Here is a 576,716-nt window from a genome sequence, read left to right as displayed (position 1 = left end):
CGCTGCTGCCCGCTCCACTGTTGCCCGCTCCACTGCTTCCCGCTCCACTGTTGCCCGCTCCACTGTTGCCCGCTCCGCTGCTGCCCGCTCCACTGCTGTCGCTCCGCTGCTTCCCGCTGTACTGCTGCCCGCTCCGCTGCTTCCCGCTGCACTGCTGCCCGCTCCGCTGCTTCCCGCTCCACTGCTGCCCGCTCCGCTGCTTCCCGCTCCGCTGCTGCCCGCTGCACTGCTGCCCGCTCCGCTGCTGCCCGCTCCGCTGCTGCCCGCTCCGCTGCTGCCCGCTCCACTGCTGCCCGCTCCACTGCTGCCCGCTCCACTGCTTCCCGCTCCACTGTTGCCCGCTCCACTGCTGCCCGCTCCACTGCTTCCCGCTGCGCTGTTGCCCGCTCCACTGCTGTCCGCTCCACTGCTGCCCGTTCCGCTGTTGCCCGCTCGGCTGCTGCCCGCTCCACTGTTGCCCGCTCCACTGCTTCCCGCTCCACTGTTGCCTGCTCGGCTGCTGCCCGCTGTGCTGCTGCGCGCTCCGCTGCTGCCCGCTCCGCTGTTGCCCGCTCCGCTGCTTCCCGCTGCACTGCTGCCCGCTCCGCTGCTTCCCGCTGCGCTGCTGCCCGCTCTGCTGCTTCCCGCTCCGCTGCTGCCCGCTCTGCTGCTTCCCGCTCCGCTGCTGCCCGCTCTGCTGCTTCCCACTCTGCTGCTTCCCGCTCCGCTGCTGCCCGCTCTGCTGCTTCCCGCTCCGCTGCTGCCCGCTCTGCTGCTTCCCGCTCCGCTGCTGCCCGCTCTGCTGCTTCCCGCTCCGCTGCTGCCCGCTCCGCTGCTTCCCGCTGCACTGCTGCCCGCTCCGCTGCTGCCCGCTCCGCTGCTGCCCGCTCCGCTGCTGCCCGCTCCGCTGCTGCCCGCTCCGCTGCTGCCCGCTCCGCTGCTTCCCGCTCCGCTGCTGCCCGCTCTGCTGCTGCCCGCTCGGCTGCTGCACGCTTCGCTGCTGCCCCTCGGCTGCTGCCCGCTTCGCTGCTGCCCCTCGGCTGCTGCCCGCTTCGCTGCTGCCCGCTCGGCTGCTGCACGATCCGCTGCTGCCCGCTCGGCTGCTGCCCGCTCCGCTGCTGCCCGCTCCACTGCTGCCCGCTCGGCTGCTGCATGATCTGCTGCTGCACGATCCGCTGCTGCCCGCTCCACTGCTGCCCGTTCCACTGCTGCCCTCTCGGCTGCTGCCCGCTCCACTGTTGCCCGCTCGGCTGCTGCCCGCTCCGCTTCTTCCCACTCCAGTGTTGCCCGCTCCGCTGCTGCCCGCTCCACTGCTGTCCGCTCTGCTGCTTCCCGCTCCACTGCTGCCCGCTCCGCTGCTTCCCGCTCCACTGCTGCCCGCTCGGCTGCTGCCCGCTCCACTGTTGCCCGCTCCACTGCTGCCCTCTCGGCTGCTGCCCGCTCCACTGTTGCCCGCTCGGCTGCTGCCCGCTCCGCTTCTTCCCACTCCAGTGTTGCCCGCTCCACTGCTGCCCGCTCCGCTGCTGTCCGCTCTGCTGCTTCCCGCTCCACTGCTGCCCGCTCCGCTGCTTCCCGCTCCACTGCTGCCCGCTCGGCTGCTGCCCGCTCCACTGTTGCCCGCTCCACTGCTTCCCGCTCCGCTGTTGCCTGCTCCGCTGCTGCCCGCTCCGCTGCTGCCCGCTCGGCTGCTGCCCGCTGCGCTGCTTCCCGCTCCACTGCTGCCCGCTCCACTGTTGCCCGCTCCGCTGCTGCCCGCTCCGCTGCTTCCCGCTGTACTGCTGCCCGCTCCGCTGCTTCCCGCTGCACTGCTGCCCGCTCGGCTGCTGCCCGCTCGGCTGCTGCCCGCTCGGCTGCTGCCCGCTCGGCTGCTGCCCGCTCGGCTGCTGCCCGCTCCACTGCTGCCCGCTCGGCTGCTGCACGATCCGCTGCTGCCGCTCCACTGCTGCCCGCTCGGCTGCTGCCCGCTCCACTGCTGCACGATCGGCTGCTGCACGATCCGCTGCTGCCCGCTCCACTGCTGCCCGCTCCGCTGTTGCCCGCTCGGCTGCTGCACGATCTGCTGCTGCACGATCCGCTGCTGCCCGCTCCACTGCTGCCCGCTCCACTGCTGCCCGCTCCGCTGCTGCCCGCTCCACTGCTGCACGATCTGCTGCTGCCCGCTCCACTGCTGCCCGCTCCGCTGTTGCCCGCTCGGCTGCTGCCCGCTCGGCTGCTGCCCGCTCCGCTTCTTCCCACTCCAGTGTTGCCCGCTCCACTGCTGCCCGCTCCACTGCTGTCCGCTCTGCTGCTTCCCGCTCTGCTGCTTCCCGCTCCACTGCTGCCCGCTCCGCTGCTTCCCGCTCCACTGCTGCCCGCTCCACTGCTGCCCGCTCCGCTGCTGCCCGCTCCACTGCTGTCCGCTCCGCTGCTTCCCGCTCCGCTGCTTCCCGCTCCGCTGTTGCCCGCTCCGCTGCTGCCCGCTCCACTGTTGCCCGCTCCACTGCTTCCCGCTCCACTGTTGCCCGCTCCACTGTTGCCCGCTCCGCTGCTGCCCGCTCCACTGCTGTCGCTCCGCTGCTTCCCGCTGTACTGCTGCCCGCTCCGCTGCTTCCCGCTGCACTGCTGCCCGCTCCGCTGCTTCCCGCTCCACTGCTGCCCGCTCTGCTGCTTCCCGCTCTGCTGCTGCCCGCTGCACTGCTGCCCGCTCCGCTGCTGCCCGCTCTGCTGCTGCCCGCTCCGCTGCTGCCCGCTCCACTGCTGCCCGCTCCACTGCTGCCCGCTCCACTGCTCCCCGCTCCACTGTTGCCCGCTCCACTGCTGCCCGCTCCACTGCTTCCCGCTGCGCTGTTGCCCGCTCCACTGCTGTCCGCTCCACTGCTGCCCGTTCCGCTGTTGCCCGCTCGGCTGCTGCCCGCTCCACTGTTGCCCGCTCCACTGCTTCCCGCTCCACTGTTGCCTGCTCGGCTGCTGCCCGCTGCGCTGCTGCCCGCTCCGCTGCTGCCCGCTCCGCTGTTGCCCGCTCCGCTGCTTCCCGCTGCACTGCTGCCCGCTCCGCTGCTTCCCGCTGCGCTGCTGCCCGCTCCGCTGCTTCCCGCTCCGCTGCTGCCCGCTCTGCTGCTTCCCGCTCCGCTGCTGCCCGCTCTGCTGCTTCCCGCTCTGCTGCTTCCCGCTCCGCTGCTGCCCGCTCTGCTGCTTCCCGCTCCGCTGCTGCCCGCTCTGCTGCTTCCCGCTCCGCTGCTGCCCGCTCTGCTGCTTCCCGCTCCGCTGCTGCCCGCTCTGCTGCTTCCCGCTCCGCTGCTGCCCGCTCCGCTGCTTCCCGCTGCTCTGCTGCCCGCTCCGCTGCTGCCCGCTCCGCTGCTGCCCGCTCCGCTGCTGCCCGCTCCGCTGCTTCCCGCTCCGCTGCTGCCCGCTCCACTGCTTCCCGCTCCGCTGCTGCACGCTCTGCTTCTGCCCACTCCACTGCTCCTCGCTTCGCTGCTGCCCGCTCGGCTGCTGCCCGCTCGGCTGCTGCCCGCTCCACTGCTGCCCGCTCGGCTGCTGCCCACTTCGCTGCTGCCCGCTCGGCTGCTGCGCGCTTCGCTGCTGCCCCTCGGCTGCTGCCCGCTCCACTGTTGCCCGCTCCGCTTCTTCCCACTCCAGTGTTGCCCGCTCCACTGCTGCCCGCTCCACTGCTGTCCGCTCTGCTGCTTCCCGCTCCACTGCTGCCCGCTCCGCTGCTTCCCGCTCCACTGCTGCCCGCTCGGCTGCTGCCGGCTCCACTGTTGCCCGCTCCACTGCTTCCCGCTCCACTGTTGCCTGCTCGGCTGCTGCCCGCTGCGCTGCTTCCCGCTCCACTGCTGCCCGCTCCACTGTTGCCCGCTCCGCTGCTGCCCGCTCCGCTGCTTCCCGCTGTACTGCTGCCCGCTCCGCTGCTGCCCGCTCCGCTGCTGCCCGCTCCGCTGCTGCCCGCTCCGCTGCTGCCCGCTCCGCTGCTGCCCGCTCCGCTGCTTCCCGCTCCACTGCTGCCCGCTCCACTGCTTCCCGCTCCACTGTTGCCCGCTCCACTGCTGCCCGCTCCACTGCTTCCCGCTGCGCTGTTGCCCGCTCCACTGCTGTCCGCTCCACTGCTGCCCGCTCCGCTGTTGCCCGCTCGGCTGCTGCCCGCTCCACTGTTGCCCGCTCGGCTGCTGCCCGCTCCACTGTTGCCCGCTCCACTGCTTCCCGCTCCACTGTTGCCTGCTCGGCTGCTGCCCGCTGCGCTGCTTCCCGCTCCACTGCTGCCCGCTCCACTGTTGCCCGCTCCGCTGCTGCCCGCTCCGCTGCTGCCCGCTCCGCTGCTTCCCGCTGCACTGCTGCCCGCTCCGCTGCTTCCCGCTGCACTGCTGCCCGCTCCGCTGCTTCCCGCTCCGCTGCTGCCCGCTCCGCTGCTTCCCGCTCCGCTGCTTCCCGCTGCACTGCTGCCCACTCCGCTGCTGCCCGCTCCGCTGCTGCCCGCTCCGCTGCTTCCCGCTGCGCTGTTGCCCGCTCCACTGCTGTCCGCTCCACTGCTGCCCGCTCGGCTGCTGCCCGCTCCACTGTTGCCCGCTCCACTGCTTCCCGCTCGACTGTTGCCTGCTCGGCTGCTGCCCGCTGCGCTGCTTCCCGCTCCACTGCTGCCCGCTCCACTGTTGCCCGCTCCGCTGCTGCCCGCTCCGCTGCTTCCCGCTGCACTGCTGCCCGCTCCGCTGCTTCCCGCTGCACTGCTGCCCGCTCCGCTGCTTCCCGCTCCGCTGCTGCCCGCTCCGCTGCCACCCGCTCCGCTGCTGCCCGCTCTGCTGCTTCCCGCTCCGCTGCTGCCCGCTGCACTGCTGCCCTCTCCGCTGCTGCCCGCTCCGCTGCTGCCCGCTCCGCTGCTGCCCGCTCCACTGCTGCCCGCTCCACTGCTGCCCGCTCCACTGCTCCCCGCTCCACTGTTGCCCGCTCCACTGCTGCCCGCTCCACTGCTTCCCGCTGCGCTGTTGCCCGCTCCACTGCTGTCCGCTCCACTGCTGCCCGTTCCGCTGTTGCCCGCTCGGCTGCTGCCCGCTCCACTGTTGCCCGCTCCACTGCTTCCCGCTCCACTGTTGCCTGCTCGGCTGCTGCCCGCTGCGCTGCTGCCCGCTCCGCTGCTGCCCGCTCCGCTGTTGCCCGCTCCGCTGCTTCCCGCTGCACTGCTGCCCGCTCCGCTGCTTCCCGCTGCGCTGCTGCCCGCTCCGCTGCTTCCCGCTCCGCTGCTGCCCGCTCTGCTGCTTCCCGCTCCGCTGCTGCCCGCTCTGCTGCTTCCCGCTCTGCTGCTTCCCGCTCCGCTGCTGCCCGCTCTGCTGCTTCCCGCTCCGCTGCTGCCCGCTCTGCTGCTTCCCGCTCCGCTGCTGCCCGCTCTGCTGCTTCCCGCTCCGCTGCTGCCCGCTCTGCTGCTTCCCGCTCCGCTGCTGCCCGCTCCGCTGCTTCCCGCTGCACTGCTGCCCGCTCCGCTGCTGCCCGCTTCGCTGCTGCCCGCTCCGCTGCTGCCCGCTCCGCTGCTTCCCGCTCCGCTGCTGCCCGCTCCACTGCTTCCCGCTCCGCTGCTGCACGCTCTGCTTCTGCCCACTCCACTGCTCCTCGCTTCGCTGCTGCCCGCTCGGCTGCTGCCCGCTCGGCTGCTGCCCGCTCCACTGCTGCCCGCTCGGCTGCTGCCCACTTCGCTGCTGCCCGCTCGGCTGCTGCGCGCTTCGCTGCTGCCCCTCGGCTGCTGCCCGCTTCGCTGCTGCCCGCTCGGCTGCTGCCCGCTCCGCTGCTGCCCGCTCCACTGCTGCCCGCTCGGCTGCTGCATGATCTGCTGCTGCCCGCTCGGCTGCTGCCCGCTCCGCTGCTGCCCGCTCGGCTGCTGCATGATCTGCTGCTGCCCGCTCCACTGCTGCCCTCTCGGCTGCTGCCCGCTCCACTGTTGCCCGCTCGGCTGCTGCCCGCTCCGCTTCTTCCCACTCCAGTGTTGCCCGCTCCACTGCTGCCCGCTCCACTGCTGTCCGCTCTGCTGCTTCCCGCTCCACTGCTGCCCGCTCCGCTGCTTCCCGCTCCACTGCTGCCCGCTCGGCTGCTGCCCGCTCCACTGTTGCCCGCTCCACTGCTGCCCTCTCGGCTGCTGCCCGCTCCACTGTTGCCCGCTCCGCTTCTTCCCACTCCAGTGTTGCCCGCTCCACTGCTGCCCGCTCCACTGCTGTCCGCTCTGCTGCTTCCCGCTCCACTGCTGCCCGCTCTGCTGCTTCCCGCTCCACTGCTGCCCGCTCGGCTGCTGCCCGCTCCACTGTTGCCCGCTCCACTGCTTCCCGCTCCACTGTTGCCTGCTCGGCTGCTGCCCGCTGCGCTGCTTCCCGCTCCACTGCTGCCCGCTCCACTGTTGCCCGCTCCGCTGCTGCCCGCTCCGCTGCTTCCCGCTGTACTGCTGCCCGCTCCGCTGCTGCCCGCTCCGCTGCTGCCCGCTCCGCTGCTGCCCGCTCCGCTACTGCCCGCTCCGCTGCTGCCCGCTCCGCTGCTTCCCGCTCCACTGCTGCCCGCTCCACTGCTTCCCGCTCCACTGTTGCCCGCTCCACTGCTGCCCGCTCCACTGCTTCCCGCTGCGCTGTTGCCCGCTCCACTGCTGTCCGCTCCACTGCTGCCCGCTCCGCTGTTGCCCGCTCGGCTGCTGCCCGCTCCACTGTTGCCCGCTCGGCTGCTGCCCGCTCCACTGTTGCCCGCTCCACTGCTTCCCGCTCCACTGTTGCCTGCTCGGCTGCTGCCCGCTGCGCTGCTTCCCGCTCCACTGCTGCCCGCTCCACTGTTGCCCGCTCCGCTGCTGCCCGCTCCGCTGCTGCCCGCTCCGCTGCCTCCCGCTGCACTGCTGCCCGCTCCGCTGCTTCCCGCTGCACTGCTGCCCGCTCCGCTGCTTCCCGCTCCGCTGCTGCCCGCTCCGCTGCTTCCCGCTCCGCTGCTTCCCGCTGCACTGCTGCCCACTCCGCTGCTGCCCGCTCCGCTGCTGCCCGCTCCGCTGCTTCCCGCTGCGCTGTTGCCCGCTCCACTGCTGTCCGCTCCACTGCTGCCCGCTCCGCTGTTGCCCGCTCGGCTGCTGCCCGCTCCACTGTTGCCCGCTCCACTGCTTCCCGCTCGACTGTTGCCTGCTCGGCTGCTGCCCGCTGCGCTGCTTCCCGCTCCACTGCTGCCCGCTCCACTGTTGCCCGCTCCGCTGCTGCCCGCTCCGCTGCTTCCCGCTGCACTGCTGCCCGCTCCGCTGCTTCCCGCTGCACTGCTGCCCGCTCCGCTGCTTCCCGCTCCGCTGCTGCCCGCTCCGCTGCTTCCCGCTCCGCTGCTTCCCGCTGCACTGCTGCCCACTCCGCTGCTGCCCGCTCCGCTGCTGCCCGCTCCGCTGCTTCCCGCTCCGCTGCTGCCCACTCCGCTGCTTCCCGCTCCACTGCTGCCCGCTCCACTGCTTCCCGCTCCACTGTTGCCCGCTCCACTGCTGCCCGCTCCACTGCTTCCCGCTGCGCTGTTGCCCGCTCCACTGCTGTCCGCTCCACTGCTGCCCGCTCCGCTGCTGCCCGCTCCGCTGCTGCCCGCTCCACTGCTTCCCGCTTTGCTGTTGCCCGCTCCACTGCTGCCCGCTCCACTGCTGCCCGCTCCACTGTTGCCCGCTCCACTGCTGTCCGCTCCACTGCTGCCCGCTCCACTGCTGCCCGCTGCGCTGCTTCCCGCTCCGCTGTTGCCCGCTCCACTGCTGTCCGCTCTGCTGCTTCCCGCTCCACTGTTGCCCGCTCCACTGTTGCCCGCTCCACTGCTGTCCGCTCCACTGCTGCCCGCTGCGCTGCTTCCCGCTCTGCAGTTGCCCGCTCCACTGTTGCCCGCTCCACTGCTGTCCGCTCCACTGCTGCCCGCTCCACTGCTGTCCGCTCCACTGCTGCCTGCTCCGCTGCTTCCCGCTCCGCTGCTTCCCGCTCCACTGTTGCCCGCTCGGCTGCTGCCCGCTCCGCTGCTGCCCGCTCCGCTGTTGCCCGCCGCGGCAATGTCGGTCTGTGACTGGGTCCCGCCGCAGACCCAAGGGGGGTTCATCCCGGCACTCGGCCTGTTCCCCATCACCCCCCCTCCCCCGGCCCTCGCCGTGCCCCCCACCCCATCCAGTCCGGCCAGTGTCCGGCCCGGCAGACCACGGTCACTCCTCTCTGTGTCCCACATCCTCTCTCCCTCTTCAGCCACGACGCCGGTTCCACGATATTTAAAAGTACAAGTGAACCTCGCCGTCAGGAACTCGGCCCATCGGAGGCGGGATTCACGAGGGCCCCGGAGAATACCAGGACAGGCCTGCTTATGACCTGCAAACGGTGTTTACTGTATGTGCATTCCGCAACGCTTTGGCGTCGCTGTCGCCATGGTGCACAATTACAATTCAGCGTCAAATCGGCACCGCAGCAATTTTGGCATCGGAACTTATTCTCCGCCCAATCATGATTCGCAGCCAATGGGGAAGCTTGCCCCTGGTGAATTCTCTGCAGAATTCCAGTCTCCGAGCTCTTCTGTCTCTTTCTCTCTTGGGACAGCAGAGAAGTGAAGCCAAACCGCAGTCTGGAGATTTGGGACAAAGTGTCTCGAGAAAGTGTCATGTGAGAGTACCTTTAAGAAATGGGTGTTTATTACTGCAGTGATGTCAGAGAGTGGGTGGAGCTGCGCTGTCTGTCTGCTTTACTTTCGTTTTTGAGCAGGCTGCTATAGAGTGAGTTTTTAGTTTTGCTTTCAGAGAGAAGAGCTGCAGTGAAAGCCAGCAGATGTGCATGGATTTCTGTACAAGCTAAAGAGTGTTCATTTGGGTGATTCGAAGGGGATAACTGCTCTCATTAGAGTATTTAAACCTGATCTCGGAGTTAAAAGGGTCTTTTGTCTTCTGGATGTTGTTTGGGAAGTTATTAAGGATTACTTAGTGTTGTATTCTTTGGGGGTTGTATTTGAATTAATGGTTGCTAAGATGTTCACTGTATGTTTTGAAAAGGTTAACTTGAGTTCATAGAATAAACATTGTTTTGCTTTAAAAAATACTTTTCCATTTCTGCTGTACCACACCTGTAGAGTGGGCCGTGTGCTCCCCATACCACAATCTAGTACAAGTTGTGGGTCAGGTGAACTCCATGATACACTGTGGGGTTCTCTAAACCCTGGCCCGTAACAAATGAAATATGCCTGATGACTATGAACCTTCGAGTTGAAGGCCCAGTTTAATAAAAATGAAAGTGTCTCCCCAGAGGTACCGCACTGAATGAATGACTCTGCCAAGAAGACCCTCACCAGCTGTAAACTATAGGCTTTGATCAAGCAGAGTACCGGGAGGGAAGCCTGCTGCAAATAACTCATCATCAAAAGCACTCTTATCTTTGACCTTCATCCTTATTATTTTCTTTCTCCCTCGATGTTTGTCTGACTTGTGTGTGGGGGTAGAGGGTGGGGCAGTTAACTAGTTGTTTTACTGTGTATTCTATATTTGTTCTGGTTATAAGTCTTCACGTTCTCCTTGTGTCTACGTTGAGTTTATAGGTGGATTTTACAGGTCAGTTTACAGGTGGGTTTCCCAGGCAAGATTACAGATGAGTTTAGAGGTGGATTTTGCAGGTGAGGTTACAGCTGGATTTTACAGGTGAGTTTACAGGTGAGGTTATAGCTGGATTTTACAGGACCAGGCAGCAGCGGAGCGGGCAGCAGTGGAGCGAGCAGCAGTGGATTGGAAATTTTTTTTTTTTCCAATGAAGGGGCAATTCAGTGTGGCCAATCCACCTAACCTGCACATCTTTGGGTTGTGGGGGTGAAACCCACGCAGTCACGGGGAGAATATGTATACTCCACATGGACAGTGACCTGGGGCCGGGATCGAACCTGGATACTCAGCACCGTAGGCAGCCGTGCTAACCACTGCACCACCATGCCACCCTGCAGTTGCGTTTACAGGTGGATTTTACAGGTGAGTTTACAGGTGGGTTTCCGGGTGGATTTTACAGGTGAAATATCAATTGGGTTTTTGGGTGAGATTACAGGTGGATTTTACAGGTGGGTTTTCAGGTGGATTTTACAGGTGGGTTTTCAGGTGGATTTTACAGGTGAAATATCAGTTGGATTTTTGGGTGAGATAACAGGTGGATTTTACAGGTGTGTTTACAGTTACGTTTACCGGTGCATTTCACAGGAGAGTTTACAGGTGAATTTTATAGGTGAGTTTAAAGGTGGATTTTATAGCTGCGTTTACAGGTGAGTTCATAGATAGATTTTTCAATGAGTTTAGAAGTGAGTTTACGGCTGGATATTACAGGTGGGTTTTCCATCAGGTTTAAAGGTAGATTTTACAGATGTGTTAACAGTTGATTTTTATAGGTGCATTTACAGGTGAGTTTACAGATGGATTTTACAAGTGAGGTCACAGGTGGGTTTCAAAGGTGATTTCACAGGTCGATTTTACAGGTTAGTTTTACAGCTGGACTTTATAGGTGAGTTTATAGTTGAGATTACAGCTGGAATTTACAGGTGAGTTTGCAACTGGATGTTACAGGTGAGTTCACAGCCGATTTTACAGGTGAGTTGCCAGCTGGATTTTACAGGTAATTGTACAGGTGGGTTTACAGGTGGATTTTACAGATGAGTTTACAGTTGATTTTACAGCTGGATTTTACAGGTCAGTTAACAGGTGATTTCACAGGTCAGTTTACAAGTGAGTTAACAGGTGAGTTTCGAGGTGAGTTTACAGCAGATTTTGCAACTGGATTTGATTTTACAGGTGAATTTACAGGTGAGTTTACAGCTGGATTTTACACTGGAGTTTGCCACTGGATTTTACAGGTGAGTTTACGGGGGCAATTCTCCGAGCCTCGCGCCGGGCCGCAGAACCGCCGCAACTGCGCCACGAAGCCCCGGCGCGCGATTCTCTGAGGTGCGGAGAATCGGCGCCATTTGCGCCGCCGTGTTTGGCGTGGCGCCGGCTGCGGGCCGCTGGAATCGGCAGCCTCCCCTCCTCCCGGGCCTACTTCCCTGCGCGGCCGGCCCCTGAACACCGATACCATGTTGAGTCAGGGCCGGCGCGCAAAAGAAGTCCCCCGCACATGCTCAGGTTGGCGAGGCCCAACTGCGCATGCGCGGATTGGCGCGGTGCCCATTTGGCGCCGGGAAAGGAGGCTGGTGGGGTGTGAACCGCTCCAGCACCGTGCTGGCCCCCTGTGTGGGACCGAATAGGTTGTACCCGGGCTCGGTTCGCGCCGCCATGAAACGCGACGGCGTTCACGACGGCGCGAACACTTGGGCTCCGTTTGGGAGAATCGCCCCCTACATCTGGATTTAACATCTCAATTTACAGGTGAGTTTACATCTGGATTTTGCAGGTGGATTTTACAGTTATTTTGCAGCTGGATTTTACTGTCGAGTTTACAGGTGTGTTTACAGGTGGATTTTACAGGTGAGTTTACAGCTGGATTTTACAGGGTTGTTTTTATAGGTGAGTTCACAGGTGGATTTTAAGTTGAGTTTACAGCTCGATTTTCCAGATGAGTTTACTGCTCGATTTTACAGGTGAGTGTGTTGGTGAGTTTACATTGGGATTTTACAGGTGAGTTTCGAGGTGAGTTTACAGCTTTACTTACAATTGGAATTTACAGTTATTTTACAGTTGAGTTTACAGGTAGATTAACAGGTGGGTTTACAGCTGGATTTTACAGGTGAGTTTACAGCTTGATTTTAGGGATGAGTGTATTGGTGGATTTTACCATTGAGTTTGCAGGTGCATTTTACAGGGAGTTCACAGCTGGATTTCATAGGTGAGTTTACAGCTGGATTTTACAGTTGTGTTTACAGCTGACTTTTACAGGTGAGTTTACAGCTGTATTTTACAGGTGAGTTTACAGCTCTCCTTACAAGTGGATTTTGCATTTGAGTTTATAGATGGATTTTACAGATGAGTTTACAGGTGGATTCTACAGGTGAGTTTACAGCTCGATTTTATAGGTGAGTCTCCAGCATGGTAGCACAGTGGCTAGCACTGTTGCTTCACATTGCCAGGGGTCTGGGTTTGATTCCCAGCTTGGGTCACTGTCTGTGCCGGTCTGCACGTTCACTCTGAGTCTGCATGGGTTTCCTCCGGGTGCTCCGGTTTCCTTCCTCAAGTCCCAAAAGACATGCTGTTAGGTGAATTGGACATTTTGAATTCTCCCTCTGTGTACCCGAACAGGCGCCAGAATGTGGCTACTAGGGGATTTTCACAGTAACTTCATTGCCGTGTTAATGTAAGCCTAGTTGTAACACTAATAAAGATTATTATTACTATTAAGCTGGATTTTACATGTGTGTTTCCAGAAGGAAATTGTAGTTAATTTTATAGGTGGGTTTCACAGGTGAGTTTACAGATGGGATTCAAAGGTGAGTTCATAGGTGGGTTTTTCAGAGAACTTTCAGGTGTGTTCACAGGTGGATTTTACAGGTGTTTTTTCCATCAGATTTACAGATGTGTTCACAGTTGATTTTCATAGGTACATTTACAGGTAAGTTTAGAGATGGATTTTACAAATGTGTTCACAGGTGGGTTTCAAAGGTGAGTTGACAGGTGGGTTTTACAGGTGAGTTTGCAGCTGGATTTTACAGGTGAATATTACAGGTGAGTTTACAGCTCTTTGTACAGGTGGATTTTACAGGTGAGTTTCACATGTGGGTTTACAGGAGGATTTTACAGGTGAGTTTACGGCTGGATTTTACAGGTGAGTTTTCCATCAGGTTTAAAGGTGGATTTTACAGATGTGTTAACTGTTCACTTTTATAGGTGCACTTGCAGGTGAGTTTACAGATGGATTTTACAAGTGAGGTTACAGGTGGGTTCAAAGGTGATTTCACAGGTCAGTTTTACGGGTGATTTTACAGCTGGATTTTACAGGTGAGTTTACAGCTGATTTTACAGCTGGATTTCACAGGTCAGTTTCCAGGTGAGTTTAGAGGTGAGTTTACAGCTGATTTTACAACTGGATTTTACTGGTGAATTTACAGGTGAGTTTCCAGCTGGATTTTACAGGTGTGTTTATAGGTGAGTTCACAGGTGGATTTTAAGTTGAGTTTACAGCTCGATTTTCCAGATGAGTTTACTGCTCGATTTTACAGGTGAGTGTGTTGGTGAGTTTACATTGGGATTTTACAAGTGAGTTTATAGCTTTACTTACAAGTGGATTTTACAGTTATTTTACAGTTGAGTTTACAGGTGGAATTATAGGTGGGTTTACAGCTGGATTTTACAGGTGAGTTTACAGCTGTATTTACAGCTGGATTTTACAGGTGAGTTTACAGCTGGATTTGACAGGTGAGTTTACAGCTCGATTTTACGGGTGAGTGTATTGGTGGATTTTACCATTGAGTTTGCAGGTGCATTTTACAGGGAGTTCACAGCTGGATTTTACAGGTGAATTTACAGATGAGTTTACAACTGCATTTTACAGGTAAGTTTACAGATGCATTTCACAGGTGAGTTTACAGCTGGATTTTACAGTTGTGTTTACAGCTCTCCTTACAGGTGGATTTTGCATTTGAGTTTATAGATGGATTTTACAGATGAGTTTACAGGTGGATTCTACAGGTGAGTTTACAGCTCGATTTTATAGGTGAGTCTCCAGCATGGTAGCACAGTGGCTAGCACTGTTGCTTCACATTGCCAGGGGTCTGGGTTTGATTCCCAGCTTGGGTCACTGTCTGTGCCGGTCTGCACGTTCACTCTGAGTCTGCATGGGTTTCCTCCGGGTGCTCCGGTTTCCTTCCTCAAGTCCCAAAAGACATGCTGTTAGGTGAATTGGACATTTTGAATTCTCCCTCTGTGTACCCGAACAGGCGCCAGAATGTGGCTACTAGGGGATTTTCACAGTAACTTCATTGCAGTGTTAATGTAAGCCTAGTTGTAACACTAATAAAGATTATTATTACTATTAAGCTGGATTTTACATGTGTGTTTCCAGAAGGAATTTGCAGTTATGTTTATAGGTGGGTTTCACAGGTGAGTTTACAGATGGGGTTCAAAGGTGAGTTCATAGATGGGTTTTTCAGTGAATTTTCAGGTGTGTTCACAGGTGGATTTTACAGGTGGGTTTTCCATCAGATTTACAGATGAGGGCATTTAAAAGTTTATTGGATAAACATATGGATGATAATGGCATAGTGAAGGTTAGATGGCTTTTGTTTCGGTGCAACATCGTGGGCCGAAGGGCCTGTACTGCGCTGTATTGTTCTATGTTCTATGTTCTATGTGTTAACAGTTGATTTTCATAGGTGCATTTACAGGTAAATTTAGAGATGGATTTTACAAGTGTTCACAGGTGGGCTTAAAAGGTGAGTTCACAGGTGCATTTGCAGCTAGATTTTACAGGTGAGTTTACAGGTGAATATTACAGGTCAGTTTACAGCTCTTCGTACAGGTGGATTTTACAATTGAGGTTACAGCTGGATTTTACAGGTGAGTTTCACATGTGGGTTTACAGGAGGATTTTACAGGTGAGTTTCACATGTGGGTTTACAGGAGGATTTTGCAGGTGAGTTTACGGCTGGTTTTTACAGGTGAGTTTTCCATCAGGTTTAAAGGTAGAATTTACAGATGTGTTAACTGTTGATTTTTATAGGTGCATTTGCAGGTGAGTTTACAGATAGATTTTACGTGAGGTTATAGGTGGGTTCAAAGGTGATTTCACAGGTCGCTTTTACAGGTGAATATTACAGCTGGAATTTACAATTGAGTTGACAGCTGGATTTTATAGGTGAGTTTACAGGTGAGTTTACAGGTGGGTTTTATAGTTGAGTCAACAGAGTCTACAGAATTTAGAGGTGAATTTGCAGGCAAGCTTTCAGATGGAATTTACAGGTAAAATCTCAACTGGATCTTCTGGTGAGATCACAGATGGATTTTACAGGTGTGCTTACAGGTGTGTTTTCAGAAGGAATTTACAGTTAAAATTAGAGGTAGGTTTCCCAGGTGAGTTTACAGGTGAATTTTATGGATGAGTTTACAGATGAATTTATAGGTGGATTTTACAGGTGAGCTTACAGGTGGATTTGACAGGTGAATTTACAGGTGGATTTTACAGGTGACATTTACTTTAGTGCGAGAGGTGAGTTTACAGGTGGAATTTACAGGTGAGTCAGTTAGTTTTTACAGGTGAGGTTACAGGTGGATTTTGCAGATGAAATTTCCGTCATGGTTAGAGGTGAGCCTTGATACAGGTTCATTGAAAGCTGAGGCGTTGCTCTGCCAATTCCCACAGTCACAGCACATGAGCAGTGACTCATACACACACCTAGCCACTGTCTCTCTCTCTCTCTCTCCTTCCTGTCCATTGCTGTGACTGCACTGTGCTGTGAATGCTGATCGCCATGTCGCAGTGAGTAAGCTCGCAATCTCCAGAACTCCGGTTCGATTCTTCCCCCGCACAAGCTCTTGTGCAAGGGTGGGTGGGGGAAAGAGTAGGATGGGGAGGGGTGGGAATGAGAGCACTGGTATTTTAGACCAGGGGCACCGACAGAACAGGGGATAAAAAGAGCTGGGGCAGAGGCGCTGGTGATGGGATATTTTCCGAGTTGCATGACCTACAGTAGGGAATGAAGATTAATGGGCTCTATCCCAAATTCACTCCATTGCTCTTTTATCCCACAGAGTGGAGTCGATTTTAGAGTTCTGGAACTTTCTCCCCAGCTTTACGGAGACTGCATATCCATTGCAGAGAGGAAATTGAGAGTGAGGGAGTGTGTGAGGGAGAGAGGGTGAAATGTCACATAGCACCCAGAAACTGGTGCATAACGCTGCCACCACGCTGGGTTTCGCCATGCTGCTTCCAGGTATCGTCATGTTGATGTGGTTCTACTCGGCAGCGACTGGAGTCACACGGAATCTGTACACTATCGCCGTGGTGCTGTCCATTGCTGGGGCTGCATTCCTGCTCATCGCCATCACCATGAGGCTAGCCAGACCCGTGCAGAGGACCAGTACACCCCGGGAGGCTGCACTACCCGAGGGCAGCACCGGTGAACAGCCTGCGGCCATCAGAGAGGACAGACACTGGTAAGCAATGTGGGAAAGGCTGAGTCCGAGGACAGAGCCAGCACAGCAGGGGGGTGAAGCAATCACCGCTCTCTTCCACAGGGAACCCAAGATTCAAGCTCAGATCAAGGGGCCCTTTTTCACAGCCATCCCTGATGGAGAGAGAGAGACACTCTTTTTGACAGAGGGCCCTGACAAAGAGAGCGCGAGAGACTCCCTCTTTAACAGGGATCCCTGACAAAGAGAGCGCGAGAGACTCCCTCTTTAACAGGGACCCCCAATGGGGAGAGAGAGATACCCTCTTGAACAGGGGTCCCTGGCAGAGTGAAAGGGAGAGGTATCTCTTAAACAATGGTCCCTGACCAAGAGAGAGGGACCCCATTTAATCGTGCTGCACGGTTGAGCACGGTGGAGCAGTGTTTAGCATTGCAGCCTCATGGCGCCGAGGTCCCAGGTTCGATCCCGGCTCTGGGTACTGTCCGTGTGGAGTTTGCACATTCTCCCCGTGTTTGTGTGGGTTTCGCCCCCACAACTCAAAAGATGTGCAGGGAGGTGGATTGGCCACGCTAAATTGCCCCTTAATTGGAAGAGGGGGTCTCTCTTCGTCAGGGATCATTGTTAAAGAAAGAGCCTCTCTTTCACTCTGCCAGGGACCACGGTTGAAGAGGGTGGGCTGGATTCGCTGCAGCTTGGCGCTGGGGCGGGTAATCCGGTTTCACGCCATATTCAGGCCCTCGCCGGTTCGGCGATTCTCCGGGACCCGGAAATCAGCGTGACCGCGGAGTACGCCGTGTGGCTGGGGGCCCATTGCCAGAGGCCCCCCCACCAATCCTCTGCTCCCAACCGGCCGAGTTCCCGACGGCGTGGAACTAACCACCTATTGTCAGTCGGGATGCTGGCATGACGGCTGCGGTCTCAGTCCGCGGCTGCCCTGGCCGGGGGGGTGGGGGGGATTGGACACGGGTGGGGGGGGCCTTATAGGTAGCCGAGGATTAGATCTGTGCGGTAGATGCTCAGGTGCGTAGCCAATCGTGGGGGGTCTCTTTTCCCGGGGTCCGTGTCCGCCATGGAGTTCGGTGCGGCCACCGCCGTGTGCTTGCGCGGACTCCAAACCGGAAGTGCGGGGTCCGTATCCGTAGCTAAAGCTGTGAGATTTACTCGGGGTCCCTGCCAGCCCCCTGCAGGGCATTGAATTAGGTAAACTTGGTTATCAGAATTTCTGGAGTAAAACTCCACGGTTTTTACGGCGGAGTGGAGACATAGTCCCATTTTGGGACAATCCAGCCCGGTGTCTCTCTCTCTCTCTGTCTGTCTGTCAGGGATGCCTGTTAAAGAGGGAGTCTCTCTCTCTCTCTCAGGGACCTCTGTTAAAGAGGGAGTCTCTCTCTCTCTGTCAGGGACCCCTGTTACAGAGGGAGTCTCTCTCTCTCTCTCTCTCTCTCAGGGACCTCTGTTACAGAGGGAGTCTCTCTCTCTCTGTCAGGGACCCCTGTTACAGAGGGAGTCTCTCTCTCTCTGTCTGTCTGTCGGGGACCTCTGTTAAAGAGGGAGTCTCTCTCTCTCTCTCAGGGACCTCTGTTAAAGAGGGAGTCTCTCTCTCTCTGTCAGGGACCCCTGTTACAGAGGGAGTCTCTCTCTCTCTCTCTCTCTCTCAGGGACCTCTGTTACAGAGGGAGTCTCTCTCTCTCTGTCAGGGACCCCTGTTACAGAGGGAGTCTCTCTCTCTCTGTCTGTCTGTCGGGGACCTCTGTTAAAGAGGGAGTCTCTCTCTGTCAGGTGTCATAATATACACCAGTATATCATGGTGCAGACACACACTGATGGACACACAGTGGGATCAATCAACATACACAACACCGCAGCCAATCACCAGTGAGAGCACATTCACTATAAAGACAGGGGACATTGGATTGGATTTGTTTATTGTCAAGTATACCGAGGTGCAGTGAAAAGTATTTTTCTGCGAGCAGCTCAACAGATCATTAAGTACATGGGTAGAAAAGGGAATAAAAGAAAATACATAATAGGGCAACACAAGGTATACAATGTAACTACATAAACACGGGCATCGGGTGAAGCATATGGGGTGTAGTGTTAATGTTAGTGTAGTGTTAACATCAGTGTTCCCGCTCATTCGAGTAGCAGCTAGCTAGGAGGACAGAGCTCACAGCCTGCAACACAGACATTCACCATGTGCTGAGTGCATCAACTGGTTAGGACAAGGCAAAGGTCTTTAGTTAAAGCTGGTATCATATTTACCCACAGTTCAAGCATGTTTAAATAGTTAACCTTGTAATAAAATCGTGTTGCACTACTTCAAGTGTTGGTGACCTGTATGTGATCCAGAACACCCAACACATCATGATACCAGGAGTGGTTGCATACTAGCACCTCTTAGACCTACCTGCAAGTGATCTGCCTTCCGCCAGCATTCCGTCATCCTGCAACATGAACATCAGCCCGCCGCCGCCGCTCCGCATCGCCGGCAACCTCGGGGCCAACTGGAAGATTTTCAACAGCGCTTCCAGCTCTTCCTCAAAGCCACGGACAGGAGGGCGCCTCGGTCACCAGAAAGATTGCTCTTCTCCTCTCCACGGCGAAGACGAGGTTTAAGATGGTTCTCCTCAAATTTGACACTCACTGCAGTGTCGAGGTGAATGAAAGTTTTGAGCGCTACGTGTTCCAGCAGCGTTTGCAGGGTAAGGGCGAACCTTTCCAATCCTTTCTCACACACCTCCGCATCCTTGTGCAGTCTTGCAGCTACGGGCCCACCTCCGACTCCATGATCCGCGACCAGATCGTTTTCGGTGTTCAGTCGGACCCCCGACGTCAGCAGTGCCTCAAAGTAAAGCAGATCACCCTAACGACCGCCATCGAGACCTGTGTCCTACATGAAAATACCATGAGTCGGTATTCCCATATACAAGCGGCTGAAATGGCGCGGCAAGGTCCCCACGAGGCGGAACGGGTCCAAGTGATTGAGAACCTCCAGGGCCTCAGCCTGGATGAGGGCGACCATTTCGCCCGCTTTTCACGGACTCCCGCGCTTGTACGCACCAAACGAGGGGACGGCGACGTGAAGAAACGTAATGCGCAGGCGCGCACCACGCAGGACCGCACCGCGCATGCGCAGTGGCGCAGCGAACGTGCTGACGTCACGACGTGCGGCAACTGTGGCTTCGCCCATTTAAAGCGGCAATGCCCCGCAAAATCTCGACAATGTCTACGATGTGGAAGACTTGGCCACTATGCTGCCTTCTGCCGAGCAGCTCAGCCTTCCAATTCATATCGCTTCAGCCAGCCTCGCAAGAATGTTTGGGCAATTCAACCCACGGACACCGAGTCTGATTCCAACCTCCCACACAGCAGTGACACCGAGGACCCGATGGCTCCTTTTCGAGTCGGTGTCGTAACGAAAAACAGGCTGTCCCCGAATCAAAGATACCAGCCGCTGTCGGTGTACAGCATCGATCCAGACGATGAGTGGTATGCCACCCTCACGGTCAACCAGAATTCGTCGCCCACCTCAGAGACTTAATTTGTGAACTTTGCACTTGTGGACTCTCTAGTTCTGTTCTTCAGTTTAATCGTTCAAGTGGTTTGTATATAGTGTTCATCTCGTTATTTGTGTGACACACTGTTTTTTTCTGCACCAGGCACCTTCCCATGTAAATAGCTTAGTTTTATGTACATAGTCCTGTAAATATTTCGCACACACGTAGTCAGGAACATTCACCACACTCTATTTATTGTCACGCAGGCACATTTTTTTATATAAAAGGGGGGATGTCATAATATACACCAGTATATCATGGTACAGACACACACTGATGGACACGCAGTGGGACCAATCAACATATACAACACCGCAGCCAATCACCAGTGAGAGCACACGCACTATAAAGACAGGGGACATCAGAGTTCCCGCTCATTCGAGTAGCAGCTAGCTAGGAGCACAGAGCTCACAGCCTGCAACACAGACATTCACCATGTGCTGAGAGCATCAACTGGTTAGGACAAGGCAAAGGTCTTTAGTTAAAGCTGGTATCGTATTTACCCACAGTTCAAGCATGTTTAAATAGTTAACCTTTTAATAAAATAGTGTTGCACCACTTCAAGTGTTGGTGACCTGTATGTGATCCAGAACACCCAACACATCATCAGGGATCCCTGTTAAAGAGGGAGGGCGGGATTCTACGACCCCCTGCCGGGTTGGAGAATCGCCGGGAGGTGGGGGGGGCGCAGCGTGAATCCCTCCCCGCCGCCCTGCCGCCGGCTGCTGAATTCTTCGGCACCGGGGTTTTGGCGGGGGCGGGAATCGCGCCGGTTGGCGGCCGCTGGCAGCGCCCCCCCCCCGGCGATTCTCCGGCCCGCGATGGGCCGAGCGGCCGCCCGTTTTCGGACGGTCCCGCCGGCGTGAATCAGGCCAGGCCCTTACCAGCGGGACCTGGCTCTGTGGGCGGCCTGCGTAGTCCTCGGGGGGGGGGGGCACGGGGGGAATCAGGACCCGGGGTGCCCGCACAGTGGCCTGGTTCGCGATCGGGGCCCACCGATTCACAGGCGGGCCTGTGCTGTGGGGGCACTCTTTCCCTGCGCGCCTGCCGCTGTAAAGGTCTGCCGTGCCCGGCGCGGAGACGAACCCCCTGCGCGCTGGGATCACGGCAGCAAACGCTGGCGCTCCCGCGCATACACCAACTCGCGCCAGTCGGCGGAGGCCCTTCGGCGCCGGTTGGTGTGGCGGCAACACCTCTGCCGCCGGCCTAGCCCCTGAAGGTGCGGAGGAGTCTGCACCTCCGGGGCGGCCCGACGCCGGAGTGGTTCACACCGCTCCTCGCCGCCGGTGCGACCCGCCGGTTCGCGGAGAATCCCGCCCGGAGTCTCTGTCTCGCTCTCCATCGGGGACCCTTGATGGTGAGAGAGACCCCCTCTTTAACAAGGGTCCCTAATGGAGAGCGAGAGACTCGTTCTTTAACAGGGATGTCTCTGGGGAGAGAGAAAGAGAGAGAGAGACTCAGGGCAGCACGGTAGCACAGTGGTTAGCACTGTGGCTTCACAGCGCCAGGGTCCCAGGTTCGGTTCCTGCTTGGGTCACTGTCTGTGTGGAGTCTGCACATCCTCCCCGTGTGTGCGTGGGTTTCCTCCGGGTGCTCCGCTTCCTCCCACAGTCCACAGATGTGCAGGTTAGGTGGATTGGCCATGCTAAATTGACCTTAGTGACCATAAAAGATTGGGAGGGGTTATTGGGTTTCGGGGATAGGGCAGAAGTGAGGGCTTAAATGGGTCAGTGCAGGCTCGATGGGCCGAATGGCCTCCTGCTGCACTGTATGCTCTATGTTTATGTTTGTGGCACTCCTTCTTGAACAAGAGTCGCCGACAGAGATAGAGAGAGAGAGACTCCCTCTTTAACAGGGATCCCAGACCAGATTTTTTTGTGGGTGGGGGGGGGGGGGGGGGAGAGAGAGTGAGAGAGAAATTATTTAACATGGGGAGAGAAAGAGCGAGAAAGGGAATGGGACAGGGAGAGCGAGAGAGAGAGAGAGAGAGAGGGGGGGAAATTCCAACTTTAACCGGATCCCTGACGGACAGAGAAATGGTCCCACTTTATGAGGGTCCCTGATGGAGGGAGAGAATGACAGAGAGACTCCCTCTTTAACAGGGGTCCCGAACAGAGTGAGAGAGAGAGAGAGAGAGAGACTCCCTCTTTAACAAGGGTCCCCAATGACGGAGAGACAGACTCCCTCTTTAACAAGGGTCCCCAATGACGGAGAGACAGACTCCCTCTTTAACAGGGGTCCCCGATGGGGAGAGAGAAAGAGAGACATAGACTCCTTCTCAAACAAGGGTCCCTGACGGAGAGGAAGAGAGAGAAAAAGAGAGACTCCCTCTTTAACAGGGGGTCCCGAACAGAGAGAGAGAGAGACTCCCTCTTTAACAGGGGTTCCTGACAGAGAGAGAGAGAGAGAGACTCCCTCTTTAACAGGGGTCCCTGACACAGAGAGAGAGAGAGAGACTCCCTCTTTAACAGGGATCCCTGACAAAGAGAGAGAGAGAGAGACTCCCTCTTTAATAGGGGTTCCTGACAGAGAGAGAGAGAGAGAGAGAGACTCCCTCTTTAACAGGGGCCCCTGATGGAGAGAGAGAGAGAGAGAGAGAGACTCCCTCTGTAACAGGGGTCGCTGAGAAAGAGAGAGCGAGAGACTCCCTCTGTAACAGGGGTCCCTGACACAGAGAGAGAGAGAGAGACTCCCTTTGTAACAGGGGTCGCTGAGAGAGAGAGAGAGAGAGAGAGAGACTCCCTCTTTAACAGGGATCCCTGACAAAGAGAGAGAGAGAGAGACTCCCTCTGTAACAGGGGTCGCTGAGAGAGAGAGAGAGAGAGAGACTCCCTCTTTAACAGGGGTCGCTGAGAGAGAGAGAGAGAGAGAGACTCCCTCTTTAACAGGGGTCCCTGAGAGAGAGAGAGAGAGACTCCCTCTTTAACAGGGGTCGCTGAGAGAGAGAGAGAGAGAGACTCCCTCTTTAACAGGGGTCGCTGAGAGAGAGAGAGAGAGAGACTCCCTCTTTAACAGGGGTCCCTGAGAGAGAGAGAGTGAGACTCCCTCTTTAACAGGCATCCCTGAGAGAGAGAGAGAGAGAGAGAGACTCCCTCTTTAACTGGGGTCCCTGACAAAGAGAGCGAGAGAGACTCCCTCTTTCACAGAGTGCCTGACAAGAGGGAGAGACTCCCTCTTTAACAGGAGTCCTGATGGAGGGAGAGAGTCTCACGGTGGAAGACACCAGTGGGATGCCAGAGGTCCAGGAGAGTCAGGGGGCAGAGGTGAGTGCAGTGGCCATCACTAAGGAGAAGGTTTTGGGGAAACTGAAATGTCTGAAGGTGGATAAGTCACCTGGACCGGATGGACTACACCCCAGGATCCTAAAAGAGATAGCTGAGGAAATTGTGGAGGCATTGGTGATGATTTTCCAGGAATCACTGGAGGCAGGAAGGGTCCCAGAGGACTGGAAAGTGGCTAATGTAACACCCCTGTCTATGAAGGGAGGGAGGCAGAAGACGGGAAATTATAGGCCGGTTAGCCTGACTTCAGTCATTGGTAAGATTTTAGAGTCTGTTATTAAAGATGAGGTCGCAAAGTACTTGGAAGTGCATGGTAAAATAGGACTGAGTCAGCACGGCTTTGTCAAAGGGAGGTCGTGTCGGTGGCCCTGGGGATGGCCTCCAGACTGTGGTGTTCACAGACCCTCTCCCCACCCAAACTGTGGGACAAATCTGTTAGAGTTCTTTGAGGAGATATCAAGGAAGTTAGACAAAGGAGAACCAGTGGATGTGATTTACATAGATTTCCAGAAGGCCTTTGACAAGGTGCCGCATAGGATACTGTTTAATAAGTTAAGAGCCCATGTGTTAAGGGTAAGATAGAGGATTGGCTGACTGGCAGAAGGCAGAGAGTGGGGATAAAGGGGTCTTTTTCAGGGTGGCAGCTGGTGACTAGTGGTGTGCCTCAGGGGTCGGTGCTGGGACCACAACTTTTCACAATATACATTAATGATCTGGAGGAAGGAACTGAAGGCACTGTTGCTAAGTTTGCAGATGATACGAAGATCTGTAGAGGGACAGGTCGTATTGAGGAAGCAAGGGGGCTGCAGAAGGATTTGGACAGGCTAGGAGAGTGGGCAATGAAGGGGCAAATGAAATATAATGTGGAAAAGTGTGAGGTTATGCACTTTGGAAGGAGGAATTTAGCCATAGACTAATTTCTAAATGGGAAGATGTTTAGGAAATCAGAAGCACAAAGGGACTTGGTAGTCCTTGTTCACGATTCTCTTAAGGTTAATGTGCAGGTTCAGTCAGCAGTTAGGAAGGCAAATACAATGTTGGCATTCATGTCAAGAGGGCTAGAATACAAGACCAGAGATGTACTTCTGTGGCTGTATAAGGCTTAGAGTATTGTGAGCAGGATGTGCTGGCTTTGGAAAGGATCCAGAGGAGGTTCACAAGAATCATCCCTGGAATGAAGAACTTGTCGTATGAGGAACGGTTGAGGACTCTGGGTCTGTACTCGTTGGAGTTTAGAAGGATGAGGGGGGAGCTTATTGAAACTTACAGGACACTGCGAGGCCTGGATAGAGTGGACGTGGAGAGGATGTTTCCACTTGTAGGAAAAACTAGAAGCAGAGGACACCATCTCAGACTAAAGGGACGATCCTTTAAAACTGAGATGAGGAGGAATTTCTTCAGCCAGAGGGTGGTGAATCTGTGGAACTCTTTGCCGCAGACGGCTGTGGAGGCCAATTCACTGAGTGTCTTTAAAACAGAGATAGATAGGTTCTTGATTAATAAGGGATCAGGGGTTATGGGGAGAAGGCAGGAGGATGGGTATGAGAAAGTATCAGCCATGATTGAATGGTGGGGCAGACTCGATGGGCCGAGTGGTCTAATTCTACTCCTATGTCTTGTAGTCTTATGGTCTCACTCCTGAGCAGGAGTCACCGCATTATAGGAAGGACGTGGAGGCTTTGGAACGGGTGCAGAGGAGATTTACCAGGATGTTGCCTGGTATGGAGGGAAAATCTTATGAGGAAAGGCTGATGGACTTGAGGTTGTTTTCGTTAGAGAGAAGAAGGTTAAGAGGAGACTTAATAGAGGCATACAAAATGATCAGAGGGTTAGATAGGGTGGACAGTGAGAGCCTTCTCCCGCGGATGGAAATGGCTAGCACGAGGGGACATAGCCTTAAACTGAGGGGTAATAGATATAGGACAGAGGTCAGGGGTAGGTTCTTTACGCAAAGAGTAGTGAGGCCGTGGAATGCCCTACCTGCTACAGTAGTGAACTCGCCAACATTAAGGGCATTTAAAAGTTTATTGGATAAACATATGGATGATAATGGTATAGTGTAGGTTGGATGGCTTTTGTTTCGGTGCAACATCGTGGGCCGAAGGGCCTGTACTGCGCTGTATTGTTCTATGTTCTATGTTCTATGTTCTATGTTCTATGTTCTAGGAGCTCCTGACGGAGGGAGCAGCACTGCCATTTAGCAGGGTTTCCTGTCAGAGAGACATGCCCCTCTGTGAGCCATAATTTTCAAAAGCCCCTGTTGCTCTCAGTGCCGCTGCCTCATACTCTTCCTTTATGTCTCTGCCCACAGGGTTGCTGAGTTACACCCCATTCCCTCGTACCGCACGGTCGTTGCTGATGGTCCGGGAGCAATATGGACGATACCTCGGATGCCCCTGAGTGTAGGGGCCTTCTCTGTGCCCCAGCTAACACCTCCGCCACTCTATGAGTCTGTGTTTGACGGTGCTTTTGGCAAGGCCACCCTGACCCTGCCCTCCACCAAGGGCTCCCGGAGAATCGAGTCGGAGAGCGATGTCACAGTCAGGTCCCGGGGTCCGGACCTCGGGCCGCGGTTCAGCATCGAACCACTGACCCCCGCCTCCTGTCTACGAGCCGGGACAGATGGGCCCAGTCTTCACGTTCGACCCGCAAGGTGACCCCGAGTGAGGAGGAAGGAGGCGTGAGGAATGGACTACGCTACAAATATCAGCGGGAGGTCTCGCCACAGGCAGTAATGCTTGGACTGAGCTGGAGGAGAGCGTGTCGGCGGAGCAGGCTAGGGATGGGCCTTCAGACTGTGGTGTCCACTGACCCTCTCCCCACCCAAACTGTGGGTCCCCTCAACCCCGCCATATTTGGGACTATTCACTCTCTCCAAATCTGGAGAGTGAGGAGACCCAGTGGGGAGTGAGGTTTCACACAGATTCGGGAGGAGGGGGGCGGGTGAGGAGTCTCACAGTTTAGGGGGTGCTGGGGAGGGTTCGCGAGTTCTGTGGGGGGTCCCCTCCTCAATGCTGCGATGTTAGTTTGATCTTGCTGAGTCCCACTGGGAGTTTTTTTGTCGCCTCCTTGGACATTGAACCTCTGCTGGCATGACCAATGGGGCGGAGAAGCCTCTCAGTAAGTGTTGCCTGGAGACCAAAGTTTAGGTCTAGTCTTATCAATCATCGGCCCTGATAAAACGACCAGGAAATGAGCTGAGGAATGTAATCTAACGAGCTCCTCCGAACCCGCCAGCAACCTAAGGACAAAGATTGAAGGTCGCCCAGTGCTGGAAAATTGTAAAGCCCACACTGGCAGGGGCAAAGGTAGATTGCGAACCATCATCCCAAACCCCCCAAACTGGGCAAACTCCCACCCCCAACCCCAAACCCCCCAAACTGGGCAAACTCCCACCCCCAACCCCAAACCCCCCAAACTGGGCAAACTCCCACCCCCAACCCCAAACCCCCAAACTGGGCAAACTCCCACCCCCAACCCCAAACCCCCCAAACTGGGCAAACTCCCAACCCCAAACCCCCCAAACTGGGCAAACTCCCACCCCCAACCCCAAACCCCCCAAACTGGGCAAACTCCCAACCCCAAACCCCCCAAACTGGGCAAACTCCCACCCCCAACCCCAAACCCCCCAAACTGGGCAAACTCCCAACCCCAAACCCCCCAAACTGGGCAAACTCCCACCCCCAACCCCAAACCCCCCAAACTGGGCAAACTCCCCCCCCCCAACCCCAAACCCCCCAAACTGGGCAAACTCCCCCCCCCCCCCCAACCCCAAACAAAACCCAAACTGGGCAAACTCCCACCCCCAACCCCAAACCCCCCAAACTGGGCAAACTCCCTTCCCCAACCCCAAACCCCCCAAACTGGGCAAACTCCCCCCCCCAACCCCAAACCCCCCAAACTGGGCAAACTCCCCCCCCCAACCCCAAACAAAACCCAAACTGGGCAAACTCCCACCCCCAACCCCAAATCCCCCAAACTGGGCAAACTCCCAACCCCAAACCCCCCAAACTGGGCAAACTCCCACCCCCAACCCCAAACCCCCCAAACTGGGCAAACTCCCACCCCCAACCCCAAACCCCCCAAACTGGGCAAACTCCCACCCCCAACCCCAAACCCCTCAAACTGGGCAAACTCCCCCCCCCAACCCCAAACCCCCCAAACTGGGCAAACTCCCACCCCCAACCCCAAACCCCCCAAACTGGGCAAACTCCCACCCCCAACCCCAAACCCCCCAAACTGGGCAAACTCCCACACCCAACCCCAAATCCCCAAGCTGGGCAAACTCTCACCCCCAAACCCCAAACTCCCAAATTGGCAAACTCCCACACCCAACCCCAAACCCCCAAAGGGGGCAAACTCCCACACCAAACCCCAAACCCCCAAACTGGGCAAACTCTCACCCCAACCCCAAATCCCCAAGCTGGGCAAGCTCTCACCCCCAAACCCAAAACTGGGCAAACACTAACCCCCAACCCCCCCCCCCCCCAATCTGGTCAAACTCCCACCCCAAGCCCAAACCCCCAAACTGGGCAAACTCTCACCCCCAAACCCCAAACTCCCAAACTGGCAAACTCCCACACCCAACCCCAAAACCCCCAAAATGGGCAAACACTAACCCCCAACCCCCCCCCCCACCAATCTGGGCAAACTCCCACCCAAACCCCAAACCCCCAAACTGGGCAAACTCTCACCCCCAACCCCAACCCCCAAAACCGGGCAAACTCTCACCCCCATCCCCAAACCCCCAAACTGGGCAAACTCCCACACCCAACCCCAAACCCCCAAACTGGGCAAACTCTCCCCCCCAAACTGGGAAAACTCTCACCCCCAACCCCCCCCCCCAAACTGGGCAAACTCCCACCTCCAAACCCAAACCCCCAAACTGGGCAAACACTAACCCCCAACCCCCCCCCCCAATCTGGTCAAACTCCCACCCCAACCCCAAACCCCCAAACTGGGCAAACTCTCACCCCCAAACCCAAACCCCCAAATTGGGCAAACTCCCACCCCTAACCCCAAACTCCCAAACTAGGCAAACGCTAACCCCCAAACCCCCTCCTCAAACTGGGCAAGCTCCCACCCCCAACCCCATACCTACAAACTGGGCAAACTCTCACCCCCATCCCCAAACCCCCAAACTGGGCAAACTCCCACACCCAACCCCAAACCCCCAAACTGGGCAAACTCTCACACCCAACCACAAACCCCCAAACTGGGCAAACTCCCACACCCAACCCCAAACCCCCAAACTGGGCAAACTCTCAGCCCCAACCCCAAGCCCCCAAACTGGGCAAACTCCCACTCCCAACCCTCCCCCCCAAACTGGCAAACTCCCACCTCCAAACTCAAACCCCCAAACTGGGCAAACTCTCACCCCCAGCCCACCCCCCCCCCAAACTGGGCAAACTCCCACCTCCAAACCCAAACCCCCAAACTGGGCAAACTCCCACACCCAACCCCAAACCCACAAACTGGGCAAACTCTCACCCCAACCCCCCCTCCCAAACTGGGCAAACTCCCACCTCCAAACCCACCCCAAACTGGGTAAACTCCCACACCGATCCTCAAACCCCTGAACTGGGTAAACTCTCACCCCCAACCGCAAACTGGGCAAACTCCCACACCCAACCCGAAACCCCCAAAGGGGGCAAACTCCCACACCCAACCCCAAATCCCCAAGCTGGGCAAACTCTCACCCCCAAACCCCAAACTCCCAAACTGGCAAACTCCCACACCCAACCCCAAACCCCCAAAGGGGGCAAACTCCCACACCAAACCCCAAACCCCCAAACTAGGCAAACTCTCACCCCCAACCCCAAATCCCCAAGCTGGGCAAGCTCTCACCCCCAAACCCCAAACTGGGCAAACACTAACCCCCAACCCCCCCCCCCCCAATCTGGTCAAACTCCCACCCCAAGCCCAAACCCCCAAACTGGGCAAACTCTCACCCCCAAACCCCAAACTCCCAAACTGGCAAACTCCCACACCCAACCCCAAACCCCCAAAATGGGCAAACACTAACCCCCAACCCCCCCCCCCACCAATCTGGGCAAACTCCCACCCAAACCCCAAACCCCCAAACTGGGCAAACTCTCACCCCCAACCCCAACCCCCAAAACCGGGCAAACTCTCACCCCCATCCCCAAACCCCCAAACTGGGCAAATTCCCACACCCAACCCCAAACCCCCAAACTGGGCAAACTCTCCCCCCCAAACTGGGAAAACTCTCACCCCCAACCCCCCCCCAAACTGGGCAAACTCCCACCTCCAAACCCAAACCCCCAAACTGGGCAAACACTAACCCCCAACCCCCCCCCCCCCCAATCTGGTCTAACTCCCACCCCAACCCCAAACCCCCAAACTGGGCAAACTCTCACCCCCAAACCCAAACCCCCCAAATTGGGCAAACTCCCACCCCTAACCCCAAACTCCCAAACTAGGCAAACGCTAACCCCCAAACCCCCTCCTCAAACTGGGCAAGCTCCCACCCCCAACCCCATACCTACAAACTGGGCAAACTCTCACCCCCAACCCCAAACCCCAAAACCAGGCAAACTCTCACCCCCATCCCCAAACCCCCAAACTGGGCAAACTCCCACACCCAACCCCAAACTGGGCAAACTCTCACCCCAACCTCAAACCCCCCAAACTGGGCAAACACTCACCCCCAACCCCCCCCCCCCCAACCTGGGCAAACTCCCACCCCCAAACCCCCCAAACTGGGCAAACTACCACCCCCACCCCAAACCCCAAAACTGGGCAAACTCTCACCCCCAACCTTCCCCCCAAACTGGGAAAACTCTCACACCCAACCCCAAACCCCCAAACTGGGAAAATTCCCACGCCCAGCCCCAAACCCCGAAACTGGGCAAACTCTCCCCCCTAACCCTCCCTCCCAAACTGGGCAAACTCTCACCCCCAACCCCCCCCACCCCCAAACTGGGCAAACTCCCACCCCCATCCCCAAGCCCCCAAACTGGGCAAACTCCCACGCCCAACCCCAAACCCACAAACTGGGCAAACTCTCACGCCTAACCCTCCCCCCAAACTGGGCAAACTCCCACCTCCAAACCCAAACCCCCAAACTGGTCAAGCTCTCACCCCCAACCCCCCCCCAAACTGGGCAAACTCCCACCTCCAAACCCAAACCCCCAAACTGGGCAAACGCCCACACCCAACCCCAAACCCACAAACTGGGCAAACTCCCACCCCCATCCCCAAGCCCCCAAACTGGGCAAACTCCCACGCCCAATCCCAAACCCACAAACTGGGCAAATTCTCACGCCTAACCCTCCCCCCAAACTGGCAAACTCCCACCTCCAAACCCAAACCCCCAAACTGGGCAAACTCTCACCCCCAACCCCCCCCCCCCAAACTGGGCAAACTCCCACCTCCAAACCCAAACCCCCAAACTGGGCAAACACCCACACCCATCCCCAAACCCCCGAACTGGGTAAACTCTCACCCCCAACCCCAAACTGGGCAAACTCCCACACCCAACCCGAAACCCCCAAAGTGGGCAAACTCCCACATCCAACCCCAAACCCCCAAACTGGGCAAACTCTCACCCCCAACCCCAAATCCCCAAGCTGGGCAAACTCTCACCCCCAAACCCCAAACCCCCAAACTGGGCAAACACTAGCCCCCAACCCCAAACCCCCAAACTGGGCAAACTCCCACACCAAACCCCAAACCCCCAAACTGGGCAAACACTAACCCCCATCCCCCCCCCCCAATCTGGGCAAACTCCCACCCCAACCCCAAATCCCCAAACTGGGCAAACTCTCATCCCCAAACCCCCCAAACTGGGCAAACTCCCACCCCTAACCCCAAACTCCCAAATTAGGCAAATGCTAACCCCCAACCCCCCCCCCCCCTCAAACTGGGCAAGCTCCCACCCCCAATCCCATACCCCCAAACCGGGCAAACTCTCACCCCAACCCCAAACCCCAAAACTGGGAAAACTCTCACCCCCATCCCCAAACCCCCAAACTGGGCAAACTCCCACACCCAACCCCAAACCCCCAAACTGGGCAAACTCTCACCCCAACCTCAAACCCCCCAAACAGGGCAAACTCTCACCCCCAACGCCCCCCCCCCAACCTGGGCAAACTCCCACCCCAACCACAAACCCCCAAACTGGGCAAACTCCCACACCCAACCCTCCCCCCCAAACTGGGCAAACTCCCACCTCCAAACCCAGCACAAACTGGGCAAACTCTCACCCCCAACCCCAAACCCCCAAACTGGGCAAACTCCCACACCCATCCCCAAACCCCCAAACTGGGCAAACTCTCACCCCCAACCCCCCCCCAAACTGGGCAAAATCCCACCCCCAAATCCAAACCCCCAAACTGGGCAAACTCTCACCCCCAACCCCAAACCCCTAAATTTGGCAAACTCTCACCCCCAGCCCCAAACTCCACAAACTGGGCAAACTCTCACCCCCAACACCCCCCCCCCCCAACCTGGGCAAACTCTCACCCCCAACCTCAAACCCCCAAGCTGGACAAACTCCCACCCCCACCCCCAAACCCCCAAACTGGGAAAACGCTAACCCCCAACCCCCCCCCCCCCCATTCTGGGCAAACTCCCACCCCCAAATCCAAACCCCCAAACTGGGCAAACTCTCACCCCCAACCCCAAACCCCTAAATTTGGCAAACTCTCACCCCCAACCCCAAACTCCACAAACTGGGCAAACTCTCACCCGCAACCCTCCCCCCCAAACTGGACAAACTCCCACCTCCAAACTGTTATTGAAAATATGGACAAATGTGTCATTTGAAACATGGAAGTCTGGCAATATCTGGTCTGACAGAAACATGAGAGAATGTAGGGAAAGATCCCACAAAGGGTTAACAGCAGCTGCCAGGGAAGGATTGTAAAATGCAGATACCCTTGGTCAAGCAGGCTGAGCAAACAAGACAAACAGGAAAAAAAAATAATAAAATAACTTAAAAGTTTTAACCTGAAACAGTGGTTATTAGTCTACTTTACTTACTTAGCAATGCGGGACCCAGGATCGGTGCTACTAAGTGGTAAGTAGATGAAATCTTCGGTGAAGGTATGGGTTATACCAGGGGATAACTTGCAAATATAGTTTGACCTGAATAGCACCCACTGAAGCTTGCATCGGAGTTGGGGAGTGAGAATCCCTGATCTCCATTTAGAATGTCGGCCCTTTTTGGTATAGGGGGACTTCTAAGAATAGTGGTGAGTTTTCAAAAACATGGTGCCCGAACAGGGACCTAGAATATTAGAAGTTTCTAGGTAACGCGAGGCTAGAATATTAGAAGTTTCTAGTTGATCAGAATGGGGGCTAGAGTGGGGGCTAGAATATTAGAAGTGTCTAGTTCCCAAGAAATGGTTGGAATATGAGAAGTTTCTAACCGGCACAAAGGCTAGAATATTAGAAGTTTCTGGTCTATGTGTGAGTCAGACTTTACCTGCCGAGTTTAGCCTGGAAAGTCATGTGTGATTGACTTTTGTAAGGATATTCTGTGGATCGAGGGAACTGAAGCTCAGGTTGGGTGTGAAAATCAGCAGACTAGAAGATGCTGACCCTGAGATAAAGTCTGCAAGACATCTTGGTGACAGCACTAAAAATCTTGCATCCATTACTGGTAAAATGAGGCCAAAAAATAAATCATCCTTAGAGTAAGGCAGATTGTGAGGTTACATCCTAGAGAAATAGGGGACGCCTAGAATCTTTAGAGACCAATAACTAATCGACCCTTAACTAAAACAGGAAGAAAGTGCCTTAGTCAGCCTTGGATAGGGCCCAGAAAGGGTACTTATCCTTAATTTCAGATTGCAACTGAAAGGGACAACCAGGAACAGAACTTAGAATTCCGAAAAATGACAATTAGAATAATCCTCTTGCTCTGAAACACGGTCAAGAGAGTTGAAGCAATGAAACAAGAGTGGAAGAAATTAACAGAGGCAAAAAACTCCTGCATAAGTGAAACTTTATCAGCATGGAAGGGGTCTCAATTTTGTTAAAGTAACTAAACCCCACTGAATAGAGGTCCAAGATCTCAGTGGATAAACGAGTGTGTGTTTAATAAGGGTTTGTGAAATCCTACAAAGTAGAGATCCAAGATCTGAGTGGATGAACATAAGAACATAAGAACTAGGAGCAGGAGTAGGCCATCTGGCCCCCCGAGCCTGCTCCACCATTCAATGAGATCATGGCTGATCTTTTGTGGACTCAGCTCCACTTTCCGGCTCGAACACCATAACCCTTAATCCCTTTATTCTTCAAAAAACTATCTATCTTTATCTTAAAAACATTTAATGAAGGAACCTCTACTGCTTCACTGGGCAAGGAATTCCATAGATTCACAACCCTTTGGGTGAAGAAGTTCCTTCTAAACTCAGTCCTGAATCTACTTCCCCTTATTTTGAGGCTATGCCCCCTAGTTCTGCTTTCACCCGCCAGTGGAAACAACCTGCCCGCATCTATCCTATCTATTCCCATCATAATCTTATATGTTTCTATAAGATCCCCCCTCATCCTTCTAAATTCCAACGAGTACAGTCTCAGTCTACTCAACCCCTCCTCGTAATCCAACCCCTTCAGCTCTGGGATTAACCTAGTGAATCTCCTCTGCACACCCTCCAGTGCCAGTATGTCCTTTCTCAAGTAAGGAGACCAAAACTGAACACAATACTCCAGGTGTGGCCTCACTAACACCTTATACAATTGCAGCAGAACCTCCCTAGTCTTAAACTCCATCCCTCTAGCAATGAAGGACAAAATTCCATTTGCCTTCTTAATCACCTGTTGCACCTGAAAACCAACTTTCTGCGACTCATGCACTAGCACACCCAGGTCTCTCTGCACAGCAGCATGTTTTAATATTTTATCATTTAAATAATAATCCCTTTTGCTGTTATTCCTACCAAAATGGATAACCTCACATTTGTCAACATTGTATTCCATCTGCCAGACCCTAGCCCATTCACTTAGCCTATCCAAATCCCTCTGCAGACTTCCAGTTTCCTCTGCACTTTTTGCTTTACCACTTATCTTAGTGTCATCTGCAAACTTGGACACATTGCCCTTGGTCCCCAACTCCAAATCATCTATGTAAATTGTGAACAGTTGTGGGCCCAACACTGATCCCTGAGGGACACCACTAGCTACTGATTGCCAACCAGAGAAACACCCATTAATCCCCACTCTTTGCTTTCTATTAATTAACCAATCCTCTATCCATGCTCCTACTTTCCCCTTAATGCCATGCATCTTTATCTTATGCAACAACCTTTTGTGTGGCACCTTGTCAAAGGCTTTCTGGAAATCCAGATATACCACATCCATTGGCTCCCCGTTATCTACCGCACTGTTAATGTCCTCAAAAAATTCCACTAAATTAGTTAGGCACGACCTGCCCTTTATGAACCCATGCTGCGTCTGTCCAATGGGACAATTTCCATCCAGATGCCTTGCTATTTCTTCCTTGATGATAGATTCCAGCATCTTCCCTACTACCGAGGTTAAGCTCACTGGCCTATAATTACCCGCTTTCTGCCTACCTCCTTTTTTAAACAGTGGTGTCACGTTTGCTAATTTCCAATCCGCCGGGACCACCCCAGAGTCTAGTGAATTTTGGTAAATTATCACTAGTGCATTTGCAATTTCCCTAGCCATCTCTTTTAGCACTCTGGAATGCATTCCATCAGGTCCAGGAGACTTGTCTACCTTTAGCCCCATTAGCTTGCCCATCACTACCTCCTTGGTGATAACAATCCTCTCAAGGTCCTCACCTGTCATAGCCTCATTTCCATCAGTCACTGGCATGTTATTTGTGTCTTCCACTGTGAAGACCGACCCAAAAAACCTGTTCAGTTCCTCAGCCATTTCCTCATCTCCCATTATTAAATCTCCCTTCTCATCCTCTAAAGGACCAATATTTACCTTAGCCACTCTTTTTTGTTTTATGTATTTGTAGAATCTTTTACTATCTGTTTTTATATTCTGAGCAAGTTTACTCTCATAATCTATCTTACTCTTCTTTATAGCTTTTTTAGTAGCTTTCTGTTGCCCCCTATAGATTTCCCAGTCCTCTAGCCGCCCACTAATCTTTGCTACTTTGTATGTTTTTTCCTTCAATTTGATACTCTCCCTTATTTCCTTAGATATCCACGGTCGATTTTCCCTCTTTTTACCGCCCTTCCTTTTTGTTGGTATAAACCTTTGCTGAGCACTGTGAAAAATCACTTGGAAGGTTCTCCACTGTTCCTCAACTGTTTCACCATAAAGTCTTTGCTCCCAGTCTACCTTAGCTAGTTCTTCTCTCATCCCATTGTAATCTCCTTTGTTTAAGCACAAAACACTAGTGCTTGATTTTACCTTCTCACCCTCCATCTGTATTTTAAATTCCACCATATTGTGATCGCTCCTTCCGAGAGGATCCCTAACTATGAGATCCTGAATCAATCCTGTCTCATTACACAGGACCAGATCTAGGACCGCTTGTTCCCTCGTAGGTTCCATTACATACTGTTCTAGGAAACTATCGCGGATACATTCTATAAACTCCTCCTCAAGGCTGCCTTGACCGACCTGTTTAAACCAATCAACATATAGATTAAAATCCCCCATGATAACTGCTGTACCATTTCTACATGCATCTGTTATTTCTTTGTTTATTGCCTGCCCCACCATAATGTTACTATTTGTTGGCCTATAGATTACTCCTATCAGTGACTTTTTCACCTTACTAATCCTGATTTCCACCCAAATGGATTCAACCTTATCCTCCATAGCACCGATGTCATCCCTTACTGTTGCCCGGATGTCATCCTTAAATAACAGAGCTACACCACCTCCCTTACCATCCACTCTGTCCTTCCGAAAGGTTTGATACCCTCGGATATTTAACTCCCAGTCGTGACCATCCTTTAACCATGTTTCAGTAATGGCCACTAAATCATAGTCATTCACGATGATTTGAGCCATCAACTCATTTACCTTATTCCGAATACTACGAGCATTCAGGTAAAGTACACTTATGTTGGATTTTTTTACCTCTGTTCTTAATCTTAACACCTTGATCAGTAACCTCTCCTAAGTTATATTTCCTCTTAACCTTTCTCCTAATTTTCCTTGTCGTCGAACCCATATCTTCCTGTAACAACCTGCCGCGTCGCTTACCATTAATGTTTTCACTTCCCGTTTTATTTCTTTTAGTATTCCTGGTCCTATTCACTGAGCTCCCCTCAGTCACTGTACCTTGTACTGTCGCCCTTTTTGATTTTTGACTTTGGCTTCTCTGCCTTACACTTTCCCCCTTACTGCCTTTTATTTCTGTCCCTGTTTTACTACCTTCCAACTCCCTGCATCAGTTCCCATCCCCCTGCCACATTAGTTTAAACTCTCCCCAACAGCTCTAGCAAACACCCCCCCTAGGACATCGGTTCCAGTCCTGCCCAGGTGCAGACCGTCCGGTTTGTACTGGTCCCACCTCCCCCAGAACCGGTTCCAATGTCCCAGGAATTTGAATCCCTCCCTCTTGCACCATCTCTCGAGCCACGTATTCATCCTCTCTATCCTGACATTCCTTCTCTAACTAGCTCGTGGCACTGGTAGCAATCCTGAGATTACTACCTTTGAGGTCCTACTTTTTAGTTTAACTCCTAGCTCCCTAAATTCAGCTTGTAGGACCTCATCCCGTTTTTTACCTATATCATTGGTGCCTATGTGCACCACGACAGCTGGCTGTTCACCCTCCCCCCCCAGAATGTCCTGCAGCCGCTTCGAGACATCCTTGACCCTTGCACCAGGGAGGCAACATACCATCCTGGAGTATCGATTGCGTCCGCAGAACCGCCTGTCTATTCCCCTTACAATTGAGTCCCCTATCACTATAGCCCTGCCATTCTTCTTCCTGCCCAGCTGCGCAGCAGAGCCAGCCACAGTACCATGAACCTGGCTGCTGCTGCCTTCCCCTGGTGAGCCATCTCCCTCAACAGTATCCAAAGCGGTATATCTGTTTTGCAGGGAGATGACCGCAGAGGACACCTGCACTGCCTTCCTACTCTTGCTCTGTCTTTTGGTCACCCATTTTCTATCTCCCTCAGTACCTTTCACCTGCGGTGTGACCAACTCGCTAAACGTGCTATCCACGATGTCCTCAGCATCGCGGATGCTCCAAAGTGAGTCCATCCGCAGCTCCAGAGCCGTCAAGCGGTCTAACAGGAGCTGCAACTGGACACACTTCTTGCACGTGAAGGTGCCAGGGACAGTGGACGTGTCCCTTAGCTCCCACATCGCACACGAGGAGCATGACAGGGGTCTGAGATCTCCGGCCATGTCTTAACCCTTCGGTGAGCTTCAACAATTACAATTTCTCCCACCAAAAATTTAAATAAATAAATAAACAACGAAGAAAAAATAAATAAATATATATATGTACCAATGAAAAGAAACAGGAAAACAGAAACACTACTTACCAGTCACTTACCAGGGATAAAAAGCACTTCCTCCCCACCCAGCTTTGAATTCCCACCTCGATTCAAATTCCCAAACTCACTCTTAGCTGTGTCTCACTCTGGCTGTGTCTCCTCTCTGGCTCACTGGGAGAACTCACTGGGAGTGAGTTTTACAAGTGGCTCTTTTTAAACTGTCCTGAATTGACTCCCCTCCCCCACCTGCTTTTAGATCAAAGTAGATTAAAGTGACTGACACTTTACTGCCAACCAGTTATGTGAGTGGGTGGGGCAGCCCTTGTTAACCTACACTGCCCAATACTAGCTTAATATAAATTAATTTAAACTCCTGAAATTTAAAAGGAGCTGCCTTACTGATTTGATTCAATTCAATTCCCACCTCGATTCAAATTCCCAAACTCACTCTTAGCTGTGTCTCACTCCTGGCTCTGTCTTCTCTCTGGCTCACTGGGAGAACTGGGAGAATGAATGTGTGTATGTCTAATAAGGAATTGTGAATTTCCTTTGGTGTTTGTATTTTTAAAAAATGTTGTATTTTGTTAAACCGAGTTTCACATTAATTGGAAGTTATAAATGGCAGGTAGGAGGGACTTCCGGGTGCAGCGATGACCAGCTAAGTCGTACGTTTTGGCAGCTCCCGGTGGAACGGACTTTTGGGCTCTTATTAGGAGCCCCAACGGCAATTTTAACGGCTAAAAACACTGTGCGGTGAACCAGAAGGGAATTCCCCCTGGACACGGATGGAAAAAGGAGAGGAAAGTGGCCAGATTGCGGAGGATCCTCTAGAGCAGCGGCAAGGAAGGCAAGCACAAAGCAAGATGGCGTTGGAAGGTGGCCGTCTAGTATGGGGCCCTGACCAACAAGAGTTCCTGCGGCGCTGTGTGGAAGAACTTAAAAAGGAGATGAAGAAGGAGCTGCTGGCCCCGATATTACAGGCGATTGAAGGGCTAAAGGAGGTGCAAAAGACCCAGGAGCAGGAGCTTCGGGTCGTGAAGGCAAAGGCTGTCGAGAATGAGGACGACATACAGGGCCTGGTGGTGAAGACAGAGATGCACGAGGCACAACACAAAAGGTGTGTGGAAAGGCTGGAGGTGCTGGAGAATAATGCGGGGAGGAAGAATTTAAGGATTCTTGGTCTTCCCGAAGGTGTAGAAGGGGCGGACGTCGGGGCATATGTGAGCACGATGCTTCACTCGTTAATGGGATCGGAGGCCCCGACGGGCCCATTGGAGGTGGAGGGAGCTTATCGAGTTATGACGCGAAGACCGAGGGCTGGAGAAATACCTCGAGCCATAGTGGTGAGATTTCTCCGATATAATGACAGAGAGATGGTCCTCAGATGGGCGAAGAAAACTCGGAACAGTAGGTGGGAGAACGCGGTGATCCGTGTATATCAAGATTGGAGTGCGGAGGTGGCGAGAAGGAGGGCAAGTTTTAATCGGGCCAAGGCGGTGCTTCACAAAAGGAAGGTCAAATTTGGAATGTTGCAGCCGGCAAGACTGTGGGTCACACACCAAGGGAAGCACCACTACTTTGAGACGGCAGAAGAGGCGTGGACATTTATTGTGGAGGAGAAGTTGGAATAGGCGGGCCAGAAAAAGAACGTTTGGGACAAAGTGGTGGGGTGATTACATGGGGTGAAGGGGGGGAAAAAGGGGGAAGGGATGATCTCTCAAGTTGTTAATCTTGCGACCCTGTAACTTTTCTCTCTTCCCCATGTCGTGGGGGAGAGGGGGGAGGGAGGATGAGGAATTGTGGGCGCCGGCCATGAGGGGTGGGGCCAAGTGGGAAACGCGGGCTTTGTTTCCGCGCTATGGTAATCATGGCGGGAACAGGGAAGCAGGAAGGAGGGGGCCTCGCACAGTGGGGGCCGAGGTCATGGGTGGAAGCCGAGGTCAGTCAGAGTTTGCTGACTTCTGGGAGCAACATGGGGGGTGCAATTACGCTGGAAAAGGATCTAGCGGGGGGGGGGGTTAACTGGGTTGCTGCTGCTGGGGAGAAAGAGGAGCTGGTACGGGGTAGGGTGGTCGAGGCGGGAGGGCGCCGTCGGGGGGAGATACGGCTACGTGGGAACCAGGTGAGGAGCTGGATTAAAAAGGGGATGGCTAGTCGACAAGTGGGGGGGGGGCGGTAAAGAGCCCCCCAACCCGGCTGATCACGTGGAATGTGAGAGGGCTGAACGGGCCGATTAAAAGGGCACGGGTACTCGCACACCTAAAGAAATTAAAGGCAGATGTGGTTATGTTGCAGGAGACGCATCTGAAACTGATAGACCAGGTCAGACTACGCAAAGGATGGGTGGGGCAGGTGTTTCATTCGGGGTTAGACGCAAAGAACAGGGGGGTGGCTATATTAGTGGGGAAACGGTTACTGTTTGAGGCAAAGACCATAGTGGCGGATAGTGGGGGTAGATATGTGATGGTGAGTGGCAGATTGCAAGGGGAGGCGGTGGTTCTAGTGAACGTATATGCCCCGAACTGGGATGATGCCAATTTTATGAGGCGTATGTTGGGACGTATCCCGGACCTAGAGGCGGGAAAGTTGGTAATGGGTGGAGACTTTAATACGGTGCTGGACCCAGGGCTGGACAGATCGAGGTCCAGGACCGGGAGGAGGCCGGCTGCAGCTAGGGTGCTCAAGGACTTTATGGAGCAGATGGGAGGAGTAGACCCCTGGAGATTTAGCAGGCCTAGGAGTAAGGAGTTCTCGTTTTTCTCCTATGTCCATAAAGTATGTTCACGGATAGACTTTTTTGTTTTGGGAAGGGCGCTGAGCCCGAAGGTGACAGGGACGGAGTACACGGCTATAGCTATCTCGGACCGTGCTCCACATTGGGTGGACCTGGAGATAGGGGAGGAAAAAGAACAGCACCGCCCTGGAGAATGGACATGGGATTATTGGCAGATGAGGGGGGGTGTCTAAGGGTGAGGGGGTGCATTGAAAGGTACTTGGAGCTTAATGACAATGGGGAGGTTCAGGTGGGAGTGGTCTGGGAGGCGTTGAAGGCAGTGGTTAGAGGGGAGCTGATATCTATCAGGGCACATAAAGGAAAGCAGGAGGGTAGGGAAAGGGAGCGGTTGCTGAAAGAACTTTTGAGGGTGGACAGACAATATGCGGAGGCACCGGAGGAGGGACTGTACAGGGAAAGGCAAAGGCTACATGTAGAATTTGACTTGTTGACTACGGGTAATGCAGAGGCACAATGGAGGAAGGCACAAGGTGTACAGTACGAATATGGGGAGAAGGCGAGCCGGTTGCTGGCCCACCAACTGAGGAAGAGGGGAGCAGCGAGGGAGATAGGGGGAGTGAGAGATGAGGAGGGAGAGATGGAGCGGGGAGCGGAGAGAGTGAATGGGGTGTTCAAGGCATTCTACGAAAGATTATATAAAGCTCAGCCCCCAGAAGGGAAGGAGAGAATGATGTGCTTTCTGGACCAGCTGGAATGCCCTAAGGTGGAGGAGCAGGAGAGGGCGGGACTGGGAGCACAGATTGAGACGGAGGAAGTAGTGAAAGGGATTGGGAGCATGCAGGCGGGGAAGGCCCCGGGACCAGATGGATTCCCGGTGGAATTTTATAGGAAGTATATGGACTTGCGGGCTCCGCTTCTGACGAGAACCTTTAATGAGGCGAGGGAAAGGGGGCAGCTGCCCCCGACTATGTCAGAGGCAACGATATCGCTCCTCCTAAAGAAGGAAAAAGACCCGCTGCAATGCGGGTCCTCTAGGCCCATTTCTCTTTTAAATGTGGATGTTAAGGTTCTGGCCAAGGTAATGGCGACGAGGATAGAGGACTGTGTCCCGGGGGTGGTTTCATGAGGACCAAACTGGGTTTGTGAAGGGGAGACAGCTGAACACAAACATACGGAGGTTGCTAGGGGTAATGATGATGTCCCCGCCAGAGGGGGAAGCGGAGATAGTGGTGGCGATGGATGCCGAGAAAGCATTTGATAGAGTGGAGTGGGATTATCTGTGGGATTATTGGTGGGTATATCGGATGGGTACAGTTGCTGTATAGGGCACCGATGGCGAGTGTGGTTACGAATGGACGGGGGTCTGATTATTTCCGGCTTTACAGAGGGACGAGGCAGGGGTGTCCCCTGTCTCCGTTATTGTTTGCACTGGCGATTGAGCCCCTGGCCATAGCACTGAGGGGTTCCAGGAAGTGGAGGGGTGTGTTTAGGGGAGGAGAAGAACACCGGGGTATCTTTGTATGCGGATGATTTGTTGTTGTATGTGGCGGACCCGGTGGAGGGGATGCCAGAGATAATGCGGATACTTGGGGAGTTTGGGGATTTTTCGAAGTATAAATTGAACATGGGGACAAGTGAATTGTTTGTGGTGCATCCGGGGGAGCAGAGCAGGGAAATAGAGGATTTACCGCTGAGGAAGGTAACACGGGGACTTCCGGTACCTGGGGATCCAGATAGCCAAGAATTGGGGTACATTACATAGGCTCAATTTAACACGGTTGGTGGAAAAGATGGAGGAGGACTTCAAGAGATGGGACATGGTGTCCCTGTCGCTGGCAGGTAGGGTGCAGGCGGTTAAAATGGTGGTCCTCCCGAGATTCCTTTTTGTGTTTCAGTGCCTCCCGGTGGTGGTCACGAAGGCTTTTTTTAAGAGAATCGAGAAAAGCATTATGAGTTTTGTGTGGGCCGGGAAGACCCCAAGAGTGAGGAGGGGGTTCTTGCAGCGTAGTAGGGATGGGGGGGCTGGCACTACCGAGCCAAAATGATTATTACTGGGCCGCCAATATTTCAATGGTGTGTAAGTGGATGGGAGAAGGGGAGGGAGCGGCGTGGAAGAGATTGGAGAGGGGCGTCCTGCAAGGGGACTAGCCTACAAGCTATGGTGACGGCACCGTTGCCGTTCTCACCGAAGAAATATACTACAAGCCCGGTGGTAGTGGCAACATTAAAAATTTGGGGGCAGTGGAGACGGCATGGGGGAAGGACGGGAGCTTCGGTGCGGTCCCCGATAAGAAATAACCATAGGTTTGTTCCGGGGAGAATGGATGGGGGATTTGGAGCATGGCAAAGAGCTGGGGTAGTACAATTGAGAGAGCTGTTCGTGGATGGGACGTTTGCGAGTCTGGGAGCGCTAACGGAGAAATATGGGTTGCCCCAAGGGAATGCATTTCGGTATATGCAACTGAGGGCTTTTGCGAGGCAACAGGTGAGGGAATTCCCGCAGCTCCCGACGCAGGAGGTGCAGGATAGAGTGATCTCAGAGACATGGGTGGGGGATGGTAAGGTGTCGGACATATACAGGGAAATGAGGGACGAGGGGGAGATCATGGTAGATGAGCTGAACGGGAAATGGGAAGAAGAGCTGGGGGAGGAGACTGAGGAGGGGCTGTGGGCTGATGCCCTACGTAGGGTAAACTCATCGTCCTCGTGTGCCAGGCTAAGCCTGATACAATTCCATGTTCTACACAGGGCGCATATGACTGGAGCACGGCTCAGTAAATTTTTCGGGGTAGAGGATAGGTGTGGGAGATGCTCGAGAAGCCCAGCGAATCACACCCACATGTTTTGGTCATGTCCGGCATTACAGGGGTTCTGGGTGGGGGTGGCGAAGGTGCTTTCGAAGGTGGTGGGGGTCCGGGTCGAGCCAAGCTGGGGGCTGGCTATATTCGGGGTTGCAGAAGAGCCGGGAATGCAGGAGGCGAGAGAGGCTGATGTTTTGGCCTTTGCGTCCCTAGTAGCCCGGCGCAGGATATTGCTTATGTGGAAGGAAGCCAAACCCCCGGGCGTGGAGACCTGGATAAACGACATGGCAGGGTTTATAAAGTTAGAACGGATCAAGTTCGTATTAAGGGGTTCGGCTCAAGGGTTCACCAGGCGGTGGCAACCGTTCGTCGACTACCTCACAGAAAGATAGAGGGAATGAAAAGAAAGAAAGACAACAGCAGCAACCCAGGGGGGAGGGGGGGGGAGGGGGAGGGGGGGGGCGGGGGGGGGGGGAGGATCTGGGCAGGCTCTTAGGGATGTCATTGTATATGTATAGACATTTGTTATAGGTAATTGTATATTGGACTGTTGGATTGTATCTTTGGAGAGTATTTATTTTTGACAAGGCAGTTGCCATTTAGTTTTGTTTTTGTTTCTGTTTATATATTATTTATTTACTTGTTTAAAACTGGCCACTGTTATTTATATTGCTTTATTGTTGTGTAAAAGAAACACTGCGTACTGTTATGTTTGGCCAAAAAATCTTGAATAAAATATATTTTAATAAATAAATGACAGGTAGAAATGTGATCAGTATTATGAGGTGATAAATCAGTATGTTCAGAACTAACTTAGTTTTCGAATAAACGAATAAAGAAATTGTACAGGGCAGCAGTCAGCTGCTAGCAGGCTTTGAAACTGAGCATTGAAATTGACACTGCATAGCTCTGCAGGGTCCTAGTGCCCGATGAGCACAAGTATGTCACCAGCAAAAATAATGATGTTTAGAAAAAATACATATTTGGAGAATAAAGATTTTGGATCAAAAGTTAGATTAAGAGAATTACTGGCAGTATAAGGAAATGAGAATCTGATGGCAGGAAAAGATTTGATAAAAATAAATGCAGGTAGTAAAATTAAGATATTAAAACAATTGATAACATAGAGGAAGTTTGGGTGAAGCTACCAACTAAAACTGCAGGGAAAATAATCAGTGAAGCTGTAAAATGGAAAGACAAGATTGTTCAGAATCTGGGAAAACATACAGTTGACTTAGAGAAGCAAATGGTGTCTGGAGCAAAATAAATTGTATCACAATTAAAACACATGACCCAATTGGTGCGAAGACAGTGAATTAAAACCCGTTAGCAGCATTGATTGGACAGATGATAAAGTTAAAATGTCATGTTTGGAACTTACCTTCATAAAAATCCGGTCGTAATTAAAATAAAGTAATTAAAATAAATGCAGTAGCAATATCAGGAATGTATCAGGGTAAGGTTTCAATGATTGGATCACTGAGTGGGCAATAGAGGAGGAGTTTGAGATTCTTTGAATCTCACTCAGGGGTGCAATGACAGAAGGAGGAGGCTTAACAGGCTTTAATTGTATGATGTATATCAAGGATAAGGAAAATAAACCAGTTCAAAAAGAAAAAAGGAAAGAAATGGTAGCAAAAGAAATCCGGAAGTCCTGGAGAGGGCACTTCTGGAGCGTTCAAACGAAGATAGAAAGTACAAATTAAAGAATAGGGCCCTCTCCACCCTTGACCTGTTCATTTGATTTTTCAGATGGAAAAAATAAATAACAGACAAGCCAGTGCACAAGAAGGAAGAGAACTACACTCCAGAGAAGAATGTTTTAGACAGGATTGGGGGGAAACTAATTGATACAATTGGCTACATATTTGAGGGAATTAAATGACAGAACCCGGAGGAAAACTTTACGGGTTAGAAACAAATCAAAATGTCAAATTATTACTGAGCAGTGAAACCTCCGGTCAGACATTTCTAATTGGACATCAGCTGATGGATGATCTGAGGTCTCCACGGGGTACGTACTACGCGGTGGAGTTATTAAGGGTCTCGGCAGACAGCAGCGACTGACGAGGAACCCCAATATGATAAATGATAAAAGTTTAAGAATTTTTGTAGCTTGATGCCACGGCGGGAAAATTATTACCAATGCAGCAAACAATATTGCATTGAAGAGCTGTAATCGTTATTAAAGAAGAAATGGCATGTAAATTGGTAGGGACTGTTATGTTATGATAATGGGGGTATGTGTGCCGTTCAAGAACCTTGATCAGCATTTCTAAACTGTGTGAATGTTTTAATAGAGGGGTGTAGTGGTAGTTTCTTGATTTAACTACATAGAACATCACAAATAATATTGATGTTGTTAACACGCCATATTTAGTATGTAACTATTGGTTCCAAAGCCACAAAGGGATGAGTCGATATTGTACTTTATCTTTAGTATTGAAATTGTGATAACAGTTGCAAATATGTAAAGTTGTAACACACAGTCTCTATTTGTGTGGTTAGGTGATGGGTAATGTGTTAAGATAAGACTTAATTTTTTAAAAACTGTGTATTTAACAATAAGGAGAATGTATTTGGAAATAGCGATAGTTCAATGTGGTTTTGTGAATACTGTTGGCATATTGTATTGCAAATGTTGTAAGGGAAATTATAACAGACGAAAGGGATTTGAAGGATGTTCGTCAGAAAGATATTCTCTCATGTACACCAGGGGTTGGCAGACATACATGGTTCAGGACAATATTAGACATTAATGTGGGAGAAGTCAGGGATAGAAGCAAGATCAATTGAACCTTTTAAATTAATGAAGCAAGGGGTGGTACATGATATCATAATTTACCATTCCGATGAGAAACGGAAAGCAATTTGGATGACAGAAAACTGGGACACTTAACAGCCAGTAATGGACAAAAGACCTTTTTTGTTACTGATGGACTGAGTTGTGTGCTGTTTCTAAGGGACATGAGGAAGCTTCTACGGTGCTGCTACCCCAAGGAAGTAAAATGCTTTGGAGGTAGTGGAACACACGGATATAGCTATTGTGTTACCTTCCTGAGCGGCTGCGGCTATGGTTCACGGTAATTGGACTTGAGGAAAGAACGAAAAAAGACACTGGTCTGTGATATGGATACATTTGACAAATTGATTTTGGTGCACAATTTAAAATCACAACACATGTACATACAAAAGAGAAAGATCGGGGATAAATGTTAGTCAATACAATTAGATGGGGGGATAATTGACCAAATGATATAGTTATGTTTCAAATGTCAAGATGGGGTGTTATTGAAAATATGGACAAATGTGTCATTTGAAACATGGAAGTCTGGCAATATCTGGTCTGAGAGAAACATGAGAGAATGTAGGGAAAGATCCCACAAAGGGTTAACAGCAGCTGCCAGGGAAGGATTGTAAAATGCAGATACCCTTGGTCAAGCAGGCTGAGCAAACAAAACAAACAGGATTTTGAATGAAGCCAAAAACAATGGCTCACAACTTCATTGAAAGTAACTAACTTAGTAAAGTACGAAGTCTTACAACACCAGGTTAAAGTCCAACAGGTTTGTTTCGATGTCACTAGCTTTCGGAGCGCTGCTCCTTCCTCAGGTGAATGAAGAGGTCTGTTCCAGAAACACATATATAGACAAATTCAAAGATGCCAAACAATGCTAGGAATGCGACGATTAGCAGGTGATTAAATCCTTACAGATCCAGAAATGGGGTAACCCCAGGTTAAAGAGGTGTGAATTGTCTCAAGCCAGGACAGTTGGTAGGATTTCGCAGGCCAGATGGTGGGGGATGAATGTAATGTGACATGAATCCCAGGTCCCGGTTGAGGCCGCACTCATGTGTGCGGAACTTGGCTATAAGTTTCTGCTCGGCGATTCTGCGTTGTCGCGGGACCTGGGATTCATGTCGCATTACATTCATCCCCCACCATCTGGCCTGCGAAATCCTACCAACTGTCCTGGCTTGATACAATTCACACCTCTTTAACCTGGGGTTACCCCATTTCTGGATCTGTAAGGATTTAATCACCTGCTAATCGTCGCATTCCTAGCATTGTTTGGCATCTTTGAATTTGTCTATATATGTGTTTCTGGAACATACCTCTTCATTCACCTGAGGAAGGAGCAGCGCTCCGAAAGCTAGTGACATCGAAATAAACCTGTTGGACTTTAACCTGGTGTTGTAAGACTTCGTACTGTGCTCACCCCAGTCCAACGCCGGCATCTCCACATCATAACTTAGTAAACATCTGGAAAATGGATGAGTTCAGTTGAATTTTGTGATAATTCGAAGTGTGAAAATTTGATAATACCAGGTTTATCAGTCTACGAGAAACATAATTCAAAGTCAAAATCAAAGTCAAAATTGAGCTGAGGACACAATTGGAAAATAAAACCAAAGAAATTACAGGAATTAAAAGTAACACCTATTGAAACCAAAGCATTTTGAACACCACAAAGGACACAATGTAATCAGATCCATGAGGTGAAGTCATGTCAAAATGAATACTTCATTGGATTAGATTGTTTTAGATCAAAGTTCCTTTTTACAATCAAAGAAAATAAGAGTTACTTTACAATAACATCAAAAAACGTAGTTGTTAGAAAGCAAATATAAACCTCGAGACCAGGGCAGGAAAGATTCAGAATCAGAACCAGAACAAGAAACAGAGCTCAGAGGGAGAGAGAGAGAAGCAGAGAAGGAACAAGCAGCTAGAGTCACAGACAGCTCGGCCATGGAAATGGACAGGGCACAGCAGCCGAGCTAAAATAGCTAAGTACATCCAAAGTAGACCAGACTGAAAGAAGATTGATTGTCAAGTTGGGCCTGAAGGTCCCTTCAACCAACCAGAAGGATCCAGAAGCAAGATCTTTTTACTTTTCTGTAAAGACAGTGATTGCACCATTTAAAAAGAGAAAAAAAAATATTAAAATAACTTAAAAGTTTTAACCTGAAACAGTGGTTATTAGTCTACATTACTTACTTAGCATTGCAGGACCCAGGATCGATGCGACTAAGTGGTAAGTAGATGAAATCTTCGGTGAACGTATGGGTTATGCCACGGGATAACTTGCAAATATAGTTTGACCTGAATAGCACCCACTGAAGTTTGCATCGGAGTCGGGGAGTGAGAATCCCTGCTCACCATTTAGAATGTCGGCACATTTTGGTAGGGGGACTTCTAAGAATAGTGGTGAGTTTTCAAAAACAAAACCCACCCCAAGCTGGGTAAACTCTCACCCCCAACCCCAAACCCTCAAACTGGGCAAACTCCCACACCCAAACACAAACCCCCAAAGTGGGCAAACTCTCACCCCCAACCCCAAACCCCCAAACTGGGCAAACTCCCACACCCAACCACAAACCCCCAAAGTGGGCAAACTCTCACCCCCAACCCCAAACCCCCAAACTGGGCAAACTCCCACATCCAACCCCAAACCCCCAAACTGGGCAAACTCTCACCCTGAACCCCAAACCCCCAAGCTGGATAAACTCTCACCCCCAAACCCCAAACTGGGCAAACTCCCACCCCAACCCCAAACCCCCAAACTGGGCAAACGCTAAGCCCCAACCCCCCCCAATCTGGGTAAACTCCCACCCCCAACCCCAAACCCCCAAACTAGGCAAACGCTAACCCCCAACCCCCCCCCAAACTGGGCAAACTCCCACTCCTCAACCCCAAACCCCCAAACTGGGCAAACTCTCACCCCCAACCCCAAACCTCCAAACTGGGTAAACTCTCACCCCCAACCCCAAACAAAACCCAAACTGGGCAAACTCTCACCCCCAACGCCAAACCCCCAAACAAACCCCCAACAGGGCAACCCTCACCCACAACCTCAAACCCCTAAACTGGGCAAACTCTCACCCCCAACCCCAAATCACCAAACTGGGCAAACTCTCACCCCATCCCCAAACACCCAACTGGGCAAACTCTCACCCCCGAACCCCAACTCCGCAAACTGGGCAAACTCTCACCCCCAACCACACACCCCCAAACTGGGGAAACTCCACCCAACCCCAAACCCCCAAACTGGGCAAACTCCCACACCCAACCCTAAATCCCTAAACTGGGCAAACCCTCAACCCCAACCCCCAAACTGGGCAAACTCCCACCCCCAACCCCAAACCCCCAATCGGGCAAACGCTAACCCCCAACCCCCCCCCCCAATCTGGACAAACTCCCACCCCCAAACCCAAACACCCAAACTAGGCAAACGCTAACCCCCAAACCCCCCCCAAACTGGGCAAACTCCCACTCCTCAACCCCAAACCCAAACTGGGCAAACTCTCACCCCCAACCCCAAACCCCCAAACTGAGTAAACTCTCACCCCAACCCCAAACAACAACAAACTGGGCAAATGCTAACCCCCAACCCCGCCCCCCCAAAACTGGGCAAACTCTCACCCCCCAACGGCCAAACCCCCAAACAGGGCATACCCTCACCAACAACCTCAAACCCCCAAACTGGGCAAACTCTCACCCCCAACCCCAAATCCCCAAACGGGGCAAACTCTCACCCCCATCCCCAAACCCCCAAACTGGCAAACTCCACACCCAACCCCAAACCCCCAAACTGGGCAAACTCTCACCCCGAACCCCAAACCCCCAAGCTGGATAAACTCTCACCCCCAAACCCAAACTGGGCAAACTCCCACCCCCAACCCCAAACTGGGCAAACGCTAACCCCCAACCACCCCCCCAAACTGGGCAAACTCCCACCCCCAACCCCAAACCCCCAAACTGGGCAAACTCTCACCCCCAACCCCAAACCCCAAACTGGGTAAACTCTCACCCCCAACCCCAAACAACCAACAAACTGGGCAAACACTAACCCCCAACCCCGCCCCCCCCAAACTGTGCAAACTCTCACCCCCAACGCCAAACCCCCAACAGGGCAAACCCTCACCACAACCTCAAACCCCCAAACTGGGCAAACTCTCACCCCCAACCCCAAATCACCAAACTGGGCAAACTCTCACCCCCATCCCCAACCCCCAAACTGGGCAAACTCCCACACCCAACACCAAACCCCCAACTGGGCAAACTCTCACCCCCGAACCCCAAACTCCGCAAACTGGGGAAAACTCTCACCCCCAACCACACCCCCCCCCAAACTGGGCAAACTCCACCCCAACCCCAAACCCCCAAACTGGGCAAACTCCCACACCCAACCCCAAATCCCTAAACTGGGCAAACGCTCAACCCCAACCTCCAAACTGGGCAAACTCCCACCCCCAACCCCAAACCCCCACACTGGGCAAACGCTAACCCCCAACCCCCCCCAATCTGGGCAAACTCCCACCCCCAAACCCAAACACCCAAACTAGGCAGACGCTAACCCCCAAACCCCCCCAAACTGGGCAAACTCTCACCCCCAACCCCAAACCCCAAACTGGGTAAACTCTCACCCGCAACCCCAAACAACCAACAAACTGGGCAAATGCTAACCCCCAACCCGCCCCCCCCCAAACTGGGAAAACTCTCACCCCCAACGCCAACCCCAAACAGGGCATACACTCACCCACAACCTCAAACCCCCAAACTGGGCAAACTCTCACCCCCATCCTCAAACCCCCAAACTGGGCAAACTCCCACACCCAACCCCAAACCCCCAAACTGGGCAAACTCTCACACCCAACACCAAACCCCCAAACTGGGCAAACTCTCACCCCAACCCCCCCCCCCCCCAAAACTGGGCAGACCCTCACCCCCATCCTCAACCCCCCCAAACTGGGCTAACTCTCACCCCAGCCCCAAATCCCAAACTGGGCAAACTCTCATCGCCAACCCCAAACTCCCCGAAACTGGGCAAACTCTCACCCCGAACCCCAAACTCCCCGAAACTGGGCAAACTCTCACCTCTAATCCCAACCCCCAAACTGGGCAAACTCTCATCCCCAACCCCAAACCCCCAAACGAGGCAAATTCTCACCCCCAACCCCAAACCCCCAATCTGGGCAAACTCTCACCCCCAACACCCCTTCCCCCTGTAAACTGGGCAAACTCTCATCCCCAACCCCCCCCCTAAACTGGCAAACTCTCACCCCAAACCCCCAAACTGGGCAAACTCTCATCCCCAACCCTTCCCCCCTCAAACGGGGCTAACTCTCACCCCAACCCAAACCCCCAAACGGAGCAAACTCTCATCCCCAACCCCCCCCCCTCAAACTGGGAAAACTCTCACCCCCAACCCCAAACGCCCAAACTGTGCAAACTCTCACCCCCAACCCCCCCAATCCCTTCGGATTTCGGCGGCAGCGGTGCACAGGGGCCTTCTTGGAGGTGAGTAGTGTATTTAAAAGCCTTACCTTTACAGGAGCAGCCCTTTGGATTTCGGCGGCAGCGGTGCGCAGGGGCCTTCTTGGAGGTGAGTAGCGACTTTAAAACACTTACCTTTACAGGAGCAGCCCTTCGGATTTCGGCGGCAGCGGTGCGCAGGGCCTTCTTGGAGGTGAGTAGTGTATTTAAAAGCCTTACCTTTACAGAGCAGCCCTTCGGGATTTCGGCGGCAGCGGTGCGCAGGGGCCTTCTTGGAGGTGAGTAGTGTATTTAAAAACCTTACCTTTACAGGAGCAGCCCTTGGATTTCGGCGGCAGCGGTGCGCAGGGGCCTTCTTGGAGGTGAGTAGTGTATTTAAAAGCCTTGCCTGGTCCCGTGTCTGTTCTTCTTTCTGTTTTATTTGTTTTTATATAAGGCGGGAACCAGAAGTTCAACCCGCGGACCTCTGGCAAGTCCCCCCCCCCCCCCCCCCCCCCCCCCCCCAACCAATAAATTCTGGTGGAGAGGAAACCCGAGACACTACACGTGTAGTGTCTCCCACCCGCCCCCTCCTCCTCTAACCTAATAATAAGACCCATTGGTGTAAGGTAAGTGCCATATTATATTATTATTATATTATTAGCATTGTGCAGGTCAAGGTTCGGAGGTGGAGGAGCAGTCCTCTGTCAGCGAGAGAACCTGAGAACATCTAAGACACTCAGAAGGTAAGAAGGTAAGTAAGTGATTTTTACTTATTTTTACTTTTATACCTTTTTTCAAATTGTGTGTGTCGGGGGGAAACTAAAGTGACATCACAGAAAAGCTGTGGCCAGAGTGGCTGGTTGGATTCTAACCTAAATTTAAAAAAAATTTGAGTATTTGGGAACTAATTAAACATAATAACTTAATTATAATTTAGAGGATATCTAAGCCAGAGATCGGAGAGTATTATAGTTAGCTATCGCATTTCTATTAGAAATCTAGTGCTAGGAAACAGATAGTTGACAGTAACTTTGAAATTTAAAAAAAAGTATTTAAAAAAAAGACAAATTTTAATTAATTGACGCAATGTCAGTTAGAGGGGTGCAGTGCTCTGACTGTGAGATGTGCAGGTCCGGGGAGGCTTCCAGCGTCCCGGATGGCTTCATCTGCAGAAAGTGCACCCAACTGGAGCTCCTCACAGACCGCATGGTTCGGTTGGAGCAGCAATTGGATGCACTTAGGAGCATGCAGGTGGCGGAAAGCGTCATAGATCGCAGTTATGTAAATGTGGTCACACCCAAGGTGCAGCAGAGAAATGGGTGACCACCAGAAAGGGCAGGCAGTCAGTGCAGGAATCCCCTGTGGTTGTCCCCCTCTCGAACAGATATACCCCTTTGGATACTGTCGGGGGGGATAGCCTATCAGGGGGAAAACAGCAGCAGCCAGAGCAGTGGCACCACGGCTGGCTCTGATGTTCAGAAGGGAGGGTCAAAGCGCAGAAGAGTAATAGTAATAGGGGACTCTATAGTCAGGGGCACAGATAGGCGCTTCTGTGGACGTGAAAGAGACTCCAGGATGGTATGTTGCCTCCCTGGTGCCAGGGTCCAGGATGTCTCCGAACGGGTAGGGGGAATCCTCAAGGGGGAGGGGCAAACAGGCAGAGGTCGTTGTACATATTGGTACTAACGACATAGGCAGGAAGGGGCATGAGGTCCTGCAGCAGGAGTTCAGGGAGCTAGGCAGAAAGTTAAAAGACAGGACCTCGAGGGTTGTAATCTCGGGATTACTCCCTGTGCCACGTGCCAGTGAGGCTAGAATAGGAAGATAGAGCAGATAAACACGTGGCTAAACAGCTGGTGTAGGAGGGAGGGTTTCCATTATCTGGACCACTGGGAGCTCTTCCGGGGCAGGTGTGACCTGTATAAGAAGGACGGGTTGCATCTAAACCGGAGAGGCATAAATATCCTGGCCGCGAGGTTTGCTAGTGTCACACGGGAGGGTTTAAACTAGTATGGCAGGGGGGTGGGCATGGGAGCATAGGTCAGAAGGTGAGAGCATTGAGGGAGACTAGGGAATAGGGACAGTGTGGCTCTGAGCAGAGCAGACGGGGGAGAAGTTGCTGAACACAGCGGGTCTGGTGGCCTGAAGTGCATATGTTTTAATGCAAGGAGCATTACGGTAAGGCAGATGAACTTAGATCTTGGATTACTACTTGGAACTATGATGTTGTTGCCATTACAGAGACCTGGTTGAGGGAAGGGCAGGATTGGCATCTAAACGTTCCAGGATTCAGATGTTTCAGGCGGGATAGAGGGGGATGTAAAAGGGGAGGTGGAGTTGCGCTACTTGTTCGGGAGAATATCACAGCTATACTGCGAGAGGACACCTCAGAGGGCAGTGAGGCTATATGGGTAGAGATCAGGAATAAGAAGGGTGCAGTCACAATGTTGGGGGTATACTACAGGCCTCCAACAGCCAGCGGGAGATAGAGGAGCAGATAGGCAGACAGATTTTGGAAAAGAGTAAAAACAACAGGGTTGTGGTGATGGGAGACTTCAACTTCCCCAATATTGACTGGGACTCACTTAGTGCCAGGGCTTAGACGGGCGGAGTTTGTAAGGAGCATCCAGGAGGGCTTCTTAAAACAATATGTAAACAGTCCAACTAGGGAAGGGGGGCGGTACTGGACCTGGTATTGGGGAATGAGCCCGGCCAGGTGGTAGATGTTTCAGTAGGGGAGCATTTCGGTAACAGTGACCACAATTCAGTAAGTTTTAAGGTACTGGTGGACAAGGATAAGAGTGGTCCGAGGATGAATGTGCTAAATTGGGGGGAAGGGCTAATTATAACAATATTAGGCGGGAACTGAAGAACATAGATTGGGGGCGGATGTTTGAGGGCAAATCAACATCTGACATGTGGGAGGCTTTCAAGTGTCAGTTGAAAGGAATACAGGACCGGCATGTTCCTGTGAGGAAGAAAGATAAATACGGCAATTTTCGGGAACCTTGGATGACGAGTGATATTGTAGGCCTCGTCAAAAAGAAAAAGGAGGCATTTGTCAGGGCTAAAAGGCTGGGAACAGACGAAGCCTGTGTGGCATATAAGGAAAGTAGGAAGGGAACTTAAGCAAGGAGTCAGGAGGCTAGAAGGGGTCACGAAAAGTCATTAGCAAATAGGGTTAAGGAAAATCCCAAGGCTTTTTACACGTACATAAAAAGCAAGAGGGTAGCCAGGGAAAGGGTTGGCCCACTGAAGGATAGGCAAGGGAATCTATGTGTGGAGCCAGAGGAAATGGGCGAGGTACAAAATGAATACTTTGCATCAGTATTCACCAAAGAGAAGGAATTGGTAGATGTTGAGTCTGGAGAAGGGGGTGTAGATAGCCTGGGTCACATTGTGATCCAAAAAGACGAGGTGTTGGGTGTCTTAAAAAATATTAAGGTAGATAAGTCCCCAGGGCCTGATGGGATCTACCCCAGAATACTGAAGGAGGCTGGAGAGGAAATTGCTGAGGCCTTGACAGAAATCTTTGGATCCTCGCTGTCTTCGGGGGATGTCCCGGAGGACTGGAGAATAGCCAATGTTGTTCCTCTGTTTAAGAAGGGTAGCAAGGATAATCCCGGGAACTACAGGCCGGTGAGCCTTACGTCAGTGGTAGGGAAATTACTGGAGAGAATTCTTAGAGACAGGATCTACTCCCATTTGGAAGCCATTTGGAAGTATTAGTGAGAGGCAGCACGGTTTTGTGAAGGGGAGGTCGTGTCTCACTAACTTGATAGAGTTTTTCGAGGAGGTCACTAAGATGATTGATGCAGGTAGGGCAGTAGATGTTGTCTATATGGACTTCAGTAAGGCCTTTGACAAGGTCCCTCATGGTAGACTAGTACAAAAGGTGAAGTCACACGGGATCAGGGGTGAACTGGCAAGGTGGATACAGAACTGGCTAGGTCATCGAAGGCAGAGAGTAGCAATGGAAGGGTGCTTTTCTGATTGGAGGGCTGTGACTAGTGGTGTTCCGCAGGGATCAGTGCTGGGACCTTTGTTGTTCGTAGTATATATAAATGATTTGGAGGAAAATGTAACTGGTCTGATTAGTAAGTTTGCAGACGACACAAAGGTTGGTGGAATTGCGGATAGCGATGAGGACAGTCAGAGGATACAGCAGGATTTAGATTGTTTGGAGACTTGGGCGGAGAGATGGCAGATGGAGTTTAATCCGGACAAATGTGAGGTAATGCATTTTGGAAGGGCTAATGCAGGTAGGGAATATACAGTGAATGGTAGAACCCTCAAGAGTATTGAAAGTCAAAGAGATCTAGGAGTACAGGTCCACAGGTCATTGAAAGGGGCAACACAGGTGGAGAAGGTAGTCAAGAAGGCATACGGCATGCTGGCCTTCATTGGCCGGGGCATTGAGTATAAGAATTGGCAAGTCATGTTGCAGCTGTATAGAACCTTAGTTAGGCCACACTTGGAGTATAGTGTTCAATTCTGGTCGCCACACTACCAGAAGGATGTGGAGGCTTTAGAGAGGGTGCAGAAGAGATTTACCAGAATGTTGCCTGGTATGGAGGGCATAAGCTATGAGGTGCGGTTGAATAAACTCGGTTTGTTCTCACTGGAACGAAGGAGGTTGAGGGGCGACCTGATAGAGGTATACAAAATTATGAGGGGCATAGACAGAGTGGATAGTCAGAGGCTTTTCCCCAGGGTAGAGGGGTCAATTACTAGGGGGCATAGGTTTAAGGTGAGAGGGGCAAGGTTTAGAGTAGATGTACGAGGCAAGTTTATTTACGCAGAGGGTAGTGGGTACCTGGAACTCGCTACCGGAGGAGGTAGTGGAAGCAGGGACGATAGGGACATTTAAGGGGCATCTTGACAAATATATGAATAGGATGGGAATAGAAGGATACGGACCCAGGAAGTGTAGAAGATTGTAGTTTAGTCGGGCAGTATGGTCGGCACGGGCTTGGAGGGCCGAAGGGCCTGTTCCTGTGCTGTACATTTCTTTGTTCTTTGTTCTTGTTCAAACCCCCAAACAGGGCAAACTCTCCCCCCCAACCCCCCCTCCCCCCCCAAACTGGGCAAACTCTTATTCCAACCCACCCCCCTGAAACTGGGCAAACTCGCACCCCCAACCCCAACCCCCCCAAACTGGGCTAACTCTCACCCCAACCCCAAACCCCCAAACTGGGCTAACTCTCACCCCAACCTCAAACCCCCAAACTGGGCAAACTCTCACCCCCAACCCCAAACTCCCCGAAACTGGGCAAACTCTCACCCCCAACCCCAAACTCCCTGAAACTGGGCAAACTCTCACACCTAACCCCAAACCCCCAAGCTGGGCAAACTGTCATCCCCAACCCCAAACCCCAAACTGGGCAAACTCTCACCCCCATCCCCAACCCCTAAACTGGACAAACTCTCACTCCCATCCCCATCCCCCTAAACTGGGCAACCTCTCACCCCCAACCCCAAACCCCCAAACTGGGCAAACTCTCTTCCCCACCCCCCCTTCCAAACTGGGCAAACTCTCACCCACAACCCCAAACCCCCAAACTGGGCAAACTCTCATCCCCAACCCTTCCCCCCTCAAACGGGGCTAACTCTCACCCCAACCCCAAACCCCAAAACGGAGCAACTCTCATCCCCAACCCCCCCTCCCTCAAACTGGGAAAACTCTCACCCCCAACCCCAAACGCCCAAACTGTGCAAACTCTCACCCCCAACTCCCCCTCCCCCCCCAAACTGGGCAAACTCTCACCCCAACACCCCCCCCCCCCAAACTGGGCAAACTCTCACCCCCAACCCCCCCAAACTGGGCTAACTCTCACCCCAACCCCAAACCCCAAACTGGGCTAACTCTCACCCCAACCCCAAACCCCCAAACTGGGCAAACTCTCACCCCAAACCCCAAACTCCCCGAAACTGGGCAAACTCTCACCCCCAACCCCAAACTCCCCGAAACTGGGCAAACTCTCACACCTAACCCCAAACCCCCAAACTGGGCAAACGCTAACCCCCAAACCCCCCCCAAACTGGGCAAACTCCCACTCCTCAACCCCAAACCCCCAAACTGGGCAAACTCTCACCCCCAACCCCAAACCTCCAAACTGGGTAAACTCTCACCCCCAACCCCAAACAAAACCCAAACTGGGCAAACTCTCACCCCCAACGCCAAACCCCCAAACAGGGCAAACCCTCACACACAACTTCAAACCCCTAAACTGGGCAAACTCTCACCCCCAACCCCAAATCACCAAACTGGGCAAACTCTCACCCCATCCCCAAACCCCCAAACTGGGCAAACTCCCACACCCAACACCAAACCCCCAAACTGGACAAACTCTCACCCCCGAACCCCAAACTCCGCAAACTGGGCAAACTCTCACCCCCAACCACACCCCCCTAAACTGGGGACACTCCCAACCCCAAACCCCCAAACTGGGCAAACTCCCACACCCAACCCCAAATCCCTAAACTGGGCAAACCCTCAACCCCAACCCCCAAACTGGGCAAACTCCCACCCCCAACCCAAAACCCCCAAACTGGGCAAACGCTAACCCCCAACCCCCCCCCCCCAATCTGGGCAAACTCCCACACCCAAACCCAAACACCCAAACTAGGCAAACGCTAACCCCCAAACCCCCCCCAAACTGGGCAAACTCCCACTCCTCAACCCCAAACCCCCAAACTGGGCAAACTCTCACCCCCAACCCCAAACCCCCAAACTGGGTAAACTCTCACCCCAACCCCAAACAACCAACAAACTGGGCAAATGCTAACCCCCAACCCCGCCCCCCCCAAACTGGGCAAACTCTCACCCCCAACGCCAAACCCCCAAACAGGGCATACCCTCACCAACAACCTCAAACCCCCAAACTGGGCAAACTCTCACCCCCAACCCCAAATCCCCAAACTGGGCAAACGCTAACCCCCAACCCCCCCCGCAATCTGGGCAAACTCCCACCCCCAAACCCAAACACCCAAACTAGGCAAACGCTAACCCCCAAACCCCCCCCAAACTGGGCAAACTCCCACTCCTCAACCCCAAACCCCCAAACTGGGCAAACTCTCACCCCCAACCCCAAACCCCCAAACTGGGTAAACTCTCACCCCAACCCCAAACAACCAACAAACTGGGCAAATGCTAACCCCCAACCCCGCCCCCCCCAAACTGGGAAAACTCTCACCCCCAACGCCAAACCCCCAAACAGGGCATACCCTCACCCACAACCTCAAACCCCCAAACTGGGCAAACTCTCACCCCCAACCCCAAATCCCCAAACTGGGCAAACTCTCACCCCCATCCCCAAACCCCCAAACTGGGCAAACTCCCACACCCAACCCCAAACCCCCAAACTGGGCAAACTCTCACCCCGAACCCCAAACCCCCAAGCTGGATAAACTCTCACCCCCAAACCCCAAACTGGGCAAACTCCCACCCCCAACCCCAAACTGGGCAAACGCTAACCCCCAACCCCCCCCAAACTGGGCAAACTCTCACCCCCAACGCCAAACCCCCAAACAGGGCAAACCCTCACCCACAACCTCAAACCCCCAAACTGGGCAAACTCTCACCCCCAACCCCAAATCACCAAACTGGGCAAACTCTCACCCCCATCCCCAAACCCCCAAACTGGGCAAACTCCCACACCCAACACCAAACCCCCAAACTGGGCAAACTCTCACCCCCGAACCCCAAACTCCGCAAACTGGGAAAACTCTCACCCCCAACCACACCCCCCCCAAACTGGGCAAACTCCCAACCCAACCCCAAACCCCCAAACTGGGCAAACTCCCACACCCAACCCCAAATCCCTAAACTGGGCAAACCCTCAACCCCAACCCCCAAACTGGGCAAACTCCCACCCCCAGCCCCAAACCCCCAAACTGGGCAAACGCTAACCCCCAACCCCCCCCCCAATCTGGGCAAACTCCCACCCCCAAACCCAAACACCCAAACTAGGCAAACGCTAACCCCCAAACCCCCCCAAACTGGGCAAACTCCCACTCCTCAACCCCAAACCCCCAAACTGGGCAAACTCTCACCCCCTACCCCAAACCGCCAAACTGGGTAAACTCTCACCCCAACCCCAAACAACCAACAAACTGGGCAAATGCTAATCCCCAACCCCGCCCCCCCCAAACTGGGCAAACTCTCACCCCCAACGCCAAACCCCCAAACAGGGCATACCCTCACCCACAACCTCAAACCCCCAAACTGGGCAAACTCTCACCCCCAACCCCAAATCACCAAACTGGGCAAACTCTCACCCCCATCCTCAAACCCCCAAACTGGGCAAACTCCCACACCCAACCCCAAACCCCCAAACTGGGCAAACTCTCACACCCAACACCAAACCCCCAAACTGGGCAAACTCTCACCCCAACCCCCCCCCCCCCCAAACTGGGCAGACCCTCACCCCCATCCTCAACCCCCCCAAACTGGGCTAACTCTCACCCCCAGCCCCAAATCCCAAACTGGGCAAACCCTCAACCCCAACCCCCAAACTGGGCAAATTCCCACCCCCAGCCCCAAATCCCAAACTGGGCAAACTCTCATCGCCAACCCCAAACTCCCCGAAACTAGGCAAACTCTCACCCCGAACCCCAAACTCCCCGAAACTGGGCAAACTCTCACCTCTAATCCCAAACCCCCAAACTGGGCAAACTCTCATCCCCAACCCCAAACCCCCAAACGAGGCAAATTCTCACCCCCAACCCCAAACCCCCAATCTGGGCAAACTCTCACCCCCAACACCCCCTTCCCCTGTAAACTGGGCAAACTCTCATCCCCAACCCCCCAAACTGGGCAAACTCTCATCCCCAACCCTTCCCCCCTCAAACGGGGCTAACTCTCACCCCAACCCCAAACCCCCAAACGGAGCAAACTCTCATCCCCAACCCCCCCCCTCAAACTGGGAAAACTCTGACCCCCAACCCCAAACGCCCAAACTGTGCAAACTCTTACCCCCAACCCCCCCAACCCCATAAACTGGGCAAACTCTCACCCCAACCCCAACCCCCAAACTGGGCAAACTCTCACCCCCCAAACCCACAAACAGGGCAAACTCTCACCCCCAACCCCCCCTCCCCCCCAAACTGGGCAAACTCTTATTCCAACCCACCCCACCCCAAACTGGGCTAACTCTCACCCCAACCCCAAACCCCCAAACTGGGCTAACTCTCACCCCAACCTCAAACCCCCAAACTGGGCAAACTCTCACCCCCAACCCCAAACTCCCCGAAACTGGGTAAACTCTCACCCCCAACCCCAAACTCCCCGAAACTGGGCAAACTCTCACACCTATCCCCAAACCCCCAAGCTGGGCAAACTGTCATCCCCAACCCCAAACCCCAAACTGGGCAAACTCTCTTCCCCAAACCCCGCCCCTAAACTGGGCAAACTCTCATCCCCAAACCACCCCCCCCGAAACTGGGCAACCTCTCACCCCCAACCCAAAACCCCCAAACTGGGCAAACTCTCATCCCCAACCGCCCCCCCCCAAACTGGGCAAACTCTCACCCCCATCCCCAACCCCCTAAACTGGACAAACTCTCACCCCCATCCCCATCCCCCGAAACTGGGCAACCTCTCACCCCCAACCCCAAACCCCCAAACTGGGCAAACTCTCTTCCCCACCCCCCCTTCCAAACTGGGCAAACTCTCACCCACAACCTCAAACCCCCAAACTGGGCAAACTCTCATCCCCAACCCTTCCCCCCTCAAACGGGGCTAACTCTCACCCAACCCCAAACCCCCAAACGGAGCAAACTCTCATCCCCAACCCCCCCCCCCCTCAAACTGGGAAAACTCTCACCCCCAACCCCAAACGCCCAAACTGTGCAAACTCTCACCCCCAACCCCCCCTCCCTCCCAAACTGGGCAAACTCTCACCCCAACCCACCCCCCCCCCAAACTGGGCAAACTCTCACCCCCAACCCCCCCAAACTGGGCTAACTCTCACCCCAACCCCCAAACTGGGCAAACTCTCACCCCCAACCCCAAACTCCCCAAAACTGGGCAAACTCTCACACCTAACCCCAAACCCCCAAACTGGGCAAATTCTCACCCCCAAACCCAAACCCCCAAACTGAGCAAACTCTCACCCCCAAACCACCCCCCCCCTAAACTGGGCAACCTCTCTTCCCCAAACCCCGCCCCTAAACTGGGCAAACTCTCATCCCCAAACCACCCCCCCCCCGAAACTGGGCAACCTCTCACCCCCAACCCAAAACCCCCAAACTGGGCAAACTCTCATCCCCAACCGCCCCCCCCCCCCAAACTGGGCAAACTCTCACCCCCATCCCCAACCCCCTAAACTGGACAAACTCTCACCCCCATCCCCAACCCCCTAAACTGGGCAACCTCTCACCCCCAACCCCAAACCCCCAAACTGGGCAAACTCTCTTCCCCACCCCCCCTTCCAAACAGGGCAAACTCTCACCCACAACCCCAAACCCCCAATATGGGCAAACTCTCACCCCCATCCCCAACCCCCCCAAACTGGGCAAGCTCTCACCCCCCCCCCCCTCAAACTGGGCAAACTCTCACCCCCAACCCAAACCCCTCCAAACTGGGCAAACTCTCACCCCCATCCTCCCCCACAAACTGGGCAAACTCTCACCCCCAACCCCAAACCCCCAAACTGGGCAAACTCTCACCCCCAACCCCAAACCCCCAAACTGGGCAAACTCTCACCCCCAACATCCCCCCCCCATACGTCAAACTGGGCTAGCTCTCATCCCCAACCTCCCCCCCCCAAACTGTGCTACCTCTCATTCCCCCCCCCCATACCGGGCAAACTCTCACCCCCAACCCCCAAACTGGGCAAACTCTCACCCCCCACCCCAAACTGGGCAAACTCTCACCCCCAAGCCCAAACCCCCAAACTGGGCAAACTCTCACCCACAACCCCAAACTCCCAAACTGGGCAAACTCTCACCCTCAACCCCAAACCTCCAAACTGGGCAAACGCTCAGCCCCAACCCCCCCCCCCCCCCGCCAAACTGAGCTAGCTCTCATCCCCAACCCCCCCTCCCATACTGGGCAAACTTTCACCCCCAACCCCCCCCCCCCCCCCCCCTCCACTCCCCCACACAAACTGAGCAAACTCTCATTCCCAAACACCTCAAACTGGGTGAATCCAGTCTCCTAAACTACCCTAACTGGGCGAGCTCTCACGCCCAACTTCCCCCGAACTGGGCAACCCAGACATCTGAACCCCCCCAAACTGGCCGAATCCTCACCCCCAAAACTCCCCCAAACTGAATGAACCGTAACCCTAACCCTAACCTCCGAACCCTCTTGTCATGATATGCAGACATGCAGATAATGATATACAGACAGGCACAGACAGGCAGCTAATGAACACAGAGAACAGGACATGACCAATGAGCAGGCAGGACACTCAGGGGTGGTATCTCATGAGAAAAGGCACGAGGCACTCACACTCCGCCTCTTTCCACTGATGAACATCTACAGAGTGAGCCAGGGTGTATCTATCACATAACACCTCCAGCACGTGGCTAAGAGCTAGTCTCGTCCAATCAGGCAGAGTAACCACACTTAGGTTAGCAGAGAGTCGAACTCACAGAGAACTGTGCTAACTGTGCTACTGGTTCAATAAATCAGACTGAACAAACTTCAAGGTCTGGAGTATCTTTTGGTTAAAGCTGCAGCCTGTGTTATCCCAGAGTACATAACACAACACCTCTCAAACTGAGCAAACCCTCACACTCCAAGTGAGGGAATACTGACGTCCCAAACTGGAGGGAGGGGGCTCCACCCTCCACAGATACGGGGCTTTTACCCCCAGAGAGAGAGGGAAAGAGACAGAGGCAGGAAGAACCTTAGCTTTGGCTGTTGTGGGCCTTTGCTGCATTCAATAGGGTCTCAAAATGAACGAATACAGCTTTGGGCTATTTAATAATAATCGCTTATTGTCACAAGTAGGCTTCAGTGAAGTTACTGGAAAAAGTCCCTAGTCGCCACATTCCGGCACCTGTTCGGGGAGGCTGGTATGGGAATTGAACCACACTGCTGCCTTGTTCTGCATTACAAGCCAGCTATTTAGCCCACTGTGCTAAACTAGCCCCAGTATTTGGGGACAGTGTAGCGAGTCTTCTTACCTACATCCTGAAGGCCAGGTAAGGGAATGGAGGAGGGGATGGTCATAAGGCTGGAATAAGAGGTGGTGCGTCCGGGGAGGCATGGTGATGGCGGGGTCGGGCGGGGTGTGGCAATGGGGTAGTTTGTGTGGGTCGTGATGGATGGGGTTGGTGTGGCTGGTGATGGGGGGTTGGGGTGGGTGGTGATTTGGGGGGTTAGGGTGGGTGGTGATTGGGGGGTTACGCTGGGTGGTGAGGTGGGGTTAGGGTGGGTGGTGATTGGGGGGTTAGGGTGGGTGGGGAGGGGGAGCTGGGTTAGGTGGTGATGGGGGAGTTGGGTGGGTGGTGATGGGGGATTGAGGTGGATATGATGGGGTTGGGGTGGGTGATGATTGGGGGCTTGGGTGGGTGGTGATGGGGGGTTAGGGTGGGTGGTGATGGGGGTTAGGTGGGTGGTGATGGGGGGTTAGGGTGGGTGATGATGGGGGGGTTAAGGTGGGTGGTGATTTGGGGGGTTAGGGTGGGTGGTGATTGGGGGGTTAGGGTGGGTGGTGATTGGGGGGGTTTGGGTGGGTGGTGATTGGGGGGTTAGGGTGGGTGGTGATTAGGGGGGTTAGGGTGGGTGATGATTGGAGGGGCTAGTGTGGGTGGTGATTGGGGGGGTTTGAAGTGGGTGGTGATTGGAGGGGTTAGGGTGGGTGCTGATTGGGGGGGTTAGGGTGGGTGGTGATTGAGGGGTGAGGGTGGGTGGTGATTGGGGGGGTGAGGGTGGGTGGTGATTGGGGGGGTTTGGGTGGGTGGTGATTAGGGGGTTAGGGTGGGTGGTGATTGGAGGGGTTAGTGTGGGTGGTGATTGGAGGGGTTTGAAGCGGGTGGTGATTGGAGGGGTTAGGGTGGGTGCTGATTGGGGGGGTTAGGGTGGGTGGTGTTTGGGGGGGTTGGTGGTATTAGGGTGGGTGGTGATTGTGGGGGTTAGGGTGGGTGGTGATTTGGGGGATAGGGTGGGTGGTGATTGGGGGGATTAGGGGGCGTGGTGATTGGGGGGGTTGAGGTGGGTGGTGATTGGAGGGGATTAGGGTGGGTGGTGATTGGGGGGGTTGAGGTGGGTGGTCATTGGGGGGGTTAGGGTGGGTGGTGTTTGGGGGGTTAGGGTGGGTGGTGTTTGGGGTGTTAGGGTGGGTGGTGATGAGGGGTTAGGGAGGGTGGTGTTTGGGGCAGTTAGGGTGGGTGGTGTTTGGGGCGGTTAGGGTGGGTGGTGATGGGGGGTTAGTGTGGGTGGTGTTTGGGGTGGTTAGGGTGGGTGGTGTTTGGGGTGTTAGGGTGGGTGGTGTTTGGGGGGGTTAGGGTGGGTGGTGTTTGAGGTGTTAGGGTGGGTGGTGATGGGGGGTTAGTGTGGGTGGTGTTTGGGGTGTTTAGGGTGGGTGGTGTTTGGGGTGTTAGGGTGGGTGGTGTTTGGGGGGGTTAGGGTGGGTGGTGTTTGGGGGGGTTAGGGTGGGTGGTGTTTGGGGTGTTAGGGTGGGTGGTGATGGGGTGTTAGGGTGGGTGGTGTTTGGGGGGTTAGGGTGGGTGGTGTTTGGGGTGTTAGGGTGGGTGGTGATGGGGGGTTAGGGAGGGTGGTGTTTGGGGCGGTTAGGGTGGGTGGTGATGGGGGGGTTAGGGTGGGTGGTGTTTGGGGCGGTTAGGGTGGGTGGTGATGGCGGGTGTTCGGGTGAGTGGTGATTGGCGTGTTATGGTGGGTGGTGAATGGGGGAGGGGTAAGGGTGGGTGGAGATTGGGGTGTTAGGGTGGGTGGTGATTGGGGGGATTAGGGTGGGTGGTGATGGCGGGGGTTAGAGTGAGTGGTGATTGGGGTGTTAGGGTGAGTGGTGATTGGGGGGGGTTTAGGGTGGGTGGAGTTTGGGGTGTTAGGGTGGGTGGTGATTGGGGGGATTAGGGTGGGTGGTGATGGAGGGGTTAGGGTGGGTGGTGATGGCGGGGGTTAGAGTGAGTGGTGATTGGGGTGTTAGGGTGAGTGGTGATTGGGGGGGGGTTTAGGGTGGGTGGAGTTTGGGGTGTTAGGGTGGGTGGTGATTGGGGGATTAGGGTGGGTGGTGATTGGTCGGGGGTAGGGTGGGTGGTGATGGGCGTTTGAGGTGAGTAGTGATTGGGGACAGATGCATTGCGACACCGGGCCAAAGATGTCAGGACACAATTGGCTAATACATGAACGAATTGGTACCTCCAGACGTGACCAGTTTGCAGTTCGCATGTCTGGTCCCACACATTCCAACCACTGAAATCAACATCTCAAGATAAACTGAGCCCCCACACCTCCCTCACCGTGTTCAACCTCGTCTCAACTCCCGGTCCCCTCTACCTGTGCTCGCTGACCCACACTGACTCCGGGTCCCCTCTCCCTGTGCTCGCTGACCCACACTGACTCCCCGACCCCTCTCCCTGTGCTCGCTGACCCACACTGACTCCCGGTCCCCTCTCCCTGTGCTCGCTGACCCACACTGACTCCGGGTCCCCTGTACCTGTGCTCGCTGACCCACACTGACTCCCGGTCCCCTCTCCCTGTGCTCGCTGACCCACACTGACTCCCGGTCCCCTCTCCCTGTGCTCGCTGACCCACACTGACTCCCGGTCCCCTCTCCCTGTGCTCGCTGACCCACACTGACTCCGGGTCCCCTCTCCCTGTGCTCCCTGACCCACACTGACTCCGGGTCCCCTGTGTCTGTGCTCGCTGACCCACACTGACTCCGGGTCCCCTCTCCCTGTGCTCGCTGACCCACACTGACTCCCGGTCCCCTCTCCCTGTGCTCGCTGACCCGCACTGACTCCCGGTCCCCTCTCCCTGTGCTCGCTGACCCACACTGACTCCGGGTCCCCTCTCCCTGTGCTCGCTGACCCACACTGACTCCCGGTCCCCTCTCCCTGTGCTCGCTGACCTACACTGACTCCCCGACCCCTCTCCCTGTGCTCGCTGACCCACACTGACTCCGGGTCCCCCCTCCCTGTGCTCGCTGACCCACACTGACTCCGTGTCCCCTCTCCCTGTGCTCGCTGACCCACACTGACTCCGGGTCCCCCCTCCCTGTGCTCGCTGACCCACACTGACTCCCGGACCCCTCTCCCTCTGCTCGCTGACCCACACTGACTCCGGGTCCCCTCTCCCTGTGCTCGCTGACCCACACTGACTCCGGGTCCCCTGTCCCTGTGCTCGCTGACCTACACTGACTCCCCGACCCCTCTCCCTGTGCTCGCTGACCCACACTGACTCCGGGTCCCCCCTCCCTGTGCTCGCTGACCCACACTGACTCCGTGTCCCCTCTCCCTGTGCTCGCTGACCCACACTGACTCCCGGTCCCCTCTCCCTGTGCTCGCTGACCCACACTGACTCCCGGTCCCCTCTCCCTGTGCTCGCTGACCCACACTGACTCCCGGTCCCCTCTCCCTGTGCTCGCTGACCCACACTGACTCCCGGTCCCCTCTCCCTGTGCTCGCTGACCCACACTGACTCCAGGTCCCCTCTCCCTGTGCTCGCTGACCCACACTGACTCTGGGTCCCCTCTCCCTGTGCTCGCTGACCCACACTGACTCCCGGTCCCCTCTCCCTGTGCTCGCTGACCTACACTGACTCCCCGACCCCTCTCCCTGTGCTCGCTGACCCACACTGACTCCGGGTCCCCCCTCCCTGTGCTCGCTGACCCACACTGACTCCGTGTCCCCTCTCCCTGTGCTCGCTGACCCACACTGACTCCCGGTCCCCTCTCCCTGTGCTCCCTGACCCACACTGACTCCGGGTCCCCCCTCCCTGTGCTCGCTGACCCACACTGACTCCCGGTCCCCTCTCCCTGTGCTCGCTGACCCACACTGACTCCCGGTCCCCTCTCCCTGTGTTCGCTGACCCACACTGACTCCCGGTCCCCTCTCCCTGTGCTCGCTGACCCACACTGACTCCCGGTCCCCTCTCCTTGTGCTCGCTGACCCACACTGACTCCCGGTCCCCTCTCCCTGTGCTCGCTGACCAACACTGACTCCGGGTCCCCTCTCCCTGTGCTCGCTGACCCACACTGACCCCCGGACCCCTCTCCCTGTGCTCGCTGACCCACACTGACTCCAGGTCCCCTCTCCCTGTGCTCGCTGACCCACACTGACTCCCGGTCCCCTCTCCCTGTGCTCGCTGACCCACACTGACTCCCGGTCCCCTCTCCCTGTGCTCGCTGACCCACACTGACTCCCGGTCCCCTCTCCCTGTGCTCGCTGACCCACACAGACTCCCGGTCCCCTCTCCCTTTGCTCGCTGACCCACACTGACTCCCGGTCCCCTCTCCCTGTGCTCGCTGACCCACACTGACTCCCGGTCCCCTCTCCCTGTGCTCGCTGACCCACACTGACTCCGGGTCCCCCCTCCCTGTGCTCGCTGACCCACACTGACTCCGGGTCCCCTCTCCCTGTGCTCGCTGACCCACACTGACTCCCGGTCCCCACTCCCTGTGCTCGCTGACCCACACTGACTCCCGGTCCCCTCTATCTGTGCTCGCTGACCCACACTGACTCCGGGTCCCCTCTCCCTGTGCTCGCTGACCCACACTGACTCCCGGTCCCCTCTCCCTGTGCTCGCTGACCCACACTGACTCCGGGTCCCCTCTCCCTGTGCTCGCTGGCCCACACTGACTCCGGGTCCCCTGTCCCTGTGCTCGCTGACCCACACTGACTCCGGGTCCCCTCTCCCTGTGCTCGCTGACCCACACTGACTCCCGGTCCCCTCTCCCTGTGCTCGCTGACCCACACTGACTCCCGGTACCCTCTCCCTGTGCTCGCTGACCCACACTGACTCCCGGTCCCCTCTCCCTGTGCTCGCTGACCCACACTGACTCCCGGTACCCTCTCCCTGTGCTCGCTGACCCACACTGACTCCCGGTCCCCTCTCCCTGTGCTCGCTGACCAACACTGACTCCGGGTCCCCTCTCCCTGTGCTCGCTGACCCACACTGACTCCCGGTCCCCTCTCCCTGTGCTCGCTGACCCACACTGACTCCCGGACCCCTCTCCCTGTGCTCGCTGACCCACACTGACCCCCGGTCCCCTCTCCCTGTGCTCGCTGACCCACACTGACTCCGGGTCCCCTCTCCCTGTGCTCGCTGACCCACACTGACTCCGGGTCCCCTCTCCCTGTGCTCGCTGACCCACACTGACTCCCGGTCCCCTCTCCCTGTGCTCGCTGACCCACACTGACTCCCGGTCCCCTCTCCCTGTGCTCGCTGACCCACACTGACTCCCGGTCCCCTCTCCCTGTGCTCGCTGACCCACACTGACTCCGGGTCCCCTCTCCCTGTGCTCCCTGACCCACACTGACTCCGGGTCCCCTCTCCCTGTGCTCGCTGACCCACACTGACTCCGGGTCCCCTCTCCCTGTGCTCGCTGACCCACACTGACTCTGGGTCCCCTCTCCCTGTGCTCGCTGACCCACACTGACTCCGGGTCCCCTCTCCCTGTGCTCGCTGACCCACACTGACTCCGGGTCCCCTCTCCCTGTGCTCGCTGACCCACACTGACTCCCGGTCCCCTCTCCCTGTGCTCGCTGACCCACACTGACTCCGGGTCCCCTCTCCCTGTGCTCGCTGACCCACACTGACTCCGGGTCCCCTCTCCCTGTGCTCGCTGACCCACACTGACTCCGGGTCCCCTGTCCCTGTGCTCGCTGACCCACACTGACTCCCGGTCCCCTCTCCCTGTGCTCGCTGACCCACACTGACTCCGGGTCCCCTCTCCCTATGCTCGCTGACCCACACTGACTCCCGGTCCCCTCTCCCTGTGCTCGCTGACCCACACTGACTCCCGGTCCCCTCTCCCTGTGCTCGCTGACCCACACTGACTCCCGGTCCCCTCTCCCTGTGCTCGCTGACCCACACTGACTCTGGGTCCCCTCTCCCTGTGCTCGCTGACCCACACTGACTCCGGGTCCCCTCTCCCTGTGCTCGCTGATCCACACTGACTCCCGGTCCCCTCTCCCTGTCCTCGCTGACCCACACTGACTCCCGGTCCCCTCTCCCTGTGCTCGCTGACCCACACTGACTCCCGGTCCCCTCTCCCTGTCCTCGCTGACCCACACTGACTCACGGTCCCGTCTCCCTGTGCTCGCTGACCCACACTGACTCCCGGTCCCCTCTCCCTGTGCTCGCTGACCCACACTGACTCCGGGTCCCCTCTCCCTGTGCTCGCTGACCCACACTGACTCCCCGACCCCTCTCCCTGTGCTCGCTGACCCACACTGACTCCGGGTCCCCCCTCCCTGTGCTCGCTGACCCACACTGACTCCCGGTCACCTCTCCCTGTCCTCGCTGACCCACACTGACTCCCGGTCCCCTCTCCCTGTGCTCGCTGACCCACACTGACTCCCGGTCCCCTCTCCCTGTCCTCGCTGACCCACACTGACTCCCGGTCCCGTCTCCCTGTGCTCGCTGACCCACACTGACTCCCGGTCCCCTCTCCCTGTGCTCGCTGACCCACACTGACTCCGGGTCCCCTCTCCCTGTGCTCGCTGACCCACACTGACTCCCCGACCCCTCTCCCTGTGCTCGCTGACCCACACTGACTCCGGGTCCCCCCTCCCTGTGCTCGCTGACCCACACTGACTCCCGGTCACCTCTCCCTGTGCTCGCTGACCCACACTGACTCCCGGCCCCCTCTCCCTGTGCTCGCTGACCCACACTGACTCCCGGTCCCCTCTCCCTGTGCTCGCTGACCCACACTGACTCCAGGTGCCCTCTCCCTGTGCTCGCTGACCCACACTGACTCCAGGTGCCCTCTCCCTGTGCTCGCTGACCCACACTGACTCCAGGTCCCCTCTCCCTGTGCTCGCTGACCCACACTGACTCCCGGTCCCCTTTCCCTGTGCTCGCTGACCCACGCTGACTCCGGGTCCCCTCTCCCTGTGCTCGCTGACCCACACTGACTCCGGGTCCCCTCTCCCTGTGCTCGCTGACCCACACTGACTCCAGGTCCCCTCTCCCTGTGCTCGCTGGCCCACACTGACTCCGGGTCCCCTCTCTCTGTCCTCGCTGACCCACACTGACTCCGGGTCCCCTGTCCCTGTGCTCGCTGACCCACACTGACTCCCGGCCCCCTCACCCTGTGCTCGCTGACCCACACTGACTCCGGGTCCCCTCTCCCTGTGCTCGCTGACCTACACTGACTCCCCGACCCCTCTCCCTGTGCTCGCTGACCCACACTGACTCCGGGTCCCCTCTCCCTGTGCTCGCTGACCCACACTGACTCCCGGTCCCCTCTCCCTGTGCTCGCTGACCTACACTGACTCCCCGACCCCTCTCCCTGTGCTCGCTGACCCACACTGACTCCCGGTCCCCTCTCCCTGTGCTCGCTGACCCACACTGACTCCGGGTCCCCTCTCCCTGTGCTCGCTGACCCACACTGACTCCCGGTCCCCTCTCCCTGTGCTCGCTGACTCACACTGACTCCCGGTCCCCTCTCCCTGTGCTCGCTGACCCACACTGACTCCCCGACCCCTCTCCCTGCGCTCGCTGACCCACACTGACTCCCGGTCCCCTCTCCCTGTGCTCGCTGACCTACACTGACTCCCCGACCCCTCTCCCTGTGCTCGCTGACCCACACTGACTCCCGGTCCCCTCTCCCTGTGCTCGCTGACCCACACTGACTCCGGGTCCCCTCTCCCTGTGCTCGCTGACCCACACTGACTCCCGGTCCCCTCTCCCTGTGCTCGCTGACCCACACTGATTCCGGGTCCCCTCTCCCTGTGCTCACTGACCCACACTGACTCCCGGTCCCCTCTCCCTGTGCTCGCTGACCCACACTGACTCCCGGTCCCCTCTCCCTGTGCTCGCTGACCCACACTGACTCCCCGACCCCTATCCCTGTGCTCGCTTACCCACACTGACTCCGGGTCCCCTCTCCCTGTGCTCGCTGACCCACACTGACTCCCTGTCCCTCCCTGTGCTCGCTGACCTACACTGACTCCCCGACCCCTCTCCCTGTGCTCGCTGACCCACACTGACTCCCGGTCCCCTCTCCCTGTGCTCGCTGACCCACACTGACTCCGGGTCCCCTCTCCCTGCGCTCGCTGACCCACACTGACTCCCGGTCCCCTCTCCCTGTGCTCGCTGACCCACACTGACTCCGGGTCCCCTCTCCCTGCGCTCGCTGACCCACACTGACTCCCGGTCCCCTCTCCCTGTGCTCGCTGACCCACACTGTCTCCGGTGTAAGGTTTTCGGGCAATTCGGCTTTTTGGACTGCCCAAGAATAAAACCCAGAGACTGTAAACTGACTTTTCAGCCAAGAGAACGTAACCAGATTTCCCAGCAGGCTTGGTCCGCTGAGCTGAGTAGGGGCATAGGTATTTACAAACCCCCCCCTAGGAGCTACAAGGAAGAAGGAGCCAGACAACGAGATAAGATTAACACACAGACAAAGGGGCACGGGAATACACAGGGTGCCTGCCTGCAAGCAGGACAATGGGATGGTCATAGCCCCATGCAGATGTAAATGACCTGGCCTCCACCAGAGCAGAATCCAATTAACACCCCATCAACATAGCAAGGTGAGAATAGCAGCCATCTCCGGAGCAGCTGGAAGACCTTTTGAAAATCTTCACAAGAGAGCCTAACCTTGTTATCCTAAAAAGCAGACTGTCTGGGCTCAGTACATTGCGCTGGAAAAGCCCCTTGAAGATAAGCGGTAGAAAAAACCAAGTTGGAGGCGGACCTGGGGGAGGTACTCCAATCTTGACAGAAGCCACCGGCAGGAACTCACTGGAAGGAGGGGGCGGAGTCGGCGCCAAATTCAAATCGCGGCAGGTCTGCCTGGATGGAAGGAGCGGACCTGCGAGGAATACCCGGAAGCAAACAGCTCTGACCGGCTCAAAGGGGGCGGGACCAGCGGGAACTTTAAACTTGGACTGATACAACGCGAAGGAGCGGACCTGCGAGGAATACCCGGAAGCAAACAGCTCTGACCGGCTCAAAGGGGGCGGGACCAGCGGGAACTTTAAACTTGGACTGATACAACGCAAAGGAGGAGGAAAACCCGGAAGTCGACAGCTCTGACCGGCTCAAAGGGGGCGGGACCAGCGGGAACTTTAAACCTTACCAATTCAATGCAAAAGGGGCTGGCCGAACACAGGAAAGGGCCAGGTAAAACAATATAAAAGGGGCTGTGTTTCGATTGAGGGTCTCTTGGCTCGACCTCTCCACCTTTGACTTGACCTCTGCAGCCTGTGACCGTAAGTACCCTGCAGCAGCTTGCGAAGCTCCCTTGACTTTGATAGTGGTTGAGGCTTTGGGGAAGGGGACTTGATTTGTGTTCTGTGTCATTGCTAAAACTGTGTAACAATAAGAGTTTTCGTTGTGTCCGTTATAGTACTTTCTGAATAGACTTAGTTTGTGTTAGAGTTTAAGATTTTATTATAATTTCTTCTGTTTGATGATTTTGACCTGGGTTTTGCAATAAACCTTGATTTGCTGATAATTGGAGTCGTTTAAATTCTTCAATCTCTCACCAGCGATCTCTGACCAAGTCATTGTTAAAATATTCCTCACCTTAATTCCGGGTTCAAGAATCTAGGGTCATCTTGAGCGATTCACTCAGGACAGGCTGCTGGTTAGGTAATAAACAGCAGTGTCCTATTCTCTCTCTTGGGAAAGCTACTCCAGCGAAGTAGGAACCGGGTGGGTGTTGCACCACCGGCAAGAGAGAGAATCACCTTGGCATTGGTGGGGGTCTGGATATCTGTGTGATATAAGCCTCAGGCTTCCGGTTAGGGATAAACGGCAGGCTTGATCCAGTGCTCTCTCCCGTGGAGGTGTCCCAGTGCGGCATCCCCTGGCCTCTGAAGTTTCAGTGCCAGCTGGAGAGAGACACACACAGATACTCAAACCCCAGATATCGGCCCAGTAGTGGAGTAGCAGAGATGGCACCCTCTACACCGGGTCCCCTCTCCCTGTGCTCGCTGACCCACACTGACACCCGGTCCCCTCTCCCTGTGCTCGCTGACCCACACTGACTCCCGCTCCCCTCTCCCTGTGCTCGCTGACTCACACTGACTCCGGTTCCCCTCTCCCTGTGCTCGCTGACCCACACTGACTCCCGATCCCCTCTCCCTGTGCTCGCTGACCCACACTGACTCCCGGTCCCCTCTCCCTGTGCTCGCTGACCCACACTGACTCCCGGTCCCCTCTCCCTGTGCTCGCTGACCCACACTGATACCCGGTCCCCTCTCCCTGTGCTCGCTGACCCACACTGACCCCCGGACCCCTCTCCCTGTGCTCGCTGACCCACACTGACTCTGGGTCCCCTCTCCCTGTGCTCGCTGACCCACACTGACTCCGGGTCCCCTCTCCCTGTGCTCGCTGACCCACACTGACTCCCGGACCCCTCTCCCTGTGCTCGCTGACCCACACTGACTCCGGGTCCCCTCTCCCTGTGCTCGCTGACCCACACTGACTCCCGGTCCCCTCTCCCTGTGCTCGCTGATTCACACTGACTCCGGGTCCCCTCTCCCAGTGCTCGCTGACCCACACTGACTCCCGGTCCCCTCTCCCTGTGCTCGCTGACCCACACTGACTCCCGGTCCCCTCTCCCTGTGCTCGCTGACCCACACTGACTCCCGGTCCCCTCTCCCTGTGCTCGCTGACCCACACTGACTCCCGGTCCCCTCTCCCTGTGCTCGCTGACCCACACTGACTCCCGGTCCCCTCTCCCTGTGCTCGCTGACCCACACTGACTCCCGGTCCCCTCTCCCTGTGCTCGCTGACCCACACTGACTCCGGGTCCCCTCTCCCTGTGCTCGCTGACCCACACTGACTCCCGGTCCCCTCTCCCTGTGCTCGCTGACCCACACTGACTCCCGGTCCCCTCTCCCTGTGCTCGCTGACCCACACTGACTCCGGGTCCCCTCTCCCTGTGCTCGCTGACCCACACTGACTCCCGGTCCCCTCTCCCTGTGCTCGCTGACCCACACTGACTCCCGGTCCCCTCTCCCTGTGCTCGCTGACTCACACTGACTCCGGGTCCCCTCTCCCAGTGCTCGCTGACCCACACTGACTCCCGGTCCCCTCTCCCTGTGCTCGCTGACCCACACTGACTCCCGGTCCCCTCTCCCTGTGCTCGCTGACCCACACTGACGTCCGGTCCAGCAACGTCTCAAATTGAAAATTCTTCATCGGCGTTTTCAAATTACCTCCATGGCCTCCTCTATCCCTGTAACCTCCTCCAGCCCCCACACCCCTCCCTGTCTCTGAAACCTCCTGCAGCCTCTATACGACTCACTATCCCTGTAACTTCCTCCAACCCCTCCACTCCTCCCTATCTCTGTAACCTTCTCCAGCCCCTACACCCCTCCCTATCTCTGTAACCTTCTCCTGCCCCTTCACCCCTCCCTATCTCTGTAACCTCCTCCAGCCCCTACACCCCTCCCTCTCTCTGTAACCTCCTCCAGCCCCTACACCCCTCCCTATTTCTGTAACCTCCTCCAGCACCTACACCCCTCCCTATCTCTGTAACCTCCTCCAGCCCCTACACCCCTCCCTATCTCTGTAACCTCCTCCAGCCCCTACACCCCTCCCTATCTCTGTAACCTCCTCCAGCCCCTACACCCCTCCCTATCTCTGTAACCTCCTCCAGCACCTACACCCCTCTCTATCTTTGTAACCTCTGTAGCGCACAAAGACTCCGTGAGACGAATAGAGTGATGTCGATGAGGCTTTATTAAGCGTGCCTGTTCCCCCGCAGCTCAATAGTAGACTGGCCTGCGGGGGAGGACTCCGGCTTCTTATACTCCGCCTTCAGGGCGGAGCTAGAGGTCAACAGCCAACCAGGACCCGGGATCTGTCAGCCAATGACATTAGGGCTTCCAGTCCCACATGACCCCCAATACATACTACCACATTCACCCCTTGTCAAAAATGAACCCGGCGGGGTGATGCTTCGTATGGTGGTCAGGGTTTACAGGGCTGGTCCTGGGAGGAAAAAAACATTCACATTGCAATACAGTATTGTACAATTTTGTCCTGTTTCAACTATTTACAGAGGGTATAGAGAGAAAAGCAAAATGTTCTTGTGAAAAGTTTATCTATTTACAGAGTGTATAGAGAGAAAAGCAAAATGTTCTTGTGAAAAGTCCATATTTTGATTTAGATCGACGCCACGAGTCGGTCGGGCGGTCTGGTCGTATGTGTCGATCGCCTCGGTCCCGGTGGTGGTGGTGGTTGTATCGGTGTTGTCGTCTCCGGGAACCTTACGGTTTCAGCTTGGGCTTTATTCTTGGTCGGGCCTGAGGGGAGGGGAACCGATCCTCCTGGGAAGGGGGCGGTCGCGGGGTGCGGCGGTGGTAGGAAGGGGGGGGGGTGAATGGTGTCGGGGTGTGTGTGTGGTGCCGGCGGGCGCCAGATCCCGCAGGGAGACCGTGTCCTGTCGGCCGTCGGGGTACTCCACGTAAGCATACTGCGGGTTCGCGTGGAGGAGGCGAACCCTTTCGACCAACGGGTCCGCCTTATGTGCCCGCACATGCTTTCGGAGCAGGATGGGTCCTGGGGCCGCCAGCCAGGTCGGCAGCGACGTTCCAGAGGAGGACCTCCTAGGGAAGACAAGGAGACGCTTATGAGGCGTTTGATTAGTGCTCGTACATAATAACGACCGGATGGAGTGGAGAGCGTCCGGGAGGACCTCCTGCCACCGTGAAACTGGGAGGTCCCTGGACCGTAGGGCCAGTAGGACGGCCTTCCAGACCGTGCCGTTCTCCCTCTCTACTTGCCCGTTCCCCCGGGGGTTGTAGCTGGTCGTCCTGCTTGAGGCTATGCCCTTACTGAGCAGGAACTGGCGCAGCTCGTCACTCATGAAAGAGGACCCCCTGTCGCTGTGGACGTATGCGGGGTAACCGAACAGTGTGAAGATGCTGTTCAGGGCTTTAATGACTGTGGCCGCGGTCATGTCAGAGCAAGGAATGGCAAAAGGGAAGCGGGGGTATTCGTCCACCACATTAAGAAAATATGCGTTGCGGTCGGTGGAGGGGAGGGGCCCTTTGAAATCGAGACTGAGGCGTTCAAAGGGGCGGGAAGCCTTAATCAGGTGCGCTCCATCCGGCCTGAAAAAATGCGGTTTGCATTCCGCGCAGATGTGGCAGTCCCTTGTGACTGTACAGACCTCTTCTAAAGAGTATGGGAGATTGCGGGACTTGATGAAGTGGTAAAACCGAGTGACCCCCGGTTGGCAGAGGTCCTCGTGGAGGGTTTGGAGGCGGTTAATATGTGCGTTGGCACATGTGCCGCGGGATAGGGCATCGGACGGCTCGTTCAGCTTTCCGGGACGATACAAAATCTCATAGTTGAAGGTGGAGAGCTCGATCCTCCACCTTAAGATCTTGTCGTTTTTGATTTTGCCCCGCTGTGCATTATCGAACATGAAGGCTACCGACCGTTGGTCCGTGAGGAGAGTGAATCTCCTGCCGGCCAGGTAATGCCTCCAATGTCGCACAGCTTCCACTATGGCTTGGGCTTCCTTTTCCACTGAGGAGTGGCGGATTTCTGAGGCGTGGAGGGTCCGGGAGAAAAAGGCCACGGGTCTGCCCGCTTGGTTAAGGGTGGCCGCTAGAGCTACGTCGGAGGCGTCGCTCTCGACCTGGAAGGGGAGGGACTCGTCGATGGCGCGCATCGTGGCCTTTGCGATATCCGGTTTGATGCGGCTGAAGGCCTGGCAAGCCTCTGTCGACAGAGGGAAGGTCGTGGTCTGTATTAGGGGGCGGGCCTTGTCTGCGTACTGGGGGACCCACTGGGCGTAGTATGAAAAGAACCCCAGGCAGCGTTTCAGGGCTTTTGGGCAGTGCGGGAGGGGAAATTCCATGAGGGCGCGCATACGTTCGGGGTCGGGGCCTATTATCCCATTGCGCACTACGTAGCCCAGAATGGCTAGCCGATTGGTGCTAAAAACGCACTTGTCCTCGTTGTACGTGAGGTTCAAGGCTTTGGCGGTCTGGAGGAATTTTTGGAGGTTGGCGTCGTGGTCCTGCTGGTCGTGGCCGCAGATGGTTACATTGTCGAGATACGGGAACGTGGCCCGCAACCCATGTTGGTCAACCATTCGGTCCATCTCCCGTTGGAAGACCGAGACCCCGTTTGTGACGCCAAAAGGGACCCTTAGGAAATGGTATAATCGCCCGTCTGCCTCGAAGGCTGTGTACTTGCGGTCACTTGGGCGGATGGGGAGCTGATGGTAGGCGGACTTGAGGTCCACGGTGGAGAAGACTTTATATTGGGCAATCCGATTGACCATGTCGGATATGCGGGGGAGAGGGTACGCGTCTAGTTGCGTGTACCTGTTGATGGTCTGGCAATAGTCTATGACCATCCTTTGTTTCTCCCCTGTCTTCACTACTACCACCTGCGCTCTCCAGGGACTATTGCTGGCCTGGATTATGCCCTCCTTTAGTAGTCGCTGGACTTCGGACCGAATGAAGGTCCGGTCCTGGGTGCTCTACCGTCTGCTCCTAGTGGCGACGGGTTTGCAATCCGGGGTGAGGTTCGCAAACAAGGACGGGGGTTGCACCTTGAGGGTCGCGAGGCCGCAGATAGTGAGTGGGGGTATTGGGCCGCCGAATTTGAACGTAAGGCTCTGTAAATTGCATTGAAAATCTAATCCCAGCAAGGTGGGGGCGCAGAGTTGGGGAAGAACATTTAGTTTGTAGTTTTTGAACTCCCTCCCCTGCACTGTTAGGGTAACTATGCAGAATCCTTGGATCTGTACGGAGTGGGATCCTGCAGCTAGGGAAATCTTTTGTGCGCTGGGATAGGTGGTCAAGGAACAGCGTCTTACTGTGTCGGGGTGTATAAAGCTCTCCGTGCTCCCGGAGTCGACTAGGCATGGCGTCTCGTGGCCGTTTATTAGCACCGTTGTCGTCGTCGTCTGGAGTGTCCGGGGCCGAGCTTGATCGAGCGTAATTGAAGCGAGACGTGGTTGTAGTAGTGGAGTGGGGTCCATTTTTGCCGTCCAAGATGGTGTCGGGGATGGACAAAATGGCCGCCCCCATACATCGCACATGGCTGGTGGGTCACAAGATGGCGACGGGGGTGGACAAAATGGCCGCCCCCACGCGTTGTACAGGTCTGGGGCGGTCCAAGATGGCGGCGCCCTTCATCCCCTCGTGGTGGCCGGGACCCAAAATGGCGGCGTCTGCGGGTCGCACATGGGGCGCTGAGGGGGCTGGGGAGCGCTAGGACCGCGCGGAGCTCCCTCACCGGGGACAGCGGTGGTCGGGACCCAAGTTGGTGGCGCCGGCGGGTCAGACGTGGGGCGCGGGGTGGGGGTCAGGGGGGCGTTAGGGACGCACGAAACTCCCTCTTCTCCGTGAAGAGTGGTGGCCGGGACCCAAAGCGGTAGCGCCGGCGGGTCATACATGGGGTACGGGGAGGGGGGTTGGGGAGCATAAGCGGCGTGCAGGGCTCCCTGTTCTCCCGGGACCGCGGTGGTCGGGACCCAGAGCGGCTGCGCCTGCGGGTCGTACATGGGGCGCTGGGGGGGTTGGGGAGCGTAAACGGCTTGCAGGGCTCCCTGTTCTCCCGGGACAGCGGCGACCTCGCGGGACCGGCACACCACCGCGTAATGGCCCTTTTTCCCGCAGCTCTTGCAGATAGCTGCGCGGGCCGGGCAGCGCGGTCGGGGGTGTTTCGCCTGGCCGCAGAAATAGCAGCAGGCGCCCCCGGTGCGACTCGGCGTTTGGACCGCGCAAGCCTGTGGGGTGTCCGGGGGGGGGGGGGGGGGGGGTTTGTCGCGACGGGCACGTACGGAGCCCAATGGGCTGCCGCGCGGTCGGGGCCGTAGGCGCGGGTATTACGCGCGGCCACGTCTAGGGAGGCTGCTAGGGCCCGTGCCTCTGAGAGTCCTAGCGACTCTCTTTCTAGAAGTCTTTGGCGGATTTGGGAGGAATTCATACCTGCCACAAAAGCATCGCGCATTAACATGTCCGTGTGTTCATTTGCGTTCACCGAAGGGCAGCTGCAGGCTCGTCCCAAAATCAGCAGCGCAGCGTAGAATACGTCCATCGATTCTCCGGGACCTTGCCGTCTCGTCGCGAGCTGGAAGCGAGCGTAGATTTGGTTAACTGGGCGGACATAGAGACTTTTCAGTGCTGCGAACGCCGTCTGGAAATCCTCCGAGTCTTCGATGAGGGAGAAGATCTCCGTGCTCACCCTCGAGTGCAGGACCTGTAGTTTTTGGTCTTCTGTGACCCGGTCGGTGGCCGTTCTGAGGTAGGCCTCGAAACAAGTCTGCCAGTGCTTGAAGGCTGCTGCCGCGTTCACTGCGTGGGGGCTGATCCTCAGGCATTCCGGAATGATCCTGAGCTCCATAGTCCTTTTTAGGCACGCTTAATAAATTGTAGCGCACAAAGACTCCGTGAGACGAATAGAGTGAAGTCGATGAGGCTTTATTAAGCGTGTCTGTTCCCCCGCAGCTCGATAGTAAACTGGCCTGCGGGGGAAGACTCCGGCTTCTTATACTCCGCCTTCAGGGCAGAGCTAGAGGTCAACGGCCAACCAGGACACGGGATCTGTCAGCCAATGACATTAGGGCTTCCAGTCCCACATGATCCCCAATACATACTACCACAACCTCCTCTAGGGGAAGAGGGTGAGTGGCCCTAGCTCTGGAACTGCCTCCCTAAACCTGCCGCCTCACAGCGCCAGGGAGCTGGGTTCGATTCCGATATTGGGTGACTGTGTGGAGTTTGCACGTTCTCCCTATGTCTGTGAGGGTTGCCTCCGGGTTGCCTCCGGGTGCTCTGGTTTCCTGCCACAGTCCAAAGATGTGCAGGTTTAGATGCGGTTGCGGGATAGAGATGGGATTGGGCGGGTAGGAATGGCCACATAAGGTGATCTTTCTGAGGATTGGTGTGGACTCGATGGGCTGAATGGCGCCGTCTGCACTGTAGGGATTCTATGGATGCTAAACTCTCTCCCTCTCCTCCTTTAAGCCAGTCAGGAACCTTGACCGATCAAACAGAGCTAGTGTCCCGCCCCTCATGACCCTTGATGAGAGAGCTGTCAATTCTGTGCCTGATTTATGTACTCGTGTACCACTGGGAGATGTTTTCTACATTAAAGCCGATGTATAAAGTGTTAAATTACTCAACCGAATAAAAGGTGGATCATATCTGTTTCCGCTTGGCTGCTGATCAAAACTAACCAGATACAGAGCCCCATGCGGGCAAAGGAGTGGTCAGCACGGTCCCCGTCAACTCACAGGAAAAGATAAATAGATTGCTCATGTCCGTGGCTGAATGTAACATTCTGCGAAATTTATGAAACAGATCTGTGGTGTTCTTTGTGTTGCTTATTTAGGATGGATTGCATAGTGTTTTACAAAGACCACAGTATAGCTCTTACTTAAATAAAGCTATGATTCTATTTACACTACTAAACTGGGTTTCGACACTTAGTCCTTTAGAATACAGAATTGATCAATAGCATCTAACTACACACATCTACTGCTAATCTCACTACTGGTATAAACTATAATCTAACCTTCTCACACTAACTGCTCTTATGACCTTCACTAGCTGTCTCCTGCATACACTCCTCCCCTAAGGTCATTGCTTTTATTGTTGTATCTGCAGCTCCCTCTGGTGGCTATTCATGGTGTAGCCACCTGGGTTGGCCAATTCCCGATGTAAAATGGAGAACAGCAAAGGCTGAAGGGAAATTCAACCAACACAGGCAGATGCAAGTTTACTGTGTATTAGACTCTGCAAAAGCCCAGACAGCATCGATACCAGCAACCATCTGCACAATAATGTAGCGGCCATCTACATACTAATATTAGAGCGATCCCCGGGAACAATCGAAACATTTAGGGTAAACAAAGCCAAGCCAGACTCCTCGGCGCCAGCAGGAGCCAACACAAAAGGGGTTAACGGACACTTAAAGAACCGCTCCAGTATTGGAGAAATCGAACCAAGCGATTGGAACAAAGTCCAATCACTTGAAACCAGGTACGGGGTCCGCCCCAAAAGGCGGGAAGCCCCTGGGGACTATAAAGTAAGGCCCCCAAGTTCAAATCATCCTTCTTGACAGGGTCACTCAGCAACGCGAACCAACCCTTGACAGTGACCTGTCCAGCTGCCGCCAAAAGAACGCAAGTCTCAAGTCAACGCTCGCTACGAGATAGGCGCTCCTAGCTACCAGTCCAGACCAGCTTTGAATCCCGCAGACTCAGAACCCAAATGAAAGGCCATTTGTTCCCCTGACCTGGTGGGCCAGTCCGAAGCTAAGTATAGGCCTCTTAGTTATAGAAATAGCTTAGAGAGTAGAGTTTATGCATGAGTAGATTTGACTGTGTGTAAATAAATGTGTATTGATTTGAATCTTACTAATTGGTGTATTGAGTTACTGATCATTACTTGAACTTGAACCTCGTGGCGGTATCATAAAGATACCTGGCGACTCTAGAGCAAAGGTTATAATACAGAGCCAATTGAACCAACCAAAAGTTAGCAACTTATTACTGGCGACTTCCTGACGGGACCCGATCTAGAAGTGGCTTAACCACTCCGGGAGAACCCAAAAATTTGAATTAGAGATCCAATTGGGAACAAAGAACCACAAGTGTTCAAGCAGTTCTGATCAATCCTCTTAATTCGGAAGTGTGTTAAATGCATGCGTAACTAACAGGGCTATAAGGTAATACTGATAGATTTTTTGTTGCGACAAAACTGTCGGGAGTTTGTATTCCGGAAAATAGCGAAAGCCGTACCCATAATTACAGCACCGCCTGAGTCCCCCTCGTTCCAAATTTAAGAAAGTATTTAGAGAGGAAAGATGGCAATGCAGGCAATGCAACGCTTCATGAACCCCGAAGAATTTGTGGTTGCAGCGACCAGCAGTAGAGTAGGACAGTGTCCCATTTGGGAAGAGGAAATCAGAAAATACCTCAAAGGGAAAGGATGGCCCCTTTGGAACGAATTCTGTAACAATGAGGAAACAGGTCCCGGGAGTATAGGACATACTTGGTGGGAGAACCTGAGCGAGATTCACAAGAAGAGCTTAGGAAAAGCTCGCAAGCCGATGGCAATCGTGTCCTGTTTGGCACAATTGCAAGGCACAGAGGAGGTCGTTAGGACACTCCAGAAAGAGATAGAAGGCATACATCGAATGAGCAAGGTCAATGTCAGTGAGGTAGAAAGAGAGAACGTAGAGTTAAGGAGGAATTTGGCAGCAAAAGACGGAGAGGTGGATGATGCCAAGTGGGCACGCCAGTCTTCCAATCCCAGTACGAAAAGACCTATCAGGACACGCAACGTGCAGTCCTGGTACGAGAGGAAACCGAGAAGCAGGTAGAGACATTGCAGAGGCAGTGTAGTGACCTGAAGGCAGCATTAAGAGCACTCCATGCTGCCACCACGGAGCAAAGACAAAGCTCATTAGACCACGCAAAGTGCCGGAAGCAGATTGCAGAACTGCAATCTCTGCTTTCAGTTCAAAAAGGATTCCAGGGAACCTTTGGATCGCAGCTAGATGGGGAAGACGGCCCTGATTGGGAAGAATTGAGTGAGACAGCGCGGAGATATGTTCAGGGAACATGTGCGCAGGGAAAGCCCCAGAAGAGAAAAGCTCCCCAACCCCCCACAGAGCAGATAGTTCAGGCTCCAATGAACACCCACCGCACAGACACATCGAACGACACAGAATTTCTGTACACCACCCCCTTAACAGTGACCCAATTACGGGACACGTGTGATAAAATCAAACCGTTCCTCCCCACCTCAGACCCCCACCACTTCTTTGCCCGAGTAAAGCAGCAGGCGACCATGTACGGCCTGGAGGAGCGAGAGCACGTAAAGCTCACAGTTTTGAGTTTAGACCCTTCGGTCGTAGCAGCCCTTCCCGACCCACACAATGTAGGAGGAGGCACCCTTGCAGAAATGCATACCGCGATCCTGGATGCGATCGGGTATAACCGGGGTGACCCCGTAGATGGCCTAAATAAGTGCAGGCAAAAGAAAACTGAGCACCCCACAGCGTTTGCTGGACGCCTGTGGATCCATTTTGCAGCAGTTTTCGGAGACGAAGACCGTGCCCATTTGTCCCCAGACAACATGGCCAAATGGACCCGCACCCTTATCTCCCAGGCCACAGAAACAGGACAGAAAGCTTGCATCAATTATGATCCCTCAGAGGAGGCTCATAATGAGAAATGGGTCGTAAAAAGATTGTCCCGTGCCTGGGAGCAGTCTGTTCAAAACAAACCCGCAGTTAAAAATCCCGAAGGACAGCAGGCAGAAGCAGACATACACACAGTTAAGGCACACCAGAACCCCGCATGGGTAAATTAAGGCAGGAACAGCCCCCCACAGAAACCACTGCAGTGTTACAACTGTGGACAGTTGGGACACTTTGCAAGAGAATGCAATGCCCCACGAAAGCCACAGAGAGCCCAGCAGACGGGCACTCTGAGTAAGAAGAAGACAGAGCCCATACATAGTGTGAGCACCCAGTCAGATCAGACAGACCTGAACGGAACGGACTGACGGTGTTCGGGCTCCCCAGTTGGGTCTGCGACACCCTTTGGGATAGGTCCGGCCGACCAGTAGTTGCAGCAAAGATACAGGGACAGCCCATCGAGTTTCTCTGGGACACAGGAGGGTCCCGCACCACAATTAATTCCTCCACCATATTTCAAAAGGACACGTGGCCCACTACAGCCACCATCACCCTCAGCGGCTTTACAGGCCACTCACAGCAGGGACACATCCCAGCCCCTGTACCCATTCAAATCGGCACCATCACCACCAAGCACCCTGTGGTTTTAGTCGACCTGCCCCACAAAGCAGAACAATTTTTGGGCATCGATTTTATGAATTCCCACAACCTATCCTTTGATCCAGTCAACCAATGTGTTTGGAAAATGGCAAAATCCATAAGAGATAACGCTCCCCACATGGGAATATGCGAACAAAATTAACGCAGTAGGCGAATTTTGGTTCAACCCGACCACGCCTAGCACGGACAAGCAGGTTAGGGCAGTTTTACAAAAGAACAGGACAGCATTCGCGACCCACAAGCACGACTGTGGACGGATGACTGGCTCCGTACAAATAACAGGGCCTGACCCTAGACCCCAAAAGCAATATGGATTTCCCCAAGAGGCAGAGGGAGAAATCGCAAAAGTAATCGACAGCTTATTAGAGCAGGGTGTACTTAGATCAGTAGTCTCCACTAATAATGCCCCGATTTGGCCAGTGAGAAAGCCCGATGGATCATGGCGACTGACCATCGATTACCGGGAACTCAACAAAGTCACCCCCGCAGCAGCCCCCACAGTAGCCACAAGTCCCGAGACCATGCTCAAACAGGGACTCAACTCACAATACTTTACGGTTTTGGACATCAGAAATGGATTCTGATCCATTCCATTGGCAAAAGCGTGCCAGTACAAATTTGCCTTCACCATTAAAAATCAGCAGTACACGTGGACATGCCTTCCACAAGGATTCCACAACTCCCCCTCCATTTTCCACCGACAACTGGCAAATGGTTTAGCCAAATTCTCTCGCCCCGAATGTCTGGTCCAGTACGTAGACGACATACTACTGCAGACAGACACCAAGGAAGAGCACATTGAGCTTCTGTCCGAACTCCTGGAACTCCTACAAGCAATTGGATGTAAAGTAAACCCCCAAAAGACTCAGACTTTGGAAAACAAGGTGATATATTTGGGTACAATTATCACACATGGTAAACGCGAGATCGAGCATAAAAGGATTGACTCGATTGCTAAATTGCCCCTTCCCCAGAACATTTCAGCCCTCCGGTGGTTTTTAGGACTGGTTGGCTACTGCCGAAACCACATTGACGGTTTCGCCAGCAAGGCAGCGCCCCTCTCAGACCTCCTAAAGAAAGGAGCCCCCTGGGAATGGCTTCCGCAGCATACGGATGCTGTGGACTCGTTGAAAAGAACAGTCATAGCAGCCCCCGCACTACAAGTTCCAGACCCGCTTTCCCCTTACACTATAGAGGTAGCGACCACAGACCGCACCCTTTCGACCGTGCTCCTGCAGGAACGGCACAAACAGTTAAGGCCCGTAGCTTACGCCTCCAGAATTTTAGATGCTGTGGAGCAGGGATTTTCGGCCTGTGAAAGGCACCTGCTCACAGTTTTTTGGGCAGTACAATACTTTTCTTACATAACCGGACTAAACCCCATCACAGCCTTCACAGAACACACCCCTACCCAACTTTTACTGGACGGATGACTTAAGGACAGTACAGTTAGTCAGATAAGAGCAGCCAGATGGACCCTTCTTTTGCAGGGACGGGACATCACTGCTAAAAGGACAAAGACCCACACTTTTTTAGCAGATAACCTACAGTACCCCGGAACCCCCCATGAATGTGAAATTATCTCTCCACACCACAACACAGGCCCCTTTATCGTTAAAACACCCCCCAGAAAGATAGGTAATCCAACCCAGAGCCCAAGCGCACAGACAAGTGCGAACCCATTAGGATATATGTGGATGGATCTTCCACAATATTAGAAGGGAAGCGCATAACAGGATGCGGCATTTACATTGAGGACGTGCAGGGACGCGCCCTAGAAGAAACAGCAATAAAACTTCCAGGACACTTAGGCGCGCAGACAACAGAACTGGCGGCCATCGCATACATAGTGGAACACCCAGATTCCTTCCCCAGCCCAGCAGACATATATTCGGACAGCCTCTATGTCTGCAACAGCCTTACGGAATTCCTACCCCTGTGGAAATCAAGAGGATTTGTTTCCGCAGACGGAAAACCCCTCCCCTCAGCCCCATTGCTCCGCCACATTTTAGAAAGAGCCCAGAACAGGACCTTTGGAATCATCAAAGTTCGTAGTCACCATCATTCCTCCCCCCCTGGAAATGTAAAAGCCGACGCACTGGCAAAAGCAGGTTCCAGGCTCGGATATTCTTGGACACTCCCCGAAAGCGCACCAGTGAATGCAGTTCAGGTCTCGCAGACTGATATTGAGGATTTAGTGCAGGCCCAGAAGCAGGACAGCAATCTCAGGGAGATTTTAAAAGGAAACTATCCAGCACCCTACGAGAGATTTAAAAATGCTCTGACTACATATGACGGTGTGGTGTCAAAAGCCACCCTTTATGTGGTTCCTGAACAGGACAGGAATCAACTGATTTGTTTGTTCCATGGCGGTCATGGACATCAGGGAATCGATCCCACTACAGCCTGTCATGATATTCAGATAAACATCATGGTGCAAACACACATACACACTGATGGACAGATCAACGGACCAATCAATACACACACAACATCACAGCCAATCACAGGCAAGAGCAGACACACTATAAAACGGGGAACACGACACTTCCCGCTGATTCCAGCAGGAGACAGCTCAGGGCACAGAGCTCACAGCAAGCCACTCAGACATTCACCATGTGCTGAGTGCCTCTCCAAGATAGTGTTAGGGCTGGGTCCACAGGCTAGAGGGTAATGAACGAACCACAGTAACCAGTTTACAGATGTTGTTATTGTTAGTAATAAAACTGAGTTGTACCATCCGCAACCGTGTTGGTTCATCTGTGTAGCAGAGCAACCAACACGACACAGCCCACCTCAGGCAGCTCTGTTGGTGGCTGAGTTTAAAAGACGATGTTACTCACTACATTGAGAATTGCCTTATCTGTGCCCAGAACAACCCGGACAGATACACCAAAAAGGCTCAGCTTAGTCACACCCGACCCGTTAATGGCCCCTGGACTAACCTCCAGATTGATTTTATAGGACTATTGCCCCCTTGCAGGAATGGTTATAAATATGTACTTGTGGTGATAGACACGTTTACCAAATTGATGGGATGGGAAGCATTCCCATCCAGAACAAACACGGCAAAGACCACAGCCAAGATTTTGACCCACCACACCTTTACGAGATGGGGACTCCCCCGCAGCATTGAATCCGACCAAGGTTTCCATTTTATGGGACGTGTCATGAAGAACGTCCTCACGATATTTGGCATTATCCAAAAATTCCACATCGTATACCACCCCCAGTCAAGTGGTATCGTGGAGCGCATGAATCGGACCCTAAAATCCACCCTCAGAAAAATGGTCCAGCAAAACAACACCACTTGGGACTCAGTCCTCCCTTTTGCGCTCATGTTTTTGCGAAATACAGTTTCCACGTCCACAGGTTACACCCCACACACCCTTATGACCGGACGCCCCATGAAAGGCACAGAATTTTTATTAGGATTAGATTTGACCAGCCCCGAAGTGACGGCCCTCACACACGAGAACACAGTCAAACAATTAGTGGAGAATGTAAAAACGGCTCAGCTAGCAGCCGCAGTGAAATTGGGCACAAGAAAGAAACAGAGCGAGGCTTGTTTCGACAAGACAGTGCATGAGACTGAGTACAGTATAGGACAGCAAGTCATGCTCTCCGTATACAACCCCAGCACATTCCTGTCACCAAAGTATTCGGGTCCATACTCCATTGCAGACAAAGTAAGCCCTTCCGTCTACAAAATAAAGTATCCCAACGGAAAGACTGCGTGGTTCCATATCAACCAGCTTAAGGCATATGGAACACAGTCTGACCACACACATCACGTCATGCTCGATGCAGCAGACCACACCCCGCCCACAGCCAACGTAACCCTACCCTCCCCCAACACGTCCAGCCCAGCCACGGACTCAACCTCGACTCCACCCCCGAACTCTAGACTCCACCCCGGAATGCCCACAGACTGCAGCAGCAGAGACAGCGACTGTGACACAGACAATAGCCACAGCACGCCTCCCTACTATCCCCATGCAACAGGACCCACACCCAGCGAACCTGACCACAATTCGAGTGATCCCTTCATGATCACATTCCTCAATAAACCCCACCACCGACCTACAATGACGACCCCGATTCCGTCCCCACAGAACTAGACACCACCTTTTGGCACCGAGGTAACTCATACAGACTCGTCCGGAATGACGAGAGGGATCCCAAATCACACCATGCAGCCCTATCCGCCCTGATACACTCGAGAGTTTGGCATCCGGGAGAAGATGACGACTTTGAGTCTGACTCCCAAAGCGAGAACCCCTTTGCGACCCTGTTCGCAACCGATAACTGAGGTGTCCAGATGATGTTTTAAAAAAGGAACCGCTTGGGAGAAAACGGTGTCCTTTCTGATGGAACTTGCAGCATGTTTAATGTTGTTTGTAGTTATATTATTAAATGTTGTATGTAAGACTGGAAATTGTTTTTTCACAGCCCCACGCCACCACCCTTCTGACACCCACTGGCAGTCAGAGAAATTAGTTTGTCCCGGACGCTAGTTCAGAGGAACTAGTTTGTCCACAGAGACTTGTTAATGTCCCAGACGCCAGTTCAGGGGAACTCGTCTGTCGACTGAGACACAGACCCCCGTTTGTAACTGCCCTTCTGGTTCGAAGGAAGAACCAATACGGCAACCCCCCACGATGACTACATTTCTTGCCCGTTCTTGTTGGTTGCTCAGGCAGTGGAGAAATGGCATTGGGACCCGCCCTGCCTGGGATCCCCCCTCTGGTCAGCTACACTTGGGTAGAGCACCCATGGCATTGGTCGCCGTCCTACCCGGGGACTCCATCCAAATCTTACCCGTCGTGGCCCATACGCACCTCATTTCGGCAATTTTTGTTCAAAAAGTTTTGTTTTGTTTCAGGTAACCCTTAGGTTTCCAACCCTCTGCTATTTACATCCTCAAACAAGTGGATGGTAAATCGCACAGCCTGCGAGACGGCTCGCACTGGTTCAGTATTTGTAAGTGTTTCTTGTCCTGAAATTCGGTTTTTGGAAGAAAAAAAAATGAGGGAGTCACACATAGTGACCAATTATAAAGGGAGCAGTTGGCACTAAAGGACAGACAGGCTATCATATGAGATATTAAACCAAGATAGTAACAGAAACTATGCTTGATTCCACAGAACTCCAGAAGCTCCAGGAAGAGAAGAGAAGAGAAGAGAAAGAAGAAGAACCATGAGGACATCCTCCGTGTTGCTCATCACCATAATGAACATTTGGTTGCGCGCGAACGCGAACCCCCTGACACCCCCCCCCCCCCCCCCCCGCCAGCCATTAATGATTCACTTCCCCACAGTACCCAGAGCCCAACCACAAGCGACACCACACCATCTTGGTGTGACAGGTTTATAACCTGGTACTCCCTGTCCTACTTGATAGACTCCCTATTGGTATTGGCGATACTCTGCTGCATCGTGCAGACTATTCATCTGAGGAAATGGAGAAGGAGAGCCTACCGCGCTCGCACCCCGGTATATAGGATAAGATCCCCTATTTTCAGATATGACCAGACCCCCGACCCCCGCGATCTAAAATAAAGAACATTCGTTTGCATTCCTTTTTGTGAATAAAGAAATGTTTCATGAGCGATTGTACAATCCTGAGCTTGACTGCCAAGCCAGGATAAATGTGAATAATGCTGCTATGATTTGGTGTGTATTGTTTAGGAAGTTAGTATGATTGAATGTTTGAGTGAGTGTAGTTTATTAAGGACAGTTAGAGGTACCATTTTTCTTATTTTGTAATGCATGTCCCTATTTTTACATAGCGCCACTTAGAATTGTCAGTTAAAATTTTCTTGTATAGTTATCGTCAGTGTAGAGGCCATAGAAGAGTGCTCGCCGGGTCAGGGAATGAAGAACAATGCAGTTATGTGATCCTTCACTCTTCGCGTTAGGATCACAAGGAGGGACTGTAGCCACCTGGGTTGGCCAATTCCCGATGTAAAATGGAGAACAGCAAAGGCTGAAGGGAAATTCAGCCAATGCAGGCAGAAACTAGCAGGTGCAAGTTTACTGTGTATTAGACTCTGCAAAAGCCCAGACAGCATCGATACCAGCAACCATCTGCACAATAATGTAGCGGCCATCTACATACTGATGAGCGATCCCCAGGAACAATCGAAACATTTGAGGTAAACAAAGCCAAGCCAGACTCCTCGGCACCAGCAGGAGCCAACACAAAAGAGGTTTTTGCAGAGTCTAATGCACAGTAAACTTGCACCTGCTAGTTCCTGCTTGTGTTGGCTGAATTTACCTTCAGCCTTTGCTGTTGTCCATTTTACATCGGGAATTGGCCAACCCAGGTGGCTACACTGGTACTACATTAACCCTTGTAATGCTGATAGTTATGATAATACCACATCCCCCCTTCTTTGTAAAAGAAAATATTATTACAGTGGTTGTGATATTTTCTTTAACCCTGACCTTATTGACGTATTGTTGTCTAAATACCTAGTAACTATCACTATCTTATTGTCATACAATACAGTATTTTTTAACAGCAGTTACATCCCTGAGATGAATGTAGGTTAATTTTACAATCACAAGTTCAGTCTCTTTGGAGGCCGTCTTCTTCTGGTAGAACGTCTCAGTGGAATGTTCAAAGTGTTGGACTGCTCTGCCACACCTTCTAGCTGTGTCTGTGCTAAACATGGATCTGGAAAGGCAATGTCGTTGAATATGTCATCTTGCGGTACAACATTTTCATGTTGAGATTGAAACTTGTGCTCAACATGCAGCAATGCTCGCCTGTTTCTCCTGAACAGCGATCCCTGTTCTGTTTGTTGTAAGTAGGACCTAGGTGCTACCTGTTTCAGAACCTTCGCAAGATTTTGCCAGCCACCTTCTGGATTCTGAATTCACATAAATTCATCTTCATGAAGCTCAGCTAGAGGCTTGGTATGTCTGTTGTAGGCCTCTTGTTGCTTCTTTTTTGTGTTTGTGATTCTTTCACGTATCTTCTTATTATCAGTTTCTGGGCTGGTGATCTGTGGTAAAGTGATTCATAGTCTTCTCCCCATCAACATTTGAGCAGGTGTTGCTCGGTCTGCTGACGACGCTAATGTCACGTCTTGACCATCTTCACTGACTTTGCGGAATAACTTAATTATCCCTACACCTTTCTCTGCTTTCCCGTTAAACTGAGGATAACATGGGCTAGATGTCACATGGTTGAAATTATATTTCTCTGCAACCTGTGTCCACTCCCAACTCGAGAAACATGGACCATTGTCAGAGGTATAACATGGCATGCAAAAATCAATTTTGTTGCCTTTATCACTGATCTGGCAATCGAATCTTTCAATAACATCACCTCTGGAAAGTTGGAGTAATAGTCTATGACTATCAAAGTATTCATGACCCTGGAAATGAAATAGATCGATTTGCACTTTATTCCATGGACTGGTCACAATCTCCATCTGCTGCATGCTTTCTTTGCTCTGTGCAGGCTGATGCATCTGACAAATTGGACATGCTTGTACATACTGGCCGATATCTCTGTTGATTCCTGGCCAATACACCGATTGTCTGGCTCGCCTACGACACTTTTCGATGCCTTGATGACCCTCGGGAATCTGCTGCAGAATACCGAAACGTAAACTGGCAGGTATCACTATTCTGTCTCCCTTTAGCAGGACACCATCAATTGTCGTCAGATCATCTCTTTTGTCTTGAAAGAGTGATTTGCATCCAGCAGGCCATCCTTCTCTCAGGTTTTGTTTCACTTTCTGGAGCGTCAAGTCGACTTTTACGGTCTGTAGTTTGCAATCAGATACTGGTTGTATCTCAGAAATTAAACAAGCTTGCAATTCCACTATTCGGACTAAGTCAGGTTCCGATGTTTCAGCATCAGTATTTGCCCTGTTTCCTGATGTTTCAGTATTTGCCCTGTTTCCTGATGTTTCAGTATTTGCCCTGTTTCCTGATGTTTCAGCATCAGTATTTGCCCTGTTTCCTGATGTTTCAGCGTCAGTATTTGCCCTGTTTCCTGATGTTTCAGCATCAGTATTTGCCCTGTTTCCTGATGTTTCAGCGTCAGTATTTGCCCTGTTTCCTGATGTTTCAGCATCAGTATTTGCCCTGTTTCCTGATGTTTCAACATCAGTATTTGCCCTGTCTCCTGATGTTTCAGTATTTGCCCTGGTTCCTGATGTTTCAACATCAGTATTTGCCATTTCCTGATGTTTCAGCGTCAGTATTTGCCCTGTTTCCTGATGTTTCAGCATCAGTATTTGCCCCTGTTTCCTGATGTTTCAGCGTCAGCATTTGCCGTTTCCTGATGTTTCAGCATCAGTATTTGCCCCTGTTTCCTGATGTTTCAGCGTCAGCATTTGCCGTTTCCTGATGTTTCAGCATCAGTATTTGCCCTGTTTCCTGGTGTTTCAGCATCAGTATTTGCCGTTTCCTGATGTTTCAGCGTCAGTATTTGCCCTGTTTCCTGGTGTTTCAGCGTCAGCATTTGCCGTTTCCTGATGTTTCAGCATCAGTATTTGCCGTTTCCTGGTGTTTCAGCATCAGTATTAGCCCTGTTTTCTGATGTTTCAGCATCAGTATTTGCCATTTCCTGATGTTTCAGCATCAGTATTAGCCCTGTTTTCTGATGTTTCAGCATCAGTATTTGCCCTGTTTCCTGATGTTTCAGCGTCAGTATTTGCCCTGTTTCCTGATGTTTCAGCATCAGTATTTGCCCTGTTTCCTGATGTTTCAACATCAGTATTTGCCCTGTCTCCTGATGTTTCAGTATTTGCCCTGGTTCCTGATGTTTCAACATCAGTATTTGCCATTTCCTGATGTTTCAGCGTCAGTATTTGCCCTGTTTCCTGATGTTTCAGCATCAGTATTTGCCCCTGTTTCCTGATGTTTCAGCGTCAGCATTTGCCGTTTCCTGATGTTTCAGCATCAGTATTTGCCCCTGTTTCCTGATGTTTCAGCGTCAGCATTTGCCGTTTCCTGATGTTTCAGCATCAGTATTTGCCCCTGTTTCCTGATGTTTCAGCGTCAGTATTTGCCCTGTTTCCTGATGTTTCAGCATCAGTATTTGCCCTGTTTCCTGATGTTTCAGCGTCAGTATTTGCCCTGTTTCCTGGTGTTTCAGCATCAGTATTTGCCCTGTTTCCTGGTGTTTCAGCATCAGTATTTGCCCTGTTTCCTGATGTTTCAGCATCAGTATTTGCCCTGTTTCCTGATGTTTCAACATCAGTATTTGCCCTGTCTCCTGATGTTTCAGTATTTGCCCTGGTTCCTGATGTTTCAACATCAGTATTTGCCATTTCCTGATGTTTCAGCGTCAGTATTTGCCCTGTTTCCTGATGTTTCAGCATCAGTATTTGCCCCTGTTTCCTGATGTTTCAGCGCCAGCATTTGCCGTTTCCTGATGTTTCAGCATCAGTATTTGCCCCTGTTTCCTGATGTTTCAGCGTCAGCATTTGCCGTTTCCTGATGTTTCAGCATCAGTATTTGCCCTGTTTCCTGGTGTTTCAGCATCAGTATTTGCCGTTTCCTGATGTTTCAGCATCAGTATTAGCCCTGTTTTCTGATGTTTCAGCATCAGTATTTGCCCTGTTTCCTGATGTTTCAGCGTCAGTATTTGCCCTGTTTCCTGATGTTTCAGCATCAGTATTTGCCCTGTTTCCTGATGTTTCAACATCAGTATTTGCCCTGTCTCCTGATGTTTCAGTATTTGCCCTGGTTCCTGATGTTTCAACATCAGTATTTGCCATTTCCTGATGTTTCAGCGTCAGTATTTGCCCTGTTTCCTGATGTTTCAGCATCAGTATTTGCCCCTGTTTCCTGATGTTTCAGCGTCAGCATTTGCCGTTTCCTGATGTTTCAGCATCAGTATTTGCCCCTGTTTCCTGATGTTTCAGCGTCAGTATTTGCCCTGTTTCCTGATGTTTCAGCATCAGTATTTGCCCTGTTTCCTGATGTTTCAGCGTCAGTATTTGCCCTGTTTCCTGGTGTTTCAGCATCAGTATTTGCCCTGTTTCCTGGTGTTTCAGCATCAGTATTTGCCCTGTTTCCTGATGTTTCAGCATCAGTATTTGCCCTGTTTCCTGATGTTTCAACATCAGTATTTGCCCTGTTTCCTGATGTTTCAGTATTTGCCCTGGTTCCTGATGTTTCAACATCAGTATTTGCCATTTCCTGATGTTTCAGCGTCAGTATTTGCCCTGTTTCCTGATGTTTCAGCATCAGTATTTGCCCCTGTTTCCTGATGTTTCAGCGTCAGCATTTGCCGTTTCCTGATGTTTCAGCATCAGTATTTGCCCCTGTTTCCTGATGTTTCAGCGTCAGCATTTGCCGTTTCCTGATGTTTCAGCATCAGTATTTGCCCTGTTTCCTGGTGTTTCAGCATCAGTATTTGCCGTTTCCTGATGTTTCAGCGTCAGTATTTGCCCTGTTTCCTGGTGTTTCAGCGTCAGCATTTGCCGTTTCCTGATGTTTCAGCATCAGTATTTGCCGTTTCCTGGTGTTTCAGCATCAGTATTAGCCCTGTTTTCTGATGTTTCAGCATCAGTATTTGCCATTTCCTGATGTTTCAGCATCAGTATTAGCCCTGTTTTCTGATGTTTCAGCATCAGTATTTGCCCTGTTTCCTGATGTTTCAGCGTCAGTATTTGCCCTGTTTCCTGATGTTTCAGCATCAGTATTTGCCCTGTTTCCTGATGTTTCAACATCAGTATTTGCCCTGTCTCCTGATGTTTCAGTATTTGCCCTGGTTCCTGATGTTTCAACATCAGTATTTGCCATTTCCTGATGTTTCAGCGTCAGTATTTGCCCTGTTTCCTGATGTTTCAGCATCAGTATTTGCCCCTGTTTCCTGATGTTTCAGCGTCAGCATTTGCCGTTTCCTGATGTTTCAGCATCAGTATTTGCCCCTGTTTCCTGATGTTTCAGCGTCAGCATTTGCCGTTTCCTGATGTTTCAGCATCAGTATTTGCCCCTGTTTCCTGATGTTTCAGCGTCAGTATTTGCCCTGTTTCCTGATGTTTCAGCATCAGTATTTGCCCTGTTTCCTGATGTTTCAGCGTCAGTATTTGCCCTGTTTCCTGGTGTTTCAGCATCAGTATTTGCCCTGTTTCCTGGTGTTTCAGCATCAGTATTTGCCCTGTTTCCTGATGTTTCAGCATCAGTATTTGCCCTGTTTCCTGATGTTTCAGCATCAGTATTTGCCCTGTTTCCTGATGTTTCATCGTCAGTATTTGCCCTGTTTCCTGGTGTTTCAGCATCAGTATTTGCCGTTTCCTGATGTTTCAGCGTCAGTATTTGCCCTGTTTCCTGGTGTTTCAGCGTCAGCATTTGCCGTTTCCTGATGTTTCAGCATCAGTATTTGCCCTGTTTCCTGATGTTTCAGCATCAGTATTTGCCCTGTTTCCTGATGTTTCAGCATCAGCATTTGCCGTTTCCTGATGTTTCAGCGTCAGTATTTGCCCGTTTCCTGGTGTTTCAGCATCAGTATTTGCCGTTTCCTGATGTTTCAGCATCAGTATTTGCCCTGTTTCCTGATGTTTCAGCATCAGTATTTGCCCTGTTTCCTGATGTTTCAGCGTCAGTATTTGCCCTGTTTCCTGGTGTTTCAGCATCAGTATTTGCCCTGTTTCCTGATGTTTCAGCATCAGTATTTGCCCTGTTTCCTGATGTTTCAGCATCAGCATTTGCCGTTTCCTGATGTTTCAGCATCAGTATTTGCCCCTGTTTCCTGATGTTTTAGCATCAGTATTTACCCTGTTTCCTGATGTTTCAGCGTCAGTATTTGCCCCTGTTTCCTGATGTTTCAGCGTCAGTATTTGCCCTGTTTCCTGATGTTTCAGCATCAGTATTTGCCCTGTTTCCTGATGTTTCAGCGTCAGTATTTGCCCTGTTTCCTGGTGTTTCAGCATCAGTATTTGCCCTGTTTCCTGGTGTTTCAGCATCAGTATTTGCCCTGTTTCCTGATGTTTCAGCATCAGTATTTGCCCTGTTTCCTGATGTTTCAGCATCAGTATTTGCCCTGTTTCCTGATGTTTCATCGTCAGTATTTGCCCTGTTTCCTGGTGTTTCAGCATCAGTATTTGCCGTTTCCTGATGTTTCAGCGTCAGTATTTGCCCTGTTTCCTGGTGTTTCAGCGTCAGCATTTGCCGTTTCCTGATGTTTCAGCATCAGTATTTGCCCTGTTTCCTGATGTTTCAGCATCAGTATTTGCCCTGTTTCCTGATGTTTCAGCATCAGCATTTGCCGTTTCCTGATGTTTCAGCGTCAGTATTTGCCCGTTTCCTGGTGTTTCAGCATCAGTATTTGCCGTTTCCTGATGTTTCAGCATCAGTATTTGCCCTGTTTCCTGATGTTTCAGCATCAGTATTTGCCCTGTTTCCTGATGTTTCAGCGTCAGTATTTGCCCTGTTTCCTGGTGTTTCAGCATCAGTATTTGCCCTGTTTCCTGATGTTTCAGCATCAGTATTTGCCCTGTTTCCTGATGTTTCAGCATCAGCATTTGCCGTTTCCTGATGTTTCAGCATCAGTATTTGCCCCTGTTTCCTGATGTTTTAGCATCAGTATTTACCCTGTTTCCTGATGTTTCAGCGTCAGTATTTGCCCGTTTCCTGGTGTTTCAGCATCAGTATTTGCTGTTTCCTGATGTTTCAGCATCAGTATTTGCCGTTTCCTGATGTTTCAGCGTCAGTATTTGCCCTGTTTCCTGATGTTTCAGCATCAGTATTTACCCTGTTTCCTGATGTTTCAGCATCAGTATTTGCCCTGTTTCCTGATGTTTCAGCATCAGTATTTGCCGTTTCCTGATGTTTCAGCATCAGTATTTGCCCTGTTTCCTGATGTTTCAGCATCAGTATTTACCCTGTTTCCTGATGTTTCAGCATCAGTATTTACCCTGTTTCCTGATGTTTCAGCATCAGTATTTGCCCTGTTTCCTGATGTTTCAGCATCAGTATTTGCCCTGTTTCCTGATGTTTCAGCATCAGTATTTGCCCTGTTTCCTGGTGTTTCAGCATCAGTATTTGCCGTTTCCTGATGTTTCAGCATCAGTATTTGCCCTGTTTCCTGGTGTTTCAGCATCAGTATTTGCCCGTTTCCTGGTGTTTCAGCATCAGTATTTGCCGTTTCCTGATGTTTCAGCATCAGTATTTGCCGTTTCCTGATGTTTCAGCGTCAGTATTTGCCGTTTCCTGATGTTTCAGCATCAGTATTAGCCCTGTTTCCTGATGTTTCAGCATCAGTATTTGCCCTGTTTCCTGATGTTTCAGCATCAGTATTTGCCCTGTTTCCTGATGTTTCAGCGTCAGTATTTGCCGTTTTCTGATGTTTCAGCATCAGTATTAGCCTTGTTTCCTGATGTTTTAGCATCAGTATTTGCCCTGTTTCCTGATGTTTCAGCATCAGTATTTGCCCTGTTTCCTGATGTTTCAGCATCAGTATTAGCCCTGTTTCCTGATGTTTCAGCATCAGTATTTGCCCTGTTTCCTGATGTTTCAGCATCAGTATTTGCCCTGTTTCCTGATGTTTCAGCGTCAGTATTTGCCCTGTTTCTTGATGTTTCAGCGTCAGTATTTGCCCTGTTTCTTGATGTTTCAGCGTCAGTATTTGCCATTTCCTGATGTTTCAGCGTCAGTATTTGCCCTGTTTCCTGATGTTTCAGCATCAGTATTAGCCCTGTTTCCTGATGTTTCAGCATCAGTATTTGCCCTGTTTCCTGATGTTTCAGCATCAGTATTTGCCCTGTTTCCTGATGTTTCAGCGTCAGTATTTGCCCTGTTTCTTGATGTTTCAGCGTCAGTATTTGCCATTTCCTGATGTTTCAGCGTCAGTATTTGCCCTGCTTCTTGATGTTTCAGCGTCAGTATTTGCCCTGTTTCCTGATGTTTCAGCGTCAGTATTTGCCCTGTTTCTTGATGTTTCAGCGTCAGTATTAGCCCTGTTTCCTGGTGTTTCAGCATCAGTATTTGCCGTTTCCTGATGTTTCAGCATCAGTATTTGCCGTTTCCTGATGTTTCAGCGTCAGTATTTGCCCTGTTTCCTGATGTTTCAGCGTCAGTATTTGCCGTTTCCTGATGTTTCAGCATCAGTATTTGCCGTTTCCTGATGTTTCAGCATCAGTATTTGCCGTTTCCTGATGTTTCAGCATCAGTATTTGCCGTTTCCTGATGTTTCAGCATCAGTATTAGCCCTGTTTCCTGATGTTTCAGCATCAGTATTAGCCCTGTTTCCTGATGTTTCAGCATCAGTATTAGCCCTGTTTCCTGATGTTTCAGCATCAGTATTAGCCCTGTTTCCTGATGTTTCAGCATCAGTATTAGCCCTGTTTCCTGATGTTTCAGCGTCAGTATTTGCCGTTTCCTGATGTTTCAGCATCAGTATTTGCCGTTTCCTGATGTTTCAGCGTCAGTATTTGCCCTGTTTCCTGATGTTTCAGCGTCAGTATTTGGCCTGTTTCCTGATGTTTCAGCATCAGTATTTGCCGTTTCCTGATGTTTCAGCATCTGTATTTGCTTTGTAGAGGTTGTTCACATCACCTCAGCGTTCCCTGGACTCGTCATCTGAAGTACTGGTTGAGTGAATCCTTTCCACTAGCTGCAATCTTTCACAAGCATCAACACCAATCAATGAAGATTTCTCACCCTCTATCACCTCGAAGTCGATGGGTATCTCAATTTTCCCATTCTTCACCATGAGACGGCATGTTGTAGCTATGGTGTTACCATTGTAATCTATGAGCTTACAGGTGGACTGCTTTATCAGAGGCTTTTTGATTGCTTGCTTTAAAGATCGGTACGTGATAATATTTGTGTGTGCTCCTGTATCAATCTTAAATGGGATCAATTCTCCATTTATTCCAAGTCCACTCCTTTATAATCTTTGAGAGTGCTTTTACTGATCTTTCTTCTCAATCTAGTAAATCAATCCTAGTGTTTGCTTCTATCATTAAGGTATCCGAAAGTGAATATAGTGAGCAATCCTCTCTAACCGCTATGATTTTGGATTCTTGCTCAACACTTTGCACACTTTGGATCTGTCAGCCATCACTATAAGACTGTTTAAATTTGGTTACTGGAACAGTTGCTGATAAACGACACTGTGCTGTGAAGTGGTTCAGTCTGCCACAATTGGAACAATGTTTCCCTCTCTCCGGACAATTTGTTTTACTGTGGACATGTGTTATGGGCCAGGGTTTAAAGAACTCCAAAGTATATCATGGAGATCACCTGACCCACGACTTTTAAGAGATTGTGGTATGGGGAGCACACGGCCCACTCTACAGGTGTGGCACAGCAGAAATCTAAAAGTATTTTTCAAAGCAAAACAATGTTTATTCTATGAACTTTTAAAAACATACAGTGAACATCTTAGCAACCATCAATTCAAATACAACCCCCAAAGAATACAACACTAAGTAATCCTTAAACTTTCCCTTTAACATCCATAAGACAAAAACCCTTTTTACAGAAACACATCAGGTTTAAATTCTCTACTGAGAGCAGTTATCACTCTGAATTCACCAAATGATCTATAGATAGTCTTTAGATTGCAGAGAGATCACAATTACAACTTATTTGGCTGGCTGCAGCTCCAACACTAAAACAAAACTTAAAAACACAGACACACCCAAGCTTTTCCTCAAAGTGAAACTAAAAAACAGAGCCAGAGCTCAGCTCCACCCACACTGACATCACTGCAGCCAATTGAGCAGACAAACATTTCTTAAAGTGACATTCCCATGACACCACCCCCCAAGAAAAAAAAACCCCATCAACTTCAAGATGGTTGCATTTTTCACCTTTTCACTATCCCTTAAGAAATACAGGATAAATATACTTTCTCGTTTAAAAAACAACACAGGTATAATAACAGAGTCCATTTTAGTTCTTCTTCCTCCACCGAACCGGCTTCTCTTCATCACATTCGAAGCAAAGCATTGGCTAACACGTTTTCTCGTCCTGCCACATGTACTATTTTTAAATGAAATGGCTCTAACAATAAACCCCAGTCTGGCATTGTTATTCCGGAATCACTCCAAAAACGTCAATAGATTATGATCAGTACAGATAATTGTGTCAGACAGATTGCTGGTCACATAAATTTGAAAATGTTGCAAAGCCAGCACCAAGCTCAAAGTCTCCTTCTCAATCGTAGAATACTTTTTCTGGTGAGAATTCAATTTCTTTGAAAAATAACCAATAGGCCGGTCTAGCCCTTCGTCGTCGTCTTGTAGAAGCACCGCACCTACGCCCACATCACTCGCATCAACAGCCACTTTGAATGGTTTTGTATAATTTGGGATGACTAATTATCTTTCAATAATGGCTGATATTTTTAGCATCCCCAATCTCCTGCCTTCTCCCCATAACCCCTTGTTGTGTTATGTACTCTGGGATAACACAGGCTGCAACTCAATGCAGCTTTGAACAAAAGATACTCCAAGGGACTAATCTTGTTATAGTAACTCAGTCTAACTAACCAGTCTGCTCTAAGCCACGTGGTGGGTGTGATGCTTCGGATTTGCCCCTGTCCTACTCTCTAAGTGTCGCCTGTGGAAAGAGAGCATGTGTGCCCTGTCCTTATATATGGGTTGTGTAATGCCCCTTAGTGGTAGTGTCATCTCTGGATGTGTTGACTGCCCATTGGTCGTGTCCTATTCTGTGTGTTCATTAGCTATATGTCTGCATGTCATGATGTCTCTGGTGCTCCTTCTAGTGTTTACTTAGTTGTAGTGTATTTACATTAACCCCTTGTACATTTACAGTGATGCATATCACTACATCCCCCCTTTTTCGTGTTACATATTTTCTGTACAGTGTTAAAGAAAAATTGAACAAAAACAATTAAATAAGTGATGACATATACAAGTTATGATGACTATACAAGATCAAAGAATAGTTATGATGACATTGAGGATTATACAATACCAAATAATAATTATGAGTCCAAGGTTCATGAATTTACACGGTCGAGTGGCTGTCTTGTGCTGTTATGGAAGTGCCGATGTTGCTGTTGTCATTCCCTTGTGAATGCCGACAGTGTCCTGGTGTTTACGTAACCAAGAAGCCATCAGGAGGTGTTCAAATGGTCAAATCACTTCATTGCTTGAGGTGGACTCTTTTTTAAATGCTGGTGGGTAGCAATTCTTGATGACATCTTTCCTGAAAGCTGGTTTGCTTGTCCGTAGTGTAGCAAACGTGAATTGGTAAGATGCGTTGACATGCCTGGGTATGTTTGCACTCTCGCCATTGTTCTGAGCTGAGCAGTAACATTGTCCTTCATGGGCAGAGTTGTACCATGTCATACTAGTTGTTGTTCCATTGTTCGTGTCATTGTTGTTATTGACGGGCTTGTTGTTGCGTTTGTTGCCTCTGGTACGCTTCTTGTTGTTCTCTTTGTTGTTGTTTTTGTAGGATTTGTTGTGTGTGTTGCGCTCAGTGACCACACCGAGTGGAGAATTTGAGTCCTTCACAAAGTTACTTGTGTCAGTGTCCTTTGTGGCATCTGCTGTTTCCTTGAGCGTGCCGTCTCTGATTCCTCGGCGCTCCCCGTCTTGAATCATCTTTGGCTTGTCGATGCTCCCCGTCTTGAGTCATTTCAGGTTCTTGTGGAGAGGCTCGAGTAGATGAGGTTTGAATTAACGTGGTGTCACTGGAGTCACTAGTAGCCTCACTTTGATTGTCGAGTGCCTCTGTACATACCAGCGGAGATCTGTCAGTCTCGCTGTGATGTTGCACATCTTGTATGGGAATTGTGAAGCCTTTGTCACTTGTCGCACACACAGTGGGTAGACCTTCAGTGTCTTCTTGTCAGTTAGATGAGCTGGGTAGACTGTCAGTGTCTTCTTCTGGTGGCTCAAATAATCTGGGTAGACTGTCATAGTCTTTTTGTTGTTCATGTGAGCGTGGTAGACTGTCATGGTCATCTTGCTGTGCACTTGAGCGTGGCAGACTTGCAAATGTTGCTGCTGGTTGTTCAGATAAGGTTGCTAGACTTGTTCATGCAAGGACTGCGCTTTGGAGTCTTGTGTTGCTTCCATCGTGGAGTCTATCAACGAGCTCGCTGTGGAGGCTGGTATCGCTCTCTCTGTGGAGTCTGGCATCGTTCCCTGTGTGGAGTCATGCAGTGGTCTCGCTGTGGAGTCGATCTGTGCGCTCTCAACGGAGCCGTGCAGTGGTCTCGCTGTGGAGTCGATCTGTGCGCTCTCAACGGAGTCGTGCAGTGGTCTCGCTGTGGAGTCTTTCTATGTTCTCTGTGTGGAGACGTGCAGTGGTCTCACTGTGGAGTCTGTCATCGCTTTCTGTGCGGAGTCGGGGACTCTTCGTGGTGCGTGGACCACTCTCTGTCTCTTGGCGTCAGGCCGCAGTAGAATCCCCGTACCCATGGGTCGGGATATCGTCTATGCCGGGCTGAGGATCCTCAAATCCGAAGAACTCGTCCATGACTGTGTCGGGTGCTTCAATGTACAACACATCTCGTTGCGGTTCGGATTTGGTACTGAGGTCGCCACGTCCAATGATGAAATCATCGTCTGAGTCGTAGTCTTCAAGGACTAAATCATCTCTTAGGGCGGTGCTAACTGCTTGTTGCAGGGTTTTGCGGAGGTTACTATCAGCTACTGGTCGAAGTTCAGGCATTGTGCTGTCGTTCCAGGTGAAAGAATTGTGTTTTCCGGCGTTAAAAGTTTTTTTCACTATTTTCGGACATTTCCCCTTTAAGTGGGCGTGGTCCGGGGCCTCAGATGTCATGACGCTTGTGACGTAGAGCGTAGGAATGGATTGCGCATGCGCAGATCACTTTCCCTTCACTGTGCGCTCGTTGCACAACTGCACATGCGCGGCTTCTTGCGCATGCGTAAACGGACTTTCCTTTACTGTGCGCATTTTTCGGGACTGCGCATGCAAGGGAGGCTTCTTGCACATGCGTAAAACACTGGTTTGCCGGATCGCGTCTTCACGGGAACTGCGCATGTGCAGCTCCTTGCGTAAGATGGCTGCCAATCAAAATTGCCGTTTGCTTCTGTTGCAAGCCTATCTTTGCCTCGTGGAGAGTATAGGCGCCAGTTTTACTGATTTCTGTTGTGTTCACCTCTCAGTAGTTTTCGAACTTGTCCAGGACTATCTGGAAGTCTCTCCTGTCCTGCCCTTTGGAGTACTTGAAGGAGTTGATGATTTCTGTTGCACTTTCACCCGCAATGGTGAGTAGAAGATCTGTCTTCTCAGCATCGGCCATGCCATCTAGGTCGGATGCTACCAGGTAGATCTCAAATCTCTGCTTGAATGCACGCCAGTTGGCACTGAGATTGCCGTGGTACCTGAGCTGCTGAGGAACCGGAATCTCGATCATCTTGCCTGGGTGCTGTTGCTGGTAGTCACGAATCTTGTTGAGTTGAACTATATGGATTCAACAGGCACTACTGGTACCATGTTGTGTTATGTACTCTGGGATAACACAGGCTGCAACTCGATGCAGCTTTGAACAAAAGATACACCAGACTTTGAAGTCAGTTCAATGTGATTTTGAACCATTAGCACAGTTCTCTATGAGTTCGACTCTCCTGCTAATCTTGCTATAGTAACTCAGTCTAACTAACCAGTCTGTTCTAAGTCACTGGTGGGTGTGATGCTTCGGATCTGCCTCTGTCCTACTCTCTAAGTGTCGCCTGTGGAAAGAGACAGAGCATGTGTGCCCTGTCCTTATATATGGATTGTGTAATACCCCCTTGTGGTAGTGTCACCTCTGGATGTCTTGACTGCCCATTGGTCGTGTCCTATTCTATGTGTTCATTAGCTGTATATCTGCATGTCATGATGTCTCTGGTGCACCCTCGAGTGTTTACTTAGTCGTAGTGTATTTACATTAACCCCTTGTGTATTTACAGTGATGCATATCACCACAGCCGGGACCATAAAAAAGTGTTTTTTTCTCTGGTACCCAGAGCTTGGCTGGGTACGACATTCCAAAGCATACACAGCTCTTGTACAGCGCTGCGCTCATCCTGTTGAATTCCACCCTGCGTTTGGCGAGGTCAACCCCAATGCCCTGATAAATTCGGAGTCTGTGTCCTTCCCAACTGCAGGTGTTGGACCGCCTGGCCCAGCGCAGGATTATCTCCCGATCCTGGTATCGGTATAGTTTGGCTATGATGGCACTTGGTTATTTCTCGGCCTTAGGTTTCGGTCACAGCGATCGGTGAGCCACGTCTATTTCTGGTGGGATAGGGAAGGTCGCCCTTCCTACTAGGTTGCCCAGCATTTGGGCCATGCATTTGTGGGCTCTCTGTTTCCAGTTCCTTCTGGTAGGCCCACGGTCCGCAGGTTCTGCCTCCTGGACCGATTTTCCTGGTCTTTGGCCTTTCCCCTCAGGTTACCAGTCTTGCTATCTCCTTTCCCAGAGCCACGACCCGATCACCCTGGTCGGTTGCGGCTCTTTCAATGTCCTTGCTGGTGGCTTCTTGGGCCTCCAGGTTCTTTCTGGCCCTGCTCGGAGTGATCTGTATTTGCACCAGGGTTTCAGCCCCCACATCTTTCAGCGCGGCCTGTATGTCTGTTTTAATTTCTTGCCGGTGCTCTTTCAGTGCCTCCGTGAGGGATGCCATCCAGTTCCCTCCCGGTGAGGGAGGGTTTTGTACTTGGCTGTTCTGCCCTTTTCGCTCCGGCGAGACTTGCGCTCTGCCGCCTCGTGCACTGGTCCGCTCGTCCGATTGCATCTGCTCCAGACCCCTTCCATTATTGGGCACCGTGCGGCCCCTGGACTGGCTCTTCCCAGTCATTTTCTTTCACCTTCTTTCGTCTCTCATCTTCTTCACATTCGAGGAACATAACGGTGGGATTTTTGGTTAGTTTTGTTAAAAACTATTTTCATTTCATTTCATTTCATTTCAAGTGATCATTTTACGGTTCCGCGGGAGGGGAGCAACCTGACAGGCGACTGTTCAGCCCAACATCCTCAAGGAAGGCGAGCTTGAAATCATTGGTACCTGTGCTGCTTAGCCACAATCCACGTTCACCAGGCTCCACAGCCGACTTTCCCACTGAGGACCTCCGATCTCTTTTTTCTCCTCCATACGCCCGAAAGAGAAAATAAAGCCCCACGAGGAAACAAAAACGAGAAAAGAAAAAATAACGGGGTTCTCCTTCGATCGGGCTGATAAGCCCGGAGTGCCGGCACCTGCATGGGAACCACCCGAGATGCGCCCGAACCCACGTGAGAGAAAGAAAAACGAAAAAAAAAAAAAAAAGAAAAGGGAAGAAAAAACTCCACGAGAAGAAAAAATGAAAAAGAGCCCATGAGAAAAAAAAACGAGAACTCCACCCCCCTCCCCCACCAAAAAAAACAGGGTTCTCCATTGACGGGGCTGATATGCCTGAGGTACCCGCACCTGTGCGGGAGCCACCCGAGAGGCGCCCGTTATTCCAAGTCCAAAGTCCTCCACTTGCAAAGTCAGGCCGAGCCTCAGGAACTCTGTCTTCTCTTCCGATTCTTCAGTCGCTCACCCAGTTGTTCAGTAAATTACAATTCACAGTGAATTTGTTGTTTGGGGGTTAATCAGGATAGTACAATCGACAGTGAATTTGTTGTTTGGGGTTATTCAGTACAGAACAATCGACAGTGAATTAGATGTTTGGGTTTATTCAGTACAGTACAATCGACAGTGAATTTGATGTTTGGGGTTATTCAGTAAAGTACAATCGACAGTGAATTTGTTCTTCGGGGATATTCAGTACAGAACAATCGACAGTGAATTTGTTGTTTGGGGGTTATTCAGTACAGAACAATCGACAGTGAATTTGTTGTTTGGGGTTATTCAGTACAGTACAATCGACACTGAATTTGATGTTTGGGGATTATTCAGTACAGTACAATCAACAGTGAATTTATTGTTTGGGGGTTATTCAGTACAGTACAATCGACATTGAATTTGATGTTTGGAGGTTATTAAGGACAGTACAATCAACAGTGAATTTGATGTTTGGCGGTTATTCAGAAAAGTACAATTCACAGTGAATTTAATGTTTGGGGGTTATTCACTACAGTACAATCGACAGTGAATTTGATGTTTGGGGTTTATTCAGTGTAGTACAATCAACAGTGAATTTGATGTTTGGCGGTTATTCAGGAAAGTACAATTCGCAGTGAATTTGATGTTTGGGGGTTATTCAGTACAGTACAATCGACAGTGAACTTGATGTTTGGGGATTATTCAGTAAAGTACAATCGACAGTGAATTTGTTGTTTGGGGTTATTCAGTACAGTACAATCGACAGTGAATTTATTGTTTGGGGATTATTCAGTACAGTACAATCGACAGTGAACTTGATGTTTGGGGGTTATTCAGTATCGTACAATCAACAGTGAATTTGATGTTTGGCGGTTATTCAGTCAAGTACAAGCAACAGTGAATTTGATGTTTGGGGCTTATACAGTATAGTACAATCGACAGTGAATTTGATGTTTGGGGTTTATTCAGTATAGTACAATCAACAATGAATTTGATGTTTGGGGGTTATTCCGTATTGTACAATCGCCAGTGAATTTGATGTTTGGGGGTTATTCAGTAAAGTACAATCGACAGTGAACTTGATATTTGATAGTATTCAGTAATGGACAATCGCCAGTGAATTTAGTGTTTGGGGGGTTATTCAGTACAGTACAATCGACAGTGAATTTGATGTTTGGGGGTTATTCCGTATTGTACAATCGCCAGTGAATTTGATGTTTGGGGGTTATTCAGTAAAGTACAATCGACAGTGAACTTGATATTTGATAGTATTCAGTAATGGACAATCGCCAGTGAATTTAGTGTTTGGGGGGTTATTCAGTACAGTACAATCGACAGTGAACTTGAGGTTTGGAGATTATTCAGTACAGTACAATCAACAGTAAATTTGATTTTTGGGGGTTATTCCGGATTGTACAATCGCCAGTGAATTTGATGTTTGGGGGTTATTCAGTAAAGTACAATCGACAGTGAACTTGATATTTGATAGTCTTCAGTAATGGACAATCGCCAGTGAATTTAATGTTTGGGGGGTTATTCAGTACAGTACAATTGACAGTGAATTTGATGCTTGGGGGTTCTTCAGTATAATCAACAGTGAATTTGATGGTGGCGGTTATTCAGTAAAGTACAATCAACAGTGAATTTGATGTTTGGGGTTTATTCAGTGTAGTACAATCAACAGTAAATTTATTGTTTGGGGTTTATTCGGTAAAGTACAATCGATAATGAATTTGATCTTTGGGGATTATTTAGTACAGTACAATCGACAGTGAACTTGATGTTCGGGGGTTATTCAGTACAGTACAATCGACTGTGAATTTGATGTTTGGGGTTATTCAGTATAGTACAATCGACAGTGAATTTGATGTTTGGGGTTTATTCAGTATAGTACAATCGACAGTTAATTTGATGTTTGGGGTTTATTCTGTACAGTACAATCAACAGTGAATTTGATGTTTGGCGATTGTTCAGTAAAGTACAATCGACAGTGAATTTGATGTTTGGGGTTTATTCTGTACAGTACAATCAACAGTGAATTTGATGTTTGGGGTTTATTCAGTATAGTACAATCGACAATGAATTTGATGTTTGGGGTTTATTCAGTATAGTACAATCAACAGTAAATTTGATGTTTGGGGGTTATTCAGTATAGTACAGTCGACAGTGAATTTGGTGTTTGGGGGTTATTCAGTATAGTACAATCGACAGTGAACTTGATGTTTGGAGATTATTCAGTACAGTACAATCAACAGTAAATTTGATTTTTGGGGGTTATTCCGTATTGTACAATCGCCAGTGAATTTGATGTTTGGGGGTTATTCAGTAAAGTACAATCGACAGTGAACTTGATATTTGATAGTATTCAGTAATGGACAATCGCCAGTGAATTTAATGTTTGGGGGGTTATTCAGTACAGTACAATCGACAGTGAATTTGATGTTTGGGGGTTCTTCAGTGCAGTACAATCGACAGTGAATTTGATGTTTGGGGTTTATCAGTACAGTACAATCAACAGTGAATTTGATGTTTGGCGGTTATTCAGTAAAGTACAATCGACAGTGAATTTGATGTTTGGGGTTTATTCAGTACAGTACAATCAACAGTGAATTTGATGTTTGGGGGTTATACAATAAAGTACAATCGACAGTGAATTTGATGTTTGGGGTTATTCAGTATAGTACAATCGACAGTGAATTTGATGTTTGGGGTTTATTCAGTACAGTACAATCGACAGTGAATTTGATGTTTGGGGTTTATTCAGTACAGTACAATCGACAGTGAATTTGATGTTTGGGTTTTATTCAGTATAGTACAATCAACAGCGAATTTGATGTTTGGCGGTTATTCGGTAAAGTACAATCGACAGTGAACTTGATGTTTGGGGGTTATTCAGTATCGTACAATCAACAGTGAATTTGATGTTTGGCGGTTATTCAGTCAAGTACAATCAACAGTGAATTTGATGTTTGGGGTTTATTCAGTATAGTACAATCGACAGTGAATTTGGTGTTTGGGGTTTATTCAGTATAGTACAATCAACAGTGAATTTGATGTTTGGCGATTATTCGGTAAAGTACAATCGACAGTGAATTAGGTGTTTGGGGGTTATTCAGTATAGTACAATCGACAGTGAACTTGATGTTTGGAGATTATTCAGTACAGTACAATCAACAGTAAATTTGATGTTTGGGGGTTATTCCGTATTGTACAATCGCCAGTGAATTTGATGTTTGGGGGTTATTCAGTAAAGTACAATCGACAGTGAACTTGATATTTGATAGTATTCAGTAATGGACAATCGCCAGTGAATTTAATGTTTGAGGGGTTATTCAGTACAGTACAATCGACAGTGAATTTGATGTTTGGGAGTTCTTCAGTACATTACAATCGACAGTGAATTTGATGTTTGGGGTTTATCAGTACAGTAAAATCAACAGTGAATTTGATGTTTGGCGGTTATTCAGTAAAGTACAATCAACAGTGAATTTGATGTTTGGGGTTTATTCAGTACAGTACAATCAACAGTGAATTTGAGGTTTGGGGTTTATTCAGTGTAGTACAATCAACAGTAAATTTGATGTTTGGCGGTTATTCGGTAAAGTACAATCGACAGTGAATTTGATGTTTGGGGATTATTCAGTAAAGTACAATCGACAGTGAATTTGATGTTTGGGGTTTATTCAGTACAGTACAATCAACAGTGAATTTGATGTTTGGCGGTTATTCGGTAAAGTACAATGGACAGTGAATTAGGTGTTTGGGGGTTATTCAGTATAGTACAATCGACAGTGAATTCGGTGTTTGGGGGGTTATTCAGTACAGTACAATCAACAGTGAATTTGATGTTTGGGGGTTACTCCGTATTGTACAATCGCCAGTGAATTTGATGTTTGGGGGTTATTCAGTAAAGTACAATCGACAGTGAACTTGATATTTGGTAGTATTCAGTAATGGACAATCGCCAGTGAATTTAGTGTTTGGGGGGTTATTCAGTACAGTACAATCGACAGTGAACTTGAGGTTTGGAGATTATTCAGTACAGTACAATCAACAGTAAATTTGATTTTTGGGGGTTATTCCGTATTGTACAATCGCCAGTGAATTTGATGTTTGGGGGTTATTCAGTAAAGTACAATCGACAGTGAACTTGATATTTGATAGTATTCAGTAATGGACAATCGCCAGTGAATTTAATGTTTGAGGGGTTATTCAGTACAGTACAATCGACAGTGAATTTGATGTTTGGGAGTTCTTCAGTACATTACAATCGACAGTGAATTTGATGTTTGGGGTTTATCAGTACAGTAAAATCAAAAGTGAATTTGATGTTTGGCGGTTATTCAGTAAAGTACAATCAACAGTGAATTTGATGTTTGGGGTTTATTCAGTACAGTACAATCAACAGTGAATTTGATGTTTGGGGTTTATTCAGTGTAGTACAATCAACAGTAAATTTGATGTTTGGCGGTTATTCGGTAAAGTACAATCGACAGTGAATTTGATGTTTGGGGATTATTCAGTAAAGTACAATCGACAGTGAATTTGATGTTTGGGGTTTATTCAGTACAGTACAATCAACAGTGAATTTGATGTTTGGCGGTTATTCGGTAAAGTACAATGGACAGTGAATTAGGTGTTTGGGGGTTATTCAGTATAGTACAATCGACAGTGAATTCGGTGTTTGGGGGGTTATTCAGTATAGTACAATCGACAGTGAACTTGATGTTTGGAGATTATTCAGTACAGTACAATCAACAGTAAATTTGATTTTTGGGGGTTATTCCGTATTGTACAATCGCCAGTGAATTTGATGTTTGGGGGTTATTCAGTATAGTACAATCGACAGTGAATTTGATGTTTGGGGGGTTATTCAGTACAGTACAATCAACAGTGAATTTGATGTTTGGGGGTTCTTCAGTACAGTACAATCAACAGTGAATTTGATGTTTGGGGTTTATCAGTACAGTACAATCAACAGTGAATTTGATGTTTGGCGGTTATTCAGTAAAGTACAATCGACAGTGAATTTGATGTTTGGGGTTTATTCAGTACAGTACAATCAACAGTGAATTTGATGTTTGGGGGTTATACAATAAAGTACAATCGACAGTGAATTTGATGTTTGAGGTTTATTCAATAAAGTACAATCGACAGTGAATTTGATGTTTGGGGTTTATTCAGTACAGTACAATCAACAGTGAATTTGGTGTTTGGGGGTTACTCCGTATTGTACAATCGCCAGTGAATTTGATGTTTGGGGGTTATTCAGTAAAGTACAATCGACAGTGAACTTGATATTTGGTAGTATTCAGTAATGGACAATCGCCAGTGAATTTAGTGTTTGGGGGGTTATTCAGTACAGTACAATCGACAGTGAACTTGAGGTTTGGAGATTATTCAGTACAGTACAATCAACAGTAAATTTGATTTTTGGGGGTTATTCCGTATTGTACAATCGCCAGTGAATTTGATGTTTGGGGGTTATTCAGTAAAGTACAATCGACAGTGAACTTGATATTTGATAGTATTCAGTAATGGACAATCGCCAGTGAATTTAATGTTTGAGGGGTTATTCAGTACAGTACAATCGACAGTGAATTTGATGTTTGGGAGTTCTTCAGTACATTACAATCGACAGTGAATTTGATGTTTGGGGTTTATCAGTACAGTAAAATCAAAAGTGAATTTGATGTTTGGCGGTTATTCAGTAAAGTACAATCAACAGTGAATTTGATGTTTGGGGTTTATTCAGTACAGTACAATCAACAGTGAATTTGATGTTTGGGGTTTATTCAGTGTAGTACAATCAACAGTAAATTTGATGTTTGGCGGTTATTCGGTAAAGTACAATCGACAGTGAATTTGATGTTTGGGGATTATTCAGTAAAGTACAATCGACAGTGAATTTGATGTTTGGGGTTTATTCAGTACAGTACAATCAACAGTGAATTTGATGTTTGGCGGTTATTCGGTAAAGTACAATCGACAGTGAATTAGGTGTTTGGGGGTTATTCAGTATAGTACAATCGACAGTGAATTCGGTGTTTGGGGGTTATTCAGTATAGTACAATCGACAGTGAACTTGATGTTTGGAGATTATTCAGTACAGTACAATCAACAGTAAATTTGATTTTTGGGGGTTATTCCGTATTGTACAATCGCCAGTGAGTTTGATGTTTGGGGGTTATTCAGTATAGTACAATCGACAGTGAATTTGATGTTTGGGGGGTTATTCAGTACAGTACAATCAACAGTGAATTTGATGTTTGGGGGTTATACAATAAAGTACAATCGACAGTGAATTTGATGTTTGGGGTTTATTCAGTACAGTACAATCAACAGTGAATTTGATGTTTGGGGGTTATACAATAAAGTACAATCGACAGTGAATTTGATGTTTGGGGTTTATTCAATAAAGTACAATCGACAGTGAATTTGATGTTTGGGGTTTATTCAGTACAGTACAATCAACAGTGAATTTGATGTTTGGCGGTTATTCAGTCAAGTACAATCGACAGTGAATTTGATGTTTGTCCGTTATTCAGTAAAGTACAATTGACAGTGAATTTATTGTTTGGGGTTTATTCAGGAAAGTACAATCGACAGTTAATTTGATGTTTGGGGTTTATTCTGTACAATACAATCAACAGTGAATTTGATGTTTGGCGGTTGTTCAGTAAAGTACAATCGACAGTGAATTTGATGTTTGGGGTTATTCAGTATAGTACAATCGACAGTGAATTTGATGTTTGGGGTTTATTCAGTACAGTACAATCGACAGTCAATTTGATGTTTGGGTTTTATTCAGTATAGTACAACCAACAGTAAATTTGATGTTTGGCGGTTATTCGGTAAAGTACAATCGACAGTGAATTTGATGTTTGGGGATTATTCAGTAAAGTACAATCGACAGTGAATTTGATGTTTGGGGTTTATTCAGTACAGTACAATCAACAGTGAATTTGATGTTTGGCGGTTATTCGGTAAAGTACAATGGACAGTGAATTAGGTGTTTGGGGGTTATTCAGTATAGTACAATCGACAGTGAATTCGGTGTTTGGGGGGTTATTCAGTATAGTACAATCGACAGTGAACTTGATGTTTGGAGATTATTCAGTACAGTACAATCAACAGTAAATTTGATTTTTGGGGGTTATTCCGTATTGTACAATCGCCAGTGAATTTGATGTTTGGGGGTTATTCAGTATAGTACAATCGACAGTGAATTTGATGTTTGGGGGGTTATTCAGTACAGTACAATCAACAGTGAATTTGATGTTTGGGGGTTCTTCAGTACAGTACAATCAACAGTGAATTTGATGTTTGGGGTTTATCAGTACAGTACAATCAACAGTGAATTTGATGTTTGGCGGTTATTCAGTAAAGTACAATCGACAGTGAATTTGATGTTTGGGGTTTATTCAGTACAGTACAATCAACAGTGAATTTGATGTTTGGGGGTTATACAATAAAGTACAATCGACAGTGAATTTGATGTTTGAGGTTTATTCAATAAAGTACAATCGACAGTGAATTTGATGTTTGGGGTTTATTCAGTACAGTACAATCAACAGTGAATTTGGTGTTTGGGGGTTACTCCGTATTGTACAATCGCCAGTGAATTTGATGTTTGGGGGTTATTCAGTAAAGTACAATCGACAGTGAACTTGATATTTGGTAGTATTCAGTAATGGACAATCGCCAGTGAATTTAGTGTTTGGGGGGTTATTCAGTACAGTACAATCGACAGTGAACTTGAGGTTTGGAGATTATTCAGTACAGTACAATCAACAGTAAATTTGATTTTTGGGGGTTATTCCGTATTGTACAATCGCCAGTGAATTTGATGTTTGGGGGTTATTCAGTAAAGTACAATCGACAGTGAACTTGATATTTGATAGTATTCAGTAATGGACAATCGCCAGTGAATTTAATGTTTGAGGGGTTATTCAGTACAGTACAATCGACAGTGAATTTGATGTTTGGGAGTTCTTCAGTACATTACAATCGACAGTGAATTTGATGTTTGGGGTTTATCAGTACAGTAAAATCAAAAGTGAATTTGATGTTTGGCGGTTATTCAGTAAAGTACAATCAACAGTGAATTTGATGTTTGGGGTTTATTCAGTACAGTACAATCAACAGTGAATTTGATGTTTGGGGTTTATTCAGTGTAGTACAATCAACAGTAAATTTGATGTTTGGCGGTTATTCGGTAAAGTACAATCGACAGTGAATTTGATGTTTGGGGATTATTCAGTAAAGTACAATCGACAGTGAATTTGATGTTTGGGGTTTATTCAGTACAGTACAATCAACAGTGAATTTGATGTTTGGCGGTTATTCGGTAAAGTACAATCGACAGTGAATTAGGTGTTTGGGGGTTATTCAGTATAGTACAATCGACAGTGAATTCGGTGTTTGGGGGTTATTCAGTATAGTACAATCGACAGTGAACTTGATGTTTGGAGATTATTCAGTACAGTACAATCAACAGTAAATTTGATTTTTGGGGGTTATTCCGTATTGTACAATCGCCAGTGAGTTTGATGTTTGGGGGTTATTCAGTATAGTACAATCGACAGTGAATTTGATGTTTGGGGGGTTATTCAGTACAGTACAATCAACAGTGAATTTGATGTTTGGGGGTTATACAATAAAGTACAATCGACAGTGAATTTGATGTTTGGGGTTTATTCAGTACAGTACAATCAACAGTGAATTTGATGTTTGGGGGTTATACAATAAAGTACAATCGACAGTGAATTTGATGTTTGGGGTTTATTCAATAAAGTACAATCGACAGTGAATTTGATGTTTGGGGTTTATTCAGTACAGTACAATCAACAGTGAATTTGATGTTTGGCGGTTATTCAGTCAAGTACAATCGACAGTGAATTTGATGTTTGTCCGTTATTCAGTAAAGTACAATTGACAGTGAATTTATTGTTTGGGGTTTATTCAGGAAAGTACAATCGACAGTTAATTTGATGTTTGGGGTTTATTCTGTACAATACAATCAACAGTGAATTTGATGTTTGGCGGTTGTTCAGTAAAGTACAATCGACAGTGAATTTGATGTTTGGGGTTATTCAGTATAGTACAATCGACAGTGAATTTGATGTTTGGGGTTTATTCAGTACAGTACAATCGACAGTCAATTTGATGTTTGGGTTTTATTCAGTATAGTACAACCAACAGTGAATTTGATGTTTGGCGGTTATTCGGTAAAGTACAGTCGACAGTGAATTTGGTGTTTGGGGGTTATTCAGTATAGTACAATCGACAGTGAACTTGAAGTTTGGAGGTTATTCAGTACAGTACAATCAACTGTGAATTTGATGTTTGGGGGTTATACAGTAAAGTACAATCGACTGTGAACTTGATGTTCGGGGTTTAATTGGTTTACTACAATCGACAGTGAATTTGATGTTTGGGGGTTATTCCGTATTGTACAATCGCAGTGAATTTGATGTTTGGGGGTTATTCAGTAAAGTACAATCGACAGTGAACTTGATATTTGATAGTATTCAGTAATGGACAATCGCCAGCGAATTTAATGTTTGGGGTGTTATTCAGTACAGTACAATCGCCAGTGAATTTGATGTTTGGCGGTTATTCAGTAAAGTACAATCGACAATGCATTTGATGTTTGGGGGTTCTTCAGTACAGTACAATCAACAGTGAATTTGATGTTTGGGGGTTATGCAATAAAGTACAATCGACAGTGAATTTGATGTTTGGGGTTTATTCAATAAAGTACAATCGACAGTGAATTTATTGTTTGGGGTTTATTCAGGAAAGTACAAACGACAATGAATTTGATCTTTGGGGATTATTCAGTATAGTACAATCGACTGTGAATTTGATATTTGGGGTTATTCAGTATAGTACAATCGACAGTGAATTTGATGTTTCGGGTTTATTCAGGAAAGTACAATCGACAATGAATTTGATCTTTGGGGATTATTTAGTACAGTACAATCGACAGTAAACTTGATGTTCGGGGGTTATTCAGTACAGTACAATCGACTGTGAATTTGATGTTTGGGGTTATTCAGTATAGTACAATCGACAGTGAATTTGATGTTTGGGGTTTATTCAGTATAGTACAATCGACAGTGAATTAGGTGTTTAGGGGTTATTCGGTATAGTACAATCGACAGTGAATTTGATGTTTGGGGGTTATACAATAAAGTACAATCGACAGTGAATTTGATGTTTGGGGTTTATTCAATAAAGTACAATCAACAGTGAATTTGACGTTTGGGGATTTTTCAGTAAAGTACAATCAACAGTGAATTTGATGTTTGGCGGTTATTCAGTAAAGTACAATCGACAGTTAATTTGATGTTTGGGGTTTATTCAGTAAAGTACAATCGACAGTGAATTTGATGTTTGGGGATTATTCAGTAAAGTACAATCGACAGTGAATTTGATGTTTGGTGTTTATTCAGTACAGTACAATCAACAGTGAATTTGATGTTTGGCGGTTATTCAGTAAAGTACAATCGACAGTGAACTTGATGTTTGGGGGTTATTCAGTAAAGTACAATCGACAGTGAATTTATTGTTCGGGGTTTATTCAGGAAAGTACAATCGACAATGAATTTGATCTTTGCGGATTATTTAGTACAGTACAATCGACAGTGAATTTGATGTTCGGGGTTATTCAGTACAGTACAATCGACTGTGAATTTGATGTTTGGGGTTATTCAGCATAGTACAATCGACAGTGAATTTGATGTTCGGGTTTATTCAATAAAGTACAATCGACAGTGAACTTGATGTTTGGTGGTTAATCAGTACAGAACAATCAACTGTGAATTTGATGTTTGGGGCTTATTCAGTACAGAACAATCGACAGTGAACTTGATGTTTGGGGTTTATTCAGTACAGTACAATCAACAGTGAATCTGATGTTTGGCGGTTGTTCAGTAAAGTACAATCGACAGTGTATTTGATGTTTGGGGTTTATTCAGTATAGTACAATCTACAATGAATTTGATGTTTGGGGTTTATTCAGTATAGTACAATCAACAGTGAATTTGATGTTTGGCGGTTATTCGGTAAAGTACAATCGACAGTGAATTAGGTGTTTGGGGGTTATTCAGTATAGTACAATCGACAGTGAATTTGATGTTTGGGGGTTATACAATAAAGTAGAATCGACAGTGATCTTGATGTTCGGGGTTTAATCGGTTTAGTACAATCGACAGTGAACTTGATATTTGATAGTATTCAGTAATGGACAATCGCCAGTGAATTTAATGTTTGGGGGGTTATTCAGTACAGTACAATCGACAGTGAATTTGATGTTTGGGGGTTCTTCAGTGCAGTACAATCGACAGTGAATTTGATGTTTGGGGTTTATCAGTACAGTACAATCAACAGTGAATTTGATGTTTGGCGGTTATTCAGTAAAGTACAATCGACAGTGAATTTGATGTTTGGGGTTTATTCAGTACAGTACAATCAACAGTGAATTTGATGTTTGGGGGTTATACAATAAAGTACAATCGACAGTGAATTTGATGTTTGGGGTTATTCAGTATAGTACAATCGACAGTGAATTTGATGTTTGGGGTTTATTCAGTACAGTACAATCGACAGTGAATTTGATGTTTGGGGTTTATTCAGTACAGTACAATCGACAGTGAATTTGATGTTTGGGTTTTATTCAGTATAGTACAATCAACAGCGAATTTGATGTTTGGCGGTTATTCGGTAAAGTACAATCGACAGTGAACTTGATGTTTGGGGGTTATTCAGTATCGTACAATCAACAGTGAATTTGATGTTTGGCGGTTATTCAGTCAAGTACAATCAACAGTGAATTTGATGTTTGGGGTTTATTCAGTATAGTACAATCGACAGTGAATTTGGTGTTTGGGGTTTATTCAGTATAGTACAATCAACAGTGAATTTGATGTTTGGCGATTATTCGGTAAAGTACAATCGACAGTGAATTAGGTGTTTGGGGGTTATTCAGTATAGTACAATCGACAGTGAACTTGATGTTTGGAGATTATTCAGTACAGTACAATCAACAGTAAATTTGATGTTTGGGGGTTATTCCGTATTGTACAATCGCCAGTGAATTTGATGTTTGGGGGTTATTCAGTAAAGTACAATCGACAGTGAACTTGATATTTGATAGTATTCAGTAATGGACAATCGCCAGTGAATTTAATGTTTGAGGGGTTATTCAGTACAGTACAATCGACAGTGAATTTGATGTTTGGGAGTTCTTCAGTACATTACAATCGACAGTGAATTTGATGTTTGGGGTTTATCAGTACAGTAAAATCAACAGTGAATTTGATGTTTGGCGGTTATTCAGTAAAGTACAATCAACAGTGAATTTGATGTTTGGGGTTTATTCAGTACAGTACAATCAACAGTGAATTTGAGGTTTGGGGTTTATTCAGTGTAGTACAATCAACAGTAAATTTGATGTTTGGCGGTTATTCGGTAAAGTACAATCGACAGTGAATTTGATGTTTGGGGATTATTCAGTAAAGTACAATCGACAGTGAATTTGATGTTTGGGGTTTATTCAGTACAGTACAATCAACAGTGAATTTGATGTTTGGCGGTTATTCGGTAAAGTACAATGGACAGTGAATTAGGTGTTTGGGGGTTATTCAGTATAGTACAATCGACAGTGAATTCGGTGTTTGGGGGGTAATTCAGTACAGTACAATCAACAGTGAATTTGATGTTTGGGGGTTCTTCAGTACAGTACAATCGACAGTGAATTTGATGTTTGGGGTTTATCAGTACAGTACAATCAACAGTGAATTTGATGTTTGGCGGTTATTCAGTAAAGTACAATCGACAGTGAATTTGATGTTTGGGGTTTATTCAGTACAGTACAATCAACAGTGAATTTGATGTTTGGGGGTTATACAATAAAGTACAATCGACAGTGAATTTGATGTTTGAGGTTTATTCAATAAAGTACAATCGACAGTGAATTTGATGTTTGGGGTTTATTCAGTACAGTACAATCAACAGTGAATTTGGTGTTTGGGGGTTACTCCGTATTGTACAATCGCCAGTGAATTTGATGTTTGGGGGTTATTCAGTAAAGTACAATCGACAGTGAACTTGATATTTGGTAGTATTCAGTAATGGACAATCGCCAGTGAATTTAGTGTTTGGGGGGTTATTCAGTACAGTACAATCGACAGTGAACTTGAGGTTTGGAGATTATTCAGTACAGTACAATCAACAGTAAATTTGATTTTTGGGGGTTATTCCGTATTGTACAATCGCCAGTGAATTTGATGTTTGGGGGTTATTCAGTAAAGTACAATCGACAGTGAACTTGATATTTGATAGTATTCAGTAATGGACAATCGCCAGTGAATTTAATGTTTGAGGGGTTATTCAGTACAGTACAATCGACAGTGAATTTGATGTTTGGGAGTTCTTCAGTACATTACAATCGACAGTGAATTTGATGTTTGGGGTTTATCAGTACAGTAAAATCAAAAGTGAATTTGATGTTTGGCGGTTATTCAGTAAAGTACAATCAACAGTGAATTTGATGTTTGGGGTTTATTCAGTACAGTACAATCAACAGTGAATTTGATGTTTGGGGTTTATTCAGTGTAGTACAATCAACAGTAAATTTGATGTTTGGCGGTTATTCGGTAAAGTACAATCGACAGTGAATTTGATGTTTGGGGATTATTCAGTAAAGTACAATCGACAGTGAATTTGATGTTTGGGGTTTATTCAGTACAGTACAATCAACAGTGAATTTGATGTTTGGCGGTTATTCGGTAAAGTACAATGGACAGTGAATTAGGTGTTTGGGGGTTATTCAGTATAGTACAATCGACAGTGAATTCGGTGTTTGGGGGGTTATTCAGTATAGTACAATCGACAGTGAACTTGATGTTTGGAGATTATTCAGTACAGTACAATCAACAGTAAATTTGATTTTTGGGGGTTATTCCGTATTGTACAATCGCCAGTGAATTTGATGTTTGGGGGTTATTCAGTATAGTACAATCGACAGTGAATTTGATGTTTGGGGGGTTATTCAGTACAGTACAATCAACAGTGAATTTGATGTTTGGGGGTTCTTCAGTACAGTACAATCAACAGTGAATTTGATGTTTGGGGTTTATCAGTACAGTACAATCAACAGTGAATTTGATGTTTGGCGGTTATTCAGTAAAGTACAATCGACAGTGAATTTGATGTTTGGGGTTTATTCAGTACAGTACAATCAACAGTGAATTTGATGTTTGGGGGTTATACAATAAAGTACAATCGACAGTGAATTTGATGTTTGAGGTTTATTCAATAAAGTACAATCGACAGTGAATTTGATGTTTGGGGTTTATTCAGTACAGTACAATCAACAGTGAATTTGGTGTTTGGGGGTTACTCCGTATTGTACAATCGCCAGTGAATTTGATGTTTGGGGGTTATTCAGTAAAGTACAATCGACAGTGAACTTGATATTTGGTAGTATTCAGTAATGGACAATCGCCAGTGAATTTAGTGTTTGGGGGGTTATTCAGTACAGTACAATCGACAGTGAACTTGAGGTTTGGAGATTATTCAGTACAGTACAATCAACAGTAAATTTGATTTTTGGGGGTTATTCCGTATTGTACAATCGCCAGTGAATTTGATGTTTGGGGGTTATTCAGTAAAGTACAATCGACAGTGAACTTGATATTTGATAGTATTCAGTAATGGACAATCGCCAGTGAATTTAATGTTTGAGGGGTTATTCAGTACAGTACAATCGACAGTGAATTTGATGTTTGGGAGTTCTTCAGTACATTACAATCGACAGTGAATTTGATGTTTGGGGTTTATCAGTACAGTAAAATCAAAAGTGAATTTGATGTTTGGCGGTTATTCAGTAAAGTACAATCAACAGTGAATTTGATGTTTGGGGTTTATTCAGTACAGTACAATCAACAGTGAATTTGATGTTTGGGGTTTATTCAGTGTAGTACAATCAACAGTAAATTTGATGTTTGGCGGTTATTCGGTAAAGTACAATCGACAGTGAATTTGATGTTTGGGGATTATTCAGTAAAGTACAATCGACAGTGAATTTGATGTTTGGGGTTTATTCAGTACAGTACAATCAACAGTGAATTTGATGTTTGGCGGTTATTCGGTAAAGTACAATCGACAGTGAATTAGGTGTTTGGGGGTTATTCAGTATAGTACAATCGACAGTGAATTCGGTGTTTGGGGGTTATTCAGTATAGTACAATCGACAGTGAACTTGATGTTTGGAGATTATTCAGTACAGTACAATCAACAGTAAATTTGATTTTTGGGGGTTATTCCGTATTGTACAATCGCCAGTGAGTTTGATGTTTGGGGGTTATTCAGTATAGTACAATCGACAGTGAATTTGATGTTTGGGGGGTGATTCAGTACAGTACAATCAACAGTGAATTTGATGTTTGGGGGTTATACAATAAAGTACAATCGACAGTGAATTTGATGTTTGGGGTTTATTCAGTACAGTACAATCAACAGTGAATTTGATGTTTGGGGGTTATACAATAAAGTACAATCGACAGTGAATTTGATGTTTGGGGTTTATTCAATAAAGTACAATCGACAGTGAATTTGATGTTTGGGGTTTATTCAGTACAGTACAATCAACAGTGAATTTGATGTTTGGCGGTTATTCAGTCAAGTACAATCGACAGTGAATTTGATGTTTGTCCGTTATTCAGTAAAGTACAATTGACAGTGAATTTATTGTTTGGGGTTTATTCAGGAAAGTACAATCGACAGTTAATTTGATGTTTGGGGTTTATTCTGTACAATACAATCAACAGTGAATTTGATGTTTGGCGGTTGTTCAGTAAAGTACAATCGACAGTGAATTTGATGTTTGGGGTTATTCAGTATAGTACAATCGACAGTGAATTTGATGTTTGGGGTTTATTCAGTACAGTACAATCGACAGTCAATTTGATGTTTGGGTTTTATTCAGTATAGTACAACCAACAGTGAATTTGATGTTTGGCGGTTATTCGGTAAAGTACAGTCGACAGTGAATTTGGTGTTTGGGGGTTATTCAGTATAGTACAATCGACAGTGAACTTGAAGTTTGGAGGTTATTCAGTACAGTACAATCAACTGTGAATTTGATGTTTGGGGGTTATACAGTAAAGTACAATCGACTGTGAACTTGATGTTCGGGGTTTAATTGGTTTACTACAATCGACAGTGAATTTGATGTTTGGGGGTTATTCCGTATTGTACAATCGCAGTGAATTTGATGTTTGGGGGTTATTCAGTAAAGTACAATCGACAGTGAACTTGATATTTGATAGTATTCAGTAATGGACAATCGCCAGCGAATTTAATGTTTGGGGTGTTATTCAGTACAGTACAATCGCCAGTGAATTTGATGTTTGGCGGTTATTCAGTAAAGTACAATCGACAATGCATTTGATGTTTGGGGGTTCTTCAGTACAGTACAATCAACAGTGAATTTGATGTTTGGGGGTTATGCAATAAAGTACAATCGACAGTGAATTTGATGTTTGGGGTTTATTCAATAAAGTACAATCGACAGTGAATTTATTGTTTGGGGTTTATTCAGGAAAGTACAAACGACAATGAATTTGATCTTTGGGGATTATTCAGTATAGTACAATCGACTGTGAATTTGATATTTGGGGTTATTCAGTATAGTACAATCGACAGTGAATTTGATGTTTCGGGTTTATTCAGGAAAGTACAATCGACAATGAATTTGATCTTTGGGGATTATTTAGTACAGTACAATCGACAGTAAACTTGATGTTCGGGGGTTATTCAGTACAGTACAATCGACTGTGAATTTGATGTTTGGGGTTATTCAGTATAGTACAATCGACAGTGAATTTGATGTTTGGGGTTTATTCAGTATAGTACAATCGACAGTGAATTAGGTGTTTAGGGGTTATTCGGTATAGTACAATCGACAGTGAATTTGATGTTTGGGGGTTATACAATAAAGTACAATCGACAGTGAATTTGATGTTTGGGGTTTATTCAATAAAGTACAATCAACAGTGAATTTGACGTTTGGGGATTTTTCAGTAAAGTACAATCAACAGTGAATTTGATGTTTGGCGGTTATTCAGTAAAGTACAATCGACAGTTAATTTGATGTTTGGGGTTTATTCAGTAAAGTACAATCGACAGTGAATTTGATGTTTGGGGATTATTCAGTAAAGTACAATCGACAGTGAATTTGATGTTTGGTGTTTATTCAGTACAGTACAATCAACAGTGAATTTGATGTTTGGCGGTTATTCAGTAAAGTACAATCGACAGTGAACTTGATGTTTGGGGGTTATTCAGTAAAGTACAATCGACAGTGAATTTATTGTTCGGGGTTTATTCAGGAAAGTACAATCGACAATGAATTTGATCTTTGCGGATTATTTAGTACAGTACAATCGACAGTGAATTTGATGTTCGGGGTTATTCAGTACAGTACAATCGACTGTGAATTTGATGTTTGGGGTTATTCAGCATAGTACAATCGACAGTGAATTTGATGTTCGGGTTTATTCAATAAAGTACAATCGACAGTGAACTTGATGTTTGGTGGTTAATCAGTACAGAACAATCAACTGTGAATTTGATGTTTGGGGCTTATTCAGTACAGAACAATCGACAGTGAACTTGATGTTTGGGGTTTATTCAGTACAGTACAATCAACAGTGAATCTGATGTTTGGCGGTTGTTCAGTAAAGTACAATCGACAGTGAATTTGATGTTTGGGGTTTATTCAGTATAGTACAATCTACAATGAATTTGATGTTTGGGGTTTATTCAGTATAGTACAATCAACAGTGAATTTGATGTTTGGCGGTTATTCGGTAAAGTACAATCGACAGTGAATTAGGTGTTTGGGGGTTATTCAGTATAGTACAATCGACAGTGAATTTGATGTTTGGGGGTTATACAATAAAGTAGAATCGACAGTGATCTTGATGTTCGGGGTTTAATCGGTTTAGTACAATCGACAGTGAACTTGATATTTGATAGTATTCAGTAATGGACAATCGCCAGTGAATTTAATGTTTGGGGGGTTATTCAGTACAGTACAATCGACAGTGAATTTGATGTTTGGGGGTTATTCAGTACAGTACAAACGACAGTGAATTTGATGTTTGGGGATTATTCAGTACAGTACAATCGACAGTGAATTTGATGTTTGGGGTTTATCAGTACAGTACAATCAACAGTGAATTTGATGTTTGGGGTTTATTCAGTGTAGTACAATCAACAGTAAATTTGATGTTTGGCGGTTATTCGGTAAAGTACAATCGACAGTGAATTTGATGTTTGGGGTTTATTCAGTATAGTACAATCGACGGTGAATTTGATGTTTCGCGGTTATTCAATAAAGTACAAGCGACAGTGAATTTGTTGTTTGGGGTTATTCAGTATAGTACAATCGACAGTGAACTTGATGGTTGGGGATTATTCAGTACAGTACAATCAACAGTGAATTTATTGTTTGGGGTTTATTCAATAAAGTACTATCGACAGTGAATTTGATGTTTGGGGATTATTATGTAAAGTACAATGGACAGTGAACTTGATGTTTGGTGGTTAATCAGTAATGGACAATCGCCAGTTAATTTGATGTTTGGGGGTTATTCAGTACAGAACAAATCGACAGTGAACTTGATGTTTGGGGTTTATTCAATAAAGTACAATCGACAGTGAATTTGATGTTTGTGGGTTATTCAGTAAAGTACAATCGACAGTGAATTTGATGTTTGGGGTTTATTCAGTACAGTACAATCAACAGTGAATTTGATGTTTGGCGGTTATTTAGTCAAGTACAATCGACAGTGAATTTGATGCTTGGGGTTTATTCAGTACAGTACAATCGACAGTGAATTTGATGTTAGGGGTTTATTCAGTATAGTACAATCAACAGTGAATTTGATGTTTGGCGGTTATCCGTTAAAGTACAATCGACAGTGAATTTGGTGTTTGGGGGTTATTCAGTATAGTACAATCGACAGTGAACTTGAAGTTTGGAGGTTATTCAGTACAGTACAATCAACTGTGAATTTGATGTTTGGGGGTTATACAGTAAAGTACAATCGACTGTGAACTTGATGTTCGGGGTTTAATTGGTTTACTACAATCGACAGTGAATTTGATGTTTGGGGGTTATTCCGTATTGTACAATCGCCAGTGAATTTGATGTTTGGGGGTTATTCAGTAAAGTACAATCGACAGTGAACTTGATATTTGATAGTATTCAGTAATGGACGATCACCAGTGAATTTAATGTTTGGGGGGTTATTCAGTACAGTACAATCGACAGTGAATTTGATGTTTGGGGGTTATTCGGTAAAGTACAATCGACAGTGAATTAGATGTTTGGGGGTTATTCAGTGTAGTACAATCGACAGTGAACTTGATGTTTGGCGGTTGTTCAGTAAAGTACAATCGACAGTGAGTTTGTTGTTTGGGGTTAGTCAGTAAAGTACAATCGACAGTGAATTTGATGTTTGGGGATTAGTCAGTAAAGTACAATCAACAGTGAATTTGATGTTTGGGGTTTATTCAGTACAGTACAATCAACAGTGAATTTGATGTTTGGCGGTTATTCAGTAATGTACAATCGACAGTGAATTTGATGTTTGGGGTTTATTCAGTGTCGCACAATCAACAGTGAATTTGATGTTTGGCGGTTATTCAGTCAAGTACAATCGACAGTGAATTTGATATTTGGGGTTTATTCAGTATATTACAATCGACAGTGAATTTGATATTTGTGGTTTATTCAGTATAGTACAATTGACAGTGAATTAGGTGTTTGGGGGTTATTCAGTCAAGTACAATCGACAGTGAACTTGATGTTTGGAGGTTATTCAGTACAGTACAATCAACTGTGAATTTGATGTTTGGGGGTTATACAGTAAAGTACAATCGACTGTGAACTTGATGTTCGGGGTTTAATCGGTTTAGTACAATCGACAGTGAATTTGATGTTTGGGGGTTATTCCATATTGTACAATCGCCAGTGAATTTGATGTTTGGGGATTATTCAGTAAAGTACATTCAGTACAGTACAATCAACTGTGAATTTGATGTTTGGGGGTTATACAGTAAAGTACAATCGACTGTGAACTTGATATTCGGGGTTTAATCGGTTTAGTACAATCGACAGTGAATTTGATGTTTGGGGGTTATTCCATATTGTACAATCGCCAGTGAATTTGATGTTTGGGGATTATTCAGTAAAGTACATTCAGTACAGTACAATCAACTGTGAATTTGATGTTTGGGGGTTATACAGTAAAGTACAATCGACTGTGAACTTGATATTCGGGGTTTAATCGGTTTAGTACAATCGACAGTGAATTTGATGTTTGGGGGTTATTCCGTATTGTACAATCGCCAGTGAATTTGATGTTTGGGGGTTATTCAGTAAAGTACAATCGACAGTGAACTTGATATTTGATAGTATTCAGTAATGGACAATCGCCAGTGAATTTAATGTTTGGGGGGTTATTCAGTACAGTACAATCGACAGTGAATTTGATGTTTGGGGGTTATTCAGTACAGTACAATCGACAGTGAATTAGATGTTTGGGGCTTATTCAGTACAGTACAATCGACAGTGAATTAGATGTTTGGGGGTTATTCAGTGTAGTACAATCGACAGTGAATTAGATGTTTGGGGCTTATTCAGTACAGTACAATCGACAGTGAACTTGATGTTTGGCGGTTATTCAGTAAAGTACAATCGACAGTGAATTTGATGTTTGGGGGTTATTCAGTAATGGACAATAGCCAGTGAATTTGTTGTTTGGGGTTATTCAGTAAAGTACAATCGACCGTGAATTTGATGTTTGGGGATTATTCAGTAAAGTACAATCGCCAGTGAATTTGATGTTTGGGGGTTATTCAGTGAAGTACAATCGACACTGAACTTGATCTTTGAGAGTATTCAGTCATGGACAATCGCCAGTGAATTTAATGTTTGTGGGTTATTCACTAAAGCTCATTCAATAATCGACAGTGAAATTATTGTTTGCAGATTTTATTCAAAGACACTGACCCCCTGTGTTACATTTGATTTTTCTCCTTACTTTACATAGCTGCCTCAAATATCACAGCATGTTTATCATAAGTCTGCCCCCACATTAAGTGTCTCCTCACATGACCCCATATTACACACAGACCCTGTATTACACACATGACCCCTCCCCATTTTACACACGTGCCCTCATATTACAGATGAATCTGGATTCTCCCTGTGTCACATATGGCTTTACCTGTTGGCCCAGTATTATGGACTGACCACTCTTTGCTCCAACTTAGTTATATGTCGCCCCCCCTCCTTGTGTGTTGCACGCCATTTGTGGTCCTGCTATTTGAAACATGCATCTCCTCCATCCTCATAAACATCGTATTCATCCTGTTCCTCTTCATCTTCTTCATTCTTGTCCTCCCCCTTGTCATAACCTCCATCGCCATATTCCTTCTCAGTCTCGCTTGCCTTCCTATTGCTTCCTTTCTGGTCTTCATTTGGAGAATGCTGCAACGAGAAGCAAAACCTGGTGACTCCCTGTTCACAGCCCTGACTTTCTGCTCACAGCCTGCCAGGGTCTATTTCACACACTCTTCCTTCTGACTCAGCCCATACAAACAATGCTGCAGAACTAGAACCCAGAGTGAGCCGCACAGCAAGCTCTCCTCAATCACATTCATTCTGTCGCTAGATCCCCACTGAACTGCACCGTCCGTCTTCCACTGCCAACTGTGCGACTCCTCAACCACCTGTTACAATAACCTGGGCAAGTGCGCAGCCAATTCCAGCTACACCCGTTCCCAAGTCACAAAAAAGTGAATTAACCATTAAATCTTATAAAAATTCCTGAAGCCTTTGGCCCTTGACCGCCCAATAATTACAGTACCTGGTTTGTAAGTTAAAACCCAATTACAGACTTCCGGTTGCGGCGATGCCCAGCTAAGCCGCACGTTTCGGCGGCTCCAGCTCAAACGGACCTTGGGCCTCTTAAAAGAATTTTAACCGGGATTTTTTTCAGGACGAAACCCGGTGTGGGGTGAGTTAACAGGGAGTGCCCCCCAACGAAAGAGAAAAATATCGGCGGCAGCGGCTACATCGCGAAGAATCCTCGAGGATAGGGACAGGAGGAAAAAAGAAGCAAGATGGCGGCGGAGAAAGCCCAGGCGACATGGGGGCCCGATCAAGACGAATTCTTAAGACGGTGTGTGGAGCTACTTAAGAAGGAGGTGCTGACCCCGATGCTACAGGCAATTGAGGGGCTTAAGGAGGCACAAAGGACCCAGGAGACAGAGCTCCGCGTGGTGGAGCAGAAGGTGACGGATAATGAAGACGAGATCCTGGGCCTGGCGGTCAAAACACAGACGCACGAGGCGCTCCACAAAAAGTGCATTGAAAGGATTGAGGCCCTAGAAAACAGAGCACGAAGGAAGAACCTTCGGATCCTGGGTCTCCCCGAGGGAGTGGAAGGAGCGGACTGCGGGGCTTACGTGAGCACGATGCTAAGCTCGCTGATGGGAGCTGAAGCCCCTTCGGGCCCCTTAGAAGTGGAGGGGGCTCATCGGGTCCCTGCAAGGAGACCAAAGGAGGGAGAACTACCTAGGGCGACAATCGTGCGATTTCACCGCTTTAATGATAGAGAAGTGGTTCTGAGATGGGCCAAAAAGGTACGGAGTAGTAGATGGGAGAATGCGGTGGTACGGGTGTACCAGGATTGGAGTGCGGAGGTGGCGAGAAGGAGGGCGAGTTTTAATCGAGCCAAGGAGGTGCTACACAAGAAGGTGAAGTTCGGGATGCTGCAGCCGGCGCGACTATGGGTCACTTACCAGGAGAGACATCACTACTTCGAAACGGCGGAAGACGCATGGACCTTTATTAAGGACGAGAAACTGGATCGGAACTGAGGGACTGATATTAGAGGGAAATGTCACTGTCGATGTATATAGAGATGTAAATTGGGAAGGGGGGGGACACTAAGAAATGTGGGCGTCGGTGGGGGGAAAGAAGAGACATAGGCGGAGGATGAGGAATGGGAGTGGGGCGGGAGAGGGAGCTGCGCCACAAGGGGCGGGACAGCTACAGAGAATATGGAGCCTACTGTCCTTGTTCCCGCGCCAGAAAGGTGATGGCGGGAAGATAGGCGCAAGGTAGATGGGAGTTCCCCACACGGGGGGGGGGGGGGGGGGGGGGGGGGGTCAAGGAGTGAGCGGGAGGAGCCGGGGTCAGTTGAAGTCAGCTGACTTTCGGAAGTAATATGGGGGGAGCAATCACGCTAGATGGGGATCTAGCGCGGCGGCGGGGGGGGGGGGGATAACTGGGTTGCTGCTGCAGAAATCAAAGAGGAACTGGCTCAAGAAAGGGTGGTCGGGGCTGGAATGCGCCACCTGGGGAACGAGTGGGAGCGCGGAATCGGGACGAGGGACTGGCCTAGAGAGGGTGATGGCTAGTCGACACGGGAAGGGGGCAGGTAGCCCCCCCGTGCGCCTGATCACGTGGAACGTGAAAGGCGTAAATGGACCGATTAAAAGGGCCCCGAGTGTTCGCGCACTTGAAAGGACTGAGGGCAGACGTGGCTATGCTCCAGGAGACGCACCTGAAGGTGGCGGACCAAGTTAGGTTAAGGAAAGGATGGGTGGGACAGGTGCTCCATTCAGGGCTGGATGCAAAGAATAGAGGGGTGGCCATACTGGTGGGGAAACGGGTATCATTCGAAGCTAGGAGCATTGTAGCAGATAGTGGAGGCAGATATGTGATGGTGAGTGGCAGACTGGAGGGAACGGAGGTCGTGTTGGTTAATGTATATGCCCCGAATTGGGATGATGCGGGATTCATGAAGCGGATGCTGGGACGTATACCGGACCTGGAGGTAGGAAACTTGATAATGGGGAGAGACTTCAACACCGTGCTGGACCCAGGGTTAGATAGATCCAGATCTAAGACCGGAAGAAGGCTGGCAGCGGCCAAGGTGCTTAAGGGGTTTATGGACCAAATGGGGGGAGTGGATCCATGGCGATTTGTTAGACCGAAGGCCAAGGAGTTCTCCTTCTTCTCCCATGTTCACAAGGTGTACTCCCGGATAGATTTTTTTGTTTTGGGAAGGTCGTTGATCTCGAGGGTGGAAGAAACAGAGTATTCAGCCATAGCTATTTCGGATCATGCCCCACATTGGGTGGACCTGGAACTAGGAGAGGAGAGGGAGCAGCGTGCAGTCTGTCGATTAGATGTGGGATTGTTGGCGGATGAGGGAATCTGTGGAAGGGTGCGGGGATGTATCGAGAGGTACCTGGAGGCCAATGACGACGGGGAGGTCTGAGTGGGAGTGGTATGGGAAGCACTAAAGGCGGTCAGAGGAGAGCTGATCTCCATCAGGGCCCACAAAGGGAAAATAGAGGCCAAGGAAAGGGAAAGACTACTGGGGGAGATTTTAAGGGTGGACAAAGAATATGCGGAGACCCCGGAGGAGGGACTGTACAGGGAGAGACGACGACTCCAGACGGAGTTCGACCTTCTGACCACCAGGAGGGCGGAGGTGCTGTGGAGGAAGGCACAGGGGATGAGATATGAATATGGGGAAAAGGCTAGTCACCTGTTGGCCCATCAGCTGCGAAAGAGGACAGCGGCGAGGGAGATAGAGGGAATTAGAGACGAAAAGGGAGCTACGGTGCGGAGAGCAGGGAAGATAAACGAGGTGTTTAAGACCTTTTACGAAAGACTTTATAGGTCCCCACCCCCGGAGGGAAAAGAGGAGATGTGGCAGTTTTTGGACCAATTAAGGTTCCCGAGGGTGGAGGAGCAGGAAGTGGAAGGCCTGGGGGCACCAATTGGGGTGGACGAGGTTACCAAAGGGCTGGGGAACATGCAGGCAGGGAAGGCCCCGGGATCAGATGGGTTCCCGGTGGAATTTTATAGAAAATATGTGGACTTGCTGGCCCCGCTGTTGGTGAGGACTTTTAACGAGGCCAGGGAAGGGGGGACTCTACCCCCGACAATGTCGGAGGCGACGATATCGCTAATTTTGAAGCGGGATAAAGATCCGCTGCAGTGCGGGTCCTATAGGCCTATTTCACTACTAAATGTGGACGCCAAATTGCTAGCAAAGGTGCTGGCATCGAGGATAGAGGACTGTGTCCCGGGGGTGGTGCACGAAGACCAGACAGGATTCGTAAAGGGGAGACAACTAAATGTCAACGTGCGACGGCTATTAGGGGTGATAATGATGCCCCCAGCAGAGGGGGAGGCAGAGATAGTGGCGGCAATGGATGCAGAGAAGGCATTTGATAGGGTGGAGTGGGAGTATCTATGGGAGATGCTGAGGAGGTTCGGGTTCGGGGACGGGTTTGTTAGCTGGGTCAATCTCCTCTATGGGGCCCCAACGGCAAGTGTGGTCACGGGTCGGCAAAGATCGGAGTACTTCCGACTATACAGGGGAACAAGACAGGGATGCCCGCTATCTCCATTACTGTTCGCGTTGGCAATTGAACCACTGGCCATGGCGCTGAGACACTCCAGAAAATGGAGAGGGGTGATTAGAGGGGGAGAGGAACACCGAGTGTCACTCTACGCGGATGACCTACTGCTGTATGTGACGGACCCAGTGGGGGGGATGGCAGAGGTCATGCAGATATTGAGGGAGTTCGGAGATTTCTCGGGATATAGGCTTAACATGGGAAAGAGTGAACTTTTTGTGATACACCCAGGGGACCAGAGTAGAGGGATAGATGGCCTGCCTTTAAGGAAAGTGGAAAGAAACTTTCGATACCTGGGGATTCAGATAGCCAGGAGCTGGGGAACCTTGCACAGACTTAATCTGACACGACTGGTGGAACAAATGGAAGAGGACTTCAAGAGGTGGGACATGCAGCCACTGTCACTGGCGGGCAGAGTGCAGGCAATTAAGATGATGGTCCTCCCGAGGTTCCTATTTGTATTCCAATGTCTCCCTATACTGATCACTAAGGCAGTCTTTAAAAAAATAGACAGGAGCATCACAAGCTTCGTGTGGGCAGGGAAAGTTCCGAGGGTATGGAGGGGGTTCTTACAACGTAGTAGAGACAGAGGGGGACTGGCGCTGCCGAATTTGGGCGACTACTACTGGGCCGCCAATGTGGCGATGATCCGTAAATGGATGATAGAGGGAGAGGGAGCGGCGTGGAAAAGACTGGAGAGAAAGTCCTGTAAAGGGACGAGTCTAGAGGAGCTGGTGACGGCGCCACTACCGTTCTCACCAAAAAAATTTACCACAAACCCAGTGGTGGCGGCAACATTAAATATTTGGGGGCAATGGAGGCGACAGAGGTGTGTGCTGGGAGCCCTGGTGGGGTCCCCAATCAGGAACAACCATAGGTTTGCCCCAGGGAGGATGGATGGAGGATTCCAGAGCTGGCACCAGTTGGGAATTAGGAGGGTGGGAGATTTATTTATAGACGGGACGTTTGCGAGCTTGGGAGCGTTGGAGGAAAAGTATAAGCTGCCCCGGGGAAATTTCTTTAGGTATATGCAGGTGTTCACAAGACAACAGGTGAGGGAATTTCCATTGATCCCGACACAGGGGATCCAGGATAGAATGCTCTCGGGGGTGTGGGTCGGGGAGGGCAAGGTGTCAGAGATATACCGAGAGATGAGAGAAGAGGGGGAGGAGCTGGTGGGCGAACTGAAAGGAAAGTGGGAAGAAGAGCTCGGGGAGGAGATAGAGGAGGGTCTGTGGGCTGATGCCCTAAGCAGGGTAAATTCCTCTTCCTCGTGTGCCAGGCTTAGCCTGATTCAATTTAAGGTGCTACATAGAGCACACATAACGGGAGCAAGGTTGAGCAGGTTCTTTGGAGTGGAAGACAAGTGTGGGAGGTGCGGCGGAAGCCCGGCAAACCACACACATATGTTTTGGTTGTGCCCGGCACTGGAGGAGTATTGGAGGGGAGTGACGGGAGTGATCTCGAAGGTGGTGAAGGTCCGGGTCAAACCAGGCTGGGGGTTAGCTATATTTGGAGTTGCGGATGAGCCGGGAGTGCAGGAGGCGAAAGAGGCCGATGTCGTGGCCTTTGCGTCCCTAGTAGCCCGGCGTAGGATTTCACTCATGTGGAAGGAAGCGAAACCCCCCGGGCTGGAGGCCTGGATAAACGATATGGCGGGGTTCATTAAACTGGAGCAGATTAAGTTTGCGCTGAGAGGATCGGCTCAAGGGTTCACCAGACGGTGGCAACCGTTCCTCGACTACCTAGCGGAACGTTAGAGGGAAGATAGATGATCAGCAGCAGCAACCCAGGGGGGAGGGGGCGGGGGGGGGGGGGGGAAGAGGAGAGGGAGGGGGAGGGGAAAGTTTCATTTTATGTTATTTGGTTAGTTTACCATGTTAGTTAGTTACTCTTTATTAGATTGTAGTTATCATGTTACTTGTACTGTTAAATTTTCTTTATGTTTGATGTGTAAGGGGAAAAAATTGTGAATGAAAAATTTCAATGAAATATATATATTTTTAAAAAAAACCCAATTACTGTTTATCTATAACAGGAATGATGAAATATACAGTAAATAGAAGTGTTAATGACAAGCTAGTACCTATTGCCCCTTCAACAGTCCCCCACTCCACCCACACACACACACAAGACAAACACAGAGGGGTGGAAATGGGTAAAATATACTAAAGATGAAGGTCAGATAAGAATTTTTGCTCCAGATGATGCTTGCTCGGCACACTTTCTTCACAGCAAGCTTGCAGCCTAGGGTCTTTGCTTTTCAGTCGGTAATGATCAACTTTGTAGATCCATTCATTCATGGTCCCAGTAGTTGAGAAAAGTACAGTACTCACAGGCAGCAGGCTTCCTGGAGACCCCTCCAGTGAAATTCTCCGTCAGTGGGACCCTCCACTCTGCCGGCAGAGCACCCATGCCTGCAGGTTTCCCGACGGCACGGTGAGGCCACAATGGATGTCCCATTGGCTGGCTGCTGGAATGGAGGATGCCCCTGCCTGCGAGGGCGCAGGAAAACGCGGTGAGCAGACCGAGAATCCAGCCCCTTATTTCTCATCAAATTGGGCCTTCAGCTCGAGGTTTGCATTCAGGCCTCTCTCTTTCTGTAGAGACACTCTATTTCACATCAAACGTCGCTTTCAGATCGTGCTTTGACTTTAGGCCTCTGCAGTCTCAAGAGAATGACGCCCAGGTTTTCTGGAGAGAGAGTCAGCCCTCACAATGGACTCATAGAGAGGATGAGCTTCACTTTTTTGGAGACAGTTGGTTAGATCCCTTTATCAGACTGCCAGAATCAAAGCTGAACCAAAACTGGAACCTCGGGACTCTGAAAAATATATCAGTGGGATGAGATCCAATCACCCCCTGTTACCGGGCAGAGAACAGCATTTTGGGCCAATTCATGGCCACCAGCCAGATCAATCAAACCGAGTCCTCTCTGACACCTGCCAGTCTGCAATCACCAGTTTAAAGCAGCACTGTCTTTCAGGTTTTTCTGTTTGAATTATTACTGGTATATCCTTCTTACAGGCAGTTTGCCTTAAAATGCCAGGTCCATTAATCACCCACAGATCAAAAATGAAATGGCAAAAATAATAGAGAGACGAAACAAGGGAATAAACAGGAAATGCTTAGGAAGGACCCTGACACCCAAAATGGTGCGACTCCACACCTCACCCCACAAATAGAGGGAAGGCCCCTCACCCTCATGCTAAAGTGTAAGGATATTCACGTTAATTCCTCATGTGGAAGCCCTCTTCCGACCCACGGATGGTGAATTTTATTTTCTCCAGTAGGAGGAATTCCGAAAGGTCTGACAGTCATTCTGCAGTTTTGGGTGGAGCTGCTGAACCCCAGCCGAGCAGGATTCTTCACGTGTCCCTTGTTTTTTTTCCTTTCAATTTCTGCTTTTTGGCTATTTCAATGTTTTTACATGGATAATTAATGGGACCTAAGCCTTTAAGATGAGCTTCACCTTCAATTCGATTGGCTGGTAAACGGAGGATTGACTTGTGACCTCATGCAAGGCAGGCTGCAAAGAGTTTATATTTCAGATGAGCAGATTCAAGGGAAATCAGTGCTGACACATCATGATGGACTTGGCTATCGGCTAATGGATTGTTTCGAATTGCCTGGCCTTATTCATGGCGCCTGCTGATTGGTCAGGGTTTTCTCTGCATTGTTCCTTCCTCTGTTCGACTGTGTTTTTCTCTTTTACTTTGTTTTGGGTCAGAAGTTGAAGGAACATTCCTGATCTTTCTCTCTCTCTCGTCTGCTGGATTCTTCCTTTTTAAAAAATGTTTCTATTGATTTTCATATTTTTTGGTCGATGGTTATCATTGCCAAGTCAAAGCTTTATTTTTTTTTTTACAAATTTCCATCTGGGGGTGGGGAGGGGGGCTGGTTTGATATCCACCCCCGTATAGAATGTGACACATGTATATACAGCTGTGTTGTGATCCGGCCCCTTCTCTGAAGCTCTGCCGCCTACCTTGTGCTTTGTCATTTACTGCAACCCTCCCCCTCCTCTCCCCTCCCTCCCCTCCCTCCTCCATGCCCCCACTCTTTCCTTTATGTTTTCATGGCACATCTGTGCCTCCCCCCATCCTTCCCTGCCACCACACCGCACTCCCCTCCCCTGGTCTATTGGCTGCTGGCTACGAACAGGTCTCGGAATAAGTTGGTGAACAGCTTCCGCCTCTTGTGGAAGCCCTCTTCCGACCCACAGATGGTGAATTTTATTTTCTCCAGTAGGAGGAATTCCGAAAGGTCTGACAGCCATTCTGCAGTTTTGGGTGGAGCTGCTGAACCCCAGCCGAGCAGGATTCTTCAGCGTGCGACACGGGAGGCAAAGGCTACGGAATTGGCCATCCTCCCCAAGACGAGTTCTGGCTGGTCTGAGACGCCGAAGACCGCCACTTTTGGACTTGGCTCCACCTTCGCCCCCACAACCATGGACAATGCCTCAAAGATAGTTGTCCAGAACCCGACAAGTCTTGGGCAGGCCCAAAACATGTAGATGTGGTTGGTCGGGCCTCCCTGGCAACGTTCACATTTGTCCTCCACCTCCTGGAAGAACTTGTTCATTCGGGTTCTGGTTAGGTGCACTCTGTGCACCACATTTAGCTGCATTAGGCTTAGCCTTGTGGAGCTGGAGTTTGCCCTTTTCAGTGCTTCGATCTAGAGACCCCATCCTATTTCTGTACCTAGTTCTTCCTCCCGTTTTACCCTTGTCTCGTCCAGTGGGGAGCATTCCTCCTCCAAATGTCGCCTATATTGTTTAAGCCTTGCCACAAGCGACGAGAGCCTATGTCGTTAGTCTGTGACTCTAACTTAGTCTGGTATTGTCTCTTGGCGTCCCTGATGATTTTGTGGTCCCTATGTAGGAACTCTCCTCCATCCTTACCCATTCTGCTTCTGGCTCCTTCACCCATCCCCTCACTCTTGCTGTGGCTGCCCAGTGGTAGTATTGGAGGTTTGGGAGGGCCAGGCCTCCATGTTTCTTTTCCTTTGTAGGACCTCTTTGGGGGTCCTTGGACACATGCACACACACACGCCATGATCAGTTTGTCTACCATATTGAAAAAGGCCTTGAGGATGTAGATTGGTAGAGATGTGTACAGCAGGAGGAACCTAGGCAGTACACGTTCATTTTGATCATCGGCACTCTCCCCGCCAGGGAGAGTGGGAGTGTGTCCTACCTCTGCAAGTCCTTTTTACTTCCTCCACCAGACTTGTCAGGTTCCACTTAAGGATCCATGCCCAGTCTTAGGCGATTTGGATCCCCAGGTAGCAGAATTTGTTTTGGGCTAGTTTGAACGGCTTTCCTTCCAGCTCTGTCTCTCTCCCTTGCAGGTTCACCGGGAAAATGTAATTCCTGCTCAGGTTGTCTCTGTAGCCGAGAAGGCTCCAAACTCTTTCAGGTGCTTCATGATCCCTTCCATGCTGGTTTGGGGTCTGAGATGTAGAGACGCACGTCATCCGAATAGAGTGCGAATCTATGCTCTCTGTCCCCGTTCTGGATCCCCTTCCAGCTTCTCGCCTCCCTGAGGGCGATCAATGGGGTTTCATTTGCACAGGCTGAACAGAAAAGGGGACAGCGGGCGTCCCTGCCTTGTGCCTCTGTGCAGCTGGAAGTATTTAGGGGTGGTGGTGTTGGTCCGCACCTTCGGCATTGGAGCATTGCATAACGTTTTCACCCAGGTGGTGAACCCTGATCCAAGCCCAAACCGCTCCAGTACCTCTGTGATACTTCCACGCAACTCTGTCGAAGGCCTTTTCTGCGTCCAGGGAGATGATCGTTTCTGGTGTTCTCTCCCCGGATGAGGGTCATTATCAGGTTCAGCAGGCGCCTGATGCTCGATGTTAGCTGCCTACCCTTGACAAAGCCCGTCTAATCCTCTGCGACCACTTCTGGTACGCAGTTCTCCAGCCGCCTAGCCAGTATTTTAACTTCTATGTTGAGCAGCGTGATGAGTCTGTAAGACTCGCATTCGGTCAGGTCTTTGACTCTCTTTGGTATCAGCGAGACTGAGGCTTGTGCCAGCGTAGGCAGCAGTGTGCCCCTTCCTAGAGAGTCTGCAAATGTCTCCGCAAGTGTGGGGCCAGTGCTTCCGCAAATGCTTTGTCGCGGTCCGCAGGGAATCCATCTGGTCCTGGTGCCTTCCCCACCTGCATGCTCTCCATGCCTTCCCCCAGTCCTAGCGGTGCTTCCAGCCCCCGTTTTCTATCCTCTGGCATGCCCATTCCACCGAGGAACTGCTTGATCCTCGAATCCCCATTGGGGTCTCAGAGGTCTACAGCCCCCGGTAGAAAACCTTCGTTGACCTTTTCTGTGATATTTCTCTCGAGGCTTTCTCAGCTGATGGGCCAGCAGGTGGCTTGCGTTATTTTTTTGTGTTCATAAAAGGTCCCCCATGTCTGGCGGAGTTGGTGTACAGCTTTCCCAGTGGCGAGCAGGTCAAAGTCCATTTGTAGCTTTTTCCTCTCGACCAGCAGCTCTTCAGTCGGGCCGCAGAGTATTGTCGGCCTACATCCAGGATGGAGTCGACCAGTTGTTGCCTAGCTGTCCTCTCTATGTGCTTTATAAGTGATTATTTCACGCCTGATCGCGCCCTTCTGCGCCTCCCAAATGGAAGATGAGACTGCCCCATTCTGGTTATTGGTAATGCGCCCCTCTAAGGCCTGTGATATTGCCTCACAAAAGTCCTTGTTGGCAAGGAGGACCGTGTCCAACCTCCATGGGGGAGGGGGGGGGGGGTGTTGGGCACAGCCCATCTCCAACCTCACATCCATGCAGTGTGGAGCGTGGTTGGAGGTTTTTTAATAGAATTTACAGTGCAGAAGGAGGCCATTCGGCCCATCAAGTCTGCACCGGCTCTTGGAAAGAGCACCCTACACAAGGTCAACACCACCACCCCATCACCCAGTAACCCCACCCAACACTAAGGGCAATTTATCATGGCCAATCCACCTAACCTGCACATCTTTGGACTGTGGGAGGAAACCGGAGCACCCGGAGGAAACCCACGCACACACGGGGAGGATGTGCAGACTCCACACAGACAGTGACCCAAGCTGGAATCGAACCTGGGACCCTGGAGCTATGAAGCAATTGTGCTATCCACAATGCTACCGTGCTGCCCCGTGTCCAACGGTTGCGATCACGTCTACCTTATACGCTGCAGGAAAGGATGTCCCGAAGCGTGATACATTGGCGAGACCATGCAGACGCTGCGACAACGGATGAACGGACATCGTGCGACAATCACCAGGCAGGAATGTTCCCTTCCAGTCAGGGAACACTTCAGCAGTCAAGGGAATTCAACCTCTGATCTCCGGGTAAGCGTTCTCCAAGGCGGCCTTCAGGACGCGCGACAACGCAGAATCGCCGAGCAGAAACTTATAGCCATGTTCCGCACACATGAGTACGGCCTCAACCGGGACCTTGGATTCATGTTGCATTACATTCATCCCCCACCATCTGGACTGGGCTTGTGAAATCCTACCAACTGTCCTGGTTTGAGACAATTCACACCTCTTTAACCTGGGGTTACCCCTATCTCTGGATCTGTCAAGACTTAATTACCGACAAATACTCGCATTCAAAACATTGCCTTGCATTTTTGACTTTGTCTATATATATACATGTTCCTGGAACATACCTCGTCATTCACTTGAGGAAGGAGCAGTGCTCCGAAAGCTAGTGATTTGAAACAAACCTGTTGGACTTTAACCTGGTGTTCTAAGACTTCTTACTGTGCTCACCCCAGTCCAACGCCGGCATCTCCACATCATACTTTATATACCTGGGAGAAGAGGCAGAACTCCTTCTCCCTTGGGTGTGTGAACCTCCACGGGTCCACTGCTCCCATCTGTTCCATAAATGTGCCTAGTTCCTTCACCATGTGCGATGTTGCCCCCAATTTTGGCTTTGATCTGACTGTCTGTGGGTCCTGTATATAGTGAATGACCCTCCCATGATGAATCGGTGTGTGCCTATGTTGGGGATTTCCACTACAGTCTTCTTTATGAACTCCGTGTCGTCTCAGTTGGGAGTGTACACGTTAACTAGGCCCACTGGTGTCCCTTCCAAAACACCGCTGACCCATGATGTACTGTCCATCTGGGTCTGTCCGGAACCATCTTTGTTGCTGTAAAGGCTGACCTCTTATTTAGCAGCATGGGTACCCCTCTAGCTCTCGTCCCGTAGTATGAATGCTACGTCTGTCCCACCCAGCCCTTTCTTACCAACAGGTGTGTCTCTTGGAGGAAAGCTATGCCAGCCTTCATGCTTTTCAGGGGCGAATTCTCCAGAACTTCTCACTGGGCCATTAAGTCCCCTGACGTTCCAGGTGATTATTCTGATGGGGAGTCCGTCCCCCCCTCCTCGCGGGATCAACCATACTTACCTTGTGGATGCGCCCCTGCACTCTTGGGTTAGGGGGCCATTCAAAATGGCCTCGGGCACTATACTCATCTTGAGGCTGGGTCCGACGCTCCGGGGTTTCCCTTTGTGCAGGGAGCACCCAACATGGCTCCCAACTATGTGCATGCCATGTGGATGTGCCCCTGCACTTCGGGGTTTCCCTTTGTTTTGGAGACCCTCCAAAGTGGTTGTTTGCGGCACCATCTTGTTCCTTGTTGCCATGTGCGATTTGTCGTAGCCAGCCAAGAGCTCTTCCCCCTCCTTGTCCCTTTGTTCCCCCTTGTTTCCATTTCTCGGCAAACATGCAGCTAATGAACACATAGAATCGGACAAGACCAATGAGCAGTCAGGACACTCAGGGGTGGTATCTCCCACAGACCAACATCTACAGAGTGAGACAGGGTGTATCCTCAGCATTACACCCCAGCACGTGGCTTAGAGCAAGGCTGGTTCAGTTAGACTGAGTTACTACATTTAGATTAGCAGAGAGTCGAACTCATTGAGAACTGTGCTAATAGTTCAATAAACACATTGAACTCACTTCAAAGTCTGGAGCATCTTTGACTCAAAACTGCATCAAGTGGCAGCTTGTGTTATTCCAAATTACATAACACAACAACTCTCTCTTGCACTCTGCTGCCATCGCTTCCATCTTTCTGTGTTTTAGCTCCCACATTCGGTCATTCCGGTACAGTCCCACGCAAATAGACTTTTCAAGTTTCAGTCTTTTGGGTTGTCCCCCTTATCGTTGACTCTGCGGCTGCCTTCCCAGCCTGTGCTCTTGGAGCCAGAGGAAATGGGTGAGGTACTAAATGAATACTTTGCATCAGTATTCACCAAAGAGAAGGAATTGGTAGATGTTGAGTCTGGAGAAGGGTGTGTAGATAGCCTGGGTCACATTGAGATCCAAAAAGACGAGGTGTTGGGCGTCTTGAAAAATATTAGGGTAGATAAGTCCCCAGGGCCTGATGGGATCTACCCCAGAATACTGAAGGAGGCTAGAGAGGAAATTGCTGAGGCCTTGACAGAAATCTTTGGATCCTCACTGTCTTCAGGTGATGTCCCGGAGGACTGGAGAATAGCCAATGTTGTTCCTTTGTTTAAGAAGGGTAGCAAGGATAATCCAGCGAGCTACAGGCCGGTGAGCCTTACTTCAGTGGTAGGGAAATTACTGGAGCGAATTCTTCAAGACAGGATCTACTCCCATTTGGAAGCAAATGGACGTATTAGCGAGAGACAGCATGGTTTTGTGAAGGGGAGGTCGTGTCTCACTAACTTGCTCAGAGTTTTTTGAAGAGGTCACAAAGATGTTTGATGCAGGTAGGGCAGTGGATGTTGTCTATGTAGACTTCAGTAAGGCCTTTGACAAGGTCCCTCATGATAGACTGGTACAAAAGGTGAAGTCACACGGGATCAGGGGTGAGCTGGCAAGATGGATACAGAACTGGCTAGGTCATAGAAGGCAGAGAGTAGCAATGAAAGGATGCTTTTCTGATTGGAGGGCTGTGACGAGTGGTGTTCCGCAGGGATCAGTGCTGGGACCTTTGCTGTTCGTAGTATATGTAAATGATTTGGAGGAAAATGTAACTGGTCTGATGAGTACGTTTGCGGACGACACAAAGGTTGGTGGAATTGCAGATAGCAATGAGGACTGTCAGAGGATACAGCAGGATTTAGATTGTTTGGAGACTTGGGCGGAGAGATGGCAGATGGAGTTTAATCCGGACAAATGTGAGATAATGCATTTTGGAAGGTCTAATGTAGGTAGGGAATATACAGTGAAAGGTAGAACCCTCAAGAGTATTGAAAGTCAGAGAGATCTAGGTGGACAGGTCCACAGGTCACTGAAAGGGGCAACACATGTGGAGAAGAAGGTAGTCAAGAAGGCATACGGCATGCTTGCCTTCATTGGCCGAGGCATTGAGTATAAGTATTGGCAAGTCATGTTGCAGCTATATAGAACCTTAGATAGGCCACACTTGGAGTATAGTGTTCAATTCTGGTCGCCACACTACCAGAAGGATGTGGAGGCTTTAGAGAAGGTGCCGAAAATATTTACCAGGATGTTGCCTGGTATGGAGGGCATTAGCTATGAGGAGCGGTTGAATAAACTCGGTTTGTTCTCACTGGAGTGATGGAGGTTGAGGGGTGACCTGATAGAGGCTATAAAATTATGAGGGGCATAGACAGAGTGGATAGTCAGAGGCTTTTTCCCAGGGTAGAGGTGTCAATTACTAGAGGGCATAGGTTTAAGGTGCGAGGGGCAAGATTTGGTGGAGATGTAAGAGGCAGGTTTTTTTACACAGAGTAGTGGGTGCCTGGAACTCGCTGCCGGAGGAGGTGGTGGAAGCAGGGACGATAGTGACATTTACGGGGCATCGTGACAAATACATGAATAGAATGGGAATAGAGGGATACGGTCCCAGGAATTGTAGAAGATTTTAGTTTAGACGGGCAGTATGGTTGGCACGGGCTTGGAGGGCCGAAGGGCCTGTTCCTGTGCTGTACATTTCTTTGTTCTTTGTTCTTTGAAAGGCGAGCCATAAGTTTGGTTGGGTATAGCATCCCAAACTTCTCCCCACTTTTGTACAGGCCACCTTGCTCTATTGAATTGCACACGGCGCCTGGCCATGTCTGCCCCAGTGTCTTGGTATATCCTGATCGGGTGTCCTTCCCAGTTTCAGGACTTTGTCTGCCTGGCTCTCAATGCAGGATTCTTTCCTGACATTGGTACTGGTCCAACTTGCCGATTATGACTCTCAGCTGCTTCACAACTCTGGGTTTTGGCTGGAGTGAACTGTGGGTTCTGTTTATCTCTGGTGGCTTGCGGAAGCTATCTCTCCCCACCAGATTTCCCAGCATCTGGGCCACGAAGTCTGTGGGGTCCCTTCCCTTGGTTCCTTCATGCAGACCCAATATATGCAGATTTTGGCTCGGCGACTGATTCTCCTGGTCTTCAATTTTTCGTTTTAGGTTCCTCTGTGTCGCCACCAACTTCACTACCTCCGATTCCAGATCGACAATCCGGTTGCCCTGGTCTGCTGAGACCTTCTCTCGAATGGTGTTCCCCATGGCCTCCAGTTGCCTCTTCGCCTTGTTCAGAGATGCCTGCATGGCGACCAATGCTTCTGCCGTAGCCACGTGGACCGCTGCCTTCGTGTTGGCCTTGAAGGCCTCGATGGCCTCTTTGAGCTCTTTTAGTTCCTTGGTGAGGGACTCCTTCCATCAGCCCCCCCAGCACAGGGGAGCTCCGTGTGCTGCCTGGTGGTCCCTCTCTGCCAGGTGTGTCTGGGGCCCCGTCGCTTCATGTGCCCGCCATCTCCTCTGCTCGTTTCTCCAGGCTTTTACCACTTTTTGTCTCTTTTTGGCCCCTCGCTTTGCTGTTGTTTGTCATCTCTTGTTCCGTTGTGTTTGAAGAGGGTGAGGGGAAGCTTTTTTGTTCTGGCTAGCTATTCTTAATTAAAGGAGTCTAAATTCAAATTCTTAGAAGAGCCACATTTTGTGGGTCCGCTAGCTCATCCCTGTCACCAGATATCTGCTGGATTCTTTCGAAAGATCCAAAATGAAGACCTTCCACAGCAAGACTGAACTGCAGGGAAATTCAGTCCAGCCACTAGCTGTCGGCAGGGTCAGTTGTTTAAAAACGCTTTTTAAAATCTCATGTGTGGAACTCTGTTCACATCTCAGTAAGGCTGCTTGTCCTTCTGGTAAAGTTGGAATGAGAATTAAACAAGCCTGAGGCGGTTGGTTTGAGTGAATGCCCAGTTTTATAAAAGTTAAAGTGACTCCCCAGAAGGAATCTTATAGACTGGGAGTTCTAACTAAATGTACTACCAGACCATCCCCATTAGCAATCTAGCCAGTGGTTAGATCCCTAAGCATCCTGGGAGGACAGACTCCTGCAACGACCTCAACATAGGAAGTAAGGACTTTCATCTTTAATTTCATTTTAATTCCTATTATATTTCCCCTTTCCCCTACCTCTCGTGTATCTGTCTTGTGTGTGTTTGTGGGGTGGGACGGTAAAAGGGGGAGTAATAGATTACCCAGATGTTATTCTGCAATAATTATTGCATATTTCAACTTTGTTCCTGTTATAAATAAACAGTTACTGTGTTCAACTTACAAACCTGGTGGGTATAACTTATTGAACAGTCAAGAATCCTAATATTGAGACTTCCGGGTGCGGCGATGACCAGCTGAGTCGCACGTTTCGGCAGCTCCCTGTGAAACGGACTTTTGGGCTCTTGATAGGAGCCCCAACGGCAATTTTGACGGCTAAAAACACTGTGCGGTAAACCAGAAGGGAATCCCCCCTGGATACGGATGGAAAAAGGAGGAGAGAGTGGCCAGATTGCAGTGGATCCTTTAGAACAGCGGCAAGGAAGGCAAGCAAAAACCAAGATGGCGTCGGAAGGTGGCAGTTTAACATGGGGCCCTGAACAACAAGAGTTCTTGAAATGCTGTGTGGAAGAGATCAAAAAGGAAATGAAGAAAGAGCTGTTGGCCCCGATACTACAGGCGATCGAAGGGCTAAAGGAGGAACAAAAGACCCAGGAGCGGGAGCTTCGGGTCGTGAAGGCAAAGGCAGCTGAGAATGAGGACGATATACAGGGCCTGGTGGTGAAGACGGAGACGCAGGAGGCACATCAGAAACGATGTGTGGAAAGGTTGGAGGCACTGGAAAACAACGCAAGGAGGAACAACCTGAGGATTCTTGGTCTTCCTGAAGGTGTGGAGGGAGCGGACGTCGGGGCATATGTGAGCACGATGCTGCACTCGTTAATGGGAGCGGAGGCCCCGGCGGGTCCGTTGGAGGTGGAGGGAGCATACCGAGTGATGGCGCGAGGACCGAGAGCAGGAGAAATTCCCAGAGCCATAGTGGTGAGATTCCTCCGTTTTAAGGATAGAGAAATGGTCCTTAGATGGGCGAAGAAAACTCGGAGCAGTAAATGGGAGAACGCGGTGATCCGCGTTTATCAAGACTGGAGTGCGGAGGTAGTTAATCTTTAAGTGCGAGCTTTAATCGGGCCAAGGCGGTGCTTCATAAAAAGAAGATAAAATTTGGAATGCTGCAACCGGCAAAACTGTGGCTCACATATCGAGGGAGGCACCACTACTTTGAGACGGCGGATGAAGCGTGGACTTTTATTGTGGAAGAAAAACTGGAATGAGCGGATTATTAAAAAGAACGTTCGAACAAAGTGGTGGGGCGAATGTGGGGGGCAAAGAGGGGTTTTATGTACTAATCCTGCGATGTGGTAACTTTTCTCTCTCCCACAGGTGGTGATGGGGGGAGGAGGGGAGGTGGAGGAGATGGGGCGTTGGCCATTGGGGGCGGGGCCAAGGGAGAAGCGCGGGCTTGGTTCCCGCGCTATGATAATCATGGCGGGAATAGAGAAGCAGGAAGGAGGGGGCGTCGCACGGTGCGAGCCGAGGTCACGGGGGGAAGCCGAGGTCAGCCAGAGTTTGCTGACTTCTGGGAGCAACATGGGGGGAGTAATTATGCTAGCGGGGGATCTAGCGGGGGGGGGGGGGGGGTGGGAGGGGGGAATTACTGGGTTGCTGCTGCTGGGGAGAGGGGGGAGCTGGTATGGGAGAGGATGGGCGGGGGGGCACCGCCTGGGGGAGATACAGCTGCGTGGGAACCGGGTGAGGAGCTGGAAAAAGGTGATGGCTAATCGACAAGGGGGGGGGGGGGTAGGAAGCCCCCCAACTCGGCTGATCACGTGGAACGTGAGAGGGCTGATCGGGCCGATAAAGAGGGCACGGGTACTCGCACACCTTAAGAAACTTAAGGCAGATGTGGTTATGTTACAGGAAACGCACCTGAAACTGATAGACCAGGTTAGGCTACGCAAAGGATGGGTGGGGCAGGTATTCCATTCGAGGCTAGATGCGAAAAACAGGGGGGTGGCTATATTAGTGGGGAAGCGGGTAATGTTCGAGGCAAAGACTATAGTGGCGGATAACGGGGGCAGATACGTGATGGTGAGTGGCAAACTACAGGGGGAGAAGGTGGTTTTGGTAAACGTATATGCCCCGAACTGGGATGATGCCAATTTTATGAGGCGGATGCTAGGACGCATTCCGGACCTAGAGATGGGAAAGCTGATAATGGGGGGAGATTTTAAAACGGTGTTGGAACCAGGGCTGGGTAGGTCGAAGTCCAGGACTGGAAGGAGGCCGGCAGCAGCCAAGGTACTTAAAGATTTTATGGAGCAGATGGGAGGTGTAGACCCGTGGAGATTTAGCAGACCTAGGAGTAAGGAGTTCTCGTTTTTCTCCTATGTCCATAAAGTCTACTCGCGAATAGACTTTTTTGTGCTGGGTAGGGCATTGATCCCGAAGGTGAGGGGAACGGAGTATACGGCTATAGCCATTTCGGATCACGCTCCACACTGGGTGGACTTGGAGATAGGGGAGGAAACAGGAGGGCGCCCACCCTGGAGAATGGACATGGGACTAATGGCAGATGAGGGGGTGTGTCTAAGGGTGAGGGGTTGCATTGATAAGTACTTGGAACTCAATGATAATGGGGAGGTCCAGGTGGGAGTGGTCTGGGAGGCGTTGAAGGCGGTGGTTAGAGGGGAGCTGATATCAATAAGGGCACATAAAGGGAAGCAGGAGAGTAAGGAACGGGAGCGGTTGCTGCAAGAACTTTTGAGGGTGGACAGACAATATGCGGAAGCACCGGAGGAGGGACTGTACAGGGAAAGGCAAAGGCTACATGTAGAATTTGACTTGCTGACTACAGGCACTGCAGAGGCACAATGGAGGAAGGCACAGGGTGTACAATACGAATATGGGGAGAAGGCGAGCAGGTTGCTGGCACACCAATTGAGGAAAAGGGGAGCAGCGAGGGAAATAGGGGGAGTGAGGGATGAGGAAGGAGAGATGGAGCGGGGAGCGGAGAGAGTGAATGGAGTGTTCAAGACATTTTATAAAAAATTATATGAAGCTCAACCCCCGGATGGGAGGGAGAGAATGACGGGCTTCTTGGATCGGCTGGAATTTCCCAAGGTGGAAGAGCAGGAAAGGGTGGGACTGGGAGCACAGATCGAGGTAGAAGAAGTGGTGAAAGGAATTAGGAATATGCAGGCGGGAAAGGCCCCGGGACCGGATGGATTCCCAGTCGAATTCTATAGAAAATATGTGGACTTGCTCGCCCCGGTACTGACGAGGACCTTTAATGAGGCAAAGGAAAGGGGACAACTGCCCCCGACTATGTCTGAAGCAACGATATCGCTTCTCTTAAAGAAGGAAAAGGACCCGCTACAATGCGGGTCCTATAGACCTATTTCCCTCCTAAATGTAGATGCCAAGGTCCTGGCCAAGGTAATGGCAATGAGAATAGAGGAATGTGTCCCGGGGGTGGTCCACGAGGACCAAACTGGGTTTGTGAAGGGGAGACAGCTGAACACGAATATACGGAGGTTGTTAGGGGTAATGATGATGGCCCCACCAGAGGGAGAAACGGAGATAGTAGTGGCGATGGATGCCGAGAAAGCATTTGATAGAGTGGAGTGGGTTTATTTTTGGGAGGTGTTGAGGAGATTTGGTTTTGGAGAGGGGTATGTTAGATGGGTGCAGCTGTTGTATAGGGCCCCAGTGGCGAGCGTGGTCACGAATGGACGGGGATCTGCATATTTTCGGCTCCATAGAGGGACAAGGCAGGGATGCCCTCTGTCCCCATTATTGTTTGCACTGGCGATTGAGCCCCTGGCGATAGCATTGAGGGGTTCCAAGAAGTGGAGGGGAGTACTTAGGGGAGGAGAAGAGCACCGGGTATCTTTGTATGCGGACGATTTGCTACTATACGTGGCGGACCCGGCGGAGGGGATGCCAGAAATAATGCGGATACTTGGGGAGTTTGGGGATTTTTCAGGGTATAAATTGAACATGGGGAAAAGTGAGTTGTTTGTGGTGCATCCAGGGGAGCAGAGTAGAGAAATAGAGGACCTACCGTTGAGGAAGGTAACAAGGGACTTTCGTTACCTGGGGATCCAGATAGCTAAGAATTGGGGCACATTGCATAGGTTAAATTTAACGCGGTTGGTGGAACAGATGGAGGAGGATTTCAAGAGATGGGATATGGTATCCCTGTCAATGGCAGGGAGGGTGCAGGCGGTTAAGATGGTGGTCCTCCCGAGATTCCTCTTTGTGTTTCAGTGCCTCCCGGTGGTGATCACGAAGGCTTTTTTTAAAAGGATTGAAAAGAGCATCATGGGTTTTGTGTGGGCCGGGAAGACCCCGAGAGTGAGGAAGGGATTCTTACAGCGTAGCAGGGATAGGGAGGGGTGCTGGCACTACCGAGCCTAAGTGAGTATTATTGGGCCGCTAATATTTCAATGGTGAGTAAGTGGATGGGAGAGGAGGAGGGAGCGGCGTGGAAGAGATTAGAGAGGGCGTCCTGTAGGGGGACTAGTCTACAGGCTATGGTGACAGCCCCATTGCCGTTCTCACCGAGGAACTACACCACAAGTCCGGTGGTGGTGGCTACACTGAAGATTTGGGGACAGTGGAGACGGCATAGGGGAAAGACTGGAGCCTTGGGGGGGTCCCCGATAAGAAACAACCATAGGTTTGCCCCGGGGGGAATGGATGGGGGATATGGAATGTGGCAAAGAGCAGGAATAACGCAACTGAAAGATCTGTTTGTGGATGGGAAGTTCGCGAGTCTGGGAGCGCTGACCGAGAAATATGGGTTGCCCCAAGGGAATGCATTCAGGTATATGCAACTGAGGGCTTTTGCGAGGCAACAGGTGAGGGAATTCCCGCAGCTCCCGACACAAGAGGTGCAGGACAGAGTGATCTCAAAGACATGGGTGGGGGATGGTAAGGTGTCAGATATATATAGGGAAATGAGGGACGAAGGGGAGACTATGGTAGATGAACTAAAAGGGAAATGGGAAGAAGAGCTGGGGGAGGAGATCGAGGAGGGGCTGTGGGCAGATGCCCTAAGCAGGGTAAACTCGTCGTCCTCGTGTGCCAGGCTAAGCCTGATTCAGTTTAAGGTATTACACAGGGCACATATGACTGGAGCACGGCTCAGTAAATTTTTTGGGGTGGAGGATAGGTGTGCGAGGTGCTCGAGAAGCCCAGCGAATCATACCCATATGTTTTGGTCATGCCCGGCACTATAGGGGTTTTGGATGGGGGTGACAAAGGTGCTTTCAAAAGTAGTAGGAGTCCGGGTCGAACCAAGCTGGGGGTTGGCTATATTTGGGGTTGCACAAGAGCCGGGAGTGCAGGAGGCGAGAGAGGCCGATGTTTTGGCCTTTGCGTCCCTAGTAGCCCGGCGCAGGATATTGCTAATGTGGAAAGAAGCCAAGCCCCCGGGGGTGGAGACCTGGATAAATGACATGGCGGGGTTTATAAAGCTAGAGCGGATTAAGTTCGTCCTAAGGGGGTCGGCTCAAGGGTTCACCAGGCGGTGGCAACCGTTCGTCGAATACCTCGCAGAAAGTTAGACGGAATGGGAAAAAGAAGGCAGCAGCAGCAGCCCAGGATCGGGGGTGGGGGGGGGGGGGGGGGGGGGGGGGGGGGGGAGGAGGAACCAGAAGGACTCTCAGGGCTGTTAATATATACTGTATAGTAATTATAGGTCGTTGCTACAGATAATTATATATTGGACTGTTAAATTATATTTTTGGAGAGTGTTACTTGTGACAAGGCAGTTGCCAATTAGGGCTAGTTTTCATTTTTGTTATTTATTATTTATTCATTTTTTGTTTATAAAATAGGTCATTGTTATTTGTGTTGTTATAATAGTGTGTAAAGGATGCACAATGTACTGTGTTGGTTGACCAAAAACTTTCAATAAAATATTTAATAAAAAATAAAAGAATCCTAATATTCAATACAAATTATTGGTTAATTCACTTGTGTTGGGACTCTGGGGTCTGTGCGGTTGGAATTGACCACGCGCTAACCCAGAGTGTCGTAACAGAAGGATCTCACAACCCTACCCTACCAAACATCCACAGTGCTGAAATCTCTTGGATAGGTTAGACAGGTATGTTGCTACAGATTGTACCTGATGTCCGGGTTGGCTACACAACATGCGGCAATGTCCACGACAGCAGGTCAGATATCGAGCACAGTCATCGTTCGATTTACAGCTCTCTGAGTAACAGAAAGAATTCAATATTTGAGCAATTAATGGAAAACATAAGAACTAGGAGCAGGGATAGGCCATCTGCCCCCTCGAGCCTGCTCCGCCATTCATTAAGGTCATGGCTGATCTTTTTGTGGACTCAGTTTCACTTACCCGCCCACTCACCATAATCCTTAATTCCTTTACTTTTCAAAAATCAACCTATCTTTGTCTGAAAAACATTCAACGAGGTAGCCTCAACTGCTTCACTGGGCAGGGAATTCCACAGATTCATAACCCTTTGGGTGAAGGAGTTTCTCCTGAATTCAATCCTAAATCTGCTTCCCCTTATTTTGAGGCTATGCCCGCTAGTTCTAGTTTCACTCACCAGTGGTAACGAGCTCCCTGCTTCTATCTATTCCCTTCATAATGTTATGTTTCTATCAGATCCCCCCCTTATTCTTATAAATTCCAATGAGTATAGTCCCAGTCTACTTAGTCTCTCCTCATTAGCCAATCCTCTCAACTCTGGAATCAACCTGGTAAATCTCCTCTGCACCCTCTCCAGTGCCAGCACATCCTTTCTCAAGTAAGGAGACCAGAACTGTACACAGTACTCCAAGTGTGGCCTCACCAGCACCCAATACAGCTGCAACATAAACTCCCTGTTTTTAAATTCCATCCTTCTAGCAAATGAAGGAGAAAATTCCATTTGCCTTCTTAATTTCTTGCTGCACCTGCAAACCAACATTTTGCAATTCATGCACAAGGACACCCAGGTCCCTCTGCACAGCAGCATACTGCAATTTTTTACCATTTAAATAATAGTCCATTTTGCTGTTATTCCTACTCGGATGTATCAGACACTATGCAACTATTTAAACTCCACCCACCCATTTGATCACTTCCCACATCCATAATCTACACTCTCCCCTATCACTGACTCCACCCACCCATTTAATCCCCTCCCATATCCCCATGTACACTCTCCCCCATCAGTGACTCTACCCAATGATTTATTCCCCCCACATCCCTATGTACACTCTCGATGTCCCCCGATTCTGAATCTACCCACCTATTTAACCTCTTCCCATGACCCCAAGCAAACTCTCCCCTATCACTGACTCTATTTACAGAGATATGAGTGTTGTAATTTTTGGAGGAATTTACAGAGATAGGGAGAATGTTACAGAGAGGGGAAGGGCTGTAGGGGGCTGGAGGGGGAATAAGAGATAGGGAGGATTGTCGGGGCAGGATGAGGTCAGAGAGACAGGAAGTGTTGAAAGGCTGGAGGAAGCTACAGAGACCAAGCATTGTAGGGGCTGGAGGTGGTTACAGAGATAGGGAGGGTTCTAGGGGCTGGAGTAGTATAAGAGATAAGGAGGATTGTCAGGGGAGGTGGAGGTGACAGAGACAGGGAGTATTGTAGGGGTTGGAGGTAGTTACAGAGACAGGGAGGGGTTGTCGGGACTGGAGGAGGTTATAGAGATAGGGAGGATTGTAGGGACAGGAAGAGATTGCATAGGAACAGCAGGAGGGATATTTAGCACCTCTCGAGCCTGTTACACTGGAATGTGGTGATATGCCTGTGGACAATATCATAGATGGATGGTGTGTGACCTCCAACCAGCAGGTGGCAGTGCAGACACCATACGGTCTCGAAGACCGTGGTAATGTGACCAGGGATTCCCACATAAGGGGAGACACATCCGGCCATCACGAGATGGTTGCAGGAGATGGTAGTCAGTCATACAGGTGAACAGTCAGTGCTAGGTGTAGTTCCAGAGGAGTATAAGGGAACTCTATGAAAACGTGCTTTGTAACAAATTGCTATCTTCCCACACGAGACTCAATAAAGATCTTGGTTTGGACAAATCTAGGTCTTTAGTGGATCCCTATGGAAGGTATAGAAGACCAAACACAACATGGTACCACGAGTGCTGAAGATTTAAAGATAGCAACGGCAGTGACAACGTTAGGCATTCGGCTGGAAGACCGTTCTGGTGAAGTGCAACCTGAGGCGACACCACGCCAGCTCCAGTTCACAGGTAAGGTAGAATACAATTACCGTTTCTTCTAACCTTTGACCCTAGGCCTGAAGGCACAGCCTGAAGACATAGCCTGAAGACAGGCTTCTTGCGTTGCTCCTAGCGGCGGTAGGTTCTCAAGCAAAGACCAAACACAACAAGGAACAGGAGGAGTCCCATTCAGCCTCTCCCAAGCCTCTTACACAAGAAAAGGAAGAGGCCCATTCAGCCTCTCTCGGGACTGTTACACAGGAACAGGATGAGGCCGATTTAACCCCTCTCGAGCTTCCTACACAGGAACAATAGTTCCATTCAGTCCATCCTGAGAGACTGTTTAACCAATAAATTAGACAATGGGTGTTTTGCATTCTATCTCCATTCACCGACCTTAGTTACATAACTTTGAGATCGGTAACAAACAGAATTTCTCAATTTCAGACTATATCCCAGCAGACACTCCACGTCTTGTTCTCACCTAGCTCGTGGAATACGTCGATGCACCGCTTCCCACAATCTCCGACTTGACAGCACTGCTTCCAGCCCCTGCATTCGTCGTCTTCCTCACATGTCTGTGCCCTCGTCTTGTCGCAGACGTGTTGGGTTTTGGATGGTTCTGGACATTCCTCGTAAATTTCTTGTTTTGATAAGAGACAAATTTTAGTATCAACAACTGGACAAAGTTTCACAGATAATGGAGACGTCAAGAGGAAAGGAGCATGGACACGGGGACCTTAATCAGAGCCAACTCCAGGCTGGGATGAAACGGAGTGAAATGAGTCACTGGCAGGGAGCAGTGAATGCAGAGATCTCAGAGGTAGTGAGGCTTGTGAGGGCAGTAGGAGGTTATAGAGAAAGTGAGGGTTGTAGTGGCTGGAAGAAAGTACAGAGATAGGGAGGGTTGTAGTCATTGCAAGAAGGTACAGAGATAGGGAGGGTTGTAGTGGCTGAAAGAAGGTACAGAGATAGGGAGGGTTGCAGTGGCTGGAGGAAGGAACAGAGATAGGGAGGGTTGTAGTAGCAGGAGGAGGTTACAGAGCTATGGGGGGTTGTAGTGGCTGGAGGAAGTTGCAGAGATAGGGAGGGTTGTAGGTGCCAGGGTGGTCACAGAGATAGGGATGGTTGTATGTGGTGGGGGGGGGGTCACAGAGATAGAGCGTGGGGGTTTTGTGGCTGCTGGAGGTTAGAGATAGGGTGGGTTGTAGATTTTGGACGAGGTGACAGAAATAAAGAGGGTTCTCGGGGTCTGGACAGAGTTGCAGAGTTAGGGAGATTGGTCGGGGCTGGAAGAAGTTACATAGATTGGAAGGTGTAGTGGCTGGGGGTTGTTACAGAGATAGGGAAGGTTGTAGGGGATGTATGATGTTACAGAGATAAATACAGTTCTTGGGGTCTGGATGAGGTTACAGAGATTGGAAGGACTGTCTTGACAAAGGAGATTACTGAGATAGCGGCAGATGAAGTACTGGAGGGGGTTACATAGATGGGGTGGTAGGGCCTGCATGAGGTGACTGGATAGGAACAGGCGGACCTCCATTATGCCCCTTTAGAGCCTGATCAACAGGAACATGAGGAGGTCCATTCATCTCCTCTTAAGCCTGTTACGCAGGAACATCAAGAGGCCCCCATTCATCCTCTCTCCAGCCTGTTTCCGAGGTTCCAGAGGAGAACCATTCAGCCCCTCTTATGCCTATTACACAGAAAGAGGAGGAGGTCCATTCAGCCCTCAATAGCCTATTACACAGGAACAGGAGCAGGTCTATTCAGCCCTCTCAAGCCTGATACATGGGAACAGGAGGAGGCCCATTCATGCTCTCTCCAGCCTATTACCCAGGAACCGGAGGACGCCCATTGCGCCCCTCTCCAGGCCGTTACCCAGGAACATGAAGAGGACCATTCAGCCCCTTTCGAGCCTGTTACACAGGAATAGGAGGAGATCCATTCAGCCGCTATTGAGCTCATTACACAGGAACAGGAGGAGAGCCATTCTGCCCCCTTCTCGAGCCTGTTCACAGGACCAGGAGGAGGTCCACTGAGCCCCTCTTGATCCTGTTACACGGGAACAGGAGGAGGATATTCAACCCCTCTTGATCCTGGTACACAGGAACAGGAGGAGGTGCATCCAGTCCATCTTGAGAGACTGTTTCACCAATAAATTAGACAATGGGTGTTTTGCATTCTATCTCCATTCACCGACCTTAATTACATAACTTTGAGATCGGTAACAAACAGAATTTCTCAATTTCAGACTACATCCAAGCAGACACTCCACGTCTTGTTCTCACCTAGCTCGTGGAATACGTCGATGCACCGCTTCCCACAATCTCCGACTCGACAGCACTGCTTCCAGCCCCAGCATTCGTCGTCTTCCTCACATGTCTGTGCCTTCTTCTTGTCGCAGACGTGTTGGGTTTTGGATGGTTCTGGACATTCCTCGTAAAATTCTTGTTTTGATGAGAGACAAATTTTAGTATCAACAACTGGACAAAGTTTCATAGATAATGGAGACCTCAAGAGGAAAGGAGCATGGACACTGGGACCTTAATCTGAACCAACTCCAGGCTGGGATGAAACGGAGTGAAATGAGTCACTGGCAGGGAGGAGTGAATGCAGAGATCTCAGAGGTAGTGAGGCTTGTGAGGGCAGTAGGAGGTTATCGAGAAAGTGAGGGTTGTAGTGGCTGGAAGAAGGTACAGAGATAGGGAGGTTTATAGTGGCCAGAAGAAGGTACAGAGATAGGGAGGGTTGTAGTGGCTGGAGGAGGTTACAGAGATAGGGAGGGTTGTAGTGGCTGGAGGAGGTTACAGAGATAGGGAGGATTGTAGTGACTGGAGGAAGGTACAGAGGTAGGGAGGGATGTCGTAGCTGGAGGAAGTTACAGAGATAGGGATGGTTGTATGTGGTGGTGGTGGGGGGTCACAGAGATAGAGCGTGGGGGTTTTGTGGCTGCTGGAGGTTAGAGATAGGGCGGATTGTAGATTTTGGAGGAGGTGACAGAAATAAAGAGGGTTCTCGGGGTCTGGACAGAGTTGCAGAGTTAGGGAGATTGTTCGGGGCTGGAAGAAGTTACATAGATAGGAAGGTGTAGTGGCTGGGGGTTGTTACAGAGATAGGGAAGGTGTAGGGGCTGTGGGTTGTTACAGAGATAAATACAGTTCTTGGGGTCCAGATGAGGTTACAGAGATTGGAAGGACTGTCTTGAATAAAGGAGATTGCTGAGTTAGTGGCTGCTGAAGTACTGGAGGGGGTTTCCGAGATTGGGGGGGGGGTAGGGGCTGCATGAGGTGACTGGATAGGAACAGGCGGACCTCCATTATGCCCCTTTAGAGCCTGATCAACAGGAACAGGAGGAGGTCCATTCATCTCCTCTTAAGCCTGTTACGCAGGAACATCAAGAGGCCCCCATTCATCCTCTCTCCAGCCTGTTTCCCAAGTTCCAGAGGAGAACCATGGAGCCCCTCTATAGCCTATTACACAGGAACAGGAGCAGGTCTATTCAGCCCTCTCAAGCCTGTTACATGGGAACAGGTGGAGGCCCATTCATGCTCTCTCCAGACTATTACCCAGGAACCGGAGAACGCCCATTGCGCTCCTCACCAGGCCATTAGCCAGAAACAAGAAGAGGACCATTCAGCCCCTTTTGAGCCTGTTACACAGGAATAGGAGGAGATCCATTCAGCCCCAATTGAGCTTATTACACAGGAACAGGAGGAGAGCCATTCTGCTCCCTTCTCGAGCCTGTTCACAGGACCAGGAGGAGGTCCACTGAGCCCATCTTGAGCCTGCTACACAGGAACAGGAGGAGGATATTCAACCCCTCTTGATCCTGTTACACGGGAACAGGAGGAGGTGCATTCAGTCCATCTTGAGAGACTGTTTCACCAATAAATTAGACAATGGGTGTTTTGCATTCTATCTCAATTCGCCGACCTTAATTACATAACTTTGAGATCGGTAACAAATAGAATTTCTCAATTTCGGACTACATCCCAGCAGACACTCCACGTCTTGTTCTCACCTAGCTCGTGGAATACGTCGATGCACCGCTTCCCACAATCTCCGACTTGACAGCACTGCTTCCAGCCCCAGCATTCGTCGTCTTCCTCACATGTCTGTGCCCTCGTCTTGTCGCAGACGTGTTGGGTTTTGGATGGTTCTGGACATTCCTCGTAAAACTCTTGTTTTGATAAGAGACAAATTTTAGTATCAACAACTGGACAAAGTTTCACAGATACTGGAGACGTCAAGAGGAAAGGAGCATGGACACGGGGACCTTAATCTGAACCAACTCCAGGCTGGGATGAAACGGAGTGAAATGAGTCACTGGCAGGGAGGAGTGAATGCAGAGATCTCAGAGGTAGCGAGGCTTGTGAGGGCAGTAGGAGGTTATAGAGAAAGTGAGGGTTGTAGTGGCTGGAGGAAGGTACAGAGATAGGGAGGGTTGTAGTAGCTGGAGGAAGGTACAGAGATAGGGAGGGTTGTAGTGGCTGGAGGAAGGTACAGAGATAGGGAGGGTTGTAGTAGCTGGAGGAGGTTACAGAGCTAGGGAGGGGTGTAGGGGCTGGAGGAAGTTACAGAGATAGGGAGGGTTGAAGGTGCCAGGGGTGGTCACAGAGATAGGGATGGTTGTATGTGGTGGTGGTGGTGGGGGGGGGGGGGGGTCACAGAGATAGAGCGTGGGGGTTTTGTGGCTGCTGGAGGTTAGAGATAGGGCGGGTTGTAGGGTTTGGAGGAGGTGACTGAAATAAAGAGGGTTCTCGGGGTCTGGACAGAGTTGCAGAGTTAGGGAGATTGGTCGGGGCTGAAAGAAGTTACGTAGATAGGAAGGTGTAGTGGCTGGGGGTTGTTACAGAGATAGGGAAGGTGTATGATGTCACAGAGATAAATACAGATCTTGGGGTCTGGATGACGTAACAGAGATTGGAAGGAGATTTAAAAAGCGCGTGAGGTGCGAGTCAGAACGGAGATTTTAAAAAAGCCGGAGCTGCGAGTGGGAGCGGAGATTTTAAAAGATCACGGCCTAGTTTCGGGAGCCGTTCGAAGGAGGAGGAGCAGTCTCTGTCAGAGAGAGAACCTCACAACATCTGAGACCCTCAGAAGGTAAGTAAGTGATTTTTACTCATTTTTACTTTTATTACCTTTTCAAATTGTGTGTGTGGGGGTGGGAAACTGAAGTGACATCACAGAAAAGCTGTGACCTGAGTGGCTGGTTGGGAATCTACACTAAATTAAAAAAATTAAGCATTGGTAACTAATTAAACATAATTACTTAATTATAATTTAGTACTATATTTAGCTTTCACATTTATAGTAGAAATCTAGTGGTAGGAAACAGATCGATAACAGTAACTTTAAAATTAAAAAAAAAACTTTAAACTTTAATTTACTAATTAATTGACGCAATGTCAGTTAGAGGGGTGCAGTGCTCTGACTGTGAGATGTGGCAGGTCCGGGAGGCTTTCAGCGTCCCGGATGGCTTTATCTGCAGAATGTGCACCCAACTGGAGCTCCTCACAGACCGCATGGTTCGGTTGGAGCAGCAATTGGATGCACTTAGGAACATGCAGGTGGCGGAAAGCGTCATAGATCGCAGTTATGTAAATATGGTCACACCCAAGGTGCAGGCAGAGAAATGGGTGACCACCAGAAAGGGCAGGCAGTCAGTGCAGGAATCCCCTGTGATTATCCCCCTCTCGAACAGGTATACCCCTTTGGATACTGTCGGGGGGGGGATAGCCTATCAGAGGAAAACAGCAGCAGCCAGAGTAGTGGCACCACGGCTGGCTCTGATGTTCAGAAGGGAGGGTCAAAGCGCAGAAGAGCAATAGTATTAGGGGACTTTAGAGTCAGGGGCACAGATAGGCGCTTCTGTGGACGTGAAAGTGACTCCAGGATGGTATGTTGCCTCCCTGGTGCCAGGGTCCAGGATGTCTCCGAACGGGTAGAGGGCATCCTGAAGGGGGAGGGCAAACAGGCAGAGGTCGTTGTACATATTGGTACTAACGACATAGGCAGGAAGGGGCATGAGGTCCTGCAGCAGGAGTTCAGGGAGCTAGGCAGAAAGTTAAAAGACAGGACCTCTAGGGTTGTAATCTCGGGATTACTCCCTGTGCCACGTGCCAGTGAGGCTAGAAATAGGAAGATAGAGCAGCTAAACACGTGGCTAAACAGCTGGTGTAGGAGGGAGGGTTTACGTTATCTGGACCACTGGGAGCTCTTCCGTGGCAGGTGTGACCTGTATAAGATGGACGGGTTGCATCTAAACTGGAGAGGCATAAATATCCTGGCCGCAAGGTTTGCTAGTGTCACACGGGAGGGTTTAAACTAGTATGGCAGGGGGGTGGGCATGGGAGCAATAGGTCAGAAGGTGAGAGCATTGAGGGAGAACTAGGTAATAGGGACAGTGTGGCTCTGAGGCAGAGCAGACAGGGAGAGGTTGCTGGACACAGCGGGTCTGGTGGCCTGAAGTGCATATGTTTTAATGCAAGAAGTATTACGGCTAAGGCAGATGAACTTAGAGCTTGGATTAGTACTTGGAACTATGATGTTGTTGCCATTACAGAGACCTGGTTGAGGGAAGGGCAGGATTGGCAGCTAAATGTTCCAGGATTTAGATGTTTCAGGCGGGATGGAGGGGGATGTAAAAGGGGTGGCGGAGTTGCGCTACTGGTTAAGGAGGATATCACAGCTGTACTACGGGAGGACACCTCAGAGGGCAGTGAGGCTATATGGGTAGAGATCAGGAATAAGAAGAGTGTAGTCACAATATTGGGGGTTTACTACAGGTCTCCCAACAGTCATCGGGAGATAGAGGAGCAGATAGGTAGACAGATTTGGGAAAAGAGTAAAAACAACAGGGTTGTTGTGATGGGGGACTTCAACTTCCCCAATATTGACTGGGACTCACTTAGTGCCAGTGGCTTAGACAGGGCAGAGTTTGTAAGGAGCATCCAGGAGGGCTTCTTAAAAAAATATGTAGACAGTCCAACTAGGGAAGGGGCGGTACTGGACCTGGTATTGGGGAATGAGCCCGGCCAGGTGGTAGAAGTTTCAGTAGGGGAGCATTTCGGGAACAGTGACCACAATTCAGTAAGTTTTAAAGTGCTGGTGGACAAGGAGAAGAGTTGTCCTAGGATGAATGTGCTAAATTGGGGGAAGGCTAATTATAACAATATTAGGCGGGAACTGAAGAACCTAGATTTGGGGCGGATGTTTGAGGGCAAATCAACATCTGACATGTGGGAGGCTTTCAAGTGTCAGTTGAAAGGAATTCAGGACCGGCATGTTCCTGTGAGGAAGAAGGATAAATACGGCAATTTTCGGGAACCTTGGATAACAAGACATATTGTAGGCCTCGCCAAAAAGAAAAATGAGGCATTTGTCAGGTCTAAAAGGCTGGGAACAGACGAAGCCTGTGTGGAATATAAGGAAAGTAGGAAGGAACTTAAGCAAGGAGTCAGGGGGGCTAGAAGGGGTCACGAAAAGTCATTGGCAAATAGGGTTAAGGAAAATCCCAAGGCTTTTTACACGTACATAAAAAGCAAGAGGGTAGCCAGGGAAAGTGTTGGCCCACTGAAGGATAGGCAAGGGAATCTATGTGTGGAGCTAGAGGAAATGGGCAAAGTACTGAATGAATAATTTGCATCAGTATTCACCAAAGAGAAGGAATTGGTAGATGTTGAGTCTGGAGAAGGGTGTGTAGATAGCCTGGGCCACATTGAGATCCAAAAAGACGAGGTGTTGGGCGTCTTAAAAAATATTAAGGTAGATAAGTCCCCAGGGCCTGATGGGATCTACCCCAGAATACTGAAGGAGACTGGAGGGGAAATTGCTGAGGCCTTGACAGAAATCTTTGGATCCTCACTGTCTTCAGGTGATATCCCGGAGGACTGGAGAATAGCCAATGTTGTTCCTCTGTTTAAGAAGGGTAGCAAGGATAATCCAGGGAACTACAGGCCGGTGAGCCTTATTTCAGTGGTAGGGAAATTACTGGAGAGAATTCTTCAAGACAGGATCTACTCCCATTTGGAAGCAAATGGACGTATTAGTGAGAGGCACCATGGTTTTGTGAAGGGGAGGTCGTGTCTCACTAACTTGATAGAGTTTTTCGAGGACGTCACAAAGCTGATTGATGCAGGTAGGGCAGTGAATGTTGTCTATATGGACTTCAGTAAGGCCTTTGACAAGGTCCCTCATGGTAGACTAGTACAAAAGGTGAAGTCACACGGGATCAGGGGTGAGATGGCAAGGTGGATACAGAACTGGCAAGGTCATAGAAGGCAGAGAGTAGCAATGGAAGGATGCTTTTCTAATTGGAGGGCTGTGACCAGTGGTGTTCCGCAGGGATCAGTGCTGGGACCTTTGCTGTTTGTAGTATATATAAATGATTTGGAGGAAAATGTAACTGGTCTGATTAGTAAGTTTGCAGACGACACAAAGGTTGGTTGAATTGCGGATAGCGATGAGGACTGTCAGAGGATACAGCAGGATTTAGATTGTTTGGAGACTTGGGCGGAGAGATGGCAGATGGAGTTTAATCCGGACAAATGTGAGGTAATGCATTTTCGAAGGTCTAATGCAGGTAGGGAATATACAGTGAATGGTAGAACCCTCAAGAGTATTGAAAGTCAGAGAGATCTAGGAGTACAGGTCCACAGGTCACTGAAAGGGGCAACACGGGTGGAGAAGGTAGTCAAGAAGGCGTACGGCATGCTTGCCTTCATTGGCCGGGGCATTGAGTCTAAGAATTGACAAGTCATGTTGCAGCTGTATAGAACCTTAGTTAGGCCACACTTGGAGTATAGTGTTCAATTCTGGTCGCCACACTACCAGAAGGATGTGGAGGCTTTAGAGAGGGTGCAGAAAAAATTTACCAGAATGTTGTCTGGTATGGAGGGCATTAGCTATGAGGAGCGATTGAATAAACTCGGTTTGTTCTCACTGGAATGACGGAGGTTGAGGAGCGACTTGATAGAGGACTACAAAATTATGAGGGGCATAGACAGAGTGGATAGTCAGAGGCTTTTCCACAGGGTAGAGGGGTCAAATACTAGAGGGCATAGGTTTAAGGTGAGAGGGGCAAGGTTTAGAGTAGATGTACGAGGCAGGTTTAATACACAGAGGGTAGTGGGTGCCTGGAACACGCTACCGGAGGAGGTAGTGGAAGCAGGGACGATAGTGACATTTAAGGGGCATCTTGACAAATACATGAATATGATGGGAATAGAGGGATACGGACCCAGGACGTGTAGAAGATAGTAGTTTAGTCGGGCAGCATGGTCGGCACGGGCTTGGAGGTCCAAAGGGCCTGTTCCTGTGCTGTACATTTCTTTGTTCTTTGTTCTTGTTCTTTGACTGTCTTGACTAAAGGAGATTACTGAGATAGCGGCAGATGAAGTACTGGAGGGGGTTACAGAGATGGGGTGGTAGGGCCTGCATGAGGTGATTGGATAGGAACAGGCGGACCTCCATTATGCCCCTTTAGAGCCTGATCAACAGGAACAGGAGGAGGTCCATTCATCTCCTCTTGAGCCTGTTACGCAGGAACATCAAGAGGCCCCCATTCATCCTCTCTCCAGCCTGTTTCCCAGGTTCCGGAGGAGAACCATTCAGCCCCTCTTAGGCCTATTACACAGAAAGAGGAGGTCCATTCAGCCCCTCTATAGCTTATTACACAGGAACAGGAGCAGGTCTATTCAGCCCTCTCAAGCCTGTTACATGGGAACAGGAGGAAGCCCATTCAGCCACTATCAAGCTTGTTACGCAGAAACAGTCGGAGGCCAATTCATGCTCTCTCCAGCCTATTACCCAGGAAACGGAGGATGCCCATTGCGCCCCTCTCCAGGCCGTTACCCAGGAACAAGAAGAGGACCATTCAGCCCCTTTCGAGCCTGTTACACAGGAATAGGAGGAGATCCATTCAGCCCCAATTGAGCTTATTACACAGGTCCAGGAGAGCCATTCTGCCCCCTTCTCGAGCCTGTTCACAGGACCAGGAGGAGGATATTCAACCCCTCTTGATCCTGTTACACGGGAACAGGAGGAGGTGCATTCAATCCATCTTGAGAGACTGTTTCACCAATAAATTAGACAATGGGTGTTTTGCATTCTATCTCTATTCACCGACCTTAATTACATAACTTTGAGATCGGAAACAAAAAGAATTTCACTATTTCAAACTACATCCCAGCAGACACTCCACGTCTTGTTCTCACCTAGCTCGTTGAATACGTCGATGCAGCGCTTCCCACAATCTCCGACTTGACAGCACTGCTTCCAGCCCCAGCATTCGTCATCTTCCTCACATGTCTGTGCCCTCGTCTTGTCGCAGACGTGTTGGGTTTTGGATGGTTCTGGACATTCCTCGTAAAATTCTTGTTTTGATGAGAGACAAATTTTAGCATCAACAACTGGACAAAGTTTCACAGATAATGGAGACCTCAAGAGGAATGGAGCATGGACACGGGGACCTTAATCTGAACCAACTCCAGGCTGGGATGAAACGGAATGAAATGAGTCACTGGCAGGGAGTATGTAATGCAGAGATCTCAGAGGTAGCGAGGCTTGTGAGGGCAGTAGGAGGTTATAGAGAAAGTGAGGGTTGAGGCGACTGGAAGAAGGTACAGAGATAGGGAGGGTTGTAGTGGCTGGAAGAAGGTACAGAGATAGGGAGGGTTGTAATGGCTGGAGGAAAGTACAGAGATAGGGAGGGTTGTAGTAGCTGGAGGAGGTTACAGAGATAGGGGGAGGTGTAGTGGCTGGAGGAAGGTACAGAGATAGGGAGGGTTGTAGTAGCTGGAGGAGGATACAGAGCTAGGGAGGGTTGTAGGGGCTGAAGGAAGTTACAGAGATAGGGATAGTTGTATGTGTGGTGGGGGGGGGGGGGGGGTCACAGAGATAGAGCGTGGGGGTTTTGTGGCTGCTGTAGGTTAGAGATAGGGCAGGTTGTAGATTTTGGAGGAGGTGACTGAATAAAGAGGGTTCTCGGGGTCTGGACAGAGTTGCAGAGTTAGGGAGATTGGTCGGGGCTGGAAGAAGTGACATAGATTGGAAGGTGTAGTGGCTGGAGGAAGGTACAGAGATAGGGAGAGTTGTAGTGGCTGGAGGAAGGTACAGAGCTAGGGAGGGTTGTAGTACCTGGAGGAGGTTACAGAGCTAGGGAGCGTTGTAGGGGCTGGAGGAAGTTACAGAGATAGGGAGGGTTGTAGGTGCCAGGGGTGGTCACAGAGATAGGGATGGTTGTATGTGGTGGTGGTGGGGGGGGGGGGGGGGGGGTCACAGAGATAGAGCGTGGGGGTTTTGTGGCTGCTGGAGGTTAGAGATAGGGCGGGTTGTAGAGTTTGGAGGAGGTGACTGAAATAAAGAGGGTTCTCGGGGACTGGACAGAGTTGCAGAGTTAGGGAGATTGGTCGGGGCTGGAAGAAGTGACATAGATTGGAAGGTGTAGTGGCTGGGGGTTGTTACAGAGATAGGGAAGGTTGTAGGGGATGTATGATGTTACAGAGATAAATACAGTTCTTGGGGTCTGGATGAGGTTACAGAGATTGGAAGGACTGTCTTAACTAAAGGAGATTACTGAGATAGCTGCAGATGAAGTACTGGAGGGGGTTACAGAGATGGGGGGGGTAGGGGCTGCATGAGGTGATTGGATAGGAACAGGCGGACCTCCATTATGCTCCTTTAGAGCCTGATCAGCAGGAACAGGAGGAGGTCCATTCATCTCCTCTTAAGCCTGATACGCAGGAACATCAAGAGGCCCCCATTCATCCTCTCTCCAGCCTGTTTCCCAGGTTCCGGAGGAGAACCATTCAGCCCCTCTTATGCCTATTACACAGAAAGAGGAGGAGGTCCATTCAGCCCCTCTATAGCCTATTACACAGGAACAGGAGCAGGTCTATTCAGCCCTCTGAAGCCTGATACATGGGAACAGGAGGAGGCCCACTGAGCCCCTCGAGCCTGTTACACAGGAACAGGAGGAGGATATTCAACCCCTCTTGATCCTGTTACACGGGAACAGGAGGAGGTGCAGTCAGTCCATCTTGAGAGACTGTTTCACCAATAAATTAGACAATGGGTGTTTTGCATTCTATCTCCTTTCACCGACCTTAATTACATAACTTTGAGATCGGAAACAAACAGAATTTCTCAATTTCAAACTACATCCCAGCAGACACTTCACGTCTTATTCTCACCTAGCTCGTTGAATACGTCGATGCAGCGCTTCCCACAATCTCCGACTTGGCAGCACTGCTTCCAGCCCCCGCATTCGTCGTCGTCCTCACATGTCTGTGCCTTCTTCTTGTCGCAGACGTGTTGGGTTTTGGATGGTTCTGGACATTCCTCGTAAAAGTCTTGTTTTGATGAGAGACAAGTTTTAGTATCAACAACTGGACAAATTATCACAGATACTGGAGACGGCAAGAGGAATGGAGCATGGACACGGGGACCTTAATCTGAACCAACTCCAGGCTGGGATGAAACGGGATGAAATGAGTCACTGGCAGGGAGTATGTAATGCAGAGATCTCAGAGGTAGCGAGGCTTGTGAGGGCAGTAGGAGGTTATAGAGAAAGTGAGGGTTGTGGTGACTGGAAGAAGGTACAGAGATAGGGAGGGTTGTAGTGGCTGGAAGAAGGTACAGAGATAGGGAGGGTTGTAGTCGCTGGAGGTGACAGAGATAGGGACTGTTGTAGTGGCTGGAGGAAGGTACAGAGATAGGGAGAGTTGTAGTGGCTGGAGGAAGGTACAGAGATAGGGAGGGTTGTAGTACCTGGAGGAGGTTACAGAGCTTGGGAGCGTTGTAGGGGCTGGAGCAAGTTACAGAGATAGGGAGGGTTGCAGGTGCCAGGGGTGGTCACAGAGATAGGGATGGTTGTATGTGGTGGTGGTGGGGGAGGGTGGGGGGGGGGGGTGTCACAGAGATAGAGCGTGGGGGTTTTGTGGCTGCTGGAGGTTAGAGATAGGGTGGGTTGTAGATTTTGGAGGAGGTGAATGAAATAAAGAGGGTTCTCGGGGTCTGGACAGAGTTGCAGAGTTAGAGAGATTGGTCGGGGCTGGAAGAAGTGACATAGATTGGAAGGTGTAGTGGCTGGGGGTTGTTACAGAGATAGGGAAGGTTGTTGGGGATGTATGATGTTACAGAGGTAAATGCAGTTCTTGGGGTCTGGATGAGGTTACAGAGGTTGGAAGGACTGTCTTGACTAAAAGAGATTACTGAGATAGCGGCAGATGAAGTACTGGAGGGGGTTACAGAGATGGGGGGGGTAGGGGCTGCATGAGGTGATTGGATAGGAACAGGCGGACCTCCATTATGCTCCTTTAGAGCCTGATCAGCAGGAACAGGAGGAGGTCCATTCATCTCCTCTTAAGCCTGATACGCAGGAACATCAAGAGGCCCCCATTCATCCTCTCTCCAGCCTGTTTCCCAGGTTCCGGAGGAGAACCATTCAGCCCCTCTTATGCCTATTACACAGAAAGAGGAGGAGGTCCATTCAGCCCCTCTATAGCCTATTACACAGGAACAGGAGCAGGTCTATTCAGCCCTCTGAAGCCTGATACATGGGAACAGGAGGAGGCCCACTGAGCCCCTCGAGCCTTTTACACAGGAACAGGAGGAGGATATTCAACCCCTCTTGATCCTGTTACACGGGAACAGGAGGAGGTGCAGTCAGTCCATCTTGAGAGACTGTTTCACCAATAAATTAGACAATGGGTGTTTTGCATTCTATCTCCTTTCACCGACCTTAATTACATAACTTTGAGATCGGAAACAAACAGAATTTCTCAATTTCAAACTACATCCCAGCAGACACTTCACGTCTTATTCTCACCTAGCTCGTTGAATACGTCGATGCAGCGCTTCCCACAATCTCCGACTTGGCAGCACTGCTTCCAGCCCCCGCATTCGTCGTCGTCCTCACATGTCTGTGCCTTCTTCTTCTCGCAGACGTGTTGGGTTTTGGATGGTTCTGGACATTCCTCGTAAAAGTCTTGTTTTGATGAGAGACAAGTTTTAGTATCAACAACTGGACAAATTATCACAGATACTGGAGACGGCAAGAGGAATGGAGCATGGACACGGGGACCTTAATCTGAACCAACTCCAGGCTGGGATGAAACGGGATGAAATGAGTCACTGGCAGGGAGTATGTAATGCAGAGATCTCAGAGGTAGCGAGGCTTGTGAGGGCAGTAGGAGGTTATAGAGAAAGTGAGGGTTGTGGTGACTGGAAGAAGGTACAGAGATAGGGAGGGTTGTAGTGGCTGGAAGAAGGTACAGAGATAGGGAGGGTTGTAGTCGCTGGAGGTGACAGAGATAGGGACTGTTGTAGTGGCTGGAGGAAGGTACAGAGATAGGGAGAGTTGTAGTGGCTGGAGGAAGGTACAGAGATAGGGAGGGTTGTAGTACCTGGAGGAGGTTACAGAGCTTGGGAGCGTTGTAGGGGCTGGAGCAAGTTACAGAGATAGGGAGGGTTGCAGGTGCCAGGGGTGGTCACAGAGATAGGGATGGTTGTATGTGGTGGTGGTGGGGGAGGGTGGGGGGGGGGGGGGGGGTCACAGAGATAGAGCATGGGGGTTTTGTGGCTGCTGGAGGTTAGAGATAGGGTGGGTTGTAGATTTTGGAGGAGGTGAATGAAATAAAGAGGGTTCTCGGGGTCTGGACAGAGTTGCAGAGTTAGGGAGATTGGTCGGGGCTGGAAGAAGTGACATAGATTGGAAGGTGTAGTGGCTGGGGGTTGTTACAGAGATAGGGAAGGTTGTTGGGGATGTATGATGTTACAGAGGTAAATGCAGTTCTTGGGGTCTGGATGAGGTTACAGAGGTTGGAAGGACTGTCTTGACTAAAAGAGATTACTGAGATAGCGGCAGATGAAGTACTGGAGGGGGTTACAGAGATGGGGTGGTAGGGCCTGCATGAGGTGATTGGATAGGAACAGGCGGACCTCCATTATGCCCCTTTAGAGCCTGATCAACAGGAACAGGAGGAGGTCCATTAATCTCCTCTTGAGCCTGTTACGCAGGAACATCAAGAGGCCCCCATTCATCCTCTCACCAGCCTGTTTCCCAGGTTCCGGAGGAGAACCATTCAGCCCCTCATATGCCTATTACACAGAAAGAGGAGGAGGTCCATTCAGCCCCTCTATAGCCTATTACACAGGAACAGGAGCAGGTCTATTCAGCCCTCTCAAGCCTGATACATGGGAACAGGAGGAGGCCCACTCAGCCACTATCAAGCTTGTTACGCAGAAACAGTCGGAGGCCAATTCATGCTTTCTCCAGCCTAATACCCAGGAACCGGAGGACGCCCATTGCGCCCCTCTCCAGGCCGTTACCCAGGAACATGATGAGGACCATTCAGCCCCTTTCGAGCCTGTCACACAGGAATTGGAGGAGAGCCATTTTGCCCCCTTCTCGAGCCTGTTGACAGGACCAGGAGGAGGTCCACTGAGCCCCTCTTGAGCCTGTTGCACAGGAACAGGAGGAGGATATTCAACCCATCTTGATCCTGTTACACGGGAACAGGAGGAGGTGCATTCAGCCCATCTTGAGAGACTGTTTCACCAATAAATTAGACAATGGGTGTTTTACATTCGATCTCCATTCACCGACCTTAATTACATAACTTTGAGATCGGTAACAAACAGAATTTCTCAATTTCAGACTACATCCAAGCAGACACTCCACGTCTTGTTCTCACCTAGCTCGTGGAATACGTTGATGCAGCGCTTCCCACAATCTCCGACTTGACAGCACTGCTTCCAGCCCCTGCATTCGTCGTCTTCCTCACATGTCTGTGCCCTCGTCTTGTCGCAGACGTGTTGGGTTTTGGATGGTTCTGGACATTCCTCGTAAATTTCTTGTTTTGATGAGAGACAAATTTTAGTATCAACAACTGGACAAAGTTTCACAGATAATGGAGACCTCAAGAGGAAAGGAGCATGGACACGGGAACCTTAATCTGAACCAACTCAAGGCTGGGATGAAACGGAGTGAAATGAGTCACTGGCAGGGAGGAGTGAATGCAGAGATCTCAGAGGTAGAGAGGCTTCTGAGGGCAGTAGGAGGTTATAGAGAAAGTGAGGGTTGTAGTGGCTGGAGGAAGGTACAGAGATAGGGAGGGTTGTTGGGGTTGGTGGAAGTTACAAAGATAGGGAGGGTTGTAGGTGCCAGGGATGGTTACAGAGATAGGGATGGTTGTATGTGGTGGTGGTGGGGGAGGGTGGGGGGGGGGGGGGGGGTGTCACAGAGATAGAGCGTGGGGGTTTTGTGGCTGCTGGAGGTTAGAGATAGGGCGGGTTGTAGATTTTGGAGGAGGTGACTGAAATAAAAAGGGTTCTCGTGGTCTGGACAGAGTTGCAGAGTTAGGGAGATTGGTCGGGGCTGGAAGAAGTGACATAGATAGGAAGGTGTAGTGGCTGGGGGTTGTTACAGAGATAGGGAAGGTTGTAGGGGATGTATGATGTTACAGAGATAAATACAGTTCTTGTGGTCTGGATGAGGTTACAGAGATTAGAAGGACTGTCTTAACTAAAGGAGATTACTGAGATAGCGGCAGATGAAGTACTGGAGGGGGTTACAGAGATGGGGGGGTAGGGGCTGCATGAGGTGATTGGATAGGAACAGGCGGACCTCCATTATGCCCCTTTAGAGCCTGATCAGCAGGAACAGGAGGAGGTCCATTCGTCTCCTCTCGAGCCTGTTACGCAGGAACATCAAGAGGCCCCCATTCATCATCACTCCAGCTTGTTCCCCAGGTTCCGGAGGAGAACCATTCAGCCCCTCTTATGCCTATTCACAGAAAGAGGAGGAGGTCCATTCAGCCCCTCTATAGCCTATTACACAGGAACAGGAGCAGGTCTATTCAGCCCTCTCAAGCCTGTTACATGGGAACAGGAGGAGGCCCATTCAGCCACTTTCAAGCTTGTTACCCAGAAGCAGTAGAAGGTCCATTCATGCTTTCTCCAGCCTCTTCCCCGGGAACCGGAGGACGCCCATTGCGCCCCTCTCCAGGCCGTTACCCAGGAACATGAAGAGGACCATTCAGCCCCTTTCGAGCCTGTTACACAGGAACAGGAGGAGGATATTCAACCCCTCTTGATCCTGTTACACGGGGACAGGAGGAGGTGCATTCAGTCCATCTTGAGAGACTGTTTAACCAATAAATTAGACAATGGGTGTGTTGCATTCTATCTCCATTCACCAACCTTAATTACATAACTCTGAGATCGGTAAGAAACAGAGGGCATGATCTGACGGAAAAGTCTCAAAGTGTTATTTGTGGCGGGTATATGCTGGGAGTTTCCCGCCCGCTGTGGACACTGGAGACCCCAGCAGGAAAGGAGCGTGGACACGGAGACCTTAATCTGAACCAACTCCAGGCTGGGATGAAACAGAGTGAGGTATGGTGATCTTTGTGAGGGGTTTCCAGGATGGAAAGCGTAGTGATCACAAAGATACACAAAGCTCTTTGGAAGAACTAAACTAATTTTATTAACACTGCTAAATTTGACATTTATTCTAAATAGCAAACATACATGTTCGAATTAAACTACACTCACCAACACCATCTCTCCCTACTAACTATAACTATTATATCTTAACTAGCTCTGCAATACACTGTGCATCTTGCCTTCTTCAGCTCCAGCCTAATCTCCCCCCCCAAGCCCGAGAGCTAGTGCAATTTATAGCACTGTCCCTTAGTTCCCTCTAGTTCCTAGGCTTAACGTAACTTTAACTCTTCACATGCTGTACATTTGTATAATGTAACATCCCCTTTCTTTGAGAATAAAATGCTCCATTGTTTTCTGTTTTCCATACAAGGTTGAATGACTATACATTATCTTGTTTAAAGCATCATACAGCATGTCAAAAATGATAGAACTAATGTTAGATTTACAGATTTACAGATTAAATCTGTTTGGAGGTTTCCTACGTCTTGTAGACCTTCTTAATGTTACAACATTGTTATTTGAATTGTTTGGTACATTTGACAATAAAACTTTTGGAAAGTCATTTGTATGAAATAGGAGTTGTTGACTCGTAGCTGATTCTGTGAATGCAACAGGCTGTTTAAGTTTCAAGAGATCTCTTCTGTTTCTACGAAAAATCTTTCCAGATTCTGTTCTGATCACCTATGATCTTGGTGGGAGTTCATTGAGTAATTTTGCTGTGCCCACCCATCCACATTCAGGATTACAAATGCGACAATATCACCTTCTCTGAGTGTAGAGAGTGGTTTGGAGTTTTTGTCGTAATATTTCTTTTGCTTGTTCTTCAGTTGCTGCATTTTTTGATTCACCACTTGTTCATCTTTGTCGGAACAATTAAAGTTCGTAATGTTGTACGTATTCTTCGTCCCATCGATAGTTGTGCTGGGGAAAGCCCCGATGACAATGGTGTAGCCCGTATGCTAACAGTGCAAAATCAAAGTCCTTTTTGTCATCCATTACTTTCTTGAAAAGCTGCTTCCACCCCTTTTTCAGCTTTCCCATTTGCCTGCGGGTATAGTGGGCTAGACGTTACAACAGTAACTGGTATGCCACATCTGGCAAATACATTTTTCATTGACCTGACAACTGAATGCGTTGTTGAGTTGGATAACTTGATCGCCTCCGGAAAATTTGAGCAATAGTCAATGATTATCAAATAATCACAGTCTTGAAAATAAAATATATCCATGGTGACTTTTGTCCATGGTTGAGTAACTATTCACTTCCCACCAAGTTCTGCTTACTGTGCCGGTTGGTGCATTTGGCATACCCAACACAGTTGAATATAGTTATCTATATCCTTGTTGATTCCTGGCCAATACACCGATTGCCATGCTCTTCTTCTACATTTCTCAATGCCTTGATGTCCTTCGTGGATTTATGAGAGAATGTCTTGTCTAAGACATGATGGAATAACAGTGCTGTCCCCTTTCAATAGAAATTTATCGATTGTTGTCAGGTCTTCTCTGATGTTGCGAATGTTTGCACATTTAGGCCAGTCAGTGCGTAGATATTGTATCACTTGCTGAAGTATCTAGTAGAGTTTCTGCCTTGATTATTTGTAGTTTAGCATCTGTGACAGGTAGCATGCTGTGATGAAGTTTGCTTGTGCTTCAATATGGAGTACAACGTCAACAACTTTGTTACCCTCATGCATTGTGGCTCTGGATAACGTATAGAACATAGAACATAGAACAATACAGCGCAGTACAGGCCCTTCGGCCCACGATGTTGCACCGAAACAAAAGCCATCTAACCTACACTATGCCATTATCATCCATATGTTTATCCAATAAACTTTTAAATGCCCTCAATGTTGGCGAGTTCACTACTGTAGCAGGTAGGGCATTCCACGGCCTCACTACTCTTTGCGTAAAGAACCTACCTCTGACCTCTGTCCTATATCTATTACCCCTCAGTTTAAAGTTATGTCCCCTCGTGCCAGCCATATCCATCCGCGGGAGAAGGCTCTCACTGTCCACCCTATCCAACCCCCTGATCATTTTGTATGCCTCTATTAAGTCTCCTCTTAACCTTCTTCTCTCCAACGAAAACAACCTCAAGTCCGTCAGCCTTTCCTCATAAGATTTTCCCTCCATACCAGGCAACATCCTGGTAAATCTCCTCTGCACCCGCTCCAAAGCCTCCACGTCCTTCCTATAATGCGGTGACCAGAACTGTACGCAATACTCCAAATGCGGCCGGACCAGAGTTCTGTACAGCTGCAACATGACCTCCCGACTCCGGAACTCAATCCCTCTACCAATAAAGGCCAACACTCCATAGGCCTTCTTCACAACCCTATCAACCTGGGTGGCAACTTTCAGGGATCTATGTACATGGACACCTAGATCCCTCTGCTCATCCACACTTTCAAGAACTTTACCATTAGCCAAATATTCCGCATTCCTGTTATTCCTTCCAAAGTGAATCACCTCACACTTCTCTACATTAAACTCCATTTGCCACCTCTCAGCCCAGCTCTGCAGCTTATCTATATCCCTCTGTAACCTGCTACATCCTTCCACACTATCGACAACACCACCGACTTTAGTATCGTCTGCAAATTTACTCACCCACCCTTCTGCGCCTTCCTCTAGGTCATTGATAAAAATGACAAACAGCAACGGCCCCAGAACAGATCCTTATGGTACTCCACTTGTGACTGTGCTCCATTCTGAACATTTCCCATCAACCACCACCCTCTGTCTTCTTTCAGCTAGCCAATTTCTGATCCACATCTCTAAATCACCCTCAATCCCCAGCCTCCGTATTTTTTGCAATAGCCTACCGTGGGGAACCTTATCAAACGCTTTGCTGAAATCCATATACACCACATCAACTGCTCTACCCTCGTCTACCTGTTCAGTCACCTTCTCAAAGAACTCAATAAGGTTTGTGAGGCATGACCTACCCTTCACAAAGCCATGCTGACTATCCCTGATCATATTATTCCTATCTAGATGATTATAAATCTTGTCCCTTATAATCCCCTCCAAGACTTTACCCACTACAGACGTGAGGCTCACCGGTCTATAGTTGCCGGGGTTGTCTCTGCTCCCCTTTTTGAACAAAGGGACCACATTTGCTGTCCTCCAGTCCTCTGGCACTATTCCTGTAGCCAATGATGACATAAAAATCAAGGCCAAAGGTCCAGCAATCTCTTCCCTGGCCTCCCATAGAATCCTAGGATAAATCCCATCAGGTCCCGGGGACTTATCTATTTTCAGCCTGTCCAGAATTGCCAACACCTCTTCCCTACGTACCTCAATGCCATCTATTCTATTAGCCTGGGGCTCAGCATTCTCCTCCACAACATTATCTTTTTCCTGAGTGAATACTGACGAAAAATATTCATTTAGTATCTCGCCTATCTCTTCAGACTCCACACACAATTTCCCATCCCTGTCCTTGACTGGTCCTACTCTTTCCCTCGTCATCAAGTACTAATTCTTTCCCTGGTGTACATGTTAGTTCAAAGTCATATTGACGCAACTTCAGCATCATGTGTTGAAGTCTCGGTGACATGTCATTTAAATCTTTCTTGGTTATATTCACCAGCGGATGGTGATCTGTCTCAACAAAGAAGCGTGGCAGTCCACTGACATAGTAGTGAAATTTAGTGATGCCCGTCAAGAGACCTAGGCACTCTTTTTCAATTTGAGCATACCTTTGTTCAGTTTGCGTCATGGACCGAGATGCATACGTAACGGGCTTCTCCAAATCGCCGTTTGCTTTTTGTAGTAGAACTGCGCCAATACCATTTTGACTTGCATCTGTTGATATTTTGGTTACTCGTGTTAAGTTGTAGAATGCTAGAACTGGTGCAGTGATTAAAGATGACTTCAGATCTTGCTATTCCACATCATGTGGAGTCCAGATGAATGCAATATTTTTTAAAATCCGGTTTCTTAGTGCAGTTGTCCTACGTGATAAGTTTGGAATGAATTTCCCATAAAGTTCACAACCCTGAGCATTCTCGATATGGCTTTCTTGTCCTTTGGTGTTTGCATTTGACCAACAGCTTTGACTTTTGATTGGTCAGGTTGCACTCCATCTTTTGAGATGACATCTCCCAAAACATTTAGTTTTTGAATGCCAAAATAGCACTTTTCTTTAGTTAGTTTGAGTCCATAGGAGTCAATTCTGTTGAGAACTTGAAGTAGACTCTCACAGTGTTCTTCCTGTGTGTTGGACCATATGATGACATGGACGCGTACACATGGAATGTCTTCAATGATTGTTTCCATGGCACGGTGAAATATTTCTGAAGCTGAAAAGATGCCGTAGGGCAGTCGATTAAAACAATATCGGCCATAAGGAGTGTTGAAAGTGCAGAGTCGTTTACTCTTCTCATTCAGACATAGTTGCCAAAATCCCTTCGAAGAAGTTGGCATGCGCCATTTCCGCTGTAATTTCTTCCCGTTTTGTAATCTGATGATGTTCCCTTTTGATATTATCATTTAAGTTCTTTGGGTCTATGCTGATTCTCAGGTCACCATTTGTTTTTTTTAACACAGACCATTGAGCTTACCCAGTCCGTTGGATTGGTAACTTTTGATATGATGCCATTCTGCTGCATCCTATCGATTTCTTCTTTTAGTCGTTCTCTCAAAAGGTGCTTGTACTCGTTTGAGAGAATGAATGACAGGTTTAGCATTCTCTTTTAACTTGATGATGTAGGTAAATAGTAATGGCCCCATTCCATTAAACACATGCATGAAGTTGCTCAAAATGGATTCAATGTTGTTGTTTAGCGAATCAGTGAAAGATTTGTCAAGGTGAATTCTCTGAATCAGGTTTAGCTGGATATACATGCATCTACGCCAATAAGAGAGGATTTTGTGTCATCCACAATTTCAAAATCAAGTGTAATTTAAAGTTCACCACTTTGAACAATGAGGTAGCATGAACCTTTTGTTGCTATTTCATTTCCATTGCAGTCTGTTAACCTGCAATGTGCCTTTTTATTTTTGGACGGGTTTCTGCCCAAATCTGATTCTGTTATCAGATTAGCATTTGCGCCAGTGTCCAATTTAAACTGTACCACTGATCCATTTATTATTAGTGTTTCTATCCAATCTTCATTTCTATCGAATAGTTGCCTAATTGGTTTATTCGCAGTATCGTTTTCATTTGCTCTCGTGATTGCTTCTATTATGAAGTTGTCCAGTGAAGGAAGCATACGGAGATCAATCTTTGGGTTTAAAATGTTTTCTTCTTCTTCCATGCTTTGTATACTGTTGACTGTTTTATGTACATCTTTGTCCAAATGCAGGACATTGTTGCTTTAAGTGGGAGGGTCCACAGCGTGTACACGTCATTATGTTGGTGACGTCATGCGCAAAACCCTCGTGCGCATGTGCAAATCGGTCAACTTCCGCTTCGCGTCCTTTTTCGCATGTGCGAACTGATCCTGCACTTGCACAAAACGTCGAATGTCCGTTTCGCAGTGTTTCCTTACCCATGCCTGTGCAAAACGGCTAACGTCTGCGATTTGTTTAAACTGTGCCACAGAGGCAATGGCACCGACCACATTGCTGAAGTTCATGCCTTTTTCGCGGGGTCTGAAGTCAGCATATTTATTGGTGGCTTGCAGAGGTTGATGGCTTCTTCTAAAGTTAAGTTTGGTTTTCTTTTAAAAAAAATAAATTTATTCCAAAATAAATCATTTTTTCCAATTAAGGGGAAATTTAGCATGGCCAATCCACCTGCCCTGCACATCTTTTGGTTGTGGGGGCAAAACCCACGCAAACACGGGAGAAAACTCCACACTGACAGCGACCCAGAGCCGGGATCAAACCTGGGACCTTGGCGCCTTGAGGCAGCAGTGCTAACCGCTGCGCCACCCTGCTGCCCGAAGTTTGGTTTTCTTAATAAACATTCCCGCATTTGCTCTTCAAATATGCCAAACACAATTTGGTCACGCAGGATTAATTGAGGAGAAATTGCAGGATTGCGCTCGGAGCCTCAAATCAGTGAGAAAAGAGTCAAAAGATTCCCCTTTTAGCTGCACCCTTTTTTTAAACATGCATCTATCTCTCATACACCTCATTGACCTGTTTTTTGCAATGAGAGTCAAATTTTTTCATTGCTTTCTCATACTTATTTTTGACTTCATTTCTGAGAAACAAAACGAGTTAAACAGTTCAAATGCCTGCGGACCTGCCAGATTTAGCAGGAGAGCTACTATCAGAAGCTGTTTCTAGCGCAGAGGCAGAGAGAAAGACTTCAAACTGCTGCTTGAAGTTTTTCCAATTCAACTTAGTTTACCAGACATCTTGAAGTTATCTGGTTTTTGCACAACATTCATGTTGGTATCGGTTTTTCTTTTGTCTTTGCAGATTTTGAGATGTGGAGCGATGTGCTGATTTATTTTCTTTCTTACTGCTTGCTTTTCTGGAATACACGATCTGGTACCATCTGGAAACTTGATAATTTAAAATTTAAAGCTGTCCACTCCTGGTAGCATGTGCTGATCTTCGTCAGGGGTTTCCAGATTGGAAGGCGTAGTGATCACAAAGACACACAAAGCTCTTTTGAAAAACTAAACAAATTTTATTAACACTACTAAATTTGAGTTTGACACTTATTCTAAGTGTAATGGGAACGGCTACAAAAGTTAAATTTGGCCCGATTAGTAGACCAATGAAGGACAATTTTCGGAAGCGGGTCGCGCTCCCGTTGTCATTCGCTGGGAGGGTGCAGACAGTGAAAATGATGGTCCTCCCGAGATTCCTGTTTGTGTTTCACTGTCTCCCCATCGTTATTCCACTGTCCTTTTTTCAATAGGGTAATCACTGGCTTTGTATGGGCGGGTAAAACCCCGCGAGTAAAACAGGGGATGCTTGAGCGGAGCTGGGGGGAGGACGGGCTGGTGCTGCCAAACTTCAGTAACTATTACTGGGCGGCGAATATAGCTATGATCAGGAAGTGGGTGGTGGGGGAGGGTCGGTATGGGAGCGTTTTGAGGCGGCTTCATGCAAGGGCACCAGTCTGGGGGCGTTGGTAACTGCGCCTCTGCCGTTCCCGCCGGCACGGTACTGCACCAGCCCCGTGGTGGTGGGGCCCTGAGGGTCTGGGGGCAATGGAGGAGGCATGTGGGGGCGGAGGGAGCATCGGTGTGGACTGCAATCTGTAATAATCACTGGTTTGCCCCGGGAAGGCTGGATGGAGGGTTTCGGAGATGGCAGAGAGCAGGGATTGAGAGGATGGGAGATATGTTTATAGAGGGGAGCTTTTCTAGCCTGAGGGAGCTGGAGGAGAAACTTGGATTGGCAAGGGGAAATGAATTTAGGTACCTGCAGGCGTGGGACTTCCTGCAGGCGTGGGACTTCCTACGCAGGCAGGTCTCAACCTTCCCGCTCCTACCACCAAGGGGAATACAGGACAGAGTAGTTTCTCGAGTGTGGGTGGGAGAAGGGAGGGTTTCTGACATTTACAAGGTACTCATGGGGTCAGAAGAGACGCAGACCGAGGAGCTGAAACACAAGTGGGAAGAGGAGTTAGGAGGAGAGATAGGGGATGGTCTCTGGGCGGATGCGTTGAGTAGGGTCAATGCGTCCACAACATGTGCTAGGCTTACCCTGATACAATTTAATGTCATGCACCGGGCTCACATGACAGTGGCCCGGATGAGCAGGTTCTTTGGGGTAGAAGATAGAAGATTAGGGAAAAAGAGAGTAATAATATTTTAAAATCAGAGCATTCTTGTCTTAAGATAAGGAAGAGGCTGAAACAACCGAGTTGAAGCAGCTATTTGATGATATTCAGCCAGAGTTTGAATAGGTTATAACAAGGGTCAGAATCTGTTTTGTACCAGAAATATTACTTTATGTCCTGCTAATATTAAACAGGATTAGGAGGTGTATGTTTCTTTTCTTGTTATTTTTCAGATGTGAAGTGAAAAGTTTAACATTGTATTTACGATAAAGGCTTCGTTTTAGAAATATCAAAGCACTATTTTTTCATGCAATCACCCCTGAAAGGAACCATTCTTTCTGTACATTCTGACAAATAAACTAAAATATTGGAGTTTCAGTCCAGTATCCTAGCCACTATTGGGGTCTGGTCCGGGATCTTAATAAAATGGAGCTGTAAAAGGCTGGAGGGGGTTACAGAGATAGGGAGACGTGTAAGGCCTAGAGGACATTAACAGAGGTAGGGATGGTTGTAGCGGCTAGAGGAGGTGCGGAACCTGGAGGAGGTTGCAGACATAAGGAGGATGGTAGAAGTCTGGAGGAAGTTACAGGGGTAGGGATAGTTGTAGGGGCTGCAGGAGGTTACAGAGATAGGGAAGACTGTAGGTGGGAAGAGGTTACAGAGGTAGGGGGAGTGCAGGGGCTGGAGAGTGTTACAGAGATAGGGAGGATTGTAGTGACTGGTGGAGGTTACAGAGATAGGGACAAGTGTATGCTTAGAGGAAGTTACAGAAATAGGGAGGATTGTAGTGACTGGAGGATGTTACAGATATAAGAAGGTGTAGGGGCTGGAGGAGGTTACAGAGATAGTGGGATTGTAGTGGCTGGAAGAGGTTAAAGACATAGGGAGGGGTGTAATGGTTGGAGGAGGTTACAGAGATAAAAAGGGTTGTAGGGATTGGAGGATGTTACAGAGATAGAGAGGATTGTAGTGGCTGGAGGATGTTACAGATATAAGGTGTAGGTGCTGGAGGAGGTTACAGTGATAAGGAGGGTGGTAGACGGTTGGAATACGTTATAAAGTTAGGGAGGGTTGTGTGGGCTGCAGGAGATTACAGAGATAGGAAGGATTTTAGGGGCTGAAGGAGGTTAGAGAGATAGGGAGGTTTGTAGAAGGCTGGAAGATTTTACAGAGATAGGGATGTTTTGGGGCTGCAGAATTTACAGAGATAGGGGCAGTGTAGGGGCTGGAGGAGATTTCAGAGATAGGGAGGGTTATAGGGCCTGGAGGTTACAGAGATAGGGAGGGTTATAGGGGCTGGAGGTTACAGAGATAGAGAGGGTTATAGAGGCTGCTGGATACAAGAGATATGGAAGTTTGTAGGGACTGCATTAGGTTACAGAGATAGGGAGTGTTGTAGGAGTGAGAGGAGGCTCCAGAAATTTGGAGGGTTGTAGGAGGTTACAAGGTCAGGGAGGGTTGTCAGGGCAGGAGGAAGTTACAGAGATAGGGAGGGGTGCAGAGGTTGGTGGAGGTTACAGAGATGAAGAGGGTTGTTGGGATCTAGAGAAGGTTACAGAGACTGGTAGGGTTCGAGGGACTGGAGGAGATCGCATAGGTTGAGGAGGAAGCCCAGTCAGCCCCTCTCCAGACTATTACACAGGAACAGGAGGAAGTCCATTCAGACGCTCTCCAGCCTGTTACACAGGACCAGGAGGATGTCCATTCAGCCCCTCTCCAGCCTGTTACACAGGAACAGGAGGATGTCCATTCAGCCCCTCTCCAGCCTATTACACAGGAACAGGAGGAAGCCCATTCAGCCCCTCTCCAGCCTGTTACACAGGAACAGGTGGAAGCCCATTCAGCCCCTCTCCAGCCTGTTACACAGGAACAGGAGGAAGCCCATTCAGCCCCTCTCCAGCCTGTTACACAGGAACAGGAGGAAGCCCATTCAGACCCTCTCCAGCCTATTACACAGGAACAGGAGGATGCCCATTCAGCCCCTCTCCAGCTGTTACACAGGAACAGGAGGAAGCCCATTCAGCCCCTCTCCAGCCTGTTACACAGGAACAGGAGGATGCCCATTCAGCCCCTCTCCAGCCTGTTACACAGGAACAGGAGGAAGCCCATTCAGACCCTCTCCAGCCTGTTAAACAGGAATAGGAGGTTGTCCATTCAGACCCCCTCCAGCTGTTACACAGGAACAGGAGGAAGTCCATTCAGCCCCTCTCCAGCCTGTTACACAGAACCAGGAGGATGTCCATTCAGCCCCTCTCCAGCCTGTTACACAGGAACAGGAGGAGTTCCATTCAGCCCCTCTCCAGCCTGTTACACAGGAACAGGAGGAAGCCCATTCAGCCCCTCTCCAGCCTGTTACACAGGAACAGGTGGAGTTCCATTCAGCCAGCCCCTCTCCAGTCTGTTACACAGGAACAGGAGGAGTTCCATTCAGCCCCTCTCCAGCCTGTTACACAGGAACAGGAGGAAGCCCATTCAGCCCCTCTCCAGCCTGTTACACAGGAACAGGTGGAGTTCCATTCAGCCAGCCCCTCTCCAGCTGTTACACAGGAACAGGAGGAAGCCCATTCAGACCCTCTCCAGCCTGTTACACAGAACCAGGAGGATGTCCATTCAGCCCCTCTCCAGCCTGTTACACAGGAACAGGAGGAGTTCCATTCAGCCCCTCTCCAGCCTGTTACACAGGAACAGGAGGAGTTCCATTCAGCCCCTCTCCAGCCTGTTACACAGGAACAGGAGGAAGCCCATTCAGACCCTCTCTAGCCTGTTACACAGGAACAGGTGGAAGTCCATTCAGCCCCTCTCCAGCCGGTTACACAGGAACAGGAGGAAGCCCATTCAGACCCTCTCCAGCCTGTTACACAGGAACAGGAGGATGTCCATTCACCCCCTCTCCAGCCTGTTACACAGGAACAGGTGGAAGCCCATTCAGCCCCTCTCCAGCCGGTTACACAGGAACAGGTGGAAGCCCATTCAGCCCCTCTCCAGCCTGTTACACAGGAACAGGAGGAAGCCCATTCAGCCCCTCTCCAGCCTGTTACACAGGAACAGGTGGAAGTCCATTCAGCCCCTCTCCAGCCTGTTACACAGGAACAGGAGGAAGCCCATTCAGCCCCTCTCCAGCTGTTACACAGGAACAGGTGGATGTCCATTCAGCCCCTCTCCAGCCTGTTACACAGGAACAGGAGGATGCCCATTCAGCCCCTCTCCAGCCTGTTACACAGGAACAGGAGGAAGCCCATTCAGCCCCTCTCCAGCTGTTACACAGGAACAGGAGGATGTCCATTCAGCCCCTCTCCAGCCTGTTACACAGGAACAGGAGGAATCCCATTCAGCCCCTCTCCAGCCTGTTACACAGGAACAGGAGGAAGCCCATTCAGCCCCTCTCCAGCCTGTTACACAGGAACAGGAGGAGGCCCATTCAGCCCCTCTCCAGCCTATTACACAGGAACAGGAGGAAGCCCATTCAGCCCCTCTCCAGCCTGTTACACAGGAACAGGAGGAATCCCATTCAGCCCCTCTCCAGCCTGTTACACAGGAACAGGAGGAAGACCATTCAGCCCCTCTCCAGCCTGTTGCACAGGAACAGGAGGAAGCCCATTCAGCCCCTCTCCAGCCTGTTACACAGGAACAGGAGGATGCCCATTCAGACCCTCTCCAGCTTGTTGCACAGGAACAGGAGGAAGCCCATTCAGCCCCTCGCCAGGTGTTACACAGGAACAGGAGGAACCCCATTCAGCCCCTCTCCAGCCTGTTACACAGGAACAGGAGGAATCCCATTCAGCCCCTCTCCAGCCTGTTACACAGGAACAGGAGGAATCCCATTCAGCCCCTCTCCAGCCTGTTACACAGGAACAGGAGGAAGACCATTCAGCCCCTCTCCAGCCTGTTGCACAGGAACAGGAGGAAGCCCATTCAGCCCCTCTCCAGCCTGTTACACAGGAACAGGAGGAAGCCCATTCAGACCCTCTCCAGCTTGTTGCACAGGAACAGGAGGAAGCCCATTCAGCCCCTCGCCAGGTGTTACACAGGAACAGGAGGAAGCCCATTCAGCCCCTCTCCAGCTGTTACACAGGAACAGGAGGAAGCCCATTCAGCCCCTCTCCAGCCTGTTACACGATAGCCACATTGGGAGATTGTTTAACCAATAAATTAGACAATGGGGCTGGATTCTCCAATTCGGAGGCTCAGTGCCGATGCCGGCGTGGAAACCATTTTACGACAAGCAGCGCCGCGGTTCAGGAACGCTGAGCGGGATCCTCCTGGACGCCATGGAGGAGAGGCGAATGACCCGGTACCCCGGCCCGGGAGGAAGGCCGCCGATCGCCGTGCCTGGGCGCAGGTGGCAGTCACAGCTGTGGGCAACATCACCCGGACTGGCATGCAGTGCCAGAAGAAACTCCACGGCCTCCTCAGGGCGGCCTGGGTGAGTCGGCACCACTGTGTTCCTGGCACTAACCCCCCCCCCCCCCCCTCACACCCGTAACCCGGCACCTCCCCCCCCCCGGGGTACGGCCGAACCCCCACCCTGCCCCACATGCCAGCCACCATGGCCGGGTGCCCAACCCCTGAGTTGCATGCGTCAGACCGTCTAACGGTGTCGTTGTTTGCGTTTGCCCCCCGCCCCCCCTTAGGAGAAGGCTGCACACAACTGCCGAGAGCGGGAGAAGACGGGAGGGGTACTAGCAGAACTGCGGCAAGCGAAGAATCCCTCCCTGGGTGTTTTGCATTGTATCCCCATTTACCGCCTTAATTACATAACTTTAAGATTGGTCAGAAACAGAATTTCACAATCCCGGACTACTCGTCCTTCCAAGCAGGAACTCACCTAGCTCGTGGAATACGTTGATGCAGCGCTTCCCACAGTCTCCGACTCGACAGCACTGTTTTCTGCCCCAGCATTCGTCATCTTCCTCACATGTCTGAGCCTTCTGCTTGTCACAGATGTGTTGGGTTTCGAATGGTTCTGGACAGTCCTCGTAAAACTCCTCTGTTTCGTCAAGACACAAGATTTAGTATCAACAATTGGATCAAAATTTCACAGACACTGGCGACCCCAAGTGGAAAGAAACGTGGACACAGGGACCTTAATCTGAACCAACTCCAGACTGGGGTGAAATGGGAGGGAGTAGTGTATCTTCTCTTTAACACAGTAAAACCTGCTCTAAGAGGTCAGAGTTAAGAAACATTTTAAAGGAGGGAGAGAGGTTTAGGGAGGGAATCACAGAGCTTAGGCCTGGGAGCTGAAAGGACGGCTGCTAATGATGAAATAATTACAATTGGGCGTCTCAAGACAACAGACCTGGAGAATACAGAGATATCAGAGATAGAGAAGCTTGTAAGGGCTGGAGGAGGTTGTAGAGATCGGGAGGGTTGTAGGGACTGCAGGATGTTACAGAGATAGGGAGGATTCTAGTGGCTGGAAGACATCACAGCGATAGGGGGCAGGATTCTCTGGTTGGCGACGCCGAAATCGCGTTCGACCAAATTGCCGCGCCATGTATTAACAACCTTAGGACATTGCCTGAGGCCCACCCCCGATGCTCCGACCCCGACTGGCCGAGTTCCCGACGGCATGGGTCGCTTGTGGTCTTACCCGTCGGGAACTCGACGTGGCAGCTGCGGACTCAGTCCTGCGCCGCCACAATCGAGGGAGGGCCAATCCGCGGTAAGGGGGGGGGGGACATTATTCGGGGCAGGGGGCACTGTGGCGGGGTGGTCCGGGGCACGCAAGCCGGCCGAAGGGGGGACTATATTGTGGGCCAGTCCCGAGAGCGGACTCTGCCATGTAGCACGGCGCAACTGCTGCAGGCTGCTGCCCGCAATTCTCCGGGGCATATCGGTAGCTGGAGCCGGGTGCTCTATGCTGTCGTCCTGCTAGCCCCCAGCAAAACGGGGAATCAGTAGCCGTTTTGTGCCATTTGTTTCTGGCGTAAAACGCCGCAGTTCCCACGGTGGCGGAGGGACATAGTCCCAGGACCGGAGATTCCAGCCCAGGGAGTTTTGTAGGGGCTGGAGGAACTTAGAGGTAGGGAGGGTTGTGGTCATTTGAAGCCATGGATGTTATTTTATAATTCGTCATTGTCATGATATGCACTCATGCACATAATGAGATACAGACAGGCAGTGACAGACACCCAGTACAGCCAATCAACACACAGGACAGAACACAACCAATCACCAGGCAGTACATTAGAAGGTGGTCTCCCACTATAAAACACACGAGGCATCGACACTCTGCCTCTTTCCACTGGTGACAACTGTAGTGACAGTCAGGGTGTATATATAGTTAGCACCTTCTACACGTGGCTCAGAGCTAGTCTGGTCTAGTTAGTTATAGTAAGCACGCTTAGAATAGTAGAGTGTCAAACCCACAGCGAACTGTGTGCACTGCTTAACAAGTTCAATAAAGCATATTGAACTAACATCAAAGTTGGAGTCTACTTTCCAGTACAACTGCATCCAGTTGCAGTCCGTGTTACCCCAGGGTGATTAACACGACATGGTACCAGTAGTCTACTATCTCTAAGTGGTTTACCTCGAGTGATTCCGTGACGACCAGCAAGTGCCTTCCAGCGGCATGGAGAAGATCCAGGCTCCTCCACAGCTCCGGATCTCCGGCAATCTCGGCGCCAACTGGCGGGTCTTCAAGCAGAGGTTCCTTCTCTACTTTGAGGCCTCGAGGATGCGGTCGATGCCAGAAAAACTGCGCTGCTCTTATTAACTGCGGGGACCAAGCCATCCAGATTTTCAACTTGCTTAATTTTACGACGGCCAGGACAAGACCAAATTCAAGACTGTTTTGGAGAAGTTCGACAGTCACTGTGAAGTCGAAACAAACGAGAGCTTTGAGTGCTATATCTTCCAGCAACGCCTTCAGGGTGAGGATGAACCTTTCCAATCCTTTCTAACTCATCTCCGTATATTAGCGCAGTCCTGCAGTTATGGTGACACCGCTGATTCCATGATCAGGGATCAGATCGTGTTTGGGGTGCACTCCGATTCCTTGCGGGAGCAACTCCTCAAAATTAAGTACATGACCCTGCCAGTCGCAATCGAGACGCGTACAGTGCATGAGCATGCGAGAAATCGGTATTCCCGTTTCAAATCGGCAGAATACGAAAAACTTGCCTCCCACGAGGCAGAGGGTGTACAGGCCATCGCCCGGATGCAGTGCCTCAGTATCGATGAAAGCGGCCATTTTGTGCGCTTTTCCCGGGGCCCCATGCATGCACAACACGAACGGGCGAACGAAGCGTCCAAAAACCAAGCTGCGCCGGAGCGAACATCGGCTGACCGCACTGCGCATGTGTGACGATGCATGGAGCGTAACAACGTCAACGTCATGACATGCCTGAACTGCGGCACCGCCCACTTAAAGTGGCAATGCCCTGCAAAATGCAGATGATGTTTAAATTGCGAGAAGCCTGGACATTATGCAGCCTTATGCAGGTCTGCACCACCAGTCAAGGGCCAGCGATCCCAATTCCAACGTAAGCGCGTTCAATGTGTACAGCAAGGTTTACTGGATTCTGATCCTGGTAGCACTACGGATCCAGAGGACGACCGCCTGGAGTCCCGCTATCGTGTGGGCATCATAGCTACATGTGAGTATGCCTCCTCAAATTCAGCAAGATGCCTATCTATCCTCAATGTGGATTCCGCGGACGAATGGCGTGCTGTCATACAAATTAAACATAATTACTTAATTATAATTTAGATATAATTATATCTAAGCCAGAGATCGGAGAGTACTATATTTAGCTTTCACATTTATAGTAGAAATCTAGTGCTAGGAAACAGATAGCTAACAGAAACTTAAAACATTTAAAAAAAACTTTTAACTTTAATTTACAAATTAATTGACGCAATGTCAGTTAAAGGGGTGCAGTGCTCTGACTGTGAGATGTGGCAGGTCCGGGAAGCTTCCAGCGTCCCGGATGGCTTCATCTGCAGAAAGTGCACCCAACTGGAGCTCCTCACAGACCGCATGGTTCAGTTGGAGCAGCAATTGGATGCACTTAGGAACATGCAGGTGGCGGAAAGCGTCATAGATCGCAGTTATGTAAATATGGTCACACCCAAGGTGCAGGCAGAGAAATGGGTGACCACCAGAAAGGGCAGGCAGTCAGTGCAGGAATCCCCTGTGGTTGTCCCCCTCTCGAACAGGTATACCCCTTTGGATACTGTCGGGGGGGATAGCCTATCAGGGAAAAACAGCAGCAGCCAGAGTAGTGGCACCACGGCTGGCTCTGATGTTCAGAAGGGAGGGTCAAAGCGCAGAAGAGCAGTAGTAATAGGGGACTCTATAGTCAGGGGCACAGATAGGTGCTTCTGTGGATGTGAAAGAGACTCCAGGATGGTATGTTGCCTCCTGGTGCCAGGGTCCAGGATGTCTCCGAACAGGTAGAGGGCATCCTGAAGGGGGAGGGCAAACAGGCAGAGGTCGTTGTACATATTGGTACTAACGACATAGGCAGGAAGGGGCATGAGGTCCTGCAGCAGGAGTTCAGGGAGCTAGGCAGAAAGTTAAAAGACAGGACCTCTAGGGTTGTAATCTCGGGATTACTCCCTGTGCCACGTGCCAGTGAGGCTAGAAATAGGAAGATAGAGCAGCCAAACACGTGGCTAAACAGCTGGTGTAGGAGGGAGGGTTTACGTTATCTGGACCACTGGGAGCTCTTCCGTGGCAGGTGTGACCTGTATAAGAAGGACGGGTTGCATCTAAACTGGAGAGGCATAAATATCCTGGCCGCGAGCTTTGCTCGTGTCACACGGGAGGGTTTAAACTAGTATGGCAGGGGGGTGGGCACGTGAGCAATAGGTCAGAAGGTGAGAGCATTGAGGGAGAACTAGGGAATAGGGACAGTGTGGCTCTGAGGCAGAACAGACAGGGAGAAGTTGCTGAACACAGCGGGTCTGGTGGCCTGAAGTGCATATGTTTCAATGCAAGAAATATTACGGGTAAGGCAGATGAACTTAGAGCTTGGATTCGTACTTTGAACTATGATGTTGTTGCTATTACAGAGACCTGGTTGAGGGAAGGGCCGGATTGGCAGCTAAACGTTCCAGGATTGAGATGTTTCAGGCGGGATAGAGTGGGATGTAAAAGGGGTGGCGGAGTTGCGCTACTGGTTAGGGAGAATATCACAGCTGTACTACGGGAGGACACCTCAGAGGGCAGTGAGGCTATATGGGTAGAGATCAGGAATAAGAAGCGTGCAGTCACAATGTTGGGCGTTTACTACAGGCCTCCCAACAGCCGGTGGGAGATAGAGGAGCAGATAGGTAGACAGATTTTGGAAAAGAGTAAAAACAACAGGGTTGTGGTGATGGGAGACTTCAACTTCCCCAATATTGACTGGGACTCACTTAGAGCCAGGGGCTTAGACAGGGCAGAGTTTGTAAGGAGCATCCAGGAGGGCTTCTTAAAACAATATGTAGACAGTCCAACTAGGGAAGGGGCGGTACTGGACCTGGTATTGGGGAATGAGCCCGGCCAGGTGGCAGAAGTTTCAGTAGGGGAGCATTTCGGGAACAGTGACCACAATTCAGTAAGTTTTAAAGTGCTGGTGGACAAGTGCTGGTTATCCTAGGATAAGAGTTGTCCTAGGATGAATGTGCTAAATTGGGGGAAGGCTAATTATAACAATATTAGGCGGGAACTGAAGAACCTAGATTGGGGGCGGATGTTTGAGGGCAAATCAACATCTGACATGTGGGAGGCTTTCAAGTGTCAGTTGAAAGGAATTCAGGACCGGCATGTTCCTGTGAGGAAGAAGGATAAATACGGCAATTTTCGGGAACCTTGGATAACAAGACATATTGTAGGCCTCGCCAAAAAGAAAAAGGAGGCATTTGTCAGGGCTAAAAGGCTGGGAACAGACGAAGCCTGTGTGGAATATAAGGAAAGTAGGAAGGAACTTAAGCAAGGAGTCAGGAGGGCTAGAATGGGTCACGAAAAGTCATTGGCAAATAGGGTGAAGGAAAATCCCAAGGCTTTTTACACGTACATAAAAAGCAAGAGGGTAGCCAGGGAAAGGGTTGGCCCACTGAAGGATAGGCAAGGGAATCTATGTGTGGAGCCAGAGGAAATGGGCGAGGTACTAAATGAATACTTTGCATCAGTATTCACCAAAGAGAAGGAATTGATAGATGTTGAGTCTAGAGAAGGGTGTGTAGATAGCCTGGGTCACATTGAGATCCAAAAAGACGAGGTGTTGGGCGTCTTAAAAAATATTAAGGTAGATAAGTCCCCAGGGCCTGATGGGATCTACCCCAGAATACTGAAGGAGGCTGGAGAGGAAATTGCTGAGGCCTTGACAGAAATCTTTGGATCCTCGCTGTCTTCAGGTGATGTCCCGGAGGACTGGAGAATAGCCAATGTTGTTCCACTATTTAAGAAGGGTAGGAAGGATAATCCAGGGAACTACAGGCCGGTGAGCCTTACTTCAGTGGTAGGGAAATTACTGGAGAGAATTCTTCGAGACAGGATCTACTCCCATTTGGAAGCAAATGGACGTATAAGTGAGAGGCAGCATGGTTTTGTGAAGGGGAGGTCGTGTCTCATTAACTTGATAGAGTTTTTCGAGGAGGTCACTAAGATGATTGATGCAGGTAGGGCAGTGGATGTTGTCTATATGGACTTCAGTAAGGCCTTTGACAAGGTCCCTCATGGTAGACTAGTACAAAAGGTGAAGTCACACGGGATCAGGGGTGAGCTGGCAAGGTGGATACAGAACTGGCTAGGTCATAGAAGGCAGAGAGTAGCAATGGAAGGATGCTTTTCTAATTGGAGGGCTGTGACCAGTGGTGTTCCACAGGGATCAGTGCTGGGACCTTTGCTGTTTGTAGTATATATAAATGATTTGGAGGAAAATGTAACTGGTCTGATTATTAAGTTTGCAGACGACACAAAGGTTAGTGGAATTGCGGATAGCGATGAGGACTGTCAGAGGATACAGCAGGATTTAGATTGTTTGGAGACTTGGGCGGAGAGATGGCAGATAGAGTTTAATCCGGACAAATGTGAGGTAATGCATTTTGGAACGTCTAATGCAGGTAGGGAATATAGTGAATGGTAGAACCCTCAAGAGTATTGAAAGTCAGAGAGATCTAGGTGTACAGGTCCACAGCTCACTGAAAGGGGCAACACAGGTGGAGAAGGTAGTCAAGAAGGCATATGGCATGCTTGCCTTCATTGGCCGGGGCATTGAGTATAAGAATTGGCAAGTCATGTTGCAGCTGTATAGAACCTTAGTTAGGCCACACTTGGAGTATAGTATTCAATTCTGGTCGCCACACTAACAGAAGTATGTGGAGGCTTTAGAGAGGGTATAGAAGAGAGTTACCAGAATGTTGCCTGGTATGGAGGGCATTAGCTATGAGGAACGGTTGAATAAACTTGGTTTGTTCTCACTGGAACGACAGAGGTTGAGGGGCGACCTGATAGATGTCTACAAAATTATGAGGGGCATAGACAGAGTGGATAGTCAGAGGCTTTTGCCCAGGGTAGAGGGGTCAATTATTAGGGGGCATAGGTTTTAAGGTGAGAGGGGCAAGGTTTAGAGTAGATGTACGAGGCAGGTTTAATACACAGAGGGTAGTGGGTGCCTGGAACTCGCTACCGGAGGAGGTGGTGGAAGCAGGGACGATAGTGACATTTAAGGGGCATCTTGACAAATACATGAATAGGATGGGAATAGAGGGATATGGACCCAGGAAGTGTAGAAGATTGTAGTTTAGTCGGGCAGCATGGTCAGCACGGGCTTGGAGGGCCGAAGGGCCTGTTCCTGTGCTGTACATTTCTTTGTTCTTTGTTCTAAATCAATGTAGGATCCAGTTCAAGCTGGAAACGGGTGCTTCTGCCAATCTCATCTCTCAAGCTGATTTTGACCGCATTAAAAAGCAACCCAAAATTCCTCCACCAGCCTGCCAGCTCCTCGATTGTAATGGCAATGCCACAACTGCGCTCGGATCTTGTCCTCTATTCATCTCCAACAAGACCATCAATGTCACACTGCGATTCGAAATCGTCAAGCCTGATAAGGCATCCCTGCTTGGTGCCCATGCATGCAAGCTACTCAACTTCGTACAGCGAGTCCATGCCATGTCTTCTTCCAATGTGGACCTTCAGGCTGACATGGATGACATCCTTGCTCAATATCCAGATGTGTTTGATGGAATGGGTACTCTGCCATACTGCTACAAGATCCTACTCAGGCCTGATGCCAAGCATGTAATCTATGCACCACGCCGGGTGCCGGCTCCTCTGAAGGAATGTTTAAAGGCACAGCTACAGGAGCTCCAAGACGGGGGCATCATCTCCAAAGTGATGGAACCGACTGACTGGGTCAGCTCGATGGTCTGTGTGAAGAAGCCCTCAGGAGAGTTGCGGATATGCATAGATCCCAAAGATCTTAAGCAGAACATAATGCGGGAACACTACCCGATCCCGAAACAGGAGGAACTGATCAGTGAGATGGTACACGCCAAATTCTTCACGAAGCTAGATGCATCGCATGGTTTCTGGTAGATACAACTGGACGAGACCAGCAGGGAGCTCTGCACGTTCAACACACCATTTGGCAGGTACTGTTATAACCGTATGCCGTTCGGCATTGTCTCAGCCTCTGAAATCTTCCACAGGATCATGGAGCAGATGATGGAGGGCATTGAGGGTGTGCGTGTCTACGTAGATGATGTAATCATATGGTCCACGACCCCCGAGGAACACATATCTCGCCTCAAACAAGTCTTTTGACGTGTCCATGCAAACGGCCTCAAGCTGAACAAGGCCAAGTGCTCCTTTGGCATTTCAACCATCAAGTTCTTGGGCGACCAGATATCCCAGCAGGATGTGCGCCCAGTTTTGGATAAGGTCAAGGCCATTAACGCCATGAAGAACCTGGAAGACAAGAATGCGGTACTACGCTTCCTCGGAATGGTGAATTTCTTGGGACAATTCATTCCCAACCTGGCCTCACACACCACGGCTCTCAGGCATCTGGTGAAGAAGTCCACTGCATTCCAGTGGCTACCCACATATCAAGCAGAGTGGCTCGAGCTCAAAGCAAAGCTCACCACTGCTCCGGTACTAGCGTTTTTTGACCTGGACAGGGAAACAAAAATCCCCATGGACGCAAGCTAGGACGGCATTGCTGCGGTGCCCCTCCAGAGGGATGACTCCTCGTCCTGGGCTCCAGTTGCTTATGCGTCAAGGGCCTTGACTCCTACTGAACAGAGGTATGCCCAGATAGAAAAAGAGTGCCTGGGCCTCCTAACCGGTATTGTAAAGTTCCATGACTATGTCAACGGTCTACCAACCTTCACAGTGGAGACTGACCACAGACCCTTGGTCCACATCATTCAGAAGGACTTGAATGACATGACGCCCAGGCTTCAGCGCTGTTATGGGCCAGGGTTTAGAGAATCCCAAAGTGTATCATGGAGTTCACCTGACCCACAACTTTTACTAGATTGTGGTATGGGGAGCACACGGCTCACTCTACAGGTGTGGTACAGCAGAAAATGGACCAGTGTTTTTTAAAACAAAACAATGTTTATTCTATGAACTCAAGTTAGCCTTTCTAAAACAAACAGTGAACATCTTCGCAACCAGTAAATCAAATACACCCCCCAAAGAATACAAAACTAAGTAATCTGTATGCTGTTCTTTTAACATCCAAAAACGTAACAAACCTTCAAACAGGAGCACATTAGGGTTTACATTCAATACTGAAATCATTTATAATTCTGAATTCACCAAATCATTAAGATAGTCTTTGGATGGCAGACTTCAGATGCAGCTCCCTGATAAAACACAGACACATCCAAGCTCTTCTCAAACTGAAACTAAAAAGCAGAAGTGGAGCTCAGCTCCACCCACACTCTGACATCACTCCAGTAACATGAGCAGCTCCATTTCTTAAAGGTACATTTCTTAAACACCCATTTCTTAAAGGGTACTCTCACATGACAAGCGTATTCTCCTTCGTCGCCGAAGGTACGATTTTGGGTTAGTATACACACCAGGCAAGGAGCTGATAATTGCGGATGCCGTGTCCCGCTCCATCACCTCGTCCTGTGAACAGGTTGATTTCATCCGCCAGATTGAGGCACAGGTGCAACTGTGTGCCAGCAACCTCCCGGCCTCAGATGAAAGAGTGATCAGCATTCGTGAAGAGACTGCCAAAGACCCTCTTCTGCAGCATGTAATGCACCATGTTGCAAATGGCTGGCAAAAAGGGCAATGCCCTCAGTTCTTCAATGTGAAGGATGACCTGACAGTCGTCGAGAGGATCCTCCTCAAGCTGGATCGTATCGTTATTCCTCATAGTCTGCAGAGCTTAGTGCTCAAACAAATCCACGAGGGACACCGAGGTGTCGAAAAGTGTAGGCGCAGGGCCCGGCAGGCTGTCTATTGGCCTGGAATCAGCCAGGACATATCCAACATGGTCCTCAATTGTGCGACCTGCTAGTGTTTCCAGCCTGCTCAGGCGAAGGAAACGCTCCAGCAACATGAGATCGGGACCTCTCCATGGTCCAAGGTGGGAATAGACCTTTTTAACGCCAATGGGCGTGACTATGTGCTCATCATAGATTACTTCTCAAGTTACCCGGAAGTGGTGAAACTGTCAGACCTCACATCAAGGACAGTCATTAAGGCCTGCAAGGAGACATTTGCCAGGCATGGCATTCCACTCACTGTCATGAGTGACAATGGTCCCTGCTTCCACAGCCAAGAGTGGTCTAATTTTGCCAAGTCGTACCAATTCAAACACATTACCTCAAGCCCAACTACCCGCAGTCCAATGGGAAGGTCGAGAAAGGGGGAAAGGGGTCCAAATAGTGAAACAACTGCTCTGCAAGGCTGCGGACTCTGCTTCTGACTTCAACCTTGCGCTGTTGGCGAACAGGGCAACCCCTCTGCCCACCGGTATGTCTCCGGCTCAACTCCTCATGAATAGAGACCTGTGGACAACTGTTCCAGCCATACACTTACCAGACCTAGATCACCTCCTAGTGCTGCAAAAGGTGCAGCAACTCAGGAACCAGCAAAAGCTGACGTACGATGCTCATGCTACCGATTTGCCTGTGCTATCTCCGGAAGATGCTGTTCGGATCAAGCTACCTGATGGAGGCTGGTTAGCCCCAGCTGTTGTTGTTCGACAGGCTGCTCCCAGGTCGTTTGTGGTTCGTATGGCTGATGGCTCCATTGTCAGGCACAACAGAAGGGCACTGTGCAAAGTTGCCTGCCCACCAAAGATCCTACTTTTTCAGATGTTATGCCTCCTCCGGACACATCGCACCACGAGGCCACCAGTCTGGCTGCAATCCCGCCTGTCAAGGCAATGACATCCACACCTCCACCTCTCAGGCGGTCGACAAGGATCAGACGCAAGCCCCAAAGATTGGACTTATAGACATTTATCTTGTAAATTTTGTTCTGTATCTGCACGCTAGACACCTCTTATGTTTATATTCATCCACTCGCCATTTAATGTAAATAGTTCCACATGTAAATACAGTCGCATATGCTCCAAGCAACCAACATTTTTTTTTTTTAAAAAGGGGGGATGTCATGATATGCACTCATGCACATAATGAGATACAGACAGGCAGTGACAGACACCCAGTACAGCCAATTAACACACAGGACAGAACACAACCAATCACCAGGCAGAACACTAGAAGGTGGTTTCCCACTATAAAACACACGAGGCATCGACACTCTGCCTCTTTCCACTGGTGACAACTGTAGTGACAGTCAGGGTGTATATATCAGTTATCACCTTCTACACGTGGCTTAGAGCTTGTCTGGTTTAGTTAGTTATAGTAAGCATGCTTAGATTAGCAGAGTGTCAAACCCACAGCGAACTGTGTGCACTGCTTAACAAGTTCAATAAAGCGTATTGAACGAACACCAAAGTTTGGAGTCTACTTTCCAGTACAACTGCATCCAGTTGCAGTCCGTGTTACCCCAGGGTGATTAACACGACAGACATTGCCTGTCGTATTTCCGTTCAGCAATAATTGCTTTACATGAGCTGGTGTGTTAAGGTCCGGCTGGAACAATTTGGAATATGACGGCACGGTGGCACAACGGTTAGCACCGTTGTGGACCCGGGTTCAATACCAGCACCGGGTGACTGTCCCTGTGAAGTTTTCATATTCTGCCTGTGTCTGCGCGGACTCACGCCCGCAAACCAAAGATGTGAAGGGCAGGTGGATTGGCCACTCTAAATTGCCCCTAAATTGGAAAATTTTAAAAAAAAGAATTGTTTGGAATTACTAACATTCTCAAGATCTCATGGGGTTATCCCTCTAACATTTACTCTCTCCCTATGAGTCACTCGTCCATCTTGTGGACTCCATCTCTCTCTCAGTCGATCACCATGTATCTCTCTGGGACTTACTATCTTTCTGTGTCTGTCAGTCACCCTCGCAAGCGAGACTTCTCCCCTCTCTGACATGTCCGATCTCTCTCATTCTCCTGTCGCATGCTCCATCTGACCTCTCTCTGGCTCCCTGTCCCCTCTCTCACGCACGGTCCCTCACCCGCCCTCTCTCCTCTCTCGCCCGCCCTCTCTCCTCTCTCGCCCGCCCTCTCTCCACTCTCGCCCGCCCTCCCTCCACTCTCGCCCGCCCTCCCTCCACTCTCGCCCGCCCTCCCTCCACTCTCGCCCGCCCTCCCTCCACTCTCGCCCGCCCTCCCTCCACTCTCGCCCGCCCTCCCTCCACTCTCGCCCGCCCTCCCTCCACTCTCGCCCGCCCTCCCTCCACTCTCGCCCGCCCTCCCTCCACTCTCGCCCGCCCTCCCTCCACTCTCGCCCGCCCTCCCTCCACTCTCGCCCGCCCTCTCTCCACTCTCGCCCGCCCTCTCTCCACTCTCGCCCGCCCTCTCTCCACTCTCGCCCGCCCTCTCTCCACTCTCGCCCGCCCTCTCTCCACTCTCGCCCGCCCTCTCTCCACTCTCGCCCGCCCTCTCTCCACTCTCGCCCGCCCTCTCTCCACTCTCGCCCGCCCTCTCTCCACTCTCGCCCGCCCTCTCTCCACTCTCGCCCGCCCTCTCTCCACTCTCGCCCGCCCTCTCTCCACTCTCGCCCGCCCTCTCTCCACTCTCGCCCGCCCTCTCTCCACTCTCGCCCGCCCTCTCTCCACTCTCGCCCGCCCTCTCTCCACTCTCGCCCGCCCTCTCTCCACTCTCGCCCGCCCTCTCTCCACTCTCGCCCGCCCTCTCTCCACTCTCGCCCGCCCTCTCTCCACTCTCGCCCGCCCTCTCTCCACTCTCGCCCGCCCTCTCTCCACTCTCGCCCGCCCTCTCTCCACTCTCGCCCGCCCTCTCTCCACTCTCGCCCGCCCTCTCTCCACTCTCGCCCGCCCTCTCTCCACTCTCGCCCGCCCTCTCTCCACTCTCGCCCGCCCTCTCTCCACTCTCGCCCGCCCTCTCTCCACTCTCGCCCGCCCTCTCTCCACTCTCGCCCGCCCTCTCTCCACTCTCGCCCGCCCTCTCTCCACTCTCGCCCGCCCTCTCTCCACTCTCGCCCGCCCTCCCTCCACTCTCGCCCGCCCTCCCTCCACTCTCGCCCGCCCTCCCTCCACTCTCGCCCGCCCTCCCTCCACTCTCGCCCGCCCTCCCTCCACTCTCGCCCGCCCTCCCTCCACTCTCGCCCGCCCTCCCTCCACTCTCTCCCGCCCTCCCTCCACTCTCGCCCGCCCTCCCTCCACTCTCGCCCGCCCTCCCTCCACTCTCGCCCGCCCTCTCTCCACTCTCGCCCGCCCTCTCTCCACTCTCGCCCGCCCTCTCTCCACTCTCGCCCGCCCTCTCTCCACTCTCGCCCGCCCTCTCTCCACTCTCGCCCGCCCTCTCTCCACTCTCGCCCGCCCTCTCTCCACTCTCGCCCGCCCTCTCTCCACTCTCGCCCGCCCTCTCTCCACTCTCGCCCGCCCTCTCTCCACTCTCGCCCGCCCTCTCTCCACTCTCGCCCGCCCTCTCTCCACTCTCGCCCGCCCTCTCTCCACTCTCGCCCGCCCTCTCTCCACTCTCGCCCGCCCTCTCTCCACTCTCGCCAGCCCTCTCTCCACTCTCGCCAGCCCTCTCTCCACTCTCGCCAGCCCTCTCTCCACTCTCGCCCGCCCTCTCTCCACTCTCGCCCGCCCTCTCTCCACTCTCGCCCGCCCTCTCTCCACTCTCGCCCGCCCTCTCTCCACTCTCGCCCGCCCTCTCTCCACTCTCGCTCGCCCTCTCTCCACTCTCGCCCGCCCTCTCTCCACTCACCCGCCCTCTCTCCACTCTCACCCGCCCTCTCTCCACTCTCACCCGCCCTCTCTCCACTCTCACCCGCCCTCTCTCCACTCTCACCCGCCCTCTCTCCACTCTCACCCGCCCTCTCTCCACTCTCACCCGCCCTCTCTCCACTCTCACCCGCCCTCTCTCCACTCTCACCCGCCCTCTCTCCACTCTCACCCGCCCTCTCTCCACTCTCACCCGCCCTCTCTCCACTCTCACCCGCCCTCTCTCCACTCTCACCCGCCCTCTCTCCACTCTCACCCGCCCTCTCTCCACTCTCACCCGCCCTCTCTCCACTCTCACCCGCCCTCTCTCCACTCTCATGCCCCCTCTCTCATGCGCCCTCTCTCCTCTCTAACGCGCCCACCCCCGTGTCTGCGTGGGTTTCCTCCGGGTGCTCCGGTTTCCTCCCACAGACCAAAGATGTGCAGATTAGGTGGATTAGCCATGCTAAATTGCCCTTCGTGCCCAAAAAAGGTTAGTTGGGGTTACGGGGATAGGATGGAGGTGTAGGGATGAGGTGGAGGTGTGGTCTTGGGTAGGGTGCTTTCTCCAAGGGCCGGTGCAGGCCTGATGGGCTGAATGGCCTCCTTCTGCACTGTAAATTCGATGATTCTATGATCTGGTGTACTGTGCACGGTTTTGGTCTTCGTACTAAAGAAATTACTGAAATTATATTTGGAGCGGTTGAGAGAAAAGTCACCTGACTAATTCCTGTGATGAAGGGGGGATTATTTTATGAAGAATGGCCCGGGATTGTAATCTGCCTCTCTGGATCGAGAACTGCACAGATTACCAACCCTCTCACCCCTGTCACAATCCTCTCTGCACTCTACAGCAACCATTTGTCCCCTCAGATTGACTCTCATGCAACTGTCCTCTCTCATGCGGCCTCTCTCCTCCCTCACGAGTCCTCTCTCCTTGCTCAGGCACACTCCCCCACCCCCCCTCTCTCACCTGCTTCCTCCCATCGATCACGTGCCCGCTCCCCCCGATCACGCGCCCTCGCCCCTCGATCACGTGCCCTCTCCCCCCGATCACGCGCCCTCTCCCCTCGATCACGCGCCCTCTCCCCTCGATCACGCGCCCTCTCCCCTCGATCACGCGCCCTCGCCCCTCGATCACGTGCCCTCTCCCCCCGATCACGCGCCCTCTCCCCTCGATCACGCGCCCTCTCCCCTCGATCATGCGCCCTCTTCCCTCGATCACGCGCCCTCGCCCCTCGATCACGCGCCCTCGCCCCTCGATCACGCGCCCTCGCCCCTCGTTCACGCGCCCCCTCCCCTCGATCACGCGCCCCCTCCCCTCGATCACGCGCCCTCTCCCCTCGATCACGTGCCCTTGCCCATCGATCACACGCCCTCGCCCCTCGATCACTTTCCCTCTCCCCTCGATCACGCGCCCTCTCTCACACGTCATCTCCCCTCTCCCAAATTCCATCTCCCCTTTTCCATGTGCCCTCTCCACTCTCATACTATCACTGACCTGCTAAACTCCATCTTCTCTCACTCACCCTGTCCCCTCGAAGTCACCCTCTCCCTTCGCACAAACTCTACTCTTTTACAGACCCTCCCGGTCTTGTTCTCACCTTTCTTGTGGAAGGTGTAGACACATCGTTTCCCACAGTCTCCGACTTGACAACACTTCTTCCAGCCTGTGCAATCATCGTCTCTCTCACACTTCTCCGCCTCCCCCTTGTCACAGATGTGTTGCGTCGTGGAAGGTTCTGGACATTCCCTGTCACGCTTCCCTGTTTTAAAATCGAGAACGCAATGAGAGGCAGGTTTCGCAAATCAGCAACTAAAATACCAAGAATGTTAGAGATTCCAGGGACAGGGAGCGAGGGCAACAATCCAAGGAGGGATTTGAAAACAAGGATGGTGATTCTAGAATCTGAGGAAATGCCAGACCAATGGAACATTGTCTTTAATTTCCAGAGGAATCAAATTAAAAGGAGCGAAGTTTTGCTCCAGTTGTACAGGTTACAGTGAGACCACATCTGGAGCACTGGGCATGGTGTTGGTCTCCATACTAAAGAAATTACTTAATTATATTCAGAGCCATTCAGAGAGGGCTGGCTTGACTGATTCCTGGGATGGAGGGAGGATTAGCTTATGAAGAAAGGGTGAGCAGTTTGGGTCTGTCTCCATTAGATTCAGAAAAATACAAGATCTTGATGGGGCCTGTCAGAGTGGATGCTGGGATGATGTTGCCCCCTCATGGGGAAAGACTGTGACTGGACGACTGGAGATGAGGAGAATTTCATTCTCTGCGTGGGGTGCGAGGCTGTAGAATTTACTTCTCCAGAAAGCAGCACAGGCTGGGTCATTGAATGTATTCAAGGTCGAGTTAAATAGAGTTTTCATTGACAAGGGACTCAAAGGGTATGGGCGGGGTAGACAGAAAGGTGAAGCTGAGGCCACAATGAGATCAGCCATGATCTGATCGAATGGTGGGGAAAGCCCCTGGATCCAAACTGAACTGAGCAGCTCCAGCTGGGAATTGAAGAAGTATTTATTCTTGAATGGGTTGTCGGCATTAATTGCCCATCCCTAATTGCCCTAAGGTGGTGGTGAGAAATTCTCTACAATACAACTGAGTGCTTAGACGGCAGGGAACACTCAACCACATTGCTCTGGATCACATGGAGGCCAGATGAGATAAGTATGGCAGGTGTCCGTCTCTGAAGGATGTTAGTGAACCAGATGTGTTTTTATGATAATCAATGATAGTTATATGGTAACCTTTACTGAGATTAGTTTTAGATTCCAGATTTATGAATTCGATTCAAATTCCACCAGTTGCCATGGAGGAATTAAAACCTATTTTCCCTAAGCATTCTTCTGGGTCTCTGGATTAAGAGTGCAGCGACGTTACCGTTATGTCACCACCTCCCCCTATGTATAAACTGGAACTATTCAACATGAGGTGTCTGCAGGCTGCCTGGACAGTTTGTCCCTCTTACCATGTCTGGAAGCGCGATGGACACATCTTTTCCCACAGCCAGCATCGCAGCAGGTTAACCACAGATCACAGTCATCATTATCCTCACATTCCTTTCCGTAATTTACATCACACATGGGTCGCAGGCGGCTGGGAGCTGGGCAGCTGCCATTCTCTGTAAGGAAACAACAAGCAGATTGGTTCAAATATCTACTCAAATCTCAGGTTCCTTTTCTGCAGGTGGACAGAAGGTATATGGAGTGAATCTCAATTGTAACATTCAAATATTCCCAGGGAAGCTCCAACAAAGGGTTACATGCAGAGTAAACATCCCTCTACAGTGCCCCCATCATACACTCCCAGGACAGGTACAGCACGGGGTTAGATACAGAGTAAAGCTCCGTCTACACTGTCCCCGTCAAACACTCCCAGAACAGGTACAGCATGGGGTTAGATACAGAGTGAAGCTCCCTCTACACTGTCCCCATCAAACACACCCAGGACAGGTACAGCACGGGGTTAGATACAGAGTGAAGCTCCCTCTACACTGTCCCCATCAAACACTCCCAGGACAGGTACAGCACGGGGTTAGATACAGAATAAGGCTCATTCTACACTGTAATGACTCCCCAGTCCCCCCACACTATAATGAATTCTCTGTCGCCCCACACTGTAATGAATTCTCAGTCCCTCCATTCTGTAATGACTCCTGACTCCCGGCACACTGATGAATTCTCATTCCCCCCACACTGAAACAAATTATCAAACCCACCACACTGTAATGAATTCTCAGTCGCCCCACACTGTAATGATTCCTCAATCTCCCCCACACTGTAATGAATCCTCACGCACCCCCTAACTGTTGTGACTCCTCACTCCCCCCACTCTGTAGCGACTGCTCACTCCCCCCCCACACAGTAATGATTCCTCAATCTACCCCACACTGCAATGACCCCTCACTCCCCCCCCACACTGTAATCAATCCTCAGTTCTCCCACACTGTAATGATGCCTCACTCCCCCCAGACTGTAATCAATCCTCACTCACCGACACTGTAATGAATTCTCACCTCCCCCATACTGCAATGACTCCTGACTTCCCCCAAACTGCAATGACCCCTCACTCCCCCCACACTGTAATGGCTCCACACTGTCATGAATTCTCAGTTCCCCCCACACTGTAATGACTCCTCATTATCCACTCTGTGGAATTCCTCACCTCCTTTGAAGAACTTGAAGACACATCTCTTTCCACAGCCAGCATCGCAGCACATCTGCCAATGGTCACAGTCCACATCTTCCTCACATTCATCTCCGAGCTTCAAGCTGCAAACTTTGCTCAGTGAGCTGCTGGCTGGACACTGATCGCTCTCTTCTTTACAGGAAGACAGAAAGAGATCATTAAAGCACACAGGATCCTGGCCCTTTATAAACACAGGTACAAAGTACAAAGCTAATGATTCCTCCTCAACCATTTTATAAATCACTGCTTCAGCCTGAGCTGGAAGGTTGTGTTCAAATCTCTGCTGCCCACTTTTGGAAGGATGTCAAGGCCTTTGAGATACTGAAGAGCAGGAGAGAGACAAATTGGACAATTCTTTCAAAGACCTGGAACAGACATGAAGGTCAGAATGGCCTCTTTCTGTGCTGTCCGCTCAGGTTCAATCGAGCTTTTCTTTGTGTCGACAATCGAGGAGATATTAGGGCGAGGTGACCTAAAGCTTAGTCAAGGAACTCACTTTATAAGGAGTTTGTTAAAGGAGTTGAGAGCTGCAGAGGCAGTTAAGGAGGGAATTCAGGGGCGGCACACCGCACAGTGGTTAGCACTGCTGCCTACAGCTCTGAGGACCCAGGTTCGAATCCCGGCCCTGGGTCACTATCTATGGGGAGTTTGCACATTCTCCCAGTGTCTACGTGGGTTTCGCCCCCAGAACCCAAAGATGTGCAGGTTAGGAGGATTGGCCACGCTAAATTGCCCCCTAATTGGAAAAAAATAATTGGGCACCCTAAATTTATGAAAAAACTATATTTTTGCAAAAGGAGGGAATTCCAGAATTCAGGACCCAGGCAACTTAAGGTGTGCCTGAAAATGTTGGAGAAAGTGCAGGACAACAAGTAGAGGATTATGGGTGAACTATTCTCAATATCCACGGAGGGTGTCCTTGGGTGAAGTGGAGAGAGGTAGTGGACAATTCTGGCCTAATATAACACGTGACCAATCAGTTGAAGGGGCTGGAGCATGTGACCAGATGCAGGAGATTTCATCAGGTGATCAATGAGACACAGGGTAACAGACCATATGACCAATCAGACACATGTCCCTGGATAATGTCACCAATCAGACACAAGGCCACAGACAAAGAACAAAGAACAATACAGCACAGGAACAGGCCCTTCGGCCCTACAAACCTGTACCGATCATAATACCAAACTGTGCCAAAACCTTCAGCACTCCCTTGTGCTGTATCCCTCTATACCCATCCTATACATGTGTTTGCCACGATGCCTTTTGAACGCCGGTAATGTATCTGCTTCCACAACTTACCCTGGCAACACGTTCCAGGTACTCGCCACCCTCTGCGTAAAAAACCTGCCTCGCACATCTCCTCTATGGAACTTAAACCTATGCCCCCTGGTGAATGACTCCTCCACCCTGGGAAAGAGTGCCTGCCCATCCACTCTATCCATGCTCCTCATAATCCTGTAGACCTCTTGATCAGGTCACCTCTCAACCTCCGTCTTTCTAATGAAAACAGTCCGTGTCTATTCAGCCTCTCCACATACCTAACACCCTCCCGACCAGGCAATATCCTGGTAAACCTCCTCTGCAGCCTCTCCAAAGCCTCCACATCCTTCTGGAAGTAGGCGACCAGAAATGTGCGCCGTATTCCAAGTGCGACCGTACCAAGGATCTATACAACTGTTGCATGACATGTCAGTTTTTATACTCGATGCCCCATCCAATGAAGGCAAGCATTCCGTACGGAATGAGCTTTCTTGACTACCCTGTCCACTTGTGTTGCCACTTTCAAAAACCTGTGGAGTTGCATGCCCAGATCTCTCTGACTTTCTATATTCCTCAGGCGTTTTGCCATTTACGGTATATTCTCCCTGTGTGTTAGACCTACCAAAATGTAGGTGACCAATCACACACAGGATCCTGGGTTAAGTGACCAATCAGACATAAGGCCCTGGGTTATGTGACCAATCACACAATGCATTCTGTACCATGTGGCCAACAAGACACAGGTCCCTGGATTATCTGACCTATCACACACAGTGCTCTGTACCATGAGGGGGCTGATGTAGCTCAGTTCACTGGACAGCTGGTTTATGATGCAAAGCAAGGCCAGCAGTGCGGGTTCAATTGCTGTATTGGATCAGGTTACTCGTGAAGGCCTGGCTTTTCAATCCTGCCCCTCACCTGAGGTGTCCTCCGGTTAAATCACCACCTGCCAGATCTCCCCCTCAAAGGAGTAAGCAGCCTATGGCCATCTGGGATGATGGTGACTTTTACCTTACCTCCGTATCTTGTGGCCAATCAGACGCACGGCCCTGGGGTAAGTGGTGAATCAGGCACAGGGCCCTGGGTTATGTGACCAATCAGACACACAGTCGCTGGTCATGTTGCCAATCAGTCACAGGACCCTGGAATTTGTGAGCAATTAGACACAAGGTCCTGTTTTATGTGACCAATCACACAGAGTCCTGGAGCTTGGTATTGTGTCGTACACAGGGGACTGTATCCTGTGGCCTGTTCCTTTGGACAGATCCTGGGGCTCTCTTCTGTTATTGTTTGTTAGTCAAAGTTAAATTGTGTTGTGAACTGAGTTTTTGGTGGATTGTCCTTACTGTGCCAGCTGGAGTAGACACACTTCTTCCCACAGCCGATATCACAGCACTGCTTCCAGGAACTGCAGCCCTCATCATCATTACAAGATTCACTCGAGTTGCTGGCACAGATCCTCCTCGCTCGGTGCGAGTCAGGACATTCATCTCCTTCATCTGCATGAGAAAAAGTTGTAAGTTAAAGGTGGAGGGAGATACACACAGCAAAAGAGAGTACTGAGGGAATACTGCACTGTCTGAGGATCAATACTGAGAGTGTATCACACAGTCAGAGCACCATACCGAAGGAATGCTGCACTGTTTCACACTCTATTCATCAGTACGTCTCATTTTGTCTTGATCACAGCATTCTTGTGTCTCACCCTCACATTTTCTGTTTCTCTCTCCTCTTTGTCAGTGTGTCTCGCTCTCTCTCTCTCTGTCACTGGAACTCTCTCTTGTTTGCTTCGTGTCAATTTCTCTCATTCTGCTTCAACCTATCTCTGCGTCTCTCTTCCTCGTTCACTTTCTTCCTTATCCCCTCTCGCTGCCGTTTCCTTGCTTACCATCATCCATGAAGCTGGTAATACAGATTTTCCCACATTTGGTGTCACAACAGGTCTGCCAAGCGTCGCAATCATCATCTCCGCTGCACTGGTCTCCAAGTTTCAGATCACACATTGGGGTGAGACGGTGGGGCGATGGACAGGTATCATCCCCTGGAACACAGAAATCGGTGATCAATCAGGAAAACCTCACTTGCCAGATCTGCCCGAGTGGAGTCACAATGGGCTGGATTGTCCGCCCCGACACGCCACTTTTCAGCCTCGACCCGCCCGCAGGATTCTCTGTTACGCCGCCCAGTCAACGGGGTTTCCCATTGTGGGGCAGCCCCACGCCGTCGGGAAACCCCCGGGCACCGGCAAATCGGAGAATCACGCCGGCGGAGAATCCCACCCTCCTTCTCTGGAGACCTCCATAAATGAGGAATTACAGAGATTGTCTGTAATCGATGGTCGAGCTCAGGTCACCCATTATGGAGAGATCCCTCAGGAGAATCCAAACAAAGTGGTTTCCTTCAGGAACCCATTAATGATGAATGAAGTCACACATCTTTAATTGGAGTCAGGGGTGAAACAGCTCGGCAACAGGTTCCATCGCCAGTCTGATGAATGTAGAAATGTTTCTATACATTGTATTTTCTGTCTTTTGCAGTAATATTATTAAGAACACTGGTTTAAATTACAAGCAGTGTGTCTCCTAAAACTGTAACTAAGAAATCATATAAGGCGAGGGAATCATTTATTCAAACCACTTTGTTGGTCACAGATAAGTCTAATAGAATGGTGTTTATATTTTGGCCAGTTCCGTGGGATACAGATAATTTGAGGGACAGTATTTAGTCCAACTAGTCTGGTACTGGGTCATCTTAATGGATTACGGATAATGTCATTAATTGGAGGAGCCAGATCTGACTGGAGTTTGAAGTCTGCGATAATATTTTAAGTGGAACAGCGGTTTGTCATGGGATTTGAGTCTGAGAAGACAGAAGGATTTTTTGGTTGTTCCTGAAAAGGGTCTTTCTCTCTCTCTTTAAAAGTCTGCACAGATAAGCAAGTAACCTGTCTTGTTAACTTTATTTGTAAGTGGCATTTGATCTGGATTGGGTTGCTCAATTGAAGTTTGTGACCGGTTTACATAGTAAGTTAAAGATTTTCTTTTATTTAAGAATTATTTAAGTGTTAATTCTGCACACTCCTACACATGCACACTCCTACACACGCACACTCCTACACACGCACACTCCTACACACGCACACTCCTACACACGCACACTCCTACACACGCACATTCCCACTTGCACACTCGCACACTCCATTCCCAGCTTGTGATGAACTCAGAGCGCCATGAACAGACTCTGATCACCTCAAACCCTTTGAACCACTCACGGGACATGAAGAAGCGAGGAACACATCTCTTTCCACACTCGGCATCACAGCACGAGGACCAGGCCAAGCAGTCAGCGTCACTCTCACACACATCTCCGAGCTTCAGTTCACAGAAGTTGTCCAATCGGCTGGAAGCAGGACACTGGATAGCTGGAAGACACAAATTTCAAACACTCCATCAAAGACTGACGGGACAGTGACAGCGTGTGGGTAAATACAGAGGAAAGCTGAGCGATTTCTTACATCTGGTCAGGAACTTGGGGACACATCTGTTTCCACAGCTGGAATTGCAGCAAGTCTGCCAACCATCACAGTCGCTGTCATTGTGACACTGGGTGTTGAAGCTCATTGTGCAGATGTGAGTCAGTCGAGAAGATTCTGGGCATCTCCGGTCACCACCTGTAGAGTGGACAGTGATACATGGCTCAGTTTGATGTGTCTAATCTGGACGTCGCTTCCCACTCACCCCACTGGCTCTCCCGGGCCCCTCGTGACCTCCATCTCTATTGAGCAGGATCTAGGAGGGGAGCGAATGTCTCGATCGGTTACTTACCCTTGCCGTGGAATACATGGACACACCGTCTGCCACAGGTGGTGTTACAGCAGGTCTGCCAGGCAAAACAATCGTCGTCATCTTCACACAGCTCCCCATACCTCAGCTCACACATTGTGGACAGGCGGTGTGGGGCAGGGCAGTCCCCTGCTGTCAGATCTGGAGAAAGGAGAGACAAAAATGAGAATTGGGTGGGAGCGAGGATCTCAGTACATCAGCATTCTGCATTATCAGTCCCAGTCAGCTGGGACTGTCTTTTCATTCATCTTTGTTGAGACGCAGTTGATACTTTGCTGCGTCCGGTTGGCCATGTGCTCTTACCTGTGAATTTCGGACTGTGCTGCTGTCCCATGAAGGAGTGGACACATCTGCTGCCACAGGGAGTCTTGCAACACTGCATCCACTTGCCACAATCCTCCTCATCCTGACAGGGCTGACTGTGGTTCATCCTGCACACACGATCCAGACTGGATGCATCAGGACACTTCTTGGCAGTCCAATCTAAGAAACCATAAGATTGGTTAAGGCTGGAGACAGCTGAGATGGGGACAGACATAGAGAGAGCGACGGATAGAGAGACAAAGCGAGAGAGACAAAGAGTTAGACAGAGACACAGAGAGAGGGACAGAGAGGGACAGAGAGTCAGAGAGGGAGAGAGAGAGAGGGAGAGAGAGAGAGAGAGAGGGACAGAGAGACTGCTTGAGAGAGAAAGAGACAGCTGGAGTGAAAGACGGAGGAGAAATTTAGAGAGAACAGGAGAGAGGGAAGGAGAAGGAGAAGAAAAGAGAGAGATGGAGAGAGACAAAAAGATAGACCGGAAAAGCGAGAGTGTGTCAGAGTTTGAGAGACAATGGGTGAGAAAGAGAGTGAGAGAGATGAAGAGACAGTCAAAGGGAGAGAAAAAGAGCGACGACCTGGACAAAGAGAGAGAGAGCGAGAGACGAAACCTGAGAGACAAAGAGAGAGAGAGACAGATCGAAAGACAAAGAGAGAGAGACAGACAGAGAGAGAGAGAAGAAGGGAAAGAGGGAGAGATAGCTCAAAGAAAGAGAGAGGTAGATAGAGAGATAGAGTGTGGGACAGAGAGTGATAGAGAGAGAGCGATGGTGTGAGAGAGGCAAAGAGAGGTCCGGAGAGAAAGGAGAGTAAGCGACAGAGAGCCAGAAAGAGAGATGGAGATTGACGAAGAGAGACAAGGAGAGAGAGAGACAAAGAGCGAGTCAGAGAGCGAGACAGAAAGGGTGGGAGACAGAGAGAGGAAGACAGTCAAAGAAATAGAGACAGGGAGAGATACACAGGGTAGAACGACACAGGAAGAGAAAGACAGACAGGATGGGAGAGAGAGAGAGAGAGATAGATTGACAAGGAGAGAGAGAGACAGAGAGGGAGAGACAGAGGGAGAGAAACAGAGAGAGAGAGACAGAGAGAAGAACGACACAGCGAGAAAGTGGGACAGAGAATGGTTGGAGAGAGAGAGAGCGAGAGAGAGAGAGAGACAGAGACTGGACCAGAAAGAGAATCTAATGGAGTGAAAGAGAGAACGATGGTGAGGGAGAGAAGAGAGAGAGGGACAGGGAAGAGACAGAGCGACAGATAGAGACTGACAAAGAGAGAAAAAGTGATAGAAAGAGAGACACAAAGACAGATGGACCGAGACGGAGAGAATTATAAACAGAGAGAGAGACAGAGGCAGACGTAGAAAGAGAGGGATAGATGTTGAGAGATATCGTGAGAGACAAAGATACAGATGCGACCCACTGCAGACTTGTACAGACCTGTTGATGATCTGTTCGTTTTGGACCAGGAACCTCCCCAATTGGATTTCCCAAAGGATGATGGGACACATCGTTTCTGACAGCCAGCATCACAGCAACTTTGGGAACCATTGCAATCTCCATCCAACTCACACACCTTCCCGAAGGTGCTGTTACACACGCGGGCCAGATACTCTGGACGAGGACATTGCCCATCATCTATGTGGGAGAGAGAGACATGCACAATCCAGCATCACCGAGACACAGAGTAAAGCTCCCTCTGCACAGTCGCATCATACACTCCCAGGACAGGGACAGCATAGGGTTTGATAAAGAGGAAAACTCCCTCTACACTGTCCCCGTCAAACAGGTATCGCCATGGGGTTTAGATACAAAGAAAAGTTCTCTCTACACTGTCTCCATCAAACACTCCCAGGATAGGTACAGCGCGGGAGTAGATAGAGAGTAAAACTCTCTCTACTCTGTCCCCATCAAACACTCCCAGGAGAAGTATCGTACTGGGTTTAGATGCTGAGTGAAGCTTCCCCTTCCCTGTCCCAATCAAGCACTCTCAGGTTCGAGATACAACGGGCTCAGATACAGAGGGCACGATGTAACGGCCGTATCACGCCCGGCACAAATCCAAGTGAGCCGGGTAGATTGTGGGGGGGTCCGCAATCGGGAACTGTGCCGGTGCCGATCAGGCTCCGAGAAACCAATAATTACCAGTTAGGGCCAATCTCCATCACATTAACAGGAGGAGCACCCTATCTAACAGCCTCCCATCATCTAATTGATTCCCCAGCGAGATGTCACACAGGTGCTGACTCGTGGACCAGGCATCACACAGCTGGGGGGGGCGGTTCCCCGGCCCATTGGAGGCCCCTGGGTGGTCAGGGAATAGGCAGCGTGGACCTTGGCCCTGCCGCTGGAATGTTCTCACCTTGGCACTGCCAGGCTTGCACCTTGGAACTGCCACACAGGCATTGCCAAGATGTCTGGGTGGCACCGCCAAGCCGGTAGGGGCATGCCCATGGTACTAGGGTGGCAGTGCCAGAGTGCCAGGATGGCACTGCCAATGGTCAGGGACTGACAGAGGCTGTGCGCATGAGGGAGACTTGAGGGGGTGTGTGAAGTGTGGGCACGGGGTTGTGCAGGGTGGGCATGAAGTAGCCTCTGAAAGATGGGTTAGGTGACGGGTGGGGGTCTGGAAGGGGAGCTGGAAAGGTTCGCGGGAAGACCTGAGAAAGTGGGCCCCTCAGTTACCCCGTAGCGGGATGCCATTACTCGGGGAGTGGGGGGATGCAATGCAAATGTTTGAGTAGGTGGCATTCCCTATGGGTGGGGAACCCACAATCCCACCTCGGGACCGAAGCACATTTCAAAATGGTGGCCCGATCTCGGAGGAGCCAGTCTGACCAGTGGATTCAACTCCACAGTGATGAAAATAATTCTACTTGTGGGCTAAACCCGTAGGAAACACCCCAGGCCCCAAAAAAGTGATTAACTGTGTTTAGATAGGAGGAATTCAAAGGCAGAATTGCCAGCAAAACCCACAACACATAAACACTTTGAAACTTTTCCATTAGATCGTGCACAGAGTAAAGTTCCCTCGACACTGTCACCATCAAACACTCCCAGGACAGGTTCATCATGGGGTTAGATACAGAGTAAAGCTCCCTCGACACTGTCACCATCAAACATTCCCAGGACAGGTTCATCACGGGGTTAGATACAGAGTAAAGCTCCCTCTACACTGTCCCCATCAAACACTCCCAGGACAGGTACATCACGGGGTTAGATACAGAGTAAAGCTCCCTCTAAACTGTCCTCATCAAACATCCCCAGGACAGGTACATCACGGGGTTAGATACAGAGTAAAGCTCCCTCTAAACTGTCCTCATCAAACACACACAGGACAGGTGCAGCACGGCATTAGAAACAGAGAAAAGCTCCCTCTGCACTAACCCATCAAACACTGGCAGGCTACAAAAAGTACCGGTTAGACCATGGAGTGAAGCTCAGCCACGTGACTCACCTCCTCTGGAAAAGCTGTAGACACACCTGGTCCCACAAGGAGTAAAGCAGCACGTCTGAAATTTGCCGCAGTCACTCTCACTGCGACACGCCTTCCCCATGGTCGAATTACACACATAGCTCAGTTGACTGGGGCTGAAGCACTCTCCCGGTTTGTCACCTACAAGGACAGCAATTGGGTACAAGGGTCAGTTTGCACAGGAGGGACTAGTGGGGCAGGTTTCCCCATGGGAATTCTCTCAGTGTTTTCAGTGCTTCGGAGTTTCTGATAGGCATTGGATTCATGGTCCCAGTTTCCCCGGCACCCTGGGTCATGAGTCTAGCGTCTTTCATACTGAACTGTGAAGCCATTCATAGTCACGCCTGAGGCAGCACAGTGGAACAGAGGTTAGCACTGCTGCCTCACATTGCCAGGGTGCTGGGATCGATTCTGGCTTTGGGTGACTGTGGGGTGTGGGCTTATGTACAGTGCTCTTTCGGAGAGTCATTGCAAACATGATGGGCCGAATGGCCTCCTTCTGCACTGTAGGGGTTCAATGGAAATAGGTGCCTCTGCCCTCTCCTGCGGTTTATCAGTCTCTGTCCTCTGCAGTCTCGTGTCCATCAGTCTCTGTTCTCTGCAGTCTCGTGTCCATCAGTCTCGGTCCTCTGCAGTCTCGTGTCCATCAGTCTCGGTCCTCTGCAGTCTCGTGTCCATCAGTCTCTGTCCTCTGCAGTCTCGTGTCCATCAGTCTCCGTCCTCTGCAGTCTAGGGACCAATGGACTCCTCCCTACCAGTCTTGGGTCGATAGGAATCTATCTCCATGTGGTTGTTGCCTATTTCCCCCAGTTTATTGTCACAGTCACTCTCTCAGACCCGGGCTCACCTTGTGTGAATGAGTAGAGACATTTCTTGCCACATCCAATGTCACAACACTGTTGATAAGCGCGACAATCATCATCATCCTCACAAGACTGAGTCACGTTTTTCTTGCAGAGAGACAACACTTTGGAAACTTCTGGACATTTCTTTGGCAAAACTAAATAACGTAAAAATCTAAATCAGTCAAATGTCAGAGGACATCTCATAAAAATCTCCAAACCTCAATTACAGAGTAAATTAAGGTGAACAGTGCCCCCATCATATGCTCCCACGAGATGTGCGGCAAGGGGTTAGACACAGAGTAAAGCTCCCTCTACACTGTCCCCGTCAAACACTCCCAGGACAGGTACAGCACGGGGTTAGATACTGTGCAAAGCTCCCTCTGCACTCTTCCCAAACTTACAGTCCCAGGTCAGGAACATCACAATGTTACATATGAGTAAAGCTCCATCTGCACAGTTCCCATCAAACACTCCCCGGGCTGGAACACAACGGGTTTTGATACACAGTGGAGCTCCATTATCATAGATTATCATCGAATTTACAGTGCAGAAGGAGGCCATTCGGCCCATCGCGTCTGCACCGGCTCTTGGTAAGAGCACCCTACCTAAGGTCAACACCTCCACCCTATCCCCATAACCCAGTAACCCCACCCAATACTAAGGGCAATTTTGGACACTAAGGGCAATTTATCAAAGCCAATCCACCTAACCTGCACATCTTTGGACTGTGGGAAGAAACCGGAGCACCCGTAGGAAACCCACGCACACACTGGGAGGATGTGCAGACTCCGCACAGACAGTGACCCAAGCCGGAATCGAACCTGGGACCCTGGAGCTGTGAAGCAATTGTGCTATCCACAATGCTACCGTGCTCCATGTTCACTGTCACATTCAATCTTGGCCCTTCCTGCTCAGTCTGTGTGGGATTCTCCCATGAGAGCGTGTCTGCTGCTCTGTAACTGATGCTCACATTTGTTGATGAATGTTGGGACACATTTCGCCCCACAGCTGGTTTTGCAGCACATCTGCCAGATGTCACATTGGGTGTTGTTGCTGCAATCATTCCCTAGTGTCATGTCACACATCATTGTGAGTCTCCTGGAGACTGGGCACGTTCCATTCACTGAAAGATAAGAGGAGACAGAATCACACCACAGTCATCACATCAGTGTGGGACCCTCCCAACCCCAAGAGCACTGGGAACTAGATCCTGCTCTGTGGCTCCTCTCACCAGTGAACCTAACACACTGTCTGTGCCAGAGCTTTGGTCACTCTGATCTCCAGAGGGCAGACTAACAGTCACACAAAATATCTGATTGTGGTATTCCAAACACCGGACCAGACCCCGACGTTTTCTCGGATACCAGACAGAAATCCCAATTTGTTTTTTAAAAATTTGTAACACGTAAAGGAAAGATATTTCGCTCCAGGAGTGATTCCATCTAAAAGGTTGTGCTTTCCTGCGCTGCAGTCATTCTGGATCCAGCTGCAGGAGGCACAACACCTTGTTCAATAAAGCCTCGATTGTTCCACCATTCTCGTCTCGTGGTAATTGACGGTACATCAATTTATTGAACGAGATTTTAAAAGATGGATTTCCACATCAAATCTGATCGGCTGCAGCTGACCCGTCACGCAGCCAATGTCACGTCCACCTTCGACCATTGGCTAGCCTGCTTCGAAGGCTATGTCTGAGCAACCACTGAAGAACCCTCGGACTCGCAGAAGCTCCAAATCCTCTACTCACGGGTGAACATAAAACATTACAGGCCCTTCGGTCCTCGATGTTGCGCCGACCTGTGAAACCACTCTAAAGCCCATCTACACTATTCCCTTATCGTCCATATGTCCATCCATTGACCATTTGAATGCCCTTAGTGTTGGCGAGTCCACTAGTGTTGCAGGCAGGGCATTCCACGCCCTTACTACTCTCGGAGTAAAGAACCTACCTCTGACATCTGTCTTTTTTCTATCTCCCCTCAATTTAAAGCTATGTCCCCTCGTGCTAGACATCACCATCCGAGGAAGAAGGCTCTCACTGTCCATTCTATCGAATCCTCTGATCATCTTGTATCCCTCATTTAAGCCCTGACATTTTTCCCCTCATCCGGGATGCGCCCACCTACTCCGAAGCGATGACGCTCCTGAAGGGACATTACGTTAAACCGGTGAATCAAGTGTACGCCAGGCACCGCCTGGCCACGAGACAGCGACTCCCCGGGGTGACTCTGGACAATTTCTTCCGGGCCCTACAGATCCTCGGTAGGAACTATGACTGCCGGGCAGTTTCAGCAGTCCAACACACCAAACTTTTAATTAGAGACGCATGTCACGGGCATGATGTCTACGTACGTCCGCCAGCAACTATTGGAAGGGCTCGATCTTGCGGGGACTAGGCAGCTTGCTAATTCATTAGAAGTGGCCACCCGTAACCTGCAGTCCTACACCCCCAACTGCGCGGCACCTTCGTGAGACACACCAGCTCCCGACTCCAGCTCACCGCAAGCTTGCGCCTCGCGGCACCCAGCCAACTCTGGAGGGCCCGTGTTACTTTGGTGGACAAAGCAAGCACCCCAGACAGCGCTGCCCGGCACGGAGCGCGACCTGCAACGGGTGTGGGAAGAAAGGGCACTTTGTTTTGTAAGGTTTTCGGGCAATTCGGCCCTTTTGGAGAAACTCAGAGACTGTAAACTGACTTTCCAGCCAAGGGAACAGAACCAGTTTTCCCAGCAGGCTTGGCCCGCTGAGCTGAGTAGGGACATAAGCACATAAATATTTGCAAACACCCCCCTAGGAGCTACAAGGAAGAAGGAGCCAGACAACAAGATAACATCAAAACACAGACAAAGGGGCACGGGAATACACAGGAGGCTTGCATGCAAGCAGGACAATGGGATGGTCATAGCCCCATGCAAATGTAAATGACCTGGCCTCCACCAGAGCAGAATCCAATTAACACCCCATCAACATAGCGAGGTGAGAATAGCAGCCATCTCCGGAGCAGCTGGAAGACACTGAAATTCTCCACAGAAGAGCCTAACCTCGTTAAACTAGAAATCAGACTGTCTGAGTCCAGCATATTGCGCTGGAAAAGCCCCTAGAAAATCAGCAGGAGCTACCGGCAGAAAAACCAAGTTGGAGGCGGACCTGGGGGAGGTACTCCAATCTTGACAGGAGCTACCGGCAGAAACTCACTGGGAGGAGGGGGGCGGAGCCAGCGCCAAATTCAAATCGCACAGGTCTGAAAAAACCAAGTTGGAGGCGGACCTGGGGGAGGTACTCCAAGCTTGACAGAAGCTACCGGCAGAAAACATACAGCTCTGACCGGCTCAAAGGGGGCGGGACCAGCGGGAACTTTAAAAACTTACCTTTTCAATGCAAAAGGGGCTGGCCGATCACAGAACAAAGCCAGGTATAACTATATAAAAGGGGCTGTGTTTTCGAGTAGGGGGCTCTTCGTTCGTGGCTCGACCTCTGCACCCCTGACTTGACCTCTGCAGCCTGTGACCGTAAGTACTCTGCAGCAGCTTACGAAACTCCCTTGACTTTAATAGTGGTTGAGGCTTTGGGGAAGGGAACTTGTTTTTGTGCCTTGTGATATTGCTAAAACCTGTGTAAGCATAAGAATTTTCGTTGTGTCCGCTATATTACTTTTGAATAGACATAGTGTATATTAGAGCATAAGATTGTATTGTGTTTCTTCTGTTGATGATTTTGACCTGGGTTTTACAATAAATCTTGATTTGATGACAATTGGAGTCGTTTAAATTCTTCAATCTTTCACCAGCGACCTCTGACCAAGTCATTGTTAAAATACTCCTCACCTTAATTCCGGGTTCAGGAATCGAGGGTCATCTTGAGCGATTCACTCAGGACAGACTGCTGGTTAGGGAATAAACAGCAGTGTCCTATTCTCTCTCTTGGGAAAGCTACTCTAGTGGAGTAGGAACCGGGTTGCTGTTGCACCACCGGCAAGAGAGAGAATCACCTGGGTATTGGTAGGGGTCTGGAGATCTGTGTGATATAAGTCTCAGGCTGTCGGTTAGGAATAAACGGCAGGCTTGAATCAGTGCTCTCTTCAGTGGAAGTGTCCCAGTGCGACATCCCCTGGCCTCTGAAGTTTCAGTGCCAGCTGGAGAGAGACACACACAGATATTCAAACCCCAGATATCGGCCCAGTAGTGGAGTAACGGAGATGGCACCCTCTACAGTTTCCATTTGCCAGGCCTGGTCGGTCGCCGCCTTTTCCAGGCCCGGCATTTCTACACTCCCCACGTGCGACCCAAGGGCGCTGCCATCTTCCCCTCCGCAGGCCACGTGCGGCCCGTGGGCACCGCCATCTTCCCCACCGCAAACCATGTGCGCCCCATGGGCGCTGCCATTTTCGGCACCAATTTGGACCGCGCAGGACCCCTGCTCGTCTGGCTGTTCACCGCCTACTGCCTCCGCCAATCACCCCGGGACCTCCAAGCATCTTCCGCAGCTCGCCTCCATCACCCTGGATCAGTGTCGGCCCCGCAACCTCGCGACTGCTACGACAACGGTGAAGATCAACGGGCACGAGACGACCTGCCTCTTTGACTCTGGGAGCACAGAGAGTTTCATCCACCCCACTACGTTAAGGCGCTGCTCCCTCCCGGTACACCCCATCACCCAGAAAATCTCCCTGGCCTCCGGATCCCATTCCGTTGAAATCCAGGGGTACTATATCGCGACCCTCACCGTCCAATGCGTAGAGTTCAGCAACTTCCGGCTCTACGTCCTCCCCCACCTCTACGCTGCCCTGTTGCTCGGCCTGGATTTTCAGTGCCATCTCCAAAGCCTCACTTTGAAATTCGGCGGACCCCTGCCCCCCCCTCACCGTCTGCGGCCTCATGACCCTTACGGTCGATCCACATTTCCTGTTTGCGAACCTCAACCCAGACTGCAAATCCATCGCCACTAGGAGCCGACGGTACAGTGCCCAGGACAGGACCTTCATCAGGTCTGAGGTCCAACGGCTTCTGCGGGAGGGGATCATTAAGGCCAGCAACAGCCCCTGGAGAGCTCAAGTAGTGATAGTGAAGACTGGGGAGAAGCACAGGATGGTCATTGACTACAGTCAGACCATCAATCGGTACCCGCAGCTCGACGTGTACCCCCTCCCACGGATATCTGACATGGTCAATCAGATGGCGCAGTATCGAGTCTATTCCACAGTGGACTTGAAGTCCGCCTACCACTAGCTCCCCATCCGCCAATACACTGCATTCGAAGCAGATCGCCACCTCTATCACTTCCTTTGGGTACCCTTCGGCGTCACCAATGGGGTCTTGGTCTTCCAGTGGGAGATGGGCCGAATGGTTGACCAGTATGGGGTGCGGGCCACCTCCCCGTACCTAGATAACGTCACCATCTGCGGCCACGATCAGCAGGACCATGACGCAAACCTCCAAATTGCTTAACCTCACCTACAATAAGGAGAAATGCGTGTTCCGCACCAACCGCTTAACCATCCTCGGCTATGTAGTGGAAACTGGAGTCCTAGGGCCTGACCCCGACCTCATGCGCCCCCTCCTGGAACTCCCTCCCCCCCATTGCCCCAAGGCCCTGAAACGTTTCCTGGGGTTTTTCTCATATTACGCCCAGTGGATCCCTAATTATGCGGACAAGGCCCGCCCACTCATCATGTCCACAGTTTTTCCTCTGTCGGCTAGGGCCCGCCAGGCCTTCAACCACATCAAGGCGGACATCGCCAAGGCCACCATGCACATGGTCGACGAGTCCCTCCCCTTCCAAGTGGAGCGCGATGCATCGGACGTGGCTCTGGCCACCACCCTCAACCAGGCAGGCAGGCCCGTGGCTTTCTTTCCCCGCACACTCCATGCCTCCGAAATTCGGCACTCCACTGTCGAGAAGGAGGCCCAAGCCAGTGGAAGCTGTGCGGCGTTGGAGGCATTACCTGGACGGCAGGAGATTCACTCTCCTCACTGACCAATGGTCAGTTGCTTTCATGTTTAATAATACACAGCGGGGCAAGATCAATAATGACAAAATCTTGAGGTGGAGAATCGTGCTGTCCACCTATAACTATGAGATCTTGTATCCCTTTGGGGAAACTCAATGAGCCCCCTGACGCCCTATCCCACGGTACATGTGCCAGCGCACAGGTGGACCGACTCCGGGCTCTCCACTATGACCTCTGCCACCCGGGCGTCACCCGGTTCTTCCATTCTGTCAAGGCCCGCAACCTGCCCTACTCCATTGAGGAGGTCAGGACCGTCACCAGAGACTGCCAGGTCTGCGCAGAGTGCAAGCGCACTTCTACCGGCCGGATACAGCACACCTGGTTAACGCCTCCCGCCCCTTTGAATGCCTCAGCATGGACTTGAAAGGGCCCCTCCCCTCCACCGACCGCAACGTGTACTTCCTCAACGTTATTGATAAGTACTCACGGTTCCCCTTCGCCATCCCATGCCCCGACATGCCTTCTGCCATGGTAATTAAAGCCCTGCACAGCATCTTCACTCTGTTCGGTTTCCCCACCTACATCCACAGCGATCGAGGATCCCCTTTCATGAGCGATGAGCTGCGTCAGTTCCTGCTCAGCAAGTGCATCGCCTCGAGCAGGTCGACCAGCTACAAACCCTGGGGGAACGGGCAGGTGGAGAGGGAGAACGGGACGGTCTGGAGGGCCGTCCTGCTGGCCCTGCGGTCTCAAAATCTCCCGGTCTCCCGCTAGCAGGAGGTCCTCCCCGACGCACTCCATCCATCCGATCGCTCCTCTGCACCGTTGCTAATGAGACCCCTCATGAACGGGTGTTTGCCTTCCCCAGGAAGTCCACCTCTGGGGTCTCGCTCCCAACATGGCTGACAGTTCCTGGACCCGTCCTCCTCTGGAAGCATGTGCGGAGCCATAAATCGGACCCCTTGGTCGAGAAAGTCCACCTCCAACATGCAAGCGCGCGGTACGCCTACGTGGCACACCCCGACGGGCGCCAAGACACAGTCTCCCTCCGAGACCTGGCACCAGATGGGTCCCCACCCACAACCCCTGACCTGACACCGCTCCTCCCCACCCCGGTTGCCTCATTCACCCCTGCGCTATATCCCTCCCTCCAGCGAACCTCACCGCAGCCCCCACCCCAGCAGGATCCGTCCTCCCATTGGATCCACTCAGGGGCGACGAAGACGAGGACAACACGCTCCCAGAGTCGCAGGTGACCAGGTCGGCGCCCACATCACCACCAGGGCTGGGGCGATCGCGGCGGAAAGCCAAAACCCCCGACAGACTTAATTTGTAATGTTTCTGCCAGCCCCGCCGGATTCTTTTTTTTAAACAGGGGGTGAATGTTGTAACCACCAGTTGTGGTATATTGTATGAATTACGGGACTGCCCGTATGTTACAGGTACGACGGTAAATCCCTGCCTGCTGGCTCCGCCCAGCAGGCGGTATAGAAAAGGGTGTCCTCTCCTGCGCTGCAGCTATTCTGGTTCCAGCTACAGGAGGCACAACATCTTGTTCAATAAAGCCTCGATTGTTCCACCATTCTCGTCTCGTGGTAATTACGGTACATCACATCAAACTGCATGACTTAATTGCTTAAGTTTATATACACTATATCAAATTATCGACGGCCCAGAATTCATAACAAAAACCCATTAGTCTTTTCTTTGTTTAAAAAAAGCAGGACCTGAAGTAACAAATCACACTTTTATGACATCGTAATTGCACATTCTGCAGCCACAGTGTCTGTCTTTATTGTTTTCAGGACTCTTAAAACATGTCACTGCAGCACATATACATAGACCCTACCCCAGACTCTCGAAATCATTACTGCATCAGCGCATATCATATATATATTAATTTCATACATTCATCACAGTGGGAAGCTGAAATACGTATTGTTCAATCTGACACCACACATTAGACTCAATGGACAGGGAGCAGGAGCAGGAATCCGGCATGATTCACCCCCTCCCAAACCCAGGGATCATTAGACTGGAATTAGTGCAGGGACATGGGCCGAGTCACACCTCACCCAAACACAGGGGACACTGGGCAGGATTCAGGAGCAGGAACCCTGGATGATTCACCATTCCACTTCCCGGCACCCCCCCATCCCCCTGAACCGTGTGTCACTGGACAGGAATCAGCAGCAGGAACCTGGACTCATTCACCCCTTTCCTAACAAAAGGGTCACTCGACAGGAATCAGGATCGGGAACTGGGATTATTCTCTCCTCTCCATAACCAAGTGGCCTCTGGACAGGAATCAGGAGCAGAAGCCCAGGCTGATTTACTCAACCTCTCTAATTGAGAGGTCACAGGAGAGGGATCAGGAGCAGGAACCCAGGAAGATTCACCCCCTTCCTGCCCCAGGTGTTATTGGACAGGGATCAGGAGCAGGATCCCGGGACGATTCACCCCCTCCCTAACCCAGGTATTATTGGACAGGGATCAGGAGCAGGAACCCGGGACGATTCACCCCCTCCCTAACCCAGGTATTATTGGACAGGGATCAGGAGCTGGAAACCGGGAAGATTCACCCCCTCCCTAAGCCAGGTATTATTGGACAGGGAGCAGGAGCAGGAACCCGGGTTAATTCACTCAATACTCTAACCTATGTTGACGGGACAGGGGTCAGTGTACAGTGGGTGGGGACGATTCGCTCACCTCCTGTGAAACACTTGGGGATACATTTCTTGCCGCAGCCAGCATCACAACAAGTGTGGAAAGCATCACAATCCTTGTTGTCTTCACATGAATCTCCGGTACTCATCTGGCAGAAGATGGAAAGTCTGTCCTCAGTGGGGCACTGATCCGTTGGTTCTGAAGAGCAAAGGAGGAATTCACATTGATCCTGTGTCTTTCCCCACATCAGGGACATTTCAAAACGCTCTGTGTCAATGGTTCACTTTTCTTCAAAGTGTGGCAATGTTACAATCTGGGAGATGTTATGGGTAACGCACGCACAGCAAGATCCTACAATTAGCTTATGAGGTCAAGGCCCAGTTCTGTCTGAATCATGGAATGTTCCCAGCACAGAAGGCCACTTGGCCCATCGAGCTCATTCTAGCCCTCCACAGGAGCAGTCCAGTTGGTTCTACCCCACCCTGCCAACACCCTTCCCTGTACCCCAGCATTTCCTCCGTTCTGCCCTCATTAATGACAACCAGGGATTGTGGGCCTGGATAATGTGCTCACGGTCTGACAGTCTCAGCCCTTTTCAACACAGCCGAGAATATGTGACTCACACTCCGATTTGCCTAGATGTTAGTCAGAGAACCATTCGACTACGTAAAGGGCTCTCTAACACATCAGACTTCAATTGGACCCATGCTTTTGCTCCTCAGCCTCTTTGAACAAAGGCCAACCAATCGTACCCTCCATTGACTGGGCCGACACACCTCCCACACAGCCTCCTATCACGGAGTTATTAGGCTGACACTGCAGCCTCCAATGAGTGCACTGAGGCTGACCAATACCCCACTAATTTTGTTCCATGTGACGACCCAGGTTACCATTCTCCGACTCTTGCATGCGCACTTACTTTTTGCCAGGCACTCTGGCACACATCTCGGCCCACACTCCGTCTTACAGCATGATGCCCAGTGCCCACAGGAATCATTATCCTCACAGGAAGCAGTGAAGTTCATCTTGCACACGTAATGCAGTCTGGATGAATGTGGACATGTCCCTCCGTGACCTGTAGGGAAGACACAGATTGACATCACTCACTGATACTCCTGACCAACAGACACCATTCAATGCTCAATGTCCCACAACCACAGCACGGGGTTCGATACAGAGTAAAGCTCCATCTTGACTGTTCTCAACAAACACTCTCAGGACAGGTACAAAGAACAAATAGGAACAGGCCCTTCGGCCCTCCAAACCCGTGCCGACAAATGCTGCCCGTCTAAACTAAAATCTTCTACACTTCCTGGGTCCGTATCCCTTTATTCCCATCCTATTCATGTATTTGTCAAGATGCTCCTTAAATGTCACTATCATCCCTGCTTCCACCACCTCCACCGGCAGTGAGTTCCAGGCACCCACTACCCTCTGTGTAAAAAAACTTGCCTCGTACATCTCCTCTAACCTTGTCCCACGTACCTTAAACCTCTTCCCCAAAGCTCCCTTTGAAAAGTCCCCATCAAACACCCGCAGGGCAGTTCCAGCATGAAGTAAGTTTCAGAGCAAATGTCCCTCCACACTGTCCCCATCAAACATTCCCAAGACAGGTCCTGCAAGAGGTTAGATACAGAGCAAAGCTCCCTCCACACTGTCCCCGTCATACACTCCGATAACAGGTACGGCACAAGATTAGATACAGAGTAAAGTTCTCTCTGCAGTGTCCCCATCAAACAATCGAAGGACAGGTACAGCACAGGGTTAGATAGAATGTAACGCAAAAAGTGCAGAGAATACCGGAAGTCTGCAGAAGGATTTGGATAGGTTAGGTGAATGGGCTAGGGTCTGGCAGATGGAATTCAATGTTGCCAAGTGTGAGGCTATCCATTTTGGGAGGAATAACAGCAGAATGGATCATTATTTAAACGGTAAGATGTTAAAACATGCTGCTGTGCAGAGGGACCTGGGTGTGCTGGTGCAGGAGTCGCAAAAAGTTGGTGTGCAGGTGCAACAGGTGATTAAGAAGGCTAATCAAGTTTTGTCTTTCATTGCTAGAGGGATGGAGTTCAAGACTCGGGAGGTTATGCTGCAATTGTATAAGGTTTTGGTGAGGCCACATCTGGAGTATTGTGTTCAGTTTTGGTCTCCTTACCCGAGAAAGGACATATTGGCACTGGAGGGAGTGCAGAGGAGATTCACGAGGTTGATCCCAGAGTTGAGGGGATTAGATTATGACGAGAGGTTGAGTAGACTGGGACTGTACTCATTGGAGTTTAGAAGGATGCGGGGGGATCTTATTGAAACATATAAAATTATGAAGGGAATAGATAGGATAGATGCGGGCAAGTTGTTTCCACTGGTCGGGGAAAGCAGAACTAGGGGGGCATAGCCTCAAAATAAGGGGAAGTAGATTTAGGACCGAGATTAGGAGGAACTTCTTCACCCAAAGGGCTGTGAATCTCTGGATTTCTTTGCCCAGTGAAGCAGTTGAGGCTCCTTCTTTAAACATTTTTAAGAAAAAGATAGATACCTTTCCAAAGAACAAAAGGGATTCGGGGATATGGTGTACGGGCCGGAGAGTGGAGCTGAGTCCACAAAGATCAGCCATGATCTCAATGAATGGCGGAGCAGGCTCGAGGGGCCAGATGGCCTACTCCTGTTCCTAGTTCTTATCTTCTTATGTAAATCTGCCTCTGAACTGTCCCCAGCAAACACTCCCAGGACAGGGACATTACAGGGTTAAATACAGAGTAAAGATGCCTCTATACTATCCACATCAAACACGTACAGGACAGTTGTAGCACGGGGCTAGATATAGAATAAAGAAGCCTCTACACTGTCCCATCAATCACACCGAGGACAAATACAGCATGGGCTAGACACAGAGTAAAGCGACCACTACACAGTCCACATCAAACACTCCCAGGACAGCGACAGTATAGTTTTAATTGATTGATTGTCTGGTGGCCAATGAATTGAACAAAATGTCTGCGCTCTGCCCGGCCACAGGTGGTGATTTGCCCCTGTCGCACTGGAATGCTTTTCAGAGTCCCAAGGTTTCAGTTTTGACTTTGACAGCATGGAGGCAAGACTCGGCTATCTCTCTCCAGAAAGGCTGATGTGAACCGTGAAGGATTTGGTCAGAACAGAACTGACTCCATTTTGAACATCACAGAAATACGTAGACACCATTTGTATTTGGAGGTCTTTAGATGTATCCTTCTCTTAGATTCGAGACACTCATTTAAGAAGTCTTAAATTTCATGGATTCCCGACCGACAGAGGTAGGGTGTTTAGTCATGAGTATCCGAACATACGTTTAGACGTATCCGAACATCGCGCATTAGAAAGTAACTGAAATCCTGTCTAACTGTTTGAGACAAAGAAATGTAACCTCCCTTCGTGAGAGCTACTCGGACTCTTAACAGAGAAACAGATTTCCCTCTTTTGGTGGCTGAGCCTGATATCGGCTTGTAAGATAGTCTCTTCAGATCCGGAATACCTAAACACTTGCAATAACTGAAATAATTGTGCATTAAGGTGTGATGGGGGGGGGGGTGGGGAGGAACAGAATCACAGATGCCCATTGCATGCTTGCCTATCTTATAATGGATACAAACAAACTGTTACTTTAATGAGACTTTGGAACAGTATGTGAGCAGTTCGGAATGGTACAATTCTTTAGATCATTATTATCCAATACTTTATATTCACTGAAATATAATGGGACTGCTTTAGAATGTCACATTATAAACTGTGACTATTGTTACACATTTACCTTGTGTATTCACTCTGTATTGTAGCCATGTATTTGTATTATACTCACACTATATAAACGCAAGTATAACTTGTATTATAATTTTGTTATACCAGTGTTATAAAATCATAGAATCCCTACAGTGCCGAAGGAGGCCATTCGGCCCATCGAGTCTGAACCGACCAACTGAAAGAGCACCCTACCGAGGCCTACTCCGCCGGCTTATCTCCTTTATCCCAGCTAATCTTTAGACACTAAGGGGCAATTTAGCGTGGCCAATCCTCCTACCCTGCACATCTTTGGACTGTGGGAAGAAACAGAAGCACCGGAGGAAACGCACACAGGCACGGAGAGAATGTGCAAACTCCACAGCGACAGAGACATTTGTTTTGTTCATAATGGACCGTGTAGAGGTGTTACTACATGCCATAGTCATGTGACCTCTGCCATGAAGCATAGGCCTCGTGACAGCCATGTAACACTCAGCTCAAAAAAGACATTGCACTGGAAACACTATCGTCTTTGAAGTCAACAAACAAAGAACAAAGAACAAAGAAATGTACAGCACAGGAACAGGCCCTTCGGCCCTCCAAGCCCGTGCCGACCATACTGCCCGACTAAACTACAATCTTCTACACAAGATGTTACACAGTCGTAACATCACGCTGCCAAAAGGAGTATTCTGTAAAAATATGAATGGGTCCGATACCATCTGTTGTCTTAAAAGTAAAAAGGCCTAGTGCAGCTTTCAAGGCTGCTGTGAAACTGGCTGGAGCCTCATAGTGAGCTAAGTGATAAGGGCAGGAATACAGGCTGCTGGTGCCAGCCTGTTACAGAGGGGGTGGCAGCCATTAATCCATCCTCTGTTGGAAGGTGTCTCAGGCTAGCTAATTCCTGCATGACCTGTTACCAATTCAAAAGTCACAAGAGGAGACTTCCCAACAACTCAGGATGATAATGTCATCAAATACTTATTGGTGGAAAACAAGGATACCGAATGGTGGGGGTATGGGAGTATGGGAGGTACGGTACAATGGGGCAAAGAGTGTAAAAAGCCGATGAACAGAATTCAATGCATGATCCTTGTTTACTTTTTCGAGTCTAACAGCCGACTGTCTCTCTCTCTCTCTCTAGAAATCCTGTTGTGAGTTCTATCCCTCGCTCCCTCTCTCTCTCTCTATCTCTCCAGAATGCCTGTGTGAGTGCTCTCTCTCTCCAGAAAGCCTGTGAGTGCAGTATTGGGCCTAGTGCCCTAATTGATCATGCACTAGCCGAGGGTGTCTTAACATCATCAAAGACTCCCAGGACATGACAGCATGGGGTTACATAGAGTAAATCTCGAGGTAACAGAGACAGGCAGGTGAGGTTTGGACAGCCCATATTCCATACCTTGAAAGTTGAGGTTCATCACACATCTGTTCCCACATCCAGCCTCACAACATCTCTGCCAAATATCACAATCATCATCGCTGGAACATCGATTTCCCAGTTTCATCTGACAAATGGGAGTGAGTCGCGATTCTGCTGGGCATTCAAAGACCTCCTCTGTAGACACAAGAACATTTTGGGAGTCAAATTGAACTGGTTCTGGAGAGAGACAATGGTCGCAACATAAGGAACAGGAGGAGGAAGAGGCCATTCGGCCCCTCCAATCTGCTCCGCCATTCAATAAGATTCATCACGGAAGAAAAGCTTAACCCCAATAATCCTGCCTGATCTATATTTCACTTGACTCCATTCAGTGTCCAAACATCAATCCATCTCAGTCATTCATATACTCAACAACTGAGCAATTCTCGCTGTGATGAATGTATACATTTCAGACATATTGTATTCTAAGTATTTGGTGAAGGGATAAAAGCCAACATCACAGTATGTTCGAATGTTAGACTGCTGCAGTCATGTTTTTAAAAGAATATTGGTTTGAAAGACAAGGGGCGAGATTCTCCGACCCCCCGCCGGGTCAGAGAATTGCCGGGGGCTGGCGTGAATCCCGCCCCCGCCGGTTGCCATATTCTCCACCACCGGATATTCGGCGGGGGCGGGAATCGCGCCGCGCCGGTTGGCGGGCCCCCTCCCCGCTATTCTCCGGCCCGAATGGGCCGAAGTCCCGCCGCTAAAATGCCTGTCCCGCTGGCGTGGATAAAACCAGAGATCGCCCCAGAGATCTCTTTCTCAAAGAATAACTGGAAAGCAAGTATCCTTCTGGCCAATTGGTATTTAGGGTGGATTGAGAGCTGGGATAGTCTATTTTCTTGTTGTTTAAGTGGGAATAAAGATAGCAAGTAAGGATATTGTATTTCAATGTGTTGAGTAGTGTTGTTTTGGGGGTAATTGTGAACTATTTTTGGGTGTGGTGATAAAGATTATAATATTTTGACAGTAATATAGTTTTGTTTTAAAATACCAAACCCCTATTTCTTTGTACAATCGTCCCTGCAACAATGTATCCTTTCCTCACAGTCTCACCAAATAAAATAAACTATTGTTTTTTTCCAGTATCACAGTCATTGTTGGGATATGGTCTGGGATCGTAATCTGCCTCTCTGGATCGAGAATTGCACAGATTACCAACCCTCTCACCCCTGTCACAATCCTCTCTGCACTCTACAGCAACCATTTTTCCCCTTATATTGACACTCATGCAACTGTCCTCACTCATGCGTCCTCCCTTCTCTCTCACGAGTTCTCTCTGCTTGCTCAGGGACACTCCCCCCTGTCTCACCTTCCCTCTCTCCTCTATCATCTGCCCTCTTTCACACGTCATCTCCCCTCTCCCAAATTCCATCTCCCCTTTTCCATGTGCCCTCTCCACTCTCACACTATCACTGACCTGCTAAACTCCATCTTCTCTCACTCACCCTGTCCCCTCTAAGTCACCCTCTCCCCTCTCACAAACTCTACTCTTTTACAGACCCTCCCGGTCTTGTTCTCACCCTTCTTGTGGAAGGTGTAGACACATCGTTTCCCACAGTCTCCGACTTGACAACACTTCTTCCAGCCTGTGCAATCATCGTCTCTCTCACACTTCTCCGCCTCCCCCTTGTCACAGATGTGTTGCGTCGTGGAAGGTTCTGGACAATCCCTGTCACGCTTCCCTGTTTTAAAAACGAAAACACAATAAGAGGCAGGTTTTGCAAATCAGCAACTAAAATACCAAGAATGTTAGAGATTCCAGGGACAGGGAGCGAGGGCAACATTCCAAGGAGGGATTTGAAAACAAGGATGATGATTCTAAATCTGAGGAAAAGCCAGACCAATGGAACATTGTCTTTAATTTCCAGAGGAATCAAATTAAAAGGAGTAAAGTTTTGCTCCAGTTGTACAGGTTACAATGAGACCACATCTGGAGCACTGGGCATGGTGTTGGTCTCCATACTTAAGAAATTACTTAAATTATATTCAGAGCCATTCAGAGAGGGCTGGCTTGACTGATTCCTGGGATGGAGGGAGGATTAGCTTATGAAGAAAGGGTGAGCAGTTTGGGTCTGTCTCCATTAGATTCAGAAAAATACAAGATCTTGATGGGGCCTGTCAGGGTGGATGCTGGGATGATGTTGCCCCCTCATGGGGAAAGACTGTGACTGGACGACTGGAGATGAGGAGAATTTCATTCACTGCGTGGGGTGCGAGGCTGTAGAATTTACTTCTCCAGAAAGCAGCACAGGCTGGGTCATTGAATGTATTCAAGGTCGAGTTAAATAGAGTTTTCATTGACAAGGGACTCAAAGGGTATGGGCGGGGTAGACAGGAAGGTGAAGCTGAGGCCACAATGAGATCAGCCATGATCTGATCGAATGGTGGAGAAAGCCCCTGGATCGAAACTGAACTGAGCAGCTCCAGCTGGGAATTGAAGAAGTATTTATTCTTGAATGGGTTGTCGGCATTAATTGCCCGTCCCTAATTGCTCTAAGGTGGTGGTGAGAAATTCTCTACAATACAACTGAGTGCTTAGACGGCAGGGAACACTCAACCACATTGCTCTGGATCACATGGAGGCCAGATGAGATAAGTATGGCAGGTGTCCGTCTCTGAAGGATGTTAGTGAACCAGATGTGTTTTTATGATAATCAATGATAGTTATATGGTAACCTTTACTGAGATTAGTTTTAGATTCCAGATTTATGAATTCGATTCAAATTCCACCAGTTGCCATGGAGGAATTAAAACCTATTTTCCCTAAGCATTCTTCTGGGTCTCTGGATTAAGAGTGCAGCGACGTTACCGTTATGTCACCACCTCCCCCTATGTATAAACTGGAACTATTCAACATGAGGTGTCTGCAGGCTGCCTGGACAGTTTGTCCCTCTTACCATGTCTGGAAGCGCGATGGACACATCTTTTCCCACAGCCAGCATCGCAGCAGGTTAACCACAGATCACAGTCATCATTATCCTCACATTCCTTTCCGTAATTTACATCACACATGGGTCGCAGGCGGCTGGGAGCTGGGCAGCTGCCATTCTCTGGAAGGAAACAACAAGCAGATTGGATCAAATATCTACTCAAATCTCAGGTTCCTTTTCTGCAGGTGGACAGAAGGTATATGGAGTGAATCTCAATTGTAACATTCAAATATTCCCAGGGAAGCTCCAACAAAGGGTTACATACAGAGTAAAGATCCCTCTACAGTGCCCCCATCATACACACCCAGGACAGGTACAGCACGGGGTTAGATACAGAGTAAAGCTCCCTCTACACTGTCCCCATCAAACACTCCCAGGACAGGTACAGCATGGGGTTAGATACAGAGTAAAGCTCCCTCTACACTGTCCCCATCAAACACTCCCAGGACAGGTACAGCATGGGGTTAGATACAGAGTAAAGCTCCCTCTACACTGTCCCCATCAAACACTCCCAGGACAGGTACAGCACGGGGTTAGATACAGAGTGAAGCTCCCTCTACACTGTCCCCATCAAACACTCCCAGGACAGGTACAGCACGGGGTTAGATACAGAATAAGGCTCATTCTACACTGTAAGGACTCCCCAGTCCCCCCACACTGTAATGAATTCTCTGTCGCCCCACACTGTAATGAATTCTCAGCCCCTCCATTCTGTAATGACTCCTGACTCTCGGCACACTGATGAATTCTCACTCCCCCCACACTGAAACAAATTCTCAAACCCACCACACTGTAATGAATTCTCAGTCGCCCCACACTGTAATGATTCCTCAATCTCCCCCAAACTGTAATGAATCCTCACGCACCCCCACACTGTTGCGACTCCTCACTCCCCCCACTCTGTAGCGACTGCTCACTCCCCCCCACACAGTAATGATTCCTCAATCTCCCCGTCACTGTAATGACACCTCACTCCCCCCACACAGTAATGATTCCTCAATCTCCCCCACACTGCAATGGCCCCTCACTCTCCCCCACACTGTAATGAATCCTCACTCAACGACACTGTAATGAATTCTCACCTCCCCCATACTGCAATGACTCCTGACTTCCTCCAAACTGCAATGACCCCTCACTCCCCCCCCACACTGTAATCAATCCTCAGTTCTCCCACACTGTAATGGTGCCTCACTCCCCCCAGACTGTAATCAATCCTCACTCACCGACACTGTAATGCATTCTCACCTCCCCCATACTGCAATGACTCCTGACTTCCCCCAAACTGCAATGACCCCTCACTCCCCCCACACTGTAATGGCTCCACACTTTCCCCACACTGTCATGAATTCTCAGTTCCCCCCACACTGTAATGACTCCTCATTATCCACTCTGTGGAATTCCTCACCTCCTTTGAAGAACTTGAAGACACATCTCTTTCCACAGCCAGCATCGCAGCACATCTGCCAATGGTCACAGTCCACATCTTCCTCACATTCATCTCCGAGCTTCAAGCTGCAAACTTTGCTCAGTGAGCTGCTGGCTGGACACTGATCGCTCTCTTCTTTATAGGAAGACAGAAAGAGATCATTAAAGCACACAGGATCCTGGCCCTTTATAAACACAGGTACAAAGTACAAAGCTAATGATTCCTCCTCAACCATTTTATAAATCACTGCTTCAGCCTGAGCTGGAAGGTTGTGTTCAAATCTCTGCTGCCCACTTTTGGAAGGATGTCAAGGCCTTTGAGATACTGAAGAGCAGGAGAGAGACAAATTGGACAATTCTTTCAAAGACCTGGAACAGACATGAAGGTCAGAATGGCCTCTTTCTGTGCTGTCCGCTCAGGTTCAATCGAGCTTTTCTTTGTGTCGACAATCGAGGAGATATTAGGGCGAGGTGACCTAAAGCTTAGTCAAGGAACTCACTTTATAAGGAGTTTGTTAAAGGAGTTGAGAGCTGCAGAGGCAGTTAAGGAGGGAATTCAGGGGCGGCACACCGCACAGTGGTTAGCACTGCTGCCTACAGCTCTGAGGACCCAGGTTCGAATCACGGCCCTGGGTCACTATCTATGTGGAGTTTGCACATTCTCCCAGTGTCTACGTGGGTTTCGCCCCCAGAACCCAAAGATGTGCAGGTTAGGAGGATTGGCCACGCTAAATTGCCCCCTAATTGGAAAAAAATAATTGGGCACCCTAAATTTATGAAAAAACGATATTTTTGCAAAAGGAGGGAATTCCAGAATTCAGGACCCAGGCAACTTAAGGTGTGCCTGAAAATGTTGGAGAAAGTGCAGGACAACAAGTAGAGGATTATGGGTGAACCATTCTCAATATCCACGGAGGGTGTCCTTGGGTGAAGTGGAGAGAGGTAGTGGACAATTCTGGCCTAATATAACACGTGACCAATCAGTTGAAGGGGCTGGAGCATGTGACCAGATACAGGAGATTTCATCAGGTGAGCAATGAGACACAGGGTAACAGACCATATGACCAATCAGACACAGGTCCCTGGATAATGTCACCAATCAGACACAAGGCCACAGACAAAGAACAAAGAACAATACTGCACAGGAACAGGCCCTTCGGCCCTACAAACCTGTACCGATCATAATACCAAACTTTGCCAAAACCTTCAGCACTCCCTTGTGCTGTATCCCTCTATACCCATCCTATACATGTGTTTGCCACGATGCCTTTTGAACGCCGGTAATGTATCTGCTTCCACAACTTCCCCTGGCAACACGTTCCAGGTACTCGCCACCCTCTGCGTAAAAAACCTGCCTCGCACATCTCCTCTATGGAACTTAAACCTATGCCCCCTGGTGAATGACTCCTCCACCCTGGGAAAGAGTGCCTGCCCATCCACTCTATCCATGCTCCTCATAATCCTGTAGACCTCTTGATCAGGTCACCTCTCAACCTCCGTCTTTCTAGTGAAAACAGTCCGTGTCTATTTAGCCTCTCCACATACCTAACACCCTCCCGACCAGGCAATATCCTGGTAAACCTCCTCTGCACCCTCTCCAAAGCCTCCACATCCTTCTGGAAGTAGGCGACCAGAAATGTGCGCAGTATTCCAAGTGCGACCGTACCAAGGATCTATACAACTGTAGCATGACATGTCAGTTTTTATACTCGATGCCCCATCCAATGTAGGCAAGCATTCCGTACGGAATGAGCTTTGTTGACTAACTTGTCCACTTGTGTTGCCACTTCCAAAAATCTGTGGCGCTGCATGCCCAGATCTCTCTGACTTTCTATATTCCTCAGGCTTTTTGCCATTTACGGTATATTCTCCCTGTGTGTTAGACCTACCAAAATGCATTACCTCACATTTGTCCGGATTAAACTCCATTTGCCATGTTTCTGCCCAAGTGGCCAACCTATCTGGGTGTGACCATGTGACCAATCAGACACGGGGCTCTGGATCATGCAACCAATCAGACAAATGCCCTGGGTCAAATGGCCGATTAGACACAAGGCATTGTATCAGACTTCCGATAAGACCGAGGAGCTTGGATCATGTGACCAATCAGACCCAATTCTCTGTATCATGTGGCCAATCAGACATGGGGTTTACGGTTAAGTGACCAATCACACACAGGATCCTGGGTTAAGTGACCAATCAGACATAAGGCCCTGGGTTATGTGACCAATCACACGATGCATTCTGTACCATGTGGCCAACAAGACACAGGTCCCTGGATTATCTGACCTATCACACACGGTGCTCTGTACCATGAGGGGGCTGATTTAGCTCAGTTCACTGGACAGCTGGTTTATGATGCAAAGCAAGGCCAGCAGTGCGGGTTCAATTGCTGTATTGGATCAGGTTACTCGTGAAGGCCTGGCTTTTCAATCCTGCCCCCCACCTGAGGTGTCCTCCGGTTAAATCACCACCTGACAGATCTCCCCCTCAAAGGAGTAAGCAGCCTATGGCCATCTGGGATGATGGTGACTTTTACCTTACCTCCGTATCTTGTGGCCAATCAGACGCACGGCCCTGGGGTAAGTGGTGAATCAGGCACAGGGCCCTGGGTTATGTGACCAATCAGACACACAGTCACTGGTCATGTTGCCAATCAGTCACAGGACCCTGGAATTTGTGAGCAATTAGACACAAGGTCCTGTTTTATGTGACCAATCACACAGAGTCCTGGAGCTTGGTATTGTGTTGTACACAGGGGACTGTATCCTGTGGCCTGTTCCTTTGGACAGATCCTGGGGCTCTCTTCTGGTATTGTTTGTTAGTCGAAGTTAAATTGTGTTGTGAACTGAGTTTTTGGTGGATTGTCCTTACTGTGCCAGCTGGAGTAGACACACTTCTTCCCACAGCCGATATCACAGCACTGCTTCCAGGAACTGCAGCCCTCATCATCATTACAAGATTCACTCGAGTTGCTGGCACAGATCCTCCTCGCTCGGTGCGAGTCAGGACATTCATCTCCTTCATCTGCATGAGAAAAAGTTGTAAGTTAAAGGTGGAGGGAGATTGGGACTTCCGGGTGCGGCGATGACCAGCTGAGTCGCACGTTTCGGCAGCTCCCTGTGAAACGGACTTTTGGGCTCTTGATAGGAGCCCCAACGGCAATTTTAACGGCTGAAAACACCGTGCGGTAAACCAGAAGGGTGTTCCCCCTGGACACGGATGGAAAAAGGAGAGGAAAGTGGCCGGATTGCAGCGGATCCTTTGGAACAACGGCAAGGAAGGCAAGCAGAAACCAAGATGGCGTCGGAAGGTGGCAGTTTCATATGGGGCCCTGAACAACAAGAGTTTTTGAAACGCTGCGTGGAGGAGATAAAAAAGGAAATGAAGAAAGAGTTGTTGGCCCCGATATTACAGGCGATTGAAGGGCTGAAAGAGGAACAAAAGACCCAGGAGCAGGAGCTTCGGGTTGTGAAGGCGAAAGCAGCAGAGAATGAAAACGACATACAGGGCCTGGTGGTGAAGTCGGAGATACAGGAGGCACACCAGAAACGATTTGTGGAGAGGTTGGAGGCACTGGAAAATAACGCAAGGAGGAACAACTTGAGGATTCTTGGCCTTCCTGAAGGTGTGGAGGGGGCGGACGTCGGGGCATATGTGAGCACGATGCTGCACTCGTTAATGGGAGTGGAGGCCCCGACGGGTCCGTTGGAGGTGGAGGGAGCATACCGAGTTATGGTGCGAGGACCGAGAGCAGGAGAAGCTCCCAGAGCCATAGTGGTGAGATTTCTCCGTTTTAAGGATAGAGAAATGGTCCTTAGATGGGCGAAGAAAACTCGGTGTAGTAAATGGGAGAACGCGGTGATCCGCGTCTATCAAGATTGGAGTGCGGAGGTGGCGAGAAGGAGGGCGAGCTTTAATCGGGCCAAAGCGGTACTTCACAAAAAAAAGATAAAGTTTGGAATGCTGGCACCGGCAAGACTGTGGGTCACATATCAAGGGAGGCACCACTACTTTGAGACGGCGGATGAAGCGTGGACTTTTATTGTAAAAGAAAAATTGGAATGATTGGACTACGAAAATGAACGTTTGGACAAAGTGGTGGGACGAGTGGGGGGGGGGGGGGGGGCGAAGAGGGATTGTATGATTAATCCTGCGGTATGGTAACTTTTCTTTCTCCCACAGGTGGTGATGGGGGGAGGTGGGGAGGGAGAGGAGATGGGGCGTTGGCCATGGGAGGCGGGGCCGAGGGAGAGGCGCGGGCTTGGTTCCCGCGCTATGATAATTATGGCGGGAATAGAGAAGCAGGAAGGAGGGGGCGCCGCACGGGGCGAGCCGTGATCACGGGGGGAAGCCGAGGTCAGCCAGAGTTTGCTGACTTCTGGGAGCAACATGGGGGGAGTAATTACGCTAGCGGGGGGTCTAGCGGGGGGGGGGGGAGGGGGGAATTACTGGGTTGCTGCTGCTGGGGAAAGGGGGGAGTGGGTGCGGGAAAGGATGGGCGGGGGGGGCACCGTCTGGGAGAAATACAGCCGCGTGGGAACTGGGCGAGAAGCTGGAAAAAGATGATGGCTAACCGGCAAGGGGGGGGGGGGGGTGGGAAGCCCCCCAACTCGGCTGATCACGTGGAACGTGAGGGGGCTTAACGGGCCGATAAAGAGGGCACGAGTACTCGCACACCTTAAGAAACTTAAAGCAGATGTGGTCATGTTACAGGAAACGCACCTGAAACTGATAGATCAGGTTAGGTTGCGCAAAGGATGGGTAGGGCAGGTGTTCCATTCGGGGCTGGATGCGAAAAACAGGGGGGTGGCTATATTAGTGGGGAAGCGGGTAATGTTCGAGGCAAAGACTATAGTGGCGGATAACGGGGGCAGATACGTGATGGTGAGTGGCAAATTACAGGGAGAGATGGTGGTGTTGGTAAACGTGTATGCCCCGAATTGGGACGATGCCAATTTTATGAGGCGAATGCTAGGACGCATCCCAGACCTAGAGACCGGAAAGCTGATAATGGGGGGAGACTTTAACACGGTGTTGGAACCAAGGCTGGATAGGTCGAAGTCCAGGACTGGTAGGAGGCCGGCAGCAGCCAAGGTGCTTAAGGATTTTATGGAGCAGATGGGAGGGGTGGACCCGTGGAGATTCAGTAGACCTAGGAGTAAGGAGTTCTCGTTTTTCTCCTATGTTCATAAAGTCTATTCACGCATAGACTTTTTTGTGTTGGGTAGGGCATTGATCCCGAGGGTGAGGGGAACGGAATATACGGCTATAGCCATTTCGGATCATGCCCCACACTGGGTAGACTTGGAGATAGGGGAGGAAACAAGAGGGCGTCCACCCTGGAGAATGGATATGGGACTAATGGCGGATGAGGGGGTGTGCTTAAGGGTGAGGGGATGCATTGAAAAGTACTTGGAACTCAATGACAATGGGGAGGTTCAGGTGGGAGTGGTCTGGGAGGCGTTGAAGGCGGTGGTTAGGGGGGAGCTGATATCAATAAGGACACATAAAGGGAAGCAGGAGAGTAAGGAACGGGAGCGGTTGTTGCAAGAACTTTTGAGGGTGGACAGACAGTATGCGGAAGCACCGGAGGAGGGACTGTATAGGGAAAGGCAAAGGCTGCATGTGGAATTTGACTTGCTGACCACAGGCACTGCAGAGGCACAATGGAGGAAGGCGCAGGGTGTACAGTATGAATATGGAGAGAAGGCGAGCAGATTGCTGGCACACCAATTGAGGAAAAGGGGAGCAGCGAGGGAAATAGGAGGGGTGAGAGACGAAGATGGAGAGACGGAGCGGGGAGCGGAGAGAGTGAATGAAGTGTTTAAGACATTTTATAAAAAATTGTATGAAGCTCAACCCCCGGATGGGAGGGAGAGAATGATGGAGTTTTTGGATCGGCTGGAAATTCCCAAGGTGGAAGAGCAGGAAAGGATGGGATTGGGAGCACAGATCACGGTAGAAGAAGTGGTGAAAGGAATTAGGAACATGCAGACGGGAAAGGCCCCGGGACCGGACGGATTCCCAGTTGAATTTTACAGAAAATATTTGGACTTGCTCGCCCCGCTACTGACGAGGACCTTCAACGAGGCAAAGGAAAGGGGACAACTGCCCCCGACTATGTCAGAAGCAACGATATCGCTTCTTTTAAAGAAGGAAAAGGATCCGCTACAATGCGGGTCCTACAGACCAATCTCCCTCCTCAATGTAGATGCCAAGGTCTTGGCCAAGGTAATGGCAATGAGAATAGAGGAATGTGTCCCGGGGGTGGTTCATGAGGACCAAACTGGGTTTGTGAAGGGGAGACAGCTGAACACGAACATACGGAGGTTGTTAGGGGTAATGATGATGGCCCCACCAGAGGGTGAAACGGAAATAGTAGTGGCGATGGATGCCGAGAAAGCATTTGATAGAGTGGAGTGGGATTATCTGTGGGAGGTGTTGAGGAGATTTGGGTTCGGAGAGGGGTATGTTAGATGGGTGCAGCTATTGTATAGGGCCCCAGTGGCGAGTGTGGTCACGAATGGACGGGGATCAGCATATTTTCGGCTCCATAGAGGGACAAGGCAGGGATGTCCTCTGTCCCCATTACTGTTTGCACTGGCGATTGAGCCCCTGGCGATAGCACTGAGAGGTTCCAAGGGATGGAGGGGAATACTTAGGGGAGGAGAAGAACACCGGGTATCTTTATATGCGGATGATCTGCTACTATATGTGGCGGATCCAGCGGAGGGGATGCCAGAAATAATGCGGATACTTGGGGAGTTTGGGGATTTTTCAGGGTATAAATTGAACATGGGAAAGAGTGAGCTGTTTGTGGTGCATCCAGGGGAGCAGAGTAGAGAAATAGAAGACCTACCGTTGAGAAAGGTAACAAGAGACTTTCGTTACCTGGGGATCCAGATAGCTAAGAATTGGGGCACATTGCACAGGCTAAATTTGACGCGGTTGGTGGAACAGATGGAGGAAGATTTCAAGAGATGGGATATGGTAGCATTGTCAATGGCAGGGAGGGTGCAGGCAGTTAAGATGGTGGTCTTCCCGAGATTCCTTTTTGTGTTTCAGTGTCTCCCGGTGGTGATCACGAAGGCTTTTTTCAAAAGGATAGAAAAGAGTATCATGGGTTTTGTTTGGGCCGGGAAGACTCCGAGAGTGAGGAAGGGATTCTTACAGCGTAGTAGGGATAGGGGGGGCTGGCACTACCGAGCCTAAGTGAGTATTATTGGGCCGCTAATATTTCAATGGTGAGTAAGTGGATGGGAGAGGAGGAAGGAGCGGCGTGGAAGAGATTAGAGAGGGCGTCCTGTAGGGGGACCAGCCTGCAGGCTATGGTGACAGCCCCATTGCCGTTCTCACCAAGGAACTATACCACGAGTCCGGTGGCGGTAGCTGCACTGAAGATTTGGGGACAGTGGAGACGACATAGGGGAAAGACCGGAGCACTGGGGGGGTCCCCGATAAGAAACAACCATAGGTTTGCCCCGGGGGGAATGGATGGGGGATATGGAATGTGGCAAAGAGCAGGTATAACGCAATTGAAAGATCTATTTGTGGATGGGAAGTTTGCGAGTCTGGGAGCGCTGACCGAGAAATATGGGTTGCCCCAAGGGAATGCATTCAGGTACATGCAATTGAGGGCTTTTGCGAGGCAGCAGGTGAGGGAATTCCCGCAGCTCCCGACACAAGAGGTGCAGGACAGAGTCATCTCAAAGAAATGGGTGGGGGACGGTAAGGTGTCGGATATATATAGGGAAATGAGAGACGAAGGGGAGACTATGATGGACGAACTAAAAGGGAAATGGGAAGAAGAGCTAGGGGAGGAGATTGAGGAGGGGATGTGGGCAGATGCCCTAAACAGGGTAAACTCGTCGTCCTCGTGCGCCAGGCTAAGCCTGATTCAGTTTAAGGTATTACACAGGGCACATATGACTGGAACACGGCTCAGTAAATTTTTTGGGGTGGAGGATAGGTGTGCGAGGTGCTCGAGAAGCCCAGTGAATCATACCCATATGTTTTGGTCATGCCCGGCACTACAGGGGTTTTGGATGGGGGTGACAAAGTGCTTTCGAAAGTAGTAGGAGTCCGGGTCGAACCAAGCTGGGGGTTGGCTATATTTGGGGTTGCACAAGAGCCAGGAGTGCAGGAGGCGAAAGAGGCCGATGTTTTGGCCTTTGCGTCCCTAGTAGCCCAGCGCAGAATATTGCTAATGTGGAAAGAAGCCAAGCCCCCGGGGGTGGAGACCTGGATAAATGATATGGCGGGGTTCATAAAGTTAGAGCGGATTAAGTTCGTCCTAAGGGGGTCGGCTCAAGGGTTTACTAGGCGGTGGCAACCGTTCGTCGAATATCTTGCGGAAAGATAGATAGGGGAGAACAAAGAAGGCAGCAGCAGCGGCCCAGGACTTGGGGGGGGGGGGGGAGGGATGGGGGGGGATGGGGGGGGGATGGGGGGGGGGGTGGCCTGAGACAAGGCAGTTGCCAATTAGGGCTAGTTTTTATTTTTTGTTATTTAATATTTATTTATTTGTTGTTGTTTTTGTTTAAATTTAAAAAAGGTCATTATTATCGGTATTGTTACAATGTTGTGTAAAGGATGCACAATGTACTGTGTTGGTCGACCAAAAATTTTCAATAAAATATTATTTAAAAAAAAAAGGTGGAGGGAGATACACACAGCAAAAGAGAGTACTGAGGGAATACTGCACTGTCTGAGGATCAATACTGAGAGTGTATCACACAGTCAGAGCACCATACCGAAGGAATGCTGCACTGTTTCACACTCTATTCATCAGTACGTCTCATTTTGTCTTGATCACAGCATTCTTGTGTCTCACCCTCACATTTTCTGTTTCTCTCTCCTCTTTGTCAGTGTGTCTCGCTCTCTCTCTCTCTGTCACTGGAACTCTCTCTTGTTTGCTTAGTGTCAATTTCTCTCATTCTGCTCAACCTATCTCTCCGTCTCTCTTCCTCGTTCACTTTCTTCCTTATCCCCTTGCGCTGCCGTTTCCTTGCTTACCATCATCCATGAAGCTGGTAATACAGATTTTCCCACATTTGGTGTCACAACAGGTCTGCCAAGCGTCGCAATCATCATCTCCACTGCACTGGTCTCCGAGTTTCAGATCACACATTGGGGTGAGACGGTGGGGCGCTGGACAGGTATCATCCCCTGGAACACAGAAATCGGTGATCAGTCAGGAAAACCTCACTTGCCAGATCTGCCCGAGTGGAGTCACAATGGGCTGGATTGTCCGCCCCGACACGCCACTTTTCATCCTCGACCCGCCCGCAGGATTCTCCGTTACGCCGCCCAGTCAACGGGGTTTCCCATTGTGGGGCAGCCCCACGCCGTCGGGAAACCCCCGGGCACCGGCAAATCGGAGAATCACGCCGGCGGAGAATCCCACCCTCCTTCTCTGGAGACCTCCATAAATGAGGAATTACAGAGATTGTCTGTAATCGATGGTCGAGCTCAGGTCACCCATTATGGAGAGATCCCTCAGGAGAATCCAAACAAAGTGGTTTCCTTCAGGAACCCATTAATGATGAATGAAGTCACACATCTTTAATTGGAGTCAGGGGTGAAACAGCTCGGCAACAGGTTCCATCGCCAGTCTGATGAATGTAGAAATGTTTCTATACATTGTATTTTCTGTCTTTTGCAGTAATATTATTAAGAACACTGGTTTAAATTACAAGCAGTGTGTCTCCTAAAACTGTAACTAAGAAATTATAAGGCGAGCTAATCATTTATTCAAACCACTTTGTTGGTCACAGATAAGTCTAATAGAATGGTGTTTATATTTTGGCTGGTTCCATGGGATACAGATAATTTGAGGGACAGTATTTAGTCCAACTAGTCTGGTACTGGGTCATCTTAATGGATTACGGATAATGTTATTAATTGGAGGAGCCAGATCTGACTGGAGTTTGAAGTCTGCGATAATATTTTAAGTGGAACAGCGGTTTGTCATGGGATTTGAGTCTGAGAAGACAGAAGGATTTTTTGGTTGTTCCTGAAAAGGGTCTTTCTCTCTCTCTTTAAAAGTCTGCACAGATAAGCAAGTAACCTGTTTTGTTAACTTTATTTGTAAGTGGCATTTGATCTGGATTAGGTTGCTCAATTGAAGTTTGTGGCAGGTTTACATAGTAAGTTAAAGATTTTCTTTTATTTAAGAATTATTTCAGTGTTAATTCTGCACACTCCTACACATGCACACTCCTACACATGCACACTCCTACACACGTACACTCCTACACACGCACACTCCTACACACGCACACTCCCACTTGCACACTCGCACACTCCATTCCCAGCTTGTGATGAACTCAGAGCGCCATGAACAGACTCTGATCACCTCAAACCCTTCGAACCACTCACGGGACATGAAGAAGCGAGGAACACATCTCTTTCCACACTCGGCATCACAGCACGAGGACCAGGCCAAGCAGTCAGCGTCACTCTCACACACATCTCCGAGCTTCAGTTCACAGAAGTTGTCCAATCGGCTGGAAGCAGGACACTGGATAGCTGGAAGACACAAATATCAAACACTCCATCAAAGACTGACGGGACAGTGACAGCGTGTGGGTAAATACAGAGGAAAGCTGAGTGATTTCTTACATCTGGTCAGGAACTTGGGGACACATCTGTTTCCACAGCTGGAATTGCAGCAAGTCTGCCAACCATCACAGTCGCTGTCATTGTGACACTGGGTGTTGAAGCTCATTGTGCAGATGTGAGTCAGTCGAGAAGATTCTGGGCATCTCCGGTCACCACCTGTAGAGTGGACAGTGATACATGGCTCAGTTTGATGTGTCTAATCTGGACGTCGCTTCCCACTCACCCCACTGGCTCTCCCGGGCCCCTCGTGACCTCCATCTCTATGGAGCATTATCTAGGAGGGGAGCGAATGTCTCGATCGGTTACTTACCCTTGCCGTGGAAAACATGGACACACCGTCTGCCACAGGTGGTGTTACAGCAGGTCTGCCAGGCAAAACAATCGTCGTCATCTTCACACAGCTCCCCATACCTCAGCTCACACATTGTGGACAGGCGGTGTGGGGCAGGACAGTCCCCTGCTGTCAGATCTGGAGAAAGGAGAGACAAAAATGAGAATTGGGTGGGAGCGAGGATCTCAGTACATCAGCATTCTGCATTATCAGCCCCAGTCAGCTGGGACTGTCTTTTCATTCATCTTTGTTGAGACGCAGTTGATACTTTGCTGCGTCCGGTTGGCCATGTGCTCTTACCTGAGAATTTCGGACTGTGCTGCTGTCCCATGAAGGAGTGGACACATCTGCTGCCACAGGGAGTCTTGCAACACTGCATCCACTTGCCACAATCCTCCTCATCCTGACAGGGCTGACTGTGGTTCATCCTGCACACACGATCCAGACTGGATGCATCAGGACACTTCTTGGCAGTCCAATCTAAGAAACCATAAGATTGGTTAAGGCTGAAGACAGCTGAGATGGGGACAGACATAGAGAGAGCGACGGATAGAGAGACAAAGCGAGAGAGACAAAGAGTTAGACAGAGACATAGAGAGAGGGACAGAGAGTCAGAGAGGGTGAGAGAGAGAGAAAGACAGAGAGAGAAAGAGAGAGAGAGAAGAAGGGAAAGAGGCAGAGATAGTACAAAGAAAGAGAGAGGCAGATAGAGAGATAGAGTGTGGGACAGAAAGAGAGAATGATAGGGGGAGAGATGGTGTGAGAGAGGCAAAGAGAGGTCCGGAGAGAAAGAAGGAGAGTGAGCGACAGAGAGCCAGAAAGAGAGATGGAGAGAGACGAAGAGAGACAAGGAGAGAGAGAGACAAAGAGCGAGTCGGAGAGCGAGACAGAGAGGGAGGGAGACAGAGAGAGGAAGACAGACAAAGAAATAGAGACAGGGAGAGATACACAGGGTAGAACGACACAGGAAGAGAAAGACAGACAGGATGGGAGAGACAGGGAGAATGAGACAAGGAGGGAGAGAGAGAGAGAGAGACAGATTGACAAGGAGAGAGAGAGACAGAGAGGGAGAGACAGAGGGAGAGAAACAGAGAGAGAGAGACAGGAACTGAGAGACAGAGAGAGAAGAACGGCACAGCAAGAAAGTGGGACAGAGAATGGGAAATGCAGAGACAGAGAGAGCGATAGAGAGAGTGAGAGGGAGAGTGAGAGAGGCGGTGTGAGAGAGACAGAAAGAGAGACAGGACCAAAAATAGAAAGTGATGGTTGGAGAGAGAGAGAGAGAGAGAGAGAGAGAGAGAGAGAGAGAGAGAGAGAGAGAGAGAGAGAGAGACTGGATCAGAAAGAGAATCTAATGGATTGAAAGAGAGAACGATGGTGAGGGAGAGAAGAGAGAGAGGGACAGGGAAGAGGCAGAGCGACAGATAGAGACTGACAAAGAGCGAAAAAGTGATAGAAAGAGAGACACAAAGACAGATGGACCGAGACGGAGAGAATTATAAACAGAGAGAGAGACAGAGGCAGACGTAGAAAGAGAGGGATAGATGTTGAGAGATATCGTGAGAGACAAAGATACAGATGCGACCCACTGCAGACTTGTACAGACCTGTTGATGATCTGTTCGTTTTGGACCAGGAACCTCCCCAATTGGATTTCCCAAAGGATGATGGGACACATCGTTTCTGACAGCCAGCATCACAGCAACTTTGGGAACCATTGCAATCTCCATCCGACTCACACACCTTCCCGAAGGTGCTGTTACACACGCGGGCCAGATACTCTGGACGAGGACATTGCCCATCATCTATGTGGGAGAGAGAGACATGCACAATCCAGCATCACCGAGACACAGAGTAAAGCTCCCTCTGCACAGTCGCATCACACAGTCCCAGGACAGGTACAGCATAGGGTTTGATAAATAGGAAAACTCCCTCTACACTGTCCCCGTCAAACAGGTATCGCCATGGGGTTTAGATACAAAGAAAAGTTCTCTCTACACTGTCTCCATCAAACACTCCCAGGATAGGTACAGCGCGGGAGTAGATAGAGAGTAAAACTCCCTCTACTCTGTCCCCATCAAACACTCCCAGGAAAAGTATCGTACTGGGTTTAGATGCTGAGTGAAGCTTCCCCTTCCCTGTCCCAATCAAGCACTCTCAGGTTCGAGATACAACGGGTTCAGATACAGAGGGCACGATGTAACGGCCGTATCACGCCCGGCACAAATCCAAGCGAGCCGGGTAGATTGTGGGGGGGTCCGCAATCGGGAACTGTGCCAGGTGCCGATCAGGCTCCGAGAAACCAATAATTACCAGTTAGGGCCAATCTCCATCCCATTAACGGGAAGAGCACCCTATCTAACAGCCTCCCATCATCTAATTGGTTCCCCAGCGAGCTGTCACACAGGTGCTGATTCGTGGACCAGGCGTCACAGCAGCTGGGGGAGGGGGGGGGGGGGCGGTTCCCCGGCCCATTGGAGGCCCCTGGGTGGTCAGGGAATAGGCAGCGTGGACCTTGGCCCTGCCGCTGGAATGTTCTCACCTTGGCACTGCCAGGCTTGCACATTGGAACTGCCACACAGGCATTGCCAAGATGTCTGGGTGGCACCACCAAGCCGGTAGGGGCATGCCCATGGTACTAGGGTGGCAGTGCCAGAGTGCCAGGATGGCACTGCCAATGGTCAGGGACTGACAGAGGCTGTGCGCATGAGGGAGAGTTGAGGGGGTGTGTGAAGTGTGGGCACGGGGTTGTGGGGAACCCACAATCCCACATCGGGACCGAAGCACATTTCAAAATGGTGGCCCGATCTCGGAGGAGCCAGTCTGACCAGTGGATTCAACTCCACAGTGATGAAAATAATTCTACTTGTGGGCTAAACCCGTAGGAAACACCCCAGGCCCCAAAAAAGTGATTAACTGTGTTTAGATAGGAGAAATTCAAAGGCAGAATTGCCAGCAAAACCCACAACACAAAAACACTTTGAAACTTTTCCATTAGATCGTGCACAGAGTAAAGTTTCCTCAACACTGTCACCATCAAACACTCCCAGGACAGGTTCATCACGGGGTTAGATACAGAGTAAAGCGCCCTCTACACTGTCCCCATCAAACACTCCCAGGACAGGTACATCACGGGGTTAGATACAGAGTAAAGCTCCCTCTAAACTGTCCTCATCAAACATCCCCAGGACAGGTACATCACGGGGTTAGATACAGAGTAAAGCTCCCTCTAAACTGTCCTCATCAAACACACACAGGACGGGTACAGCACGGGGTTAGATACAGAGCAAAGCTCCCTCTAAACTGTCCTCATCAAACACACACAGGACAGGTACAGCACGGCATTAGATACAGAGAAAAGCTCCCTCTGCACTAACCCATCAAACACTGGCAGGCTACAAAAAGTACCGGTTAGACCATGGAGTGAAGCTCAGCCACGTGACTCACCTCCTCTGAAAAAGCTGTAGACACACCTGGTCCCACAAGGAGTAAAGCAGCACGTCTGAAATTTGCCGCAGTCACTCTCACTGCGACACGCCTTCCCCATGGTCGAATTACACACATAGCTCAGTTGACTGGGGCTGAAGCATTCTCCCGGTTTGTCACCTACAAGGACAGCAATTGGGTACAAGGGTCAGTTTGCACAGGAGGGACTAGTGGGGCAGGTTTCCCCATGGGAATTCTCTCAGTGTTTTCAGTGCTTCGGAGTTTCTGATAGGCATTGGATTCATGGTCCCAGTTTCCCCGGCACCCTGGGTCATGAGTCTAGCGTCTTTCATACTGAACTGTGAAGCCATTCATAGTCACGCCTGAGGCAGCACAGTGGAACAGAGGTTAGCACTGCTGCCTCACATTGCCAGGGTGCTGGGATCGATTCTGGCTTTGGGTTACTGTGGGGTGTGGGCTTATGTACAGTGCTCTTTCGGAGAGTCATTGCAAACACGATGGGCCGAATGGCCTCCTTCTGCACTGTAGGGGTTCAATGGAAATAGGTGCCTCTGCCCTCTACTGGGGTTTATCAATCTGTCCTCTGCAGTCTCGTGTCCATCAGTGTCTGTCCTCTGCAGTCTAGGGACCAATGGACTCCTCCCTACCAGTCTTGGGTCTATCGGAATCTATCTCCATGTGGTTGTTGCCTATTTCCCCCAGTTTATTGTCACAGTCACTCTCTCAGACCCGGGCTCACCTTGTGTGAATGAGTAGAGACATTTCTTGCCACATCCAATGTCACAACACTGTTGATAAGCGCGACAATCATCATCATCCTCACAAGACTGAGTCACGTTTTTCTTGCAGAGAGACAACACTTTGGAAACTTCTGGACATTTCTTTGGCAAAACTAAATAACGTAAAAATCTAAATCAGTCAAATGTCAGAGGACATCTCATAAAAATCTCCAAACCTCAATTACAGAGTAAATTAAGGTGAACAGTGCCCCCATCATACCCTCCCACGAGATGTGCGGCAAGGGGTTAGACACAGAGTAAAGCTCCCTCTACACTGTCCCCGTCAAACATTCCCAGGACAGGTACAGCACGGGGTTAGATACTATGCAAAGCTCCCTCTGCACTCTTCCCAAACTTACAGTCCCAGGTCAGGAACATCACAATGTTACATATGAGTAAAGCTCCATCTGCACAGTTCCCATCAAACACTCCCCGGGCTGGAACACAACGGGTTTTGATATACAGTGAAGCTCCATTATCATAGATTATCATAGAATTTACAGTGCAGAAGGAGGCCATTCGGCCCATCGCGTCTGCACCGGCTCTTGGTAAGAGCACCCTACCTAAGGTCAACACCTCCACCCTATCCCCATAACCCAGTAACCCCACCCAATACTAAGGGCAATTTTGGACACTAAGGGCAATTTATCAAAGCCAATCCACCTAACCTGCACATCTTTAGACTGTGGGAAGAAACCGGAGCACCCGTAGGAAACCCACGCACACACGGGGAGGATGTGCAGACTCCGCACAGACAGTGACCCAAGCTGGAATCGAACCTGGGACCCTGGAGCTGTGAAGCAATTGTGCTATCCACAATGCTACCGTGCTCCATGTTCACTGTCACATTCAATCTTGGCCCTTCCTGCTCAGTCTGTGTGGGATTCTCCCATGAGAGCGTGTCTGCTGCTCTGTAACTGATGCTCACATTTGTTGATGAATGTTGGGACACATTTCGCCCCACAGCTGGTTTTGCAGCACATCTGCCAGATGTCACATTGGGTGTTGTTGCTGCAATCATTCCCTAGTGTCATGTCACACATCATTGTGAGTCTCCTGGAGACTGGGCACGTTCCATTCACTGAAAGATAAGAGGAGACAGAATCACACCACAGTCATCACATCAGTGTGGGACCCTCCCAACCCCAAGAGCACTGGGAACTAGATCCTGCTCTGTGGCTCCCCTCCCCAGTGAACTTAACACACTGTCTGTGCCAGAGCTTTGGTCACTCTGATCTCCAGAGGGCAGACTAACAGTCACGCAAAATATCTGATTGTGGTATTACAAACACCGGACCAGACCCCGACGTTTTCTCGGATACCAGACAGAAATCCCAATTTGTTTTTTAAAAATTTGTAACACGTAAAGGAAAGATATTTCGCTCCAGGAGTGATTCCGTATAAAAGGGTGTGCTTTCCTGCGCTGCAGCCATTCTGGATCCAGCTGCAGGAGGCACAACACCTTGTTCAATAAAGCCTCGATTGTTCCACCATTCTCGTCTCGTGGTAATTGACGGTACATCAATTTATTGAACGAGATTTTAAAAGATGGATTTCCACATCAAACCTGATCGGCTGCAGCTGACCCGTCACGCAGCCAATGTCACGTCCACCTTCGACCATTGGCTAGCCTGCTTCGAAGGCTATGTCTCAGCAACCACTGAAGAACCCTCGGACTCGCAGAAGCTCCAAATCCTCTACTCACGGGTGAACATAAAACATTACAGGCCCTTCGGTCCTCGATGTTGCTCCGACCTGTGAAACCACTCTAAAGCCCATCTACACTATTCCCTTATCGTCCATATGTTCATCCATTGACCATTTGAATGCCCTTAGAGTTGGCGAGTCCACTACTGTTGCAGGCAGGGCATTCCACGCCCTTACTACTCTCGTGCTAGACATCACCATCCGAGGAAGAAGGCTCTCACTGTCCACCCTATCCAATCCTCTGATCATCTTGTATCCCTCAATTAAGCCCTGACATTTTTCCCCTCATCCGGGATGCGCCCACCTACTCCGAAGCGATGACGATCCTGAAGGGACATTACGTTAATGCCGGTGAATCAAGTGTACGCCAGGCACCTCCTGGCCACGAGACAGCGACTCCCCGGGGTGACTCTGGACGATTTCTTATGGGCCCTACAGATCCTCGGTAGGAACTGTGACTGCCGGGCAGTTTCAGCAGTCCAACACACCAAACGTTTAATTAGAGACGCACGTCACGGGCATGATGTCTACGTACGTCCGCCAGCAACTATTGGAAGGGCTCGATCTTGCGGGGACTAGGCAGCTTGCTAATTCATTAGAAGTGGCCACCCGTAACCTGCAGTCCTACACCCCCAACAGCGCGACACCCTCGTGAGACACACCAGCTGCCGACTCCAGCTCACCACAAGCTTGCGCCTCGCGGCACCCAGCCAACTCTGGAGGACCCGTGTTACTTTGGTGGACAAAGCAAGCACCCCAGACAGCGCTGCCCGGCGCGGAGCGCGACCTGCAATGGGTGTGGGAAGAAAGGGCACTTTGTTTCCGTTTGCCAGGCCTGGTCGGTCGCCGCCTTTTCCAGGCCCGGCATTTCTACACTCCCCACATGCGGCCCAGGGGCGCGGCCATCTTCCCCTCCGCAGGCCACGTGCGGCCCGTGGGCACCGCCATCTTCCCCACCGCAAACCACGGGCGGCCCGTGGACGCCGCCATCTTTGATGCCGCCCACCATGTGCGCCCCATGGGCGCTGCCATTTCGGCGCCAATTTGGACCGCGCAGGACCCCTGCTCGTCTGGCTGTTCACCGCCTACTGCCTCTGCCAATCACCCCGGGACCTCCAAGCATCTTCCGCAGCTCGCCTCCATCACCCTGGATCAGTGTCGGCCCCGCAACCTCGCGACTGCTACGACAACGGTGAAGATCAACGGGCACGAGACGACCTGCCTCTTTGACTCTGGGAGCACAGAGAGTTTCATCCACCCCACTACGGTAAGGCGCTGCTCCCTCCCGGTGCACCACATCACCCAGAAAATCTCCCTGGCCTCCGGATCCCATTCCGTTGAAATCCAGGGGTACTATATCGCGACCCTCTCCGTCCAGGGCGTAGAGTTCAGCAACTTCCGGCTCTACGTCCTCCCCCACCTCTACGCTGCCCTGTTGCTCGGCCTGGATTTTCAGGGCCATCTCCAAAGCCTCACTTTGAAATTCGGCGGACCCCTGCCCCCCCTCACCGTCTGCGGCCTCATGACCCTTACGGTCGATCCACATTTCCTGTTTGCAAACCTCACTCCGGACTGCAAATCCATCGTCACTAGGAGCCGACGGTACAGTGCCCAGGACAGGACCTTCATCAGGTCTGAGGTCCAACGGCTTCTGCGAGAGGGGATCATTAAGGCCAGCAACAGCCCCTGGAGAGCTCAAGTAGTGATAGTGAAGACTCGGGAGAAGCACAGGATGGTCATTGACTACAGTCAGACCATCAATCGGTACACGCAGCTCGACGCGTACCCCCTCCCACGGATATCTGACATGGTCAATCAGATGGCGCAGTATCGAGTCTTTTCCACAGTGGACTTGAAGTCCGCCTACCACCAGCTCCCCATCCGCCAATACACTGCATTCGAAGCAGATGGCCACCTCTATCACTTCCTTAGGGTACCCTTCGGCGTCACCAATGGGGTCTCGGTCTTCCAGCGAGAGATGGACCGAATGGTTGACCAGTATGGGGTGCGGGCCACCTCCCCGTACCTAGATAACGTCACCATCTGCGGCCACGATCAGCAGGACCACGCCGCAAACCCCCAAACTGCTTAACCTCACCTACAATAAGGAGAAATGCGTGTTCCGCACCAACCGCTTAACCATCCTCGGCTATGTAGTGGAAACTGGAGTCCTAGGGCCTGACCCCGACCTCATGCGCCCCCTCCTGGAACTCCCTCTCCCCCATTGCCCCAAGGCCCTGAAACGTTGCCTGGGGTTTTTCTCATATTACGCCCAGTGGGTCCCTAATTATGCGGAAAAGGCCCGCCCACTCATCACGTCCACAGTTTTTCCCCTGACGGCTAGGGCCCGCCAGGCATTCAACCACATCAAGGCTGACATCGCCAAGGCCACGATGCACATGGTCGACGAGTCCCTCCTCTTCCAAGTGGAGCGCGATGCATCGGACGTGGCTCTGGCCGCCACCCTCAACCAGGCAGGCAGGCCCGTGGCTTTCTTTCCCCGCACACTCCATGCCTCCGAAAATCGGCACTCCTCTGACGAGAAGGAGGCCCAAGCCAGTGGAAGCTGTGCGGCGTTGGAGGCATTACCTGGACGGCAGGAGATTCACTCTCCTCACTGACCAACGGTCGGTTGCTTTCATCTTTAATACTACACAGCGGGGCAAGATCATAAATGACAAGATCTTGAGGTGGAGGATCGAGCTCTCCACCTGTAACTATGAGATCTTGTATCCCTTTGGGGAAACTCAATGAGCCCCCTGATGCCCTATCCCACGTTACATGTGCCAGCGCACAGGTGGACCGACTCCGGGCTCTCCACTATGACCTCTGCCACCCGGGGGTCACCCGGTTCTTCCATTCTGTCAAGGCCCGCAACCTGCCCTCCTCCATTGAGGAGGTCAGGACCGTCACCAGAGACTGCCAGGTCTGCGCAGAGTGCAAGCGCACTTCTACCGGCCGGATACAGCACACCTGGTGAACGCCTCCCGCCCCTTTGAATGCCTCAGCATGGACTTGAAAGGGCCCCTCCCCTCCACCGACCGCAACGTGTACTTCCTCAACGTTATTGATGAGTACTCACGGTTCCCCTTCGCCATCCCATGCCCCGACATGACTTCTGCCATGGTAATTAAAGCCCTGCACAGCATCTTCACTCTGTTCGGTTTCCCCAACTACATCCACAGCGATTGAGGGTCCCCTTTCATGAGCGATGAGCTGCGTCAGTTCCTGCTCAGCAAGTGCATCGCCTCGAGCAGGTCGACCAGCTACAAACCCTGGGGGAACGGGCAGGTGTAGAGGGAGAACGGGACGGTCTGGAAGGCCGTCCTGCTGGCCCTGTGGTCTCAAAATCTCCCGGTCTCCCACTAGCAGGAGGTCCTCCGCGACGAACTCCACTCCATCCGATCGCTCCTCTGCACCGTGACTAATGAGACCCCTCACGAACGTGTGTTTGCCTTCCCCAGGAAGTCCACCTCTGGGGTCTCGCTCCCAACATGGCTGACAGTTCCTGGACCCGTCCTCCTCTGGAAGCATGTGCGGAGCCATAAAACGGACCCTCTGGTGGTCAAGAAAGTCCACCTCCAACATGCAAGCGCGCAGTACGCCAACGTGGCACACCCCGACGGGCGCCAAGACACAGTCTCCCTCCGAGACCTGGCACCAGCTGAGTCCCCACCCACGACCCTTGACCTGACACCGCTCCTCCCCACCCGGGTTGCCTCATTCACCCCTGCGCCACTCACCCTCCCTCCAGCGAACCTCACCGCAGCCCCCACCCCAGCAGGATCCGTCCTCCCATTGGATCCACTCAGGGGTGACGGAGACGAGGACAACACGCTCCTAGAGTCGCAGGTGACCAGGTCGGCGCCCACATCACCACCAGGACTGGGGCGATCGCGGCGGAAAGCCAAAGCCCCGACAGACTTAATTTGTAATGTTCCTGCCACCCCCACCAGATTATTTTTTTTAAACAGGGGGTGAATGTTGTAACCACCAGTTGTGTTATATTGTATGAATTACGGGACTGCCCGTATGTTACAGGTACGACGGTAAATAAAGGGTGTCCTCTCCTGCGCTGCAGCTATTCTGGTTCCAGCTACAGGAGGCACAACATCTTGTTCAATAAAGTCTCGATTGTTCCACCATTCTCGTCTCGTGGTAATTACGGTACATCACATCAAACTGCATGACTTAATTGCGAAAGTTTATATACACTATATCAAATTATCTGCGGCCCAGAAATCATAACAAAAACCCATTAGTCTTTTCTTTGTATCAAAAAAGCAGGACCTGAAATAACAAATCTCACTTTTATGACATCTTAATTGCACATTCTGCAGCCACAGTGTCTGTCTTTATTGTTTTCAGGACTCTTAAAACATGTCACTGCAGCACATATACATAGACCCTACCCCAGACTCTCGAAATCATTACTGCATCAGCGCATATCATATATATATTAATTTCATACATTCATCACAGTGGGAAGCTGAAATACGTATTGTTCAATCTGACACCACACATTAGACTCAATGGACAGGGAGCAGGAGCAGAAATCCGGCATGATTCACCCCCTCCCAAAACCAGGGATCATTAGACTGGAATTAGTGCAGGGACATGGGCTGACTCACACCTCACCCAAACACAGGGGACACTGGGCAGGATTCAGGAGCAGGAACCCTGGGTCACTCGACAGGGATCAGGATCGGGAACTGGGATTATTCTCTCCTCTCCATAACCAAGTGGCCTCTGGACAGGAATCATGAGCAGAAACCCAGGCTGATTGACTCAACCTCCCTAATTGAGAAGTCACTGGAGAGGGATCAGGAGCAGGAACCCAGGACGATTCACCCCCTTCCTGCCCCAGGTGTTATTGGACAGGGATCAGGAGCAGGAACCCGGGACGATTCACCCCCTCCCTAACCCAGGTATTATTGGACAGGGATCAGGAGCTGGAAACCGGGAAGATTCACCCCCTCCCTAACCCAGGTATTATTGGACAGGGATCAGGAGCTGGAAACCGGGAAGATTCACCCCCTCCCTAACCCAGGTATTATTGGACAGGGATCAGGAGCAGGAACCCGGGAAGATTCACCCCCTCCCTAAGCCAGGTATTATTGGACAGGGAGCAGGAGCAGGAACCCGGGTTAATTCACTCAATACTCTAACCTATGTTGACGGGACAGGGGTCAGTGTACAGTGGGTGGGGACGATTCTCTCACCTCCTGTGAAACACTTGGGGATACATTTCTTGCCGCAGCCAGCATCACAACAAGTGTGGAAAGCATCACAATCCTTGTTGTCTTCACATGAATCTCCGGTACTCATCTGGCAGAAGATGGAAAGTCTGTCCTCAGTGGGGCACTGATCCGTTGGTTCTGAAGAGCAAAGGAGGAATTCACATTGATCCTGTGTCTTTCCCCACATCAGGGACATTTCAAAACGCTCTGTGTCAATGGTTCACTTTTCTTCAAAGTGTGGCAATGTTACAATCTGGGAGATGTTATGGGTAACGCACGCACAGCAAGATCCTACAATTAGCTTATGAGGTCAAGGCCCAGTTCTGTCTGAATCATGGAATGTTCCCAGCACAGAAGGCCACTTGGCCCATCGAGCTCATTCTAGCCCTCCACAGGAGCAGTCCAGTTGGTTCTACCCCACCCTGCCAACACCCTTCCCTGTACCCCAGCATTTCCTCCGTTCTGCCCTCATTAATGACAAGCAGGGATTGTGGGCCTGGATAATGTGCTCACGGTCTGACAGTCCCAGCCCTTTTCAACACAGCCGAGAATATGTGACTCACACTCCGATTTGCCTAGATGTTAGTCAGAGAACCATTCGACTACGTAAAGGGCTCTCTAACACATCAGACTTCAATTGGACCCATGCTTTTGCTCCTCAGCCTCTTTGAACAAAGGCCAACCAATCGTACCCTCCATTGACTGGGCCGACACACCTCCCACACAGCCTCCTATCACGGAGTTATTAGGCTGACACTGCAGCCTCCAATGAGTGCACTGAGGCTGACCAATACCCCACTAATTTTGTTCCATGTGACGACCCAGGTTACCATTCTCCGACTCTTGCATGCGCACTTACTTTTTGCAAGGCACTCTGGCACACATCTCGGCCCACACTCCGTCTTACAGCATGATGCCCAGTGCCCACAGGAATCATTATCCTCACAGGGAGCAGTGAAGTTCATCTTGCACACGTAATGCAGTCTGGATGAATGTGGACATGTCCCTCCGTGACCTGTAGGGAAGACACAGATTGACATCACTCACTGATACTCCTGACCAACAGACACCATTCAATGCTCAATGTCCCACAACCACAGCACGGGGTTCGATACAGAGTAAAGCTCCGTCTTGACTGTTCTCAACAAACACTCTCAGGACAGGTACAAAGAACAAATAGGAACAGGCCCTTCGGCCCTCCAAACCCGTGCCGACAAATGCTGCCCGTCTAAACTAAAATCTTCTACACTTCCTGGGTCCGTATCCCTTTATTCCCATCCTATTCATGTATTTGTCAAGATGCTCCTTAAATGTCACTATCATCCCTGCTTCCACCACCTCCACCGGCAGTGAGTTCCAGGCACCCACTACCATCTGTGTAAAAAAACTTGCCTCGTACATCTCCTCTAACCTTGTCCCACGTACCTTAAACCTCTTCCCCAAAGCTCCCTTTGAAATGTCCCCATCAAACACCCGCAGGGCAGTTCCAGCATGAAGTAAGTTTCAGAGCAAATGTCCCTCCACACTGTCCCCATCAAACATTCCCAAGACAGGTCCTGCAAGAGGTTAGATACAGAGCAAAGCTCCCTCCACACTGTCCCCGTCATACACTCCGATAACAGGTACGGCACAAGATTAGATACAGAGTAAAGTTCTCTCTGCAGTGTCCCCATCAAACAATCGAAGGACAGGTACAGCACAGGGTTAGATAGAATGTAAAGCAAAAAGTGCAGAGGATACCGGAAGTCTGCAGAAGGATTTGGATAGGTTAGGTGAATGGGCTAGGGTCTGGCAGATGGAATTCAATGTTGCCAAGTGTGAGGCTATCCATTTTGGGAGGAATAACAGCAGAATGGATCATTATTTAAACGGTAAGATGTTAAAACATGCTGCTGTGCAGAGGGACCTGGGTGTGCTGGTGCAGGAGTCGCAAAAAGTTGGTGTGCAGGTGCAACAAGTGATTAAGAAGGCTAATCGAGTTTTGTCTTTCATTGCTAGAGGGATGGAGTTCAAGACTCGGGAGGTTATGCTGCAATTGTATAAGGTTTTGGTGAGGCCACATCTGGAGTATTGTGTTCAGTTTTGGTCTCCTTACCCGAGAAAGGACATATTGGCACTGGAGGGAGTGCAGAGGAGATTCACTAGGTTGATCCCAGAGTTGAGGGGATTAGATTATGACGAGAGGTTGAGTAGACTGGGACTGTACTCATCGGAGTTTAGAAGGATGCGGGGGGGATCTTATTGAAACATATAAAATTATGAAGGGAATAGATAGGATAGATGCGGGCAAGTTGTTTCCACTGGTCGGGGAAAGCAGAACTAGGGGGGCATAGCCTCAAAATAAGGGGAAGTAGATTTAGGACCGAGATTGGGAGGAACGTCTTCACCCAAAGGGCTGTGAATCTCTGGAATTCCTTGTCCAGTGAAGCAGTTGAGGCTCCTTCTTTAAACATTTTTAAGAAAAAGATAGATACCTTTCCAAAGAACAAAAGGGATTCGGGGATATGGTGTACAGGCCGGAGAGTGGAGCTGAGTCCACAAAGATCAGCCATGATCTCATTGAATGGCGGAGCAGGCTCGAGGGGCCAGATGGCCTACTCCTGTTCCTAGTTCTTATCTTCTTATATAAATCTGCCTCTGAACTGTCCCCAGCAAACACTCCCAGGACAGGGACATTGCAGCGTTAAATACAGAGTAAAGATGCCTCTATACTATCCACATCAAGACTCGGCTATCTCTCTCCAGAAAAGCTGATGTGAACCGTGAAGGATTTGGTCAGAACAGAACTGACTCCATTTTGAACATCACAGAAATACGTAGACACCATTTGTATTTGGAGATCTTTAGATGTATCCTTCTCTTAGATTCGAGACACTCATTTAAGAAGTCTTAAATTACATGGATTCCTGACCGACAGAGGTAGGGTGTTTAGTCATGAGTATCCGAACATACGTTTAGACGTATCCGAACATCGCGCATTAGAAAGTAACTGAAATCCCGTCTAAATGTTTGAGACAAAGAAATGTAACCTTGCCTCGTGAGAGCTACTCGGACTCTTAACAGAGAAACAGATTTCCCTCTTTTGGTGGCTGAGCCTGATATCAGCTTGTAAGATAGTCTCTTCAGATCCGGAATACCTAAACACTTGCAATAACTGAAATAATTGTGCATTAAGGTGTGATGGGGGGGGTGGGGAGGAACAGAATCACAGATGCCCATTGCATGCTTGCCTATCTTATAATGGATACAAACAAACTGTTACTTTAATGAGACTTTGGAACAGTATGTGAGCAGTTCGGAATGGTACAATTCTTTAGATCATTATTATCCAATACTTTATATTCACTGAAATATAATGGGACTGCTTTAGAATGTCACATTATAAACTGTGACTATTGTTACACACTTACCTTGTGTATTCACTCTGTATTGTAGCCATGTATTTGTAGTATACTCACACAATATAAACGCAAGTATAACTTGTATTATAATTTTGTTATACCAGTATTATAAAATCATAGAATCCCTATAGTGCCTAAGGAGGTCATTCGGCCCATCGAGTCTGAACCGACCAACTGAAAGAGCACCCTACAGAGGCCTACTCCGCCGGCTTATCTCCTTTATCCCAACTAATCTTTAGACACTAAGGGGCAATTTAGCGTGGCCAATCCTCCTACCCTGCACATCTTTGGACTGTGGGAAGAAACAGAAGCACTGGAGGAAACCCACACAGGCACGGAGAGAATGTGCAAACTCCACAGCGACAGAGACATTTGTTTTGTTCATAATGGACCGTGTAGAGGTGTTACTACATGCCATAGTCATGTGACCTCTGCCATGAAGCATAGGCCTCGTGACAGCCATGTAACACTCAGCTCAAAAAAGACATTGCACTCGAAACACTATCGTCTTTGAAGTCGTAACATCACGTTGCCAAAAGGAGTATTCTGTAAAAATATGAATGTGTCCGATTACATCTGTTGTCTTAAAAGTAAAAAGGCCGAGTGCAGCTTTCAAGGCTGCTGTGAAACTGGCTGGAGCCTCATAGTGAGCTAAGTGATAAGGGCAGGAATACAGGCTGCTGGTGCCAGCCTGTTACAGAGGGGGTGGCAGCCATTAATCCATCCTCTGTTGGATGAAGGTGCCTCAGGCTAGCTAATTCCTGCATGACCTGTTACCAATTCTAAAGTCACAAGAGGAGACATCCCAAAAACTCAGGATGATAATGTCATCAAATACTTATTGGTGGAAAACAAGGATACCGAATGGTGGGGGTATGGGAGTATGGGAGGTAAGGTACAATGGGGCAAAGAGTGTAAAAAGCCGATGAACAGAATTCAATGCATGATCCTTGTTTACTTTTTCGAGTCTAACAGCCGACTGTCTCCCTCTCTCTCTCTCTCTAGAAATCCTGTTGTGAGTTCTATCCCTCGCTCCCTCTCTCTCTCTATCTCTCCAGAATGCCTGTGTGAGTGCTCTCTCTCTCCAGAAGGCCTGTGAGTGCAGTATTGGGCCAGGTGCTCTAATTGATCGTGCACGAGCCGAGGGTGTCTTAACATCATCAAAGACTCCCAGGACATGACAGCATAAGGTTACATAGAGTAAATCTCGAGGTAACAGAGACAGGCAGGTGAGGTTTGGACAGCCCATATTCCTTACCTTGAAAGTTGAGGTTCATCACACATCTGTTCCCACATCCAGCCTCACAACATCTCTGCCAAATATCACAATCATCATCGCTGGAACATCGATTTCCCAGTTTCATCTGACAAATGGGAGTGAGTCGTGATTCTGCTGGGCATTCAAAGACCTCCTCTGTAGACACAAGAACATTTTGAGAGTCAAATTGAACTGGTTCTGGAGAGAGACAATGGTCGCAGCATATGGAATAGGAGGAGGAAGAGGCCATTCGGCCCCTCCAATCTGCTCCGCCATTCAATAAGATTCATCACGGAAGAAAAGCTTAACCCCAATAATCCTGCCTGATCTATATTTCACTTGACTCCATTCAGTGTCCAAACATCAATCCATCTCAGTCATTCATATACTCAACAACTGAGCAATTCTCGCTGTGATGAATGTATACATTTCAGATGTATTGTATTCTAAGTATTTGGTGAAGGGATAAAAGCCAACATCACAGTATGTTCGAATGTTAGACTGCTGCAGTCATGGTTTTAAAAGAATATTGGTTTGAAAGACAAGGGGCGAGATTCTCCGACCCCCCGCCGGGTCGGAGAATCGCCGGGGGCTGGCGTGAATCCTGCTGTTGCCGAATTCTCCACCACCGGATATTCGGCGGGGGCGGGAATCGCGCCGCGCCGGTTGGCGGGCCCCCCCCGCTATTCTCCGGCCCGAATGGGCCGAAGTCCCGCCGCTAAAATGCCTGTCCCGCTGGCGTGGATAAAACCAGAGATCGCCCCAGAGATCTCTTTCTCAAAGAATAACTGGAAAGCAAGTATCCTTCTGACCAATTGGTATTTAGGGTGGATTGAGAGCTGGGATAGTCTATTTCCCTGTTGTTTAAGTGGGAATAAAGATAGCAAGTAAGGGTATTGTATTTCAATGTGTTGAGTAGTGTTGTTTTGGGGGTAATTGTGAACTATTTTTGGGTGTGGTGATAAAGATTATAATATTTTGACAGTAATATAGTTTTGTTTTAAAATACCAAACCCCTATTTCTTTGTACAATCGTCCCTGCAACAATGTATCCTTTCCTCACAGTCTCACCAAATAAAATAAACGATTGTTTTTTTCCAGTATCACAGTCATTGTTGGGATATGGTCTGGGATCGTAATCTGCGTCTCTGGATCGAGAATTGCACAGATTACCAACCCTCTCACCCCTGTCACAATCCTCTCTGCACTCTACAGCAACCATTTTTCCCCTTATATTGACTCTCATGCAACTGTCCTCACTCATGCGTCCTCCCTTCTTTCTCACGAGTTCTCTCTGCTTGCTCAGGAACACTCCCCCCTGTCTCACGTGCCCTCTCTCCTCTATCATCTGCCCTCTTTCACACGTCATCTCCCCTCTCCCAAATTCCATCTCCCCTTTTCCATGTGCCCTCTCTACTCTCATACTATCACTGACCTGCTAAACTCCATCTTCTCTCACTCACCCTGTCCCCTCGAAGTCACCCTCTCCCCTCTCACAAACTCTACTCTTTTACAGACCCTCCCGGTCTTCTTCTCACCCTTCTTGTGGAAGGTGTAGACACATCGTTTCCCACAGTCTCCGACTTGACAACACTTCTTCCAGCCTGTGCAATCATCGTCTCTCTCACACTTCTCCGCCTCCCCCTTGTCACAGATGTGTTGCGTCGTGGAAGGTTCTGGACATTCCCTGTCACGCTTCCCTGTTTTAAAAACGAGAATGCAATGAGAGGCAGGTTTCGCAAATCAGCAACTAAAATACCAAGACTGTTAGAGATTCCAGGGACAGGGAGCGAGGGCAACATTCCAAGGAGGGATTTGAAAACAAGGATGATGATTCTAAATCTGAGGAAACCAGACCAATGGAATATTGTCTTTAATTTCCAGAGGAATCAAATTAAAAGGAGTGAAGTTTTGCTCCAGTTGTACAGGAACAATGAGACTGCGTCTGGAGCACTGGGCATGGTGTTGGTCTCCATACTAAAGAAATTACTTAAATTATATTCAGAGCCATTCAGAGAGGGCTGGCTTGACTGATTCCTGGGATGGAGGGAGGATTAGCTTATGAAGAAAGGGTGAGCAGTTTTGGTCTGTCTCCATTAGATTCAGATAAATACAAGATCTTGATGGGGCCGGTCAGGGTGGATGCTGGGATGATGTTGCCCCCTCATGGGGAAAGACTGTGACTGGACGACTGGAGATGAGGAGAATTTCATTCTCTGCGTGGGGTGCGAGGCTGTAGAATTTACTTCTGCAGAAAGCAGCACAGGCTGGGTCATTGAATGTATTCATGGTCGAGTTAAATAGAGTTTTGATTGACAAGGGACTCAAAGGGTATGGGCGGGGTAGACAGGAAGGTGAAGCTGAGGCCACAATGAGATCAGCCATGATCTGATCGAATGGTGGAGAAAGCTCCTGGATCCAAACTGAACTCAGCAGCTCCAGCTGGGAATTGAAAAAGTATTTATTCTTGAATGGGTTGTCGGCATTAATTGCCCATCCCTAATTGCCCTAAGGTGGTGGTGAGAAATTCTCTACAATACAACTGAGTGCTTAGACGGCAGGGAACACTCAACCACATTGCTATGGATCACATGGAGGCCAGATGAGATAAGTATGGCAGATGTCCGTCTCTGAAGGATGTTAGTGAACCAGATGTGTTTTTATGATAATCAATGATAGTTATATGGTAACCTTTACTGAGATTAGTTTTAGATTCCAGATTTATGAATTTGATTCAAATTCCACCAGTTGCCATGGAGGAATTAAAACCTATTTTCCCTAAGCATTCTTCTGGGTCTCTGGATTAAGAGTGCAGCGACGTTACCGTTATGTCACCACCTCCCCCGATGTATAAACTGGAACTATTCAACATGAGGTGTCTGCAGGCTGCCTGGACAGTTTGTCCCTCTTACCATGTCTGGAAGCGCGATGGACACATCTTTTCCCACAGCCAGCATCGCAGCAGGTTAACCACAGATCACAGTCATCATTATCCTCACATTCCTTTCCGTAATTTACATCACACATGGGTCGCAGGCGGCTGGGAGCTGGGCAGCTGCCATTCTCTGTAAGGAAACAACAAGCAGATTGGTTCAAATATCTACTCAAATCTCAGGTTCCTTTTCTGCAGGTGGACAGAAGGTATATGGAGTGAATCTCAATTGTAACATTCAAATATTCCCAGGGAAGCTCCAACAAAGGGTTACATACAGAGTGAAGCTCCCTCTGCAGTGCCCCCATCAAACACTCCCAGGACAGGTACAGCACGGGGTTAGATACAGAGTAAAGCTCCCTCTACACTGCCCCCATCATACACTCCCAGGACAGGTACAGCACGGGGTTAGATACAGAGTAAGGCTCATTCTACACTGTAATGACTCCCCAGTCCCCCCACACTATAATGAATTCTCTGTCCCCCCACACTGTAATGAATTCTCAGTCCCTCCATTCTGTAATGACTCCTGACTCCCGGCACACTGATGAATTCTCACTCCCCCCACACTGAAACAAATTCTCAAACCCACCACACTGTAATGAATTCTCAGTCGCCCCACACTGCAATGATTCCTCAATCTCCCCCACACTGTAATGATTCCTCAATCTCCCCCGCACTGTCGCGACTCCTTACTCCCCCCACTCTGTAGCGACTGCTCACTCCCCCCCACACAGTAATGATTCCTCAATCTCCCCGTCACTGTAATGACACCTCACTCCCCCCACACTGTAATGAATCCTCAATCTACCCCACAATGAAATAACTCGTTACTCTTCCCAATCATGAATCCTCACTCCCCCCACACAGTAATGATTCCTCAATCTCCCCCACACTGTAATGACACCTCACTCCCCTCACACTGTAATGATGCCTCACTCCCCTCACACTGTAATGATGCCTCACTCCCCCCACACTGTAATGACTCCTCACGCACCCCCACACTGTAATGAATCCTCACTTCCCCCCCACACTGTAATCAATCCTCAGTTCTCCCACACTGTAATGATGCCTCACTCCCCCCAGACTGTAATCAATCCTCACTCACCGACATTGTAATGAATTCTCATCTCCCCCATACTGCAATGACTCCTGACTTCCCCCAAACTGCAATGACCCCTCACTCCCCCCACACTGTAATGGCTCAACACTTTCCCCACACTGTAATGAATTCTCTGTTCCCCCCACACTGTAATGACTCCTCATTATCCACTCTGTGGAATTCCTCACCTCCTTTGAAGAACTTGAAGACACATCTCTTTCCACAGCCAGCATCGCAGCACATCTGCCAATGGTCACAGTCCACATCTTCCTCACATTCATCTCCGAGCTTCAAGCTGCAAACTTTGCTCAGTGAGCTGCTGGCTGGACACTGATCGCTCTCTTCTTTACAGGAAGTCAGAAAGAGATCATTAAAGCACACAGGATCCTGGCTCTTTATAAACACAGGTACAAAGTACAAAGCTAATGATTCCTCCTCAACCATTTTATAAATCACTGCTTCAGCCTGAACTGGAAGGTTGTGTTCAAATCTCTGCTGCCCACTTTTGGAAGGATGTCAAGGCCTTTGAGATACTGAAGAGCAGGAGAGAGACAAATTGGACAATTCTTTCAAAGACCTGGAACAGACATGAAGGTCAGAATGGTCTCTTTCTGTGCTGTCCGCTCAGGTTCAATCGAGCTTTTCTTTGTGTCGACAATCGAGGAGATATTCGGGTGAGGTGACCTAAAGCTTAGTCAAGGAACTCAGTTTATAAGGAGTTTGTTAAAGGAGTTGAGAGCTGCAGAGGCAGTTAAGGAGGGAATTCAGGGGCGGCACACCGCACAGTGGTTAGCACTGCTGCCTACAGCTCTGAGGACCCAGGTTCGAATCCCGGCCCTGGGTCACTATCTATGGGGAGTTTGCACATTCTCCCCGTGTCTGCGTGGGTTTCGCCCCCAGAACCCAAAGATGTGCAGGTTAGGAGGATTGGCCACGCTAAATTGCCCCCTAATTGGAAAAAAATAATTGGGCACCCTAAATTTATGAAGAAACTATATTATTGAAAAAGGAGGGAATTCCAGAATTCAGGACCCAGGCAACTTAAGGTGTGCCTGAAAATGTTGGAGAAAGTGCAGGACAACAAGTAGACGATTATAGGTGAACCATTCTCAATATCCACGGAGGGTGTCCTTGGGTGAAGTGGAGAGAGGTAGTGGACAATTCTGGCCTAATATAACACGTGACCAATCAGTTAAAGGGGCTGGAGCATGTGACCAGATACAGGACATTTCATCAGGTGAACAATGAGACACAGGGTAACAGACCATATGACCAATCAGACACAGGTCTCTGGATAATGTCACCAATCAGACACAAGGCCACAGACAAAGAACAAAGAACAAGACAGCAGAGGAACAGGCCCTTCGGCCCTATAAACCTGTACCGATCATAATACCAAACTTTGCCAAAACCTTCAGCACTTTCTTGTGCTGTATCCCTCTATACCCATCCTATACATGTGTTTGCCAAGATGCCTTTTGAACGCCGGTAATGTATCTGCTTCCACAACCTCCCCTGGCAACACGTTCCAGGTACTCGCCACCCTCTGCGTAAAAAACCTGCCTCGCACATCTCCTCTAAACTTTGCCCCATGGACCTTAAACCTATGCCCCCTGGTGAATGACTCCTCCACCCTGGGACAGAGTGCCTGCCCATCCACTCTATCCATGCCCCTCATAATCCTGTAGACCTCTTTATCAGGTCACCTCTCAACCTCCGTCTTTCTAATGAAAACAGTCCGTGTCTATTCAGCCTCTCCACATACCTAACACCCTCCCGACCAGGCAATATCCTGGTAAACCTCCTCTGCAGCCTCTCCAAAGCCTCCACATCCTTCTGGAAGCAGGCGACCAGAAATGTGGGCAGGATTCCAAGTGCGACCGTACCAAGGATCTATACAACTGTAGCATGACATGTCAGTTTTTATACTCGATGCCCCACCCAATGAAGGCAAGCATTCCGTACGGAATGAGCTTTCTTGACTACCCTGTCCACTTGTGTTGCCACTTTCAAAAATCTGTGGACCCGCATGCCCAGATCTCTCTGACTTTCTATATTCCTCAGGCTTTTTGCCATTTACGGTATATTCTCCGTGTGTTAGACCTACCAAAATGCATTACCTCACATTTGTCCGGATTAAACTCCATTTGCCATGTTTCTGCCCAAGTGGCCAACCTATCTGGGAGTGACCATGTGACCAATCAGACACGGGGCTCTGGATCATGCAACCAATCAGACAAATGCCCTGGGTCAAATGGCCGATTAGACACAAGGCATTTATCAGACTTCCGATAAGACAGAGGAGCTTGGATCATGTGACCAATCAGACCCAATTCTCTGTATCATGTGGCCAATCAGACATGGGGATAACGGTTAAGTGACCAATCACACACAGGATCCTGGGTTAAGTGACCAATCACACACTGCATTCTGTACCATGTGGCCAACAAGACACAGGTCCCTGGATTATCTGACCTATCACACACAGTGCTCTGTACCATGAGGGGGCTGATGTAGCTCAGTTCACTGGACAGCTGGTTTATGATGCAAAGCAAGGCCAGCAGTGCGGGTTCAATTGCTGTATTGGATCAGGTTACTCGTGAAGGCCTGGCTTTTCAATCCTGCCCCTCACCTGAGGTGTCCTCCGGTTAAATCACCACCTGCCAGATCTCCCCCTCAAAGGAGTAAGCAGCCTATGGCCATCTGGGATGATGGTGACTTTTACCTTACCTCCGTATCTTGTGGCCAATCAGACGCACGGCCCTGGGTTAAGTGGTGAATCAGGCACAGGGCCCTGGGTTATGTGACCAATCAGACACACAGTCGCTGGTCATGTTGCCAATCAGTCACAGGACCCTGGAATTTGTGAGCAATTAGACACAAGGTCCTGTTTTATGTGACCAATCACACAGAGTCCTGGAGCTTGGTATTGTGTCGTACACAGGGGACTGTATCCTGTGGCCTGTTCCTTTGGACAGATCCTGGGGCTCTCTTCTGTTATTGTTTGTTAGTCAAAGTTAAATTGTGTTGTGAACTGAGTTTTTGGTGGATTGTCCTTACTGTGCCAGCTGGAGTAGACACACTTCTTCCCACAGCCGATATCACAGCACTGCTTCCAGGAACTGCAGCCCTCATCATCATTACAAGATTCACTCGAGTTGCTGGCACAGATCCTCCTCGCTCGGTGCGAGTCAGGACATTCATCTCCTTCATCTGCATGAGAAAATGTTGTAAGTTAAAGGTGGAGGGAGATACACACAGCAAAAGAGAGTACTGAGGGAATACTGCACTGTCTGAGGATCAATACTGAGAGTGTATCACACAGTCAGAGCACCATACCGAAGGAATGCTGCACTGTTTCACACTCTATTCATCAGTACGTCTCATTTTGTCTTGATCACAGCATTCTTGTGTCTCACCCTCACATTTTCTGTTTCTCTCTCCTCTTTGTCAGTGTGTCTCGCTCTCTCTCTCTCTGTCACTGGAACTCTCTCTTGTTTGCTTCGTGTCAATTTCTCTCATTCTGCTTCAACCTATCTCTGCGTCTCTCTTCCTCGTTCACTTTCTTCCTTATCCCCTCTCGCTGCCGTTTCCTTGCTTACCATCATCCATGAAGCTGGTAATACAGATTTTCCCACATTTGGTGTCACAACAGGTCTGCCAAGCGTCGCAATCATCATCTCCGCTGCACTGGTCTCCAAGTTTCAGATCACACATTGGGGTGAGACGGTGGGGCGATGGACAGGTATCATCCCCTGGAACACAGAAATCGGTGATCAATCAGGAAAACCTCACTTGCCAGATCTGCCCGAGTGGAGTCACAATGGGCTGGATTGTCCGCCCCGACACGCCACTTTTCAGCCTCGACCCGCCCGCAGGATTCTCTGTTACGCCGCCCAGTCAACGGGGTTTCCCATTGTGGGGCAGCCCCACGCCGTCGGGAAACCCCCGGGCACCGGCAAATCGGAGAATCACGCCGGCGGAGAATCCCACCCTCCTTCTCTGGAGACCTCCATAAATGAGGAATTACAGAGATTGTCTGTAATCGATGGTCGAGCTCAGGTCACCCATTATGGAGAGATCCCTCAGGAGAATCCAAACAAAGTGGTTTCCTTCAGGAACCCATTAATGATGAATGAAGTCACACATCTTTAATTGGAGTCAGGGGTGAAACAGCTCGGCAACAGGTTCCATCGCCAGTCTGATGAATGTAGAAATGTTTCTATACATTGTATTTTCTGTCTTTTGCAGTAATATTATTAAGAACACTGGTTTAAATTACAAGCAGTGTGTCTCCTAAAACTGTAACTAAGAAATCATATAAGGCGAGGGAATCATTTATTCAAACCACTTTGTTGGTCACAGATAAGTCTAATAGAATGGTGTTTATATTTTGGCCAGTTCCGTGGGATACAGATAATTTGAGGGACAGTATTTAGTCCAACTAGTCTGGTACTGGGTCATCTTAATGGATTACGGATAATGTCATTAATTGGAGGAGCCAGATCTGACTGGAGTTTGAAGTCTGCGATAATATTTTAAGTGGAACAGCGGTTTGTCATGGGATTTGAGTCTGAGAAGACAGAAGGATTTTTTGGTTGTTCCTGAAAAGGGTCTTTCTCTCTCTCTTTAAAAGTCTGCACAGATAAGCAAGTAACCTGTCTTGTTAACTTTATTTGTAAGTGGCATTTGATCTGGATTGGGTTGCTCAATTGAAGTTTGTGACCGGTTTACATAGTAAGTTAAAGATTTTCTTTTATTTAAGAATTATTTAAGTGTTAATTCTGCACACTCCTACACATGCACACTCCTACACACGCACACTCCTACACACGCACACTCCTACACACGCACACTCCTACACACGCACACTCCTACACACGCACATTCCCACTTGCACACTCGCACACTCCATTCCCAGCTTGTGATGAACTCAGAGCGCCATGAACAGACTCTGATCACCTCAAACCCTTTGAACCACTCACGGGACATGAAGAAGCGAGGAACACATCTCTTTCCACACTCGGCATCACAGCACGAGGACCAGGCCAAGCAGTCAGCGTCACTCTCACACACATCTCCGAGCTTCAGTTCACAGAAGTTGTCCAATCGGCTGGAAGCAGGACACTGGATAGCTGGAAGACACAAATTTCAAACACTCCATCAAAGACTGACGGGACAGTGACAGCGTGTGGGTAAATACAGAGGAAAGCTGAGTGATTTCTTACATCTGGTCAGGAACTTGGGGACACATCTGTTTCCACAGCTGGAATTGCAGCAAGTCTGCCAACCATCACAGTCGCTGTCATTGTGACACTGGGTGTTGAAGCTCATTGTGCAGATGTGAGTCAGTCGAGAAGATTCTGGGCATCTCCGGTCACCACCTGTAGAGTGGACAGTGATACATGGCTCAGTTTGATGTGTCTAATCTGGACGTCGCTTCCCACTCACCCCACTGGCTCTCCCGGGCCCCTCGTGACCTCCATCTCTATTGAGCAGGATCTAGGAGGGGAGCGAATGTCTCGATCGGTTACTTACCCTTGCCGTGGAATACATGGACACACCGTCTGCCACAGGTGGTGTTACAGCAGGTCTGCCAGGCAAAACAATCGTCGTCATCTTCACACAGCTCCCCATACCTCAGCTCACACATTGTGGACAGGCGGTGTGGGGCAGGGCAGTCCCCTGCTGTCAGATCTGGAGAAAGGAGAGACAAAAATGAGAATTGGGTGGGAGCGAGGATCTCAGTACATCAGCATTCTGCATTATCAGTCCCAGTCAGCTGGGACTGTCTTTTCATTCATCTTTGTTGAGACGCAGTTGATACTTTGCTGCGTCCGGTTGGCCATGTGCTCTTACCTGAGAATTTCGGACTGTGCTGCTGTCCCATGAAGGAGTGGACACATCTGCTGCCACAGGGAGTCTTGCAACACTGCATCCACTTGCCACAATCCTCCTCATCCTGACAGGGCTGACTGTGGTTCATCCTGCACACACGATCCAGACTGGATGCATCAGGACACTTCTTGGCAGTCCAATCTAAGAAACCATAAGATTGGTTAAGGCTGGAGACAGCTGAGATGGGGACAGACATAGAGAGAGCGACGGATAGAGAGACAAAGCGAGAGAGACAAAGAGTTAGACAGAGACACAGAGAGAGGGACAGAGAGTCAGAGAGGGAGAGAGAGAGAGGGAGAGAGAGAGAGAGAGAGAGGGGGGGACAGAGAGACTGCTTGAGAGAGAAAGAGACAGCTGGAGTGAAAGACGGAGGAGAAATTTAGAGAGAACAGGAGAGAGGGAAGGAGAAGGAGAAGAAAAGAGAGAGATGGAGAGAGACAAAAAGATAGACCGGAAAAGCGAGAGTGTGTCAGAGTTTGAGAGACAATGGGTGAGAAAGAGAGTGAGAGAGATGAAGAGACAGTCAAAGGGAGAGAAAAAGAGCGACGACCTGGACAAAGAGAGAGAGAGCGAGAGACGAAACCTGAGAGACAAAGAGAGAGAGACACAGATCGAAAGACAAAGAGAGAGAGACAGACAGAGAGAGAGAGAAGAAGGGAAAGAGGGAGAGATAGCTCAAAGAAAGAGAGAGGTAGATAGAGAGATAGAGTGTGGGACAGAGAGTGATAGAGAGAGAGCGATGGTGTGAGAGAGACAAAGAGAGGTCCGGAGAGAAAGAACGAGAGTAAGCGACAGAGAGCCAGAAAGAGAGATGGAGATTGACGAAGAGAGACAAGGAGAGAGAGAGACAAAGAGCGAGTCAGAGAGCGAGACAGAGAGGGTGGGAGACAGAGAGAGGAAGACAGTCAAAGAAATAGAGACAGGGAGAAATACACAGGGTAGAACGACACAGGAAGAGAAAGACAGACAGGATGGGAGAGAGAGAGAGAGATAGATTGACAAGGAGAGAGAGAGACAGAGAGGGAGAGACAGAGGGAGAGAAACAGAGAGAGAGAAACAGAGAGAAGAACGACACAGCGAGAAAGTGGGACAGAGAATGGTTGGAGAGAGAGAGAGAGAGAGAGAGAGAGAGAGAGACAGAGACTGGACCAGAAAGGGAATCTAATGGATTGAAAGAGAGAACGATGAGGGAGAGAAGAGAGAGAGGGACAGGGAAGAGGCAGAGCAACAGATAGAGACTGACAAAGAGCGAAAAAGTGATAGAAAGAGAGACACAAAGACAGATGGACCGAGACTGAGAGAATTATAAACAGAGAGAGAGACAGAGGCAGACGTAGAAAGAGAGGGATAGATGTTGAGAGATATCGTGAGAGACAAAGATACAGATGCGACCCACTGCAGACTTGTACAGACCTGTTGATGATCTGTTCGTTTTGGACCAGGAACCTCCCCAATTGGATTTCCCAAAGGATGATGGGACACATCGTTTCTGACAGCCAGCATCACAGCAACTTTGGGAACCATTGCAATCTCCATCCGACTCACACACCTTCCCGAAGGTGCTGTTACACACGCGGGCCAGATACTCTGGACGAGGACATTGCCCATCATCTATGTGGGAGAGAGAGACATGCACAATCCAGCATCACCGAGACACAGAGTAAAGCTCCCTCTGCACAGTCGCATCACACAGTCCCAGGACAGGTACAGCATAGGGTTTGATAAAGAGGAAAACTCCCTCTACACTGTCCCCGTCAAACAGGTATCGCCATGGGGTTTAGATACAAAGAAAAGTTCTCTCTACACTGTCTCCATCAAACACTCCCAGGATAGGTACAGTGCGGGAGTAGATAGAGAGTAAAACTCCCTCTACTCTGTCCCCATCAAACACTCCCAGGAGAAGTATCTTACTGGGTTTAGATGCTGAGTGAAGCTTCCCCTCCACTGTCCCAATCAAGCACTCTCAGGTTCGAGATACAACGGGCTCAGATACAGAGGGCACGATGTAACGGACGAATCACGCCCGGCACCAATCCAAGTGAGCCGGGTAGATTGTGGGGGGGTCCGCAATCGGGAACTGTGCCAGGTGCCGATCAGGCTCCGAGAAACCAATAATTACCAGTTAGGGCCAATCTCCATCACATTAACAGGAGGAGCACCCTATCTAACAGCCTCCCATCATCTAATTGGTTCCCCAGCGAGCTGTCACACAGGTGCTGATTCGTGGACCAGGCGTCACAGCAGCTGGGGGAGGGGGGGCGGTTCCCCGGCCCATTGGAGGCCCCTGGGTGGTCAGGGATTAGGCAGCGTGGACCTTGGCCCTGCCGCTGGAATGTTCTCACCTTGGCACTGCCAGGCTTGCACCTTGGAACTGCCACACAGGCATTGCCAAGATGTCTGGGTGGCACCACCAAGCCGGTAGGGGCATGCTCATGGTACTAGGGTGGCAGTGCCAGAGTGCCAGGATGGCACTGCCAATGGTCAGGGACTGACAGAGGCTGTGCGCATGAGGGAGAGTTGAGGGGGTGTGTGAAGTGTGGGCACGGGGTTGTGCAGGGTGGGCATGAAGTAGCCTCTGAAAGATGGGTTGGGTGACGGGTGGGGTCTGGAAGGGGAGCTGGAAAGGTTCGCGGGAAGACCTGAGAAAGTGGGCCCCTCAGTGACCCCGTAGCAGGATGCCATTACTCGGGGAGTGGGGGGATGCAATGCAAATGTTTGAGTAGGTGGCATTCCCTATGGGTGGGGAACCCACAATCCCACCTCGGGACCGAAGCACTTTTCAAAATGGTGGCCCGATCTCGGAGGAGCCAGTCTGACCAGTGGATTCAACTCCACAGTGATGAAAATAATTCTACTTGTGGGCTAAACCCGTAGGAAACACCCCAGGCCCCAAAAAAGTGATTAACTGTGTTTAGATAGGAGGAATTCAAAGGCAGAATTGCCAGCAAAACCCACAACACAAACACTTTGAAACTTTTCTATTAGATCGTGCACAGAGTAAAGTTCCCTCGACACTGTCGCCATCAAACACTCCCAGGACAGGTACAGCACGGGGTTAGATACAGAGTAAAGCTCCCTCTAAACTGTCCTCATCAAACATCCCCAGGACAGGTACATCACGGGGTTAGATACAGAGTAAAGCTCCCTCGACACTGTCCCCACCGAACACTTCCAGAACAGGTAGAGCACGGGGTTAGATACGGAGTAAAGCTCCCTCTACACTGTCCCAGGGCACGGGGTTAGGTACAGAGCAAAGCTCCCTCTACACTGTCCCCATCAAACACACACAGGACAGGTACAGCACGGCATTAGATACAGAGAAAAGCTCCCTCTGCACTAACCCATCAAACACTGGCAGGCTACAAAAAGTACCGGTTAGACCATGGAGTGAAGCTCAGCCACGTGACTCACCTCCTCTGAAAAAGCTGTAGACACACCTGGTCCCACAAGGAGTAAAGCAGCACGTCTGAAATTTGCCGCAGTCACTCTCACTGCTACACGCCTTCCCCATGGTCGAATTACACACATAGCTCAGTTGACTGGGGCTGAAGCACTCTCCCGGTTTGTCACCTACAAGGACAGCAATTGGGTACAAGGGTCAGTTTGCACAGGAGGGACAAGTGGGGCAGGTTTCCCCATGGGAATTCTCTCAGTGTTTTCAGTCCTTCGGAGTTTCTGATAGGCATTGGATTCATGGTCCCAGTTTCCCCGGCACCCTGGGTCATGAGTCTAGCGTCTTTCATACTGAACTGTGAAGCCATTCATAGTCACGCCTGAGGCAGCACAGTGGAACAGAGGTTAGCACTGCTTCTCACATTGCCAGGGTGCTGGGATCGATTCTGGCTTTGGGTGACTGTGGGGTGTGGGCTTATGTCCAGTGCTCTTTCGGAGAGTCATTGCAAACACGATAGGCCGAATGGCCTCCTTCTGCACTGTAGGGGTTCAATGGAAATAGGTGCCTCTGCCCTCTACTGGGGTTTATCAGTCTCTGTCCTCTGCAGTCTCGTGTCCATCAGTCTCTGTTCTCTGCAGTCTCGTGTCCATCAGTCTCGGTCCTCTGCAGTCTCGTGTCCATCTGTCTCTGTCCTCTGCAGTCTCGTGTCCATCAGTCTCTGTCCTCTGCAGTCTCGTGTCCATCAGTCTCTGACCTCTGCAGTCTGGGGACCAATGGACTCCTCCCTACCAGTCTTGGGTCTATAGGAATCTATCTCCATGTGGTTGTTGCCTATTTCCCCCAGTTTATTGTCACAGTCACTCTCTCCGACCCGGGCTCACCTTGTGTGAATGAGTAGAGACATTTCTTGCCACATCCAATGTCACAACACTGTTGATAAGCGCGACAATCATCATCATCCTCACAAGACTGAGTCACGTTTTTCTTGCAGAGAGACAACACTTTGGAAACTTCTGGACATTTCTTTGGCAAAACTAAATAACGTAAAAATCTAAATCAGTCAAATGTCAGAGGACATCTCATAAAAATCTCCAAACCTCAATTACAGAGTAAATTAAGGTGAACAGTGCCCCCATCATACCCTCCCACGAGATGTGCGGCAAGGGGTTAGACACAGAGTAAAGCTCCCTCTACACTGTCCCCGTCAAACACTCCTAGGACAGGTACAGCACGGGGTTAGATACTGTGCAAAGCTCCCTCTGCACTCTTCCCAAACTTACAGTCCCAGGTCAGGAACATCACAATGTTACATATGAGTAAAGCTCCATCTGCACAGTTCCCATCAAACACTCCCCGGGCTGGAACACAACGGGTTTTGATACACAGTGGAGCTCCATTATCATAGATTATCATAGAATTTACAGTGCAGAAGGAGGCCATTCGGCCCATCGCGTCTGCACCGGCTCTTGGTAAGAGCACCCTACCTAAGGTCAACACCTCCACCCTATCCCCATAATCCAGTAACCCCACCCAATACTAAGGGCAATTTTGGACACTAAGGGCAATTTATCAAAGCCAATCCACCTAACCTGCACATCTTTGGACTGTGGGAAGAAACCGGAGCACCCGTAGGAAACCCACGCACACACTGGGAGGATGTGCAGACTCCGCACAGACAGTGACCCAAGCCGGAATCGAACCTGGGACCCTGGAGCTGTGAAGCAATTGTGCTATCCACAATGCTACCGTGCTCCATGTTCACTGTCACATTCAATCTTGGCCCTTCCTGCTCAGTCTGTGTGGGATTCTCCCATGAGAGCGTGTCTGCTGCTCTGTAACTGATGCTCACATTTGTTGATGAATGTTGGGACACATTTCGCCCCACAGCTGGTTTTGCAGCACATCTGCCAGATGTCACATTGGGTGTTGTTGCTGCAATCATTCCCTAGTGTCATGTCACACATCATTGTGAGTCTCCTGGAAACTGGGCACGTTCCATTCACTGAAAGATAAGAGGAGACAGAATCACACCACAGTCATCACATCAGTGTGGGACCCTCCCAACCCCAAGAGCACTGGGAACTAGATCCTGCTCTGTGGCTCCTCTCACCAGTGAACTTAACACACTGTCTGTGCCAGAGCTTTGGTCACTCTGATCTCCAGAGGGCAGACTAACAGTCACACAAAATATCTGATTGTGGTATTACAAACACCGGACCAGACCCCGACGTTTTCTCGGATACCAGACAGAAATCCCAATTTGTTTTTTAAAAATTTGTAACACGTAAAGGAAAGATATTTCGCTCCAGGAGTGATTCCGTATAAAAGGGTGTGCTTTCCTGCGCTGCAGTCATTCTGGTTCCAGCTGCAGGAGGCACAACACCCTCTTCAATAAAGCCTCGATTGTTCCACCATTCTCGTCTCGTGGTAATTGACGGTACATCAATTTATTGAACGGGATTTTAAAAGATGGACCCGTCACGCAGCCAATGTCACGTCCACCTCCGACCATTGGCTAGCCTGCTTCGAAGGCTATGTCTGAGCAAACCACTGAAGAACCCTCGGACTCGCAGAAGCTCCAAATCCTCTACTCACGGGTGAACATAAAACATTACAGGCCCTTCGGTCGTCGATGTTGCGCCGACCTGTGAAACCACTCGAAAGCCCATCTACACTATTCCCTTATCGTCCATATGTCTATCCAATGACCATTTGAATGCCCTTAGTGTTGGCGAGTCCACTACTGTTGCAGGCAGGGCATTCCACGCCCTTACTACTCTCGTGCTAGACATCACCATCCGAGGAAGAAGGCTCTCACTGTCCACCCTATCCAATCCTCTGATCATCTTGTATCCCTCAATTAAGCCCTGACATTTTTCCCCTCATCCGGGATGCGCCCACCTACTCCGAAGCGATGACGATCCTGAAGGGACATTACGTTAAACCGGTGAATCAAGTGTACGCCAGGCACCTCCTGGCCACGAGACAGCGACTCCCCGGGGTGACTCTGGACGATTTCTTATGGGCCCTACAGATCCTCGGTAGGAACTGTGACTGCCGGGCAATTTCAGCAGTCCAACACACCAAACGTTTAATTAGAGACGCACGTCACGGGCATGATGTCTACGTACGTCCGCCAGCAACTATTGGAAGGGCTCGATCTTGCGGGGACTAGGCAGCTTGCTAATTCATTAGAAGTGGCCACCCGTAACCTGCAGTCCTACACCCCCAAATGCGCGGCACCCTCGTGAGACACACCAGCTGCCGACTCCAGCTCACCGCAAGCTTGCGCCTCGCGGCACCCAGCCAACTCTGGAGAGCCCGTGTTACTTTGGTGGACAAAGCAAGCACCCCAGACAGCGCTGCCCGGCGCGGAGCGCGTCCTGCAACGGGTGTGGGAAGAAAGGGCACAATGTTTCCGTTTGCCAGGCCTGGTCGGTCGCCGCCATTTCCAGGCCCGGCATTTCTACACTCCCCACGTGCGGCCCGTGGGCACCGCCATCTTCCCCACCGCAAACCACGGGCGGCCCGTGCACGCCGCCATCTTTGATGCCGCCCACAATGTGCGCCCCATGGGCGCTGCCATCTTCGGCGCCAATTTGGACAGCGCAGGACCCCTGCTCGTCTGGCTGTTCACCGCCAACTGCCTCTGCCAATCACCCCGGGACCTCCAAGCATCTTCCGCAGCTCGCCTCCATCACCCTGGATCAGTGTCGGCCCCGCAACCGCGCGACTGCTACGACAACGGTGAAGATCAACGGGCACGAGACGACCTGCCTCTATGACTCTGGGAGCACAGAAAGTTTCATCCACCCCACTACGTTAAGGCGCTGCTCCCTCCCGGTGCACCCCATCACCCAGAAAATCTCCCTGGCCTCCGGATCCCATTCCGTTGAAATCCAGGGGTACTATATCGCGACCCTCTCCGTCCAGGGTGTAGAGTTCAGCAACTTCCGGCTCTACGTCCTCCCCCACCTCTACGCTGCCCTGTTGCTCGGCCTGGATTTTCAGGGCCATCTCCAAAGCCTCACTTTGAAATTCGGCGGACCCCTGCCCCCCCTCACCGTCTGCGGCCTCATGACCCTTACGGTCGATCCACATTTCCTGTTTGCAAACCTCACTCCGGACTGCAAATCCATCGCCACTAGGAGCCGACGGTACAGTGCCCAGGACAGGACCTTCATCAGGTCTGAGGTCCAACGGCTTCTGCGGGAGGGGATCATTAAGGCCAGCAACAGCCCCTGGAGAGCTCAAGTAGTGATAGTGAAGACTCGGGAGAAGCACAGGATGGTCATTGACTACAGTCAGACCATCAATCGGTACCCGCAGCTCGACGCGTACCCCCTCCCACGGATATCTGACATGGTCAATCAGATGGCGCAGTATCGAGTCTTTCCACAGTAGACTTGAAGTCCGCCTACCACCAGCTCCCCATCCGCCAATACACTGCATCTGAAGCAGATTGCCACCTCTATCACTTCCTTCGGGTACCCTTCGGCGTCACCAATGGGGTCTCGGTCTTCCAGCGAGAGATGGACCGAATGGTTGACCAGTATGGGGTGCGGGCCACCTCCCCGTACCTAGATAACGTCACCATCTGCGGCCACGATCAGCAGGACCACGACGCAAACCTCCAAACTGCTTAACCTCACCTACAATAAGGAGAAATGCGTGTTCCGCACCAACCGCTTAACCATCCTCGGCTATGTAGTGGAAAATAGAGACGTAGGGCCTGACCCCGACCTCATGCGCCCCCTCCTGGAACTCCCTCACCCCCGTTGCCCCAAGGCCCTGAAACGTTGCCTGGGGTTTTTCTCATATTACGCCCAGTGGGTCCCTAATTATGCGGACAAGGCCCGCCCACTCATCATGTCCACAGTTTTTCCCCTGACGGCTAGGGCCCGCCAGGCCTTCAACCACATCAAGGCGGACATCGCCAAGGCCACCATGCACATGGTCGACGAGTCCCTCCTCTTCCAAGTGGAGCGCGATGCATCGGACGTGGCTCTGGCCGCCACCCTCAACCAGGCAGGCAGGTCCGTGGCTTTCTTTCCCCGCACACTCCAAGCCTCCAAAATTCGGCACTCCTCTGTCGAGAAGAAGGCCCAAGCCAGTGGAAGCTGTGCGGCGTTGGAGGCATTACCTGGCCGGCAGGAGATTCACTCTCCTCACTGACCAACGGTCAGTTGCTTTCATGTTTAATAATACACAGCGGGGCAAGATCATAAATGACAAGATCTTGAGGTGGAGAATCGTGCTCTCCACCTATAACTATGAGATCTTGTATCCCTTTGGGGAAACTCAATGAGCCCCCTGATGCCCTATCCCACGATACATGTGCCAGAGCACAGGTGGACCGACGCCGGGCTCTCCACTATGACCTCTGCCACCCGGGGGTCACTCGGTTCTTCCATTCTGTCAAGGTCCGCAACCTGCCCTTCTCCATTGAGATGGTCAGGACCGTCACCAGAGACTGCCACGTCTGCGCAGAGTGCAAGCGCACTTCTACCGGCCGGATAGAGCACACCTGGTGAACGCCTCCCGCCCCTTTGAATGCCTCAGCAAGGACTTGAAAGGGCCCCTCCCCTCCACCGACCGCAACGTGTACTTCCTCAACGTTATTGATGAGTACTCACGGTTCCCCTTCGCCATCTCATGCCCCGACATGACTTCTGCCATGGTAATTAAAGCCCTGCACAGCATCTTCACTCTGTTCGGTTTCCCCACCTACATCCACAGCGATCGAGGGTCCCCTTTCATGAGCGATGAGCTGCGTCAGTTCCTGCTGAGCAAGTGCATCGCCTCGAGCAGGACGACCAGCTACAACCCCCGGGGAAACGGGCAGGTGGAGCGGGAGAACGGGACGGTCTGGAAGGCCGTCCTGCTGGCCCTGCGGTCTCAAAATCTCCCAGTCTCCCGCTGGCAGGAGGTCTTCCCCGACGCACTCCACTCCATCCGATCGCTCCTCTGCACCGTGACTAATGAGACCCCTCATGAACGGGCGTTTGCCTTCCCCAGGAAGTCCACCTCTGGGGTCTCGCTCCCAACATGGCTGACAGTTCCTGGACCCGTCCTCCTCTGGAAGCATGTGCGGAGCCATAAAGCGGACCCTCTGGTCAAGAAAGTCCACCTCCAACATGCAAGCGCGCAGTACGCCTACGTGGCACACCCCGACGGGCGCCAAGACACAGTCTCCCTCCGAGACCTGGCACCAGCTGGGTCCCCACCCACGACCCCTGACCTGACACCGCTCCTCCCCCCCCCCGGTTGCCTCATTCACCCCTGCGCCACTCACCCTCCCTCCAGCGAACCTCACCGCAGCCCCCACCCCAGCAGGATCCGTCCTCCAACTGGATCCACTCAGGGGTGACGAAGACGAGGACAACACGCTCCCAGAGTCGCAGGTGACCAGGTCGGCGCCCACATCACCACCAGGACTGGGGTGATCGCGGCGGAAAGCCAAAGCCCCCGACAGACTTAATTTGTAATGTTTCTGCCACCCCCGCCAGATTCTTTTTTTTAATCAGGGGGTGAATGTTGTAACCACCAGTTGTGTTATATTGTATGAATTACAGGACTGCCCGTATGTTACAGGTACGACGGTAAATCCCTGCCTGCTGGCTCCGCCCAGCAGGCGGTATAGAAAAGGGTGTCCTCTCCTGCGCTGCAGCTATTCTGGTTCCAGCTACAGGAGGCACAACATCCTGTTCAATAAAGCCTCGATTGTTCCACCATTCTCGTCTCGTTGTAATTACGGTACATCACACTCAAACTGTATGACTTAATTGCGAAAGTTTATATACACTATATCAAATTATCTACGGCCCAGAAATCATAACAAAAACCCTTTAGTCTTTTCTTTGTTGAAAAAAAGCAGGACCTGAAGTAACAAATCACACTTTTATGACATCTTAATTGCACATTCTGCAGCCACAGTGTCTGTCTTTATTGTTTTCAGGACTCTTAAAACATGTCATTGCAGCACATATACATAGACCCTACCCCAGACTCTCGAAATCATTACTGTATCAGCGCATATCATATATATATTAATTTCATACATTCATCACAGTGGGAAGCAGAAATACGTATTGTTCAATCTGACACCACACATGAGACTCAATGGACAGGGAGCAGGAGCAGGAATCCGGCATGATTCACCCCCTCCCAAAACCAGGGATCATTAGACTGGAATTAGTGCAGGGACATGGCCTGACTCACACCTCGCCCAAACACAGGGGACACTGGGCAGGATTCAGGAGCAGGAACCCTGGATGATTCACCATTCCACTTCCCGGCACCCCCCCATCCCCCTGAACCATGTGTCACTGGACAGGAATCAGCAGCAGGAACCTGGACTCATTCACCCCTTTCCTAACACAAGGGTCACTCGACAGGGATCGGGAACTGGGATTATTCTCTCCTCTCCATAACCAAGTGGCCTCTGGACAGGAATCAGGAGCAGAAACCCAGGCTGATTTACTCAACCTCCCTAATTGAGAGGTCACTGGAGAGGGATCAGGAGCAGGAACCCGGGAAGATTCACCCCCTTCCTGCCCCAGGTGTTATTGGATAGGGATCAGGAGCAGGAACCCAGGAAGATTCACCCCCTCCCTAACCCAGGTGTTATTGGACAGGGATCAGGAGCAGGAACCCGGGACGATTCACCCCCTCCCTACCACAGGTATTATTGGACAGGGATCAGGAGCTGGAAACCGGGAAGATTCACCCCCTCCCTAAGCCAGGTATTATTGGACAGGGATCAGGAGCAGGAACCCGGGACGATTCACCCCCTCCCTAACCCAGGTGTTATTGGACAGGGATCAGGAGCAGGAACCCGGGACGATTCACCCCCTCCCTAACCCAGGTGTTATTGGACAGGGATCAGGAGCAGGAACCCGGGACGATTCACCCCCTCCCTACCACAAGTATTATTGGACAGGGATCAGGAGCTGGAAACCGGGAAGATTCACCCCTCCCTAAGCCAGGTATTATTGGACAGGGAGCAGGAGCAGGAACCCGGGTTAATTCACTCAATACTCTAACCTATGTTGACGGGACAGGGGTCAGTGTACAGTGGGTGGGGACGATTCTCTCACCTCCTGTGAAACACTTGGGGATACATTTCTTGCCGCAGCCAGCATCACAACAAGTGTGGAAAGCATCACAATCCTTGTTGTCTTCACATGAATCTCCGGTACTCATCTGGCAGAAGATGGAAAGTCTGTCCTCAGTGGGGCACTGGTCCGTTGGTTCTGAAGAGCAAAGGAGGAATTCACATTGATCCTGTGTCTTTCCCCACATCAGGGACATTTCAAAACGCTCTGTGTCAATGGTTCACTTTTCTTCAAAGTGTGGCAATGTTACAATCTGGGAGATGTTATGGGTAACGCACGCACAACAAGATCCTACAATTAGCTCATGAGGTTAAAGCCCAGTTCTGTCTGAATCATGGAATGGTCCCAGCACAGGAGGCCACTTGGCCCATCGAGCTCATTCTAGCCCTCCACAGGAGCAGTCCAGTTGGTTCTACCCCACCCTGCCAACACCCTTCCCTGTACCCCAGCATTTCCTCCATTCTGCCCTCATTAATGACAAGCAGGGATTGTGGGCCTGGATAATGTGCTCACGGTCTGACAGTCCCAGCCCTTTTCAACACAGCCGAGAATATGTGACTCACACTCTGATTTGCCTAGATGTTAGTCAGAGAACCATTCGACTACGTAAAGGGCTCTCTAACACATCAGACTTCAATTGGGCCCATGCTTTTGCTCCTCAGCCTCTTTTAACAAAGGCCAACCAATCGTACCCTCCATTGACTGGGCCGACACACCTCCCACACAGCCTCCTATCACGGAGTTATTAGGCTGACACTGCAGCTTCCAATGAGTGCACTGAGGCTGACCAATACCCCACTAATTTTGTTCCATGTGACGACCCAGGTTACCATTCTCCGTCTCTTGCATGCGCACTTACTTTTTGCCAGGCACTCTGGCACACATCTCGGCCCACACTCCGTCTTACAGCATGATGCCCAGTGCCCACAGGAATCATTATCCTCACAGGGAGCAGTGAAGTTCATCTTGCACACGTAATGCAGTCTGGATGAATGTGGACATGTCCCTCCGTGACCTGTAGGGAAGACACAGATTGACATCACTCACTGATACTCCTGACCAACAGACACCATTCAATGCTCAATGTCCCACAACCACAGCACGGGGTTCGATAGAGTAAAGCTCCGTCTTGACTGTTCCCAACAAACACTCTCAGGACAGGTACAAAGAACAAATAGGAACAGGCCCTTTGGCCCTCCAAACCCGTGCCGACAAATGCTGCCCGTCTAAACTAAAATCTTCTACACTTCCTGGGTCCGTATCCCTTTATTCCCATCCTATTCATGTATTTGTCAAGATGCTCCTTAAATGTCACTATCATCCCTGCTTCCACCACCTCCACCGGCAGTGAGTTCCAGGCACCCACTACCCTCTGTGTAAAAAAACTTGCCTCGTACATCTCCTCTAACCTTGTCCCACGTACCTTAAACCTCTTCCCCAAAGCTCCCTTTGAAATGTCCCCATCAAACACCCGCAGGGCAGTTCCAGCATGAAGTAAGTTTCAGAGCAAATGTCCCTCCACACTGTCCCCATCAAACATTCCCAAGACAGGTCCTGCAAGAGGTTAGATACAGAGCAAAGCTCCCTCCACACTGTCCCCGTCATACACTCCGATAACAGGTACGGCACAAGATTAGATACAGAGTAAAGTTCTCTCTGCAGTGTCCCCATCAAACAATCGAAGGACAGGTACAGCACAGGGTTAGATAGAATGTAAAGCAAAAAGTGCAGAGGATACCGGAAGTCTGCAGAAGGATTTGGATAGGTTAGGTGAATGGGCTAGGGTCTGGCAGATGGAATTCAATGTTGCCAAGTGTGAGGCTATCCATTTTGGGAGGAATAACAGCAGAATGGATCATTATTTAAACGGTAAGATGTTAAAACATGCTGCTGTGCAGAGGGACCTGGGTGTGCTGGTGCAGGAGTCGCAAAAAGTTGGTGTGCAGGTGCAACAGGTGATTAAGAAGGCTAATCGAGTTTTGTCTTTCATTGCTAGAGGGATGGAGTTCAAGACTCGGGAGGTTATGCTGCAATTGTATAAGGTTTTGGTGAGGCCACATCTGGAGTATTGTGTTCAGTTTTGGTCTCCTTACCCGAGGAAGGACATATTGGCACTGGAGGGAGTGCAGAGGAGATTCACTAGGTTGATCCCAGAGTTGAGGGGATTAGATTATGACGAGAGGTTGAGTAGACTGGGACTGTACTCATTGGAGTTTAGAAGGATGCGGGGGGATCTTATTGAAACATATAAAATTATGAAGGGAATTGATAGGATAGATGCGGACAAGTTGTTTCCACTGGTCGGGGAAAGCAGAACTAGGGGGGCATAGCCTCAAAATAAGGGGAAGTAGATTTAGGACCGAGATTAGGAGGAACTTCTTCACCCAAAGGGCTGAGAATCTTTGGATTTCCTTGCCCAGTGAAGCAGTTGAGGCTCCTTCTTTAAACATTTTTAAGAAAAAGATAGATACCTTTCCAAAGAACAAAAGGGATTCGGGGATATGGTGTACGGGCCGGAGAGTGGAGCTGAGTCCACAAAGATCAGCCAAGATCTCGTTGAATGGCGGAGCAGGCTCGAGGGGCCAGATGGCCTACTCCTGTTCCTAGTTCTTATCTTCTTATGTAAATCTGCCTCTGAACTGTCCCCAGCAAACACTCCCAGGACAGGGACATTACAGGGTTAAATACAGAGTAAAGATGCCTCTATACTATCCACATCAAACACGTACAGGACAGTTGTAGCACGGGGCTAGATATAGAATAAAGAAGCCTCTACACTGTCCCATCAATCACACCGAGGACAAATACAGCATGGGCTAGACACAGAGTAAAGCGACCACTACACAGTCCACATCAAACACTCCCAGGACAGCGACAGTATAGTTTTAATTGATTGATTGTCTGGTGGCCAATGAATTGAACAAAATGTCTGCGCTCTGCCCGGCCACAGGTGGTGATTTGACCCTGTCCCACTGGAATGCTTTTCAGAGTCCCAAGGTTTCAGTTTTGATTTTGACAGCATGGAGGCAAGACTCGGCTATCTCTCTCCAGAAAGGCTGATGTGAACCGTGAAGGATTTGGTCAGAACAGAACTGACTCCATTTTGAACATCACAGAAATACGTAGACACCATTTGTATTTGGAGATCTTTAGATGTATCCTTCTCTTAGATTCGAGACATTCATTTAAGAAGTCTTAAATTACATGGATTCCCGACCGACAGAGGTAGGGTGTTTAGTCATGAGTATCCGAACATACGTTTAGACGTATCCGAACATCGCGCATTAGAAAGTAACTGAAATCCTGTCTAACTGTTTGAGACAAAGAAATGTAACCTCCCTTCGTGAGAGCTACTCGGACTCTTAACAGAGAAACAGATTTCCCTCTTTTGGTGGCTGAGCCTGATATCAGCTTGTAAGATAGTCTCTTCAGATCCGGAATACCTAAACACTTGCAATAACTGAAATAATTGTGCATTAAGGTGTGATGGGGGGGGTGGGGAGGAACAGAATCACAGATGCCCATTGCATGCTTGCCTATCTTATAATGGATACAAACAAACTGTTACTTTAATGAGACTTTGGAACAGTATGTGAGCAGTTCGGAATGGTACAATTCTTTAGATCATTATTATCCAATACTTTATATTCACTGAAATATAATGGGACTGCTTTAGAATGTCACATTATAAACTGTGACTATTGTTACACATTTACCTTGTGTATTCACTCTGTATTGTAGCCATGTATTTGTATTATACTCACACTATATAAACGCAAGTATAACTTGTATTATAATTTTGTTATACCAGTATTATAAAATCATAGAATCCCTACAGTGCCGAAGGAGGCCATTCGGCCCATCGAGTCTGAACCGACCAACTGAAAGAGCACCCTACAGAGGCCTACTCCGCCGGCTTATCTCCTTTATCCCAGCTAATCTTTAGACACTAAGGGGCAATTTAGCGTGGCCAATCCTCCTACCCTGCACATCTTTGGACTGTGGGAAGAAACAGAAGCACCGGAGGAAACCTACACAGGCACGGAGAGAATGTGCAAACTCCACAGCGACAGAGACATTTGTTTTGTTCATAATGGACCGTGTAGAGGTGGTACTACATGCCATAGTCATGTGACCTCTGCCATGAAGCATAGGCCTCGTGACAGCCATGTAACACTCAGCTCAAAAAAGACATTGCACTAGAAACACTATCGTCTTTGAAGTCGTAACATCACGTTGCCAAAAGGAGTATTCTGTAAAAATATGAATGGGTCCGATACCATCTGTTATCTTAAAAGTAAAAAGGCCGAGTGCAGCTTTCAAGGCTGCTGTGAAACTGGCTGGAGCCTCATAGTGAGCTAAGTGATAAGGGCAGGAATACAGGCTGCTGGTGCCAGCCTGTTACAGAGGGGGTGGCAGCCATTAATACATCCTCTGTTGGAAGGTGTCTCAGGCTAGCTAATTCCTGCATGACCTGTTACCAATTCTAAAGTCACACGAGGAGACTTCCCAAAAACTCAGGATGATAATGTCATCAAATACTTATTGGTGGAAAACAAGGATACCGAATGGTGGGGGTATGGGAGTATGGGAGGTACGGTACAATGGGGCAAAGAGTGTAAAAAGCCGATGAACAGAATTCAATGCATGATCCTTGTTTACTTTTTCGAGTCTAACAGCCGACTGTCTCCCTCTCTCTCTCTCTCTAGAAATCCTGTTGTGAGTTCTATCCCTCACTCCCTCTCTCTCTCTATCTCTCCAGAATGCCTGTGTGAGTGCTCTCTCTCTCCAGAAGGCCTGTGAGTGCAGTATTGGGCCTAGTGCTCTAATTGATCGTGCACTAGCCGAGGGTGTCTTAACATCATCAAAGACTCCCAGGACATGACAGCATAGGGTTACATAGAGTAAATCTCAAGGTAACAGAGACAGGCAGGTGAGGTTTGGTCAGCCCATATTCCTTACCTTGAAAGTTGAGGTTCATCACACATCTGTTCCCACATCCAGCCTCACAACATCTCTGCCAAATATCACAATCATCATCGCTGGAACATCGATTTCCCAGTTTCATCTGACAAGTGGGAGTGAGTCGTGATTCTGCTGGGCATTCAAAGACCTCCTCTGTAGACACAAGAACATTTTGGGAGTCAAATTGAACTGGTTCTGGAGAGAGACAATGGTCGCAACATAAGGAACAGGAGGAGGAAGAGGCCATTCGGCCCCTCCAATCTTCTCCGCCATTCAATAAGATTCATCACGGAAGAAAAGCTTAACCCCAATAATCCTGCCTGATCTATATTTCACTTGACTCCATTCAGTGTCCAAACATCAATCCATCTCAGTCATTCATATACTCAACAACTGAGCAATTCTCGCTGTGATGAATGTATACATTTCAGATGTATTGTATTCTAAGTATTTGGTGAAGGGATAAAAGCCAACATCACAGTATGTTCGAATGTTAGACTGCTGCAGTCATGTTTTTAAAAGAATATTGGTTTGAAAGACAAGGGGCGAGATTCTCCGACCTCCCGCCGGGTCGGAGAATCGCCGGGTGCTGGCGTGAATCCCGCCCCCGCCGGTTGCCGAATTCTCCACCACCGGATATTCGGCGGGGGCGGGAATCGCGCCGCGCCGGTTGGCGGGCCCCCCCCGCTATTCTCCGGCCCGAATGGGCCGAAGTCCCGCCGCTAAAATGCCTGTCCCGCTGGCGTGGATAAAACCAGAGATCGCCCCAGAGATCTCTTTCTCAAAGAATAACTGGAAAGCAAGTATCCTTCTGGCCAATTGGTATTTAGGGTGGATTGAGAGCTGGGATAGTCTATTTTCTTGTTGTTTAAGTGGGAATAAAGGTAGCAAGTAAGGATATTGTATTTCAATGTGTTGAGTAGTGTTGTTTTGGGGGTAATTTTGAACTATTTTTGGGTGTGGTGATAAAGATTATAATATTTTGACAGTAATATAGTTTTGTTTTAAAATACCAAATCCCTATTTCTTTGTACAATCGTCCCTGCAACAATGTATCCTTTCCTCACAGTCTCACCAAATAAAATAAACGATTGTTTTTTTCCAGTATCACAGTCACTGTTGGGATATGGTCTGGGATCGTAATCTGCCTCTCTGGATCGAGAATTGCACAGATTACCAACCCTCTCACCCCTGTCACAATCCTCTCTGCACTCTACAGCAACCATTTTTCCCCTTATATTGACTCTCATGCAACTGTCCTGACTCATGCGTCCTCCCTTCTCTCTCACGAGTTCTCTCTGCTTGCTCAGGGACACTCCCCCCTGTCTCACGTGCCCTCTCTCCTCTATCATCTGCCCTCTTTCACACGTCATCTCCCCTCTCCCAAATTCCATCTCCCCTTTTCCATGTGCCCTCTCCACTCTCACACTATCACTGACCTGCTAAACTCCATCTTCTCTCACTCACCCTGTCCCCTCTAAGTCACCGTCTCCCCTCTCACAAACTCGACTCTTTTACAGACCCTCCCGGTCTTGTTCTCACCTTTCTTGTGGAAGGTGTAGACACATCGTTTCCCACAGTCTCCGACTTGACAACACTTCTTCCAGCCTGTGCAATCATCGTCTCTCTCACACTTCTCCGCCTCCCCCTTGTCACAGATGTGTTGCGTCGTGGAAGGTTCTGGACAATCCCTGTCACGCTTCCCTGTTTTAAAAACGAAAACACAATAAGAGGCAGGTTTTGCAAATCAGCAACTAAAATACCAAGAATGTTAGAGATTCCAGGGACAGGGAGCGAGGGCAACATTCCAAGGAGGGATTTGAAAACAAGGATGATGATTCTAAATCTGAGGAAAAGCCAGACCAATGGAACATTGTCTTTAATTTCCAGAGGAATCAAATTAAAAGGAGTGAAGTTTTGCTCCAGTTGTACAGGAACAATGAGACCACATCTGGAGCACTGGGCATGGTGTTGGTCTCCATACTTAAGAAATTACTTAAATTATATTCAGAGCCATTCAGAGAGGGCTGGCTTGACTGATTCCTGGGATGGAGGGAGGATTAGCTTATGAAGAAAGGGTGAGCAGTTTGGGTCTGTCTCCATTAGATTCAGAAAAATACAAGATCTTGATGGGGCCTGTCAGGGTGGATGCTGGGATGATGTTGCCCCCTCATGGGGAAAGACTGTGACTGGACGACTGGAGATGAGGAGAATTTCATTCACTGCGTGGGGTGCGAGGCTGTAGAATTTACTTCTCCAGAAAGCAGCACAGGCTGGGTCATTGAATGTATTCAAGGTCGAGTTAAATAGAGTTTTCATTGACAAGGGACTCAAAGGGTATGGGCGGGGTAGACAGGAGGGTGAAGCTGAGGCCACAATGAGATCAGCCATGATCTGATCGAATGGTGGAGAAAGCCCCTGGATCGAAACTGAACTGAGCAGCTCCAGCTGGGAATTGAAGAAGTATTTATTCTTGAATGGGTTGTCGGCATTAATTGCCCGTCCCTAATTGCTCTAAGGTGGTGGTGAGAAATTCTCTACAATACAACTGAGTGCTTAGACGGCAGGGAACACTCAACCACATTGCTCTGGATCACATGGAGGCCAGATGAGATAAGTATGGCAGGTGTCCGTCTCTGAAGGATGTTAGTGAACCAGATGTGTTTTTATGATAATCAATGATAGTTATATGGTAACCTTTACTGAGATTAGTTTTAGATTCCAGATTTATGAATTCGATTCAAATTCCACCAGTTGCCATGGAGGAATTAAAACCTATTTTCCCCAAGCATTCTTCTGGGTCTCTGGATTAAGAGTGCAGCGACGTTACCGTTATGTCACCACCTCCCCCTATGTATAAACTGGAACTATTCAACATGAGGTGTCTGCAGGCTGCCTGGACAGTTTGTCCCTCTTACCATGTCTGGAAGCGCGATGGACACATCTTTTCCCACAGCCAGCATCGCAGCAGGTTAACCACAGATCACAGTCATCATTATCCTCACATTCCTTTCCGTAATTTACATCACACATGGGTCGCAGGCGGCTGGGAGCTGGGCAGCTGCCATTCTCTGTAAGGAAACAACAAGCAGATTGGTTCAAATATCTACTCAAATCTCAGGTTCCTTTTCTGCAGGTGGACAGAAGGTATATGGAGTGAATCTCAATTGTAACATTCAAATATTCCCAGGGAAGCTCCAACAAAGGGTTACATGCAGAGAAAACATCCCTCTACAGTGCCCCCATCATACACTCCCAGGACAGGTACAGCACGGGGTTAGATACAGAGTAAAGCTCCCTCTACACTATCCCCGTCAAACACTCCCAGAACAGGTACAGCATGGGGTTAGATACAGAGTGAAGCTCCCTCTACACTGTCCCCATCAAACACACCCAGGACAGGTACAGCACGGGGTTAGATACAGAGTGAAGCTCCCTCTACACTGTCCCCATCAAACACTCCCAGGACAGGTACAGCACGGGGTTAGATACAGAATAAGGCTCATTCTACACTGTAAGGACTCCCCAGTCCCCCCACACTGTAATGAATTCTCTGTCGCCCCACACTGTAATGAATTCTCAGCCCCTCCATTCTGTAATGACTCCTGACTCTCGGCACACTGATGAATTCTCACTCCCCCCACACTGAAACAAATTCTCAAACCCACCACACTGTAATGAATTCTCAGTCGCCCCACACTGTAATGATTCCTCAATCTCCCCCAAACTGTAATGAATCCTCACGCACCCCCACACTGTTGCGACTCCTCACTCCCCCCACTCTGTAGCGACTGCTCACTCCCCCCCCACACAGTAATGATTCCTCAATCTCCCCCACACTGCAATGGCCCCTCACTCTCCCCTACACTGTAATGAATCCTCACTCAACGACACTGTAATGAATTCTCACCTCCCCCATACTGCAATGACTCCTGACTTGCTCCAAACTGCAATGACCCCTCACTCCCCCCCCACACTGTAATCAATCCTCAGTTCTCCCACACTGTAATGGTGCCTCACTCCCCCCAGACTGTAATCAATCCTCACTCACCGACACTGTAATGCATTCTCACCTCCCCCATACTGCAATGACTCCTGACTTCCCCCAAACTGCAATGACCCCTCACTCCCCCCACACTGTAATGGCTCCACACTTTCCCCACACTGTCATGAATTCTCAGTTCCCCCCACACTGTAATGACTCCTCATTATCCACTCTGTGGAATTCCTCACCTCCTTTGAAGAACTTGAAGACACATCTCTTTCCACAGCCAGCATCGCAGCACATCTGCCAATGGTCACAGTCCACATCGTCCTCACATTCATCTCCGAGCTTCAAGCTGCAAACTTTGCTCAGTGAGCTGCTGGCTGGACACTGATCGCTCTCTTCTTTATAGGAAGACAGAAAGAGATCATTAAAGCACACAGGATCCTGGCCCTTTATAAACACAGGTACAAAGTACAAAGCTAATGATTCCTCCTCAACCATTTTATAAATCACTGCTTCAGCCTGAGCTGGAAGGTTGTGTTCAAATCTCTGCTGCCCACTTTTGGAAGGATGTCAAGGCCTTTGAGATACTGAAGAGCAGGAGAGAGACAAATTGGACAATTCTTTCAAAGACCTGGAACAGACATGAAGGTCAGAATGGCCTCTTTCTGTGCTGTCCGCTCAGGTTCAATCGAGCTTTTCTTTGTGTCGACAATCGAGGAGATATTAGGGCGAGGTGACCTAAAGCTTAGTCAAGGAACTCACTTTATAAGGAGTTTGTTAAAGGAGTTGAGAGCTGCAGAGGCAGTTAAGGAGGGAATTCAGGGGCGGCACACCGCACAGTGGTTAGCACTGCTGCCTACAGCTCTGAGGACCCAGGTTCGAATCACGGCCCTGGGTCACTATCTATGTGGAGTTTGCACATTCTCCCAGTGTCTACGTGGGTTTCGCCCCCAGAACCCAAAGATGTGCAGGTTAGGAGGATTGGCCACGCTAAATTGCCCCCTAATTGGAAAAAAATAATTGGGCACCCTAAATTTATGAAAAAACGATATTTTTGCAAAAGGAGGGAATTCCAGAATTCAGGACCCAGGCAACTTAAGGTGTGCCTGAAAATGTTGGAGAAAGTGCAGGACAACAAGTAGAGGATTATGGGTGAACCATTCTCAATATCCATGGAGGGTGTCCTTGGGTGAAGTGGAGAGAGGTAGTGGACAATTCTGGCCTAATATAACATGTGACCAATCAGTTGAAGGGGCTGGAGCATGTGACCAGATACAGGAGATTTCATCAGGTGAGCAATGAGACACTGGGTAACAGACCATATGACCAATCAGACACAGGTCCCTGGATAATGTCACCAATCAGACACAAGGCCACAGACAAAGAACAAAGAACAATACTGCACAGGAACAGGCCCTTCGGCCCTACAAACCTGTACCGATCATAATACCAAACTTTGCCAAAACCTTCAGCACTCCCTTGTGCTGTATCCCTCTATACCCATCCTATACATGTGTTTGCCACAATGCCTTTTGAACGCCGGTAATGTATCTGCTTCCACAACCTCCCCTGGCAACACGTTCCAGGTACTCGCCACCCTCTGCGTAAAAAACCTGCCTCGCACATCTCCTCTATTGAACTTAAACCTATGCCCCCTGGTGAATGACTCCTCCACCCTGGGAAAGAGTGCCTGCCCATCCACTCTATCCATGCTCCTCATAATCCTGTAGACCTCTTGATCAGGTCACCTCTCAACCTCCGTCTTTCTAGTGAAAACAGTCAGTGTCTATTTAGCCTCTCCACATACCTAACACCCTCCCGACCAGGCAATATCCTGGTAAACCTCCTCTGCACCCTCTCCAAAGCCTCCACATCCTTCTGGAAGTAGGCGACCAGAAATGTGCGCAGTATTCCAAGTGCGACCGTACCAAGGATCTATACAACTGTAGCATGACATGTCAGTTTTTATACTCGATGCCCCATCCAATGAAGGCAAGCATTCCGTACGGAATGAGCTTTGTTGACTAACTTGTCCACTTGTGTTGCCACTTTCAAAAATCTGTGGCGCTGCATGCCCAGATCTCTCTGACTTTCTATATTCCTCAGGCTTTTTGCCATTTACGGTATATTCTCCCTGTGTGTTAGACCTACCAAAATGCATTACCTCACATTTGTCCGGATTAAACTCCATTTGCCATGTTTCTGCCCAAGTGGCCAACCTATCTGGGAGTGACCATGTGACCAATCAGACACGGGGCTCTGGATCATGCAACCAATCAGACAAATGCCCTGGGTCAAATGGCCGATTAGACACAAGGCATTGTATCAGACTTCCGATAAGACCGAGGAGCTTGGATCATGTGACCAATCAGACCCAATTCTCTGTATCATGTGGCCAATCAGACATGGGGTTTACGGTTAAGTGACCAATCACACACAGGATCCTGGGTTAAGTGACCAATCAGACATAAGGCCCTGGGTTATGTGACCAATCACACGATGCATTCTGTACCATGTGGCCAACAAGACACAGGTCCCTGGATTATCTGACCTATCACACACGGTGCTCTGTACCATGAGGGGGCTGATTTAGCTCAGTTCACTGGACAGCTGGTTTATGATGCAAAGCAAGGCCAGCAGTGCGGGTTCAATTGCTGTATTGGATCAGGTTACTCATGAAGGCCTGGCTTTTCAATCCTGCCCCCCACCTGAGGTGTCCTCCGGTTAAATCACCACCTGCCAGATCTCCCCCTCAAAGGAGTAAGCAGCCTATGGCCATCTGGGATGATGGTGACTTTTACCTTACCTCCGTATCTTGTGGCCAATCAGACGCACGGCCCTGGGGTAAGTGGTGAATCAGGCACAGGGCCCTGGGTTATGTGACCAATCAGACACACAGTCGCTGGTCATGTTGCCAATCAGTCACAGGACCCTGGAATTTGTGAGCAATTAGACACAAGGTCCTGTTTTATGTGACCAATCACACAGAGTCCTGGAGCTTGGTATTGTGTCGTACACAGGTGACTGTATCCTGTGGCCTGTTCCTTTGGACAGATCCTGGGGCTCTCTTCTGGTATTGTTTGTTAGTCGAAGTTAAATTGTGTTGTGAACTGAGTTTTTTGTGGATTGTCCTTACTGTGCCAGCTGGAGTAGACACACTTCTTCCCACAGCCGATATCACAGCACTGCTTCCAGGAACTGCAGCCCTCATCATCATTACAAGATTCACTCGAGTTGCTGGCACAGATCCTCCTCGCTCGGTGCGAGTCAGGACATTCATCTCCTTCATCTGCATGAGAAAAAGTTGTAAGTTAAAGGTGGAGGGAGATTGGGACTTCCGGGTGCGGCGATGACCAGCTGAGTCGCACGTTTCGGCAGCTCCCTGTGAAACGGACTTTTGGGCTCTTGATAGGAGCCCCAACGGCAATTTTAACGGCTGAAAACACCGTGCGGTAAACCAGAAGGGTGTTCCCCCTGGACACGGATGGAAAAAGGAGAGGAAAGTGGCCGGATTGCAGCGGATCCTTTGGAACAACGGCAAGGAAGGCAAGCAGAAACCAAGATGGCGTCGGAAGGTGGCAGTTTCATATGGGGCCCTGAACAACAAGAGTTTTTGAAACGCTGCGTGGAGGAGATAAAAAAGGAAATGAAGAAAGAGTTGTTGGCCCCGATATTACAGGCGATTGAAGGGCTGAAAGAGGAACAAAAGACCCAGGAGCAGGAGCTTCGGGTCGTGAAGGCGAAAGCAGCAGAGAATGAAAACGACATACAGGGCCTGGTGGTGAAGTCGGAGATACAGGAGGCACACCAGAAACGATCTGTGGAGAGGTTGGAGGCACTGGAAAATAACGCAAGGAGGAACAACTTGAGGATTCTTGGCCTTCCTGAAGGTGTGGAGGGGGCGGACGTCGGGGCATATGTGAGCACGATGCTGCACTCGTTAATGGGAGTGGAGGCCCCGACGGGTCCGTTGGAGGTGGAGGGAGCATACCGAGTTATGGTGCGAGGACCGAGAGCAGGAGAAGCTCCCAGAGCCATAGTGGTGAGATTTCTCCGTTTTAAGGATAGAGAAATGGTCCTTAGATGGGCGAAGAAAACTCGGTGTAGTAAATGGGAGAACGCGGTGATCCGCGTCTATCAAGATTGGAGTGCGGAGGTGGCGAGAAGGAGGGCGAGCTTTAATCGGGCCAAAGCGGTACTTCACAAAAAAAAGATAAAGTTTGGAATGCTGGCACCGGCAAGACTGTGGGTCACATATCAAGGGAGGCACCACTACTTTGAGACGGCGGATGAAGCGTGGACTTTTATTGTAAAAGAAAAATTGGAATGATTGGACTACGAAAATGAACGTTTGGACAAAGTGGTGGGACGAGTGGGGGGGGGGGGCGAAGAGGGATTGTATGATTAATCCTGCGGTATGGTAACTTTTCTTTCTCCCACAGGTGGTGATGGGGGGAGGTGGGGAGGGAGAGGAGATGGGGCGTTGGCCATGGGAGGCGGGGCCGAGGGAGAGGCGCGGGCTTGGTTCCCGCGCTATGATAATTATGGCGGGAATAGAGAAGCAGGAAGGAGGGGGCGCCGCACGGGGCGAGCCGTGATCACAGGGGGAAGCCGAGGTCAGCCAGAGTTTGCTGACTTCTGGGAGCAACATGGGGGGAGTAATTACGCTAGCGGGGGGTCTAGCGGGGGGGGGGGGGGAGGGGGGAATTACTGGGTTGCTGCTGCTGGGGAAAGGGGGGAGTGGGTGCGGGAAAGGATGGGCGGGGGGGGCACCGTCTGGGAGAAATACAGCCGCGTGGGAACTGGGCGAGAAGCTGGAAAAAGATGATGGCTAACCGGCAAGGGGGGGGGGGGGGGGGTGGGAAGCCCCCCAACTCGGCTGATCACGTGGAACGTGAGGGGGCTTAACGGGCCGATAAAGAGGGCACGAGTACTCGCACACCTTAAGAAACTTAAAGCAGATGTGGTCATGTTACAGGAAACGCACCTGAAACTGATAGATCAGGTTAGGTTGCGCAAAGGATGGGTAGGGCAGGTGTTCCATTCGGGGCTGGATGCGAAAAACGGGGGGTGGCTATATTAGTGGGGAAGCGGGTAATGTTCGAGGCAAAGACTATAGTGGCGGATAACGGGGGCAGATACGTGATGGTGAGTGGCAAATTACAGGGAGAGATGGTGGTGTTGGTAAACGTGTATGCCCCGAATTGGGACGATGCCAATTTTATGAGGCGAATGCTAGGACGCATCCCAGACCAAGAGACCGGAAAGCTGATAATGGGGGGAGACTTTAACACGGTGTTGGAACCAAGGCTGGATAGGTCGAAGTCCAGGACTGGTAGGAGGCCGGCAGCAGCCAAGGTGCTTAAGGATTTTATGGAGCAGATGGGAGGGGTGGACCCGTGGAGATTCAGTAGACCTAGGAGTAAGGAGTTCTCGTTTTTCTCCTATGTTCATAAAGTCTATTCACGCATAGACTTTTTTGTGTTGGGTAGGGCATTGATCCCGAGGGTGAGGGGAACGGAATATACGGCTATAGCCATTTCGGATCATGCCCCACACTGGGTAGACTTGGAGATAGGGGAGGAAACAAGAGGGCGTCCACCCTGGAGAATGGATATGGGACTAATGGCGGATGAGGGGGTGTGCTTAAGGGTGAGGGGATGCATTGAAAAGTACTTGGAACTCAATGACAATGGGGAGGTTCAGGTGGGAGTGGTCTGGGAGGCGTTGAAGGCGGTGGTTAGGGGGGAGCTGATATCAATAAGGACACATAAAGGGAAGCAGGAGAGTAAGGAACGGGAGCGGTTGTTGCAAGAACTTTTGAGGGTGGACAGACAGTATGCGGAAGCACCGGAGGAGGGACTGTATAGGGAAAGGCAAAGGCTGCATGTGGAATTTGACTTGCTGACCACAGGCACTGCAGAGGCACAATGGAGGAAGGCGCAGGGTGTACAGTATGAATATGGAGAGAAGGCGAGCAGATTGCTGGCACACCAATTGAGGAAAAGGGGAGCAGCGAGGGAAATAGGAGGGGTGAGAGACGAAGATGGAGAGACGGAGCGGGGAGCGGAGAGAGTGAATGAAGTGTTTAAGACATTTTATAAAAAATTGTATGAAGCTCAACCCCCGGATGGGAGGGAGAGAATGATGGAGTTTTTGGATCGGCTGGAAATTCCCAAGGTGGAAGAGCAGGAAAGGATGGGATTGGGAGCACAGATCACGGTAGAAGAAGTGGTGAAAGGAATTAGGAACATGCAGACGGGAAAGGCCCCGGGACCGGACGGATTCCCAGTTGAATTTTACAGAAAATATTTGGACTTGCTCGCCCCGCTACTGACGAGGACCTTCAACGAGGCAAAGGAAAGGGGACAACTGCCCCCGACTATGTCAGAAGCAACGATATCGCTTCTTTTAAAGAAGGAAAAGGATCCGCTACAATGCGGGTCCTACAGACCAATCTCCCTCCTCAATGTAGATGCCAAGGTCTTGGCCAAGGTAATGGCAATGAGAATAGAGGAATGTGTCCCGGGGGTGGTTCATGAGGACCAAACTGGGTTTGTGAAGGGGAGACAGCTGAACACGAACATACGGAGGTTGTTAGGGGTAATGATGATGGCCCCACCAGAGGGTGAAACGGAAATAGTAGTGGCGATGGATGCCGAGAAAGCATTTGATAGAGTGGAGTGGGATTATCTGTGGGAGGTGTTGAGGAGATTTGGGTTCGGAGAGGGGTATGTTAGATGGGTGCAGCTATTGTATAGGGCCCCAGTGGCGAGTGTGGTCACGAATGGACGGGGATCGGCATATTTTCGGCTCCATAGAGGGACAAGGCAGGGATGTCCTCTGTCCCCATTACTGTTTGCACTGGCGATTGAGCCCCTGGCGATAGCGCTGAGAGGTTCCAAGGGATGGAGGGGAATACTTAGGGGAGGAGAAGAACACCGGGTATCTTTATATGCGGATGATCTGCTACTATATGTGGCGGATCCAGCGGAGGGGATGCCAGAAATAATGCGGATACTTGGGGAGTTTGGGGATTTTTCAGGGTATAAATTGAACATGGGAAAGAGTGAGCTGTTTGTGGTGCATCCAGGGGAGCAGAGTAGAGAAATAGAAGACCTACCGTTGAGGAAGGTAACAAGAGACTTTCGTTACCTGGGGATCCAGATAGCTAAGAATTGGGGCACATTGCACAGGCTAAATTTGACGCGGTTGGTGGAACAGATGGAGGAAGATTTCAAGAGATGGGATATGGTAGCATTGTCAATGGCAGGGAGGGTGCAGGCAGTTAAGATGGTGGTCTTCCCGAGATTCCTTTTTGTGTTTCAGTGTCTCCCGGTGGTGATCACGAAGGCTTTTTTCAAAAGGATAGAAAAGAGTATCATGGGTTTTGTTTGGGCCGGGAAGACTCCGAGAGTGAGGAAGGGATTCTTACAGCGTAGTAGGGATAGGGGGGGGCTGGCACTACCGAGCCTAAGTGAGTATTATTGGGCCGCTAATATTTCAATGGTGAGTAAGTGGATGGGAGAGGAGGAAGGAGCGGCGTGGAAGAGATTAGAGAGGGCGTCCTGTAGGGGGACCAGCCTGCAGGCTATGGTGACAGCCCCATTGCCGTTCTCACCAAGGAACTATACCACGAGTCCGGTGGCGGTAGCTACACTGAAGATTTGGGGACAGTGGAGACGACATAGGGGAAAGACCGGAGCACTGGGGGGGTCCCCGATAAGAAACAACCATAGGTTTGCCCCGGGGGGAATGGATGGGGGATATGGAATGTGGCAAAGAGCAGGTATAACGCAATTGAAAGATCTATTTGTGGATGGGAAGTTTGCGAGTCTGGGAGCGCTGACCGAGAAATATGGGTTGCCCCAAGGGAATGCATTCAGGTACATGCAATTGAGGGCTTTTGCGAGGCAGCAGGTGAGGGAATTCCCGCAGCTCCCGACACAAGAGGTGCAGGACAGAGTCATCTCAAAGAAATGGGTGGGGGACGGTAAGGTGTCGGATATATATAGGGAAATGAGAGACGAAGGGGAGACTATGATGGACGAACTAAAAGGGAAATGGGAAGAAGAGCTAGGGGAGGAGATTGAGGAGGGGATGTGGGCAGATGCCCTAAACAGGGTAAACTCGTCGTCCTCGTGCGCCAGGCTAAGCCTGATTCAGTTTAAGGTATTACACAGGGCACATATGACTGGAACACGGCTCAGTAAATTTTTTGGGGTGGAGGATAGGTGTGCGAGGTGCTCGAGAAGCCCAGCGAATCATACCCATATGTTTTGGTCATGCCCGGCACTACAGGGGTTTTGGATGGGGGTGACAAAGTGCTTTCGAAAGTAGTAGGAGTCCGGGTCGAACCAAGCTGGGGGTTGGCTATATTTGGGGTTGCACAAGAGCCGGGAGTGCAGGAGGCGAAAGAGGCCGATGTTTTGGCCTTTGCGTCCCTAGTAGCCCAGCGCAGAATATTGCTAATGTGGAAAGAAGCCAAGCCCCCGGGGGTGGAGACCTGGATAAATGATATGGCGGGGTTCATAAAGTTAGAGCGGATTAAGTTCGTCCTAAGGGGGTCGGCTCAAGGGTTTACTAGGCGGTGGCAACCGTTCGTCGAATATCTTGCGGAAAGATAGATAGGGGAGAACAAAGAAGGCAGCAGCAGCGGCCCAGGACTTGGGGGGGGGGGAGGGATGGGGGGGATGGGGGGGGGATGGGGGGGGTGTGGCCTGAGACAAGGCAGTTGCCAATTAGGGCTAGTTTTTATTTTTTGTTATTTAATATTTATTTATTTGTTGTTGTTTTTGTTTAAATTTAAAAAAGGTCATTATTATCGGTATTGTTACAATGTTGTGTAAAGGATGCACAATGTACTGTGTTGGTCGACCAAAAATTTTCAATAAAATATTATTTAAAAAAAAAAAAAGGTGGAGGGAGATACACACAGCAAAAGAGAGTACGGAGGGAATACTGCACTGTCTGAGGATCAATACTGAGAGTGTATCACACAGTCAGAGCACCATACCGAAGGAATGCTGCACTGTTTCACACTCTATTCATCAGTACGTCTCATTTTGTCTTGATCACAGCATTCTTGTGTCTCACCCTCACATTTTCTGTTTCTCTCTCCTCTTTGTCAGTGTGTCTCGCTCTCTCTCTCTCTGTCACTGGAACTCTCTCTTGTTTGCTTAGTGTCAATTTCTCTCATTCTGCTTCAACCTATCTCTGCGTCTCTCTTCCTCGTTCACTTTCTTCCTTATCCCCTCTCGCTGCCGTTTCCTTGCTTACCATCATCCATGAAGCTGGTAATACAGATTTTCCCACATTTGGTGTCACAACAGGTCTGCCAAGCGTCGCAATCATCATCTCCGCTGCACTGGTCTCCGAGTTTCAGATCACACATTGGGGTGAGACGGTGGGGCGCTGGACAGGTATCATCCCCTGGAACACAGAAATCGGTGATCAGTCAGGAAAACCTCACTTGCCAGATCTGCCCGAGTGGAGTCACAATGGGCTGGATTGTCCGCCCCGACACGCCACTTTTCAGCCTCGACCCGCCCGCAGGATTCTCCGTTACGCCGCCCAGTCAACGGGGTTTCCCATTGTGGGGCAGCCCCACGCCGTCGGGAAACCCCCGGGCACCGGCAAATCGGAGAATCACGCCGGCGGAGAATCCCACCCTCCTTCTCTGGAGACCTCCATAAATGAGGAATTACAGAGATTGTCTGTAATCGATGGTCGAGCTCAGGTCACCCATTATGGAGAGATCCCTCAGGAGAATCCAAACAAAGTGGTTTCCTTCAGGAACCCATTAATGATGAATGAAGTCACACATCTTTAATTGGAGTCAGGGGTGAAACAGCTCGGCAACAGGTTCCATCGCCAGTCTGATGAATGTAGAAATGTTTCTATACATTGTATTTTCTGTCTTTTGCAGTAATATTATTAAGAACACTGGTTTAAATTACAAGCAGTGTGTCTCCTAAAACTGTAACTAAGAAATTATAAGGCGAGGGAATCATTTATTCAAACCACTTTGTTGGTCACAGATAAGTCTAATAGAATGGTGTTTATATTTTGGCTGGTTCCATGGGATACAGATAATTTGAGGGACAGTATTTAGTCCAACTAGTCTGGTACTGGGTCATCTTAATGGATTACGGATAATGTTATTAATTGGAGGAGCCAGATCTGACTGGAGTTTGAAGTCTGCGATAATATTTTAAGTGGAACAGCGGTTTGTCATGGGATTTGAGTCTGAGAAGACAGAAGGATTTTTTGGTTGTTCCTGAAAAGGGTCTTTCTCTCTCTCTTTAAAAGTCTGCACAGATAAGCAAGTAACCTGTTTTGTTAACTTTATTTGTAAGTGGCATTTGATCTGGATTAGGTTGCTCAATTGAAGTTTGTGGCAGGTTTACATAGTAAGTTAAAGATTTTCTTTTATTTAAGAATTATTTCAGTGTTAATTCTGCACACTCCTACACATGCACACTCCTACACATGCACACTCCTACACACGTACACTCCTACACACGCACACTCCTACACACGCACACTCCCACTTGCACACTCGCACACTCCATTCCCAGCTTGTGATGAACTCAGAGCGCCATGAACAGACTCTGATCACCTCAAACCCTTTGAACCACTCACGGGACATGAAGAAGCGAGGAACACATCTCTTTCCACACTCGGCATCACAGCACGAGGACCAGGCCAAGCAGTCAGCGTCACTCTCACACACATCTCCGAGCTTCAGTTCACAGAAGTTGTCCAATCGGCTGGAAGCAGGACACTGGATAGCTGGAAGACACAAATTTCAAACACTCCATCAAAGACTGACGGGACAGTGACAGCGTGTGGGTAAATACAGAGGAAAGCTGAGTGATTTCTTACATCTGGTCAGGAACTTGGGGACACATCTGTTTCCACAGCTGGAATTGCAGCAAGTCTGCCAACCATCACAGTCGCTGTCATTGTGACACTGGGTGTTGAAGCTCATTGTGCAGATGTGAGTCAGTCGAGAAGATTCTGGGCATCTCCGGTCACCACCTGTAGAGTGGACAGTGATACATGGCTCAGTTTGATGTGTCTAATCTGGACGTCGCTTCCCACTCACCCCACTGGCTCTCCCGGGCCCCTCGTGACCTCCATCTCTATGGAGCATTATCTAGGAGGGGAGCGAATGTCTCGATCGGTTACTTACCCTTGCCGTGGAAAACATGGACACACCGTCTGCCACAGGTGGTGTTACAGCAGGTCTGCCAGGCAAAACAATCGTCGTCATCTTCACACAGCTCCCCATACCTCAGCTCACACATTGTGGACAGGCGGTGTGGGGCAGGACAGTCCCCTGCTGTCAGATCTGGAGAAAGGAGAGACAAAAATGAGAATTGGGTGGGAGCGAGGATCTCAGTACATCAGCATTCTGCATTATCAGTCCCAGTCAGCTGGGACTGTCTTTTCATTCATCTTTGTTGAGACGCAGTTGATACTTTGCTGCGTCCGGTTGGCCATGTGCTCTTACCTGAGAATTTCGGACTGTGCTGCTGTCCCATGAAGGAGTGGACACATCTGCTGCCACAGGGAGTCTTGCAACACTGCATCCACTTGCCACAATCCTCCTCATCCTGACAGGGCTGACTGTGGTTCATCCTGCACACACGATCCAGACTGGATGCATCAGGACACTTCTTGGCAGTCCAATCTAAGAAACCATAAGATTGGTTAAGGCTGGAGACAGCTGAGATGGGGACAGACATAGAGAGAGCGACGGATAGAGAGACAAAGCGAGAGAGACAAAGAGTTAGACAGAGACATAGAGAGAGGGACAGAGAGTCAGAGAGGGTGAGAGAGAGAGAAAGACAGAGAGAGAAAGAGAGAGAGAGAAGAAGGGAAAGAGGCAGAGATAGTACAAAGAAAGAGAGAGGCAGATAGAGAGATAGAGTGTGGGACAGAAAGAGAGAATGATAGGGGGAGAGATGGTGTGAGAGAGGCAAAGAGAGGTCCGGAGAGAAAGAAGGAGAGTGAGCGACAGAGAGCCAGAAAGAGAGATGGAGAGAGACGAAGAGAGACAAGGAGAGAGAGAGACAAAGAGCGAGTCGGAGAGCGAGACAGAGAGGGAGGGAGACAGAGAGAGGAAGACAGACAAAGAAATAGAGACAGGGAGAGATACACAGGGTAGAACGACACAGGAAGAGAAAGACAGACAGGATGGGAGAGACAGGGAGAATGAGACAAGGAGGGAGAGAGAGAGAGAGAGACAGATTGACAAGGAGAGAGAGAGACAGAGAGGGAGAGACGGAGGGAGAGAAACAGAGAGAGAGAGACAGGAACTGAGAGACAGAGAGAGAAGAACGGCACAGCAAGAAAGTGGGACAGAGAATGGGAAATGCAGAGACAGAGAGAGCGATAGAGAGAGTGAGAGGGAGAGTGAGAGAGGCGGTGTGAGAGAGACAGAAAGAGAGACAGGACCAAAAATAGAAAGTGATGGTTGGAGAGAGAGAGAGAGAGAGAGAGAGAGAGAGAGAGAGAGAGAGAGAGAGAGAGAGAGAGAGAGAGAGAGAGAGAGAGAGAGAGACTGGATCAGAAAGAGAATCTAATGGATTGAAAGAGAGAACGATGGTGAGGGAGAGAAGAGAGAGAGGGACAGGGAAGAGGCAGAGCGACAGATAGAGACTGACAAAGAGCGAAAAAGTGATAGAAAGAGAGACACAAAGACAGATGGACCGAGACGGAGAGAATTATAAACAGAGAGAGAGACAGAGGCAGACGTAGAAAGAGAGGGATAGATGTTGAGAGATATCGTGAGAGACAAAGATACAGATGCGACCCACTGCAGACTTGTACAGACCTGTTGATGATCTGTTCGTTTTGGACCAGGAACCTCCCCAATTGGATTTCCCAAAGGATGATGGGACACATCGTTTCTGACAGCCAGCATCACAGCAACTTTGGGAACCATTGCAATCTCCATCCGACTCACACACCTTCCCGAAGGTGCTGTTACACACGCGGGCCAGATACTCTGGACGAGGACATTGCCCATCATCTATGTGGGAGAGAGAGACATGCACAATCCAGCATCACCGAGACACAGAGTAAAGCTCCCTCTGCACAGTCGCATCACACAGTCCCAGGACAGGTACAGCATAGGGTTTGATAAAGAGGAAAACTCCCTCTACACTGTCCCCGTCAAACAGGTATCGCCATGGGGTTTAGATACAAAGAAAAGTTCTCTCTACACTGTCTCCATCAAACACTCCCAGGATAGGTACAGCGCGGGAGTAGATAGAGAGTAAAACTCCCTCTACTCTGTCCCCATCAAACACTCCCAGGAAAAGTATCGTACTGGGTTTAGATGCTGAGTGAAGCTTCCCCTTCCCTGTCCCAATCAAGCACTCTCAGGTTCGAGATACAACGGGTTCAGATACAGAGGGCACGATGTAACGGCCGTATCACGCCCGGCACAAATCCAAGCGAGCCGGGTAGATTGTGGGGGGGTCCGCAATCGGGAACTGTGCCAGGTGCCGATCAGGCTCCGAGAAACCAATAATTACCAGTTAGGGCCAATCTCCATCCCATTAACGGGAAGAGCACCCTATCTAACAGCCTCCCATCATCTAATTGGTTCCCCAGCGAGCTGTCACACAGGTGCTGATTCGTGGACCAGGCGTCACAGCAGCTGGGGGAGGGGGGGGGGGCGGTTCCCCGGCCCATTGGAGGCCCCTGGGTGGTCAGGGAATAGGCAGCGTGGACCTTGGCCCTGCCGCTGGAATGTTCTCACCTTGGCACTGCCAGGCTTGCACATTGGAACTGCCACACAGGCATTGCCAAGATGTCTGGGTGGCACCACCAAGCCGGTAGGGGCATGCCCATGGTACTAGGGTGGCAGTGCCAGAGTGCCAGGATGGCACTGCCAATGGTCAGGGACTGACAGAGGCTGTGCGCATGAGGGAGAGTTGAGGGGGTGTGTGAAGTGTGGGCACGGGGTTGTGGGGAACCCACAATCCCACATCGGGACCGAAGCACATTTCAAAATGGTGGCCCGATCTCGGAGGAGCCAGTCTGACCAGTGGATTCAACTCCACAGTGATGAAAATAATTCTACTTGTGGGCTAAACCCGTAGGAAACACCCCAGGCCCCAAAAAAGTGATTAACTGTGTTTAGATAGGAGAAATTCAAAGGCAGAATTGCCAGCAAAACCCACAACACAAAAACACTTTGAAACTTTTCCATTAGATCGTGCACAGAGTAAAGTTTCCTCAACACTGTCACCATCAAACACTCCCAGGACAGGTTCATCACGGGGTTAGATACAGAGTAAAGCGCCCTCTACACTGTCCCCATCAAACACTCCCAGGACAGGTACATCACGGGGTTAGATACAGAGTAAAGCTCCCTCTAAACTGTCCTCATCAAACATCCCCAGGACAGGTACATCACGGGGTTAGATACAGAGTAAAGCTCCCTCTAAACTGTCCTCATCAAACACACACAGGACGGGTACAGCACGGGGTTAGATACAGAGCAAAGCTCCCTCTAAACTGTCCTCATCAAACACACACAGGACAGGTACAGCACGGCATTAGATACAGAGAAAAGCTCCCTCTGCACTAACCCATCAAACACTGGCAGGCTACAAAAAGTACCGGTTAGACCATGGAGTGAAGCTCAGCCACGTGACTCACCTCCTCTGAAAAAGCTGTAGACACACCTGGTCCCACAAGGAGTAAAGCAGCACGTCTGAAATTTGCCGCAGTCACTCTCACTGCGACACGCCTTCCCCATGGTCGAATTACACACATAGCTCAGTTGACTGGGGCTGAAGCATTCTCCCGGTTTGTCACCTACAAGGACAGCAATTGGGTACAAGGGTCAGTTTGCACAGGAGGGACTAGTGGGGCAGGTTTCCCCATGGGAATTCTCTCAGTGTTTTCAGTGCTTCGGAGTTTCTGATAGGCATTGGATTCATGGTCCCAGTTTCCCCGGCACCCTGGGTCATGAGTCTAGCGTCTTTCATACTGAACTGTGAAGCCATTCATAGTCACGCCTGAGGCAGCACAGTGGAACAGAGGTTAGCACTGCTGCCTCACATTGCCAGGGTGCTGGGATCGATTCTGGCTTTGGGTTACTGTGGGGTGTGGGCTTATGTACAGTGCTCTTTCGGAGAGTCATTGCAAACACGATGGGCCGAATGGCCTCCTTCTGCACTGTAGGGGTTCAATGGAAATAGGTGCCTCTGCCCTCTACTGGGGTTTATCAATCTGTCCACTGCAGTCTCGTGTCCATCAGTGTCTGTCCTCTGCAGTCTAGGGACCAATGGACTCCTCCCTACCAGTCTTGGGTCTATCGGAATCTATCTCCATGTGGTTGTTGCCTATTTCCCCCAGTTTATTGTCACAGTCACTCTCTCAGACCCGGGCTCACCTTGTGTGAATGAGTAGAGACATTTCTTGCCACATCCAATGTCACAACACTGTTGATAAGCGCGACAATCATCATCATCCTCACAAGACTGAGTCACGTTTTTCTTGCAGAGAGACAACACTTTGGAAACTTCTGGACATTTCTTTGGCAAAACTAAATAACGTAAAAATCTAAATCAGTCAAATGTCAGAGGACATCTCATAAAAATCTCCAAACCTCAATTACAGAGTAAATTAAGGTGAACAGTGCCCCCATCATACACTCCCACAAGATGTGCGGCAAGGGGTTAGACACAGAGTAAATCTCCCTCTACACTGTCCCCATCAAACACTCCCAGGACAGGTACAGCACGGGGTTAGACACAGAGTAAATCTCCCTCTTCACTGTCCCCATCAAACACTCCCCAGGACAGGTACAGCACGGGGTTAGACACAGAGTAAATCTCCCTCTTCACTGTCCCCGTCAAACATTCCCAGGACAGGTACAGCACGGGGTTAGATACTATGCAAAGCTCCCTCTGCACTCTTCCCAAACTTACAGTCCCAGGTCAGGAACATCACAATGTTACATATGAGTAAAGCTCCATCTGCACAGTTCCCATCAAACACTCCCCGGGCTGGAACACAACGGGTTTTGATATACAGTGAAGCTCCATTATCATAGATTATCATAGAATTTACAGTGCAGAAGGAGGCCATTCGGCCCATCGCGTCTGCACCGGCTCTTGGTAAGAGCACCCTACCTAAGGTCAACACCTCCACCCTATCCCCATAACCCAGTAACCCCACCCAATACTAAGGGCAATTTTGGACACTAAGGGCAATTTATCAAAGCCAATCCACCTAACCTGCACATCTTTAGACTGTGGGAAGAAACCGGAGCACCCGTAGGAAACCCACGCACACACGGGGAGGATGTGCAGACTCCGCACAGACAGTGACCCAAGCTGGAATCGAACCTGGGACCCTGGAGCTGTGAAGCAATTGTGCTATCCACAATGCTACCGTGCTCCATGTTCACTGTCACATTCAATCTTGGCCCTTCCTGCTCAGTCTGTGTGGGATTCTCCCATGAGAGCGTGTCTGCTGCTCTGTAACTGATGCTCACATTTGTTGATGAATGTTGGGACACATTTCGCCCCACAGCTGGTTTTGCAGCACATCTGCCAGATGTCACATTGGGTGTTGTTGCTGCAATCATTCCCTAGTGTCATGTCACACATCATTGTGAGTCTCCTGGAGACTGGGCACGTTCCATTCACTGAAAGATAAGAGGAGACAGAATCACACCACAGTCATCACATCAGTGTGGGACCCTCCCAACCCCAAGAGCACTGGGAACTAGATCCTGCTCTGTGGCTCCCCTCCCCAGTGAACTTAACACACTGTCTGTGCCAGAGCTTTGGTCACTCTGATCTCCAGAGGGCAGACTAACAGTCACACAAAATATCTGATTGTGGTATTACAAACACCGGACCAGACCCCGACGTTTTCTCGGATACCAGACAGAAATCCCAATTTGTTTTTTAAAAATTTGTAACACGTAAAGGAAAGATATTTCGCTCCAGGAGTGATTCCGTATAAAAGGGTGTGCTTTCCTGCGCTGCAGCCATTCTGGATCCAGCTGCAGGAGGCACAACACCTTGTTCAATAAAGCCTCGATTGTTCCACCATTCTCGTCTCGTGGTAATTGACGGTACATCAATTTATTGAACGAGATTTTAAAAGATGGATTTCCACATCAAACCTGATCGGCTGCAGCTGACCCGTCACGCAGCCAATGTCACGTCCACCTTCGACCATTGGCTAGCCTGCTTCGAAGGCTATGTCTGAGCAACCACTGAAGAACCCTCGGACTCGCAGAAGCTCCAAATCCTCTACTCACGGGTGAACATAAAACATTACAGGCCCTTCGGTCCTCGATGTTGCTCCGACCTGTGAAACCACTCTAAAGCCCATCTACACTATTCCCTTATCGTCCATATGTTCATCCATTGACCATTTGAATGCCCTTAGAGTTGGCGAGTCCACTACTGTTGCAGGCAGGGCATTCCACGCCCTTACTACTCTCGTGCTAGACATCACCATCCGAGGAAGAAGGCTCTCACTGTCCACCCTATCCAATCCTCTGATCATCTTGTATCCCTCAATTAAGCCCTGACATTTTTCCCCTCATCCGGGATGCGCCCACCTACTCCGAAGCGATGACGATCCTGAAGGGACATTACGTTAATGCCGGTGAATCAAGTGTACGCCAGGCACCTCCTGGCCACGAGACAGCGACTCCCCGGGGTGACTCTGGACGATTTCTTATGGGCCCTACAGATCCTCGGTAGGAACTGTGACTGCCGGGCAGTTTCAGCAGTCCAACACACCAAACGTTTAATTAGAGACGCACGTCACGGGCATGATGTCTACGTACGTCCGCCAGCAACTATTGGAAGGGCTCGATCTTGCGGGGACTAGGCAGCTTGCTAATTCATTAGAAGTGGCCACCCGTAACCTGCAGTCCTACACCCCCAACAGCGCGACACCCTCGTGAGACACACCAGCTGCCGACTCCAGCTCACCACAAGCTTGCGCCTCGCGGCACCCAGCCAACTCTGGAGGACCCGTGTTACTTTGGTGGACAAAGCAAGCACCCCAGACAGCGCTGCCCGGCGCGGAGCGCGACCTGCAATGGGTGTGGGAAGAAAGGGCACTTTGTTTCCGTTTGCCAGGCCTGGTCGGTCGCCGCCTTTTCCAGGCCCGGCATTTCTACACTCCCCACATGCGGCCCAGGGGCGCGGCCATCTTCCCCTCCGCAGGCCACGTGCGGCCCATGGGCACCGCCATCTTCCCCACCGCAAACCACGGGCGGCCCGTGGACGCCGCCATCTTTGATGCCGCCCACCATGTGCGCCCCATGGGCGCTGCCATTTCGGCGCCAATTTGGACCGCGCAGGACCCCTGCTCGTCTGGCTGTTCACCGCCTACTGCCTCTGCCAATCACCCCGGGACCTCCAAGCATCTTCCGCAGCTCGCCTCCATCACCCTGGATCAGTGTCGGCCCCGCAACCTCGCGACTGCTACGACAACGGTGAAGATCAACGGGCACGAGACGACCTGCCTCTTTGACTCTGGGAGCACAGAGAGTTTCATCCACCCCACTACGGTAAGGCGCTGCTCCCTCCCGGTGCACCACATCACCCAGAAAATCTCCCTGGCCTCCGGATCCCATTCCGTTGAAATCCAGGGGTACTATATCGCGACCCTCTCCGTCCAGGGCGTAGAGTTCAGCAACTTCCGGCTCTACGTCCTCCCCCACCTCTACGCTGCCCTGTTGCTCGGCCTGGATTTTCAGGGCCATCTCCAAAGCCTCACTTTGAAATTCGGCGGACACCTGCCCCCCCTCACCGTCTGCGGCCTCATGACCCTTACGGTCGATCCACATTTCCTGTTTGCAAACCTCACTCCGGACTGCAAATCCATCGTCACTAGGAGCCGACGGTACAGTGCCCAGGACAGGACCTTCATCAGGTCTGAGGTCCAACGGCTTCTGCGAGAGGGGATCATTAAGGCCAGCAACAGCCCCTGGAGAGCTCAAGTAGTGATAGTGAAGACTGGGGAGAAGCACAGGATGGTCATTGACTACAGTCAGACCATCAATCGGTACACGCAGCTCGACGCGTACCCCCTCCCACGGATATCTGACATGGTCAATCAGATGGCGCAGTATCGAGTCTTTTCCACAGTGGACTTGAAGTCCGCCTACCACCAGCTCCCCATCCGCCAATACACTGCATTCGAAGCAGATGGCCACCTCTATCACTTCCTTAGGGTACCCTTCGGCGTCACCAATGGGGTCTCGGTCTTCCAGCGAGAGATGGACCGAATGGTTGACCAGTATGGGGTGCGGGCCACCTCCCCGTACCTAGATAACGTCACCATCTGCGGCCACGATCAGCAGGACCACGCCGCAAACCCCCAAACTGCTTAACCTCACCTACAATAAGGAGAAATGCGTGTTCCGCACCAACCGCTTAACCATCCTCGGCTATGTAGTGGAAACTGGAGTCCTAGGGCCTGACCCCGACCTCATGCGCCCCCTCCTGGAACTCCCTCTCCCCCATTGCCCCAAGGCCCTGAAACGTTGCCTGGGGTTTTTCTCATATTACGCCCAGTGGGTCCCTAATTATGCGGAAAAGGCCCGCCCACTCATCACGTCCACAGTTTTTCCCCTGACGGCTAGGGCCCGCCAGGCATTCAACCACATCAAGGCTGACATCGCCAAGGCCACGATGCACATGGTCGACGAGTCCCTCCTCTTCCAAGTGGAGCGCGATGCATCGGACGTGGCTCTGGCCGCCACCCTCAACCAGGCAGGCAGGCCCGTGGCTTTCTTTCCCCGCACACTCCATGCCTCCGAAAATCGGCACTCCTCTGACGAGAAGGAGGCCCAAGCCAGTGGAAGCTGTGCGGCGTTGGAGGCATTACCTGGACGGCAGGATATTCACTCTCCTCACTGACCAACGGTCGGTTGCTTTCATCTTTAATACTACACAGCGGGGCAAGATCATAAATGACAAGATCTTGAGGTGGAGGATCGAGCTCTCCACCTGTAACTATGAGATCTTGTATCCCTTTGGGGAAACTCAATGAGCCCCCTGATGCCCTATCCCACGTTACATGTGCCAGCGCACAGGTGGACCGACTCCGGGCTCTCCACTATGACCTCTGCCACCCGGGGGTCACCCGGTTCTTCCATTCTGTCAAGGCCCGCAACCTGCCCTCCTCCATTGAGGAGGTCAGGACCGTCACCAGAGACTGCCAGGTCTGCGCAGAGTGCAAGCGCACTTCTACCGGCCGGATACAGCACACCTGGTGAACGCCTCCCGCCCCTTTGAATGCCTCAGCATGGACTTGAAAGGGCCCCTCCCCTCCACCGACCGCAACGTGTACTTCCTCAACGTTATTGATGAGTACTCACGGTTCCCCTTCGCCATCCCATGCCCCGACATGACTTCTGCCATGGTAATTAAAGCCCTGCACAGCATCTTCACTCTGTTCGGTTTCCCCAACTACATCCACAGCGATTGAGGGTCCCCTTTCATGAGCGATGAGCTGCGTCAGTTCCTGCTCAGCAAGTGCATCGCCTCGAGCAGGTCGACCAGCTACAAACCCTGGGGGAACGGGCAGGTGGAGAGGGAGAACGGGACGGTCTGGAAGGCCGTCCTGCTGGCCCTGTGGTCTCAAACTCTCCCGGTCTCCCGCTGGCAGGAGGTCCTCCCCGACGAACTCCACTCCATCCGATCGCTCCTCTGCACCGTGACTAATGAGACCCCTCACGAACGTGTGTTTGCCTTCCCCAGGAAGTCCACCTCTGGGGTCTCGCTCCCAACATGGCTGACAGTTCCTGGACCCGTCCTCCTCTGGAAGCATGTGCGGAGCCATAAAACGGACCCTCTGGTGGTCAAGAAAGTCCACCTCCAACATGCAAGCGCGCAGTACGCCAACGTGGCACACCCCGACGGGCGCCAAGACACAGTCTCCCTCCGAGACCTGGCACCAGCTGAGTCCCCACCCACGACCCTTGACCTGACACCGCTCCTCCCCACCCGGGTTGCCTCATTCACCCCTGCGCCACTCACCCTCCCTCCAGCGAACCTCACCGCAGCCCCCACCCCAGCAGGATCCGTCCTCCCATTGGATCCACTCAGGGGTGACGGAGACGAGGACAACACGCTCCTAGAGTCGCAGGTGACCAGGTCGGCGCCCACATCACCACCAGGACTGGGGCGATCGCGGCGGAAAGCCAAAGCCCCGACAGACTTAATTTGTAATGTTCCTGCCACCCCCACCAGATTATTTTTTTTAAACAGGGGGTGAATGTTGTAACCACCAGTTGTGTTATATTGTATGAATTACGGGACTGCCCGTATGTTACAGGTACGACGGTAAATAAAGGGTGTCCTCTCCTGCGCTGCAGCTATTCTGGTTCCAGCTACAGGAGGCACAACATCTTGTTCAATAAAGTCTCGATTGTTCCACCATTCTCGTCTCGTGGTAATTACGGTACATCACATCAAACTGCATGACTTAATTGCGAAAGTTTATATACACTATATCAAATTATCTGCGGCCCAGAAATCATAACAAAAACCCATTAGTCTTTTCTTTGTATCAAAAAAGCAGGACCTGAAATAACAAATCTCACTTTTATGACATCTTAATTGCACATTCTGCAGCCACAGTGTCTGTCTTTATTGTTTTCAGGACTCTTAAAACATGTCACTGCAGCACATATACATAGACCCTACCCCAGACTCTCGAAATCATTACTGCATCAGCGCATATCATATATATATTAATTTCATACATTCATCACAGTGGGAAGCTGAAATACGTATTGTTCAATCTGACACCACACATTAGACTCAATGGACAGGGAGCAGGAGCAGAAATCCGGCATGATTCACCCCCTCCCAAAACCAGGGATCATTAGACTGGAATTAGTGCAGGGACATGGGCTGACTCACACCTCACCCAAACACAGGGGACACTGGGCAGGATTCAGGAGCAGGAACCCTGGGTCACTCGACAGGGATCAGGATCGGGAACTGGGATTATTCTCTCCTCTCCATAACCAAGTGGCCTCTGGACAGGAATCATGAGCAGAAACCCAGGCTGATTGACTCAACCTCCCTAATTGAGAAGTCACTGGAGAGGGATCAGGAGCAGGAACCCAGGACGATTCACCCCCTTCCTGCCCCAGGTGTTATTGGACAGGGATCAGGAGCAGGAACCCGGGACGATTCACCCCCTCCCTAACCCAGGTATTATTGGACAGGGATCAGGAGCTGGAAACCGGGAAGATTCACCCCCTCCCTAACCCAGGTATTATTGGACAGGGATCAGGAGCTGGAAACCGGGAAGATTCACCCCCTCCCTAACCCAGGTATTATTGGACAGGGATCAGGAGCAGGAACCCGGGAAGATTCACCCCCTCCCTAAGCCAGGTATTATTGGACAGGGAGCAGGAGCAGGAACCCGGGTTAATTCACTCAATACTCTAACCTATGTTGACGGGACAGGGGTCAGTGTACAGTGGGTGGGGACGATTCTCTCACCTCCTGTGAAACACTTGGGGATACATTTCTTGCCGCAGCCAGCATCACAACAAGTGTGGAAAGCATCACAATCCTTGTTGTCTTCACATGAATCTCCGGTACTCATCTGGCAGAAGATGGAAAGTCTGTCCTCAGTGGGGCACTGATCCGTTGGTTCTGAAGAGCAAAGGAGGAATTCACATTGATCCTGTGTCTTTCCCCACATCAGGGACATTTCAAAACGCTCTGTGTCAATGGTTCACTTTTCTTCAAAGTGTGGCAATGTTACAATCTGGGAGATGTTATGGGTAACGCACGCACAGCAAGATCCTACAATTAGCTTATGAGGTCAAGGCCCAGTTCTGTCTGAATCATGGAATGTTCCCAGCACAGAAGGCCACTTGGCCCATCGAGCTCATTCTAGCCCTCCACAGGAGCAGTCCAGTTGGTTCTACCCCACCCTGCCAACACCCTTCCCTGTACCCCAGCATTTCCTCCGTTCTGCCCTCATTAATGACAACCAGGGATTGTGGGCCTGGATAATGTGCTCACGGTCTGACAGTCCCAGCCCTTTTCAACACAGCCGAGAATATGTGACTCACACTCCGATTTGCCTAGATGTTAGTCAGAGAACCATTCGACTACGTAAAGGGCTCTCTAACACATCAGACTTCAATTGGACCCATGCTTTTGCTCCTCAGCCTCTTTGAACAAAGGCCAACCAATCGTACCCTCCATTGACTGGGCCGACACACCTCCCACACAGCCTCCTATCACGGAGTTATTAGGCTGACACTGCAGCCTCCAATGAGTGCACTGAGGCTGACCAATACCCCACTAATTTTGTTCCATGTGACGACCCAGGTTACCATTCTCCGACTCTTGCATGCGCACTTACTTTTTGCCAGGCACTCTGGCACACATCTCGGCCCACACTCCGTCTTACAGCATGATGCCCAGTGCCCACAGGAATCATTATCCTCACAGGGAGCAGTGAAGTTCATCTTGCACACGTAATGCAGTCTGGATGAATGTGGACATGTCCCTCCGTGACCTGTAGGGAAGACACAGATTGACATCACTCACTGATACTCCTGACCAACAGACACCATTCAATGCTCAATGTCCCACAACCACAGCACGGGGTTCGATACAGAGTAAAGCTCCGTCTTGACTGTTCTCAACAAACACTCTCAGGACAGGTACAAAGAACAAATAGGAACAGGCCCTTTGGCCCTCCAAACCCGTGCCGACAAATGCTGCCCGTCTAAACTAAAATCTTCTACACTTCCTGGGTCCGTATCCCTTTATTCCCATCCTATTCATGTATTTGTCAAGATGCTCCTTAAATGTCACTATCATCCCTGCTTCCACCACCTCCACCGGCAGTGAGTTCCAGGCACCCACTACCATCTGTGTAAAAAAACTTGCCTCGTACATCTCCTCTAACCTTGTCCCACGTACCTTAAACCTCTTCCCCAAAGCTCCCTTTGAAATGTCCCCATCAAACACCCGCAGGGCAGTTCCAGCATGAAGTAAGTTTCAGAGCAAATGTCCCTCCACACTGTCCCCATCAAACATTCCCAAGACAGGTCCTGCAAGAGGTTAGATACAGAGCAAAGCTCCCTCCACACTGTCCCCGTCATACACTCCGATAACAGGTACGGCACAAGATTAGATACAGAGTAAAGTTCTCTCTGCAGTGTCCCCATCAAACAATCGAAGGACAGGTACAGCACAGGGTTAGATAGAATGTAAAGCAAAAAGTGCAGAGGATACCGGAAGTCTGCAGAAGGATTTGGATAGGTTAGGTGAATGGGCTAGGGTCTGGCAGATGGAATTCAATGTTGCCAAGTGTGAGGCTATCCATTTTGGGAGGAATAACAGCAGAATGGATCATTATTTAAACGGTAAGATGTTAAAACATGCTGCTGTGCAGAGGGACCTGGGTGTGCTGGTGCAGGAGTCGCAAAAAGTTGGTGTGCAGGTGCAACAAGTGATTAAGAAGGCTAATCGAGTTTTGTCTTTCATTGCTAGAGGGATGGAGTTCAAGACTCGGGAGGTTATGCTGCAATTGTATAAGGTTTTGGTGAGGCCACATCTGGAGTATTGTGTTCAGTTTTGGTCTCCTTACCCGAGAAAGGACATATTGGCACTGGAGGGAGTGCAGAGGAGATTCACTAGGTTGATCCCAGAGTTGAGGGGATTAGATTATGACGAGAGGTTGAGTAGACTGGGACTGTACTCATCGGAGTTTAGAAGGATGCGGGGGGGATCTTATTGAAACATATAAAATTATGAAGGGAATAGATAGGATAGAATCGGGCAAGTTGTTTCCACTGGTCGGGGAAAGCAGAACTAGGGGGGCATAGCCTCAAAATAAGGGGAAGTAGATTTAGGACCGAGATTGGGAGGAACGTCTTCACCCAAAGGGCTGTGAATCTCTGGAATTCCTTGTCCAGTGAAGCAGTTGAGGCTCCTTCTTTAAACATTTTTAAGAAAAAGATAGATACCTTTCCAAAGAACAAAAGGGATTCGGGGATATGGTGTACAGGCCGGAGAGTGGAGCTGAGTCCACAAAGATCAGCCATGATCTCATTGAATGGCGGAGCAGGCTCGAGGGGCCAGATGGCCTACTCCTGTTCCTAGTTCTTATCTTCTTATATAAATCTGCCTCTGAACTGTCCCCAGCAAACACTCCCAGGACAGGGACATTGCAGCGTTAAATACAGAGTAAAGATGCCTCTATACTATCCACATCAAGACTCGGCTATCTCTCTCCAGAAAAGCTGATGTGAACCGTGAAGGATTTGGTCAGAACAGAACTGACTCAATTTTGAACATCACAGAAATACGTAGACACCATTTGTATTTGGAGATCTTTAGATGTATCCTTCTCTTAAATCCGAGACACTCATTTAAGAAGTCTTAAATTACATGGATTCCTGACCGACAGAGGTAGGGTGTTTAGTCATGAGTATCCGAACATACGTTTAGACGTATCCGAACATCGCGCATTAGAAAGTAACTGAAATCCCGTCTAAATGTTTGAGACAAAGAAATGTAACCTTGCCTCGTGAGAGCTACTCGGACTCTTAACAGAGAAACAGATTTCCCTCTTTTGGTGGCTGAGCCTGATATCAGCTTGTAAGATAGTCTCTTCAGATCCGGAATACCTAAACACTTGCAATAACTGAAATAATTGTGCATTAAGGTGTGATGGGGGGGGTGGGGAGGAACAGAATCACAGATGCCCATTGCATGCTTGCCTATCTTATAATGGATACAAACAAACTGTTACTTTAATGAGACTTTGGAACAGTATGTGAGCAGTTCGGAATGGTACAATTCTTTAGATCATTATTATCCAATACTTTATATTCACTGAAATATAATGGGACTGCTTTAGAATGTCACATTATAAACTGTGACTATTGTTACACACTTACCTTGTGTATTCACTCTGTATTGTAGCCATGTATTTGTAGTATACTCACACTATATAAACGCAAGTATAACTTGTATTATAATTTTGTTATACCAGTATTATAAAATCATAGAATCCCTATAGTGCCTAAGGAGGTCATTCGGCCCATCGAGTCTGAACCGACCAACTGAAAGAGCACCCTACAGAGGCCTACTCCGCCGGCTTATCTCCTTTATCCCAACTAATCTTTAGACACTAAGGGGCAATTTAGCGTGGCCAATCCTCCTACCCTGCACATCTTTGGACTGTGGGAAGAAACAGAAGCACTGGAGGAAACCCACACAGGCACGGAGAGAATGTGCAAACTCCACAGCGACAGAGACATTTGTTTTGTTCATAATGGACCGTGTAGAGGTGTTACTACATGCCATAGTCATGTGACCTCTGCCATGAAGCATAGGCCTCGTGACAGCCATGTAACACTCAGCTCAAAAAAGACATTGCACTCGAAACACTATCGTCTTTGAAGTCGTAACATCACGTTGCCAAAAGGAGTATTCTGTAAAAATATGAATGTGTCCGATTACATCTGTTGTCTTAAAAGTAAAAAGGCCGAGTGCAGCTTTCAAGGCTGCTGTGAAACTGGCTGGAGCCTCATAGTGAGCTAAGTGATAAGGGCAGGAATACAGGCTGCTGGTGCCAGCCTGTTACAGAGGGGGTGGCAGCCATTAATCCATCCTCTGTTGGATGAAGGTGCCTCAGGCTAGCTAATTCCTGCATGACCTGTTACCAATTCTAAAGTCACAAGAGGAGACATCCCAAAAACTCAGGATGATAATGTCATCAAATACTTATTGGTGGAAAACAAGGATACCGAATGGTGGGGGTATGGGAGTATGGGAGGTAAGGTACAATGGGGCAAAGAGTGTAAAAAGCCGATGAACAGAATTCAATGCATGATCCTTGTTTACTTTTTCGAGTCTAACAGCCGACTGTCTCCCTCTCTCTCTCTCTCTAGAAATCCTGTTGTGAGTTCTATCCCTCGCTCCCTCTCTCTCTCTATCTCTCCAGAATGCCTGTGTGAGTGCTCTCTCTCTCCAGAAGGCCTGTGAGTGCAGTATTGGGCCAGGTGCTCTAATTGATCGTGCACGAGCCGAGGGTGTCTTAACATCATCAAAGACTCCCAGGACATGACAGCATAAGGTTACATAGAGTAAATCTCGAGGTAACAGAGACAGGCAGGTGAGGTTTGGACAGCCCATATTCCTTACCTTGAAAGTTGAGGTTCATCACACATCTGTTCCCACATCCAGCCTCACAACATCTCTGCCAAATATCACAATCATCATCGCTGGAACATCGATTTCCCAGTTTCATCTGACAAATGGGAGTGAGTCGTGATTCTGCTGGGCATTCAAAGACCTCCTCTGTAGACACAAGAACATTTTGGGAGTCAAATTGAACTGGTTCTGGAGAGAGACAATGGTCGCAGCATATGGAATAGGAGGAGGAAGAGGCCATTCGGCCCCTCCAATCTGCTCCGCCATTCAATAAGATTCATCACGGAAGAAAAGCTTAACCCCAATAATCCTGCCTGATCTATATTTCACTTGACTCCATTCAGTGTCCAAACATCAATCCATCTCAGTCATTCATATACTCAACAACTGAGCAATTCTCGCTGTGATGAATGTATACATTTCAGATGTATTGTATTCTAAGTATTTGGTGAAGGGATAAAAGCCAACATCACAGTATGTTCGAATGTTAGACTGCTGCAGTCATGGTTTTAAAAGAATATTGGTTTGAAAGACAAGGGGCGAGATTCTCCGACCCCCCGCCGGGTCGGAGAATCGCCGGGGGCTGGCGTGAATCCTGCTGTTGCCGAATTCTCCACCACCGGATATTCGGCGGGGGCGGGAATCGCGCCGCGCCGGTTGGCGGGCCCCCCCCGCTATTCTCCGGCCCGAATGGGCCGAAGTCCCGCCGCTAAAATGCCTGTCCCGCTGGCGTGGATAAAACCAGAGATCGCCCCAGAGATCTCTTTCTCAAAGAATAACTGGAAAGCAAGTATCCTTCTGACCAATTGGTATTTAGGGTGGATTGAGAGCTGGGATAGTCTATTTCCCTGTTGTTTAAGTGGGAATAAAGATAGCAAGTAAGGGTATTGTATTTCAATGTGTTGAGTAGTGTTGTTTTGGGGGTAATTGTGAACTATTTTTGGGTGTGGTGATAAAGATTATAATATTTTGACAGTAATATAGTTTTGTTTTAAAATACCAAACCCCTATTTCTTTGTACAATCGTCCCTGCAACAATGTATCCTTTCCTCACAGTCTCACCAAATAAAATAAACGATTGTTTTTTTCCAGTATCACAGTCATTGTTGGGATATGGTCTGGGATCGTAATCTGCGTCTCTGGATCGAGAATTGCACAGATTACCAACCCTCTCACCCCTGTCACAATCCTCTCTGCACTCTACAGCAACCATTTTTCCCCTTATATTGACTCTCATGCAACTGTCCTGACTCATGCGTCCTCCCTTCTCTCTCACGAGTTCTCTCTGCTTGATCAGGAACACTCCCCCCTGTCTCACGTGCCCTCTCTCCTCTATCATCTGCCCTCTTTCACACGTCATCTCCCCTCTCCCAAATTCCATCTCCCCTTTTCCATGTGCCCTCTCCACTCTCACACTATCACTGACCTGCTAAACTCCATCTTCTCTCACTCACCCTGTCCCCTCGAAGTCACCCTCTCCCCTCTCACAAACTCTACTCTTTTACAGACCCTCCCGGTCTTCTTCTCACCCTTCTTGTGGAAGGTGTAGACACATCGTTTCCCACAGTCTCCGACTTGACAACACTTCTTCCAGCCTGTGCAATCATCGTCTCTCTCACACTTCTCCGCCTCCCCCTTGTCACAGATGTGTTGCGTCGTGGAAGGTTCTGGACATTCCCTGTCACGCTTCCCTGTTTTAAAAACGAGAATGCAATGAGAGGCAGGTTTCGCAAATCAGCAACTAAAATACCAAGACTGTTAGAGATTCCAGGGACAGGGAGCGAGGGCAACATTCCAAGGAGGGATTTGAAAACAAGGATGATGATTCTAAATCTGAGGAAACCAGACCAATGGAATATTGTCTTTAATTTCCAGAGGAATCAAATTAAAAGGAGTGAAGTTTTGCTCCAGTTGTACAGGAACAATGAGACTGCGTCTGGAGCACTGGGCATGGTGTTGGTCTCCATACTAAAGAAATTACTTAAATTATATTCAGAGCCATTCAGAGAGGGCTGGCTTGACTGATTCCTGGGATGGAGGGAGGATTAGCTTATGAAGAAAGGGTGAGCAGTTTTGGTCTGTCTCCATTAGATTCAGATAAATACAAGATCTTGATGGGGCCGGTCAGGGTGGATGCTGGGATGATGTTGCCCCCTCATGGGGAAAGACTGTGACTGGACGACTGGAGATTAGGAGAATTTCATTCTCTGCGTGGGGTGTGAGGCTGTAGAATTTACTTCTGCAGAAAGCAGCACAGGCTGGGTCATTGAATGTATTCATGGTCGAGTTAAATAGAGTTTTGATTGACAAGGGACTCAAAGGGTATGGGCGGGGTAGACAGGAAGGTGAAGCTGAGGCCACAATGAGATCAGCCATGATCTGATCGAATGGTGGAGAAAGCTCCTGGATCCAAACTGAACTCAGCAGCTCCAGCTGGGAATTGAAAAAGTATTTATTCTTGAATGGGTTGTCGGCATTAATTGCCCATCCCTAATTGCCCTAAGGTGGTGGTGAGAAATTCTCTACAATACAACTGAGTGCTTAGACGGCAGGGAACACTCAACCACATTGCTATGGATCACATGGAGGCCAGATGAGATAAGTATGGCAGATGTCCGTCTCTGAAGGATGTTAGTGAACCAGATGTGTTTTTATGATAATCAATGATAGTTATATGGTAACCTTTACTGAGATTAGTTTTAGATTCCAGATTTATGAATTTGATTCAAATTCCACCAGTTGCCATGGAGGAATTAAAACCTATTTTCCCTAAGCATTCTTCTGGGTCTCTGGATTAAGAGTGCAGCGACGTTACCGTTATGTCACCACCTCCCCCTATGTATAAACTGGAACTATTCAACATGAGGTGTCTGCAGGCTGCCTGGACAGTTTGTCCCTCTTACCATGTCTGGAAGCGCGATGGACACATCTTTTCCCACAGCCAGCATCGCAGCAGGTTAACCACAGATCACAGTCATCATTATCCTCACATTCCTTTCCGTAATTTACATCACACATGGGTCGCAGGCGGCTGGGAGCTGGGCAGCTGCCATTCTCTGGAAGGAAACAACAAGCAGATTGGATCAAATATCTACTCAAATCTCAGGTTCCTTTTCTGCAGGTGGACAGAAGGTATATGGAGTGAATCTCAATTGTAACATTCAAATATTCCCAGGGAAGCTCCAACAAAGGGTTACATGCAGAGTAAACATCCCTCTACAGTGCCCCCATCATACACTCCCAGGACAGGTACAGCACGGGGTTAGATACAGAGTAAAGCTCCCTCTACACTGCCCCCATCATACACTCCCAGGACAGGTACAGCACGGGGTTAGATACAGAATAAGGCTCATTCTACACTGTAATGACTCCCCAGTCCCCCCACACTATAATGAATTCTCTGTCCCCCCACACTGTAATGAATTCTCAGTCCCTCCATTCTGTAATGACTCCTGACTCCCGGCACACTGATGAATTCTCACTCCCCCCACACTGAAACAAATTCTCAAACCCACCACACTGTAATGAATTCTCAGTCGCCCCACACTGCAATGATTCCTCAATCTCCCCCACACTGTAATGATTCCTCAATCTCCCCCGCACTGTCGCGACTCCTTACTCCCCCCACTCTGTAGCGACTGCTCACTCCCCCCCACACAGTAATGATTCCTCAATCTCCCCGTCACTGTAATGACACCTCACTCCCCCCACACTGTAATGAATCCTCAATCTACCCCACAATGAAATAACTCGTTACTCTTCCCAATCATGAATCCTCACTCCCCCCACACAGTAATGATTCCTCAATCTCCCCCACACTGTAATGACACCTCACTCCCCTCACACTGTAATGATGCCTCACTCCCCTCACACTGTAATGATGCCTCACTCCCCCCACACTGTAATGACTCCTCACGCACCCCCACACTGTAATGAATCCTCACTTCCCCCCCACACTGTAATCAATCCTCAGTTCTCCCACACTGTAATGATGCCTCACTCCCCCCAGACTGTAATCAATCCTCACTCACCGACATTGTAATGAATTCTCATCTCCCCCATACTGCAATGACTCCTGACTTCCCCCAAACTGCAATGACCCCTCACTCCCCCCACACTGTAATGGCTCAACACTTTCCCCACACTGTAATGAATTCTCTGTTCCCCCCACACTGTAATGACTCCTCATTATCCACTCTGTGGAATTCCTCACCTCCTTTGAAGAACTTGAAGACACATCTCTTTCCACAGCCAGCATCGCAGCACATCTGCCAATGGTCACAGTCCACATCTTCCTCACATTCATCTCCGAGCTTCAAGCTGCAAACTTTGCTCAGTGAGCTGCTGGCTGGACACTGATCGCTCTCTTCTTTACAGGAAGTCAGAAAGAGATCATTAAAGCACACAGGATCCTGGCTCTTTATAAACACAGGTACAAAGTACAAAGCTAATGATTCCTCCTCAACCATTTTATAAATCACTGCTTCAGCCTGAACTGGAAGGTTGTGTTCAAATCTCTGCTGCCCACTTTTGGAAGGATGTCAAGGCCTTTGAGATACTGAAGAGCAGGAGAGAGACAAATTGGACAATTCTTTCAAAGACCTGGAACAGACATGAAGGTCAGAATGGTCTCTTTCTGTGCTGTCCGCTCAGGTTCAATCGAGCTTTTCTTTGTGTCGACAATCGAGGAGATATTCGGGTGAGGTGACCTAAAGCTTAGTCAAGGAACTCAGTTTATAAGGAGTTTGTTAAAGGAGTTGAGAGCTGCAGAGGCAGTTAAGGAGGGAATTCAGGGGCGGCACACCGCACAGTGGTTAGCACTGCTGCCTACAGCTCTGAGGACCCAGGTTCGAATCCCGGCCCTGGGTCACTATCTATGGGGAGTTTGCACATTCTCCCCGTGTCTGCGTGGGTTTCGCCCCCAGAACCCAAAGATGTGCAGGTTAGGAGGATTGGCCACGCTAAATTGCCCCCTAATTGGAAAAAAATAATTGGGCACCCTAAATTTATGAAGAAACTATATTATTGAAAAAGGAGGGAATTCCAGAATTCAGGACCCAGGCAACTTAAGGTGTGCCTGAAAATGTTGGAGAAAGTGCAGGACAACAAGTAGACGATTATAGGTGAACCATTCTCAATATCCACGGAGGGTGTCCTTGGGTGAAGTGGAGAGAGGTAGTGGACAATTCTGGCCTAATATAACACGTGACCAATCAGTTAAAGGGGCTGGAGCATGTGACCAGATACAGGACATTTCATCAGGTGAACAATGAGACACAGGGTAACAGACCATATGACCAATCAGACACAGGTCTCTGGATAATGTCACCAATCAGACACAAGGCCACAGACAAAGAACAAAGAACAAGACAGCAGAGGAACAGGCCCTTCGGCCCTATAAACCTGTACCGATCATAATACCAAACTTTGCCAAAACCTTCAGCACTTTCTTGTGCTGTATCCCTCTATACCCATCCTATACATGTGTTTGCCAAGATGCCTTTTGAACGCCGGTAATGTATCTGCTTCCACAACCTCCCCTGGCAACACGTTCCAGGTACTCGCCACCCTCTGCGTAAAAAACCTGCCTCGCACATCTCCTCTAAACTTTGCCCCATGGACCTTAAACCTATGCCCCCTGGTGAATGACTCCTCCACCCTGGGACAGAGTGCCTGCCCATCCACTCTATCCATGCCCCTCATAATCCTGTAGACCTCTTTATCAGGTCACCTCTCAACCTCCGTCTTTCTAATGAAAACAGTCCGTGTCTATTCAGCCTCTCCACATACCTAACACCCTCCCGACCAGGCAATATCCTGGTAAACCTCCTCTGCAGCCTCTCCAAAGCCTCCACATCCTTCTGGAAGCAGGCGACCAGAAATGTGTGCAGGATTCCAAGTGCGACCGTACCAAGGATCTATACAACTGTAGCATGACATGTCAGTTTTTATACTCGATGCCCCACCCAATGAAGGCAAGCATTCCGTACGGAATGAGCTTTCTTGACTACCCTGTCCACTTGTGTTGCCACTTTCAAAAATCTGTGGACCCGCATGCCCAGATCTCTCTGACTTTCTATATTCCTCAGGCTTTTTGCCATTTACGGTATATTCTCCCTGTGTGTTAGACCTACCAAAATGCATTACCTCACATTTGTCCGGATTAAACTCCATTTGCCATGTTTCTGCCCAAGTGGCCAACCTATCTGGGAGTGACCATGTGACCAATCAGACACGGGGCTCTGGATCATGCAACCAATCAGACAAATGCCCTGGGTCAAATGGCCGATTAGACACAAGGCATTTATCAGACTTCCGATAAGACAGAGGAGCTTGGATCATGTGACCAATCAGACCCAATTCTCTGTATCATGTGGCCAATCAGACATGGGGATAACGGTTAAGTGACCAATCACACACAGGATCCTGGGTTAAGTGACCAATCACACACTGCATTCTGTACCATGTGGCCAACAAGACACAGGTCCCTGGATTATCTGACCTATCACACACAGTGCTCTGTACCATGAGGGGGCTGATGTAGCTCAGTTCACTGGACAGCTGGTTTATGATGCAAAGCAAGGCCAGCAGTGCGGGTTCAATTGCTGTATTGGATCAGGTTACTCGTGAAGGCCTGGCTTTTCAATCCTGCCCCTCACCTGAGGTGTCCTCCGGTTAAATCACCACCTGCCAGATCTCCCCCTCAAAGGAGTAAGCAGCCTATGGCCATCTGGGATGATGGTGACTTTGACCTTACCTCCGTATCTTGTGGCCAATCAGACGCACGGCCCTGGGGTAAGTGGTGAATCAGGCACAGGGCCCTGGGTTATGTGACCAATCAGACACACAGTCGCTGGTCATGTTGCCAATCAGTCACAGGACCCTGGAATTTGTGAGCAATTAGACACCAGGGGCGAGATTTTCCGACCCCCGCCGGGTCGGAGAATCGCTGGGGGCTGGCGTGAATCCCGCCCCCGCCGGTTGCCGAATTCTCCGGCACCGGATATTAGGCGGGGGCGGGAACCGGGCCGCGCCGGTTGGCGGGCCCCCCCACGCGATTCTCCGGCCCGGATAGACTGAAGTCCCGCTGCTAAAATGCCTGTCCCGCCGGCGTAGATTAAACAACCTACCTTACCGGCGGGACAAGGCGGCGTGGCGGGCACCGGGGTCCTGGGGGGGGTGCAGGGCGAACTGGCCCCGGGGGGTGCCCCCACGGTGGCCTGGCCCGCAATCGGGGCCCTCCGATCCGCGGGCGGGCCTGTGCCGTGGGGGCACTCTTTTCCTTCTGCCTTCGCCACGGTCTCCACCATGGCGGACGCGGAAGAGACTCCCTCCACTGCGCATGCGCGGGAATGCCGTCAGTGGCTGCTGACGCTCCCGCGCATGCGCCGCCCGGAGATGTCATTTCCGCGCCAGCTGGCGGGGCACCAAAGGCCTTTTCCGCCAGCTGGCGGGGCGGAAATTTGTCCGGCGCGGGCCTAGCCCCTTAAGGTTGGGGCATGGCCCCCAAAGATGCGGAACATTCCGCACCTTTGGGGCGGCGTGTTGACCGACTGATTTGCGCCGTTTTGGGCGCCAGTCGGCGGACATCGCGCCGTTTCCGGGGAATTTCGCCCATAGTCCTGTTTTATGTGACCAATCACACAGAGTCCTGGAGCTTGGTATTGTGTCGTACACAGGGGACTGTATCCTGTGGCCTGTTCCTTTGGACAGATCCTGGGGCTCTCTTCTGGTATTGTTTGTTAGTCGAAGTTAAATTGTGTTGTGAACTGAGTTTTTGGTGGATTGTCCTTACTGTGCCAGCTGGAGTAGACACACTTCTTCCCACAGCCGATATCACAGCACTGCTTCCAGGAACTGCAGCCCTCATCATCATTACAAGATTCACTCGAGTTGCTGGCACAGATCCTCCTCGCTCGGTGCGAGTCAGGACATTCATCTCCTTCATCTGCATGAGAAAAAGTTGTAAGTTAAAGGTGGAGGGAGATACACACAGCAAAAGAGAGTACGGAGGGAATACTGCACTGTCTGAGGATCAATACTGAGAGTGTATCACACAGTCAGATCACCATACCGAAGGAATGCTGCACTGTTTCACACTCTATTCATCAGTACGTCTCATTTTGTCTTGATCACAGCATTCTTGTGTCTCATCCTCACATTTTCTGTTTCTCTCTCCTCTTTGTCAGTGTGTCTCGCTCTCTCTCTCTGTCACTGGAACTCTCTCTTGTTTGCTTCGTGTCAATTTCTCTCATTCTGCTTCAACCTATCTCTGCGTCTCTCTTCCTCGTTCACTTTCTTCCTTATCCCCTTGCGCTGCCGTTTCCTTGCTTACCATCATCCATGAAGCTGGTAATACAGATTTTCCCACATTTGGTGTCACAACAGGTCTGCCAAGCGTCGCAATCATCATCTCCGCTGCACTGGTCTCCGAGTTTCAGATCACACATTGGGGTGAGACGGTGGGGCGCTGGACAGGTATCATCCCCTGGAACACAGAACTCGGTGATCAGTCAGGAAAACCTCACTTGCCAGATCTGCCCGAGTGGAGTCACAATGGGCTGGATTGTCCGCCCCGACACGCCACTTTTCAGCCTCGACCCGCCCGCAGGATTCTCCGTTACGCCGCCCAGTCAACGGGGTTTCCCATTGTGGGGCAGCCCCACGCCGTCGGGAAACCCCCGGGCACCGGCAAATCGGAGAATCACGCCGGCGGAGAATCCCACCCTCCTTCTCTGGAGACCTCCATAAATGAGGAATTACAGAGATTGTCTGTAATCGATGGTCGAGCTCAGGTCACCCATTATGGAGAGATCCCTCAGGAGAATCCAAACAAAGTGGTTTCCTTCAGGAACCCATTAATGATGAATGAAGTCACACATCTTTAATTGGAGTCAGGGGTGAAACAGCTCGGCAACAGGTTCCATCGCCAGTCTGATGAATGTAGAAATGTTTCTATACATTGTATTTTCTATCTTTTGCAGTAATATTAGTAAGAACCCTGGTTTAAAATACAAGCAGTGTGTCTCCTAAAGCTGTAATTAAGAAATCATATAAGGCAAGGGAATCATTTATTCAAACCACTTTGTTGGTCAGAGATAAAAATCTAATCGAATGGTGTTTATATTTTGGCTGGTTCCATGGGATACAGATAATTTGAGGGACAGTATTTAGACCAACTAGTCTGGTACTGGGTCATCTCAATGGATTACGGATAATGTCATTAATTGGAGGAGCCAGGTCTGACTGGAGTTTGAAGTCTGCTATAATATTTTAAGTGGAACAGTGGTTTGTCATGGGATTTGAGTCTGAGAAGACAGAAGGATTTTTTGGTTGTTCCTGAAAAGGGTCTTTCTCTCTCTCTTTAAAAGTCTGCACAGATAAGCAAGTAACCTGTTTCGTTAACTTTATTTGTAAGTGGCATTTGATCTGGATTGGGTTGCTCAATTGAAGTTTGTGGCAGGTTTACATAGTAAGTTAAAGATTTTCTTTTATTTAAGAATTATTTAAATGTTAATTCTGCACACTCCTACACACGCACACTCCTACACACGCACACTCCTACACACGCACACTCCTACACACGCACACTCCTACACACGCACACTCCTACACACGCACATTCCCACTTGCACACTCGCACACTCCATTCCCAGCTTGTGATGAACTCAGAGCGCCATGAACAGACTCTGATCACCTCAAACCCTTTGAACCACTCACGGGACATGAAGAAGCGAGGAACACATCTCTTTCCACACTCGGCATCACAGCACGAGGACCAGGCCAAGCAGTCAGCGTCACTCTCACACACATCTCCGAGCTTCAGTTCACAGAAGTTGTCCAATCGGCTGGAAGCAGGACACTGGATAGCTGGAAGACACAAATATCAAACACTCCATCAAAGACTGATGGGACAGTGACAGCGTGTGGGTAAATGCAGAGGAAAGCTGAGCGATTTCTTACATCTGGTCAGGAACTTGGGGACACATCTGTTTCCACAGCTGGAATTGCAGCAAGTCTGCCAACCATCACAGTCGCTGTCATTGTGACACTGGGTGTTGAAGCTCATTGTGCAGATGTGAGTCAGTCGAGAAGATTCTGGACATCTCCGGTCACCACCTGTAGAGTGGACAGTGATACATGGCTCAGTTTGATGTGTCTAATCTGGACGTCGCTTCCCACTCACCCCACTGGCTCTCCCGGGCCCCTCGTGACCTCCATCTCTATTGAGCAGGATCTAGGAGGGGAGCGAATGTCTCGATCGGTTACTTACCCTTGCCGTGGAATACATGGACACACCGTCTGCCACAGGTGGTGTTACAGCAGGTCTGCCAGGCAAAACAATCGTCGTCATCTTCACACAGCTCCCCATACCTCAGCTCACACATTGTGGACAGGCGGTGTGGGGCAGGACAGTCCCCTGCTGTCAGATCTGGAGAAAGGAGAGACAAAAATGAGAATTGGGTGGGAGCGAGGATCTCAGTACATCAGCATTCTGCATTATCAGTCCCAGTCAGCTGGGACTGTCTTTTCATTCATCTTTGTTGAGACGCAGTTGATACTTTGCTGCGTCCGGTTGGCCATGTGCTCTTACCTGAGAATTTCGGACTGTGCTGCTGTCCCATGAAGGAGTGGACACATCTGCTGCCACAGGGAGTCTTGCAACACTGCATCCACTTGCCACAATCCTCCTCATCCTGACAGGGCTGACTGTGGTTCATCCTGCACACACGATCCAGACTGGATGCATCAGGACACTTCTTGGCAGTCCAATCTAAGAAACCATAAGATTGGTTAAGGCTGGAGACAGCTGAGATGGGGACAGACATAGAGAGAGCGACGGATAGAGAGACAAAGCGAGAGAGACAAAGAGTTAGACAGAGACACAGAGAGAGGGACAGAGAGTCAGAGAGGGAGAGAGAGAGAGGGAGAGAGAGAGAGAGGGACAGAGAGACTGCTTGAGAGAGAAAGAGACAGCTGGAGTGATAGACGGAGGAGAAATTTAGAGAGAACAGGAGAGAGGGAAGGAGAAGGAGAAGAAAAGAGAGAGATGGAGAGAGACAAAAAGATAGACCGGAAAAGTGAGAGTGTGTCAGAGCTTGAGAGACAATGGGTGAGAAAGAGAGTGAGAGAGATGAAGAGACAGTCAAAGGGAGAGAAAAAGAGCGACGACCTGGACAAAGAGAGAGAGAGCGAGAGACGAAACCTGAGAGACAAAGGGAGAGAGAGACAGATCGAAAGACAAAGAGAGAGAGACAGAAAGAGAGAGAGAGAAGAAGGGAAAGAGGGAGAGATAGCTCAAAGAAAGAGAGAGGTAGATTGAGATATAGAGTGTGGGACAGAGAGTGATAGAGAGAGAGCGATGGTGTGAGAGAGGCAAAGAGAGGTCCGGAGAGAAAGAAGGAGAGTGAGCGACAGAGAGCCAGAAAGAGAGATGGAGATTGACGAAGAGGGACAAGGAGAGAGAGAGAGACAAAGAGCGAGTCAGAGAGCGAGACAGAGAGGGTGGGAGACAGAGAGAGGAAGACAGTCAAAGAAATAGAGACAGGGAGAGATACACAGGGTAGAACGACACAGGAAGAGAAAGACAGACAGGATGGGAGAGAGAGAGAGAGATAGATTGACAAGGAGAGAGAGAGACAGAGAGGGAGAGACAGAGGGAGAGAAACAGAGAGAGAGAGACAGAGAGAAGAACGACACAGCGAGAAAGTGGGACAGAGAATGGTTGGAGAGAGAGAGAGAGAGAGAGAGAGACAGAGACTGGACCAGAAAGAGAATCTAATGGATTGAAAGAGAGAACGATGGTGAGGGAGAGAAGAGAGAGAGGGACAGGGAAGAGGCAGAGCGACAGATAGAGACTGACAAAGAGAGAAAAAGTGATAGAAAGAGAGACACAAAGACACATGGACCGAGACGGAGAGAATTATAAACAGAGAGAGAGAGAGACAGAGGCAGACGTAGAAAGAGAGGGATAGATGTTGAGAGATATCGTGAGAGACAAAGATACAGATGCGACCCACTGCAGACTTGTACAGACCTGTTGATGATCTGTTCGTTTTGGACCAGGAACCTCCCCAATTGGATTTCCCAAAGGATGATGGGACACATCGTTTCTGACAGCCAGCATCACAGCAACTTTGGGAACCATTGCAATCTCCATCCGACTCACACACCTTCCCGAAGGTGCTGTTACACACGCGGGCCAGATACTCTGGACGAGGACATTGCCCATCATCTATGTGGGAGAGAGAGACATGCACAATCCAGCATCACCGAGACACAGAGTAAAGCTCCCTCTGCACAGTCGCATCACACAGTCCCAGGACAGGTACAGCATAGGGTTTGATAAAGAGGAAAACTCCCTCTACACTGTCCCCGTCAAACAGGTATCGCCATGGGGTTTAGAGACAAAGAAAAGTTCTCTCTACACTGTCTCCATCAAACACTCCCAGGATAGGTACAGTGCGGGAGTAGATAGAGAGTAAAACTCCCTCTACTCTGTCCCCATCAAACACTCCCAGGAGAAGTATCGTACTGGGTTTAGATGCTGAGTGAAGCTTCCCCTTCCCTGTCCCAATCAAGCACTCTCAGGTTCGAGATACAACGGGCTCAGATACAGAGGGCACGATGTAACGGCCGTATCACGCCCGGCACAAATCCAAGCGAGCCGGGTAGATTGTGGGAGGGTCCGCAATCGGGAACTGTGCCCGGTGCCGATCAGGCTCCGAGAAACCAATAATTACCAGTTAGGGCCAATCTCCATCACATTAACAGGAGGAGCACCCTATCTAACAGCCTCCCATCATCTAATTGGTTCCCCAGCTGCTGTCACACAGGTGCTGATTCGTGGACCAGGCGTCACAGCAGCTGGGGGAGGGGGGGCGGTTCCCCGGCCCATTGGAGGCCCCTGGGTGGTCAGGGAATAGGCAGCGTGGACCTTGGCCTTGCCGCTGGAATGTTCTCACCTTGGCACTGCCAGGCTTGCACATTGGAACTGCCACACAGGCATTGCCAAGGTGTCTGGGTGGCACCACCAAGCCGGTAGGGGCATGCCCATGGTACTAGGGTGGCAGTGCCAGAGTGCCACGATGGCACTGCCAAGGGTCAGGGACTGAGGGACGCTGTGCGCATTGGGGAGAGTTGAGGGTGTGTGTGAAGTGTGGGCGCGGGGTTGTGCAGGGTGGGCATGAAGTAGCCTCTGAAAGATGGGTTGGGTGACGGGTGGGGGTCTGGAAGGGGAGCTGGAAAGGGGCATGGGAAGCCCTGAGAAAGTGGGCCCCTCAGTGACCCCGTAGCGGGATGCCATTACTCGGGGAGGGGGGGGTGCAATGCAAATGTTTGAGGAGGGGGCATTCCTTATGGGTGGGGAACCCACAATCCCACCTCGGGACCGAAGCACATTTCAAAATGGTGGCCCGATCTCGGAGGAGCCAGTCTGACCAGTGGGTTCAACTCCACAGTGATGAAAATAATTCTACTTGTGGACTAACCCCATAGGAAACACCCCAGGCCCCAAAACAGTGATTAACTGTGTTTAGATAGGAGGAATTCAAAGGCAGAATAGCCAGCAAAACCCACAACACATAAACACTTTGAAACTTTACCATTCGATCGTGCACAGACTAAAGTTCCCTCGACACTGTCACCATCAAACATTCCCAGGACAGGTTCATCACGGGGTTAGATACAGAGTAAAGTTCCCTCGACACTGTCCCCATCAAACACACACAGGGCGGGTACATCACGGGGTTAGATACAGAGTAAAGCTCCCCCTACACTGTCCCCATCAAACACTCCCAGGACAGGTACAGCACGGGGTTAGATACAGAGTAAAGTTCCGTCGACACTGTCACCATCAAACACTCCCAGGACAGGTACAGCACAGGGTTAGATACAGAGTAAAGTTCCGTCGACACTGTCACCATCAAACACTCCCAGGACAAGTACATCACGGGGTTAGATACAGAGTAAAGTTCCCTCTAAACTGTCCTTATCAACAACTCCCAGGACTCCCAGGGCACGGGGTTAGATACGGAGTAAAGTTCCTTCTAAACTGTCCTTATCAACAACTCCCAGGTCTCCCAGGGCACGGGGTTAGATACAGAGTAAAGCTCCCTCTATACTGTCCTCATCAGACATCCCCAGGACAGGTACATCACGGGGTTAGATACAGAGCAAAGCTCCCTCTAAACTGTCCTCATCAAACACACACAGGACAGGTACAGCACGGCATTAGATACAGAGAAAAGCTCCCTCTGCACTAACCCATCAAACACTGGCAGGCTACAAAAAGTACCGGTTAGACCATGGAGTGAAGCTCAGCCACGTGACTCACCTCCTCTGAAAAAGCTGTAGACACACCTGGTCCCACAAGGAGTAAAGCAGCACGTCTGAAATTTGCCGCAGTCACTCTCACTGCTACACGCCTTCCCCATGGTCGAATTACACACATAGCTCAGTTGACTGGGGCTGAAGCATTCTCCCGGTTTGTCACCTACAAGGACAGCAATTGGGTACAAGGGTCAGTTTGCACAGGAGGGACTAGTGGGGCAGGTTTCCCCATGGGAATTCTCTCAGTGTTTTCAGTCCTTCGGAGTTTCTGATAGGCATTGGATTCATGGTCCCAGTTTCCCCGGCACCCTGGGTCATGAGTCTAGCGTCTTTCATACTGAACTGTGAAGCCATTCATAGTCACGCCTGAGGCAGCACAGTGGAACAGAGGTTAGCACTGCTGCCTCACATTGCCAGGGTGCTGGGATCGATTCTGGCTTTGGGTGACTGTGGGGTGTGGGCTTATGTACAGTGCTCTTTCGGAGAGTCATTGCAAACACGATGGGCCGAATGGCCTCCTTCTGCACTGTAGGGGTTCAATGGAAATAGGTGCCTCTGCCCTCTACTGGGGTTTATCAGTCTTTGTCCTCTGCAGTCTAGTGTCCATCAGTGTCTGTCCTCTGCACCTTCACACCTTTTGTTCTCTCTGGGGACTGCCATTAGCACCCTTTCCCCTTGGTTTCTGTGGCTATTAGCACCCTGTTTCCCTGGGTTTCTGTGGCTATGACTCATCTTTCATTCTCACTCCACAGTATGAATATTTCCCACTTTCTCTGTCTGTTAGTTTTGACAAAGGGTCATCTGGACTCGAAACGCTAGCTCTTTTCCCTCCCTACAGATGCTGCCAGAACTGGTGAGACTTTACAGCATTTTCTCTTTGGTTTCTGTCCTCTGCAGTCTCGTGTCCATCAGTCACTGTCCTCTGCAGTCTCGTGTACATCAGTCTCTGTTCTCTGCAGTCTCGTGTCCATCAGTCTCTGTCCTCTGCAGTCTCGTGTACATCTGTCTCTGTCCTCTGCAGTCTCGTGTCCATCTGTCTCAGTCCTCTGCAGTCTCGTGTCCATCTGTCTCAGTCCTCTGCAGTCTCGTGTCCATCAGTCACTGTCCTCTGCAGTCTCGTGTACATCAGTCTCTGTTCTCTGCAGTCTTGTGTCCATCAGTCTCTGTCCTCTGCAGTCTAGGGACCAATGGACTCCTCCCTACCAGTCTTGGGTCTATAGGAATCTATCTCCATGTGGTTGTTGCCTATTTCCCCCAGTTTATTGTCACAGTCACTCTCTCAGACCCGGGCTCACCTTGTGTGAATGAGTAGAGACATTTCTTGCCACATCCAATGTCACAACACTGTTGATAAGCGCGACAATCATCATCATCCTCACAAGACTGAGTCACGTTTTTCTTGCAGAGAGACAACACTTTGGAAACTTCTGGACATTTCTTTGGCAAAACTAAATAACGTAAAAATCTAAATCAGTCAAATGTCAGAGGACATCTCATAAAAATCTCCAAACCTCAATTACCGAGTAAATTAAGGTGAACAGTGCCCCCATCATACACTCCCACAAGATGTGCGGCAAGGGGTTAGACACAGAGTAAATCTCCCTCTACACTGTCCCCATCAAACACTCCCAGGACAGGTACAGCACGGGGTTAGATACAGAGTAAAGCTCCCTCTACACTGTCCCCATCAAACACTGCCAGGACAGGTACAGCACGGGGTTAGATACAGAGTAAATCTCCCACTACACTGTCCCCATCAAACACTCCCAGGACAGATACAGCACGGGGTTAGACACAGAGTAAATCTCCCTCTTCACTGTCCCCATCAAACACTCCCCAGGACAGGTACAGCACGGGGTTAGATACAGAGCAAAGCTCCCTCTACACTGTCCCCATCAAACTTTGCCAGGACAGATACAGCACAGGGTTAGATACAGAGTAAAGCTCCCTCTACACTGTCCCCATCAAACTCTCCCAGGACAGGAAGAGCACAGGGTTAGATACAGAGTAAAGCTCCCTCTACACTGTCCCCATCAAACACTCCCAGGACAGGTACAGCATGGGGTTAGATACAGAGTAAAGCTCCCTCTACACTGTCCCCATCAAACACTCCCAGGACAGGTACAGCACGGGGTTAGACACAGTGTAAAGCTCCCTCTACACTGTCCCCATCAAACACTCCCTGGGCAGGTACAGCAGGGGGTTAGACACAGAGTAAAGCTCCCTCTACACTGTCCCCATCAAACACTCCCAGGGCAGGTACAGCACGGGGTTAGATACAGAGTAAAGCTCCCTCTACAGTGTCCCCATCAAACACTCCCAGGACAGGGACAACAAGAGTTAGATACAGATTAAAGCTCCCTCTACAGTGTCCCCATCAAACACTCCCAGGACAGGGACAACAAGAGTTAGATACAGAGTAAAGCTCCCTCTACAGTGTCCCCATCAAACACTCTCAGGACAGGGACAACAAGAGTTAGATACAGAGTAAAGCTCCCTCTACACTGTCCCCATCATATACTCCCTGGGCAGGTACAGCACGGGGTTAGATACAGAGTAAAGCTCCCTCTACAGTGTCCCCATCAAACACTCCCAGGACAGGGACAACAAGAGTTAGATACAGAGTAAAGCTCCCTCTACAGTGTCCCCATCAAACACTCCCAGGACAGGTACAGCACGGGGTTAGATACAGAGTAAAGCTCCCTCTACACTGTCCCCATCAAACTTTCCCAGGACAGATACAGCACAGGGTTAGATACAGAGTAAAGCTCCCTCTACACTATCCCCATCAAACTCTCCCAGGACAGGAAGAGCACTGGGTTATATACAGAGTAAATTACCCACTACACTGTCCACATCAAACACTTCCAGGACAGGTAGAGCACTGGGTTATATACAGAGTAAGGCTCCCTCTACACTGTCGCCAGCAAACATTCGCAGGATATTTACACACCGTGTTAGATACAGAGCAAAGCTCCCTCTGCACTCTTCCCAAACTTACAGTCCTAGGTCAGGAACATCAGGGTTGTTACATACAGAGTAAAGCTCCATCTGCACAGTTCCCATCAAACACTCCCCGGGCTGGAACACAACGGGTTATGATACACAGTGAAGCTCCATTATCATAGATTATCATAGAATTTACAGTGCAGAAGTAGGCCATTCGGCCCATCGCGTCTGCACCGGCCCTTGGTAAGAGCACCCTACCCAAGGTCAACACCTCCACCCTATCCCCATAACCCAGTAACCCCACCCAATACTAAGGGCAATTTTGGATACTAATATTAGTGTCAATTTATCACAGCCAATCCACCTAACCTGCACATCTTTGGACTGTGGGAGGAAACCGGAGCACCCGCAGGAAACCCAAGCACACACGGGGAGGATGTGCAGACTCCGCACAGACAGTGACCCAAGCCGGAATCGAACCTGGGACCCTGGAGCTGTGAAGCAATTGTGCTATCCACAATGCTACCGTGCTCCATGTTCACTGTCACATTCAATCTTGGCCCTTCCTGCTCAGTCTGTGTGGGATTCTCCCATGAGAGCGTGTCTGCTGCTCTGTAACTGATGCTCACATTTGTTGATGAATGTTGGGACACATTTCGCCCCACAGCTGGTTTTGCAGCACATCTGCCAGATGTCACATTGGGTGTTGTTGCTGCAATCATTTCCTAGTGTCATGTCACACATCATTGTGAGTCTCCTGGAGACTGGGCACGTTCCATTCACTGAAAGATAAGAGGAGACAGAATCACACCACAGTCATCACATCAGTGTGGGACCCTCCCAACCCCAAGAGCACTGGGAACTAGATCCTGCTCTGTGGCTCCTCTCACCAGTGAACCTAACACACTGTCTGTGCCAGAGCTTTGGTCACTCTGATCTCCAGAGGGCAGACTAACAGTCACACAAAATATCTGATTGTGGTATTCCAAACACCGGACCAGACCCCGACGTTTTCTCGGATACCAGACAGAAATCCCAATTTGTTTTTTAAAAATTTGTAACACGTAAAGGAAAGATATTTCGCTCCAGGAGTGATTCCGTATAAAAGGGTGTGCTTTCCTGCGCTGCAGTCATTCTGGTTCCAGCTGCAGGAGGCACAACACCCTCTTCAATAAAGCCTCGATTGTTCCACCATTCTCGTCTCGTGGTAATTGACGGTACATCAATTTACTGAACGAGATTTTAAAAGATGGATTTCCACATCAAACCTGATCGGCTGCAGCTGACCCGTCACGCAGCCAATGTCACGTCCACCTTCGACCACTGGCTAGCCTGCTTCGAAGGCTATGTCTCAGCAACCACTGAAGAACCCTCGGACTCGCAGAAGCTCCAAGTCCTCTACTCACGGGTGAACATAGAACATAGAACATTACAGCGCAGTACAGGCCCTTCAGTCCTCGATGTTGCGCCGACCTGTGAAACCACTCTAAAGCCCATCTACACTATTCTCTTATCGTCCATCTGTCCATCCATTGACCATTTGAATGCCCTTAGTGTTGGCGAGTCCACTACTGTTGCAGGCAGGGCATTCCACGCCCTTACTACTCTCTGAGTAACAAACCTACCTCTGACATCTGTCTTTTTTCTATCTCCCCTCAATTTAAAGATATGTCCCCTCGTGCTAGACATCACCATCCGAGGAAGAAGGCTCTCACTGTCCACCCTATCCAATCCTCTGATCATCTTGTATCCCTCAATTAAGCCCTGACATTTTTCCCCTCATCTGGGATGCGCCCACCTACTCCGAAGCGATGACGCTCCTGAAGGGACATTACGTTAAACCGGTGAATCAAGTGTACGCCAGGCACCTCCTGGCCACGAGACAGCGACTCCCCAGGGTGACTCTGGACAATTTCTTCCGGGCCCTACAGATCCTCGGTAGGAACTGTGACTGCCGGGCAGTTTCAGCAGTCCAACACACCAAACGTTTAATTAGAGACGCATGTCACGGGCATGATGTCTACGTACATCCGCCAGCAACTATTGGAAGGGCTCGATCTTGCGGGGACTAGGCAGCTTGCTAATTCATTAGAAGTGGCCACCCGTAACCTGCAGTCCTACACCCCCAACTGCGCGGCACCCTCGTGAGACACACCAGCTGCCGACTCCAGCTCACAGCAAGCTTGCGCCTCGCGGCACCCAGCCAACTCTGGAGGGCCCGTGTTACTTTGGTGGACAAAGCAAGCACCCCAGACAGCGCTGCCCGGCGCGGAGCGCGACCTGCAACGGGTGTGGGAAGAAAGGGCACTTTGTTTCCGTTTGCCAGGCCTGGTCGGTCGCCGCCTTTTCCAGGCCCGGCATTTCGACACTCCCCACGTGCGACCCAAGGGCGCTGCCATCTTCCCCTCCGCAGGCCACGTGCGGCCCGTGGGCACCGCCATCTTCTCCACCGCAAACCATGTGCGCCCCATGGGCGCTGCCATTTTCGGCGCCAATTTGGACCTCGGAGGACCCCTGCTCGTCTGGCTGTTCACCGCCTACTGCCTCCGCCAATCACCCCGGGACCTCCAAGCTTCTTCCGCAGCTCGCCTCCATCACCCTGGATCAGTGTCGGCCCCGCAACCTCGCGACTGCTACGACAACGGTGAAGATCAACGGGCACGAGACGACCTGCCTCTTTGACTCTGGGAGCACAGAGAGTTTCATCCACCCCACTACGTTAAGGCGCTGCTCCCTCCCGGTACACCCCATCACCCAGAAAATCTCCCTGGCCTCCGGATCCCATTCCGTTGAAATCCAGGGGTACTATATGGCGACCCTCACCGTCCAGGGCGTAGAGTTCAGCAACTTCCGGCTCTACGTCCTCCCCCACCTCTACGCTGCCCTGTTGCTCGGCCTGGATTTTCAGTGCCATCTCCAAAGCCTCACTTTGAAATTCGGCGGACCCCTGCCCCCCCCTCACCGTCTGCGGCCTCATGACCCTTACGGTCGATCCACATTTCCTGTTTGCGAACCTCAACCCAGACTGCAAATCCATCGCCACTAGGAGCCGACGGTACAGTGCCCAGAACAGGACCTTCATCAGGTCTGAGGTCCAACGGCTTCTGCGGGAGGGGATCATTAAGGCCAGCAACAGCCCCTGGAGAGCTCAAGTAGTGATAGTGAAGACTGGGGAGAAGCACAGGATGGTCATTGACTACAGTCAGACCATCAATCGGTACCCGCAGCTCGACGTGTACCCCCTCCCACGGATATCTGACATGGTCAATCAGATGGCGCAGTATCGAGTCTTTGCCACAGTGGACTTGAAGTCCGCCTACCACCAGCTCCCCATCCGCCAATACACTGCATCTGAAGCTGATCGCCACCTCTATCACTTCCTTCGGGTACCCTTCGGCGTCACCAATGGGGTCTCGGTCTTCCAGCGAGAGATGGACCGAATGGTTGACCAGTATGGGCTGCGGGCCACCTCCCCGTACCTGGATAACGTCACCATCTGCGGCCACGATCAGCAGGACCACGACGCAAACCTCCAAACTGCTTAACCTCACCTACAATAAGGAGAAATGCGTGTTCCGCACCAACCGCTTCACCATCCTCGGCTATGTAGTGGAAACTGGAGTCCTAGGGCCTGACCCCGACCTCATGCACCCCCTCCTGGAACTCCTTCTCCCCCATTGCCCCAAGGCCCTGAAACGTTTCCTGGGGTTTTTCTCCTACTATGCCCAGTGGATCCCTAATAATGCTGACAAGGCCCGCCCTCTCATCACGTCCACAGTTTTTCCCCTGACGGCTAGGGCCCGCCAGGCCTTCAACCACATCAAGGCGGACATCGCCAAGGCCACCATGCACATGGTCGACGAGTCCCTCCCCTTCCAAGTGGAGCGCGATGCATCGGACGTGGCTCTGGCCACCACCCTCAACCAGGCAGGCAGGCCCATGGCTTTCTTTCCCCGCACACTCCATGCCTCCGAAATTCGGCACTCCTCTGTCGAGAAGGAGGCCCAAGCCAGTGGAAGCTGTGCGGCGTTGGAGGCATTACCTGGCCGGCAGGAGATTCACTCTCCTCACTGACCAACGGTCGGTTGCTTTCATGTTTAATAATACACAGCGGGGCAAGATCATAAATGACAAGATCTTGAGGTGGAGAATCGTGCTCTCCACCTATAACTATGAGATCTTGTATCCCTTTGGGGAAACTCAATGAGCCCCCTGATGCCCTATCCCACGGTACATGTGCCAGCGCACAGGTGGACCGACTCCGGGCTCTCCACTATGACCTCTGCCACCCGGGCGTCACCCGGTTCTTCCATTCTGTCAAGGCCCGCAACCTGCCCTACTCCATTGAGGAGGTCAGGACCATCACCAGAGACTGCCACTTCTGCGCAGATTGCAAGCCGCACTTCTTCCGGCCGGATACAGCACACGTGGTGAACGCCTCCCGCCCCTTTGAATGCCTCAGCAAGGACTTGAAAGGGCCCCTCCTCTCCACCGACCGCAACGTGTATTTCCTCAACGTTATTGATAAGTACTCACGGTTCCCCTTCGCCATCCCATGCCCCGACTTGCCTTCTGCCATGGTAATTAAAGCCCTGCACAGCATCTTCACTCTGTTCGGTTTCCCCACCTACATCCACAGCGATCGAGGATCCCCTTTCATGAGCGATGAGCTGCGTCAGTTCCTGCTCAGCAAGTGCATCGCCTCGAGCAGGTCGACCAGCTACAAACCCTGGGGGAACGGGCAGGTGGAGAGGGAGAACGGGACGGTCTGGAGGGCCGTCCTGCTGGCCCTGGGGTCTCAAAATCTCCCGGTCTCCCGCTAGCAGGAGGTCCTCCCCGATGCACTCCACTCCATCCGATCGCTCCTCTGCACCGTGACTAATGAGACCCCTCATGAACGGGTGTTTGCCTTCCCCAGGAAGTCCACCTCTGGGGTCTCGCTCCCAACATGGCTGACAGTTCCTGCACCCGTACTCCTCTGGAAGCATGTGCGGAGCCATAAATTGGACTCCTTGGTCGAGAAAGTCCACCTCCAACATGCAAGCGTGCGGTACGCCTACGTGGCACACCCCGACGGGCGCCAAGACACAGTCTCCCTCCGAGACCTGGCACCAGATGGGTCCCCACCCACAACCCCTGACCTGACACCGCTCCTCCCCCCCCCCCCCCCCCCCCCCCCCCCCCGGTTACCTCATTCACACCTGCGCCACTCACCCTCCCTCCAGCGAACCTCACCGCAGCCCCCACCCCAGCAGGATCCGTCCTCCCATTGGATCCACTCAGGGGTGACGAAGACGAGGACAACACGCTCCCAGAGTCGCAGGTGACCAGGTCGGCGCCCACATCACCACCAGGACTGGGGCGATCGCGGCGGAAAGCCAAAGCCCCCGACAGACTTAATTTGTAATGTTTCTGCCACCCCCGCCAGATTCTTTTTTTTAAACAGGGGGTGAATGTTGTAACCACCACTTGTGGTATATTGTATGAATTACGGGACTGCCCGTATATTACAGGTACGATGGTAAATCCCTGCCTGCTGGCTCCGCCCAGCAGGCGGTATATAAAAGGGTGTCCTCTCCTGCGCTGCAGCTATTCTGGTTCCAGCTACAGGAGGCACAATATCTTGTTCAATAAAGCCTCGATTGTTCCACCATTCTCGTCTCGTGGTAATTACGGTACATCACACTCAAACTGCATGACTTAATTGCTTAAGTTTATATACACTATATCAAATTATCTACGGCCCAGAAATCATAACAAAAACCCATTAGTCTTTTCTTTGTTTAAAAAAAGCAGGACCTGAAGAAACTAATCACACTTTTATGACATCTTAATTGCACATTCTGCAGCCACAGTGTCTGTCTTTATTGTTTTCAGGACTCTTAAAACATGTCACTGCAGCACATATACATAGACCCTACCCCAGACTCTCGAAATCATTACTGCATCAGCGCATATCATATATATATTAATTTCATACATTCATCACAGTGGGAAGCTGAAATTCGTATTGTTCAATCTGACACCACACATTAGACTCAATGGACAGGGAGCAGGAGCAGGAATCCGGCATGATTCACCCCCTCCCAAACCCAGGGATCATTAGACTGGAATTAGTGCAGGGACATGGGCTGACTCACACCTCACCCAAACACAGGGGACACTGGGCAGGATTCAGGAGCTGGAACCCGGGACGATTCACCCCCTCCCTACCACAGGTATTATTGGACAGGGATCAGGAGCTGGAAACCGGGAAGATGCACCCCCTCCCTAAGCCAGGTATTATTGGACAGGGAGCAGGAGCAGGAACCCGGGTTAATTCACTCAATACTCTAACCTATGTTGACGGGACAGGGGTCAGTGTACAGTGGGTGGGGACGATTCTCTCACCTCCTGTGAAACACTTGGGGATACATTTCTTGCCGCAGCCAGCATCACAACAAGTGTGGAAAGCATCACAATCCTTGTTGTCTTCACATGAATCTCCGGTACTCATCTGGCAGAAGATGGAAAGTCTGTCCTCAGTGGGGCACTGGTCCGTTGGTTCTGAAGAGCAAAGGAGGAATTCACATTGATCCTATGTCTTTCCCCACATCAGGGACATTTCAAAACGCTCTGTGTCAATGGTTCACTTTTCTTCAAAGTGTGGCAATGTTACAATCTGGGAGATGTTATGGGTAACGCACGCACAGCAAGATCCTACAATTAGCTCATGAGGTCAAGGCCCAGTTCTGTCTGAATCATGGAATGGTCCCAGCACAGGAGGCCACTTGGCCCATCGAGCTCATTCTAGCCCTCCACAGGAGCAGTCCAGTTGGTTCTACCCCACCCTGCCAACACCCTTCCCTGTACTCCAGCATTTCCTCCGTTCTGCCCTCATTAATGAAAACCAGGGATTGTGGGCCTGGATAATGTGCTCACGGTCTGACAGTCCCAGCCCTTTTCAACACAGCCGAGAATATGTGACTCACACTCCGATTTGCCTAGATATTAGTCAGAGAACCATTCGACTACGTAAAGGGCTCTCTAACACATCAGACTTCAATTGGACCCATGCTTTTGCTCCTCAGCCTCTTTGAACAAAGGCCAACCAATCGTACCCTCCATTGACTGGGCCGACACACCTCCCAAACAGCCTCCTATCACGGAGGTATTAGGCTGACACTGCAGCCTCCAATGAGTGCACGGAGGCTGACCAATACCCCACTAATTTTGTTCCATGTGACGACCCAGGTTACCATTCTCCGTCTCTTGCATGCGCACTTACTTTTTGCCAGGCACTCTGGCACACATCTCGGCCCACACTCCGTCTTACAGCATGATGCCCAGTGCCCACAGGAATCACCATCCTCACAGGGAGCAGTGAAGTTCATCTTGCACACGTAATGCAGTCTGGATGAATGTGGACATGTCCCTCCGTGACCTGTAGGGAAGACACAGATTGACATCACTCACTGATACTCCTGACCAAAAGACACCATTCAATGCTCAATGTCCCACAACCACAGCACGGGGTTCGATACAGAGTAAAGCTCCGTCTTGACTGTTCTCAACAAACACTCTCAGGACAGGTACAAAGAACAAATAGGAACAGGCCCTTCGGCCCTCCAAACCCGTGCCGACAAATGCTGCCCGTCTAAACTAAAATCTTCTACACTTCCTGGGTCCGTATCCCTTTATTCCCATCCTATTCATGTATTTGTCAAGATGCTCCTTAAATGTCACTATCATCCCTGCTTCCACCACCTCCACCGGCAGTGAGTTCCAGGCACCCACTACCCTCTGTGTAAAAAAACTTGCCTCGTACATCTCCTCTAACCTTGTCCCACGTACCTTAAACCTCTTCCCGAAAGCTCCCTTTGAAATGTCCCCATCAAACACCCGCAGGGCAGTTCCCGCATGAAGTAAGTTTCAGAGCAAATGTCCCTCCACACTGTCCCCATCAAACATTCCCAAGACAGGTCCTGCAAGAGGTTAGATACAGAGCAAAGCTCCCTCCACACTGTCCCCGCCATACACTCCGATAACAGGTATGGCACAAGATTAGATACAGAGTAAAGTTCTCTCTGCAGTGTCCCCATCAAACAATCGAAGGACAGGTACAGCACAGGGTTAGATAGAATGTAAAGCAAAAAGTGCAGAGGATACCGGAAGTCTGCAGAAGGATTTGGATAGGTTAGGTGAATGGGCGAGGGTCTGGCAGATGGAATTCAATGTTGCCAAGTGTGAGGCTATCCATTTTGGGAGGATTAACAGCAGAATGGATCATTATTTAAACGGTAAGATGTTAAAACATGCTGCTGTGCAGAGGGACCTGGGTGTGCTGGTGCAGGAGTCGCAAAAAGATGGTGTGCAGATGCAACAGGTGATTAAGAAGGCTAATCGAGTTTTGTCTTTCATTGCTAGAGGGATGGAGTTCAAGACTCGGGAGGTTATGCTGCAATTGTATAAGGTTTTGGTGAGGCCACATCTGGAGTATTGTGTTCAGTTTTGGTCTCCTTACCCGAGAAAGGACATATTGGCACTGGAGGGAGTGCAGAGGAGATTCACTAGGTTGATCCCAGAGTTGAGGGGATTAGATTATGACGAGAGGTTGAGTAGACTGGGACTGTACTCATTGGAGTTTAGAAGGATGCGGGGGGATCTTATCGAAACATATAAAATTATGAAGGGAATAGATAGGATAGATGCGGGCAAGTTGTTTCCACTGGTCGGGGAAAGCAGAACTAGGGGGGCATAGCCTCAAAATAAGGGGAAGTAGATTTAGGACCGAGATTAGGAGGAACTTCTTCACCCAAAGGGCTGTGAATCTCTGGATTTCCTTGCCCAGTGAAGCAGTTGAGGCTCCTTCTTTAAACATTTTTAAGAAAAAGATAGATACCTTTCCAAAGAACAAAAGGGATTCGGGGATATGGTGTACGGGCCGGAGAGTGGAGCTGAGTCCACAAATATCAGCCATGATCTCAATGAATGGCGGAGCAGGCTCGAGGGGCCAGATGGCCTACTCCTGTTCCTAGTTCTTATCTTCTTATGTAAATCTGCCTCTGAACTGTCCCCAGCAAACACTCCCAGGACAGGGACATTACAGGGTTAAATACAGAGTAAAGATGCCTCTATACTATCCACATCAAACACGTAAAGGACAGTTGTAGCACGGGGCTAGATATAGAATAAAGAAGCCTCTACACTGTCCCATCAATCACACCGAGGACAAATACAGCATGGGCTAGACACAGAGTAAAGCGACCACTACACAGTCCACATCAAACACTCCCAGGACAGCGACAGTATAGTTTTAATTGATTGATTGTCTGGTGGCCAATGAATTGAACAAAATGTCTGCGCTCTGCCCGGCCACAGGTGGTGATTTGCCCCTGTCCCACTGGAATGCTTTTCAGAGTCCCAAGGTTTCAGTTTTGATTTTGACAGCATGCAGGCAAGACTCGGCTATCTCTCTCCAGAAAGGCTGATGTGAACCGTGAAGGATTTGGTCAGAACAGAACTGACTCCATTTTGAACATCACAGAAATACGTAGACACCATTTGTATTTGGAGGTCTTTAGATGTATCCTTCTCTTAGATTCGAGACACTCATTTAAGAAGTCTTAAATTACATGGATTCCCGACCGACAGAGGTAGGGTGTTTAGTCATGAGTATCCGAACATACGGTTAGACGTATCCGAACATCGCGCATTAGAAAGTAACTGAAGTCCTGTCTAACTGTTTGAGACAAAGAAATGTAACCTCCCTTCGTGAGAGCTACTCGGACTCTTAACAGAGAAACAGATTTCCCTCTTTTGGTGGCTGAGCCTGATATCAGCTTGTAAGATAGTTTCTTCAGATCCGGAATACCTAAACACTTGCAATAACTGAAATAATTGTGCATTAAGGTGTGATGGGGGGGGTGGGGAGGAACAGAATCACAGATGCCCATTGCATGCTTGCCTATCTTATAATGGATACAAACAAACTGTTACTTTAATGAGACTTTGGAACAGTATGTGAGCAGTTCGGAATGGTACAATTCTTTAGATCATTATTATCCAATACTTTATATTCACTGAAATATAATGGGACTGCTTTAGAATGTCACATTATAAACTGTGACTATTGTTACACATTTACCTTGTGTATTCACTCTGTATTGTAGCCATGTATTTGTATTATACTCACACTATATAAACGCAAGTATAACTTGTATTATAATTTTGTTATACCAGTATTATAAAATCATAGAATCCCTACAGTGCCGAAGGAGGCCATTCGGCCCATCGAGTCTGAACCGACCAACTGAAAGAGCACCCTACCGAGGCCTACTCCGCCGGCTTATCTCCTTTATCCCAACTAATCTTTAGACACTAAGGGGCAATTTAGCGTGGCCAATCCTCCTACCCTGCACATCTTTGGACTGGGAAGAAACAGAAGCACCGGAGGAAACCCACACAGGCACGGAGAGAATGTGCAAACTCCACAGCGACAGAGACATTTGTTTTGTTCATAATGGACCGTGTAGAGGTGTTACTACATGCCATAGTCATGTGACCTCTGCCATGAAGCATAGGCCGCGTGACAGCCATGTAACACTCAGCTCAAAAAAGACATTGCACTAGAAACACTATCGTCTTTGAAGTCGTAACATCACGTTGCCAAAAGGAGTATTCTGTAAAAATATGAATGGGTCCGATACCATCTGTTGTCTTAAAAGTAAAAAGGCCGAGTGCAGCTTTCAAGGCTGCTGTGAAACTGGCTGGAGCCTCATAGTGAGCTAAGTGATAAGGGCAGGAATACAGGCTGCTGGTGCCAGCCTGTTACAGAGGGGGTGGCAGCCATTAATCCATCCTCTGTTGGATGAAGGTGCCTCAGGCTAGCTAATTCCTGCATGACCTGTTACCAATTCTAAAGTCACAAGAGGAGACTTCCCAAAAACTCAGGATGATAATGTCATCAAATACTGATTGGTGGAAAACAAGGATACCGAATGGTGGGGGTATGGGAGTATGGGAGGTACGGTACAATGGGGCAAAGAGTGTAAAAAGCCAATGAACAGAATTCAATGCATGATCCTTGTTTACTTTTTCGAGTCTAACAGCCGACTGTCTCTCTCTCTCTCTCTCTCTAGAAATCCTGTTGTGAGTTCTATCCCTCGCTCCCTCTCTCTCTCTATCTCTCCAGAATGCCTGTGTGAGTGCTCTCTCTCTCCAGAAGGCCTGTGAGTGCAGTATTGGGCCTAGTGCTCTAATTGATCGTGCACTAGCCGAGGGTGTCTTAACATCATCAAAGACTCCCAGGACATGACAGCATAGGGTTACATAGAGTAAATCTCAAGGTAACAGAGACAGGCAGGTGAGGTTTGGTCAGCCCATATTCCTTACCTTGAAAGTTGAGGTTCATCACACATCTATTCCCACATCCAGCCTCACAACATCTCTGCCAAATATCACAATCATCATCGCTGGAACATCGATTTCCCAGTTTCATCTGACAAATGGGAGTGAGTCGTGATTCTGCTGGGCATTCAAAGACCTCCTCTGTAGACACAAGAACATTTTGGGAGTCAAATTGAACTGGTTCTGGAGAGAGACAATGGTCGCAACATAAGGAACAGGAGGAGGAAGAGGCCATTCGGCCCCTCCAATCTTCTCCGCCATTCAATAAGATTCATCACGGAAGAAAAGCTTAACCCCAATAATCCTGCTTGATCTATATTTCACTTGACTCCATTCAGTGTCCAAACATCAATCCATCTCAGTCATTCATATACTCAACAACTGAGCAATTCTCGCTGTGATGAATGTATACATTTCAGACATATTGTATTCTAAGTATTTGGTGAAGGGATAAAAGCCAACATCACAGTATGTTCGAATGTTAGACTGCTGCAGTCATGTTTTTAAAAGAATATTGGTTTGAAAGACAAGGGGCGAGATTCTCCGAACCCCACCGGGTCGGAGAATCGCCGGGGGCTGGCGTGAATCCCGCCCCCGCCGGTTGCCGAATTCTCCACCACCGGATATTCGGCGGGGGCGGGAATCGCGCCGCGCCGGTTGGCGGGCCCCCCCCGCTATTCTCCGGCCCGAATGGGCCGAAGTCCCGCCGCTAAAATGCCTGTCCCGCTGGCGTGGATAAAACCAGAGATCGCCCCAGAGATCTCTTTCTCAAAGAATAACTGGAAAGCAAGTATCCTTCTGGCCAATTGGTATTTAGGGTGGATTGAGAGCTGGGATAGTCTATTTTCTTGTTGTTTAAGTGGGAATAAAGATAGCAAGTAAGGATATTGTATTTCAATGTGTTGAGTAGTGTTGTTTTGGGGGTAATTGTGAACTATTTTTGGGTGTGGTGATAAAGATTATAATATTTTGACAGTAATATAGTTTTGTTTTAAAATACCAAACCCCTATTTCTTTGTACAATCGTCCCTGCAACAATGTATCCTTTCCTCACAGTCTCACCAAATAAAATAAACTATTGTTTTTTTCCAGTATCACAGTCACTGTTGGGATATGGTCTGGGATCGTAATCTGCCTCTCTGGATCGAGAATTGCACAGATTACCAACCCTCTCACCCCTGTCACAATCCTCTCTGCACTCTACAGCAACCATTTGTCCCCTTATATTGACTCTCATGCAACTGTCCTCACTCATGCGTCCTCCCTTCTCTCTCACGAGTTCTCTCTGCTTGCTCAGGAACACTCCCCCCTGTCTCATCTGCCCTCTTTCACACGTCATCTCCCCTCTCCCAAATTCCATCTCCCCTTTTCCATGTGCCCTCTCCACTCTCATACTATCACTGACCTGCTAAACTCCATCTTCTCTCACTCACCCTGTCCCCTCGAAGTCACCCTCTCCCTTTGCACAAACTCTACTCTTTTACAGACCCTCCCGGTCTTGTTCTCACCCTTCTTGTGGAAGGTGTAGACACATCGTTTCCCACAGTCTCCGACTTGACAACACTTCTTCCAGCCTGTGCAATCATCGTCTCTCTCACACTTCTCCACCTCCCCCTTGTCACAGATGTGTTGCGTCGTGGAAGGTTCTGGACATTCCCTGTCACGCTTCCCTGTTTTAAAAACGAGAACACAATGAGAGGCAGGTTTCGCAAATCAGCAACTAAAATACCAAGAATGTTAGAGATTCCAGGGACAGGGAGCGAGGGCAACAATCCAAGGAGGGATTTGAAAACAAGGATGATGATTCTAGAATCTGAGGAAATGCCAGACCAATGGAACATTGTCTTTAATTTCCAGAGGAATCAAATTAAAAGGAGTGAAGTTTTGCTCCAGTTGTACAGGTTACAGTGAGACCACATCTGGAGCACTGGGCATGGTGTTGGTCTCCATACTAAAGAAATTACTTAAATTATATTCAGAGCCATTCAGAGAGGGCTGGCTTGACTGATTCCTGGGATGGAGGGAGGATTAGCTTATGAAGAAAGGGTGAGCAGTTTGGGTCTGTCTCCATTAGATTCAGAAAAATACAAGATCTTGATGGGGCCTGTCAGAGTGGATGCTGGGATGATGTTGCCCCCTCATGGGGAAAGACTGTGACTGGACGACTGGAGATGAGGAGAATTTCATTCTCTGCGTGGGGTGCGAGGCTGTAGAATTTACTTCTCCAGAAAGCAGCACAGGCTGGGTCATTGAATGTATTCAAGGTCGAGTTAAATAGAGTTTTCATTGACAAGGGACTCAAAGGGTATGGGCGGGGTAGACAGGAAGGTGAAGCTGAGGCCACAATGAGATCAGCCATGATCTGATCGAATGGTGGAGAAAGCCCCTGGATCCAAACTGAACTGAGCAGCTCCAGCTGGGAATTGAAGAAGTATTTATTCTTGAATGGGTTGTCGGCATTAATTGCCCATCCCTGATTGCTCTAAGGTGGTGGTGAGAAATTCTCTACAATACAACTGAGTGCTTAGACGGCAGGGAACACTCAACCACATTGCTCTGGATCACATGGAGGCCAGATGAGATAAGTATGGCAGATGTCCGTCTCTGAAGGATGTTAGTGAACCAGATGTGTTTTTATGATAATCAATGATAGTTATATGGTAACCTTTACTGAGATTAGTTTTAGATTCCAGATTTATGAATTCGATTCAAATTCCACCAGTTGCCATGGAGGAATTAAAACCTATTTTCCCTAAGCATTCTTCTGGGTCTCTGGATTAAGAGTGCAGCGACGTTACCGTTATGTCACCACCTCCCCCTATGTATAAACTGGAACTATTCAACATGAGGTGTCTGCAGGCTGCCTGGACAGTTTGTCCCTCTTACCATGTCTGGAAGCGCGATGGACACATCTTTTCCCACAGCCAGCATCGCAGCAGGTTAACCACAGATCACAGTCATCATTATCCTCACATTCCTTTCCGTAATTTACATCACACATGGGTCGCAGGCGGCTGGGAGCTGGGCAGCTGCCATTCTCTGTAAGGAAACAACAAGCAGATTGGATCAAATATCTACTCAAATCTCAGGTTCCTTTTCTGCAGGTGGACAGAAGGTATATGGAGTGAATCTCAATTGTAACATTCAAATATTCCCAGGGAAGCTCCAACAAAGGGTTACATGCAGAGTAAACATCCCTCTACAGTGCCCCCATCATACACTCCCAGGACAGGTACAGCACGGGGTTAGATACAGAGTAAAGCTCCCTCTACACTGTCCCCATCAAACACACCCAGGACAGGTACAGCACGGGGTTAGATACAGAGTGAAGCTCCCTCTACACTGTCCCCATCAAACACTCCCAGGACAGGTACAGCACGGGGTTAGATACAGAATAATGCTCATTCTACACTGTAATGACTCCCCAGTCCCCCCACACTATAATGAATTCTCTGTCGCCCCACACTGTAATGAATTCTCAGTCCCTCCATTCTGTAATGACTCCTGACTCCCGGCACACTGATGAATTCTCATTCCCCCCACACTGAAACAAATTATCAAACCCACCACACTGTAATGAATTCTCAGTCGCCCCACACTGTAATGATTCCTCAATCTCCCCCACACTGTAATGAATCCTCACGCACCCCCACACTGTTGCGACTCCTCACTCCCCCCACTCTGTAGCGACTGCTCACTCCCCCCCCACACAGTAATGATTCCTCAATCTCCCCCACACTGCAATGACCCCTCACTCCCCCCCCACACTGTAATCAATCCTCAGTTCTCCCACACTGTAATGATGCCTCACTCCCCCCAGACTGTAATCAATCCTCACTCACCGACACTGTAATGAATTCTCACCTCCCCCATACTGCAATGACTCCTGACTTCCCCCAAACTGCAATGACCCCTCACTCCCCCCACACTGTAATGGCTCCACACTGTCATGAATTCTCAGTTCCCCCCACACTGTAATGACTCCTCATTATCCACTCTGTGGAATTCCTCACCTCCTTTGAAGAACTTGAAGACACATCTCTTTCCACAGCCAGCATCGCAGCACATCTGCCAATGGTCACAGTCCACATCTTCCTCACATTCATCTCCGAGCTTCAAGCTGCAAACTTTGCTCAGTGAGCTGCTGGCTGGACACTGATCGCTCTCTTCTTTACAGGAAGACAGAAAGAGATCATTAAAGCACACAGGATCCTGACCCTTTATAAACACAGGTACAAAGTACAAAGCTAATGATTCCTCCTCAACCATTTTATAAATCACTGCTTCAGCCTGAGCTGGAAGGTTGTGTTCAAATCTCTGCTGCCCACTTTTGGAAGGATGTCAAGGCCTTTGAGATACTGAAGAGCAGGAGAGAGACAAATTGGACAATTCTTTCAAAGACCTGGAACAGACATGAAGGTCAGAATGGCCTCTTTCTGTGCTGTCCGCTCAGGTTCAATCGAGCTTTTCTTTGTGTCGACAATCGAGGAGATATTAGGGCGAGGTGACCTAAAGCTTAGTCAAGGAACTCACTTTATAAGGAGTTTGTTAAAGGAGTTGAGAGCTGCAGAGGCAGTTAAGGAGGGAATTCAGGGGCGGCACACCGCACAGTGGTTAGCACTGCTGCCTACAGCTCTGAGGACCCAGGTTCGAATCCCGGCCCTGGGTCACTATCTATGGGGAGTTTGCACATTCTCCCAGTGTCTACGTGGGTTTCGCCCCCAGAACCCAAAGATGTGCAGGTTAGGAGGATTGGCCACGCTAAATTGCCCCCTAATTGGAAAAAAATAATTGGGCACCCTAAATTTATGAAAAAACGATATTTTTGCAAAAGGAGGGAATTCCAGAATTCAGGACCCAGGCAACTTAAGGTGTGCCTGAAAATGTTGGAGAAAGTGCAGGACAACAAGTAGAGGATTATGGGTGAACTATTCTCAATATCCACGGAGGGTGTCCTTGGGTGAAGTGGAGAGAGGTAGTGGACAATTCTGGCCTAATATAACACGTGACCAATCAGTTGAAGGGGCTGGAGCATGTGACCAGATACAGGAGATTTCATCAGGTGAGCAATGAGACACAGGGTAACAGACCATATGACCAATCAGACACATGTCCCTGGATAATGTCACCAATCAGACACAAGGCCACAGACAAAGAACAAAGAACAATACAGCACAGGAACAGGCCCTTCGGCCCTACAAACCTGTACCGATCATAATACCAAACTGTGCCAAAACCTTCAGCACTCTCTTGTGCTGTATCCCTCTATACCCATCCTATACATGTGTTTGCCACGATGCCTTTTGAACGCCGGTAATGTATCTGCTTCCACAACTTCCCCTGGCAACACGTTCCAGGTACTCGCCACCCTCTGCGTAAAAAACCTGCCTCGCACATCTCCTCTATGGAACTTAAACCTATGCCCCCTGGTGAATGACTCCTCCACCCTGGGAAAGAGTGCCTGCCCATCCACTCTATCCATGCTCCTCATAATCCTGTAGACCTCTTGATCAGGTCACCTCTCAACCTCCGTCTTTCTAATGAAAACAGTCCGTGTCTATTCAGCCTCTCCACATACCTAACACCCTCCCGACCAGGCAATATCCTGGTAAATCTCCTCTGCAGCCTCTCCAAAGCCTCCACATCCTTCTGGTAGTAGGCGACCAGAAATGTGCGCCGTATTCCAAGTGCGACCGTACCAAGGATCTATACAACTGTTGCATGACATGTCAGTTTTTATACTCGATGCCCCATCCAATGAAGGCAAGCATTCCGTACGGAATGAGCTTTCTTGACTACCCTGTCCACTTGTGTTGCCACTTTCAAAAATCTGTGGACCCGCATGCCCAGATCTCTCTGACTTTCTATATTCCTCAGGCTTTTTGCCATTTACGGTATATTCTCCGTGTGTTAGACCTACCAAAATGCATTACCTCACATTTGTCCGGATTAAACTCCATTTGCCATGTTTCTGCCCAAGTGGCCAACCTATCTGGGAGTGACCATGTGACCAATCAGACACGGGGATCTGGATCATGCAACCAATCAGACAAATGCCCTGGGTCAAATGGCCGATTAGACACAAGGCATTGTATCAGACTTCCGATAAGACCGAGGAGCTTGGATCATGTGACCAATCAGACCCAATTCTCTGTATCATGTGGCCAATCAGACATGGGGTTTACGGTTAAGTGACCAATCAGACACAAGGCCCTGGGTTATGTGACCAATCACACACTGCATTCTGTACCATGTGGCCAACAAGACACAGGTCCCTGGATTATCTGACCTATCACACACAGTGCTCTGTACCATGAGGGGGCTGATTTAGCTCAATTCACTGGACAGCTGGTTTATGATGCAAAGCAAGGCCAGCAGTGCGGGTTCAATTGCTGTATTGGATCAGGTTACTCGTGAAGGCCTGGCTTTTCAATCCTGCCCCTCACCTGAGGTGTCCTCCGGTTAAATCACCACCTGCCAGATCTCCCCCTCAAAGGAGTAAGCAGCCTATGGCCATCTGGGATGATGGTGACTTTGACCTTACCTCCGTATCTTGTGGCCAATCAGACGCATGGCCCTGGGGTAAGTGGTGAATCAGGCACAGGGCCCTGGGTTATGTGACCAATCAGACACACAGTCGCTGGTCATGTTGCCAATCAGTCACAGGACCCTGGAATTTGTGAGCAATTAGACACAAGGTCCTGTTTTATGTGACCAATCACACAGAGTCCTGGAGCTTGGTATTGTGTCGTACACAGGGGACTCTATCCTGTGGCCTGTTCCTATGGACAGATCCTGGGGCTCTCTTCTGGTATTGTTTGTTAGTCGAAGTTAAATTGTGTTGTGAACTGAGTTTTTGGTGGATTGTCCTTACTGTGCCAGCTGGAGTAGACACACTTCTTCCCACAGCCGATATCACAGCACTGCTTCCAGGAACTGCAGCCCTCATCATCATTACAAGATTCACTCGAGTTGCTGGCACAGATCCTCCTCGCTCGGTGCGAGTCAGGACATTCATCTCCTTCATCTGCATGAGAAAAAGTTGTAAGTTAAAGGTGGAGGGAGATACACACAGCAAAAGAGAGTACGGAGGGAATACTGCACTGTCTGAGGATCAATACTGAGAGTGTATCACACAGTCAGAGCACCATACCGAAGGAATGCTGCACTGTTTCACACTCTATTCATCAGTATGTCTCATTTTGTCTTGATCACAGCATTCTTGTGTCTCACCCTCACATTTTCTGTTTCTCTCTCCTCTTTGTCAGTGTGTCTCGCTCTCTCTCTCTGTCACTGGAACTCTCTCTTGTTTGCTTCGTGTCAATTTCTCTCATTCTGCTTCAACCTATCTCTCCGTCTCTCTTCCTCGTTCACTTTCTTCCTTATCCCCTTGCGCTGCCGTTTCCTTGCTTACCATCATCCATGAAGCTGGTAATACAGATTTTCCCACATTTGGTGTCACAACAGGTCTGCCAAGCGTCGCAATCATCATCTCCGCTGCACTGGTCTCCGAGTTTCAGATCACACATTGGGGTGAGACGGTGGGGCGCTGGACAGGTATCATCCTCTGGAACACAGAAATCGGTGATCAATCAGGAAAACCTCACTTGCCAGATCTGCCCGAGTGGAGTCACAATGGGCTGGATTGTCCGCCCCGACACGCCACTTTTCAGCCTCGACCCGCCCGCAGGATTCTCTGTTACGCCGCCCAGTCAACGGGGGTTCCCATTGTGGGGCAGCCCCACGCCGTCGGGAAACCCCCGGGCACCGGCAAATCGGAGAATCACGCCGGCGGAGAATCCCACCCTCCTTCTCTGGAGACCTCCATAAATGAGGAATTACAGAGAATGTCTGTAATCGATGGTCGAGCTCAGGTCACCCATTATGGAGAGATCCCTCAGGAGAATCCAAACAAAGTGGTTTCCTTCAGGAACCCATTAATGATGAATGAAGTCACACATCTTTAATTGGAGTCAGGGGTGAAACAGCTCGGCAACAGGTTCCATCGCCAGTCTGATGAATGTAGAAATGTTTCTATACATTGTATTTTCTATCTTTTGCAGTAATATTAGTAAGAACCCTGGTTTAAAATACAAGCAGTGTGTCTCCTAAAGCTGCAATTAAGAAATCATATAAGGCGAGGGAATCATTTATTCAAACCACTTTGTTGGTCACAGATAAAAGTCTAATCAAATGGTGTTTATATTTTGGCTGGTTCCATGGGATACAGATAATTTGAGGGACACTATTTAGTCCAACTAGTCTGGTACTGGGTCATCTCAATGGATTACGGATAATGTCATTAATTGGAGGAGCCAGATCTGACTGGAGTTTGAAGTCTGCTATAATCTTTTCAGTGGAACAACGGTTTGTCATGGGATTTGAGTCTGAGAAGACAGAAGGATATTTTGGTTGTTCCTGAAAAGGGTCTTTCTCTCTCTCTTTAAAAGTCTGCACAGATAAGCAAGTAACCTGTTTTGTTAACTTTATTTGTAAGTGGCATTTGATCTGGATTGGGTTGCTCAATTGAAGTTTGTGACAGGTTTACATAGTAAGTTAAAGATTTTCTTTTATTTAAGAATTATTTAAGTGTTAATTCTGCACACTCCTACACATGCACACTCCTACACACGCACACTCCTACACACGCACACTCCCACTTGCACACTCGCACACTCCATTCCCAGCTTGTGATGAACTCAGAGCGCCATGAACAGACTCTGATCACCTCAAACCCTTCGAACCACTCACGGGACATGAAGAAGCGAGGAACACATCTCTTTCCACACTCGGCATCACAGCACGAGGACCAGGCCAAGCAGTCAGCGTCACTCTCACACACATCTCCGAGCTTCAGTTCACAGAAGTTGTCCAATCGGCTGGAAGCAGGACACTGGATGGCTGGAAGACACAAATTTCAAACACTCCATCAAAGACTGACGGGACAGTGACAGCGTGTGGGTAAATACAGAGGAAAGCTGAGCGATTTCTTACATCTGGTCAGGAACTTGGGGACACATCTGTTTCCACAGCTGGAATTGCAGCAAGTCTGCCAACCATCACAGTCGCTGTCATTGTGACACTGGGTGTTGAAGCTCATTGTGCAGATGTGAGTCAGTCGAGAAGATTCTGGACATCTCCGGTCACCACCTGTAGAGTGGACAGTGATACATGGCTCAGTTTGATGTGTCTAATCTGGACGTCGCTTCCCACTCACCCCACTGGCTCTCCCGGGCCCCCGTGACCTCCATCTCTATGGAGCAGGATCTAGGAGGGGAGCGAATGTCTCGATCGGTTACTTACCCTTGCCGTGGAAAACATGGACACACCGTCTGCCACAGGTGGTGTTACAGCAGGTCTGCCAGGCAAAACAATCGTCGTCATCTTCACACAGCTCCCCATACCTCAGCTCACACATTGTGGACAGGCGGTGTGGGGCAGGACAGTCCCCTGCTGTCAGATCTGGTGAAAGGAGAGACAAAAATGAGAATTGGGTGGGAGCGAGGATCTCAGTACATCAGCATTCTGCATTATCAGTCCCAGTCAGCTGGGACTGACTTTTCATTCATCTTTGTTGAGACGCAGTTGATACTTTGCTGCGTCCGGTTGGCCATGTGCTCTTACCTGAGAATTTCGGACTGTGCTGCTGTCCCATGAAGGAGTGGACACATCTGCTGCCACAGGGAGTCTTGCAACACTGCATCCACTTGCCACAATCCTCCTCATCCTGACAGGGCTGACTGTGGTTCATCCTGCACACACGATCCAGACTGGATGCATCAGGACACTTCTTGGCAGTCCAATCTAAGAAACCATAAGATTGGTTAAGGCTGGAGACAGCTGAGATGGGGACAGACATAGAGAGAGCGACGGATAGAGAGACAAAGAGTTAGACAGAGACATAGAGAGAGGGACAGAGAGAGTGAGAGGGTGAGAGAGAGAGAAAGAGAGAGAGGGAGAGAGAGAGAGAGTGGGACAGAGAGTGAGAGAGGGACAGAGAGAGACTGCTTGAGAGATAAAGAGACAGCTGGAGTGAAAGACGGAGGAGAAATTGAGAGAGAACAGGAGAGAGGGATGGAGAGGGAGACGAAAAGAGAGATGGAGAGACAGTCAAAGGGAGAGAAAAAGAGCGACGACCTAGATAAAGAGAGAGAGCGAGAGACGAAGCCTGAGAGACAAAGGGAGAGAGAGACAGATCGGAAGACAAAGAGAGAGAAAGAGAGAGAGACAGAGAGAGAGAAGAAGGGAAAGAGGCAGAGATAGTACAAAGTAAGAGAGAGGCAGATGGAGAGATCGAGTGTGGGACAGAAAGAGAGAAGGATAGGGGGAGAGATGGTGTGAGAGAGGCAAAGAGAGGTCCGGAGAGAAAGAATGAGAGTGAGCGACAGAGAGCCAGAAAGAGAGATGGAGAGAGACGAAGAGAGACAAGGAGAGAGAGAGACAAAGAGCGAGTCGGAGAGCGAGACAGAGAGGGAGGGAGACAGAGAGAGGAAGACAGACAAAGAAATAGAGACAGAGAGAGATACACAGGGTAGAACGACACAGGAAGAGAAAGACAGACAGGATGGGAGAGACAGGGAGAATGAGACAAGGAGAGAGAGAGAGAGAGAGAGAGACAGATTGACAAGGAGAGAGAGAGACAGAGAGGGAGAGACAGAGGGAGAGAAACAGAGAGAGAGAGACAGGAACTGAGAGACAGAGAGAGAAGAACGACACAGCAAGAAAGTGGGACAGAGAATGGGAAATGCAGAGACAGAGAGAGGGATAGAGAGAGTGAGAGGGAGAGTGAGAGAGGCGGTGTGAGAGAGACAGAAAGAGAGACAGGACCAAAAATAGAAAGTGATGGTTGGAGAGAGAGAGAGAGAGAGAGACAGTGACTGGATCAGAAAGAGAATCTAATGGATTGAAGGAGAGAACGATGGTGAGGGAGAGAAGAGAGAGAGGGACAGGGAAGAGGCAGAGCGACAGATAGAGACTGACAAAGAGAGAAAAAGTGATAGAAAGAGAGACACAAAGACAGATGGACAGAGACGGAGAGAATTATAAACAGAGAAAGAGACAGAGGCAGACGTAGAAAGAGAGGGATAGATGTTGAGAGATATCGTGAGAGACAAAGATACAGATGCGACCCACTGCAGACTTGTACAGACCTGTTGATGATCTGTTCGTTTTGGACCAGGAACCTCCCCAATTGGATTTCCCAAAGGATGATGGGACACATCGTTTCTGACAGCCAGCATCACAGCAACTTTGGGAACCATTGCAATCTCCATCCGACTCACACACCTTCCCGAAGGTGCTGTTACACACGCGGGCCAGATACTCTGGACGAGGACATTGCCCATCATCTATGTGGGAGAGAGAGACATGCACAATCCAGCATCACCGAGACACAGAGTAAAGCTCCCTCTGCACAGTCGCATCATACAGTCCCAGGACAGGGACAGCACAGGGTTTGATAAAGAGGAAAACTCCCTCTACACTGTCCCCGTCAAACACGTATCGCCATGGGGTTTAGATACAAAGAAAAGTTCTCTCTACACTGTCTCCATCAAACAATCACAGGATAGGTACAGCGCGGGAGTAGATAGAGAGTAAAACTCCTTCTTCTCTGTCCCCATCAAACACTCCCAGGAGAAGTATCATACTGGGTTTAGATGCTGAGTAAAGCTTCCCCTCTACTGTCCCAATCAAGCACTCTCAGGTTCGAGATACAACGAGCTCAGATACAGAGGGCACGATGTAACAGCCGTATCACGCCCGGCACAAATCCAAGCGAGCCGGGTAGATTGTGGGGGGGTCCGCAATCGGGAACTGTGCCCGGTGCCGATCAGGCTCCGAGAAACCAATAATTACCAGTTAGGGCCAATCTCCATCCCATTAACGGGAGGAGCACCCTATCTAACAGCCTCCCATCATCTAATTGGTTCCCCAGCGAGCCGTCACACAGGTGCTGATTCGTGGACCAGGCGTCACAGCAGCTGGGGGGAGGGGGGTGGGGGTTCCCCGGCTCATTGGAGGCCCCTGGGTGGTCAGGGATTCGGCAGCGTGGACCTTGGCCCTGCCGCTGGAATGTTCTCACCTTGGCACTGCCAGGCTTGCACATTGGAACTGCCACACAGGCATTGCCAAGGTGTCTGGGTGGCACCACCAAGCCGGTAGGGGCACGCCCATGGTACTAGGGTGGCAGTGCCAGAGTGCCAGGATGGCACTGCCAAGGGTCAGGGACTGAGGGAGGCTGTGCGCATGAGGGAGAGTTGAGGGTGTGTGTGAAGTGTGGGCGCGGGGTTGTGCAGGGTGGGCATGAAGTAGCCTCTGAAAGATGGGTTGGGTGACGGGTGGGGGTCTGGAAGGGGAGCTGGAAAGGGGCATGGGAAGGCCTGAGAAAGTGGGCCCCTCAGTTACCCCGTAGCGGGATGCCATTACTCGGGGAGTGGGGGGATGCAATGCAAATGTTTGAGTAGGTGGCATTCCCTATGGGTGGGGAACCCACAATCCCACCTCGGGACCGAAGCACATTTCAAAATGGTGGCCCGATCTCGGAGGAGCCAGTCTGACCAGTGGATTCAACTCCACAGTGATGAAAATAATTCTACTTGTGGACTAACCCCATAGGAAACACCCCAGGCCCCAAAACAGTGATTAACTGTGGTTAGATAGGAGGAATTCAAAGGCAGAATTGCCAGCAAAACCCACAACACATAAACACTTTGAAACTTTTCCATTAGATCGTGCACAGAGTAAGGTTCCCTCGACACTGTCACCATCAAACACTCCCAGGACAGGTTCATCACGGGGTTAGATACAGAGTAAAGATCCCTCTACACTGTCCCCATCAATCACTCCCAGGACGGGTACATCACGGGGTTAGATACAGAGCAAAGCTCCCTCTAAACTGTCCTCATCAAACGCACACAGGACAGGTCCAGCACGGCATTAGATACAGAGAAAAGCTCCCTCTGCACTAACCCATCAAACACTGGCAGGCTACAAAAAGTACCGGTTAGACCATGGAGTGAAGCTCAGCCACGTGACTCACCTCCTCTGAAAAAGCTGTAGACACACCTGGTCCCACAAGGAGTAAAGCAGCACGTCTGAAATTTGCCGCAGTCACTCTCACTGCTACACGCCTTCCCCATGGTCGAATTACACACATAGCTCAGTTGACTGGGGCTGAAGCATTCTCCCGGTTTGTCACCTACAAGGACAGCAATTGGGTACAAGGGTCAGTTTGCACAGGAGGGACTAGTGGGGCAGGTTTCCCCATGGGAATTCTCTCAGTGTTTTCAGTGCTTCGGAGTTTCTGATAGGCATTGGATTCATGGTCCCAGTTTCCCCGGCACCCTGGGTCATGAGTCTAGCGTCTTTCATACTGAACTGTGAAGCCATTCATAGTCACGCCTGAGGCAGCACAGTGGAACAGAGGTTAGCACTGCTGCCTGACATTGCCAAGGTGCTGGGATCGATTCTGGCTTTGGGTGACTGTGGGGTGTGGGCTTATGTACAGTGCTCTTTCGGAGAGTCATTGCAAACACGATGGGCCGAATGGCCTCCTTCTGCACTGTAGGGGTTCAATGGAAATAGGTGCCTCTGCCCTCTACTGGGGTTTATCAGTCTCTTTCCTCTGCAGTCTCGTGTCCATCAGTGTCTGTCCTCTGTACCTTTCACACCTTTTGTTCTCTCTGGGGACTGCCATTAGCACCCTTTCCCCTTGGTTTCTGTGGCTATTAGCACCCTGTTTCCCTGGGTTTCTGTGGCTATGACTCATCTTTCAGAAATTTCCCAACTTCTGTCTTTTAGCTTTGACAAAGGGTCATCTGGACTCGAAACGTTCGCTCTTTTCCCTCCCTACAGATGCTGCCAGACCTGGTGAGACTTCCCAGCATTTTTCTCTTTGGTTTCTGTCCTCTGCAGTCTCGTGTCCATCTGTCTCAGTCCTCTGCAGTCTCGTGTCCATCAGTGTCTGTCCTCTGCAGTCTAGGGACCAGTGGACTCCTCCCTACCAGTCTTGGGTCTATAGGAATCTATCTCCATGTGGTTGTTGCCTATTTCCCCCAGTTTATTGTCACAGTCACTCTCTCAGACCCGGGCTCACCTTGTGTGAATGAGTAGAGACATTTCTTGCCACATCCAATGTCACAACACTGTTGATAAGCGCGACAATCATCATCATCCTCACAAGACTGAGTCACGTTTTTCTTGCAGAGAGACAACACTTTGGAAACTTCTGGACATTTCTTTGGCAAAACTAAATAACGTAAAAATTTAAATCAGTCAAATGTCAGAGGACATCTCATAAAAATCTCCAAACCTCAATTACAGAGTAAATTAAGGTGAACAGTGCCCCCATCATACACTCCCACGAGATGTGCGGCAAGGGGTTAGACACAGAGTAAAGCTCCCTCTACACTGTCCCCATCAAACACTCCCATGACAGGTACAGCACAGGGTTAGGTACAGGGTAAAGCTCCCACTACACTGTCCCCATCAAACACTCCCAGGACAGGTACAGCACTGGGTTAGATACAGAGTAAAGCTCCCACTACACTGTCCCCATCAAACACTCCCAGGACAGGTACAGCTCGGGGTTAGACACAGAGTAAAGCTCCCTCTACACTGTCCCAATCAAACTTTCCCAGGACAGGTACAGCACGGGGTTAGGTACAGGGTAATGCTCCCTCTACACTGTCACCATCATATACTCCCTGGGCAGGGACAATAAGAGTTAGATACAGAGTAAAGCTCCATCCGGAATGTCCCCATCATACCCTCCCAGGACAGGTGCGGCACAGGGTTAGATACAGAGCAAGGTTCCCTCTGCACTGTCCCCATCAAACACTCCCAGGACAGATACAGCACGGGGTTAGATACAGAGCAAGGTTCCCTCTGCACTGTCCCCATCAAACACTCCCAGGACAGATACAGCACAGGGTTAGATACAGAGTAAAGCTCTCGCTACAATGTTCCCAGCAAACACTCCCAGGACAGGAAGAGCACTGGGTTATATACAGAGTAAATCTCCCTCTACACTGTCCACATCAAACACTTCCAGGACAGGTAGAGCACTGGGTTATATACAGAGTAAAGCTCCCTCTACACTGTCCCCAGCAAACATTCGCAGGATATTTACAGCACCGTGTTAGATACAGAGCAAAGCTCCCTCTGCACTCTTCCCAAACTTACAGTCCCAGGTCAGGAACATCATGGTGTTACATACAGAGTAAAGCTCCATCTGCACAGTTCACATCAAACACTCACCGGGCTGGAACACAACGGGTTTTGATACACAGTGAAGCTCCATTATCACAGATTTTAATAGAATTTACAGTGCAGAAGGAGGCCATTCGGCCCATCGCGCCTGCACCGGCTCTTGGTAAGAGCACCCTACACAAGGTCAACACCTCCACCCTATCCCCATAACCCAGTAACCCCACCCAATACTAAGGGCAATTTTGGACACTAAGGGCAATTTATCACAGCCAATCCACCTAACCTGCACATCTTTGGACTGTGGGAAGAAACCGGAGCACCCGCAGGAAACCCACGCACACACGGGGAGGATGTGCAGACTCCGCACAGACAGTGACCCAAGCCGGAATCGAACCTGGGACTCTGGAGCTGTGAAGCAATTGTGCTATCCACAATGCTACCGTGCTCCATGTTCACTGTCACATTCAATCTTGGCCCTTCCTGCTCAGTCTGTGTGGGATTCTCCCATGAGAGCGTGTCTGCTGCTCTGTAACTGATGCTCACATTTGTTGATGAATGTTGGGACACATTTCGCCCCACAGCTGGTTTTGCAGCACATCTGCCAGATGTCACATTGGGTGTTGTTGCTGCAATCATTTCCTAGTGTCATGTCACACATCATTGTGAGTCTCCTGGAGACTGGACACGTTCCATTCACTGAAAGATAAGAGGAGACAGAATCACACCATAGTCATCACATCAGTGTGGGACCCTCCCAACCCCAAGAGCACTGGGAACTAGATCCTGCTCTGTGGCTCCTCTCCCCAGTGAACCTAACACACTGTCTGTGCCAGAGCTTTGGTCACTCTGATCTCCAGAGGGCAGACTAACAGTCACACAAAATATCTGATTGTGGTATTACAAACACCGGACCAGACCCCGACGTTTTCTCGGATACCAGACAGAAATCCCAATTTGTTTTTTAAAAATTTGTAACACGTAAAGGAAAGATATTTCGCTCCAGGAGTGATTCCGTATAAAAGGGTGTGCTTTCCTGCGCTGCAGTCATTCTGGATCCAGCTGCAGGAGGCACAACATCTTGTTCAATAAAGCCTCGATTGTTCCACCATTCTCGTCTCGTGGTAATTGACGGTACATCAATTTATTGAACGAGATTTTAAAAGATGGATTTCCACATCAAACCTGATCGGCTGCAGCTGACCCGTCACGCAGCCAATGTCACGTCCACCTTCGACCATTGGCTAGCCTGCTTCGAAGGCTATGTCTGAGCAACCACTGAATAACCCTCGGACTCGCAGAAGCTCCAAGTCCTCTACTCACGGGTGAACATAAAACATTACAGGCCCTTCGGTCCTCGATGTTGCGCCGACCTGTGAAACCACTCTAAAGCCCATCTACACTATTCCCTTATCGTCCATATGTCTATCCAATGACCATTTGAATGCCCTTAGTGTTGGCGAGTCCACTACTGTTGCAGGCAGGGCATTCCACGCCCTTACTACTCTCATGCTAGACATCACCATCCGAGGAAGAAGGCTCTCACTGTCCACCCTATCAAATCCTCTGATCATCTTGTATCCCTCAATTAAGCCCTGACATTTTTCCCCTCATCCGGGATGCGCCCTCCTTCTCCGAAACGATGACACTCCTGAAGGGAGCGCGACCTGCAACGTGTGTGGGAATCAAGTGTACGCCAGGCACCTCCTGGCCACGAGACAGCGACTCCCCGGGGTGACTCTGGACGATTTCTTACGGGCCCTACAGATCCTCGGTAGGAACTGTGACTGCCGGGCAGTTTCAGCAGTCCAACACACCAAACTTTTAAATAGAGACGCATGTCACGGGCATGATGTCTACGTACGTCCGCCAGCAACTATTGGAAGGGCTCGATCTTGCGGGGACTAGGCAGCTTGCTAATTCATTAGAAGTGGCCACCCGTAACCTGCAGTCCTACACCCCCAACTGCGCGGCACCCTCGTGAGACACACCAGCTGCCGACTCCAGCTCACCGCAAGCTCGCGCCTCGCGGCACCCAGCCAACTCTGGAGGGCCTGTGTTACTTTGGTGGACAAAGCAAGCACCCCAGACAGCGCTGCCCGGCGCGGAGCGCGACCTGCAACGTGTGTGGGAAGAAAGGGCACTTTGTTTCCGTTTGCCAGGCCTGGTCGGTCGCCGCCTTTTCCAGGCCCGGCATTTCTACACTCCCCACGTGCGACCCAGGGGCGCTGCCATCTTCCCCTCCGCAGGCCACGTGCGGCCCGTGGGCACCGCCATCTTCCCCACCGCAAACCACGGGCGGCCCGTGGATGCCGCCATCTTTGATGCTGCCCGCCATGTGCGCCCCATGGGCGCTGCCATCTTCGGCACCAATTTGGACCGCGCAGGACCCCTGCTCGTCTGGCTGTTCACCGCCTACTGACTCCGCCAATCACCCCGGGACCTCCAAGCATCTTCCGCAGCCCGCCTCCATCACCCTGGATCAGTGTCGGCCCCGCAACCTCGCGACTGCTACGACAACGGTGAAGATCAACGGGCACGAGACGACCTGCCTCTTTGACTCTGGGAGCACAGAGAGTTTCATCCACCCCACTACGTTAAGGCGCTGCTCCCTCCCGGTACACCCCATCACCCAGAAAATCTCCCTGGCCTCCGGATCCCATTCCGTTGAAATCCAGGGGTACGAGATCGCGACCCTCTCCGTCCAGGGCGTAGAGTTCAGCAACTTCCGGCTCTACGTCCTCCCCCACCTCTACGCTGCCCTGTTGCTCGGCCTGGATTTTCAGTGCCATCTCCAAAGCCTCACTTTGAAATTCGGCGGACCCCTGCCCCCCCCTCACCGTCTGTGGCCTCACGACCCTTACGGTCGATCCACATTTCCTGTTTGTGAACCTCACCCCGGACTGCAAATCCATCGCCACTAGGAGCCGACGGTACAGTGCCCAGAACAGGACCTTCATCAGGTCTGAGGTCCAATGGCTTCTGCGGGAGGGGATCATTAAGGCCAGCAACAGCCCCTGGAGAGCTCAAGTAGTGATAGTGAAGACTGGGGAGAAGCACAGGATGGTCATTGACTACAGTCAGACCATCAATCGGTACACGCAGCTCGACGCGTACCCCCTCCCACGCATATCTGACATGGTCAATCAGATGGCGCAGTATCGAGTCTTTTCCACAGTGGACTTGAAGTCCGCCTACCACCAGCTCCCCATCCGCCAATACACTGCATCTGAAGCAGATGGCCACCTCTATCACTTCCTTAGGGTACCCTTCGGCGTCACCAATGGGGTCTCGGTCTTCCAGCGAGAGATGGACCGAATGGTTGACCAGTATGGGGTGCGGGCCACCTCCTCGTACCTAGATAACGTCACCATCTGCGGCCACGATCAGCAGGACCACGCCGCAAACCCCCAAACTGCTTAACCTCACCTACAATAAGGAGAAATGCGTGTTCCGCACCAACCGCTTCACCATCCTCGGCTATGTAGTGGAAAATAGAGACGTAGGGCCTGACCCCGACCTCATGCGCCCCCTCCTGGAACTCCCTCACCCCCACTGCCCCAAGGCCCTGAAACGTTGCCTGGGGTTTTTCTCATATTACGCCCAGTGGGTCCCTAATTATGCGGAAAAGGCCCGCCCACTCATCACGTCCACAGTTTTTCCCCTGACGGCTAGGGCCCGCCAGGCATTCAACCACATCAAGGCTGACATCGCCAAGGCCACGATGCACATGGTCGACGAGTCCCTCCTCTTCCAAGTGGAGCGCGATGCATCGGACGTGGCTCTGGCCGCCACCCTCAACCAGGCAGGCAGGCCCGTGGCTTTCTTTCCCCGCACACTCCATGCCTCCGAAAATCGGCACTCCTCTGACGAGAAGGAGGCCCAAGCCAGTGGAAGCTGTGCGGCGTTGGAGGCATTACCTGGACGGCAGGAGATTCACTCTCCTCACTGACCAACGGTCGGTTGCTTTCATCTTTAATACTACACAGCGGGGCAAGATCATAAATGACAAGATCTTGAGGTGGAGGATCGAGCTCTCCACCTGTAACTATGAGATCTTGTATCCCTTTGGGGAAACTCAATGAGCCCCCTGATGCCCTATCCCACGTTACATGTGCCAGCGCACAGGTGGACCGACTCCGGGCTCTCCACTATGACCTCTGCCACCCGGGGGTCACCCGGTTCTTCCATTCTGTCAAGGCCCGCAACCTGCCCTCCTCCATTGAGGAGGTCAGGACCGTCACCAGAGACTGCCAGGTCTGCGCAGAGTGCAAGCGCACTTCTACCGGCCGGATACAGCACACCTGGTGAACGCCTCCCGCCCCTTTGAATGCCTCAGCATGGACTTGAAAGGGCCCCTCCCCTCCACCGACCGCAACGTGTACTTCCTCAACGTTATTGATGAGTACTCACGGTTCCCCTTCGCCATCCCATGCCCCGACATGACTTCTGCCATGGTAATTAAAGCCCTGCACAGCATCTTCACTCTGTTCGGTTTCCCCAACTACATCCACAGCGATTGAGGGTCCCCTTTCATGAGCGATGAGCTGCGTCAGTTCCTGCTCAGCAAGTGCATCGCCTCGAGCAGGTCGACCAGCTACAAACCCTGGGGGAACGGGCAGGTGGAGAGGGAGAACGGGACGGTCTGGAAGGCCGTCCTGCTGGCCCTGTGGTCTCAAACTCTCCCGGTCTCCCGCTGGCAGGAGGTCCTCCCCGACGAACTCCACTCCATCCGATCGCTCCTCTGCACCGTGACTAATGAGACCCCTCACGAACGTGTGTTTGCCTTCCCCAGGAAGTCCACCTCTGGGGTCTCGCTCCCAACATGGCTGACAGTTCCTGGACCCGTCCTCCTCTGGAAGCATGTGCGGAGCCATAAAACGGACCCTCTGGTGGTCAAGAAAGTCCACCTCCAACATGCAAGCGCGCAGTACGCCAACGTGGCACACCCCGACGGGCGCCAAGACACAGTCTCCCTCCGAGACCTGGCACCAGCTGAGTCCCCACCCACGACCCTTGACCTGACACCGCTCCTCCCCACCCGGGTTGCCTCATTCACCCCTGCGCCACTCACCCTCCCTCCAGCGAACCTCACCGCAGCCCCCACCCCAGCAGGATCCGTCCTCCCATTGGATCCACTCAGGGGTGACGGAGACGAGGACAACACGCTCCTAGAGTCGCAGGTGACCAGGTCGGCGCCCACATCACCACCAGGACTGGGGCGATCGCGGCGGAAAGCCAAAGCCCCGACAGACTTAATTTGTAATGTTCCTGCCACCCCCACCAGATTATTTTTTTTAAACAGGGGGTGAATGTTGTAACCACCAGTTGTGTTATATTGTATGAATTACGGGACTGCCCGTATGTTACAGGTACGACGGTAAATAAAGGGTGTCCTCTCCTGCGCTGCAGCTATTCTGGTTCCAGCTACAGGAGGCACAACATCTTGTTCAATAAAGTCTCGATTGTTCCACCATTCTCGTCTCGTGGTAATTACGGTACATCACATCAATCTGCATGACTTAATTGCGAAAGTTTATATACACTATATCAAATTATCTGCGGCCCAGAAATCATAACAAAAACCCATTAGTCTTTTCTTTGTATCAAAAAAGCAGGACCTGAAATAACAAATCTCACTTTTATGACATCTTAATTGCACATTCTGCAGCCACAGTGTCTGTCTTTATTGTTTTCAGGACTCTTAAAACATGTCACTGCAGCACATATACATAGACCCTACCCCAGACTCTCGAAATCATTACTGCATCAGCGCATATCATATATATATTAATTTCATACATTCATCACAGTGGGAAGCTGAAATACGTATTGTTCAATCTGACACCACACATTAGACTCAATGGACAGGGAGCAGGAGCAGAAATCCGGCATGATTCACCCCCTCCCAAAACCAGGGATCATTAGACTGGAATTAGTGCAGGGACATGGGCTGACTCACACCTCACCCAAACACAGGGGACACTGGGCAGGATTCAGGAGCAGGAACCCTGGGTCACTCGACAGGGATCAGGATCGGGAACTGGGATTATTCTCTCCTCTCCATAACCAAGTGGCCTCTGGACAGGAATCATGAGCAGAAACCCAGGCTGATTGACTCAACCTCCCTAATTGAGAAGTCACTGGAGAGGGATCAGGAGCAGGAACCCAGGACGATTCACCCCCTTCCTGCCCCAGGTGTTATTGGACAGGGATCAGGAGCAGGAACCCGGGACGATTCACCCCCTCCCTAACCCAGGTATTATTGGACAGGGATCAGGAGCTGGAAACCGGGAAGATTCACCCCCTCCCTAACCCAGGTATTATTGGACAGGGATCAGGAGCTGGAAACCGGGAAGATTCACCCCCTCCCTAACCCAGGTATTATTGGACAGGGATCAGGAGCAGGAACCCGGGAAGATTCACCCCCTCCCTAAGCCAGGTATTATTGGACAGGGAGCAGGAGCAGGAACCCGGGTTAATTCACTCAATACTCTAACCTATGTTGACGGGACAGGGGTCAGTGTACAGTGGGTGGGGACGATTCTCTCACCTCCTGTGAAACACTTGGGGATACATTTCTTGCCGCAGCCAGCATCACAACAAGTGTGGAAAGCATCACAATCCTTGTTGTCTTCACATGAATCTCCGGTACTCATCTGGCAGAAGATGGAAAGTCTGTCCTCAGTGGGGCACTGATCCGTTGGTTCTGAAGAGCAAAGGAGGAATTCACATTGATCCTGTGTCTTTCCCCACATCAGGGACATTTCAAAACGCTCTGTGTCAATGGTTCACTTTTCTTCAAAGTGTGGCAATGTTACAATCTGGGAGATGTTATGGGTAACGCACGCACAGCAAGATCCTACAATTAGCTTATGAGGTCAAGGCCCAGTTCTGTCTGAATCATGGAATGTTCCCAGCACAGAAGGCCACTTGGCCCATCGAGCTCATTCTAGCCCTCCACAGGAGCAGTCCAGTTGGTTCTACCCCACCCTGCCAACACCCTTCCCTGTACCCCAGCATTTCCTCCGTTCTGCCCTCATTAATGACAACCAGGGATTGTGGGCCTGGATAATGTGCTCACGGTCTGACAGTCCCAGCCCTTTTCAACACAGCCGAGAATATGTGACTCACACTCCGATTTGCCTAGATGTTAGTCAGAGAACCATTCGACTACGTAAAGGGCTCTCTAACACATCAGACTTCAATTGGACCCATGCTTTGCTCCTCAGCCTCTTTGAACAAAGGCCAACCAATCGTACCCTCCATTGACTGGGCCGACACACCTCCCACACAGCCTCCTATCACGGAGTTATTAGGCTGACACTGCAGCCTCCAATGAGTGCACTGAGGCTGACCAATACCCCACTAATTTTGTTCCATGTGACGACCCAGGTTACCATTCTCCGACTCTTGCATGCGCACTTACTTTTTGCCAGGCACTCTGGCACACATCTCGGCCCACACTCCGTCTTACAGCATGATGCCCAGTGCCCACAGGAATCATTATCCTCACAGGGAGCAGTGAAGTTCATCTTGCACACGTAATGCAGTCTGGATGAATGTGGACATGTCCCTCCGTGACCTGTAGGGAAGACACAGATTGACATCACTCACTGATACTCCTGACCAACAGACACCATTCAATGCTCAATGTCCCACAACCACAGCACGGGGTTCGATACAGAGTAAAGCTCCGTCTTGACTGTTCTCAACAAACACTCTCAGGACAGGTACAAAGAACAAATAGGAACAGGCCCTTCGGCCCTCCAAACCCGTGCCGACAAATGCTGCCCGTCTAAACTAAAATCTTCTACACTTCCTGGGTCCGTATCCCTTTATTCCCATCCTATTCATGTATTTGTCAAGATGCTCCTTAAATGTCACTATCATCCCTGCTTCCACCACCTCCACCGGCAGTGAGTTCCAGGCACCCACTACCATCTGTGTAAAAAAACTTGCCTCGTACATCTCCTCTAACCTTGTCCCACGTACCTTAAACCTCTTCCCCAAAGCTCCCTTTGAAATGTCCCCATCAAACACCCGCAGGGCAGTTCCAGCATGAAGTAAGTTTCAGAGCAAATGTCCCTCCACACTGTCCCCATCAAACATTCCCAAGACAGGTCCTGCAAGAGGTTAGATACAGAGCAAAGCTCCCTCCACACTGTCCCCGTCATACACTCCGATAACAGGTACGGCACAAGATTAGATACAGAGTAAAGTTCTCTCTGCAGTGTCCCCATCAAACAATCGAAGGACAGGTACAGCACAGGGTTAGATAGAATGTAAAGCAAAAAGTGCAGAGGATACCGGAAGTCTGCAGAAGGATTTGGATAGGTTAGGTGAATGGGCTAGGGTCTGGCAGATGGAATTCAATGTTGCCAAGTGTGAGGCTATCCATTTTGGGAGGAATAACAGCAGAATGGATCATTATTTAAACGGTAAGATGTTAAAACATGCTGCTGTGCAGAGGGACCTGGGTGTGCTGGTGCAGGAGTCGCAAAAAGTTGGTGTGCAGGTGCAACAAGTGATTAAGAAGGCTAATCGAGTTTTGTCTTTCATTGCTAGAGGGATGGAGTTCAAGACTCGGGAGGTTATGCTGCAATTGTATAAGGTTTTGGTGAGGCCACATCTGGAGTATTGTGTTCAGTTTTGGTCTCCTTACCCGAGAAAGGACATATTGGCACTGGAGGGAGTGCAGAGGAGATTCACTAGGTTGATCCCAGAGTTGAGGGGATTAGATTATGACGAGAGGTTGAGTAGACTGGGACTGTACTCATCGGAGTTTAGAAGGATGCGGGGGGGATCTTATTGAAACATATAAAATTATGAAGGGAATAGATAGGATAGATGCGGGCAAGTTGTTTCCACTGGTCGGGGAAAGCAGAACTAGGGGGGCATAGCCTCAAAATAAGGGGAAGTAGATTTAGGACCGAGATTGGGAGGAACTTCTTCACCCAAAGGGCTGTGAATCTCTGGAATTCCTTGTCCAGTGAAGCAGTTGAGGCTCCTTCTTTAAACATTTTTAAGAAAAAGATAGATACCTTTCCAAAGAACAAAAGGGATTCGGGGATATGGTGTACAGGCCGGAGAGTGGAGCTGAGTCCACAAAGATCAGCCATGATCTCATTGAATGGCGGAGCAGGCTCGAGGGGCCAGATGGCCTACTCCTGTTCCTAGTTCTTATCTTCTTATATAAATCTGCCTCTGAACTGTCCCCAGCAAACACTCCCAGGACAGGGACATTGCAGCGTTAAATACAGAGTAAAGATGCCTCTATACTATCCACATCAAGACTCGGCTATCTCTCTCCAGAAAAGCTGATGTGAACCGTGAAGGATTTGGTCAGAACAGAACTGACTCCATTTTGAACATCACAGAAATACGTAGACACCATTTGTATTTGGAGATCTTTAGATGTATCCTTCTCTTAAATCCGAGACACTCATTTAAGAAGTCTTAAATTACATGGATTCCTGACCGACAGAGGTAGGGTGTTTAGTCATGAGTATCCGAACATACGTTTAGACGTATCCGAACATCGCGCATTAGAAAGTAACTGAAATCCCGTCTAAATGTTTGAGACAAAGAAATGTAACCTCGCCTCGTGAGAGCTACTCGGACTCTTAACAGAGAAACAGATTTCCCTCTTTTGGTGGCTGAGCCTGATATCAGCTTGTAAGATAGTCTCTTCAGATCCGGAATACCTAAACACTTGCAATAACTGAAATAATTGTGCATTAAGGTGTGATGGGGGGGGTGGGGAGGAACAGAATCACAGATGCCCATTGCATGCTTGCCTATCTTAGAATGGATACAAACAAACTGTTACTTTAATGAGACTTTGGAACAGTATGTGAGCAGTTCGGAATGGTACAATTCTTTCGATCATTATTATCCAATACTTTATATTCACTGAAATATAATGGGACTGCTTTAGAATGTCACATTATAAACTGTGACTATTGTTACACACTTACCTTGTGTATTCACTCTGTATTGTAGCCATGTATTTGTAGTATACTCACACTATATAAACGCAAGTATAACTTGTATTATAATTTTGTTATACCAGTATTATAAAATCATAGAATCCCTATAGTGCCTAAGGAGGTCATTCGGCCCATCGAGTCTGAACCGACCAACTGAAAGAGCACCCTACCGAGGCCTACTCCGCCGGCTTATCTCCTTTATCCCAACTAATCTTTAGACACTAAGGGGCAATTTAGCGTGGCCAATCCTCCTACCCTGCACATCTTTGGACTGTGGGAAGAAACAGAAGCACCGGAGGAAACCCACACAGGCACGGAGAGAATGTGCAAACTCCACAGCGACAGAGACATTTGTTTTGTTCATAATGGACCGTGTAGAGGTGTTACTACATGCCATAGTCATGTGACCTCTGCCATGAAGCATAGGCCTCGTGACAGCCATGTAACACTCAGCTCAAAAAAGACATTGCACTCGAAACACTATCGTCTTTGAAGTCGTAACATCACGTTGCCAAAAGGAGTATTCTGTAAAAATATGAATGTGTCCGATTACATCTGTTGTCTTAAAAGTAAAAAGGCCGAGTGCAGCTTTCAAGGCTGCTGTGAAACTGGCTGGAGCCTCATAGTGAGCTAAGTGATAAGGGCAGGAATACAGGCTGCTGGTGCCAGCCTGTTACAGAGGGGGTGGCAGCCATTAATCCATCCTCTGTTGGATGAAGGTGCCTCAGGCTAGCTAATTCCTGCATGACCTGTTACCAATTCTAAAGTCACAAGAGGAGACATCCCAAAAACTCAGGATGATAATGTCATCAAATACTTATTGGTGGAAAACAAGGATACCGAATGGTGGGGGTATGGGAGTATGGGAGGTAAGGTACAATGGGGCAAAGAGTGTAAAAAGCCGATGAACAGAATTCAATGCATGATCCTTGTTTACTTTTTCGAGTCTAACAGCCGACTGTCTCCCTCTCTCTCTCTCTCTAGAAATCCTGTTGTGAGTTCTATCCCTCGCTCCCTCTCTCTCTCTATCTCTCCAGAATGCCTGTGTGAGTGCTCTCTCTCTCCAGAAGGCCTGTGAGTGCAGTATTGGGCCAGGTGCTCTAATTGATCGTGCACGAGCCGAGGGTGTCTTAACATCATCAAAGACTCCCAGGACATGACAGCATAAGGTTACATAGAGTAAATCCCGAGGTAACAGAGACAGGCAGGTGAGGTTTGGACAGCCCATATTCCTTACCTTGAAAGTTGAGGTTCATCACACATCTGTTCCCACATCCAGCCTCACAACATCTCTGCCAAATATCACAATCATCATCGCTGGAACATCGATTTCCCAGTTTCATCTGACAAATGGGAGTGAGTCGTGATTCTGCTGGGCATTCAAAGACCTCCTCTGTAGACACAAGAACATTTTGGGAGTCAAATTGAACTGGTTCTGGAGAGAGACAATGGTCGCAGCATATGGAATAGGAGGAGGAAGAGGCCATTCGGCCCCTCCAATCTGCTCCGCCATTCAATAAGATTCATCACGGAAGAAAAGCTTAACCCCAATAATCCTGCCTGATCTATATTTCACTTGACTCCATTCAGTATCCAAACATCAATCCATCTCAGTCATTCATATACTCAACAACTGAGCAATTCTCGCTGTGATGAATGTATACATTTCAGATGTATTGTATTCTAAGTATTTGGTGAAGGGATAAAAGCCAACATCACAGTATGTTCGAATGTTAGACTGCTGCAGTCATGGTTTTAAAAGAATATTGGTTTGAAAGACAAGGGGCGAGATTCTCCGACCCCCCGCCGGGTCGGAGAATCGCCGGGGGCTGGCGTGAATCCTGCTGTTGCCGAATTCTGCACCACCGGATATTCGGCGGGGGCGGGAATCGCGCCGCGCCGGTTGGCGGGCCCCCCCCGCTATTCTCCGGCCCGAATGGGCCGAAGTCCCGCCGCTAAAATGCCTGTCCCGCTGGCGTGGATAAAACCAGAGATCGCCCCAGAGATCTCTTTCTCAAAGAATAACTGGAAAGCAAGTATCCTTCTGACCAATTGGTATTTAGGGTGGATTGAGAGCTGGGATAGTCTATTTCCCTGTTGTTTAAGTGGGAATAAAGATAGCAAGTAAGGGTATTGTATGTCAATGTGTTGAGTAGTGTTGTTTTGGGGGTAATTGTGAACTATTTTTGGGTGTGGTGATAAAGATTATAATATTTTGACAGTAATATAGTTTTGTTTTAAAATACCAAACCCCTATTTCTTTGTACAATCGTCCCTGCAACAATGTATCCTTTCCTCACAGTCTCACCAAATAAAATAAACTATTGTTTTTTTCCAGTATCACAGTCATTGTTGGGATATGGTCTGGGATCGTAATCTGCGTCTCTGGATCGAGAATTGCACAGATTACCAACCCTCTCACCCCTGTCACAATCCTCTCTGCACTCTACAGCAACCATTTTTCCCCTTATATTGACTCTCATGCAACTGTCCTCACTCATGCGTCCTCCCTTCTTTCTCACGAGTTCTCTCTGCTTGCTCAGGAACACTCCCCCCTGTCTCACGTGCCCTCTCTCCTCTATCATCTGCCCTCTTTCACACGTCATCTCCCCTCTCCCAAATTCCATCTCCCCTTTTCCATGTGCCCTCTCCACTCTCATACTATCACTGACCTGCTAAACTCCATCTTCTCTCACTCACCCTGTCCCCTCGAAGTCACCCTCTCCCCTCTCACAAACTCTACTCTTTTACAGACCCTCCCGGTCTTCTTCTCACCCTTCTTGTGGAAGGTGTAGACACATCGTTTCCCACAGTCTCCGACTTGACAACACTTCTTCCAGCCTGTGCAATCATCGTCTCTCTCACACTTCTCCGCCTCCCCCTTGTCACAGATGTGTTGCGTCGTGGAAGGTTCTGGACATTCCCTGTCACGCTTCCCTGTTTTAAAAACGAGAATGCAATGAGAGGCAGGTTTCGCAAATCAGCAACTAAAATACCAAGACTGTTAGAGATTCCAGGGACAGGGAGCGAGGGCAACATTCCAAGGAGGGATTTGAAAACAAGGATGATGATTCTAAATCTGAGGAAACCAGACCAATGGAATATTGTCTTTAATTTCCAGAGGAATCAAATTAAAAGGAGTGAAGTTTTGCTCCAGTTGTACAGGAACAATGAGACTGCGTCTGGAGCACTGGGCATGGTGTTGGTCTCCATACTAAAGAAATTACTTAAATTATATTCAGAGCCATTCAGAGAGGGCTGGCTTGACTGATTCCTGGGATGGAGGAGAATTTCATTCTCTGCGTGGGGTGTGAGGCTGTAGAATTTACTTCTGCAGAAAGCAGCACAGGCTGGGTCATTGAATGTATTCATGGTCGAGTTAAATAGAGTTTTGATTGACAAGGGACTCAAAGGGTATGGGCGGGGTAGACAGGAAGGTGAAGCTGAGGCCACAATGAGATCAGCCATGATCTGATCGAATGGTGGAGAAAGCTCCTGGATCCAAACTGAACTGAGCAGCTCCAGCTGGGAATTGAAGAAGTATTTATTCTTGAATGGGTTGTCGGCATTAATTGCCCATCCCTAATTGCCCTAAGGTGGTGGTGAGAAATTCTCTACAATACAACTGAGTGCTTAGACGGCAGGGAACACTCAACCACATTGCTATGGATCACATGGAGGCCAGATGAGATAAGTATGGCAGATGTCCGTCTCTGAAGGATGTTAGTGAACCAGATGTGTTTTTATGATAATCAATGATAGTTATATGGTAACCTTTACTGAGATTAGTTTTAGTTTCCAGATTTATGAATTTGATTCAAATTCCACCAGTTGCCATGGAGGAATTAAAACCTATTTTCCCCAAGCATTCTTCTGGGTCTCTGGATTAAGAGTGCAGCGACGTTACCGTTATGTCACCACCTCCCCCGATGTATAAACTGGAACTATTCAACATGAGGTGTCTGCAGGCTGCCTGGACAGTTTGTCCCTCTTACCATGTCTGGAAGCGCGATGGACACATCTTTTCCCACAGCCAGCATCGCAGCAGGTTAACCACAGATCACAGTCATCATTATCCTCACATTCCTTTCCGTAATTTACATCACACATGGGTCGCAGGCGGCTGGGAGCTGGGCAGCTGCCATTCTCTGTAAGGAAACAACAAGCAGATTGGTTCAAATATCTACTCAAATCTCAGGTTCCTTTTCTGCAGGTGGACAGAAGTTATATGGAGTGAATCTCAATTGTAACATTCAAATATTCCCAGGGAAGCTCCAACAAAGGGTTACATACAGAGTGAAGCTCCCTCTGCAGTGCCCCCATCATACACACCCAGGACAGGTACAGCACGGGGTTAGATACAGAGTAAAGCTCCCTCTACACTGCCCCCATCATACACTCCCAGGACAGGTACAGCACGGGGTTAGATACAGAGTAAGGCTCATTCTACACTGTAATGACTCCCCAGTCCCCCCACACTATAATGAATTCTCTGTCCCCCCACACTGTAATGAATTCTCAGTCCCTCCATTCTGTAATGACTCCTGACTCCCGGCACACTGATGAATTCTCACTCCCCCCACACTGAAACAAATTCTCAAACCCACCACACTGTAATGAATTCTCAGTCGCCCCACACTGCAATGATTCCTCAATCTCCCCCACACTGTAATGATTCCTCAATCTCCCCCGCACTGTCGCGACTCCTTACTCCCCCCACTCTGTAGCGACTGCTCACTCCCCCCCACACAGTAATGATTCCTCAATCTCCCCGTCACTGTAATGACACCTCACTCCCCCCACACTGTAATGAATCCTCAATCTACCCCACAATGAAATAACTCGTTACTCTTCCCAATCATGAATCCTCACTCCCCCCACACAGTAATGATTCCTCAATCTCCCCCACACTGTAATGACACCTCACTCCCCTCACACTGTAATGATGCCTCACTCCCCTCACACTGTAATGATGCCTCACTCCCCCCACACTGTAATGACTCCTCACGCACCCCCACACTGTAATGAATCCTCACTTCCCCCCCACACTGTAATCAATCCTCAGTTCTCCCACACTGTAATGATGCCTCACTCCCCCCAGACTGTAATCAATCCTCACTCACCGACATTGTAATGAATTCTCATCTCCCCCATACTGCAATGACTCCTGACTTCCCCCAAACTGCAATGACCCCTCACTCCCCCCACACTGTAATGGCTCAACACTTTCCCCACACTGTAATGAATTCTCTGTTCCCCCCACACTGTAATGACTCCTCATTATCCACTCTGTGGAATTCCTCACCTCCTTTGAAGAACTTGAAGACACATCTCTTTCCACAGCCAGCATCGCAGCACATCTGCCAATGGTCACAGTCCACATCTTCCTCACATTCATCTCCGAGCTTCAAGCTGCAAACTTTGCTCAGTGAGCTGCTGGCTGGACACTGATCGCTCTCTTCTTTACAGGAAGTCAGAAAGAGATCATTAAAGCACACAGGATCCTGGCTCTTTATAAACACAGGTACAAAGTACAAAGCTAATGATTCCTCCTCAACCATTTTATAAATCACTGCTTCAGCCTGAACTGGAAGGTTGTGTTCAAATCTCTGCTGCCCACTTTTGGAAGGATGTCAAGGCCTTTGAGATACTGAAGAGCAGGAGAGAGACAAATTGGACAATTCTTTCAAAGACCTGGAACAGACATGAAGGTCAGAATGGTCTCTTTCTGTGCTGTCCGCTCAGGTTCAATCGAGCTTTTCTTTGTGTCGACAATCGAGGAGATATTCGGGTGAGGTGACCTAAAGCTTAGTCAAGGAACTCAGTTTATAAGGAGTTTGTTAAAGGAGTTGAGAGCTGCAGAGGCAGTTAAGGAGGGAATTCAGGGGCGGCACACCGCACAGTGGTTAGCACTGCTGCCTACAGCTCTGAGGACCCAGGTTCGAATCCCGGCCCTGGGTCACTATCTATGGGGAGTTTGCACATTCTCCCCGTGTCTGCGTGGGTTTCGCCCCCAGAACCCAAAGATGTGCAGGTTAGGAGGATTGGCCACGCTAAATTGCCCCCTAATTGGAAAAAAATAATTGGGCACCCTAAATTTATGAAGAAACTATATTATTGAAAAAGGAGGGAATTCCAGAATTCAGGACCCAGGCAACTTAAGGTGTGCCTGAAAATGTTGGAGAAAGTGCAGGACAACAAGTAGACGATTATAGGTGAACCATTCTCAATATCCACGGAGGGTGTCCTTGGGTGAAGTGGAGAGAGGTAGTGGACAATTCTGGCCTAATATAACACGTGACCAATCAGTTAAAGGGGCTGGAGCATGTGACCAGATACAGGACATTTCATCAGGTGAACAATGAGACACAGGGTAACAGACCATATGACCAATCAGACACAGGTCTCTGGATAATGTCACCAATCAGACACAAGGCCACAGACAAAGAACAAAGAACAAGACAGCAGAGGAACAGGCCCTTCGGCCCTACAAACCTGTACCGATCATAATACCAAACTTTGCCAAAACCTTCAGCACTTTCTTGTGCTGTATCCCTCTATACCCATCCTATACATGTGTTTGCCAAGATGCCTTTTGAACGCCGGTAATGTATCTGCTTCCACAACCTCCCCTGGCAACACGTTCCAGGTACTCGCCACCCTCTGCGTAAAAAACCTGCCTCGCACATCTCCTCTAAACTTTGCCCCATGGACCTTAAACCTATGCCCCCTGGTGAATGACTCCTCCACCCTGGGACAGAGTGCCTGCCCATCCACTCTATCCATGCCCCTCATAATCCTGTAGACCTCTTTATCAGGTCACCTCTCAACCTCCGTCTTTCTAATGAAAACAGTCCGTGTCTATTCAGCCTCTCCACATACCTAACACCCTCCCGACCAGGCAATATCCTGGTAAACCTCCTCTGCAGCCTCTCCAAAGCCTCCACATCCTTCTGGAAGCAGGCGACCAGAAATGTGTGCAGGATTCCAAGTGCGACCGTACCAAGGATCTATACAACTGTAGCATGACATGTCAGTTTTTATACTCGATGCCCCACCCAATGAAGGCAAGCATTCCGTACGGAATGAGCTTTCTTGACTACCCTGTCCACTTGTGTTGCCACTTTCAAAAATCTGTGGACCCGCATGCCCAGATCTCTCTGACTTTCTATATTCCTCAGGCTTTTTGCCATTTACGGTATATTCTCCCTGTGTGTTAGACCTACCAAAATGCATTACCTCACATTTGTCCGGATTAAACTCCATTTGCCATGTTTCTGCCCAAGTGGCCAACCTATCTGGGAGTGACCATGTGACCAATCAGACACGGGGCTCTGGATCATGCAACCAATCAGACAAATGCCCTGGGTCAAATGGCCGATTAGACACAAGGCATTTATCAGACTTCCGATAAGACAGAGGAGCTTGGATCATGTGACCAATCAGACCCAATTCTCTGTATCATGTGGCCAATCAGACATGGGGATAACGGTTAAGTGACCAATCACACACAGGATCCTGGGTTAAGTGACCAATCACACACTGCATTCTGTACCATGTGGCCAACAAGACACAGGTCCCTGGATTATCTGACCTATCACACACAGTGCTCTGTACCATGAGGGGGCTGATGTAGCTCAGTTCACTGGACAGCTGGTTTATGATGCAAAGCAAGGCCAGCAGTGCGGGTTCAATTGCTGTATTGGATCAGGTTACTCGTGAAGGCCTGGCTTTTCAATCCTGCCCCTCACCTGAGGTGTCCTCCGGTTAAATCACCACCTGCCAGATCTCCCCCTCAAAGGAGTAAGCAGCCTATGGCCATCTGGGATGATGGTGACTTTGACCTTACCTCCGTATCTTGTGGCCAATCAGACGCACGGCCCTGGGGTAAGTGGTGAATCAGGCACAGGGCCCTGGGTTATGTGACCAATCAGACACACAGTCGCTGGTCATGTTGCCAATCAGTCACAGGACCCTGGAATTTGTGAGCAATTAGACACCAGGGGCGAGATTTTCTGACCCCCGCCGGGTCGGAGAATCGCCGGGGGCTGGCGTGAATCCCGCCCCCGCCGGTTGCCGAATTCTCCGGCACCGGATATTAGGCGGGGGCGGGAACCGGGCCGCGCCGGTTGGCGGGCCCCCCCACGCGATTCTCCGGCCCGGATAGACTGAAGTCCCGCTGCTAAAATGCCTGTCCCGCCGGCGTAGATTAAACAACCTACCTTACCGGCGGGACAAGGCGGCGTGGCGGGCACCGGGGTCCTGGGGGGGGTGCAGGGCGAACTGGCCCCGGGGGGTGCCCCCACGGTGGCCTGGCCCGCAATCGGGGCCCTCCGATCCGCGGGCGGGCCTGTGCCGTGGGGGCACTCTTTTCCTTCTGCCTTCGCCACGGTCTCCACCATGGCGGACGCGGAAGAGACTCCCTCCACTGCGCATGCGCGGGAATGCCGTCAGTGGCTGCTGACGCTCCCGCGCATGCGCCGCCCGGAGATGTCATTTCCGCGCCAGCTGGCGGGGCACCAAAGGCCTTTTCCGCCAGCTGGCGGGGCGGAAATTTGTCCGGCGCGGGCCTAGCCCCTTAAGGTTGGGGCATGGCCCCCAAAGATGCGGAACATTCCGCACCTTTGGGGCGGCGTGTTGACCGACTGATTTGCGCCGTTTTGGGCGCCAGTCGGCGGACATCGCGCCGTTTCCGGGGAATTTCGCCCATAGTCCTGTTTTATGTGACCAATCACACAGAGTCCTGGAGCTTGGTATTGTGTCGTACACAGGGGACTGTATCCTGTGGCCTGTTCCTTTGGACAGATCCTGGGGCTCTCTTCTGGTATTGTTTGTTAGTCGAAGTTAAATTGTGTTGTGAACTGAGTTTTTGGTGGATTGTCCTTACTGTGCCAGCTGGAGTAGACACACTTCTTCCCACAGCCGATATCACAGCACTGCTTCCAGGAACTGCAGCCCTCATCATCATTACAAGATTCACTCGAGTTGCTGGCACAGATCCTCCTCGCTCGGTGCGAGTCAGGACATTCATCTCCTTCATCTGCATGAGAAAAAGTTGTAAGTTAAAGGTGGAGGGAGATACACACAGCAAAAGAGAGTACGGAGGGAATACTGCACTGTCTGAGGATCAATACTGAGAGTGTATCACACAGTCAGAGCACCATACCGAAGGAATGCTGCACTGTTTCACACTCTATTCATCAGTACGTCTCATTTTGTCTTGATCACAGCATTCTTGTGTCTCACCCTCACATTTTCTGTTTCTCTCTCCTCTTTGTCAGTGTGTCTCGCTCTCTCTCTCTGTCACTGGAACTCTCTCTTGTTTGCTTCGTGTCAATTTCTCTCATTCTGCTTCAACCTATCTCTGCGTCTCTCTTCCTCGTTCACTTTCTTCCTTATCCCCTTGCGCTGCCGTTTCCTTGCTTACCATCATCCATGAAGCTGGTAATACAGATTTTCCCACATTTGGTGTCACAACAGGTCTGCCAAGCGTCGCAATCATCATCTCCGCTGCACTGGTCTCCGAGTTTCAGATCACACATTGGGGTGAGACGGTGGGGCGCTGGACAGGTATCATCCCCTGGAACACAGAACTCGGTGATCAGTCAGGAAAACCTCACTTGCCAGATCTGCCCGAGTGGAGTCACAATGGGCTGGATTGTCCGCCCCGACACGCCACTTTTCAGCCTCGACCCGCCCGCAGGATTCTCCGTTACGCCGCCCAGTCAACGGGGTTTCCCATTGTGGGGCAGCCCCACGCCGTCGGGAAACCCCCGGGCACCGGCAAATCGGAGAATCACGCCGGCGGAGAATCCCACCCTCCTTCTCTGGAGACCTCCATAAATGAGGAATTACAGAGATTGTCTGTAATCGATGGTCGAGCTCAGGTCACCCATTATGGAGAGATCCCTCAGGAGAATCCAAACAAAGTGGTTTCCTTCAGGAACCCATTAATGATGAATGAAGTCACACATCTTTAATTGGAGTCAGGGGTGAAACAGCTCGGCAACAGGTTCCATCGCCAGTCTGATGAATGTAGAAATGTTTCTATACATTGTATTTTCTATCTTTTGCAGTAATATTAGTAAGAACCCTGGTTTAAAATACAAGCAGTGTGTCTCCTAAAGCTGTAATTAAGAAATCATATAAGGCAAGGGAATCATTTATTCAAACCACTTTGTTGGTCAGAGATAAAAATCTAATCGAATGGTGTTTATATTTTGGCTGGTTCCATGGGATACAGATAATTTGAGGGACAGTATTTAGACCAACTAGTCTGGTACTGGGTCATCTCAATGGATTACGGATAATGTCATTAATTGGAGGAGCCAGGTCTGACTGGAGTTTGAAGTCTGCTATAATATTTTAAGTGGAACAGTGGTTTGTCATGGGATTTGAGTCTGAGAAGACAGAAGGATTTTTTGGTTGTTCCTGAAAAGGGTCTTTCTCTCTCTCTTTAAAAGTCTGCACAGATAAGCAAGTAACCTGTTTCGTTAACTTTATTTGTAAGTGGCATTTGATCTGGATTGGGTTGCTCAATTGAAGTTTGTGGCAGGTTTACATAGTAAGTTAAAGATTTTCTTTTATTTAAGAATTATTTAAATGTTAATTCTGCACACTCCTACACACGCACACTCCTACACACGCACACTCCTACACACGCACACTCCTACACACGCACACTCCTACACACGCACACTCCTACACACGCACATTCCCACTTGCACACTCGCACACTCCATTCCCAGCTTGTGATGAACTCAGAGCGCCATGAACAGACTCTGATCACCTCAAACCCTTTGAACCACTCACGGGACATGAAGAAGCGAGGAACACATCTCTTTCCACACTCGGCATCACAGCACGAGGACCAGGCCAAGCAGTCAGCGTCACTCTCACACACATCTCCGAGCTTCAGTTCACAGAAGTTGTCCAATCGGCTGGAAGCAGGACACTGGATAGCTGGAAGACACAAATATCAAACACTCCATCAAAGACTGATGGGACAGTGACAGCGTGTGGGTAAATGCAGAGGAAAGCTGAGCGATTTCTTACATCTGGTCAGGAACTTGGGGACACATCTGTTTCCACAGCTGGAATTGCAGCAAGTCTGCCAACCATCACAGTCGCTGTCATTGTGACACTGGGTGTTGAAGCTCATTGTGCAGATGTGAGTCAGTCGAGAAGATTCTGGGCATCTCCGGTCACCACCTGTAGAGTGGACAGTGATACATGGCTCAGTTTGATGTGTCTAATCTGGACGTCGCTTCCCACTCACCCCACTGGCTCTCCCGGGCCCCTCGTGACCTCCATCTCTATTGAGCAGGATCTAGGAGGGGAGCGAATGTCTCGATCGGTTACTTACCCTTGCCGTGGAATACATGGACACACCGTCTGCCACAGGTGGTGTTACAGCAGGTCTGCCAGGCAAAACAATCGTCGTCATCTTCACACAGCTCCCCATACCTCAGCTCACACATTGTGGACAGGCGGTGTGGGGCAGGGCAGTCCCCTGCTGTCAGATCTGGAGAAAGGAGAGACAAAAATGAGAATTGGGTGGGAGCGAGGATCTCAGTACATCAGCATTCTGCATTATCAGTCCCAGTCAGCTGGGACTGTCTTTTCATTCATCTTTGTTGAGACGCAGTTGATACTTTGCTGCGTCCGGTTGGCCATGTGCTCTTACCTGAGAATTTCGGACTGTGCTGCTGTCCCATGAAGGAGTGGACACATCTGCTACCACAGGGAGTCTTGCAACACTGCATCCACTTGCCACAATCCTCCTCATCCTGACAGGGCTGACTGTGGTTCATCCTGCACACACGATCCAGACTGGATGCATCAGGACACTTCTTGGCAGTCCAATCTAAGAAACCATAAGATTGGTTAAGGCTGGAGACAGCCGAGATGGGGACAGACATAGAGAGAGCGACGGATAGAGAGACAAAGCGAGAGAGACAAAGAGTTAGACAGAGACACAGAGAGAGGGACAGAGAGGGACAGAGAGTCAGAGAGGGAGAGAGAGAGAGGGAGAGAGAGAGAGAGAGAGGGACAGAGAGACTGCTTGAGAGAGAAAGAGACAGCTGGAGTGAAAGACGGAGGAGAAATTTAGAGAGAACAGGAGAGAGGGAAGGAGAAGGAGAAGAAAAGAGAGAGATGGAGAGAGACAAAAAGATAGACCGGAAAAGCGAGAGTGTGTCAGAGTTTGAGAGACAATGGGTGAGAAAGAGAGTGAGAGAGATGAAGAGACAGTCAAAGGGAGAGAAAAAGAGCGACGACCTGGACAAAGAGAGAGAGAGCGAGAGACGAAACCTGAGAGACAAAGAGAGAGAGAGACAGATCGAAAGACAAAGAGAGAGAGACAGACAGAGAGAGAGAGAAGAAGGGAAAGAGGGAGAGATAGCTCAAAGAAAGAGAGAGGTAGATAGAGAGATAGAGTGTGGGACAGAGAGTGATAGAGAGAGAGCGATGGTGTGAGAGAGGCAAAGAGAGGTCCGGAGAGAAAGGAGAGTAAGCGACAGAGAGCCAGAAAGAGAGATGGAGATTGACGAAGAGAGACAAGGAGAGAGAGAGACAAAGAGCGAGTCAGAGAGCGAGACAGAAAGGGTGGGAGACAGAGAGAGGAAGACAGTCAAAGAAATAGAGACAGGGAGAGATACTCAGGGTAGAACGACACAGGAAGAGAAAGACAGACAGGATGGGAGAGAGAGAGAGAGAGATAGATTGACAAGGAGAGAGAGAGACAGAGAGGGAGAGACAGAGGGAGAGAAACAGAGAGAGAGAGACAGAGAGAAGAACGACACAGCGAGAAAGTGGGACAGAGAATGGTTGGAGAGAGAGAGAGCGAGAGAGAGAGAGAGACAGAGACTGGACCAGAAAGAGAATCTAATGGATTGAAAGAGAGAACGATGGTGAGGGAGAGAAGAGAGAGAGGGACAGGGAAGAGACAGAGCGACAGATAGAGACTGACAAAGAGAGAAAAAGTGATAGAAAGAGAGACACAAAGACAGATGGACCGAGACGGAGAGAATTATAAACAGAGAGAGAGACAGAGGCAGACGTAGAAAGAGAGGGATAGATGTTGAGAGATATCGTGAGAGACAAAGATACAGATGCGACCCACTGCAGACTTGTACAGACCTGTTGATGATCTGTTCGTTTTGGACCAGGAACCTCCCCAATTGGATTTCCCAAAGGATGATGGGACACATCGTTTCTGACAGCCAGCATCACAGCAACTTTGGGAACCATTGCAATCTCCATCCAACTCACACACCTTCCCGAAGGTGCTGTTACACACGCGGGCCAGATACTCTGGACGAGGACATTGCCCATCATCTATGTGGGAGAGAGAGACATGCACAATCCAGCATCACCGAGACACAGAGTAAAGCTCCCTCTGCACAGTCGCATCATACACTCCCAGGACAGGGACAGCATAGGGTTTGATAAAGAGGAAAACTCCCTCTACACTGTCCCCGTCAAACAGGTATCGCCATGGGGTTTAGATACAAAGAAAAGTTCTCTCTACACTGTCTCCATCAAACACTCCCAGGATAGGTACAGCGCGGGAGTAGATAGAGAGTAAAACTCTCTCTACTCTGTCCCCATCAAACACTCCCAGGAGAAGTATCGTACTGGGTTTAGATGCTGAGTGAAGCTTCCCCTTCCCTGTCCCAATCAAGCACTCTCAGGTTCGAGATACAACGGGCTCAGATACAGAGGGCACGATGTAACGGCCGTATCACGCCCGGCACAAATCCAAGTGAGCCGGGTAGATTGTGGGGGGGTCCGCAATCGGGAACTGTGCCGGTGCCGATCAGGCTCCGAGAAACCAATAATTACCAGTTAGGGCCAATCTCCATCACATTAACAGGAGGAGCACCCTATCTAACAGCCTCCCATCATCTAATTGGTTCCCCAGCGAGATGTCACACAGGTGCTGACTCGTGGACCAGGCATCACACAGCTGGGGGGGGCGGTTCCCCGGCCCATTGGAGGCCCCTGGGTGGTCAGGGAATAGGCAGCGTGGACCTTGGCCCTGCCGCTGGAATGTTCTCACCTTGGCACTGCCAGGCTTGCACCTTGGAACTGCCACACAGGCATTGCCAAGATGTCTGGGTGGCACCGCCAAGCCGGTAGGGGCATGCCCATGGTACTAGGGTGGCAGTGCCAGAGTGCCAGGATGGCACTGCCAATGGTCAGGGACTGACAGAGGCTGTGCGCATGAGGGAGACTTGAGGGGGTGTGTGAAGTGTGGGCACGGGGTTGTGCAGGGTGGGCATGAAGTAGCCTCTGAAAGATGGGTTAGGTGACAGGTGGGGGTCTGGAAGGGGAGCTGGAAAGGTTCGCGGGAAGACCTGAGAAAGTGGGCCCCTCAGTTACCCCGTAGCGGGATGCCATTACTCGGGGAGTGGGGGGATGCAATGCAAATGTTTGAGTAGGTGGCATTCCCTATGGGTGGGGAACCCACAATCCCACCTCGGGACCGAAGCACATTTCAAAATGGTGGCCCGATCTCGGAGGAGCCAGTCTGACCAGTGGATTCAACTCCACAGTGATGAAAATAATTCTACTTGTGGGCTAAACCCGTAGGAAACACCCCAGCCCCCAAAAAAGTGATTAACTGTGTTTAGATAGGAGGAATTCAAAGGCAGAATTGCCAGCAAAACCCACAACACAAAAACACTTTGAAACTTTTCCATTAGATCGTGCACAGAGTAAAGTTCCCTCGACACTGTCACCATCAAACACTCCCAGGACAGGTTCATCATGGGGTTAGATACAGAGTAAAGCTCCCTCGACACTGTCACCATCAAACATTCCCAGGACAGGTTCATCACGGGGTTAGATACAGAGTAAAGCTCCCTCTACACTGTCCCCATCAAACACTCCCAGGACAGGTACATCACGGGGTTAGATACAGAGTAAAGCTCCCTCTAAACTGTCCTCATCAAACATCCCCAGGACAGGTACATCACGGGGTTAGATACAGAGTAAAGCTCCCTCTAAACTGTCCTCATCAAACACACACAGGACAGGTGCAGCACGGCATTAGAAACAGAGAAAAGCTCCCTCTGCACTAACCCATCAAACACTGGCAGGCTACAAAAAGTACCGGTTAGACCATGGAGTGAAGCTCAGCCACGTGACTCACCTCCTCTGGAAAAGCTGTAGACACACCTGGTCCCACAAGGAGTAAAGCAGCACGTCTGAAATTTGCCGCAGTCACTCTCACTGCTACACGCCTTCCCCATGGTCGAATTACACACATAGCTCAGTTGACTGGGGCTGAAGCACTCTCCCGGTTTGTCACCTACAAGGACAGCAATTGGGTACAAGGGTCAGTTTGCACAGGAGGGACTAGTGGGGCAGGTTTCCCCATGGGAATTCTCTCAGTGTTTTCAGTGCTTCGGAGTTTCTGATAGGCATTGGATTCATGGTCCCAGTTTCCCCGGCACCCTGGGTCATGAGTCTAGCGTCTTTCATACTGAACTGTGAAGCCATTCATAGTCACGCCTGAGGCAGCACAGTAGAACAGAGGTTAGCACTGCTGCCTCACATTGCCAGGGTGCTGGGATCGATTCTGGCTTTGGGTGACTGTGGGGTGTGGGCTTATGTACAGTGCTCTTTCGGAGAGTCATTGCAAACATGATGGGCCGAATGGCCTCCTTCTGCACTGTAGGGGTTCAATGGAAATAGGTGCCTCTGCCCTCTCCTGCGGTTTATCAGTCTCTGTCCTCTGCAGTCTCGTGTCCATCAGTCTCTGTTCTCTGCAGTCTCGTGTCCATCAGTCTCGGTCCTCTGCAGTCTCGTGTCCATCAGTCTCGGTCCTCTGCAGTCTCGTGTCCATCAGTCTCTGTCCTCTGCAGTCTCGTGTCCATCAGTCTCCGTCCTCTGCAGTCTAGGGACCAATGGACTCCTCCCTACCAGTCTTGGGTCTATAGGAATCTATCTCCATGTGGTTGTTGCCTATTTCCCCCAGTTTATTGTCACAGTCACTCTCTCAGACCCGGGCTCACCTTGTGTGAATGAGTAGAGACATTTCTTGCCACATCCAATGTCACAACACTGTTGATAAGCGCGACAATCATCATCATCCTCACAAGACTGAGTCACGTTTTTCTTGCAGAGAGACAACACTTTGGAAACTTCTGGACATTTCTTTGGCAAAACTAAATAACGTAAAAATCTAAATCAGTCAAATGTCAGAGGACATCTCATAAAAATCTCCAAACCTCAATTACAGAGTAAATTAAGGTGAACAGTGCCCCCATCATACGCTCCCACGAGATGTGCGGCAAGGGGTTAGACACAGAGTAAAGCTCCCTCTACACTGTCCCCGTCAAACACTCCCAGGACAGGTACAGCACGGGGTTAGACACTGTGCAAAGCTCCCTCTGCACTCTTCCCAAACTTACAGTCCCAGGTCAGGAACATCACAATGTTACATATGAGTAAAGCTCCATCTGCACAGTTCCCATCAAACACTCCCCGGGCTGGAACACAACGGGTTTTGATACACAGTGGAGCTCCATTATCATAGATTATCATCGAATTTACAGTGCAGAAGGAGGCCATTCGGCCCATCGCGTCTGCACCGGCTCTTGGTAAGAGCACCCTACCTAAGGTCAACACCTCCACCCTATCCCCATAACCCAGTAACCCCACCCAATACTAAGGGCAATTTTGGACACTAAGGGCAATTTATCAAAGCCAATCCACCTAACCTGCACATCTTTGGACTGTGGGAAGAAACCGGAGCACCCGTAGGAAACCCACGCACACACTGGGAGGATGTGCAGACTCCGCACAGACAGTGACCCAAGCCGGAATCGAACCTGGGACCCTGGAGCTGTGAAGCAATTGTGCTATCCACAATGCTACCGTGCTCCATGTTCACTGTCACATTCAATCTTGGCCCTTCCTGCTCAGTCTGTGTGGGATTCTCCCATGAGAGCGTGTCTGCTGCTCTGTAACTGATGCTCACATTTGTTGATGAATGTTGGGACACATTTCGCCCCACAGCTGGTTTTGCAGCACATCTGCCAGATGTCACATTGGGTGTTGTTGCTGCAATCATTCCCTAGTGTCATGTCACACATCATTGTGAGTCTCCTGGAGACTGGGCACGTTCCATTCACTGAAAGATAAGAGGAGACAGAATCACACCACAGTCATCACATCAGTGTGGGACCCTCCCAACCCCAAGAGCACTGGGAACTAGATCCTGCTCTGTGGCTCCTCTCACCAGTGAACCTAACACACTGTCTGTGCCAGAGCTTTGGTCACTCTGATCTCCAGAGGGCAGACTAACAGTCACACAAAATATCTGATTGTGGTATTCCAAACACCGGACCAGACCCCGACGTTTTCTCGGATACCAGACAGAAATCCCAATTTGTTTTTTAAAAATTTGTAACACGTAAAGGAAAGATATTTCGCTCCAGGAGTGATTCCATCTAAAAGGTTGTGCTTTCCTGCGCTGCAGTCATTCTGGATCCAGCTGCAGGAGGCACAACACCTTGTTCAATAAAGCCTCGATTGTTCCACCATTCTCGTCTCGTGGTAATTGACGGTACATCAATTTATTGAACGAGATTTTAAAAGATGGATTTCCACATCAAACCTGATCGGCTGCAGCTGACCCGTCACGCAGCCAATGTCACGTCCACCTTCGACCATTGGCTAGCCTGCTTCGAAGGCTATGTCTGAGCAACCACTGAAGAACCCTCGGACTCGCAGAAGCTCCAAATCCTCTACTCACGGGTGAACATAAAACATTACAGGCCCTTCGGTCCTCGATGTTGCGCCGACCTGTGAAACCACTCTAAAGCCCATCTACACTATTCCCTTATCGTCCATATGTCCATCCATTGACCATTTGAATGCCCTTAGTGTTGGCGAGTCCACTAGTGTTGCAGGCAGGGCATTCCACGCCCTTACTACTCTCGGAGTAAAGAACCTACCTCTGACATCTGTCTTTTTTCTATCTCCCCTCAATTTAAAGCTATGTCCCCTCGTGCTAGACATCACCATCCGAGGAAGAAGGCTCTCACTGTCCATCCTATCCAATCCTCTGATCATCTTGTATCCCTCATTTAAGCCCTGACATTTTTCCCCTCATCCGGGATGCGCCCACCTACTCCGAAGCGATGACGCTCCTGAAGGGACATTACGTTAAACCGGTGAATCAAGTGTACGCCAGGCACCGCCTGGCCACGAGACAGCGACTCCCCGGGGTGACTCTGGACAATTTCTTCCGGGCCCTACAGATCCTCGGTAGGAACTATGACTGCCGGGCAGTTTCAGCAGTCCAACACACCAAACTTTTAATTAGAGACGCATGTCACGGGCATGATGTCTACGTACGTCCGCCAGCAACTATTGGAAGGGCTCGATCTTGCGGGGACTAGGCAGCTTGCTAATTCATTAGAAGTGGCCACCCGTAACCTGCAGTCCTACACCCCCAACTGCGCGGCACCTTCGTGAGACACACCAGCTCCCGACTCCAGCTCACCGCAAGCTTGCGCCTCGCGGCACCCAGCCAACTCTGGAGGGCCCGTGTTACTTTGGTGGACAAAGCAAGCACCCCAGACAGCGCTGCCCGGCACGGAGCGCGACCTGCAACGGGTGTGGGAAGAAAGGGCACTTTGTTTTGTAAGGTTTTCGGGCAATTCGGCCCTTTTGGAGAAACTCAGAGACTGTAAACTGACTTTCCAGCCAAGGGAACAGAACCAGTTTTCCCAGCAGGCTTGGCCCGCTGAGCTGAGTAGGGACATAAGCACATAAATATTTACAAACACCCCCCTAGGAGCTACAAGGAAGAAGGAGCCAGACAACACGATAACATCAAAACACAGACAAAGGGGCACGGGAATACACAGGAGGCTTGCATGCAAGCAGGACAATGGGATGGTCATAGCCCCATGCAAATGTAAATGACCTGGCCTCCACCAGAGCAGAATCCAATTAACACCCCATCAACATAGCGAGGTGAGAATAGCAGCCATCTCCGGAGCAGCTGGAAGACACTGAAATTCTCCACAGAAGAGCCTAACCTCGTTAAACTAGAAATCAGACTGTCTGAGTCCAGCATATTGCGCTGGAAAAGCCCCTAGAAAATCAGCAGGAGCTACCGGCAGAAAAACCAAGTTGGAGGCGGACCTGGGGGAGGTACTCCAATCTTGACAGGAGCTACCGGCAGAAACTCACTGGGAGGAGGGGGGCGGAGCCAGCGCCAAATTCAAATCGCACAGGTCTGAAAAAACCAAGTTGGAGGCGGACCTGGGGGAGGTACTCCAAGCTTGACAGAAGCTACCGGCAGAAAACATACAGCTCTGACCGGCTCAAAGGGGGCGGGACCAGCGGGAACTTTAAAAACTTACCTTTTCAATGCAAAAGGGGCTGGCCGATCACAGAACAAAGCCAGGTATAACTATATAAAAGGGGCTGTGTTTTCGAGTAGGGGGCTCTTCGTTCGTGGCTCGACCTCTGCACCCCTGACTTGACCTCTGCAGCCTGTGACCGTAAGTACTCCGCAGCAGCTTGCGAAACTCCCTTGACTTTAATAGTGGTTGAGGCTTTGGGGAAGGGAACTTGTTTTTGTGCCTTGTGATATTGCTAAAACCTGTGTAAGCATAAGAATTTTCGTTGTGTCCGCTATATTACTTTTGAATAGACATAGTGTATATTAGAGCATAAGATTGTATTGTGTTTCTTCTGTTGATGATTTTGACCTGGGTTTTACAATAAACCTTGATTTGATGACAATTGGAGTCGTTTAAATTCTTCAATCTTTCACCAGCGACCTCTGACCAAGTCATTGTTAAAATACTCCTCACCTTAATTCCGGGTTCAGGAATCGAGGGTCATCTTGAGCGATTCACTCAGGACAGACTGCTGGTTAGGGAATAAACAGCAGTGTCCTATTCTCTCTCTTGGGAAAGCTACTCTAGTGGAGTAGGAACCGGGTGGCTGTTGCACCACCGGCAAGAGAGAGAATCACCTGGGTATTGGTAGGGGTCTGGAGATCTGTGTGATATAAGTCTCAGGCTGTCGGTTAGGAATAAACGGCAGGCTTGAATCAGTGCTCTCTTCAGTGGAAGTGTCCCAGTGCGACATCCCCTGGCCTCTGAAGTTTCAGTGCCAGCTGGAGAGAGACACACACAGATATTCAAACCCCAGATATCGGCCCAGTAGTGGAGTAACGGAGATGGCACCCTCTACAGTTTCCATTTGCCAGGCCTGGTCGGTCGCCGCCTTTTCCAGGCCCGGCATTTCTACACTCCCCACGTGCGACCCAAGGGCGCTGCCATCTTCCCCTCCGCAGGCCACGTGCGGCCCGTGGGCACCGCCATCTTCCCCACCGCAAACCATGTGCGCCCCATGGGCGCTGCCATTTTCGGCACCAATTTGGACCGCGCAGGACCCCTGCTCGTCTGGCTGTTCACCGCCTACTGCCTCCGCCAATCACCCCGGGACCTCCAAGCATCTTCCGCAGCTCGCCTCCATCACCCTGGATCAGTGTCGGCCCCGCAACCTCGCGACTGCTACGACAACGGTGAAGATCAACGGGCACGAGACGACCTGCCTCTTTGACTCTGGGAGCACAGAGAGTTTCATCCACCCCACTACGTTAAGGCGCTGCTCCCTCCCGGTACACCCCATCACCCAGAAAATCTCCCTGGCCTCCGGATCCCATTCCGTTGAAATCCAGGGGTACTATATCGCGACCCTCACCGTCCAATGCGTAGAGTTCAGCAACTTCCGGCTCTACGTCCTCCCCCACCTCTACGCTGCCCTGTTGCTCGGCCTGGATTTTCAGTGCCATCTCCAAAGCCTCACTTTGAAATTCGGCGGACCCCTGCCCCCCCCTCACCGTCTGCGGCCTCATGACCCTTACGGTCGATCCACATTTCCTGTTTGCGAACCTCAACCCAGACTGCAAATCCATCGCCACTAGGAGCCGACGGTACAGTGCCCAGGACAGGACCTTCATCAGGTCTGAGGTCCAACGGCTTCTGCGGGAGGGGATCATTAAGGCCAGCAACAGCCCCTGGAGAGCTCAAGTAGTGATAGTGAAGACTGGGGAGAAGCACAGGATGGTCATTGACTACAGTCAGACCATCAATCGGTACCCGCAGCTCGACGTGTACCCCCTCCCACGGATATCTGACATGGTCAATCAGATGGCGCAGTATCGAGTCTATTCCACAGTGGACTTGAAGTCCGCCTACCACTAGCTCCCCATCCGCCAATACACTGCATTCGAAGCAGATCGCCACCTCTATCACTTCCTTTGGGTACCCTTCGGCGTCACCAATGGGGTCTTGGTCTTCCAGTGGGAGATGGGCCGAATGGTTGACCAGTATGGGGTGCGGGCCACCTCCCCGTACCTAGATAACGTCACCATCTGCGGCCACGATCAGCAGGACCACGACGCAAACCTCCAAATTGCTTAACCTCACCTACAATAAGGAGAAATGCGTGTTCCGCACCAACCGCTTAACCATCCTCGGCTATGTAGTGGAAACTGGAGTCCTAGGGCCTGACCCCGACCTCATGCGCCCCCTCCTGGAACTCCCTCCCCCCCATTGCCCCAAGGCCCTGAAACGTTTCCTGGGGTTTTTCTCATATTACGCCCAGTGGATCCCTAATTATGCGGACAAGGCCCGCCCACTCATCATGTCCACAGTTTTTCCTCTGTCGGCTAGGGCCCGCCAGGCCTTCAACCACATCAAGGCGGACATCGCCAAGGCCACCATGCACATGGTCGACGAGTCCCTCCCCTTCCAAGTGGAGCGCGATGCATCGGACGTGGCTCTGGCCACCACCCTCAACCAGGCAGGCAGGCCCGTGGCTTTCTTTCCCCGCACACTCCATGCCTCCGAAATTCGGCACTCCACTGTCGAGAAGGAGGCCCAAGCCAGTGGAAGCTGTGCGGCGTTGGAGGCATTACCTGGACGGCAGGAGATTCACTCTCCTCACTGACCAATGGTCAGTTGCTTTCATGTTTAATAATACACAGCGGGGCAAGATCAATAATGACAAAATCTTGAGGTGGAGAATCGTGCTGTCCACCTATAACTATGAGATCTTGTATCCCTTTGGGGAAACTCAATGAGCCCCCTGACGCCCTATCCCACGGTACATGTGCCAGCGCACAGGTGGACCGACTCCGGGCTCTCCACTATGACCTCTGCCACCCGGGCGTCACCCGGTTCTTCCATTCTGTCAAGGCCCGCAACCTGCCCTACTCCATTGAGGAGGTCAGGACCGTCACCAGAGACTGCCAGGTCTGCGCAGAGTGCAAGCGCACTTCTACCGGCCGGATACAGCACACCTGGTGAACGCCTCCCGCCCCTTTGAATGCCTCAGCATGGACTTGAAAGGGCCCCTCCCCTCCACCGACCGCAACGTGTACTTCCTCAACGTTATTGATAAGTACTCACGGTTCCCCTTCGCCATCCCATGCCCCGACATGCCTTCTGCCATGGTAATTAAAGCCCTGCACAGCATCTTCACTCTGTTCGGTTTCCCCACCTACATCCACAGCGATCGAGGATCCCCTTTCATGAGCGATGAGCTGCGTCAGTTCCTGCTCAGCAAGTGCATCGCCTCGAGCAGGTCGACCAGCTACAAACCCTGGGGGAACGGGCAGGTGGAGAGGGAGAACGGGACGGTCTGGAGGGCCATCCTGCTGGCCCTGCGGTCTCAAAATCTCCCGGTCTCCCGCTAGCAGGAGGTCCTCCCCGACGCACTCCATCCATCCGATCGCTCCTCTGCACCGTTGCTAATGAGACCCCTCATGAACGGGTGTTTGCCTTCCCCAGGAAGTCCACCTCTGGGGTCTCGCTCCCAACATGGCTGACAGTTCCTGGACCCGTCCTCCTCTGGAAGCATGTGCGGAGCCATAAATCGGACCCCTTGGTCGAGAAAGTCCACCTCCAACATGCAAGCGCGCGGTACGCCTACGTGGCACACCCCGACGGGCGCCAAGACACAGTCTCCCTCCGAGACCTGGCACCAGATGGGTCCCCACCCACAACCCCTGACCTGACACCGCTCCTCCCCACCCCGGTTGCCTCATTCACCCCTGCGCTATATCCCTCCCTCCAGCGAACCTCACCGCAGCCCCCACCCCAGCAGGATCCGTCCTCCCATTGGATCCACTCAGGGGCGACGAAGACGAGGACAACACGCTCCCAGAGTCGCAGGTGACCAGGTCGGCGCCCACATCACCACCAGGGCTGGGGCGATCGCGGCGGAAAGCAAAAACCCCCGACAGACTTAATTTGTAATGTTTCTGCCAGCCCCGCCGGATTCTTTTTTTTAAACAGGGGGTGAATGTTGTAACCACCAGTTGTGGTATATTGTATGAATTACGGGACTGCCCGTATGTTACAGGTACGACGGTAAATCCCTGCCTGCTGGCTCCGCCCAGCAGGCGGTATAGAAAAGGGTGTCCTCTCCTGCGCTGCAGCTATTCTGGTTCCAGCTACAGGAGGCACAACATCTTGTTCAATAAAGCCTCGATTGTTCCACCATTCTCGTCTCGTGGTAATTACGGTACATCACATCAAACTGCATGACTTATTTGCTTAAGTTTATATACACTATATCAAATTATCGACGGCCCAGAATTCATAACAAAAACCCATTAGTCTTTTCTTTGTTTAAAAAAAGCAGGACCTGAAGTAACAAATCACACTTTTATGACATCGTAATTGCACATTCTGCAGCCACAGTGTCTGTCTTTATTGTTTTCAGGACTCTTAAAACATGTCACTGCAGCACATATACATAGACCCTACCCCAGACTCTCGAAATCATTACTGCATCAGCGCATATCATATATATATTAATTTCATACATTCATCACAGTGGGAAGCTGAAATACGTATTGTTCAATCTGACACCACACATTAGACTCAATGGACAGGGAGCAGGAGCAGGAATCCGGCATGATTCACCCCCTCCCAAACCCAGGGATCATTAGACTGGAATTAGTGCAGGGACATGGGCCGAGTCACACCTCACCCAAACACAGGGGACACTGGGCAGGATTCAGGAGCAGGAACCCTGGATGATTCACCATTCCACTTCCCGGCACCCCCCCATCCCCCTGAACCGTGTGTCACTGGACAGGAATCAGCAGCAGGAACCTGGACTCATTCACCCCTTTCCTAACAAAAGGGTCACTCGACAGGAATCAGGATCGGGAACTGGGATTATTCTCTCCTCTCCATAACCAAGTGGCCTCTGGACAGGAATCAGGAGCAGAAGCCCAGGCTGATTTACTCAACCTCTCTAATTGAGAGGTCACTGGAGAGGGATCAGGAGCAGGAACCCAGGAAGATTCACCCCTTTCCTGCCCCAGGTGTTATTGGACAGGGATCAGGAGCAGGATCCCGGGACGATTCACCCCCTCCCTAACCCAGGTATTATTGGACAGGGATCAGGAGCAGGAACCCGGGACGATTCACCCCCTCCCTAACCCAGGTATTATTGGACAGGGATCAGGAGCTGGAAACCGGGAAGATTCACCCCCTCCCTAAGCCAGGTATTATTGGACAGGGAGCAGGAGCAGGAACCCGGGTTAATTCACTCAATACTCTAACCTATGTTGACGGGACAGGGGTCAGTGTACAGTGGGTGGGGACGATTCTCTCACCTCCTGTGAAACACTTGGGGATACATTTCTTGCCGCAGCCAGCATCACAACAAGTGTGGAAAGCATCACAATCCTTGTTGTCTTCACATGAATCTCCGGTACTCATCTGGCAGAAGATGGAAAGTCTGTCCTCAGTGGGGCACTGATCCGTTGGTTCTGAAGAGCAAAGGAGGAATTCACATTGATCCTGTGTCTTTCCCCACATCAGGGACATTTCAAAACGCTCTGTGTCAATGGTTCACTTTTCTTCAAAGTGTGGCAATGTTACAATCTGGGAGATGTTATGGGTAACGCACGCACAGCAAGATCCTACAATTAGCTTATGAGGTCAAGGCCCAGTTCTGTCTGAATCATGGAATGTTCCCAGCACAGAAGGCCACTTGGCCCATCGAGCTCATTCTAGCCCTCCACAGGAGCAGTCCAGTTGGTTCTACCCCACCCTGCCAACACCCTTCCCTGTACCCCAGCATTTCCTCCGTTCTGCCCTCATTAATGACAACCAGGGATTGTGGGCCTGGATAATGTGCTCACGGTCTGACAGTCCCAGCCCTTTTCAACACAGCCGAGAATATGTGACTCACACTCCGATTTGCCTAGATGTTAGTCAGAGAACCATTCGACTACGTAAAGGGCTCTCTAACACATCAGACTTCAATTGGACCCATGCTTTTGCTCCTCAGCCTCTTTGAACAAAGGCCAACCAATCGTACCCTCCATTGACTGGGCCGACACACCTCCCACACAGCCTCCTATCACGGAGTTATTAGGCTGACACTGCAGCCTCCAATGAGTGCACTGAGGCTGACCAATACCCCACTAATTTTGTTCCATGTGACGACCCAGGTTACCATTCTCCGACTCTTGCATGCGCACTTACTTTTTGCCAGGCACTCTGGCACACATCTCGGCCCACACTCCGTCTTACAGCATGATGCCCAGTGCCCACAGGAATCATTATCCTCACAGGGAGCAGTGAAGTTCATCTTGCACACGTAATGCAGTCTGGATGAATGTGGACATGTCCCTCCGTGACCTGTAGGGAAGACACAGATTGACATCACTCACTGATACTCCTGACCAACAGACACCATTCAATGCTCAATGTCCCACAACCACAGCACGGGGTTCGATACAGAGTAAAGCTCCATCTTGACTGTTCTCAACAAACACTCTCAGGACAGGTACAAAGAACAAATAGGAACAGGCCCTTCGGCCCTCCAAACCCGTGCCGACAAATGCTGCCCGTCTAAACTAAAATCTTCTACACTTCCTGGGTCCGTATCCCTTTATTCCCATCCTATTCATGTATTTGTCAAGATGCTCCTTAAATGTCACTATCATCCCTGCTTCCACCACCTCCACCGGCAGTGAGTTCCAGGCACCCACTACCCTCTGTGTAAAAAAACTTGCCTCGTACATCTCCTCTAACCTTGTCCCACGTACCTTAAACCTCTTCCCCAAAGCTCCCTTTGAAAAGTCCCCATCAAACACCCGCAGGGCAGTTCCAGCATGAAGTAAGTTTCAGAGCAAATGTCCCTCCACACTGTCCCCATCAAACATTCCCAAGACAGGTCCTGCAAGAGGTTAGATACAGAGCAAAGCTCCCTCCACACTGTCCCCGTCATACACTCCGATAACAGGTACGGCACAAGATTAGATACAGAGTAAAGTTCTCTCTGCAGTGTCCCCATCAAACAATCGAAGGACAGGTACAGCACAGGGTTAGATAGAATGTAACGCAAAAAGTGCAGAGAATACCGGAAGTCTGCAGAAGGATTTGGATAGGTTAGGTGAATGGGCTAGGGTCTGGCAGATGGAATTCAATGTTGCCAAGTGTGAGGCTATCCATTTTGGGAGGAATAACAGCAGAATGGATCATTATTTAAACGGTAAGATGTTAAAACATGCTGCTGTGCAGAGGGACCTGGGTGTGCTGGTGCAGGAGTCGCAAAAAGTTGGTGTGCAGGTGCAACAGGTGATTAAGAAGGCTAATCGAGTTTTGTCTTTCATTGCTAGAGGGATGGAGTTCAAGACTCGGGAGGTTATGCTGCAATTGTATAAGGTTTTGGTGAGGCCACATCTGGAGTATTGTGTTCAGTTTTGGTCTCCTTACCCGAGAAAGGACATATTGGCACTGGAGGGAGTGCAGAGGAGATTCACTAGGTTGATCCCAGAGTTGAGGGGATTAGATTATGACGAGAGGTTGAGTAGACTGGGACTGTACTCATTGGAGTTTAGAAGGATGCGGGGGGATCTTATTGAAACATATAAAATTATGAAGGGAATAGATAGGATAGATGCGGGCAAGTTGTTTCCACTGGTCGGGGAAAGCAGAACTAGGGGGGCATAGCCTCAAAATAAGGGGAAGTAGATTTAGGACCGAGATTAGGAGGAACTTCTTCACCCAAAGGGCTGTGAATCTCTGGATTTCTTTGCCCAGTGAAGCAGTTGAGGCTCCTTCTTTAAACATTTTTAAGAAAAAGATAGATACCTTTCCAAAGAACAAAAGGGATTCGGGGATATGGTGTACGGGCCGGAGAGTGGAGCTGAGTCCACAAAGATCAGCCATGATCTCAATGAATGGCGGAGCAGGCTCGAGGGGCCAGATGGCCTACTCCTGTTCCTAGTTCTTATCTTCTTATGTAAATCTGCCTCTGAACTGTCCCCAGCAAACACTCCCAGGACAGGGACATTACAGGGTTAAATACAGAGTAAAGATGCCTCTATACTATCCACATCAAACACGTAAAGGACAGTTGTAGCACGGGGCTAGATATAGAATAAAGAAGCCTCTACACTGTCCCATCAATCACACCGCGGACAAATACAGCATGGGCTAGACACAGAGTAAAGCGACCACTACACAGTCCACATCAAACACTCCCAGGACAGCGACAGTATAGTTTTAATTGATTGATTGTCTGGTGGCCAATGAATTGAACAAAATGTCTGCGCTCTGCCCGGCCACAGGTGGTGATTTGCCCCTGTCGCACTGGAATGCTTTTCAGAGTCCCAAGGTTTCAGTTTTGACTTTGACAGCATGGAGGCAAGACTCGGCTATCTCTCTCCAGAAAGGCTGATGTGAACCGTGAAGGATTTGGTCAGAACAGAACTGACTCCATTTTGAACATCACAGAAATACGTAGACACCATTTGTATTTGGAGGTCTTTAGATGTATCCTTCTCTTAGATTCGAGACACTCATTTAAGAAGTCTTAAATTTCATGGATTCCCGACCGACAGAGGTAGGGTGTTTAGTCATGAGTATCCGAACATACGTTTAGACGTATCCGAACATCGCGCATTAGAAAGTAACTGAAATCCTGTCTAACTGTTTGAGACAAAGAAATGTAACCTCCCTTCGTGAGAGCTACTCGGACTCTTAACAGAGAAACAGATTTCCCTCTTTTGGTGGCTGAGCCTGATATCGGCTTGTAAGATAGTCTCTTCAGATCCGGAATACCTAAACACTTGCAATAACTGAAATAATTGTGCATTAAGGTGTGATGGGGGGGGGGGGTGGGGAGGAACAGAATCACAGATGCCCATTGCATGCTTGCCTATCTTATAATGGATACAAACAAACTGTTACTTTAATGAGACTTTGGAACAGTATGTGAGCAGTTCGGAATGGTACAATTCTTTAGATCATTATTATCCAACACTTTATATTCACTGAAATATAATGGGACTGCTTTAGAATGTCACATTATAAACTGTGACTATTGTTACACATTTACCTTGTGTATTCACTCTGTATTGTAGCCATGTATTTGTATTATACTCACACTATATAAACGCAAGTATAACTTGTATTATAATTTTGTTATACCAGTGTTATAAAATCATAGAATCCCTACAGTGCCGAAGGAGGCCATTCGGCCCATCGAGTCTGAACCGACCAACTGAAAGAGCACCCTACCGAGGCCTACTCCGCCGGCTTATCTCCTTTATCCCAGCTAATCTTTAGACACTAAGGGGCAATTTAGCGTGGCCAATCCTCCTACCCTGCACATCTTTGGACTGTGGGAAGAAACAGAAGCACCGGAGGAAACGCACACAGGCACGGAGAGAATGTGCAAACTCCACAGCGACAGAGACATTTGTTTTGTTCATAATGGACCGTGTAGAGGTGTTACTACATGCCATAGTCATGTGACCTCTGCCATGAAGCATAGGCCTCGTGACAGCCATGTAACACTCAGCTCAAAAAAGACATTGCACTGGAAACACTATCGTCTTTGAAGTCAACAAACAAAGAACAAAGAACAAAGAAATGTACAGCACAGGAACAGGCCCTTCGGCCCTCCAAGCCCGTGCCGACCATACTGCCCGACTAAACTACAATCTTCTACACAAGATGTTACACAGTCGTAACATCACGCTGCCAAAAGGAGTATTCTGTAAAAATATGAATGGGTCCGATACCATCTGTTGTCTTAAAAGTAAAAAGGCCTAGTGCAGCTTTCAAGGCTGCTGTGAAACTGGCTGGAGCCTCATAGTGAGCTAAGTGATAAGGGCAGGAATACAGGCTGCTGGTGCCAGCCTGTTACAGAGGGGGTGGCAGCCATTAATCCATCCTCTGTTGGAAGGTGTCTCAGGCTAGCTAATTCCTGCATGACCTGTTACCAATTCAAAAGTCACAAGAGGAGACTTCCCAACAACTCAGGATGATAATGTCATCAAATACTTATTGGTGGAAAACAAGGATACCGAATGGTGGGGGTATGGGAGTATGGGAGGTACGGTACAATGGGGCAAAGAGTGTAAAAAGCCGATGAACAGAATTCAATGCATGATCCTTGTTTACTTTTTCGAGTCTAACAGCCGACTGTCTCTCTCTCTCTCTCTAGAAATCCTGTTGTGAGTTCTATCCCTCGCTCCCTCTCTCTCTCTCTATCTCTCCAGAATGCCTGTGTGAGTGCTCTCTCTCTCCAGAAAGCCTGTGAGTGCAGTATTGGGCCTAGTGCCCTAATTGATCATGCACTAGCCGAGGGTGTCTTAACATCATCAAAGACTCCCAGGACATGACAGCATGGGGTTACATAGAGTAAATCTCGAGGTAACAGAGACAGGCAGGTGAGGTTTGGACAGCCCATATTCCATACCTTGAAAGTTGAGGTTCATCACACATCTGTTCCCACATCCAGCCTCACAACATCTCTGCCAAATATCACAATCATCATCGCTGGAACATCGATTTCCCAGTTTCATCTGACAAATGGGAGTGAGTCGCGATTCTGCTGGGCATTCAAAGACCTCCTCTGTAGACACAAGAACATTTTGGGAGTCAAATTGAACTGGTTCTGGAGAGAGACAATGGTCGCAACATAAGGAACAGGAGGAGGAAGAGGCCATTCGGCCCCTCCAATCTGCTCCGCCATTCAATAAGATTCATCACGGAAGAAAAGCTTAACCCCAATAATCCTGCCTGATCTATATTTCACTTGACTCCATTCAGTGTCCAAACATCAATCCATCTCAGTCATTCATATACTCAACAACTGAGCAATTCTCGCTGTGATGAATGTATACATTTCAGACATATTGTATTCTAAGTATTTGGTGAAGGGATAAAAGCCAACATCACAGTATGTTCGAATGTTAGACTGCTGCAGTCATGTTTTTAAAAGAATATTGGTTTGAAAGACAAGGGGCGAGATTCTCCGACCCCCCGCCGGGTCGGAGAATTGCCGGGGGCTGGCGTGAATCCCGCCCCCGCCGGTTGCCATATTCTCCACCACCGGATATTCGGCGGGGGCGGGAATCGCGCCGCGCCGGTTGGCGGGCCCCCTCCCCGCTATTCTCCGGCCCGAATGGGCCGAAGTCCCGCCGCTAAAATGCCTGTCCCGCTGGCGTGGATAAAACCAGAGATCGCCCCAGAGATCTCTTTCTCAAAGAATAACTGGAAAGCAAGTATCCTTCTGGCCAATTGGTATTTAGGGTGGATTGAGAGCTGGGATAGTCTATTTTCTTGTTGTTTAAGTGGGAATAAAGATAGCAAGTAAGGATATTGTATTTCAATGTGTTGAGTAGTGTTGTTTTGGGGGTAATTGTGAACTATTTTTGGGTGTGGTGATAAAGATTATAATATTTTGACAGTAATATAGTTTTGTTTTAAAATACCAAACCCCTATTTCTTTGTACAATCGTCCCTGCAACAATGTATCCTTTCCTCACAGTCTCACCAAATAAAATAAACTATTGTTTTTTTCCAGTATCACAGTCATTGTTGGGATATGGTCTGGGATCGTAATCTGCCTCTCTGGATCGAGAATTGCACAGATTACCAACCCTCTCACCCCTGTCACAATCCTCTCTGCACTCTACAGCAACCATTTTTCCCCTTATATTGACACTCATGCAACTGTCCTCACTCATGCGTCCTCCCTTCTCTCTCACGAGTTCTCTCTGCTTGCTCAGGGACACTCCCCCCTGTCTCACCTTCCCTCTCTCCTCTATCATCTGCCCTCTTTCACACGTCATCTCCCCTCTCCCAAATTCCATCTCCCCTTTTCCATGTGCCCTCTCCACTCTCACACTATCACTGACCTGCTAAACTCCATCTTCTCTCACTCACCCTGTCCCCTCTAAGTCACCCTCTCCCCTCTCACAAACTCTACTCTTTTACAGACCCTCCCGGTCTTGTTCTCACCCTTCTTGTGGAAGGTGTAGACACATCGTTTCCCACAGTCTCCGACTTGACAACACTTCTTCCAGCCTGTGCAATCATCGTCTCTCTCACACTTCTCCGCCTCCCCCTTGTCACAGATGTGTTGCGTCGTGGAAGGTTCTGGACAATCCCTGTCACGCTTCCCTGTTTTAAAAACGAAAACACAATAAGAGGCAGGTTTTGCAAATCAGCAACTAAAATACCAAGAATGTTAGAGATTCCAGGGACAGGGAGCGAGGGCAACATTCCAAGGAGGGATTTGAAAACAAGGATGATGATTCTAAATCTGAGGAAATGCCAGACCAATGCAACATTGTCTTTAATTTCCAGAGGAATCAAATTAAAAGGAGTAAAGTTTTGCTCCAGTTGTACAGGTTACAATGAGACCACATCTGGAGCTCTGGGCATGGTGTTGGTCTCCATACTTAAGAAATTACTTAAATTATATTCAGAGCCATTCAGAGAGGGCTGGCTTGACTGATTCCTGGGATGGAGGGAGGATTAGCTTATGAAGAAAGGGTGAGCAGTTTGGGTCTGTCTCCATTAGATTCAGAAAAATACAAGATCTTGATGGGGCCTGTCAGGGTGGATGCTGGGATGATGTTGCCCCCTCATGGGGAAAGACTGTGACTGGACGACTGGAGATGAGGAGAATTTCATTCACTGCGTGGGGTGCGAGGCTGTAGAATTTACTTCTCCAGAAAGCAGCACAGGCTGGGTCATTGAATGTATTCAAGGTCGAGTTAAATAGAGTTTTCATTGACAAGGGACTCAAAGGGTATGGGCGGGGTAGACAGGAAGGTGAAGCTGAGGCCACAATGAGATCAGCCATGATCTGATCGAATGGTGGAGAAAGCCCCTGGATCGAAACTGAACTGAGCAGCTCCAGCTGGGAATTGAAGAAGTATTTATTCTTGAATGGGTTGTCGGCATTAATTGCCCGTCCCTAATTGCTCTAAGGTGGTGGTGAGAAATTCCCTACAATACAACTGAGTGCTTAGACGGCAGGGAACACTCAACCACATTGCTCTGGATCACATGGAGGCCAGATGAGATAAGTATGGCAGGTGTCCGTCTCTGAAGGATGTTAGTGAACCAGATGTGTTTTTATGATAATCAATGATAGTTATATGGTAACCTTTACTGAGATTAGTTTTAGATTCCAGATTTATGAATTCGATTCAAATTCCACCAGTTGCCATGGAGGAATTAAAACCTATTTTCCCCAAGCATTCTTCTGGGTCTCTGGATTAAGAGTGCAGCGACGTTACCGTTATGTCACCACCTCCCCCGATGTATAAACTGGAACTGTTCAACATGAGGTGTCTGCAGGCTGCCTGGACAGTTTGTCCCTCTTACCATGTCTGGAAGCGCGATGGACACATCTTTTCCCACAGCCAGCATCGCAGCAGGTTAACCACAGATCACAGTCATCATTATCCTCACATTCCTTTCCGTAATTTACATCACACATGGGTCGCAGGCGGCTGGGAGCTGGGCAGCTGCCATTCTCTGGAAGGAAACAACAAGCAGATTGGTTCAAATATCTACTCAAATCTCAGGTTCCTTTTCTGCAGGTGGACAGAAGGTATATGGAGTGAATCTCAATTGTAACATTCAAATATTCCCAGGGAAGCTCCAACAAAGGGTTACATACAGAGTAAAGATCCCTCTACAGTGCCCCCATCATACACACCCAGGACAGGTACAGCACGGGGTTAGATACAGAGTAAAGCTCCCTCTACACTGTCCCCATCAAACACTCCCAGAACAGGTACAGCATGGGGTTAGATACAGAGTGAAGCTCCCTCTACAGTGACCCATCAAACACTCCCAGGACAGGTACAGCACGGGGTTAGATACAGAGTGAAGCTCCCTCTACACTGTCCCCATCAAACACTCCCAGGACAGGTACAGCACGGGGTTAGATACAGAATAAGGCTCATTCTACACTGTAAGGACTCCCCAGTCCCCCCACACTGTAATGAATTCTCTGTCGCCCCACACTGTAATGAATTCTCAGCCCCTCCATTCTGTAATGACTCCTGACTCTCGGCACACTGATGAATTCTCACTCCCCCCACACTGAAACAAATTCTCAAACCCACCACACTGTAATGAATTCTCAGTCGCCCCACACTGTAATGATTCCTCAATCTCCCCCAAACTGTAATGAATCCTCACGCACCCCCACACTGTTGCGACTCCTCACTCCCCCCACTCTGTAGCGACTGCTCACTCCCCCCCACACAGTAATGATTCCTCAATCTCCCCGTCACTGTAATGACACCTCACTCCCCCCACACAGTAATGATTCCTCAATCTCCCCCACACTGCAATGGCCCCTCACTCTCCCCCACACTGTAATGAATCCTCACTCAACGACACTGTAATGAATTCTCACCTCCCCCATACTGCAATGACTCCTGACTTCCTCCAAACTGCAATGACCCCTCACTCCCCCCCCACACTGTAATCAATCCTCAGTTCTCCCACACTGTAATGGTGCCTCACTCCCCCCAGACTGTAATCAATCCTCACTCACCGACACTGTAATGCATTCTCACCTCCCCCATACTGCAATGACTCCTGACTTCCCCCAAACTGCAATGACCCCTCACTCCCCCCACACTGTAATGGCTCCACACTTTCCCCACACTGTCATGAATTCTCAGTTCCCCCCACACTGTAATGACTCCTCATTATCCACTCTGTGGAATTCCTCACCTCCTTTGAAGAACTTGAAGACACATCTCTTTCCACAGCCAGCATCGCAGCACATCTGCCAATGGTCACAGTCCACATCTTCCTCACATTCATCTCCGAGCTTCAAGCTGCAAACTTTGCTCAGTGAGCTGCTGGCTGGACACTGATCGCTCTCTTCTTTATAGGAAGACAGAAAGAGATCATTAAAGCACACAGGATCCTGGCCCTTTATAAACACAGGTACAAAGTACAAAGCTAATGATTCCTCCTCAACCATTTTATAAATCACTGCTTCAGCCTGAGCTGGAAGGTTGTGTTCAAATCTCTGCTGCCCACTTTTGGAAGGATGTCAAGGCCTTTGAGATACTGAAGAGCAGGAGAGAGACAAATTGGACAATTCTTTCAAAGACCTGGAACAGACATGAAGGTCAGAATGGCCTCTTTCTGTGCTGTCCGCTCAGGTTCAATCGAGCTTTTCTTTGTGTCGACAATCGAGGAGATATTAGGGCGAGGTGACCTAAAGCTTAGTCAAGGAACTCACTTTATAAGGAGTTTGTTAAAGGAGTTGAGAGCTGCAGAGGCAGTTAAGGAGGGAATTCAGGGGCGGCACACCGCACAGTGGTTAGCACTGCTGCCTACAGCTCTGAGGACCCAGGTTCGAATCACGGCCCTGGGTCACTATCTATGTGGAGTTTGCACATTCTCCCAGTGTCTACGTGGGTTTCGCCCCCAGAACCCAAAGATGTGCAGGTTAGGAGGATTGGCCACGCTAAATTGCCCCCTAATTGGAAAAAAATAATTGGGCACCCTAAATTTATGAAAAAACGATATTTTTGCAAAAGGAGGGAATTCCAGAATTCAGGACCCAGGCAACTTAAGGTGTGCCTGAAAATGTTGGAGAAAGTGCAGGACAACAAGTAGAGGATTATGGGTGAACCATTCTCAATATCCACGGAGGGTGTCCTTGGGTGAAGTGGAGAGAGGTAGTGGACAATTCTGGCCTAATATAACACGTGACCAATCAGTTGAAGGGGCTGGAGCATGTGACCAGATACAGGAGATTTCATCAGGTGAGCAATGAGACACAGGGTAACAGACCATATGACCAATCAGACACAGGTCCCTGGATAATGTCACCAATCAGACACAAGGCCACAGACAAAGAACAAAGAACAATACTGCACAGGAACAGGCCCTTCGGCCCTACAAACCTGTACCGATCATAATACCAAACTTTGCCAAAACCTTCAGCACTCCCTTGTGCTGTATCCCTCTATACCCATCCTATACATGTGTTTGCCACGATGCCTTTTGAACGCCGGTAATGTATCTGCTTCCACAACTTCCCCTGGCAACACGTTCCAGGTACTCGCCACCCTCTGCGTAAAAAACCTGCCTCGCACATCTCCTCTATGGAACTTAAACCTATGCCCCCTGGTGAATGACTCCTCCACCCTGGGAAAGAGTGCCTGCCCATCCACTCTATCCATGCTCCTCATAATCCTGTAGACCTCTTGATCAGGTCACCCCTCAACCTCCGTCTTTCTAGTGAAAACAGTCCGTGTCTATTTAGCCTCTCCACATACCTAACACCCTCCCGACCAGGCAATATCCTGGTAAACCTCCTCTGCACCCTCTCCAAAGCCTCCACATCCTTCTGGAAGTAGGCGACCAGAAATGTGCGCAGTATTCCAAGTGCGACCGTACCAAGGATCTATACAACTGTAGCATGACATGTCAGTTTTTATACTCGATGCCCCATCCAATGAAGGCAAGCATTCCGTACGGAATGAGCTTTGTTGACTAACTTGTCCACTTGTGTTGCCACTTTCAAAAATCTGTGGCGCTGCATGCCCAGATCTCTCTGACTTTCTATATTCCTCAGGCTTTTTGCCATTTACGGTATATTCTCCCTGTGTGTTAGACCTACCAAAATGCATTACCTCACATTTGTCCGGATTAAACTCCATTTGCCATGTTTCTGCCCAAGTGGCCAACCTATCTGGGTGTGACCATGTGACCAATCAGACACGGGGCTCTGGATCATGCAACCAATCAGACAAATGCCCTGGGTCAAATGGCCGATTAGACACAAGGCATTGTATCAGACTTCCGATAAGACCGAGGAGCTTGGATCATGTGACCAATCAGACCCAATTCTCTGTATCATGTGGCCAATCAGACATGGGGTTTACGGTTAAGTGACCAATCACACACAGGATCCTGGGTTAAGTGACCAATCAGACATAAGGCCCTGGGTTATGTGACCAATCACACGATGCATTCTGTACCATGTGGCCAACAAGACACAGGTCCCTGGATTATCTGACCTATCACACACGGTGCTCTGTACCATGAGGGGGCTGATTTAGCTCAGTTCACTGGACAGCTGGTTTATGATGCAAAGCAAGGCCAGCAGTGCGGGTTCAATTGCTGTATTGGATCAGGTTACTCGTGAAGGCCTGGCTTTTCAATCCTGCCCCCCACCTGAGGTGTCCTCCGGTTAAATCACCACCTGACAGATCTCCCCCTCAAAGGAGTAAGCAGCCTATGGCCATCTGGGATGATGGTGACTTTTACCTTACCTCCGTATCTTGTGGCCAATCAGACGCACGGCCCTGGGGTAAGTGGTGAATCAGGCACAGGGCCCTGGGTTATGTGACCAATCAGACACACAGTCACTGGTCATGTTGCCAATCAGTCACAGGACCCTGGAATTTGTGAGCAATTAGACACAAGGTCCTGTTTTATGTGACCAATCACACAGAGTCCTGGAGCTTGGTATTGTGTTGTACACAGGGGACTGTATCCTGTGGCCTGTTCCTTTGGACAGATCCTGGGGCTCTCTTCTGGTATTGTTTGTTAGTCGAAGTTAAATTGTGTTGTGAACTGAGTTTTTTGTGGATTGTCCTTACTGTGCCAGCTGGAGTAGACACACTTCTTCCCACAGCCGATATCACAGCACTGCTTCCAGGAACTGCAGCCCTCATCATCATTACAAGATTCACTCGAGTTGCTGGCACAGATCCTCCTCGCTCGGTGCGAGTCAGGACATTCATCTCCTTCATCTGCATGAGAAAAAGTTGTAAGTTAAAGGTGGAGGGAGATTGGGACTTCCGGGTGCGGCGATGACCAGCTGAGTCGCACGTTTCGGCAGCTCCCTGTGAAACGGACTTTTGGGCTCTTGATAGGAGCCCCAACGGCAATTTTAACGGCTGAAAACACCGTGCGGTAAACCAGAAGGGTGTTCCCCCTGGACACGGATGGAAAAAGGAGAGGAAAGTGGCCGGATTGCAGCGGATCCTTTGGAACAACGGCAAGGAAGGCAAGCAGAAACCAAGATGGCGTCGGAAGGTGGCAGTTTCATATGGGGCCCTGAACAACAAGAGTTTTTGAAACGCTGCGTGGAGGAGATAAAAAAGGAAATGAAGAAAGAGTTGTTGGCCCCGATATTACAGGCGATTGAAGGGCTGAAAGAGGAACAAAAGACCCAGGAGCAGGAGCTTCGGGTCGTGAAGGCGAAAGCAGCAGAGAATGAAAACGACATACAGGGCCTGGTGGTGAAGTCGGAGATACAGGAGGCACACCAGAAACGATTTGTGGAGAGGTTGGAGGCACTGGAAAATAACGCAAGGAGGAACAACTTGAGGATTCTTGGCCTTCCTGAAGGTGTGGAGGGGGCGGACGTCGGGGCATATGTGAGCACGATGCTGCACTCGTTAATGGGAGTGGAGGCCCCGACGGGTCCGTTGGAGGTGGAGGGAGCATACCGAGTTATGGTGCGAGGACCGAGAGCAGGAGAAGCTCCCAGAGCCATAGTGGTGAGATTTCTCCGTTTTAAGGATAGAGAAATGGTCCTTAGATGGGCGAAGAAAACTCGGTGTAGTAAATGGGAGAACGCGGTGATCCGCGTCTATCAAGATTGGAGTGCGGAGGTGGCGAGAAGGAGGGCGAGCTTTAATCGGGCCAAAGCGGTACTTCACAAAAAAAAGATAAAGTTTGGAATGCTGGCACCGGCAAGACTGTGGGTCACATATCAAGGGAGGCACCACTACTTTGAGACGGCGGATGAAGCGTGGACTTTTATTGTAAAAGAAAAATTGGAATGATTGGACTACGAAAATGAACGTTTGGACAAAGTGGTGGGACGAGTGGGGGGGGGGGGGGCGAAGAGGGATTGTATGATTAATCCTGCGGTATGGTAACCTTTCTTTCTCCCACAGGTGGTGATGGGGGGAGGTGGGGAGGGAGAGGAGATGGGGCGTTGGCCATGGGAGGCGGGGCCGAGGGAGAGGCGCGGGCTTGGTTCCCGCGCTATGATAATTATGGCGGGAATAGAGAAGCAGGAAGGAGGGGGCGCCGCACGGGGCGAGCCGTGATCACGGGGGGAAGCCGAGGTCAGCCAGAGTTTGCTGACTTCTGGGAGCAACATGGGGGGAGTAATTACGCTAGCGGGGGGTCTAGCGGGGGGGGGGGAGGGGGGAATTACTGGGTTGCTGCTGCTGGGGAAAGGGGGGAGTGGGTGCGGGAAAGGATGGGCGGGGGGGGCACCGTCTGGGAGAAATACAGCCGCGTGGGAACTGGGCGAGAAGCTGGAAAAAGATGATGGCTAACCGGCAAGGGGGGGGGGGGGGTGGGAAGCCCCCCAACTCGGCTGATCACGTGGAACGTGAGGGGGCTTAACGGGCCGATAAAGAGGGCACGAGTACTCGCACACCTTAAGAAACTTAAAGCAGATGTGGTCATGTTACAGGAAACGCACCTGAAACTGATAGATCAGGTTAGGTTGCGCAAAGGATGGGTAGGGCAGGTGTTCCATTCGGGGCTGGATGCGAAAAACAGGGGGGTGGCTATATTAGTGGGGAAGCGGGTAATGTTCGAGGCAAAGACTATAGTGGCGGATAACGGGGGCAGATACGTGATGGTGAGTGGCAAATTACAGGGAGAGATGGTGGTGTTGGTAAACGTGTATGCCCCGAATTGGGACGATGCCAATTTTATGAGGCGAATGCTAGGACGCATCCCAGACCTAGAGACCGGAAAGCTGATAATGGGGGGAGACTTTAACACGGTGTTGGAACCAAGGCTGGATAGGTCGAAGTCCAGGACTGGTAGGAGGCCGGCAGCAGCCAAGGTGCTTAAGGATTTTATGGAGCAGATGGGAGGGGTGGACCCGTGGAGATTCAGTAGACCTAGGAGTAAGGAGTTCTCGTTTTTCTCCTATGTTCATAAAGTCTATTCACGCATAGACTTTTTTGTGTTGGGTAGGGCATTGATCCCGAGGGTGAGGGGAACGGAATATACGGCTATAGCCATTTCGGATCATGCCCCACACTGGGTAGACTTGGAGATAGGGGAGGAAACAAGAGGGCGTCCACCCTGGAGAATGGATATGGGACTAATGGCGGATGAGGGGGTGTGCTTAAGGGTGAGGGGATGCATTGAAAAGTACTTGGAACTCAATGACAATGGGGAGGTTCAGGTGGGAGTGGTCTGGGAGGCGTTGAAGGCGGTGGTTAGGGGGGAGCTGATATCAATAAGGACACATAAAGGGAAGCAGGAGAGTAAGGAACGGGAGCGGTTGTTGCAAGAACTTTTGAGGGTGGACAGACAGTATGCGGAAGCACCGGAGGAGGGACTGTATAGGGAAAGGCAAAGGCTGCATGTGGAATTTGACTTGCTGACCACAGGCACTGCAGAGGCACAATGGAGGAAGGCGCAGGGTGTACAGTATGAATATGGAGAGAAGGCGAGCAGATTGCTGGCACACCAATTGAGGAAAAGGGGAGCAGCGAGGGAAATAGGAGGGGTGAGAGACGAAGATGGAGAGACGGAGCGGGGAGCGGAGAGAGTGAATGAAGTGTTTAAGACATTTTATAAAAAATTGTATGAAGCTCAACCCCCGGATGGGAGGGAGAGAATGATGGAGTTTTTGGATCGGCTGGAAATTCCCAAGGTGGAAGAGCAGGAAAGGATGGGATTGGGAGCACAGATCACGGTAGAAGAAGTGGTGAAAGGAATTAGGAACATGCAGACGGGAAAGGCCCCGGGACCGGACGGATTCCCAGTTGAATTTTACAGAAAATATTTGGACTTGCTCGCCCCGCTACTGACGAGGACCTTCAACGAGGCAAAGGAAAGGGGACAACTGCCCCCGACTATGTCAGAAGCAACGATATCGCTTCTTTTAAAGAAGGAAAAGGATCCGCTACAATGCGGGTCCTACAGACCAATCTCCCTCCTCAATGTAGATGCCAAGGTCTTGGCCAAGGTAATGGCAATGAGAATAGAGGAATGTGTCCCGGGGGTGGTTCATGAGGACCAAACTGGGTTTGTGAAGGGGAGACAGCTGAACACGAACATACGGAGGTTGTTAGGGGTAATGATGATGGCCCCACCAGAGGGTGAAACGGAAATAGTAGTGGCGATGGATGCCGAGAAAGCATTTGATAGAGTGGAGTGGGATTATCTGTGGGAGGTGTTGAGGAGATTTGGGTTCGGAGAGGGGTATGTTAGATGGGTGCAGCTATTGTATAGGGCCCCAGTGGCGAGTGTGGTCACGAATGGACGGGGATCAGCATATTTTCGGCTCCATAGAGGGACAAGGCAGGGATGTCCTCTGTCCCCATTACTGTTTGCACTGGCGATTGAGCCCCTGGCGATAGCACTGAGAGGTTCCAAGGGATGGAGGGGAATACTTAGGGGAGGAGAAGAACACCGGGTATCTTTATATGCGGATGATCTGCTACTATATGTGGCGGATCCAGCGGAGGGGATGCCAGAAATAATGCGGATACTTGGGGAGTTTGGGGATTTTTCAGGGTATAAATTGAACATGGGAAAGAGTGAGCTGTTTGTGGTGCATCCAGGGGAGCAGAGTAGAGAAATAGAAGACCTACCGTTGAGAAAGGTAACAAGAGACTTTCGTTACCTGGGGATCCAGATAGCTAAGAATTGGGGCACATTGCACAGGCTAAATTTGACGCGGTTGGTGGAACAGATGGAGGAAGATTTCAAGAGATGGGATATGGTAGCATTGTCAATGGCAGGGAGGGTGCAGGCAGTTAAGATGGTGGTCTTCCCGAGATTCCTTTTTGTGTTTCAGTGTCTCCCGGTGGTGATCACGAAGGCTTTTTTCAAAAGGATAGAAAAGAGTATCATGGGTTTTGTTTGGGCCGGGAAGACTCCGAGAGTGAGGAAGGGATTCTTACAGCGTAGTAGGGATAGGGGGGGGCTGGCACTACCGAGCCTAAGTGAGTATTATTGGGCCGCTAATATTTCAATGGTGAGTAAGTGGATGGGAGAGGAGGAAGGAGCGGCGTGGAAGAGATTAGAGAGGGCGTCCTGTAGGGGGACCAGCCTGCAGGCTATGGTGACAGCCCCATTGCCGTTCTCACCAAGGAACTATACCACGAGTCCGGTGGCGGTAGCTACACTGAAGATTTGGGGACAGTGGAGACGACATAGGGGAAAGACCGGAGCACTGGGGGGGTCCCCGATAAGAAACAACCATAGGTTTGCCCCGGGGGGAATGGATGGGGGATATGGAATGTGGCAAAGAGCAGGTATAACGCAATTGAAAGATCTATTTGTGGATGGGAAGTTTGCGAGTCTGGGAGCGCTGACCGAGAAATATGGGTTGCCCCAAGGGAATGCATTCAGGTACATGCAATTGAGGGCTTTTGCGAGGCAGCAGGTGAGGGAATTCCCGCAGCTCCCGACACAAGAGGTGCAGGACAGAGTCATCTCAAAGAAATGGGTGGGGGACGGTAAGGTGTCGGATATATATAGGGAAATGAGAGACGAAGGGGAGACTATGATGGACGAACTAAAAGGGAAATGGGAAGAAGAGCTAGGGGAGGAGATTGAGGAGGGGATGTGGGCAGATGCCCTAAACAGGGTAAACTCGTCGTCCTCGTGCGCCAGGCTAAGCCTGATTCAGTTTAAGGTATTACACAGGGCACATATGACTGGAACACGGCTCAGTAAATTTTTTGGGGTGGAGGATAGGTGTGCGAGGTGCTCGAGAAGCCCAGTGAATCATACCCATATGTTTTGGTCATGCCCGGCACTACAGGGGTTTTGGATGGGGGTGACAAAGTGCTTTCGAAAGTAGTAGGAGTCCGGGTCGAACCAAGCTGGGGGTTGGCTATATTTGGGGTTGCACAAGAGCCGGGAGTGCAGGAGGCGAAAGAGGCCGATGTTTTGGCCTTTGCGTCCCTAGTAGCCCAGCGCAGAATATTGCTAATGTGGAAAGAAGCCAAGCCCCCGGGGGTGGAGACCTGGATAAATGATATGGCGGGGTTCATAAAGTTAGAGCGGATTAAGTTCGTCCTAAGGGGGTCGGCTCAAGGGTTTACTAGGCGGTGGCAACCGTTCGTCGAATATCTTGCGGAAAGATAGATAGGGGAGAACAAAGAAGGCAGCAGCAGCGGCCCAGGACTTGGGGGGGGGTGGGAGGGATGGGGGGGATGGGGGGGGGATGGGGGGGGGGGGTGGCCTGAGACAAGGCAGTTGCCAATTAGGGCTAGTTTTTATTTTTTGTTATTTAATATTTATTTATTTGTTGTTGTTTTTGTTTAAATTTAAAAAAGGTCATTATTATCGGTATTGTTACAATGTTGTGTAAAGGATGCACAATGTACTGTGTTGGTCGACCAAAAATTTTCAATAAAATATTATTTAAAAAAAAAAGGTGGAGGGAGATACACACAGCAAAAGAGAGTACTGAGGGAATACTGCACTGTCTGAGGATCAATACTGAGAGTGTATCACACAGTCAGAGCACCATACCGAAGGAATGCTGCACTGTTTCACACTCTATTCATCAGTACGTCTCATTTTGTCTTGATCACAGCATTCTTGTGTCTCACCCTCACATTTTCTGTTTCTCTCTCCTCTTTGTCAGTGTGTCTCGCTCTCTCTCTCTCTGTCACTGGAACTCTCTCTTGTTTGCTTAGTGTCAATTTCTCTCATTCTGCTCAACCTATCTCTCCGTCTCTCTTCCTCGTTCACTTTCTTCCTTATCCCCTTGCGCTGCCGTTTCCTTGCTTACCATCATCCATGAAGCTGGTAATACAGATTTTCCCACATTTGGTGTCACAACAGGTCTGCCAAGCGTCGCAATCATCATCTCCACTGCACTGGTCTCCGAGTTTCAGATCACACATTGGGGTGAGACGGTGGGGCGCTGGACAGGTATCATCCCCTGGAACACAGAAATCGGTGATCAGTCAGGAAAACCTCACTTGCCAGATCTGCCCGAGTGGAGTCACAATGGGCTGGATTGTCCGCCCCGACACGCCACTTTTCATCCTCGACCCGCCCGCAGGATTCTCCGTTACGCCGCCCAGTCAACGGGGTTTCCCATTGTGGGGCAGCCCCACGCCGTCGGGAAACCCCCGGGCACCGGCAAATCGGAGAATCACGCCGGCGGAGAATCCCACCCTCCTTCTCTGGAGACCTCCATAAATGAGGAATTACAGAGATTGTCTGTAATCGATGGTCGAGCTCAGGTCACCCATTATGGAGAGATCCCTCAGGAGAATCCAAACAAAGTGGTTTCCTTCAGGAACCCATTAATGATGAATGAAGTCACACATCTTTAATTGGAGTCAGGGGTGAAACAGCTCGGCAACAGGTTCCATCGCCAGTCTGATGAATGTAGAAATGTTTCTATACATTGTATTTTCTGTCTTTTGCAGTAATATTATTAAGAACACTGGTTTAAATTACAAGCAGTGTGTCTCCTAAAACTGTAACTAAGAAATTATAAGGCGAGGGAATCATTTATTCAAACCACTTTGTTGGTCACAGATAAGTCTAATAGAATGGTGTTTATATTTTGGCTGGTTCCATGGGATACAGATAATTTGAGGGACAGTATTTAGTCCAACTAGTCTGGTACTGGGTCATCTTAATGGATTACGGATAATGTTATTAATTGGAGGAGCCAGATCTGACTGGAGTTTGAAGTCTGCGATAATATTTTAAGTGGAACAGCGGTTTGTCATGGGATTTGAGTCTGAGAAGACAGAAGGATTTTTTGGTTGTTCCTGAAAAGGGTCTTTCTCTCTCTCTTTAAAAGTCTGCACAGATAAGCAAGTAACCTGTTTTGTTAACTTTATTTGTAAGTGGCATTTGATCTGGATTAGGTTGCTCAATTGAAGTTTGTGGCAGGTTTACATAGTAAGTTAAAGATTTTCTTTTATTTAAGAATTATTTCAGTGTTAATTCTGCACACTCCTACACATGCACACTCCTACACATGCACACTCCTACACACGTACACTCCTACACACGCACACTCCTACACACGCACACTCCCACTTGCACACTCGCACACTCCATTCCCAGCTTGTGATGAACTCAGAGCGCCATGAACAGACTCTGATCACCTCAAACCCTTCGAACCACTCACGGGACATGAAGAAGCGAGGAACACATCTCTTTCCACACTCGGCATCACAGCACGAGGACCAGGCCAAGCAGTCAGCGTCACTCTCACACACATCTCCGAGCTTCAGTTCACAGAAGTTGTCCAATCGGCTGGAAGCAGGACACTGGATAGCTGGAAGACACAAATATCAAACACTCCATCAAAGACTGACGGGACAGTGACAGCGTGTGGGTAAATACAGAGGAAAGCTGAGTGATTTCTTACATCTGGTCAGGAACTTGGGGACACATCTGTTTCCACAGCTGGAATTGCAGCAAGTCTGCCAACCATCACAGTCGCTGTCATTGTGACACTGGGTGTTGAAGCTCATTGTGCAGATGTGAGTCAGTCGAGAAGATTCTGGGCATCTCCGGTCACCACCTGTAGAGTGGACAGTGATACATGGCTCAGTTTGATGTGTCTAATCTGGACGTCGCTTCCCACTCACCCCACTGGCTCTCCCGGGCCCCTCGTGACCTCCATCTCTATGGAGCATTATCTAGGAGGGGAGCGAATGTCTCGATCGGTTACTTACCCTTGCCGTGGAAAACATGGACACACCGTCTGCCACAGGTGGTGTTACAGCAGGTCTGCCAGGCAAAACAATCGTCGTCATCTTCACACAGCTCCCCATACCTCAGCTCACACATTGTGGACAGGCGGTGTGGGGCAGGACAGTCCCCTGCTGTCAGATCTGGAGAAAGGAGAGACAAAAATGAGAATTGGGTGGGAGCGAGGATCTCAGTACATCAGCATTCTGCATTATCAGCCCCAGTCAGCTGGGACTGTCTTTTCATTCATCTTTGTTGAGACGCAGTTGATACTTTGCTGCGTCCGGTTGGCCATGTGCTCTTACCTGAGAATTTCGGACTGTGCTGCTGTCCCATGAAGGAGTGGACACATCTGCTGCCACAGGGAGTCTTGCAACACTGCATCCACTTGCCACAATCCTCCTCATCCTGACAGGGCTGACTGTGGTTCATCCTGCACACACGATCCAGACTGGATGCATCAGGACACTTCTTGGCAGTCCAATCTAAGAAACCATAAGATTGGTTAAGGCTGGAGACAGCTGAGATGGGGACAGACATAGAGAGAGCGACGGATAGAGAGACAAAGCGAGAGAGACAAAGAGTTAGACAGAGACATAGAGAGAGGGACAGAGAGTCAGAGAGGGTGAGAGAGAGAGAAAGACAGAGAGAGAAAGAGAGAGAGAGAAGAAGGGAAAGAGGCAGAGATAGTACAAAGAAAGAGAGAGGCAGATAGAGAGATAGAGTGTGGGACAGAAAGAGAGAATGATAGGGGGAGAGATGGTGTGAGAGAGGCAAAGAGAGGTCCGGAGAGAAAGAAGGAGAGTGAGCGACAGAGAGCCAGAAAGAGAGATGGAGAGAGACGAAGAGAGACAAGGAGAGAGAGAGACAAAGAGCGAGTCGGAGAGCGAGACAGAGAGGGAGGGAGACAGAGAGAGGAAAACAGACAAAGAAATAGAGACAGGGAGAGATACACAGGGTAGAACGACACAGGAAGAGAAAGACAGACAGGATGGGAGAGACAGGGAGAATGAGACAAGGAGGGAGAGAGAGAGAGAGAGACAGATTGACAAGGAGAGAGAGAGACAGAGAGGGAGAGACAGAGGGAGAGAAACAGAGAGAGAGAGACAGGAACTGAGAGACAGAGAGAGAAGAACGGCACAGCAAGAAAGTGGGACAGAGAATGGGAAATGCAGAGACAGAGAGAGGGATAGAGAGAGTGAGAGGGAGAGTGAGAGAGGCGGTGTGAGAGAGACAGAAAGAGAGACAGGACCAAAAATAGAAAGTGATGGTTGGAGAGAGAGAGAGAGAGAGAGAGAGAGAGAGAGAGAGAGAGAGACAGAGACTGGATCAGAAAGAGAATCTAATGGATTGAAAGAGAGAACGATGGTGAGGGAGAGAAGAGAGAGAGGGACAGGGAAGAGGCAGAGCGACAGATAGAGACTGACAAAGAGCGAAAAAGTGATAGAAAGAGAGACACAAAGACAGATGGACCGAGACGGAGAGAATTATAAACAGAGAGAGAGACAGAGGCAGACGTAGAAAGAGAGGGATAGATGTTGAGAGATATCGTGAGAGACAAAGATACAGATGCGACCCACTGCAGACTTGTACAGACCTGTTGATGATCTGTTCGTTTTGGACCAGGAACCTCCCCAATTGGATTTCCCAAAGGATGATGGGACACATCGTTTCTGACAGCCAGCATCACAGCAACTTTGGGAACCATTGCAATCTCCATCCGACTCACACACCTTCCCGAAGGTGCTGTTACACACGCGGGCCAGATACTCTGGACGAGGACATTGCCCATCATCTATGTGGGAGAGAGAGACATGCACAATCCAGCATCACCGAGACACAGAGTAAAGCTCCCTCTGCACAGTCGCATCAGACACTCCCAGGACAGGGACAGCATAGGGTTTGATAAAGAGGAAAACTCCCTCTACACTGTCCCCGTCAAACAGGTATCGCCATGGGGTTTAGATACAAAGAAAAGTTCTCTCTACACTGTCTCCATCAAACACTCCCAGGATAGGTACAGCGCGGGAGTAGATAGAGAGTAAAACTCCCTCTACTCTGTCCCCATCAAACACTCCCAGGAAAAGTATCGTACTGGGTTTAGATGCTGAGTGAAGCTTCCCCTTCCCTGTCCCAATCAAGCACTCTCAGGTTCGAGATACAACGGGTTCAGATACAGAGGGCACGATGTAACGGCCGTATCACGCCCGGCACAAATCCAAGCGAGCCGGGTAGATTGTGGGGGGGTCCGCAATCGGGAACTGTGCCAGGTGCCGATCAGGCTCCGAGAAACCAATAATTACCAGTTAGGGCCAATCTCCATCCCATTAACGGGAAGAGCACCCTATCTAACAGCCTCCCATCATCTAATTGGTTCCCCAGCTGCTGTCACACAGGTGCTGATTCGTGGACCAGGCGTCACAGCAGCTGGGGGAGGGGGGGGGCGGTTCCCCGGCCCATTGGAGGCCCCTGGGTGGTCAGGGAATAGGCAGCGTGGACCTTGGCCCTGCCGCTGGAATGTTCTCACCTTGGCACTGCCAGGCTTGCACATTGGAACTGCCACACAGGCATTGCCAAGATGTCTGGGTGGCACCACCAAGCCGGTAGGGGCATGCCCATGGTACTAGGGTGGCAGTGCCAGAGTGCCAGGTTGGCACTGCCAATGGTCAGGGACTGACAGAGGCTGTGCGCATGAGGGAGAGTTGAGGGGGTGTGTGAAGTGTGGGCACGGGGTTGTGCAGGGTGGGCATGAAGTAGCCTCTGAAAGATGGGTTGGGTGACGGGTGGGGGTCTGGAAGGGGAGCTGGAAAGGTTCGCGGGAAGACCTGAGAAAGTGGGCCCCACAGTGACCCCGTAGCAGGATGCCATTACTCGGGGAGTGGGGGGATGCAATGCAAATGTTTGAGTAGGTGGCATTCCCTATGGGTGGGGAACCCACAATCCCACCTCGGGACCGAAGCACATTTCAAAATGGTGGCCCGATCTCGGAGGAGCCAGTCTGACCAGTGGGTTCAACTCCACAGTGATGAAAATAATTCTACTTGTGGGCTAAACCCGTAGGAAACACCCCAGGCCCCAAAAAAGTGATTAACTGTGTTTAGATAGGAGAAATTCAAAGGCAGAATTGCCAGCAAAACCCACAACACAAAAACACTTTGAAACTTTTCCATTAGATCGTGCACAGAGTAAAGTTCCCTCAACACTGTCACCATCAAACACTCCCAGGACAGGTTCATCACGGGGTTAGATACAGAGTAAAGCGCCCTCTACACTGTCCCCATCAAACACTCCCAGGACAGGTACATCACGGGGTTAGATACAGAGTAAAGCTCCCTCTAAACTGTCCTCATCAAACATCCCCAGGACAGGTACATCACGGGGTTAGATACAGAGTAAAGCTCCCTCTAAACTGTCCTCATCAAACACACACAGGACGGGTACAGCACGGGGTTAGATACAGAGCAAAGCTCCCTCTAAACTGTCCTCATCAAACACACACAGGACAGGTACAGCACGGCATTAGATACAGAGAAAAGCTCCCTCTGCACTAACCCATCAAACACTGGCAGGCTACAAAAAGTACCGGTTAGACCATGGAGTGAAGCTCAGCCACGTGACTCACCTCCTCTGAAAAAGCTGTAGACACACCTGGTCCCACAAGGAGTAAAGCAGCACGTCTGAAATTTGCCGCAGTCACTCTCACTGCGACACGCCTTCCCCATGGTCGAATTACACACATAGCTCAGTTGACTGGGGCTGAAGCATTCTCCCGGTTTGTCACCTACAAGGACAGCAATTGGGTACAAGGGTCAGTTTGCACAGGAGGGACTAGTGGGGCAGGTTTCCCCATGGGAATTCTCTCAGTGTTTTCAGTGCTTCGGAGTTTCTGATAGGCATTGGATTCATGGTCCCAGTTTCCCCGGCACCCTGGGTCATGAGTCTAGCGTCTTTCATACTGAACTGTGAAGCCATTCATAGTCACGCCTGAGGCAGCACAGTGGAACAGAGGTTAGCACTGCTGCCTCACATTGCCAGGGTGCTGGGATCGATTCTGGCTTTGGGTGACTGTGGGGTGTGGGCTTATGTACAGTGCTCTTTCGGAGAGTCATTGCAAACACGATGGGCCGAATGGCCTCCTTCTGCACTGTAGGGGTTCAATGGAAATAGGTGCCTCTGCCCTCTACTGGGGTTTATCAGTCTGTCCTCTGCAGTCTCGTGTCCATCAGTGTCTGTCCTCTGCAGTCTAGGGACCAATGGACTCCTCCCTACCAGTCTTGGGTCTATCGGAATCTATCTCCATGTGGTTGTTGCCTATTTCCCCCAGTTTATTGTCACAGTCACTCTCTCAGACCCGGGCTCACCTTGTGTGAATGAGTAGAGACATTTCTTGCCACATCCAATGTCACAACACTGTTGATAAGCGCGACAATCATCATCATCCTCACAAGACTGAGTCACGTTTTTCTTGCAGAGAGACAACACTTTGGAAACTTCTGGACATTTCTTTGGCAAAACTAAATAACGTAAAAATCTAAATCAGTCAAATGTCAGAGGACATCTCATAAAAATCTCCAAACCTCAATTACAGAGTAAATTAAGGTGAACAGTGCCCCCATCATACCCTCCCACGAGATGTGCGGCAAGGGGTTAGACACAGAGTAAAGCTCCCTCTACACTGTCCCCGTCAAACATTCCCAGGACAGGTACAGCACGGGGTTAGATACTGTGCAAAGCTCCCTCTGCACTCTTCCCAAACTTACAGTCCCAGGTCAGGAACATCACAATGTTACATATGAGTAAAGCTCCATCTGCACAGTTCCCATCAAACACTCCCCGGGCTGGAACACAACGGGTTTTGATATACAGTGGAGCTCCATTATCATAGATTATCATAGAATTTACAGTGCAGAAGGAGGCCATTCGGCCCATCGCGTCTGCACCGGCTCTTGGTAAGAGCACCCTACCTAAGGTCAACACCTCCACCCTATCCCCATAACCCAGTAACCCCACCCAATACTAAGGGCAATTTTGGACACTAAGGGCAATTTATCAAAGCCAATCCACCTAACCTGCACATCTTTAGACTGTGGGAAGAAACCGGAGCACCCGTAGGAAACCCACGCACACACGGGGAGGATGTGCAGACTCCGCACAGACAGTGACCCAAGCTGGAATCGAACCTGGGACCCTGGAGCTGTGAAGCAATTGTGCTATCCACAATGCTACAGTGCTCCATGTTCACTGTCACATTCAATCTTGGCCCTTCCTGCTCAGTCTGTGTGGGATTCTCCCATGAGAGCGTGTCTGCTGCTCTGTAACTGATGCTCACATTTGTTGATGAATGTTGGGACACATTTCGCCCCACAGCTGGTTTTGCAGCACATCTGCCAGATGTCACATTGGGTGTTGTTGCTGCAATCATTCCCTAGTGTCATGTCACACATCATTGTGAGTCTCCTGGAGACTGGGCACGTTCCATTCACTGAAAGATAAGAGGAGACAGAATCACACCACAGTCATCACATGAGTGTGGGACCCTCCCAACGCCAAGAGCACTGGGAACTAGATCCTGCTCTGTGGCTCCCCTCCCCAGTGAACTTAACACACTGTCTGTGCCAGAGCTTTGGTCACTCTGATCTCCAGAGGGCAGACTAACAGTCACACAAAATATCTGATTGTGGTATTACAAACACCGGACCAGACCCCGACGTTTTCTCGGATACCAGACAGAAATCCCAATTTGTTTTTTAAAAATTTGTAACACGTAAAGGAAAGATATTTCGCTCCAGGAGTGATTCCGTATAAAAGGGTGTGCTTTCCTGCGCTGCAGCCATTCTGGATCCAGCTGCAGGAGGCACAACACCTTGTTCAATAAAGCCTCGATTGTTCCACCATTCTCGTCTCGTGTTAATTGACGGTACATCAATTTATTGAACGAGATTTTAAAAGATGGATTTCCACATCAAACCTGATCGGCTGCAGCTGACCCGTCACGCAGCCAATGTCACGTCCACCTTCGACCATTGGCTAGCCTGCTTCGAAGGCTATGTCTGAGCAAACCACTGAAGAACCCTCGGACTCGCAGAAGCTCCAAATCCTCTACTCACGGGTGAAAATAAAACATTACAGGCCCTTCGGTCCTCGATGTTGCTCCGACCTGTGAAACCACTCTAAAGCCCATCTACACTATTCCCTTATCGTCCATATGTCTATCCAATGACCATTTGAATGCCCTTAGAGTTGGCGAGTCCACTACTGTTGCAGGCAGGGCATTCCACGCCCTTACTACTCTCGTGCTAGACATCACCATCCGAGGAAGAAGGCTCTCACTGTCCACCCTATCCAATCCTCTGATCATCTTGTATCCCTCAATTAAGCCCTGACATTTTTCCCCTCATCCGGGATGCGCCCACCTACTCCGAAGCGATGACGATCCTGAAGGGACATTACGTTAAACCGGTGAATCAAGTGTACGCCAGGCACCTCCTGGCCACGAGACAGCGACTCCCCGGGGTGACTCTGGACGATTTCTTATGGGCCCTACAGATCCTCGGTAGGAACAGTGACTGCCGGGCAGTTTCAGCAGTCCAACACACCAAACGTTTAATTAGAGACGCACGTCACGGGCATGATGTCTACGTACGTCCGCCAGCAACTATTGGAAGGGCTCGATCTTGCGGGGACTAGGCAGCTTGCTAATTCATTAGAAGTGGCCACCCGTAACCTGCAGTCCTACACCCCCAACAGCGCGACACCCTCGTGAGACACACCAGCTGCCGACTCCAGCTCACCACAAGCTTGCGCCTCGCGGCACCCAGCCAACTCTGGAGGACCCGTGTTACTTTGGTGGACAAAGCAAGCACCCCAGACAGCGCTGCCCGGCGCGGAGCGCGACCTGCAACGGGTGTGGGAAGAAAGGGCACTTTGTTTCCGTTTGCCAGGCCTGGTCGGTCGCCGCCTTTTCCAGGCCCGGCATTTCTACACTCCCCACATGCGGCCCAGGGGCGCGGCCATCTTCCCCTCCGCAGGCCACGTGCGACCCGTGGGCACCGCCATCTTCCCCACCGCAAACCACGGGCGGCCCGTGGACGCCGCCATCTTTGATGCCGCCCACCATGTGCGCCCCATGGGCGCTGCCATTTCGGCGCCAATTTGGACCGCGCAGGACCCCTGCTCGTCTGGCTGTTCACCGCCTACTGCCTCTGCCAATCACCCCGGGACCTCCAAGCATCTTCCGCAGCCCGCCTCCATCACCCTGGATCAGTGTCGGCCCCGCAACCTCGCGACTGCTACGACAACGGTGAAGATCAACGGGCACGAGACGACCTGCCTCTTTGACTCTGGGAGCACAGAGAGTTTCATCCACCCCACTACGGTAAGGCGCTGCTCCCTCCCGGTGCACCCCATCACCCAGAAAATCTCCCTGGCCTCCGGATCCCATTCCGTTGAAATCCAGGGGTACTATATCGCGACCCTCTCCGTCCAGGGCGTAGAGTTCAGCAACTTCCGGCTCTACGTCCTCCCCCACCTCTACGCTGCCCTGTTGCTCGGCCTGGATTTTCAGGGCCATCTCCAAAGCCTCACTTTGAAATTCGGCGGACCCCTGCCCCCCCTCACCGTCTGCGGCCTCATGACCCTTACGGTCGATCCACATTTCCTGTTTGCAAACCTCACTCCGGACTGCAAATCCATCGTCACTAGGAGCCAACGGTACAGTGCCCAGGACAGGACCTTCATCAGGTCTGAGGTCCAACGGCTTCTGCGAGAGGGGATCATTAAGGCCAGCAACAGCCCTGGAGAGCTCAAGTAGTGATAGTGAAGACTCGGGAGAAGCACAGGATGGTCATTGACTACAGTCAGACCATCAATCGGTACACGCAGCTCGACGCGTACCCCCTCCCACGGATATCTGACATGGTCAATCAGATGGCGCAGTATCGAGTCTTTCCACAGTAGACTTGAAGTCCGCCTACCACCAGCTCCCCATCCGCCAATACACTGCATCTGAAGCAGATGGCCACCTCTATCACTTCCTTAGGGTACCCTTCGGCGTCACCAATGGGGTCTCGGTCTTCCAGCGAGAGATAGACCGAGTGGTTGACCAGTATGGGGTGCGGGCCACCTCCCCGTACCTAGATAACGTCACCATCTGCGGCCACGATCAGCAGGACCACGACGCAAACCTCCAAACTGCTTAACCTCACCTACAATAAGGAGAAATGCGTGTTCCGCACCAACCGCTTCACCATCCTCGGCTATGTGGTGGAAACTGGAGTCCTAGGGCCTGACCCCGACCTCATGCGCCCCCTCCTGGAACTCCCTCACCCCCATTGCCCCAAGGCCCTGAAACGTTGCCTGGGGTTTTTCTCATATTACGCCCAGTGGGTCCCTAATTATGCGGACAAGGCCCGCCCACTCATCACGTCCACTGTTTTTCCCCTGACGGCTAGGGCCCGCCAGGCCTTCAACCACATCAAGGCGGACATCGCCAAGGCCACGATGCACATGGCCGACGAGTCCCTCCCTTTTCCAAGTGGAGCACGAAGCATCGGACGTGGCTCTGGCCGCCACCCTCAACCAGGCAGGCAGGCCCGTGGCTTTCTTTCCCCGCACACTCCATGCCTCCGAAATTCGGCACTCCTCTGTCGAGAAGGAGGCCCAAGCCAGTGGAAGCTGTGCAGCGTTGGAGGCATTACCTGGCCGGCAGGAGATTCACTCTCCTCACTGACCAACGGTCAGTTGCTTTCATGTTTAATAATACACAGCGGGGCAAGATCATAAATGACAAGATCTTGAGGTGGAGAATCGTGCTCTCCACCTATAACTATGAGATCTTGTATCCCTTTGGGGAAACTCAATGAGCCCCCTGATGCCCTATCCCACGATACATGTGCCAGAGCACAGGTGGACCGACTCCGGGCTCTCCACTATGACCTCTGCCACCCGGGCGTCACTCGGTTCTTCCATTCTGTCAAGGTCCGCAACCTGCCCTACTCCATTGAGATGGTCAGGACCGTCACCAGAGACTGCCACGTCTGCGCAGAGTGCAAGCGCACTTCTACCGGCCGGATACAGCACACCTGGTGAACGCCTCCCGCCCCTTTGAATGCCTCAGCAAGGACTTGAAAGGGCCCCTCCCCTCCACCGACCGCAACGTGTACTTCCTCAACGTTATTGATGAGTACTCACGGTTCCCCTTCGCCATCTCATGCCCCGACATGACTTCTGCCATGGTAATTAAAGCCCTGCACAGCATCTTCACTCTGTTCGGTTTCCCCACCTACATCCACAGCGATCGAGGGTCCCCTTTCATGAGCGATGAGCTGCGTCAGTTCCTGCTCAGCAAGTGCATCGCCTCGAGCAGGACGACCAGCTACAACCCCCGGGGAAACGGGCAGGTGGAGCGGGAGAACGGGACGGTCTGGAAGGCCGTCCTGCTGGCCCTGCGGTCTCAAAATCTCCCGGTCTCCCGCTGGCAGGAGGTCTTCCCCGACGCACTCCACTCCATCCGATCGCTCCTCTGCACCGTGACTAATGAGACCCCTCATGAACGGGCGTTTGCCTTCCCCAGGAAGTCCACCTCTGGGGTCTCGCTCCCAACATGGCTGACAGTTCCTGGACCCGTCCTCCTCTGGAAGCATGTGCGGAGCCATAAAGCGGACCCTCTGGTCAAGAAAGTCCACCTCCAACATGCAAGCGCGCAGTACGCCTACGTGGCACACCCCGACGGGTGCCAAGACACAGTCTCCCTCCGAGACCTGGCACCAGCTGGGTCCCCACCCACGACCCCTGACCTGACACCGCTCCTCCCCCCCCCGGTCACCGCAGCCCCCACCCCAGCAGGATCCGTCCTCCAACTGGATCCACTCAGGGGTGACGAAGACGAGGACAACACGCTCCCAGAGTCGCAGGTGACCAGGTCGGCGCCCACATCACCACCAGGACTGGGGCGATCGCGGCGGAAAGCCAAAGCCCCCGACAGACTTAATTTGTAATGTTTCTGCCACCCCCGCCAGATTCTTTTTTTTAATCAGGGGGTGAATGTTGTAACCACCAGTTGTGTTATATTGTATGATTTACGGGACTGCCCGTATGTTACAGGTACGACGGTAAATCCCTGCCTGCTGGCTCCGCCCAGCAGGCGGTATAGAAAAGGGTGTCCTCTCCTGCGCTGCAGCCATTCTGGTTCCAGCTACAGGAGGCACAACATCTTGTTCAATAAAGCCTCGATTGTTCCAGCATTCTCGTCTCGTGGTAATTACGGTACATCACACTCAAACTGTATGACTTAATTGGAAAAGTTTATATACACTATATCAAATTATCTACGGCCCAGAAATCATAACAAAAACCCTTTAGTCTTTTCTTTGTTGAAAAAAAGCAGGACCTGAAGTAACAAATCACACTTTTATGACATCTTAATTGCACATTCTGCAGCCACAGTGTCTGTCTTTATTGTTTTCAGGACTCTTAAAACATGTCACTGCAGCACATATACATGGACCCTACCCCAGACTCTCGAAATCATTACTGCATCAGCGCATATCATATATATATTAATTTCATACATTCATCACAGTGGGAAGCAGAAATACGTATTGTTCAATCTGACACCACACATTAGACTCAATGGACAGGGAGCAGGAGCAGGAATCCGGCATGATTCACCCCCTCCCAAAACCAGGGATCATTAGACTGGAATTAGTGCAGGGACATGGGCTGACTCACACCTCGCCCAAACACAGGGGACACTGGGCAGGATTCAGGAGCAGGAACCCTGGATGATTCACCATTCCACTTCCCGGCACTCCCCCATCCCCCTGAACCGTGTGTCACTGGACAGGAATCAGCAGCAGGAACCTGGACTCATTCACCCCTTTCCTAACACAAGGGTCACTCGACAGGGATCAGGAACTGGGATTATTCTCTCCTCTCCATAACCAAGTGGCCTCTGGACAGGAATCAGGAGCAGAAACCCAGGCTGATTTACTCAACCTCCCTAATTGAGAGGTCACTGGAGAGGGATCAGGAGCAGGAACCCGGGAAGATTCACCCCCTTCCTGCCCCAGGTGTTATTGGACAGGGATCAGGAGCAGGAACCCGAGACGATTCACCCCCTCCCTAACCCAGGTATTATTGGACAGGGATCAGGAGCAGGAACCCGGGATGATTCACCCCCTCCCTAACCCAGGTGTTATTGGACAGGGATCAGGAGCAGGAACCCGGGACGATTCACCCCTCCCTAAGCCAGGTATTATTGGACAGGGAGCAGGAGCAGGAACCCGGGACGATTCACCCCTCCCTAAGCCAGGTATTATTGGACAGGGAGCAGGAGCAGGAACCCGGGTTAATTCACTCAATACTCTAACCTATGTTGACGGGACAGGGGTCAGTGTACAGTGGGTGGGGACGATTCTCTCACCTCCTGTGAAACACTTGGGGATACATTTCTTGCCGCAGCCAGCATCACAACAAGTGTGGAAAGCATCACAATCCTTGTTGTCTTCACATGAATCTCCGGTACTCATCTGGCAGAAGATGGAAAGTCTGTCCTCAGTGGGGCACTGGTCCGTTGGTTCTGAAGAGCAAAGGAGGAATTCACATTGATCCTATGTCTTTCCCCACATCAGGGACATTTCAAAACGCTCTGTGTCAATGGTTCACTTTTCTTCAAAGTGTGGCAATGTTACAATCTGGGAGATGTTATGGGTAACGCACGCACAGCAAGATCCTACAATTAGCTCATGAGGTTAAGGCCCAGTTCTGTCTGAATCATGGAATGGTCCCAGCACAGGAGGCCACTTGGCCCATCGAGCTCATTCTAGCCCTCCACAGGAGCAGTCCAGTTGGTTCTACCCCACCCTGCCAACACCCTTCCCTGTACCCCAGCATTTCCTCCGTTCTGCCCTCATTAATGACAAGCAGGGATTGTGGGCCTGGATAATGTGCTCACGGTCTGACAGTCCCAGCCCTTTTCAACACAGCCGAGAATATGTGACTCACACTCCGATTTGCCTAGATGTTAGTCAGAGAACCATTCGACTACGTAAAGGGCTCTCTAACACATCAGACTTCAATTGGACCCATGCTTTTGCTCCTCAGCCTCTTTGAACAAAGGCCAACCAATCGTACCCTCCATTGACTGGGCCGACACACCTCCCACACAGCCTCCTATCACGGAGGTATTAGGCTGACACTGCAGCCTCCAATGAGTGCACTGAGGCTGACCAATACCCCACTAATTTTGTTCCATGTGACGACCCAGGTTACCATTCTCCGTCTCTTGCATGCGCACTTACTTTTTGCCAGGCACTCTGGCACACATCTCGGCCCACACTCCGTCTTACAGCATGATGCCCAGTGCCCACAGGAATCATCATCCTCACAGGGAGCAGTGAAGTTCATCTTGCACACGTAATGCAGTCTGGATGAATGTGGACATGTCCCTCCGTGACCTGTAGGGAAGACACAGATTGACATCACTCACTGATACTCCTGACCAACAGACACCATTCAATGCTCAATGTCCCACAACCACAGCACGGGGTTCGATAGAGTAAATCTCCGTCTTGACTGTTCCCAACAAACACTCTCAGGACAGGTACAACACGGGGTTAGATACAAAGAACAAAGAAGAAAGAAAGGTACAGCACAGGAACAGGCCCTTTGGCCCGTCTAAACTAAAATCTTCCACACTTCCTGGGTCCCGATCCCTTTATTCCCATCCTATTCATGTATTTGTCAAGATGCTCCTTAAATGTCACTATCATCCCTGCTTCCACCACCTGCACCGGCAGTGAGTTCCAGGCACCCACTACCCTCTGTGTAAAAAAATTGCCTCGTACACCTCCTCTAACCTTGTCCCACGTACCTTAAACCTATTCCCCAAAGCTCCCTTTGAAAAGTCCCTCTCAAACACCCGCAGGGCAGTTCCAGCATGAAGTAAGTTTCAGAGCAAATGTCCCTCCACACTGTCCCCATCAAACATTCCCAAGACAGGTCCTGCAAGAGGTTAGATACAGAGGCAAAGCTCCCTCCACACTGTCCCCGTCATACACTCCGATAACAGGTACGGCACAAGATAGATACAGAGTAAAGTTCTCTCTGCAGTGTCCCCATCAAACAATCGAAGGACAGGTACAGCACAGGGTTAGATAGAATGTAAAGCAAAAAGTGCAGAGGATACCGGAAGTCTGCAGAAGGATTTGGATAGGTTAGGTGAATGGGCTAGGGTCTGGCAGATGGAATTCAATGTTGCCAAGTGTGAGGCTATCCATTTTGGGAGGAATAACAGCAGAATGGATCATTATTTAAACGGTAAGATGTTAAAACATGCTGCTGTGCAGAGGGACCTGGGTGTGCTGGTGCAGGAGTCGCAAAAAGTTGGTGTGCAGGTGCAACAGGTGATTAAGAAGGCTAATCGAGTTTTGTCTTTCATTGCTAGAGGGATGGAGTTCAAGACTCGGGAGGTTATGCTGCAATTGTATAAGGTTTTGGTGAGGCCACATCTGGAGTATTGTGTTCAGTTTTGGTCTCCTTACCCGAGAAAGGACATATTGGCACTGGAGGGAGTGCAGAGGAGATTCACTAGGTTGATCCCAGAGTTGAGGGGATTAGATTATGACGAGAGGTTGAGTAGACTGGGACTGTACTCATTGGAGTTTAGAAGGATGCGGGGGGATCTTATTGAAACATATAAAATTATGAAGGGAATAGATAGGATAGATGCGGGCAAGTTGTTTCCACTGGTCGGGGAAAGCAGAACTAGGGGGCATAGCCTCAAAATAAGGGGAAGTAGATTTAGGACCGAGATTAGGAAGAACTTCTACACCCAAAGGGCTGTGAATCTCTGGATTTCCTTGCCCAGTGAAGCAGTTGAGGCTCCTTCTTTAAACATTTTTAAGAAAAAGACAGATACCTTTCCAGAGAACAAAAGGGATTCAGGGATATGGTGTACGGGCCAGAGAGTGGAGCTGAGTCCACAAAGATCAGCCATGATCTCATTGAATGGCGGAGCAGGCTCGAGGGGCCAGATGGCCTACTCCTGTTCCTAGTTCTTATCTTCTTATGTAAATCTGCCTCTGAACTGTCCCCAGCAAACACTCCCAGGACAGGGACATTACAGGGTTAAATACAGAATAAAGATGCCTCTATACTATCCACATCAAACACGTACAGGACAGTTGTAGCACGGGGCTAGATATAGAATAAAGAAGCCTCTACACTGTCCCATCAATCACACCGAGGACAAGTACAGCATGGGCTAGACACAGAGTAAAGCGACCACTACACAGTCCACATCAAACACTCCCAGGACAGCGACAGTATAGTTTTAATTGATTGATTGTCTGGTGGCCAATGAATTGAACAAAATGTCTGCGCTCTGCCCGGCCACAGGTAGTGATTTGACCCTGTCCCACTGGAATGCTTTTCAGAGTCCCAAGGTTTCAGTTTTGATTTTGACAGCATGGAGGCAAGACTCGGCTATCTCTCTCCAGAAAGGCTGATGTGAACCGTGAAGGATTTGGTCAGAACAGAACTGACTCCATTTTGAACATCACAGAAATACGTAGACACCATTTGTATTTGGAGATCTTTAGATGTATCCTTCTCTTAGATTCGAGACAGTCATTTAAGAAGTCTTAAATTACATGGTTTCCTGACTGACAGAGGTAGGGTGTTTAGTCATGAGTATCCGAACATACGTTTAGACGTATCCGAACATCGTGCATTAGAAAGTAACTGAAATCCTGTCTAACTGTGTGAGACAAAGAAATGTAACCTCCCTTCGTGAGAGCTACTCGGACTCTTAACAGAGAAACAGATTTCCCTCTTTTGGTGGCTGAGCCTGATATCGGCTTGTAAGATAGTCTCTTCAGATCCGGAATACCTAAACACTTGCAATAACTGAAATAATTGTGCATTAAGGTGTGATGGGGGGGGGTGGGGAGGAACAGAATCACAGATGCCCATTGCATGCTTGCCTATCTTATAATGGATACAAACAAACTGTTACTTTAATGAGACTTTGGAACAGTATGTGAGCAGTTCGGAACGGTACAATTCTTTAGATCATTATTATCCAATACTTTATATTCACTGAAATATAATGGGACTGCTTTAGAATGTCACATTATAAACTGTGACTATTGTTACACATTTACCTTGTGTATTCACTCTGTATTGTAGCCATGTATTTGTATTATACTCACACTATATAAACGCAAGTATAACTTGTATTATAATTTTGTTATACCAGTATTATAAAATCATAGAATCCCTACAGTGCCGAAGGAGGCCATTCGGCCCATCGAGTCTGATCCGACCAACTGAAAGAGCACCCTACCGATGGCCTACTCCGCCGGCTTATCTCCTTTATCCCAACTAATCTTTAGACACTAAGGGGCAATTTAGCGTGGCCAATCCTCCTACCCTGCACATCTTTGGACTGTCGGAAGAAACAGAAGCACCGGAGGAAACCCACACAGGCACGGAGAGAATGTGCAAACTCCACAGCGACAGAGACATTTGTTTTGTTCATAATGGACTGTGTAGAGGTGTTACTACATGCCATAGTCATGTGACCTCTGCCATGAAGCATAGGCCTCGTGACAGCCATGTAACACTCAGCTCAAAAAAGACATTGCACTAGAAACACTATCGTCTTTGAAGTCGTAACATCACGTTGCCAAAAGGAGTATTCTGTAAAAATATGAATGGGTACGATACCATCTGTTGTCTTAAAAGTAAAAAGGCCGAGTGCAGCTTTCAAGGCTGCTGTGAAACTGGCTGGAGCCTCATAGTGAGCTAAGTGATCAGGGCAGGAATACAGGCTGCTGGTGCCAGCCTGTTACAGAGGGGGTGGCAGCCATTAATACATCCTCTGTTGGATGAAGGTGCCTCAGGCTAGCTAATTCCTGCATGACCTGTTACCAATTCAAAAGTCACACGAGGAGACTTCCCAAAAACTCAGGATGATAATGTCATCAAATACTTATTGGTGGAAAACAAGGATACCGAATGGTGGGGGTATGGGAGTATGGGAGGTACGGTACAATGGGGCAAAGAGTGTAAAAAGCCAATGAACAGAATTCAATGCATGATCCTTGTTTACTTTTTCGACTCTAACAGCCGACTGTCTCTCTCTCTCTCTCTCTCTCTAGAAATCCTGTTGTGAGTTCTATCCCTCGCTCCCTCTCTCTCTCTATCTCTCCAGAATGCCTGTGTGAGTGCTCTCTCTCTCCAGAAAGCCTGTGAGTGCAGTATTGGGCCTAGTGCTCTAATTGATCGTGCACTAGCCGAGGGTGTCTTAACATCATCAAAGACTCCCAGGACATGACAGCATAGGATTACATAGAGTAAATCTCGAGGTAACAGAGACAGGCAGGTGAGGTTTGGTCAGCCCATATTCCTTACCTTGAAAGCTGAGGTTCATCACACATCTGTTCCCACATCCAGCCTCACAACATCTCTGCCAAATATCACAATCATCATCGCTGGAACATCGATTTCCCAGTTTCATCTGACAAATGGGAGTGAGTCGCGATTCTGCTGGGCATTCAAAGACCTCCTCTGTAGACACAAGAACATTTGGGAATCAAATTGAACTGGTTCTGGAGAGAGACAATGGTCGCAACATAAGGAACAGGAGGAGGAAGAGGCCATTCGGCCCCTCCAATCTGCTCCGCCATTCAATAAGATTCACAACGGAGGAAAAGCTTAACCCCAATAATCCTGCCTGATCTATATTTCACTTGACTCCATTCAGAGTCCAAACATCAATCCATCTCAGTCATTCATATACTCAACAACTGAGCAATTCTCGCTGTGATGAATGTATACATTTCAGATATATTGTATGCTAAGTATTTGGTGAAGGGATAAAAGCCAACATCACAGTATGTTCGAATGTTAGACTGCTGCAGTCATGTTTTTAAAAGAATATTGGTTTGAAAGACAAGGGGCGAGATTCTCCGAACCCCACCGGGTCGGAGAATCGCCGGGGGCTGGCGTGAATCCCGCCCCCGCCGGTTGCCGAATTCTCCACCACCGGATATTCGGCGGGGGCGGGAATCGCGCCGTGCCGGTTGGCGGGCCCCTCCCCGCGATTCTCCGGCCCGAATGGGCCGAAGTCCCGCCGCTAAAATGCCTGTCCCGCCGGCGTGGATTAAACCAGAGTTCACCCCAGAGATCTCTTTCTCAAAGAATAACTGGAAAACAAGCATCCTTCTGGCCAATTGGTGCTTAGGGTTGATTGAGAGCTGGGATAGTCTATTTTCTTGTTGTTCAAGTGGGAATAAAGATAGCAAGTAAGGGTATTGTATTTCAATGTGTTGAGTAGTGTTGCTTTGGGGGTAATTGTGAACTATTTTTGGGTGTGGTGATAAAGATTTTCATATTTTGTCAGTAATATAGTTTTGTTTTAAAATACCAAACCCCTATTTCTTTGTACAATCGTCCCTGCAACAATGTATCCTTTCCTCACAGTCTCACCAAATAAAATAAACTATTGTTTTTTTCCAGTATCACAGTCACTGTTGGGATATGGTCTGGGATCGTAATCTGCCTCTCTGGATCGAGAATTGCACAGATTACCAACCCTCTCACCCCTGTCACAATCCTCTCTGCACTCTACAGCAACCATTTTCCCCCTTATACTGACTCTCATGCAACTGCCCTCACTCATGCGTCCTCCCTTCTCTCTCACGATTTCTCTCTGCTTGCTCAGGGACACTCCCCCCTGTCTCACCTGCCCTCTCTCCTCTATCATCTGCCCTCTTTCACACGTCATCTCCCCTCTCCCAAATTCCATCTCCCCTTTTCCATGTACCCTCTCCACTCTCACACTATCACTGACCTGCTAAACTCCATCTTCTCTCACTCACCCTGTCCCCTCTAAGTCACCCTCTCCCTTCGCACAAACTCTACTCTTTTACAGACCCTCCCGGTCTTGTTCTCACCTTTCTTCTGGAAGGTGTAGACACATCGTTTCCCACAGTCTCCGACTTGACAACACTTCTTCCAGCCTGTGCAATCATCGTCTCTCTCACACTTCTCCGCCTCCCCCTTGTCACAGATGTGTTGCGTCGTGGAAGGTTCTGGACAATCCCTGTCACGCTTCCCTGTTTTAAAAACGAAAACACAATAAGAGGCAGGTTTCGCAAATCAGCAACTAAAATACCAAGAATGTTAGAGATTCCAGGGACAGGGAGCGAGGGCAACATTCCAAGGAGGGATTTGAAAACAAGGATGATGATTCTAAATCTGAGGAAAAGCCAGACCAATGGAACATTGTCTTTAATTTCCAGAGTAATCAAATTAAAAGGAGTGAAGTTTTGCTCCAGTTGTACAGGTTACAATGAGACCACATCTGGAGCACTGGGCATGGTGTTGGTCTCCATACTTAAGAAATTACTTAAATTATATTCAGAGCCATTCAGAGAGGGCTGGCTTGACTGATTCCTGGGATGGAGGGAGGATTAGCTTATGAAGAAAGAGTGAGCAGTTTGGGTCTGTCTCCATTAGATTCAGAAAAATACAAGATCTTGATGGGGCCGGTCAGAGTGGATGCTGGGATGATGTTGCCCCCTCATGGGGAAAGACTGTGACTGGACGACTGGAGATGAGGAGAATTTCATTCTTTGCGTGGGGTGTGAGGCTGTAGAATTTACTTCTCCAGAAAGCAGCACAGGCTGGGTCATTGAATGTATTCAAGGTCGAGTTAAATAGAGTTTTCAATGACAAGGGACTCAAAGGTTATGGGCGGGGTAGACAGGAAGGTGAAGCTGAGGCCACAATGAGATCAGCCATGAGCTGATCGAATGGTGGAGAAAGCTCCTGGATCCAAACTGAACTGAGCAGCTCCAGCTGGGAATTGAAGAAGTATTTATTCTTGAATGGGTTGTCGGCATTAATTGCCCATCCCTAATTGCCCTAAGGTGGTGGTGAGAAATTCTCTACAATACAACTGAGTGCTTAGACGGCAGGGAACACTGAACCACATTGCTCTGGATCACATGGAGGCCAGATGAGATAAGTATGGCAGGTGTCCGTCTCTGAAGGATGTTAGTGAACCAGATGTGTTTTTATGATAATCAATGATAGTTATATGGTAACCTTTACTGAGATTAGTTTTAGATTCCAGATTTATGAATTTGATTCAAATTCCACCAGTTGCCATGGAGGAATTAAAACCTATTTTCCCCAAGCATTCTTCTGGGTCTCTGGATTAAGAGTGCAGCGACGTTACCGTTATGTCACCACCTCCCCCTATGTATAAACTGGAACTATTCAACATGAGGTGTCTGCAGGCTGCCTGGACAGTTTGTCCCTCTTACCATGTCTGGAAGCGCGATGGACACATCTTTTCCCACAGCCAGCATCGCAGCAGGTTAACCACAGATCACAGTCATCATTATCCTCACATTCCTTTCCGTAATTTACATCACACATGGGTCGCAGGCGGCTGGGAGCTGGGCAGCTGCCATTCTCTGGAAGGAAACAACAAGCAGATTGGTTCAAATATCTACTCAAATCTCAGGTTCCTTTTCTGCAGGTGGACAGAAGGTATATGGAGTGAATCTCAATTGTAACTTTCAAATATTCCCAGGGAAGCTCCAACAAAGGGTTACATACAGAGTAAAGATCCCTCTACAGTGCCCCCATCATACACACCCAGGACAGGTACAGCACGGGGTTAGATACAGAGTAAAGCTCCCTCTACACTGCCCCCATCATACACTCCCAGGGCAGGTACAGCACGGGGTTAGATACAGAGTGAAGCTCCCTCTACAGTGACCCATCAAACACTCCCAGGACAGGTACAGCATGGGGTTAGATACAGAATAAGGCTCATTCTACACTTTAATGACTCCCCAGTCCCCCCACACTGGAATGAATTCTGTGTCGCCCCACACTGTGATGAATTCTCAGACCCTCCATTCTGTAATGATTCCTGACTCCCCGCACACTGATGAATTCTCACTCCCCCCACACTGAAACAAATTCTCAAACCCACCACACTGTAATGAATTGTCAGTTGCCCCACACTGCAATGATTCCTCAATCTCCCCCACACTGTAATGAATCCTCACTCCCCCCCCACACTGTAATCAATCCTCAGTTCTCCCACACTGTAATGATGCCTCACTCCCCCCACACTGTAATGAATCCACACTCACCGACACTGTAATGAATTCTCACCTCCCCCAAACTGCAATGACTCCTCACTCCCCCCACACTGTAATGACCCCTCACTCCCCCCACACTGTAATGAATCCTCACTCCCCCCCACACTGTAATCAATCCTCAGTTCTCCCACACTGTAATGATGCCTCACTCCCCCCAGACTGTAATCAATCCTCACTCACTGACACTGTAATGAATTCTCACCTCCCCCATACAGCAATGACTCCTGACTTCCCCCAAACTGCAATGACCCCTCACTCCCCCCACACTGTAATGGCTCCACACTTTCCCCACACTGTCATGAATTCTCAGTTCCCCCCACACTGTAATGACTCCTCATTATCCACTCTGTGGAATTCCTCACCTCCTTTGAAGAACTTGAAGACACATCTCTTTCCACAGCCAGCATCGCAGCACATCTGCCAATGGTCACAGTCCACATCTTCCTCACATTCATCTCCGAGCTTCAAGCTGCAAACTTTGCTCAGTGAGCTGCTGGCTGGACACTGATCGCTCTCTTCTTTATAGGAAGACAGAAAGAGATCATTAAAGCACACAGGATCCTGGCCCTTTATAAACACAGGTACAAAGTACAAAGCTAATGATTCTTCCTCAACCATTTTATAAATCACTGCTTCAGCCTGAGCTGGAAGGTTGTGTTCAAATCTCTGCTGCCCACTTTTGGAAGGATGTCAAGGCCTTTGACATACTGAAGAGCAGGAGAGAGACAAATTGGACAATTCTTTCAAAGACCTGGAACAGACATGAAGGTCAGAATGGCCTCTTTCTGTGCTGTCCGCTCAGGTTCAATCGAGCTTTTCTTTGTGTCGACAATCGAGGAGATATTAGGGCGAGGTGACCTAAAGCTTAGTCAAGGAACTCACTTTATAAGGAGTTTGTTAAAGGAGTTGAGAGCTGCAGAGGCAGTTAAGGAGGGAATTCAGGGGCGGCACACTGCACAGTGGTTAGCACTGCTGCCGACAGCTCTGAGGACCCAGGTTCGAATCCCGGCCCTGGGTCACTATCTATGGGGAGTTTGCACATTCTCCCAGTGTCTGCGTGGGTTTCGCCCCCAGAACCCAAAGATGTGCAGGTTAGGAGGATTGGCCACGCTAAATTGCCCCCTAATTGGAAAAAAATAATTGAGCACCCTAAATTTATGAAAAAACTATATTTTTGAAAAAGGAGGGAAGTCCAGAATTCAGGACCCAGGCAACTTAAGGTGTGCCTGAAAATGTTGGAGAAAGTGCAGGACAACAAGTAGAGGATTATGGGTGAACCATTCTCAATATCCACGGAGGGTGTCCTTGGGTGAAGTGGAGAGAGGTAGTGGACATTTCTGGCCTAATATAACACGTGACCAATCAGTTAAAGGGGCTGGAGCATGTGACCAGATACAGGGCATTTCATCAGGTGAGCAATGAGACACAGGGTAACAGACCATATGACCAATCAGACACATGTCCCTTGATCATGTCACCAATCAGACACAAGGCCACAGACAAAGAACAAAGAACAATACTGCACAGGAACAGGCCCTTCGGCCCTACAAACCTGTACCGGTCATAATACCAAACTTTGCCAAAACCTTCAGCACTTCCTTGTGCTGTATCCCTCTATACCCATCCTATACATGTGTTTGCTAAGATGCCTTTTGAACGCCGGTAATGTATCTGCTTCCACAACCTCCCCTGGCAACATGTTCCAGGTACTCGCCACCCTCTGCGTAAAAAACCTGCCTCGCACATCTCCTCTAAACTTTGCCCCATGGACCTTAAACCTATGCCCCCTGGTGAATGACTCCTCCACCCTGGGAAAGAGTGCCTGCCCATCCACTCTATCCATGCTCCTCATAATCCTGTAGACCTCTTGATCAGGTCACCTCTCAACCTCTGTCTTTCTAATGAAAACAGTCCGTGTCTATTCAGCCTCTCCACATACCTAACACCCTCCCGACCAGGCAATATCCTGGTAAACCTCCTCTGCACCCTCTCCAAAGCCTCCACATCCTTCTGGAAGCAGGCGACCAGAAATGTGCGCAGTATTCCAAGTGCGATCTATACAACTGTAGCATGACATGTCAGTTTTTATACTCGATGCCCCATCCAATGAAGGCAAGCATTCCGTACGGAATGAGCTTTCTTGACTACCCTGTCCACTTGTGTTGCCACTTTCAAAAATCTGTGGAGCTGCATGCCCAGATCTCTCTGACTTTCTATATTCCTCAGGCTTTTTGCCATTTACGGTATATTCTCCCTGTGTGTTAGACCTACCAAAATGCATTACCTCACATTTGTCCGGATTAAACTCCATTTGCCATGTTTCTGCCCAAGTGGCCAACCTATCTGGGAGTGACCATGTGACCAATCAGACACGGGGCTCTGGATCATGCAACCAATCAGACAAATGCCCTGGGTCAAATGGCCGATTAGACACAAGGCATTGTATCAGACTTCCAATAAGACCGAGGAGCTTGGATCATGTGACCAATCAGACCCAATTCTCTGTATCATGTGGCCAATCAGACATGGGGTTAACGGTTAAGTGACCAATCACACACAGGATCCTGGGTTAACTGACCAATCAGACATAAGGCCCTGGGTTATGTGACCAATCACACGATGCATTTTGTACCATGTGGCCAACAAGACACAGGTCCCTGGATTATCTGACCTATCACACACAGTGCTCTGTACCATGAGGGGGCTGATGTAGCTCAGTTCACTGGACAGCTGGTTTATGATGCAAAGCAAGGCCAGCAGTGCGGGTTCAATTGCTGTATTGGATCAGGTTACTCGTGAAGGCCTGGCTTTTCAATCCTGCCCCTCACCTGAGGTGTCCTCCGGTTAAATCACCACCTGCCAGATCTCCCCCTCAAAGGAGTAAGCAGCCTATGGCCATCTGGGATGATGGTGACTTTTACCTTACCTCCGTAACTTGTGGCCAATCAGACGCACGGCCCTGGGTTAAGTGGTGAATCAGGCACAGGGCCCTGGGTTATGTGACCAATCAGACACACAGTCGCTGGTCATGTTGCCAATCAGTCACAGGACCCTGGAATTTGTGAGCAATTAGACACAAGGTCCTGTTTTATGTGACCAATCACACAGAGTCCTGGAGCTTGGTATTGTGTCGTACACAGGGGACTCTATCCTGTGGCCTGTTCCTATGGACAGATCCTGGGGCTCTCTTCTGGTATTGTTTGTTAGTCGAAGTTAAATTGTGTTGTGAACTGAGTTTTTTGTGGATTGTCCTTACTGTGCCAGCTGGAGTAGACACACTTCTTCCCACAGCCGATATCACAGCACTGCTTCCAGGAACTGCAGCCCTCATCAGCATTACAAGATTCACTCGAGTTGCTGGCACAGATCCTCCTCGCTCGGTGCGAGTCAGGACATTCATCTCCTTCATCTGCATGAGAAAATGTTGTAAGTTAAAGGTGGAGGGAGATACACACAGCAAAAGAGAGTACGGAGGGAATACTGCACTGTCTGAGGATCAATACTGAGAGTGTATCACACAGTCAGAGCACCATACCGAAGGAATGCTGCACTGTTTCACACTCTATTCATCAGTACGTCTCATTTTGTCTTGATCACAGCATTCTTGTGTCTCACCCTCACATTTTCTGTTTCTCTCTCCTCTTTGTCAGTGTGTCTCGCTCTCTCTCTCTCTGTCACTGGAACTCTCTCTTGTTTGCTTAGTGTCAATTTCTCTCATTCTGCTTCAAACTATCTCTCCGTCTCTCTTCCTCGTTCACTTTCTTCCTTATCCCCTCTCGCTGCCGTTTCCTTGCTTACCATCATCCATGAAGCTGGTAATACAGATTTTCCCACATTTGGTGTCACAACAGGTCTGCCAAGCGTCGCAATCATCATCTCCGCTGCACTGGTCTCCGAGTTTCAGATCACACATTGGGGTGAGACGGTGGGGCGCTGGACAGGTATCATCCCCTGGAACACAGAACTCGGTGATCAATCAGGAAAACCTCACTTGCCAGATCTGCCCGAGTGGAGTCACAATGGGCTGGATTGTCCGCCCCGACACGCCACTTTTCAGCCTCGACCCGCCCGCAGGATTCTCCGTTACGCCGCCCAGTCAACGGGGTTTCCCATTGTGGGGCAGCCCCACGCCGTCGGGAAACCCCCGGGCACCGGCAAATCGGAGAATCACGCCGGCGGAGAATCCCACCCTCCTTCTCTGGAGACCTCCATAAATGAGGAATTACAGAGATTGTCTGTAATCGATGGTCGAGCTCAGGTCACTCATTATGGAGAGACCCCTCAGGAGAATCCAAACAAAGTGGTTTCCTTCAGGAACCCATTAATGATGAATGAAGTCACACATCTTTAATTGGAGTCAGGGGTGAAACAGCTCGGCAACAGGTTCCATCGCCAGTCTGATGAATGTAGAAATGTTTCTATACATTGTATTTTCTGTCTTTTGCAGTAATATTCGTAAGAACCCTGGTTTAAAATACAAGCAGTGTGTCTCCTAAAGCTGTAATTAAGAAATCATACAAGGCAAGGGAATCATTTATTCAAACCACTTTGTTGGTCACAGATAAAAGTCTAATCGAATGGTGTTTATATTTTGGCTGGTTCCATGGGATACAGATAATTTGAGGGACAGTATTTAGACCAACTAGTCTGGTACTGGGTCATCTCAATGGATTACGGATAATGTCATTAATTGGAGGAGCCAGGTCTGACTGGAGTTTGAAGTCTGCTATAATATTTTAAGTGGAACAGCGGTTTGTCATGGGATTTGAGTCTGAGAAGACAGAAGGATTTTTTGGTTGTTCCTGAAAAGGGTCTTTCTCTCTCTCTTTAATAGTCTGCACAGATAAGCAAGTAACCTGTTTCGTTAACTTTATTTGTAAGTGGCATTTGATCTGGATTGGGTTGCTCAATTGAAGTTTGTGACAGGTTTACATAGTAAGTTAAAGATTTTCTTTTATTTAAGAATTATTTAAATGTTAATTCTGCACACTCCTACACACGCACACTCCTACACACGCACACTCCTACACACGCACACTCCTACACATGCACATTCCCACTTGCACACTCCATTCCCAGCTTGTGATGAACTCAGAGCGCCATGAATAGACTCTGATCACCTCAAACCCTTTGAACCACTCACGGGACATGAAGAAGCGAGGAACACATCTCTTTCCACACTCGGCATCACAGCACGAGGACCAGGCCAAGCAGTCAGCGTCACTCTCACACACATCTCCGAGCTTCAGTTCACAGAAGTTGTCCAATCGGCTGGAAGCAGGACACTGGATAGCTGGAAGACACAAATATCAAACACTCCATCAAAGACTGATGGGACAGTGACAGCGTGTGGGTAAATACAGAGGAAAGCTGAGCGATTTCTTACATCTGGTCAGGAACTTGGGGACACATCTGTTTCCACAGCTGGAATTGCAGCAAGTCTGCCAACCATCACAGTCGCTGTCATTGTGACACTGGGTGTTGAAGCTCATTGTGCAGATGTGAGTCAGTCGAGAAGATTCTGGACATCTCCGGTCACCACCTGTAGAGTGGACAGTGATACATGGCTTAGTTTGATGTGTCTAATCTGGACGTCGCTTCCCACTCACCCCACTGGCTCTGCCGGGCCCCCCGTGACCTCCATCTCTATGGAGCAATATCTAGGAGGGGAGCGAATGTCTCGATCGGTTATTTACCCTTGCCGTGGAATACATGGACACACCGTCTGCCACAGGTGGTGTTACAGCAGGTCTGCCAGGCAAAACAATCGTCGTCATCTTCACACAGCTCCCCATACCTCAGCTCACACATTGTGGACAGGCGGTGTGGGGCAGGACAGTCCCCTGCTGTCAGATCTGGAGAAAGGAGAGACAAAAATGAGAATTGGGTGGGAGCGAGGATCTCAGTACATCAGCATTCTGCATTATCAGTCCCAGTCAGCTGGGACTGTCTTTTCATTCATCTTTGTTGAGACGCAGTTGATACTTTGCTGCGTCCGGTTGGCCATGTGCTCTTACCTGAGAATTTCGGACTGTGCTGCTGTCCCATGAAGGAGTGGACACATCTGCTGCCACAGGGAGTCTTGCAACACTGCATCCACTTGCCACAATCCTCCTCATCCTGACAGGGCTGACTGTGGTTCATCCTGCACACACGATCCAGACTGGATGCATCAGGACACTTCTTGGCAGTCCAATCTAAGAAACCATAAGATTGGTTAAGACTGGAGACAGCTGAGATGGGGACAGACATAGAGAGAGCGACGGATAGAGAGACAAAGCGAGAGAGACAAAGAGTTAGACAGAGACACAGAGAGAGGGACAGAGAGTCAGAGAGGGAGAGAGAGAGAGGGAGAGAGAGAGTGAGAGAGGGACAGAGAGACTGCTTGAGAGAGAAAGAGACAGCTGGAGTGAAAGACGGAGGAGAAATTTAGAGAGAACAGGAGAGAGGGAAGGAGAAGGAGAAGAAAAGAGAGAGATGGAGAGAGACAAAAAGATAGACCGGAAAAGCGAGAGTGTGTCAGAGTTTGAGAGACAATGGGTGAGAAAGAGAGTGAGAGAGATGAAGAGACAGTCAAAGGGAGAGAAAAAGAGCGACGACCTGGACAAAGAGAGAGAGAGCGAGAGACGAAACCTGAGAGACAAAGAGAGAGAGAGACAGATCGAAAGACAAAGAGAGCGAGACAGACAGAGAGAGAGAGAAGAAGGGAAAGAGGGAGAGATAGCTCAAAGAAAGAGAGAGGTAGATAGAGAGATAGAGTGTGGGACAGAGAGTGATAGAGAGAGAGCGATGGTGTGAGAGAGGCAAAGAGAGGTCCGGAGAGAAAGGAGAGTAAGCGACAGAGAGCCAGAAAGAGAGATGGAGATTGACGAAGAGAGACAACGAGAGAGAGAGACAAAGAGCGAGTCAGAGAGCGAGACAGAGAGGGTGGGAGACAGAGAGAGGAAGACAGTCAAAGAAATAGAGACAGGGAGAGATACACAGGGTAGAACGACACAGGAAGAGAAAGACAGACAGGATGGGAGAGAGAGAGAGAGAGATAGATTGACAAGGAGAGAGAGAGACAGAGAGGGAGAGACAGAGGGAGAGAAACAGAGAGAGAGAGACAGAGAGAAGAACGACACAGCGAGAAAGTGGGACAGAGAATGGTTGGAGAGAGAGAGAGCGAGAGAGAGAGAGAGAGACAGAGACTGGACCAGAAAGAGAATCTAATGGATTGAAAGAGAGAACGATGGTGAGGGAGAGAAGAGAGAGAGGGACAGGGAAGAGACAGAGCGACAGATAGAGACTGACAAAGAGCGAAAAAGTGATAGAAAGAGAGACACAATGACAGATGGACCGAGACGGAGAGAATTATAAACAGAGAGAGAGACAGAGGCAGACGTAGAAAGAGAGGGATAGATGTTGAGAGATATCGTGAGAGACAAAGATACAGATGTGACCCACTGCAGACTTGTACAGACCTGTTGATGATCTGTTCGTTTTGGACCAGGAACCTCCCCAATTGGATTTCCCAAAGGATGATGGGACACATCGTTTCTGACAGCCAGCATCACAGCAACTTTGGGAACCATTGCAATCTCCATCCGACTCACACACCTTCCCGAAGGTGCTGTTACACACGCGGGCCAGATACTCTGGACGAGGACATTGCCCATCATCTATGTGGGAGAGAGAGACATGCACAATCCAGCATCACCGAGAAACAGAGTAAAGCTCCCTCTGCACAGTCGCATCATACACTCCCAGGACAGGGACAGCATAGGGTTTGATAAAGAGGAAAACTCCCTCTACACTGTCCCCGTCAAACAGGTATCGCCATGGGGTTTAGATACAGAGAAAAGTTCTCTCTACACTGTCTCCATCAAACACTCCCAGGATAGGTACAGTGCAGGAGTAGATAGAGAGTAAAACTCCCTCTACTCTGTCCCCATCAAACACTCCCAGGAGAAGTATCGTACTGGGTTTAGATGCTGAGTGAAGCTTCCCCTTCCCTGTCCCAATCAAGCACTCTCAGGTTCGAGATACAACGGGCTCAGATACAGAGGGCACGATGTAACGGCCGTATCACGCCCGGCACAAATCCAAGCGAGCCGGGTAGATTGTGGGGGGGGTCCGCAATCGGGAACTGTGCCCGGTGCCGATCAGGCTCCGAGAAACCAATAATTACTAGTTCGGGCCAATCTCCATCACATTAACAGGAGGAGCACCCTATCTAACAGCCTCCCATCATCTAATTGGTTCCCCAGCGAGATGTCACACAGGTGCTGACTCGTGGACCAAGCATCACACAGCTGGGGGGGGGCGGTTCCCCGGCCCATTGGAGGCCCCTGGGTGGTCAGGGAATAGGCAGCGTGGACCTTGGCCCTGCCGCTGGAATGTTCTCACCTTGGCACTGCCAGGCTTGCACATTGGAACTGCCACACAGGCATTGCCAAGATGTCTGGGTGGCACCACCAAGCCGGTAGGGGCATGCTCATGGTACTAGGGTGGCAGTGCCAGAGTGCCAGGATGGCACTGCCAATTGTGGTGTTGGGTGCTCTGGTGCACAGATGAGCCAACACAGTTGTATGTGGTACAACTCTATTTTATTATAACTCTTATAATACAGTTCGTTCTGGATACCTGGATACACTGCCGACCCAGTGGGACTGCCACGCGATCCATTCCCTGTCGCCGTGGCATCTGCCGTCACCCTGAGCGTGCCATCACCGAGGCCGCGACACCGCCCGTCCGGAGCAAGGTCTGGCGTGCGCAAATCAGAGTCGGCGCTTGGCTGCTCCCCATCTGGAGTCCGGTCTGCCTTCCGTCGATGCCCCCCGTCCGGAGTCCCAACAGGTTCACTGGAGGCAGCCGAGATTCCCTGAAGCTGCACTTCTGGAGTCGGAACATGCAGGAATGCACCAACCAGTGGAGAGGCTCGAGCCATCGAGGGTGGAAGCGGTGCGCCGCCACCGCAGTCGTCAGTGGTCCCACCGTGATCGTCGAGTGCCTCGGTACGCACTAGGCGAGGTCTGTCACCTTGCACCTTTTGCATGGGAAGTGGGATGCTGTCGTCACTCGTCTCACATCCCGTGGATAGATCGTCATTAGCAGCTTGCTGTTCACTAGGGTTGGGTAAATTGTCAGAGTTTTCATCTGGTGGTGCACACCATGTCGGTGGACTGTCATTGTCTTGCCGTTGTCCTTCACTTGGGCTTTTCTTCTTTGGAACTTTAAATCTTCCCCCAGACATTGCAGAACCTTGTTTATTACCCCCAAATTCTCCCATATGTATGGTCTCGAATATAGGATCCAATGTTTCTATCGACATTGTACCATTTTCCAAAGAACATTCCGTTTCACTTTTCTTCTCAGGTACCTCATATGTAACTTTGTTTAATGTACATGCCTTCATGGTCTCTGGGTCTGATTTTGCTGGGACTGGCATGGTCACAGTCTCTCTTTTACTGTTCTCAATTGCCCACATTATACTCCCCATACATAACTGCTTAATCACTGGGGTTAGTGTGGTACAATGGATAAACGGGTCGACCTTATCTGCATCTTCACCATTAGTGGAAAGCACACTTGGTTCACTTGAAACTGCTGTGGGTTTTAAATTCGTTATCTGGCTACTCGATGTCGGTGTCCTCAGGATTCTTGCTCCAATGTTCTGCTCAATAATCAGTGGAGTGTGTATAGGTTCAATGCAATTAATGTTCCCCTCAAGGTTTGAAGAGTCATTACTGACTAACTGCTGGTCTCCGAAGTTGGGATTTTGCGGCATTGTGTTGAAGGGAGACATTTGTCCCTGCTGTCGATATGATTCAGGTTGTGTTATTTCCATTACCTGAGGATCAATGTCTTGTCCATTTTTTCGATCCGTACTAAAACACTGGCAATTCTCAGTCTGCTCCTTGCAAGTTAAACATTCAATTAATTTCGTTAGCAAATCCTCAGCATCCTTCTGTGGCCGTGCAGCATTATTAATCTCTGTTCGGCTACAATGATCCTGAAGGTCAGCGCATAAACCTTTTTTCTTCGGGCTTGGACGAGGCGATTCCTTTGGCTTGTCTTCAGTTGGGCTTGAACAGTCTTCAGCGCTGTGCCCTTCATTGTAGCATGAGAGACCGTCATGGTCATGCTGCTGTGTAGTGGAGCATGGTAGGCTGTTATAGCCTTCTTGCTGTTCACGTGAGCATGGCAGACTTGCATCGTCTGCCGCTAGTTGGTCAGGAGAGGTTGCTAGACCCTCATGGTCTTGTTCCTGCAAGGACTGCGCTCTGGAGTCTTGCGTTGCTTCTATCGTGGAGGCTGTCCACGAGCTCTCTGTGGAGGCTTGTGACACTGGAGTCACTTCTTGTCCGTGCAAGGACTGCGCTCTGGAGTCTTGCATTTCTGCAATTGTGGAGTCTGTCCACGAGCTTGCTGTGGAAGCTTGTGACACTGGAGTCACTTCTGGTTCATGCGAGGACTGCGCTCTGGAGTCTTGCATGTCTTCTTTCATAGAGTCGGGAACGTTGAGCGGGACGTGGACCACGCTCTGTGTGGCAGCAGGGCACTCTCCGTGTGCTTGCACCGCTCCCTGTCTGTTAATGTCAGGCTGCAGCATCATCCGGTACTGATAAGTTGGAACGTCATATCTGCTGGATTGAAGATCCTCAAATCCGAAAAATGAATCCGCATCTGCGTCGGATTCAATGTGGGGGCCGCCAATGTGCAACACGAAAGGTTCGTCCGAGTCATAGTCATATAGGACCACGGAGCTATCATTGGGCTCGCGAGGTCCGGAAACACTGTAAAAATCGTCATCGAAGTATTCAAGGTCGGAATCATCGGCTTGTGCGTAGGTAACTGCTTGTCGGAGGGTTCTTCGGAGGTCAAATTCATCTCCTGGGTCAATTTGCGGCACTGTGCTGTCATTCCAGGTGAGGGAAGGTTGTTTTACAGCTTTAACAGATTTTTGTTTTTTTGATTTGGGACGTTTCCCTTTTAAATTGGATTTGGGACATTTCCCTTTTAAATTGGTGCAGTCTGGGGCCTCTGACATCCTGACGCTCGGTATGTAGCACGTAGGAAGCGACTGCGCATGCTCAGATCGCTGTTCCTTTACCGATGGCCGTTTTCTTGACTGCGCATGCGCAGCATCTCGCGCATGCGCAAACGAAACTTCCGGTTCTGCGCACTTCTCGCGCAACTGTGCTAGCGTTATACCTTTAGCAAGATGGCCGCCGACCTCGACCCAGCCTTCTCTCAGGCCCGGGATTTCGGCCTCTGGGAATTCGGGCTCCGGGATCCCAGCCACGAGGTGAGTACTGCAGCTTTTCTTACCTTTATGTGCCCATTGGATTGCGTTTTCTTCACAGTACTTGGAGAATTTGCCCAGGACTGCCTGGTAATCGTACCTTTGCTGCCTCCTGAAGAACCTGAACCTTCTGAATATTTCTCTTGCCCTTGCACCGGCGACGGTGAGGAGAAATTCAATTTTTTCCCTATCATCCAGGTCTTTGAGTTCAGCTGCCACCAGGAACAATTCGAAATTTTGCCGGAATCGCCGCCAGTTTTCGCGGAGGTCGCCGTGGCACTGGAGCGCCTGCGGAACCGGGAGCTCGTACATCATGCCTGGGCACTGCTGGTTGTCTGTGTACACTGAGGTATGCCGGCAGGTATCGATCCACTCCTGTACCATGTGGTGTTGGGTGCTCTGGTGCACAGATGAGCCAACACAGTTGTATGTGGTACAACTCTATTTTATTATAACTCTTATAATACAGTTCGTTCTGGATACTCTGCACGTGCTGTCTCCCTGAGTGTGTTTGGCAATAGATGTGTTCTGGTTCTCCTCTGCAGCTAATACTGACCACCGGGGGTCGTGTCTGTGCTTTTATATCTTTCTGTCATTGGTTGTGGTGTTGTGTGTTCTGATTTGTCTGTTGGTGTGTCTATCATGATGTGTGTGTTTGAATATCATGACACCAATGGTCAGGGACTGACAGAGGCTGTGCGCATGAGGGAGAGTTGAGGGGGTGTGTGAAGTGTGGGCACGGGGTTGTGCAGGGTGGGCATGAAGTAGCCTCTGAAAGATGGGTTGGGTGACGGGTGGGGGTCTGGAAGGGGAGCTGGAAAGGTTCGCGGGAAGACCTGAGAAAGTGGGCCCCTCAGTTACCCCGTAGCGGGATGCCATTACTCGGGGAGTGGGGGGATGCAATGCAAATGTTTGAGTAGGTGGCATTCCCTATGGGTGGGGAACCCACAATCCCACCTCGGGACGAAGCACTTTTCAAAATGGTGGCCCGATCTCGGAGGAGCCAGTCTGACCAGTGGATTCAACTCCACAGTGATGAAAATAATTCTACTTGTGGGCTCAACCCGTAGGAAACACCCCAGGCCCCAAAAAAGTGATTAACTGTGTTTAGATAGGAGGAATTCAAAGGCAGAATTGCCAGCAAAACCCACAACACATAAACACTTTGAAACTTTTCCATTAGATCGTGCACAGAGTAAAGTTCCCTCGACACTGTCACCATCAAACACTCCCAGGACAGGTTCATCATGGGGTTAGATACAGAGTAAAGCTCCCTCGACACTGTCACCATCAAACATTCCCAGGACAGGTTCATCACGGGGTTAGATACAGAGTAAAGCTCCCTCTACACTGTCCCCATCAAACACTCCCAGGACAGGTACATCACGGGGTTAGATACAGAGTAAAGCTCCCTCTAAACTGTCCTCATCAAACATCCCCAGGACAGGTACATCACGGGGTTAGATACAGAGTAAAGCTCCCTCTAAACTGTCCTCATCAAACACACACAGGACAGGTACAGCACGGGGTTAGATACAGAGTAATGTTCCCTCTAAACTGTCCTTATCAACAACTCCCAGGTCTCCCAGGGCACGGGGTTAGATACAGAGCAAAGCTCCCTCTAAACTGTCCTCATCAAACACACACAGGACAGGTACATCACGGGGTTGGATACAGAGTAAAGCTCCCTCTAAACTGTCCTCATCAAACATCCCCAGGACAGGTACATCACGGGGTTAGATACAGAGTAAAGCTCCCTCTAAACTGTCCTCATCAAACATCCCCAGGACAGGTACAGCACGGCATTAGATACAGAGAAAAGCTCCCTCTGCACTAACCCATCAAACACTGGCAGGCTACAAAAAGTACCGGTTAGACCATGGAGTGAAGCTCAGCCACGTGACTCACCTCCTCTGGAAAAGCTGTAGACACACCTGGTCCCACAAGGAGTAAAGCAGCACGTCTGAAATTTGCCGCAGTCACTCTCACTGCTACACGCCTTCCCCATGGTCGAATTACACACATAGCTCAGTTGACTGGGGCTGAAGCACTCTCCCGGTTTGTCACCTACAAGGACAGCAATTGGGTACAAGGGTCAGTTTGCACAGGAGGGACTAGTGGGGCAGGTTTCCCCATGGGAATTCTCTCAGTGTTTTCAGTGCTTCGGAGTTTCTGATAGGCATTGGATTCATGGTCCCAGTTTCCCCGGCACCCTGGGTCATGAGTCTAGCGTCTTTCATACTGAACTGTGAAGCCATTCATAGTCACGCCTGAGGCAGCACAGTGGAACAGAGGTTAGCACTGCTGCCTCACATTGCCAGGGTGCTAGGATCGATTCTGGCTTTGGGTGACTGTGGGGTGTGGGCTTATGTACAGTGCTCTTTCGGAGAGTCATTGCAAACATGATGGGCCGAATGGCCTCCTTCTGCACTGTAGGGGTTCAATGGAAATAGGTGCCTCTGCCCTCTCCTGCGGTTTATCAGTCTCTGTCCTCTGCAGTCTCGTGTCCATCTGTCTCAGTCCTCTGCAGTCTCGTGTCCATCAGTCACTGTCCTCTGCAGTCTCGTGTACATCAGTCTCTGTTCTCTGCAGTCTCGTGTCCATCAGTCTCTGTCCTCTGCAGTCTAGGGACCAATGGACTCCTCCCTACCAGTCTTGGGTCTATAGGAATCTATCTCCATGTGGTTGTTGCCTATTTCCCCCAGTTTATTGTCACAGTCACTCTCTCAGACCCGGGCTCACCTTGTGTGAATGAGTAGAGACATTTCTTGCCACATCCAATGTCACAACACTGTTGATAAGCGCGACAATCATCATCATCCTCACAAGACTGAGTCACGTTTTTCTTGCAGAGAGACAACACTTTGGAAACTTCTGGACATTTCTTTGGCAAAACTAAATAACGTAAAAATCTAAATCAGTCAAATGTCAGAGGACATCTCATAAAAATCTCCAAACCTCAATTACAGAGTAAATTAAGGTGAACAGTGCCCCCATCATACCCTCCCACGAGATGTGCGGCAAGGGGTTAGACACAGAGTAAAGCTCCCTCTACACTGTCCCCGTCAAACACTCCCAGGACAGGTACAGCACGGGGTTAGATACTGTGCAAAGCTCCCTCTGCACTCTTCCCAAACTTACAGTCCCAGGTCAGGAACATCACAATGTTACATATGAGTAAAGCTCCATCTGCACAGTTCCCATCAAACACTCCCCGGGCTGGAACACAACGGGTTTTGATACACAGTGGAGCTCCATTATCATAGATTATCATAGAATTTACAGTGCAGAAGGAGGCCATTCGGCCCATCGCGTCTGCACCGGCTCTTGGTAAGAGCACCCTACCTAAGGTCAACACCTCCACCCTATCCCCATAACCCAGTAACCCCACCCAATACTAAGGGCAATTTATCAAAGCCAATCCACCTAACCTGCACATCTTTGGACTGTGGGAAGAAACCGGAGCACCCGTAGGAAACCCACGCACACACTGGGAGGATGTGCAGACTCCGCACAGACAGTGACCCAAGCCGGAATCGAACCTGGGACCCTGGAGCTGTGAAGCAATTGTGCTATCCACAATGCTACCGTGCTCCATGTTCACTGTCACATTCAATCTTGGCCCTTCCTGCTCAGTCTGTGTGGGATTCTCCCATGAGAGCGTGTCTGCTGCTCTGTAACTGATGCTCACATTTGTTGATGAATGTTGGGACACATTTCGCCCCACAGCTGGTTTTGCAGCACATCTGCCAGATGTCACATTGGGTGTTGTTGCTGCAATCATTCCCTAGTGTCATGTCACACATCATTGTGAGTCTCCTGGAGACTGGGCACGTTCCATTCACTGAAAGATAAGAGGAGACAGAATCACACCACAGTCATCACATCAGTGTGGGACCCTCCCAACCCCAAGAGCACTGGGAACTAGATCCTGCTCTGTGGCTCCTCTCACCAGTGAACCTAACACACTGTCTGTGCCAGGGCTTTGGTCACTCTGATCTCCAGAGGGCAGACTAACAGTCACACAAAATATCTGATTGTGGTATTACAAACACCGGACCAGACCCCGACGTTTTCTCGGATACCAGACAGAAATCCCAATTTGTTTTTTAAAAATTTGTAACACGTAAAGGAAAGATATTTCACTCCAGGAGTGATTCCATATAAAAGGGTGTGCTTTCCTGAGCTGCAGCCATTCTGGATCCAGCTGCAGGAGGCACAACACCTTGTTCAATAAAGCCTCGATTGTTCCACCATTCTCGTCTCGTGTTAATTGACGGTACATCAATTTACTGAACGAGATTTTAAAAGATGGATTTCCACATCAAACCTGATCGGCTGCAGCTGACCCGTCACGCAGCCAATGCCACGTCCACCTTCGACCATTGGCTAGCCTGCTTCGAAGGCTATGTCTGAGCAACCACTGAAGAACCCTCGGACTCGCAGAAGCTCCAAATCCTCTACTCACGGGTGAACATAGAACATAGAACATTACAGCGCAGTACAGGCCCTTCGGTCCTCGATGTTGCGCCGACCTGTGAAACCACTCTAAAGCCCATCTACACTATTCCCTTATCGTCCATATGTCTATCCAATGACCATTTGAATGCCCTTAGTGTTGGCGAGTCCACTCCTGTTGCAGGCAGGGCATTCCACGCCCTTACTACTCTCGTGCTAGACATCACCATCCGAGGAAGAAGGCTCTCACTGTCCACCCTATCCAATCCTCTGATCATCTTGTATCCCTCAATTAAGCCCTGACATTTTTCCCCTCATCCGGGATGCGCCCACCTACTCCGAAGCGATGACGATCCTGAAGGGACATTACGTTAAACCGGTGAATCAAGTGTACGCCAGGCACCTCCTGGCCACGAGACAGCGATTCCCCGGGGTGACTCTGGACGATTTCTTATGGGCCTTACAGATCCTCGGTAGGAACTGTGACTGCCGGGCAGTTTCAGCAGTCCAACACACCAAACGTTTAATTAGAGACGCACGTCACGGGCATGATGTCTACGTACGTCCGCCAGCAACTATTGGAAGGGCTCGATCTTGCGGGGACTAGGCAGCTTGCTAATTCATTAGAAGTGGCCACCCGAAACCTGCAGTCCTACACCCCCAACAGCGCGACACCCTCGTGAGACACACCAGCTGCCGACTCCAGCTCACCGCAAGCTTGCGCCTCGCGGCACCCAGCCAACTCTGGAGGACCCGTGTTACTTTGGTGGACAAAGCAAGCACCCCAGACAGCGCTGCGCGGCGCGGAGCGCGACCTGCAACGGGTGTGGGAAGAAAGGGCACTTTGTTTCCGTTTGCCAGGCCTCGTCGGTCACCGCCTTTTCCAGGCCCGGCATTTCTACACTCCCCACGTGCGGCCCAGGGGCGCTGCCATCTTCCCCTCCGCAGGCCACGTGCGGCCCGTGGGCACCGCCATCTTCCCCACCGCAAACCACGGGCGGCCCGTGCACGCCGCCATCTTTGATGCCGCCCACCATGTGCGCTGCCATTTCGGCGCCAATTTGGACCGCGCAGGACCCCTGCTCGTCTGGCTGTTCACCGCCAACTGCCTCTGCCAATCACCCCGGGACCTCCAAGCATCTTCCGCAGCTCGCCTCCATCACCCTGGATCAGTGTCGGCCCCGCAACCTCGCGACTGCTACGACAACGGTGAAGATCAACGGGCACGAGACGACCTGCCTCTTTGACTCTGGGAGCACAGAGAGTTTCATCCACCCCACTACGGTAAGGCGCTGCTCCCTCCCGGTGCACCCCATCACCCAGAAAATCTCCCTGGCCTCCGGATCCCATTCCGTTGAAATCCAGGGGTACTATATCGCGACCCTCTCCGTCCAGGGCGTAGAGTTCAGCAACTTCCGGCTCTACGTCCTCCCCCACCTCTACGCTGCCCTGTTGCTCGGCCTGGATTTTCAGGGCCATCTCCAAAGCCTCACTTTGAAATTCGGCGGACCCCTGCCCCCCCTCACCGTCTGCGGCCTCAGGACCCTTACTGTCGATCCACATTTCCTGTTTGCAAACCTCACTCCGGACTGCAAATCCATCGCCACTAGGAGCCGACGGTACAGTGCCCAGGACAGGACCTTCATCAGGTCTGAGGTCCAACGGCTTCTGCGGGAGGGGATCATTAAGGCCAGCAACAGCCCCTGGAGAGCTCAAGTAGTGATAGTGAAGACTCGGGAGAAGCACAGGATGGTCATTGACTACAGTCAGACCATCAATCGGTACCCGCAGCTCGACGCGTACCCCCTCCCACGGATATCTGACATGGTCAATCAGATGGCGCAGTATCGAGTCTTTCCACAGTAGACTTGAAGTCCGCCTACCACCAGCTCCCCATCCGCCAATACACTGCATCTGAAGCAGATCGCCACCTCTATCACTTCCTTCGGGTACCCTTCGGCGTCACCAATGGGGTCTCGGTCTTCCAGCGAGAGAGTGACCGAATGGTTGACCAGTATGGGCTGCGGGCCACCTCCCCGAACCTGGATAACGTCACCATCTGCGGCCACGATCAGCAGGACCACGACGCAAACCTCCAAACTGCTTAACCTCACCTACAATAAGGAGAAATGCGTGTTCCGCACCAACCGCTTCACCATCCTCGGCTATGTGGTGGAAACTGGAGTCCTAGGGCCTGACCCCGACCTCATGCGCCCCCTCCTGGAACTCCCTCACCCCCATTGCCCCAAGGCCCTGAAACGTTGCCTGGGGTTTTTCTCATATTACGCCCAGTGGGTCCCTAATTATGCGGACAAGGCGCGCCCACTCATCACGTCCACAGTTTTTCCTCTGTCGGCTAGGGCCCGCCAGGCATTCAACCACATCAAGGCTGACATCGCCAAGGCCACCATGCACATGGTCGACAAGTCCCTCCCCTTCCAAGTGGAGCGCGAAGCATCGGACGTCGCTCTGGCCGCCACCCTCAACCAGGCAGGCAGGCCCGTGGCTTTCGTTCCCCGCACACTCCAAGCCTCCGAAATCCGGCACTCCTCTGTCGAGAAGAAGGCCCAAGCCAGTGGAAGCTGTGCGGCGTTGGAGGCATTACCTGTGGGCAGGAGATTCACTCTCCTCACTGACCAACGGTCAGTTGCTTTCATGTTTAATAATACACAGCGGGGCAAGATCATAAATGACAAGATCTTGAGGTGGAGAATCGTGCTCTCCACCTATAACTATGAGATCTTGTATCCCTTTGGGGAAACTCAATGAGCCCCCTGATGCCCTATCCCACGGTACATGTGCCAGAGCACAGGTGGACCGACGCCGGGCTCTCCACTATGACCTCTGCCACCCGGGGGTCACTCGGTTCTTCCATTCTGTCAAGGTCCGCAACCTGCCCTACTCCATTGAGATGGTCAGGACCGTCACCAGAGACTGCCACGTCTGCGCAGAGTGCAAGCGCACTTCTACCGGCCGGATAGAGCACACCTGGTGAACGCCTCCCGCCCCTTTGAATGCCTCAGCAAGGACTTGAAAGGGCCCCTCCCCTCCACCGACCGCAACGTGTACTTCCTCAACGTTATTGATGAGTACTCACGGTTCCCCTTCGCCATCTCATGCCCCGACATGACTTCTGCCATGGTAATTAAAGCCCTGCACAGCATCTTCACTCTGTTCGGTTTCCCCACCTACATCCACAGCGATCGAGGGTCCCCTTTCATGAGCGATGAGCTGCGTCAGTTCCTGCTCAGCAAGTGCATCGCCTCGAGCAGGACGACCAGCTACAACCCCCGGGGAAACGGGCAGGTGGAGCGGGAGAACGGGACGGTCTGGAAGGCCGTCCTGCTGGCCCTGCGGTCTCAAAATCTCCCAGTCTCCCGCTGGCAGGAGGTCTTCCCCGACGCACTCCACTCCATCCGATCGCTCCTCTGCACCGTGACTAATGAGACCCCTCATGAACGGGCGTTTGCCTTCCCCAGGAAGTCCACCTCTGGGGTTTCGCTCCCAACATGGCTGACAGTTCCTGGACCCGTCCTCCTCTGGAAGCATGTGCGGAGCCATAAAGCGGACCCTCTGGTCAAGAAAGTCCACCTCCAACATGCAAGCGCGCAGTACGCCTACGTGGCACACCCCAACGGGCGCCAAGACAGTCTCCCTCTGAGACCTGGCACCAGCTGGGTCCCCACCCACGACCCGTGACCTGACACCGCTCCTCCCCCCCCCCCCCCCCCGGTTGCCTCATTCACCCCTGCGCCACTCACCCTCCCTCCAGCGAACCTCACCGCAGCCCCCACCCCAGCAGGATCCGTCCTCCAACTGGATCCACTCAGGGGTGACGAAGACGAGGACAACACGCTCCCAGAGTCGCAGGTGACCAGGTCGGCGCCCACATCACCACCAGGACTGGGGCGATCGCGGCGGAAAGCCAAAGCCCCCGACAGACTTAATTTGTAATGTTTCTGCCACCCCCGCCAGATTCTTCTTTTTAATCAGGGGGTGAATGTTGTAACCACCAGTTGTGTTATATTGTATGAATTACAGGACTGCCCGTATGTTACAGGTACGACGGTAAATCCCTGCCTACTGGCTCCGCCCAGCAGGCGGTATAGAAAAGGGTGTCCTCTCCTGCGCTGCAGCCATTCTGGTTCCAGCTACAGGAGGCACAACATCTTGTTCAATAAAGCCTCGATTGTTCCAGCATTCTCGTCTCGTGGTAATTACGGTACATCACACTCAAACTGTATGACTTAATTGGAAAAGTTTATATACACTATATCAAATTATCTACGGCCCAGAAATCATAACAAAAACCCTTTAGTCTTTTCTTTGTTGAAAAAAAGCAGGACCTGAAGTAACAAATCACACTTTTATGACATCTTAATTGCACATTCTGCAGCCACAGTGTCTGTCTTTATTGTTTTCAGGACTCTTAAAACATGTCACTGCAGCACATATACATGGACCCTACCCCAGACTCTCGAAATCATTACTGCATCAGCGCATATCATATATATATTAATTTCATACATTCATCACAGTGGGAAGCAGAAATACGTATTGTTCAATCTGACACCACACATTAGACTCAATGGACAGGGAGCAGGAGCAGGAATCCGGCATGATTCACCCCCTCCCAAAACCAGGGATCATTAGACTGGAATTAGTGCAGGGACATGGGCTGACTCACACCTCGCCCAAACACAGGGGACACTGGGCAGGATTCAGGAGCAGGAACCCTGGATGATTCACCATTCCACTTCCCGGCACTCCCCCATCCCCCTGAACCATGTGTCACTGGACAGGAATCAGCAGCAGGAACCTGGACTCATTCACCCCTTTCCTAACACAAGGGTCACTCGACAGGGATCAGGAACTGGGATTATTCTCTCCTCTCCATAACCAAGTGGCCTCTGGACAGGAATCAGGAGCAGAAACCCAGGCTGATTTACTCAACCTCCCTAATTGAGAGGTCACTGGAGAGGGATCAGGAGCAGGAACCCGGGAAGATTCACCCCCTTCCTGCCCCAGGTGTTATTGGACAGGGATCAGGAGCAGGAACCCGGGACGATTCACCCCCTCCCTAACCCAGGTATTATTGGACAGGGATCAGGAGCAGGATCCCGGGACGATTCACCCCCTCCCTAACCCAGGTGTTATTGGACAGGGATCAGGAGCAGGAACCCGGGACGATTCACCCCTCCCTAAGCCAGGTATTATTGGACAGGGAGCAGGAGCAGGAACCCGGGACGATTCACCCCCTCCCTAAGCCAGGTATTATTGGACAGGGAGCAGGAGCAGGAACCCGGGTTAATTCACTCAATACTCTAACCTATGTTGACGGGACAGGGGTCAGTGTACAGTGGGTGAGGACGATTCTCTCACCTCCTGTGAAACACTTGGGGATACATTTCTTGCCGCAGCCAGCATCACAACAAGTGTGGAAAGCATCACAATCCTTGTTGTCTTCACATGAATCTCCGGTACTCATCTGGCAGAAGATGGAAAGTCTGTCCTCAGTGGGGCACTGGTCCGTTGGTTCTGAAGAGCAAAGGAGGAATTCACATTGATCCTGTGTCTTTCCCCACATCAGGGACATTTCAAAACGCTCTGTGTCAATGGTTCACTTTTCTTCAAAGTGTGGCAATGTTACAATCTGGGAGATGTTATGGGTAACGCACGCACAGCAAGATCCTACAATTAGCTCATGAGGCTAAGGCCCAGTTCTGTCTGAATCATGGAATGGTCCCAGCACAGGAGGCCACTTGGCCCATCGAGCTCATTCTAGCCCTCCACAGGAGCAGTCCAGTTGGTTCTACCCCACCCTGCCAACACCCTTCCCTGTACCCCAGCATTTCCTCCGTTCTGCCCTCATTAATGACAAGCAGGGATTGTGGGCCTGGATAATGTGCTCACGGTCTGACAGTCCCAGCCCTTTTCAACACAGCCGAGAATATGTGACTCACACTCCGATTTGCCTAGATGTTAGTCAGAGAACCATTCGACTACGTAAAGGGCTCTCTAACACATCAGACATCAATTGGACCCATGCTTTTGCTCCTCAGCCTCTTTGAACAAAGGCCAACCAATCGTACCCTCCATTGACTGGGCCGACACACCTCCCACACAGCCTCCTATCACGGAGTTATTAGGCTGACACTGCAGCCTCCAATGAGTGCACTGAGGCTGACCAATACCCCACTAATTTTGTTCCATGTGACGACCCAGGTTACCATTCTCCGTCTCTTGCATGCGCACTTACTTTTTGCCAGGCACTCTGGCACACATCTCGGCCCACACTCCGTCTTACAGCATGATGCCCAGTGCCCACAGGAATCATCATCCTCACAGGGAGCAGTGAAGTTCATCTTGCACACGTAATGCAGTCTGGATGAATGTGGACATGTCCCTCCGTGACCTGTAGGGAAGACACAGATTGACATCACTCACTGATACTCCTGACCAACAGACACCATTCAATGCTCAATGTCCCACAACCACAGCACGGGGTTCGATAGAGTAAAGCTCCGTCTTGACTGTTCTCAACAAACACTCTCAGGACAGGTACAACACGGGGTTAGATACAAAGAACAAAGAAGAAAGAAAGGTACAGCACAGGAACAGGCCCTTTGGCCCGTCTAAACTAAAATCTTCCACACTTCCTGGGTCCCGATCCCTTTATTCCCATCCTATTCATGTATTTGTCAAGATGCTCCTTAAATGTCACTATCATCCCTGCTTCCACCACCTCCACCGGCAGTGAGTTCCAGGCACCCACTACCCTCTGTGTAAAAAAATTGCCTCGTACATCTCCTCTAACCTTGTCCCACGTACCTTAAACCTATTACCCAAAGCTCCCTTTGAAAAGTCCCCATCAAACACCCGCAGGGCAGTTCCAGCATGAAGTAAGTTTCAGAGCAAATGTCCCTCCACACTGTCCCCATCAAACATTCCCAAGACAGGTCCTGCAAGAGGTTAGATACAGAGGCAAAGCTCCCTCCACACTGTCCCCGTCATACACTCCGATAACAGGTACGGCACAAGATTAGATACAGAGTAAAGTTCTCTCTGCAGTGTCCCCATCAAACAATCGAAGGACAGGTACAGCACAGGGTTAGATAGAATGTAAAGCAAAAAGTGCAGAGGATACCGGAAGTCTGCAGAAGGATTTGGATAGGTTAGGTGAATGGGCTAGGGTCTGGCAGATGGAATTCAATGTTGCCAAGTGTGAGGCTATCCATTTTGGGAGGAATAACAGCAGAATGGATCATTATTTAAACGGTAAGATGTTAAAACATGCTGCTGTGCAGAGGGACCTGGGTGTGCTGGTGCAGGAGTCGCAAAAAGTTGGTGTGCAGGTGCAACAGGTGATTAAGAAGGCTAATCGAGTTTTGTCTTTCATTGCTAGAGGGATGGAGTTCAAGACTCGGGAGGTTATGCTGCAATTGTATAAGGTTTTGGTGAGGCCACATCTGGAGTATTGTGTTCAGTTTTGGTCTCCTTACCCGAGAAAGGACATATTGGCACTGGAGGGAGTGCAGAGGAGATTCACTAGGTTGATCCCAGAGTTGAGTGGATTAGATTATGACGAGAGGTTGAGTAGACTGGGACTGTACTCATTGGAGTTTAGAAGGATGCGGGGGGATCTTATTGAAACATATAAAATTATGAAGGGAATAGATAGGATAGATGCGGGCAAGTTGTTTCCACTGGTCGGGGAAAGCAGAACTAGGGGGGCATAGCCTCAAAATAAGGGGAAGTAGATTTAGGACCGAGATTAGGAAGAACTTCTACACCCAAAGGGCTGTGAATCTCTGGATTTCCTTGCCCAGTGAAGCAGTTGAGGCTCCTTCTTTAAACATTTTTAAGAAAAAGACAGATACCTTTCCAGAGAACAAAAGGGATTCAGGGATATGGTGTACGGGCCAGAGAGTGGAGCTGAGTCCACAAAGATCAGCCATGATCTCATTGAATGGCGGAGCAGGCTCGAGGGGCCAGATGGCCTACTCCTGTTCCTAGTTCTTATCTTCTTATGTAAATCTGCCTCTGAACTGTCCCCAGTAAACACTCCCAGGACAGGGACATTACAGGGTTAAATACAGAATAAAGATGCCTCTATACTATCCACATCAAACACATACAGGACAGTTGTAGCACGGGGCTAGATATAGAATAAAGAAGCCTCTACACTGTCCCATCAATCACACCGAGGACAAATACAGCATGGGCTAGACACAGAGTAAAGCGACCACTACACAGTCCACATCAAACACTCCCAGGACAGCGACAGTATAGTTTTTATTGATTGATTGTCTGGTGGCCAATGAATTGAACAAAATGTCTGCGCTCTGCCCGGCCACAGGTGGTGATTTGACCCTGTCCCACTGGAATGCTTTTCAGAGTCCCAAGGTTTCAGTTTTGATTTTGACAGCATGGAGGCAAGACTCGGCTATCTCTCTCCAGAAAGGCTGATGTGAACCGTGAAGGATTTGGTCAGAACAGAACTGACTCCATTTTGAACATCACAGAAATACGTAGACACCATTTGTATTTGGAGATCTTTAGATGTATCCTTCTCTTAGATTCGAGACAGTCATTTAAGAAGTCTTAAATTACATGGTTTCCCGACCAACAGAGGTAGGGTGTTTAGTCATGAGTATCCGAACATACGTTTAGACGTATCCGAACATCGCGCATTAGAAAGTAACTGAAATCCTGTCTAACTGTTTGAGACAAAGAAATGTAACCTCCCTTCGTGAGAGCTACTCGGACTCTTAACAGAGAAACAGATTTCCCTCTTTTGGTGGCTGAGCCTGATATCGGCTTGTAAGATAGTCTCTTCAGATCCGGAATACCTAAACACTTGCAATAACTGAAATAATTGTGCATTAAGGTGTGATGGGGGGGGTGGGGAGGAACAGAATCACAGATGCCCATTGCATGCTTGCCTATCTTATAATGGATACAAACAAACTGTTACTTTAATGAGACTTTGGAACAGTATGTGAGCAGTTCGGAATGGTACAATTCTTTAGATCATTATTATCCAATACTTTATATTCACTGAAATATAATGGGACTGCTTTAGAATGTCACATTATAAACTGTGACTATTGTTACACATTTACCTTGTGTATTCACTCTGTATTGTAGCCATGTATTTGTATTATACTCACACTATATAAACGCAAGTATAACTTGTATTATAATTTTGTTATACCAGTATTATAAAATCATAGAATCCCGACAGTGCCGAAGGAGGCCATTCGGCCCATCGAGTCTGAACCGACCAACTGAAAGAGCACCCTACCGAGGCCTACTCCGCCGGCTTATCTCCTTTATCCCAACTAATCTTTCGACACTAAGGGGCAATTTAGCGTGGCCAATCCTCCTACCCTGCACATCTTTGGACTGTGGGAAGAAACAGAAGCACCGGAGGAAACCCACACAGGCACGGAGAGAATGTGCAAACTCCACAGCGACAGAGACATTTGTTTTGTTCATAATGGACCGTGTAGAGGTGTTACTACATGCCGTAGTCATGTGACCTCTGCCATGAAGCATAGGCCTCGTGACAGCCATGTAACACCCAGCTCAAAAAAGACATTGCACTGGAAACACTATCGTCTTTGAAGTCGTAACATCACGTTGCCAAAAGGAGTATTCTGTAAAAATATGAATGGGTACGATACCATCTGTTGTCTTAAAAGTAAAAAGGCCGAGTGCAGCTTTCAAGGCTGCTGTGAAACTGGCTGGAGCCTCATAGTGAGCTAAGTGATAAGGGCAGGAATACAGGCTGCTGGTGCCAGCCTGTTACAGAGGGGGTGGCAGCCATTAATACATCCTCTGTTGGATGAAGGTGTCTCAGGCTAGCTAATTCCTGCATGACCTGTTACCAATTCTAAAGTCACACGAGGAGACTTCCCAAAAACTCAGGATGACAATGTCATCAAATACTTATTGGTGGAAAACAAGGATACCGAATGGTGGGGGTATGGGAGTATGGGAGGTACGGTACAATGGGGCAAAGAGTGTAAAAAGCCGATGAACAGAATTCAATGCATGATCCTTGTTTACTTTTTCGCGTCTAACAGCCGACTGTCTCGCTCTCCCTCTCTAGAAATCCTGTTGTGAGTTCTATCCCTCGCTCCCTCTCTCACTATCTCTCCAGAATGCCTGTGTCAGTGCTCTCTCTCTCCAGAAAGCCTGAGAGTGCAGTATTGGGCCTAGTGCTCTAATTGATCGTGCACTAGCCGAGGGTGTCTTAACATCATCAAAGACTCCCAGGACATGACAGCATGGGGTTACATAGAGTAAATCTCGAGGTAACAGAGACAGGCAGGTGAGGTTTGGACAGCCCATATTCCTTACCTTGAAAGTTGAGGTTCATCACACATCTGTTCCCACATCCAGCCTCACAACATCTCTGCCAAATATCACAATCATCATCGCTGGAACATCGATTTCCCAGTTTCATCTGACAAATGGGAGTGAGTCGTGATTCTGCTGGGCATTCAAAGACCTCCTCTGTAGACACAAGAACATTTTGGGAGTCAAATTGAACTGGTTCTGGAGAGAGACAATAGTCGCAACATAAGGAATAGGAGGAGGAAGAGGCCATTCGGCCCCTCCAATCTGCTCCGCCATTCAATAAGATTCATAACGGAAGAAAAGCTTAACCCCAATAATCCTGCCTGATCTATACTTCACTTGACTCCATTCAGTGTCCAAACATCAATCCATCTCAGTCATTAATATACTCAACAACTGAGCAATTCTCGCTGTGATGAATGTATACATTTCAGATATATTGTATTCTAAGTATTTGGTGAAGGGATGAAAGCCAACATCACAGTATGTTCGAATGTTAGACTGCTGCAGTCATGTTTTTAAAAGAATATTGGTTTGAAAGACAAGGGGCGAGATTCTCCGACCCCCCTGCTTGCTCAGGGACACTCCCCCCTGTCTCACCTGCCCTCTCTCCTCTATCATCTGCCCTCTTTCACACGTCATCTCCCCTCTCCCAAATTCCATCTCCCCTTTTCCACTCTCATACTATCACTGACCTGCTAAACTCCGTCTTCTCTCACTCACCCTGTCCCCTCGAAGTCACCCTCTCCCCTCTCACAAACTCGACTCTTTTACAGACCCTCTCGGTCTTGTTCTCACCCTTCTTGTGGAAGGTGTAGACACATCGTTTCCCACAGTCTCCGACTTGACAACAGTTCTTCCAGCCTGTGCAATCATCATCTCTCTCACACTTCTCCGCCTCCCCCTTGTCACAGATGTGTTGCGTCGTGGAAGGTTCTGGACATTCCCTGTCACGCTTCCCTGTTTTAAAAGCGAGAATGCAATGAGAGGCAGGTTTCGCAAATCAGCAACTAAAATACCAAGAATGTTAGAGATTCCAGGGACAGGGAGCGAGGGCAACAATCCAAGGAGGGATTTGAAAACAAGGATGATGATTCTAAATCTGAGGAAATGCCAGACCAATGGAATATTGTCTTTTATTTCCAGAGGAATCAAATTAAAAGGAGTGAAGTTTTGCTCCAGTTGTACAGGTTACAATGAGACCACATCTGGAGCACTGGGCATGGTGTTGGGCTCCATACTTAAGAAATTACTTAAATTATATTCAGAGCCATTCAGAGAGGGCTGGCTTGACTGATTCCTGGGATGGAGGGAGGATTAGCTTATGAAGAAAGGTTGAGCAGTTTGGGTCTGTCTCCATTAGATTCAGAAAAATACAAGATCTTGATGGGGCCGGTCAGGGTGGATGCTGGGATGATGTTGCCCCCTCATGGGGAAAGACTGTGACTGGACGACTGGAGATGAGGAGAATTTCATTCTCTGCGTGGGGTGCGAGGCTGTAGAATTTACTTCTCCAGAAAGCAGCACAGGCTGGGTCATTGAATGTATTCAAGGTCGAGTTAAATAGAGTTTTCATTGACAAGGGACTCAAAGGGTATGGGCGGGGTAGACAGGAAGGTGAAGCTGAGGCCACAATGAGATCAGCCATGATCTGATCGAATGGTGGAGAAAGCCCCTGGATCCAAGCTGAACTGAGCAGCTCCAGCTGGGAATTGAAGAAGTATTTATTCTTGAATGGGTTGTCGGCATTAATTGCCCGTCCCTAATTGCTCTAAGGTGGTGGTGAGAAATTCTCTACAATACAACTGAGTGCTTAGACGGCAGGGAACACTCAACCACATTGCTCTGGATCACATGGAGGCCAGATGAGATAAGTATGGCAGATGTCCGTCTCTGAAGGATGTTAGTGAACCAGATGTGTTTTTATGACAATCAATGATAGTTATATGGTAACCTTTACTGAGATTAGTTTTAGATTCCAGATTTATGAATTTGATTCAAATTCCACCAGTTGCCATGGAGGAATTAAAACCTATTTTCCCTAAGCATTCTTCTGGGTCTCTGGATTAAGAGTGCAGCGACGTTACCGTTATGTCACCACCTCCCCCTATGTATAAACTGGAACTATTCGACATGAGGGGCGAAATTCTCCCCCAACGGCGGGATGTCCGCCGACTTGCGCCAAAGACGGCGCCAATCAGACGGGCATCGCGCCGGCCCAAAGGTTCCGAATGCTCCGCATCTTTGGCGGCCTAGCCCCAACATTGAGGGGCTAGGCCGACGCCGGAGGGATTTCCGCCCCGCCAGCTGGCGGAAATGGCGTTTGTTGCCCCGCCAGCTGGCGCGGAAATGCGGCGCATGCGCGGGAGCGTCAGCGGCCGCTGTCAGTTTCCCGGCGCATGCGCGGGAGCATCAGCGGCCGCTGTCAGTTTCGCGCGCATGCGCAGTGGGGAGAGTCTCTTCCGCCTCCGCTACGGTGGAGGCCGTAGCGGAGGCGGAAGGGAAAGCGTGCCCCCATGGCACAGGCCCGCCTGCGGATCGGTGGGCCCCGATCGCGGGCCAGGCCACCGTGGGGGCACCCCCCGGGTCAGATCGCCCCGCGCCCCCCCCCCAGGACCCCGGAGCCCGCCCACGCCGCCTGGTTCCGCCGGTAAATACCAGGTTTGATTTTCGTCGGCGGGACAGGCAATTTCTGGGCTGGACTTCGGCCCATCCGGGCCGGAGAATCCAGCGGGGAGTCCCGCCAACCGGCGCGGCCCGATTCCCGCCCCCGCCCAATCTCCGGTACCGGAGACTTCGGCGGGGGCGGGATTCACGGCGGCCAACGGCCATTCTCCGACCCGGCGGGGGGTCGGAGAATGACGCCCGAGGTGTCTGCAGGCTGCCTGGACAGTTTGTCCCTCTTACCATGTCTGGAAGCGCGATGGACACATCTTTTCCCACAGCCAGCATCGCAGCAGGTTAACCACAGATCACAGTCATCATTATCCTCACATTCCTTTCCGTAATTTACATCACACATGGGTCGCAGGCGGCTGGGAGCTGGGCAGCTGCCATTCTCTGGAAGGAAACAACAAGCAGATTGGATCAAATATCTACTCAAATCTCAGGTTCCTTTTCTGCAGGTGGACAGAAGGTATATGGAGTGAATCTCAATTGTAACATTCAAATATTCCCAGGGAAGCTCCAACAAAGGGTTACATACAGAGTGAAGCTCCCTCTACAGTGCCCCCATCATACACTCCCAGGACAGGTACAGTACGGGGTTAGATACAGAGTGAAGATCCCTCTACAGTGACCCATCAAACACACCCAGGACAGGTACAGCACGGGGTTAGATACAGAATAAGGCTCATTCTACACTGTAATGACTCCCCAGTCCCCCCACACTAGAATGAATTCTCTGTCCCCCCACACTGTGATGAATTCTCAGACCCTCCATTCTGTAATGATTCCTGACTCCCCGCACACTGATGAATTCTCACTCCCCCCACACTGAAACAAATTCTCAAACCCACCACACTGTAATGAATTCTCAGTCGCCCCACACTGCAATGATTCCTCAATCTCCCCCACACTGTAATGATTCCTCAATCTCCCCCACACTGTCGCGACTCCTCACTCCCCCCACTCCGTAGCGACTGCTCACTCCCCCCCCACACAGTAATGATTCCTCAATCTCCCCCACACTGTAATGAATTCTCAGTCGCCCCACACTGCAATGATTCCTCAATCTCCCCCACACTGTCGCGACTCCTCACTCCCCCCACACTGTAGCGACTGCTCACTCCCCCCCCACACAGTAATGATTCCTCAATCTCCCCCACACTGTTGCGAATCCTCACTCCCCCCACTCTGTAGCGAATGCTCACTCCCCCCCACACAGTAATGATTCCTCAATCTCCCCCACACTGTAATGACACCTCACTCCCCCCACACTGTCGCGACTCCTCACGCCCCCCACTCTGTAGCGACTGCTCACTCCTCCCCACACAGTAATGATTCCTCAATCTCCCCACAATGAAATAACTCGTTACTCTTCCCAATCATGAATCCTCACTCCCCCCACACACTAATGATTCCTCAATCTCCCCCACACTGTAATGACACCTCACTCCCCTCACACTGTAATGATGCCTCACTCCCCCCACGTTGTAATGATGTCTCACTCCCCCCACACTGTAATGACTCCTCACGCACCCCCACACTGTAATGAATCCTCACTATCCCTCCCACACTGTAATCAATCCTCAGTTCTCCCACACTGTAATGATGCCTCACTCCCCCCTGACTGTAATGGATCCTCACTCACCGACACTGTAATGAATTCTCACCTCCCCCATACTGCAATGACTCCTGACTTCCCCCAACTGCAATGACCCCTCACTCCCCCCACACTGTAATGGCTCCACACTTTCCCCACACTGTCATGAATTCTCAGTTCCCCCACACTGTAATGACTCCTCAGTATCCACTCTGTGGAATTCCTCACCTCCTTTGAAGAACTTGAAGACACATCTCTTTCCACAGCCAGCATCGCAGCACATCTGCCAATGGTCACAGTCCACATCTTCCTCACATTCATCTCCGAGCTTCAAACTGCAAACTTTGCTCAGTGAGCTGCTGGCTGGACACTGATCGCTCTCTTCTTGATAGGAAGACAGAAAGAGATCATTAAAGCACACAGGATCCTGGCCCTTTATAAACACAGGTACAAAGTACAAAGCTAATGATTCCTCCTCAACCATTTTATAAATCACTGCTTCAGCCTGAGCTGGAAGGTTGTGTTCAAATCTCTGCTGCCCACTTTTGGAAGGATGTCAAGGCCTTTGAGATACTGAAGAGCAGGAGAGAGACAAATTGGACAATTCTTTCAAAGACCTGGAACAGACATGAAGGTCAGAATGGCCTCTTTCTGTGCTGTCCGCTCAGGTTCAATCGAGCTTTTCTTTGTGTCGACAATCGAGGAGATATTAGGGCGAGGTGACCTAAAGCTTAGTCAAGGAACTCACTTTATCAGGAGTTTGTTAAAGGAGTTGAGAGCTGCAGAGGCAGTTAAGGAGGGAATTCAGGGGCGGCACACTGCACAGTGGTTAGCACTGCTGCCTACAGCTCTGAGGACCCATGTTCGAATCCCGGCCCTGGGTCACTATCTATGGGGAGTTTGCACATTCTCCCAGTGTCTGCGTGGGTTTCGCCCCCAGAACCCAAAGATGTGCAGGTTAGGAGGATTGGCCACGCTAAATAACCCCCTAACTGGAAAAAAATAATTGGGCACCCTAAATTTATGAAAAAACTATATTTTTGCAAAAGGAGGGAATTCCAGAATTCAGGACACAGGCAACTTAAGGTGTGCCTGAAAATGTTGGAGAAAGTGCAGGACAACAAGTAGAGGATTATGGGTGAACTATTCTCAATATCCACGGAGGGTGTCCTTGGGTGAAGTGGAGAGAGGTAGTGGACAATTCTGGCCTAATATAACAGGTGACCAATCAGTTGAAGGGGCTGAAGCATGTGACCAGATACAGGAGATTTCATCAGGTGAGCAATGAGACACAGGGTAACAGACCATATGACCAATCAGACACAGGTCCCTGGATAATGTCACCAATCAGACACAAGGCCACAGACAAAGAACAAAGAACAATACAGCACAGGAACAGGCCCTTCGGCCCTACAAACCTGTACCGGTCATAATACCAAACTGTGCCAAAACCTTCAGCACTCCCTTGTGCTGTATCCCTCTATACCCATCCTATACATGTGTTTGCCACGATGCCTTTTGAACGCCGGTAATGTATCTGCTTCCACAACCTCCCCTGGCAACACGTTCCAGGTACTCGCCACCCTCTGCGTAAAAAACCTGCCTCGCACATCTCCTCTATGGAACTTAAACCTATGCCCCCTGGTGAATGACTCCTCCACCCTGGGAAAGAGTGCCTGCCCATCCACTCTATCCATGCTCCTCATAATCCTGTAGACCTCTTGATCAGGTCACCTCTCAACCTCCGTCTTTCTAATGAAAACAGTCCGTGTCTATTCAGCCTCTCCACATACCTAACACCCTCCCGACCAGGCAATATCCTGGTAAACCTCCTCTGCACCCTCTCCAAAGCCTCCACATCCTTCTGGAAGTAGGCGACCAGAAATGTGCGCAGTATTCCAAGTGCGACCGTACCAAGGATCTATACAACTGTTGCATGACATGTCAGTTTTTATACTCGATGCCCCACCCAATGAAGGCAAGCATTCCGTACGGAATGAGCTTTCTTGACTACCCTGTCCACTTGTGTTGCCACTTTCAAAAACCTGTGGAGTTGCATGCCCAGATCTCTCTGACTTTCTATATTCCTCAGGCTTTTTGCCATTTACGGTATATTCTCCCTGTGTGTTAGACCTACCAAAATGCATTACCTCACATTTGTCCGGATTAAACTCCATTTGCCATGTTTCTGCCCAAGTGGCCAACCTATCTGGGAGTGACCATGTGACCAATCAGACACGGGGCTCTGGATCATGCAACCAATCAGACAAATGCCCTGGGTCAAATGGCCGATTAGACACAAGGCATTGTATCAGACTTCCAATAAGACCGAGGAGCTTGGATCATGTGACCAATCAGACCCAATTCTCTGTATCATGTGGCCAATCAGACATGGGGTTTACGGTTAAGTGACCAATCACACACAGGATCCTGGGTTAAGTGACCAATCAGACATAAGGCCCTGCGTTATGTGACCAATCACACAATGCATTCTGTACCATGTGGCCAACAAGACACAGGTCCCTGGATTATCTGACCTATCACACACAGTGCTCTGTACCATGAGGGGGCTGATGTAGCTCAGTTCACTGGACAGCTGGTTTATGATGCAAAGCAAGGCCAGCAGTGCGGGTTCAATTGCTGTATTGGATCAGGTTACTCGTGAAGGCCTGGCTTTTCAATCCTGCCCCTCACCTGAGGTGTCCTCCGGTTAAATCACCACCTGCCAGATCTCCCCCTCAAAGGAGTAAGCAGCCTATGGCCATCTGGGATGATGGTGACTTTTACCTTACCTCCGTATCTTGTGGCCAATCAGACGCATGGCCCTGGGGTAAGTGGTGAATCAGGCACAGGGCCCTGGGTTATGTGACCAATCAGACACACAGTCGCTGGTCATGTTGCCAATCAGTCACAGGACCCTGGAATTTGTGAGCAATTAGACCCAAGGTCCTGTTTTATGTGACCAATCACACAGAGTCCTGGAGCTTGGTATTGTGTCGTACACAGGGGACTGTATCCTGTGGCCTGTTCCTTTGGACAGATCCTGGGGCTCTCTTCTGGTATTGTTTGTTAGTCGAAGTTAAATTGTGTTGTGAACTGAGTTTTTGGTGGATTGTCCTTACTGTGCCAGCTGGAGTAGACACACTTCTTCCCACAGCCGATATCACAGCATTGCTTCCAGGAACTGCAGCCCTCATCATCATTACAAGATTCACTCGAGTTGCTGGCACAGATCCTCCTCGCTCGGTGCGAGTCAGGACATTCATCTCCTTCATCTGCATGAGAAAAAGTTGTAAGTTAAAGGTGGAGGGAGATACACACAGCAAAAGAGAGTACTGAAGGAATACTGCACTGTCTGAGGATCAATACTGAGAGTGTATCACACAGTCAGAGCACCATACCGAAGGAATGCTGCACTGTTTCACACTCTATTCATCAGTACGTCTCATTTTGTCTTGATCACAGCATTCTTGTGTCTCTCCCTCACATTTTCTGTTTCTCTCTCCTCTTTGTCAGTGTGTCTCGCTCTCTCTCTCTCTGTCACTGGAACTCTCTCTTGTTTGCTTCGTGTCAATTTCTCTCATTCTGCTTCAACCTATCTCTCCGTCTCTCTTCCTCGTTCACTTTCTTCCTTATCCCCTTGCGCTGCCGTTTCCTTGCTTACCATCATCCATGAAGCTGGTAATACAGATTTTCCCACATTTGGTGTCACAACAGGTCTGCCAAGCGTCGCAATCATCATCTCCGCTGCACTGGTCTCCGAGTTTCAGATCACACATTGGGGTGAGACGGTGGGGCGCTGGGCAGGTATCATCCCCTGGAACACAGAAATCGGTGATCAGTCAGGAAAACCTCACTTGCCAGATCTGCCCGAGTGGAGTCACAATGGGCTGGATTGTCCGCCCCGACACGCCACTTTTCAGCCTCGACCCGCCCGCAGGATTCTCCGTTACGCCGCCCAGTCAACGGGGTTTCCCATTGTGGGGCAGCCCCACGCCGTCGGGAAACCCCCGGGCACCGGCAAATCGGAGAATCACGCCGGCGGAGAATCCCACCCTCCTTCTCTGGAGACCTCCATAAATGAGGAATTACAGAGATTGTCTGTAATCGATGGTCGAGCTCAGGTCACCCATTATGGAGAGATCCCTCAGGAGAATCCAAACAAAGTGGTTTCCTTCAGGAACCCATTAATGATGAATGAAGTCACACATCTTTAATTGGAGTCAGGGGTGAAACAGTTCGGCAACAGGTTCCATCGCCAGTCTGATGAATGTAGAAATGTTTCTATACATTGTATTTTCTGTCTTTTGCAGTAATATTATTAAGAACACTGGTTTAAATTACAAGCAGTGTGTCTCCTAAAACTGTAACTAAGAAATCATATAAGGCGAGGGAATCATTTATTCAAACCACTTTGTTGGTCACAGATAAGTCTAATAGAATGGTGTTTATATTTTGGCTGGTTCCATGGGATACAGATAATTTGAGGGACAGTATTTAGTCCAACTAGTCTGGTACTGGGTCATCTTAATGGATTACGGATAATGTCATTAATTGGAGGAGCCAGATCTGACTGGAGTTTGAAGTCTGCGATAATATTTTAAGTGGAACAGCGGTTTGTCATGGGATTTGAGTCTGAGAAGACAGAAGGATTTTTTGGTTGTTCCTGAAAAGGGTCTTTCTCTCTCTCTTTAAAAGTCTGCACAGATAAGCAAGTAACCTGTTTTGTTAACTTTATTTGTAAGTGGCATTTGATCTGGATTAGGTTGCTCAATTGAAGTTTGTGGCAGGTTTACATAGTAAGTTAAAGATTTTCTTTTATTTAAGAATTATTTCAGTGTTAATTCTGCACACTCCTACACATGCACACTCCTACACACGCACACTCCTACACACGCACACTCCTACACACGCACACTCCTACACACGCACACTCCTACACACGCACACTCCTACACACGCACACTCCCACTTGCACACTCGCACACTCCATTCCCAGCTTGTGATGAACTCAGAGCGCCATGAAGAGACTCTGATCACCTCAAACCCTTTGAACCACTCACGGGACATGAAGAAGCGAGGAACACATCTCTTTCCACACTCGGCATCACAGCACGAGGACCAGGCCAAGCAGTCAGCGTCACTCTCACACACATCTCCGAGCTTCAGTTCACAGAAGTTGTCCAATCGGCTGGAAGCAGGACACTGGATAGCTGGAAGACACAAATATCAAACACTCCATCAAAGACTGACGGGACAGTGACAGCGTGTGGGTAAATACAGAGGAAAGCTGAGCGATTTCTTACATCTGGTCAGGAACTTGGGGACACATCTGTTTCCACAGCTGGAATTGCAGCAAGTCTGCCAACCATCACAGTCGCTGTCATTGTGACACTGGGTGTTGAAGCTCATTGTGCAGATGTGAGTCAGTCGAGAAGATTCTGGACATCTCCGGTCACCACCTGTAGAGTGGACAGTGATACATGGCTCAGTTTGATGTGTCTAATCTGGACGTCGCTTCCCACTCACCCCACTGGCTCTCCCGGGCCCCTCGTGACCTCCATCTCTATGGAGCAGGATCTAGGAGGGGAGCGAATGTCTCGATCGGTTACTTACCCTTGCCGTGGAATACATGGACACACCGTCTGCCACAGGTGGTGTTACAGCAGGTCTGCCAGGCAAAACAATCGTCGTCATCTTCACACAGCTCCCCATACCTCAGCTCACACATTGTGGACAGGCGGTGTGGGGCAGGACAGTCCCCTGCTGTCAGATCTGGAGAAAGGAGAGACAAAAATGAGAATTGGGTGGGAGCGAGGATCTCAGTACATCAGCATTCTGCATTATCAGTCCCAGTCAGCTGGGACTGTCTTTTCATTCATCTTTGTTGAGACGCAGTTGATACTTTGCTGCGTCCGGTTGGCCATTTGCTCTTACCTGAGAATTTCGGACTGTGCTGCTGTCCCATGAAGGAGTGGACACATCTGCTGCCACAGGGAGTCTTGCAACACTGCATCCACTTGCCACAATCCTCCTCATCCTGACAGGGCTGACTGTGGTTCATCCTGCACACACGATCCAGACTGGATGCATCAGGACACTTCTTGGCAGTCCAATCTAAGAAACCATAAGATTGGTTAAGGCTGGAGACAGCTGAGATGGGGACAGACATAGAGAGAGCGACGGATAGAGAGACAAAGCGAGAGAGACAAAGAGTTAGACAGAGACATAGAGAGAGGGACAGAGAGAGTGAGAGGGTGAGAGAGAGAGAAAGAGAGAGAGGGCGAGAGAGAGAGAGTGGGACAGAGAGTGAGAGAGGGACAGAGAGAGACTGCTTGAGAGATAAAGAGACAGCTGGAGTGAAAGACGGAGGAGAAATTGAGAGAGAACAGGAGAGAGGGAAGGAGAGGGAGACGAAAAGAGAGATGGAGAGAGACAAAAAGATAGACAGGGAAAGAGAGAAAGTGTCAGAGCTTGAGAGACAATGGGTGAGAAAGAGAGTGAGAGAGATGTAGAGACAGTCAAAGGGAGAGAAAAAGAGCGACGACCTAGATAAAGAGAGAGAGCGAGAGACGAAGCCTGAGAGACAAAGGGAGAGAGAGACAGATCGAAAGACAAAGAGAGAGAAAGAGAGAGAGAGAAGAAGGGAAAGAGGCAGAGATAGTACAAAGAAAGAGAGAGGCAGATAGAGAGATAGAGTGTGGGACAGAAAGAGAGAAGGATAGGGGGAGAGATGGTGTGAGAGAGGCAAAGAGAGGTCCGGAGAGAAAGGAGAGTGAGCGACAGAGAGCCAGAAAGAGAGATGGAGAGAGACGAAGAGAGACAAGGAGAGAGAGAGAGACAAAGAGCGAGTCGGAGAGCGAGACAGAGAGGGAGGGAGACAGAGAGAGGAAGACAGACAAAGAAATAGAGACAGGGAGAGATACACAGGGTAGAACGACACAGGAAGAGAAAGACAGACAGGATGGGAGAGACAGGGAGAATGAGACAAGGAGGGAGAGAGAGAGAGAGAGAGAGAGAGAGACAGATTGACAAGGAGAGAGAGAGACAGAGAGGGAGAGAAACAGAGAGAGAGAGACAGGAACTGAGAGACAGAGAGAGAAGAACGACACAGCAAGAAAGTGGGGCAGAGAATGGGAAATGCAGAGACAGAGAGAGGGATAGAGAGAGTGAGAGGGAGAGTGAGAGAGGCGGTGTGAGAGAGACAGAAAGAGAGACAGGACCAAAAATAGAAAGTGATGGTTGGAGAGAGAGAGAGAGAGAGAGAGAGACAGACAGAGACAGGACCAGAAAGAGAATCTAATGGATTGAAAGAGAGAACGATGGTGAGGGAGAGAAGAGAGAGAGGGACAGGGAAGAGGCAGAGCGACAGATAGAGACTGACAAAGAGAGAAAAAGTGATAGAAAGAGAGACACAAAGACAGATGGACCGAGACGGAGAGAATTATAAACACAGAGAGAGAGAGACAGAGGCAGACGTAGAAAGAGAGGGATAGATGTTGAGATATATCGTGAGAGACAAAGATACAGATGCGACCCACTGCAGACTTGTACAGACCTGTTGATGATCTGTTCGTTTTGGACCAGGAACCTCCCCAATTGGATTTCCCAAAGGATGATGGGACACATCGTTTCTGACAGCCAGCATCACAGCAACTTTGGGAACCATTGCAATCTCCATCCGACTCACACACCTTCCCGAAGGTGCTGTTACACACGCGGGCCAGATACTCTGGACGAGGACATTGCCCATCATCTATGTGGGAGAGAGAGACATGCACAATCCAGCATCACCGAGACACAGAGTAAAGCTCCCTCTGCACAGTCGCATCAGACTGTCCCAGGACAGGGACAGCATAGGGTTTGATAAAGAGGAAAACTCCCTCTACACTGTCCCCGTCAAACAGGTATCGCCATGGGGTTTAGATACAAAGAAAAGTTCTCTCTACACTGTCTCCATCAAACACTCCCAGGATAGGTACAGTGTGGGAGGAGATAGAGAGTAAAACTCCCTCTATTCTGTCCCCATCAAACACTCCCAGGAGAAGTATCGTACTGGGTTTAGATGCTGAGTGAAGCTTCCCCTTCCCTGTCCCAATCAAGCACTCTCAGGTTCGAGATACAACGGGTTCAGATACAGAGGGCACGATGTAACGGCCGTATCACGCCCGGCACAAATCCAAGCGAGCCGGGTAGATTGTGGGGGGGTCCGCAATCGGGAACTGTGCCAGGTGCCGATCAGGCTCCGAGAAACCAATAATTACCAGTTCGGGCCAATCTCCATCCCATTAACGGGAGGAGCACCCTATCTAACAGCCTCCCATCATCTAATTGGTTCCCCAGCGAGCCGTCACACAGGTGCTGATTCGTGGACCAGGTGTCACAGCAGCTGGGGGGGGGTTCCCCGGCCCATTGGAGGCCCCTGGGTGGTCAGGGAATAGGCAGCGTGGACCTTGGCCCTGCCGCTGGAATGTTCTCACCTTGGCACTGCCAGGCTTGCACCTTGGAACTGCCACACAGGCATTGCCAAGGTGTCTGGGTGGCACCACCAAGCCGGTAGGGGCATGCCCATGGTACTAGGGTGGCAGTGCCAGAGTGCCAGGATGGCACTGCCAAGGGTCAGGGACTGAGGGACGCTGTGCGCATTGGGGAGAGTTGAGGGTGTGTGTGAAGTGTGGGCGCGGGGTTGTGCAGGGTGGGCATGAAGTAGCCTCTGAAAGATGGGTTGGGTGACGGGTGGGGGTCCGGAAGGGGAGCTGGAAAGGGGCGTGGGAAGCCCTGAGAAAGTGGGCCCCTCAGTGACCCCGTAGCGGGATGCCATTACTCGGGGAGGGGGGGGTGCAATGCAAATGTTTGAGGAGGGGGCATTCCTTATGGGTGGGGAACCCACAATCCCACCTCGGGACCGAAGCACATTTCAAAATGGTGGCCCGATCTCGGAGGAGCCAGTCTGACCAGTGGGTTCAACTCCACAGTGATGAAAATAATTCTACTTGTGGACTAACCCCATAGGAAACACCCCAGGCCCCAAAACAGTGATTAACTGTGTTTAGATAGGAGGAATTCAAAGGCAGAATAGCCAGCAAAACCCACAACACATAAACACTTTGAAACTTTTCCATTAGATCGTGCACAGACTAAAGTTCCCTCGACACTGTCACCATCAAACATTCCCAGGACAGGTTCATCACGGGGTTAGATACAGAGTAAAGTTCCCTCGACACTGTCCCCATCAAACACACACAGGGCGGGTACATCACGGGGTTAGATACAGAGTAAAGCTCCCTCTACACTGTCCCCATCAAACACTCCCAGGACAGGTACAGCACGGGGTTAGATACAGAGTCAAGTTCCCTCGACACTGTCACCATCAAACACTCCCAGGACAGGTACATCACGGGGTTAGATACAGAGTAAAGTTCCCTCTAAACTGTCCTTATCAACAACTCCCAGGACTCCCAGGGCACGGGGTTAGATACGGAGTAAAGTTCCTTCTAAACTGTCCTTATCAAACATCCCCAGGACAGGTACATCACGGGGTTAGATACAGAGCAAAGCTCCCTCTACACTGTCCTCATCAAACACACACAGGACGGGTACAGCACGGCATTAGATACAGAGAAAAGCTCCCTCTGCACTAACCCATCAAACACTGGCAGGCTACAAAAAGTACCGGTTAGACCATGGAGTGAAGCTCAGCCACGTGACTCACCTCCTCTGGAAAAGCTGTAGACACACCTGGTCCCACAAGGAGTAAAGCAGCACGTCTGAAATTTGCCGCAGTCACTCTCACTGCTACACGCCTTCCCCATGGTCGAATTACACACATAGCTCAGTTGACTGGGGCTGAAGCATTCTCCCGGTTTGTCACCTACAAGGACAGCAATTGGGTACAAGGGTCAGTTTGCACAGGAGGGACTAGTGGGGCAGGTTTCCCCATGGGAATTCTCTCAGTGTTTTCAGTGCTTCGGAGTTTCTGATAGGCATTGGATTCATGGTCCCAGTTTCCCCGGCACCCTGGGTCATGAGTCTAGCGTCTTTCATACTGAACTGTGAAGCCATTCATAGTCACGCCTGAGGCAGCACAGTGGAACAGAGGTTAGCACTGCTGCCTCACATTGCCAGGGTGCTGGGATCGATTCTGGCTTTGGGTGACTGTGGGGTGTGGGCTTATGTTCAGTGCTCTTTCGGAGAGTCATTGCAAACACGATGGGCCGAATGGCCTCCGAATGGCACTGTAGGGGTTCAATGGAAATAGGTGCCTCTGCCCTCTACTGGGGTTTATCAGTCTTTGTCCTCTGCAGTCTCGTGTCCATCAGTGTCTGTCCTCTGCACCTTCACACCTTTTGTTCTCTCAGCGGACTGCCATTAGCACCCTTTCCCCTTGGTTTCTATGGCTATTAGCACCCTGTTTCCCTGGGTTTCTGTGGCTATGACTCATCTTTCATTCTCACTCCACAGTATGAATATTTCCCACTTTCTCTGTCTGTTAGTTTTGACAAAGGGTCATCTGGACTCGAAACGCTAGCTCTTTTCCCTCCCTACAGATGCTGCCAGAACTGGTGAGACTTTACAGCATTTTCTCTTTGGTTTCTGTCCTCTGCAGTCTCGTGTGCATCAGTCTCTGTCCTCTGCAGTCTCGTGTACATCAGTCTCTGTTCTCTGCAGTCTCGTGTCCATCTGTCTCAGTCCTCTGCAGTCTCGTGTACATCAGTCACTGTCCTCTGCAGTCTCGTGTACATCAGTCTCTGTTCTCTGCAGTCTTGTGTCCATCAGTCTCTGTCCTCTGCAGTCTAGGGACCAATGGATTCCTCCCTACCAGTCTTGGGTCTATAGGAATCTATCTCCATGTGGTTGTTGCCTATTTCCCCCAGTTTATTGTCACAGTCACTCTCTCAGACCCGGGCTCACCTTGTGTGAATGAGTAGAGACATTTCTTGCCACATCCAATGTCACAACACTGTTGATAAGCGCGACAATCATCATCATCCTCACAAGACTGAGTCACGTTTTTCTTGCAGAGAGACAACACTTGGGAAACTTCTGGACATTTCTTTGGCAAAACTAAATAACGTAAAAATCTAAATCAGTCAAATGTCAGAGGACATCTCATAAAAATCTCCAAACCTCAATTACCGAGTAAATTAAGGTGAACAGTGCCCCCATCATACACTCCCACAAGATGTGCGGCAAGGGGTTAGACACAGAGTAAATCTCCCTCTACACTGTCCCCATCAAACACTCCCAGGACAGGTACAGCACGGGGTTAGACACAGAGTAAATCTCCCTCTTCACTGTCCCCATCAAACACTCCCCAGGACAGGTACAGCACGGGGTTAGATACAGAGTAAAGCTCCCTCTACACTGTCCCCATCAAACTTTGCCAGGACAGATACAGCACAGGGTTAGATACAGAGTAAAGCTCCCTCTACACTGTCTCCATCAAACTCTCCCAGGACAGGAAGAGCACAGGGTTAGATACAGAGTAAAGCTCCCTCTACACTGTCCCCATCAAACACTCCCAGGACAGGTACAGCACGGGGTTAGACACAGAGTAAAGCTCCCTCTACAATGTCCCCATCATATACTCCCTGGGCAGGTACAGCAGGGGGTTAGACACAGAGTAAAGCTCCCTCTACACTGTCCCCATCAAACACTCCCAGGGCAGGTACAGCACGGGGTTAGATACAGAGTAAAGCTCCCTCTACAGTGTCCCCATCAAACACTCCCAGGACAGGGACAACAAGAGTTAGATACAGATTAAAGCTCCCTCTACAGTGTCCCCATCAAACACTCCCAGGACAGGGACAACAAGAGTTAGATACAGAGTAAAGCTCCCTCTACAGTGTCCCCATCAAACACTCCCAGGACAGGGACAACAAGAGTTAGATACAGAGTAAAGCTCCCTCTACACTGTCCCCATCATATACTCCCTGGGCAGGTACAGCACGGGGTTAGACACAGAGTAAAGCTCCCTCTACACTGTCCCCATCAAACACTCCCAGGGCAGGTACAGCACGGGGTTAGATACAGAGTAAAGCTCCCTCTACAGTGTCCCCATCAAACACTCCCAGGACAGGGACAACAAGAGTTAGATACAGAGTAAAGCTCCCTCTACAGCGTCCCCATCAAACACTCCCAGGACAGGTACAGCACGGGGTTAGATACAGAGTAAAGCTCCCTCTACACTGTCCCCATCAAACTTTCCCAGGACAGATACAGCACAGGGTTAGATACAGAGTAAATTACCCACGACACTGTCCACATCAAACACTTCCAGGCCAGGTAGAGCACTGGGTTATATACAGAGTAAGGCTCCCTCTACACTGTCCCCAGCAAACATTCGCAGGATATTTACAGCACCGTGTTAGATACAGAGCAAAGCTCCCTCTGCACTCTTCCCAAACTTACAGTCCTAGGTCAGGAACATCACGGTTGTTACATACAGAGTAAAGCTCCAGCTGCACAGTTCCCATCAAACACTCCCCGGGCTGGAACACAACGGGTTTTGATACACAGTGAAGCTCCATTATCATAGATTATCATAGAATTTACAGTGCAGAAGTAGGCCATTCGGCCCATCGCGTCTGCACCGGCCCTTGGTAAGAGCACCCTACCCAAGGTCAACACCTCCACCCTATCCCCATAACCCAGTAACCCCACCCAATACTAAGGGCAATTTTGGACACTAATATTAGTGTCAATTTATGACAGCCAATCCACCTAACCTGCACATCTTTGGACTGTGGGAGGAAACCGGAGCACCCGCAGGAAACCCACGCACACACGGGGAGGATGTGCAGACTCCGCACAGACAGTGACCCAAGCCGGAATCGAACCTGGGACCCTGGAGCTGTGAAGCAATTGTGCTATCCACAATGCTACCGTGCTCCATGTTCACTGTCACATTCAATCTTGGCCCTTCCTGCTCAGTCTGTGTGGGATTCTCCCATGAGAGCGTGTCTGCTGCTCTGTAACTGATGCTCACATTTGTTGATGAATGTTGGGACACATTTCGCCCCACAGCTGGTTTTGCAGCACATCTGCCAGATGTCACATTGGGTGTTGTTGCTGCAATCATTTCCTAGTGTCATGTCACACATCATTGTGAGTCTCCTGGAGACTGGACACGTTCCATTCACTGAAAGATAAGAGGAGACAGAATCACACCACAGTCATCACATCAGTGTGGGACCCTCCCAACCCCAAGAGCACTGGGAACTAGATCCTACTCTGTGGCTCCTCTCACCAGTGAACCTAACACACTGTCTGTGCCAGGGCTTTGGTCACTCTGATCTCCAGAGGGCAGACTAACAGTCACACAAAATATCTGATTGTGGTATTACAAACACCGGACCAGACCCCGACGTTTTCTAGGATACCAGACAGAAATCCCAATTTGTTTTTTAAAAATTTGTAACATGTAAAGGAAAGATATTTTGCTCCCGGAGTGATTCCATCTAAAAGGGTGTGCTTTCCTGAGCTGCAGCCATTCTGGTTCCAGCTGCAGGAGGCACAACACCCTGTTCAATAAAGCCTCGATTGTTCCACCATTCTCGTCTCGTGGTAATTGACGGTACATCAATTTATTGAACGAGATTTTAAAAGATGGATTTCCACATCAAACCTGATCGGCTGCAGCTGACCCGTCACGCAGCCAATGTCACGTCCACCTTCGACCATTGGCTAGCCTGCTTCGAAGGCTATGTCTGAGCAACCACTGAAGAACCCTCGGACTCGCAGAAGCTCCAAATCCTCTACTCACGGGTGAACATAAAACATTACAGGCCCTTCGGTCCTCGATGTTGCGCCGACCTGTGAAACCACTCGAAAGCCCATCTACACTATTCCCTTATCGTCCATATGTCCATCCATTGACCATTTGAATGCCCTTAGTGTTGGCGAGTCCACTAGTGTTGCAGGCAGGGCATTCCACGCCCTTACTACTCTCGGAGTAAAGAACCTACCTCTGACATCTGTCTTTTTTCTATCTCCCCTCAATGTGAAGATATGTCCCCTCGTGCTAGACATCACCATCCGAGGAAGAAGGCTCTCACTGTCCACCCTATCCAATCCTCTGATCATCTTGTATCCCTCAATTAAGCCCTGACATTTTTCCCCTCATCCGGGATGCGCCCACCTACTCCGAAGCGATGACGCTCCTGAAGGGACATTACGTTAAACCGGTGAATCAAGTGTACGCCAGGCACCTCCTGGCCACGAGACAGCGACTCCCCAGGGTGACTCTGGACAATTTCTTCCGGGCCCTACAGATCCTCGGTAGGAACTGTGACTGCCGGGCAGTTTCAGCAGTCCAACACACCAAACGTTTAATTAGAGACGCATGTCACGGGCATGATGTCTACGTACGTCCGCCAGCAACTATTGGAAGGGCTCGATCTTGCGGGGACTAGGCAGCTTGCTAATTCATTAGAAGTGGCCACCCGTAACCTGCAGTCCTACACCCCCAACTGCGCGGCACCCTCGTGAGACACACCAGCTGCCGACTCCAGCTCACCGCAAGCTTGCGCGTCGCGGCACCCAGCCAACTCTGGAGGGCCCGTGTTACTTTGGTGGACAAAGCAAGCACCCCAGACAGCGCTGCCCGGCGCGGAGCGCGACCTGCAACGGGTGTGGGAAGAAAGGGCACTTTGTTTCCGTTTGCCAGGCCTGGTCGGTCGCCGCCTTTTCCAGGCCCGGCATTTCTACACTCCCCACGTGCGGCCCGTGGGCACCGCCATCTTCCCCACCGCAAACCATGTGCGCCCCATGGGCGCTGCCATTTTCGGCGCCAATTTGGACCGCGGAGGACCCCTGCTCGTCTGGCTGTTCACCGCCTACTGCCTCCGCCAATCACCCCGGGACCTCCAAGCTTCTTCCGCAGCTCGCCTCCATCACCCTGGATCAGTGTCGGCCCCGCAACCTCGCGACTGCTACGACAACGGTGAAGATCAACGGGCACGAGACGACCTGCCTCTTTGACTCTGGGAGCACAGAGAGTTTCATCCACCCCACTACTTTAAGGCGCTGCTCCCTCCCGGTGCACCCCATAACCCAGAAAATCTCCCTGGCCTCCGGATCCCATTCCGTTGAAATCCAGGGGTACTATATCGCGACCCTCACCGTCCAGGGCGTAGAGTTCAGCAACTTCCGGCTCTACGTCCTCCCCCACCTCTACGCTGCCCTGTTGCTCGGCCTGGATTTTCAGTGCCATCTCCAAAGCCTCACTTTGAAATTCGGCGGACCCCTGCCCCCCCTCACCGTCTGCGGCCTCATGACCCTTACGGTCGATCCACATTTCCTGTTTGCGAACCTCAACCCAGACTGCAAATCCATCGCCACTAGGAGCCGATGGTACAGTGCCCAGGGCAGGACCTTCATCAGGTCTGAGGTCCAACGGCTTCTGCGGGAGGGGATCATTAAGGCCAGCAACAGCCCCTGGAGAGCTCAAGTAGTGATAGTGAAGACTGGGGAGAAGCACAGGATGGTCATTGACTACAGTCAGACCATCAATCGGTACCCGCAGCTCGACGTGTACCCCCTCCCACGGATATTTGACATGGTCAATCAGATGGCGCAGTATCGAGTCTTTGCCACAGTGGACTTGAAGTCCACCTACCACTAGCTCCCCATCCGCCAATACACTGCATCTGAAGCAGATCGCCACCTCTATCACTTCCTTTGGGTACCCTTCGGCGTCACCAATGGGGTCTCGGTCTTCCAGCGAGAGATGGACCGAATGGTTGACCAGTATGGGCTGCGGGCCACCTCCCCGTACCTGGATAACGTCACCATCTGCGGCCACGATCAGCAGGACCACGACGCAAACCTCCAAACTGCTTAACCTCACCTACAATAAGGAGAAATGCGTGTTCCGCACCAACCGCTTCACCATCCTCGGCTATGTAGTGGAAACTGGAGTCCTAGGGCCTGACCCCGACCTCATGCACCCCCTCCTGGAACTCCCTCCCCCCCATTGCCCCAAGGCCCTGAAACGTTGCCTGGGGTTTTCTCATATTACGCCCAGTGGGTCCCTAATTATGCGGACAAGGCCCGCCCACTCATCATGTCCACAGTTTTTCCCCTGACGGCTAGGGCCCGCCACGCCTTCAACCGCATCAAGGCTGACATCGCCAAGGCCACGATGCACATGGTCGACGAGTCCCTCCCCTTCCAAGTGGAGCGCGATGCATCGGACGTGGCTCTGGCCACCACCCTCAACCAGGCAGGCAGGCCCGTGGCTTTCTTTCCCCGCACACTCCATGCCTCCGAAATTCGGCACTCCTCTGTCGAGAAGGAGGCCCAAGCCAGTGGAAGCTGTGCGGCGTTGGAGGCATTACCTGGCCGGCAGGAGATTCACTCTCCTCACTGACCAACGGTCGGTTGCTTTCATGTTTAATAATACACAGCGGGGCAAGATCATAAATGACAAGATCTTGAGGTGGAGAATCGTGCTCTCCACCTATAACTATGAGATCTTGTATCCCTTTGGGGAAACTCAATGAGCCCCCTGATGCCCTATCCCACGGTACATGTGCCAGCGCACAGGTGGACCGACTCCGGGCTCTCCACTATGACCTCTGTCACCCGGGCGTCACCCGGTTCTTCCATTCTGTCAAGGCCCGCAACCTGCCCTACTCCATTGAGGAGGTCAGGACCGTCACCAGAGACTGCCACTTCTGCGCAGATTGCAAGCCGCACTTCTTCCGGCCGGATACAGCACAACTGTTGAACGCCTCCCGCCCCTTTGAATGCCTCAGCATGGACTTGAAAGGGCCCCTCCCCTCCACCGACCGCAACGTGTACTTCCTCAACGTTATTGATAAGTACTCACGGTTCCCCTTCGCCATCCCATGCCCCGACATGCCTTCTGCCATGGTAATTAAAGCCCTGCACAGCATCTTCAGTCTGTTCGGTTTCCCCACCTACATCCACAGCGATCGAGGGTCCCCTTTCATGAGCGATGAGCTGCGTCAGTTCCTGCTCAGCAAGTGCATCGCCTCGAGTAGGTCGACCAGCTACAAACCCTGGGGGAACGGGCAGGTGGAGCGGGAGAACGGGACGGTCTGGAAGGCCGTCCTGCTGGCCCTGCGGTCTCAAAATCTCCCGGTCTCCCGCTAGCAGGAGGTCCTCCCCGATGCACTCCACTCCATCCGATCGCTCCTCTGCACCGTGACTAATGAGACCCCTCATGAACGGGTGTTTGCCTTCCCCAGGAAGTCCACCTCTGGGGTCTCGCTCCCAACATGGCTGACAGTTCCTGCACCCGTCCTCCTCTGGAAGCATATGCGGAGCCATAAATCGGACTCCTTGGTCGAGAAAGTCCACCTCCTACATGCAAGCGTGCGGTACGCCTACGTGGCACACCCCGACGGGCGCCAAGACACAGTCTCCCTCCGAGACCTGGCACCAGATGGGTCCCCACCCACAACCCCTGACCTGACACCGCTCCTCCCCCCCCCCCCCCGGTTACCTCATTCACCCCTGCGCCACTCACCCTCCCTCCAGCGAACCTCACCGCAGCCCCCACCCCAGCAGGATCCGTCCTCCCATTGGATCCACTCAGGGGTGACGAAGACGAGGACAACACGCTCCCAGAGTCGCAGGTGACCAGGTTGGCGCCCACATCACCACCAGGACTGGGGCGATCGCGGCGGAAAGCCAAAGCCCCCGACAGACTTAATTTGTAATGTTTCTGCCACCCCCGCCAGATTCTTTTTTTTAAACAGGGGGTGAATGTTGTAACCACCAGTTGTGTTATATTGTATGAATTACGGGACTGCCCGTATATTACAGGTACGATGGTAAATCCCTGCCTGCTGGCTCCGCCCAGCAGGCGGCATATAAAAGGGTGTCCTCTCCTGCGCTGCAGCTATTCTGGTTCCAGCTACAGGAGGCACAATATCTTGTTCAATAAAGCCTCGATTGTTCCACCATTCTCGTCTCGTGGTAATTACGGTACATCACACTCAAACTGCATGACTTAATTGCTTAAGTTTATATACACTATATCAAATTATCTACGGCCCAGAAATCATAACAAAAACCCATTAGTCTTTTCTTTGTTTAAAAAAAGCAGGACCTGAAGTAACAAATCACACTTTTATGACATCTTAATTGCACATTCTGCAGCCACAGTGTCTGTCTTTATTGTTTTCAGGACTCTTAAAACATGTCACTGCAGCACATATACATGGACCCTACCCCAGACTCTCGAAATCATTACTGCATCAGCGCATATCATATATATATTAATTTCATACATTCATCACAGTGGGAAGCTGAAATTCGTATTGTTCAACCTGACACCACACATTAGACTCAATGGACAGGGAGCAGGAGCAGGAATCCGGCATGATTCACCCCCTCCCAAACCCAGGGATCATTAGACTGGAATTAGTGCAGGGACATGGGCTGACTCACACCTCACCCAAACACAGGGGACACTGGGCAGGATTCAGGAGCTGGAACCCGGGACGATTCACCCCCTCCCTACCACAGGTATTATTGGACAGGGATCAGGAGCTGGAAACCGGGAAGATGCACCCCCTCCCTAAGCCAGGTATTATTGGACAGGGAGCAGGAGCAGGACCCGGGTTAATTCACTCAATACTCTAACCTATGTTGACGGGACAGGGGTCAGTGTACAGTGGGTGGGGACGATTCTCTCACCTCCTGTGAAACACTTGGGGATACATTTCTTGCCGCAGCCAGCATCACAACAAGTGTGGAAAGCATCACAATCCTTGTTGTCTTCACATGAATCTCCGGTACTCATCTGGCAGAAGATGGAAAGTCTGTCCTCAGTGGGGCACTGGTCCGTTGGTTCTGAAGAGCAAAGGAGGAATTCACATTGATCCTGTGTCTTTCCCCACATCAGGGACATTTCAAAACGCTCTGTGTCAATGGTTCACTTTTCTTCAAAGTGTGGCAATGTTACAATCTGGGAGATGTTATGGGTAACGCACGCACAGCAAGATCCTACAATTAGCTCATGAGGTCAAGGCCCAGTTCTGTCTGAATCATGGAATGGTCCCAGCACAGGAGGCCACTTGGCCCATCGAGCTCATTCTAGCCCTCCACAGGAGCAGTCCAGTTGGTTCTACCCCACCCTGCCAACACCCTTCCCTGTACTCCAGCATTTCCTCCGTTCTGCCCTCATTAATGAAAACCAGGGATTGTGGGCCTGGATAATGTGCTCACGGTCTGACAGTCCCAGCCCTTTTCAACACAGCTGAGAATATGTGACTCACACTCCGATTTGCCTAGATGTTAGTCAGAGAACCATTCGACTACGTAAAGGGCTCTCTAACACATCAGACTTCAATTGGACCCATGCTTTTGCTCCTCAGCCTCTTTTAACAAAGGCCAACCAATCGTACCCTCCACTGACTGGGCCGACACACATCCCAAACAGCCTCCTATCACGGAGGTATTAGGCTGACACTGCAGCCTCCAATGAGTGCACGGAGGCTGACCAATACCCCACTAATTTTGTTCCATGTGACAACCCAGGTTACCATTCTCCGTCTCTTGCATGCGCACTTACTTTTTGCCAGGCACTCTGGCACACATCTCGGCCCACACTCCGTCTTACAGCATGATGCCCAGTGCCCACAGGAATCACCATCCTCACAGGGAGCAGTGAAGTTCATCTTGCACACGTAATGCAGTCTGGATGAATGTGGACATGTCCCTCCGTGACCTGTAGGGAAGACACAGATTGACATCACTCACTGATACTCCTGACCAACAGACACCATTCAATGCTCAATGTCCCACAACCACAGCACGGGGTTCGATACAGAGTAAAGCTCCGTCTTGACTGTTCTCAACAAACACTCTCAGGACAGGTACAAAGAACAAATAGGAACAGGCCCTTCGGCCCTCCAAACCCGTGCCGACAAATGCTGCCCGTCTAAACTAAAATCTTCTACACTTCCTGGGTCCGTATCCCTTTATTCCCATCCTATTCATGTATTTGTCAAGATGCTCCTTAAATGTCACTATCATCCCTGCTTCCACCACCTCCACCGGCAGTGAGTTCCAGGCACCCACTACCCTCTGTGTAAAAAAACTTGCCTCGTACATCTCCTCTAACCTTGTCCCACGTACCTTAAACCTCTTCCCCAAAGCTCCCTTTGAAATGTCCCCATCAAACACCCGCAGGGCAGTTCCAGCATGAAGTAAGTTTCAGAGCAAATGTCCCTCCACACTGTCCCCATCAAACATTCCCAAGACAGGTCCTGCAAGAGGTTAGATACAGAGCAAAGCTCCCTCCACACTGTCCCCGCCATACACTCCGATAACAGGTATGGCACAAGATTAGATACAGAGTAAAGTTCTCTCTGCAGTGTCCCCATCAAACAATCGAAGGACAGGTACAGCACAGGGTTAGATAGAATGTAAAGCAAAAAGTGCAGAGGATACCGGAAGTCTGCAGAAGGATTTGGATAGGTTAGGTGAATGGGCGAGGGTCTGGCAGATGGAATTCAATGTTGCCAAGTGTGAGGCTATCCATTTTGGGAGGATTAACAGCAGAATGGATCATTATTTAAACGGTAAGATGTTAAAACATGCTGCTGTGCAGAGGGACCTGGGTGTGCTGGTGCAGGAGTCGCAAAAAGTTGGTGTGCAGGTGCAACAGGTGATTAAGAAGGCTAATCGAGTTTTGTCTTTCATTGCTAGAGGGATGGAGTTCAAGACTCGGGAGGTTATGCTGCAATTGTATAAGGTTTTGGTGAGGCCACATCTGGAGTATTGTGTTCAGTTTTGGTCTCCTTACCCGAGAAAGGACATATTGGCACTGGAGGGAGTGCAGAGGAGATTCACTAGGTTGATCCCAGAGTTGAGGGGATTAGATTATGACGAGAGGTTGAGTAGACTGGGACTGTACTCATTGGAGTTTAGAAGGATGCGGGGGGATCTTATCGAAACATATAAAATTATGAAGGGAATAGATAGGATAGATGCGGGCAAGTTGTTTCCACTGGTCGGGGAAAGCAGAACTAGGGGGGCATAGCCTCAAAATAAGGGGAAGTAGATTTAGGACCGAGATTAGGAGGAACTTCTTCACCCAAAGGGCTGTGAATCTCTGGATTTCCTTGCCCAGTGAAGCAGTTGAGGCTCCTTCTTTAAACATTTTTAAGAAAAAGATAGATACCTTTCCAAAGAACAAAAGGGATTCGGGGATATGGTGTACGGGCCGGAGAGTGGAGCTGAGTCCACAAAGATCAGCCATGATCTCAATGAATGGCGGAGCAGGCTCGAGGGGCCAGATGGCCTACTCCTGTTCCTAGTTCTTATCTTCTTATGTAAATCTGCCTCTGAACTGTCCCCAGCAAACACTCCCAGGACAGGGACATTACAGGGTTAAATACAGAGTAAAGATGCCTCTATACTATCCACATCAAACACGTAAAGGACAGTTGTAGCACGGGGCTAGATATAGAATAAAGAAGCCTCTACACTGTCCCATCAATCACACCGCGGACAAATACAGCATGGGCTAGACACAGAGTAAAGCGACCACTACACAGTCCACATCAAACACTCCCAGGACAGCGACAGTATAGTTTTAATTGATTGATTGTCTGGTGGCCAATGAATTGAACAAAATGTCTGCGCTCTGCCCGGCCACAGGTGGTGATTTGCCCCTGTCCCACTGGAATGCTTTTCAGAGTCCCAAGGTTTCAGTTTTGATTTTGACAGCATGGAGGCAAGACTCGGCTATCTCTCTCCAGAAAGGCTGATGTGAACCGTGAAGGATTTGGTCAGAACAGAACTGACTCCATTTTGAACATCACAGAAATACGTAGACACCATTTGTATTTGGAGGTCTTTAGATGTATCCTTCTCTTAGATTCGAGACACTCATTTAAGAAGTCTTAAATTACATGGATTCCCGACCGACAGAGGTAGGGTGTTTAGTCATGAGTATCCGAACATACGGTTAGACGTATCCGAACATCGCGCATTAGAAAGTAACTGAAGTCCTGTCTAACTGTTTGAGACAAAGAAATGTAACCTCCCTTCGTGAGAGCTACTCGGACTCTTAACAGAGAAACAGATTTCCCTCTTTTGGTGGCTGAGCCTGATATCGGCTTGTAAGATAGTTTCTTCAGATCCGGAATACCTAAACACTTGCAATAACTGAAATAATTGTGCATTAAGGTGTGATGGGGGGGGGTGGGGAGGAACAGAATCACAGATGCCCATTGCATGCTTGCCTATCTTATAATGGATACAAACAAACTGTTACTTTAATGAGACTTTGAACAGTATGTGAGCAGTTCGGAATGGTACAATTCTTTAGATCATTATTATCCAATACTTTATATTCACTGAAATATAATGGGACTGCTTTAGAATGTCACATTATAAACTGTGACTATTGTTACACATTTACCTTGTGTATTCACTCTGTATTGTAGCCATGGATTTGTATTATACTCACACTATATAAACGCAAGTATAACTTGTATTATAATTTTGTTATACCAGTATTATAAAGTCATAGAATCCCTACAGTGCCGAAGGAGGCCATTCGGCCCATCGAGTCTGAACCGACCAACTGAAAGAGCACCCTACCGAGGCCTACTCCGCCGGCTTATCTCCTTTATCCCAACTAATCTTTAGACACTAAGGGGCAATTTAGCGTGGCCAATCCTCCTACCCTGCACATCTTTGGACTGGGAAGAAACAGAAGCACCGGAGGAAACCCACACAGGCACGGAGAGAATGTGCAAACTCCACAGCGACAGAGACATTTGTTTTGTTCATAATGGACCGTGTAGAGGTGGTACTACATGCCATAGTCATGTGACCTCTGCCATGAAGCATAGGCCTCGTGACAGCCATGTAACACCCAGCTCAAAAAAGACATTGCACTAGAAACACTATCGTCTTTGAAGTCGTAACATCACGTTGCCAAAAGGAGTATTCTGTAAAAATATGAATGGGTACGATACCATCTGTTGTCTTAAAAGTAAAAAGGCCGAGTGCAGCTTTCAAGGCTGCTGTGAAACTGGCTGGAGCCTCATAGTGAGCTAAGTGATAAGGGCAGAAATACAGGCTGCTGGTGCCAGCCTGTTACAGAGGGGGTGGCAGCCATTAATCCATCCTCTGTTGGAAGGTGCCTCAGGCTAGCTAATTCCTGCATGACCTGTTACCAATTCTAAAGTCACAAGAGGAGACTTCCCAAAAACTCAGGATGATAATGTCATCAAATACTGATTGGTGGAAAACAAGGATACCGAATGGTGGGGGTATGGGAGTATGGGAGGTACGGTACAATGGGGCAAAGAGTGTAAAAAGCCAATGAACAGAATTCAATGCATGATCCTTGTTTACTTTTTCGAGTCTAACAGCCGACTGTCTCTCTCTCTCTCTCTCTCTAGAAATCCTGTTGTGAGTTCTATCCCTCGCTCCCTCTCTCTCTCTATCTCTCCAGAATGCCTGTGTGAGTGCTCTCTCTCTCCAGAAGGCCTGTGAGTGCAGTATTGGGCCTAGTGCTCTAATTGATCGTGCACTAGCCGAGGGTGTCTTAACATCATCAAAGACTCCCAGGACATGACAGCATAGGGTTACATAGAGTAAATCTCAAGGTAACAGAGACAGGCAGGTGAGGTTTGGTCAGCCCATATTCCTTACCTTGAAAGTTGAGGTTCATCACACATCTGTTCCCACATCCAGCCTCACAACATCTCTGCCAAATATCACAATCATCATCGCTGGAACATCGATTTCCCAGTTTCATCTGACAAATGGGAGTGAGTCGTGATTCTGCTGGGCATTCAAAGACCTCCTCTGTAGACACAAGAACATTTTGGGAGTCAAATTGAACTGGTTCTGGAGAGAGACAATGGTCGCAACATAAGGAACAGGAGGAGGAAGAGGCCATTCGGCCCCTCCAATCTTCTCCGCCATTCAATAAGATTCATCACGGAAGAAAAGCTTAACCCCAATAATCCTGCCTGATCTATATTTCACTTGACTCCATTCAGTGTCCAAACATCAATCCATCTCAGTCATTCATATACTCAACAACTGAGCAATTCTCGCTGTGATGAATGTATACATTTCAGACATATTGTATTCTAAGTATTTGGTGAAGGGATAAAAGCCAACATCACAGTATGTTCGAATGTTAGACTGCTGCAGTCATGTTTTTAAAAGAATATTGGTTTGAAAGACAAGGGGCGAGATTCTCCGAACACCACCGGGTCGGAGAATCGCCGGGGGCTGGCGTGAATCCCGCCCCCGCCGGTTGCCGAATTCTCCACCACCGGATATTCGGCGGGGGCGGGAATCGCGCCGCGCCGGTTGGCGGGCCCCCCCCGCTATTCTCCGGCCCGAATGGGCCGAAGTCCCGCCGCTAAAATGCCTGTCCCGCTGGCGTGGATAAAACCAGAGATCGCCCCAGAGATCTCTTTCTCAAAGAATAACTGGAAAGCAAGTATCCTTCTGGCCAATTGGTATTTAGGGTGGATTGAGAGCTGGGATAGTCTATTTTCTTGTTGTTTAAGTGGGAATAAAGATAGCAAGTAAGGATATTGTATTTCAATGTGTTGAGTAGTGTTGTTTTGGGGGTAATTGTGAACTATTTTTGGGTGTGGTGATAAAGATTATAATATTTTGTCAGTAATATAGTTTTGTTTTAAAATACCAAACCCCTATTTCTTTGTACAATCGTCCCTGCAACAATGTATCCTTTCCTCACAGTCTCACCAAATAAAATAAACTATTGTTTTTTTCCAGTATCACAGTCACTGTTGGGATATGGTCTGGGATCGTAATCTGCCTCTCTGGATCGAGAATTGCACAGATTACCAACCCTCTCACCCCTGTCACAATCCTCTCTGCACTCTACAGCAACCATTTTTCCCCTTATATTGACTCTCATGCAACTGTCCTCACTCATGCGTCCTCCCTTCTCTCTCACGAGTTCTCTCTGCTTGCTCAGGAACACTCCCCCCTGTCTCATCTGCCCTCTTTCACACGTCATCTCCCCTCTCCCAAATTCCATCTCCCCTTTTCCATGTGCCCTCTCCACTCTCATACTATCACTGACCTGCTAAACTCCATCTTCTCTCACTCACCCTGTCCCCTCGAAGTCACCCTCTCCCTTCGCACAAACTCTACTCTTTTACAGACCCTCCCGGTCTTGTTCTCACCTTTCTTGTGGAAGGTGTAGACACATCGTTTCCCACAGTCTCCGACTTGACAACACTTCTTCCAGCCTGTGCAATCATCGTCTCTCTCACACTTCTCCACCTCCCCCTTGTCACAGATGTGTTGCGTCGTGGAAGGTTCTGGACATTCCCTGTCACGCTTCCCTGTTTTAAAAACGAGAACACAATGAGAGGCAGGTTTCGCAAATCAGCAACTAAAATACCAAGAATGTTAGAGATTCCAGGGACAGGGAGCGAGGGCAACAATCCAAGGAGGGATTTGAAAACAAGGATGATGATTCTAGAATCTGAGGAAATGCCAGACCAATGGAACATTGTCTTTAATTTCCAGAGGAATCAAATTAAAAGGAGTGAAGTTTTGCTCCAGTTGTACAGGTTACAGTGAGACCACATCTGGAGCACTGGGCATGGTGTTGGTCTCCATACTAAAGAAATTACTTAAATTATATTCAGAGCCATTCAGAGAGGGCTGGCTTGACTGATTCCTGGGATGGAGGGAGGATTAGCTTATGAAGAAAGGGTGAGCAGTTTGGGTCTGTCTCCATTAGATTCAGAAAAATACAAGATCTTGATGGGGCCTGTCAGAGTGGATGCTGGGATGATGTTGCCCCCTCATGGGGAAAGACTGTGACTGGACGACTGGAGATGAGGAGAATTTCATTCTCTGCGTGGGGTGCGAGGCTGTAGAATTTACTTCTCCAGAAAGCAGCACAGGCTGGGTCATTGAATGTATTCAAGGTCGAGTTAAATAGAGTTTTCATTGACAAGGGACTCAAAGGGTATGGGCGGGGTAGACAGGAAGGTGAAGCTGAGGCCACAATGAGATCAGCCATGATCTGATCGAATGGTGGAGAAAGCCCCTGGATTGAAACTGAACTGAGCAGCTCCAGCTGGGAATTGAAGAAGTATTTATTCTTGAATGGGTTGTCGGCATTAATTGCCCGTCCCTAATTGCTCTAAGGTGGTGGTGAGAAATTCTCTACAATACAACTGAGTGCTTAGACGGCAGGGAACACTCAACCACATTGCTCTGGATCACATGGAGGCCAGATGAGATAAGTATGGCAGATGTCCGTCTCTGAAGGATGTTAGTGAACCAGATGTGTTTTTATGATAATCAATGATAGTTATATGGCAACCTTTACTGAGATTAGTTTTAGATTCCAGATTTATGAATTCGATTCAAATTCCACCAGTTGCCATGGAGGAATTAAAACCTATTTTCCCTAAGCATTCTTCTGGGTCTCTGGATTAAGAGTGCAGCGACGTTACCGTTATGTCACCACCTCCCCCTATGTATAAACTGGAACTATTCAACATGAGGTGTCTGCAGGCTGCCTGGACAGTTTGTCCCTCTTACCATGTCTGGAAGCGCGATGGACACATCTTTTCCCACAGCCAGCATCGCAGCAGGTTAACCACAGATCACAGTCATCATTATCCTCACATTCCTTTCCGTAATTTACATCACACATGGGTCGCAGGCGGCTGGGAGCTGGGCAGCTGCCATTCTCTGGAAGGAAACAACAAGCAGATTGGATCAAATATCTACTCAAATCTCAGGTTCCTTTTCTGCAGGTGGACAGAAGGTATATGGAGTGAATCTCAATTGTAACTTTCAAATATTCCCAGGGAAGCTCCAACAAAGGGTTACATGCAGAGTAAACATCCCTCCACAGTGCCCCCATCATACACTCCCAGGACAGGTACAGCACGGGGTTAGATACAGAGTAAAGCTCCCTCTACACTGTCCCCATCAAACACACCCAGGACAGGTACAGCACGGGGTTAGATACAGAGTAAAGCTCCCTCTACACTGTCCCCATCAAACACTCCCAGGACAGGTACAGCACGGGGTTAGATACAGAATAATGCTCATTCTACACTGTAATGACTCCCCAGTACCCCCACACTATAATGAATTCTCTGTCGCCCCACACTGTAATGAATTCTCAGTCCCTCCATTCTGTAATGACTCCTGACTCCCGGCACACTGATGAATTCTCATTCCCCCCACACTGAAACAAATTATCAAACCCACCACACTGTAATGAATTCTCAGTCGCCCCACACTGTAATGATTCCTCAATCTCCCCCACACTGTTGCGACTCCTCACTCCCCCCACTCTGTAGCGACTGCTCACTCCCCCCCCACACAGTAATGATTCCTCAATCTCCCCCACATTGCAATGACCCCTCACTCCCCCCCCACACTGTAATCAATCCTCAGTTCTCCCACACTGTAATGATGCCTCACTCCCCCCAGACTGTAATCAATCCTCACTCACCGTACACTGTAATGAATTCTCACCTCCCCCATACTGCAATGACTCCTGACTTCCCCCAAACTGCAATGACCCCTCACTCCCCCCACACTGTAATGGCTCCACACTGTCATGAATTCTCAGTTCCCCCCACACTGTAATGACTCCTCATTATCCACTCTGTGGAATTCCTCACCTCCTTTGAAGAACTTGAAGACACATCTCTTTCCACAGCCAGCATCGCAGCACATCTGCCAATGGTCACAGTCCACATCTTCCTCACATTCATCTCCGAGCTTCAAGCTGCAAACTTTGCTCAGTGAGCTGCTGGCTGGACACTGATCGCTCTCTTCTTTACAGGAAGACAGAAAGAGATCATTAAAGCACACAGGATCCTGGCCCTTTATAAACACAGGTACAAAGTACAAAGCTAATGATTCCTCCTCAACCATTTTATAAATCACTGCTTCAGCCTGAGCTGGAAGGTTGTGTTCAAATCTCTGCTGCCCACTTTTGGAAGGATGTCAAGGCCTTTGAGATACTGAAGAGCAGGAGAGAGACAAATTGGACAATTCTTTCAAAGACCTGGAACAGACATGAAGGTCAGAATGGCCTCTTTCTGTGCTGTCCGCTCAGGTTCAATCGAGCTTTTCTTTGTGTCGACAATCGAGGAGATATTAGGGCGAGGTGACCTAAAGCTTAGTCAAGGAACTCACTTTATAAGGAGTTTGTTAAAGGAGTTGAGAGCTGCAGAGGCAGTTAAGGAGGGAATTCAGGGGCGGCACACCGCACAGTGGTTAGCACTGCTGCCTACAGCTCTGAGGACCCAGGTTCGAATCCCGGCCCTGGGTCACTATCTATGTGGAGTTTGCACATTCTCCCAGTGTCTACGTGGGTTTCGCCCCCAGAACCCAAAGATGTGCAGGTTAGGAGGATTGGCCACGCTAAATTGCCCCCTAATTGGAAAAAAATAATTGGGCACCCTAAATTTATGAAATAACTATATTTTTGCAAAAGGAGGGAATTCCAGAATTCAGGACCCAGGCAACTTAAGGTGTGCCTGAAAATGTTGGAGAAAGTGCAGGACAACAAGTAGAGGATTATGGGTGAACCATTCACAATATCCACGGAGGGTGTCCTTGGGTGAAGTGGAGAGAGGTAGTGGACAATTCTGGCCTAATATAACACGTGACCAATCAGTTGAAGGGGCTGGAGCATGTGACCAGATACAGGAGATTTCATCAGGTGAGCAATGAGACACAGGGTAACAGACCATATGACCAATCAGACACATGTCCCTGGATAATGTCACCAATCAGACACAAGGCCACAGACAAAGAACAAAGAACAATACAGCACAGGAACAGGCCCTTCGGCCCTACAAACCTGTACCGGTCATAATACCAAACTGTGCCAAAACCTTCAGCACTCCCTTGTGCTGTATCCCTCTATACCCATCCTATACATGTGTTTGCCACGATGCCTTTTGAACGCCGGTAATGTATCTGCTTCCACAACTTCCCCTGGCAACACGTTCCAGGTACTCGCCACCCTCTGCGTAAAAAACCTGCCTCGCACATCTCCTCTATGGAACTTAAACCTATGCCCCCTGGTGAATGACTCCTCCACCCTGGGAAAGAGTGCCTGCCCATCCACTCTATCCATGCTCCTCATAATCCTGTAGACCTCTTGATCAGGTCACCTCTCAACCTCCGTCTTTCTAATGAAAACAGTCCGTGTCTATTCAGCCTCTGCACATACCTAACACCCTCCCGACCAGGCAATATCCTGGTAAACCTCCTCTGCAGCCTCTCCAAAGCCTCCACATCCTTCTGGTAGTAGGCGACCAGAAATGTGCGCCGTATTCCAAGTGCGACCGTACCAAGGATCTATACAACTGTTGCATGACATGTCAGTTTTTATACTCGATGCCCCATCCAATGAAGGCAAGCATTCCGTACGGAATGAGCTTTCTTGACTACCCTGTCCACTTGTGTTGCCACTTTCAAAAATCTGTGGAGCTGCATGCCCAGATCTCTCTGACTTTCTATATTCCTCAGGCTTTTTGCCATTTACGGTATATTCTCCCTGTGTGTTAGACCTACCAAAATGCATTACCTCACATTTGTCCGGATTAAACTCCATTTGCCATGTTTCTGCCCAAGTGGCCAACCTATCTGGGAGTGACCATGTGACCAATCAGACACGGGGCTCTGGATCATGCAACCAATCAGACAAATGCCCTGGGTCAAATGGCCGATTAGACACAAGGCATTGTATCAGACTTCCGATAAGACCGAGGAGCTTGGATCATGTGATCAATCAGACCCAATTCTCTGTATCATGTGGCCAATCAGACATGGGGTTTACGGTTAAGTGACCAATCAGACACAAGGCCCTGGGTTATGTGACCAATCACACACTGCATTCTGTACCATGTGGCCAACAAGACACAGGTCCCTGGATTATCTGACCTATCACACACAGTGCTCTGTACCATGAGGGGGCTGATGTAGCTCAGTTCACTGGACAGCTGGTTTATGATGCAAAGCAAGGCCAGCAGTGCGGGTTCAATTGATGTATTGGATCAGGTTACTCGTGAAGGCCTGGCTTTTCAATCCTGCCCCTCACCTGAGGTGTCCTCCGGTTAAATCACCACCTGCCAGATCTCCCCCTCAAAGGAGTAAGCAGCCTATGGCCATCTGGGATGATGGTGACTTTTACCTTACCTCCGTATCTTGTGGCCAATCAGACGCATGGCCCTGGGGTAAGTGGTGAATCAGGCACAGGGCCCTGGGTTATGTGACCAATCAGACACACAGTCACTGGTCATGTTGCCAATGAGTCACAGGAATTTGTGAGCAATTAGACACAAGGTCCTGTTTTATGTGACCAATCACACAGAGTCCTAGAGCTTGGTATTGTGTCGTACACAGGGGACTGTATCCTGTGGCCTGTTCCTTTGGACAGATCCTGGGGCTCTCTTCTGGTATTGTTTGTTAGTCGAAGTTAAATTGTGTTGTGAACTGAGTTTTTTGTGGATTGTCCTTACTGTGCCAGCTGGAGTAGACACACTTCTTCCCACAGCCGATATCACAGCACTGCTTCCAGGAACTGCAGCCCTCATCATCATTACAAGATTCACTCGAGTTGCTGGCACAGATCCTCCTCGCTCGGTGCGAGTCAGGACATTCATCTCCTTCATCTGCATGAGAAAAAGTTGTAAGTTAAAGGTGGAGGGAGATACACACAGCAAAAGAGAGTACTGAGGGAATACTGCACTGTCTGAGGATCAATACTGAGAGTGTATCACACAGTCAGAGCACCATACCGAAGGAATGCTGCACTGTTTCACACTCTATTCATCAGTACGTCTCATTTTGTCTTGATCACAGCATTCTTGTGTCTCACCCTCACATTTTCTGTTTCTCTCTCCTCTTTGTCAGTGTGTCTCGCTCTCTCTCTCTGTCACTGGAACTCTCTCTTGTTTGCTTAGTGTCAATTTCTCTCATTCTGCTTCAACCTATCTCTCCGTCTCTCTTCCTCGTTCACTTTCTTCCTTATCCCCTTGCGCTGCCGTTTCCTTGCTTACCATCATCCATGAAGCTGGTAATACAGATTTTCCCACATATGGTGTCACAACAGGTCTGCCAAGCGTCGCAATCATCATCTCCGCTGCACTGGTCTCCGAGTTTCAGATCACACATTGGGGTGAGACGGTGGGGCGCTGGACAGGTATCATCCCCTGGAACACAGAAATCGGTGATCAATCAGGAAAACCTCACTTGCCAGATCTGCCCGAGTGGAGTCACAATGGGCTGGATTGTCCGCCCCGACACGCCACTTTTCAGCCTCGACCCGCCCGCAGGATTCTCTGTTACGCCGCCCAGTCAACGGGGTTTCCCATTGTGGGGCAGCCCCACGCCGTCGGGAAACCCCCGGGCACCGGCAAATCGGAGAATCACGCCGGCGGAGAATCCCACCCTCCTTCTCTGGAGACCTCCATAAATGAGGAATTACAGAGATTGTCTGTAATCGATGGTCGAGCTCAGGTCACCCATTATGGAGAGATCCCTCAGGAGAATCCAAACAAAGTGGTTTCCTTCAGGAACCCATTAATGATGAATGAAGTCACACATCTTTAATTGGAGTCAGGGGTGAAACAGCTCGGCAACAGGTTCCATCGCCAGTCTGATGAATGTAGAAATGTTTCTATACATTGTATTTTCTGTCTTTTGCAGTAATATTATTAAGGACCCTGGTTTAAAATACAAGCAGTGTGTCTCCTAAAGCTGTAATTAAGAAATCATATAAGGCAAGGGAATCATTTATTCAAACCACTTTGTTGGTCACAGATAAAAGTCTAATCGAATGGTGTTTATATTTTGGCTGGTTCCATGGGATACAGATAATTTGAGGGACAGTATTTAGACCAACTAGTCTGGTACTGGGTCATCTCAATGGATTATGGATAATGTCATTAATTGGAGGAGCCAGGTCTGACTGGAGTTTGAAGTCTGCTATAATATTTCAAGTGGAACAGCGGTTTGTCATGGGATTTGAGTCTGAGAAGACAGAAGGATTTTTTGGTTGTTCCTGAAAAGGGTCTTTCTCTCTCTCTTTAAAAGTCTGCACAGATAAGCAAGTAACCTGTTTCGTTAACTTTATTTGTAAGTGGCATTTGATCTGGATTGGGTTGCTCAATTGAAGTTTGTGGCAGGTTTACATAGTAAGTTAAAGATTTTCTTTTATTTAAGAATTATTTAAATGTTAATTCTGCACACTCCTACACACGCACACTCCTACACACGCACACCCCTACACACGCACACTCCTACACACGCACACTCCTACACACGCACACTCCCACTTGCACACTCGCACACTCCATTCCCAGCTTGTGATGAACTCAGAGCGCCATGAAGAGACTCTGATCACCTCAAACCCTTTGAACCACTCACGGGACATGAAGAAGCGAGGAACACATCTCTTTCCACACTCGGCATCACAGCACGAGGACCAGGCCAAGCAGTCAGCGTCACTCTCACACACATCTCCGAGCTTCAGTTCACAGAAGTTGTCCAATCGGCTGGAAGCAGGACACTGGATAGCTGGAAGACACAAATATCAAACACTCCATCAAAGACTGACGGGACAGTGCCAGCGTGTAGGTAAATACAGAGGAAAGCTGAGCGATTTCTTACATCTGGTCAGGAACTTGGGGACACATCTGTTTCCACAGCTGGAATTGCAGCAAGTCTGCCAACCATCACAGTCGCTGTCATTGTGACACTGGGTGTTGAAGCTCATTGTGCAGATGTGAGTCAGTCGAGAAGATTCTGGGCATCTCCGGTCACCACCTGTAGAGAGGACAGTGATACATGGTCAGTTTGATGTGTCTAATCTGGACGTCGCTTCCCACTCACCCGACTGGCTCTCCCGGTCCCCTCTGTGACCTCCATCTCTATGGAGCAGGATCTAGGAGGGGAGCGAATGTCTCGATTGGTTACTTACCCTTGCCGTGGAATACATGGACACACCGTCTGCCACAGGTGGTGTTACAGCAGGTCTGCCAGGCAAAACAATCGTCGTCATCTTCACACAGCTCCCCATACCTCAGCTCACACATTGTGGACAGGCGGTGTGGGGCAGGACAATCCCCTGCTGTCAGATCTAGAGAAAGGAGAGACAAAAATGAGAATTGGGTGGGAGCGAGGATCTCAGTACATCAGCATTCTGCATTATCAGTCCCAGTCAGCTGATGTGGTGAATGTATAATTACTGATGATTCACCAGTGCACTGTGTTATGTTATTAACCCTGTGGGCTCTGCCTATGGGCCATTGTGTGGCTTCACCCACAGGGGATGTTGGGGCATGTCCGGGCTCCGCCCATGGCTCCACCCCCTTTACAGGAAGTATAAGAGCTGCTGACCTGTAGGGCCACATTCAGTGTTGTACCGGTCACAGGCAGGCTCAGTTCTAAGCTGATTAAAACCACGGTTTACTTCTCCACGTGTCTTCGAGTGAATTGATGGTCGCATCAATTTAATCAGCTTAAAATACGACTCTGGAATCAGCCCTCAAACCTGACTGACTGGAACTCGATCCACAGGCCGCGGAGGCGAAAGAATTTTTTTCACCTTGGCTTCGCTGCTTCAAGGCCTCTCTCGCCGCGTCGTCTACGCCATCCGTCACTGACGATCAGAAGCTGAGCCTCCTCCACGCACGGGTGAGCCATCGCATTTCTGTCCAGCTCGACGAAGCCGCTTCCTATACTGAAGCCCTCGCACTACTCGAACGCCTCTCTGTGCGGCCTGTGAACGAGGTATACGCGCGACATGTCGTCACCACTCGCCGCCAACGCTCCGGGGAGTCGCGAGATGACTACCTACGCGACCTCAAAGCCCTCGCGCGCAACTGTAACTACCAGGCCGTTACGGCCACTCAGCACATGGAGCTCGCCGTCCGAGACGTTTACGTGGCCGGGGGTCCGATCGAACTGTGTGAGACAGCACCTGCGCGAAAAAGATGCCCAGGACCTGGACGACACGGTAAAACTGGCTACCTCTCTGGAGGCCGCTTTTCAGAGCCTTACTGCGTTCCCGGCCAATCACGCGACCTCCACGTGGGCCCCCGACCCGAGACTACTCCAGGCCTATGCCGTGCGGCCGCCTGCCCATCATCGGGGGGCTACCCTGCTACTTTTGCGGCCAGTCCCAACACCCCCGACTGCACTGCCCGGCCCGCAACGCGAACTGCAGCAGCTGCGGGCGAAAAGGACACTTCACCAAGGTCTGCCTGGCCAGGTCTAAGAACTCGAACTCACAGACCCGATCCACAGACTCACAGGCCCGCAGACTCCGCCTCCGCGTAACATGTGCGACTCATGGGAGCCGCCATCTTGGCCATCCTCCCCCACGTGGCCGGCCATGTGCGATCCATGGGGGCTGCCATCTTGGCCGCCATCTGCTGCGCCGCTCAACGCGTATGACCTACAGGGACAGCCATCGCGGGGCCGCCCCAGCACCTCCGATCACGCCGCCGGCTACCCACACCTCAGCGCAGTCACCCTGGACCAGTCGCAACCTAAGCACCTCCGGACCTCCATGATGGCCGTCCGGGTTAACGGGTACCCGACTCCGGGAGCACAGAGAGCTTCATTCACCCGGACATGGTAAGATGCTGCTCGCTCCCAATATTCCCGACGCAACAAACCATATCCCTCGCCTCTGGGTCGCACTCGGTGCAAATCCAAGGGTGCACTACTGCAACCCTAGCAATACAGGGTGCTGAGTACGCTAACTTTAAACTATATGTGCTCCCAGACCTCTGCGCGCCTCTCCTATTGGGACTTGACTTCCAGTGCAACCTCAGGAGCCTAACTCCTAAGTTCGGGGGTCCCCTGCCCCCGCTCACCATATGCAGCCTCGCGACCCTAAAAATCAACCCCACCCCCCCCCCCCCCCCCCCCCCGTCTTCGCAAACCTCACCGCCGATTGCAAGCCTGTACCCACCAGAAGCAGGCGGTATAGCATGCAGGACAGGACGTTCATTGGGTCCGAGGTCCAGCGTCTCTTGCGGGAGGGGTCATAGAGGCCAGCAATAGCCTCTGGAGAGCTCAGGTGGTGGTCGTCAAGACCGAGGAAAAGTTCCAGATGGTGGTTGATTACAGCCAAACCATTAACCGGTTTACGCAACTCGATGCGTACCACCTTCCCCGGATTGCAGACATGGTAAATCAGATCGCACACTACTAGGTGTTCTCCACGGTGGATCTGAAGTCTGCATACCACCAGCTCCCAATCCACCTGGAGGACCGCCACTACATGGCGTTTGAGGCAGACGGCCGCCTTTTCCATTTCCTCCGGGTCCCCTTTGGCGTCACGAACGGGGTTTTGGTGTTCCAACGAGCGATGGACCGAATGGTGGACCAGTACGGGCTGCAAGCCACGTTTCCGTACTTGGACAATGTCACCACCTGCGGCCATGATCAGCAGGACCACGACGCCAACCTCCACCGATTTCTCCAAACCACCCAAACCCTCAATCTCACCTACAACAAGGAGAAATGTGTTTTCCGCACAACCAGACTAGCCATCCTCGGCTACGTCATGGAGAACGGAGTCCTAGGGCCCGACCCTGACCGTATGCGCCCCCTCCTGCAACTCCCTCTCCCTCACTGTCCCAAGGCCCTGAAGAGGTGCCTTGGATTTTTCTCCTACTACGCCCAGAGGGTCCCCCAGTATGCGGACAAAGCCCGCCCACTATTTAAGGCCACCCTCTTTCCACTGGCAGCCGAGGCCTGCCAGGCCTTCAACTGCATCAAGGCGGACATCGCCAAAGCTGCGATGTGCGCGGTGGACGAGTCCGTCCCCTTCCAGGTGGAGAGTGAAGCCTCGGAGGTCGCTCTCACCGCCACCCTCAACCAAGCAGGCAGATCGGTAGCGTTTTTCTCACGCCCCCTCATCACCTCCGAAATTCGACACTAAATTCGACATTCGGTCGAAAAAGAAGCCCAAGCCATCGTGGAAGCCGTGCGGCACTGGAGGCACTACCTCGCTGGTAGGAGGTTTACCCTCGTCACCGACCAACGATCGGTAGCCTTCATGTTCGACAATACGCAACGGGGCAAGATCAAGAATGATAAGATCTTGAGGTGGAGAATCAAACTCTCCACCTATAACTACGATATAGCATACTGTCCTGGGAAGCTCAACGAGCCCCCAGATGCCCTGTCCTGCGGCACATGCACCAGCGCGCAAGATGACCAACTATGGGCTATCCACGATGACCTCTGCCACCCGGGGGTCACCCGGCTCGCCCATTACATCAAGGCCCGCAACCTGCCCTACTCCACCGAGGAGGTCAGAGCTATAACCAGAGACTACCAAATCTGTGTGGAGTGTAAACCGCACCTCTATCGATCAGATAAGGCCCACCTGGTAAAGGCATCCCCGCCCTTTGAACGCCTCAGTATCGATTTCAAAGGGCCCCTCCCCTCCAATAACTGCAACACGTACTTCCTTAACATCATAGATGAGTTCTCCCGCTTCCCGTTTGCCACCCCCTGCCCTGATATGACCAACCCCACTGTCATTAAAGCCCTGCATAGTGTTGCTAACTTTTGGTTGGTTCAATTGGCTCTGTTTTATAACCTTTGCTCGAGAGTCGCCAGGTATCTTTATGCTACCGCCACGAGGTTCAAGTTCAAGTAATGATCAATAACTCAACACACCAATTAGTAAGATTCAAATCAATACACATTTATTATACACAGTAAATCACTACTCATGCATAAACTCTACTTTCTAGGCTATTTCTATCACTAACAGGCCAATACTTAGCTTCGGACTGGCCCACCAGGTCAGGGGAACAAATGGCCTTTCGTTCAGGTCCTGAGTCTGCGGGATTCAAAAGCTGGTATGGACTGGTAGCTAGGAGCGCCTGTCTCGTAGCGAGCGTTGACTTGAGACTTACTTTCTTGGAGGCCGCCGGACAGTTCACTCTCAGGGGTTGCTTCGCGTTGCTGAGTGACCCTGTCAAGAAGAACGATTTGAACTTGGGGGCTTTACTTTATAGTCCCCAGGGGCTTCCCGCCCTTCGGGGCGGACCCCGTACCTGGTTTCAAGTGATTGGACTTCGTTCCAATTGCTTGGTTCGATTTCTCCAATACTGGAGCTGTTCCCAGATCGTTGGGCGGTCTTTAAGTGTCCGTTAACCTCTTTTGTGTTGGCTCCTGCTGGCGCCGAGGAGTCTGGCTTGGCTTTGTTTATCTTAAAATGTTTCGACTGTTCCCGGGGATTGCCCATTACTATGTAGATGGCTACTACATTACTATGCAGATGGCTGCTTGTATCGATGCTGTCTGGGTTTCTGCAGAGTCTAATACACAGTAAACTTGCACCTGCTAGTTTTTGCCTGTGTTGGCTGAATTTCCCTTCAGCCTTTGCGGTTCTCCATTTTAAGTCGGTAAGTGGCCAACTCAGGTGGTTCACCCTGTTTGGTTTCCCTAGTTATGTCCACAGCGACAGGGGCTTGTCGTTCATGAGCGACGAACTGCGTCAGTACCTGCTCATTAGGAGCATCGCCTCGAGCAGGACTACCAGTTATAACCCCTGGGGAAACGGGCAGGTGGAGAGGGAGAACGCGACGGTCTGGAAGACCGTCCTACTGACCCTGCGGTCGAGGAATCTCCCAGTTTCTCACTGGCAGGAGGTCCTCCCCAATGTGCTCCACTCTATTAGGTCCCTCCTTTGCACGGCCACAAACCAGACTCCTCATGACCGTTTGTTTGCTTTCCCTAAGGGAGCTAACTCAGGGTCCTCGCTTCCGCCCTGGCTGGTGACACCGGCTCCAGTCCTCCTCCGAAAACATGTTCGGAGCGATAAGACCGACCCCCTGGTAGAGAGGGTCCAGCTCCTGCACTCCAACCCACACTACACGTACGTCGAACACCCCGATGGCCGGTAAGATACCGTCTCCCTCCGGGACCTGGCGCCCACAGGCTCCAACACCACTCCCACTACTGCATCCCCCACACTATGTCCCGTCCAACCTCCCATGTTCAGCGCCCCCACACTTTATGGTTCCCGCGCTCCCTCCCACCCGCCGCACCGGTCCACAGGAATGAAGCACCGGAAGAGCAGCTCCCGGAGTCCACGCCTGTGCCTGCTCCGGACCCACTTCCACAGCCATCCGAAGTGGCTGCAACACCAGTGCTTCGGTGGTCACAATGTATGATCCGGGCACCGGACCGACTGAATCTATGAGCCCGTCGCCCCCGCCGGACTTCATTTTTAAACAGGGGGTGAATGTGGTGAATGTATAATTACTGATAATTCACCAGTGCACTGTGTTATGTTATTAACCCCATGGGCTCTACCTATGGGCCATTGTGTGGCTTCACCCACATGGGATATGTTGGGGCATGTACGGACTCTGCCCATGGCTCCACCCCCTTTACAGGAAGTATAAGAGCTGCCGACCTGCGGGGCCGCCTTCAGTGTTATACCGGTCACAGGCAGGCTCAGTACTAAGCTGATTAAAACCACGGTTTACTTCTCCACGTGGCTTCGAGTGAATTGATGGTCGCATCAGCTGGGACTGTCTTTTCATTCAGCTTTGTTGATACTTTGCTGCGTCCGGCTGGCCATGTGCTCTTACCTGAGAATTTCGGACTGTGCTGCTGTCCCATGAAGGAGTGGACACATCTGCTACCACAGGGAGTCTTGCAACACTGCATCCACTTGCCACAATCCTCCTCATCCTGACAGGGCTGACTGTGGTTCATCCTGCACACACGATCCAGACTGGATGCATCAGGACACTTCTTGGCAGTCCAATCTAAGAAACCACGAGATTGGTTAAGGCTGGAGACAGCTGAGATGGGGACAGACATAGAGGGACGGAGACAAGGGGTAAGATGGAGACAGAGACAGGGAGAGAGAGAGGAAAGAGAAGCAGATAGACGACAGGGTGAGGGACAGAGAGTGGAGAGAGAGACTGCTTCAGAGAGAGAGAGACCAGGATAGCGGCAGACCGGGACAGAGAGATCCCACAACAGAGAAACAGAGAGAGACTCAGATGGACGGAGAGCAACAGAGAGACAGGGACATAGACAGGGAGAGAGAGAGACAGACAGAGAGACACACACACACGGAGTGACAGAGCGAGGGAGAAACAGAAAATTACCAAAAAGAGAAAGTGATGGATGGAGAGACAGAATTTCGAGAGGGGGGATAGGAGAGAGAACGATTGGGAGAGTGATACAGGAGAAGAGGCAGAAGAGACATATAGATAGAAACTGACAGAGAGAGAAAGAGTGATAGAAAGAGAGACACAAAGAGAGAAAGAATGAGACAGAAAAAATATAACCAGAGAGACACAAAGAGAGAGAGACTGAGACAGACATAGAAAAGGAAGGATAGATGTTGAGAGATATCATGAGAGATAAAGAAAGACACAGATGCGACCCACTGCAGACATGTACAGACCTGTTGAGGATCCATTCTTTTTGGACCAGGAACCTCCCCAATTGGATTTCCCAAAGGATGATGGGACACATCGTTTCTGACAGCCAGCATCACAGCAACTTTGGAAACCATTGCAATCTCCATCTGACTCACACACCTTCCCGAAGGTGCTGTTACACACGCGGGCCAGATACTCTGGACGAGGACATTGCCCATCATCTATGTGGGAGAGAGAGACATGCACAATCCAGCATCACCGAGACACAAAGTAAAGCTCCCTCTGCACAGTCGCATCAGACAGTCCCAGGACAGGGACAGCACAGGGTTTGATAAAGAGGAAAACTCCCTCTACACTCTCCCCATCAAACACTCCCAGGACAGGTGCAGCAGGGGGTTAGGTACAGAGTGTAGTGATCTGCATCAAATACATTACAACTAAGTAACCACTAGAGTGAGCACCAGAGATGTATATATACATGGCCAAACAGGAAGTCAGCAGACTCTTCACAGGAACAGCAGCTGGTGAGCAGGACACAGACAGGCAGCTCAGATGTAACGTAGTATAAGCGCTGGAGAGAGAACAAACTCATAGAAATAAAGCATCTACTTCAACTGTAAGACTACAAGCTTTATTCAGACACAAGGAATAATACATGGTCCCAGATAACTTCAGAACGCTTACTAGAAAGGTTACTAGATGCAGACAAAGCAAGATCGAAAACAGAAGAAAACTTGTACGTGGGGAGACTTCACTGAGTCGATGAAACTCATTGGAACTCTACCGCAGCTGAAAACAACCGGTAATTTAAGTCATAGATGGAAAATCTTTAAACAAGCGTTCAAACTGTATATCGTAGCTAATGAGTTGAGCGCGACCTCAGAAGAAATGAAAATAGCACTTCTACTAGCAGGACATGAAGTAAGAGAAATCTATAACTGCTTTAATTACTTGAAAGGTGAAGACAACACCAAATTAGAAGTAATACATAAAAAATTTGAAGATTACTGTAACACCAATAACAATGCTGCTTTAAGACATTCAATTGCTCATAGACCAAATTGCACAGGGAATGAGTGATGCGAAACTCAAACATTCATCAGAACAGAAAGGTTTAATGCTGGATTGACAAGTGCAGATCGCAAGAAAAAAATAACTTAAAGTTTTTAACAAGAAAAAACGGCGAAAAAGTTATTTTCCATGGGTCTGAAGAATTTAAAATGGCGTCTGAGCACATTTTAAACTTCCCGGGGAACAAAGGCCACAAATCTGGGTCTGCGCATGCGCAGGAAACTGCAGCCATGCATGCGCAATTGAAAAAAACAAGTTTTGGGCGCAGATTGTTCCGCGCATGCGCAAGGCGCGCATGTGCAGTTTACGAAAAAGCGCACAGTAAAGGAAAATCGATTTGAGCATGCGCAATCGATTCCTACGCTTTACGTCACGAGCGTCATGACGTTGGACAACTCAGACCATGCCCACTTAAAGGGGAAATGCGAGAAAAATCACAAACAATACTCTTAAAGGCACAAAACCAACAAATTTAACCTCAAAAGGCACAACAATTCCTGAACTTCTACCAGCAGTTGAACATAACTTTTGCAGCACCCTGGAACAAGCAGTTTGCACCACCCAATTGAAGAGCGCAATGACAAATCCGAAACCAAAGAAGATGATTTGTTAATTGAACATGAAGAGCACAATAACACATCCGAAACAAAAAGAGATGATTTGTATGTTGAAGAATACTACTCAGACCTGGCTGAGTTATTCGCATATGATGATCATAAAAGCATCGGCAACATGGTTGAAAAGCTCAACATGAGTCTACTCATAGTAGATGAATCCAATACCATGATGCAATGGCAGATCGTCGATACATTGGATGACAGCAACCTGTCAAATACCCAAGAAGAAAACGATGCCACACAACGAGTACTGAACGACTCCGTTGAGAGAGCACAGATTGGCTCCACACAGAGAACACTGCACGACTCCACACAGAGAGCAATGAAAGACTCCACAGAGAGAGCGACACAAGCCTCCACAGAGAGCTCATTCTCAGACTCCAAAATGGAAGCAACTAAAGTTGCTGGAACAAGCTGCTTGTTCCAGGGTGAAGTCCATGCAAGCACAAGACCAGGAAGGTCTATCAACCTTATCTGAGCAACCAGCAGCAGACTATGAAAGTCTACGAAGCTCACACGAACAACAAAAAGACGATGAAAGTCTACCCAGCTTATTTAACCATGACGAAGACACTGAATGTCTACCCACTGTATGTGAGAATAGTGACAATGTGACCGCGATGGACATACAGGATGTGCAAGATCACAGCAAGACTGATCTCAGCTCGTATGTACAGAAGCACTCAACAATCAAAGTGAAACTACTCTTGTGTCCAGTGAGACCACGTCAATTAAAACCTCATCTACTCTAAACTACCCACAAGAAAATGAAATCTTGAAGATTTTGACTCCAGAAGAGGAGCACCAAGAAATCAATGATGAGTCAAGTGAACCAGAAATGACTCCAGAAGAGGAGCTCCAAGGAATCAACCACAAAGGAGTAATGTCACCAAGATTAATGCAACATCAGATCATTCTCACAATCCTCAAGAAGGAACGTTCAATGAAACATCAGATACCACAAAGGACACTGACACAAATAACTTTGAGAATGACTCGATTAACCACACGGAACAGTCATTGAGCGCAATAAGAACAGCAAAAACCACAAGAAGCACAACAGAAACAAGACCAACAACACCAACAACAAAAACGACAAGAAGCACAACAGGCACAACAACAAAAACTACAAGAACTACAACAAAAACAACAACAAGAACCATAACAAAGGCAAAAACAGCAACAACAAGCATGACAAAAACAACAAGAACAACAATGGAAACAACAAAGACAGAAACAACAAAAACAACAACAATGAAACAACAACCTTGTACAACATGGTACAACTCTGCACATGAAGGACAATGTAACAGCACAGCTCAAAACAATGGCAAGAGTACAAACATACTATGTCATGACAACAAATCTCATGAATTCATATTTGCTCCAAAACAAACAAGCAAGCCACTTTTCAAGGCAGATGACATACAGAATCAATACTGCAAACACAGAAAAAAGTCCAGGTTAGACAACAAAGATGACATACAGAATCGCTAATGTCGGGTTGGGTGTTCTGATGTACAAACGATCCAACACGGCTGGAGATGGTGTAACTCAATTTTATTAACTACTCAACTGTAACAGTACACTGCTAATTTGGGTACGTGCATTACCAGCTAATCCATGGACCCTGTCCTATCACTATCTGGGTGAGGCACTCAGCACATGGTGAATGTCTGAACTTGGTGCTCTGAGCTGGCTGCAGCTGGAATCCACGGGAACTGTCATTTTTATAGTGCGTGTGCTCTCACTGGTGATTGGCTGCGATGTTGTGAGTGTGTGTTGGTTGGTCCTACTGCATGTCAATCAGTGTGTGTGTAATTGCACCATGATATGCTGATCTAGATATCATGACATCCCCCCTTTTCGCAAAGACTATGTGCCTACATGATAATAAATAAAGAAGTGTAGTGAGTGCATCTAATCACGTGTGTGCAATATTTACAACAATATGTACATGTGGCTATACTATATACACAGGAAGGTGCCAGGTGCAGAAACTAACTATGTTACACCAAGAACGAAACCAATGTTATTAACAAACAATAACAAAATCTTGAACAGTATGGCAAAAAGTCTGAAACAGTGTGTCAGAACAAGTCAGTGAGTCCAATATGAAAAGGTTCATAAATTAAGTTTCTCAGGTGGGTGACGAATTCGGGTTGACCGCCTCAAGGGTGGGTCAGGATCCACCGGCTGAGGAACGGGCCAGGCCACGGGAGAGTGAGGAGGATGCAGGGTGGCCGGAAGGTCAACAAAGTCCATTGCAGGGACAACAGGAGGGCGTGGCACCAGTGCACGATCACGTAGCGAGCGCGGAACCAGACGAAGGGCACGCCGATTGCGGCGGCGAATAGAGCCATCAGGCAGACGAACCAGGAACGAGCGGGGAGCTATCTGTCGGAGAACCTCAGCGGTTGCCGACCAGCCGCCCTCCGGATGGTATATGTGGACATTATCGCCAGGGCAGGAAGATCAGTCGCCCGAGCATCATGTGTCGCGTTTTTTTGCTCACGCTGTTGCTGCATCCGCTGAAGTACTGGAGCATGGTCGAGGTCTGAGACGTGAATGGATGGCACCGTGGTCCTGAGGGTGCGACCCATAAGCAGCTGGGCCGGCGATAGGCCCATGGACAGTGGGACCGAACGATAGGCCAGCAAGGCGAGGCAGAAGTCAGATCCTGCATCAGCAGCCTTGCAGAGGAGTCTTTTAACAATGTGGATGCCCTTTTCTGCTTTGCCATTCGACTGAGGATGCAGAGGACTGGACGTCACGTGTGTGAAGTTGTATGAGCTGGCGAAGGAAGACCATTCCTGACTCGCAAAGCAGGGGCCATTGTCTGACATCACGGTGAGTGGAATGCCGTGGCGAGCAAAGATCTCTTTACAGGCCCGGATGACAGCCGATGATGTGGTGTCGTGCAGGCGTATGACCTCTGGATAGCTGGAAAAGTAGTCGATGATGATGATGTAGTCCCTGCCGAGCGCATGGAACAGGTCCACGCCCACCTTCGACCAGGGGAACGTGACCAACTCATGGGGCTGAAGGGTCTCACGGGGTTGTGCCGGCTGAAACCGCTGACAGGTGGGGCAATTGAGCACAGTGTTAGCAATGTCCTCACTTATTCCCGGCCAGTACACAGCCTCTCGGGCCCTCCGTCGGCACTTCTCAACGCCGAGATGGCCTTTGTGCAGTTGTTCTAAGACAAGCCGGTGCATGCTGTGTGGGATCACGATGCGGTCCAGCTTCAGGAGGACACCATCCACGACTACCAAGTCATCCCGAACGTTGTAAAACTGTGGGCATTGTCCCTTGAGCCACCCGTCCGTCATGTGGCGCATCACACGTTGCAGAAGGGGGTCGGCCGCAGTCTCACGTCAAATGTGGGCCAGGCGTGCATCAGTGGCCGGCAGATTGGCAGAAGTGAAGGCTACATGTGCGTCGACATGGCAAACGAACCCCTCAGGGTCGGACGGCTTGTTGACTGCCCTGGACAGAGCGTCTGCTATGATGAGGTCCTTACCCGGGGTGTAGATAAGTTGAAAGTTGTACCTCCGGAGATTGAGCAGAATGGGCTGGAGGCGAGGGGTCAAATCATTGCGGTCCTTTTGAATGATGCCAACCAGCGGGCGATGGTCAGTCTCCACAGTGAACTGGGGAAGGCCATACACATAGTCGTGGAACTTGTCAACACCAGTCAACAGGCCTAGGCACTCCTTTTCAATCTGCGCATAACGCTGCTCTGTGGGGGTCATGGCACGTGACGCATAGGCGACTGGGGCCCATGATGAGGCGTCATCCCGTTGCAGGAGGACCACCCCAATGCCGGACTGGCTGGCGTCAGTCGAGATTTTCGTCTCTCTTGCAGGATCGAAGAACGCCAGTACCAGGGCGGTGGTGAGCTTGACCTTGAGCTCCTCCCATTCACGCTGGTGGGTGGGAAGCCACTGGAATTCAGTTGTCTTCCTGACAAGGTGGCGGAGAGCTGTAGTGTGAGAAGCAAGGTTGGGGATGAACTTCCCGAGGAAGTTGACCATTCCGAGAAAGCGTAGCACTGCCTTCTTGTCTGTCGGCTTCTGCATGGCCGTGATGGCTGCCACCTTGCCGGCATCCGGCCGCACACCCAACCGGGAGATGTGGTCCCCCAGGAACTTCAGCTCGGTTTGGCCAAAAGAACATTTGGCTCTGTTAAGACGCAGGCTCTGGTCCCGTATGCATTTAAAGACGCGCTGGAGGCGACTGATGTGCTCCTGCGGTATGGTGGACCAAGTAATGATGTTGTCTTCATAGACGCGCACCCCTTCAATGCCCTCCATCATCTGTTCCATGATGCGATGGAACACTTCAGAGGCCGATATGATGCCAAATGGCATCCTATTGTAGCAGTATCTGCCAAATGGAGTGTTGAAAGTGCACAGCTTCCTGCTGGACTGATCCAATTGAATCTGCCAGAAGCCATTTGAGGCATCAAGCTTGGTGAATATTTTTGCCCGAGCCATCTCGCACGTGATCTCCTCACGTTTGGGTATAGGGTAATGCTCCCTCATTATGTTGCGATTTAAGTCTTTTGGGTCAATACAGATCCGGAGCTCGCCGGAAGGCTTCTTGACGCACACCATGGAGCTGACCCATGCAGTTGGCTCCGTCACCCGGGAAAGCACTCCTTGGTCCTGAAGGTCCTGCAGCTGCTGCTTGAGGCGGTCCTTGAGGGGTGCTGGGACCCAGCGAGGTGCGTGAACTACTTGACGAATGTGATATAAAATAGTTACTTTAGAGATATTAGTTACTGTAATGTAGAGATAGGCCAGTCTCATCCTGGTGAGTTCACAGACAAAGGATTTCAGACCGCATGGCAAAGCAAGGAGGAGGTGTGTCCAGCTACGGAGGGGAAAAGGATGCTGGGTAATAGGGGCCAGAGGAAGGGATTGGAAGTGAGCCAATTAGAGTGTATGGATAGGTCAGGAGGGGTATAGGATGACCTATGGGAATCGTGTATGTGAAACTTGATGCCAGTTGTGTGAGTAGTAGAGATCCCTTTGTCCTACAGACTCACTTGATTCCAGAGGTGTACGAAGCAAGATGTGCTTTGTACTTGCTGTGAATTGAGAAAGACTTGCAAGTCAAATAAAATAACTAATGCTGTACCTGCAAATCCATCTCGACTTTTATTGAGGCCAGACTGACGGGTAAAGAAATTTGGGATTTGTCATTTGGTGGCGGAAACCCGGGATTTCTCAAGACGGTTCTGACCAACTGCAAAATCAGAATTAGACTGATTATGAACAGGAGGATGGGGAAAAAGGGCCCACAATGTACAGCTGGAAAATGACCGCGCATTGATTTTTCCCCTCTTCTTATCGTCTGATTAGTCTGGTCACTCGCGGTTGGTACGGAAAGATCATCTCGACGAAATCAAAGGTCAGTCTGGGGATTAGAAATTTAATTGATGGGATTTCAGATTGTTGATTCGGCTTGGGTTAGGTTTTGGGTTGATGTGACATCTAAAACGATGATTCAATTCCATGTATAAGTGTTTTAAAGACTGATGTGACTTCAGCAGATGAAGGTTCAGTTAAGTAAGTGTTTTAAAGACTGATGTGAATTCAGCAGATGAAGGTTCAGTTAAGTAAGTGTTTTAAAGACTGATGTGACTTCAGCAGATGAAGGTTCAGTTAAGTAAGTGTTTTAAAGACTGATGTGACTTCAGCAGATGAAGGTTCAGTTCAATGAGTGTTTTTAAATCTGAAGATGATTCAATTCCATGTGTGAGTGTTTTAAATCTATAGTTGATTAAGCTAAAATTGTACCCTTGGACTGTAGTGGTGAAAAACGCAGTTCTGAGGACTAGTTGAGATTATGGGGAATTCCTTGGATAGCACAAATGATCCAGGCATGCCACTGCAAATATTATGCGATATGTATCCGGATAAAACAAAAGATTTCAGGAAAATGTCAGCAACGTTAAGGAGTAAAATGGGTGATGAAAGGCCACTAGGGGTCACCAAAGACCGAGAGATTATTAAGAAAATTCAGGGACACATCTGGAAAAAGAGTCAAAGTATGAAAGCAAAAGAATTAATTGATTATGGAGACAATATTGTCAAGAGGAAAGAGATAAGATCATGTTATCAAGTTGGCAGGATAATGCCCTTAAAATGGGAATTCCAATTAGTGAACAGGGTAACCAAAAAACATTACAGGTCTTGAAAAAGGAATGTGCATTCAAAAAACGCCCAAGTAAAGACAGGAAAGGCTCGGGTCAAACAAAAGATGGGCTACGTAGTTCAATGGCTGGCCTTGAATTGACAGAAAATGACCAATTCGATGATTTGAAAATGTCAGCAAAGGTTCCGACTGCACCTGTAGCATTGTCTGCACTAATTCCAGAACCACCAGAGTATAATAATTTATATCCAGTCACTGCTCCCCAGATTCCAATCATGCCAGTCACTCCAGCCCTTTTGGTTGATAGCGTGGGTCCCGATTTACCAGCTTCACGATCAGTAGGGGAAGAGGAACTCTGTTCCACAAGCCCAGTTAGCTCTAGGACCCGATCTCGAACAGCGAGAGAAGGGCTTGATCCTAACCAGAAACAATTAAGCATACCACCTAAATCCCTTCAGACCAAGGGGAAACCGCAAATTTCGAGAACAAAGGGAGGTGCCAGGGATGATTCTGAAGAGAAAGAACTCCTTCTCGTGACAGGGAGGGACGTCGAAGTCTTGGACGAACCAGAGGAAATAGCTAGAGTGCCCCCTGGTGAGACTCGGAGACAGTTGCCGATTAGGAAGATACCAAAACCTGACGCGGTGACTGCCGGGGCCCAGCCCACGATAGACGTTTATTTCCCATGGACACCCAGTGAGATGATGGCTATTGTGGCTACAATCCCAGATAGAAAAAAATCTCCTGCTGCTTTCGTGGATTTCCTGAGAACTACCGTCTCAATTTATCACGCTGATTCTAGAGACCTCTGGGCCCTAGTCCAGCAGGCTTTAACCCCAGCAGAGTACCGCAATTATCTTAATCACTTGAATTATGCTAGCCACGCCGCGCTTCAGCAAGCCCATGCGTTAGACGACGATAGACAGACACAAATCCTGAATGCGTTGAATAGCACATTTCAAAAGCCCATAAATATTTCTGCTATCTTAGACCTAAAACCTAAGAAGATTGAAGAGCCAGAGGAATATCTGGAACGTTTTAATGAAATCTACCGTGGGCAGTCAGGCGACTTGCCATATCAAAATGGTCAGAATTCCCCTCAATATTGTGCTATGTTAATGCATTGCCTACCACCTTCCGTGGCTACTGCCGTGAAATGTAATAACATGAATTGGACAGAGAACGACCCTTCCCAGATGGCAAGGGCAGTCAGATTTTATTGGAAGGAGGGTGTAGGTCAGGAAAGAGGCTCAGTTACAAAGGTTAAGACTGAGTATGTAATGAAAAAGGATGATCTGCGACCCCAACAAGCGGCAGAAATGGTAGCTTTCCAGCTGGAGCCCCAATATTGTGACTTTGGGTGGGTGGATCAGCGAGGGGGAGGATATCAAACCCACCCAAAGGGACCCTCAGCTCCTTTTTATGGCCCACCGTATGCACCAACAGCTTTACAACCACCACCCCCTCTGAGGGGCCATTGGTCTACTGGGAGAAGAGGACGGGGCAGATATAGAGGGAGCAATGCATGTTTTAATTGCGGCCGTGCAGATCACTGGCAACAGGAATGCCCCTTTAAAAGACAGGCAGCAGAAGGAGACTACCCGACCCAAAGGAGGGGGTACCCACCAAGGGGAGGACAGACGAGATACACTGACTTCTCCCAGGCAAACCCTTTCCCAACACAGGATTGACTAGCTAATTTAGTCATAAGGACTCTCCAATCGGACAGGGAACCTATTATCTCTCTGCAGATAGGAGATCAACATCACTCATTTGTAATCGACACTGGAGCAGCCATATCTTCTGTGCAATCAGAACTTCGACTACCACTATCTGACCACACCCAGCATTTGTCGGGGTTCCAAGGACAGGTGTGTGAGTATCCTATTTCTGAACCTGTGACAGTCACTTACGAGAATAAGTCTGCAGATCATCAGTTTGTAGTGACTACTGGATTGGGCTGTAACTTGTTGGCCCGAGATTTACTGTGTATCTTCCAGCTACAGCTAGAGTGCGGAGACGAGGGGGTAACAGTTAAATCATGGAGGATGAGACAACAGTGCTATATTTTTATCACCCCCAGTGGTGGACGTTAGACATTGAACATTCACTGCATCACGTTACCCTGGCCTATGACAGAACTGGACAAAACAGGGAGTTGGAGGACAAATACCGGCCATTAATTGGGACCGAATGGCCAGTCAAAGTTACAGCCACAGTCACGGGAAAAGAAGGTACAGCCAATTTTGTTACAATACCACCACATTTATGGCCACAGTCAGCTTCGGTGAGCCCTCATATTACACGTCAGGTCCACGACCAGTACCATGCCAGGGATCTGGGGCCTATGGTAAGGAGGGCAGTGGATCATTCGGATCCAACAGAGTACACACTTCAAGTCATGCCGGACGGCACTACCATAAAATATTTTGAGGTCCCTGAAACAATTAACACTCGACTGCAGCATCACAGGGGACATGATGTGTTGGAATATGTCAATCCACAGGTCTGGGCGGAATACCCATCACAAGTGGGAAAGACAAATGTTACACCTATTAAGGTAACGATTAAGGACCGTGTAAAGCTGCCTTCCATTCGGCAATACCCCCTGAAATCCCAAGCTGCTCCGTCTATAGACAAATTAATTCAAGAGCTGTTGCAACAGGGTATTTTGGTCCCTTGCCAATCAGAATGTAACACCCCCATACTTGCTGTGCCTAAACCAGCCAAACCAGACCAGTACCGATTAGTACAGGATTTACGTTCAATCAATGCCATCGTACAGCCGTTACATGCTCTCGTCCCTAACCCTGCCCACATACTGGCTCAAATTCCAGCTCAAGCCCGGGTCTTCGCCGTAATTGACCTTCAGCACGCCTTCTTTGCCCTCCCACTTGCAACTGAAAGCCAATATTTGTTTACCTTCACTTACAATGGACAGCAGTGTACCTGGACCTGACTGCCACAGGGGTTCGTCAACTCACCTACACTCTTCTCCAGATGTCTGCAGACACAACTCCAGGCCTTGACATTGGAGCATGGTTCCACTCTAGTGCAGTATGTAGATGACATATTGGTAGCAAGTCCTGACGAGCCCAGTAATAGGGATGATGTGATCCAGTTATTAAACCACCTATCCTCGTGGGTTATGTTGCCTCACAATCAAAGGTCTTAGTGGCTCAGAGAAAGGTTAAGTTCTTAGGAGTTTTACTTACAGCCACAGAAAGAAGTCTCGAACCCAGTAGGATTGAACAAATGTGCCAATTCCCCGCCCCTACAATAGCCAAGGAGGTCCGTCATTGGCTGGGTATGGTGAATTATTGTCGGCAGTGGATACCAAACATCGCTGTCTATACAAAGCTGCTGACGCCTTGCACTAGTGAAGGGGGGAACTTTACTCTCACCACCGAGGCACTCGAGGCCTTCCGTTGCCTGAAGCAGGCCTTGTTACAAGCACCGGCCCTCGGGAGGCCCTTGTACGACTGACCATTCCAGATATACTGTACTGTTCTGGAAGGATGTTCAACAGCGGTACTCACCCAGCAACATGGGGACAAGCACCGGCCCGTAGCATATTACTCTTCCAAACTCGACCCAGTGGCGTTGGGCCACCCTGTTTGCACCCAGATCTTGGCAGCGATATACAATAGTTTGCAAGCTGCTGCCAACATCACTCTCCAACAGGATATTACGGTGTATAGCTCCCACTCGGTAATCGCACTATTGGGGCAACTTCAAACTCAACATCTTACCGCAGCTCGTCAGAATAGGTATGAGATATACCTTTTGAACAATCCACGTCTGACATTTAAATACTGTACCACTATCAATCCAGCCTGTTTTCTTAGCGGTCCCCCTGTCCATGAGGACGCACCTGGTCACGACTGTTTAGCCTTGATTCAGGAAACTACAACAATAAGGGACGATCTGAGTGATATTCCGTTAGAACAACCTGACATGATTATGTATGTTGATGGCAGTGCATTAGTAAGCCCCACTGGCCGGAGATTGTCCGGTTATGCAATCGTAGAACAGGATGGTCTGATTCTAGAAGCGGCAGCTTTCCAGACCCCTTATTCAGCCCAACAAGCCGAACATTTTGCCCTCACCCGTGCATGTATACTTGGGGTAGATCGTCGGGTAAATATTTACACTGACTCCCGATACGCTTTCGGGGTAGTTCATGACTTCGGACAACTCTGGAAGAATAGGGGATTCCTTACCTCGGCAGGCACGGAAATATCCCACCGGGGTTTAGTTAATGACCTACTGCAGGCCCTCCTTATGCCCGCGCAGATTTCCGTTATTAAATGCGCTGCCCACACGAATGGTACAACCCCAGTTGACGTTGGTAATGAATGAGCAGATTGTGCAGCGCGGACAGCCGCGCAAATTCAGCAAGTGATGGTGCCTAAAATGTTAAGTCAGACTAAACGATCTACTATAAATGTGTCTGCTTCTGACAAGTCAATGCCAACCATCCAAGACGTCATAAGGTTACAGGAGGACGCTCCTGAGAGTGATAAACAAATGTGGAAACGGTTAGGTTGTACATATGATTCTGTTTCCTCTTTATGGACCACGCCAGCACATCAGACTTGTATGTCTGATGTAGTGACTTTATGGGTCATCGAATGTGTACACTTTGCAACTCATTGTGGGGCTCGGGGGACTAGTGATTTGTTGCTGGACACTTGGTGGCACCCTAAAATGCAGGCGTTGGCCCAAAGTATCAGTAATCGGTGTTTGATTTGTCAGCAATATAACACCGGCAAAGGTATCCCTTGTGGGATGGGGCATATCCGACTATCGATAATAAAGCTGCTACTGTGGTTAAAGTTTTGATGTGGCAAATCATTCTCCGATACGGTATACCAGCTCAGTTTAGTTCTGATAATGGGCCTCATTTTATTGGACAAATTAACAAGGAGTTTTGCTCCCAGTTGGGCATACGCCAGCAGTTACACTGTGCTTCCCGACCGCAGGCGGCCGGGTTGGTTGAAAGACACAATCAGACCCTCAAAACTAAATTGGCTAAATTAAGAGCAGACACGGGACTGACATGGCTTAAGTTGCTCCCCGTTGCCCTCTTCCAGCTGCGGGTTACACCTGCAGGACCGGCCCGGCTCTCTCCTGCCGAGATTCTTTATGGCACGCCCCTTAGAACTCCCTGGAACCTGCATGTTCCCAGACTGGTTCAGTTTCACCATATGACTGAAGAGATGACCACCTATGTTCTAGCCCTCACGCAGGTGCTCAAGGAACTCCATGGCCAGGTCCGCGCGGCTCACCAGCCATCGCCCCCAGTACCTAGCTCACCTTCAGTCCAGCCCAGCAGTGTATGTCATGGTCAAAAATTGGACTAGGATGGGGTCGGAGCCGTGATGGGACGGGCCCTTCCAAGTTCTCCTTACCACCCCACAGCAGTTAAAGTGGAGGGGCGAAGTGCTTGGGTCCACCTACATCACTGTAAATTGAGTCCATCTCCACTACTGTAAAAGGTCGGTTACTAACCTGCCTCCCTTCTCCAGTGCCATTTTACAGGTGTGGAATATGATGGGGTGGCTACGCACCGCCTGTGTGATCTACGGCCTCACCTCGCTTGGAGTGTTATTGGCGACGGACATGGAAAATGGGAATATTATCTACATTTGTAACCCCAACCAATCTACAAGGACATTTCATTTATGCAAAGGTGATGTTCTTCGCTGCCCCCATATACGAGGACATGGTATCGACTCATGGAAGGTCGTCAAAGTTAAGGAGAATGCAGGACTCATGAAGCAATTCCACCGGTCCCGGCGATGGGAAGGGAACATTATATGGACATTGCCTTGTTTTTGGAGTACATGTAAATTTGATTTTGGATGTGTTAAGATTGGTACGATAAAGGTAACATCAGACCGTCAGGAGAGCGTAGGAAGAGGCTGTGAGAGAGAGAGGGGGAGTAGAAAGAGGACGGGGCGTGTGAGAAGGGAAGTACAGCTAGAACGTAGGTTATCAGGAGATACACTTAATTTAGTTAAAGGCCAAACTGAGGAAAATCCGGGTAGTATGAATCTCTTCTACCAGATTTACCACCGCTTGTATGGCCACGGACGGGTTGTCTGCTACCCGAACCCCGCAGCGGTGTCTAGGTTATTTTCTGTTTCACCGCTTTGGGGCACTCCCCAAACGGTGGTTCATTGTCAGCGTTCCGAGCCACCGCCCGAGCAAGTCACTCTTCCTTACGATCCGGGTTCAGCACCACCGGCTATTTGCCTTCCCCTTCCTCGGGATAATTCCCATTCACAGTACGATAGGCTGCGACAGTGGAGGGCGTACATACCTAGCCACTTCACTCCCAATAGGGATTCCCGGTCGTACGAGAATTGTTTCAGCAGTGAAGGATACGGCTGTTTGCTGGTAGAGGTGGAAACGAATATAACATGTCTGTTCCCCACCTGTACGGACAGGAGGTGTCATATCACCCAGGCGTCTGGCCAATGCGTTTGTTACAACACCACTTGCGTTCCATTGAACGCCGGCCTCCAGCTCCTTTGTGGCTGGGCGAATGTCTCTCATATCACTGTTGGGACTAGGGCTTTCCGCATTGCTAGGCGGCCCGAATGGGCATTTCGAAGTTGGATAAACTGGGCTACTGGGGGATCCCTACGCAACCGATATACTGATTGTGATGCTAGCCTGCACACAGAGCAAGGATACTACTTTTTATTTAATGGCACAGCAACCAATGTTTTGTCACCCCCATTTCCCCGCCAAATTGCTATTGGGACTCTAGTCCCTACCACAGTCCCCTGCTCCTCGGTGCGGATGCTGCATAATCAGTTAGCACGCCGGGCAGTCTCAGCTGAATTCTGCGAGAACTGGAAAAAACCTCAGGTTCTCGCACCCAACCGGGGCCACTCAGCCGGGTGGGGGATTCTGAGCGTCTTGACACTGGGAGGTGTGGGGGGTTCCTTGGCTGTCAGCGATAGGAATTATTTTATTTGTGGCCTTACCATCTTGGGAAATGAAACCTTGGGAGCCCTCGGGGCAATAACCAAGGAATTGTCTCAGCTGCGGTTGTTTGCAATGCAGAACCGGTATGCTCTTGACTATCTTCTGGCCCGTGAGGGTGGGGTATGCGCCATAGTGCAGGGCAAGTGTATCATGGGAGTTCAGGACTTGACCGCTAACATCACTAAATTTATGGATCACATACGGGATCACCTGGACGGAATGCAGGATCCTGGCTCTTGGGGTAACTGGGGATTTGGAGGTTGGAAGGACTGGTTGATAAATGTGGCCATGTATTTAGTGGTGGCTATCGGCTGCATCTTTGTGGGCCTAGCCATCCTTAAATGTGTGATGGGTAGAATGCGGGGTGCACTGGAACAGATCAACGCCCCTAAAATCTTGTCTGTCAAAATCCATGAGGGTGCAGCAGATGAAGGGGGGCTACGCCAGGAATTGGAAATGCAGCGACGGATCTTTTTAGATGAGGGACCGTAGCTATGGATTGGATAGTTCGGTTATCATGGAATGATAAAAGGAGGGAATGACGAATGTGATATAAAATAGTTACTTTCGAGATATTAGTTACTGTAATGTAGAGATAGGCCAGTCTCATCCTGGTGAGTTCACAGACAAAGGATTTCAGACCGCATGGCAAAGCAAGGAGGAGGTGTGTCCAGCTACGGAGGGGAAAAGGATGCTGGGTAATAGGGGGCCAGAGGAAGGGATTGGAAGTGAGCCAATTAGAATGTATGGCCAGGTCAGGAGGGCTATAGGATGACCTATGGGAATCGTGTATGTGAAACTTGATGCCAGTTGTGTGAGTAGTAGAGATCCCTTTGTCCTACAGACTCACTTGATTCCAGAGGTGTACGAAGCAAGATGTGCTTTGTACTGCTGAGAATTGAGAAAGACTTGCAAGTCAAATAAAATAACTAATGCTGTACCTGCAAATCCATCTCGACTTTTATTGAGACCAGACTGATGGGTAAAGAAATTTGGGATTTGTCATACTGAGGTGGCATCCTCTTTAAGCCGGATTTTGTACACGTAGGGCAGTGTGCCCATGCCCTCGAAAACATCCTGGTTGTGCGTGAGGATTGAGTTGAGCTGCGCCCTAAAGTCTGCATCTGGAAAATCGGACGTGCCTTCTGGAGAGAGAGTGTACACGCTGCCCGAGGTGGAGGATTTTGCATGCCTGTGCGCCTAACAGAGAGTCCTTTGAGGAGCCCACGATTTTGAATGGTAGTATGGTTTTACGTGAGTTGTGTGTCACTTCGAGCTGGCACGACCCCGTGGCGGGGATGACGTTGCCATTATAGTCAACGAGTTGACAGTTGGATGGCAGAATAGGTGGTTTAACTTTCAGGGTCTGGAATGCTGACCATGCGAGGAGATTGGCGGAGGCACCAGTGTCCAGGCGGAATCTGATCTGGGATCGGTTGACCGTCAGGGTGACACATAACTTGTCATCTGGATCAATGCTGTGCACTGACAGCGGCTGGTGCATTCAACTCGGGGACAGCTTGTTCTTGTTGATGACAGCAACGCGGAAGGGCTCCCTGTCCTCAGTGTCACTGGTCTGTGTGATGTCGGGATCGGACTCGGTGAACGTGGGTTAAATTGCCCGAACATTTCTGCGAGGCTGGTTGAACGGGTACGAGTTGGCAGGGTGAGCTGCTCGACAGCAGGCCGCATAGTGGCCCAACCTGCCACAGCGTAGGCATTGTCGTGCTTTGGCAGGACATTGCCGCTTGAAATGGGCGGAGCCACAGTTGCCGCACGTCGTGACGTCAGTGCGTTCGTTGCGCCACCGCGCATGCGGGGTGCGGTCTTGCGTAGTGCGCGCCTGCGCATCGCGTTCCTCTGCGTCAGCATCCCCTCTTTCGGCGTGTACAAGCGTGGGAGGCCTCAGAAAGCGCGTGAAACGGCCGCACTCCTCCGGGCCGCGGGCCGGGAGGTACTCTATCGTCTGGACCTGCTCCGCCTCGTGGGGTCCCTGCCGTGCCATTTCAGCCGCCTGGATGTGTGAGTACCAGCTGGTGGCGTTCTCATGCAGGACGCAGGTCTCGACGGTAGTTGCCAGGGTGAGTTACTTGACCCGAAGGAGCTGCTGGCGCAGGGTGTCCGACATGACTCCGAAAACATCTGGTCGCGTATCATGGAGTCAGAGGTTGTCCCATAACCGCAGGACTGCATGAGGATGCGGAGGTGTGTTAAATAAGACTGGAAAGGTTTGTCCTTACCCTGCAGGCGCTGCTGGAACAGGTACCTCTCGAAGCTCTCGTTTACATCAACGCTGAAGTGTTCGTCGAACATCAGGAGCACCGTCTTGTAATTGGTTTTGTCCTCGCCGTCCGCAAATGTAAGGGAGTTAAAGGTGTGGTTGGCGTGTTGCCCCGCTGTGGAGAGAAGAAGGGCAATCTTCCTGGTGTCCGATGCATTCTCCCTGTCTGTGGCCTCGAGGAAGAGCTAAGAAGCGCTGCTTGAACAGTTTCCAATCGACCCCGAGATTGCCAGCGATTTGGAGTGGCGGCGGCGGATTGATGTTCTCCATGGTGCAGGACGGCGGATTGCTGATACATTGCAGGTAGGTCTCACAGGCGCTGGTTTGCGTCCACTTCTGGTATCATGTCGCGTTGGGTGTTCTGATGTACAAACGATCCAACACGGCTGGAGATGGTGTAACTCAATTTTATTAACTACTCAACTGTAACGGCACACTGCTAACTTGGGTACGTGTATTACCAGCTAATCTGTGGACCCTGTCCTATCACTATCTGGGTGAGGCACTCAGCACATGGTGAATGTCTGAGTGGCAGGCTCTGAGCTCGGTGCTCTGGGCTGGCTGCTGCTGGAATGAGCGGGAACTCTGGTGTCCCCTGTTTTTATAGTGCGTGTGCTCTCACTGGTGATTGGCTGTAATGTTGTGCGTGTGTTGGTTGGTCCTACTGCATGTCCATCAGTGTGTGTGTGATTGCACCATGATATGTTAATATGGATATCATGGCAGCTACCACAAGCATAGAAAAAAAAAGTCTAAATCAGACAACAAAGTGATTCGACCATTCGAACACCTCATGATGACTTCTTGGTTACTTAAACACAAGAACACTGATGACGTTCACAAAGAAATGACAACATCAACACCACCACTTAAAGACCAGAAGAAGAAAGCAACTCAATCGAAGAAATTCATAAAGTTTGGACTGATAAATTTTTAAAATTAAGATTGGCCTCATAAATATTAATTGGTTTTGTATAATCATCAATATCATCACAACTTGTACATATCATCATTTATCTACCTGTTTTGTCCAATTATCTTTGACAAAGTACAGAAAATATGTAAAAAGAAAAAAGGGGAGAGTCTTGATATGCATCACTGGATATACACAAGGGATTAAGGTAAATACACTGCAACTAAGTAACCACTAGAGGGAGCACCAGAGATGTATATATACATAGACAAACAGGAAGTCAGCAGACTCTTCACAGGAACGGCAGCTGGTGATCAGGACACAGACAGGCAGCTCAGATGTAACATAGTATAAGCGCTGGAGAGAGAACAAACTCATAGAAATAAAGCATCTACTTCAACTGCAAGACTACGAGCTTTATTCAGACACAAGGAATAATACTCAGAGTAAAGCTCCCTCTGCACACTCTCCATTAAACCCTCCCAGGTCAGGTGTAGCACGGGGTTATATACAGAGTAAAGCTCCCTCTACACTGTCCCCATCAAACACTCCCAGGACAGGTACAGCACGGGGTTATATACAGAGTAAAGCTCCCTCTACACTGTCCCCATCAAACACTCCCAGGACAGGTACAGCACGGGGTTATATACAGAGTAAAGCTCCCTCAGCACTGTCCCCATCAAACACTCCCAGGACAGGTACAGCACGGTGTTAGATACAGAGTAAAGCTCCATATACAATGTCCCCATCAAACACTGGCAGGGTAAGAAAAGTACCGGTTAGACCATGGAGTGAAGCTCAGCCACGTGACTCACCTCCTCTGGAAAAGCTGTAGACACACCTGGTCCCACAAGGAGTAAAGCAGCACGTCTGAAATTTGCCGCAGTCACTCTCACTGCTACACGCCTTCCCCATGGTCGAATTACACACATAGCTCAGTTGACTGGGGCTGAAGCACTCTCCCGCTTTGTCACCTACAAGGACAACAATTGGATATAAAGGTCAGTTTATATTTGGAGGAAAGTGTAACTGGTTTGATTAGTAAGTTTGCGGACGACAGAAAGGTTGGTGGAATTGCAGATAGCAATGAGGACTGTCAGAGGATACAGCAGGATATAAGTTGCTTGGAGACTCGGGCGGAGAGATGGCAAATGGAGTTTAATCTGGACAAATGTGAGGTAATGCATTTGGAAGGTTTAATACAGGTGGGAAATATACAGTGAATGGTAGAACCCTTAAGAGTATTGACAGACAGAAGGATATGTGTGTGCAGGTGACTAAAAATGGCAACGCAGGTGGAGAAGGTAGTCAGGAAGGCATACGGCATGCTTGCCTTCATTGGCCGGGCCATTGAGTATAGAAATTGTCAAGTCATGCTAGAACCTTATTTAGGCCACATTTGGAATGTCATAGAATTTACAGTGCAGAAGGAGGCCATTTGGCCCATCGAGTCTGCACCGGCTCTTGGAAAGAGCACGCTACCCAAGGTCAACACCCCCACCCTATCCCCATAACCCAGTAACCCCACCCAACACTAAGGGCAATTTATCATGGCCAATCCACCTAACCTGCACATCTTTGGACTGTGGGAGGAAACCGGAGCACCCGGAGGAAACCCACGCACACACGGGGAGGATGTGCAGACTCCGCACAGACAGTGACCCAAGCCGGAATCGAACCTGGGACCCTGGAGCTGTGAAGCAGTTGTGCTATCCACAATGCTACCGTGCTGCCCACAAAAATTTAGTGTCCCCAATTCATTTATTTCTAATTATGGACAATTTAGCGTGGTCAATCCATCTAGCTTGCACATCTTTGGGTTGTGAGGGCGAAACCCACGCAAACACGTGGAGAATGTGCAAACTCCACATGGACAGTGACCTAGACCCGGGATCGAACCTGGGACCTCGGTGCCGTGAGGCAGAGTGCTAATCACTGCTCCACCGCGCTGCCCCCTTGTAGTATGTAGAATGTAGTGACCAATTGTGGTCGCCACACTACCAGAAGGATGTGGAGCATTTAGAGAGGGTGTAGAAGATGTTTACCAGGATGTTGCCTGGTATGGAGGGCATAGCTGTGAGGAAAGGCTGAATAAACGTGGTTTGTTCTCACTGGAATGACGGAAATTGAGGGACGACCTGAAAGAAGTCTACTAATTTTGAGGGGCATAGACAGAGTGGATAGTCCGAAGCTTTTTCCTCAGGGTGGAATAGTTAATTACTACGGGGTATAGGTTTAAGGTACGAAGGGCAAAGTTTAGAGGAGAAGTGCGAGGAAAGTTTTTTGCACAGAGGGTAGTGGGTGCCTGGAACTCGCTGCCGGAGGAGGTGGTGGAAGCAGGGACGAAAGTAACATTTATGGGGCATCTTGACAAATACATGAATCGGATGGGAATACAGGCATACGGACCCCAGATGTGTGGAAGGATTTAGGTTCGGTGGGCAGCATGGTCGACGAAGGCTTGGAGGGCCGAAGGGCCTGTTCCTGTGCTGTACTTTTCTTTGTTCTTTGCACACAGACGGATACGTGGGGCCAGATTCCCAATGGGAATTCTCTCAGTGTCTTCAGTTGCTGATAGGCAATGGATTAATTGTCCCAGTTTCCCCGACACCCCGTTTCATGAACCAATCATCTTATAGTTTTTAATTTTCACTTCCTGAGCCTTGCAAAGCTGCACCTGGGAACTGAAAATCTGACCCTGGTCTTTAGAGCCTCGCGTCTTTCATACTGAACTGTGAAACATTTCATAGTCACGCCTGAGGCAACAAGGTTACACAGTGGTTAGCACCGCTGCCTCACATTGCCAGGGGGCCGGGATCGATTCTGGCCTTGGGTGACTGTGTGAAGTTTGTACATTCTCCCCATATCTGTGTGGGTTTCCTCCAGATGCTCCACTGTCCTCTCACAGTCCAAAGATGTACAAGTGATGTGGATTGGCCATGATAAATGCACAGGGTTATGGGGAGAAGCTGGATGTGGGCTTATACAGAGTGCTATTTTGGAGGGTCATTGCAGACTCAATGATCTGAATGGATTCCTTCAGCACTGCAGGGGTTTAATGGAAATAGCAGCATCTGCCCTCTAGTGGTTAGTGTTTATCATTCTCTGTCCTCTGCAGTTCTGGCTCTATCAGCCTCTGTGTTCTCCAGTCTAGTTTCTATCAGTCTCTGTTCTCTACAGCTTGGACTGATAAACCCTAGACTGTCCTCTGCAGTCTAGGGACCAATGGACTCCTCCCTACCAGTCTTGGGTCTATAGGAATCTATCTCCATGTGGTTGTTGCCTATTTCCCCCAGTTTGTCACAGTCACTCTCTCAGACCCAGGCTCACCTTGTGTGAATGAGTAGAGACATTTCTTGCCACATCCAATGTCACAACACTGTTGATAAGCGTGGCAATCGTCATCATCCTCACAAGACTGAGTCACGTTTTTCGTGCAGAGAGACAACACTTTGGAAACTTCTGGACATTTCTTTGGCAAAACTAAATAACGTAAAAATCGAAATCAGTCAAATGTCAGATATCAAAACCTCAATTGCAGAGTAAATTAAGGTCAACACTGCCACCATCAAACACTCCCAGGACAGGTACAGCACAGGGTTAGATACAGAGTAAAGCTCCCTCTACACTGCCCCCATCAAACACTCCCAGGACAGGTACAGCACGGGGTTAGATACAGAGTAAAGCTCCCTCTACACTGTCCCCATCAAACACTCCCAGGACAGGTACAGCACAGGGTTAGATACAGAGTAAAGCTCCCTCTACACTGTCCCCATCAAACACTCCCAGGACAGGTACAGCACGGGGTGAGATACAGAGTAAATCTCCCTCTACACTGTCCCCATCAAACACTCCCAGGACAGGTACAGCACGGGGTTAGATACAGAGTAAAGCTCCCTCTGCACTGTCCCCATCAAACACTCCCAGGACAGGTACAGCACAGGGTTAGATACAGAGTAAAGCTCCCTCTACACTGTCCCCATCAAACACTCCCAGGACAGATACAGCACAGGGTTAGATACAGAGTAAAGTTCCCTCTACACTGTCCCCATCAAACACTCCCAGGACAGGTACAGCACAGGGTTAGATACAGAGTAAAGCTCCCTCTACACTGTCCCCATCAAACACTCCCAGGACAGGTACAGCACAGGGTTAGATACAGAGTAAAGCTCCCTCTACACTGTCCCCATCAAACACTCCCAGGACAGGTACAGCACAGGGTTAGATACAGAGTAAAGCTCCCTCTACACTGTCCCCATCAAACACTCCCAGGACAGGTACAGCACAGGGTTAGATACAGAGTAAAGCTCCCTCTACACTGTCCCCATCAAACACTCCCAGGACAGGTACAGCACAGGGTTAAATACAGAGTAAAGCTCCCTCTACACTGTCCCCATCAAACACTCCCAGGACAGGTACAGCACAGGGTTAGATACAGAGTAAAGCTCCCTCTACACTGTCCCCATCAAACACTCCCAGGACAGGTACAGCACAGGGTTAGATACAGAGTAAAGCTCCCTCTATACTGTCCCCACCAAACACTCCCAGGACAGGTACAGCACAGGGTTAGATACAGAGTAAAGCTCCCTCTACACTGTCCCCATCAAACACTCCCAGGACAGGTACAGCACAGGGTTAGATACAGAGTAAAGCTCCCTCTACACTGTCCCCATCAAACACTCCCAGGACAGGTACAGCACAGGGTTAGATACAGAGTAAAGCTCCCTCTTTACTGTCAACATCAAACACTCCCAGAACAGGGTTAGACACAGAGTTTTAGGATCCCTCTACACCAGTGTTCTTCAAACTTTTTTTCCGGGGACCCATTTTTACCAACCGGTCAATCTTCGGGACCCAACCCGGCCGACCTTCGCGACCGACGCCGGCCGACCTGTGCGACCCGCCATTTTCTCTTACCTTGTTTGATGCTGAAAAAAATGTCGGAAATGGCTTTGGGTCCCTTTGGCCCTCGTTCACGCTCCTCCAATGGAACCTGTTGGATGAAGGTGAAGCCTTCCCATGTCGGAAAGTTTTGGGCACGATTCTCCGAGGCCGCGCCAGTTGGGAGAATCGCCGGCCCGCTATTATATCAACCGGCGGGAACGGCCACGTCGAGGTCTGCGCCACGCCAGCCGGAGAATCGCCCAAGACACTCACAACGACGATTTTCCGGTACCCCCACTATTCTCCGGCCCGGATGGGCCGAGCGGCAGCTCCGACACGACAGGTTCCCGTCGGCGCCGTCCACACCTGGTCACTGCCGGCGGGAACTGTGCGGGAACGCTCGGGGCGCGGCTTGTTGGAGGGGGTGGGAGGGGGTTCCTTCACTGGGGCGACCTCCGATGGAGTCTGGCCCGCGATCGGGGCCCACCGATCGGCGGGCCAACCCCTCTAAAGGAGGACCTCCTTTCCTCCGCCGACCCGCAAGATCCATCCGCCATCTTCTTGCGGGGCGGCCTCATTGAGGACGGAACCGCGCATGCGTGGCTGACCTCATTTACGCGGCGCTGCTTTTTACGCGGCACCAAGGCCCAGCGCGCGTAAAATATGCGACCCCTCTCCTAGCCCCCCGGGGGCGGGAGAATAGGGGGCTGGGAGCAGGCTCCGACGCCGGAGTGAAACACTCCGGTTGTCACTCCGGCGTCGGGACTTTGTCTCCCTTTGGGAGAATTGCGCCCATGGAGTTTCCATCTGTCCAAAGTTCAGCATTTTTTTCCTGTAAAGTTTTATCAAATAAAACCCCCCCGGAACTTGTAAAAAAAAATAAAATGAGTAAAGTAAATGAAAGAAATAAAAATTAAATGAATAAAATAAATGAATAAAATCCCCTGAACTTGTAAAACAAAAAGCTGTGACCGTTTAAAAAAAATAGCTGCCGTACTGCGCATGCGCGGCGATGATCGGGCGCCCATGTGCAATGCGGCTGAATTTTTTTTACATGTTCGTGGCCATTTTAAAGGCCGCTTGCAGCCGGCGTTATTAAAGCCACCTGCTGTGTGGGGATTTGCGCGATCGGGAGCGCTGCGAAGGTCGGCTCCACAACCCTCCGGTCACGCCTCCGAGTTTGAAGGACACTGCTCTACACCGCCCCTATCAAACACTCCCAGGACAGGTACAGCACAGTGTTAGATACAGAGTAAAGCTCCCTCTACACTGTCCCCATCAAACACTCCCAGGACAGGTACAGCACGGGGGTAGATACAGAGTAAATCTCCCTCTTCACTGTCCCCATCAAACACTCCCAGGACAGATACAGCATGGGGTTAGACACAGAGTAAAGCTCCCTCTACACTGTCCCCTTCAAACACTCCAGGGCAGGTACAGCACGGCGTTAGATACAGAGTAAAGCTCCCTCTACACTGTCCCCATCAAACACTCCCAGGACAGGTACAGCACGGGGTTAGATACAGAGTAAAGCTCCCTCTACACTGTCCCCTTCAAACACTCCAGGGCAGGTACAGCACGGCGTTAGATACAGAGTAAAGCTCCCTCTACACTGTCCCCATCAAACACTCCCAGGACAGATACAGCATGGGGTTAGATACAGAGTAAAGCTCCCTCTACACTGTCCCCTTCAAACACTCCAGGACAGGTACAGCATGGGGTTAGATACAGAGTAAAGCTCCCTCTGCACTGTCCCCATCAAACACTCCCAGGACAGGTACAGCACGGGGTTAGATACAGAGTAAAGCTCCCTCTACACCGCCCCTATCAAACACTCCCAGGACAGGTACAGCAGGGGGGGACGGGGTGGGGGGGTGGGGGTGGGGGGGGGGGTGGGGGGGGTGGGGGGGGGGGGGTTCGATACAGAGTAAATTTGTTTTTTTTGCCGGTGCATAAGGTGTACTCGAGGATCGACTTTTTTGTGGTAGGGAAGGCGCTACTAGCTGGGGTAAAGAAGGCAGAGTATTCGGCGATTGTGATATCGGACCATGCTGGGTGGATGTGGTCTTGGAGAAGGGCCCAGCTCCGAGGCCGGTGTGGAGGTTGGATGTGGGTTTGTTGGCAGACCCGAATTTCTGCATTAAGGTGGGGAAGGTGATAGAGGATTATGTGGAGTTTTTGTTCAAGGAGAATGTGGGTAGGGAGGCGCGGGAGGAGCAGCAGCGGCTGATAGCGGAGATTTTGAGGTTGATGGAAGGTATGCGGAGGATCCGGAGTCAGGGCTATTGGTGAGGAGGAAGGAGGAACAGGCAAAGTGTGATCTTCTGTTCACGGGGAGAACGGTTCGGCAGTTGAGGTGAGCGAGGGGGTTGGTTTATGAATATGGTGAGAAGGTCAGTCGATGGCTGGCGGGCTAGCTCCGTCGGTAGGCAGCAGCAAGGGAGATCACGTGGATTAGGTATGGAACGGGTGATGGTGCCGCCGGAGCAGGTGAATAAGGTTTGAAGACTTTTATTGGTGCTTGAATAAGCCGGAGCTGTCGGAGGATGTGTCCGAGATGAAGGAGTTTCTGGAGCGATGTTTTGTCCAGAGCTGGGAGGGGAGGAGAGGGCCAGATTGAAGAAACTCGTTGGGTGGAGGAAGTTCAGGCAGCAATAGGGAAGATGCAATTGGGCAAGGCACCTGGAATTTTAGTGGAATTTCATTAAAAAGTTCAAGATAAGTTGGCACTGCTGATGGTAGAAATATATGAGGATGCGATTGTGGTGATATGCCTGTGCACAGTTTTGTATACAGTTGTCTATCAGTGTATATAGTGATCGATGTGATCTCCAACTAGTTGGTGGCGATAGAGACCTACAATGTGAATCAAGATATCCGGTAGTTGGCAGTAAGCCGGACAAGACGACAATCACACTAGAAGTAGCTCCAGGAGAATTCAAGAATTCATTTATTTCTTTACATCTGTTATCTTTCCACGTGTTCATCTTGTTAATAAAACTATCTTACTCGTCAAACAGCTAAATGTTCTGTGTGCATCTGTACTACAACCACAACACAGAAGATAACATGGTACCAAGAGTGTTGATCAATTGAAGATAACAACAGAGAAGACGGGACGAAACAGGCTGAAGATAGAAAAAAGAACATTCTTCCACATAGCTGGCAAACTACCGGCAACTGCGACTCAACACACGGAAAGACTGTTAAGTTAGAGATGGAAGGTTTGAAGGCACCCCACCAGCTCAAGTCACTGGTAATGTAGATGAGAATTGGCATGTCTTTTTTTAAGCAGCAATATAGACGCTATGTTGCAGCCCTTGGCCTGCAGGCAGCCTGATGAGAGGCGTATTGCGTTGCTGGTTCTCAAGCAAAATAAATTTACAATACCTTCACGTTCGAAGGGGAAAGCAAGAGCTTCAAAGAAGTAATAAAGTACTTTGATCGGCATTGCTCCCCGAAGAAAAATGAAACGTTTGAACATTATATATTTTGCACGCATACGCAAAAAGCAGGTTTTTTTAACCGACTTGGGGTGAAGGCGCGGTCGTTCAATTTTAGTACTCTAAAGTCGTCGATGAGCCATGATCAGATAGTGTTCGGGACATCGAATGATAAAGTAAGTGAGAGGTTATTGAGGTTCAATTAGAAAACGCTATCAAGATTTGTCATGCAAGCTGTTAGCTGCACAGCAGATCAGTACGCTTAACCTGAAACATTTTGGCGTCAAACTGGAAGAAGACACCAGCGCCATAAGCATTGTGACACAGTTGAATAAAAAATGTGGTCGCAGGGCAGGTGGCCATTTTAAACGGTCGACCGGGTCTGTCATTTTATACCAGCACTGTGGCAATCGACATGGGCCACGGCAAAGACCGGCATTTGGAATGGTGTGTTCCAAGTATGGCCGAAAAAAATCACTTTGCGAAGCAATGCTTTTCGTGTCCAACAGTGGACCAAACAGGATCAGTCTACGCAATTGATGAGATATCCATTGAAGACCTGCTTTTTATTCACCTGATTTGGAACAAGGACACGATGAGTCCGAATATGAAGAGTGAAGAAGTTTTACTGACCAGTTGTGGCAATAGTGCTGGTGATGCTGATACCATCGAAGACAGATGGACAATGCTGAATGATACATTGATCAAATGCAAGCTCGACACGGGAGTGAGGGCTAACCTTCTCAGCTTGTCCAATTTGAACGGGCTGCAAGTTAAACTGAAAGTCGTCAATCAAACGAGACTACTAACAAACTTCAGTGGGAATGAGATTACGACGTTGGGAGCATGTGAACTCGAAGCATGGGTACACATCCGAAGTCACAACCGAAGTCACATCATATCATTTTCCATTGCGGACACGGTGTGGTGATACTGTAGATGGCGGTACAGACAAACCCTGCGGTCTCCAGACAGGGGTCACATGACAAGGCACTCAGATATACGTGTGGGCACATCCGGTGATCGGGAGACGGTTATAAGATGTACAAGAGGACAGTCATGCCTCAGGATAGTTCCAGGGGAGTACAAAGAAACTCCATGATAACTTGCTCTGTAACAGATTAGTATCCTACCATCAGCGATTTAATAAAGATCCTGGTTTGGAAAAAGTCACAAGTTGTTGTAGATTCCTTGCTAGACACCGAACACCAAACACAGCATGGTACAAGAATACTGAAGATTTGAAGATAACATGGTACCAGAGTGCTGAAGATTTGAAGATAACGACGGATGTGACAAAGTTAAAATTCGGCGGACAGACCGATCTGGTGATCTGCAGCCTGTGGCGACATGGCGCAACAGAAGGATGGAGCTAGAGATGGACGTATAAAGGGACCCCATCAGCTTCAATTCACGTTTGATGTAGCTGCATTTAAGCAGCTATTCGGATTCTATATTGTAGCCCTAGGCCTGCAGGCACAACCTGACAACAGGCTTATTGTTGTTCATGGCAGCAGGTCCTCAAGCAGCAGAACTATATAATACCTTTGTCTGTGACAGCGAAGAGCAGAACAAGGGCTATGATGAAGCATTAAACTGATCGGTATTGCTCTATGAAAAATAACGAAGCATGTGAACGTGACATAGTTAGTACGTGTACCCAGAAAGAAGGGCCTTAATCAGAAAGCCACTTTAAGATGTATTGTGCGAATGAGATGGCTGCACAGCAAAACAGTGCACTCAGCTCGAAGCATTTTGGCACCAACTCAGAGGAAAATGCCAGCGCCATTAGTGCTGTGACACACATCATGAAGAAACATGGTTTCAGTGCAGATGACCATTTTAAGTGGCTGACAGGAGCCTCCATCCTGTGCCAAATGTGTGGCACTCGACAAGGCCCACGGCAATGTCCGGCCTTTGAAAAAGTCTGTTCCTGGTGTGGCCATGTTGGGCATTTTGGAAAACAGTGTTTTGCCCATCCTTCAATGGACCATATAAAATCAGTAAATGTGGTTGTTGAGATAAATACCGACTAACAGTTCTTCATCAATCTCATTGCAACCATGTACCAGAAGAGTCCGAACAAAAAAGATGAAAGTACAATTTCAAAAAGACCGAAGCTATTAAGATCTCGGAAACCATCAAAACCAGATGGAAATCGATGGTGTTCCTGAATAGCTCATTACTACGATGCAACCTTGACATTAAAACGAGGGCCAACTTCCTCAGCTGGCCAGCATTGCACAAGATGAACACGCAGCTGAAAGTCGCTGATTCGCCGGGACTGCCGGTGTGCTGCGGTACAAAAAGGATGGAGACTTTCGGTGAATGTGAACTTGAGCTCTCCGTGGACGACATGACGTTCGTGTTACTGTTTTATATTGTAGATATGGACATTGAGTCCATCATAAGAGTGGACTCATGTGAATCCGTGAACTTAGTTGAGCGACTGTGTACCCCGGAAGACAGGTGGCCAGCTGAATATTACAGATCCCTACAAGTGTGCACGGTTGATGAGGATTGAGAAGAAATCTAGGGGGAGGACGACAAATCAAACAAAGAGACAGAACAGCCAGCAAGCATTCCGCAATTCTGGTTAACAGTCTTCAAGAACATGCACGTGCTCAGTGGCATGATACAGGAGTGCACAGGCTGTAAGATCGACTGGAGGGAGGGCAAAAATGCCACACTGAAAAAAATTAAAACTAAGCTGAAGCACAAAGGTTGAAGCACTCACAGAACAATCATGAAAACTGTGCCAAATGAATCGTTCTTCAATTTCTCCAGTCCTCCTGAAATTCCACAGCGTGGAATGTTAAGCAAACGTTTGGCAGTCAAACTCAATGCTGACTTTGATCACGGCGGCCTCCTGCGTGAACACATAATTCCGTGTGCAATGTTGCATTTTACAGGGGAAATCATTGCAGACGATGCTGAATCCGGCGATGAATATTGTGAATATATGTTTGAATACTTCGAAGAAGATGCGGAAAGTAATGGCGTGGAAGGTGAGACAGATGAAGACCAGTATGAACTGCTTGTAGATCTTTTTTGCAGGAGCAAGGATGGGCTAAATGAAAAGGCCAAAGAAGTGGCACTCCAGTGTTTTGGAAGGAATGACGAGGTGGTCGCGGGGAATGCCCAGACAGCACTGGACACAGAGAAGAGCGGAAGCTCTGAGATGGCGCACTCCAAAATAAAAACTGAGATTGAAGTTGCTGATACCTCGGAGGACCAGCCACTGAACAAGCTAGAAACAGACTACATCATCCCAATCTTGGAGAAGCTTGCTCCAGACGTACTTGGTGAATCGTTTCAGGCCTCTGAAATAATTCCAGTAGTCGACTCCCTGATCATCATGAATACTGAGGATGAATGGGACGAATCGATGATGAATACGACGATGGCAGCTCTGATGTTGAAAAGATTGACAACTCCGAGAGTGTAACAACGGAGGACCTGATGACTATCTCGCTAGGCAGCCTAATGGATCGATCGTATATTCTCGAACAAGGCCATGATGACCCAATGTCTGAATCATCATGACCAGAGAGTGTCAGCATAGTTATTTTGAGTGAAGAGGAGCCATTAAGTGATGCTCCAGTCAGCCAAAAAGGGGAGGCACCTGTTGCCGTAGATTTAACCTCCACCCAGGCACCAGACACTGAGGCGCTCGAACATCCCATTGAGGCCACAGAAGTGGGCGGGGTCACACAACCTCGTGATGACGTATCGGCGCCTCAGTATCCACCCGAGCATCCGCAGACCTCTGAACACAGGGTGCAGACCACTACCGAACCAGGGGCTGCCAAGCCTCAACATAAGCACAAAAAAATTTGCAAAACAATTGTCAAAACAAGGAGGAGAAAAAGGAGAAGACTGGGAGAGCCAGCTCATTCCACTGGTAAAAATAAAAAAGAAGGTGAGGTCATGACTGATAAACCAGAGGCAAAAGAAACAGCAAACAGCATCGTGGCAAGAAGAACAAAAGAAAGAGGCTGGTGACGCATGTGTGCCAATCACGGATGCAGGCCTTCCAAAGGCACAGAGTAAAGAGGAGAAGAAGCAAGAGGTCGGCATGTAAACCAGTCTTTGAAAAGGCTGGTAATAGCCCAAATGAATGCAGGGGTGATCCCGTGAGGGAGGCACAATGACCTGGGTGAAAGAGGCGGACACGGACCAAGGCATGTCATGCTTATGGGCACCCCAGTTAAACTTGTTCACATTGTTTAAACATATCACAAATATATAAAGTTAAAAAGGTAATAACGATTACAAATAAACCATAATGTTTTCTGAGGAAAGGGGATGTGGTGATATGCCTGTAAGTAATATTGTAGATGGCTGGTGGTGCAACCTCCAACCCAGCAGGTGGTGGTATAGACACCATGAGGTCTCCAGACAGGGGTCATGTAACAAGGCACTCAGATATAAGAGCGGGTACATCCGGTGATCGGGAGATGGTTATAAGATGTACAAGAGAACAGTTGTGCCTCGGGTTAGTTCCAGGGGAGTACAAAGAAACTCCATGATAGCGTGCTCTGACACAGGTCGCTATCTTACCAATTTAATAAAGATCCTGTAATTTAATAAAGATCCTGGTTTGGACAAGCCACAAATTGTTTGGTAGATTTCTTACTAAAAATCGAACAGCAAACACAACACACGGTTCATGAGTCCTCATAGAAGCCAAAACAAATTACAGAATTCTTATTAACAGTCTTCAAGAATGTGAAGTTGTTCAGTGGCATAATACAGGAGCATGATGGGCCTAGCTTAAAGCATCTACAAGATGTAAACGTAAAATGTTCAGAGCTTGAACAAGCAATGAGCTTCACTCTGGAGTTTACGTTTGAGCCAAATGAGTATTTCACAAATGAGGTAGTCACGAAAGCCTACCAGATGGAGTCACAACCTGACGAGTTAGATTTTTTCTTCTTTGATGAACCAGAAATCATGGGATGCACAGGGTGCCGGATCGACTGGAAGAAAGGAAAAAACGTCACATTGAAAACCATTAAAATAAAGCAGAAGTGTACGGGTCAGGGCATTGGTAGAAAACTGTATCGAATGACCCTTTCTTCAATTTCTTCAATCCTCCTAGAGTTCCAGAGCATGGAGAGTAGGATGAAGGTTCTCAGCAAGACTCGCTGCTGACTTTGAGATTGGTCAATTCTTGCGCAAACACGTAATTCCACGTGCAGTGTCATATTTTACAGGCGAAGCCATTGCAGATGATGATGGCTACGATTATGATTACGCAATGATAATTATGATGACCATGATTACGATGAGGAACGTGAAGACTCAGATGTTGAGCCAGAAGAGGATGACTATGGAAAACTATTCAGTTGGTTTTGGCGGTTGTGACGAGGTGATCACAAGGGGCACCCAATCTGTGCAGGACAACGTTAAGGGTGAAAGCTCTAAAATGGCACGTGCAGAGACTGAAAGTGAGATTGGAGCAGCAGATACACCAACTGAGAGCAAACCAACGGCGAACAGCCAACTGGTAACTGAAGAAATGATCCCCATTTTGGAGAAATTGGCTCCAGGGCAGTACGATGAATCACCCTATTCCCACGGAATGGTTCCTACATTGAATGGTTCCTACAGCGGACTCCCTAATACCCGAGGCCACTCCACCAAAAGACTTGCGGGGAGAACAAATGGATACATCTTTGTCCACTTCTCCAATGAAAGGCGAAGCATGTATCATTATATCAGATGAGAATGAGATGCTAATTGAATCTAAAGTGAAAAGTGCAGAAATGTTGAGGACATTGACCCAGCTACGACACCGGAATGCAAAGGTTTGCAGATCATTCCTATAGTCGCAGGCTTGCCTGCAACTGCAAAAGCATCCAAAAGTATGCAGACGTTAGATGCCTCACCAGTTGAGGGTATGCAGATCGAGCACAAGCACTATGGATAAATCAAAACTCCTCAATGCAGCAAAGACACCAGAGTCAGATACTGTGACAGCAGAGCCAGAGTCAGTTTACACAGCAAAAGATCCAGAAACAGCCACTACAACCAGGGATCCGGAACCGGCTAATCCCTTGGCAGAGTCCAGCAACAAGAAGGATACCACTAGAGTCAACAAAAAAAAAGGATATGTAATCAGCGGATCATTCAAAAGAGAAGGAAGGGGAAGAGAAGAAGAGTTGAGGACACAGTTGGTTGACAGGGAAGCACATGTGACAGTGAAGACACAAGCAATACGGCCGATATGTAAGAAAACACACGGAGACGGAGTAGAAAGCATCACTTCAAAAGGTTGAAAAAGGCGGTGACGCAGAAAAGACCCGCCAGAAAACCGGTCTTCCAAAAGTTTAAGCAGATCGAGTATCCGGTCAAGGTTCAGAAGACCAACGGGACTAAGTCATTATGAACGTGTAATAAACTGTGCACCAAGGGCGGCACGTGGTGCAATGGTTAGCACTGGGACTACGGCGCTGAGGATCCGGGTTCGAATCCCGGCGCTGGGTCACTGTCCGTGTGGAGTTTGCGCATTCTCCCCGTGTCTGCGTAGGTTTCACCCCCACAACTCAAAGATGTTCAGGTTAGGTGGATTGGCCACGCTAAATTGTCCCTTTGTGGTGATATGCCTGTGCACTGTTTTGTATATAGTTGTCTATCAATGTATGTAGTTATCGATGCGCCGTCCAACCAGCTGGTGGCGATAGAGATAGACTCGAGATATCTGGCAATTGGCAGTAAGTCGTATTAGAGGGCAGTCGCACTAGAAGTAGCTGCAGGAGAATTCACTGAATTCATTTGTATCGTTACCGTTTGTAATATAGTTCGTCAGTTATCTTTCCACGTATTCATCTTGTTAATAAAACTATCTTACTAGTCAAAGAACTAGATGTTCTGTGTGCAGCTGTACTACGGCCAGAACACAGAGCATAACAGTGATGATAAGGGGAGTGTTGCTGGAGACAATGAGGCAGGCATTCATCTTATTATTACTCAAAATGCAGAAGAATCCAGTAGAGTGCGGGTCACACAAGCTCATTTCTCGACTGAACATGGTGCTAAGACATTGGCAAAGGGGTTGGCAGAGAGGTTGGAAGAGTGCCTTCCGAAGTTGGTAAGTGAGGATCAGACAGGGTTCATCAAGGGCAGGCAGCTGTCATCAAACATGCGGCAGCTGCTGAACATGGTGCTTTCTCCGGCACAGGGAAGGGAGTTAGAGGTGGCGTTGGCATTAGATGTGGAGAAGGCGATTGACAGATTGGAGTGGAGTTACTTGTTTGCGGTGCTGGAGAAGTTTGGGATTGGGCCTAAGTATGTTGCATGGGTGAGATTGTTATACAATGATCCGAAAGCATGAGTGCAGATGAACAATATGAATTCAGGGTACTTCCCACTTTTTCGGGGAACAAGGCAGGGATGCCCCACGTCCCCCATTCAGTCGCACTGGCAATTGAGCCCTTGGCCATTGCACTGAGGGGCTCGTACTTATGAAAGGGGATAGTGAGGATGGGTGGAGCATAGGGTGTGTCTGTACACGCATGATCTGCTGCTGTACATCTCGGACCCAAGCTCGTCAGTGAGGGACATAATGGGGTTGCTAAGGAAATTTCAGGCATTTTCGGAGTGTAAGTTAAATTTAGGGAAAAGCAAATATTTTGTGGTGTCTTCTCCTGGGGTAGGGGCGGGAGTGGAATGGTTGCCTTTCTGGGTAGCGAAAACTCATTTTAGGTATTTTGGGGTGCAGGTGGCGTGGGACTGGGCGCTAATTTGTAAACTTCACGAGCCTGGTGGGGTGGGAAAAGGAAGACTTGGGGCAATGGGATAGTTTCCCCTTGTTACTGGCAGGCCGGGTGCGGCCAGTAAAGATGAAGGTTCTGCCAAGGGGTGCTGGAGAGGTGGGCCGTTTCGCCGAACAATGGCAGGATTATGGAGGAGGACATGGAGTCTGTGGAAAGGATTAAGGCCGAGTGGGAGGAAGAGTTGGGGATGGTGTTGGAGGATGGACTATGGTGCGGAGTGCTATGAAGGATCAACGCCTCGACCTCGTGCACAGGGCACACTTAACGAAGGCGAGGATGAGCTGTCTGTTTGAGGGAATGGAGGATAGATGCGAGCGGTGTGGGAGGGCTTCAGCCAACCATGTCCATATGTTCTGGTGCTGCCCGAAGTGGGAGACATTTTGGGGTCATTCTTCAGCACCATATCGGAGGTCGTACAGGTGGATTTGGAACCGAGACCCCTGGAGGCCATATTCGGGGTGTCAGACCAGCTGGAGCTGCAGGTGGGTGTGGGGGCAGACGTCTTAGCGTTCGCCTCGTAGATTGCTTGAAGGCGGGTCCTGTTGGGGTGGAGGTCAGCTCCTCCCACCTGTGCCTCGGTGTGGCTGGGGGATCTAATGGAGTTCCTGCACTTGGAGAAGGTGAAATTTGCTCTGAGGGGTTCCATCAGAGGTGGGTTTTGTTTCTCTTACACTTTGGGACCTGGTTGCCGTAAAGGGGTGGTGGGGAGCAGCAGTTTGGGGAGGGGTAGTGGTGGCATTGGGGCTGGGTTTGTTTGTATGTTCTAAAAATGTAAAAAGCTTGAGAACACAAATACAAATATTTAAAAATATGACACTCCCAGGCCAAGTACAACATGGGGCTAGATATAGAGTAAAGCTCCCTCTGTGTCCCCATCAAACACTCCCAGGACAGGTACAGCGTGGGGTGAGATACAGAGTAAAGCTCCCTCCACACTGTCCCCATCAAACACTCCCAGGACAGGTACAGCGTGGGGTGAGATACAGAGTAAAGCTCCCTCCACACTGTCCCCATCAAACATCCCCAGGACAGGTACAGCACGGGGTTAGGTACAGGGTAAAGTTCACTCTCCAATTTCCCCATCATACACTCCCTGAACAGGGACAACAAGAGTTAGATACAGAGTAACGTTCCCTCCAGAATGTCCCCATCAAACATTCCCAGGACAGGTACAGCACGGGGTTAGATACAGAGTAAAGCTCCCTCTACACAGTCCCCATCAAACACTCCCAGGACAGTAAGAAGTCTTACAACACCAGGTTAAAGTCCAATAGGTTTGTTTCAAACACTAGCTTTCGGAGCGCTGCTCCTTCCTCAGGAATGCCCTCACTTCCTCACTGCTCACCTGAGGAAGGAGCAGTGCTCCGAAAGCTAGTGTTTGAAACAAACCTGTTGGACTTTAACCTGGTGTTGTAAGACTTCTTACTGTGCTCACCCCAGTCCAACGCCACTCCCAGGACAGGTAGAGCACTGGGTTTTATACAGAGTAAATCTCCCTCTTCACTGTCCCCATCAAACACTCCCAGGGTAGGTACAGCACAGGGTTAGATACAGAGTAAATCTCCCTCTACACCATCCCAATCAAACTCTCCCGGGACAGGTACAGCACGGGGTTAGATACAGAGTTAAGCTCCCTCTACACTGTCCCCATCAAACACTCCCAGGACAGGTACAGCGTGGGGTGAGGTACAGAGTAAAGCTCCCTCTACACTGTCCCCATCAAACACTCACAGGACAGGTACAGCACGGGGTTAGGTACAGGGTAAAGTTCACTCTCCAATTTCCCCATCATACACTCCCTGAACAGGGACAACAAGAGTTAGATACAGAGTAACGTTCCCTCCAGAATGTCCCCATGAAACACTCCCAGGACAGATACAGCACATGGTTAGATACAGAGTAAAGCTCCCTCTACACAGTCCCCGTCAAACACTCCCAGGACAGTAAGAAGTCTTACAACACCAGGTTAAAGTCCAATAGGTTTGTTTCAAACACTAGCTTTCGGAGCACTGCTCCTTCCTCAGGTGAGGAAGGAGCAGTGCTCCGTAAGCTAGTGTTTGAAACAAACCTGTTGGACTTTAACCTGGTGTTGTAAGACTTCTTACTGTGCTCACCCCAGTCCAACGCCACTCCCAGGACAGGTGGAGCACTGGGTTTTATACAGAGTAAATCTCCCTCTACACTGTCCCCATCAAACACTCCCAGGACAGGTAGAGCACAGGGTTAGATACAGAGTAAATCTCCCTCTACACCATCCCAATCAAACACTCCCAGGACAGGTACAGCACGGGGTTAGATACAGAGTAATGCTCCCTCTATACTGTCCCCATCAAACACTCCCAGGACAGGTACAGCACGGGGTTAGATACAGAGTAAAGCTCCCTCTACACTGTCCCCATCAAACACCCCCAGGACAGGTACAGCATGGGGTTAGATACAGAGTAAATCTCCCTCTACACCATCCCAATCAAACACTCCCAGGACAGGTACAGCACGGGGTTAGATACAGAGTAAAGCTCACTCTACACTGTCCTATCAAACACTCCCAGGTCAGGTACAGCACGGGGTTAGATACACAGTGAATCTCCATGTTCACTGTCCCATTTAATCTCGGTCCTTCCTGCTTGATCTGTCAGGGACTATCCCATGAGAGCGTGTCTCCTGCTTTGTAACTGATGCTCACATTTGTTGATGAATGTTGGGACACATTTCGCCCCACAGCTGGTTTTGCAGCACATCTGCCAGATGTCACATTGGGTGTTGTTGCTGCAATCATTCCCTAGTGTCATGTCACACATCATTGTGAGTCTCTTGGAGACTGGGCACGTTCCATTCACTGAAAGATAAGAGGAGACAGAATCACACCACAGTCATCACATCAGTGTGGGACCCTCCCAACCCCAAGCGCACTGGGAACTAGATCCTGCTCTGTGGCTCCTCTCACCAGTGAACCTAACACACTGTCTGTGCCAGAGCTTTGGTCACTCTGATCTCCAGAGGGCAGACTAACAGTCACACAAAATATCTGATTGTGGGATTACAAACTCCGGACCAGACCCCAATGTTTTCTCGGATACCAGACAGAAATCCCAATTTGTTTTTTTTAATTTGTAACACGGTGAGGAAAGGATGTTTTGCCCCAGGAGTGATTCCACATACAAACACGGATATGGTATATTAAAACAAATGTTATTATTAACGCAGTATTTTCCTACCTTAACAGATATATTGCTTACTATTACCAGTTAATCAATGCTAAACCATAAAATAAAACACTTGCACTCCTAACTGCTAACTTCTTTATCTCCAATTAAGCAAAACCCATCACAAGTCAAAGTCCACTTTTAAATAAAGTTAGCAAACTCGGGATTACTTTCATTCCTTTAAAACACTGCTTGGCAAAAGAGAGAGAAATCCTGTCAGATTAATGCTTAATCTCTGACAGCCTTCTGCAGAAACTGTTGTTCAGCTCACAGCTTCCAGTAACACAAGCTCAAAAACTGACTGTTGGAGACCCGGTGCAGACCTGTCTCCTCCCATTACCACTTCATCTCTATCCCACTCAAATTCCATGACCTAATTGCTTCAGTTTAAACACACTTGATGGAATTCTCAGCTCCTAAGACCTCGGGCAGGATTTGTGGACTTCCACAACAGCAAAACTAACGCCTCACCTGGACCGACTTAGCGACTGTTGAGGGCTAGCACCGGCACCATGTGGAATGCAATCGATTCCAATGGGAAACGATGCGGGTTTCCCCGGATTCGCGATTGACACTCGGGAGGCTGACAAGCTGCAGCCGCACATACACACTTCACTCCCCACACACCATCAAGCCAACATGATGGCAGCAAGGAGAGCGGCCCCTAGATTCACGATGCAGAGTTTGAGACCCTCCTGGAATCCATGGAGGAGAGGTGGGTGACCCTGTAGCCCGGTCTGGGAAAGGGTCTGCCAGCTGCCGCCGTGCCTGGGCACACGTGGCAGAGGCAGTAAGCGCCACGAGCAACATCATCCGGACCGGCCAGCGGTGCCGGAAGAAACTGTCTGAACCCCTACCCTGCACCACATACCTGCAGCCATACTGGCCGCCATGGCCAGGTGCCCTAGCCACTGCAGTTGCCAGCTCCCCACCCCCTGGGCTGCGTGTGTCGTCGGACTGTCTAACACTGCGTTTTCTGGTTTCCCCTCCCCAGGTCCTGCGGCCCCTCACCGTGGGCTCTGAACGTGGTCGGCGGGCCCGAGCGAAGGGCAGTCGTCGGGGTGGAGATTCGCCTCGAGCGAGGAAGAGAGACGCCGCTGAGTTGTGGTTAACTGTGACACATATGTCACCCCCCCCGCCCCCCCAATATCAATCTCACTCCAGCATCAACCCCATACATCCCACACACCTCCCTCACCCCCACCCAACCATCATCCCCACAACACCCTCAACCCCACACGACGCTCACGCATTCCCCACACCCACACCACCCCCTCACCCCCTTCCCACCGCCCGCACGCCCCGCTGGCCCGTGGTCTAATCATGCGTCTTGTCTTGTGTCTTGCAGGACCTGCTGCTGATGGGGCGGGTGCGTCTGGGATACGCCGCGCCCAGCAAGAGCCAGCGTCCCGGGTGTCGATCAGGGAGGAGGACACCGACTCGGACGCGAGCCATATACCCGGGACCCAGGACACCCAGCAGCTCGAGTCCGAGGATGACACAGATTTCCCACCACAGCTGTCTCCAACACCCTCCACCATCCCAGAGACACTCGCCTCGGTTGGGCACTTTAGTGAAGAGGCTCTTGGGACACTATCTGATGTGCACCACACAAATGCTCCAGTCCATCAGGCGGAGGTAGGAACTTCCGAGGGGGCGGCGGGTTGGAGGGTGGACTGACCCCAGGGGCTGGCTGCCGTCCTGACGGGTTTCGCAGGTCTGGAACGGAACCATTGATCCTGTAAATGCAGTCACAGAACCAGGGATGACTTGAGGGGTTATCGGCGAGCATCCAGCACCTGCAGGCGCAGGTAGAGAAGTCCAACCGTGTGCAAGAGCATGACATGGTGCCAGCCATGCCTGCCACCCAGACCAACACCATTGGTGGGGGCGAGGGTTTCGGCCATGGGTCAAAATGTACAAGGCCGAGGGCAATCTGTGCACAAGGCGGCCGAGGCCTAGAACAGGGCTGCCTTCTCACGGGCAGCCATCCGCCAGTGCCACGTGGACATTGCAGCAGCACAGCTGAGCGCGGTCCAGTCACAGCAGGCCATGATTGAGAGCGTTGGCGGCTTTGCCCAGGTGCTGGCTGACGGGGCGCAGACACAGAGGGAGGTGGTCGGGTTCCAGAGGGAGTTGGCCCAGTCCCAGAGGGAGATGGCGCAGTCACTGGCTGATGGGGCACAAACCCAGAAGGTGGTGGCATAGTCGCAGCATGATGTGGCACAGTCCCAGACGGAGGTGGTCCTCTCCCTGTGCTCCATGGCCACGAGAATGCAGACCCTGGCCGAGATAGCAATGGGTCTCCTGGACTTGCAGCACCAGGCAGTGGGAGAGCCTCAGGAATAGCCTGGGGGGGCCATCAGACACGCCGAGGGAGGAGCAGGTAATGGGACCCGCACCGTTGACTCCCGCAGAGGAGGTGCCGGGACACTACAGCACCTCGGACCACACCCCCTCCCTCCCGCCCCTGGTGCATCTTGTGGGCAGAGGCAGAACAGGGCGCCACCACGCCAACTGGGACACCCGAACAGCTGCCGGACCCATCCAGACCTGGTCGCCCCAGAAGACGCCGGCCAAAGCGGACCCAGGTTGCAGGGCAGGAATCACAGCAGGCTGCCTCCACTCCTGATGTACTATCTGGGGATCCACCTAGATGTAGCATTAGGGCCTGTAAGGCCAGAAAGGTAGACGGGGCACAGTTTAGTGATAGGAGCTGGAGCACAAATCTGTTGAAATGTTTTCACATTAAACACCTGGGCACAATGTTACAACCTCCCTCGGCACTCAGTCACAAGGGTGTGAGGGGTGGGCTGGTCTGGGCTAGCCAAAAAGGGGGTGCGGTTGAGGGGGCAGACAGACAGACAGATATTGTGGCTGGGCTTGGCTCAGAGACCGCAGTTCAGCCAGCACTCACTACTCTAGTGTCCCCCCCCCCCCCCCCCCCCCCCCCACACTGTCCCCACACCACCACCATCCCACCTCTGTCACCCCAGGGATTCGAGGGCACCATCTGATGGAATGACCAGTTTGCATGCAGGGATCACCCAGGTGAACAGTGGAATGTGCTTTCATGGTCAGGAATCAAGGGCGGGATTCTCCCTTCAGCAGACTAAGTCCCCACGCCGGCGGGAAAACCTTCGGCGGCAACAGCCCCTGAAAGTGAGAAATTCTCCAAGTCTTTGGGGGCTAGTTTGACGCCGGAGGGGTTGGGGCCGCTCCAGCCGGCGGCGATGGGCCGGCGTGAGTCCGCGCATGCGCAGAACGTCCGGCATGATCTCGCGCATGTGCGGATCGGCCGGCGTATTGCCGCGCATGCGTGGGGGTTCTCTTCTCCGGGCCGGCCCTCTGGCAATATGGCGGAGCCTTCCAGGGGCCCGGCGTGGAGGAAAGAAGGCCCCCACGGAAACAGCCCGCCCGCAGGATCGGTAGGCCACGATTTTGGGCCAGGCCACTGTGGGGGCATCCCCCCGGGGTCGGATCCCCCCGCATGACTGCCCCGTCATACCCACCTGCCAGGTCCCGTTGTGTGAGATGAGTGATTCACGCTGGCGGTACTGGCCAAAACTGGACGGCCACTCGGCCCATCGGGACCCGGAGAATCGCCGGGGGGGGGCGCCAGTGGGGTGCTGTCAATGGCCCCTGGCCGGCGTGGCGGGAATCCCTCCGCCGCTCAAAATATGGCGCTGGAGAATAGGGCAGCTGGCGTCGGGGTGGGATTCGCGCCTCCCCACAGGGATTCTCCGACCTGGCCCAGATGTCAAACGATGAGGAGCACCAGAGCTCATTTCAGAGCGGGTTGTCATCATTCATCATCCCCTGGACCAGACCCGCTCTCGCTGCCAAACCAGGACCAGCACCCCGGAGTGTGGCAGGTATGTATCATGGAGTAGGTTGCAGGCGGTGGGGATAGGGTAGATGGGGGATGGGGGACGGGGGGACGGGAGGACGGGGGTGGGGGAGGGGAAGGATGTGGTGTCCGTGCCCCTGGCCAGTTCCTCCCTAGTCGGTGAACCTCGAGGCGATCAGAGCGTCCCGTAAACGTTGGCCCTGGCGCACAGGTCCTGCCGCTTCCCGTGCCAGCCTGGGCTGCTTTTCCTGTCCATCCTCGCCCTCTCCTGCATCCTCCTCATTGGGCGACGCCTGTCGTTCATCCTCCTCCTCAAGTATGTCGCCCCCTCTGCTGCGCGATGTTGTGTTGTGGAGGATGCAACAGGCTGATGCACAATCAATTGCACAAAGACTTGAGTTGGGTACAACTGAGGCTTTATTGCTCTAAGATGTATGGCCTCCCACAGCAGCTGGCAAAATCGCTGATGCCTGGAGGACATACATATTTATACTCCACCTACTGGGCGGAGCCAGCAGGCAGAGACTACCAACGTACCTGCAGTACAGATCCTACCATGCATCACCTAATAGAGGTGCAACAGTGGTTTACCATATTCACCCCCTGTTAAAATTGAGTCCGGCAGGGGTGGTGGAGAACTATATACAACAAATGGTTTTCTTTTTACATTTACATTTAGTATTTTTGATAGAGAGGAAAATAAATGTCTTTTGAAGTCCAGTGGACCAGTTAGATGTTTAACAGTTCCGGGGCCTTGCTGTGCCGCTGGGAGCGACGGAGTGGTGGCGGCGATGCCGATGCTGGTCTGATGTCTGGAGTCTCCGGGAGCATGCCAAAATCCTCTTCATCCTCGGGTGTGGGCAGGGAGAGGGCGGATGGACCCGGGGGGGGGGTTGCTGCTGGGAGCGCCGGGGGAGGGGAGGGTGGTGCCGGGCCGCGTGTGTATGCGCGTGTGACCTGCTGGTGCCAGGTCCCTGAGGGAGACAGTATCCTGGCGGCCGTCGGGGTACGCCACGTAGTCATACTGGGGGTTTGTATGGAGCAATTGCACCCTTTCCACCATCGGGTCCGCCTTGTGGAGGCGGACGTGCCTGCGGAGCAGGACGGGTCCTGGAGCTGCGAGCCAAGTAGGGAGCGACACCCCGGATGTGGACTTCCTGGGGAAGGCAAATAGACGTTCATGGGGTGTGTTGTTAGTGGCGGTGCACGGTAGTGACCGAATGGAGTGGAGTGCATCAGGGAGGACCTCCTGCCAGCGGGAGGCTGGGAGATTCCTGGACCGTAGGGCCAGTTGGACGGCCCTCCAGACCGTCCCATTCTCCCTTTCTACCTGTCCGTTTCCCCGGGGGTTATAGCTGGTTGTCCTGCTGGAGGCGATACCCCTGCTGAGCAGGAACTGACGCAGCTCATCACTCATAAAGGAGGAGCCCCTGTCACTGTGGATGTAGGCGGGGAAGCTGAACAGAGTGAAGATTGTGTTGAGAGCTTTGATGACGGTGGCAGACATCATATCGGGGCATGGGAAGGCGAAGGGGAATCTAGAGTACTCATCGACCGCACTGAGAAAATACGTGTTACGGTCGGTGGAGGGGAGGGGCCCTTTGAAATCCACACTGAGGTGCTCAAAGGGGTGGGAAGCCTTCACCAGGGGCGCACGGTCTGGCCGGTAGAAGTGCGGCTTGCACTCCGCACAGACCTGGCAGTCCCTGGTGATTGTCCGTACTTCCTCGACGGAGTAGGGCAGATTGCGGGCCTTTATGAAATGGTACAACCGTGTGACTCCTGGGTGACAAAGACTGTTGTGCAGGGTCCGGATAGGGATGTGCCTCGGGATAGGGCGTCTAGAACATAGAACATCACAGTACAGGCCCTTCGGCCCTCGATGTCGCGCCGACCTGTGAAACCACTCTAAAGCCCATCTACACTATTCCCTTATCGTCCATATGTCTATCCAATGACCATTTGAATGCCCTTAGTGTTGGCGAGTCCACTACTGTTGCAGGCAGGGCATTCCACGCCCTTACTACTCTCTGAGTAAAGAACCTACCTCGGACATCTGTCCTATATCTATCTCCCCTCAATTTAAAGCTATGTCCCCTCGTGCTAGACATCACCATCCGAGGAAAAAGGCTCTCACTGTCCACCCTATCCAATCCTCTGATCATCTTGTATGCCTCAATTAAGTCACCTCTTAACCTTCTTCTCTCTAACGAAAACAGCCTCAAGTCCCTCAGCCTTTCCTCATAAGATCTTCCCTCCATACCAGGCAACATTCTGGTAAATCTCCTCTGCACCCTTTCCAATGCTTCCACATCCTTCCTATAATGCGGCGACCAGAATTGCACGCAATACTCCAAATGCGGCCGCACCAGAATTTTGTACAGCTGCAACATGACCTCATGGCTCCGAAACTCAATCCCTCTACCAATAAAAGCTAACACACCTTACGCCTTCTGAACAACCCACTCAACCTGGGTGGCAACTTTCAGGGATCTCTGTACATGGACACCGAGATCTCTCTGCTCATCCCCACTGCCAAGAATCTTACCATAGCCCAGTACTCTGTCTTCCTGTTATTCCTTCCAAAATGAATCACCTCACACTTTTCTGCATGAAACTCCATTTGCCACCTCTCAGCCCAGCGCTGTAGCTTATCTATGTCCCTCTGTAACTTGTAACATCCTTCTGCACTGTCCACAACTCCACCGACTTTAGTGTCAACTGCAAATTTATCCACCCATCCTTCTACGCCCTCCTCCAGGTCATTTATAAAAATGACAAACTGCAGTGGCCCCAAAACAGATCCTTGTGGTACATCACTAGTAACTGACTCCAGTCTGAACATTTCCCATCAACCACCACCCTTTGTCTTCCAGCTAGCCAATTTCAGATCCAAACTGCTAAATCACCCTGAATCCCATGCCTCCGTATTTTCTGCAGTAGCCTACCGTGAGGAACCTTATCAAACGCGTTACTGAAATCCATATCCACCACATCAACTGCTTCACCCTCATCCACCTGTTTGGTCACCTTCTCAAAGAACTCAATAAGGTTTGTGAGGCATGACCTACCCTTCACAAAACCGTGTTGACTATCTCTAATCAAATTATTCCTTTCCAGATGATTACACATCCTATCTCCAAGATTTTGCCCACAACAGAAGTAAGGCTCACTAGTCTATAATTACCGGGGTTGTCTCTACTCCCCTTCTTGAACAAGGGAACAAAATTTGCGATCCTCCAGTCTTCTGGTACTATTCCTGTAGACAAAGATGACTTCAAGATCAAAGCCAAAGGCTCAGCAATCTTCTCCCTAGCTTCCCAGAGAATCCTCGGATAAATCCCATCCAGCCCAGGGGACTTATCTATTTTCACACTTTCCAGATTTGCTAACACCTCCTCCTTATGAACCTCAAGCCCTTCTAGTCTAGTAGCCTGAATCTCAGTATTCTCCTCGACAACATTGTCTTTTGCCTGTGTGAATACTGACGAAAAATATTCATTTACCACCTCTCCTATCTCCTCGGACTCCACGCACAACTTCCCACTACTGTCCTTGACTGGCCCTACTCTTACCCTAGTCATTCTTTTATTCCTGACATATCTATAGAAAGCTTTAGGGTTATCCTTGATCCTACCTGCCAAAGACTTCTCATGTCCCTCCTGGCTCTTTTTAGCTCACTCTTTAGGTCCTTCCGAGCTAACTTGTACCTCTCGAGCGCCCTAACTGAACCTTCATGTCTCATCTTTACATAAGCCTCCTTCTTCCTCTTGACAAGTGTTTTGACTGCTTTAGTAAACCACGGTTCCCTCGCTCCACCACTTCCTCCCTGCCTGACAGGTACATACTTATCAAGGACACGCAGTAGCTGTTCCTTGAACAAGCTCCACATTTCCATTGTGCCCATCCCCTGCAGTTTTCCTCTCCATCTGATGCATCCTAAGTCTTGCCTCATCGCATCATAATTGCCTTTCTCCCAGATATAACTCTTGTCCTGCGGTATATACCTATCCCTTTTCATCACTCAAGTAAACGTAATCGAATTGTGGTCACTATCACCAAAGTGATCACCTACCTCCAAATCTAACACCTATCCTGGTTCATTACCCAGTACCAAATCCAATATGGCCTCGATTCTCGTTGGCCTATCTACATATTGTGTCAGGAAACCCTCCTGCACACACTGGACAAAAACGGACCCATCTAAAGTACTCGAACTATAGCGTTTCCAGTCAATGTTTGGAAAGTTAAAGTCCCCCATAACAACTACCCTGTTGCTTTCGCTCCTCTCCAGAATCATCTTTGCAATCCTTTCCTCTACATCTCTGGACCTTTTCGAAGGCCTATAGAAAACCCCAAACAGGGTGACCTCTCCTTTCCTGTTTCTAACCTCAGCCCGTACTACCTCAGTAGACGAGTCCTCATCAAACGTCCTCTCTGCCACCGTAATACTGTCCTTGACTAACAATGCCACCCCTCCCCCTCTTTTACCACCTTCCCATAGCTTACTGAAATATCTAAGCCCCGGCACCTGCAACAACCATTCCTGTGCCTGCTCTATCCATGTCTCCAAAATGGCCACAACATCGAAGTCCCAGGTACTAACCCGTGCAAGTTCACCCACCTTATTCCGGATGCTCCTGGCATTTAAGAAGACAGACTTGAAACCACCTTCTTGCCTGCGGGTACACTCTTGCAACTTTGAAACCTTACTCATGACCTCACTACTCTCAACCTCCTGTACACTGGAGCTACAATTCAGGTTCCCAAGCCCCTGCTGAACTAGTTTAAACCTTCCCGAAGAGCATTAGCAAATTTCCCCCCCAGGATATAGGTACCCCTCTGGTCCAGGTGTAGACCATCCCGGTGGTAGAAGTCCCACCGACCCTGGGGGCTCATTGAGCTTACCGGGGCGATACAAAATCTCATAATTGTAGTTGGAGAGCTCGATCCTCCACCTCAAGGTCTTATCATTCTTGACCTTGCCCCGCTGTGCGTTATTGATCATGAAGGCTATCGACCGTTGGTCAGTGAGGAGAGTGAATCTCCTGCCGGCCAGGTAATGCCTCCAATGCCGCACAGCTTCAACGATAGCTTGGGCCTGTTTTCCGACGGATGAGTGCCGAATTTCTGAGGCATGAAGGGTGCGGGAAAAGAATGCCACGGGTCTGCCTGCCTGATTGAGGGTGGGGGCTAGGGCGACGTCTGATGTGTCGCTCTCTACTTGAACGAGCAGTGTCTCGTCTACTGCATGCATCCCGGCCTTGGCGATATCGACTCTGATACTCGGCCGTCAGGGGAAAATGGGTTGACTGTATGACTGGGCGGGCCTTGTCCGCATAGTTTGGGACCTACTGAGCGTAGTACTGATTAACTTACTTACCTTGCAGGTCAGCTGTTGAGTTCGGGAGTGAGAGCCGGGACCTTAGAAACAGCGCGGGAATTTGAAAAAGCGCAGGAGCTGCGAGGCAGAGGGGACCGTTTAAAAGGTCGCTGCCTGGGTGAGGTAAGTACTGATTAACAACTTACTTACCTTGCAGGCCAAGTCGATTTCAGCAGGAGAGGAGCAGGCTAGTCCATTTCAGCGGGGGCAGAGCGGAAGTGACTTCTGGGAGGTAAGTCTCTCCTTTAAATTTTTTTTTTTTAATTTTAGTGTTTAAGGTGGGAACAGGAAGTCGACCCGCGGACTTCTGGGAAGACCCTCACCAATAAATTCTGGTGGAGAGGAAACCCGAGACACTACACGTGTAGTGTCTCCCACCCGCCCTCCTCCTCTAACCTAATAATAAGACCCATTGGTGTGAGGTAAGTACCATATTTTATTATTGTTATTAATATTTTTTTTATATAAAAAATTTAATTCAGTTGTTAGCCAGATCTTGGTAGAAAGTTAGAGGGATGGCAGGGAAGGGAGTGCAATGTTCCTCCTGCAGGATGTTTGAGGTGAGGGATGCCATTAGTGTTCCTGCTGATTTTACCTGCAGGAAGTGCTGCCATCTCCAGCTCCTCCAAGACCGAGTTAGGGAACTGGAGCTGGAGTTGGAAGAACTTCGGATCATTCGGGAGGCAGAGGGGGTCATCGATAGCAGCTTCAGGGAATTAGTTACACCAAAGATTGGAGATAGATGGGTAACTGTAAGGGGGACTGGGAAAAAGCAGTCAGTGCAGGGATCCCCTGCAGTCGTTCCCCTGAGAAACAAGTAAACCGCTTTGGATACTTGTGGGGGGGACGACTTACCAGGGGTAAGCCATGGGGTACGGGCTTCTGGCACGGAGTCTGACCCTGTTGCACAGAAGGGAAGGGGGGAGAGCATTAGCAGCGCATTAGTAATTGGGGACTCTATAGTCAGGGGCACAGATAGGAGATTTTGTGGGAGCGTGAGAGACTCACGTTTGGTATGTTACCTCCCAGGTGCAAGGGTACGTGATGTCTCGGATCGTGTTTTCCGGGTCCTTAAGGGGGAGGGGGAGCAGCCCCAAGTCGTGGTCCACATTGGCACTAACGACATAGGTAGGAAAGGGGATAAGGATGTCAGGCAGGCTTTCAGGGAGCTAGGATGGAAGCTCAGAACTAGAACAAACAGTTGTTATCTCTGGGTTGTTGCCCGTGCCACGTGATAGTGAGATGAGGAATAGGGAGAGAGAGCAATTAAACACATGGCTACAGGGATGGTGCAGGCGGGAGGGATTCAGATTTCTGGATAACTGGGGCTCTTTCTGGGGAAGGTGGGACCTCTACAGACAGGATGGTCTACATCTGAACCTGCGGGGCACAAATATCCTGGGGGGGAGATTTGTTAGTGCTCTTTGGGGGGGTTTAAACTAATGCAGCAGGGGCATGGGAACCTGGATTGTAGTTTTAGGGTAAGGGAGAATGAGAGTATAGAGGTCAGGAGCTCAGATTTGACGTCGCAGGAGGGGGCCAGTGTTCAGGTAGGTGGATTGAAGTGTGTCTACTTCAATGCCAGGAGTATACGAAATAAGGTAGGGGAACTGGCAGCATGGGTTGGTACCTGGGACTTCGATGTTGTGGCCATTTCGGAGACATGGATAGAGCAGGGACAGGAATGGATGTTGCAGGTTCCTGGGTTTAGGTGTTTTAGTAAGCTCAGAGAAGGAGGCAAAAGAGGGGGAGGTGTGGCGCTGCTAGTCAAGAGCAGTATTACGGTGGCGGAGAGGATGCTAGATGGGGACTCATCTTCCGAGGTAGTATGGGCTGAGGTTAGAAACAGGAAAGGAGAGGTCACCCTGTTGGGAGTTTTCTATAGGCCTCCAAATAGTTCTAGGGATGTAGAGGAAAGGATGGCGAGGATGATCCTGGATAAGAGCGAAAGTAACAGGGTAGTTATTATGGGAGACTTTAACTTTCCAAATATTGACTGGAAAAGATATAGTTCGAGTACATTAGATGGGTCGTTTTTTGTACAGTGTGTGCAGGAGGGTTTCCTGACACAGTTTGTTGACAGGCCAACAAGAGGCGAGGCCACATTGGATTTGGTTTTGGGTAATGAACCAGGCCAGGTGTTGGATTTGGAGGTAGGTGAGCACTTTGGGGACAGTGACCACAATTCGGTGACGTTTACGTTAAGGATGGAAAGGGATAAGTATGCACCGCAGGGCAAGAGTTATAGCTGGGGGAAGGGAAATTATGATGCCATTAGACGTGACTTGGGGGGGATAAGGTGGAGAAGTAGGCTGCAAGTGTTGGACACACTGGATAAGTGGAGCTTGTTCAAGGATCAGCTACTGCGTGTTCTTGATAAGTATGTACCGGTCAGGCAGGGAGGAAGGTGCCGAGCGAGGGAACCGTGGTTTACCAAAGAAGTGGAATCTCTTGTTAAGAGGAAGAAGGAGGCCTATGTGAAGATGAGGTGTGAAGTTTCAGTTGGGGCGATGGATAGTTACAAGATAGCGAGGAAGGATCTAAAGAGAGAGCTAAGACGAGCAAGGAGGGGACATGAGAAGTATTTGGCAGGAAGGATCAAGGAAAACCCAAAAGCTTTCTATAGGTATGTCAGGAATAAGCGAATGACTAGGGAAAGAGTAGGACCAGTCAAGGACAGGGATGGGAAGTTGTGTGTAGAGTCTGAAGAGATAGGCGAGATACTAAATGAATATTTTTTGTCAGTATTCACTCAGGAAAAAGATAATGTTGTGGAGGAGAATGCTGAGCTCCAGGTAAATAGATTAGATGGCATTGAGGTACGTAGGGAAGAGGTGTTGGCAATTCTGGACAGGCTGAAAATAGATAAGTCCCCGGGACCTGATGGGATTTATCCTAGGATTCTCTGGGAGGCCAGGGAAGAGATTGCTGGACCATTGGCTTTGATCTTTATGTCATCATTGGCTACAGGAATAGTGCCAGAGGACTGGAGGATAGCAAATGTGGTCCCTTTGTTCAAAAAGGGGAGCAGAGACAACCCCGGCAACTATAGACCGGTGAGCCTCACGTCTGTAGTGGGTAAAGTCTTGGAGGGGATTATAAGAGACAAGATTTATAATCATCTAGATAGGAATAATATGATCAGGGATAGTCAGCATGGCTTTGTGAAGGGTAGGTCATGCCTCACAAACCTTATTGAGTTCTTTGAGAAGGTGACTGAACAGGTAGACGAGGGTAGAGCAGTTGATGTGGTGTATATGGATTTCAGCAAAGCGTTTGATAAGGTTCCCCACGGTAGGCTATTGCGGAAAATACGGAGGCTGGGGATTGAGGGTGATTTAGAGATGTGGATCAGAAATTGGCTAGCTGAAAGAAGACACAGGGTGGTGGTTGATGGGAAATGTTCAGAATGGAGTTCAGTCACAAGTGGAGTACCACAAGGATCTGTTCTGGGGCCGTTGCTGTTTGTCATTTTTATCAATGACCTAGAGGAAGGCACAGAAGGGTGGGTGAGTAAATTTGCAGACGATACTAAAGTCGGTGGTGTTGTCGATAGTGTGGAAGGAAGTAGCAGGTTACAGAGGGATATAGATAAGCTGCAGAGCTTGGCTGAGAGGTGGCAAATGGAGTTTAATGTAGAGAAGTGTGAGGTGATTCACTTTGGAAGGAATAACAGGAATGCGGAATATTTGGCTAATGGTAAAGTTCTTGGAAGTGTGGATGAGTAGAGGGATCTAGGTGTCCATGTACATAGATCCCTGAAAGTTGCCACCCAGGTTGATAGGGTTGTGAAGAAGGCCTATGGAGTGTTGGCCTTTATTGGTAGAGGGATTGAGTTCCGGAGTCGGGAGGTCATGTTGCAGCTGTACAGAACTCTGGTACGGCCGCATTTGGAGTATTGCGTACAGTTCTGGTCACCGCATTATAGGAAGGATGTGGAGGCTTTGGAGCGGGTGCAGAGGAGATTTATCAGGATGTTGCCTGGTATGGAGGGAAAATCTTATGAGGAAAGGCTGATGGACTTGAGGTTGTTTTCGTTGGAGAGAAGAAGGTTAAGAGGAGACTTAATAGAGGCATACAAAATGATCAGGGGGTTGAATAGGGTGGACAGTGAGAGCCTTCTCCCGCGGATGGAAATGGCTGGCACGAGGGGACATAACTTTAAACTGAGGGGTAATAGATATAGGACAGAGGTCAGAGGTAGGTTCTTTACGCAAAGAGTAGTGAGGCCGTGGAATGCCCTACCTGCTACAGTAGTGAACTCGCCAACATTGAGGGCATTTAAAAGTTTATTGGATAAACATATGGATGATAATGGCATAGTGTAGGTTAGATGGCTTTTGTTTCAGTGCAACATCGTGGGCCGAAGGGCCTGTACTGCGCTGTATTGTTCCATGTTCTATGTTCACCAGGGTCATGTACAGTTGCAGCAAAACCCCACGGCTCTTAAACTCAAGCCCCCTGTTCATCAACGCTAACACACTATAGGCCTTCTTTACGGCTCTATCCACTTGAGTGGCAACCTTCAGAGATCTGTGCACGTGAACCTCAAGATCTCTCTGTTCCTCCACATTTCTCAGAATCCTGCCGTTGACCCTGTAATCCGCATCAAAATTTTCCTCCCAAAATGAATCACCTCGCATTTATCAGGATTAAACTCCATCTGCCATTTTTCGGCCCAGCTCTGCATCCTATCAATGTCTCATTGCAGCCTACAACAGCCCTCCACATTATCCACTACTCCACCAATCTTGGTGTCATCAGCAAATTTACTGACCCACCCTTCAGCCCCCTCCTCCAAGTCATTGATAAAAATCACAAACAGCAGAGGACCCAGCACTGATCCCTGTGGTACACCGCTGGTAACTGGTCTCCAGTGAATATTTTCCATCCACCACCACCCTCTTGTCTTCTATGTGATAGCCAGTTACTTATCCAATTGGCCAAATTTCCCTCTATCTCCTTACTTTCTTCATGAGCTGACTATGGGGAAGTTTATCAAACACCTTACTAAAATTCATGTATACGACATCAGCTGCTCGACCTTCATCTACACACTTAGTTACCTCCTCAAAGAATTCAATCAAATTTGTGAGGCAAGACTTACCCTTCACGAATCCGTGTTGACTATCCCGGATTAAGCTGCATCTTTCCAAAGGTCATAAATCCTATCCTTCAGGATCTTTTCCATTAACTTACCGACCACCGAAGTAAGACTAACTGGCCTATAATTACCAGGGTCATTCCTCTTCCCTTTCTTGAACAGAAGAACAACATTCGCCACTCTCTGGTCCTCTGGCACTATCCCCGTGGACCCAAAGTTTATTGGATAAATATATGGATGATAATGGTATAGTGTAGGTTAGATGGCTTTTGTTTCGGTGCAACATCGTGGGCCGAAGGGCCTGTACTGCGCTGAATCGTTCTATGTTCTATGTTCTAACCCCAGGCAGCGTTTGAGGGCCTTGGAGCAGTGGGAGAGGGGGAGCTCCATGAGGGGGCACATGCGGTCGGGATCGGGCCCCAGAACTCCGTTCAGGACCACATAGCCGAGGATGGCTAAGCGGGTCGTGCTAAACACGCACTTCTCCTTGTTATACGTGAGGTTGAGGAGAGTGGCGGCGCGGAGAAATTTGGCAAGGTTGGCGTCGTGGTCCTGCTGATCATGGCCGCAGATGATGACGTTGTCTAGGTCCGGAAAGGTGGCCCGCAAACCGTACCGGTCGACCATTCGGTCCATCTCCCTTTGGAAGACAGAGACCCCGTTGGAAACGTCGAAGAGAACCCTGAGGAAGTGATAAAGGCGGCCGTCTGCCTCGAAGGCAGTGTAAGGACGGTCCGATTTACGAAAGGGGAGCTGGTGGTAGGCGGATTTGAGGTCTACCGTTGAGAAGACCCGGTACTGTGAAATCTGATTGACCATATCAGATATGCGTGGGAGGGGCTACGCGTCGAGCTGCGTGTACCGAGTGATGGTCTGGCTGTAGTCCACGACCATTGTGTTTCTCCCCAGTTTTAACTACTACCACTTGGGCTCTCCAGGGGCTGTTGCTGGCCTTGATGATGCCTTCCCGAAGCAGCCGCTGGACCTCGGACCTGATGAAGGTCCTGTCCTGGGTGCTGTGCCGTCTGCTCCTGGTGGCGACGGGTTTGCAATCCGAGGTTGGATTTGCGAAGAGGGAAGGCGGATCGACGTTTAGGGTCGCGAGGCCACACACAGTGAGGGGTGGTAGGGGCCCGCCGAATTTCAGGGTTAGGCTCTGGAGGTTGCACTGGAAGTCCAGGCTGAGTCATCGGGCAGCGCAGAGGTTGGGGAGGACGTAGAGGCGGAAGCTGCTGAATTCAATGCCTTGGACCGAGAGAGTGACCGTACAGTAGCCCCGGATCGCCACGGAATGGGATCCGGATGCCAGGGAAATTCTTTGGTTGGCAGGGTGTACCGCGAGGGAACAGCGCCTTACCATATCTGGGTGGATGAAGCTTTTGGTGCTCCCGGAGTCCAGCAGGCAAGAGGTCACGTGTCCGTTGATTTTAATGCTGGTCGATGCTGTGGCCAGGTTGTGTGGACGAGACTGGTCGATGGTCACTGAGGCGAGTTGTGGTCGGTCGTCGCTGGTGTAGGATGACGGGGTGCCCGGGGGGCACAGGTCCTGGAACGCTGGCGGTGCCCATGTGCCGTGGGGGAGACAAGATGGTTGCGCCTGATGGTCTCGAGGAGGACAAAATGGCGGCTGAAGATCGAGAGGAGTACAAAATGGCGGCGCCCAGTGGCCGCACATGGCGGGCGTTGAACAAGATGGCAGCACCCATGGGCCGCACGTGTTGCTCGGGGGGGGGGAAGATGCGGCGCCCACTGGTCGCGCTTGGTCTGAGGGAGAGAAGATGGCGGCGCCCACTGGCCGCCCGTGGTCCGGGGAGGTGAAGATGGCGGCACCCATTATCCGTAAACGAGGGGGGTGGGGGCGATAGCGGTGACTGCACGGGCCTGGCACACAGCGGCTAAGTGCCCCGTCTTGCCACAGGCCTTACTAAGGGCAGCGCAAGCCGGGCAGCGTTGGCGGGGGTGTTTCTGCTGGCCGCAGAAATAACATCGGGGAGCCCCGGGGTTTGCTGACTGGTGCGTGGCGCTAGCGTATTGGCTGGGTAAGGCCCCCCACTGGGGCGGCCGTCTGTGGGGTCCACGATGCGTAGGAGGGGTGGGCCGCGTGGCTGGGGGTGTAGGCCTGAACGTTGTGCGAGAGCGCTAGTTTGTTTGTCTCCGCTAGGTCGAGTGTGGCTCCTTCTAACAGTCGCTGGCGTAGGAGGTCCGACCCAATCCCCGTAACAAACGCGTCCCGCATTTGGAGGTTTAAATGTTCAGTGGCCGTAATGGCCTGACAGTCACAGTCCCGGACTAATGGGATTAGGGCCCGCCTGAAGTCTTCTATGGACTCACCAGGGAGTTGAGAGCGAGTGGCGAGTACGTGCCTGGCGAAGAGCGTGTTCGTCTTCTGCGCGTAATTCTCCTTGAGAAGCGTCATGGCTTCGGCGTAGTTCGGCACGTCCTGGATCAGCGGAAAGACACTGGAGCTCAACCTTGAGTACAGGATCTGTATCTTCTGAGCCTCCGAGACTGGGTTGGACGCCGAGTTGATGTACGCCTCAAAGCAAGATAGCCAGTGTTGAAAGTCCTTTTTCGCCAGCTGCTGTGGGAGGCCACACATCTTAGAGCAATAAATTGATGCACGATCAATTGCACAAAGACTTGAGTTGGGTACAACTAAGGCTTTATTGCTCTAAGATGTGTGGCCTCCCACAGCAGCTGGTGAAATGGCTGCAGCCTGGAAGACACACATATTTATACTCCGCCTACTGGGCGGAGCCAGCAGGCAGGGACTACCAACGTACTTGTAGTACAGGTCCTACCATACATCACCTAATAGAGGTGCAACAGTGGTGTACCACACAGGCCACCACGAATGTGGACGAAACTCCCAGCTTCATACTGGAGGGACCCTCCAGAGCGGTCCAGGCACCTGCACTGCATCTTCAGGATGCCAAAGCACCTCTTGATTACACTCCTGGTCGCTGCATGGACCTCGCTGTAGAGAGTCTCCACGTCGGTCTGTGGCCTCCGGATAGGCGTCATCAGCGCCAGCCGCAGCAAATAACCTCTGTCCCCAGGAGCCAAACCTCCCACCGGGTATCAGGTGCAGACGTGTATGATGCGCATCTGATGGTCACATATTGGATTAGATTGGATTTGTTTATTGTCACGTGTACCGAGGTACACTGAAAAGTATTGTTCTGCTCAGAGTTCAGACAGATCATTCCATACATGAAAAGGAAATATATAGGGCAAACATAAATACACATACATCGAGTGGAATCCTTTTTGGTTTGTGTGGAACGGCAGAGGGCAACATGCAACTCGCCGATCACCCCTGTATCCGGGGCAACTCGGCGATGGCGGCAATCTCCGTTGCCCAGACATCCTGGTGGGCTCGGTCCACGTTGAAATGGATGTATTGTGCCAACGTTACAGTGCGGATCCATCTGTGCACCGAGCTTTGTGAGATCCCAGACACGTCCCCACCCGGCGCCTGGAAGGGCTCCTGTGGCGTGAAAGTTCAGGTTGAGCGTCACCTTGACAATCACCGTGAGCGGGTGTCCTCCCCCCATTCCCCCGTGGTGCCAGGTGCGCCATGATCTGGAAGATATGTCGCCCTGTCCCGCTTCAAAAAGTTGGTTTACAGGTGCAACAGGTGATTAAGAAGGCAAATGGAATTTTGTCCTTCATTGCTAGAGGGATGGAGTTTAAGACTAGGGAGGTTCTGCTGCAATTGTATAAGGTGTTAGTGAGGCCACACCTGGAGTATTGTGTTCAGTTTTGGTCTCCTTACCTGAGAAAGGACATATTGGCACTGGAGGGTGTGCAGAGGAGATTCACTAGGTTAGTCCCAGAGCTGAAGGGGTTGGATTACGAGGAGAGGTTGAGTAGACTGGGACTGTACTCGTTGGAATTTAGAAGGATGAGGGGGGATCTTATAGAAACATATAAAATTATGAAGGGAATAGATAGGATAGATGCGGGCAGGTTGTTTCCACTGGCGGGTGAAAGCAGAACTAGGGGGCATAGCCTCAAAATAAGGGGAAGTAGATTTAGGACTGAGTTTAGGAGGAACTTCTTCACCCAAAGGGTTGTGAATCTATGGAATTCCTTGCCCAGTGAAGCAGTAGAGGCTCCTTCATTAAATGTTTTTAAGATAAAGATAGATAGTTTTTTGAAGAATAAAGGGATTAAGGGTTATGGTGTTCAGGCCGGAAAGTGGAGCTGAGTCCACAAAAGATCAGCCATGATCTCATTGAATGGTGGAGCAGGCTCGAGGGGCCAGATGGCCTACTCCTGCTCCTAGTTCTTATCTTCTTATGTTCTGATGCCCTGTCCGGCAAGTCCTCGAATGACAGGCGCTGACGGTACACATAAGGCCTCATGCGACGCCTCCTTGGCACCTCTTCCTCCTCGGCCTATTGGTCGGCTGGCTGTCCATCCTCAGCGGCTGCCTCCTGTTCCTCTGGGTCTGGCTCCGCTGCTGCAGCTTCCTCCTCCTCCTCGAGCAGCTACAGCCCGTACAGCCTCAGTGCATCCGCCAGGGCGGCAGCAGCTAGGTGGAAGGCCACCATTGCTGGTTGAATTCCAATATCCATTGCCTGCAGAGGATGAAAGGCTGACATGTTACCCACATGCCCAACGAGATCCAACGGGCTACATGGTGGCCCTGGTTGGCATTACGGACTCTGCACCCACATGTCCAATTCCTCTCCGCACTCTGGGCCCACAACATGGGGGCATCTGGCCCTGGCACCTGTCCCTGCTGCCAGGGGTACTGTCAGCTGGCACTGTCTTTGCCAGCGGTATGCTCTGCGGCCCTGTCCAGTGCCCCCCTGTAGGGACTACTGTGGGTGTTGCCCTTGTGTGGGCTGCGTGATGCCCTGTCGGAGGGATGTGGGGGGTGGTATGGCCGAGGCCGGGGTATGGGGGTGGTGGAGTGGAGGGTGGGGGGGGGTGGGGATGTGGGGGTTGCGGGTGTGTGGGTGGGGACACCCAGACAGCTAGTGACACTCTGCAGAACCAGGGGCCAGGGTGGATGGTTAGTGGGGTGTGCAGCAGGATGGCAGCCCTGTAGGCCACGGCAATGGAGGGCTGTGCCTTTGCACCGCCCCAGTCCCGTCGGGGGTCACCTCGGACCTAGGGCCTTTCCCCCCCATCACCCTCCACACCCTCCCCTCCAGCCAGCCTGGCGTTGTCAGGACCAGCAGCCCATGGTCTCACCTCTCCATGTCCTCGCTCCTCTCTCTCCCTCATCAGCCACAGGGCCTTTAAAAGCACAAGTGAACTTTGTCGTTGGGTATCATCTGGAGGCAGAGAAATGCGGAGGCCCTGGCAAAATACCAGGTCATGCCCGAAAATCATATGTCAATGCCATTTACTGTACATGCGGTGTGGAATGTATTAAATCATAATAGAAACCCATTTGGCTTTTCTTTGTAAAAAAATAAGCTGGGCTTGAAATAACAACGACATCACTTTTACAGCAACTTAATTGCACTTTCTGCAGCACAATGTCTGCCTTTCTTTCAAACTGGGATTAAAAAAATATATTAACACAGCCGATATATATACTAAGACTTAGAAACCATTACTGCACGAGATACATAAAATATTATATATATACGAATTGCATACATTCATCATAGTGGGAAGCTGATATCCCAATTGTTCATTCTGACACAACATATAGGAGTCAATGGACATGGAGCAGGAACCCAGCTGATTCACTCCCTACCAAACCCAGGGATTACTGGACAGGCATCAGGAGCATGAACCCTGACTGATTTCCCTCCCAGCCTAACCCAAGGATCATAGGACACTGATCAAGAGCAGGATCCCAGATAGATTTGCCCCCTTCCTAACCCAGGGGTCACTGAACAGGGATCAGGAGCAGGAACCCGGGCTGATTCACCTTCTCCCGAACCCAGGTGGTATTGGACAGGGAGCAGGAGCAGGAACCCGGGATGATTCACCCCCTCCCTAACCCAGGGTCACTGGACAGGGAGCAGGAGCTGCAAACCGGGAAGATTCACCCCCTCCCTAAGCCAGGTATTATTGGACAGGGAGCAGGAGCAGGAACCCGGGACGATTCACCCCCTCCCTAACCCAGGTATTATTGCACAGGGATCAGGAGCAGGAACCCGGGACGATTCACCCCCTCCCTACCACAGGTATTATTGGACAGGGATCAGGAGCTGGAAACCGGGAAGATTCACCCCCTCCCTAAGCCAGGTATTATTGGACAGGGAGCAGGAGCAGGAACCCGGGTTAATTCACTCAATACTCTAACCTATGTTGACGGGACAGGGGTCAGTGTACAGTGGGTGGGGACGATTCTCTCACCTCCTGTGAAACACTTGGGGATACATTTCTTGCCGCAGCCAGCATCACAACAAGTGTGGAAAGCATCACAATCCTTGTTGTCTTCACATGAATCTCCGGTACTCATCTGGCAGAAGATGGAAAGTCTGTCCTCAGTGGGGCACTGGTCCGTTGGTTCTGAAGAGCAAAGGAGGAATTCACATTGATCCTGTGTCTTTCCCCACATCAGGGATGTTATAATCTGGGAAATGTGATGGGTAACGCACGCACAGCAAGATCCCATAATCAGCCCTTGCGGTTAAGGCCCAGTTCTGTCTGAATCATGGGATGGTCCCAGCACAAGCTTTGGCCTATCAAGCTTATTCTGGCCCTCTACAAGAGCAGTCCAGTTTGTTCTACCTCACCCTCCCACCACTCTTTCCCGTACCCCAGCATTTCTTCCGTACTGTCCCTCAGTACTGACAACTGGGGATTGTAGCTCAAGGTCTGACAGTCCCAGCCTCTTTCTTTTTCAAATTTATTTGAGAGATGTGGGCGTCGCTGGCTTGGCCTGCATTCATTGTGAACCCATAATTGCTCTTGCATTTCAGAAGGCATTTTAAGAGTAAACGGCATTGCTGTGGGTTTGGAGTCACATGTAGTCCAGACTAGGTAAGGAGGGCAGATTTCCTTCCCAAACGGACATTAGTGAACCAGATGGGTTTTTTACAACAATCGACAGTGGTTTCATGGTCATCATTAGACTTTTAATTCCAGATTTTTATGGAATTCAAATTTCACCATCTGAGGTGGTGAGATTTGAACCCAGGACATTATCCTGGGTCTCTGGATTGCTACTCCAGTGACAATGCCACGTGCCACTGCTTTGACATAATGTAGATGATGTGACTCACAGTTTGGTTTGTCTGGTTATTAGGCAGAGAAGCATTTGTCTATGTATAGGGCTCTCTGTCACAGCCAACTTCAATTGGTCGAACGCACCAGCCCCTCAGCTTCTTTTAACAAAGGTCAGCCAATCATAACCTCCATCGACTGGGCTAACACACCTCCCACACAGCCCCTTTTCATGGAGCCATTAGGCTGACACTGCAGCCTCCATCGAGGGTATTGAGGCTGACTAACCCCCACCTGCTTTTGTTCTATGTGAATACACTTGGCGGAATCCCTTTTCCCCATCCCGGGGGTCAATTCTCCGTCTCTTGCATACGCACTTACTGTTTTCCAGGCACTCTGGCACACATCTCGGCCCACACTCCGTCTTACAGCATGATGCCCAGTGCCCACAGGAAACATCATCCTCACAGGGAGCAGTGAAGTTCATTTTGCACACGTAATGCAGTCTGGATGAATGTGGACATGTCCCTCCGTGGTCTATAGGTAAGACACAGATTGACGTCACTCACTGATACACATGACCAACAGACACCAATCAATAATGTATGTCCCACACACACAGAATGCGGCGAGATACAGAGTGAAGCTCCCTCTACACTGTCCCCATCAAACACTCTCAGGACAGACAAAGCACGGGGTTAGATAGAGAGTAAAGCTCCCTCTACACTGCCCCATCAAACACTCCCAGGACAGGTACAGCATGGGGTTAGATACAGAGTAACGCTCCCTCTACACTGCCCCATCAAACACTCCCAGGACAGGTACAGCATGGGGTTAGATACAGAGTAAAGCTCCCTCTACACTGTCCCCATCAAACCCTCCCAGGACAGGTACAACACGGAGTTAGATACAGAGTAAAGCTCCCTCTACACTGTCCCCATCAAACCCTCCCAGGACAGGTACAGCACGGGCTAGATAGAGAGTAAAGCGCCCTCTACACTGTCCCCATCAAACCCTCCCAGGACAGGTACAGCATGGGGTTAGATACAGAGTAAAGCTCCCCCTACACTGTCCCCATCAAACACTCCCAGGACAGGTACAGCATGGGGTTAGATACTGAGTAAAGCTCCCCCTACACTGTCCCCATCAAACACTCCCAGAACAGGTACAGCATGGGGTTAGATACAGAGTAAAGATCCCTCTACACTGTCGCCATCAAACACTCCCAGGACAGTTACAGCATGGGGTTAGATACAGAGTAAAGCTCCCTCTACACTGTCCCCATCAAACCCTCCCTGGACAGGTACAGCACGTGGTTAGATACAGAGTAAAGCTCTCTCTGCACTGTCCCCATCAAACACTCACAGGACAGGTACAGCATGGGGTTAGATACAGAGTAAAGCTCCCTCTACACTGTCCCCATCAAACACTCCCAGGACAGGTACAGCATGGGGTGAGATACAGAGTAAATCTCCGTCTACATTGTCCCGATCAAACACTCCCAGGACAGGTACAGCATGGGGTTAGATACAGAGTAACGCTCCCTCTACACTGCCCCATCAAACACTCCCAGGACAGGTACAGCACAGGGCTGGATGGAGAGTAAAGATCCCTCTACACTGTCCCTATCAAACACTCCCAGGACAGGTACAGCATGGGGTTAGATACAGAGTAAAGCTCCCTCTACACTGTCCCCATCAAACCCTCCCAGGACAGGTACAGCACGGAGTTAGATACAGAGTAAAGCTCCCTCTACACTGTCCCCATCAAACACTCCCAGGACAGGTACAGCACGGGGTTAGATACAGAGTAAAGCTCCATCTACACTGTCCCCATCAAACACTCCCAGGACAGGTACAGCATGGGGTTAGATACAGAGTAAAGCTCCCCCTACACTGTCCCCATCAAACAATCCCAGGACAGGTACAGCATGGGGTTAGATACAGAGTAAAGCTCCATCTACACTGTCCCCATCAAACACTCCCAGGACAGGTACAGCATGGGGTTAGATACAGAGTAAAGCTCCCTCTACACTGTCCCCATCAAACACTCCCAGGACAGGTACAGCACGGGGTTAGATACAGAGTAAAGCTCTCTCTGCACTGTCCCCATCAAACACTCCCAGGACAGGTACAGCATGGGGTTAGATACAGAGTAAAGCTCCCTCTACACTGTCCCCATCAAACACTCCCAGGACAGGTACAGCAGGGGGTTAGATACCGAGTAAAGCTCCCCCTACACTGTCCCCATCAAACACTCCCAGGACAGGTACAGCACGGGGTTAGATACAGAGTAAAGCTCCCCCTACATTGTACCCATCAAACACTCCCAGGACAGGTACAGCACGGGGTTAGATACAGAGTAAAGCTCCCCCTACACTGTCCACATCAAACACACCCAGGACAGGTACAGCACGGCGTTAGATACAGAGTAAAGCTCCCTCTACACTGTCCCCATCAAACACTCCCAGGACAGGTAGAGCATGGGGTTAGATACAGAGTAACGCTCCCCCTACACTGTCCCCATCAAACACTCCCAGGACAGGTACAGCACGGGGTTAGATACTGAGTAAAGCTCCCCCTACACTGTCCCCATCAAACACTCCCAGGACAGGTACAGCATGGGGTTAGATACAGAGTAACGCTCCCCCTACACTGTCCCCATCAAACACTCCCAGAACAGGTACAGCACGGGGTTAGGTACTGAGTAAAGCTCCCCCTACACTGTCCCCATCAAACACACCCAGGACAGGTACAGCACGGCGTTAGGTACAGAGTAAAGCTCCCTCTACACTGTCCCCATCAAACACTCCCAGGACAGGTACAGCACGGGGTTAGATACAGAGTAAAGCTCCCTCTACACTGTCCCCATCAAACACTCCCAGGACAGGTACAGCAGGGGGATAGATACCGAGTAAAGCTCCCCCTACACTGTCCCCATCAAACACTCCCATGACAGGTACAGCACGGGGTTAGATACAGAGTAGAGCTCCCTCTACACTGTCCCCATCAAACACTCCCAGGGCAGGCACAGCATGGGGTTCGATACAGAGTAAAGCTCCGTCTACATTGTCCCGATCAAACACTCCCAGGACAGGTACAGCATGGGGTTAGATACAGAGTAACGCTCCCTCTACACTGCCCCATCAAACACTCCCAGGACAGGTACAGCACAGGGCTGGATGCAGAGTAAAGCTCCCTCTACACTGTCCCCATCAAACACTCCCAGGACAGGTACAGCATGGGGTTAGATACAGAGTAAAGCTCCCCCTACACTGTCCCCATCAAACACTCCCAGGAAAGGTACAGCATGGGGTTAGATACAGCGTAAAGCTCCCTCTACACTGTCCCCATCAAACACTCCCAGGACAAGTACAGCATGGGGTTAGATACAGAGGAAAGCTCCCTCTACACTGTCCCCATCAAACACTCCCAGGAGAGGTACAGCACGGGGTTAGATACAGGGTAAAGCTCTCTCTGCACTGTCCCCATCAAACACTCCCAGGACAGGTACAGCATGGGGTTAGATACAGAGTAAAGCTCCCCCTACACTGTCCCTATCAAACACTCCAAGGACAGGTACAGCAGGGGGTTAGATACCGAGTAAAGCTCCCCCTACACTGTCCCCATCAGACACTCCCAGGACAGGTACAGCACGGGGTTAGATACAGAGTAAACTCCCCCTACAATGTCCCCATCAAACACTCGCAGGACAGGTACAGCACGGGGTTAGATACAGAGTAAAGCTCCCCCTACACTGTCCCCATCAAACACTCCCAGGACAGGTACAGCATGGGGTTAGATACAGAGTAAAGCTCCCTCTACACTGTCCCCATCAAACACTCCCAGGACAGGTACAGCAGGGGGTTAGATACCGAGTAAAGTTCCCCCTACACTGTCCCCATCAAACACTCCCAGGACAGGTACAGCATGGGGTTAGATACAGAGTAAAGCTCCCTCTACACTGTCCCCATCAAACCCTCCCTGGACAGGTACAGCAGGGCGTTAGATACAGAGTAAAGCTCCCTCTACACTGTCCCGATCAAACACTCCCAGGACAGGTACAGCATGGGGTGAGATACAGAGTAACGCTCCCCCTACACTGTCCCCATCAAACACTCCCCGAACAGGTACAGCACGGGGTTAGATACTGAGTAAAGCTCCCCCTACACTGTCCCCATCAAACACACCCAGGACAGGTACAGCACGGCGTTAGGTAGAGTAAAGCTCCCTCTACACTGTCCCCATCAAACACTCCCAGGACAGGTACAGCACGGGGTTAGATACAGAGTAAAGTTCCCTCTACACTGTCCCCATCAAACACTCCCAGGAGCGGTACAGCAGGGGGATAGATACCGAGTAAAGCTCCCCCTAAACTCTCCCCATCAAACACTCCCAGGACAGGTACAGCACGGGGTTAGATACAGAGTAAAGCTCCCTCTACACTGACCCCATCAAACACTCCCATGACAGGTACAGCACGGGGTTACATACAGAGTAGAGCTCCCTCTACACTGTCCCCATCAAACACTCCCAGGGCAGGCACAGCATGGGGTTAGATACAGAGTAAAGCTCCGTCTACATTGTCCCGATCAAACACTCCCAGGACAGGTACAGCATGGGGTTAGATACAGAGTAACGCTTCCTCTACACTGCCCCATCAAACACTCCCAGGACAGGTACAGCACAGGGCTGGATGCAGAGTAAAGCTCCCTCTACACTGTCCCTATCAAACACTCCCAGGACAGGTACAGCATGGGGTTAGATACAGAGTAAAGCTCCCTCTACACTGTGCCCATCAAACCCTCCCAGGACAGGTACAGCACGGAGTTAGATACAGAGTAAAGCTCCCTCTACACTGTCCTCATCAAACACTCCCAGGACAGGTACAGCACGGGGTTAGATACAGAGTAAAGCTCCCTCTACACTGTCCCCATCAAACACTCCCAGGACAGGTACAGCATGGGGTGAGATACAGAGTAAAGCTCCCTCTACACTGTCCCCATCAAACACTCCCAGGACAGGTACAGCATGGGGTTAGATACAGAGTTAAGCTCCCTCTACACTGTCCCCATCAAACACTCCCAGGACAGGTACAGCACGGTGTTAGATACAGAGTAAAGCTCTCTCTGCACTGTCCCCATCAAACACTCCCAGGACAGGTACAGCATGGGGTTAGATACAGAGTAAAGCTCCCTCTACACTGTCCCCATCAAACACTCCCAGGACAGGTACAGCAGGGGGTTAGATACCGAGAAAAGCTCCCCCTACACTGTCCCCATCAAACACTCCCAGGACAGGTACAGCATGGGGTTAGATACAGAGTAAAGCTCCCTCTACACTGCCCCATCAAACACTCCCAGGACAGGTACAGCACAGTGCTGGATGCAGAGTAAAGCTCCCTCTACACTGTCCCTATCAAACACTCCCAGGACAGGTACAGCATGGGGTTAGATACAGAGTAAAGCTCCCTCTACACTGTCCCCATCAAACCCTCCCAGGACAGGTACAGCACGGAGTTAGATACAGAGTAAAGCTCCCTCTACACTGTCCCCATCAAACACTCCCAGGACAGGTACAGCACGGGGTTAGATACAGAGTAAAGCTCCCTCTACACTGTCCCCATCAAACACTCCCAGGACAGGTACAGCATGGGGTGAGATACAGAGTAAAGCTCCCTCTACACTGTCCCCATCAAACACTCCCAGGACAGGTACAGCATGGGGTTAGATACAGAGTTAAGCTCCCTCTACACTGTCCCCATCAAACACTCCCAGGACAGGTACAGCACGGGGTTAGATACAGAGTAAAGCTCTCTCTGCACTGTCCCCATCAAACACTCCCAGGACAGGTACAGCATGGGGTTAGATACAGAGTAAAGCTCCCTCTACACTGTCCCCATCAAACACTCCCAGGACAGGTACAGCAGGGGGTTAGATACCGAGTAAAGCTCCCCCTACACTGTCCCCATCAAACACTCCCAGGACAGGTACAGCATGGGGTTAGATACAGAGTAAAGCTCCCTCTACACTGTCCCCATCAAACCCTCCCTGGACAGGTACAGCACGGGGTTAGATACAGAGTAAAGCTCTCTCTGCACTGTCCCCATCAAACACTCCCAGGACAGGTACAGCATGGGGTTAGATACAGAGTAAAGCTCCCTCTACACTGTCCCCATCAAACACACCCAGGACAGGTTAAGCACGGCGTTAGATACAGAGTAAAGCTCCCTCTACACTGTCCCGATCAAACACTCCCAGGACAGGTACAGCATGGGGTGAGATACAGAGTAACGCTCCCCCTTCACTGTCCCCATCAAACACTCCCCGAACAGGTACAGCACGGGGTTAGATACTGAGTAAAGCTCCCCCTACACTGTCCCCATCAAACACACCCAGGACAGGTACAGCACGGCGTTAGGTACAGAGTAAAGCTCCCTCTACACTGTCCCCATCAAACACTCCCAGGACGGGTACAGCACGGGGTTAGATACAGAGTAAAGTTCCCTCTACACTATCCCCATCAAACACTCCCAGGACCGGTACAGCAGGGGGATAGATACCGAGTAAAGCTCCCCCTAAACTCTACCCATCAAACACTCCCAGGACAGGTACAGCACGGGGTTAGATACAGAGTAAAGCTCCCTCTGCACTGACCCCATCAAACACTCCCATGACAGGTACAGCACCTGGTTAGATACAGAGTAGAGCTCCCTCTACACTGTCCCCATCAAACACTCCCAGGGCAGGCACAGCATGGGGTTAGATACAGAGTAAAGCTCCGTCTACATTGTCCCGATCAAACACTCCCAGGACAGGTACAGCATGGGGTTAGATACAGAGTAACGCTCCCTCTACACTGCCCCATCAAACACTCCCAGGACAGGTACAGCACAGGGCTGGATGCAGAGTAAAGCTCCCTCTACACTGTCCCTATCAAACACACCCAGGACAGGTTAAGCACGGCGTTAGATACAGAGTAAAGCTTCCCCTACACTGTCCCCATCAAACACTCCCCGAACAGGTACAGCACGGGGTTAGATACTGAGTAAAGCTCCCCTTACACTGTCCCCATCAAACACACCCAGGACAGGTACAGCACGGCGTTAGGTAGAGTAAAGCTCCCTCTACACTGTCCCCATCAAACACTCCCAGGAGCGGTACAGCAGGGGGATAGATACCGAGTAAAGCTCCCCCTAAACTCTCCCCATCAAACACTCCCAGGACAGGTACAGCACGGGGTTAGATACAGAGTAAAGCTCCCTCTACACTGACCCCATCAAACACTCCCATGACAGGTACAGCACGGGGTTACATACAGAGTAGAGCTCCCTCTACACTGTCCCCATCAAACACTCCCAGGGCAGGCACAGCATGGGGTTAGATACAGAGTAAAGCTCCGTCTACATTGTCCCGATCAAACACTCCCAGGACAGGTACAGAATGGGGTTAGATACAGAGTAACGCTCCCTCTACACTGCCCCATCAAACACTCCCAGGACAGGTACAGCACAGGGCTGGATGTAGAGTAAAGCTCCCTCTACACTGTCCCTATCAAACACTCCCAGGACAGGTACAGTATGGGGTTAGATACAGAGTAAAGCTCCCTCTACACTGTCCCCATCAAACCCTCCCAGGACAGGTACAGCACGGAGTTAGATACAGAGGAAAGCTCCCTCTACACTGTCCTCATCAAACACTCCCAGGACAGGTACAGCACGGGGTTAGATACAGAGTAAAGCTCCCTCTACACTGTCCCCATCAAACACTCCCAGGACAGGTACAGCATGGGGTTAGATACAGAGTAACGCTCCCCCTACACTGTCCCCATCAAACACTCCCAGGACAGGTACAGCATGGGGTTAGATACAGAGTAAAGCTCCCTCTACACTGTCCCCATCAAACACTCCCAGGACAGGTACAGCATGGGGTATGATACAGAGTTAAGCTCCCTCTACACTGTCCCCATCAAAAACTCCCAGGACAGGTACAGCACGGGGTTAGATACTGAGTAAAGCTCTCTCTGCACTGTCCCCATCAAACACTCCCAGGACAGGTACAGCATGGGGTTAGATACAGAGTAAAGCTCCCTCTCCACTGTCCCCATCAAACACTCCCAGGACAGGTACAGCAGGGGGTCAGATACCGAGTAAAGCTCCCCCTACACTGTCCCCATCAAACACTCCCAGGACAGGTACAGCATGGGGTTAGATACAGAGTAAAGCTCCCTCTACACTGTCCCCATCAAACCCTCCCTGGACAGGTACAGCACGGGGTTAGATACAGAGTAAAGCTCTCTCTGCACTGTCCCCATCAAACACTCCCAGGACAGGTCCAGCATGGGGTTAGATACAGAGTAAAGCTCCCTCTACACTGTCCCCATCAAACACACCCAGGACAGGTTAAGCACGGCGTTAGATACAGAGTAAAGCTCCCTCTACACTGTCCCGATCAAACACTCCCAGGACAGGTACAGCATGGGGTGAGATACAGAGTAACGCTCCCCCTTCACTGCCCCATCAAACACTCCCCGAACAGGTACAGCACGGGGTTAGATACTGAGTAAAGCTCCCTCTACACTGTCCCCATCAAACACTCCCAGGACCGGTACAGCAGGGGGATAGATACCGAGTAAAGCTCCCCCTAAACTCTCCCCATCAAACACTCCCATGAAAGGTACAGCACGGGGTTAGATACAGAGTAGAGCTCCCTCTACACTGTCCCCATCAAACACTCCCAGGGCAGGCACAGCATGGGGTTAGATACAGAGTAAAGCTCCGTCTACATTGTCCCGATCAAACACTCCCAGGACAGGTACAGCATGGGGTTAGATACAGAGTAACTCTCCCTCTACACTGCCCCATCAAACACTCCCAGGACAGGTACAGCACAGGGCTGGATGCAGAGTAAAGCTCCCTCTAAACTGTCCCTATCAAACACTCCCAGGACAGGTACAGCATGGGGTTAGATACAGAGTAAAGCTCCCTCTACACTGTCCCCATCAAACCCTCCCAGGACAGGTACAGCACGGAGTTAGATACAGAGTAAAGCTCCCTCTAAACTGTCCCCATCAAACACTCCCAGGACAGGTACAGCATGGGGTTAGATACAGAGTAAAGCTCCCCCTACACTGTCCCCATCAAACACTCCCAGGACAGGTACAGCATGGGGTTAGATACAGAGTAAAGCTCCCTCTACACTGTCCCCATCAAACACTCCCAGGACAGGTACAGCATGGGGTTAGATACAGAGTAAAGCTCCCCCTACACTGTCCCCATCAAACACACCCAGGACAGGTACAGCACGGCGTTAGATACAGAGTAAAGCTCCCTCTACACTGTCCCCATCAAAGACTCCCAGGACAGGTACAGCATGGGGTTAGATACAGAGTAAAGCTCCCTCTACACTGTCCCCATCAAACACTCCCAGGACAGGTACAGCACGGAGTTAGATACAGAGTAAAGCTCCCTCTAAACTGTCCCCATCAAACACTCCCAGGACAGGTACAGCACGGGGTTAGATACAGAGTAATGCTCCCTCTACACTGTCCCCATCAAACACTCCCAGGACAGGTACAGCATGGGGTTAGATACAGAGTAAAGCTCCCCCTACACTGTCCCCATCAAACACTCCCAGGACAGGTACAGCATGGGGTTAGATACAGAGTAAAGCTCCCTCTACACTGTCCCCATCAAACACTCGCAGGACAGGTACAGCATGGGGTTAGATACAGAGTAAAGCTCCCTCTACACTGTCCCCATCAAAGACTCCCAGGACAGGTACAGCATGGGGTTAGATACAGAGTAAAGCTCCCCCTACACTGTCCCCATCAAACACACCCAGGACAGGTACAGCACGGCGTTAGATACAGAGTAAAGCTCCCTCTACACTGTCCCCATCAAAGACTCCCAGGACAGGTACAGCATGGGGTTAGATACAGAGTAACGCTCCCTCTACACTGTCCCCATCAAACACTCCCAGGACAGGTACAGCACGGTGTTAGATACTGAGTAAAGCTCCCCCTACACTGACCCCGTCAACCACTCCCATGACAGGTACAGCACGGGGTTAGATACAGAGTAGAGCTCCCTCTACACTGTCCCCATCAAACACTCCCAGAGCAGGCACAGCATGGGGTTAGATACAGAGTAAAGCTCCTTCTACATTGTCCCGATCAAACACTCCCAGGACAGGTATAGCATGGGGTTAGATACAGAGTAACGCTCCCTCTACACTGCCCCATCAAACACTCCCAGGACAGGTACAGCACAGGGCTGGATGCAGAGTAAAGCTCCCTCTACACAGTCCCTATCAAACACTCCCAGGACAGGTACAGCATAGGGTTAGATACAGAGTAAAGCTCCCTCTACACTGTCCCCGTCAAACCCTCCCAGGACAGGTACAGCACAGAGTTAGATACAGAGTAAAGCTCCCTCTACACTGTCTCCATCAAACACTCCCAGGACAGGTACAGCACGGGGTTAGATACAGAGTAAAGCTCCCTATACACTGTCCCTATCAAACACTCCCAGGACAGGTACAGCACGGGGTTAGATACAGAGTAAAGCTCCCTCTACACTGTCCCCATCAAACCCTCCCAGGACAGGTACAGCACGGGCTAGATGCAGAGTAAAGTGCCCTCTACAGTGTCCCCAACAAACACTCCCAGGACAGGTACAGCATGGGGTTAGATACAGGGTAAACTCCCCCTGCACTGTCCCCATCAAACACTCCCAGGACAGGTACAGCATGGGGTTAGATACAGAGTAAAGCTCCGTCTACATTGTCCCGATCAAACACTCCCAGGACAGGTACAGCATGGGGTTAGATACAGAGTAACGCTCCCTCTACACTGCCCCATCAAACACTCCCAGGACAGGTACAGCACAGGGCTGGATGCAGAGTAAAGCTCCCTCTACACTGTCCCTATCAAACACACCCAGGACAGGTTAAGCACGGCGTTAGATACAGAGTAAAGCTCCCTCTACACTGTCCCCATCAAACACTCCCCGAACAGGTACAGCACGGGGTTAGATACTGAGTAAAGCTCCCCCTACACTGTCCCCATCAAACACACCCAGGACAGGTACAGCACGGCGTTAGGTAGAGTAAAGCTCCCTCTACACTGTCCCCATCAAACACTCCCAGGACAGGTACAGCACGGGGTTAGATACAGAGTAAAGTTCCCTCTACACTGTCCCCATCAAACACTCCCAGGTGCGGTACAGCAGGGGGATAGATACCGAGTAAAGCTCCCCCTAAACTCTCCCCATCAAACACTCCCAGGACAGGTACAGCACGGGGATAGATACAGAGTAAAGCTCCCTCTACACTGACCCCATCAAACACTCCCATGACAGGTACAGCACGGGGTTACATACAGAGTAGAGCTCCCTCTACACTGTCCCCATCAAACACTCCCAGGGCAGGCACAGCATGGGATTAGATACAGAGTAAAGCTCCGTCTACATTGTCCCGATCAAACACTCCCAGGACAGGTACAGCATGGGGTTAGATACAGAGTAACGCTCCCTTTACACTGCCCCATCAAACACTCCCAGGACAGGTACAGCACAGGGCTGGATGCAGAGTAAAGCTCCCTCTACACTGTCCCTGTCAAACACTCCCAGGACAGGTACAGCATGGGGTTAGATACAGAGTAAAGCTCCCTCTACACTGTCCCCATCAAACCCTCCCAGGACAGGTACAGCACGGAGTTAGATACAGAGTAAAGCTCCCTCTACACTGTCCCCATCAAACACTCCCAGGACAGGTACAGCACGGGGTTAGATACAGAGTAAAGCTCCCTCTACACTGTCCCCATCAAACACTCCTAGGACAGGTACAGCATGGGGTTAGATACAGAGTAAAGCTCCCCCTACACTGTCCCCATCAAACACTCCCAGGACAGGTACAGCATGGGGTTAGATACAGAGTAAAGCTCCCTCTACACTGTCCCCATCAAACACTCCCAGGACAGGTACAGCATGGGGTTAGATACAGAGTTAAGCTCCCTCTACACTGTCCCCATCAAACACTCCCAGGACAGGTACAGCACGGGGTTAGATACAGAGTAAAGCTCTCTCTGTACTGTCCCCATCAAACACTCCCAGGACAGGTACAGCATGGGGTTAGATACAGAGTAAAGCTCCCTCTACACTGTCCCCATCAAACACTCCCAGGACAGGTACAGCAGGGGGTTAGATACCGAGTAAAGCTCCCCCTACACTGTCCCCATCAAACACTCCCAGGACAGGTACAGCATGGGGTTAGATACAGAGTAAAGCTCCCTCTACACTGTCCCCATCAAACCCTCCCTGGACAGGTACAGCACGGGGTTAGATACAGAGTAAAGCTCTCTCTGCACTGTCCCCATCAAACACTCCCAGGACAGGTACAGCATGGGGTTAGATACAGAGTAAAGCTCCCTCTACACTGTCCCCATCAAACACACCCAGGACAGGTTAAGCACGGCGTTAGATACAGAGTAAAGCTCCCTCTACAATGTCCCGATCAAACACTCCCAGGACAGGTACAGCATGGGGTGAGATACAGAGTAACGCTCCCCCTTCACTGTCCCCATCAAACACTCCCCGAACAGGTACAGCACGGGGTTAGATACTGAGTAAAGCTCCCCCTACACTGTCCCCATCAAACACACCCAGGACAGGTACAGAACGGCGTTAGGTACAGAGTAAAGCTCCCTCTACACTGTCCCCATCAAACACTCCCAGGACGGGTACAGCACGGGGTTAGATACAGAGTAAAGTTCCCTCTACACTATCCCCATCAAACACTCCCAGGACCGGTACAGCAGGGGGATAGATACCGAGTAAAGCTCCCCCTAAACTCTCCCCATCAAACACTCCCAGGACAGGTACAGCACGGGGTTAGATACAGAGTAAAGCTCCCTCTACACTGACCCCATCAAACACTCCCATGACAGGTACAGCACGGGGTTAGATACAGAGTAGAGCTCCCTCTACACTGTCCCCATCAAACACTCCCAGGGCAGGCACAGCATGGGGTTAGATACAGAGTAAAGCTCCCTCTACACTGTCCCCATCAAACACTCCCAGGACAGGTACAGCATGGGGTTAGAGACAGTGTAAAGCTCCCTCTACACTGTCCCCATTAAACACTCCCAGGACAGGTACAGCATGGGGTTAGATACAGAGTAAAGCTCCCTCTACACTGTCCCCATTAAACACTCGCAGGACAGGTACAGCATGGGGTTAGATACAGAGTAAAGCTCCCTCTACACTGTCCCCATCAAAGACTCTCAGGACAGGTACAGCATGGGGTTAGATACAGAGTAAAGCTCCCCCTACACTGTCCCCATCAAACACACCCAGGACAGGTACAGCACGGCGTTAGATACAGAGTAAAGCTCCCTCTACACTGTCCCCATCAAAGACTCCCAGGACAGGTACAGCATGGGGTTAGATACAGAGTAAAGCTCCCTCTACACTGTCCCCATCAAACACTCCCAGGACAGGTACAGCATGGGGTTAGATACAGAGTAACGCTCCCCCTACACTGTCCCCATCAAACACTCCCAGGACAGGTACAGCATGGGGTTAGATACAGAGTAAAGCTCCCCCTACACTGTCCCCATCAAACACTCCCAGGACAGGTACAGCATGGGGTAAGATACAGAGTAAAGCTCCCTCTACACTGTCCCCATCAAACACTCGCAGGACAGGTACAGCATGGGGTTAGATACAGAGTAAAGCTCCCTCTACACTGTCCCCATCAAAGACTCCCAGGACAGGTACAGCATGGGGTTAGATACAGAGTAAAGCTCCCCCTACACTGTCCCCATCAAACACACCCAGGACAGGTACAGCACGGCGTTAGATACAGAGTAAAGCTCCCTCTACACTGTCCCCATCAAAGACTCCCAGGACAGGTACAGCATGGGGTTAGATACAGAGTAACGCTCCCTCTACACTGCCCCATCAAACACTCCCAGGACAGGTACAGCACAGGGCTGGATGCAGAGTAAAGCTCCCTCTACACTGTCCCTATCAAACACTCCCAGGACAGGTACAGCATAGGGTTAGATACAGAGTAAAGCTCCCTCTACACTGTCCCCGTCAAACCCTCCCAGGACAGGTACAGCACGGAGTTAGATACAGAGTAAAGCTCCCTCTACACTGTCCCCATCAAACACTCCCAGGACAGGTACAGCATGGGATTAGATACAGAGTAAAGCTCCCCCTACACTGTCCCCATCAAACACTCCCAGGACAGGTACAGCATGGGGTTAGATACAGAGTAAAGCTCCCTCTGCACTGTCCCCATCAAACACTCCCAGGACAGGTACAGCATGGGGTTAGATACAGAGTAAAGCTCCCTCTACACTGTCCCCATCAAACACTCCCAGGACCGGTACAGCAGGGGGATAGATACCGAGTAAAGCTCCCCCTAAACTCTCCCCATCAAACACTCCCATGACAGGTACAGCACGGGGTTAGATACAGAGTAGAGCTCCCTCTACACTGTCCCCATCAAACACTCCCAGGGCAGGCACAGCATGGGGTTAGATACAGAGTAAAGCTCCGTCTACATTGTCCCGATCAAACACTCCCAGGACAGGTACAGCATGGGGTTAGATACAGAGTAACTCTCCCTCTACACTGCCCCATCAAACACTCCCAGGACAGGTACAGCACAGGGCTGGATGCAGAGTAAAGCTCCCTCTACACTGTCCCTATCAAACACTCCCAGGACAGGTACAGCATGGGGTTAGATACAGAGTAAAGCTCCCTCTACACTGTCCCCATCAAACCCTCCCAGGACAGGTACAGCACGGAGTTAGATACAGAGTAAAGCTCCCTCTAAACTGTCCCCATCAAACACTCCCAGGACAGGTACAGCACGGGGTTAGATACAGAGTAAAGCTCCCTCTACACTGTCCCCATCAAACACTCCCAGGACAGGTACAGCATGGGGTTAGATACAGAGTAAAGCTCCCCCTACACTGTCCCCATCAAACACTCCCAGGACAGGTACAGCATGGGGTTAGATACAGAGTAAAGCTCCCTCTACACTGTCCCCATCAAACACTCGCAGGACAGGTACAGCATGGGGTTAGATACAGAGTAAAGCTCCCTCTACACTGTCCCCATCAAAGTCTCCCAGGACAGGTACAGCATGGGGTTAGATACAGAGTAAAGCTCCCCCTACACTGTCCCCATCAAACACACCCAGGACAGGTACAGCACGGCGTTAGATACAGAGTAAAGCTCCCTCTACACTGTCCCCATCAAAGACTCCCAGGACAGGTACAGCATGGGGTTAGATACAGAGTAAAGCTCCCTCTACACTGTCCCCATCAAACACTCCCAGGACAGGTACAGCACGGAGTTAGATACAGAGTAAAGCTCCCTCTAAACTGTCCCCATCAAACACTCCCAGGACAGGTACAGCACGGGGTTAGATACAGAGTAAAGCTCCCTCTACACTGTCCCCATCAAACACTCCCAGGACAGGTACAGCATGGGGTTAGATACAGAGTAAAGCTCCCCCTACACTGTCCCCATCAAACACTCCCAGGACAGGTACAGCATGGGGTTAGATACAGAGTAAAGCTCCCTCTACATTGTCCCCATCAAACACTCGCAGGACAGGTACAGCATGGGGTTAGATACAGAGTAAAGCTCCCTCTACACTGTCCCCATCAAAGACTCCCAGGACAGGTACAGCATGGGGTTAGATACAGAGTAAAGCTCCCCCTACACTGTCCCCATCAAACACACCCAGGACAGGTACAGCACGGCGTTAGATACAGAGTAAAGCTCCCTCTACACTGTCCCCATCAAAGACTCCCAGGACAGGTACAGCATGGGGTTAGATACAGAGTAACGCTCCCTCTACACTGTCCCCATCAAACACTCCCAGGACAGGTACAGCACGGTGTTAGATACTGAGTAAAGCTCCCCCTACACTGACCCCGTCAACCACTCCCATGACAGGTACAGCACGGGGTTAGATACAGAGTAGAGCTCCCTCTACACTGTCCCCATCAAACACTCCCAGAGCAGGCACAGCATGGGGTTAGATACAGAGTAAAGCTCCTTCTACATTGTCCCGATCAAACACTCCCAGGACAGGTATAGCATGGGGTTAGATACAGAGTAACGCTCCCTCTACACTGCCCCATCAAACACTCCCAGGACAGGTACAGCACAGGGCTGGATGCAGAGTAAAGCTCCCTCTACACAGTCCCTATCAAACAGTCCCAGGACAGGTACAGCATAGGGTTAGATACAGAGTAAAGCTCCCTCTACACTGTCCCCGTCAAACCCTCCCAGGACAGGTACAGCACGGAGTTAGATACAGAGTAAAGCTCCCTCTACACTGTCCCCATCAAACACTCCCAGGACAGGTACAGCACGGGGTTAGATACAGAGTAAAGCTCCCTATACACTGTCCCTATCAAACACTCCCGGGACAGGTACAGCACGGGGTTAGATACAGAGTAAAGCTCCCTCTACACTGTCCCCATCAAACCCTCCCAGGACAGGTACAGCACGGGCTAGATGCAGAGTAAAGTGCCCTCTACAGTGTCCCCAACAAACACTCCCAGGACAGGTACAGCATGGGGTTTGATACAGGGTAAACTCCCCCTGCACTGTCCCCATCAAACACTCCCAGGACAGGTACAGCATGGGGTTAGATACAGAGTAAAGCTCCGTCTACATTGTCCCGATCAAACACTCCCAGGACAGGTACAGCTTGGGGTTAGATACAGAGTAACGCTCCCTCTACACTGCCCCATCAAACACTCCCAGGACAGGTACAGCACAGGGCTGGATGCAGAGTAAAGCTCCCTCTACACTGTCCCTATCAAACACACCCAGGACAGGTTAAGCACGGCGTTAGATACAGAGTAAAGCTCCCTCTACACTGTCCCCATCAAACACTCCCCGAACAGGTACAGCACGGGGTTAGATACTGAGTAAAGCTCCCCCTACACTGTCCCCATCAAACACACCAAGGACAGGTACAGCACGGCGTTAGGTAGAGTAAAGCTCCCTCTACACTGTCCCCATCAAACACTCCCAGGACAGGTACAGCACGGGGTTAGATACAGAGTAAAGTTCCCTCTACACTGTCCCCATCAAACACTCCCAGGTGCGGTACAGCAGGGGGATAGATACCGAGTAAAGCTCCCCCTAAACTCTCCCCATCAAACACTCCCAGGACAGGTACAGCACGGGGATAGATACAGAGTAAAGCTCCCTCTACACTGACCCCATCAAACACTCCCATGACAGGTACAGCACGGGGTTACATACAGAGTAGAGCTCCCTCTACACTGTCCCCATCAAACACTCCCAGGGCAGGCACAGCATGGGATTAGATACAGAGTAAAGCTCCGTCTACATTGTCCCGATCAAACACTCCCAGGACAGGTACAGCATGGGGTTAGATACAGAGTAACGCTCCCTCTACACTGCCCCATCAAACACTCCCAGGACAGGTACAGCACAGGGCTGGATGCAGAGTAAAGCTCCC

The 576,716-nt window shown here is 50.1% G+C and overlaps 2 protein-coding genes, 1 long non-coding RNA gene and 1 pseudogene across 3 annotated transcripts; 2 read left to right on the top strand and 2 right to left on the bottom strand.

Annotated features, from left to right (window-relative positions):
* Positions 1-15,243: 15,243 nt before the first annotated feature.
* LOC140392377 (uncharacterized) lies at positions 15,244-25,736 on the top strand. Its single transcript, XR_011935316.1, has 3 exons — positions 15,244-15,320; positions 15,593-15,997; positions 25,123-25,736. It is a non-coding gene; the product is annotated as an uncharacterized lncRNA (long non-coding RNA).
* Positions 25,737-126,517: 100,781 nt separating this feature from the next.
* Positions 126,518-293,296, bottom strand: LOC140392264 (uncharacterized). Its single transcript, XM_072477580.1, has 63 exons — positions 293,290-293,296; positions 287,369-287,521; positions 284,475-284,630; positions 283,160-283,312; positions 281,784-281,945; positions 280,239-280,394; positions 276,136-276,291; positions 275,259-275,414; positions 269,009-269,161; positions 268,041-268,193; positions 267,177-267,335; positions 265,179-265,376; positions 263,727-263,906; positions 263,406-263,564; positions 263,096-263,251; positions 262,853-263,002; positions 261,470-261,622; positions 260,928-261,080; positions 258,056-258,211; positions 256,746-256,898; positions 255,372-255,533; positions 253,834-253,989; positions 250,034-250,189; positions 249,157-249,312; positions 243,156-243,308; positions 242,188-242,340; positions 241,449-241,607; positions 239,609-239,806; positions 238,303-238,482; positions 237,982-238,140; positions 237,672-237,827; positions 237,429-237,578; positions 236,064-236,216; positions 229,920-230,072; positions 227,026-227,181; positions 225,588-225,740; positions 224,211-224,372; positions 222,664-222,819; positions 218,434-218,589; positions 217,557-217,712; positions 209,871-210,023; positions 208,903-209,055; positions 208,038-208,196; positions 206,021-206,218; positions 204,567-204,746; positions 204,246-204,404; positions 203,936-204,091; positions 203,693-203,842; positions 202,310-202,462; positions 201,768-201,920; positions 199,135-199,290; positions 197,939-198,091; positions 196,562-196,723; positions 181,510-181,671; positions 167,231-167,389; positions 165,364-165,522; positions 163,727-163,885; positions 161,750-161,908; positions 155,554-155,712; positions 153,821-153,979; positions 152,014-152,172; positions 149,452-149,540; positions 126,518-127,031 (listed from the first exon to the last, which is right to left on the bottom strand). Exons 1-63 carry the CDS (start codon positions 293,294-293,296, stop codon positions 126,864-126,866), a joined length of 9,822 nt encoding a protein of 3,273 aa, XP_072333681.1. The 3' UTR covers positions 126,518-126,863.
* A 183-nt stretch (positions 293,297-293,479) lies between these two features.
* Positions 293,480-499,721, bottom strand: LOC140392263 (uncharacterized). Its single transcript, XM_072477579.1, has 117 exons — positions 499,546-499,721; positions 493,896-494,054; positions 493,586-493,741; positions 493,343-493,492; positions 491,974-492,126; positions 491,434-491,586; positions 488,578-488,733; positions 487,478-487,630; positions 486,100-486,261; positions 484,577-484,732; positions 480,474-480,629; positions 479,597-479,752; positions 473,913-474,065; positions 471,836-471,988; positions 470,637-470,795; positions 468,483-468,680; positions 466,862-467,041; positions 466,541-466,699; positions 466,231-466,386; positions 465,988-466,137; positions 464,589-464,741; positions 464,047-464,199; positions 461,153-461,308; positions 459,568-459,720; positions 457,459-457,620; positions 456,661-456,816; positions 452,552-452,707; positions 451,675-451,830; positions 445,526-445,678; positions 444,577-444,729; positions 443,743-443,901; positions 438,011-438,208; positions 436,565-436,744; positions 436,244-436,402; positions 435,934-436,089; positions 435,691-435,840; positions 434,346-434,498; positions 433,804-433,956; positions 430,910-431,065; positions 429,696-429,848; positions 428,319-428,480; positions 426,775-426,930; positions 422,658-422,813; positions 421,781-421,936; positions 415,688-415,840; positions 414,720-414,872; positions 413,981-414,139; positions 411,956-412,153; positions 410,664-410,843; positions 410,343-410,501; positions 410,033-410,188; positions 409,790-409,939; positions 408,425-408,577; positions 402,285-402,437; positions 399,391-399,546; positions 398,023-398,175; positions 396,646-396,807; positions 395,099-395,254; positions 390,868-391,023; positions 389,991-390,146; positions 382,305-382,457; positions 381,337-381,489; positions 380,472-380,630; positions 378,455-378,652; positions 377,001-377,180; positions 376,680-376,838; positions 376,370-376,525; positions 376,127-376,276; positions 374,742-374,894; positions 374,202-374,354; positions 370,620-370,775; positions 369,310-369,462; positions 368,090-368,251; positions 366,552-366,707; positions 362,752-362,907; positions 361,876-362,031; positions 355,869-356,021; positions 354,211-354,363; positions 353,155-353,313; positions 351,266-351,463; positions 349,740-349,919; positions 349,419-349,577; positions 349,110-349,265; positions 348,867-349,016; positions 347,530-347,682; positions 346,990-347,142; positions 344,129-344,284; positions 343,002-343,154; positions 341,624-341,785; positions 340,101-340,256; positions 335,995-336,150; positions 335,118-335,273; positions 329,357-329,509; positions 327,074-327,226; positions 325,783-325,941; positions 323,485-323,682; positions 322,042-322,221; positions 321,721-321,879; positions 321,411-321,566; positions 321,168-321,317; positions 319,783-319,935; positions 319,243-319,395; positions 315,661-315,816; positions 314,351-314,503; positions 312,977-313,138; positions 311,439-311,594; positions 307,639-307,794; positions 306,762-306,917; positions 300,761-300,913; positions 299,654-299,806; positions 298,915-299,073; positions 297,077-297,274; positions 295,751-295,930; positions 295,430-295,588; positions 295,120-295,275; positions 294,877-295,026; positions 293,480-293,664 (listed from the first exon to the last, which is right to left on the bottom strand). The coding sequence occupies exons 1-117, from the start codon at positions 499,670-499,672 to the stop codon at positions 293,480-293,482; spliced, it is 18,648 nt and encodes a 6,215-aa protein (XP_072333680.1). The 5' UTR covers positions 499,673-499,721.
* A 30,731-nt stretch (positions 499,722-530,452) lies between these two features.
* On the top strand, positions 530,453-532,098 carry LOC140392262 (nucleosome assembly protein 1-like 1; annotated as a pseudogene).
* The last annotated feature ends 44,618 nt before the right edge of the window (positions 532,099-576,716 follow it).

This window comes from Scyliorhinus torazame, chromosome 16 (genome assembly GCF_047496885.1).
Source record: "Scyliorhinus torazame isolate Kashiwa2021f chromosome 16, sScyTor2.1, whole genome shotgun sequence".
Classification (NCBI taxonomy): domain Eukaryota; kingdom Metazoa; phylum Chordata; class Chondrichthyes; order Carcharhiniformes; family Scyliorhinidae; genus Scyliorhinus; species Scyliorhinus torazame.
The sequence above is the reverse complement of the archived record's forward strand: the minus strand, read 5'-3'. Positions and strand labels throughout refer to the sequence as shown.

Bases quoted from the DNA above. Each gene is read 5' to 3' on its own strand.
- LOC140392264 (XM_072477580.1), bottom strand. The intron at 253,990-255,371 runs GTGAGAAGAAGA...TTGTGTCTACAG, and splicing joins CTACACCTTCCACAAGAAGG to AGGAGGTCTTTGAATGCCCA. The intron at 238,483-239,608 runs GTCTGTACAAGT...ATGGTTTCTTAG, and splicing joins AACGAACAGATCATCAACAG to ATTGGACTGCCAAGAAGTGT.
- LOC140392263 (XM_072477579.1), bottom strand. From the start codon at position 499,672: ATGAACCACAGTCAGCCCTGTCAGGATGAGGAGGATTGTGGCAAGTGG. The intron at 464,742-465,987 runs GTGAGTGGTTCA...TCTGTGTTCCAG, and splicing joins TCCTCGCTTCTTCATGTCCC to GGGATGATACCTGCCCAGCG. The intron at 297,275-298,914 runs GTGAGTCACGTG...TCTCCCACATAG, and splicing joins CTACAGCTTTTTCAGAGGAG to ATGATGGGCAATGTCCTCGT.